The sequence below is a fragment of the Takifugu rubripes genome, chromosome 15 (assembly GCF_901000725.2).
Source record: "Takifugu rubripes chromosome 15, fTakRub1.2, whole genome shotgun sequence".
In the NCBI taxonomy this organism is placed as follows: Eukaryota; Metazoa; Chordata; class Actinopteri; order Tetraodontiformes; family Tetraodontidae; genus Takifugu; species Takifugu rubripes.
In genome coordinates, this window is record NC_042299.1 from 7,114,996 (window position 1) to 7,605,639 (window position 490,644).

Below are 490,644 nucleotides of genomic sequence, written 5' to 3' on the forward strand. Positions count from 1 at the left end.
GTTGATGCACATAAAAGAGCGCTGAAAACAACCAACTTGGACAACTCGGAGTCCCCGGATTTGTAAAGATGTTCTGAGTTAGATGGAGCTTCCTTTAATTCGGCAGCCGAGCGAGCTGAGGTCGCTGTGGTGCCGCATGCAGCCCAGTGCGTTTTAATTACCCGCTTTTGAACAACTGCAGGGAATGCAACTAATTTAGGTCTTGTTTGAAGGGTAAACAAAAGTGCCAGAAATGTCTCCCATCGCACTCCCAGCAGAGGAATTGGAGCAGGCGGGGGAGGCCGGAGCTGCTTCCTGTCACTAATGTTATAATGGTGTCTGACAAGTGCCGGGGGGGGCTTCGGAGGCACGCGCTAATTGTGATATTTGAACATTAATGCATCTGCACACCGAGCTTGATGAACAGCTTTTTGTGCTGATATTCAAAGGTGAAACTTTCTTGTCAGTGTCAAAAGCTTTGGAAAACATTTTGGAAAATGTATGGAAGCACAGTTTTCTGAGATGAGGTTGCAGCGCTGAAGCTAATGCACCGGCGAAAGCAGCAATTTTAAAAAGTAGCCTTGAAACAGGCCACGAGGGTAGCGCAGGTGCAAAGTTTGGATTTTCCTACCTAAGAGTTAAAGACTAATTTGAAGTTATCATCTAATTTGCTGTTTTCCTAACTCAGGAAGAATTATGGGGTCTCCCGCCTCCATCTCGCTCCTGACCTCTGCTCTTTATCTGATATTTGACCAGAGAGGAAGCGACTTTAAACAGATTTTATCTTTGTGTGTGTGTGTGTGTGTGTGTGTGTGTGCCAGCTTCATTAAGTTAACTGACAGATGGGAAGTTTAACATCTTAATCATGTTCTTAGAACTCTCCATCAAACCTTCAGGCTCCTCATGTGCATTGTTTTCACGCCTTGACTGACATCTCATTTTATCACTTCTTTTTCCCTCCACCAAGTCTTTTTCTAAAAGTTTTTATGTTCACGACTCAGTTTAGGGAGTTAAAGTTAGAGTGTTAAGAGTTAGAGTGTTAAAGTATTTTAGAGTTAGAGTGTTAAAGTATTTTAACGTGACTTATTTGTAATGGAGTGTTGCTTTAACACTGAATGTTATCACTTCTATTCCAAAAAATGGAACTTCCCCCCACCTTTAGAAGGCAACTCCCATTTCATCCCTGTTTTTTATTGTTATCTTTACCAATTTCTACTTCCAAGTCTCAGATGGGCAAAGCCAGACACCTTTTTTTATTGTTGTAGTCTAAAGTCAGGTTGTCCAGGTGGTCCAGGTGATCCAGGTGGTCTAGTTTGTCTGGATTGAAAAGCAGGTCACCGAACTTCTCTCTCGACTCACCACCATCACTACGTCCTAATTCCTTCCCTCAGGAGCTGCAGGGTCTCGGCTGGCTTAAACCAGCGGATCCCAGTTGCATCTCAGGTCACTCAATGTCACTAAAACAAGTAAGCGAGTCACACTCGTGTTTCCTTTTAACATCAGTGTATGTGTGTGTGTGTGTGTGTGTGTGTGTGTCTGTGACAGAAGGAGAGCAGTGAGTGTTTCCATTACTTTCACTCTTTCCATCTGCGCACATTTGTGTGTGTGTGCGTGTGCATGTGTGTGTGTGTGTGATGATATCTTTAACGTGGGTTAGATGTCACTTCCTCTCTCCAGGACGGCCGAATCGTTTAACTTCCCACACTAAAGCAAACAGTGGTGCCTCTGGCGGAGCGCCGACATCCATCCTCCTGAAAACACACAGACACACACTCACATACCAGAACGGTGTGTTCATCCACATAAACACTGACACACACTCTGCTGCAGTAGGGAGGAGGGGGGGGGTTCACAAATTACATGCAGACTTTTTGCATCAAGTGTCAGCCCCCCCGCCTGGCCTTCCTCCTCCACCTCCTCCTCCTCCTTCCTCACTTCACTGGAGTCCGACTCTGTTGTGGTTGGAGGAAGAAGGGCTGCACACATGGGCTCACGACACTACAGGTTTTCCTTTTGTTGGGAATATGTGAGGGGGTAACTGGATGGAATATGGCTCAGATCCCGCCAGGCACGCATCCGCTGCGGCGCTCCTTCAGCGAGCACGTGAAAGACTCCACCAACAAGGCCTGGAACGTCTTCTGGAGGGGAGTGAGGGAGAGGCGCCTGTGGGGTGAGTCCGTGACAGATGTGGGTGCAGATGTTCTGGCCTGGTTTTGGCTTGGAACGGTGTTTCTGGGCAGCAGCAACTCAGTCTGCAGCTTCAGGAAGGTCAGGATGGATGAGGGTTGATGTTCTGCTGATCTGTCCTGCTTCATTTTCCTGGACTGACTCTTCTTCTTCGGTCCTCCCAAACTTCCTGATTTATCTGCGTTAATAATGTGGAAGAGAAGGATTGACTGGATCTTCAGCTTCATGAAAATGTTCTCTTGCTGCATTAATGTCAACACTACTCCAAGCATTAGCTGTCTTTGGGCTGGAGTCCTTCCGTGGGCTGTTGCTCGTTATTGATGGAAGTCACTGATGAACTCATGTGGACTAAGCTGCTGTTTGTCCTCTTTCTGGTCGTGGCAGCTTACAAAGTAGCTAACGGTAGCATGTCAGCATAGTAGCTTACTCTACTGTTGATGTACCGTATTTTCACGACTATAAGGCGCACCTAAAACACTGAGATTTTCTCAAAAATCGACGGTGCGCCTTATAATATGGAGCGCCTTGTCTGTGGACTCTGCTGTGCGCCTTTGGTGGGTGCGTTACGGTAAACGCTCCGCCAATCGATTAGCGGCACACCTACGTGTAAGGATCCCCTAAAATGGCGCCAGTCAAGCGAGACGCGTATGAGGCTTACTTTTAACTGCAGGCCGTCGAATATGCGGCTGAAAATGGCAATCGAGCAATCTTAGTGTTTTCGCTTTATGAGGAGGCGGCATCTCTCCATACGCGCGAGGACATATGTTGCGCAGCGGCTTCCCGCGGATTACCAGGAGAGGGCGGCCATCTTCCCTAACCCTAACCAGGAGAGGGCGGCCATCTTCCCTAACCCTAACCAGGAGAGGGTGGCCATCTTCCGCACCTACTGCCGCGACAAGATAACTGTGCCCAGCCACATCACCATCATGGATGAGATCCCTCTGACTTTTAACATCCCTTTGACCCACAAAGTGGAGAAAAAGGGACCAGCACGGTGGTGATACGCACAACGGGGCACGAGAAGTCGTCGTTCACCGTGGTTCTCGGCTACCACGGAAACGGACAGAGCGCTGGATGATGGAAGGCGAACACTCCTTCACAAAGACTATGAGGCAGCGGCGGGCAGGTTATGCCACCATATGTGGGTGGATTGCCGACGCATGGGCTATGATACCGTCTTCATGTATTGGAAGAGCTTTCACAAAATCAACGCTGAACCGGAACCGGTCGGTGAGTCTGAAGTAGATGATTAAGAAGAGGAATTCGGGATGTTGTAAATACAGAAATAGCACCCATAACTGAGACTGCGCCTTTTAATACAGCGCGCCTTATGGTCATGAAAATATAGTAGATGCAGTAAGAACAAAAAAGAGTATCTATGCTGTCTGGCAGGATGCAGGCCCTGATTGGGCAGGTGCAGCAGGTGAAGTGTAAACATGTCCACGCCACCAAAGGTTTTCAAGGACGTCTGTTTAACACGGAACAGATTTTATTAGCTCAATACGGCCAAACCGCGGCAGATTCGTGTCACGTGTGGGTACAACCTCAACCTCATTTGGGTTTATGGAGCGTTGGTTAATCTAAGGTTCCGATGGACACCTTTAAACGCGTAGCAGCTGCAGAACTGAACATTTCACAAAAATGAGCTGTTTTCCACAACAAACCTTTTAAATTCAAGGCCAACATTTTGCTATTTGCTCTTTTTGAGGATTAAACGTTGCCAGTAACAAATCTGTTTCCCTTCAGAAAGGTGGAAACACTCATGAGAGAAGTTGTTCTGGATAGCCCAGAGAATTCAACAAATAGAATTGGTGCTTTTTGACAACAATATTTTAACATTTAATAACATCATTGAGTTTATATGGTCGGTTCTGACGGCTGATTGTGTGTGTGTGTGTGTGTACGCTCGCATTTACTACATAATAAGTACCAACGTCCTTATTCTACCAGCAAAGTGGGGACATGTTTGCAAAGTGTTTGCTACGTCCCACAGGGTCAAAGGACTGTTTGGGAGTTAAAAAAATGGTTTAGAGGTTGAGGTTAGAATTGTGTTCAGGTTAGGATAAGGGAGATGAGTGGCATGGTTAGGGTCAGGGGCTGGGGAGTGGATTGCATCTATGTCATAACCCTAACCTCACCGAGATGAGAAGGTGTGTGTGTGTGTGTGTGTGTGTGTGTGTGCGTGCGTGCGCATGTGCGGGTGGTTCTGCTCTTTCTCCGAGCCTGCAGCTGCGTTCATGCTTGTATCTTTGTCTGAGAGCGTTTGGAATAAATCATCTCTTGACGTTAAAACAGCCCTGCGCTCTGATTGGCTCCGGAGGATTACGTAATCTCAGCCTCATAATCCAGTTTACAGAAAACCACGCTAATGGTCTTTAAAGTGTGTCTTCTTTCACCTGCATTGTGTTGACTTGTTTCTGAGTCTTTTCTTTATCAGATTAGAAACTTGATGACATAATTGGTCAATAGTCAAATTCAGCGAAAACTGGACGCCAGTAAGAGTTTATCAAGGACGCACGTTAACCTCTGCTGAATATTCTAGCAATTTTTGCTAAAATCTGTGCCACCAATTTGCTGTAAGATAACCTGTTTATATGTTTCCATGGATCAGAAACAGAAACACTGAGCAATGTGGAAGATTATCAGAACCAAATGGTAACACCGGCACCTCCTAACTCAGGCTCCTAATTTAGTTCCATTTTTTAATAAAAAGAAAACGTCTTCTGATGGCTAGCCTGGCTTTCGCTACAAGTTACTCTGTACTAATGTGAAAGTGGGCGTGTCTTATTACAGGACCCAGTTCAGACCCTTTAAACCCAATAACTGTGAACTAGATTTGCATCCTCTTGGATTCGCAGCTCTTCATCCTGGGTTTTTGCTGCCATCGCTCACTGTCTCTCAGAGCTTCTCCTCCATCAGCCCGTCCTAATATTTACTTCTATTCTAAAAAGTTGTCATAACTCACAGTCCAAATATAGCCCTCTGTTCAAAACTGGAAAGCAGAGCTCGTCCAAACAGAACCTTCACTCTCTGCTCTGTAAACTCTCCTCGAAACCTGGACAGACTCATCGGCTTTGTGACAGGAACGCTAACATCACAGCTGGATGCTAATAGGAATTTAATCCAGGTGAGAATATCTGTTCAGCCTTAAACTGAAGGTGGAAAGTAAATGGAACTTTAAAGACGGATGTAGAGCTAACATGACATTCAGGACGCTCTGAAGACCTCCTAATTTGTATTCTTAAAGATCCATAACACATGCGACACACGTGTAGGGCTTACAGGTATAAAACCAGTAAGTATACACACCAGTATGAACAACCATTGTTGGATAATCTCCCTCATTTATTTAACGGCTAACAGAGGCTAAGCTAAATGCTTAGTGCTTTGATTCAAATCCAGCAATAATGTGTTTAACAATCCTCAAAGGTATCATATTGCATTAAACATGAGCACTACTAGCCAAATTTATACTTTCTAATTTTAAGGGGGAGTTTTTTTAACCCATTACTTAGTTTTTTTTTCTGTTTAATCTGTAAACACATTTGGGGAAACATCATATTTACCAAGTTTGTGTCACACAAAACACATGAGACCATTTTTTTTCCTTCTGAAGTGGACCCGGAAGCTAGCGCCACTCATTTTCCCCAAACAAACAACTAATTATGCAACAGTTATGCAGTTAAACAGCCACGCTAATGAAGAGCTTCTTGAGGATAAAGATGATTAAAACTGAAAATGAGAGCGATGCTGCGGCTCTGAGCCAGATGCAGGAGAAGAACACAACCAAAGTGCTCATACTCATGAACAATAATTCTTTTATTTCATTCACATATAACATTAAAACTGAAAACACCAAAAGTGTTAATGTACCATGTAGTCGACCGCTGTTGGCATCGTGCTATTAGCATTCAAACGCAACAGGCTTCATGTGATTGCTGCTGGTAAATTCTAATGTCATAGCCACCCATGCTATCCCTTCTATTACCTAAAAGTAAAGAAAACAAGCCTTGTATACAGTTGGAATCAATAATTATTTACATTTAATGCTCTAAAACGTAAAAGTGTAGCATCAAAATCGTATTTTTCACGTCTGTTTGGAGCATCGGCAGCATGGATCTCATCAGTACTGTACTTTTCCTCAGGGAAACGGCACCACGTGTTCCCACCTCGTTCCTCTGCCGCTCCTCGTTTTTGTAAAGCCCCCCTCTGTTTTCTTTTCATCTTTTCTCTCTGTTTGCCTCCCGTCCTCCATCTCCGCCGCCGTCACTTTATTCACACGTCAGGCTCCGGGGAGTGCCGAGTCGGAGCTTTTCTGTCCCGAAACCTTTCCAGATGCCAATGGAAAAAGTCGGAAAAAAGGCAGAATGGAATGCCCTCGATTTCTTTTTCAACAGAAAAATATATGTATTTACACTCAGAATCCATGAATTTAGCTTTTTGTAACCTTCAAATCTTTTTGAAGGGATTTAATGGAAATGACCATTCTGACCACACAGGTCACATGATGACAGGCCTGGTTCTGGGGTTGAAGAGGAGGAAGGTTCTGCTGTTGTCAGTTATTCGGTGAAGTGGGGGTCAGCAGGGGCTTCACCTGGACTGGCGCCAGTCTGACCAGTTTGGTTTAGCAAAGTTTCAAATGTTCCTCCTCATCCCCCTGGGACAATGGCTGATTTCTGAAGTTAGCAGCAAGCTAACTCACGAAGGTGCTCCAGGACCACCACCACCAGGGGGAGACACTTTTCTCATCTCACCCCTTTTGTTCAATTGACAAATGATGAAAAATCGATTTGCATAGTTTAGTAAAAAACTATGCAAACAAATCCAAACAATGTGATTGTCCAGTCGCACAGACGATTGTCTCACTATGGAAGGATCCTTGGTCATCACCAGTGGACACTAAAGTATTGGGGACAGACGGACACGACTGTAACCAGGCGAAAAAGGGATATTAGCCATCAGAATTCCTTCCTTCTGTCAGAATCCGATCCTTTATTTTGCCCTCGAAGCCCCCAAGGAGTCCACGTTGATTTCACCCGTGACTGAAACACAGGTGTCAATGTGACGTATTCCAGGACTAATTTCTGAGGCTGCGGCGCTGGGTAGTGTTCCTCCTCCTCCTCGTTTGTTTCCCGACATTATATCCGGGTGATATCCAATCAAAGCGACGCGCAGACGCTCTGGGCCGGTGTGTGTTTCAACCGCTGGGACAAGAAAATTCACTTGTTCTCCTACCTGTCGGATCGGATCACTCTGCACCTCTTTCTGCGTGGAAGCTGATTAGCTCATCCTGTTGTTTTAATTAATCCCTCATGTGTCGCACTAGCGTGCTGCTGCGGGCCCCCGTTAGATTAAATCCAAAGCTTTGACTGGAGTTCGTCGTCCTCGGCTACTGACAACTTCCTCCCGGTAGTTTAATGGTCTCCTGCAGTGTGTGTCCCTGTCTGAATGGAAGGTTACCTTCATTTTCATTCCTATAAGAATTCCCAGGATTCAGTCATTATTTGTGTGTTTGTGGCTCAATAACTTCCCGTCCTGCTCGCCTGCGGACGGACGGAGAAAGAAATATCCGCCTTTCTTCCTGCTCATGCAATCTGGTGGGAGGCTCTGTGATAATGCTGCAGGAGACAAATTGGTTTGGACAACGCGGGACAGTGGCATTGTAGTGGCGAGGCGGATGTCGGGAAGTTATCTCCCGCCACGCTGACCCCAAACAACCTCATTTTCCATCCCGTACCTGTTTGCAGCTCCAAACCGTAGGTTTTTTTTCCCTCGGGATTATTGGAGTTTGATGGAAAAACGTTTCCTCTTTGTTAGCCAAAGCAGTGGAATAACATTCTGGAACTGTTTCATTTGAGCGATTTCCATGAAAACATTAGGATTGCTGCTGCTAATTTCCACCCACTGCGCCAGAACTCCAAAAGGAAGGTTTAAGGAGTCATTAACCTTGATCCTATTGTCTCAGCCTAAATATTTGAGTTGGAACCTTCAGCGCCACCTACTGTTTTCTGACAATTCTGCACAGCAAAAATGCTCAAGAATATTCAAGGGTGTAGCATTTAAGCTAGTGTCCAATGCAAGAGCTTGTATTTGTTTGTGTCTGTGTGTCCCGTGGCGGACTGACGGCCTGCTGGGATGTATTCTTGCAACCCAGACTGACTGAATAAGTGAAGGTTACCAGAAACCAGATGGATCGTAGCGGCCGTTGTCGTTACTATCAAACCTTTGCTGGTGTTGTCGATACACGGGCAAAGCTCCATTTGCCTTTGCATGTGTAAATACAGAATGTGGAACTTCCCACATGAAGGTGTTATGATGATATTTAATGACTGAACATCGAGCTAGCAGCTAAACTTTAATGTCTTGTGTAACTTTCGTAGATAACAGGCTGTTGCCTTGGTGGTGGGGCGCTTTTACTGCCCGTGTGTCATTCTCAGATTCCTCCTCTGGCTTTTATGGCTCGGTCCTGCCGATGGATGAGCAGATGCTAAATGGTTCTTGGGAACAGTTAAGTGAGCATCTATATTCACTCAGCCTCTGATGGCGTGTGTGTTTAAACGAGTGCAGTATAATGGGCCGTCTGACAAGCCGCTCCAACGTTAATTACGGTCCAGTATAGACTCCCACAATAAAAACCCAGCAGCTATAAGACCTTAGAGAGAGACAGAGACAGACAGAGACAGAGAGAGAGAGAGACAGAGAGAGTCAGAGAGCGTGTGGGGCAAATATCTGTGAGAAGGCTGTGTACCTGTTGACAGTTCACACAAATCGCGACTTTGACATCACCAGCAAGCAACAGCAGCAAGAAACAACAGATCTTTGAACAGGAAGAAACCCTGAGCGGGACCAGACGCTCCTTTCCCATGCGCCGGAAGAAACCCAGACGAAAACCTGAAGCCCTCACCCTGGTACAGGAGCAGGTGCAGCCGTCCTGGGTGGAATCAGGTGGCCTGCAGACGGCTTGTGGCTTCTCCTCCTCCTCTAATCAGAAACAGGCAGATAGTGGCCCTGCTGCCCCCTCCCCCGGTCATCATGGTGTAAATGCACTAGCGAAGACAACATCATGCTAACAGTCGTCCCAAGGTCTCTGTAAATCTATGAGAATCAACTAGAGTGAATGTCCCAAACTCAGTTATATTGTTTTTAAATATCTGAACCAGAGGAAATTCATTCTAGAATTAGCTCAGACTGGTCAGCAGCACTATTAAGTGTTTGGCTAAACCAGCATCTGAAACCATGTCGACTCACACTTTATTACAGAGCCTGCTAACAGCTCTCTGCTGTCCCACGGCGTCCTCATTCGATTTTTGCCTCGCTGTGCATAACGCTGCCGCAGACAGATGGTCGTTTTCTCTATTGCATCACATCACATCTCGCTTTTAATCCAAAACCCGCTGCTCTTAAAAGTCGGAGCTCATCAGTCCTGAGTAATGAGTTAGCTCGGACGCCAAGAGCTGATTTGTTTGAGTCGCTGCTTGAGTTCGGGTGTGGTGGTCAGGGGGGTTTGAGGGGGGGGTCCTCATTTACCTGGAGGACCCAGCTGAGCCTGACTGATTCCTCCAGACAGCAAACAACAGCTCGGACCCTTAGCGGCTAAAAGTGAGACTTTGGTCAGGCTCAAATACTGACTGTCTCTATGGCATCGGTGGGGGGGTGGATGACGCCTGATGCACCAAAACAACCCGGAACAAACGCCAGTGATTTATACTGTAAACTGGGCAGCAAGGCTCCCTCATTCATCCTGATCTGGTTGTTGCTTTTGGACCGGCGGTTCAGGATTACTCGTCCCCGGCTGCGCGGCGGGCCCCCGCCTCTTGTAGCGGCATCTGTGCAGCCCTCCACCGATTAATCTTCACGCAGAGCCAATGTGGCCGCCGCTGATAAAGTGGCGAAGCAACATGACGCAGTTTCCAGACAGAAAATCTGGGATTAGGGCCCAGTGGCGCTGCGGCATTTCCTGGTTTTATGACCGTGTGGGTGGCGGCGGTCCTCTGACGGGGGCTGTCCCGTCAGTCCCCGGTCAGTCCCTGGGTCAGAGGTCAGCAGTCCTTAGCCACTGAACTCTGTGTGTGTGTGTGTGTGTGTGTGTGTGTGATAACAGCTACCTATTATTGGCCCCTAATTGTCCTTAATCTAAAAGCACATCAGTCAAGACATAATTGTGTTTTGTAGATTTGTCTCCAGGACATATTGACCCACCGTTTTGCTTTTTCTAAAAGTGTTAAGTACACACAAAAAAGAGCAGGTGCTTTTGTTGGTGTTGTTGTTTTTTGTTCAATTCCACGCGTCATCCCTCGCACCAGACGCGCCGGTTGGGTCGACTTTCAATTTGCAGTTAGCTTGATTCCCATTTGCAGTTAGCTGGTAAATGTGTGGACGAGCGTCCACGCTGAGCTGAGTTTTTGTGTTTTACTACTGGAGTTCTCACTGCAAACTGGTGAAACCGTCCACCTTTACTGGTATTGGGCAATGCCCCACGTTTCTACTGGGAGCGGTGGTCTGCCTTGCTGGTTTCTCTGTTTCATCTTTTCTGCCTCTTTGACTTGTGGGTAACTGTTAATTCTGTCTTGAAGCAGCTTTAATTGCTCCGTGTGTGCTGATGTGAAACATCTGAATGACGTTTTTTTGTCTGAAAATCGGCCTGACCCGACGTTTCTTTGTACGGGCCGGTCCGGTTAAAGGCTCCAGCTCAGCAGCGTAGCTTAAAACCTGGAGCGGGAGCTGTGTGAGATAGCGAGAGGACTTTGACTCCAGCGTGTTCTCTCTTTTCTGCTGCCTTTTAATGAGCAAACTGGCTGCAGGCTAATGACGCCGCTAAAGCTGCTCGGCGCAGTTAAAAGGTTCGTGGTGTCATTACCGCCTTAATTTTCAGTTAGTAATATAATTACCATGAAGGCAATCATCAGAGAGACGGGCAGCTCATACTTCTCTCTCTAATGGGGGTAATATTCACCCTTTATTTATGTTTTGGGGGTCAAAGTGACTGGACTGCTCTGCTCTGAAGAAGAAAAGAGGCAGTTCTGCTTTAAAAACAACAGTTTTAACAGTTTTATTGGTTGCACTTTTTAATTGTAAGGCTTGAAAAGTTTTGCCCCAAAACAACGCAACTGAAGTTTTTATTCTTTTTCTGACTTTTTCCTCTAACGTGATATAAAACGAGTGAGCAATCTAAAAGGTTCTGTGGAGCCACTTTCGATGGCCCAGCCGTTCGGGGATAATTGCTTGAATTTCATTCCAAAATGCCATCATGACACGTTGATTTCTAACATGAAAATGCAGGATTCATTAGAGCTTCACCGTGGAATCGTTTAGCTTTAGCCTTTTATGTGCTTAGGTACGTTGTTCATTTCCATAATCGCCGTCATCAAAGCGATTTTATCATCGAAGACTGAAATGTGTTCAGTTTCTGAACCAACATACAAAGATTCAAAAAATATATCTGGAATGACAGTAACAGTCTGCAGATCATCATCATTATCATTATCATCATCATCATCATCATCACCATCATCATCATCTGTCAATAACAGAGAACAAACAGAGTTACTGCTATTGTGCTTTCCTATCAACTAGATATTGTGTTCCTCTTTATTCTCTCCGATACTTTTATCAATAAGAAGCAACGTTCTGTCTTTTTTACGTCCTATTCCTGCTAAGCTAACAACGTCACGGTAAGAGCGTCAAAGCTCCAAAAACATCTTGTTCTGTTTCACTGCAATTTTAAGCTTCCATTTTAAGAAGTGTGACCACCCAGCAGCACCAATAGTGCAACTACCTCTCCTATCCTGCTATTGTTTTGTCACAGCTATTGTGTGTGTGTGTGTGTGTGTGTGTGTGTGTGTGTGTGTGTGTGTGTGTGTGTTTTTCTGGTGTCTGATACATAGTGAGGACCAAAATTGAAAATTGCTCAATAGGGACATTTTGGGAAGTGAAGACACCCTCACAAGCTGACGTGTCTGTGTTTACAGTACCAGATTTAAAGCGTGTGTTACACTCCGTGTGTGTGTGTGTGTGCGTGCGCTCGCTCGCTCATTCGCTCTTCATGATGCCTGGCTGTGTGTTATCTCTTATATAAGAGCCATTGTTGGGAGGACTGACGGCCACAGATACTCTGCTCCCCGTTATGACTCCGACTCTCTGCCACAAGCAGCCTCAGGTGACTCTGACTGCAGCGTTGGCACAGACGGGAGGGGGGGTCATCTCCAGTTCTAGCTGAATTCTCTCATGGCGCTTTAAATTCTTTTGGCAAACGTGCCATCACGGCCCGATGAAAGCGGGACAGAGGGACGTCCTCCTCCCAGGGAGCTGCTTAAACATTCAGCTCGGCGGAAGTCGCTTTCAGATGATTTCGTCTTTGAACGCAGGGACGCTTCGAACATCTGATGGCGTCCGCGTCTCCGCTTAGGCCTGATTACTAATAACAAGTGCTTGCGTGATCATCTGCTGTAGGTGGGGCCGGTCAGCCCGGGGTCGTGGCTGCCCGTCACCCTCCCGCTTCATTAGGTTGCGAGGCGGCGTCGCAAAGCGGCGGGTACGGCCTGCGTGAGGTGGGAGGCTGGAAAACAATCTGCTGCCGCCTGAGCTGGTGCTCAGAGGGAGATCGAGGCTGAGATTCAAGGCTGAGTCACGACACTCTGCAGAGGCAAATATTCGCAAATGCTGCTTCTCATTCCTCTTCGGTGGAAAGTTTGAGTGAGAAACAACGGATCTTCATTAATCAATCAATCTTTATTTATACAGCGTCAGTAACGATCAAAATTGTTTCGAGGCGCTTTCCAGAATCCCAGGGTCTGACCCCCAACAAGCAACAGTGGCAAGGAAAAACTCCCCTTTAACAGGAAGAAACCTTGAGCAGGACCAGGCTCATGTAGGGGGACCCTCCTGCTGATGGCTGGTTGGGTAGAGAGAGAGAGAAGGGGGAGGAGAGGAGAGGAGAGGAGAGGAGAGGAGAGGAGAGGAGAGGAGAGGAAAGGAAAGGAAAGGAAAGGAAAGGAAAGGAAAGGAAAGGAAAGGAAAGGAAAGGAAAGGAGAGAGGAGGGGAGGAGAGGAGAGGGGAGGGGAGGCAGAAGAGAGGAGAGGCAGAGGAGGGGAGGAGAGGAGAGAGGAGGGGAGGAGAGGCAGAAGATAAGAGAGGAGAGGCAGAGGAGAGGAGAAGAGGGGAGAGGAGAGGAGAGGAGAGGAGAGGAGAGGAGAGGAGAGGAGAGGAGAGGAGAGGAGAGGAGAGGAGGACAGGTAGAGGAGAGAATAGGTAGAACATAGAAATACCTTAATTACAACATACATTAACTCCAGGACGAGTGACCTGTCTTTCACTGCTGCTGTACGTCCCAACGTGTGATGAATCCACTTAAGTGACTCCGAACCTGGCAGTAAATGTTCTATAAAAGGAAGGAAGTTAAAGGAGGTCAAAAGCCGGTTGGAGTCGTGGCAAATTCTCCGGGGATTCGCACAACTCTGTCATTTCATACATAGTTAATAGGAACATTTCTGATAAAAAGGGGCCATAAACTGTAATTGAAAACCGTGATAGATCCGCTGTTCGGCGAGAGCGATGCGTTAAATAATTCACAAGTGGCTCGAACCGGCTCGCAGGAGGCCCAGAGGGAGATGGTAAAGGCAGATTTAGCTTTAGTCAGGCCACTTTACGCTAATGCCCCCCCTCCTCCCCAGATCTGGTTGTTTCTACTGGTTCAGGTTGATGCTAAAAGTCGTGCTCAGAGCTTTCTTTTCACACAAATGTGACTTAAATTCATCCACAGATGAAGCTGGGCGTCTCATCCGTCCTCATAACCTCGAGAGGCTTGGCGACGCCGGTTTCGGGGAACCGGTTCAGAGTACCTGGAATTCTCGCTCGATTCTTGATGCGAGCTGACGTCTGAATGCCGGCGGTCGTTTCTGTCGGTGTGACGTTGATTAAAACGGAAGGAGGGAGCTAGGGGAGCGGAGGCATCAGTGGGTGGATTCTGCGGAATGAGGCGCAATTTCATTATCGTATGAAAAGATGAACACATCAGAGGTTAGCTCACCTTCAGCCGCCGTGGGGTCTGGTCAGAAGGTCCCTGGACCCAAAGGACCACCTTTGGGCTCCTGTAAGTGTGTGATTCTCCCTCATAAGTCATGTACAATGAAGCTCTGCGGGGTGCCAGCCACTCTGCTCCGCTGCCTCGGAGGCATATTCCTGCACATTTATCATACTTGTCAGATAAAGTGGCTTTGATTTAGATCCCCCCCTCTCTTTTCAGAGCTACTCCTGAGCTAATAGTTTATTCCCCCTTGCTTCGCTGACGTTCTTCTGCCTGTTTTCAAGCTTTTGCTCCTTTCATAGCTTCTTGTCAGCTCTTTTCTCCAGATGCCAACTTCATCTGACCTGCTTATCCAGCAGAATCCATTCTGGGAGGAAACTATTCCTGTCCTGACTGAAATCCATCACGCCACCTGGGCTCCTCATCACATGGTGGAAGAGAGGGGGTGGAGAGAGAGACAGAGAGAGAAGGCCGGGTGGTCCTGAGACGGGCACAGCATAGAGGGAGATAAAGAGAGAACAGAAGAGAGGAAGATCAGAAGGTAGCTAGGAAGAGATAAAGGAGAGGAGATGTGAAACAGAGGAGGGTTTGGAAAGGGAGGTGTAAAGAGGTGGTGTGTAGCCGTGAAGTGTCGGATGAAGCAGCTGTGTGACAGGCCGGGAAGATGTTGGAGATATGATGGATGATAAGCTCCGATAATATACAGGAGGAGTCTGGGGTGAAAGAGAACACGGCAACAGCGATACAGAAAATTATCACTCAATTATTTAATCAATCAATTAATAAGTCAGTCAGTCCATCCATCCATCCATCCACCTATCATTAAAGAGAAAAGAAAAACTTTTTTTAATAGGTGCTCTTTTATCAGCTAGACTGCTAGCAGGTTAGCCGTTAGCTGAGTGACTGTGGTTGTGTAGCATGTCTGAGCCGACATTTGACGTGACCCACCTGAGACCTCTGAGCTCGAGTACGAGTAGGAAGCCAAATGAGCTTCCGTCCTCCACACCTGCTCCCTTTCTCCTTTTCATCGGGCCAGGACATCAGCATAACCTGACAAGGACCCACACAGGAAGTGAAAAATAATGTTGTCTTTTTTCGAAATGCTAATTTTGATATGAAATAGAGACAGAGACAGAGATAGAGACAGAGAGGGAGACAGAGACAGAGATGGAGACAGAGAGGGAGACAGAGACAGAGATGGAGACAGAGAGCTCCAGCAGCCCTGATTTCAGACTCAGCTGAGTGCGATGATACAGATTCCCACCACGTTCAGCATGTACATGTGTGTGTTGTGATTCCCACTGTTTGCTGCTGCAGGGTGGGGCACAAAAAGGATTTTGTTATCTAGAGTTTCTGGATTACAGTTCTGTGAAACAAGAAGGAGTTAACGTAAATCGGCCGTATGAAAAGAAGGAAACGTTAAGTTAGCCCACTGTAACATCTGAAAATGTAATTAGTTTAGTTTTTCTCACTACAGAAGACAAACATGGCATTGTATCTTTAATTTTACATAATAAAGAAAATTAACTTTTGTTGTACTGAAGCACGTGCGGTAGTGTCGGTCTCTACCAGCAGGGGGCATGTTAGCACCAGAACGGCCACAATGGGCACCAGCAGCTGGTCAACTGGTGTTTAAATGGAAAAAATTGCCACATTCGGCAAGTTAAACATCTGATTTACCTGTAACAAAGTTTGGCTCAAGCAGAAGAAAAAAGGTCTGTTACTGTAAAGATGGACGTGAACTGTAGCTTTAATAAAAGTTTCAGCAACCAGACGATTGGTTTCACCTTCATTTTAGCTGCAGCTCTGACAGAAAAAGTCGGCGCCTCTCATTTTCCCTCTGTTCTTCTCTCAATCTTTCAGCCTTCCTCCTTTTCTCCACATTGATTCTTTAATGCAGAGTTGATGGAACTCCTTCTTTCTGTGTTGCTCAGCATTTTCGCCAAATGCTGACAAGCGTTTGCCTCCGGTGGCCTCAGCGTTTCCTCTCTGAGGATCCCTCAGCGAGTGGCTCGCGGGAGACGGAGACGCCAACTGCATTTGTGAGAGCTTGGATTCAGTTTTCAACCTGTGTCAGAGGAGAATATTACTTTTCTTTCCCCTCAAATGGTCCATCTTCTCCTGAACTTTGTCCTTGAGTCCTAAATGGACCACATGTATAAAGCGTCTTCTAACAAGCAGGCATGTGTTCCAATGGATGCTAACAGTAATTAGCTTCAGTTTGCGGCGATTATCCACCACCACGGTTTCAAATCTTTGTTCTCTATAAACATATAATTAGCTCCCTGAAGAGGAGTTTTTAGAAACATTTGAAATGCTATCAACATTAGCGCTGCAGGCACCGTTGCTGAGCAGCAAGGAGTTCTGGTTCCACTCAGGTGTGATCAGAAACTCATTTATTGACAAAACCTGGAGTTGTTTTCCTGGAAGATCAAAAGGTTGCGACAACTTCAACCCCCGTGACCTTAATGTCTGCAGGCCATGGTGGGGGTCACGATCAAGTGTGTTTTTACACATAAGCCAAACTTTCTCCAACACTTATCTGGGAGTTCTGCTGAAAATAGGCTTAAACTCACGATGATCTCGTCTGTTTGTAGCAATCCAACAGTTTTGCAGCCTCTTCTCCCTGTGAAGATCTGAGCTTCATCACTTTCCTCCTCAGGGTCCGTCTTCGGCTCCAATCACTCTGTTCCGCCCAGTTTCTGCTAGCCTACATGCGGTGTGTCTAATTTTTCAGCCTTCGGCGCGCTGCCCTGTTTTCACAACGTGCTGGCGGCTGATTTCTCGGCGACGCGTTTCTCGGTTTGTGCTTCCCAACCAGAGCCGGGAAACACAAGGAGAAGGTGGAGGCTCTGCTTCCCTCTCAGGGGTGCGTGCACCGTGCGAGTGGGGTCAAGGCTAGAGAGGTAACGGCGTGTGCTGGCGCCTCTAAAGTGCTGCTGGACACGTGCTAAAGCTAGGCTAGTCTGATGGATACAGGAAACACAAGCAACATTTCCCTATCCTGACCAGTGTTCCAGTTGCAAATATGGCCTGTTTTGTTGTGTTATGATAAACTGAGTGCACGTATGCGTGAACTTGTGGTCCCCAGAGCTCTACCTGCCCAGCGAGGGGCGGGGGGGGTCCAAACAGCTGTCAGCAGTGTGTCCGCACCTGTAGATGAAAAAAACAAATAAAGCAACATCCTTCTGTTGTGCTTATTGATTCCAGATATGATTGTGCTCGTTAAAGAGTTCTGAACTTTCAGAGTCTGATATTAGTATTGATCCGATAGCGGCGGGTAAGGGTCCGTATTATTAAGTCTGGCATTACAGGCAAATGTCAGAGAGATTACAGCCCCAAAGCTTAGCGTGTGGCTCTCTGCTGCAATTAGGGTGGAAATGTGTGTGTTTTCATTGTTCCTCCAAACGTACCTGCTGGCTCGGCTCGCTCGGTCCCGGCACTCCTCATTATGCTCAGTAGGACACCCAGAGATCGATTACAGGCGCTTCACAGCAGGAAGCACAACACGTGTCAGAGAGTAGCCTGGATAAACCCGACTCTGGACACACAACCCATCAATATCCAGAAAGCTTTAAATCACCAATCTGATGGTCATTTGCAAAGGTATTTAGGTCGCATATTGCTGTCACTACGTACAATGTGGCTAGAGGCCAGATGTTAGCGGTAGCTAGCCTTATATCCCAGCAGTAAAGTTGTTTTTTTTCACGTGCAAATCTTTACACTGAGTTTTTCAAACATTGTTTGTGTGTAATTGTCGAATTTCGGAGGAAGATTTAGGCAAGAAAAGTCCACAGATCGTAAGTCAGAATCATCAGAATCAGAATCAGAGTACTTTATTGATCCATTAAGGAAATTAGCATCTCCATAAAAACGTACAGCACTGTATAAGTTGAGGTCCCGTTAAGAGAAGAAGCAACAAAAAGACACACGGAAAGAAAACAATAATTCCAATGAGTCTTGTTTAAAGGGTGCCCAGGAAGAAAGATCAAGGCAGACACACATTCCAAAGGTCTGTCCAAAATTTGGAAAAGTCTTGTCTGGTAGTCCAGCTCGGCCCTGCCCCACCATTACTCACCAGTATCACCAATAAAACTGCACACACTTTAGTGCGACTGTGACAAGTGTGTATTAAATGTGTGCTGATTAAACATGGCTGCCTGTTACTGAAGTGGATTATGAATCACCAGAAACAAAGTGGCCTAATTTCCCCTCGTTCCAGAGTTATCTGCTGTTGTTCCCATCAAAGGTTTATAGACCCCCGGGGAGGGAACGGCAAGGGTGAATTTGGCCCAACCCAAGTAATTGGAAGTTGGGAGTTGAATGCTAAGTAGCGTCAGTAAGTTTCAACACACAAGCAGTGATTCACAGTCTCGGAAACCTTCTTTGAGACTTTTGTGCTGCTGTTTTGATCACAGAATCAGGACGACCCACTGCTGTGACTGCTTAATTACGCCGATATGGGCATATTTAAAGCCGCGAAAATAAATGAAACTTTTGAAATGTTACCGTCAATTCACGAGAAAAACTTTTCAAATGTTCTTCAGAAGTTGGTTGGGCGCGAGGCCGCGGTAATCTGTTTTCCAGATACTCTCCAAAGAGTCAGGGGTTGTGCGACACTTCAAAAACAATGAGTTCACGCATGTGCTGGCAAACAAAAGTGCACGGCACTCCACTCAGATAGGGGAAATCCCAGAGGTCAGCCATGCTGGCTCACCTCTCTTTCCTTTCTGAATGATCAGAAATATCCCGACGAATGCCAGTAAACGTTAGCATGTCTGCTAGCATGGTACTGCAATGAACAGAACTTTAAAGAGGTCGCATTAGCCATATAACAGGGCAGAAACGTGAAGCTAAATTTGGGAACTCGGTTTGATGGAGGGCAACTGGAGTCGTCCCTCCTTTTACACGATTTTCTTGCACGCTAGAAATACAAGACTTTTGATTTTGTCTCATCCTAGATGGTTTTACCGACAGTCATCCACCCAAAACTAAACAAGAGAAGGAACATCTTTTAAGCGTTCCAAGTTCCCGTTGCAGAGCATGAAACTTGAATAATGGCAATAATAGGAAAACGGAATTTTGAAGATCAAGGCCTTTCAACACAAGGCGGCTCTAAGGGAACAGGTAAAGCTTTGTTAGGCAGGAAATGACATTCGAAGGAAAAAACATTTTAAAAAAAACAGTTTTCCAGGACACACGGCAATGAGGTGGGACATCTGGGACAAATTACCAGGTAGGAGTGAAGTAAATCTTGCTCAGACTTGGTTTAAATGGAATTTACTTTACACTGAGATTGTCCCAAGGAGTCACTCCGGGTTTGCTTTGTTCCCATCATCACTGTTTACTTGGACTGGTCCAACACACCGCCCGAGTGTCTGAGTCTGCAGTTCAGAGGAATTTCTAGAAAAACAATTCTGCTGAAAGCTGGTAATATCATCTGTGAACCTGGTGCCAGAGGATCCGCTGACCCTTGGCAATGTCCTCGAGTTTCCGTTTGTCACCCAGAACAAAAGAACATGGAACATTTTATTTATAGTGGGCATCAACCAGTACAGATGGACTTGTGCAGAGAGTTCAAGTGACTCAGCAGGATAACAAAGACTGTAACTGGTGTTTGAGCGAGGTGTCCAGTTTGGGGTGTATTATTTCAGATCAAGGACCCCAGAACTATACACCCAGAGACCAGTCGGCCAATAAGACCACATTGAAATATTGTTGGTACAATGGGACGCAGATGGGACTACCTTCTTTTGATGGTCAGGTCATGATTGATTTGAGAGTGATGGATCAATAAATACAACAATAAACTTTTTACTGTACGTTCAGGAGGACTCTGATGTCCTGTGTGTGCGGATCAGTGGGAGGGACTGAGTTCAAGAGAGCCGGACACTTCCTGTCCCACTGCATCGGAAATACCAGCCCTGAAGCCTCCGAGGCTGGAGACCACAAACACACACACACACACACACACACACACACACACACACACACATTCATACAGAGCTAAAGTTAAACTGGTACACACCCCAGAGCATGCAACCAAATGGCTGAGATGATCCTTCGTGTCAGCGTTCTCTACTGTGGCTGCCTTCCTCTCATACCCAAACAGCCTTTATCCATATCACAAATAAACAGCACACACACACACACACACACACACACACACACACACACACACACACACACACAAAGAAACTCCCATCCGCTGAGAGTATTGTTGGTTCTTCCTCCTCTGACGCCTGTGAGGCTCTTGCTTGGGAAGAGGAAACACAGCCTTCTGTAACCTTTACACACACACATACACACACACACACACACAGCGCCTGCTTTGTTAGTAGACCTAGGGGTCAAGCTCTGAGATTCACTTGTATCTTCTACAGTCGACACATCACAAACTTTCTTTGGGATGTGTTCAGACTCTGAACACACTCGTGTTCGCTAATGTGCTTTAATCTGACATCCTCTCCCATCTGCTGTTGTCGGGTACACCGGCTGAACCCACCTGACATTTACCTGGAATTGTTCAGTACCTGGAACCTTGGTGTGGCCTACAATGGTGTTTGCTCTATTTAGCCTACATTTCCCAGTAGCCTTAAAGATGTTGGGAGCAACGCTAATGGGTTCAGCTTGTGGTTTAATTCAAACTGAAAGGTCTTTTTATACCTCAGAGTCAGGACCAAAGTCTGAACCAAGAGTCAGGTCTGTTTTTTGGTCTGAAAAGACATTGTTAAAGTTAGGAGCGGGGCATCATATAGCATTTGAAATGTACAGTTTTGTTCTCCGTACAGTTAATGTCTTATAACCTGTAGCCCAAATCATCAGAAATCTTGCTAGAAACTGTGAAGAAGTTGGTTACTTGTTTACGCCCTCGCTCTCTCTCTATCGTTCTTTCTCTCCTCCACTTGTAAATTAATGATGCGGATCACGGCAGCGACTCTGCTCTCCTTCGAGGGAGTTATTCACATTTAAAATCCCATAATCAAACACCTACGCATTAAATGGAAGGCTATTAACGCTAATGGCATTCTTTAGACTGAGCCAAGATGAAACCTTGAAGTGTCGCAGCCTGTTAGGCATTTTTATCCTCCTCACTCGGATCTCGGCTTTCCACTTCATCTGAAGTGGCTTTATTCCGAAGTCCTGTAAAAATGTAACTTGTGGAAGGTGACAAGTGAGCGAGAACTGGGATATTTTTCTTCCTCCTTCTTCAACCTGGGTGGGTGGTGATATGGAGGACAACACTGATTTGAATCTTCTAAGTGCTATTCACGCTGTCACCACTGAACTCAGATCCTGTCCCATCATCTCTGCCCTTCCTGTGAGGGTCAGCTCGTTTATCCAGCCTGATTTCAGGTTTTTCTACCCCACCGAGTCTCTTCTCTTTAGCTAATTTGACCAAGTTTCCCCCCTTGGTTTATTTTTAGGATACCGCCCCTCCACCCCTCGTGATGCAGATGGTCCGGTCTGGGCCAAAGGAAGGGGAGTGGTGAGGGGAAATCTTCAACAATGACTTCATTAACACGATGCCCACCATGACGAGCACAGCTGGATTTACTGCCTGATTTCACCTGCGGGATTTAATCCACTAACACTCCGTTTTCAGCGTTTAGCATGGGAAGTTTGTTAGCGTCCTCCTGACTTCAGAGACATGTTGATCACAAGTGAGTATACGTTCCCTTCCTGCTCATGTGTGACAGATGTGGAGATAATGAAATCCCTCACCTCGGAACGTCGCCTAGCTTCTTTCTGATGACAATTGGCTATTGGTGCTTGATGACATTCATTAAGGAGCTGATTGGTTAATTAGCATAATGAGTGGTATTTCATTAGAACCTGATTAACATGGCACGGAGAAGAAAATGGCCTCTTAGCGACTTATGAAAGTCACATCCGCTCGTGGCTGAGTTATTTTAAAACAGATTTATCTGAAATGACTGGAATATTGGTGGAATCAATGGTTCCACCATTTATAAGGGAGATAGAGGGAAACTGGGAATTTGAGTTATTCTGGCTTTCACTGACTGTTCTTTGTTTTCCGAAGGCCGTGGGCCAGGACGCATCACAAATGTATTCTTGAATTCTGCTGGAATAAAAGTCTTTTTTCATCGCGGTAAAAAGCGTAGGAACCGCCGTGAATGTGAGTGGGTTCTTATTAGCACCGGATCAGTCGGAGGGAAATCAAACTCCTGAAGATCAAATATTCAACCCTTCTGAAGAATCACTTTTTTTTAGTGATTAGATTATAGCAGTGAGATGAAGAAAAGGTTCCCCGTAATGATGTTTTTATTTACTGCAGCAAGTTTCAGCCAAATAACTAAACTTAAGAAAAAAAGGGAAAGTTGTGACAGTTGTGCGATCAATCACCTTAGCCCACAACAAAGGAGGCAAAGCTCCTGGTGCAGCCAAGGGCAATAGTAGTTTGAGGGAATACAGTAGTTGTTCAACCTTCTAAAACCCAAATCAAAACCCAATTGAAACACAGAAAAGGGTTTAAAGAGCAGTTTTTATATTTGTTTTGTTCAGAAAACAAATGGTACAAACTCTATCATTTTCAATTAACTGAGTGACTTTTAAGTACTGTTTCCTTCCTTCACTTAATTCCTTCACTGACTGACTTTTATGGAGGCATTTTTTGATTTCATTGAATACATTTTCAACTTGTTTAGGTGCTTTTATGGGTTTTTTTTCCTTCTTGTCACTGCAAGAATTTACAAATGTTGTTTTTGTCTTGTTGCACATCATAAACTTAGAAAGAATAAAAGTAATCAAAACATAAGAGAAAGTATATTTCAGTCTTTGTTGTTGATTGCTCTTCGCTGTCTGCTCAGTCATGACAGGTTTCTATGTCTGTAGAAGATTAATGATTTTAGATTTGTACATAAATGGAACCCAGTTCTGACAGTTCTGGGTCTGTTTTATCCTGATTAATTGAAGTCGTTTTAGCTGCGTAATTTAGTGGAAATGTCATATTTGGAGGGGTATTCAGGCTTAAACAGATACAAATTGTTCTCTGAGAATCGACAGATGTTCGTGTCTCATCAGTGATGGAACATCTCAGTCAGTAGCCTTAATACAGAACTCTGGTCCAGGACTGGAACGGCTGGACTGAGATCAGAGGACAGGGAGGGTTCTGCAGCCACAGGTGACCCGAGACACGCTCCAAGACTTTTCTAGAATAAAGACCTCAGGTTGGTTCGATTGGTTGCATCCTGAGAATGTTTATGTGAAGTCAGCGGAGCGTCGCCCCGCCACTGGCACAGAGGTGAAGGACATGGAGTGTTGTTAGCAACAGAGGGCAACAACGGGCGGCAATAAATACCGTAGCTACAAGTGAGCCAATACCTGCCAACGGACGGAGGATGAGTCATAGTGTGTGTGTGTGTGTGTGTGTGTGTGTGTGTGTGTGTGTGTGTGTGTGTGTGTGATTAATATCCACATTTCAATTTGTGCTTGGGTTTTAACTCGTGAACACAGACAGATGCGTTTAGGCTCTGTGGTGAGTGCGAGGGGCGGGTTAGTTGAGGCTGGTTAAACGGGTCGTCAATGTCGTCTGTATTCCGCTGCTGTAACCTCCTGAGTGATTTTTCTTCCACGTATTGAAATTTCTACTGAGTTTACCTTTAACTCTGGATAGTTAATGAGGTTCGCTAAACCGAGTCCACATTCTGTTGAGTGTAGGTGAGACTCAAAGGTCACGGCTGTTCCTTCTGATGCAAGTTTTCCTTTTCTTGCAGATTCTGAATTGTGACCAAAATTTAAAAACGTCAAATTCTGCGAATTTCCTTGCTGGTTTCTGGAGACATGCGTGCCATCTTTGCTGATATTTAACATATAGAGAGATTAATCCCAGGTTGACTGATTTGTATTACCAATCAGCCTCTCTGAGCTGTGTGCAGGCTTTTATTTTGACAACTCCCAGCACTTCCTGTAAAAAAACACTGCCACATTTTAATTGTTGGAGGGTCTGGCTAGGGTAAATTGATTATTTCGAACTGTCAAAACCACATCCTGCCTCAGAAAGCCTTAGTTTGGAGTTAAATACATTTAAATCAACTCAACTTTGTTCATATAGAATCTATATGTCATCTATATAGAGGGCCCCCCCCCCCCCCTAAGCCGAGAATAACTTCCTTTTAACCGGAAGAAACCTCGAGCATGAATAGGCTTTCATTGTTGTTGGGGTTTTTGGGACTGTTGATAGACTGGATACTTGAATACTGTGCCTTTAAATAATGTTAAATCAACAAAACAAATAACTATAGCTATAAAAATGTACCTTAACGCCAACCATGTAACTCTGCTAACTGCAGCTCCAGCACGTTTTTATCTCAAAGGTTCAGCTCACAAATGAAGGGTTACAGAAGAGTTTTCACCTGTGCTGTTCATCCCTGCGGCCCATCGCTCCCACAGACATTGTTCGTTTCCTGACGGAGGCTGGGGGGTGTTTTGGGACCATCAGGCGAACAGCAAACAGAAAGTGGGAAACACTGTTTGCCTGTATTGACAGCTGTCATACCTCTGATCTTCAGTGAATCCTTGAGGGGTGCTCTCAAACAGCCCAGGATGGGGCAACACCAACACCCGTCATGCGGCAGTTCGGTGATGCGTACAATCAGTTTGAAAGCCCCCAAAACATCAGCAAAACCCTGACTGAGCAGCTCAGGCGCATTAGGTTTGACTTTGATAACTTTGAGTCTTTGCTAAAGCTAATTCAAAAGAAAAATAAAACACAGGAGGAAAAATCCACGTTCTGACCAACATAAACACTGAAACACATGTCCTCTGAGCACGTAAACCACCATCATCCAGACACGAGCTCCAGTTTCCTGGCGCTAGCAGGGTGGAGCCACGTTAATCTCACATCTAGATCTCTTATCAGGGCCCAGAGGGGCCAAATCACAACTTCCTCAGGGACCAAATCATGTGGAAAAGGGAAGAGGAAGCTGCTGCTTGCAGTCACACTGGTGCAGGAGCCCCAATGAGATACCATCGCTTACGTAAACCAGCAGCGTAGAGGCCTGGATGGTTATTGTCCGCCGTGCACAGTTTTGTTCTGTAATGGGCTCATACATCAAATAATTAGGTCAGACTTTAACTGCGGTCATTGTTGACATCATTGTTGCTGCATAGTTTAACTACCAGGAATTTCTGAGTATTTCCTTGTGCATTTGTAAAAATTCATGTACCGTATTTTCACAACCATAAGGCGCACTGTATTAAAAGGTGCAGTCTCAGTTGGGTGCTATTTCTGTATTTAAAACATACATCAGGTATTATTAGGCGCATGCTGAAACATACAGTAAAAATGACAACGGAAGTAAAACAGTGAGTTTCGACACATTTATTGAACAAAATACTCATTCTTCCGCCACAAAACCAAAGTTTTCATCTTCTGAATCTGAACTAAACAGCTACACTATTTCAATGTCCAACATCCCGAATTCCTCTTCTTAATCATCTGAATCAGACTCACCGATGTTCCGCTTCAGCGTTGATTTTGTGAAAGCTCTTCCAATACATGAAGACGGTATCATAGCCCGTGCGTCTACAATCCACCCGCATATGGTGGCATAACCTGCCCGCCGCTGCCTCATAGTCTTTGTGAAGGAGTGTTCGCCTTCTCCCATCCAGCGCTCTGTCCATTTCCGTGGCAGCCGAGAACCACGGTGAACGACGACTTCTCATGTCCCGTTGTGCGTATCGCCACCGTGCTGGTCCCTTTTTCTCCACTTTGTGGGTCAAAGGGATGTTAAAAGTCAGAAGGATCTCATCCATGTTGGTGATGTGGCTGGGCGCGGTTATCTTGTCGCGGCAGTAGGTGCGGAAGATGGCCGCCCTCTCCTGGTTAGGGTTAGGGAAGATGGCCACCCTCTCCTGATTAGGGTTAGGGAAAATGGCCGCCCTCTCCTGGTTAGGGTTAGGGAAGATGGCCGCCCTCTCCTGGTTAGGGTTAGGGAAGATGGCCACCCTCTCCTGGTTAGGGTTAGGGAAAATGGCCGCCCTCTCCTGGTTAGGGTTAGGGAAGATGGCCGCCCTCTCCTGGTTAGGGTTAGGGTAGATGGCCGCCCTCTCCTGGTTAGGGTTAGGGAAGATGGCCGCCCTCTCCTGGTTAGGGTTAGGGTAGATGGTCACCCTCTCCTGGTTAGGGTTAGGGTAGATGGCCGCCCTCTCCTGGTTAGGGTTAGGGAAGATGGCCGCCCTCTCCTGGTTAGGGTTAGGGTAGATGGCCGCCCTCTCCTGGTTAGGGTTAGGGTAGATGGTCACCCTCTCCTGGTTAGGGTTAGGGAAGATGGCCACCCTCTCCTGGTAATCCGCGGGCAGCCGCTGCGCAACAGTTGTCCTTGCACGTATGGAGAGATGTCGCCTCCTCATAAAGCGAAAACACTAAGATTGCTCGCCATTTTCAGCATATTCGACGGCCTGCAGTTTAAAGTAAGCCTCATACGCATCTCGCTTGACCGGCGCCATTTTAGGGGATCCTTACGCGTAGGTGTGCCGCTAATCGATTGTCAGAGCATTTACCGTAATGCACCCACCAAAAACACACAGCAGATTTTGGAACTCAGTCCACACACAAGGCGCACCATATTATAAGGCGCACCATCGATTTTTGAGAAAATCTCAGTGTTTTAGGTGCACCTTATAGTCGTGAAAATACGGTACGTTTACCTGCCTGTCGGTCCTCAAACATCCATCTCAGCATGTCTGAACTAAACGTTTTGTCAGTTTCTTTCTTTCATTCACTTGTGATGAAGTTCGTTTCTCTCCGCAACTGCTGGACCAGGACTTGACCTTAAACTCACAACACTCAACATGCCAGGAACACCATTGATATTCAAAGCGCCGCTGCAGGATGTCACGTCCTTTTCACTTACAGGAATAATTTTCACTTGCATTTGAGTTTTGAGTACTTTGAACATGATCAGCTCCCTTTGAAATGTGTGCACTTTTTAAAGGCTCCCATAAAAAGAGTCACTTTCTCAGGATTAGTTTCCCAACATCCAGAGAAACAAGCTGGTGTCATTACAGAGTAACCTACTTTATTATTCCCTGATTCTGCTAGTTTAACTCATTTCCAAAGCCAATATTAGAAACAAACAGGCTGTAATGTGTCCTATTGTTAAATGTGTCTGCCTGTGTGTTTAGTCCGATTTAAACATATCCTTATTTACATAAACCTTGAATATTTCCATTTTAAATGTAAGTAAATTATACTAAACATGTATGGACTCAGGAGAAGATAAAATGAAAATGGAGTTTTGGAGAGGTTTCTCACCCCTCACACGCCGCCATCTCCACACTCGGCTAAATTAGCACTAATTAAAATGGCCTCTTGCAAGGGTCATGGATAATTAATAGCCTATATACGCATCCAATTTTTCTCCCTCCAGTCTTTTCCCCCCCTACAAATGAAAATGTAATTAAACTTTATATACAGAACACAGATTAGGTGCAAATATTTGCTCTCATACAGCGAGTGGAAAGAATTATAATTAAATCAAACAGTGTTTTCCTTCTCGCTGTTTGCAGAGATTGAAGCCAAAGAGGCCTGCGACTGGCTCCGAGCAGCCGGCTTCCCTCAGTACGCGCAATTATTCAAAGGTAAATAGGAGGCCGTCCTCCAGCCGCGGTGTCAAATCGAGTGGATACACAAGATGAGCCTCTTATTGTTTCATTTGTCTTGTCAGACTGCGGCTTCCCCATCGACGTGGACTGGGCCAAGCGTGACCACAGCTTCCTAGATAAAGATGCTCTGGATTCACTGTGCAGGTGACGAACACAGAAAACCCCTGATCAAACGCACAAAGATGCACATTAACCTCGTTTATCATAGTTAGGACACCCACAGATGTTCAGAGGCCTTCGCAGAACTTCAGGGTTTCAGTTTAGAGGTCAGAATTCGGTTGATGGTAACGCTAAGTGGAGTTAAAATATTCGCATCTTTGAATTTATCCACAGGTTCTTGTCCTGAGGTCATCCCTTAAAACGTACTGAAGCCTGTCTAGAACAGCTGACGTAGAGTATGAAACAGCACAGAACGGATTGTAGTATGAAAAGATTTCCTTAAATTAGCTAAGATAGCATCCACTGGACCCCTGGACCTCAGATTTTGTCTGTTCTCAACATCATTGTTGTTCTGTTTCAGGAGGTTAAGCACTTTAAACAAATGTATGGAAATGAGGCTGGAGCCACGCAGGTCAAAACGCAGAGTGAGTACTTTCAGCTGACCTCTGACCCCCCTCACGCTGTTTGACATGATTGCCTTCATCTGCTCAAATGCTTCTCCAGACACCACCTGACCCTCATGGAGAAACAACCATTTACACATTCATACACTGTAGATGTGGGTTTGGAAGCAATTTAAGGTTCAGTATTTGGCTCAAGGACACTTCAGGGTTGGCTGGGAATCAAACCTGCGACCTCCTGAGCCACAGCTGAGGTTTTCCAAACATGAGGATCGGGTTTATTTTAAAGATTCCAAAAGGGGTTAAAATGAACACAACTAAAGATTTGTGTCGCTGTGCGTTCTGTGAATTCATTTATTTTAGTTTTTTCTGTGTGACTCTTTCCAGGGAAATGAAAACGAGGAAGACTTCTGCGCCATTAGCCCCAGCTGGACCTTTGACAGGCGGACGAGACGATGGCGTCGCTGCGGCTCCATGGTGGAGGCCCCTTCCCCAGCTGACAGCCCTGGCGGACCTGGTGATGCGTCCCTGTGTGACCACCACGACATCTGCTCCATCAACAGCTCCAGCAGCAGCGAGAGCGAAGGCCAGAGCTTCAGAGAGAACGCCAGCAGCAGCACCTCAGCGACAGCAACGACCAGCACCACCGACGACCACGAGACCAGCGGGAGCACCTCCCACTGCTCAGCAAACAAGACCTCCGTCAGCGGACCCCCCTCGCCTGGTCGGACTGGTGGATCATCCACCGTCCTACTGGAGGCTGAAGGCTGCTTCCCAGAAAAACCACCGAGGAAGAAGGGAACCAGTCTGCTGAAGAAGATGGAACAATTACGGCTGAGGGAGTTGACGGGGCTCAATAGCACCCGGATCCCGACCCAGCAGGTCAGCGACCGGCCGGTTCTGGTCCAGGAGGAGGAGAGGGTGGGCTGTCCATCAAGGTGATGAATCTCCAGAAATGTCCATATGCATTAATTTGTATTTATTAACAATCTAATCAAACTCCGCTGAGAGTCCCTGATGCAGGAAAGATGTCACCATGGCAACAGAATGAGTTTTCCTCATGCAGTTTCTGTCACCAGCCTCCAGATCCGAAGCAGCAGCCGCACGTCCTCCTCTCCCTCGTCTCCTCACACCGTCAGCAGCAGTAGCAGCAACAGCCAATCAGAGAGCAGCAGCGCCGTCAGCACGCCCAGTCCGGTCACCCGGGTCAGGAGCAACTGCAAACGCTCCAGCAGCAGTGTTGGGGTCAACAGCGGCACCAGCCGGATGTGCCAGAACTGCGCAGAAACAGAGGAGGTTGGTTCGTTGTTTTGCTGGCCAAAGCAAGGCTAACAGTCTTCATCGCTTTAATTTGTTACCCTGATATTCGTTAAACCCAGGACTTCAGGAACCAGATCAACAACAACAACAGCTTCCATGAGAGTTTGGTCTTCCAAATTCCCAAAGGACACAAACCCGGGACCTTCCCCACCTCCCTCACACATAAATACACCGTCCTGTCCCCCATCATCGACAACACCTCAGTCAACTGGAGGACAGGGAGCTTTCACGGTTATTGGGGAAGACGTAGCTGCCGACGCAACAAGTCCTCACTGGCTGCCGGTGATCAGGACCTCCCGTGTGATGTTCATCGTCCTCTTGCTCCTCTGGATCATCGACTGAGTGTCTACGACAACGTCCCCGATGATCACCAGCTGTCTGTAAGCGAAGGCGGCAGCGGCGAAAGTACCAGTGATGTGGAACGGATGGGTGAGGAGTCAGACTTAAGCCAGCTGCTGGAGGGACAGGACGTCTTCTCCGCTCTGGACAGCATTTTGGAGAGGATCAGCAACCTGCAACAACTGGTCTCCTCCTGGTCGGAAAGTCTGTCAGAGGACAACTGCTCCTCCTCCTCCTCCTCCTCTTCTTCTGCTTCCCAGGACTCACCTGGCCACAGCTCCTCAGCAGCCTCCCCCTGCCCCTCCTCCCCGAGTCACACCTACCTGGAGGTGCAGCATTCGGAGGAGGAGGTGGAGCGAAGCACCAAGAAGGCGACGAGATCACAGCGGACCAGGTGAGCAAGTGACAGACAGATCCAACAGTTCTAGGGATTCATTCATGGGTGGAGGAGGAAAAGAGGAGAATAGGCACATTTATTTTAGATTCACGAGTTTCTTTCCATCGGTTTTTCTCCTGTCCCACAGAGGGAGCCAACAGCGGCACTGGTGCAGCGAGCAGAGCCTGTCACCCCAGCCCACCACTCCGGGAGTGGAGAACCAGTCAGTGTCCCAGTTCATGCTGCTGCAGAAACTGGCTCTGCTCAAACTCACGGCCCTGATGGACAAATATTCCCCTTCCAGCAAGCAGGGCTGGAACTGGTAAGAAAAGAAGCACAAGCCAGTAAGCGAGCACCAGTCATCAGTGTTTGGATGAGATTAAGACCAAAATTGCCCTTAAAAGTGGACAAAAAAATCCCCCAAGGTCTCCATTTTTACCATTATGAGTACTGGTAATTAAAATTTGTAACATAGGACAAACATATCTAAAAATAACCTTTGTGTCTCAGTCGGGTCAGTTTTTAGGAATTTATTCCATAACCACACATCTATAAGACTAAGCGCAGGTTTTTTTTGACATACTGTAGAGGAATTCTTAGAGGGTGATTCATTTAGCAATTACAGGCTTGCCTTTGAAAAATGATAATTTATTTTCCCTCTTAATCCTCTCACCAAATATGATTGAAATTCACACAAACCAACGAACGGGAGACGTCTCCAACGCACTCGAGAAGAAAAGCAGCTAAACATGAATTTATCCGGGGAACGCGCTCCGGCTGCTCCTGCACATCTGCGGATGTTAACTCCTCTAACTCCGTCAAACGTTCAAACTCTGGAAAAGAGGTCGGATGGGGGTGTGGGGGGGGGCTGTTTACAACATCCATTAATGATTCATGGGGCAGGTGCCACGTCGCCTCATCTTTAAAACAAACAAAAGGTTGTTTCCAGAGAAACAAGCCCCCCAGGAAAGACTGCAGGTCGCTCATCGCATCAGTATTCTGGTTAGGGGCAAGCTGCTCTCCTGCGGCATTATGGGTAATTTTGGAATAGTTTGCAGGCGGAAAATTTGGAAATAGTTACAAAATAGGTTTGCTGTGCACTTACTGTGCATGCAGATGGGCTTCCGAGGACAGCGCTGGTAACCGTGGCAACATTTAAAGATGATCATTTTGTTCGACTGTGAATATTTATACAAACATGCAACAGCTAAAGCTACAGGAAGTGCTTGCACAACTGAAACAAATCTAAATAAAGGCTGAGGAGGTCAAGCTGTTCAATGTGTTTGTTGACACTCGGATTTAATAACATCTGCATTTCGACGCCTACGTTCTTTTAAGCTCTCATGTGGATTTGTAAATAAATTAAAATTTAAATAAAGCAAATCAGATATTCAGCTTGTTTCCTTCGGGTTCACGGGGTGAACACACAACCAGCCTGTTTTAGATTTTATTTGATTATTGCCAAGGACCAGCAGAACGAAGAGGAAAAATAATGTCCCCTTGAAATAACAGATATTCGTCTTTAATTTTCGGGATCAAAGATTCAAATGTGGTTGAGCATAAACAGCAGCTCTGTGGATAAACAGCTTTGCACTTGCTCTTTCACGAAGTTGTGTTAAAACTTTATCAAAAGCCGAGAAATTAAACAAATGCACAGACAAAACTGAAAAAAAGATATGAAACATCAGCTTAATGGGAATCCACACCCGAAACTGACAGGAAAGTAACAAACCGGAGTGACTGTTGAGTACGACATAGATGATCGGTCGGTTTGCTGCCAAAGGTTTTAATAAACTCCTTGGGTTCACACCACAATGCACTTTGAAAGTTATGCGTTGATGTTTTTGTAGACACAAGATCAAAGATCAAAAAAAGTCTAAATTATGAATAATGTATTGGATTTTGCAGGAAACCAAAAATACAAATTTACCAAAAACTAGATGAAACTTTTTCGTTTGACCATTTTTTTTCTAGAATCTCCGTTTCTTTGTTCGTCTGTGTATTTTTAGGCAGAGCCGTCGTAAACGTCACTTTGTCCCGATCTCTGGAGACTTACGCAACCGTAAACTGTTTATTTGTCTGTGGGCATCACTTCACTGATTTATGCTCCCTCATGAGCACCCTTGAACTTTGGTAACTCTTTCCTCAGCACTTGTCGCTTTGTTGATCTCATTTTCTTTTCTGTCTTTGGGGTTTAATGGATGTCATCTGCAGGGCTGTTCCAAAACTGCTGAGGAAGACCAAACTGATGGAGGTGAAAGGTCGACGGGTCTTTGGGGTCCCTCTGCTCGTCAGCCTCCAGCAGACAGGAGAACCACTTCCTCCCAGTATCCTCAGAGCACTGATACACCTGAGGGCCAAATGTCTGGACCAGGTGAGACTGGATAGCTGGGATCAAAAGAGTGGGAGGGAAGCTAAGCGAATGTCCTCTCCCTGTCAGGTGGGTCTTTTCAGGAAGTCGGGGGTGAAGTCTCGTATACAGTACCTGCGCGACCTGGTGGAGTCAGACCCTGGTGGTGTTTCCTACGAGGGTCACTCTGCTTTCGACATCGCCGACATGGTGAAACAGTATTTCAGAGACCTGCCGGAGCCCATTTTCACGAGTAAACTGTGTGAGACCTTCCTCCAAATCTACCAGTGTGAGCAAGCGTTTATTCATCTCTGAGGACCACTTTCTCATCTCCGTTTGAAATCACACAACCTCAGAACCGTTTCCGGCTTCCTCCCAGCAGATTTTCCCAAAGATCAGCAGCTGCTGGCGGCTCAGGCAGCCATCTTGCTGCTCCCTGATGAGAACCGGGAGGCGCTGCGGGCGCTGCTGTTCTTCTTGCGAGACGTGGTGGCCTGTGTGGACGAAAACCAAATGACACCCACCAACATTGCTGTTTGTCTGGCGCCCTCGCTGTTCCACCTGAACACCTTGAAGAAGGATGCCAAATCACCCAGGTAACCTTTCAGGGCCGCACAAACACAATTGTCTTTAATGTTTTCAGTTTATGTCATGATTTCAAACTTGTGTGTTCTCACCGATGACATTATACCAGAACCAGCTGTCTCTTTCAAAACACACACATGCACACACGCCTCTGTGTAATCCAAATCTGTCAGGGTGTTTTAAACAGAACAGGTTATGTAACATCCACCACTTTCCATCTGGCCTGAGCTTCACTGTTGATATGAGAGATTGTCTATCTGCTGGACAGGAAGTCTAAAATGAGAAAAATGAAAGAGGGAAAAACAGAGAGAAAGAGTGGGGCATAATGACGGAGGACGAGAAGATGTAGAGATACTAACTATAAAGGTTATTTAGTGACTGATGCTGCAGAAATGTTATCTGTCCTTGGAGTTTAGACTGTCTACATGTACCTTATGGATGGCTGTTTTTAGACACGGTTATGAATATATACTGTATACGCACATTTTCTGTGTGAATGACGAAATAACCGCTATTACCGTAAAGCCGCGATTATTCGCGCATTTGACGAAAGACAACGATCATTAGATCGTAGCTAATTAACCCACCCGATCAATGACGCCACTGTCGTTTTGAAACTTTATACAGACACCCCTGTTGCGTAGGTTTATCTGTCTCATTTGCTCCGAATAAGTTTGTTTCCACCTCTACTAAAGGTGAATGCTAATGATTCAAGATTCAAGCAATTTTATTGTCCGTCACATAGTGAGAAGTCAAAACATAAATGACACAAACACGTAACAAATCCCTCATTCAAACTCATAGAGACACAAACACACACACACACACACACATACATACATACATAAAAAGTTGTATTGAGTATCCCTAATGTCTATATATTTTGAGAGTGGTTGAACATTTATATTTAATATTGAACACCAAAATATGGATGTTTCTATATGTATAATAAAAACACACGCTTAGATCAAAACAGCGTATTTATTAAATATTCACAATTTTCATGTAGTCTTATAAAAGCTTCAGTATAAATCAGGCGCAGGTATCAGATTCCACGTAGGGTGACATATTTTCCACAACTTGGACTTGATGACGGCTTCCTGCGCAGTCCCTGGTCTAGAGAATGTGCTATGGGTGGCTGAACAGAGAGGAAGAAAGTTCTATATAAACCTGCAGCTGTAGGAAACAAACATGCAGCATATTTGACAGGAACTATTTCCAGTGGCGGATTGATTTATAATTAATAATGTAGCAAGACTTTGAGCACTCAGAGAACAGCTTCTTTTAACTCTGTTGCTTCTTGTGACTGATCCTCATCAGCTGTTTTTTCTCTCCACTTCCTGGAAGAGTACCTTTATCACTCGCTGCCTCTGAAAATCGATTAGAGCAGAACTCTGAACTCTTGTTAGGTTTTGATCACGTTTCTACTGTGACAGAACCCACCAACCCGCAACTTTTTAATGGTTTAACCAGCCGCCAGAGTGACGCCTCCTGTTTGAAGCGGTTTTACAAAACGCTCATCTATTTTCTCTTAACCAAAACAACCTAAAAGACACAACTTCACATCAAATAAAATCAGGTGAAACATCCTCCTGAACACTTCCAAAATAACCTGAATCTGTCAGATGGAACCCGCGCTGACGTTGCTGCTGGAGACGGCTCTCATTTAACTTCTTGGAAAACAAACACACTTAAAGCCTGCTGTCAATCATCCCCTATGATCAGACTCATCAGAAGGTGCTAGTTTTCCTGTTGCGGTGGAATTTTAAGGGGTGATGGAATTAGGTCTTCTGTCAGACTTTCTGATGAGAAAAGTGCTGAATGTGGTTTGCGTTGCAAAAACGTAGCTAAATCAATGACACCTTTTGTTACCACAGCAGGTCGAGTCACAGGAAGTACAGTCTGGGACGACCCGACCAGAAGGACCTGAGCGAGAACCTGGCTGCCACCCAGGGTCTGGCCGACATGATCACCGAGGCTCAGAGACTTTTCCAGGTATCATAAGATGGTCCGAGAAGATCCAGATCTAAAAAATGTAATTTAAAAACTTTTGCAATAAAACAACACCTGACTTTAGCTCCCAGAGTTTTGGCCTGGGCCGAATCTCAGCAGTGCAAACCTACCAGAGGACCCTGCATCTGAGGGTCCCGAGTCCATGGATCAGAGACAAGATCAAGAGGAAGAACAAGAACAGAGGAGGAGAAAACTGCAGCTGAGCACTCAGCACCTCCTGATGGAGGCCAGGGAGAAGAGCAGAGGCTGGGAGGGACACCCAGCGCCAGAGAACGTAGATCTGGCCTTCAAGAAGGTACCAAAACTCAAACATTTATGAACGATGGGAAGTGATCTTTAAAGAATCTACAACATGACAGATCTCTTGTTCTTGACCCGCAGATGGACGACAGTTGCCTACTGTGGATGTGGCGAGGTTCTGTGGAGGTGGAGGCCACAGAGTTAGAGCTGCTCCACCGCCTCCTGAGGCAGCCGGAGCTGTGGCAAAGAAACTTGCTTCAGGCCACTATTGTTCAGACCCTGACCAAGGATACTGAAGTGTTCCGCTACCTCCTCCAGGACCAGGGCCAGGGTCTGGGAGCCAGACCGCCCCAAGATCATTTGCTGCTCCGGTAATGAAGTTGACACCTGCATTAGCAACTCCATCTGGATCAGGAGCAGGTCTGTTCGGTCCTGGTGACTTTCTGTGGTTTCTTTCTCAGGACCTGGCAGGCAGACCCAACCTGTGGCCCTCTGTATCTGTCCTCAGTATCCACAGAGCACCCCGAGGTGCTGGCAGAGGGGGTCAGAGCCCATGTCCACTCCTGCCTTTACGTGCTGGAACCCACCGGGACGAGGAAGACCCGCCTAACACACATCTGTCGGACAGACACACGGTAGGACACAGAAAAACCAGAGTGCCGTTCAACGGTCAGAACCAGGTTCAGATGCCTTGACAACAAACGCACCTTCCTCCAAAGCCCCGTAAATGCATTATGAAGTCTTCTGGATTAAAAATAGATATTTTTTATGATTTTGAAATCATTCTAAATGAATTTAGACTCCAGATCAGGGAGAAAATGTGAATCGTTTTTGAACCAACTCAAGCTCAATTGTTCTGAAAGTTCTCAAACTCCAAAACTGCCTCCAGGTTCATTTGAATGTTCAATATCAGCCGACATGCTACACCTGGAGAACGTTCTCTCATCCATCACTGAGCTCCGCTCGCTTCTGAATCACGGTTCACTTTTTAAAAGTTTTCTCAAGGATCTTACTTTGGATCGAACTACTTCCTTCAAACTTTAAATACAAACAATCCCCCTGAGGGGATTAGAAGCTATTCAAGGAATCGTCTACGCTAGGGCCACATTTCTGACCTCTGCCAGTGTTTTTTCTGTCATGGGACTTCGGTTTAAATGTGACAGCTACTGCTGAGGCATTCTGTCATTTTTTTATGGTCCTTAAAACCCCAAATTTAACTCAGTTCAAAACTACCTTATTCATTACTTTAGCTAATATCGTTGTCCTCTTACTGATGTTAAAAATGCCTTGAATGATGTCACTGGATACCTTCACCTTTGTCGCACCAACCATCTGACCATTTTGTTGCAGGGGTCGCTCGCAGGAGTGGCACATCAGAGTGAGTGGGCATCTTCTGGCCTCTGATCTCCTGGCGATCCGGGATTCCTTCAGGTCAAACCACAGAGGCACGAGCTGAATCCTGAATCCATTTTTGAGATGATTCAAAGACACGCTGGTGCAGATCACTCCCCACAACTGAACTCTTTTAAAAGTGAACTCGGCAGAGAAGGTGACCTGTGATCGTTTCTGGCTTTGCATTTTGTTTTTTTTGGCGACCTTGCAGATCGCAGGAGCCCCGTCATGCTCCCCGCTGCCTCCGCTGCGCCTGCAACTCCAGTTCACACGCCAGAGAAACCCAAACTGTGGTGGCCTTTGAAAAGGGGGAGGTTTTGATGGCTGGATGAAAAGCTGCATCCTGATCCAACTTCTGAAGGAAATGCTGACGGTGGATCAGGAGCCGACTTTGTTGCTTTTGCCTCCAATATGGCAACAAACTCAATGGACCCGCAAAGTTAAATATTCGGGAAATTCAACCAGGGAGGCAGAGGAAAGACGGAGAAAAAACATAATGTAACAAGAGGAACCTTTATAGATCCGACTTTGTATTTACCTTCATTTAGCCCTATTAAACACACCAGCTCCGCCTCCTCTTTAGTCAAAGTTCAGAGGTCGTGTCCTCTTCGCCTCGAAGATGATCGGTATCTACCTCTCAGGAGTGACATCGCGGTTGCGTGACTTTACCGCGACCTGAAAGAAGGTGGCTGAATTGTGAGGGATATCCAGCCAGGCAGCCTGACCCTATTCCTGAATCTTTCAGAATTTGTATTTATTTTTTTCTGTCAGGGATTTGATGTGCAGTCAGGCTTCTCAGGTGATGCAACCGTTCCGTGCTATTGTTGATGTCGGACAAATGTGTCACCTGCTGTAACTATAAAAAACTCTTCTATCTAAAATATTATTTAATTTCAGAGTTATCATGTTTGTGTGTATCAGTGACAAACAGTAATTAAAGTGTTTATTGGTCTCCACATCCTTCTCCTCTCCTCGTTCCTTAAAAATAAATTGCTAATTAGCATAACGGTGGTTTACATATCTCCCTCACTGATCTCAGATCAGAGAGTTTGACAACAGAAAAACAAAAGCAACAAAAATGCGATGTTTAAAAAAGGACAGCGTGGCCGACTGGTCTAAACGGGATTGTGAAAGCGAATAATTTATGCAAATGCGTAACAGAGGTACAGTCGCGCCCGGAGGTGCCTTCATGTTCAAACACGGAGAAGAACTCGAAAGGAACTCAGGGTCAAAGATTTAAAACTAAATGTGAGTTTTCTACACCTAATTTCTAGCCACAGACGAAACCCCATTGCCGTCATAGAGGTAGCACCCCCTAGTGGCAAAGGGTGTTTAGGCATAAATCGAGCATTTGAGTTGTATGATTATGATTCTTGTGCAGCCAGTCGTGGCTTAACAACTGAATAAGACGAAGGCAGCCCTGCAACTTAACAGCTATATGAGGGTCATTAGCTCCAAGGACATATCAAATAATCGTATAATTAAATCAATCAGACATTTGCGCAACATTAATCTCTCAGGTCCTACTCCAGTAGCTTAACTCTTAAAGTCATGAAAGGTCTGGTCCATTAATAACATATATACGTCTTGATCATGTTTCTGCCCCCCCCCGCAGCTGGAACTTACCTGCGCTGTCAGGTTTGAATCTCTGCTGCGGCTCTCCAACGCTAATGCCCGTCTTTTTTTTTTTATCAACTGTGACAGATTAATTTAAAAAAAGACAGACATCTTTACCTCCATTCTTCTTTTTGGCTGCCTTTAAACTACTTCTGCCAGAGGGGCCCCGATAAAGCAGACAAAGGGAGCGCACGTCAGCTGGGATCGTCTCCGTCCGTCCGTCCGACGCGGGAAAATGACGCCGTCGGTCGGCGTGACTGAAGCGGTGTGACGGGTCTTTTCCTCTCCGGGCTCCTGTCAAAACACCTTTAACGCCGTCCTTCAAACAGGGTTCCTTCCGACGGCAGAAGCCACTGCAGCTGCGGGGAGGCCGTATGAATTTTTCATGACGCCGATGTTTGCCGGGGAGGTCCGGCCAGCGTCGTGGGATGAGGCGGTACTTCTCACACATCCTCCCCGCTTAAAAGAAACTTTAGTTCCAACGTTTCTTTTCTAACTTTTTTTTGTCTCCCAAGCTTTTAAACCTGCAGCAGAGCTCGTGTGTAGGCGATAAACCCGCGCCGGGGCGGCTTCAGGGGCCCGTGGTGGGTAATTAAGTCCATCAAGCGGCTTTGTTTGCTTTGGCCTTTAGAGCCTCTGCAAACAGCGTCAGAGACCAAAAAAAGCGACCACGAAAACAAATGTTGAATTCCATAAGAGAACAAACAGGCTAACTGCTAACATGCTTAAGCCCGGATTTAAACGAACAAAGGTTTAAAAATATGAAAACCTTGATTGACTCATTCAGAAACGTGTGCTACTACTCAAAGTACCACCTACTCCAACTTACTGAAGTATCAGAACGAGTACTCGGTGCTATTTCAAGGATCTAAACACTTACGCTCATCATTAGCGTTAGCATCTGCACTGGGACTGGACAACCTGGAGTACTGGGACCCCAGGGAAGAACGTGGTCACCGGCCCTCGGTGACCAAAAGAAGCAGCATATTTTAAATAGATGTGTGAAAAAGCTCCCAAAAAAATGAACTGCCAGGAAAAATGGACTTTTGATATTGATATTAAAACTCAAATGATTTATGTGAAATCACGGAACATCAGCCGTTGGGGTTTTGGTTTCACGTGGATTCTTTAATCTAAAAAAAAAGTGAAATCTGTCATCGGATGCTGATCGGTGCGATTATATCTGGAGTTTTGGCTGAATCAAAGTGACTGTGATCATCAGTCGCCGTGGGATCACATCCTGTGACATCACATCCTCTCCACCGGGTTGAGGCCCAGGATGTGGAAGCACTGAGCCATGATGGCGGCAGTGGCATCACAGAGCAGCATCCTCCACATGTTGACCTTCACCACCTCACCTGGAAAAACCAAAATCCGATTAAAGCCGACGAAGATCTCCGATTCTACTAATTATCGATCCTAATCTCTTAAAGCGAAGAGATCGGTTGACCCGTTACCTGTCTGCCGGTCCTTCTCCACGCAGTAGCAGCTGTCGTAGAACTCGGTGAAGGTGGTGGCCAGCTCATACACGTAGTCGCACAGCGAGTGGAGCAAGAGGTCATCCTGGATCTTCTGCAGGACCTCCGGGAAGCGGAGGATGCACTTCCCCAGTTTCCACTCCTTCTCGTGGTCCAGCAGGATCTCGGTGGACTCCGCCTCTTTCCTCAGAGTCGCCTCGTTGATGTTCGCCAGTCGTGCGATGGACCTGTGTGAGGTCAGAGAGGCCGCTGGTGAGTTTCAACGCCTAAACTTTAAATTGAGTTTCAAAAAAGCCGAGTTTCTGTCTGAAAAGTGAAACCCCGCCCACTCCCCCGGTCCCGTTATTCCTGCTAACGCTCCCAGTTCAGCAGCCATTTCTGCGGGCTGCTCTGCTTTTTGCCGATATTTGAGATATCCAGTTAACTATCCGCTAGCCAAACGCAGGCGCAGCCGCTCCTCTCCAGCCAGACTCAGGATCAATCTGACACTGTGAGTCTAAACACCTCCAGGGAGGAAGGAGGCGAAGATCAACTCAGCACCTCGCTGCCAGAATACGGTCCCTTGGCACGGGGGAGGAGGAAGTGAGTCTCCTTCACAGTCGGAGGTCTAATTCTGCTGCAGATAGAAAAACTGACCCGAGTGTAAAGGTGGATGGAACATCTCCTCTACCCTCAGTGTCCTGAAGAGGGCAACAGAGTGACCCCTGACCTGATGCGGGTGAAGGCGTAGAGCAGGTACGCCGCCGTGTTGCCCCGATCGTCCAGCATCTTGTCGAAAGAGAAGACGTAGTCGTTGATGCGGTTGTGAGAAAGGTCGGCGTACTTGATGCAGCCGAAGGCGACGGCCCGCTGAGCCTTGACCAGCTCGTCCGGGCTCAGAACCTGAAGGCAGAACAATTAAAGACGGGTTGAGGCGACCACCTGACAGCAGCTAGGCTAATGATACGCAACCTGGGGATGGCAGACCGCACCGATACTGAATAAAAAGCACCACACAGAATAAAACGCAGGATTTAACAAAAATGCTAAACGCGTGCGAATCAACAGGAACATTAGCATTAGCATTAGCTCGGCAGATGTGGGTTTAAGCGGCCCGGGGGTTGGGCTCCTTTTAATGAGCTGCTGTGAGCAGATGGTAGACGCGGGCGGCGTCCCAAACTGGGAGCAGAGAGCCGGGCCAGGAATGCCTGCGGGGGAACCGCGCTGGCAGCGGTTTACCGCCGCACTCAAATCGCCGCAGTTCGACTGGAAATTACCGCCGTGCTAAACGCAACAGATCAAACCTAACCGGGTCAGGTTCCTTCGGGTTTATTTGGCACATTTCCCCCCCCCTCCTTTTAAACACTGCAACTACAAAAAGAAACAAAACAAAAACGTGAAAAGTTGCAAACAAACCGAAGTTCGCGGGAAGGGGAAAAACTTCAAAAGGACAGTTTCCATCCCTGAAACAACACGCGCGTTTCTCCAACAGCTGGAACCGGCGCCGCCTCAGGAGGTGCCCAGCACCCGGGCGGGAGCAACTTTAGGGATTCTTCTAGCGCAAAAGGCCGATCAAGACGGAGCGACGGACGGAGCGGAGGAAGGATTCTGAGGGGTGATTTAGTAAAGCCCACCGCCAGAAAACAAACAACATCGGGGGAATTTCAGCTGGAGACAAACAAACATCTGAGGGAAGTGAGAAATCAAATCTTAGCATGTTTGAAACCCTTCCGTTTCGCCCACCATGGAGAATATTTCTACCTCGAAGGAGAGCGATTGGATTTTCGTCCACCTCTGCGCTTATGAAAAGTTTCCCGTCCGCCTGCTGGAGCGGGGGACGGTAATGAGCGCGACGGCCCACAGCGATGAAGACGCGAAAACTTTTCCCTCGCCCCCCTCCCTTCCCTCCCCCCCCCCAGCTCCGTTTCCTCCGGCGGCCTCTCACCTTGTCCCTCTCCTTCTCCTTCAGCTTGTCCATGGACCTCTTCAGCCCCTCCCCCAGCAGGTCCATCAGCCTGACCGTGTCTCCAGAGCGAGTCTTAAACTTCTTCCTGGACAAATTTGGGAGAGAGCAGAGGAGTCGGCGCCGGCTCGGAGCCCCAGAACGGAAGTTTGCGGAAGGTATCGATGGCAGATATAATTACTGCTACATTAAACCCTCGTGCAGACGCCTCGAGGCGATTCATTTTGTACAATCAGGCAAATCAGATGAGCATAACAAACAGAACATGAGCCAAACATTTAATAACCCCCTCTCACCCCCCCTCAGTTCTGTTTACAGCTATAACAGCCTCCCTGTGAGGCTGCGTTAAGCCCTCATTGTCTGGATGAGCGATTATAAAATCAGCTTGATAAATTCCAAACGGAGTTCTGAAGAACGCCGACATCGGGAGGACAATTTACACCCCCACAGGTGAAAGGCGGGGTGGAGTGGGGGCGGCATCTTTAACAATCCCCTGGGAAATAAACACTACAGCATCAAGATAAGGAAGGATATCGTCGACATAGAGACGTTAAACTCAACAGCAGAGAAAATGTCTATCAGGCCTCAAAACTTGGCGTCAATTTTTGAATTCTCAACTCAATAGAGCACCACCCCGACTCCGGGCGCATTCATGGCCTGGGCTTTACCCTGGCGGGGTATTTATGTCACAAACGCTTGGCTTTTAGGACTCACTTGTCTTCGCCCAGCACAACTCCGAAGCCGGCGTGTTCTACTCGGGTCACCTTGGGATCGTACCATCCCAACATCTGCGCCGCCGCGAACACCACCTGGAAGTGTGAGCTCTAAACACAAAAAACGGCGCATCTGTATCTACGCCGTGTTGATTACGGTTCAAAATTTGACAGCGTCTTCTCCCCTTCTGCTCTGTTTGCGCCCACCTGTCCGCTGTCCGTCACGTAGATGATGATGTCGGCCTTTTCCTCGAAGAGCCGCTGGTGGATAGCCGCCAGGTCCGAAGTGTCGTACGTGTAGCCACCGTCTGACTTGACGATGGTGAGGGGGAGGGACTGGCCCGGGGCGAAGATGATTTTGCGGCCCTCGTCCAGCTGAGCGAAGCCTGAGGAGAGCCGGAGACAGGAAGTGAAAAAGAGGGATTACAGGTGGACGGAGGAGAGGAGATGTAGAGAATTTGTAGTTTGAAAGTAGAGAAATGGTGTGAAGGAAACAAACAGAAATAGAGAAAGAACACGCTCAAGAAGGAAAAGAGGCTATGCGTGGGGTGATGTCGCCCCCTGGTGGACAAGTCGGAACAACAGTGGAATTTTGACAGGGTAGGTCTGCACCTCTGTCCTCGGCCTCCTTCACCACTTGCGTCATCAAGTCCTGGTAGTACGACTCTCCTCTTTCGATGAGCTTGATGTCCAGGCAGTCGTAGATTTTCTGAAACTCTGAATCAAAAATCCAAACACTCAAAAACACATCTGGATGATTTGGACGCTCTCCGCCAATCGAACATCTCTACCTTGGCGGGAGACGTCACAGATGAGGTTCCAGGCTTTGATGAAATCCGGTTCCTTGCTCTGCAGTTTGACCACACACTGGTACGCCCGCTTTTTGAAGCCATCGTCCTCGTCAAAACGCTTCTTTGACTCCTGGTCAGTAATACAAATGTGGTAAACGGGGCCAGAGGGCCTTAAAACCTGACATCCTTAAACATCTGACGCACTTTATAAAAGCCCTGGAGGTCACTGATGGGCGGGGACACAGTCAGGTAGTCCGGGAACTTGTCCTGCAGATGAGCAATCAGCATCCCAAACTGGGTCCCCCAGTCTCCCACATGGTTCAACCTGAGGACGACAGACGGCTCTCCATCACGTTTCTACGCGGCTTCATTTTATAAGTGCGATCAGGAGGCTCTGACGCAGATAAGAAACCACGCTGGCTCGTGTTCGACTGACCTGAGAACGTCGTGGCCCAGAAACTCAAAGAGTCGGCTCATGCTGTCCCCGATGATGGTGGAGCGCAGGTGACCCACGTGCATCTCTTTGGCAATGTTGGGGGAGGAGAAATCCACCACCACCTGAGCCACACAGAAAACATTGCACGCTTCAAATTACCACAAAAAAACAACAAAAAAAACGTGTTGGCCCCGCCCCTTTCCTGAGCCGATCTAATAAATAGAAAAATAAAAGTCACGGTGCTGACAAACCCTTTTCCTGGAGGTCAGTGGAGGTGGTGTGACGCCCTTAATCAGCAGCTTGCTCAACAGTTTGGACACAAACGCCCTCTTCAGGTGGATGTTGATGAAGCCTGAGAGAGGACATCCAAACGGAAACGTTTACAGAAGAAAGAAAATAAGGTGAGACCCAACCAACACTGACGCAACAACTTCCCACTAAAACTCTGATATTCAGGATCAAAAATGAGTCACCTACACTTTTCAGAAAGCTTGTTATTTTTCCTGAAAGGTTCCTGAAACAGGACACTGACCTGGTCCTGCGATTTCAGTTTTCTGGATGAGCTCGTTGTCTGGAAGGTTCCTGATGATCCTCTCTGCGATCTCTCTCGGGTTGGCTTTCATTCCCTTTGCCTTCAGCATCTGAAAAAAAAAGTTGATGCAAAAAATAAACATTTCCCACTTTTCTGAGTGGTTTTTTTTTTTAATCTCCAAATGAGACACCACAAACTTTAGTAAGCTTCACATTGTTTTCTCTCCAAAACCCTCTAAAACTATTCCAGGTAATTCCAGGCTCAAAAACCTGACATGACAGTCTGACCTGGGCCATGGCCATGGCGCTGTTGCACTGATAGTCTCCAAACTTGGGCTGCTGGTTGGGCGCCAGGGCCAACGGAGGGTTTTCCAGTTCAGGGTAAGACGTCCTGATGGCCAGGCCAAAAATCTCCTGGAGCCGCTGGCTGATGTTGAGCATGGAGTGACCACAGCGAGTCCGCTCCTCCTGCAGCGCCTGAGGACACCAATTAAAAGATGGTTTTTAGGATAGTAAATGAGAGAGCATCCACAGAAACGTGCCTGAGGAGCAGATGCGTTAGAATGTCCTCAATACAGGACCCAGAAATGGACTTTTGACGCTCCAACAGAAAGTACCTGTGATGTAAGAACATGCTGCACGCCGTCACTCACCCGGTTCAGAATGTTGAAGCGATACTTCAGTCTGGAATTTTCCTCCATCAGCTCTTCCAAACGCGCAGACGAACCCGGGTTCTGTGAGTTTTTCAAGCTCTCAATCTCTCCTGACAGAGCCTGGATCTGAAGCTCCTGAAGAATACAATTATATACATAAAAATATCACTACTGTATATTCTGAACCAGGTAAACGAGGAATTAAAAGACTTGTTGAAGAATTATTTTGAATTTGTGCTTCACACTGGTTGACTATAGGACACATTAACCCAAGATTACATCACACTTAAAACAGAACAATAAAACAGTCTAGAAACAGAAAATTTTATTATTTATCACTCTTAATCAGTTATGTCGTATCACTGCATCCTAACTGGAGGCCAAATGGTGCAAAGTACAATGATTGTGACCTCGCCTCTTTTGGTCATAGTGAAACTGAAACTTTGCGACCACCTGATTAACAAATTACTACAAATGCACCGTCTAGATTCTATATGAAACAAAACTATAGGTGCCAGCTGGCTTGTTTGGATATATATTTAAGTAATACGGACATGGTTCGAGCTTATGTTTACTGATGTCAGGTAGCAAACAGCCAGGACCACCAGCAAACTCCCAACAAGAGGGACTCTCCTTGTTTTCACTTTCATTTTGACTTTAAACCACAATGAAATATCGAAAGATTGTCTCTCAACCCGTTAGACAGGTAAATGAATGTGGGGAGAGAATATGCCCCACAAGTACTCAAGAACAGGAAAGTCATCACCTGTATTTGCCTGCAAGCTAAAATCAGCGAGGCTGGAAGTGGAGCGGATGTCCTACCTGCTGCTGGAGCCGCTCGGTGTACTCGGTAATGAGGTCTCCCATCTTCCTGAACCACCGGAGTCAAACTCTTGTGACGGAGAGATGCTTACACGCGTGGCTGATGAAACCAACTGTGACAAGAAGGAAGTTGCTCACAATTTTTTATTCTACTTCCGGACCGGCAGGGAGAAGCGTTCTTCTTCGTGGATGGAAAGCTATTAAGCATCCACAGCGCCCCCACTCAGCAAAGTGTGGTATTACATCATTCAAATGACCTCGGATAATAAAAATAATGAAACGTCAGAAAACGAGCTCTAATAGCGGAAATATATATTTCTTTTTAGCAGTATCCCCGTGCCCCGTGTTTATTTTACAGCAGGTTATCGGAAACATTCTGTTTACAAGAGAAACTAAGTAGACAGCTATAAATGCAAGTGGTTTTATTGCTCATAGGTCCGAGGCAATTGCATTAACTTAAAATTTGGTTTAAAATAAGACTTTTTCAGATGTAACAAGGTAAATTAAATTAAATGTAACTTTACATTTCTCTCAATATTTTATTTAATGAAAACCATGTATAACGTTGTGGAGAAAAATAAGTTGCTGTGAATTTAAGACGCTAAACGAAATATTGTCTGTATTTGAAATAAAATCGTCACAAAAGAGCATCAAAATAGAAGACATCTGTTTTATTTCTGTAACTGAAAAAATACTTTTTGGTCATTTTCTGGTGACACAATTACAACTGTGGTTGATAGACAGTTGGGGAAGAGTCGTCCTGAGGGACAAATGTCCTGGAGCTGTTAGTTGACCACAGAGTCACCACATCGAGTTTGCTCCCTGTGCATCGCCTGAGGATTCACAGATTGTCAGACATGTAGAAATCACGTGTTTTACCCTGAAGGGCGTCACTCACCCTGGTCAGAATGTTAACGCGATACTTCAGCCTGGAACATTCCTCCATCACTTCCTCCAAACGTACAGAGGAACTCGGGTTCTGAGAGTTTTTTAAGGCCTCGATCTCTGCGGAAACACTCTGGATCTTCAGCTCCTGAAAACAAGACAATCTCATACATTAAAAAACAACACAAAGACAAATATTCTAAAGAAATGAAGAAACATGATTGTCTTTGGGGTGGGGTTAAGAACCTGCGCCTAAAACTAACTGACTGTAACAAAATGTTTATTTTGTTGCAGCATAGAATTTTATTTCAAAATACAGAATTTCGCAATATACATAATTATAAAATCATGGTCAACTGGAAGGAAAAGGGGCGCAAAGGAAAAACGCTGACCGCACCCCTGATTTCCTGTGGATCAGAATGAAACTGAAAATCTATAATGAAACAATTATTAGAACTACACAAGAACCACCAAGACGAGGGAATTCACAAAAACTATATAGGCAAACTTATATGTTTTGTTTAAAAAAAAAACAACAGGGTTTGTATTGCTTAACATCTGCTTAGTCGGATATTTCTATTTGTATACAAAAACTTCAGAATCCAAGTTCGTTCGGTGCCAAATCTGGCTAGATCGGTGTTTTACCTGCTGCTGGAGCAGCTCGGTGTACTCTCTGATCAGGTCTCCCATCTTTGAAATCTTTTGGGGGGTTTGATGTTGCGTAGTTGACAACAAAATACAGCCAACTCCGGAGAGAAGTTCCACTTTTTACTGCGCTTCCGGCATTGGGACGAACGTCTTCTTCGTGTGCTGATCGTAAAACTATGGCAATGGACGCACAGCGCCCCATTAGGTATCAGACGGAACTACACGTGTTCAAATAACTTGGAATGATCAAAAATGAAGCATTATTGAAATAGAAAACTATATTAAGACAATTTAACATATCTTCTTGACATGTAATCAGTCAATATGCACATGCCTGCCATGTAATTTCTGATTGTGTGTTTCTATAATAGCGGGATAGCTAGCTATAGTGATGCTTAAAAAATAAAAATAGGTCTTTCAGAATAAAAAAGAAACACTTGTGTTGCTCATAATTATGAGGAAAATACATCATTTTTAAGAAATGTGGTCCAAAAACTATGTTTGGCACGTTTAAGATGACAAAATCAAGATGAGCAAAAAAAACCAAAAAAATGTTTTTGCTGCAACAAAAAACTTCCACAAATCATCAAAATAGAAGAAATTTTTTTATTTGTGAAACTACAAAACATATCGTTTGGTTCTTTTCTGTGCTGGTGAAATATTTACAACTCTGGTAGACAGTACAGTGTCTGAGAATAAAATTCACAGCTTTTCAGAACTCGTGATCAGAAGAAAATAAAAGAATCAGGAAAAAAAAAAAAGCAACACCCAAATCACAAAGTGCAATAAATATACGCTGTAATGCTCCTCGCAGTCATCACCAGTCGTAACACAAACAGCATATCATCAGGAAACAATAAAATGAGAGATGAGAATTACTCCTGATGAGTCAGAATGATTTGACTGACAGCATTTTAGGCTCTTAAGTTCATTCATACAAATGTTTGTTGCGAATGATTTCAGAGGTCTGAACAAACATCACCGGTACGTTTTAAATCCCTCTTTATTCCAGCCACAAATGCTGATTTTTCCTACATCCCAGCTCTTCTCAGATGAGGCTAACTTCAGATTTTCCGCTACATTTAACACCACCCCTCCATCTGACCGTGGTTTTCCTTATATTTTGGATTTGTGGCAGCGGAACTTTTTTCCAGACATAGCTGGACCAATTTTGTGAGAGAAATGTCCTAAAGTCAAGATTCTGCCATCACAAAAGAAGAAAACATATGAACTAGAACTATGAAAATGAGCTGGAAATGGCACCAGATATTTATTTAAAATAGAATTATCATATTAACAGGAATCCAGACTGGTGGGAACATTTCTGTAGTTGTACTTGTGGGCACCTATCAAAATAAAAGCACTGATTCTCGAGTGCCCCCTGGTGGCGTTCCACAGTACCATAGGTGAACGTCTCGATGGTGGTAAATTTATTCTACAAAGATTTTGTTTTTAGTCTTATCTGAGATCGTATCTTAAAGAGGGTGGCAGCCTCAGTTTCTGTTGGTCAGGTCTTTGGTATCGATCGTGCGTTGGATTGATCAGACTGAGCAGAATCAAACATTTACTTCTCATTGGACTCGCAGCCTCCATAAAACCATCACTGTTCCATTGTAATAACTTCTATTGATATAATGTTGGATATTGCTTATTTTTAGTTAAGATAACAAGAAAAGAGGTTTGTTTCCATTTTATGGACTTTGGGGTGACAGGAAGTGGTCAAAATCAGCATCCTGTGTTTGTTTTAACACACAGGCATCAAAGGCAACACTTAAAACACAGTAATGATACAAGTCCAGCTCAACTGGCCGTTTCCAAACATTAAAACAGGGAAACATCCGGAATGAAAGTTGCGCTGCTGTGAGAAGGGTAACATGATAGAAAACATTAGTTTAACCTAGTGTTCCAGCAAGATGCCACACAAACATCACTGTCACCTCTGACAGGCTGATAATTTATTCCAGTGCTGACTGGTTCATTTTCCAGAAACGATACAGAAAAACTGACTTCCGGTTTCTTCCGCACCTCACCAAAGTTAGTTCATACCACATGCTGCAACAATCAACACAAAAAGCTACAATGATCAAAGGTTCTTTAGACTGACGAGTTGAGTTCAGCCACTGAAGTACTGTTTCCATGGAAACAAAACCAGACATTGGGCATGACCCACCATAGATCAAAACATTAAAGTTTTATAAGGAATGTTTGTTTTGTAACAGATGATCTGAGTTCTTCTTTAGAGATGAAAAAAGGGATTTTTAGATTTTTGCTCGAGAGGAAAACCTACAGATGCTAACAACCTACATAAAGACATAAAACGCCAGTATAAAAACACTGATTGGTGCAGTTTGGAGCTCAGGAAGGCTCCATTTTGCTGGGACACCAAGGCAACATCCAGTTGAGGCCAGTTACACATCCAGAATTTCCAGTTTAAACCCATTAGAAACTATAAAAAAAAAAAACTAAAAGGAGGAATTCAGCTCAAATGAAGAATTTGCCGTTATCAGGCAGGAAAAAAAGGTTGACGGGTGAGCAATTTGGTTGTTTCTTTTCCCAGCCAATCAAATCACAAGTTCAGTGCTGCTACATTCCTATTGGCCAGCATTTTGTGGCGTTGTAAAGGGGGCGGGGCTTAGGAGTTTTTCCAGTAATAAAATCAAGTTTCAGTCATCTTCACTTTTGTATGTTAACAATCTTTGTGTGTCTCTACAATCAGATCATTCCATGATGCAAAAGTCGGCCAAGCCTACATCAACGCTGGTAGTTCTTAAACTTTTACCTCGAGTTTTTAAAGTGCAGACTATCTGATCAACTACCTGAGAGTCGGGGCTGTTTCTACGCTGGTAAAAAGGGTTTTTAGGTCAGAGTGGGACCCAGGGGTGAAGATCTGAGAAATTTAGTGTGATTTTCTCCAGTTTTGCTGATGAAACCTGTGTAAATCTGTGCTGCTAATGTCGTACAAAATGAAACAAGCTTCATTTAGGCTGTTTTACATGTAAAGGGTCTAGAAAAATACATGAAGATTTGACTAAATATCCATCCGATTTCTTTGTAGCTTTACTTTAGTACCTTTCTGTACTGATATGTGCTGTCATATACATTTTAATACAAAAGTCTTTGTAGGCATGTGTGCAGCAGTTTGATTTTTGTGCTTGAGTGATTTTAAACACCTAAGAGCCTATAAACAGCCTGTTAGTAACAGAAACAAAGACAGTGGAAGAGAGAGAACTAATAAAAAAAAAAGCTCTAGCAGTGCTATCGCTAACTGACAAACATAAGCTATGCACGTTAGAAATGCCGAGCTCTTTAAAAGTTTGTTTCTTCATCTTCTTGCACTGTTTAGAGTGTTTTTTCCTACTACTTATTAAAATCTTTTAAAATTCTTCACCAGTTATGTACTTCATTTGTGTGGGGCAGAGCAGGGTAAGACTGAGGGGGAACACTTTGAAATGCTTCTCTACACGTCGTCAGCCGGCAGGTTGGGGATGCTGGTCTTTGCTCGTGTGAAGAAGGCCATCTTCTCTCTGAAAACACACCAGCAGGAGGAACCAGGTGAGGTCTGGAGCAACACAATGCTATCAAACAAGCATTTAGAGGAACAATGCTGCTGAAGCCCCTTGTCTCACCTGAAGGTCTGGACCTCGGGGACCTCTTTGCGGCTCTGGCCTCTGATCTTGTGGACGTCCTTGGCTGCTGCCCTCAGCATCTTTTCCACACGCTTCTCCTGCAGCTGCTCCTCATGAGTCTGAGCAAGAAGTATTCAAATGTGATCCGATCCTAACCCGGCCGCCTCCGCGCTCTCGTGTACTTACACCGCAGAAAATCCACTCACTTGTTTCTCAGCCTGCTTGAGGAGGAGCCGGAACCGTTCGTCTTCTCGGACCCAGGCTGGCAGCTCTCTCTGGCCCTGCTGCCTCGCCTTCTCCAACTGGGTCTTCAGCTCCCGCAGCACATGCAGCTCCTGGTCCAACCGGGCCTGCCGCGTCCGAGACACCTGTAGGTCAAGTTCCAGGTCCAAAGACGTCCGCAAGAGGCTGTCCAGACCCCTGACCGGCACAGGAGGCTAAAGGAGGGAGCCAGAAAATGTTTATGAGTTTATGAACATTTATTGTGATCTTCAACCCATTTGATGGGCTAAATTACTGATGTTTGCTCGAGTGGAGCCCCAGCTGGGCGGAAGAGAAGGGAACAAATGGCACAGCTACATTAAACATTTAGACAGTTGTTAATTATTAAGAGTCTTTTCACTGCCTGGTTTAAAAATTGAAAACTGTCTCTCCGCAGTGAGATGACAGATTCTCCGGACCGTCCAATTAGACAAAAGCAAGGAAATGAGAGCGGATATGAAGCAGATGCAGGTGGAGATCAGGCAGCAAAGCATGCTGGGATACAAACCATAAATATTCTGTATTCAGGAACAGAGAAGGTGTGTGCGTTGGGGCGGTGCCTACCTTCTTCATGCGCATGCTGCGCCTCTCTGAGGCATTTCTGACAAACGGAGACTTCTTGGAGAGAGTCGAGCTGTCGCTGTCACTGCGGTTTATCTGCAAAGACCGCGTTTTAAACCAAACTGTTGGTTCTGTAGTGCTGAGGTCAGCGTCAGCGAGCTTCTGTTACCCTGCAGATGTACTGGCTCTGAGGGCCGGGGGAGAACGTCTTGGAGCGGATGATGGTGTTTCCCCTCATGAACGGGTTCTGCTGGCGGACGTCCGGACGGCGCTCTTTGGGTCGAACTACCGAGCAGCGCTGCGACGGCAACGAGCTGACCATGCTCGTCTCCTTGTTGACCTGGAGAGAGAGAAGGTTGTAAAATAAGATGTGGACTCAAACCTAAAAAAAAAAGGTTCTAAGAGGACGATAGAAGGTCAGAATAACCTTTTCTGTGATTGCTGCCAACGGAGACGCTTTGTTAACCTTCTCTTCATGCTTAGCTCCCCATTGGCTGCTTACAGGGTACAAATCTTCCCCTTCCTCTAAATCCCCCGCTTGCTCTTCCCGGGCTCCTTCATCATGATCAAAGACTTCAGATGGCAGTGGGTCGCCGTGCCTGCAGACCAGCAGCGTTGAACTCAACATTTTATAGACGTGGCAGACAATGGGAGGACATTTTAAAAAAGAGAAAGGCTTCACTGACCACTCACTGTCCTCAGTGGCTCCCACTCTGAAAATCTCAGCAATCTGAAGCACAACAGAAACACTCATTTCCAACATGGACTTATGCCTTCAGTAAAATTCCTCTTAGCCAATTGAGGATTATTGTTCTGTCAATCATAAATAATCTTTCAGTTTTGGGCCGTTGCATCTTTAGAGAGGCATGACTGCTCAGCTTGATTGGATCTCTGTCTCTCCTGAAGTGTGTCAGTACCGCGTCTGAGCCGTCAGATGCTCGTCTGTCTGTGTCCTTGTTGCTGATGTCGGGCATGTAGGCGTGGCTCAGCAGGTTGTACCATTTGGTGCGTCGCTCTTCAGAGCAGCTGATGTCTGCAAGGCTGATCTGGGCTCCAGTCTGGAGAGCAGGACGAAGAAAATGGATCACACACAAATGTTCTCAACTTTAACTGGCCAGCAGAAGCAACGATAAACCTCTAAATAAAGTAGCCAGAAAGGGCTTTTTAGGCTCATGTGTTAGTTTTATAACCTCAGAGGAGACTTTATAGTGGAGTAAAAATCTATCTGGTTAATGATTTAAGCTTTTCATTCCTTTAGAGATTACGCTAACAAACATCCAGCACTCACTTAAAAAAAAACAAATCTACTTCTTCACACATAATTAATAACTAAATATTTTAAACTAATTCCACAAAAACACAGCTGTCGCATAGCAACAAGCAACAATAATAAAGTCAGAGCAGCGGCTCAAATTAACTTTGGACCCCGAGTATACCAGAGGTTAACCCCTGTCAAGCATTCACCACTAACCAGACATTCTTCATGGCCCGACTTGCTGGTGTGGCAGACATCTACCCTCAGCGTCTTCTGCCGCAGTGCACTGTGGGAGATTTGCGTGCCGAAGACCTCGTCGAGTTCCACTACATCCTGAGGAGGAAACCCGCGTGTCCGGAACAAGCAGCGAGTGGCCTCAACACATGGCAGCACCACCACACGCACATACCTGTAGACAAGGAGACCGCTGCTGATAGGCTGGTGTCACAGGAGGCGTTCAAAATAGTGAGGAAGGAAAATGAGAGATAAGCAAGAAAATGGGAGGGAAAAAGAGGGGAAAGAACTGAGGGATACAGAGCGAGAAGATGTAGGGGTAGAGGAGAAAAAATGAGGGTGAGGAAACAGTAATTACAGCTTCTGGTCAGCCGGCAGGGAGAGGGCGCTGCAGTTGGACAGCTGCATAATGTAGATTGTGAAGCGTTGCTCTCTAGACTCGTGTCGGAAGCCGAGCTGCACCTGAGGACATCCTGTTGCTAAGCGCCCCTCATAGGGGCCCAAGAGGAGCTCTGCAGGGAGGCCCGGCCTGACGGAGATGCAAACACCTCATCATAATCAAACTTTTCCATACAAACGCATTACTTAGACGTCTGAATATTAACGTGTCGTTGCGAAACATCCAACCCAAATTTTAGGGGGGAGGAAGAAAAAAAATGCTCGTACTTTCGCTCCGAAGGCTCATAAACACCACTGTCGCCGGCCACCGATTCGTCCGACACGGCTGAGGTCACGCCGACCTTCCTTGGTCCCGCTGCTGTCCCACGCAGCTGGGGGGCCGACTCTGAATCACAGAGCGAAAAATGAGCGTGGTCACATGTCACTCAGTCTCTCTCTCTCAAACACACACACACACACACACACGTGATGGAGCGTATGTACCCTGATACCATCCTGACCTCCCTTCATTACTCAGGTTTCAACAAACAGTATTCAATTTCTTCTCATACTGAGGAGCAGAATGAGAACTTCTGATGTTCTGCTTCAGTTTAATTCAGATGAGGGAGACAATTAACAATGCCTCTCTTGTGTTTACCTTTGCCCTCCTCCCCAAGTGAGTTCTTGTGATTCTGCTTGTCTTCCAGGCCCATCTGGCCTCTGTGCTCATCCTGCAGCTGCTCCTTAGAGTCCAGACTCAGCTCCAGTTCTGCCAGCCTGCTGTGGAGCTCCAGGTCCAGGCCCAGGCCACTGGGTTCTGTCTGGCAAGTGAACGTCTCCCCAGACAGGAAACTAGTGTCTGTGACCAGTGGCGAGCAGGGAGGAGAAAGCGAGGAGAGCGACGAACGTGGAGATAAGGAGTTCATTGACTGAGGGGTCTCCGACAGTCTGAGCGCCTGGGTCCTGGATGACTCCGTGCCTCCGGCTACTCCTCTGCTCCCCACAGCTGAGCACTCGGCGTCTCCTCCAGGTCGGACAGTTTTGTCCTCCAGCCTGGCCGCGTCCTTCCCCCCGCAGCCCGCCACCACTTCGTGTTCATGTATAGTTGTGATGGAGCTGGGGGGGCGGTAAACTCCCGGACCACCCTCCTGCAGGAGACAGTCCAACTTGTTCTGGAAATCTGGGTCAGACAGGTCTGGCTGCTCCAGATAGAGGTCAGTGAAGCTGAGTGAGGAGGTGGATCCCAGGCTGGAGGTGGTGGCCAACGAGCCGCGGCTGGAAGTCAGAGAGCCTCGACTGCTGCCAGACGAGCAGGACAGAGTGCTGGCCGACAGGCTGCAGGAGACACGTGGAAGAAAGGAGAAGTTGTAACATCTCTGAGGCTCAAAACTAAAAACTACAAAAGGGACCAGTTGGACCCACTACCACCAGTTAAATAAAGCTGACAGTAAGACCATTACTATGGAAATGTGAACTCCAGAACATGGCGGAATCCAAACTTTTATTCTGTGTTCTTACATCCTTAAAACCAGCTGTGGCCTCACAAGTTTCCTCAGTTTTGAAGAATTTCATCTTCCTCAAAAGATGACTGTACAAAGAGGCCAGCCGAGTCAGCGGAAAACAAGGAGAACGCGGTCTGCGGCTCATCTCCGAGCAACCCTCTCTGCCCAATTTCTTGAGGATGAGATCACCCGAAATAAGCGACCGACCTTTTGAGCTGAGTGTGCAGGGACGAGGCCAGCCGAACCGTCTCCTCCAGCTCTCTAACCAGTTTGTTCCTCTTGCAGTGAAGCCGCAGCCTGAAATGACATTATAAGAAAGTTGTGTTGCCTTTTCTTGGATTTGAGTAAAGGTTACCGTTTTTACGGATTCTCCAGGCTCAATCGCAACTGCCATCCCAAAAAAAGAGGATGTGCAAGTGCTGAGGTGACACTGATGGTGTCTGTCTGTATCAGCTTGGTCAGGAGGAGACCAGCCATTTACAGCAGTTACTGGGAACGATTGTGTGAATAGAAACAAGCCAAAGAGGGGGACAAGCCTTTGGTCACGTTACAGAAGGCTGATGATGTGTGTATTCAATCGTTTCCTGTCATCTCCACCACACACCGACAAAGTATGACTCCAGGGCCTGAATCATCCTCTTAACCAATCTGTAACCTGAAACATCCTCTGGAACTTCTCAGGAAGCGTTGGTTTAAAAGCAACTCTTTGAGTCTTATTCAAGCTGCAGGTCATTTAAGGGAGTGTTGATCAACTTTATATATTTTTAAGGACTGTTTTGGGCCTCTGAGTGTCAAAGAAATCCTGATAGTTTCACACGACCAACATCATCCTGCATCCCAAAGATCTGACAACATTGCTGCAACAGAATAAACACTAGTCGATCTGATCTGATTTTAGCTAAATTTAGGAACTTGTCCATGCTATGTGTTGAGTACCAACACAGGCATTCTACTATCAAACTGAGGACATTTTTGGGAAGTGCGGACATTTTGGCTGTTTAAGACTTGTGATTAGGGTTTAGTTTAGCACCAGGTTCAGGGCAGAGGTTTAGGGTGGTTGGAATTACGGTAAGGGGCTGGAGAATGTGGTATGCCTGTTTTGGTGTGTGTGTGTGTGTGTGTTAAGGTTGAGTTTTTTTGCTCTGCGCACTCAGGTTTCAAGAACACAAAGACAGACAGTTCAGGTTGAGTCTGAGCTGCACAGTGAACAACAGGAGTCCTGTTATGGAGGAGAGGGTCGGGGGGGGGGGGTTGAGGTTTTTAATGAAAGCGGTTAAACACTGAAAGAAAATGCGACATATATAGGACGGAGTTAAAGATGTGATGTGTGTAAAGGTCTTCTCAGCAGACGCCAAGATGACGCTTGTGGTTTCACTCGTCTGTCATCACCTGTCGTGACCTTCACATGTGGAGACAAAGAGCTTCTGTCTCATGATCTGAATGAAGAAACCTCCTCAAACCGCCACCGAGGCATTCTCATCATCATGTTTCCTTCCAGTTACGATTCTAGGTGGATTATTCTGGCTACAGACTTTTCATAGCATCACAGATTTGTGTTTGTTGTCCCACCTCTCCGTCAGTGCTTTGCTCTGGTTGTCTCTGGCAGCCTGCAGGTCTCTCTCCAAGCGTTTCTTCTCAGTCTCCAGCTTCTCAGCGTCGTTGGGCTCCAGCCGTTGGCGAGGGCTGACGTACTGCAGCTCCTTCAGCAGCTCCTCCTTCTCATTGATCAGGATGAGGCGGTCTCGCTCCGGATCCAGCAGGCCGGGCCACGCCTCGCTGTCCAGCTTGGCGATCTGTACTTCGATGTTGGCGATCCTGAGCACAAACACGTAGCGGTGAGGTCATTCACACCAATCACAAATCACACACGTGAGTATTAAGCAAAACACCTTCTCTTGGCCTCCTCGTACTTCAGACTCAGACGGACTTTCTCGGCCAGTCGGTTGCTGCTGGTCATGAACTGAACACAAACGCAACGTTAAAGTTCCGCTCTTGTAGCTCGGCAACTGAAATCTCTTACAGACAAACTCTCATCCTGGACTCACCTCAGCAGGGATGTCAGTCTGGGAGCCGGCGTCTGAGTAGAGGCGAGGAATGGACATCTCAGAGTTGGCCAGGGAGGGGCTGCTGCCCCACAGCTCCTGCTGAGAGCCCGAATCCAGCTGGAAACCATCCTTCAGCACGGCCAGTTTCTGGACAAATAAGAAACAGAGCAGCTGCAAATTACAGGAATAAAAAAACAACCTGGGGAGAGAATCTGGGGCAGCGCAAGATGGTCTGAATCTCTTTGGCTGGGCAGTAAAATGGGCTGAATTGGCAGCCAAGCTTGTGACATATATGTCATTGTTATTTCTGTAACTGCAAGTCAGAAATCTCACATCTGAAAGTGATTCAGGTCCTCAGTCTGACACTAAAACCAGTCATCTGACTTGACTGGATTTAGTCTGTTACAGTGAGCTTCTCCACTCTCTTCTGTTTTGAAGTGATGAATAATTACTCCTCGTCACTGTGCATCTATTTAGCAGCAATCACAGCCTCACATGAGGAGGGACACTCTGGACGAGCTGTCACATGCAGATGGGCGGAGAGTCGACGGAGCTGATGTAATATGGAGCACAATCTCAGATCAGTCTGGGCTCAGTTTTACCCACAATTTAATTGAATTATTCTCTCCCCAAAGGAGGATGTGACAATGTGACGAGAAGACAGATTAAAATAGACAAAACTCTACCAGCACACACTCAAAATCCATCCAAACAGAGGAGAAAAACGTGAATTTATTACCTGCATGAGTTCCTGTTTCTCCTTCTCACCAGAGCTGATGGCGTCTCGGATGGAGCGGACCTCAGAGAGGATGGCCTGTGCCTCCTGCAGCTTGTAGCCATACGGGCTGTTGGAGACCTTCTGGTCGATCCTGGAGATCAGAGCGGAGAGACCAGGAAAAAGGGCACTTTAGAAACTGTTCTGTTGTTTCCCCAACATGGAATTAAGATCAGATCTTCCATGAAGTAATTAACATTGTATTTTTCTAATGTTTACACTGGGAACTGGTAGAGCTGGACACAATTTACAACACTTATTTTAATATGATTAAAGCAGCGACTTGTTGAATATTATAATAAGCAGCGTGACAAAATGACAGCCTGATGACAAGGCGGGGATGGGATTCAAACCCACACATGAAGAGAACATCAGGCACAGGACACAAGCAGAAAGGACAAAATAGATTTTTCTCAAGCTATAACACATTTATAACACAGAAGACTTCTTGTTTTTGTGCAGCAGTGTGGACGCCATCATCACCCAGTCATGCATGCATTTCATTAACAGGTCCTGCCACATTCTTCAGCCAGTGAGGGGGGTTTCGCCTCAGACAGGGAGAAAACAAGGTACGGGGGGAATGAGGAAGTATGTATGTGTGTTACCGAGAGAGAGAGAGAGAGAGAGAGAGAGAGAGAGAGAGGTGTTTGTCTGTAATAGGCAGAGAGAACAAGTAATCCTGTCTAAGCCCTTCTCAAACATGCTAAGTGGAAACAATGTTATGAACCTTTTAAGTATGAAAAACAAACCCGTTTGAATGAATGTCTGCTGTCTTCATGAATGACCTCTGACTTCACCAACCTATATTTTGATGAGAAAATATAGGTTGGTGACGTGATCGGTCTTATTTTTTCCTTTTATTTTACAGGTCATTTTCTGAATTCTACTCTTTTTTCCGAGTCTAAATCCTAATTGAACAATTATAGTTAATGTTGTTGGCATTTGTTTAGTCAGGCTCTTATTTTGTTCCAACTCCCTTCACTACATATGAAAAAAAAAATACCAGAATCTAAACAACGCAAACAAGCTCTTCTCACTTTTCAAAATAATTCAGAGGAGGGATTTTTTAATCTTCTCAGGAGCCGAGGGTTCAGCAGCATTCCAGCGTAAGCCTATTCGTATTCCAGCAAACAATGTTTGGTTGTTGAGTGCAGTCTGATGACTGTAACAGGAGAGGAAAGTCACGGAGGAATGCCGTCCGACCGCTCTGCCTCAGCTACTCTTTAATCCTCCTGACACTCTCACTGTGCTGCGTGAGGCAAGACAAACACGCTGGACATTCCTATCCAAGTTCACGGTGTCCCATCAGAGAGTTCCCATGTGTCTCGATACGAGACTTCCAACCGATGCCTTCGCTGGTCCATTTTTCTGTTTAACCTCACATTCTTCTGCTGCTCCATGGTGCATTTAATGACCCCAGGGAATGTGCGATAATCCCATTCCTGTGTCTGATATGATAAGTAACTTAACTAAGTGATAATTGCCGTTTAACTTCCACGCATTTCACCAACACGTTCAAAGCTCTTACGCAGGCTTGTTGACGGGGCAAATTCCAACGTAAGCAACAATTGAAAGAACGCAGGTGTCCTTCATCTTCACAATAAAACAATATTCCTGGGATGCCTGAGTGATGGTGTCACAGATAAGACTTATGACAGATAAGAGCCGTGCAGGGTTGGGGCTGCGAGGCCCTTTCAGAGGCCAACAAACCCGCCTGAACCAATTAACATCCAGCTTTTGTCTGCCCTGGGAATGTCAGAGATCAGGATTCCTTCTCTGGGATGAACATGCAAAAATTACAAAATTACAAACTATTTAGAGCATGAAGCTCGTGGATCCAACCCCTGAATAAACACTAAACAAACCTTTTGACGTGAAAGTTAGAGGAGGAAAAAAGTGTCCGTTTGTTACAAGTGGAGGGAAAACTGCTTCACTGTCTAGATCAAACTCACTTTTTGAGGGTCTCGAATCCTTGTTCCTTGTACTGCAGCTCCTGCTTCATACAGGCCAGGTCCCGCTTTAACTTATTCACCTAAACAAAAGCAAGGATATGGTGAATGTACTGTGATAGCCCACGACGGGTGGTTGTTTTGGGAACGGGTCAGTCAAACTGTCCGTCTCTGTTGAAAGCCTGGACGGACTTACCCGACTTTTGGCTGTGGCTATTTCAGCTTTCAGGATGTCGGGGTCATACTTGCTGGATGAGGATGATCTGGAGTTCACTGTGGGACCACAACATCAAAAAGGAAGTGTCAAAGATCGTCTGCTACACCTTCTTCTGTGCTCTGTCTCATTGTACTTCTGATATAATCCCCGAGTCATGTTAAATCAGGCTCTAGCCAGTGTCTCCCTGGTACCCACAGCTGGTCTGAGATGTAGACTTGTCCCTCCAGGCATCGTTGAGCTGCCGGTACTCCTCCTGCGCCAGGCGGAGACGTTGCTCCTTCACCAGGTAGATTTCTCTCTGAGCGCTGAGGGCATCGTGGACCACAGACAGGTAGTCCCGCAGCATGCACTCCTGCTCCCGCTGCCACTGGGCGCGCGGGTCCTCCAGCTGGGTGCGCTCTGAGGGGGAAGATGGGAACCATGACATCCTGCGTCAGAGTCTCCGGTCACGTTTCAGGTAGCGACAATACAAAAGCCGAGCAAAGTTCAAGTAACACAGCTCAGATGCTTGGCAGGTGCACTTTCTAGTTATTTAACCTTTTAATCCCAAATAATAGAATGTTTCTATATTTAAAACAAATTTCAAGTGCAATATTTCAATTTCTGATGCAAAGAAAGAAGTCCAACCTGACGTGCAATCGCCATTGTGCCCTGGGACGCGTCACATGTCAAAGATCACTGTCTGGTTTTCAGGATTTGATACATTTAATGTATAATAACAATGAAACTCACTGGTGTTGTGGTCCACATAGTACGCTCCCACAGCAGGGTCGTACGCCTCCTCCCAGCCGACAGGAAGTTCATCTCCAATACAGTCGGCAAACGTCAGAGGCTTCGTCTGCCTGGAAAGAGTGAAGGAGCACGATGATAATCAAGGAACAGGTCTTCAGCAGTGTCTGTGCAAAGTCTGTGTAAAATCAGCTTCAGCTGTTGACACTAAACAATGACCGGATAACAAACAGCTGCTGCTCAGGGATCATTCAGATGATGGAATAATGACGGAGGACAACAACTTGGCATCGGTGTGATTTCAAGAGGAAATAGTAAATAATAACTCCCATGTGTATAAAATCATCAATACATGACGCTTTTCTGGACGTCTGAGGGAAAAAAAACCCCCACAAAATCAGACCGTAAATCATTGGTAAATATTGCAAACAGGTGCAAAGATTTGAAGCAACATGCAGCTTTTTCCCCAGCTCGCCTCGTTTTGTCTCTTTTAGTTGGTGAGTGTGTGAGGAGGGGACCGGGGGGTGAGGGGGCTAGTCTGGTTGTTTCACTGAGTCCTCTATTCACCTCTGAAGGGAGAAAAGAAGAATGATAAGGGGAGCGGGGGGAGCCCATGTGCGCCGCCACAATAGGAGGAAACCGGCCCATAGCATTCCACAAGCAGTGCTGATGCATCCCTGGAGGTTTCTGGGGCAACTGTCTGTCTGGGAGAAAGTGGCGGACATGTTTTCAGCGTCCAGACTGCTGCAGGAGGGGAGACACAGGCCTTGACAGTGCTCGGAAACATGCTCTCCAAACACGCCTGATGTGAAGATGCAAAGACGCTGGGTCCTGGTTCTCCCCTCCGCTGGGTTTCGTGACTGAGGTGGGAAATAAACAGCGCGGCGATTCTGAAGCGGGTCCTTTTTCAGCTGGTGAATAATGAAAAGGGGCCCAAGAGAGAAGACCCCCTCAGCTCTGCTCTAAATTTAGCTCAGTAAGACCGGGATGCTGCTGCCAACCGATGAGCCGTCTGGTTGGCTGGCTCGGGAAAAACACATCCCATTATTCAATTCCGCCGGTCTCACCCACCATCCTCCCATCAGCAGATAGGGGGGAGCTAGGCTAACTTCTGCATTGATGAGGAGAGCCATAATCTGTGATTTACATACTGAAAAACAAGCTGTAAGAGCAAGTTTGTGAAAAGAAACCTCCAGTTGCAGAAACAGCAGTCAGCGTCACAGCTTAGGGAGGGGGGATGCAGTGACGAAGATCATCCTCACAGATAATAGCAACAGGTAGCAGACGTATGATTATTATTGGGTGGACAAACTGCTACTTCCAGATTCCACAATAAGGCCGATACTCAAGGTCAGAATGACGCAACCAGAGCGGAAATGTGTGAAAAAGCTAACAAATGGATGGTTTATTGTCTCAATTTTCAACTCATGGGAGGATATCGAGGATGAATCACATGACGCGTGCCTCCATTTTGTCCGGGCAGGTTATGTAATCGAACCCCTGAGGAATGTGTACGTTGTCACCGTCACATGACACAAGAGCCTCACCTTTAAATGGTATGGTTACAAAACAATGGAGTGACATTGTGATGTCAGTAAGACGTTGGTTTCCTACATTCTATTCTATAAACCTGATGTAAAGCAGACCACAGCACACCAAGTACACCGAGGTAAACAGCCAGGACGGTGACGGCCTAATGCAAACTGGCAAAGCGTGCGGCGGAGTGCAAACATGCAGGGAGGCGGGCTGCACGCCTGAGCCGTGACTCACGGAGCGCTGTGTAAATTCCCAGAGAAGCTATGAGGCTTGCAACCACGTTTCACAGCCGCTCGAGGTGCACGGGGCAGTTGAAGCCCTTATGATCGTCTGACGAAATAACAAGATGTTTGTGGTTCCCTGACGAGGCAAAACTGAAACAGCAGCGAGCGATTGTGCACGCTGGCCTCCGCAGCGGCGCCTTCATCAGACAGATCACATTCCTGACAGCACTGGACGCATCACGGCGAGGGCAGCTCAGACAGACTTGCACAGGCAGCAAAATGAGTTCAGTCGCTCCGGACGGATCACAGGAGCACAAAACATCCCCAGGTCACCTTTTAAAATGGCAGGAACTTTTTTAAAACTGTCCAAAAGAGAATTCAAACCAGAATAAATGTACTGTATCAGCTGGCATGTGAACACGGGCCTCCTCCTCCTTTAGGAGCCAGAATAAAGATGTTCCATCCTGTTTGTGCGCGTGGTGTTCTGGAGGTTTCGGCACCAGTGAGGGTTAAAGTGGGCACACTGGTGAATCAAACCCTTCAGATCTGTGGTGAGCCGGGATCCACATCATAGAGTTAAAGCGTTGTTGGTTATGAATTAAAGGAAACCGTGTGTGGGTGTGGGTGAAGGCCCCTCTTCCAGAGCCAAGTCAACAGTTCGTGGGGCCTCAAGCTGCACTTTGACCCCGTGCACCTTGGCAAGTGGTGAAAGGGATTTCAGATGAATCAGGTTTGGGTCTGTGAGTCTGCCCGCTCCTCCAGCCGATTCAAGAATGTGTGCAGCTGCGACTTCAGACTGAAAACTATAACCTGCAATAAGCTTGATTAAAGGACCTGAATCTGCCCTTCAGCAGCTTAACTTCTGGTACCAAAGGTGAGGCTCTATACCAATGAGCTCCCAGTGAAGGCTCCCGCTATGTTCTGATGAGTGGAGCTAAGTAACAGGCATTTACCCACATTTAGCTCCTTCCCTTAAATGAGTTGACTGGAGATTAACTGGTATTAAACGGTGTCCTGTGATGGACCAGTGACCCGTCCTGTGTGTGTTAACTCAACGTTTCCTACTGCTTGACCAACCTGCCAACATGCAAAGCGGCGCCATTTCCTTATCTAACTGTGTGTAGCACCAAAGCCAGCGGCGCTACACGAGGTTACCAATGAACTGACCAAGAATGACTTCTGATCATCAGTGAAACCTCAACAGTCTTTGGGGGATGGGGGGGGGGGGGACATCAGATACCTGCTCCTCCTGTCTGGCTGCTAATGACAGTATTAGTGTAAAGTTCTTTAACAGTCAGCATCCGTGGACAAAAACCTGAGGAAATCAACCTAAATTACAGGGAAAAGAACATCACAACATGAAGAAAAGAAAACCTTTAAGCCTCCAGAATTCCAGACATAAGCCATTAAAGGGATTTAGTGTCAAAGTCCGAGGGGTCTTAAATAAGAGATGAAACTCTGCCCCCCCAGTGTTTATGTACTGTACAAACAAGCCTGTCAGACAGCAGAAGGCTATTTAAACACTCATCCCTATGATAAATACCAACTAATATTGTGAAACAAATGATTAAAATGTGCCTCGATGAGACGTCTCATTATGGGATTTCAGCTGGGACCTGTCGATGCTGATCGCACCAGGAAAATTAGGATGTTCCCAATCAAACTGTAAAGTGTGAGATTAAAAATAAACCTGCTGTACCACATTCAGGACCCTACGAGTTCCTCTGTTGCCATGGCGTCGCTATAGTTTTTCTGAATTATTGCAGTACTCTTACAGATTTGGAATGTTCTGTGCCGTGTAAAAAAAAAAAGCATTAGGTTTTACTGTCAGCTGATACATTTGCATCCCAGCATCCATCCCTTCATATTTGAACGACATACTCATCTCCATGGCAACACACTGCAGCACCTTAGAGGCAGGAGGGTTTTGAAGTGGCAACACCTCGGGCAGGCGTCAGTCTCCCTCCATCCGTCCAATCACGTCTTACCTTTCCTAACACATCAGCAGTAAATAACTGGGTTCTTTGCTCTCCTTTCTCATCGTTCTCAACCACCTAAAAACCATTAACTCGGGGTCTCCGAAGGGGGACTCCTGCACGAGGTCAAAGGGTCACACAGCTTCTGCGAACACATGAGACGGAGACACGGTCCTACCTGTCTCTGGGGTCGATCCAGCTGGTGCACTGGTTAATGTGGTCAATGTAATAGACTTTTCCATCAAAGTCTCTGGCTTCCTCCCAACCCTCAGGTAGTGGCAACTCCTTCCTTGGCATGTCAGCCCAGTCTCCATGTAACCACCTGCGCTGTGATCAGAATCATACCGAAGGGAAGCTCTCCTCTCTCATCCTCACCATCAGCAGCGGCGGCAATAGTGCAAAAGAAGAGAATAACTCCCGAGTGATGCAGGCTGGATTAGGCCATAATAATAATCCACAATAATCCACAGATTAACTAGGAGTCTAAATTCAAAGGGGAGCTGCTGAGAGGGGATCTATCAGGAGACCAAATAGAGCCAGTTAGCCGCTAGATTTGAAGCAGTTCACCAAACTGTGGCTATTACAGGTTTCCCTACAAACGTATTGACGTGTTTTACAACTTTTCGCGGTCTGGTGAAAAGTTTAAGGCGTCTCGGTGACAAGTTTGGAAGTAAAGTGGGATTATCCACGGTCCGCGGAGCACAGGCGGTGTTCAGGGCAAGCCAGCGAGCAGCCTCACGTCGGAGTCCACAAACCCCAAAAGACTAAGCAGGAGGGCCGTAAAGGCAAAAGCATCGGTGTTTCACAGCATCGACCGAACAAACTGGCTGTAAAAAGCCTCTTCAAAATCTAAAAATGTACTCGGTTCTCCCTCCTGTCCACAGGCCACCATGTTTAGCAGCAGGAGCCGATGCTAACCTCCAGCCTCGGGGGTTAACGAAGTCTCAACACCGCCAGGAAAGGTGGAAAAAGACTTTATCCACAGGCGTTAAATTCCCGTAAATTCCCGGAAAACGTGTTTGTTAATGTGCCGGTTTTCCCTTAGAATACTGATAGGACGAAAGCGACGGCGGCGACGCTCCATACGCTTCCCCAGTGTCGATGACTTCGGCCGGTGAAGTTGTTGTCAGGACGGACTCTGACAGAGACTTCCGGGATGGGACTTCAAAATAAAAGCGCAATTGACTAACAATGTACGACTTCCGGTTATATAAAGTAGGTTTCACAAGAATATTCATCCGTGTTATTGTATGCATTTACATCATTTTATTGACAAAAATTGTGACCATACCGATACGTTTGTTTAGTCTTGTTTCGGTAATTTATAGATCATATTTGAGTAGACCGGCCATCCTTCAAGCTTTCTTTTTAAGAGCACAGTGACCTCTGTAGGTCAAAAATCTGAACTACAAAATACCTAATAATGTTATTATGATAAATGATAGGTGTGATAATGATTTTTATTTTACATACGCTACACGTATATTAAATTATCGGTTAAATGCCATGAGGTAAACATTAGCTGTCTAAAACAGTCTAAGACGATTTTGTAAAATTTATAAAACTACTCGAGTCAATGTGCTATTTAAAATTAGGTTTGAACCCACGCATATGCAGCAAATACACTACCAGGTGCCCACATTTGAAATGACTCTTCCAGTTTCAAAGTAGTAAATGATGGCAATTCAGACTTCAGTAGTTCCATTCAAACTGAAAACTGCAGACAGACCACTTTGTCTAGGTGTTACCAAGAACAGCAGATAGGTGTGTTATCATTATGATGCATATAGATCAATCCTCTCACTCACGTGTGAATACATAAACGTGTCATAAATTCAGCTACTTTTTATGATGCATTCATGTACTATGGGAAAGATACCTACTGTCCCCTTGGCAGTATTAAAAATATTATCCGTGTTCAGTAAGCGGTAAAAGAAGAAAACGTTAAATTAAATAAGAAATCTATATACCCTTGTATATATTGTATATATAACAATCCATCTGTAGTGGTATGGATATTCTCCTACTTATTAACGCAAGCTAAATTAACCTTTGTTCGTAACTGTCAGGTAAGCGTTTTACGCGCTGTGACGAGGACATGGGCTATTTACGAGCATCAAGTGAACGTCTCTCGAAACAAAAACACGCGGAGACAGCTGGGTCACACGTGGTGCGATCGAGAGGCAGAAGGCGAAGAAGGAAGCGGCCGTCACTCTCATCCGTAGCCGTCCAAGAAGCACCAGTCCACGGTTCTTTGGTTCGGGCGCCGAGCACTGCTCTCCCCACATTTATGGTTCTCCTCCGGCACATCTCCGTCGCCCTGACCGCCGCCGTGGCTGCTCTGGGCTCCGCGCTCTTCATCGCCCTCAACTTCTTCTATAAGCGGAGAATATGGTCACCGCAGGCGGAATACTGCACCATCAAAGAGGTAAGACGGAGCAGACGTCAACAAATAATAGAATGAATGGGTCTTTATAGGGGCTGTTTGAATAAAAGTTACTTCCGCTGTTTTGTTACTTATGCGTCAAATGTATCGTTATTGCTAGTTTATTATCATTACATCTAAATTTATAGAATCAATGAGACGCATGTTTGATTTCACTTCCACAATAATGGGAGAGGATAATAATGATGATAATACAAAGGATTAATCCTGGAGATCTCTAAGAGGTGACAGGTGCTCTCTGAGTTTGCTCCAGATAAACAAAGCATGAAAACAGAACTTTCCTCTCCAGGTTTATCTCTGACTCTGAGGAAGGGAGAACTGTTCTAAGCTGATCTAAGCATCTCAGGGTGCTTCTGGAAGCAGCAGATCTGAGCTGGTTCTCAAGCCCTTTTGAAATTTAGATGAGTTCTGAATCAGCTGCACTTCTCTGAGGTTTTCTACAGACCTGTGGGCACATTTTAAATGTTGATTTAATATTCAACTCAAGGGCAAGTTTTTTTTTCTAAACCCTACTGAAATGCAAGTTCTTCAGTCTTTGATGGGACATTAAGGTGATAGTGAATGGACTTTTGGCCCTTTTCTACCACTCTTCTACCCACCCCATATCTGCCTTTTTATCGAGCTACGGTTTAGCTCCTTCAAGCCGCCCCCCCCCAGTGACGGATCACTTTGTCCTCCACCCGGTCTCTAGTGGATTTGGAGTGGTGCAGTGAGCCAAGTAACAGCTTAATCTGCCCTTTCATTTTTCCGAAGGAAAGTTTGATTTGATGTCTTTGTAATGGTAAAAAAAAAAAAAAAAAAAAGGGGGGGGGGGGGGGGGGGGGGTGTTCGGTTCCAGATGACTTTGTTGAGCTGATGTATAATTTTGGATTCAACTTTTAAAGGATGGAAAAGCTGGACTCTGCTGGACAGAGTTGGCATGGACCTTTTATCGTAGATGTTTAGAGTCTCGCAGATCTTCGGCTGCTGCGTAGAGCTTTCAATAAAGCACATTTGCATGTCTTTAATCTCGTTTCCTAGATACCATCAGCGGCGGGCGGTAATAAGCTTATCCCGTTTCATCTGGCTCAGCCCGTCTTTAGTGGATAAAATGGTCAGCGGCTGCCAACAGCTAGCTGCAGACCAGACTTAAATGTTTTCATCCTAGGAGCCCAAGACTCCCAACACTCCACCATCAGCTCTCCAGAGCCACAAAGGCTGTGATAAAAGATAGAGAAAAGCAGAAAAAGTGGATATTTACCCTCTATTTGTGCGAATGCAACAGCGACAGGTGGAGACATTCAAACCCACGACTTCTATAAGTGAATTATATCTGCCATTTAGCACCCCAGGCTAGTTAACGCACTTGTCTTTCCACCCATCCATTGTGCTGGAGTGCTGTTGAGCACCGCGTGAGGAGGACCTCGGCAGCGTCAGCAGAGCGCCGCCCAGGCTCTTCTCCTGGAGTACAACCTGCGGCTCCACCAGTGTTTGTCCAGCAGGTCCAATGCAGCATGTGTTCAGTGTTTATCTGTGTCACCACAGGAGGAGGAGGACCGTGGGAAGCGGCAGGTCCTGGTCCTCGGGCTGGACGGAGCCGGCAAGAGCAGCATGCTGCAGGGTTTGAACGCCGGCGAGTCGGCAGCTAAGAGAGGACGCTGCCGACCCACCCGTGGCTTCAACTTCATGAGCCTCAACGTCCCGGCCTGTCAGCTGGACTTCCTGGAGAGTAAGGCTGCTGTGCTCACACTAAACACACTTTATCCACCATCCGAGTCCAGAGTTGGGTTCCTCTCCCAACTCTGGCAGAAGGACTTTCAGAACATCCGTGCTTGTCAGCGCATTTTGTCTTCAAGACATTGACACAGAGCCACGGCGACAGTTCCCGTCAGGAGCAGCCTAACACGCAGGGCCTGACGGGGGCACTTTACATTGAGAGTCAGATCCATCAGAGTTAGTTCTGAGCAGTGAGACGTTTTAAGTGCAACGTGTTCCGTTAGCGTTCATCGGGATTTAAATAACCTTTTCTGCCCTCAGGCTCTATCCCGCCCGCTTTTAAAGAGCTGCTGTTTGTGCCATTATTTATGCATTCTTGTGGATATCAGTCTCTGGCATCAGCAAATGTGATCTCTGCAGTAGCTAAAATAGCTTTAAATTTGAGACAAACGGTGATCAACATTTTCGCACTTTTTTATAATGGACAGGGGGGGGGTCTGGTCTGCAGTTTGTGCCTGTTCAGCTCACCAATGCTGGACCTAACATGAATTACTTAAAATTTGTTGAATATAAAAGCTTGAACAGGCTGTGATGAGTCATTGGATAACTCGAATTAGAAGCATATGAATAAAATAGTTGTCTAAAAGGCGTCACAGGTTGCTCATTCATGCCATTTGTCATTCAGGGGTGTATGTATGTATGCGTGTGTGTGTGTGTGAGTGAGAGAGAGGGAGGGAGCTTCCTGCTGAGCCCCTCGGGTGTCAGATCCAGCATCTGCACCTCATCAGGTAAGCAGGTACTTACCGCCGCCACATCATGTCAGCCGAAGACGCATCACTGCCTTGTTGCCTAGCAACCACCTCCGTCAGGTCCACAAATAATGAATTCTCGCTGCGCTGAAGTCAGACGCGTTGACGACCTGAAGCGTAACACTCCGGTGCACGTGCAACAACCGGACGCCACTGGTGATCATCAATAATGTGTCGCGTTCGCAGGCACAAGGTTAGAAATGAATCCAAAGGATTTCCCCGGGCAGCAGAGTTAGCCTGTCCTTTCCAGAATAAACGAGTTTGGTCACTCCGCTTCACATCTGCGGCCGAGTTGTTTCAGGCAGGAACATCAACAGCTGCGAAGAACCGATTTTCATCCTTTAACCTTTAGAGTAAGGTGCGTTGAGGCCTCCAGATTCTAATCAGCAGTCACACAAAAGCATGGTTTCTAACTGTCTACCCGCATTTTTACGCATCATTCAGGAAATGATCTCGCGTAACGGCTCGTGCCCAGAAGGTTCCAAACTCTTGATTTACAACATTTCCGAAACAATACTGTATGTCAGTAGCGCAACAGCTGAAAACACGATGGATCCATCAGGACTGTATGTGAAGATGAGTCGTCACCCTTCAAATGTGGGGTTCCACAGGGCTCCGTACTGGGACTTGTTTTCATGTGTCGTTATTCTTTAATCCTTTCTTGTAGTTGGTGGAGGGGAGGACCTGCGGCCATACTGGTCGGACTACCTAAAAAGGACACACATCTTGGTGTACGTGGTGGACTCCTCAGACCGGAGCCGCTTGCCATTGGCTAAAGCCGAGCTGCACCGTCTGCTGAGGGTGGAGCCTCAGCTGCCCGTGGTGGTCCTGGGAAACAAGCAGGTAAACGCGAGAATGCGAGAAAAGCTGTTTAAAACCTAACATTTTTCATGGACTCCCTTCCAAAATGTAATCAAATGTGAATAATCCAGCGATGAAGACTGTGAAATGTAAATATTTCCAAACAGGATTTAGAACAATTCTTCAATACATGTCAGATAATAAAAATGAGCATCCAGTAGGCGGAGCCGAGTTTGAATGGCGCCAGTGATAGCAGCTCTCACCCACCACTGCTTTGTTCTCCGCTCCGGCGTTCGCTGTGTGATCAGCACGTTCCCAGCAGAATGCGCGTGTTGGGAACAACGTGACAGCGCAAAGAAAGAAAAGAGGCGGACGGCTCTGGATGCTACTAGCCGGAGCTGAAACAATCGTGTGGGAGGTTGAGAATCCACTCCTGTCAAAGCACGATATCTGCTTAATGCTAGCAAACTGTGCTGCACAGATACGTTCTAGAACTCTCTTTAGTTGGAAAATGTGGTTCCAAGGTGTTGGCATGAACTCTATCCTTCTTGGTAGCTTAGTTGGCTAATTACTTTAGTCATGTAAGCTGTTACTAAGCTCTGCCCTCAGCTCCATGGAGCTCTGTAATTATGGTCACTGGAACAGCGAGATGATTGAGGTTAACAGGTCGTGCACTCCTCGCAGGATAAGTCCGACGCCTTGGGGATGTCAGAGCTGCAGGAAGCCTTGTCCCTAGGCTCCCTCGCCGACGACAGGAAACTGTTTCTATTGGCAGCCCAGCTGGGTTCCGATGGATCCGCTAGAAACTCCCACCAGGGCCTGGACACCTTCCAGGATCTACTGCTCCAACTCATCTGATCCCACAGCTGTGGGGGGGCTCAAAGGAAGAGTTCTTCCATAGGTTCCTCCCTTTTTTAAAAGACCATCTCGTTTCAAGCAGAAGTGGAGGAGATGAAGTGGAACGCAGGAAGGAGTGCAGAGGACGTGACAGGATTCTGAGTCAGGAAGGTCTCGCTGCCTCCTCGTTTTGCTCTTCAGTCCCACTTAGCGACGTCACCTCGGCTCGTTTTAGAAAAGGCAGCTTCTCGTGTTTTGGCTCATTTTACGTCACACGTGTCTTCTCATTTCGCTCCCTGTGGATGAGGAGGAGGACGGAACAATGCATGAAGCTCATCTGTGGACTCTGACTCAGGCAGTTCGCCTCCTGTCAATGACTCAGACTTTGGACCAACTGTAGGTTCACTGGTTTCAGCTTCTGTGGATTACGTTTGGTGGGAGGAGCCAGCAGAGCCAAACAGGTCGTATTCAAAGGTTTGAGGGAGTGTGAGGGAAGTGAAACAGATCTTTGGAAGAAACGGCACCGTCTTTTGTCTGTGATAATATAGAAAGGTTTATGTTTTTCAAAAGGTTTATTCTATATTAAACAGGCATCAACGTTGAGAGCAGAATGAAGCTGAGGGCTCATTTCTCAGCTAAATGCTTCCACTATAGGAAATCCTCATACTTTAAAAAATAACTCTTCTGTAATAGACTAGGGCCAACCGTGGAGCTACCTGTGTCACAGGTCACCTCACCTATGTATCTCAAACTGCAGTGTTCATGTTTATGTTGTATAACTTTAAATTAACTTTTTTGAAAAAGGACAGTGTTCTAAGCACATTTTTGGCATGTGAATCTCTTGAATCGATGTTCTCAGTTCTTCTCGGTCAAGCTCGTGGACGATGCTGATGGGAAATGTTTTGCTTCAACAACTGCATCAACCGCATCTGCAGTGTTCGCTCTCGACGCACAATCTTTAAAGAATGTCCCTTGCCTTCGTTGTAAATCTTTGGACAGTGGCCCTATTTAGTGGACCGTTGTGTAGGCTGTTTGTTTTTTAATAACTGTGATATGCAAAAGGAAAAAAAAAGATGCTCTCTTGCATGCCTTCATGAATTATTTTTTAAGCTTCTAATTTTGTGCCAACCACAGTTTGGATCAATGTGGTTTGGATTACAGGCTTCTCATTGATGCCATTTTGCTACCCAAAACATAGCAAAACAGGGCTAACTTAAATGTGAGCTTGGCTCTGAAGAATTATCGCCCTCTATTTCACTGTTTTTAATTTTTTTACTGTATCTGTCGCTGTCATTTAAAGAATGTTAGCTAGCTTTTGGAGAGTTGTAACATTGTGCAATTGTTGGGTGCATTGCAATAATAATTGACCACATGATGTTGTGTGAATCTTTTAAAGAGCCTAAATGTGTTTGTTTCTTCGTGCCCACTGAGCACATGGGAGCAAAAACATCAATCCAGTGTCTGTGTGACCTTGATAAGTTGGGCAAAGTTCCACCACCAGTCTGTGTGGAACACAATATCAGGATTTTTTACCTCAGGTTAACGTGACTCATTCTGTATGTTTGTTAAACTCAATCCAGATCATTGTTCCCCAAATCCTCGTTAATGTGGCAAAAAAAGTTGTTGTAAAGAAAATGTGTACTTTTACGGAGGAAATATTAACCTCCTTACGTTTCTTTGGCAAGGCAACAACACTCCTTAAGGGCTAACGAAGACATGAAAGTCATGTCTTTATGCTGGCTGAGGGAGCAAATGTAAAGTAGGACGTGGATGTTTGAATGAAGCAGGTCAATGATTGACGCCAATAACAAAGGTCAGAGCTGCAGATGTGGGTCAGACTATTGTTACAGTCACAGCAGATAATCTGGGAGAAGAGTGAAGATAAGAGGAGAGCAAGGAAGGAAACGGCCGCACGTGCTGCTTTTCCTGCCGAGCTTAATCTTTAGTCACATAAACCAGAACCCTCTGCTGGGAGACGACTGGTTCCCAGTATGATGGCCAATCACGGCCAAGTACACAAGTCCTTATCCAAGTTCTAAAGCAGGCATGTCAAACTCAGTCCCCGAGGGCCACGATCCTGCCGGGTTTTCTATCCCACTGAATGCATTTCCAGCCTGGTAGGACAGAAAACCCGGCGTTTGACACGTGTTCTAAAGGGACTCCTGCTATGCACGAGGCCTGATAACAGCAGTTATTGAAAAATCTCAGCTATGTTTTTGTTCCGTTATCATATTATGGGATGAATCAGGAATTCCAGTGTGAGGGTCAGGTTAAAGGGGTTAAATCCTGATGAGTTAACCTATTAAACCAGATTTGACTGGCGACACCATCAAGTGTTGTTAGCGTTACAAGTTCGCACAACTAACAGGATGTGGCGTGCTCTTTTTCATGGAGACACTTGTGCCTGTTTACGCCACAGATCCTCACAGCATGACGGGAAAAGAACTGTGGCTAGAACATTTATTTGTCACACCATTTTCTCTGAACTTTTTGTCGCGTCCAACTGCGGTGACATAAACAGCGTCATGAGATAACAGAACAGCCAGCAACTGTCCAAATGTCCTTATAATGTTAGAGAAACCTGTAACCTATGATACCACATTTGGATGGAGAGAATAGAACAACTGAAAGCAGTGGGTTAAAATTTTAATTTGAGCCTAAAAAGGGGACTGATGACTTTGACAGGCTTTGTTTCTTTAGACATTAAAGTTCGTCCCGGGTGCTTAAAGTATCTCCATCCTCACACACGTCTCAAGGATCCTCTCTGTCTGGTCCAAACACAGATACCACCGGGTATCTTCTACAGGTCCATTGGCCGGGAGAGACCCAACGACTCCACAAATGTGTTGAATTGTTCTGGGTGGCATCGTCTGTACTCTCCAACTTTCCTCCTGATCTGTTTGGGCGTGTCCTGATAGTAGTTCTTCTCATCTCGGGCCATTGCCTGGAGAGACAGGAAAGATTAACAAAACATGCTGGTATTTCAACATCAGTAATGATGTTTTTATGTAAAAATGTCTGTAAATATTAGAAGGCCTCAACAATCTGAGCAGAACCTTAAGGAAACCTTGCTTAACAAAAAGTCCCCCTCACCTTGTAGTTGTCGCCGTGCTCTCTGATCATGTGCTGAACGTACTCGATTAGATCTGACGACAGCGTCTTGGAGTCTTTCTCTGGGAGGCTGGCCTCTTGCTCCAACTCTGCACAAAACCACACAGATAAATTTGGGTTCAACATGTTCCAGAGGATTCGTGTTACATGCACAAACACAGGTGCTCATTCAGTGGAGGCCGTCTCATCACACTCGTGAGGACTAAATGAGCTCCAGCGAGAACCAACACAGGTGAGTGGGGAAGAAAACAGAACACAATTCAGAACTCGTGGCGTTTCCAAGGTTTCACAGCAGCATCCCTCACGCAGTCATGTCAAAGAGAGAAACCTCAAGCTGTCCTTGCTTGCGAAGGCACCTTTTAAAACAAGGTCCCTGGAACATCTCAACTTTGAACAAAATAAAAAATATAAAAACTTATTTCCAAAAACCAAGAGCTGCATTGAACGACCAGATCGACTGTGAGGCAGATGCCCAGTGAAAGAAATAGAGCATTAGCATCTTTAAGCTAACCTGTGGCAAGTGACAGGTTGGAATATGTCACCTAAACTTAATCATGTGTGACCGTTACTTATCAGATTCACAGGTGACTGCTGCAGCAGGCAGTAAATATACTCTCTGTTGCCTTTCGTGTGGGTAAAACACCAGCCTGAAGCAGCAGGCATTCATCCTACAATCGTGCAGCAAGACACAACAAGCTGCTTTAGAAAATAGAGAACATCCTTTATGGTGACTTACGGTTCAGAACGTAGGGTTTAATCACGATGCTGCCAGATGGTTTGGCCTCCGTTTCTCCACTGAAAAACTGAAAATGAACAATAAGAGACCAATTAGAATCAATTTAAACTAACTGGAATACAAGTTTTATTTGTTTACATAGTCACAAAGCACATTTTAATAGCAGACTTCTTCAGTTTTCTTACAATCCTTTATTGTGAGGAGCACTATATCGCCCCCATCTGGTAAAAATTTGAGATTATTTTGTACAGTGCGAACATTTAACGCTGTAATTTTTTTTTTAATTTGTTTTTTAACTCGGTAATTTTTCCATCGGTTAGGACCCCTGTTGGTCAGTGGAAATCACAGTGAATCGCAGCCCGAACGATCCACTCGGAAATTTTAAGCCCAGCAGCAGATTTTTGCTGTCATTATTCTAAATCATCTTTAAAATATGGACCCCAGAGGAGAAGCATCGGGACCAATCACTTTTTATTCTCTCTCAAATGCTATATACACACACGTCCCATTTAAGTTGATTTAAATTTAAAAGTTGATTTACTCACGCTGGCTTTCTTTAATGGCAGAGAGCGGTTTGGGTCAAAAGCCAGCCCCATGTCCTGCAGGTTCCTGGCCATAGTCTTTCTGTTGTCCCATGCATTTCTGATCTGTGGGCTGAAAATGAGGATACGCAATACGACTCAGTAAAGTTAAAGGAAAACAGATCATGTACGCAGATGGTCCAACTTTTAAAAGACAGGAACGAGCAGATTCAACACTTAAACGGAAACTAATGAAATACAAGCACGTTGAAGGTAAAACACTGCATGTTTCTCAACTGTCTTGGATGTCAACCCTGTAAACAGCGGGTGTTGTTTCACATGCTCCAGCTAGCTACCATGCTAACGGGATCTTAGCTCTTACTTTTCTATCCTCGGGTTGTATTTCTTCAATAACTTCTTCTTCAGCTTCTTCCTGTCCTGTTCATAGTTATACTTCTTCTTCCTCCCGGACTTCTTTGCTTTTGGCATTTTGGGGATTCGTGTCTCTGAAGATTTCTAATAGAAAACTCCGCTCACTCCGAGAACACAACGTGCGACAAAGGAAGTAGAAGTTTGTTTTGTTCCGGTCATGTGATCAGAAGCCACGCCCCTCACACGGACGTCATCGTTGAGAGTGCAAATCTCTTCTTAAAGACGTATATTAATCATTGTATAAATATTTGAATGAAAAATGTAATTCATAAAATTGGCTTTAGCAAGCATAAAGTACAGCTATCATAAAAAGACATTAATTTAATATATGAAGGATGATCACGATTTAAAAATTGATTACTTTTGCTTTATTCCGTAACTGGATACATTCAATAGATAGTCTATCTCTAATCTAGGATAAAATATTCGAACGGCTTGTGAAGACGTTGTAGCCAAGTGAAGCATGGTAATAAATAGAATTTCACAAATTTTATTGACAATGTTGATCATTGAGACCTAGTGGGAAAACAGCTGCGAGGCACCAGCAGAACAGGATGTTTGCGGTCGCCTGTGAAACCACACAGAGACCCACTTCTTGCAAATTTTTGTAATGGTCCCGATAAAGATCATTATATCTCTCCTTCGACGTCATAAAAAATAGTTTTACGATCATAGACGATAGTGAAATGATCAAAGTTAGGCACCCCCCCTTGCAGGGGCAACAGTTGGTCTCTAGGGGTCAACCTGAGACAACAGTTGCAAAAACTGTTTCTCTGAAGCAACAAATAATTTAGAAGAATAAATGGGAGACCATATTTATAAAATGTTGACTAAAATTGATAAATACTTGGTTAGTAAAGTTGTTCATCTGATCATGTCTTTAACATCGAATAATCAGCCTTACACCTAACTGATGACGTTTATCACATTCCCTAAATATTTAGTAATTAAAAACATCAAAGCTATGTCATCCATACGGGATAATTGTATTCCTAGGGATGAGAATTGTATGCACCGGTTTCCGGGAGAAGCCATCATGGAGTTAAAAAAAAAAAAAAAAAGATCAATAACTGTCTCAGAGCCTGTATGAGATGATCTTAATGCACCTTTAATGCTCTGTGGTGCTTCCATCGATCCATGCAGCAGAGTCCACTCTGACACGACTGAAGGATGATGAGCCACAAACTGCAGGGAGTCACAAACGATGTCCGACATTACTGCACAGCAGCCATTCTGATCAATGCTTCCATCTTTGTGAAACGAGCCTTTTTAGTTTTAAACATTTGCATAGCGTCGCTGCGAGCATGTGCGAATCAGCAGGTTTCGGGAAATTGTAATGTTAAATGTCGTTTAAATAGATAAAAAGATGGAAATCCCAGATCGTGTTAGAGAAATTATAAACTGCTGCGTGAAAAGCAGTTTTAGCCATGAGCCTCTCCCCATCAATGCCTCATTATTATTATTATTATTATTATTATTATTATTATAACCATAATTGGAGTCGAAAAATGGTTTGTTTTAATAATTCTTAAACCTGGGTAAGGTTTAAGCGAAAATATAAAAAATATATATATATATTTAGAGTATATCCGGAACTTATACATTAGCATTTATACGCTTATACATTAGCTGCTAATGCTAGCTAGCATAAGCAGCTAATGCTTGCTAACACCGAGTGCTTGTAAAGCAAGTGGAAAAATCACTGTATAGGTGTAAATCAATGCCAGATTTAAAGAGTTTGTGTGTTTCTTCACTTTGACGGTGTACGGGGCGGACCCTGGCGGGAGAGGAGGAGAAGGAGGCGGAGGGAGAGCCGAGGAGGAGGCGGACTGTAACCGGACAGGAGGGTGCCGAAGCAGGAACGCAGTCTTCAGTTTCTAACTCCTCGGCCGGGCGGTGAACGGAGGTAGAGGGTCGTTAAAAAAAAGGGCGCTTGAAGAAGTGCTATCGAAGCCGCCAGTGAGGGAGCAGGAGCCCCGTCTGCCGCTGTCCGCCCTTACAGCATCAACATGGAGCTGGAGAACATCGTAGCCAACACGGTGCTGCTGAAAGCTCGGGAAGGTGAGGATGGAGATGGCGGGGTTGACAGCGTCTGTCCGCCCTGACAGCTTCTCTCTGCAGCGGTGGAATGATGCGCATCCATCCGAGCAGATTACTCTGTTTGTGTCTCCTCTCAGCCGGTTAAACGTGTCTTTCGGGAGGAGGGTATCACCCACGAATTTGCGCCTGTCTGGGGACGCCAAACTCGCATAACGAACTCCATTTAGAACTTAAGCTTTTTCAAGTTTAACGCCTTTCTGTAGTTATCATTTAAGGATTCATGTGTAATGAAGTGCTGCTAGTATTTTGGTAAATTGTGAACATGTCGGCGTGGAAACGGTTCTCCTAAATCGTTTTATTCCAATAAAAATCACAACCTTCGACAACCTGCTCGGCGAATCGTCAGATAACGCCGTAATAAGCTAACCTCCTCCGCGGCGAGGCTGGCTCCAAAAACCCGGTGCCAACCTGCCGGTTCGGTCTGATCCGGACTCCTGACGTGGCCGAATCCAAGAGTTGCCTGCAGGAACCCGTCAAACCGTCCCGGTGTTGCTTAAAACAGATGGATGTGATCGCAGTCATGTGGAGGTCAGATTATCGGAGTTGTTAGGCTGAGTTTGGCTCAGATTGTGGCCGCCGATCGTGAGTTCTGAGAGATCCGGAAGAGGCTCCAATTGTGAAATGTCACTGCAGCACATCGGGTTTCCCTTTCTGATGTTGCAGCATCGTTTACGAAACAGGATGTTGAGGCAGGGCCGCACAAGTCTGCACTTTTGCAATCCTGCCGAAGTGGACCAAAGTTCTGCAGCTCATATTTCAAAGGAAATCTGGATCCTGTAGAAAAAGGGAACCATGATGGTGTTTGTTTTGTTCCCAAATGGAAACAAAGGTTTGAGTGACTCATGCCTGGTTTAATCCCAGTGCCATCTGCAGAGGGACACGAGAAGATGAGTGTCATGATCCCTCTGTGAGCTTATCTGCTCCATTCAGCTTATCTGCTGTGCCCAATCTGTCCAGCCCAAGGGCCCTTGAGCAAGGCGGCACCAGGCTAACCCTGACCTCTGGGTTCCAAGGAGGCCAGTCAAGATGTTCTTTTATCACCAGCAGAGGGGAAATGGCATCATTTTGTTGCATCACAGCCAAATAGTCAAAATAAATTTCGATTTGGATGATAGGTGAGGAGTCAAACCACCAAGTTTTGTTTAAACTTGGTTCAAAATCTGAACAGAGATCATCTGAAGTTTCTCTACACATTCTTGATTTTTTTTTCACTGCTGCACCAGAGCTCAATGTTCCAGCAGCTCCTTTAATGATTAATCAGATCATTAATCCAATTGAAATAATGCAATTTGACTCCACCTGTGTAAAAAGTCCAATCAGATTGTCAGATATTAAAGGATAAAGTTTCAGATCAACGTGCTATCACATGTTTTCAGAGTTCCTCTTTGTTTTGAAAATGACTTTTAAACATGCACTTGACACATGCGCGTCACACAAGTGGACTCATTATGGGTTGTACATATAACTAGCCTGTTAATGGAAACCTTTCCTTTTTTAGCATTGAGCTAAAATGCTATCTTTAAGAACATTTTCTCTGCTGATCATTGGCTTCGTTCCACTTTTTGTATGATAACTTTGGTTTGTTTTTATCCTTTAAAAAAAATCTCCACAAAGCTCAGATGCTCTTTGAATGCATCACGATGGGGTCAGTGGGAATGTTAATGTTAAAAACCAGCAGTGGATTAAAGCTTGCCCTAAAGTTTGTACTACCAAAACTAAAACTGACTAATCAGACCTGAAACCAGCTGTTGTGCAGCAACTCATGTGCAACATTTCTGGTCCATGAAGCATTTTCTGCTTGTTAGTTGAAATTATTTCCAGTCTTTTTATTTTCTGACTTCTGTAACAACAAAACAAGATGGGTTTTTTTTTAGCTTGTGGTTAATGTAGAATTTCCTATAAATATCTCTGTCTTTTAATGGCGGATCAGCTGATGCGTTAAATCTGCCCCCAGACAGGATAACTTGTGAAAAGCACGCTTCTTGGGGGCGTGGCCTCACAATCCAAACTGGGAGACAAAATGTTTCACGTTGGGGTCACTTCTCTGTTTGTAGCTGAAGCTGATTGTCTCCTTTACCATCAGTGGTCGCCGTTGACGACCAGGAGTAGACACATCAATGTGGTGGAAGAGTAGCGAATCACAGGACTCGCTGATGCTCTCCTGTCTCCTTCTACGCATGATGCTATGAATATTTTCGGAGGGTAACCTCTTCTCTGCACCTTCGTAGGATAAAAACGACCTGAAACACGTTTTAATTCATTTCCTGCTGCGTGCTGATTGGATCCGTTGGAAAAGCAGCGGTGGGGCCTTATCAGTCAGCCTCTGGTCACGACATGTGACGATCTGTTTCTTCCCTCTCTGAGGCCTATTTACTCCCAGCCTAATTGTGTATGTTAATCATTTTATGGGGGGAGAAGCGACAGACCGTATTTGTCTTGATTTCCATTTCCACTAATGCTGTGCGCAGACACCAGCGGTCCCAGCGTCTCCATTATCAATCAGTTTATTGTTAGTATCGTGGCTGATCCAGTCATCCACGTCCTGTCCACAAACAGCAATGTCTTGTTTACATTGTATCCAGGACAAGAATCCATTATAACTCGGGCATATCAGAGCAGGAGCCGCCTTCGCTATTTGACTAGCAAATGCATCCTGATATGAGCGATCGGCTTGCTTCCTGCCATCCAGTGTTCGTGTATTCACAACAGTTCTGTGTTGTGCCATCAGGGACGGCTCTCCCGCGGTCCGGTTTGAAGCTCGGTCGGACCGAAATCTCACATCTGATGGTCATTTAGGACGCTGGCGCTGCCGGACACGCCCAGCTTGCGGCGGCCGCCGGTGGAGCTTCAGCTGTAGTTCAGATGAAGCTACCGAGCTGTCATACTGGACTGTATCGGAGTTGCTTCATGGCCCAGAAGAAGCTCCATTACTGTCCACTCTGGGTTGAAAAACACCCTCAACTCTCCTCCAGAAATGATGGAGTCATGTTACAGTTGGAGCGGGTGGTGGACGCAGGGGTTGTGTTTTTTTTGAGCACCCTCCTCCCTGTCTGAGTTGTAAATCTGTCTTTCTTACAGGAGGTGGAGGGAACAGAAAAGGAAAGAGCAAGAAATGGAAGCAGATGTTGCAGTTCCCCCATATAAGTATGTGTGAGGAGCTACGGCAGAACACAGGTAAGGGGCGGGGTTTTCACCACTCCTCGGTTCATTTCTGGGCTTTTTACCGCCAAGCCTTCTAAATCTGTGCTGTGTGGTGTGGCTTTAACCCCCTCTCCTTAGCCAAGACCATCTAATCTTGTGGAGCCATCAACGTCTTCTTTCAATTAGAAAAAAATGTATAGACTGTACAAATAACTGAAAGGCATTTCAGACCCCATTAAGGTTCATTTATTAGATATTTTAATGTATATAAGATGTTTTTTTGAAGTAATGAAGTAAGAAATAAACAAGAGAACAATTTATCAATACTCAAAATCATGGTTTTCTGGTGTTTTTCAGGTTTGTTGTGGCCTACTTTTTATATTCTTAAGCAAACCTCAGCAGATAATCAATCTTTACCCTTAAATGTTAGTCAAATCGCACAATGTCCGCCAGCAGCGCAGAGCACACAAATGCACACGAGCGAAACAAATCATCCATTCAAAGATTCTGGCAAGGCGGCCTCGTAGCAAGTGTGACAATGCTGCCCTCTAAAACTTTACAAGCCTGTTGACAGTGTCATGGAAAGACTGACTAACTAGAGGGGACATAAAACCTGTCATACAGGAGGAAGATGGACACATTTTTCGGCACAATACGGGATTTACTTGACTGAGACTTGCCAAAACGTGACAGCAGCTAGCTTGAGGGTGAGAGTGGGTACACTCCTAACCTAAGCCTGAGTAGGTAAGCTATATGCATACTTGTCCGTACTTGTAAAACATAATCAGTCGCCACCTAAGAAGTGTTCCAATTATCACACAAACTGCCAAGTACACTTTATTGGAATTCCTGGTGCATTTTCCCCCCCCTGGACAGCAACAGCAGCAATGGCAGGAAGCACAGACTTCAGAAATCCACAAGTCCGCACTTGTATACTTGCTATTGATAACTGGCCGATTTTATTGGCATTGTCAGTGTTAGCAAATCAACTCTCGCCACCAACTGGAGCAGGAACATGCACCTCCGAAAGCAGATGAGTTGGAGGAAAATGGAGGAGGGGTTGATGCGATTGAGAACCAAATTAAACGATAACCGCGCCTCGTGTGAACCCACCCGCAACATTCAAGAGGAAACATTCGAACAGAGTTCCCCTGATGGGCAAAGGCAATGATGGGAAAGCAGCTTACAGTAAACAGACGGTCAAAACATACAGGTGTGTGTCCGCCCTGCATTAGTGTGTTCGTGTAAAAGCGTGAACGCAAACAAGGTAGCTTCACAGTACAGATAAAGCTAGAACACAAAGATAAGGGATCATATAGGTTTCACTTAGAACATTATACACAACAAGGCCTCAGTAGCTCCTCACACAGGCCTCCGGGATTGTGGTGCACGTGCTGTCTAATGGTGTGACGCTTTTTTCAATGATAAGGCCTCTTACACACCAACACGACATTCGTCCCTAACAGTGAACTGGGTAGAAAGCAGAAACTCTCAGGCCATGAATGGAAACCAGAGAGCTCTGTTACACGGAACAGCACCAAGTCTGTTCCTCATTTGTCTTCATTTTGAAATTTAAGATGTATAAAGTTTTTTGCGCTTGGGGCTGTTCGTTGAAGTGACACCTGATTTTCCACCCATCGCGCTCTTCGATGTTCTAGGACTTTATAAGCAAAGCAGGCGGGGGAGGAGGGGGGGAGGGCTCAGAGGAAACTGTGGCTGATGCAGAAAGAGGAAATAGATGTTTTTGCAGTTTGAACCAACAGCAGGTTTACTTTCATGCAGAAAACATAGGTACTTGTTTAACATAAAAGGGTAACGTTCACTTATAACGGTGCTTCAAGCTGTTCCAGCAGATGTAAAAAAGAAGTGTTTTTTTATAGTGTGGACCCTGAATTAACTCACCTAGTGAACTAACTCAATTACTTATTTGGAACACAGTGGGACACATTTTACTGAGGAACAAAGTACGCACTCAGGGGCAATCAGCTCTAAATTAAAGCACCTAATTGACCAGGTATTAAGTAATAAAGTTCCATAGGAACACACTTGACGTAAGCAGTTAATGCAAGCCCTATGGAACATCAGTGTCCCGATGGAACCGCATCCTGGAGATCGAGAAGCCCACAAAGCAAGTTGGGTAGATTTTCTCAGAGTGAACCCTTCACCCCCTCTTCCGTTTGACTGTTCTGTGAGGTCTCACTTTTACTCTCAGGCCTTGTTGCACCGAAAGTCGGAAGGTATCAGATTGGCGCTAGAACGTCATTTGCACAAACGTCTGCACCTTCATTATATGAAGCATGTGGTTGTTAGAGCTCCATGTTGTAATGTAATCTTTGTTTATCCATTTTTTATTTATCTATGAGTTCCCACAACAGTGAAGAAGGAAAACTTGGAATTTCTTTTGGCACAATTTTTAAGCCTGGAATTTGAGATGCTTCTCAACTAACATGTCATTCCAAAGATTGTGGTATTTTGGTAAAACCACAAATGCCTTTTCCAATAAATTCCTATTTCTATCAACGATATTTAATTCTTATTCAGGAATTCATCCTTTGTACGGTTGAACTGTGTAACGACTACTTGCCACAACATGTGATGTCAGTGTGATGCGAGTTATTAGCATCGTGTTTCCGATCAGCATTGACCATCTCTTGTCGGTGTGCGTGTGTACGTAACCACTGTAAATGGTCTTTTCATCCGTTTAAATCCATACAAGAGCTGTGCTGAACACACACACACAAGCCACATTGTCTGCAGACGGCGTTGAGGCCAGGGTGATGACGGCCTGAGATAAAAGGGGGGCTCGAGGGCCACTGAAGCCTCCTAAAGCATTGTTATTAATGCTAGGAGAGGGTAGCCCCAAGCTACTTGTGCTAAAGAATACCAGAAATAGCTTGGAAATCATTTAAAGGCTTTTTTTCCTGTATTGATGGATGAATTGAAACAAAGTGTTGGAATGTCAGAGAGCTAAAGTACACTACAGCTACACCAGCAAAAATGAATTTATAAATACTAATTAAAACACAGAAAATGCCATTTTGAGGGGGACTAGAAGTTCTAGGGAAAGAAGCATGCGCAGCGTTGTGCGGTTGATTAACTAATTTACTACTTTTTTGCTGTAATGCTACATTTCATACGAGCATCCATTCGACTTTGTGATTCAATTAGTTAAAATAGGCTAATAAAATACAGTATATTAGTAAGTCCCAAGATCATTGCAATGCTGTGATTTTTCTTGTTTTACAAAAGTTGCCGTGAAGTTTACGACTAAGGATAACTTTACTACAAGTGCGTAACTTGGTGTATTAACCCATCATTAAGAGAAAAGGTTTCCAGAAAAAGCAATAGCAGCGAAATAAGATTTAACAGCAATGATAAGACACTGAAGCAGTAGTTCCATTTTTCACAAAACCCCTTACAGGACGTATGCACATGTAGTCCAGCGCCACTCCAACTGACATTTAGGTCGGTCCAGTTAGACTGGCGGAGATAAGGAGCCTCTTTTAATGGCATTAGCACGGAAACAAAGTTAGAAACCAAAGTGTTTAAAAAGGAAATCAATTATGGTCTAATGTGATTAAATGACAGCACAGAATTTTTTGCAGTTTTGTTTATTAGCCTCCATAACCAGAGCCTGACCTGGTAGAGGTATCTTTAACTGGGATTAAAGCCCCACAATGGGTCAACGTGGCGGGAACTGACTATCATGTTCCTGGCTTAGATTACAATGTTTTTTAATGTGTTCACACCAGAATATTCTCAGAATATTCTCTCATCATAACACAAAACTGCACTCGCTGTTTTCTTATCTTCAAAATTAACAGAAAACTGAACTCATAAACAAACCAGTGCAACTTTGTCAACGCACTTTCTTCCCACGCCACTCCAAAGTGCTGATAAGTTTGCACCTCCACCCATGCTCAAACAGAAAGTTCAGCGTGTAGTTGTGACAGAAAATCAGACTTTTATCAGGTCTGCAGAGGTGAGCAGGACTCTTCAGAAGGAAACTCTGAGGCTCGGTGAAGGAAATAGGCCAGTAATGATTAAGCGCCTTAACTGGTGACGGTTTTTATGAAACCAAACGGCAGACGTGCGTTGTTGAGAAAGACGTTAAGGAAGCTGTTGACTTCCGTGTTTGTCAGAAACAAGTTCTCCTTTCTTCTTTCTTCCAGTTTATTTTTATGACACTATAAGACATTTTTTTACCCTGTTAAAAGGAAACTGGGAGGCCGGGGAGGGTCTCTGTCATCCATATTTGTAAGTTATTCAAAGTCTTGACATTTCACTTCTGTTGCACTGATTAATCCATTCAGAGACATTTACACGAGGCAGCTAAGCCACAAACAGAAAACACAAATGTCTTTCTTTGGTAGTGGCCCCAGTTTGCCTCAATCTGCTCATGAAGTATGATACCTTTAGGGCAGAACATGTCCTAAAAGTGGCAGCAAATACAACAAATCTAACAAAGTTAAAACTGTCTCATGCTGCAGCACCGGCAGATTGAACCACCGCTATGTTGGGAATCCAAATGTAGCTTCAGCTTCTTCACATCTACATTCTTCTCAGACGACACAGATTCAGTGGGGACACGGGTCCGGGACAGCCAACAGAAGGCCTGACAGAGACCTCTTTGTGTCCCTGTGATTACGTACAGCATGTCCTCTGCGGTCGTGGAGCTCCGTTCACGAGCATCACACCTCCCGAGAAGTCCTGGAAAAACCCACTGATCCACATCATGAACATTACCCGGACGTGGGATACGTTGGTTGTTACGCATGAGTGGGCAGTAGCTCAGCAGTAGTTCCAGGACTCACAATGAAGCATCATCTTCAGTCTCTTACAGAGGACATTAGCAGGGAGGAGATCATTGGTAACTTACGGTCACACTTTGGGTTGAAACAGGACCAAAACGACACTGCTCGAAGTCAGCCGGGTGCTCATTTTCTACGCTAAACCAATGTGGCGCAGATTTCATGAGTTTGTGATGATGCAGGGCCTTTTTCCATCTGCCCCAAGAGTAGGTGTGTGAGAACACCCCTCCCCCCGGCCTCTGACTGGTCAGATCAGTTAGCTCCGCTCCTACCTTTAGAACACTTTGACCCCTGTGCTCTTGTCTCAATCACATTTGTTTGTGCCTGCAGCTCCCAGAGTCACTTTGCATCATACTAGTCCAAGATGAAAATCAGCAGCTTCCTCGAGTTTCCTCTTCCTGAAACACAGCTGGCAGGATGAACTGGAACCAACACACATTTCTACCTTAAACACCAGAAAAAAAGCACAGTGTAAGGGTTTGATCACCATTAGGGCTGCATCATCCGTAGTGCACCCTTAGCGCCGATCCCATGTTTTCCCTCGACTTGATCCCTTTCTAAAGGATCGTGCTACATCTGATGCCTCCAGATGTTCTGTAGGAAATATCCAAGATATTGCAAAATACCCTCACATGTGCGTTTAGAGCAAAAATATTTGTTTTTTTTAAAGTCTGGTTAGATATTTCTGTGTACACTCCAGTTTGTGAAATATGGATGAGAACCTTTCCAGAATGTCATTCTGGCAGACCTTGAATGTCTCTGCTCGTCTCTGGTCCACAGAGAAGGACTACAGCACGCTGTGTGAGCGGCAGCCCATCGGACGACTTCTGTTCAGACAGTTCTGTGACACCCGACCTGAGCTGAGATGCTGCGTTAAGTTCCTGGATGCTGTGGTAAGACAGAAGAAGGGTTATGGAATTTTGTGTGTGTGTGTGTGTGTCCTTGTTCTTGTCCGTGGTATTTAACAAGGACTAGCGTTATTATGATCTTTTGAGTGAGGGTTACCGTTTGATTGTAAGGTTAAGGTTAGAGGTCACGTTAGTTGTGATGTTTCGGGTTCTCGGAATACAAGATATCAGTTAGAGTCCTCACAAAGATAGTGATACAACCGTGTGTGGGGGGAGTCATTTTAGTTTTGTGGGTCTTTAGCTCATTTGCTGCTTCTAAATGTAAATAATGTTATTTCTTGATTTGAAGGAAGTGTGAAACGGACTTGATAAAAATGTATTTGAAATGTGGAAGTGAACCAAATCAAGAAGCATTATTTAATAATTGTCTCTAATGGGAATGAGACCAAACTTATCATCGAAACGACAGGACATGAGGTGTCTTGTCCCTTTGGTGCCAAAAGTTTAAGAATCCCAGCATTTGAAGTCTGGCGATGAAAGCAAAATGAAGCCATGAAATAAAAGAACTATTGACAAACGCCAACGTCGCCACGAAAGAATGTTTCGGAAACTCTGATCTTCCTCATCTACACACGCAACTTCTGCTTCAGCTCCAGTTCTCTGATGAGCATATAGGGTGTGAAGTGTGGATAGTTAGTTGCTCCGGACTTGCCTTCCGCCTCGGTTTCATCCCACTCCAGGAGGATGTGGCGCCACCTCTGCTATGGTAGCGTGTCTTTAGCCTTGAACTTACTGTGGAGCTACAGTGCTATGGTATTTAGCATCGATGTGAGTGACACCTCTTACAGTTGCTCTGCTCTTGCTCTTTGAAGTCAGGCAGAGCAGATATATTGTCTTTGGCCTCACAGCTGCTTCCCATCTTCTCTGTGATGGCAGTAATGTAGAAGGAAGGAGATCTGATCCTCTTCTGCTGTCCCTTTGCATTAGCTTACTGTGCTGGCGCAGTGGGAGGGGGCACTTTGGAGTTTTCCAGAGGTAATTAAGGCGCTTTTCCACAACACAGATCGGCTCTACACGGTTCGACTCCACACGGTACGGTCTCGGCGGTTTTCCATTACACCATGGCACCTCTTCGATGTGGGCGGGGTCTTCATAACGAGGCAATCCGAAACGCTCGATGCCATTAAGGTGTAAAAGCGACTGTGATGGACGCCGAAATGGTTGAAAACTGTTTGTTGCCGTTGCCTCTTTTCTGATCAGTCTTAAAACAACAGACAGAAATGATGAAACAGTATTTTTTTTAAAAATCAGAGGTATAAATCCAGACACTTTGCAATGTGCAAAATCTGAACGGCAGCAAGAATTCACCGAAAATAGACACGTTCACACACGGCACATTACTGCAAAATGTAAAAATAACTTTTTAAGCAACCCTAACCAAATGAGAATGGAATAAGTACTATAAAAAACAATGAAAGTCACAGAACACTCTAACCCACTGTCTAGTTTCCAACAGCTTTGGGGCCAAGTCTAGGTCACGCCCTCCTGTTGCTTGCAGGTCGATGCTGTAAATATCGTCCATTTCATTCAACCACTTCTCGTCTTTTCTTTAAACAACGATTAGTCCTTTTGGTTCTATTCATTACGCTCCTAAAGCGTAATCAGCTACAGTGCTTTTAGCTTTTGCCGATATTGCGTTTAGCGCCATCATCTCTCATCTTCCAGGTATCAAACTTACATCTAGCAGTTCATATTTAATTGGTAAAATAAAGAAATACGCACGATCGATGTTCTGGGGCACCAAACATTTTCTGAAATGCGTTACTCCCCCGGTGGAAAAAGCCTCTGAACCCTAATGTGTCAAGTCGCACCGAGTAGGTACACATGGAAAAGCAGCATTAGTTTAGTGGACCACTCAGTGACGGTCGATAGGGGAGTGTGGAAGTGATCTTATCATTTCATCCACTGCAGAGTGGCGAGGCGGCTTCCTACAATTAACACCCTAACTGGGTTTTTAAAAAAATCTGGCACTGCAATCAAGTTTGAGGGAGTTACTTCCCAGAAAGCGTGTTTTCTCAGTAGTTATGAGTCGTCCAGGTCACTGGACCATGAAGGCACCACAGCTCGGTTTAAAACTCTAGGGCGGAAGTTCAGAATGGTGCGCCCAGCACTCCAAAAGCAAGTTTCCTGGAGCAGTTGGGGGTCGCCTGCATGGCGTTTCATGTTGTCGTGTCTCTCTGCAGGCGGAGTACGAGGTGACTCCGGATGAGAAGAGGAGGGAGTGCGGTCAGGAGCTTGTCAACAAATACTTCAACCCAAAGGTGGCTGCAGCTTTTTCTGCTTCCCTCCAGGGAAAGATCACCCAAGCACACCAGCTTGTAGTCAAGCCCGGAATTACTGCCTTATGTCGTGTTGAAATATTGATCTAATTTCACGTTCCATGACCTGATCTTTGTTTTCCTCCTGTGTGAGCTTCACTGTCTCGCTCTCCTTTGTGTTTGTGCGTGTCTGAACACGTTCAAAAGGCTCAACCCTACTCATCCAGTTGACTTTACCATCAGGACTGAATCATCGTGCTCACCTGTGCCTTTTTGTTTTTTCCACTGCAGTCAGAGGACCACGTGCCTGAGGTGGAGGAGGCCATGTTGGTTCAGTGTGCAGACAGGCTCCAGCAGGAAGCCTGCAAGGAGCTCTTCAAGGACTGTACCAAGTGAGCTCACGGGGGAGTTCTACCTGTGTTCTACCTGTATAGCTCTCGTTTCACCCACAGCGATGCTGTTAAACCTGCCAATCAAGAAGAGACCATATTAACCAACATTCCCGCTGCAGTGATGCCAGACTCAAGTTCTGAAACCAGCCCTTTACAGCAGATGCTCTGTCCCGAACGTGGCCTCAGTCTCCATCCAGTATTCAAAGACTTCAAAGCTGAAAGCCAACTCAAGTCACAAGTCGTAACAAATCAGACAGCCGTAGCTGTTATACGTGTAAATAAAACATGCAAACATCCATCCCAGCAGCGTGATGATCATATGCTGTCCGCTGAGATCACATGCTTTTTGGAGGGTTATATTTGTGGCATCGGTCTGCAACACCTCATGTAAGGAGTTTCATCAAACTTCCTCTTGGACTCAATGATAAACTGATATGATGCGTGATGCGATATTCTCAGTGTCACAGTGACTTCACAAAACACGAAAGCAAGAATTATTTTATTTATCATGTTGCCAGAAAGAAACTCGGGTTATTCTCAGGTGCGATTTTAACTGTGTTGTATTCAGGCCACAATTGATATCTGATGAACACATTGTTTAATATCCCAGCAGGTGAGAGGTGGCAGCTACAACAATTTCTGTTTTTTCCTGTGTGTGTGTGTGTGTGTGTGTGTGTGTGTGTGTGTGTGTGTGTGTATTCTCATGCAGGTTACATGCCATTTTAATGTTTAACTGAGGACATTTTTAGAGAGTGGGGACATTATGGCTGGTCCTCATAAAGGGCTGTTTGTTAAAGTTGAGGTTAGAATTGGGTGTAGGTTGTGAGTCCCCTGACCCGTATGTTCTCTTTTTTCCCAGATTAATCCATGACTATCTCAGCATGGCACCCTTTGCAGACTACCTCGACAGCATGTACTACAACAGGTTCCTACAGTGGAAGTGGTTGGAGAGGTTTGTTGGGATTTTTATTGTTTTACAGTTGATCCTGCTAAAAAAAAAAAAGACAAGAGAATCTCTCTTGTCTTTTTTTTTTTCCCAAAACAACATGATTTGGACTCCGAGTAGCTATTTGTCTCCAGCAATGCAGCAGTAAATAAGGGCTGCTGGTGAAATTAATCAGGAGGATAATGACTGTTATGAGTTTCATCACGTTTGTTTACAGTATTTCTGGGTCTGGGTCTCGTCTGGGGATGCCCGACGGTTCCCAGACTGGAAATCGCAGATGCTGTGCACACAATGCCTTGATAGACTGGAAAATTTAGGTCTTAACGGTGATGGTTTAAGTGTTTGCTGGAGAGCATCTGTGTGAGGAGATAAACAACTGAGCCTGAATCACTGCAGGAACGGAGCAATGAAAGGATAAAAATAACCGAAACGTAGAAATGGGTGGCGCTCACCGTGAATCCCTGACTGCTGCCTGGTTATTTACACAAGGATGAAGCCTTGTCAGATTAAAAAAAAAAACTTTTCCCTCCAGTCAGTAGGATGTAAAACTGCTCAACTGTAACAAAAACAGAGAAAGTGAGCAAAATGAGTCCGTACGAGTTAGAGGGATGTTCTGCTTCTTTTCTGTTCCAAATGGATTCTGTTTCAAACTGAGTTTAATCTTGGATTTAAGTGCTGACGTGGGTCACCTATACCATATCGTGTACATACTCCGCCCATTTGACCAAGTGTGCATCAGACAGGATTTGCGTGCACCTGAGACAACTAGGTCTCCCACAATGCATTTCATCTTTGCCATCATTAGCAGCACCAATAATGTAAAGTACATACTTTAGAAGTACACCAGCCCCAACTTGCCTACTTAGAAGTGAAAACTGCATCATCTTCTTCTTGCTTATTTAAGATGTGCCTCTCTGAATTTCCTGTCTGCTCACAGGCAACCAGTAACGAAGAACACATTCCGACAGTACAGAGTTTTAGGGAAAGGAGGCTTCGGAGAGGTGAGATTCACCGAAAAAAATGTTCTTAATGTTTATTTTGAATGATTGTTTAGCCACGTTTATTAGCATTGCTTGCTAATTGCTTGACTGGAGATGTAAAAGATGAGTAAACTAAGGGTTTCACTTTTTTCTCTGAGTCAGGGAAAAGTATGTCTTTTAGTAAATGCATTTCCTTCCTGATGTTACTCTCCCCCAGGTGTGCGCCTGTCAGGTACGGGCCACTGGGAAAATGTACGCCTGCAAGAAGCTGGAGAAGAAGAGGATCAAGAAGAGGAAAGGAGAGTCAATGGCACTCAATGAGAAACAGATCCTGGAGAAAGTCAACAGCAGATTCGTTGTAAGATGAAGCTAGTAGCCACAGCTTGATATTTCAATGAATCATCATTTTTCAACCGTTCCAATCCTATTTTTCAATTCATTAATACAGAAGAGATGTTTAATTTCCTCCTCCAGGTCAGTTTGGCGTATGCCTATGAGACGAAGGATGCCCTGTGCCTCGTGTTGACGCTCATGAACGGTGGAGACTTAAAGTTTCACATCTACCACATGGGTGAATCGGGATTCGACGAGAAGAGAGCCGTGTTCTACTCTGCCGAGATCTGCTGCGGCCTGGAGGACCTGCATCGGGAACGTATCGTCTACAGGTCGGCACCTTCTCGTCCTGAAGATCTCGTCTCTGCTGTCATCATGTTTCCACTGACTCCTGTTTGGGTTCTCTTTCTGATGCAGGGACCTCAAACCAGAGAATATCCTGCTGGACGATCACGGTGAGCACCAAAGCTGCGGGTCTGACACAGAAACATTAACTATTATTAGGCAGCTTGGGGAAAAAAAATGGTGCTATCAGACATCAGCGCCCTTTAGCTTTTAGCATTAGCTTTTAGCTCACTGCCTGCAGGCTGAGTAGTCTAAAAAGCTCCAAAAAAAAGCCTAATTGCTGCTCTGGTTACAGGAAATATTCAGCTCTCAAAGAAAATGAATTATTGTCAGACAGTGTGGAGAGCTTAAATCAGAACACCTGAACATTTCTGCGTGAGCCTCTGCTCACCAGATCTCCTTTTCCGCTGCTCGTTTGCGGAGATGTGATTTTATTTTAAGAAAATCATTAAGGTGTCATAAGAGTGTTTGGACCCAGGCTTTATTGCTGTGAGTTTGATTTAGCTTCAGTGTTGTCCATATTCCACCACGAGAGTGCGCCATTATCCCAACAACTGCAAAGCTAAAGAATAAGGACGAGATTTAAATAAAAACAAATCTTATCTGCTCTGAGTTTGAATTCAGGGCAGATCGTTAAGGCGTAGATTTTAAATGAAGAACTAGAAACTTTAAATACATTTAAAATGTGTAAAAGCATCTTAGTGTTTGAGAAAGAAAGATTAACTAGTATAAGATTAAGTGTTGCAGAGTCCAGCTGTAGTAGCCTGTTGATTTTCTTGTGTCTTCAGGCCACATCAGGATATCAGACCTGGGTTTAGCTGTTCACGTACCAGAGGGACAGACCATCAAAGGACGGGTGGGGACGGTCGGGTACATGGGTGAGTAAACCTAGCGGAACCACAGATCTGTGAAGGGGACTTCCTGCTTCAGATCCTCTTCCTCGTGTCCTCCAGCACCAGAGGTGGTTAAAAACGAGCGCTACACGTTCAGCCCAGACTGGTGGGCGCTGGGCTGCCTGCTGTACGAGATGATTGAGGGCCAGTCGCCCTTTCAGCAAAGGAAAAAGAAGATCAAGAGGGAGGAAGTGGAGAAGCTGGTGAGGGAGGTGGAGGAGGAATACTCCAGCAAGTTCTCCGAGGACGCCAAGTCCCTCTGCAAGATGGTGGGTGGACAATCTGGAAGATGAATCCTCCAGGACTTTCAGAGACCCTGATTTAAAAGTAAAGAAAACAGCACCGATGAGCTCCTGAACACTTTCATTGTTCTCACGTCCTTCAGCTCCTGGCCAAAGATCCCAAGGTGAGATTAGGCTGCCAGGGCAACGGAGCCTCCGAGGTCAAAGCTCATCCCATTTTCCGATCCATCAACTTCAAACGTCTGGAGGCCGGCATGCTGGAGCCGCCTTTTATTCCTGACGTGAGTGTCTCCAGTTTAAAAGGAAACTGTCCAAGACATCAGCTCACAAAGACCTGAAGCTTTGGCTAACATTTCGAAGCTTGTGCGTTCCAGCCTCAGGCAATCTACTGCAAAGACGTGCTGGACATCGAGCAGTTCTCCACGGTCAAAGGCGTCGATCTGGAGCCCAAAGACGAGTCTTTCTACAGCAAAGTGTCCACAGGCAGCGTCTCCATCCCCTGGCAGAACGAGGTGAGTTACTGAAGAAGAGTCAAAAAGCACGTGTCCCCTGGAGATCTCTCAGAGACAAGCTGTGTCTCCATCCAGATGATCGAGACAGGCTGCTTCGCAGAGTTGAACGTCTTTTATCAGGATGGGACGGTTCCGCCTGACCTGGACTGGAGAGGGCAGCCCTCGCCGCCGCCGAAGCAGGGCCTCCTACAGCGGCTGTTTGGCCGACAGGTCAGTGGACACGTTGACACAGACAACACACACATGTTGATACAGCTAGTTTTTAGTTGCACGCTCAGCAGGTCTAAACGTGCACAGACGAGCGTTTGAGTTCACAGCCACTGTGCTCTGCCTCCCCCTTCAGGACTGCTGCGGCAACTGCAGCGACAGCGACGACGAGCCCACCAGGCTGTGACGTGTTCACGCTCACACAGGAATCTGATTTGTTTACAATTTTGCACATTTGTATTTTTAAGATATCTTATCGTCAGAATGTATATTTTCATTGTTATTTAAAAGATAATTAGGAGTTGAAGAACTCTGAATGAGGTGAACTTACTTTCCTCTGATTTTATGTTTCGTTTTCACTCACTGGTGTCTGTGTTACTGATGTGGGAGCCTCAGCTCCTCCAGAACAATCGCCTGCTGTAAAAGTGCCTTGCTGGAGGGCACTGTGACGCGTCGACTGTCCTGACTTTCACCTCATCTACTGTGACCACTTCTACTCTTCTGCCCTCCACCTGCACAAAACCAGATGTTCTGTTTTTTCAGTGTTATCTCGATTTCCTGTTTTATATTTTGTTTTGGAACCGGTCCTTTGTACATTTAAATTTTAGAGGAAGTCTTTGTTTTTGTTTTTTAAATTATGGATTTGTTCAGACAATCAAGAGTTTAACTTCGCGCCTCTTGAGTTTGACAGTTTAGTGCCACATTTGGGAGGCAACTGTGAAGACAAAGTTCATTCTCACACGATGGAATTTGACCGTCACTTTTATCATTTAATTCTCTTTCTGGTCCACAAACATCTCACTTATATAACAGCAACTTTATTCACATCTTCTCTGTAATTTCCCCAAAAGAACTAACTACAGAAAACTCTTAACTATTCTTTGCTCACACAAAAACAGAATTCTACTAAAGTCAACCTGAACACCAAATAAAATCACTGTAGTTCAGTAGCTTCAAGTGTTAGCTTGCATGAAGCTAATGCTTTGAGTTAATACAGGAATTCCTAAAGTTGTGCAATGAATCGAATGCATAATTTTATGCTTTAACTGTATATATGTAAAAACATGCTGACTTTTTCAAGAAAATTTCATTTTTAACTGTTACACATAATTTACTGATAAGATTAATGAACCAATGGTCACTTAAGCTATAGTGGTTGTAATTATCAATAATGTACAAACAGCTGTTTATTTTCTCCTCTCAACGTTGTTAGCCCCTTCAGAGCGGAAATACTTAAACGTAAATCGTTGTTCAAGATCATGTCCAAAATAAAGTCAATATTTTTAAATGGAGACGTTTCCACTGATCACGTTAAGAAATATGTTTTGTGCTACCAGCTGATCTTTGGAACATGAACAGAAGTTTTTTCACTATTTTCACTATGTTTTGCCTGTAGTATCAAAGCTAAAGTTAGCTAAAACAAACCAGGTGGTAGATTGTTGATTAAAAATTGACACATTTTTCTGCTTTGAGCTGAGTCTGAATTGTCCTATTTAATTAAGGATGAATGCATCAAAACATCATCAAACTGCTGTCCAACCATACCCATCAAATTCCGACATGTGAGATAACGAACCAGTCAGAGATAATCAACCTGAAAAGAGAAACGTAAAGATCAGTCAAGTGTCTTTGTTTTCTGGCTTTGTTCTTTCCTTTAGATCAAAGCACTTAAACCAAACAAATCGTTCCGAGACGATCAAATTTAAGGTCCTTCCCGTCCAAGGTGCCTTTTGGTGTTTGAAGGCACTCCAGCCTGCAGCTGCCTCTTTTTATACACAGTCAGAAGTGTGAAGCTCAGCGTCCCTCCGCTTCTTGTCTCATCTGAGGAAAAGGTCACTAGACCTGAGACTGAAAGGATCCCAGCACTCCAAAACTCTCGAGTCTCTGCAGAGACTCAATTTTGTAGAGACAGAAATTCTCCTCGGATGTCTAAAACCTTGGGATCAGCCTTAATCTTGACTGCATATGTTTCTTTGTGTGGTGACATTACTTTTTTAATGGCCAGATTTACATTTCCTGAGTATAATGGCAGCGGTGGGATGGCAAAAGCTCCTAAATTTCATCTGTAACTGTGTGGGTTTTTTTATCTTACATTTATTCCTTCATTATCCCATTTTTTAAATTATTTTATTTTGTGTCCATTTAAACACAGCAGAACATTTGTCTTTCTTGTAGTAGAAAGCACATGACCACGTCCGTCTCAAACGGTCCGGTAGCTAACAATTATGTGTCGAACCTGTCATAGGGCTGTTCTGGTGTCAGTCTGCCACTAGATGCTGCTGTTTTTGTTGAGAATAAAGCTCCAGAAATTCAACCTTCAGCAGCAAATAGTGAAGAGATCCCAGTCCAGTCATCCTCCTCTTAACCCCGTTTACACCAGAATGTTTTCAGGTGACATTGGTAACCTCCTGTCTGTTTACACGGTAACGGCATTTTTGGTCCCTCGATATGAAACACCCCAGCCTCTATTCCTCATAATCTTTCCTCACATGGCTCTTCGGTGTATCTACACCTCTAATTCCATGTGGGCAAGTGCTTCATCAGCCCAACTTCAGTATGTTAAAGTATAAAGTGGAGAGTTTGAGTACTTAAGTAATTCCATGTAGCTAGGAGGTGGACACTTCGGATTTAATAGATGGCAAAATAAAATACATTTTCCTTGCTAACCTTGTCCATCAGAGCTCATTTTGATTAGTTTGTCCCAATGTTATCTGTACTTACCCCCAATAAAGTCATCCTGTGACAAAAGTAGTTATGCATTTTATTTATATTACAAAACACTGTTTTGACCCCCCCCCCCCCCCCAAAAAAAGCCCAAAGGTTTCTGATGATAAGGAAAAGAAAGCAAATGGTAAATACATTTCCTGTGAGCATATATTTTTGAATATATTAATTATGTAAATAAATTATTTATATATATATATTATTTAAATAAATAAACAACCACACGGTTATTAAGTCCTGAAATATGATTGGGTGATGTTTCGTCACTTAACACTTGTTATTAGCTACGATGTGGATTTTAGCATATGACAGTTTAAATCTTTACAACTAGGAGATGAAATGGGAACATGAAGAAGATTCTTGTGTTACCATGGCAACTCAGAATCAACATGTATTCAAATGAAAAAGAATATAGGATGAGGACACGTTCCACCCTCAGGAGGCTCTCGCCTACGCATCAGCACTGATTCAGAGACCTCAGGTGTCCATGAAATCACATTAGCAGGGAGCATCAGGTATATAATAAATTGTATCTTATATATTCTGTGTGTGTGTGTATGTATGTGTGTGTTCTTGTATTTATGACATAGTGAGGACCAGAGAGCATCCTTCACCTGCAAAATGAGGACAAGAAGAGTTTGTCAGACCCAGGAGGCCTCTGGAGGACCATTGAAGTTCCATCATTTTGCTTCCAATTCCAGTCGTCCTCCCCGTGTATTCATCCACAGGTATCGCCGCTTTCATAGTTGTATACTGACCTCCGACCCCGCTGACCCACTCAACTCTACTGTACCGGTAGCTTATTTTAATTAATATAATGTATTCCATGATCTCTGCCTATTCTCTCCTCTACCTGTCATCTTCCCCCTCCTCTCCTCTCCTCTCCTCTCCTCTCCCTCTCCTCCCCTCTCCTCTCCTCTCCTCTCCTCTCCTCTCCTCTCCTCTCCTCTCCTCTCCCCCCCCCCCCCCCCCCCCCCCCCCCCCCATCAGCAGCAGGGTCCCCCTACATGAGCCTGGTCCTGCTCAAGGTTTCTTCCTGTTAAAGGGGAGTTTTTCCTTGCCACTGTTGCTTGTCTGGGGTCAGACCCTGGGATTCTTTAAAGCGCCTTGAAACAATTTTGATTGTAAGAGATGCTGAATAAATAAAGATTGATTGATTGATTGATTGATTGATCAAATTCTAAATTTGTCAAAGAAGGGTCGTTAAGGGTTGTTGCTGAAAATCAATTAAATTTTTTCACACCAGCAGATGCCACCAAACTGGAACTTCAGATATTGTTTGTGTTTATTACACACGATGGAATCATCATGGTCATCCTGCAGTCGCTGGCGACATATGTGTTTAAAATAGACCAAAGTGCTTATTGCCGTAGCTCCTTCAGTGTTTTTTACTTCACATTTCTTTGTTTTTCTGCTCCCACACTGGGTTCCAACGCTGGGTGAATGTTGTTATGAGTCGCCTACACCTGACTGATCTGATCACTTATAACTTTGCATGAGGCTCCACAAATATCAGAACAGTTGGTGTTGCTCTGTGTGTACAACTGCAGCTCAACACTTCTATTAACCTTTGGTCCTTCATCTGTTCAGCTTCTGTCTCTTAAGTACGCAGCACATGAGTTGCCTTCATGACCACCATCTGCAAAGAGAAAAAAAAGCTACAACCGGGTTTTGAACTGGAGCACGTTGCTTCTGTGTGGGATGGAGCTGCTTCACCTGTGTCGTCACATGGCAGAGTGAAGCTACTTGGTACATATCTATATTTTGGGGTCGTCCCACTTGTTGCCTCATAAAATTGTCATTTTTACTTAGTGGAACTGCAGAGAATGGTTTGATTGACAGTCCTTCGCACGTCACTATTCTGATGGTGGCAAAGACTTCTGGGCTCATTGCCACCCTCGATCTACCGATACAGACGAACTGGTTACACTCCTCTTAGTTTGGAGCTTCTACCAGTCTGATGGATCATCACGCAGATATTTAGCCAGAATGATGACAGGGTGAGGAAGCTCTTTGCTGCCTTATGACTGGCTGATTCAGATAGCAAGCAGGAAGTGCAGATGCGTTACTTTTTTTATTTCAATGGACATGGAATTCACACGCTTCCTGTTTTCACTGTACAACTGACTCATACACTCATCCCCTCACAAACACACACACACATACACACATGTGCGGTCCAACAGTTGAAGCTGCGCTGACTGGAAGCCACTTTGGAGAAGTATTTCTCCACCTGCTGTGGCTCCATAACAAATCCATTTTTAGAATCTCAAATGGGTCTAACATTAAAGTGTTACTATACTGTTGTCAGCTCAGCTGGAGTGGAAACAAAGTGAGGGAGTAAGCAAAAAGGACAGGGTTAGGACAGACAAGAATGCACACTGACAAGCCTCATGTGAAATAGGTGACAGTTTAAATATTATGTAATTAGCTCGGTTGAACATGGAAAGTTCCTATCAAAGATTGACAACCTTTCAACCAGATAATTATTAATTAATCAGCCCAAAAAAATGAAGCTAAAGACATTAACACAAATCTAAATAGGTGGAGGTGGTATCACCTTATTTGTGTATTTGTCCAGTACTTTTTATGATAATTAAGAAAACTGATCAGCAACAACACCTGCAGAATTCTACTCAATACTTTTTTCTGTAGTTCAGTAAAAAGGTAACAACTGGCTTCAGAACTCTTTGGTGGTTCTGCTGGATGTTCTAACCCAGAGCTGCTAAGAAGCAGAAGAAACAAGCTTCCATTTGAGGGGAACTTTTTCTGTTTCTGTTTCTGTTCTCTTCTCAGTTCTCAGACTGTAGGATCCACTCAAGTCCTTGATACACAGCAGCCAGCTTATGATCTAGTCTCATCTGGTCTTCTTCCACTTTATCCCTTTTTAGGTCATGGGGAGGGTGTACAGGAAACAGGAACAAAGCAAACAGTAACCTGTTAGCAGCAGGACAAGTAAATGAGCAGAGCAATATCGCAGCCCGCCACCAGGGCACCCGACACTGGCCTGAGTGTCGAGAGAAGTGAACGTGCACACTTGGACACTTCTATTAACCTTTGATCCTTCATCTGTTCAGCTTCTGTCTCTTAAGTACGCAGCACATGAGTTGCCTTCATGACCACCATCTGCAAAGAGAAAAAAAAGCTACAACCGGGTTTTGAACTGGAGCACGTTGCTTCTGTGTGGGATGGAGCTGCTTCACCTGTGTCGTCACATGGCAGAGTGAAGCTACTTGGTACATAACTATATTTTGGGGTCGTCCCACTTGTTGCCTCATAAAATTGTCATTTTTACTTAGTGGAACTGCAGAGAATGGTTTGATTGACAGTCCTTCGCACATCACTATTCTGATGGCGGCAAAGACTTCTGGGCTCATTGCCACCCTCGATCTACCGATACAGACGAACTGGTTACACTCCTCTTAGTTTGGAGCTTCTACCAGTCTGATGGATCATCACGCAGATATTTAGCCAGAATGATGACAGGGTGAGGAAGCTCTTTGCTGCCTTATGACTGGCTGATTCAGGTACCAAGCAGGAAGTGCAGATACGTTACTTTTTTTATTTCAATGGACATGGAATTCACACGCTTCCTGTTTTCACTGTACAACTGACTCATACACTCATCCCCTCACAAACACACACACACATACACACATGTGCGGTCCAACAGTTGAAGCTGCGCTGACTGGAAGCCACTTTGGAGAAGTATTTCTCCACCTGCTGTGGCTCCATAACAAATCCATTTTTAGAATCTCAAATGGGTCTAACATTAAAGTGTTACTATACTGTTGTCAGCTCAGCTGGAATGGAAACAAAGTGAGGGAGTAAGCAAAAAGGACAGGGTTAGGACAGACAAGAATGCACACTGAGAAGCCTCATGTGAAATAGGTGACAGTTTAAATATTATGTAATTATCTCGGTTGAACATGGAAAGTTCCTATCAAAGATTGACAACCTTTCAACCAGATAATTATTAATTAATCAGCCCAAAAAAATGAAGATTAACACAAATCTAAATAGGTGGAGGTGGTATCACCTTATTTGTGTATTTGTCCAGTACTTGTTATGATAATTAAGAAAACTGATCAGCAACAACACCTGCAGAATTCTACTCAATACTTTTTTCTGTAGTTCAGTAAAAAGGTAACAACTGGCTTCAGAACTCTTTGGTGGTTCTGCTGGATGTTCTAACCCAGAGCTGCTAAGAAGCAGAAGAAACAAGCTTCCATTTGAGGGGAACCTTTTCTGTTTCTGTTTCTGTTCTCTTCTCAGTTCTCAGACTGTAGGATCCACTCAAGTCCTTGATACACAGCAGCCAGCTTATGATCTAGTCTCATCTGGTCTTCTTCCACTTTATCCCTTTTTAGGTCATGGGGAGGGTGTACAGGAAACAGGAACAAAGCAAACAGTAACCTGTTAGCAGCAGGACAAGTAAATGAGCAGAGCAATATCGCAGCCCGCCACCAGGGCACCCGACACTGGCCTGAGTGTCGAGAGAAGTGAACGTGCACACTTGGACTGAGAAGGTTTTAATTCTCAGCACTCTCTCGTCTACTTATGCAGTTTTTTTCATTTGTGACTCATTCAGACTGTGCGTTGTTGTCATGGTGACAGAATATCCTGCACTCATCAACAACTGGCTACGAACTTTTCTTTTTCTGTTCGGTTGCAAGTGTACTTTAAAAAGGCGACTCAGACGGTCGGCACAGATCCAAACACCAGGAGGAACAATGACTTCTTAGTATATTTCACCCTTTCAGATATCATTGTTAACTTTCATGAATATATATTATTGATCAGGAAAATGCAAACACTAATAACGTAATAACACATAAATTGCATGGTGTTTTTATTCTGGGATGGGTAATTTAAAAGTTTTTTTCAGATGTAGTCCATAGGTAATCAGAGAAGGATAGTATTTGGTTAAAACATTTATAGTCATTCAGTCAAACATTTATACTACTAGTATACAGTGTAGTCAGTTTAGCTATTTCAATTAAGTCAAACGGCATTTTTACTGTTACAAAGAGTGGCTGATTTGACAAGAAAAATGCAAATGGCGGCTCATTTGACAGCGGTGGCCTAAGGCACATTCATCAGCTGCACCGGTTAGACCACTGGTTGTTACCCATAATTATCAAAGTCAGTATTTTATCATTTCATCTGCACGGAACAATTATAAAACACCCATAAATAGTTTTACTTTAAATGTGATCAGTTTACACTGTACAGCGTTAACCTCAGGGATCTTAATATGAAGCTAAATGTAGAATATTCATTTTAGCAAACATCTGAAAGAGTTATTTTATGTTGAATATTTTTGTGGTTTCTTAAACAGGGAAGGAGATGCCTCAACATCTGTTACAAAGTGAGAAATATAGGCTAAAGCTTCCAGAATAGGACAGTAAATTCAGCTGGATCTTATTGGGAGCTTGACCATTATGCTTTGTTGATAGCAAAAACACTTTGATCACTGCCTGATCAAAGCAAGTTTTTGACTATGATCATAGCTGTCTCTTTGGTTTCAGTCAGTCAACTAACAGTCAATTAACAGCGCGCTTTGTAGGTCACCCGAACACATGCTAAATCTTGTTTACAGCAAAAAAGTCAGCCATAATCTTTCGATTACTGTTGCGATTACTATTGGCTTGGCTAGGCATAACCCTGGATCGTCTATAGCGCGCTACCTTTGATAACATATTCTGCTACACTGCTGTAGTGGTTTTATGCTAGTTATTTGGACTGTCTGTACTCTGAGGAGTCTGAAAGCACCCTGACAGCTAGACACTGAAAAAACAAGGTGGGCTGGAATTTGCCTACATCGCCTTCGCTTGAAATTACTTCTTTTTGCCCTGTGGTGAAAACATCTGCCTTCACCATGGACCCCATGGTGATGTCAAAGTATGTCCACGGTGTCATGATCATGATCGGCGGTTTGAGTTTGCTCTTTGCTGTCTTCACAATTCTGTACCTCATCTGCGGCTTCCTGCCGTTGTGGCTGAAGCGCCTCCGCAAGGAGCCCCAGAGGGAGCAGCACCAGTTCCCAATCGACGTGGAGGCAGGCAACCCAAGGTCCGTGCCCATTTTTCCTCCACCGCGCCCTGCGCCACCTTACCAGCCACCCTCAGTGACACACCCTCCCCAGAGCTGCTCTCCTCCAGCTCCTCTACAGGTTCCTCAAGCTAACAGGGTTAGCATACCAGGTAATGATTCCAGGCTCTGAGTGGTGGTTATAATGATAACGTTAATGCTAATGTTTTAATGTTAACGTAAAATCAGCTACTACAAAACTAGAACCTCTGGACCTCAGGCAGACTCATCAAATTAGTCACATCAAATTTCACCATGTTGGGTTAATTCTTATAATATGCAACTGAAAACAAGTTAGCAATTAAACAAACCCCACTATGGTTATTTCTCTGAATGCTTTATGGTTTGTATGTGTTAAAGGGACTTTTGGATGTCGACCACAGTTTCAGGCAAGTTGAGTTAGTGTCTAATCAGAATTTGAAATGACTGGGTTGTCACCAAAAAAAAGCAAATAAGGGGGCGCATGGATACTGTGAAAAGTTGGTAGGCAGCAGGAATACAATCAGAGTCCAGAAAAGAACGGCCTATTTCTCTTCTGAGTCAAGGTTTGCCAAGTTGGTTTCATCCACCAGACTCAAGCTTTTGGTTGCCCAGTAGTTTGCCCCTCAGGCTAGAGGACTGGTAATGATTTAAACATGACAATTGATCTTGTGTTGATCATTTCTGAGGTTTAAATTGTTTCTTCCTTCCTCCAGACCCAGACGTGTTAGGGAAGCCACCCTCTTACGAGGAGGCTTTGCTGATGAGCGCTCCGCCTCCGTCCTACAGCGAGGTCTTGGCTGACTCCAGGGGTGGCGGTCGCAGGAAGTACGGGGTTCTTGGTCCAACCTTCACTTTTGAGATCTGCAATCTTCCCGTCTCTGCACCGGGGGGCCGCCCCCTTCAGGTCACCTCTACTATGACGTCCATTCCTCGTCGAGAGCACAGGAATCACCACCATAGCACGAGATAGACTCCAGGAACTCCACAGATGAAAACAAATACCTAAAGTTGGAACTCTGAGGTTCTATAAGCCTTTTCATAATGCTGAGTGTTCCTATAGTGCAACCCCAACTCTTCCTCTTTCTCCATTTTCCTCTACCCTTAAAAATGATCTATAAATCCATGTCAGATAAATGTGCATTTTACTGCCGGAGTCTGTCCTCTACTGCTGATTCCAGACATGGCCTTGAGCTCCTGGACTTCTGTTCTATTACAAGTGATACCTTCAGCTACGGATAGATTATACTCTAACTCCTATATCTCTATATAATGAACGGTTCTATTACTGGTGTAACTGCTGATGTTCTCCCCATATGTGACATCTCGTGCACATTTGTCCATCCCAGGGAGAGGCTGTGGCTCCCCTTCAGATTTTTTCTTTTTCCCTTTTTCAGGTTTTTGAAGTTGTTCCTGATCTGGTTTGAGGGTGTAAAGGCTGTTTGTGATTTTGAGATCTAAATAAATTTGATCTGATTTGATTTTTGATTTGTCTTCCCAGAGAGCTCAACAGAAGCTGTAGCGCTGCGAAGGTTGTCGTGACTTCAATGCATTGCGGGGATGTGTAGGCGAATGCTGCCTCTTAATTAGACTTAAAACCTACCTCTTTGAAAGAGTTTATTATCACTAATTCTGTAGTCCCAGTTACTATCATTTACAGACAAATTATCATACTTAGGGGGTCGTCTAATCATTAGGTTAACATCTTAGCTATGGTGCTATAGGCCAAGGCTGCCGGGGTCCAGAAACATGATCACCTGACAGGCCTCTGTCACCCCACTGGGTCATGACTGCCTCTCCTCTCCTCTCCTCTCCTCTCCTCTCCTCTCCTCTCCTCTCCTCTCCTCTCCTCTCCCCTCACATCCCCTCGCCTCCTCTCCTCTCCTCTTGTAACCCATCCCCTCACCTCGCCTCCTGTCCTCTCGTCTTCCCTCACCTCCTCTCCTCTCGTCTCCCATCCCCTCGCCTCCTCTTCTCTTGTCTCCCATCCCCTCACCTCGCCTCCGCTCCTCTCGTCTCCCCTCGCCTCCTCTCCTCTCGTCTCCCATCCCATCCCCTCGCCTCCTCTCCTCTCGTCTCCCATCCAAACGCCTCGCCTCCTCTCCTCTTCTCTCCTCTCCCATCCCCTCGCCTCACCTCCTCTCCTCTTTTCATCAACAGATCTAGCCGGCTTCATAGCTGTATGCTGACCTATTGACCTCCGACCCTGCTGACCCACTCTACTCTTATACCAGCAGCTTGTACTATTAATGTATTTCTATTATCTCTACCTAGTCTCTCCTCTACCTGTCCTCCCCCTTCAATCATAAATAAGGATTGATTGATTTGATTTAATCAATCAATCATTATTTGGCATTTAGCTGTGTTTGCAGCTAATCCTACACATTACACAATAAAACATGTGTCACAGCTTTGTGTCGTCATGGTTGATTGGAGGAGCAGAAAGTCGTACCAAGCAAAGAAACAAGCACATTCATTCCTCTACCTTTCAGCGCTTGTCTGTTGTACCTTCCTTTCTTCTGTTCCTGTAATTGAGGTCAGACTGCTGTTGCCATGGCTCCTGCTACTGTTGTCCATGAAGACCTCTTTTATTATCTGCTCTGATTGCTGCAGACTCGCGATCACAGTCAGAAGAGAAGGTTGTGTTTGGCCGTTGAGCCATCCGTGACGCCAAATACCAATTTTACTGGTTCAAACCACCGAAGTGACGCTGCTGGCTCGTTAGCACACCTGCTAACATGCTTTGCTATTGTTGTTGTGTGTTATGTCAAATTCCATTGAAATAAAATAATTTATCTGCTTTTATCTGGAACCTGGAACAATGGCCGGAGTGAGTGAGAACGTCAACTTTAATGAAAAGCTCATTGGCTTTGATGTTTAATTTATGTTTTTGATATCTAAGAATGTTCCGATATGTTAACAATCAGTCCGATAATGAAGAAATGTCTGTTTTGCAACAAACAGCACGTTCGATTTTGGCAGCTGATTGAGATTGGAGCTTGAAGTTTGTTTATAGATGATGTTCTTCTGTTCGCGTTACCCTTCTGACCTCTGCAGCTTCCACTTGAATTACTCCACATCCTCGCCGCTGCCTCTTCTGAACTTCTGCATCAACTCTTTTGATGCCTCCGCCTCTCCCTGTTAGCCTCAGAGTTATTCACACCATTCCTCTCCTGATTGTATCTCCTTTAGAAACACTCAAGAGGAGATGGAATCTGCCACTTTTTAGCAGTCTTACTAAAACCAAGCTCTTAATTTCCCTCCCTCATAGCCATGTTTACTGAAGGAATACTTTGGCTGATGGAAATAAAGAAGAATCAACCCAGAGAGCTGCAGGACTGACCTAACTTCAAACCACATCTCCACAACTGATTGTTAATTTTTATTTAAAGCACGGTACACACATAAAGATAATCGTACTGTTTCTGTGCCAACTTCCCCCTTCATCCAGTTATCTTATACCTTATAAGATTATTCCTTGGACTGAGGTGTCAACAGTGAATTTGTCCCAATAATTGACTCCAAGGGGCTGACAATCATAAATGTTAAAAAAAATCCCATTCCCTCTTCTAGTACATGCTCATTCATGTTGGGTGTTCTGGTTGGTGATGCTTTATGCTTCTTTGTTTTTGTCAGAACATCGAGCACACAAGATTTCTGGCTTCAACATTCTAGATCGGCAGCGGGACAGAATCTTGATGTGTGGTAGGATTATCAGAGCGCACAGTACGATCCAAACTCTGCAATGCCTGATTTATTATCTTTATGTGTGGGGTCTACAGATAAAAGACATCTCTGACATTTAGAAAATCTGTAAGTGTTCCCTGCTTAACTATCACTTCCTGGCCTTCCTGGTGAAACAGCATTAACAGAGTTAGACAATACCAACCGAGAGCTTCCATAATTACAGTACAGGTCTGGTCAGAGATTAAAGCCATTATGCTGCTATTAGTTTACCCCTATTATTGTTTAACATTTATTCCAGGTGGTTTTTCTGTTTTGCATTTTGTACATTTTCAGTGAGTGAATTAAAATAGAATTAAAATAAGTCAGCATTTTTAAAATGTCTTCTCAATAAACAGAATCTTTTGGTTCATCAAAGATGTTTTATTCCACTCGACATCTCACACCCTCCTCTGTACGGATTTCCAAATCATTTCTGCTCAGTCTCATTTAAAAGTATCGCATTATGTTGACTTTTCAAGGCAATGCCTTAAAATAAACCCAACAGCCTACCAGAAACTTGTCAATGATGCAGATGTTTGCATGAAAGGTATAAAGGTTTTGTGACGAAGAACCAGGAGTTTCTTATTCTAAATCGGATCCACGACTTGCTGGAAAATCAATGTTTCTGCTCCCATGAGCAGTCGATGTCAGTGGTGATGCCACCCATCTGCTGAAGGTTTACTTAAATGATCAGGATGGTTTTATCTTTGAGAGGGAGAGGTTGTGCAAAAAAAATGACCCAATATCTTCACAGGTGAGCATTTAAAGGGTAAAAGTGTGCGCGTTAAACCCAAACTAAGCCACAGCAACATGGCATGTGAGGCTGAGTAACGGCAGCAGCTAATACACAGAAATCAGTCAGACAGCTGAGGAAACAGGTGTGGGCTCAAAAATACTAAAATAAAGTCTTTATTACTGACTAATTTCTTCTGAGTTTGGGTTTGTTTTTTCTGTTATCTGTGCTGGTCAAAGAACAAAATAAAGAAATCAATGCATCGGCACAACAGTTCATCTTTTTCCACTAGTGTGCAATTCAATCACAATCAAACTCCCATCAAAGCCTGGGATGAATAAAGCAAAATATATTGTCTTCTCAGGTGTTGGTGATTAATCAAAGGTGCTTTATTCAGAAACCAATCAGAGCCCGTTTCCTCTGAATATTGAAGGATCTGAGGAGCCGAAGCAGCTGATTGCAGACGCTCTGGTAGCATCTTTGGTTGTGATTAATGCCCAGAAACAGCTCAGAGGAAAGTTCAAGGTCCTCTCATAGAAGACAGGAAGGTAGAGCTGGACATGAAAGCCCTCTATTTACTGTTCAAATTACAAAATTCTACTGAAGAGACATTTTTACTGTTTCCAGAAAACAGAAATCAGACACTCTCAAGTCACATAATCAAAGTTAAAAGTATATTTCTTGAAGATAGAAACATTAAAGCAAAGAGAAGGAAGTTTGTTAGTGCTCTGAAATTATTGTGAAGACACCTAGTGGACGAAGTGTGAAACAAGATAAAATGGTTGAAACCTGGAGATTATGTTTAATGTTTTTGCTTTTGTATTACAGATTAAAGTCACCTAACTAAAGTTTAAGGTCTTTTCAACCATTTTACCTTTTCTCCTCAGTACAACTGAGAAGAATTTAAAAATTGGTCAGCTTTACAATCCTTGAATCATTTTGTCTTAAGTGACTGTTGGATACCTGGTTATAAGAGTTCAGTCAGTACTGTAACCCTGAATTTCTGGGGAAAAAAATGTAAAAATGGGATCCAAAAGTGGTTTTAGCACTGTAGCATCGACACTCCGAAAATCAGAGAAATTCAGGATGAAATCCTGGAACATTTTAACAGAAACAAGTTCTGAGACCACACACACACACGCACGCACGCACGCACGCACATCCTGCCGGACTTGCCAGAGTGACTAAATGCCAAATCAATAAAAGATAAAGCTTCTAAAAGAACTGTTGCACTGGCAAAAAACAGAGAGCAGCAGGAGCCTCAGTAGTTCTCAGGTATTTTTAGCTCTTTGAGAATGAGGCATCAGGACGTTCTTAACATGAAGAATGTCACAGTTTGACATCTGATTGCAGATGTCAAACTGTGGCAATCACACCTGCAGCCATTAAAGAGCTAAATGTATCACTGAGTCACACAACTGAGCTTTTAATGACGTCTAAATACTTTGCATCCATGGAAATGTTAGCTGCTAGTAAGTATGATGTTTATTGTTGAGCAAGAAAATAATTAATCTGTTAAAGTTTGTTGTTTGAATCTGGCCTAACTGGTTTCAGACCACAGCTGCTGATGACATCATCAGCTGGAGATGTCAGCTCCCTGTCCTGGAATCTTTATTTTCATTTATTTTTAATTAAATTTAACATGGTTTGAGGGAGCCGTAAGAACTAAAGTATTTTGCAATATAATTATTGAAATAAAATGATGGGAAACAGTAAAAAGCGTCCCAAATGGAGGTTGGTTTGGTTAACCGTTTAATTAAAACCTCTTCATTAAATTGTTGTGTATTTGGTGCATAATTGTCTTAAAATTTGAGGATTTCGTTGAAGAGGAGCAGATTTGTTTCAGCCACAAGGAGACGGGAGAAGAAAAAAGGTCAGATAGAAAAGCCAACACATTTACAAGCCATTTAATCTCACATTCAGTCTTCATTATATAAAGAACAAGGAAAAAGGACTAAAAAAAAAAATCAACTCTCATCGGCTGTTGGTGAAAGAAACAAAGACAAGAGAATAAATAAAATCTTTTATTGTTTAAATGCTAAAACGAGGCCTAAATGCAAGATTATCTGACTTGCAGAGGTGAAAGTTTTGAGAGGAAAGCAGAAGGAAAGTGAAAAAGAGGTAAGAAAGAAGAAGTGTGGATACACATGGCAGCTTTTATAACCGTTGTTAAAGCACTACAGACTAAAGTGTGTCAGCTGCGTCGCCGCTCGCTGGGCTTCACTGTCTCTACGATGCAGCGGCGCGCTACGTTAATGTGATAACTCATTTACACGGACAAAGTCCCCGTTTCCCTACTACATCTGCATAGCAAAAGAAAACAAAGAAAGAAAAATAAAACAAATAAATAACAAACACGCGGGAAAATAAAAACAAATCCGAGCCTTAAAATGAAAACTCAACACTTTTCTTCAGTGGCTACTGTTTGTTTTCATCTAAAAGATAATACAGAAGTAAATTTGATGCAAGAATCGTTGTTATTATTATCATTTTTTTGTGGGTGTTTTTTTGGACTTTTTTAGAAAGTTTTTATTCTTAACGAAGCGCACTTCCTTCTCCCTCCCGTCCACTCGGTGGCATCTGGCCAGTTAATCGTCCTCGTCGTCAACCACGGGGTCCGTGTCCCAGCAAGTGATGTCAATCTCTGGAGACAGAAACAACGGAAACATCTTTATAGGGACTCTGTCTCCCTCTCATGGACGGTTAATGTAAAACAATCAAAAACACAAACTTCTCAAATAAAGTTGTTAAGAAAATGGGCCCAACAAAGGTAAAAACATCTCACCTGGTGGCTTGTTATAAAAGATCGGTGCAGGTTTAGCCGAGGTCTCTTCTGATTGGCCAAACTCTTCCTCCTGTGATTGGCTGAAATAGCCCTCACTCGCCTGTGAAAACAAGAAAATTCGTGACTAAATTACAGAAAAACAAACAAAAAAACCCAGAATCACTCAGTCAATCATCACTGAACCATTCTGACCTGAGTCCCTTCCTTCAGCAGTGTCTCCCCATTGGTCATCAGCAGCTGTCCTTCATCCAGCTCCTCACCGGACGCATGCTGCAAAGCATGCTGGTAGCTGAGGGTCATCTGGTCCGAGGCCGCCAGGTCCACCAGGCTGGCGGGTTCATCCTCCGGACCAGAGCAGAACGTCCCGTCCATCATTTCGTCGAAGCTCAGGAGGGACTGAGGCTTGGTGCTGGTCGCCGCAGCGCTGGGAGGGGCCTTATCTTGGGTGACCTCATCCATCAAGTCCACCAGATTGGAGGGTTTGGAGGTCTGTGCAGTATCAGACGGAGGCTGGGAGCTGCTGTCCCACAGGTCCACCAGGTTGTTAGTCCCAGACTCCCACACGGAGGAGCTTGAGGTTTCACGGACCTGCGGCGCCACACTCTGCACGGGCTTGGTGGGCGTTGACTCATCAAACAGTGGTTTCTGCTCCTCATTTGGCACCGAATCTGGTTCAGAAACCAGAAATAAATTCCAGTAAACATTCAAAAAAAGTTGCCTTTATTCACATTTTGTTACAGTGTTGATTGGGTGATTGATTGTTTTAGAGAGCTTAAGGTAATAAAATGTTGATTTTTAAAGAATAACTTCAAGTATTTAGATAATAAATAGAAGCAAAATTAAATGCAAACTGTTTAAACCACAGATTGAAGTCACTAAAAGCTTTTATTTTAGTTATTTTTTCTGTTTTACCCCAGTCATCCCTGTAGTCCTCCTCATCCCTGCTTGAGTCCTCTTTGATAGCCGTGGTCACTATTTTGGGGATGGGAGACACGGCGGCCATGTTGCGTTCTGTGCTTGCTTCATCATCAGGATCTATAAAGGAAAATGTTAATAGAATCCTCTCAGAATTTAGCATTGTTGAAACATTCAAGCACATAGAACATACAAATGTTCATTAGCTTTGTTTATTAGCAGAGCTACCAACTTAGCTGTATTGGTCTGCAGTTTGTGGATTTAATAATCTGGTCCAGACTGTAATACCAACATTGCATGACTGACAAATGTGGTAAACATTTATTCCCATGCCATGATGAAACATTCTGATTCCAACTGGCTGTTAACATCTCAACATGTTAGCATTTAGAAAGCAAGGGAAAAACCCAAATTACCACAACAGAAAATGGTATATTCCAATGATGATCAAGATGAGAGATAAACAATTGTCACTGTGTTATTGTCTATGTATACGACACAAGTTACGACACGATTAAATCTATGCTTTATTTTAATGATGTTAAAATGGCAACGCAACCATTTTCCAGAGCTTTTTAGGATTAATTCAATATGAGGTAAATGTTTTCATCTTGAGAGTTACGTTGATGAGAAATCAACTCTGGAAGTTGGTCATTGCTCAGAGATGTTCACCCACTTCAGTGGGCTGCACACAAAGACACAACCTTCGACACAACCACAGTCACCATGACAACGTGACGCGCTTTCACAAGCAAACACTCACTGGTCGTTCAGCCGATCATTTGAATTTGAGCGTTTAAACGGAGGTGGGTGATGTCATCCGGGGTCAGAAAAGGGAGGGAGGTGAAAGAAAACCAATGAGAATCTGCAGTTAAGGAGGCATCGTTGCTCATTTCTGACGGACCGCGAATTAGCTTGGTACGTAGTTAAACCGTAAAACATCAGCAAAGGTTCAAGTTCTTCTAATGCTGGCAGCTTGTTGGAAGATGAAATAGGAGGAGACACCAGACTGGACTCACACAAAAGCACGAACAGCTTCACAGCCAATAAGGAGCGCGGGCCATACTTGTGTTCATACCCGCCCGTTAGCTTTTTACCAAGGGAAGTTGAGTGTAGTTTAGAAGTTAATAGTTCTGTAGTCCTGGGGGATTTTAAGAGGCAAACAGGCGCTTAGCATCAAGATTTATAGAATACTATTTCAAAGAGCCACGCGTGTGCCCAGTTTAACAACTAGAATGATTTTAAAGGCCTAACCTTTTCAAAATATTTTTTTGTTTGCTGCCATAATTTTACTGGGAGTGATGTAATATTTGGTGGGGGGGCAGTGGGGTTTCCTGAATGGGTGGGACGGATCACATTGGTGATCGTTCCTTCTACTGCTGTGCTGTACCTACCGGCTGCAGCAGTGACGGGCTGTTTCCGTGTGTGTGTTGGGGTGCGTAGGGGCGATATGCCCCGGTGAGGGGGGGTCGGACTGGGACTGCTGGAGCTGTGCTGCTGCCTCAAGAATGGGCTGTCCACACGGCCTGGCGGTCGCACGCACAGACAAAAACGGGACAAGACGGAGAGACGAAGCAGACACAAAGCAAAATAGAGAGATAATGGTAGGGATTTCAGCCCAGAGGATTGTGGGATGCGTAGTACACAAAAAAAAGATATTCACAGAGGAAGGGGTGGGTGAGTGAAGGTGTGGGCCCAGGAAGTGGAGACAAATGATGACAGAAGGAAAAAACAAGAAAGAAAGAAAAAACGGTTAGTGAAGCTTTAGAGACATCGACAGCATGCAGTTAGGCAGAAATGAAACGCTGAAACGTGATCATTTCCTTTCAAAGATGTGGAAATCTACAGTTCATCCTTTGAACTCTAGGAGGCGCTGCTGATTTTCCATCAGAAAATATATCCTGTTTGTCAAATTAAAGCAACACGTTGATTTTCCTGATGTAAAAATCTGCATTTAATGGAATTTTCATGCCTTTGTTTTTTCAACTCTCCAAATAGATTTTGGAATAGAAATAAAAAGGATTTTTTTTCATTTTTGTTTTTAATCTCTTCGCTTACATAAGAAGGGTAACAGGAACCGAAAGTTAAACTCAAAACCACATTAATGTTGCTGATAAAAACAAGATCACGTTGGCGGCGGCCCTCAGGGACGCTGGAGATGGATGTCGTCTGATCGTTTCTATCTTTTTTCCCCTTGAGAATGTAATCTATAGGTATTAAAATGCATGATTAAATTTCTCTTTTTAAAGGAAATTTTAACAAGCTAATTTTAATTGTAAAATAGCAATTTAACAAACAAATTAAGAAATTAGGAAAGAGAACAGATACAACTGCAGATGCTGTGATGCCACGTTGACACTTGGGGTGGTTAAAACCATTAATGTTGGAACACACCAACACTTTTGGCTCCTGGTTGATGTGTGTTTTGTTTGGTGTAAATTCGGAATTAGGATTATGCGGTGTCGTTTTTAAGCCTTTTGGCTTTCATTTGCGATTGGCTGACGTGTTTTAAATCCCTGAGATGAAGACTAAACCTCTCTGTACCACCCTTACGTAATCTTTCTCTTTTTTCCTGAGAATAAACGGAACGCAGAGCACGGCCATTTGTTTACCCGTCCTGTGGATGGACACGGGCGAGGTGTCCACGCTGGTGGCTATGGCTCTCTCCTTGTTCTTGAAAAACTCCCTCGGGTTGTCTGACCGCTGGGCGATGATGGCCTTTGCCTCCTGGAAACACACGCATGCGGTTTCAGTACAAATATCGAGGAGTGAGGTTGATGTATTTGGCATCAAAGTTGACTCGCCTCCACCTCTGACTCCTTCTTGTCCAACTGAAGGTCCTCCAGACTCGGCTCTGTTACCTGAGGAAGAGGAGAAGGACAGCTGTGATTGGTTGGATTTTGTCTATGATTAACATTTCATGGGGTTAACATTTGATGTTTAACATTTGATCTGTGCCCACAACTAGTTAAAGGGATCAAAATAAACACCTGACAGAGATCAGAGACTTACGAGGGTGGTCTGATTCCGCAACCGCTCCTTGGCCTCTTCCTCCTCCTGCAGCTTCTTCCTGTTTTCACACACAAACACACTCGTCAGGTCAGACCTCGCTCCTAAAAACTCGGAAGTATCCGGGACTTCCCAGATCTCACATCATTAGAAAATGAAAACTGGCTGTTTTTATGTGTCATTATATTCACACACCCATCTACCAGTGTTTTCCCAGGTCGAGTTCTTTTTGTGGGAATGCAGCTGGTAAACTTTTGTGCTTCGCTCTGTTGTTCTTTAATGTGTCTGAAATGATAAATGCTTCTGATTCAGCGAGATGACACATTTCTAAAGTGTGCCAACTTTCACAGGCATTTCCATGTTTGGAACTGGAATGTTCTGGAATGGTGCTGCAAGAGTGAACAGTCTAAATGGTCACTGTTTACACCATGTTCTTGGGGAAAGTTCTTTGTTTTTCTGCCTGACAGCATTTCTTTCTTCTATCAAAGCTGTCCAGCTTTCTGCTCATCAGAAATAAAATAGTCCCAAAAGGATATGAAAGTAGTCACATGATTTTTCTTTTGCTCATTGTTCATATGCTCCTCACCTATGTTCCTCGATCTGCTGCTCCCTCTCGCGATATCTCTTTTCTCGGTTCTCCTGCTCTATCCTCTCCAACTCCATTCGCTCCTCCTCATAACGCTGGCGCTCCTCAGCTGCCTTCTTCTTCTCCTCCTCCTTCCTCATCTCCTCCTCCCTCTGAGCAGAATAAGCATTTTATATGTTCCATATTCAGCCAATATTCCGATAAACAACATCAAAACATGAAATTCGTGAAACGGAAACTTCCTTTTGCTCCACACCCACCTTGGCCTGTTCCCAAAACTCCTCCCTGTTGATTTTCTTCATCTCCACCTGTGCATCTGTCTTCTCGTAAACAGTTCCCTTTGCCGAAAAGATGGGGAAAGAGGACGAGTCAGTCTCAGCTCCAGGCTAGAGGACAGTCTCCACAATATCCTGATGTGAACCTTGAGTTGTTTTAGTCCAGGTGTCAGCAACCTGAGGCACATGTACCTTAAGTGGTACGCTGCTGGATAATCACTAAGTTTTGTAGCACAACACCATTTTAAGTTGTTTACTTGTGGTAAGATAAGCCTACACATGCTTTTATTTTGGACATGCAGGGTTGAGTGTCATCCTTTAAAAGAGAGGACAAATTTCCAGGTTCGGCTAAAAGAACGTCAACACCCGATAGTTATGTAAAATTTAATATTTAGGTCTTCTTAAAAAAGGAAACAAATCATGTTTCAGAGGTTTTTTGTACCACGTCTGGGTTTTCTTCCTCTCGGGTTCTCAGGCGGCTCAGGACTGGACTAGCTACCACCGCCGTCCCATTAACCAGCCGCTGAGCGATGGCTGATGGGTCGATGTCATCCAGGCTGCTTGCGTTGACGGTGATCTCCACCCCCTGAAGTCAGAGAGACAGAGAGTCTGATGACATGATTCTCACTGGTGAGTCAAACACCCACCACAGTTAAAAAATACAACCCAGGAGGTACAAAGTTGTGAGGACAAACCAAAACGTCCTCGTTTCCAGATAGTGTCCTTGTTTTGCAGGTTAAAATTATAATCTGGTCCCCACTATATAACATTTGCGAGTCAAGGCACACACACATACGCACCATCTCTACATTCATTGCAGTTTTCTGATCCAAAATTCACACTCACCAGGCTGAACAGGTGTGAATACACTACTCTATATCGCGTGCACACACACATACACACTCACACACTCGTGGGTGAGAGGATTGTCATTCATTTGAGAAACATTACTTTAAAAAGAGAGAGCATTAGTCATGCACCACTGGAACACACACACTCTCTCTCTCTGATCCTCCTACAGTTTCTTTTTCCTGAAGCTTTGGTTGAAAGCAGATGAATATTCAAACCTCTTTGTGACAAAGAATCACAGAATTTTAACACTTAAACCCCTTTTCTATGTGTCATCTTGTAAAATAATAAAGTTAATTAAAATAATCACCAGTGATCAAAAAAGAGTGCAGGAAAATGTCAAAAACATTGATCACAGTGGATATTAATACCATACATGACATGATATCATGTTGAGCAGGACTGGAGTGTCATGGCAACGGTCAGGAGGTGTTCTGGGGTGTTTTCTCATGTGTTTGTTTTATGTTTAAAGTGGTCACTTTAGTTTTATTGGATACGACTGCAACTCTCTTTACCTCTGGAACTCCTTAAGTGTTCCGAGGATTCACAAACCTTGTCCACTTCCTCCATAACACAAGAGTGGGTAAATAAAGAGTTCTGGGGGTAACTGGCCCTTTGATGTGACTCCAAATCAGGAAGACCTCATTTCATGTAACAGCCTTTAATTATTGTTGTTATGGACATTAATGATCAGCTTGGTGTTGAGATTATTATCACACTTTTGTCTAATTCCGTGAGCTGGTTGACAAACCTCTTCTATTTAACTTTGTCTTTCGCTGTTCATCATTTCTTGTGATAAAAACAATTTCCTGGGATGATGTACGGTGTTAGTTTTAGTATTTAAAATTTAAACGTGATCCCAAATCCCTCAGGCAAGGTTGTTTTTTTCTCGAAGGGAAGCTAGTTGATTATTGCGCTAATTCCAGAAGCTAGAAGTACAAAATGTTATATGTAACATTCTGAACATCATATTTTGTTTGAAATTTAAAACAGTGACAACATCTTTGACTTATTATTGCATGTATATCAATTTCTGAAAGAAGACTTTGTATCTAGGGTTGATTGCGTTAAACTGACCTGGAAGAACTCAGCGATGGTGGCCACGTGGCTGGCACAGGCACACTTCCTGGCGTCTGGCACGTCCTCCCCGACCTGACAGACGTTAGGAGTGAAGAGTTTAAGAGTGGAAACAGAAGCATAATTGAAGTATGTAATTGTGATTTCCTTCTTCTTTGCCACCCCTCATTGGGTTTCCCTTCATTTGACGATCACATAATCAGAAGTCATTCAACTCCTGCACAATACAGCATGGTAAGCATTGATTACAGATAAAACCAGGGACAGGAAACATGTCATTCACACATTCGCGCTGTAATGAGAGCAGCTGGAGGAGACAAAGAACGGACGGCTTAGTGTTGGAAGGCCTGGAAGATACTTTTGGTCATTTTGCCAGAGTTGCCCAGTGTGGTACTGGTTTGGCAGTTACTGTTGCCAAAGGTTTTAACTGGTCACTTCAACAAAATTACCAAAAATTACCAGCAAATTCAACAGCTGCCTTTTTTAATTACCCCAAAGGTCATTTCATGTTCTGATAGGATAACATCTACAAATACGCTACAAAAAAGACAAGGTTAAAAAGAATGAAGGAGCCACAGTATAACAAAAAAAGACCTTTTTTTAAAAATCCTGCAGCCACTGGAGCAAAACAAAGCCTCTGTCTGCCTGCAGATGGAGCCAAAATACACAAATGTTTTCTATGATCGCTTCTTTAATCTACATTAAAACGCTCTTTGATGTTATCGACAAAGTTCTGCAGGGCTCGGAGGACCAGACGAATTTCCCCCGACTCACCCAGTTGATGAGGATGTATCGTGGCAGCGTGGCGTTGGGCTCCTTCAGGCTGCAAAAGCCATACATCACCCTGCTGTTGTCGAAGGTCAGCGTGATCTCCGCCAAACCGCCTCCTGCGTGACAAAGCAACATGATATCACAGTGAGGTCAGATCGCTGCTGTGGGGCCACGGTGGGATGGAAAAACTTGGTCTCAAACTTCTGTTATAAACCCGTTTTTTACGCGAGTGCAAGGGCTCGAAGTGCGTATTTCACAAAATCCTTCATGAGCTACTGCTAATCCTTGTTTAGCTCTAATAAGATTCTTTTTTTTTTTTTAAACCAGATGCACCGACCGGTCCAGTTAGCATCGCCTAATGATGCATCGGTCCAAGTCCGTCAGATCAAATTCAGCTGATGAGAGATCAGCTGGAAACGGAAGAGCATAAGAGAACAAGGCTGCAGGTCTAAAGAGAAGCGCTCGCAGCTAATTGCATTGCAATGCTTAAAATAGTTGTCAGAGTTGATTTGGCTTTTGGTCTGGGAGGAGCATTCTGGTTTGGACCTGTTGGGCCTGATTGGAGAGGCGACCCAGCGGGGGTCCCATACTAACGACACATCATTTAAAGTAATCTCAGTCAAATTAATATGTGTATTTTCTCTTTTGTGCAACTATGCAACACTGTGTAAAGGAGCCCTTCTGTGTGTGTGTGTGGGGGGGGGGGGGGGGGGGGGGGGGGGTCTGTAAATTCTATTAAAATGCCGCATTACTAGTTATTATGATTTTGCAGCAGCTCCCTAATTGTAGTAATAAAAGTGATGATTCTGTTGGAAAAAAAATCATACTATATGTGTCTAAAAAAAAAGGGATGATTGCACTCCAGCAATAATCTTCATCACAACCTGCTAGATGAATAAAAGTAGTTACCTCCTGATGAGGCCAGGGTCAGATCATTGCTGTCGTCCTCATATGTGTACAAGGCCCTGAAACGAGAGCAGAGAGAAAACACCAGCTTTAGGTCACATTTGAACCGACAGAAACCATTTGTGTGGCAGATTAACAGTGAACTGGAGCAGAATAGGAACCAATTCAACAGGTCAATTCAACTAATTTTAAAGTCATAATATGTAAAACAGGTTTCCAGAGTTTTCCATTGCAGAGGACACGATTTTAGGAGTGAGTAGACAACATAAATGGTATTTAATCCTTCCTTCCACATGCAGCCCTGACCCCTCCAGCAGAGGTGTAATGAAAGTGGCAGATCTCACCGACGTCTACAGATAAAAGAAAAATCCGATCTTCACGTTTGATATTTGGTGAGAAAAGTAAAACCTTCAGTAGTCTATGCTCCGCTGTCACTAAAAATAATTTCAACTTTTGATAAAACTTGAAACAAAACTTTTGATTTATAGCAGACTGGTGGTAATTTCCTGCTGGCAGATTTGACACTTTTTGGTGTAAAAATTAAAGGCAGGAAATTAAAACATGCTCATTCATCCGACTCCAAGGGAGCAGAGTCTGTATATTTCTGCATATTAAATTCATGCAGCGATTGGGGTTAAAGAAATGACCCTTAAATCTACAATCTATGGCTTTACAGAGGAGATTATCAGGAGGAGTTTTCTGTAGATTATTGAAGATTATTATGACATAAAAATGAAGTGATCAGCATAAAATGCGCAGGCCTGAATGTTGCCAGGTGACAACATTGGCAGCTGTTGTCTGACACAACAGTCAAGTCCGGGCCTTAACACCACACAGATAGTTGAGTTCATTTTAGTTCCATCTATTGGAAATTCTGATTTAAGCATTAAAATTGTGCATAAATGGATTTTTGGCAAGGTTTCAGTTTTCAGATCTTCATTCCCCATTTGTTGACATTCAGAGCTGAGGGACATTTACATCAACTCATCCAGCAAAAGTAAAACTGTTTTGACTCAAAGCAAAGTTTTAAAAGCCAATTCAAAGAGTCTAAAGAGTCAAGAAGGTGGCCTCAGAGCTGGCAGGTATTCCTGGAAAACTGAGCTAAAGAGACAAATATCTCATAAATAATGGATACAATGACACGCAGAATCCTGCTTGAACACAAGATCTGACTTAGAGAGTCCTCTGAGGCCGAGGACTTTGTAATACATGATTCATAAGTGTTAATGGAGGGCTTAATTAATTATGGGTGAGCCTTGGACAAAACACACAATCAACCAACAAAGTCAATTCTACGGCCGCTTTAGAAAACTATTTCTTCCCAAATATAAATTGTGTGCTTCCTACTCCCTGATACACACACCACAAAACGTTGCTGAAAACACATCTGAATAGCAACACTTAGACTGTTGCTAATTAAAGCTAGTTATCACAACTACTATTCCTGAGTCAACAATGTTTTAATGCTATAATATTTTATTATGATTTTGACTCTTAAATATTTACTTCAATTATCAAACTGGTTGTTTATTTATAGATTTCTTTACTAAGAAAAACCTCATGTTTTTCACATTTCATGACTAATATATATATATCTTGATATTGATCTTTTTTCTTAGTGCTGTTATACGGCTCCATCATGGCCGCCTGTAACCTAGCAACGGCTACAGCGGGCAGGTAAGGTTCAGGTTAAAGTAGTATTTATGTTAGGGTCAGGCTCAGGGTTCAGCATCTATACGTGATGGTAATGGTCAGAGTCCTGGTCTGGGGAATGTACTATTTCTATGAATGTCCTCGGAAAGCTAGAAAAACAAGTGTGTGTGTGTCTGTGTGTAATTACCAGCAAGGCTCACCTCACACTGGTGTAGCCAGGAGCTTTATGTCTGCTCTCTGTCTGACTTTCTGCTGACCTCATCTCTCATCCCTCCAACCTGTCTGCTTCTCTCTCCCTCTCTGTCTCTCTCTCTCTCCCTTGAACTTTCATGGACCAGAATGCACTGCAGTGGTTAAAAATTTAAACACTCCTATCTTTACTGCATGAACCTTGTCAAAGCTGAGCAGCTCATGAGTCAGCAATCTTTTGGGCAACGTCGCCATTGAAATCACAGTCAAAAGCTCCACGTGTGGCGTGATGGCGTGTTCTCCCGCCGTCCCGCCCACATTTCCCAGTGAGGTTCCAACGGTTCAGATGAGATGTGAAAGCTCTGTTCAGCACCTTCAGCTTCAGAACATTAAACCTGTGGACCTAATTCAACCATTTTCACTGAGGAGCGCCGCCTCAGCCTGACTCGACCAAACATGAGGGAGGTGATAGCGAACATGAGGAACGATGGAGCAATGAAGAACAAGAGGAAGCGTTTAAGATGGAGAGAGCGATAAAGGAGAGCAAGCGTGGGGCTCGCTCACTCTGAGGGTCTATAAATAATTCTCTTTAAATCAGACAGCTGTTTATTATTCATATAAAGCCCTCGTGACCTAGAAACTGAGACAGACCTGAACGACCATTTTCAGGCTCCTGTTGTTTAGCTGGAGTGCTTCAGATGTGTTAGCTGGATGCTAGCTTTACTGTAGCTGGGATGTACAGAAGCTCTGAAGGATGAAGAGCAGCGACCACACTAATCAGAGCCCGATTCATTAGGTTAGCCGGGGGGTGGGGCAGGCGATCGCACGCCACTTGTCCCGTCGATTCCTCCAGTTAAGCAGCGGCGCCACAAAATAAGACGAAAGGAAACTGGATACATCCTGCAGCTGCTGTCACCACGGCAACCAGGCAGCATCCCCATCACCATCATCATCTCTGCTCATGACCCTCGGGGCTGCGCGCGCACACACACACGCACGCACACACTTTACTATTAAAAGTTAATTCTTGTGATTAATTCAGGTTTTATTGGTGATTTGATGCCACATTTATGCGTTACATCAGGAACGGTAACACGTTCTGTGGTGCTGCTCTGGATTCAGTCCTGATCTCTGGGATTGTTTTGGATGTTTCCCGGTTTAATGCGTCCTCCCATCAACCCACTGAGTCAGAACAACCTGCAGATGCCATTTTGGTAATTTGATGAACCAAAATTCAGGCTGAACCAGATTTTTGTGATACAGACGTTCAGAGAGACTCTCGGTGCTCATTAATGCAGTCCAACATTCAGGAGCTAAGAGGACGCAGCAGGCGCCACGACGACCTGACACGAGCAGATGTGTACTGAGGGTTACAGGTTCAAATCCCATCAGAGCTCCAGCCACCACTGGTGTCCTGCTGGACATGTCAGGAGGAGAGCAGGAAAGCTCTGCGAGCTGATGTCAACACCAGAGTAAACGAGCCGAGTCAGCAAAGCGAATTAGAGGGAGGTGTGAGCTGAGGGATGTCATGAGGTAATCCCATCATGCATCTGTCTGAAAAACTAAATGCTTCCATGTGATGGGACAAACACTGGCTTAGAAATGGAGGCTTTTTGAGACAACTAGCAGAAAACTGTATAAACATTGCTGATGCAGAAAATTGATCACTTTAATCAATGACATAGAAACAAAGGGGGGGTCAAGATTCAAGGACCTTCTCAAGGACCTTTTCAAATCCCCTGAGTCAAATCCCCTGTCTTTTTACAAAAGTGTGTGTGTGTGTGTGTATGTGTGAAATAAAACAGTTGGGGAACAGAGATTCTCTTTGTCCGATTTAAACCTCACAAATCCATTTTCCCCCTTGGCTCTAAAAGTTAACAGCCATGTAAGTCCTGGTAGGAAGCAAAAGACTCGAGGGGCAAGAAAGAAGCTGTGAAAAAAGAGTGAAAGGAGAGGAAACGGAGGAGTGTGTTGTCAGTCTTAGACCACCAGGATGATGAGCGGTATCGAAAGTCAGCATAAACATTATAAACATTAATTTATAATGAAGGCAGGAAGTCTTGTGTAGCTACAGATTGTGTGTGTGTTTCCTTGGTTTGACTGTGAGGGTTTATCTCCTAAAATCACGGGGAAAATTAACATTTTATTGATAACAAATCCCAATGTTTGAAATCTAATCAGTTTGAAAATGTTTCCTATTCTATGACAAAAGATTTCAGGGTGTCTCCACAAAAATTTACCGTGAATCAGCATTTTATTCTGCAGCGTGTTCATTTCCCCCTTGTGGTGACAGTGAGGTACTGAAGAACCCCCGTTAGCTGTTAACAATGCCTTGACCATTAAAAGTATTACATTCATTTGAAAAGCAAACATTAAAATTCAAATATTTGTGTACATCCAGACTCTGGAAGCCTAAAAAACACTCGTATTGGAGTTTTTAGACGTATATGGGGCTATCTATGTATCCAGTAGAAGCAACATTAGCCGCCTGACACAGCAGCGTTCCTCTGACACAAAAACAGGGGGTGTTTAAAACGAAAGGGCTTAGTCGAATGTTGAATCCAGATGTGATCCAACCCAGCTTCCAAACTGAATAAACAGTCCTTCCATCCAAAACATGACATCATCGGCATACAGTGCTATTGTCTTTGTGTTTAGGTTGAATATACTGTATATCTAGTCAATTGCTAGCATAAATCAGACGGCACAAGAGAGAGAAAACTGTTTTTTCTTCCACAGCAGAAGACTCTAAACATGAAATATGAGTGTAATCAAAGCGACGGGCATTTCCCACTATTAAACCCTTCCAACATCCTATTTGCTGGCTAATAATGGATCCACCAGATGGGCGGCGAAGCCGTTTTGCCAAACCGTTAAAATCCTGAGACGGCAAAATTTCCAAGGAAACTTTTTCCATCAACACTGGAGAATTTGGTGAGCGAAGCAGCCGGTTCGCCGCCCTCGTCTGCCTGTCTCCACGTCTGGCACTGGCTTATTTGGAGTGTTGAAAGTGGGAAAAGGATGAGTTACCATTGATTTTCATCCCCCCACAGAGGAATACTTCCTGGACCAGCGCTTCTGGCGGTAATTCCAGCTCTCTACCATTGACAGAAAGAAAACTAAAAGCTTGAGAAGCTCTCAAACAGCACAGTTGGACAATGAAAAGAGCAACAAAAAATAGAATTTCCTGGCTTCCAAACAGTGGAGTGACATTTCACATGATGAAATGATTTTAGCATGAAATCTTGTGAGAAACACTTTTCATGATTTAATGCTGTATTTTTAACCTTTTGTTGCAAAAAATATGACTTTAACTTATCCAATCCCCATCCAATCCTCCCACAGTTTCTCATATAAAAGATGGTTCAGTATTTGAGGAGGTTTCCTTTACCCCTGGTTCAACCACCAGCTACCGGTTAGCATCAGCTAAAGGCTTCAGCAGGATGCCGCTGTGGCCCCGATGTAAAAGACTTCAGGCTGACGGGGGCTAAAACATCTGCAAGGTCCAAAAACTGAAATGAAACCAGCACAAATGAAACAAAATGGAGAAGTTGGATTTGAGCTGCAAACAAAGTAACACATTATTAAAAAAAGGAAATTAGCTTTGGTCCCAAAACAGGAGGTTTCATTTCTCTCTGGGCCTCAGGCTGGAATATTCAAGCATTTATGATGTGATTCCGGTTTACAACCAGGGAAACAAGAACACTGGAGAAGGATTTATGGCCGGTTCTTCCCAGAGAATTACTTTCATCTTATATAGACGAGTGTGAGGATGAGTGAGAATAATCACCACCAGATAAAACATCTGCTGTAATGACAGGGAAACATTTCAGGTTGGTCCTCCTATTGTTGAGCTGCTCCTCTTGTTTATCGGAGAATGATGGATGCACCAGACGTGGAGGTGGGGAGATCCTCACTGCCCAGAGGATTTATGTGTCCAGAGGATTTCTGCCAACTTCTGCTAATGAAACCCGACTCTTCAGAAAAGCTCCCCCCTGCACAGTTACATTTTCAAGTCTTTAATAAAAAAAAATTCCACTGTTTGGAGCTCACAACTCAACTTCAGGTCGTTCCAGAGGATTCTGAGACCCACCAAGTCTTCCTGTTGCTGCGCTATGCTAAACTCAACTTAGTCCACCTCAGGGGAGACGATCCAGCGCCGGCTCCATCCAGACCAAACACATAAGGCAGCTGGACTCTCAGTTATCTCCCTCACCTCTCTAAATTACTCACAGAAGAATCCATCACGGTCAGAGTCGGTTATCGGTCCAGCAGGAACTCTGACTGAGGTTCTGTCAACGGTAGTTAGCGGTTACCATTAGCACTGCAGGCTAAGATGCTGCTGGCAGCGCTGTTAACTGACGTTCCCATCAAGTTCAGTTTGGAAAAGTACCCGATCTGCCCCCAACACAACCATCATGAGTCTGCAAACTGCTCTGGAGGGTTGGAAGGGGTCTCTAAGCCTCCCGTACTCAGGTAATCTAGCAGAATTTGTCTGGTTCTCTGACCCAACGGGGTCTGCAGTGTCTGTGAAACCATGTCTGGTGCACAAAAGAGCTTTAAATAAAGATTTAATCTTCATAAAGAACTCAAAACAACTACAAAGAAGATGAGAAAAACGACTCGATGGACTTCCTGGTATGCGAGTTAGCCGCAGAGCTGCAGATGTGTGCGTTTTGATTGGTCATGCACGCCACAATCAGCTCGAGACCAAAAAAAAAGAAATCCATTAATCAGTCAGAACGACTCAGAATCTAATCAGAAGAACATCTGAGGTCTGTTTACGCAGCAGAAACATCTGCAAAGAGCCAGTGTCCTTTAGAAAATGTCAACAGTGTTACCTCCTAACACGAGCTGCGAGGGGAAGGTCCAGATCTGAATAAATGTTTATCTCTCCTGCATACATAAGAGCATTCTTCGTCCTCAAAGTCATCGGCTGCCGCGGTTACGCAACCAGACAAAGAGCTCAGGAGGACGCTGGATTCAAAACAGGCACGGCCGGGTCAGCAGAACCAGAGCTGGGCCCTCAGGACACGTCACACATCACCAGGCCTCCTCTGGCCCTGATCTCCGGTGGCAAGTGTGCTGGATCAGACTGTGAGTCCTGGAATCCAGAGGTCCGGTTGACTCAGCAGCACCACAGCTGACGTGCTGTCTGGCTGTGACGTCTCGTTGGTCCACCGTTTGGTCGGGAGCCAAAGCTGCTCCGGCCACAGTTTCGCTTCGTTGGTCCAGAAACGGGCCCAAACTGTCCAGTCTGAGATTTAAGTCGGACGATTCGATTATAGCTCGATTAAAGCCTTGGAAGCAGCTGCGTGCACGTGCGCGTGCATGTCCTATCTGGACAGCTGCTTCTTTGTGCGCTGCTCAGGCTACAATGGTCTTCCTGTAGCCGCAGAGCCGCTGTCTCCTCTGCACCAATCAGAAGGCAGCATTGAGTGGCGGGACGCCGCCGGGCCGTCGCCATGTCAGCAGCAAACGGGTGTAAACGAGGGAGGACAGAGAGTCTTTGGAGGGGGGCAGGGGTGGGGGGGGGGCGGAGCTGAGCCATAGAACCGGGACAGAACCGCTCCCAGTGGAGGAATGAGCAATAGAAAGGAGGCGTTCGCCTCGGTTCCTGTAAGCTCCGCCGCCGCTTTTTTCTGTTACCCCCCAAATGAAAACATGACTCAGGATTCCTGTGGTCCCGATGCTGGACACCGACCCGCAGCGCCGCCGCACATCCACAATCATCCTGACCAGTTTTCCGGGTCTAAACATCAAACATTCCCATTGGAAAATGGCCTTTTTTTCCCTTTACATATTAATTGTGGTCTATTGGGCCTAATTATGTCCAACATAATTACAACGTAGCAACTGTTGCTATTGATATTATTAGACTGTGACCCCGCTAATCTGCCAATTATCTAAACACCTAATCAAGGAGCTGTCAATCAAACATCTTAATATAAATCTATGTGAGGATTTCCTGAACCACCAGAACGACATTTACAGTTTAGCCTTTACTGCTAACTGCAGCCTACAGTCATATTGATAATTCAGCTCTGTTCTCTGATCTCTAATCTCCAAAAATGGTGAAATACGGATCTCTTCCATAAAGCGGATCACTAAAAAGTAATCAGAGTACTTGGAATCTGTTACCTCTCTTAACGACCTGTTCGATTTTCAATTTGAGGGACGCTTTTTAGATTTACCCGTCGCTCGTTCAGCTGCTGGAGGAGACTCAATGAGAGGCTGGCGACGTGCACGAACACACACACCCACACACACCCACACACACACACACACCCTATGGAGCTCTGATCGAACGGGCTCTGATGGTTGGTTGTTGTGGGCTATCAGCCAGAGGATCCTTTTCTCCTTTCATCCTGACTCTTTTCATTTACACACACACACACACACACACACAAACACACACACACACACACTCTTTTCCTTCCTGTACCCCACCCCCACCTCCTCTCTTTAGCCCCTTTAGCCAAAAATCCATTTAAACTGCACTATTGGCAATTGAGTACAAGCCCATTTTTTGGAGCTCCGTTCAGCTGCAGCGGCGACACGACACCCGGGGCTCCGTCCGTTTCGGCTGCGCTGTGTCACCAAATCGTACTGGAGGTTGAGGAACAAACTGGCCGCACGTAAAGATCCTGCGCCTGGTTTCCCGGTGAGAACGTTCGGACGTGCGGTGACGCGCTGCAGTGACCCACACATGACAGAATCGTGGCGGTGCCGAACGTGAAGTAGGTCAAATGGCGTGTAACCACATTTGTTCACACGCCAAAGCAGAAAGGCCGAATTAGAACACGTGAATAAACATATTTATGCTCCGCTCGGAGTGACGGAGATTTATCTGGAACAGAAGGCTGGAAAAGGACCGAACCCCCGACATGAATAAAAAGTCCTATTTTGTGTCTTATGTCAGGTGAAGGGTTCTGTTAGAATTATGGGAAAAAAGCTTATTTAGTGTTACTGTGTCTCATGACTGGTCTCATGACTTTGTTGTACGTCGTGTGTTCTGTTACACGTAAACTCTTTGAAGCCTTTGGATCGACGACTGGATCTGCAGCAGAAATATCACGTATCTGACTAATCTCAGCTATAAAACAGGAATAAACACGGATCTGAGATCGGTCCCTGAGGGATGCCGGAACCCTTCCGCCTAGCTTTGAGTGAACGTTCTGGTCTAAAACCCCCTCCCACAAGCTTTCTGGATGTTTCCGCTGACTCTCCAGGTTCTGAATCCACGTATATCAAAGCAGCGATGACATTTCACGCGTCCCTCTGCTGAGTGCTGGTTATCGATCGACTTGTCGATACGGGCCCACCTTTTAACGCAGTTAAACGCTGGGGACAAGAGAACACAGCAGAAGGCAGGAAAGCAGAGGTGGGACAGATGTGCAGCTGGGAGCTGCTGTTAAATGTGCCTTCGATGGCGTCCAGCCGTTAAAACCTCAGCAGGTTTTTCACAGTTTTCTCCTTTTTTACAGGCTTTTCTAAGACAAAATTCTCTCCTTAAAACCAAGCTAACCTTTTTTGGGGGCTTTTTTTAAATAATCATATCATCTCTTCAGATGTTTCCAAAGCCACACCCTAAACTTCCCCTGGAATTCAGAGGACAGTGGAGCGAGCTGATTTAATCTTCAGCTGTCAGGGCTGTTGGATCAACGCAGCCCCGCCTAAACTCAACGTCTCAACTGTTTCAGCCCCCGATTTTCTGCAACTTCAGTGGATTTCGTGCCCGATAGGACGAGATCCCAACATGGAAGAGCAGAGAAAGAACAAAGCCTTTTAAAAGCGTGGCTCTACGATGTTCACGTAAACGTTTTTTGTTGTTTTTGTTGTTTCTTTGATGCTTTGTTTTGACAGAGAAGACAGCTAAACTGAAGATTCAATTTACAATTTTGGAGCTGAAACAAAATGCCACAACCGTCGCGAGTGCGACTGCTTCGCCGCTGGTTTCGCCCGGCTTCCATTTGTCGTGCAGCCAACAGGAATGATTGTGCACTTGAAAACACAGCAGCAGCGCGGACACGGTCCTCTAGGAAATGTGGTAATAAGCTGCGCCGTCTCCCAGAGCAAACGTGGGCCACTAATTTAGCATGAGAGGGGCTGCTGAGTGGGAGGACCTGCTCACAGATTACAATGTCTGCTGTTAATCAGCCTTTGTTCTCTTCATTCCTCCACATTAAGGGACTGAGAGCCGGGCGGCGTTCACCTGTTTCAGCTCTAAATGCCCTTAAAATGTTCTTTTAAATCATCCGGAGGATGGAGGAGAGAAGAGTCACGAACTGAGCGCTACTCACATGGCTAAAATAATCTTTGTAATAATCTGTTTTCATGTCAGCATTTGCGGATCATAGAAGAAACACCTTATATCAGGAGGAGAATATATCAAATTAAAACCCTAATAGTAAAAATATGTCAGAAATAACGAGGACATGTGCGCTCTATTTCAAAGACACGCTAGTCCGCATTAATTTACAGACGTTTCACTTGTCTGAGCTGCCTTATGAGAACCGAACACGCCAATATGGCCAAGCTGGGCGCCAACAGCCGTCATACGAACAGGCTGATCGTTTTCAGACGGAAACACTTTTTTTTTTACTCCTATTTTTCACAGGACGGACTCAGCCGTTAGCATCGCAGATGATGCTAACGTGCGGAGGAAGGAATAATTCATCTGTTCTGCGCGAAGGAAACTCCCGGCTGTTCCCAAAGCAGGACAGACTTCAGTAGCTCAGCGGAGAGCGTCGGTGACCAGAAAAGTCAGATGAGGAACAAAGACTGAGGCAGCGCTGCCTTCTGGGACGTCGCCGGTGGAAGGAGGAGCTGGCGAAGGGCTAATTTCATCTCCAGTCAACACGGGGATTAGATTTCCATAAAAGCTAAACCCAGCGACTGGATTTTTACATTTTTCCGGTTCCTTAACATCAGATAAGAAAAGAGGAATCTTTCCTCCCAGTAGGTTATTTTCAGACCGTGTGGTTCTGCTCGGTGCCAGGATGCCACATGGGGTCCCAACATGCTGTTTTCCCACCAACAGATGGCCTTGCACCGCTCCGACACTGGACACTGGGCCTGATCCGGTTTGTTTTCTTCCTGTTCGTTACTGTTGACGTTGAAGGGGGACGGACGGCGTGTTCCTCATCTTTACTTCCCCCTATTGGGCTTTAATCTGCCTTTTGTTGTAACATAATGGGCACAGGAGGTGGTATGAACCGCACGAGGATCCCAATAGCTGGTTGTTAGCTTAGCTAGCATATCTGAGGAGCTATGGTCACAACTACAGGGAGTCAAAAACAACCCGACTGTTCAGAACCAACAAATGCAACAAATGAGCACTAGTTTAAAGTCAGAAGATCCAGTATGGAACTGGTTTACAGCTTGATGGACGGATGAGGCGAGCAAACCTCGGAGGGTTCCTAATGCCATTCCTCTTTTCTGAACTGTAATCGTTCAGATCGGGTTAAAGCAAAAGTTCAAAGCTGTCGTGTTAGCTCTGCACGCTAGCGTGACCTCTCCGCTGTTGCTCGATTGCAGCTCTGCAGACCTCCGAGATCTCTCAGACCTGAAGAGGCTTTGAAGCTCGAACGCCAACATGTGGTTGAAATCATCTCAGCGTGGTTGTTTGAGGGAACGGAAAGAAGTGTTCCAGAAGGAAAGAGGCAAAGTTTCTGCTTCATACTCATCCGGTTAGAGCCCAGGCTGGATATAAATTTATCTTCACATGTTCAGATTATTCTGGTCAAATGACAGTTCTTATTTTAGGGCAGAACATTAGATTATTTCACATCAGCTACAGATTCTAACAGCATTATTCACATTCTAGCTAGCTATGTCAACCAGCTCTGTGGAGGGATAGTTTTCTATGAGACCATAACCATAAATATAGAATCTAAATATCAGTGCACATTCGGAGGACCTTTATTAAGACTGTGGTAAAGCAGGACCAGTCAGCTGACTGTAATGTAATAAAACCGCCATGTTTCAGCCTCGCTGTTGAGACTGATTACAGTCTTTTCCTTTCAGGCTCGCAATTAACAATTGTGTTTACGATGTGCGTTGATATTTCAGGAGCAATTAAGCTTCCACTATCGTGCTGTCTTGGTTTGTCTTGTCGGCAAATGCTAATGTTAGCTGACATGGCTAATGGGTTAGAAAACACAGACTGGCTTCAAATGTGACATGATATTCCATTTAAATGTCACCACCAATCGCCTTTTAACGCATGAAATGTGATGTTCACAAATTAAAGAACTCTCTGCTTTAGCGCTAACTGCTACTCCCAACTTGTCCACCAGGTGTCCTCAGTTCCCGCAAGCTATGTGTGTCTCACTTCCTGTCTGTCCGCCCCACCTTATTTTGATGATCTGTTTAAGCTGCAGTATATAAACCCCGCCTCCTCACATGTACGATGCTGGCGTGAAGCTCGGGAGACTAAGGTTAGCACCTTTGTCTCTCAGAAGGATAGAAATAGAGCCGAGCGTGGCAGCCTGATTCACTGTTTACCTGCCTGGCTGTCGCACCCGACCGGTGTGGACAGATTTATCTCCTCCTGTTTGTTGGAACCACGCCAGTGTCACCAACGCACCCCCGCTTCAGTAAGAGGAACGCCAGAGACCAGAACCCTGAGTCCTCATCTTCAGGGTGTCTGCTAGTGTGGCTAATGTTAGCATTGTTACGCTGGTTGCATATTAGTCCCCTGATGTGGATCTCAGATCTGCCCCCCTGCCCCAGTCTGATCCCCCACTTCCACTTTCGATTACAGGTATTATCCCGCTGGGGTATTTTTAGCTAGCGCGGGATATCTTTAGGCTCTTTTCTGTCAGGGACGCTGCTGTCCTTCTTTCACGTTCTCTATTATTTATCGACATTTATACGTGAGCCGTTTCACAAACTCCGTCCTGTCTGGCGTTTTAATAAGGTTCCGTCTTTAGAGAGGACAGAAAGCAGCCGTCCACATGATCGGAACCCAGCGGAGCTGCAGTCGACTGCCGCTGTTCCCAGGACATCTGAGTGGACATGTGGGAGTGAGAAGTAGAAATAAGTGGAGTGGAAAATATACAGCGCATGTGGGCTTTTTAGAGAGGCTGTTGCAGATCTGGAAAAGAGGAAAATGTGCCGCAGTAATGAAAAAAAGGCTCATATTAATGTAGGAAAAGAATGCTTGTGTTAAATTATAAGTGTAAAATTCTGTGCTAAAATTCTGTGCTATATTCTAATAATAATTATCAAGGACAGTGGAGGATAATGTGGGCTCAGCTTGAGCAGTTAGCATCACGACTAGCAATGTGCTACTTTAGCCGCATTTCTCATTTAATGTTGAGTCTGTCGAGTTAATGTTGAGTCTGACTGCTTTGTTGGCCCCAAAATTAACAATAATAATGATAAAGCATTAGCCATCACTTGCAAGCGTAGCCTGGCAGCATTACTGTTTGTTATTAAAATACTACTTTTCCACTTCAGGGTCGGGTTAGAGTTGGGTTTAGGCTTGGCTAGGCTAGGAAGAGGGGGAATGGTTTATGTCCCCACAAAGATAAAATTAAAATAAAAACAGTGTGTGTGTGTGTGTGTGTGTGTGCGTGTGCGCGTGTGTGTGTGTGTGTGTGCGTGTGTGTGTAAATCTGGCACGAACCAGAGTTCACACTGAGATTCACATTTTACATAATAGACTTTTTGCCTCCGCTCAGCTCTGCCAAAACTGGAAATAAGCGACTGAAATAATCCCTCTCCGTTGACTCGGGGATAAAACTGTACTTTAAAGATCTTTCTTTCCGCTCACAAATGAAGGGTGCTGATATTTCATAGTTCTAGATATGTAGATTACACCAGACTGCCTCTTGAGGAGGCTAACGTGTTAGCATGTATCCAAACCGCTGCGTCTTGATTTTTGCACCATTTTTTCGTAGAAACTTTGTGACTTCACATCCTTAGCTAATCTGAGATGCTTCCATCTATGCGTAACCTTAAGATAGAACAAAGTGTGTTTGTGGCGGCGTGATGTTGTGCACAAGGAGAGCGAGGTGGTGGCGTTAGCTGTAGCCCACCAGCAGCCAGATGGTCAGAAGGATGCGTGAAAGGATGAAAGGCCACTGGTCTCGCTTTCTGTCTCTACGCCCTCTTCAAAGCGAACGTTGTAAATGCATCAAACAGTCGGCGGAACGAGCAGAACCAACACGCAACACTGCTCCTGATAACCCAGAAACAGGAACACAAAGAACTTTGGCTAATTTGGGTTTGGACGAGGCTTCTGTAGTGAAGCCGAGAACCTCGGGTCACCATCGCCCTCAAATAGCTGCGAGGCGTCGAGCGTCAGGCACAAAACAGTCGGAAAATAGAGAGCACCGGCTGAGAGTAGCTGCAGGAAGAGTAGAGGAAGGTGAGGGGGCGCAAATATCAGAGGTTTTACAAGAGGAAAGAAAAGCAACAACTGGAATATTGGTGTTATCGGGCAACGTTCAGCTTGTGATGTTTCTAGAGGGACGTTTGCTTTATTGCAGTTTAGAGCCGATAACACGATTTTCAGTCTACAGACGAGGCATCAAAACGCTTTCAATCAGCCAAGATGGAGGAAAATCCAGGCAGAGACTGTCAGGGAACTACCCACAATGCCCCTGTGGGCTGCACATAAGCTACAACTCTCCCCTCACACACACACACACACACACACACACACACACACACACACACACACTCCAATAAAGCAAATGTGCTTACACTCATCAGCCTGCAGGCCAGACTACCATCACCCTGTTCGCTCAGCTAAACCCCTGTTTATTATTTCTTGTCTTTAGTTTCACCTCCTGAGGTCACATTGGAAAACATTTAATAGCATTTTCATTTTACTAAAAGCATTCTGGGAGAAACTGTTGCTGGAACACAGCTCAGAGCTCCCAGAGACACCTGAAGCCGGAACAAATGTCTGAATTTATCACCTTTATCTCAGTTAAATCGTCAAGCTTCCTGCTGGGGTGTAGGAGGACAAGGGTTAGCTTGTCGCTAACGTTGTGGAGATTTCCCTAAACGCATTTACATGCGTATCAGAACAGTAGCAGCGTGACTTGATTAGCCTCCGGAATGAGAAACGACTGGAGAGGGATTTGGGTGACAGGACGCATCTCGACTCAGCAGGGGACCCTCATGAGGGGGGTCAACGACGAGGATTATTCAACCATCACTGTTGTCAGAAAGGTAAAAAAACTGTCCGGACCAGATTGGTTAAAGGAAAAGATTAGTAAAAGATTAGATTAAAGATTAGTTTTCAGCACAAAAGCAGGTGCAAACTCGCTATCACCAAGTGTTCGCACTGATCAGGCACCTCCTGTTATCTGCTGTTTACCTCAGCGTTGCTAAGCAACGCTTTCTGCTCTCTGGATAACAAAAACTCCACGTTTCCTCAGTTCTTTTCCTCGTAAAAAGGTTTTTTTTTTGCTCCTGGCGACGACCGACACCCACCGTACTTTCACCGCGGCTGTGCCCCAACGGGGAAACAGTTATGGATGAGTCTGACTGGAAACGAAGGACTAAAACCACAGCAGGTGCTGGGAACACTGGCAGGAAACTGGTTTCCTGATTAATGGTGGGGCCTTGCCTCTGAGGTCATACTGGGTCATCAGAGGTGCGTTTAAGGGCCAGTCTGGGCTTCACAAGGTGATCCTGGAGGATTTGGAAGGATTCTTTCGCCTTGGAGGGGGAATACTGAGGTGTCACATCGTGCAGATGAGTTTCTTTAGCCGCAGCTTTAGCGGCAGAACGCGAGAACGAACAGGCAGATTCTGTCTTTGTTTCCGTTGGAGGTGAAGCACCTGCTGACAGCTGAATCCATCTGGAAGGAAAGAACGAGCCTTCAAAGGCTGAAAACAATGGCTGCAGCCATCAAACACAAAAACACACAGCCGGGGCACCCGCTTGCCTCAGGAGGGGGCTTGCAACCCCCCCAACTCGGCTCCTTGACAACACAGAACAGGCTGTGTTACTGGACCGCCGGGGTGTGTTTTTGAATCACCTGAGGCCCAAGAAGAAGACAGAAAACCTGATTCTGCCGCAGACACGGAACAAACAGCCCGAGGAAGAAACATCAAAGGATCGATCGGCAGATCAAAGCCACGTCCTACGGCTCGTCGTTGTTGCTGAGCAGAGGAAGTGGGCAGACCGACGTGACGGCCAGCAGACGCTCAGGGATCAGCTGTCTGGAGGAAGCAGGCGTAAACATACGAGCCGGCTAAATCGTGCACATTTAGCTGAACAAACCGGCGTTTACATGCCCCACGTCAGATCCTGGACCCCCCCCCCCCCCCACCCCCGTCTCCTGGAAATGACCCGTGTACACCGTGGAGCTTCCATCATATACTTTTGTGGGAGAAACGCCGCCTCCTTCTTGGGTGAGGTGGTGCCGAATGCAGAGAAAATGTCAGGTTGGATGGTTGGAAGTGAAGGGCGTGGGTTCACATCCTGACCTCAGACACGGGGGTTCGCGTCCTCCATGAGCTAATGACAGACTGTCCAAGGGTTTTATCTCTAAAGAGCGAAAGAATAAGAACAATTTCAAATATAAACTTCCTGTCAGCCGCTCACGTGAGGGTCTGCTCGAGGTTTCCTCCTGTTAAACAGGTTCGGTTTTGTTTTTGGGGGGGGTTCAGACAGAACGTCAGCGGATTCTCTGCTGACTTTATACGAGTTCGATCTTTCAGGCTGTGCTCAGCTGCGTGTGTGCCAGCGCCTGCCGGGGATTATGGGATTGGACGGAGAGGGAGTTTATGACACTGACATTTGCATCGTCGGGGGAGGGGGGAGGGGGGGGGGGGCTTCAGAACCAGCAGGTGCTTCGCTCTGCAGACGAGCAAAAAAGATGCTTTTCCTCGGAAACGAGAGTTTGAATCAGAATCTGTGTGTTTGTCTGGGCATTGACCTGGGGGGTACAGTTAATGGAAGCTAGGTTCCCAGCGTCATGGAGGGGGCTTTTCTTCTGTTGGGATTACCATGGCAACTGATGATGGACACATAATTGCAGCCTTGAGCGTTTTTCTTTGCGATCAATCTCCCGGCAAGACGTCATCAAATCGCAACTTTGGTTGGCGTAAAGGAGTCGCAGCCTCGAGACTTCTTCTTCAGTGGCCGATACGTCGGACACCCAAACGCATTGCGCCGCGATATGCTAGTTATCACTAAGCCTCAGGTTAAACAGGGGTCAGCGATGGGGCCAGTGACCGAACCAACACCAACACAACAATCCACGAAATTAGCTCGTTAACGTTTGCTCTTGGCACCCAAATTCCCATTTTAACAAAACACCGGAAACCAGGGCAACGAGGCTCGCTGTTAGAAAATGGGCTATTTTTTGCTAAAACTCTTCAAACAAAATCTTGTGAGTGAAACATTTTCTTTTTCCTGCTTTTGGACTGAAATAAAAGAGTCTTGCTTGAGGTTCTAGACGTTCTGGACTCGGTCCGGGGGGATTTATTCTGAAGTTTGACCACACACGAAGAGGAGAGAGATGAATATGCATGAGTCAAACGAGAAGGACACGCAGAGAAAGGAGGGCACCACGCTCCCCTTTCATACCTCCACGCCGGGATTCAGACCCCCCCCCCCACAGCCGGGAGAACTGGCCCCTCCTGCAGATGCAAAACTGATCATTTTCCAGCTTTTTCCTTGAAGAGAGAGAACATCCTGTTTATTTTTAGCTCTGAAGAAGCAGTGATGGTTTATTTCCATCTTTGCTTTCATCACAGATTATTTCATAACCCCAAAGAGCTAAAATTAGCCCAGAGGGGCTTCAGAAGGTAAAATTCTGCACTCTAAGCTGGTGTCAGAGCCACAATCACATTACAAGGCAAAAATTCAGCTTCTCAACATCAGCAGCTCATATTTTAATTTCTCCTGGTTGAAGACAATATGGTGTAAAACGTAAAAAGACTTAATGATACAACCTAAAATAGCCGATGCTCAGATGACCTGAAGATGTTTATCCCAACAACTGCAATTTCAAGGTTTATTTCTGAAAGCCGTCGTCCTACAGACCAATAATTCCTTCCATCAACAGCCTCTTAAGCTCATTAAAGCACCAGTCAGGAACACTGGAATAACTGGCTCCTCTCCATAAATCACGTCCATAAATCCCTGAGCCTCAGAACATCCGACGGAGGAGCCGTGCACGGAGGAGCCGTGCACTCCAGCGCTGCGCAGCTGCACCCACACACTTTGGTGCACATTTATCCAGGAGCTCATTTGGGGAGCAGGAGGAGGTTTTTCTCTGTTAAGTGTGAAGGAAATCAGGCAAAATGAGGCTAATTGGTGGAAAACAAACCAGGCAAGAGGAGGAAGATGAGGAAGAAACAGATGGGGGAGGAAAAGGATGAGTCCCAGAGTGATGAAGAGGAGGAGGAGGTGAAGGACCGCATGGACACGTCACAGCTTCACCTGGACCCACGATTAGCCGTAAAAAACAGGTCTGAGCAAAACTGCTGCAGGAAAATGTCAACTGCTCCTAAAATAAAGATTAATGATCTCCTTTTTGTTACGCAACGTCTCCAAAAGCCCCACGACAACAATCGGAGTGGCAGAATCACGTCGGTCCGCTGCGTTTGGCTCTACGCTGCCGACTTCTCTTCTCGGCTGCAGGAATCAGTCGGGGATCATCTCCGCAGGCCAAAACTGCTCCGATCTTCCAGGAAGCAACGTGTTCATGGCGATAAAAGAGGCACACGGCCTCCATCTGATAAAACAACCGGCAGCAGTTTGGATTCCAAACCTCGAGCCAGAACTGAGAGAAACAAGAGAAACATCAGAGCAGACGAGCGTTGCTGAAATTCTCCCTTTTGTTGGAGTCTTTGTTTCCTTCCTGCTGCTCCTGGTGTAATAAAAAAGTCTCTCTAGACTTTAGATTTTGCAGATTTATTCAAAGGAAGTTGCTGATTGACACACTTTTTTTTTTTTACCAGACACGTCTGAGTGCGTCTGGACATGAAACAACAACATTAGACCACATCTGGACTGATTTGTGTCTCCATCCAGATGATTGAGCCGATGTGGGAAGTCCTCCTCCCAACTGGTCAGAGCCATTTTGGTGCAGGAGGGGGGGGGGTCTAGTTCAGGATCCTCCTCCTGTGGGCACATCTGAGAGCCGTTAGCAGCTCCCAGCAGCTGGAACTTTACCCGTTTCCCTGGGAGGATGATTAAAAACCATTTATCGTGGTCTTTAAGGTGGGGAGGGGTCGCCTGTTCTCAACAAGCTGATGTGCAGGTTCCAACAGCCTGATGTGGGCCCGAGCTGGGCGGAGTCACGGTGGGGGGTCGGACCCGGTCAGACATCTCCACATAAACACACACACTGTTACACACACACACACACACACCCAAACACTCCGACGTAAGATTCAGGAGAGCTTTTAGCTTGTGGGCTACGTAGCTGGATGAATAAAACTGTCTGCACCAAACATTCCACGCTGATTAATGGCGTAGACAAAGACTCCTGGACGTTGTGCGGTTCGGTCTAAAGAAGGGAACGGAGGGAGGAAGCCCAGGCGAAAGTCCACTTCACAAGTTTTGCCATCGTCAAGGCTACCAAAAAAAGCATCGTACTTCAGGAGCCTCTTACTGTCCTGAGTAACTATTAATAACCACCAACTTTTTAGTTTCTGTAAACCTCTAAGTTGCCCATGAGCCAGGGTCTGCCCACAGGTTTCTGCCTGTCTGCTCTCAGTGGGAATGCTCCCAACTCCCCAAATGCGTTTTGTTTTCACATTTATATCGTAAACTGACCAACTAAATGTTGCAACATTTAATGGCGGACGTTAGCGAAGCCGCTTCCAGGACTCCTCCCACAGTCATTGTGGGCCTGGAAACATCTCCTCTTTCACTCCTCTGCACCTGTTTCTCATCATTTTTCGGGTTGAAAAGGGAAAATGTGGCAGGGAGCCTGCCCGTCTTCTGATTGTGAAGGCAGATATTTAATAATCTCTTACTCTCGCACGATGAGGAGGATTACTCTGAAATCTAAAATGGCCACTGTGGGCGCGCTGAGAGAGATTTTGGATAATAAGAGAAGAAATAAACGGATTCTGTCTGGTTTACTTCAGCCATATGCAGAGGAGGAAACCGCGGTTTAAATAAAATCTCTGCCGTCCATGTAGACAGTTAATATTACAGCACAGCTTTACTGTAATCCCTCAGACTTCACTCTGAAGCCCCAGAGGAGCCGATGCCTTTCAGAGCCCTGAAAGCCTCCAGCAGCGGCCAGACCAGAGAGCCAGACTCACAAAGACGTCCTCCAGCCTGTAAACGCCGAAATCTCACCGGACGCTAAACCAAACCAGGGAGCAACGTTTGAGCTGCCGAAGAAAATCCCAGGTCTAATCTTCACAGCCGGAGGTGAAAGGTCTCAGCAGCTTTTCACTATGAGCCTGTCAGACACAGTCGGCCGATAAAGCCTCCAAAACCAAACTCCTCATTTTAACACCCGCAGAAAGAAAACTGAGCTCGTTCAATCCGGTGTTTTCAAAATGCTGCGTTTGCGCTACATTAGCCGAGCTAACGAACGGCGAATGAACATCAAAGCAAAAAAGGAAGGAAAGGGATCCCAGGCCCAGGATCCGGTAAGATTCCTATAAATCTGGAATCAGAAATCATGTAAAACACAAAACACGCAGGAACAAAATGTCCTAATTGGAACTTAGAAGCGCTTCGGCCAATAGACACACTCACTAAGTCTGATTTTGGCCGGCTGTCAGCGGTACTGTGGTATTTACCCCCACCCACCTCCACGCGCCTCCATTGACCTCTTTAGCGACTAGTTTCAGTTTCTATCCCTTCCCAAATCCTCATCAGCTTCCTCTAAATCGCCGCCTCCCTTCCCCCACAGGCCTGCGCCTGTCTGCAGTCCTGCTGCTCTCTTCACTCCAGACGTAACAAATCCACCACATTATCGCAAACACACTTCAGATTTTAATCCTTCCGAACTGTTTGGTTTGATTTCCCTGGACTCTATTTGTTTAAAACGATGTGTCGACTCAGCGTTCCGAAGTCTAAGCGGCCTTAACAATTAAATCCTCGTTTGAGAGAATTAAATCGGCAGCCTTTGACTGATGTTGATCTGTGACACAGTTAGGGCTCACGTGCAGGACAATTAAATTAGCGTCGCCGTGTCTTCCCGTTTATCCACAAAAACGTTTCATTCAGTTTGAACTGGATTGTGTCACGAGTTGTTTCACCACCAATGTTACAACGACTTGAACTAAATATAAATTAAGAATAATCTAACGTGAATTTTATGTTGCAATTGTGAAAATAATATTCTGAGAATCAGACCAGCTAGCTAGCAAGATCTTTATGTACGACAGAAATACGCTAAACTAAATTTGTTAAAGTCCAGGTCGGATGAACCTGAACCACATTGACTTCCAGTGTGAATCTGGTCTCAACGCTCCCATCAATTGACAGAACTCCATCAGGGTCCAAGCAGTTCCAGATTCTGCCAGCCGGAACCTTTTTGGACAAATGTTTGAATAAGGAGGTGAGATCAGATTAGAGCTCGTCTGTGTCCTTGTGGAACCTCATTAGGACCGTTGGGAGTAGCCAACCTACCAAACTCACAGGTGTTTCAAAGGTGCTCCACCAAGTATGCACCAGAAGTGACTTGTGTGGACATGGGACGGCTATCAGCCTCCCACAATGCATTTCACCTCAACCAGCGAGACAGGGGACGGATTCCAGAGGTTGCGCACCTGCCTACTGAGCATTGGCGAACAGTTCGGCAGCGAGCTGTAAATGATCAGGTCCAGAACTCTGCCAGCAGCTTTCATCGGTCTTGGCTGTGGATCGCCTGATGATCGCTCAAAAAATTTCACACACTTCACCGTCATTAAATCACCTGCGCCTCTTCTGTGTTAGCGCCTCTGAAAAGCCACTTGCAGTTTAGAGCAGAAGAAAGGAGTATCATTTTAGATCAGACTGTAACGACGCTTCATCGGGCAACCCAGCGGGTAATTGCTGAATTGGAATTGGAGGAATTTCAGCCTGCTGTTGCACGTGAGGCGTCTGTGTGACCGTGTCTCCATTAGCTTCAAGTGCTTGCTCGTCTAATTTTCAGTCAGGCCGCAACGTGTTTTTGTGCCTCGAGAAAAGATCGGAACACAATCAGATGCAGACGCAATGATGGAGACTCAAACTGCTCAGCTGATCCAAGGACGACTCCAAAAGGAGATTTTCTTTTCTTTTGCGGCTGATTTACTCTCACTTTTATTCTTCTCTTCCTTTCCGCTGCGGCTACAAGGGCAGAGAGTGCGAATGATTCACAGGGAGGGGAAAAAAAGGCTCCGAGGACACAGACGACAGAACCGCTGAACTCAAAATCTCTGACAGCAGCTGCGAGATGATGGTTCGACAGACGGCCTGAAAAAGAAATCAGTCGCTGACTCGGCAGGTTTAAAGTTGCCTCGTGTGACGGACTCCGCATGTTAACAGGCTCCCACGTTCCCCGAGTGCCAACAAGGTGTTGAAATGTACCAACAGTGAGTTCTTGAGTTAGCGCCTTGTTTCATGGTTTTTCACGAGATCCAGGGTGCCAAAGGTCATGACCCCTGCAGCTCTCAGAGGTCTCCGTGGATATACTCAATCTTGGGGGTCCAGTGTGGACCAGACTGTGGTTCTTATCTACTGCATTCCTACCAGGTCTGGTTTGTCTCACAGTTTTGGGCTCCTGAGTTAAACCAAATGTTCTAAATTAGGTCCTTTTAGGGTTTTGTGTCCGGAGGGAAAATCTGCTCCTGGAGAATTTTGATAAAGACAAAGGAATCAATATTTGGTTCTAAGGTGGGTGGAGGTCATCCTGTCTCCTGACCAGAATCTTTTGTGTCCTTAAGGAGCCAGCGTCCAGCAGTTCCCAAGGATCCTTCTCACCTGAATAGGGAACATAGCAGCGATGCTGTTATATTTGACTTTGCGATTTTCCTGAGGAAGTATCACCTTCACGTTTCCCCCCACATGTACCCCAGTGAAGCCGTAGGAACCTCTGGTTTTCATTTCTTTTTTGACCTGCAGGATGACGTCATCCTCCTCCTTCCTCACCCTGACTCGAACCACAGCCAGACCCTCTGCTGGATCGTTCCCTACCTGGAACCAGAACTGCCTTTTCAGTTTATGGAATCACGTTGATAAATGTGACCGTGAAGATTAAAGAAAAAAAATGCCTGAAGAACAAATCAACCTTTTCCAGGATTCTTCGACTCATGAGCCCCCCCCCCTTCCCAAACACCACCACTCACATCTTCTTCCCCTAACAGCTGGAGCGGGTCAAAGGGTTGCGCCGCAGCAGCCTCGGGGAAATAAGCGACTGATGAGCGCTCCGCATTCCTGAACGTCTGCGAGTTGATATCTGATGACCCTGAGTCGCCTGCTGCCCTTTTCACAATGTCACCCTGACTTGAGTCCAGCGGTTGTGGTTTGAAAGCAGAGTCGTTGTTCTCCTGCTGCTCGAGGCGTCGCATGGAATAGCAACAACAGGCCTCGACTGCGGCTAACGCCAAAAAAAGTGCTTCGGGGGTCTGACTACAGATATTTGATCCATCAACCGCGAGGACAATCTCAGGTCCTCATGTGGACGATGATAACGTTGATTTAACATATAACATTTTTCAAAGCTAGCCTTATTCGCCAACGGCGCTAACGTCAAACAGCAGCAAGGCGGACACACAGACAGACAAATGGAATTTGAGGACAGGAGCCGGGTCTTTGCGGTGTTGTTTGGGGTCAGACGTGTTTGCAAGTCTCTGCCTTTGTTCAAATCTCATCAAGTGTGAAAATCCGGGGCAGCCCCGAGGCCCTCCTCAGCGTCACCCTCTCGTCCCTCCACCCCATCATTGCTACGACAACAGGCAAACTTCCGAATCTCCGGTGAAAGAGCGGCACTAACCTTTGGGATGACTGTTGGCACGAGAGGGACAACTGATGTCATTGGCAGATTTGCAGGTTGGTAGAGACGATGTTACCCAAGGCAGCAACACAAGAGGCAAAACCATTTTATCCATTTAAACTAGACATTCTTGTGGTTCTGGCATGATTTGATTGGTTATTTAGAACCTTAGAACTTATGGTGATAAACATAAAACAGTGTTTAAGCATCATTTTAGCCCTCAGACAACAAAGTACTTTTGTTCCCAACTTTGGACCAAAGCGCAACAACTTGCTCAAGTTGCTCCAATGTTAAAATAATGTTTATTATTCTGTGATATATTATCTCTACACCGATGTTGGATTCTCTCCAGAAACTTCCCAGAATCTCAACATTCCTTTTGTTTTCCCATAATTGACGTTGGCGGCTAACCTCGAACGGTTTAACAAATGCCACTTATGTTAAATAATATAATATTTTAATATTTAAGTCAATCATATTTACCTCTTTAGTTAATCTATCTCCTAGCTTAGTAACCCCCACCCAGGAGGATTTTGGAAGGTTCGTGCTCAGTTGCACAGGGACACTTTGAATATTTACAGTCTTATTACATCAAAACTCTAAAGCGGATCAAAAGTGGAGCTGCTGTGTATTCAAGGCGATCTGACCCCGTTTAGGCTAATGACCCCCAACAGATGGCGCAGGTTCAAGACTTAGTTACGATGGTCACCACGGAGAATTTGGCCCCAAAAGACTCAAAACCCGTAATCTGAGCTGAACGCTGCGCTCGACCTGCTCTGATTCAAAACATAAACATGAAAAAAAAGAATACATTCATTGTTCAGCTGGTTTCCACAAAGTCAGCATTTTAATAATTCATCCGTCTTGTTTGAAATCAATAAGCTGGTGAAGAAAAACGCCAGAGATCATCAGCTCTGTTTCAAGTCCTGACAGAGAAAAGCTCAGGAACAGCTGGAAGTCAAATTAAGCATCACGTCTTGTTTTTGATGCCCCCTACTGGCCAATATGAAAATAAACGACATCCTGCGTCCGAGTTTTGACCGCGGCGACTGCTGGGCGACCACGATCAAGGACGGCAGGTTACAGATTAACTTCATACAGCAGCCGGGCTGAAAGTCAAACATTCCTAACGACGTTTACTCGGGTCATTAACTCTTAAATGCTGCTCTCAAACACCACAAAAATAACAACCTTCCGATTTGTCTCTAATGAAATCCAACTAAAGTGTTGCCATGATAACAAAACCTTGATAATCTGAAATCAACTTTAACATTTGTTTCTTGCTACGCAGGGCAACGTATGAGGCTGGTCCTGGTCGCAGTTTCTTCCTTGTTATAGCCGCTTGCCAATTTGACAGAACCCAGCTAACATGATAACGTGACATCAGCTAATGATGATTCAGCCTTTATTTATAAAACAACCCGACCGTTTTGAATGCTAACGTGCACCGTAACCCGACCACTGGGGGGCGCTAGTGTGAGTCGCGTTGGTAAAAACGGGATTAAATTGGGAAGAATCCAAGATTTTTAAAGATCGTGTTTTCTGTTGCAACACTCTGGAACAGGTCATGTGATTATATGGAACTGAACATGAAATTTCACTTCCACAACCACTATTTCTGCCACTTTTGACCTACTTTCATGTGAGGAAAGGCCACAAAGGTTGACACGCACACGCGCGCACATACACACACACACACACACACACACACACACACACAGTCACCCTCACCCACCCCCGGCCTCGCCCCTCTGGTTTGGGGATGCAGGGGGCTCATCAGTATCTCTGGATCAGGCCCATGAAGCTCTGCTGAAGCCTTACACTCGCGCACGCCAGCACACACGCGCGCGCACGCAAGCACACCGCTGCATCGCATTACATAAAACCCTGAAATTGGTTCCAGGTGGCTGCGAAAGAACCTGAAACAAAGCGGCCCACGATGACCGCTCGCGTCCAGTGTCGCACTGACTGCGGTTCGGTTCAGGCGGTCTGAAACCGCCCCCCACCCCCCTCCAGAACCGCGCTCACTCCCCCACCCCGCTGCTTCACGCATTCTGCCCCGCAGATAAGCTCCTCCGTGCGCGGATCCGCTGCCACTTTTTGGAGTTCGCAGCGGTGACGGAGGGGATGAAGATGTTCCCGCATCCGCAGGAACCAACCCCAGAGGGGAGCCCAGGAAGACGGGGACAGGGGGGAGGTGAAAGGGGGACCGGAGCGGAGCGGAGGACTCACCAGTCGGTGTCCGAGGTCTCGTCGATGACGTCCTGGTAGCCGGTGAGCAGGACCAGTCGGTTCTTGCCGAGATTCACAGCCATGTTTGCGCCGCTGCCAGCATCCAGACTGCTGCTGATGGAGAGAGACGCGGAGAGAGAGCAGAACCGGGAGGAGGAGGAGCAGCAGCAGGAGGCGCTGACTGGTGCAGACAAAGAGGGAGGCTGCGGCTCTGCAGGGTCCTAGCACCGGGGCCACTGGGACCAGTGGGGCGGCCCGCTACCGGAGGGGCCGGAACCGAACCAAATCTGGTCAATTGTCACTGATAGAGAAGAAAAAAGTTTCAAGGTCAAAACACGCTGGGACACCATCTAGAACCCAACTGGTTATACTGGGATGGGTAGGCTAATAGACTGGTTATACTGGGATGGGCAGGCTAATAGACTGGTTATACTGGGATGGGCAGGCTAATAGACTGGTTATACTGGGACAAAGAACCTAATGGACTGGCTATACTGGGCTAGAGAGGGTAGTGTACTGGTTATACTGGGATGGGTAGGCTAATAGACTGGTTATATTGGGACAAAGAATCTAATGAACTGGTTATACTGGGACAGAGAGGTTAAGAGACTGGCTATACTGCGCTAGAGAGGGTAGTGTACTGGTTATACTGGGATAGGTAGGCTAATAGACTGGTTATATTGGGAAGGGTAGGCTAATAGACTGGTTATATTGGGATGGGTAGGCTAATAGACTGGTTATATTGGGATGGGCAGGCTAATAGACTGGTTATATTGGGACAAAGAACCTAATGAACTGGTTATACTGGGACAGAGAGGTTAATAGACTGGTTATACTGGGATAGAGGCTAATCAACTGGTTATACTGGAACAAAGAACCTAATGGACTGGCTATACTGGGCTAGAGAGGGTAGTGTACTGGTTATACTGGGATGGGTAGGCTAATAGACTGGTTATACTGGGATGGGTAGGCTAATAGACTGGTTATATTGGGACAAAGAACCTAATGGACTGGCTATACTGGGCTAGAGAGGGTAGTGTACTGGTTATACTGGGATGGGTAGGTTAATAGACTGGTTATACTGGGATGGGTAGGCTAATAGACTGGTTATATTGGGACAAAGAACCTAATGGACTGGCTATACTGGGCTATAGAGGCTATACTTATGCTGGGACAGTTTTTATTGATAAGTTAACAGTTTAAAAATAAATATTCAAAACTGCTGATGAAGTGAATCATGATTAAATAATTGTGACGTAATGGTGGAAGAATTCCTCACCCACCTTCAGATGTTCCCTCGTTGGTCCCTTGTGGTGGACGGACGGGGAACCGGCCTCGTTTCTCCATTTCCTGGAAGAGCCTCCACATTACCGGGAGGCCCCCTTGTGTCGCGGCAGCGGCGGCAGTTGGTTGCCGTGGAGCCCGACCCTCGGTGCTGTTTTTCTCACAGCCTGGGCTGGCACAGAGCCCACATACCGTCCCCTCTCAGGGGCCATGGGACAATATTGGGGGGGGGCATCGGGGGCCTTAATTGGCACAAACCCTGATGTGGTCCAGGGTGAACCTGCTGCCGTTCTGATTCAGTCGGCATTTGTTTCAAAAGCACATTCCCACAGGTTCAAACTCTAGTCACGGTAGTGGTAACCACGGAAACCATCAAATCAACTGAATCGTGTTACTAAGAACGCTGCATCATCTACACAGTTACAGGTTACAGCAGCAGCACTGACCTCATTCACCACGACCTCATTAGGTCACAGATGCTACAGCAGCTAATTTATGTCAGCATTTTGGTTTGTTTTTGTCAGCTGCCATTTTTAAAAAATTCACTAGTTAAACTTGCTAATACGAGACATAAAACACATTCTGCTTTCCTGATTTCTTCGCCTGTTTCCTGGTGACACAGTTTGCTTTTAGAATGCAGACAATATGCTAACATATGCTAATGTGCACGGGAGCTAATTATTGTTGACGTCGAGGGTTCTTCAGAAATGTTTAAAGTGATTCTCTGTACAAATCTTCTCTGCTGGAGCTCCACAGCGTCGAGGCAGCAAACTCACGCAGCTTCTGACACAGAAAATTAGCCGTCGGGCCGAGTGGCCAAGATTAGGCTGAGGAATAAATACGGCTGGAAATCAGCCGATTAAATCCATCTGGAGACGCCAGCAAACCAGTGAGGTTACTGGATCCATCCATCCATCCATCCATCCATCCATCCATCCATCCATCCATCCATCCATCCATCCATCCATCCAACCATCCATCCATCCATCCAGGCTGTGCTCCTTTGTTCCAGCTCCTCCTCAGCATTAATTCCATTGATCCGTTATTGATCAGCTGCATTTTCCTTCTTTGTTTAAAGCTAAAAAATCAATCATCATCCAGAGAACAAACAGCTGTTCACTCAAAGATTGATGGTCCAGATGTTTCCAGATTTTCTTCCGATTGATGCACAGAGAAGCAATTGAAATCTGTGAGGTCAAACCAGACATTTAACCTCCCTCCTGAATCCCAAAATATTAAACTTGGACCTTTACAGCTTCCATGAGAGCAGAAATGTTGCCATGACGATGTGTACAGAGAATCTTGGGGGGTTGTAGCCCAACACTGAGCCCAGAGCGATGGGTCCCGATGGGTCCGACTGGTCTAAAATCCTCATCTTATTCTGAGAGATTGATCATTTTAATATCCAGGAATCCAGATGAAAAAGGCAGAATTCTGCAGCAGACTGAGGAATGTGTTCATTTCCTTTTTGGTGTGAATGTTTACACATTTCTGAAGAACCAAGACTGTGCAGAGGAAGGAACTCAGCCCGTGTTTGGGTCGGGGTTGTTTTTGCTTGAATGAATGTTTTCTGTATTGTGACATTTTCAGGACTCTCAGAGTTCAGAATAACATGTTTACCTTCAGACGCCGAGAGCAGAAAACCAGGAAATCAAAGTCGGGCACATTTCTGATTCACTCTTGAGCCATGAGGAAGTTCCCCTTTGATTTTATCTACTGCAAACTTTCCCTTTCTGCACCAAGAGGGTGGCTTTATATTGAAAAAAATAATGTGATATGCGAACAGTTCCATCTTAAAATGAAAGTAATGATAGAATGAAGAGTAATGGCAACAAACGAATAATAAATACAATAAACGTACAAATAATTCTAAAATGTATACAGATTTAGATTTCTTCAATTATCAGATCTTTGCCTCCACCTAGTGGCCAGAACGGGAAGCACAGTAATTTACTTTGAGTCAGATTTAAGAGAATTATTCAAATATGACAAATTTTCTGTAATTAAATTGGCATTTCCCAATTTCAGAATTGAATGTGTATTCATGAAAAGGGGAGTTTTTCCCTGGGAAACTCTGGGATTCTGTAAAGCACCTAGAAACAATTTTGATTGTAACAGACGCTGTATAAATAAAGATTGATTGATTGAAATAAAATACACTCCAGGATCCATTTCAGATCTTTCCCTCCCTTTGTTGGTCAAAATTGCAACTACAACATCAAAGATTTAACTCGTAAAAACTAATTATCTCTTATAAATGAATACATTCATCACTTGGAAAAAACCACATTAATGCCAGAGGAGCCTTATTTCCTCATTCCTCCAATATGAATGGAACGAGTTACGATTTCCTGACTGGATTTTACAGTCTGAATATTTAAGACACAACTCTGGATTTATTAAGATAACTTTTATTATAAATATACAGTGTTTAAATGGAATGGTACCTGACATGATGGCGGTTTACCACTTACAGAAAAATAAAGGAACTGGAGTGTGCGCTCTGATCTGGAATAGTCAAATCACACCTATTCAAGCCCCCCAAAACGTTTAATTCCCGTTCAAGTTGAAGCCTCAGCGGCTGTCTGAGGTGCTCAGAGGCCAGTCTGAGGCGTTTGGCTGCTTTAACATTGATCGACAGACAGAAAAACAGAGAAAAACGTGACCGATCACAGTAGGACATGAAGGACGTTCACAGGCGCTCATCGTCCATCACGGGGCTACGTGCAACATTTTAACCTCCCGACTGCGTCTCACAACTTTATCACTTCTCAGATAGACTTTTTCAATTTCTGAGAGCAAGATAAAAGATATTTTGCTATCTTATGTTAATGCAGCATCTACGCCAATATGACTGGTCGCGCTGCCCTGTTGACCTCTGACCTCAGTATTAAATGGCACCCTCTGCTATTGGCTGCATGGCGTTGAGCGCTAACGCCTGTGAGAAGCCGCAGGAGCAAAAACCTGTCCCAGCATCAAAATATTGCACGCAGCACCTGGTTTCTGCCAACTTTGATCATGTTCATGAATGCTGTCGCTTTAACCGGTTTAAGGTTGGAGCGCGAAGGCTCCGCAGTTCAACTCTCCTCACGCTGGTTTTCTGACTCGTGAGTATCAGGCACTTAAAGTGGAATTACTCTCCAGAAACGAGCAGAGCCAACTGTGACCGATGCTGCAGTGGCGTGCAAAACACTGAATATAACAAATCTGAACATGCATAACAAAAAAATGTAAACTTTAAAACTTTAACTCTTAGCAGTTAAAAGGGTTATTATACCTAAAGGAGACTTTACAAACTAAAGCTTAAATAACAGTCAAAAAAAAAGGGCTAAACAGCTCTCATACTGGTTTAACATATTCATCTCTAAACTAGAAGGTGCCCCCCCCCCCACCCTCGGTGGCATCTTGAACATTAAAAAAAAAAAAACATGCAAAAAAGAATTAAAGGCAAAAGGATCAGGAGAAATAAAACTGGTCCAGTCGGAGCTGTGGTGGGACTGGGATCATCCCAGTGCTGAGCGAACGTACAAGACACTCGTTCATGGTGTTACACGTTCATTTTACAGTTTTAACGTCTGCAGCTCGGTGCTGCCCCTGGGGGCCGTTACCGGCACTGCGACTAGAAACCTGACAATAATTTAAGTCGTTAAATTACCTGATAAAACCTGTACATCTATTGCCTATTCATCACAATTCAACATACCAAAAAAAAAATTCTAAAATGTGATGTAGAATGGGGGCACTTTAATCCCCACCCAGTCCAAACATTGAACATAATTCTGTCTTTTAAAAACTGCAGACCCTGATCCCCTGGAAAATAACAATAACAACAGACATGAAGCAGAAAGTGGACCTTTTTTGGTGTGGAGCTGCAAAACAGCCCAAAGAGCCACGAATGTTTACAAAAGACAACACAATAAAAATAAAAACACTGGATTTTCACCGTATATTTAGGTGTTGATCAGGAGGCAGAGAAATCACATGGCAGCGTGTTGAATTTACTCAAGATACCTTTCGTTTTTACAATCTTGATTTCTGTGACTCCGTTGGTGGTCTGAGAGTAAATCTAAGTGTGCAACACCATGAAGGAGCTCCGACGTCTTCAGAGAACAAAAACGTTAAGGCCTGGATGAGTTTGGTTCGTCTGCCCCGGCTGGGGCCGGCGTACAAATCTTTTGTCATTCACGCACAATTCATACGCGAGGGAAAATAGATCCCGCACACCATTTCAGAACAAGTCATAAAGGAGATCTTTAAAATACGTCCATGGCTGGATTGAATCCGACTTGATGAAAAGCTGTTGCAGCATAACGGCGGAGGACAACAGGCGATATGGCGTTAGCTACGTGTGAAGAGGCGGCGCCGTAGTTGGTTCCCCTACGGCCCAATCCAAGTTGGCAAGTAGAAATACGGAGACGTCAACACAAAGAGGTACAGTAGGTGTGCAAATGTGAACCCAAGTCTGCGGCAGAGTCGGAAGGCAGCAGTTAAAGGGATACCTTGACGGTTTCTTTTTCGGCTTTGGGACTTTTCTTATTTTGGCTAAACTGGCGTCATCGCAACAGATCTCTGCAGCTTGTGCAACACTCTGATTCAGAGCTACGTTAGCTTAGCGACAAGCTGGATTTCTAAGAACGGCGTTTTGGTTTCAGGTCCGGTAGCGCAGCAGCAGCACAGACCTGCGAGCGGCTGCTTAGCAACGCGATGACTCGACAAGGCACAATTCTTTAAAGGTTAATATTTAAATCTAGCCTGATTGTGAATCCCAAAAATAGGTCAGTTAGGACTTCACATTCAACATCGTCAATGTTTTGATGCCGTGACTCCTAAAAACGGGAACGCCGAGGTATCACTTTAACTGGATCTGAAGCCAGCGATGAAAACAGATCGCCGACTTTTAAGGCACGTATGTGTACAAAAACTTTATATCACTTTAGCTAACGAGCAGGACTACAGAAGCTTCACTTAACGATCTATAATGAAGAGTGAGGAGCTCCGGAGACCAGCTAGACGCTTTTAGCAGAAAATAAATCTCTCTACAGAAGTAGAGCACAATTTGTTGATCAAATCTACCGAACTACAGTACACGCTAGATGCTAATTGATGCATAGCATCACCCATAGCTGGAATATTTCTGGATATTTCTTCAGCGTTCCACCGCTACACTGAACAGTGGGGTTAATAGTGTTATGGAGGATTATGGCAGTGTTCAAGAGTCCTTGCTCTTTTCTTTCATGGTTTTAAATCTTAAAGAGAAAGAAATCAGAAATTAAGCCGATGTGCCGTCGTCAGAAGTCCTGGTTTCGATATTTCTCCATAGAGGCCGATCAACCATCAGAAATGAGGAACATGAAAAGCAGGAAATAAAGCACGTGATGAGGAGTTTATGTGTTCTGAAACACAAAGATAGCAAACAGCCCAACTCTGTTCAGGTTTCACCTGAGCTGGAATCAAAACCAGTTCCAGACGGAGAACTCCCCCCTCCGGGCCTGGTCACAGAATGCAAATACCAATGATGCTAACGCGCTAACGTTGGAGGGCTCTTCAGCTCAGCTGGACCAGAGGGCTCAGAGGCTCCTTCTCCTCCTGCTCACACTTCTGTCGTTTGTTGCTCATCTCAGTTTCTGCAACCTCCACCTGCTCTGGCCTGACTGCAACTATTCCCTCCGCGTTCTCGCTCTGGGTCCTCTGAGGTTCCACTTTAGATCCCGGTGCAAGTAATTTCCCGAATCGTGTTCCATTCAGATCCTCCTCAAACTTCACCTGGAAGGGCGGCAAGCCGAGTAGGAAGGCCCTGATCCTGCTGGGGGAGCTCAGGTCCGCGGGTTCCTCCTGGTTCTTCATGTTCTGTCCCGCTCCTCCGGTCCCCGCAGACGCAGACAGGCTCCGCTGGCCGAAGTCCTCGGCCTGCGCCGGGCAGCCGGTTTTGGCTCTCTTGGATGACGGCTGGTCCTCGTTTCCGACCATGGCTACCGGACTCGGGTCCCCTGCGTCAGGGGCGCCGGGCCTCTTGGTCGTGAAGCGTTTGCTGAGGTTGAGCGGCAGCGCCTGTTCGGGGGGAGGGGTGATGGGAGCGCAGGGGGGCTTGGCGCCCAGGTCCTGGGACAGAGCCTCCGACAGGCGGCGGGTAAAGGTCTGGAACTGGGACGAGCCCAGCCGAGTCCGCATCAGCTGGTTCACCTGAACGCTGCAGTCCAGATTCAGAGGGAGGACCCTGAGGGGGGGCAGAAGGGGCCGGTTCCTGATGTCCCGGTTGCCGGCTTTCTGGACTCCGTCCTCCGCGTTACAGCCAGAGTACTCGTTATGCTTCTGGTGGGACAGAGGCTGTGGTTGGGTCTGGTCCAGACCCGTACGCGGTGTATCCGGGCTTCCACCGGTCGGCTGGAGGGTGTAGATGGTGGGGAGGTGCTTGGCCGGGTCTTGAGGCGTCAGAGCTGGGCTCTCTAGATTCCTCTGGAGGCTCATGCGGCTTTTGAAGACGTCCAGTGGACAAACCCCTTTGATGGGACTGAAGCCACCTAAAGACCCACCCACAAAGTGGCGAGGGAAGGCGGAGAGGATCAAGCCCGCGGGGGGTGGGGACACAGGGTCCAGCAGGTCCGTTTTCAGCTCCTTTGGTTTTGGCTGGAAGGGAAGCATCGTGGCAGACAGGGGGGACAGCTCCGGGGTGAGGGGCATGCTGATGGGGAGGATCGCCGGCTGGATGGGCTGCACAGGAAGAGGAGGGAGAGACGGGTCATGTGACACGAAAGATCAAAGGTCCCGTCGTCAACCGAGGCGCAACGTTACCTTGTTTGTGCCGCTGCTCACTGGACTCTCGGCTGCTGCTTTGGCTTTGATCTGCTGCTGAGACAACAGCTTGGCCTCCGCCATCAGCGTGGTCTTGTTGCGAGTGCCGGGCGGCCGGCCGCGGCCTCGCTTCGCCGTCGCCTGGCTGCTCGCGAGCGCCCCCTGCTGGGAGGAAGGAGCCGAGGTCAGTCTCACTTCTTAAATGTGCGTGGGGATTTTTTCGGTTAGCGTTTTCTGCATGTGGTTTAGAACAGAAAGTGGAAGTCGACGGGAAACACCATCTAATAGTTCTGCACCTTGTGGCAAAGAGAATTTCCTTCAACATGACAAAACCAACGAGGAACGTTTCCGTTCCCAGGGGTACAAAGAAATGTGTATGTATCTGAATCATAACTGGACGGATGGACAGACATCTGCACGAGGTTTAATGTTTCCGGAGCAGATAAAAAACCATCCAGGGCTTATTTACAGCCTCAATCACCGAAATATCAGGACTGAGATAGGAGGTACGGGCGCTGCGTTTTGACCCGAAAGCTAACTTCCTGCTTCCCGCTGCTGTAGCTACTCTAAAAACGAGTCCATGGTGTCGTGTAAGTGAGCTCATAGAGACGTTGTCACAGATAAGCAGACACTTACAGCTGATGGAGAAGCTGCAGGAGTCGTGATCCTCTTCTCCTTGGCTTTAGCTCCTGGTTTCCTGCCTCTGGGATGTGGCTTCCTTCCTCTGATCCCTCTGGCTTTAGGGAGTGACGGAGATTCCGGGATTTTAAATTCCGCTCCTCCCGCTCTAAGGTGCTCCTCGTAAGGTAGCATTAACCTGGGATGGAGGGATGGATCAATAACACGACTAAATGACTGGCTTTTGTTTGGGGGGGGGGGGGGGTCTGCCTCTCACCTCTCATAGTGCCTCCTTGTGCAGGTTGCCGCGCTGGTGCTGCCAGGACAACCTCCCAGCTCGTTATAAACCACCTTCCACAGACGGTCCAACGTCACCTGAATCAGCAGAAATGATCTGTTTAATGTTTAGTGCTGATCATTTAATGGAAAAATGCTGTTATTACAAAGTGAAAGCAGCAAGACCAAGTTACTATTGATTAGTACACACAAACGGTCCTCCCGCTGCTATACAGTAGAGGGCGCTGTGCAAGTGAACCATGACGGCAGTGACCAGCGCACAGGGTCTCGACAAGCTGATGAGCCCCCAAGCTCCTCTTCTGATCATTATTCCGAGTGGGTTTAGACTGCAGAAGCAGTCGAACAAATCATTTAAACTTTTGTATAAACGCCAGCAAGGAAACGGTTAAACTGCCAACAGGAGGCTGTGTCGGGCGGGCGGTCGCCATGGTAACTCCCTCAGTACAACCCGAATGAGAAATCAAATAAATACGGCAGGGTGAGGTGACTGCTTTACCTTTCTGTAGCCTCCCAGTCGCTTCACGACAGAGTACATGAGGAAGAGGTCGACTGCGGACAGAGAGGAGACGACACTCTCAGGCAGGAGGCAAAAACATGAATATACAGCACAAACAGCTGGAGTGTGAAACAGGACTCGAGCAGGAGGTTTTAAACATCTGCACCTTTATCCCCTTGCCTCGGCGGCTCCGTTCTGACAGTGAAACCTACTCTTTTTGAAGCCCAGGTGAGGGACTTTGTGGATGGGGGAGCCCTGGCGGTCCATGAAGGCATAGAGCTGATCGAGGAAGAGCTGCTCTTCGGGGTGAGGGAGCCAGCCGCCCTCGCATCCAGCCTCCACGCTGCCCATCACGTTCTCCTGGGGGCAGGGAGGGACAAAGGTTAGTGGAGGAAGCACCCAAACCCCTGATTAAATCAGAGAAGTCGAGGCTTCCAGGAGAATTGCTGGCGACCTTGGCGACAACACACAAACTACAATGAACTCTGAACCTGCCTCACAAACAGGAATGTAGAGAAGAAAAACAACCTTCATCCTCTCGATCCAGGACTCTGACTGAGTGCATGTCGGGGACTCCTTGTCGTCTTGGCCCCGGCGCTTGCGAGGCCGCCCTCGGAGACTGAGAGAGGGGCATCCTGCCGGGTCAGCCAAGCAAAAACCACTTAAATCTGCAACGGAGCTTTAATCTTTATTCAGCCGACTTTATTCAGACTCACTGAACTGCCAGGAGAACTCGGTGCTGCTCTCCAGAGCCGGGTGGCTGAACGTGTCCCGGCAGTACATCAGCCGGGTGTTGGGCAGAGCTTTGATACCCCCCAGGGCCAGCAGGTGGGGGTCCTGCAGCCCCGGGCCCCTGGCACTGTCCAGGATGCGCCTCTGCAGGGAGCGAAAGCGGCAATACTGCGGGTAGCTGAGGACTTTGACGCCGTTGCTCCCCGCCAGGTCATCTGACAGACAGAGCCGGTTAACATCCCCAGTCTGGACCGGGACTTCCTGGTCAATCAACTTTTTCTTACTCTCGGTTTTGTCTTTGAGCAGCTCGCCGCCGCCGCCGCTGTCCTCAGCCTGCGGCGACCTGCGGATGCCGTTGGTCCCGCAGCTCGCCGCCTTCACGCGGCGGCTCCAGCAGGACGGCTGCACGCAGGACCACCGCACCAGATCCTCCACCCGCACCACCATCTTCCTGGACACCGCCAGAACTTCGTCCTGACCAAACACAACGTTCGCCATCAACTACAGTAAAACCACAGCGTGATCTCTATGATACGGATCGTATCGGCGATATTGATGGTTGCATGTCATGTCAGGAAATGTGTTTGAGCCGTTATGACTCGAGGACAGAAACGGATGAACAGCAAACCCGTTTCCCAGCTCTGAACGGCCTTTTCCTGCATGTTTTCCAAATAAAACACCTTATTTACCGTCAATGTATCAATGGCGTGTCGCAATCAAAGTGTTGCGCGAGTGGATTTCAATAAAGTTACGAAAGGTTCAGAATCATTTACGAGCCGATCTGACATCTGAAACAAGTTATGGGCCAAAGTAAATATTGAAACTGACTCATGTTCAATCTTTGTTCTGAATTTAGGAAATGTTCTGGTTTAAAAGTGGAGATTTTTAGTGCTCGCTATTTTTTTAAGACACATTTTTTAGGAAATCAAATCGGTTTAATCAGGTTTAAACATCTTTGAGCAGCATGTTGATGTTCTGTACGCTCGCGTTTCTCATTATTACACATTTATTACTTAATTACAATCAAGGACTTGCTTCATCTTATTTAATCTAATCATGTGGATGTAACTGATATCTGCTCTATAGGCCTCTGTAATGCTTCATTTATTAAAGATTAAAATTGAATTAGTTGGCAGTGGAAGAAAAATGGCCCCCGCTCAGCCAACTGCTCCACGGAGGAGCTGGTTAAATATTAATACACACAATTTAATTATCAAATCCACAGAAAAGAGGCACATTTCCAGAGTGATGCTCTCCCAGGACAAACCAGTGAATTCACTTCCTGGTTGTAAAGTTAATGAAGTTTCCATCCCGGTTCATCAGCTGTGACCCAACCCCCACCCCCCGCCCCCTGCTGTGCCCTCCCAACTCTTCTTTAACAGCCTGATGTGAGCTCTTTATCACTTCAAACCAGCTAGATTCAGGCAAATCGTATTAGTTTAGCATTAACAGAGTCGGGTGTGGAGCGGCCCACCTCTCCATGCTCTCGCGTCCGGCCCTTTGGCGTGTCCTCGGGCAGGAAGTAGAGTCTAGTGCTAGCCAGGAGGTGGCGCTGCGTCCTGTCCTCCCACAGTAAAGTCACCTACGGATGGAAAAAAGGGAATTTTATTCATTTATTCTACTTCTCAGATGGTAAACTGGTTGCTTTACCGAGAAAAAAAACCAAAAAAAACACTAAACTTTGCATGTTTCCATTGAATTAAAGGGACATTTCCCATATTTTACCAGTCAAGTCTCAACAAAGTGAAACATTAAATGTATTTTAACTACATCTATGTGTTGTGTTAGTGTGTTTAACTGGGTTTGGAGCAGAGAAGCGTTTATCCGACCTCGGCGATGCACACGGGATCCTGAGGCCCACAGCGGATAAAGTAAAACTCCCCGAGCTTCCACAGCTGGGGGGGCCCGTCGGGCTGAACTCTGCTGCTGACAGACTTGTAGAAGGCATAGCTGCCTCGCTGGCAGGAGGGAGCACCCGAACACTGGTGGAGAGAAAACAACGCACACTGATGAGGAGCAGCTCCCTCAGTCACCCCACAGGAACAGGAAGTTAAGAAAATAAAAGCATTCAATGGCTGCCGCCTGAAATAAGTCCCTGGTGCAACACTGTTGGGCGAAACTTTCTTATTAAGTAACAAACTACAGTTAAACAGACTGTCCATATTCACATTCATCACACAAATGTTATTAACTTGATAAATGTACCCATTTTAAAAACCAAATTGCTCCACATTTACAGTGTAAAATTAAACACAACTGAACTGTTTGATAGAATAATTCTTAATATCTGTGATCAGGAGATAAATCTTCTGTCAAGGTTTGAAATACCGACTGCAACAACAGAATGAACATTTAAATACCGCGGATTGTTCGCCCCGCATTTTCTACTGAATCCTCCTCAGGCAACCACATATCTGACAGTCTTGCCTTTCCAACGTGTACAAGCAGCACGAGGCTGAACTCATTAGTGCATGAAACAGCAACTCCATCAAAAAGCCTAAAAAACTGCATTCATTTAACATTATTTGAGCTGCTCATCAGCAACTGGGCGCCCTCGACGTGCTTTGGAAATTGTTGCGACACTAATCCTCAACCGTCAAGCTCCAGTTGCTGGTGTGGTTTCTTTCCACCAGAGGAGATCGTTTATATCTATGTGCTGAACAAACTTCCGGGCTCTGCATCAGCAACGTTCTTGGATTTGTTGGACTGTTCCGTCTTGTGATTAGGATTGAAATTGTCAACTTAAACGTGGTGGAGTCCACAAACGGGGCACGAGCCTCTCAACTCTGACTTCAGTTTTGACTTCACTACAGAAACACTTCAGATTTTACATATTTATGATTGAAATTTGACCTTTAATGAAGGTAAATCTTGTGGTTGCTCAGCTACATTTAACCTGTGCAAGTAAAGAACTTTCAGAATAAGAGGATCTCCGTTGTATGTTTAGCACTTATTCAGGGTTAAACCTTAATTCCCATTATTTTAGAGCAGGTTGGGGGCAGTAAAACATGTGGATCAGATCAATTCCACTACCAACATTTGCCATCGAACACACAAACCACATTTGTTCCATCTAAAAGGCCAAATCCCTGACACTAAATTTAAATCCAGCACTTCCTGCCTGATAAGAGTGATTCTCAGCATTGGGACTAACCTTCACTCATTATGTATGTGTGTTTTCGTCTCCCAGTGGGCCTCAGGTTCAGAAAGAGACACGTACCGGCGGTTGAACTCCCATCTAGCTAATTTTGTGATACATTCATTTCCTGGATCGAACTTTCTGTTCAATCTTCAGTGTGTGTATCAGGATACACTAGAGGGCAGATTTGTGCTCCGGCGAGTCGTTTTAAATAATGGCTCCTTTGTTGAATAAAATGAAGCAGAAAAGAAGCAATAAAACCTTTTTCTAAAAGAAAAAAAGGCAACCCTAAACTCTGAGACAGCAGCAAAGCAGCATTAAGAAGAAAGTCCAAAATGTGAATTTAATGCGATTATGTTACGTTATTTTTCAGAACATTTGACCTGTTGCAGGAAGTGCATCACTGATGCGATGATAGCTGCTTTTTTTTTACATCCACCTTTTGCGTTACTTGTCTTACAGGTCAGAGAACCTGTTTTTTAAGTTTAATACACAAGGTTACAAGGTTTGGGCTTTTCTACTAAAGACAACATCAAAACTAAAAACTTTGCTTTTCTAAAACTTACAAATGATGCAGTGCAGGTAAATCAAAAAAGATATAATCATTTAAATAATAGTGGTAAATATTTAAAAACAAAACAATTCTGCAGTAGTCGGGACATCAGAAGTGTTTGTTTTGCCACCAAAATGACGCATGCATGCTTTGTTTAGTTGTTCTTATTTAACGTGCTGAGTTTGCTGGAGTTTCTGTGCTTGTTTAAGCTGCAGATGTGTCGCAGGCCTGACCCACAAAAACAGCCAATGCTCAGTGCGTTTGTGAGTTTAATGAATTAGGCGGACCTTGAGCGCCGCCACGCACCCAAATGTTCAAAGGCTCAAACACGCAGCTCTAAGAGTGCCGAAAAAGAAACATTAGCTACTAAATGTTTGACTTTTTTTTTACATTATTTTTTAATTGCTTTATGAATCTATTTTGTATTTTATTCAATTTATTTGGAACATTTGAAACACTTAACAGATTTTGTTAAACGCAGTTAAACTACACGTTAACTAAAGAGGCTAAAATCAGAAAAAAGTTTGTTTTACATCATCAGAATTGTTCATCGCTAAGTAGCAAATAAGAATCTCACAATCTTACGTCAAAAAGAAATGTGTATATTGTTGCAGCACAGCTGATGCTTTTTTCTTTTATTCCATTCTAATATGTTGCATTAAACACGCCAACTTCTCAATGTCAATGCAACTTCCCTTTAAAACACAATCCTTCCTGTCTATAAAACAAACATCAAAATAAAGCACTTCAGGTTGTGTTTTAATTAACTAACTTGGGCTAAACTTTTAACAAATACCATTGTCAGGGGAACAGCGGGCGGCCATATTGGATCCGGAGCTTTGCTACGCCCACATTCTGTTGGATATAAAAAAGTTGACAGGACCCAAAGGAATCACGCTAGCTTCCACTTCTGCTAGCTGGCTTCAGTCAGGTTTGTGTGTCTTACTCATCACGCCTACATTTGTGGGAGCACTGGTCCACAGACCAGAGTAGGCTGCTCCTTTCTCACCATTGTTTAGCGTAAATAAAAGGTGTCGGCTCCTGCGATATTTGGAATTACAATTAAAGCCACCTGGCCTTTCCTGGCTCTGATTCTTTACTGTTTAAAAACAAAGGTCACGGAACGACCGATGATGCAAGAGTAGTTTTACTGTAAAAGAGGAATAAAGTTCTAAACTTTTGATTAAAGGAGGAAAAGAGCTTTATTAAAGATATAGTAGCACTAGCTTGAGCGTAGTTAATGTCAGGTAATGAAAGACTGGTGCCGGTTTTTATTGATTTGATTAAACATGCACCGAGGTGCTTTTTCATGAATGTGGAATCTTTATTGTAAAGAATTTGAAAGTATAAATAAGACAATGTCACAATGATCAATTTAGCCGCAGTAATCAAGCTTTGACAATAAGCTTAGGGTTGATTTAAAGCCAGCGAGGAAATCTGGTTCAACTGGAAACTCACTACAACACAATTTAAGGTATACTTGCACAAAATCTGACTTACAAATCTGGATTTCGACATTTCTGGATTAATAAAGAGCAGCTCTATCACCCTGTAATAAATAAGGAACTGTAGCTATCTGTATGTGAAAAATCAATTTGCTGACATAAAATAAAGCAGGCAGCTACGTCATTGATGATTATAATCTCTGTGTATTCTGTTGGGTTTTTTTAATCCTCCTGCATAGCCCGAGGGTGTGGTTGTGTGTAGCTGTTGCTCATTTGCTTCTGAGAGAAGAGTAAGAAATAAATAAATGTGCCCGGCATTTGTTCCAGGACTTTCAAGCACCTCCTGGAAAGCAGATCAGTATTCTCCAGTTAGTGCTGTTTGCCTCCCTGTCTGTCAGCTGCTAAAATGCAGACTTTTCTCAAAATTCTTGCTCCTGTGTTGATCATCCACAACCCCCACCCAGCACCCACCCTCCCCCACAGGCAGAGCCCCCCCCCTTCCCACCACTCTGGCTCTGCAGACCAGCTGCAGCAGGCCCAGGATCAATTTTTAGAAAGATACTGAATAAATGTCACAGCAGCGAATACACATATAGAAGCCAGCAGCAGCATTAATATCAGCGCTGCTAAAAGAGGCAGCGGCGTCGATGACAGCGAAGCTTGACTGCGTCACACAGTCGCGGTGGGAACAAAAAAAACCCTGGAAGGGGAGAACGGGAACGGCAAGAACACAAAATAATAAGGATGGCGAGGTTGCGTCCGGGGAACATCGGGACGATAGCGGCGCTCTGACAGACAAGGTCGCTGCTGAATGTCAAACACTCCTCACTGCTAAAGGAAGTGAAATTATAGAAGCACCAACCAGCGGAAACTTTGCAGCAATGTTAAAATGACATTCAAAAGGTTCCATATCGATGCGTGTGGAGTAAAAAGATGCAGCAAAGATTCCTTTCAGAACAATATGAGAACCCGATGGGGTCGAATCTTCATTAAATATTCACTGCAGCCACCGAAGATGATGTGTCTTAATGATAAGAGTCACCACACCGATCTAAACGATCTAAAGTTTGTCTGAAAAGTGCCCATAGCCAATATAAATACACTGAAATATTTATTTTCTGCAGCACTGAAAAAATAATGCGTATTTACATACATTATTTAGCATCATGTGAAAACTCCGAGTTTCACTGAAACGTGGAACCATTTCGGCACTAAAACAGTCAAAAGCTGTGTGAAATGCGAGCGATTATGTTAAATGGGGACGTTCTATATCCAGACCATGAATTCAAATCATCACAGCATAATCACCAAACGTGAGGTCCGCTTATATATGTCTTTATAAAAACAATGGAAGAGATCAGAAACGTCCCCTGAAAGCCATCACATTTAATGTATGGGGGGGGGGGGGGTAGCATTGATTTATGTCCACAGAAATAGTAACGGTTGATAAGTCCCAATTTAGGAAGCCTAAAAATGAATTTGATCTTTGGTTGACATCAAATAGGCCCAACTTAAATCAAAGCATGATTGACCTTCACAGCCGTGCTCGCTACTGGTGCAACATTAATATTGTTATATTCTTATCTTTTTACAAGCAGATAAGTTGGAGATGTTTTTGGAAGAATGGAAAGTGTCTAAATTATCCACCAGATTTGAAATCTGAAGCCAAAAAAATAAATGAAATGAATTCTAGATCTCCTAAGAACCATAATCCTCTTGATTTCCCCTCTCAATAAAGGTTCCAGTCATAAAAAGATGAAATAAACGGTGTGAATAAAGGCGACAACAACTGTTTTAGTGTCAGTTCTGTTTTTCCAGGCTGTATTCTATTGATAGTATTAATGAGTATTGAGTGGACAGAAACTGTTCATTTTAAATGACTAACATGTTTTTAGTCCATGTAAATCCTCCAAATGTTCCCCTTGGTCGGCTTATCTCTCACATGCTTGTATTAGCATGTGTTTGCCTTTGAATGTGGTGTTTAAACTACTTCAGGCTTGAATTTCCTCCAGCATTAATTAAATATTTAGCTAATCATAAAACAAACAGCTCAATAAACATTTAAGAAATAATTTAGTGGTTGAATTCTCCCGATATCTCGGTCATTTTGGTTTGTTTGCCATGAAACTTGGCAAAATATTGATTGAAGGTATGTTGTGGCACCGCTGGTTGGAAAGAGACAAACATTCGACAAACGGAGAAGGAACAGAGAAGTGAACAACGCCGTTTCCCCTGTAAATAACCACATTTCAGCCGATGGATGCCTTTCTCTCCTCAACAAATCAATCAATAAATCATTTACAACCGAAAGACAAAAGAAAATATAAATTAGATCACCTCGCTATTTAGCTTCTATGGCAGACTTAAACCCCAGAATGTTTATTACACATATATTTAACTTAATTACAGTGAGAACATGGGATAAACACTACAATCAGGCGGGTATAGAGTCATAAACATGCCATTATGCAGTATAGAAGCGTTATATGAACATCAGTCTGCAGGGGGAGGGCAGCAACAAGAGCCCTAGTGGTGGAAAAGAGGTAGGAAAATAAAAAAAGCCACATAATATAATCTGAGCAGTGAGGCAGCCCAACATGTGAACACACACACACACACGCACACACAGAAGAATTTAAGATGGAAACCCTTAATCTACACCCAGCCTACGTCAGTTCTCGTGATATTTCTGGGAATAATGCAGTGACATTTGTTTTTTTACAGTTTACAGAAGGGGAAGGAAGACGAGAGGGCAAAAAAAAAAAAAATCACTGACCAATATTACCAAGAAAACGTCTAAATAGACACTAAAAAGCACCTAAACAGCCTGCAGTGTTGACCTTGGCTATATCCGGTTATTTCTTTCAAAAGCCCACAAGTTTAGAAATTGGGGGGGGGGGGGGGGGGGGGGGTTAATATCTCAATGCTGCAATAAATTAATATTTAATCAGATATTTTGTGAAAACAGACCCCCACCACACATGTGCGGTCTGGATGAAATGTTGCTTTACATTTCCATTAAACTGCCACGGCTGTGGATTATTTCCTGTGGGCTTTGGGAAGGATTAATCCTCCTCATTCCAAGTACAAAAACTCCATATTTCCTCCTCTCACAAACACAATATTAACATTCCTCCTTAAACTGTGGTAATTACGCCGGAGACAAAATGTCGGGAGGGATTTGATCACAATATCAATATGCTTCCTATTATAACACCACTGTTGCTCCACCTCGTCTCGGCCCAGAAAAAAAAACAAACATTTTCAACCTTAAATATTATGTCGAAATTTAATTTCAGCCTGCCTCCATTTGAGGAGAAAATGTCGATGCTGCGCGTCGCTGCGAGCTTTCTCTTTCTCTCTCTTTTTTGTGTTGAAGGAGCCGAGCAGCATAAAAGTTTCCTGATATTTTCAGCCGTGCGAGCGGCGAGGAAATATTTTAATATTTTTATGATTTTATTTTTTTTTAATTCGGGGAAAAGGCTGCGGGTGCGGGTGGGGGTTGGTAGCCATGGCAGGAGCTGGGGCTGCCGACACGACACACAAAGAAATTAATCATTAACGCGGCGAAAATATCAGAAATATTAAACTGGAATTCAGCCGCTGCCTCTCCGGTGCCGCGGCAGGAGACAGCTCGGCGTCGCCGCCGACAGCTTTCCCCCAACAAAAGCAGAAATATCAGCCATTATTTCCCACCAACCTCCCCCCCCTCCTTGAAAAAGTTGAGCCAGGCTGAATAAAGTTGTAAATGCAGTCGGAGCAACTCTGGCTGCCTGCTTGATATGAGAAAACAATCAATACCACCCGGCCAAAGTAAATGAAATAAAAGGCCGTTTGGGGCTTTAAAAAGCACAGCCGGGCGGTTTTAAATATTTCCCCCGTCATCGGCTGAGAGGAGCCGCGTCTGCGGAGCTCCGGGAACCGACATTTATTTGAAATTATATCGGCTTTACCTGTATTGCATTGTGCTCCATTGCAGTCCTGCATTCCCTCTCTGAGGCCCCTCTCCGGTTACACCGCCGGGACTCGCCGACACACAAACAAACGCACCGGGTTTACGAAAAAAAAAAAAAAAAAAAGGGAGAAATAGGACAGGATCTGGGTGTGGCCAAAGTTTGCCACAGAGTACAACTTAATAGTGAAATAGCTAAAGCATCTTTAGCTTCAGCGATGTGACGTACTTCCGACTGACACGAGCTTTACGTGTGGGCGTGGCCTAGAGCCCAAATCTCACCCCCCCCCCCCCTCTCCCCAAAAATTGTCACTAAAACACCAAAATAAATGACCATTGTTTGGCTCGGACAGCCCTAAAGACTCACCGAGACTGACCACTTTTGTCTGTTTGTTAGTCAGTTTTGCGTTAAGTTAAACGTCAACCTCTGAAGACGTTTGGCTTGGATGTACCCCGGGAAAATGACATAACTATTTATTTATATATGACGTGTTAAACATGCTCTGTGAAATGGTGAATAAAGGATTTTGGCAGGAGTAGAAAGTATTTTATGTTGTAGGAAGTATAAAGCTAATGAACTTCTGGTTGGAGCTGCGTCTAATTCCAGAAGCAGGTGATAGAAGTGATATTGCACTAATGAGTGAATATGCTCACATTTGCTGAAGTGTCATGGGATTCAGGGCATCTTTCTTTTCAGCGATTAGTTTAAATGTCGCAGTTTCACTGAATTAATCCTTTCAGCTCCAATATAAAAGGCTTCAGTTTGGTCAATATAATGGAGTTGCAACAGAAGTTCTTTTATTCTGATAATAATAGAATTGGCGAGCATTTTTGTTTGCCTGGATTGCCTAACATTTCTGTCTTACTTTGCATTAACATTGCTAGTACGGCGTATTTCATCACCTCCTCTCAATAAATCAGGTTATCTCTCTTTCTGATAAAGCAGGCAGCTTTAAATACTAAAATTCCCATGAGCCTTAGTATCTGTTGCCATGGAGAAACATCTAGTCATACAATTAAATCAGAACACTTTTTCTCTTTTCATAGCTGCAGAAAATGCGGCCAAATTTCACAGAAACTGCTAAATTAATTGAATTAAGACCCCAAAATGTTTGTTGAAATGCATATTGGAATTCATGCTTTTTTAAATATATATAGATATTATTTGATGGATTCATCTTTGAAATGTGAGAAATCCCAGGAGGTCTCCGAGTGTTTGTTACAAAACACTTGATAATTTTTTGATTTATGCATAGAAAATGAGTCAACACATATAAAATGTAATTTAAATATCTGAAAAGGTGAAAAAAACTCTGGGAATCTTGTTTTAAAAAAAGGCACGCACTCACAAACACACAAACGTAACCAGGCTCACATGAAAATCTAAAGAGAAAGGTCTGATCTCCATCATGTTTTCCACATGGTCTCCATCATCTGACCTCTTAAATGAAGCTCCTGTCATGACAACTCGATGCACCTCCTCTTCCTCTGCAGTCACAGTCGCTCACGGGGTAGCGGCGCCTCCTACTGGTCATGTTGAGAACCTGCAGCTAAAAAAATCACAATTTTCACAGGACAGATGTGCGCAAGCTCCTAAAAAGAGCCAAACTGTTTCAAAAAGCCCCGGTTTAAAACAGCAGTGATTAATATAGAAAGCTAAAACAAATTAATCATTTATAGCTTGTTTTTTGTAATGATTTGAGTGTAAACTAAGGGAAATAATAACAAAACTGAAAGTGACTTTACCCTCTAGTCATACCAGTCATAACAAGATGTCACCAGCGCCTGGTTTTAGAATGTGAAATGTAAGGTGTCCATGTTTAAAAGAGGTGACTTTAAATGCCCCCAGGAGATTTTTTTTATTTGATTGATCCCATCCATTTCCCTTTCCAGAGGTTTGTTGAGACTCCCGTGTGAGGATGATATAAAAGGCTTCTACCCGTGGGGAGGGGAAGTCGGCTGGACCTCCAAAACGCTGAACCCCTCCCCCACAACACTCGCGAGCACACTTGAAACGAAAACACGCTTTTCCAGCTTTTGTCAAGCTCAAAGATGAGATGCAATCAGCCTGTGCTGTCGTTAATAGGCCAGTTTGCGTTTAAAGGTTATGCACGCCCGTTCTGACAGCCCTGACTGGAGTAAGTGTGTGAAAATAAAGTCACAAAGGTCAGAACTGATCTTTTCAGCCGTCAGTCATAACAAACCAAAAGTAATATTGCTTCAATGGGCTTTAGACAGATTATTTTATTCCCGGAAATGGAAATTCAATCGACCATAGAGTTGCAACAAAACGTTATTTTGACATTTGTTGCACAAATATCACACCAGGCAGCGGCTCACTTTGGCCGCAGGGTAGCGCCAGTGGCATAATTACGCACCGTTATTAATTACCAACTAAAAGAACAAAGAAAAACAACTGAGGGGAACATTGTTTCATGGTTAACCTAAAATAACATATTTATGGCGCATCGGTCATCATAATAACCTTCACATCTGAACATTGAGTGTAGGTGTGATGCAATAATTGATTAACCAGCAAAAATCAACATGTAAGCTTATGTTTCAAAAATAATTTGCACTTTTAACACCGTGATGTCTGTGAGCATTGTTTGCCAATCAGTCGTCCATTATATAGCTTTCTGTAACTAATACAACGGCATGTAGAGAGTACAGATACAGGCGGCTTAATCTGCAGGTTTGAACCAGACCGCAGCGCCCTCTTCAGGTTATTTCGAGGAGTAGCAGCGGCTCTGGAGTTGACTGCAGAAACCTCACAGGTAAAAGATCAACAAGTATAAAAACAGTAAAAACAGACTTTACCCCATCAACTCCCCCGGCTTCAGCACAGTACAATAAAGATATATAAATGCAAAAACATGCATTTTTGTAATTATGAATGAGGAGCGTATTAAAATACTGAGGTGGATTCTGGTATCACCGATAAAATAATTATCACAAATTTTCCATAAAGTCCCATCAAAATATCGACAACACGCGAGCTCCCTCTGGTGGCTGACCGCAGTATATGTAATTTCTCAAATCATTACAATGTAGTGATGATTTTTTTTTTTACCTTTAATCTGTTTTAACGTTTATCAGGAGAATAATGAACCTGAAACTCAGTATAAACTCAATAATAAATGTAAAACCAAACTCTCCCTTTTGTAGCCAGTAAAATGTTGCATACTGTTCCCATAAGCAGAACAGGGTCAAAATTAAACGAGAACTGTTATGGTCCACGCAGCAGCATCGTCAATTGTTCTCATCTTCCTCTTCTTCCTCTTCATCCTCACCCTCGCTGTCCTCTAACAACCGGGACTGGCGGGCCAGCCGCTGCGCCACAGCCGTTACCATGGCAGCACCCTTCCCACTGCCATCCTCAGAGACCATGAAGGTGATGTGACACGCGGGGGCGAGGAGGCGCACCGTGGCCTGGAGCTCTTCGCCGAAACTACGCACATTATAAATTAACATTATTAGGAATCCTCCATCACAATGTGTAAACATGTGACCTTCTCTCATGTCTTTTTGCCCTCATCTACCTACTTGGGATGTTTTTTGTAAACCGTCCCGTCCACGCCGACAGTGGTCTTCAGGTGGCCCAACTTCCTGTTGTTGCGGATACGATTGGTGATGGCCGCCAGGGCGGCGGCGCAGAGACGAGCGGAGCGAGAGGAGATGGTGTCGCAGCACACTCGCACGACGCGGGCGTCGACTTCGTCCCACTTCAGACCCAACTTGGTCAGGATGTGTTCAACATTTTCCAAACTGTGCTCCTCTCTGAAAGGAACGATGAGAAACAAGAGGGGGTCAGGAGGGTCGAATTCCCGGCGGTGCCCTTAAACTGCAGATATGAAGGGATAAATGACGCTTGATTCTCACTCCTCAATCTCAGAGATGAACTTGGTCTCGAACGAGCCTGGCATCAGCAGCGTCTCGGAGGCCTGTCCGCTGAACAGGAACTTGTCCTCCGTCAGCTTCACCAGCAGCAGCCGGACGATCTCCCCCAAATACATGCCGCTGATCATCTTCTCGAAGCTACAGGAGGCCACCACGAAGGAGCAAGGTTACATTTCAAGGTAACAGGAAGCAGGAAGAATCTTCGGTTTAGAGCAGGCGTATGTACATGTGGACACCGGGATTGACGGACGCTTCGTCCACCATCACATCAAACGTAGTCTGGATGTCTTTTAGGGAGCCGTCGTCACCGAAGCCGCCCCACTCTGTGTTGATACACATCCGGCCATCCTCGCCCTCCACACGCTTCACGTTCTTCATCTCCTCCATGTAGCAGGCGTTTGTCCCCGTCCCTATTGAGAAGAAGACAAACAACAGTCCAGTCAAACGTACCTGTTTCAATCAGCTCATTCAACCCATTGCATCACAAACAATTCTGGAATAATTCAAAAGTGTTTGTACTGTCGGGGCCTCGCGGCAAAATTTATGAGGTTAGCGCTTTGCTATAATAGTGTGAGAGTGTCAAAGCAGTGAAAAGGTGTTCCTCGTCTCTGTGGTGACGACATGCTGTTTTTACGTTAGAATGCATGTTATTTTTCCTAGTTACCGATGATCATCCCGATCTCACAGCTCTGGTCCCTGTAGCCGCAGCTCATCATCGTACCGACTGTGTCATTCACCATGGCAACTGTTCCGATCTCATAGTCCTGCACAGACCCGGCAACACACACACGCGTTAACATCCTTTCTGTTTATGAACTGCACAGTAAAACCAACTGCTGACAAAGAAATTGTCAAAAGTCGTAAGTGCATCCTGCAACATCCACCCGGGGGGAAAAAATCTGTTTAGTCAGCAAAAACAGAACTCTGAGGAAAGACCGATTCCTTGGCTCTTCCACTCAGACAAATGATATCAAGGCCACGCCCACGTTCTGAGGTGCATTCTGGGAAACAAAAGGCTGTCGGAAGTTCCCCCATTTCCTGAGAAACTCTCATTCAGCATGCTAAACAAAAGTCCATTCATTTTCAATGACTACTGGTTTTACTTTACTCATCAGCGTGTTGTATCGGATAGACTCCCGACCCTGAAGGAAAAGAACCTTTTCTTTCTTTTCTGCCCTGTACGACTGTAACCTGACACCTTTATTCTTTTGCCTTGCAAACAACATACAAAGGACGCAAACCAGATGAACCAGGGGACAAAATATGGAGTAGAGACAAATGTTAATAACCAGCTGAGTGAAGACTCGGTCTCCATTGTTCTAATTTAACTGAACTGAATCTCCAAAGTAAATAATAAGTAAATAAATAACATAATCACCCCTCTCCTCTGGATGGCCTCTTTCAGTAACTTAACCACGTCTTCCCCCTCAACTCCAGAACATTTGAAGCCTTTAGTCCAGCGGATCAGGATACTCTGGAGACACAAATACACAAAACATTGTATCTCTGTTTTTTCCAGCTGGCAATCTTTATTATTATCATCTCCAAAACTGTCCTTGTAGTTAGGACATAACAGCAACGTACTGGTGTGTGTGTGTGTGTGTGTGTGCGTATGTGCGTGCGTGCGTGCGTGTGTGTGTATGTGGGTGGGTGTGCGTATGTGCGTGCGTGCGTGTGTGTGTATGTGTGTGTGTGTGTGTGGGTGTGTGCGTGTGTGTGCGTGCGTGTCTCTGTGCGTGTGTGTCTGTGTGTGGGTGGGTGTGTGTGTGTGTGCATGTGTGCCTACGTGCGTGCATGCGTATCTGTGCGTGTGTGTGATTGTGCGTGTGTGCATGTGGGTGCTTGTGTGTGTGTGTGTGTGTGAGAGAGAGAGAGAGAGAGAGAGAGAGAGAGACCTTGTCAATTTCCTTCTGCTCACAGGGGAAAGAAAAGGTGAAGCCCAGCGGAAGAGTTTGTCCCTTCAGGTTCCTGGAGCTGATGAAGTCACCCAGACACGCTGCGATGTGGTCGAACAGCTGTGACCAGGGTGTGACAGCGTTTAGAGAGCGGCTTCATTGTGTGGGCATGAAAGAGCGCACGTCTTTAATAAAGCTGTCAGACCTGCTGTCCGGGCCCCAGCATCATGTCCGTTGGGATGGTGCAGATCTGACTGTCCATCTTCAGGACCTTCTGCTCCTCCTCCACCACGCGGACGTGGAGCACTCGGAAGTGGGTCCCACCCAGGTCCAGGGCCAGGAAGTCGCCCTTCTCTGCCATCAGATCGAGGTCATTACAGCCAACAATCTTGAAGGTAAGAACGACTACAAGCGTATAGTGACAGAGGGACCTCACCTGTCCCGTCTGGTGTGGCGCGGACGAAGGTGGGCAGCATCTTGACGGGTGCGTTGTGGTGGGAGTGTTTCCCCAGACCTCGGGTCATGTCCCTCCGGAGCCGATGAGACACCTCCTGCAGCTTTTCCAGAGACAGCTGGAACGGCTCCAGGTAGCCCTGCAGCTGCACCCACACACACGTTCAACAACTCACTAAAACTCAAGTCAAACCTTCAAAAAGGTATTTCTGTGCTGGAATAGGCCACAGCACACCGTGGTATATTGTTACTATAGCAACAGTCAGTCATCGCCTGTAAACACGCATCGCTTACAGGACTAGTAAAGCAACTAGTAAGTGTTACAGTATATATACCTACTTTACCTGACATGTATTAGATTTTGCAAATTTCTATTTTTTACTGCATTTTAAGCAGCTTTTGAATACTTTCTGGTCTCTAGATTAGACCTAAACGAAGTCAGCATTAAGTACAGATAACGTGGTGCCTCTGACTGTACTTAATGACCTGTTCTGCAGGAAGTTGGCTGCCTGGTACAACGTGTTACGATCCTCTGGAGGCTGCAGGAACAATTCAAACTATCTTCCTGTTTTCTGCTTCGTTCAAAAGTGGAAAAAGTGCTCAGGAGCCTCAGCGGCTTCACTAATCAGCGAGCAAGTTGAGCCATCGCGGTCACGTGACCTCACAATAAAATAAAAAAAAGAGGTGAAGCCTCTCTGGTTGGAGTTGGGCAACATTCAGCAGGTAGAGGCGGGTTTGGTTCTGCTCATGAAGAAGCAGCGAGTCGGGACAAATCGAATCAGTGTGAAAAGCAGCTTTAGCTTCTCTTATTATTGCCGATTAAAAAACCCTAGAATTGTGTCAACAATCTCCACAAATATAAAAAAGATGAAAAGAACTATTGATGATTTTGAATCTTATTTGAAATCAAGCTGAACCCTTTGTCAGTGTGAATGGAATTTTATGTAAAACAGACATGAACATTTGTAATAACCTGAAATGGGTCCGGCAGAGGTGTTGAGGGATTTGTCTGAGGCTTTCAGGGACAGTCGTATCTCCCTGTATTCAAGTTCCAGATGAACTTTTATGGTAGAACTAGAACATTTTGACTCCCTCATTAACCAGTTAGTGTACTTCTTTTCCACTAAAACCAGTCAATTAATCATTTCTGTCCCACTATAACCAGTCCATTAACTTTTTTGTCCCTGAATAACCCGCCCCTTTATCCTCCGTCCCACTATAACCAGTCCGTTTATCTTCTCTGTCCCACTATAGTCCATTAGCCTCTCTACCCCAGTAAAACCAATACATTAAGCTCCCACAATAACCAGTTCATTTATCCTCTCTCCCACAATAACCAGCCTATTTATCCTCTCTCCCAGTATAACCAGTTCATTTATCCTCTTTCCCACTATAACCAGCCTATTTATCCTCTCTCCCAGTATAACCAGTTCATCTATCCTCTCTCCCAGTATAACCAGCCCATTAATCCTCTCTCCCACTATAACCAGCCCATTTATCCTCTCTCCCACTATAACCAGCCCATTTATCCTCTCTCCCACTATAACCAGCCCATTAATCCTCTCTCCCACTGTAAGAGTTCACTTATGTTGGCTCATTCATGGATTGAGTCACACTGTTTGGCAGGTGATACAATAATGCTCACATTAACCTCTGGCAACATCAGCATTATTGGCTCAGACAGTTATGTCAAGTGTTATTAAGAAGTAGTAACACTTGACATAACTGTCTGAGCCAGTTATTAAGCAGTAATAACCTCTGCGTTTCAGGACATGTGGAATGAGTCCGGACACAAACAAAACACTTGAAGTTTGTGTGCGTCAGATGTTTCCTCTCTTTCAGGCTCTTGTCCCAACACGCTCGCAGCAGCGCTGCCCTCCGTGGAGGCGGCGCCATTTTCATACCTTCATCATGACTCTGGCAGATCAGACGTGTCCTCTACTCAGATCTTATCACTTCATCTATTCTACAACACAAATGACTGTTCTGAGCCTCAGCTGAGGTTCCTCATCAGCATGAGGTCATGAGTCGATGTGTGTGTGTGTGTGTGTGTGTGTGTGTGTGTGGGGGGGGGGGGGGGTCCTGTACCGTGATCAGTTTGTCTGCAGGAATGCCCTCCAGATGCAGCGATGAGCGGTCTGTGTTCATGTTGGTCCAGGTGGAAATCTGTGTGTCCAGTGTTCTCTGGAAAAGGAAGCAATTAAAACATCAATATGGCATCTGCTGCCATCCCTTTTTGAGAAAGTCATTTACAAAAATGTGCCAGAAAGCAGGGAGCAAAAGTGCGGCTCGACCCCGACCCGATGGTGGTGCCAGCAAAGAGACTCTGCACGTAAATCTGCACGTGAAGGGAAGTAGTTTAAGCTACTGGGCTTTGATACTGTACTTGGATGCTCAAAAGTCAGCATTCCTCCAGGAATCCTCATCATCGCCAAAATTCAGTCATCCATTCCCAATTATTGTTTGCTGAAATTTTAATTAAAATCCATTTATAACTTTGAAAGCCATTTTGCTAAGAACCTCCGGCTGACACAACCTTGTCAGCAGAGTTAAAAATTTATATTTTACTCAATTTACCAAAGCTTTTAGATATTGTTATTTTAAAGAAATATAAATCTGTTAACTACAAAAAATAGTATAGGAAATAAGAAAGAATTGACTTAGCAGCAGTTTAAAAACAACACAGAAAAGAAATGTAAATAATAAATGTAATAAAAATGTATATATGTGTGTGTGTGTGTGTGTGTGAGGGTGGGGGATTGGCAAAATCAACAATTAATGATTAAACTGAACTGAAACTGATTAAACTGATTAAAATTAACAGTTTATTATAATTAATATAATTGATTTATTTTATGATCTCTGCCTCTCCTCTCCTTTCCTCTCCCCTCTTCTCCTCTCCTCTCCTCTCCTCTCTCCTCTCCTTTCCTCTCCCTCTCCTCTCCTCTCCTCTCTTCTCTTCTCTTCTGCCTCTCCTCTCCTCTCCTTTCCTCTCCTCTCCCCTCTTCTCCTCTCCTCTCTTCTCTTCTGCCTCTCCTCTCCTTTCCTCTCCTCTCCTTTCCTCTCCTCTCCCCTCTTCTCCTCTCCTCTCTTCTCTTCTGCCTCTCCTCTCCTCCTCTCCTCCCCTCCTCTCTCCTCTCCTCCCCTCCTCTCCTCTCCTCTCCTCTCCTCCCCCCCCCCCCCCCCCCATCAGCAGGAGGGTCCCCCTACATGAGCCTGGTCCTGCTCAAGGTTTCTTCCTGTTAAAGGGGAGTTTTTCCTTGACACTGTTGCTTGTGCCACTGTTGGCCCTGGGATTCTGGAAAGCACCTTGTGACAATTTTAATTGTAACAGACGGTATATAAATGAAGACTGATTGATTGATTGATTGATTGATTGATTGATTAGATAAAAATGTTAAGTTGGAGCTGTTATAGATGCTTGTTACTACACATCAGTACACACACACAAGTTAGAAATTAGCCAATAGTGTCTTGAGAAAGGAGGATGTAAGATTAATTTTAGAGAAAAATTGTGAAAATGAACACTTTACCTTCCCCAGAGCTTCAATTACTAACTGGAAGAGTGTACATTGATTTAAAGGAGCCATTCAAACTTTATGGTAGCTAAAGCTTCAATATTTGTTTTACCACGTCTACGTCTCCTGGTCTTACCTTCGACCAATATTGGTTTTGCTGACGGCAATCAATTAAAATTGTGATATTCAAAAGAGATCGGGAGACCATGATTTTTGAAACATCATTTGCCAACTAGGAGAATATGATCACTTAGCTCCATGACCAGCCTTTGCTGCTAAATCTGCTTTCTGGTGAGCTGATAGCATCAAGTTCCCTTAAGGCTGCAACGTTGCTCGAGGAGACTTCCGTTTTTTAATCTCTGTGTAAAGATCAAGTAAATGTTGCTCCGTTTATCAAATCGTGATCAGATTAAACCTTCAGCTGTTCATTTATTCCATCGTCAGCGTTAAATTGGTCAGGTCAAGGTGTGACCTGTTGTTCTGGTTCCACATCTCCATCCTCTCGGGGGTTATTGTAGCACCCCCTCTGAAAGCAAGGTGCACTTCACAGAGGTCAGCCTGCAGAAACGGCCGCCGGCCTCGACACTTCAAAAATCTCCTGATTGGGCACAATGAACTCCTACTAAACTTTCTGGAATGCCGGATATGCCGGATTCTCATCCTCCAGCTTTTCCTTAGTATCTTTACTTGACAAAGAAAATTGATAAAATCAGCTTCTGCAAAGAAGGTTGAGCAACTCATTCTGCGTAATTCTGAAAACTACTGGCCGTGGTTGGGCCATAGAAATGAACACATCTGTGGGTGTGTGTCCTCCTCTCTTACAACACCCTGCTGCTCCGAATGACAACCAGTTTAATCCACCGTCTTTCACCGGAAAGCCACGCCCCCACCGAACCCAGAGTCGAAAAGTATCAGATTATGGACCGGTTGCCTTGGAGACACTTTTCAAAAGTGTAATAGTAATCGTAAAAAGTTTCGAGCATCAGTCCGTGGACGGAGACGTCCAGACAGGGTCTATTTTCTCTCACTCACCTTTGCGTCCTCCGCCAGTCCGAGGTAGCCGAGACTGTCGCGGGTGCCGCGTTTGGGAATCGGAATTTAAAGACGAGCTCGTGACGTAACGTGCGGGGAGGATGCCGGGCGAGGCTCGAGCGCAAGGCGCGTGCATCTCCGTATGAAATACGCGCGGGAGTTTCCCAGCGTCAAGTCGGAAATATTTATTTGAAATGATTTCTTTTTAAACCAGCTCCGGGACTGTCGGCTGGGATTTGGGTCTGAATAAGACCGTAAAGGCAACTTGACGCTCCTCGAGAGCGTTTTTTTTGGCTTGGCCGTAACTACGTCATACAGGTGTGACAGGTTTTACCTGCTGGAGGCGCTCAATGGTCGCTGCTGACATGTCAACTCGTCTTTAACATAAAGGAGGCGAGATGATCGCGATGGAAAAACTGGATGTGAAAGTTTCCAAGAATGACACTGACACATTCATTCAGTGCGTTACAAAGATTTTACTCCTGGTTTGCGACATCAGTCATGTTTAGACGCGTTGACACAACAGAAGATCAACGACAACGAACTTTTCACTGGACTTTAAATGACAAAACAAAACCATTTCACAGAAAAGTGCCGGGTTGTATTTCGGAGCCGTTTTACTGATACCGCCGTCGTCACGGCAACATGAATTCCTGCTTACAGGAAATGGACAAAACTTCTTCTGCTTTAAGAATAGCAGCACTTGCAGGTTTCTGTCAGACAGTTGTTATTAAGCTAAATTTGCAATTTTATATTTATTGGGGGATTTGCGGGAGCACATTATTGTCAAAAATAGATTTAATAATCAGCAAAACTCAGAATAATGACGTTTAAAAAGTAGCAACATGTAGCAATAAATATATTTTTGAGTTTAGAAAAGTTGCTCTGTACATTCTAGAACTGCTTCTCCTATACTAGGACAAATAATTAGGAGCTCACTTTTGTTAGCATGCTAACACTGCGATTGTTATGGTTTCGTTAGCACTTTGTTCCCAAAATACACAAGTTTGACCACAACAAGGTTGAGGTGGCGCTTGGGGGCAGGTACATTTATCTGTAGATGATGTGATCTGTCCAGCAGTGTTTTCTAGAGATTTCAGGGCAAACAAAACTCCAAAAATCATAAAAAGCTCAGAGCACCCCAGCAAGAAACATTTCAGCCTGTGAAGAGGTAGTCCGACACATCTGCAACAGTAACACAGTCATAGGGGGGAAAAAACAGTTCCAAATCTGCCGACTGAGCAGTGTTTTATAAGGCCTCAGATCAGGATCGGCTCCTGGTCACCTTCACCTCCGCCTGCGGTTCAGCTTCCTGGAACGTTGTTGCTTCCTGAAGTCGATGAGACAGTCGGTGGCCTCAGAGATGGGAGTGAAGGACCTGATGGGGGAGTTGCTGATTCTGACTGCTCTTTCGTCAGCCTCCTCCGCCACATCATCATCGTCGTCATCATTCAGCAGGTCGATGACATACCTGACGCAGCAGCACAAACGGTGATGTTTTACTGCCTGTTATTTTTATGTTTGGGTTAATACGGCTGGAGTATTTCATCTGTGTATCCATGTTTAAAAGTCAGGGTTTATTGTGACTGCTCACCCAGGCTGGAGTTTGGATCCACTTGGTCTCGCCTCTGTGAACACACAACAACGTCTTTAGAAAAACACGCCTAAATTCAAACATTGAACCTGCAACATGACTCACCTGAGTCTCTACTCTCTGTTTTGTCCAGAGCTGACAGCAGATTTTCCGTCTGGAAGATCAGAAAAACAGTTATTTTGTTGACACCAAGGAATCCATCTTTAGTCCTGGAATTCTAGAGCACCTTTGATTGCTGGATGCAGAGTTCTGTGTGTTTGCCATAGTCTCTCAGGGGGACCACAGCCTGGCAGATGTAACATTTCTCTCTGTTGCTGGGGAAATGAGCAGAACAATAAACAGACCGATCTCTGGATGTGAAGGCTGGTGAGGCTCAAGGTGAGGCTGCGGCGCCGTTTACCTGACGGTGCTGCACGACTCGGCGAGCTCTTCCTCCTCCTTCCGCGCCCTCTTCCTCCGTGGCTTCAATGACGCTTGTAAAGAGACACAAGTCAGTAAAATCAGCAGGTAAAAATCCATTAAAGGTCAGCTCTTCCTACCTTGGTGGAAGTCAGGTTCCGGCCTGTCTTGGGTGGTTTCCTCACCGTCGCAGTACGCAGCGTGGACCTCGATCTCCGTCATCGGGTACGACCTCTGACACATGGGACAGTTTACGCCGGGTTCCCTGGCCTGACAGGTGACGGGCAGATCTGGCTCGGGGGACGTTGCCCTCCGCAGTGCTCCGTCTCCCAAGTCGTCCATCTCCACGTCCTCCTCTGTCTTCCCCCTATCTAAGACGTCTTCCTCTGAACTGCTCTCCAACAGAGCTGAAAACAATCGCAGGAAATCAGGGTTTGCGTCGTTTCTGCTCGCAGTCGTTCACAAATAAGATTTTCAAAATCAGGACCTAAACTGGTTTTATCTGCAATTTATTCATTACCGAAAGCTACAAATGTGAAAGTAGAAGATAACCCTCCTCCCTTTGAGCTACGGTGGCTTTTGCAGGACTCATGCCTCATTCATCCTCCATGTTTTGGTACCAGAGCAGTGAAGAATAAAGCAGATCTCCTTGGTTCGCCTCCTAAATGTGTGGACTCACCGTCAATGTCAGCCTCCTTCAGCTGCTCATCAGCGGCCGTGGAATCGTCCTGCAGGATCATGTCAACATCCAGCAGATCGGGGCTTTTAGATGGAAGCTGTGTGGGGAAGGAACACCTGAAACCTCTCAGTTACAGTCAATCCTAATATGTTACCAGGCTTCCAATCCAACCTCGGAGTGTTTGTGTCCAACTCGGCGTATGGACTCACCTGTGCTGCGGCGTCGGCGACCACAATCACGTCTCGCGTCCTGTCGTCATTCATGTCGCTCAGCTGCGTCTCTGTTGCACCATTGAGATCTCAGCGTCTGATGTGTTAGGAACAGCATAAAAACAGGGCGGCGCTTCTGTACCTGGACAAACGCGGCAGTCATCAGTGTCCATCAGCCCTCCGTCTTCCTCGTCTCTCTTCTCCGGTGGCTCATATTCAGCCTCGCCTTCGTTGCCCCCTCCTTCCCCCCCCTCCGCATTAGCGTCGCCGGCCTCACACGGCTTCTTACTCCTCAGCCGGAGAACGCGCCTGAAGTTCAGAGTATACAATAGTTGTGTTTTTTAGTTTCCTGGCTATCTTAGCACACAGCCTTTATCTGTATTGTTTGAGGGGGTTTAATGTCATAAAAATCTTCCGTTTTCATCCTCATCACGTAGCATACGTGTCAAATAATCTAGTACTTAATTACAAACTTGCGCATATATTCATATTTATGAGTGATAAGGCCATTTAACATCCCCAGCATCATAGTGGCTTAGCCAATAAAGCTCTGTTGATTTCCTCACCCACCACCTGCCAGAACCTGTGTTTGTTCCTGCAAGACCCCCAGCAGTGAGTAACACTAGCTATATTTTACATCTGGAGCAGTGTGGGACAGTTGGGGAATGTCACAACTTGATGCTACAGTTTTTTGGAGCGATTTATAGAAAAAGCTCATGTATTTCTTTTATGAAATCTCTTATTTTGAGGTTAACGAAAGAAATCCACAGTCTCAAATAAAGGTTGACCCGTCTGTTAGGGTACCTAGAAAAGGATCATCTGAGCAGCCTCGTGACAATAGTCATTTACAAGATAGCCACAGGATTAGGGAAGTATTCCATCTCTCTAAATCCATTCTAATGCACTAAATATTTTGTCTAAATGTGTATTCCTAAATAATTAAACCTGCTAGGAGACCGCCAAAAGGGAAAATTTAGGCTGACTCTTTAAGCTCTCCACATACAAGACCTCAGACTTATTAAAGTTCATTTTATAGTCTTAAAAAAGGACTGAATCTCCTCAGGTTTAGCTCAAAAGATTAGGTCATCATCAGCACACAGTGTCGTCAGCATTCTGTGTGGTGCTTTTAAGCCACGTATGGCTCCTGATTGTTTCAGCTCGTGGTTAATGAACTTCATGTTGGTTTTTACCTTCTGGAAAAATCGTCTTGGGGTGAATCAGCAGATGATTGATGAGTCGACTGAGGGGACGTCTAAAAAAGAATATTGTAATTAAAATAATTGGTTATTACACAGTCTTAACCAGTTATAGACAGTCTGTGGTACCTCTGGCTGGGGTAAGATGGCCTCCCCCCACTCAGCTTTTCTCGGCAGACCCCTCTGCGCCTGTTTCAGACTCTTCTCGTAAACCTCCATCTGAGCCAGGATCACCTGAGAAACACAGAAAAGGGGGAGCAAAAAGTTTTCAGTAAATAAATGAACTTGAATAATGACAGAAGCAACCTTTAATTTTACAAATCTTCACCCGTGTGTAGCTGTCAGGGTCCAGACCTCGGGGACAAAACGGAACCCCCCAGTAGTAGTGCACTGTCGAGCTGCCTGCACACTCGGGCGCCTTGCTGGCTGTTTCCTGCCTGCCGATTGTCTCCTTTGCAGCTGTGAAATTCTGACCTCGTTCGGTGGACAACGAGAATCTACCAGACACAATAAGACTGATAAGTAGAAGCAAAAACTTAATGTCGCCTCACACGGGATGCTTTGGTACCCGCAGATTGTTGGTGATGGTCCTGCAGAAGTTCCAGGCAGGTGGTTCAGGGTGGTGGACTGTTCTTCTGCCCGGTGGACAGGCATCTCATCTGGAAAGACCGGGCTTGGAGAACCTACCTGCTGACACATGTGGAGGAGGAAATAACAGCAGCAGCATGTAAAACATGTAACAGCAGCAGCATGTAAAACAGGGCCGTGAGGAGGGTCTCAGTACCGTGATGTCTTCATCTTCATCGGACCACAGGAGTGTCATGTTGCTGCTCAGCTGCTGCTCTGCATGTCTGGATTCTTCCTCCAGCTTCTCAGCAGTACGACCTAAAATCGGAGAGCAGCCACAGAGCGTCACACCCTGCTGAGGGATAGCAAGAGCCTGAGCAGTTTTCACTGTACCTGAGAGGGACGGCTGGTTCAGCCCGACAGGATTTATCAGAACAGCCTGAAAGAACAGAGAAGTTAAATAAATTCATGCACCTTTTTTGCTAAAGTTGTGGTGATGCAGAAATTTTAGTCAAGTTTTTTGGCAGTTGTGAGCGTAGACGTCCACTAGGGGTCAGTGTGCTGACGAGTTTGGCAGATCCTCGCTCAAACCAAACATTTGCATGTTTTATCAACTGAGACTTTGTGGCCTCCTGCGCAGTTAAATCTTTCTCGCCTCTTTCATGGAGTGTTTCTGCATGTCCAGACATGTCGGTGGGAGTCGTTCAGTCCTGTCAAACACGGGACTTCTACTTCGAAGGTGCTCGGCTTCTCCTTCAGTGCTGCTAGAGGATCCTGGACTTCTACAGGTTGCTGATATTTCTGCAGGGTTTTTTGGAAAAACTGGACTCTGAGACCGACTGGAAGTGGATCTCACCACAGATGTTACACTCTCCTGAGATGAGAAATCGAATTTTGAGTTACAGTTGTGGACTTGGAGTCTGCAGGGACTCGGACTGGCCGCAGGCGGAGAATTCCGGCCGAACACCGGACTTCTGCAGTTCTCAGGAGTTGAATCTCCACCATCTCCCAGGTGGCTGTCGGAGAAAACCGGACTTTTGCGAAATGCACGGCCACTGCTGCGTTCAGGGCTTTTGGGAAATGTGGGGCTGCCGAGCTGAGCAGGTAAAGACTTCAGAGGAGAACTGTCCTGAGAACACCACACAAACCCTGAGCTCACACAAGTCTGCAGCAGGTCCTGGCTCAGGCGGGGGACGTGAACCTCGGCTTTGAAGTAAGATGAGGGGAAGATGGGGGATTTCTGGAGGGGACACTCCTCGATCTGGGTCAATTCAGAGCCCTGATATGTTTGTAAAGAGAAAAGACAATGTTTCAATCAACACATCATTAACACCAGAGTGAAGTTTAAAAGTCTTCCACCTAAATACAAAGTTATATAAGACATACACTAGAAGTGGGCCTAAAGCTTTAAAAGTTCCTCCAGTAGAAATGCTCTATCTGGATGTTTTCTGAAGCAGGAACAAATGCCCAGACCAACACGGCGTCACCAGAGAAATTTTGGACAAACCTCCAGTGAGTCCAGCTGCAGGTCCGGGACGTCTGAACTGCTTGGTGAAGTCTGCGAGTAGATTTTCTGAGTTGGAGGCAAACCTGGCATTTCCAGCAGAGGACTTCCCTCTTTCCTTTTACGCTTTCGACTCATTGTACTTTCATCTGTGCTGCGTTTTGTTCCTGAGAATAAAAAAGAAGATAAAAGTCCTCTTTGGACCGAAACCATAAGAATGAGTGTAAGAAAATTACAGCCGAATTCAGGGCTAAACCTCGTCTCTGCTCCTTTGGTGTGCAGATGTCCCCTGATGCCCCCTGACTGACGGCTGATGTTGAATTTCCATTTGAGTACCAGAGTTTCCTTCGAGGGCAGATCATGGAGGGAGCGGCTGTTTCATCCAGCAGGCTCTGACTTTGAAATGGACACAGCTGATTCTGCGGTCTCATCTGCACAAAACAATGAATGATTTTATTAAGAAGTGAAGAGTAAAAAACACTGGAACGCCCTGAATGAGGTCCTGTTGGTGAAAAAGCCTGTTTGGACTTTTACAAAGTCACTAAATTGTCCATATTTGTGTACAGTCAAATACGCTGTACTCACACTCTCCCGGATGGCTTTCATCATGGCCTCCTCTTCTTCTTTCTGCCGTCTGATTGCTACGATATTGGCTTCCTGTTCACTCAGATTAAGAGCCAAGTCTATCATCTCCTCTTCAGTCATCTCTGAAGACGACAGCGACAGATGCACAAAGTCACCGTGCACCGTGAATACTTCATGATCGATATTGTGGAGCGTCTTTTGACACCCAACACTCACTCACCGTTAGGTCTGGAGTTGTTCTGTCTCTCTTGTTTGCATTTTTCTCTCAATGTCATGGGCGACAGACGCGATGACGGCGGCTTGCCCTGAAAGAAAGAGCCAAAAAGTTTTGTTGAGATGGACTGTCTGGAAAAATGCTACAAAGGTCACATAAATCATGACCAACTGGGTATCGTATAACATGAGGTTTCACAGCGTTTACTAAAGCTTTTGTGGGTTTACACTGTCATCTCTGGTGTCCAGCACTTCATCCTCCGATCGGTCTCCAGCAGGGATGTCAAAGGCATCCTTGACTCCTTCATTCCTCATCCTCGTCTTTAACCGAGAACCCGAGAAAAACAAAAAAACAAGCACGGTTACACAGCCCAAAACAATTCTGCAAGAAATCTCTGCTTCATTAATGCTTTTTTAAAAAAAATAAAAATCTTAAAAACTAATGAGTTCACACGAGGCTGAACTGATTTATTGGTAACATGTGAAAAAATAAGTTAAAGAAACTGATTGGCAATAAACTTTCAATTTAATTAATTATATTAATGCCGGCTATCTTAAAATTTAAAAAAATAGCTTTAATCCTGTCATAAACCACGGACTAACTATATAACACAACAATAGCGTTACACTTGTATAATAAAGCAACGCATAGAAATTGTTAACACAGCAGTTTGTGCCACATTATCGATTAGATGATGAGGAAGGAAGTCATTTTTATCTCACCTGTCGGACGCGATGTGACGGAGAAATGAGGAAAAGATCGAGGAATGTCTTATTTACAGTTTTGGTACAGTTAGCTTACACAAACACACTCGGTAACGAGTGGCTAAAACTGCAAATAAAGTTCACATTTTCCATTTTTCTCAACAGGAAACTTCGGGATTGAAGTGCACCTGTAGTGGCCGCAGCTCTGTGTGATCAATGGTCGGATGAAACGGTTTTGAAGCCACTAATGTTCGTTTTAGAAGCACTGACGAATGAGTTTTCCTCACTTTCGCGGCGCCATGTTTGTTTCTACCCACGCACTCACGTGACCTTACGCAAGATGCGTTTAGGTTCCAGTCGAGAATTGGAAATTCTAAATATTGTAGTTTGGTTTATTGACCCAGATTATTTTAGATGAAACCGCGGATTTTTTAGAAGTTGCGGCTCTTTTGAAAATGTACTTGTCATACTTGGAATGCAAAATTATATAGCACTCCAAAATGCATAAGAAATGTTTTATTTATTGTTTACAAAATAAATAAACCCGTGAAAGAATGAAAAGTTTATTAAAAATTCAACACTCAAAACTGTGAAGTGAATACAAAAATGATTAGTAAAAACGTAGTTGTGAAGCATGGATGGGAACTATTAAACATCACATTTACTTTAAAACAATTTTATACATTTTTTTAACATTTATTTATTTGTTCTCATGTTTTGTAGGAGGAGCTCCTCGTCTGGGCAATCCAGGAAGTGAAGGAAGAGACAAGAGCATAGACGCCGGGCTTCTGTGGAAGCCCACAACCAGTCCCAAAGGACACCACACCTGTTGGACACCAGTCAGATGACATGTCAGTCTGCGATGTATGCACGTGTGCGTGTGTGTGTGTGTGAGACTGACCAATGGCACTCCAGTGTCCATCATCCAGGCACATCAGTGGACCACCAGAATCCCCCTGCAAAGACATTAGAAATCTGCTGATTCATGTTTCTGCAGTTATATCTGATATCAACTCAAACATAGTATTGTTGGATTGGGCTTGAGTGACCTGAGTGCTGTACACAAAATTAGTTACTATGGTAACTCAAGTATTAAAGCCCTCACCTGTACTCTAGGCTTTACGGCTAACTATCAAGGTAGCTAGATTTTCTTCCATGACTAGGCGGGAGGTTACCTGACAGGTGTCAACACCTCCCTCAGGATATCCTGCACACAGCATGCTGGAGGTGATGTTGTACTCAGGCAACAATTCCTGGCACTGCTGCTGATGCACCAGGGGAACCTCCGCCTGCTGGAGGACATCTGGGAGAGACCCTGAGGGTGACAAATGGAGTCAGGAAATGAACCATAGAGAAGCAGGTTTTTGCAAGTTAATGTTGTCTTGGTGTGTGTGTGTGTGTGTGTGTGTGTGTGTGTGTGTGTGTGTGTGTGTGTGTGTGTGTGTGTGTGTGTGTGTGTGTGTGTGTCACACACCATCAGTGTCTCGTCCCCATCCAGCAATGAAACATTTCCTTCCTGCAGTGAAATTTTGGCCGTCAGGAGGTAAACACACTGGCTGGATAAACTCTGTAACAGAAAACCAAAAATCCGAACTTTATTTAGAAAGAGAACAATAAAACCATCCAAATCCTTCTGCTGCAGATGTATTCTGTTACTGACGCGTGAAATTGACCGGCTGCTCCAGATGCATCATGGCCACGTCAGCTTGTTTAGTTTGCTTGTTGTACTGGCTGTTGATGACGATGCGATCGACTCGTCGGGTCTGAACTTCGGCAGAGTTTATTCCACTTTGGGTGTGAAGTCCAAAAATGGCCAGCCAAGATCCAAGGTGTACGTTCTTCCTGTGGACAAAAACCACATCAGCACAGACGGAACAAAGCAGGGGAAACACAGGTGAACTACATTTATCACTTCCAGCAGACCTATGAATTCCATTAAAACAATGCTGTCCATAACCTGGTTGGACTTTCTTACCCATAGACACAGTGGGCAGCAGTCAACAGCCAGTCTCTCCCGATCAAGGAGGCGCCGCATGCGTGGCGATTCCTCCAGTGCAGCGACACAATCCAGGGCCACACCCCTTTCGCTGCATTAGCTCCGCCCACAATCTTGTTGTCACCTGAGAGGCAGCGGCAACACTTTTCATAGTCACAACATTTGGCAAAGCTTCTCAGGTCAGCGCAGCTGTAACCTGAAGGAATTATTCTGCTTTACCTCGCTCCGGTGCATCTTCTGCTGGCTGGTCCACAGTTTTTGTGTTATTAGACACCTGTCTAACCCCGCAAGCTAAAACAGAGAGGCCACATCATTTTTCATATGCCAGCATTGTACGGTCAACCTCTAGGGGTTTAAAAATGATCAATGAAGTTATTTGAAAGTGTTCTCACGCTGGTTATTGCAGGTCAGGGAAATAACTTCCTCACTGCTGCAGGTTTCACTGTAGAGAAAAGTCATTTTTAGACAAAAATGAATTCCTCTGGCTTGTGTTCTTGACCTGGTCTAAGGTCTATCTGGGTCCTGTACCTGGCACTGATTTTCACGCTCCCGTTGCCGGTGACTGTGATGTTTGTAAAAGGGGAATCCTGCGGCAAAGCCGGCAGCTGTGTGGCATTTCCTAACCTGAGGAATCACAGACAAAATCCAGAGAATCCTCATTCTGACTGTAATGAGATGCTGAAGCAGTGACAGGTGAGGTACCTGTATCCAAGGTACTGGCAGGTGAAGGCAGACAGCAGAGAGTTCCAGGTGTCAGCGCAGGCGGTGAGGAGGGTGGACCCAACCTGGAACTGGAGCCGACTGGATCCATTTACCTTTAAGAAAACTAAAACATGTCTACGTAAATTAGTTGTCTTTCATCTGCAGAGCTGCGGTCTTAAGAACCCTCAACTCACCACAGTCTGTTTCATCAGAGGAGTCAGGGCAGTCAACCACACCATTACACTGCCTGTCACCGTGGATACAGCTTCCAATGGAGCACTGGAACTCACCATCTGCACACGGAGCTGTTTGCAAAGAGCATAAACTGTAACTGTGATGACCGATATGTGACTGCGGCTGTATCGATACAGTTCAGACAGCTTTAGCGCTCCCAGTTCCAGTACCAGGTGAGCCGAGATTGACGCCTGAAGTGAAGTTGGCCCTAAATCCTCGCCCACTGCCTGAGGAGTCTGTGAAGAACCAGACTGCCATCTTGTTGGTCACTGAGTAGAAATCCCGGGCGGGGCCTTCGCTTCCGGTGAGGACAGCTGGAGACACAGCGAAGATGTGGCAAATTAACACCACGAGGGAAAAGGAATGACAGAAGACTAACTGACATCCTCACCCAACAGAGTGGAGTCTGGCCCCGCCCCATCCCGAACCTCCACCATATCATAGGTGGCCTCAACATCAAAATCTAGGAAGTGCAGTTGGATGTTTCGCCCTTCCGTCGTGTGGAGGGTCCATAGACCTGCAGAAGATCCCAGTAATTACTGCAACTTATTTGTTAGGAGATGCCTTTCTGAATCACTACATCAATAATGCCTACTCACACTTTGCTTTGTTCCCATAGGACTGTGGGTAGTTTGGGGAATTGAAGGTGGAATTTGGTTCCCAGAGGTCAAATGGCCCTCCACAGTCAACTGGACCAATCAGAGCAGAGAGTTGTGTGTCAGAGATGTCAACATTTCTCCCAATATAAACACGTGTTTGATGTAAACCATCAATGTGATTGCTCTATAACCTGGTATAGGGGGCGCTGTTGTTGGCAGAGGTACGTTAGTTGGGTCTGGGGGGTCGGGTCCACATGGCCCAGAGGTCAGGGTGATGTCATCCAGAGCAATGTCATTCTTCATCCCTCCTTTCTTCAGAGCTTCAAACACCACCTGATCACAACAGAGGACACGCTCAGCATCCAATCAGCATCGGCCTGTGGACCAGACATCTGCGTCACCGACCGTAGTCTCTGTTGTCAGGTTGAGCGTCACCTGGCCATAGTTCCATCTGTCCCCATAGTTGCCCTCTTTCTGGAATACCAGAGTAGTGGCATTTTGCAGCAGCAGGACATGGAGACGGTGGACGTCCTCCCCAAACATGTGATACCTGGGGACAACAACCACAATCAAGAACATAAAGACCATCGCAGAGCTTCTGATTTATGATGCTTTGATAGGTCAGACAGGTGTTTACCAAAAACTCAGACACATGGGCGCTGCAGCCGCGGCGAGTCGAGGGCTGTGCATCCTGAAGCTCTTCTGCCATTGACCAGGACTCAGAGGTGTGACGATGTAGAAACCTGATGGGTTCATACACAAATAGATTGATTCTCAGACTGCCTAGAAGCACCAATGCTGCTGAAAGGTTCAAACCAATGCAGAATAATGTACTATCCTACGTGTAAAAGCCAGATTGTGAACATACCTGAGCTGTTGCCCAGTGTGTGGTCCACACTGGGCCCGCTGAGAGGAGGAAATGTGGCCCCGCGTATACGTATCCAGTCACTGTCATCTTCACCTGGCTGCTGCCTCCAGAAGCACATGCCTTGCTCAAAGGTACAGGTCAGCTTCTGTTCATCTGAAAACACACACATATAATCACACACACACACACACACACACACACACACACACGCACACACACACACACACACACACACACACAGGTCATGCACAGTCCTGCTAAGGGGAACAGTTTTAAATCTAATGTCAGGCTGTGGCATACCTGACAGGTTGGAGGTGTTGGCAGCCCTGTAGGTGGCATTGAACCCTGACAGGTTGTTGACATCATCGGAACGAAACACAGCAGTCGCTTGATCTGTCAGCAGCCAGATGATCCCAGGAGGGACGGAGCCTGAGAGCTCAGCTGCTTGTCAAAATAAAACCGGGATCACTTACATTTTCTAGACACTCCTCCCCCACCTTTAGGCGTCATACCTGTCAAGTTTTTGCCTTCTCCAATTCCTTCATATAGTCTCAAAAAGTCCAGGTTATCTTCTGTTTCAAACCTCTGGAAGTTGATCTGAATAGAAAGTCCTTCATCAACCCTGAGGACATTGTTTTAAATTTAGGAGGGAAAATAAACCACTTCCTGTTCAATCTGTGTGCGTGTGTGTGTGTGTGTGTGTGTCTGTACTTGATGATCCAGCGACAGAAGCTGCTGCTGTTGTACTGATGAGCTGATGAACTGAAAGAACCACTGGCACCACTGAGCAAGAACTGCCCATCACAGAAAGTCGCTATGGAGACAGCAGTCATGATGTTGCAGGAAGTTGCATTATTTAAAAAAGAAATTGAGTTAAGTCTTAGTCTTCTTCAAACATGGCGTAGATCACAACTGACCACAACGAGCTTCATCCTCGTCAGAAGCATCAGGACAGTCAAAGACGCCATCACAAAACTGATCAATCAGAACACACATGGATCTATCGTCACATGACCTCTGTAGTTGAGGACAAGTCACTGAGAGAAGAATGAGATAAATTTCAGAACATTGGACAAATAAAGCAGATCGGATCAGCTGTTCAGAGGTAGACAAACAAGTTCTCCAGTTCTCCACCAGCTCACCTGGTGTAGCAGAGATAGTCGGTGCTACAGTTGTCTCAACTTTGTCTGCAGACAAAGACACAACTTATGTTAATGACACGCTCATGTTAAAGTTATGGTTAGGTTTGTGACAACTCCTCTCACAGGTGAGATTTCCTTTTCTTCTCTGTGGGAAACGTTTTTTGTTTGTCTCATACCTTTTTACAGTGTTTCTGTAAAAGAAACTGATGCTATTGCTTTGCATTCACCCCAATTAACAGTTCGATGGAAAAAAAAACAACAAAGGCAATAAAGTGAAGAACAAAAAGAAGATAGGTGAAGTCACATGCTGTTTGACCCAAAGCCTGAAGCCCAAGGACGCAACAGTGGCGACAAAACTTTACATTTCCATTAAAAACAACTTGTGACCTTTTCCTGTGTCTTGCGAGCTCCGGGATCTCACCTGTGATCAGGATCCTGTCTAAATCGATCACGAGCTCTGTGGGACCAGCCGCCTGAAGCCCTGCCTTGAGCTGAGTCTCTGCCTCCTTCGGGCCAATTGGCTGATTGAACCAGAGGTCAGAGGTCACCACCACGCTGCCGCGACTGTGGACAGTTATTAGTCACGGCTCAGTCAGAGCTGCACCAGTGCATTCACACAAACCAAACTGATCAATCTCACCTGAAGGATGAAACCTGACAGGACTTGAAGAGGCGTCTGACTCCACTGTGGCTGTATGCTTTAGATACCTGAGGCCAGCGAGTGATCATGTCACATCACTAAAAACAAGCTGTGCTGTGACTGACTGAACAATTTTTTTAGTTTTACTCTCTGGTTTTGTTGAGTTGTTTTCTTTCCTTTTCCACAATAAATGTGGATGATGCACCCTGCATCTTTTGGTTTTCAAAATAAAAGCCTGTGACCTCACCAGGTTTTCGACGTCAAAGGCCAGGGACTTAAACAAGAGACTGCTGGAATTGGACAGCTCATCGGAGAAAACGGCCCCCTCTGTGATGATCATCTGGCCACTCAGCACCACTGGCTCAGCAGCATCTGCACCAGTGACAGCAGCCACACGCTGATCAATAACACCTCAATAGACAGCCGGTCAGTTTATTGAAGCTACGGTCACCTCGGGGCTTAAAGCTGAGCGCCGATAGCACACTGAGTGCAACACAACAGAGCAGAAGAAGAGACGTCACGGTGCTGAGGAGAATCTCCAGGGACGACAGCCTGCGAGCCATGCTGCCAATAAATCAATCAATGATTGAATCAATAATTCATAGAGTGCACACATCAACACCTGATCCATCAGCGTCCTCATGTTGGAGTGGACGGAGACTCACCTGTTGGAGTGGAGTTGCTGCAGACTTCAGATCAGCTCCACCGTCTCTTCTGTGAGCCACGCAAACTGCCTGGATCTGTTGTGTGGGCAGCTTTTATTAAGCTGGAAATGATTACTGGTTATCAATAAGAAGTTGATAATTAATACAGCTTCCAGTAATCATTTATGGTGATTCTGTTGCTGGAGCCAGAGGACATGAAGTGCTGATTCATCTGTCAGATTTCCTATTACACAGAAGCATCACACTGATATTCCATATTTATTAGCATATTAGCGTCTTTATTAAAATACTTATAAAATAGTCCACAGGTGTAGGTAAATGCTAATGCAGCACACATTTAATGTCCATTATTTAGGTATGCTGTGTACATACATGCAATTTCTGATGTTTGTTGCACAAATCTATTGCAGAAAACTTTAATCACATAAAACATTTTGGTTGTTATTTAACGTATCTAAGAGTTTAATGTTCATTTTGCAACAACAGGCATAAGGCACACATCAAAGGTAAAACATTTTCTCTACATAACATAAGGAATTAATTATCTCCATGGCAACAAACAGTCAGCTGGTGGTCTTGGTTACAAGCAATAAGAACAGTGATCGTGACTTTCGTTTGATAATTTTAATGAACATCTGCAGATGATTCAATGTCCCGAACATGAATCAGGAGGAGGCATCGAAGGATCTGTGACCTGTCCCAGCACAATATCACGGCTCCTTGTTTATCACAATCTAAAGTCCAGCTGCAGTAAATATGTCAGGTAATCTCCATTAATGAGGCCCCGCCCCTTCTGCGCTCACCTGGATGACTATCATCATGTCATGAGAAGAACTAATGAAGGCATTTTACAGCCATAGGTCATTTACTGTGTTGACTTAGATTACCTGTTTAGACAGGAGCAGGAACTCGCCGTTATTGAAGTTAAAGTACATTTACTCCTACAAGTACTTCATTTCTATATTCTTCACGGAAGTTACTGAATTCCTTCACAAAACAAACACCCTTTTGTCATAGATTAAAGAGTTAAAAATTATATTTGTAAAATTCCCTTAATCATCAGCAATTATAACTCAATACTAAAAGATATATTTAGTTTTTTAGCATTATTTATTCTCACATTTTGACATTTCAAGTCAAATTTATGGCAGGACTTAAGCTTCAGAACTTTAATTTGCGGTATTGCTACACTTAAAAGTACAAGCCATGTAAGTATTCGTTTCAGTATTTACAGCACCATTAGTGTGGTATTAACCTTTTACTATACATCTGTGGCTACTAATTAGGAATAATAAAGATGAAGATGTCTCCCAGGAAGTCTCCATCAGCAGATAAATGTGAAATCAATCACATTACTGGGATAATAAAAGAAGATGGGGTAATAACAATTTTAACAACAGAAAGGAGGAAAGTTTTGATTTGTGTTGAAAATCATAAAGGAATAAAATGTTTTCAATGTTCAAAGAAATATAAAAACGCTTAAAAAAAGATTAAAAACTGCCACCATCATTCAAAACATGTAGTTAAATATCAAAATTTTGAGCAACGACAAACAATATTTTGACTGAACACAGTTACGACAGCTGGTAGATGTTCTTAGTGGGCGCCTGTCGGCTGGCATCATTCTCGTGGTGCTCTGAGAAGATCAGAAGAAGATGGAGTCAGACTCCAACAGCTAAACACACAGTCACAGATAATGGTATCCACAAGTTACCTCTCTGCCGGCGCTGTTCTTCTTCCTCTCCTCTCCTCTGCGACTTTCCTCCTTTGAAATCATCTTTTTTGGTTTCATTGATGTTACTGTATGACTGTCCAAGTAAAACAGAATATCACATACCAACATTTTGATCCCATTTAGATCCTATTTCAGATGAGGCTGAGGGTACACAGGTGTCTTGATCCTCACCTGATGGTTCGTGTCATCATTGGACTGGAGCAGCCTGTCGATGAGCTGGCAAATCATTTTGAAGGTTGGTCTGTCTGTGGGCTCCAAACTCCAGCAGTGCGTCATCAGCTGATACCTTAAAGAACAAAATAGGGTTTTAATTCAAAGTCAAATCAAAGGTAACTCAAATGAAAGCTAGCTGCTGACATTTCAACAGGGGCGAAGTCGGGCTGTGTCATGTGGCGGCCATCTTTGATCATCTTGTAGAAGTGGGTGTCCACGGCAACATTTGGGTAGGGACTTTTACCTGTGAGGAACAACAACTCGTATGTTTACCATCATCAAGTTCGAATCACAGAGTGGATGTTATCGTGTTGCCCTGATTACCCAGAGAAAAGATTTCCCATAGTAAAACTCCATAGGACCAGACATCACTCTGGACTGTGTAAACGCACTGAAAGATGCTCTCCGGAGCCATCCACTTCACAGGAAGGCGGGCCTTTCAAAATAAAGCATATGACATCGTTGATGGTCATTTTGAGACAGGTTGCGACAAGCGAGAAACTGTGAAGGACTCTCACATTCCCCTGGACGATGTAACTGTCGTCGTTTTGGATGTCTCGGGCCAAGCCAAAGTCACAGATCTTCGCCACGCGATGATCCGTCAGCAGGACGTTCCTCGCTGCAACGTCTCGGTGGATACACTGACAAACGGGACAAAATCCAATTATCAAGTGAAAGACAGGACAACCGATGGTGTGTGCAGTCAAAGCTAAGGCTGAATAATCAGCAGTGTGTGTGTGTGTGTATGTGTGTGTGTGCATCTGCATTTGCTCTTACATTCCTGGTTGACAGGAAGTCCAGACCTTGAGCTACCTGGTGGGAAAAGCTCAAGAGGTCACCAAAAGAGAGGCCGCCCATCTGCACACCTGACAGACAGACAGACAGACAGACAGACAGACAGACAGACAGACAGACAGACAGACAGACAGACAGACAGACAGACAGAGGGTGTTAGACACGTGTAGAGGATGCCAGTATATGACGGACACTCAGGTGTATCCATGTTTTTACCCTGCTGTTTTTCTGCAGAACCCAGAATTGGCTGCATCTCTTGATAGTCGGAACAACATGAGATCCCACTGTCACTGCAACATACACATACACACACATAATCACAGAGATTAGTTAACCCAGTGGAGAAACTGATGGTCACTGCGAGCAGGTCTGGTACTATAAACGAACCAAAGCTTCGTACCTCCTGAGCCTACCGTACAGGGTCGCCATGTTCTTGTAAAAGGGATCACCCTCCATTTCATCTGCACTCAAAATGGAGGCCATGAAATCTTGAGCGCGAGCCCGCAAGAAGTTGAGCAGGTCGCCGTAGCTGCAGTACTCCGTGATCATCAACATGGGACCTGACAGCACAGACCGGAGCAGGAAATTCTGATTCTGGGCCTACATCGGTATCTCTACAAGTCAAGAAGTCATACGCCAATCACCGTCTTCACCTCCTTGAGTGCATGCGCCCAGAAGATTCACAATGTTGTCATGGTACCCAAGGTGACTTAGAATCTTCAACTCTGACATCAGAGCTTCACGTTCCTCAGACAGAGCTCTCGCTGTTAACACAATGAGATAGCGATAATCAGGAACACACTGAGTTCCACTGCAGCACAATCATCTATGAAATGCACTGACGACTCTGGACTGACGTTTCAGCATCTTGACAGCAACACGAGTGACATCATCAGTTCCCAGACCATATGCTGTGGCCTCTACAACCTTCCCAAAGGCCCCAGAACCCAAGACCGCACCTGTCGTAAAACACAGAACACCTTTTAGAATGAATGTGGCAATAAAATTGATATGGTCTTAAGGAAAATTTATATATTTTTAAAAATATAATAAAGTTCGAGACCCAGTCTCAGCTTGTCCCTTGGAAACTCCCACTTGTAGTTGTATGGCAGCAGGGTGGGGTCAACAAAGGTGTAGTGATTTCCCTCGGTGCTCTCGATTATCTTCCAACGAATTTCATATTTGGGTTTCTAATACCAAAAACATTAGAATGAAAACTGAGTTGATCGCTCTTAATCAATTTTAAATACACAACAGTATTTTCTTTGGATTCAGTTTCCTTTAATTTGACTCAGGAAGCAGGTTCTGCATGTATGCAGATGATAATCTCATATTTTAGTAAGTCAACATTAAGCATTACTGTATGAAACAGGTTAGCCTCGTATCTACTATTTTAATGCCACATATTTATATTTCACAGGATAGCAAGTTTGGTCACGTGTACAATCTCCACCCATGCTGATTTCAACTTGTTTTTTTACTTTTAAAGCCTCTCAGAACAGGCACAGACCCATTTATCAAGATATTTATTTATTATAGCAACTAGTAAATATGTTGTTAAAGAGGTGCTATATAATTTTTATTGTAGTTTTTATCATGACGGTTGATCCAAATAGGGCCCGACATAGAAAGATCTGGCACATCATTATTTTACAGTCTGGGTGTGTAAGGTTAAGCCATGCCCTAAAGTGTGTTTATTTTATTGGCCAGCAGGAGGTGTCCTTATTAACTGTAACCAACCAACTGCTGCAATTGTTTTCGTGAATCTCTGGAGTTTTTGATTTGGTTAAGAAATGCGAGTATATGGTACAGTATTGCTCTCAAACCTGTCTCCACTTGTAGAAGACCACCAATAAGAGCAGGAACAGGATGGCAGCAGTGCTGCCAGCTCCAATCAGAGCTGACATGAACGCAGAATTATGCTCTCCTGGAAAAGACAAGACATATTTGTAATGTCGACTTGGACGCTTGGCCGAAAATAAACTCTTGTTGTGTTCTCGGACAACATACGAAGGTGGAAGACTTTGCGAAACGCTCCGACTTGATTGCTGGCGATGCATTCTGCTGTGACATCACCACCGGTGGATAGAGGGAGGTTTAGGAGTTTTCTAACATTCTCTTCATCATGCTCCGAGGTGGGGTCAGCTTCAGAAGACTCAGTGGTGGTCAGATTTCCACACCTGTGAACCCACGTAAAACCCACAGTGATTTTTATTATGCACAAAGAGAATTATGTTAGACTGGAAACCAGATCTGAAGGCCAGACTGAAAGAATTTAGAGCTATTTTCCCTCCAACCTATAGGGGGCACTGTCTGTAAAGTGTGAAGGTCAGTAAAGTGCATACGTCTTTAGGATTCCAGGGCAGCTGTACCAGGCGATTGTGGGTACTGGGTATCCAGAGCTGCTGCAGGTCAGCGTGTTTTTCTCCACACTGATAATGGCACTAGGAGAACCTACGATATTTAAGAATAACATAAAATGAAGTTGTAGCCTGTTTGACAGTACTCGATGTTGCATTCATAGCCATACAAGCCCATGACAGAGCAGATCACATCCTAATTTCAGGGTTATTCAAGAGGCTCTTACGATAAATTCGTAAATCAATGTTCTGAGAACCGCTGAAGAATGAGTTGGAGAAATGGAATGTGTAACTGCCGTGGTCCTCCTGACGAACTCGCCGCAGCAGCAAACTCGCCTCTGATCTATAACATAGAACATATCATTGCTTTCACAGAGTAAAATGTCCTAACATGATTTTAAGTATGTCAAAGTAAGCTGAAAAGAAATAGATAAAATGCAAGCTTGTTAGCTCTCACCTGGTATCATTAATGGAGTAGTTCTCCTGGTACATGGTGACGTTATTGTTGTTATTGACCTTTGTTGGTTTTGTCCAGCTTTGGTTGCTGAGTGGAGGATACGACTCCGTCACAAAGGTCAGTATCACATCGAGTCCTTCGTATGCTTCCACCGTCGTACTGCTGCTAATGTTATTTACGTGTACACCATCAGTGCTAACATTAGCAATTAATTCCATCTTCATGTGCAGCTTACTGCTGCGGTTAGCTTCTATATCAATGCTAGTACTGTTAGCAGTCAGATTCCCGTCGATTTCTTTGCTGATTTCCTTGTTCTTGGCTTTGGTGTTAGCATGCCACGTCTTCAAGTAAGTCGTCATAAAGCGCGAATCTGGTAAAAAACAGTTGACACTTTTGAATGGATATTCCTCTGCTCTACTTATGTGTCATAATATTATGTATGCTTTTATTAGGTCGAAAAACAAAAAATGTGTCAGCAGAAACGCACTCACCAAGAACGATGAGGTGTGTGGTTGCTGTGGTGACTCCGTCCTCACTGGCAGCCGCACAGGTGTAAGTTCCTCTGTCTTCCTGACTGACAGCAGCTATCATCAGTGTGCTGCTGATGTACATGTGGCTGTTGCGATATTCACGCGTGACAGCAACATCAAAATTCTGGATGAGGCAAACAACCGAGAAACATGAGGAGAAATTCACAGCTGACCTCTAACAGATGCGACCCCTGCATCAAATAGGACATCTGACCTTTTTAGTGAGGTGCGTCCAGGTGACGTTGAAGAGGTGGGTGGTGCTACTGCTCACACAGGTGACCTCAAACTTCTCACCTTCGAGTCGAACTGCCTTGTTCTGGTGGATGGCCACTGAGGGAGGAGGCAGCCCTGATGGACAGATGGACAGGTGAACAGACAGGCAAATGAGAGGATGATAAACTAAATGATAGATGTACAATCCTCTCGTTATCAACTCTTCAACTGCTTTAGTCAGACTGCTTTAGTCAGATTGTCGGCAAAGGATGACATTGGATATGCTATTAAAACTACAATCAAACACAGACCAGCAAACAGAGAGGCCAACAAACACACAGGTCAAAAGAGAGAGTGACAGGTCTTACTGGGGGCCACCAACAAGTGGAAAGATCTGGATATGAAATGGCGTCCGTCCTTCCAGCCTGAACAGACATATTGTCCACTAAATGAGCGCTGCACATCCTGGATCAGGGCTCCGCGCTGAGGGTCAACAGTCACGTTCATGCCAACGGGTAGATGCTGCCCACTTCCTTGGATGTTGTCCTCAGGTTGGAAGGTGAGGTTAGTGACTGATGGGTCAGTCAGCAGACACCTGTATAAGAAATCCTGACCTTCCTTCACACGGGGGCTATTGCGAGGGGTGACAAACACAGTGGAGGGGTCAGCCGGATCTGTGAGAGAGGCAGCAAAAGACCTGTGAGTTTTTTGTAAGTTGGTTCTCAACTCTAAATTCAGGCTATGGCTTCATCTTCATCATCTTACCTTTGACATAAAGGTGGATCCAGGTGCTCAAGTGCTCCAAGCTCTGGTTGGTGTACCCACAACAGTATGTACCAGTGTGTCTGGGATCTGCCCTCTGAACATCTATGGGGTCAACCAGCCTGCCGTGGTACAGCAGGCAGAAAGCAGAGCTAGACCAGTGGACTGAACTTGCACCAGTACATCTGAGGGTAAATGGAGTCCCGGCTGTCAGGATTGCCTCGGCTTGGTTTGGCAGATATTTGGAGTTGAGATGGATTGACGGAGGATCAGGGAGATCTGAAACCAAAAGGTAATCAGATAAAGATCTTAGCAATGCAATGCTAGGAATAGCACTATTGATTAGTGAGTCCCAGTTTGAAGAGTCTGGTATACAGACGCCAAATATAAAGACAAAGGAACATTACAAACTTAAGATTAAATAAGACTATGAAGGATTTGGTGGTTCTCATTGGAGTAGTTGATGCCTTGCATAACTAAGAAGATGGCTGACGCCACTCAAAATGTGCAATTGGAGCATAGAGAGGCAAAAACTTGGCAGATAAAAATTATTTTTTATTTAAAAAATAGTTTAATGTAAAGAGAAAGAACACCTCACAAAGAACAACAGCAAAACAAAGAAGGTACTACAAATAATTAAAGATGGCATTTTAATATATTGTGAAAAGGCCTTCAGATACTCAATTTCTGTGGTTAATTAATTAATGGACAAGATCAATAAAGAGTTATATTAAGGATTAACTTATTGACTTGGTTTAGAACTTCATCATTAGTAAAAGTTTCAGGATTTCATTGGCTGTTTGAGGACGCCGGAGAGATCTCATTGGCTGGCATCTGGAGGGTTCTTGGTGATGTCCTGCAGGAGGCTGGCGATGCGAGACGTTTGCAGCAGCAGAGCCTGATTGTTCTCCACCAGCAAACTCTGGTGACGAGCCATGTTCTGTAAGTCCTGAAATAAGTCCTGAGGACATGGCAACAGAACATGTTAGAACATTTAAATTGCACCTGGTGCATGTGGTTACTAAGACATAATATAGGATATTCAAATCTGATCTAAACTTAATCTGAGAGTAGAATTAGCAGGAGTATTAGCACTAGCATTAGCTACTCTTTTAAAAAATGAGCTAGATTGCAGACAAATGAACCAAAAATCAAACAAAGCAAACCTGGACCCACCTGCTTTTCAAATGCGGAACGTTTTTGGATGACCTGGACTTGGCCATGAGCGAGTTCCTTCTGGACCAGAACCACCTGTTTCAGCAGGTCCGGGATGTCTGCCTCCTGCTGCTGAATCAGCATTACTGGTTTAGAACTGTCTTTGTTTGGAGAAGCGGGTTCATTGACTGAAAGGACAGGTGAGGTGATAACACCTGTTATGGCTGCAGGCTGGTTATTGAGAGGCGCACCTGCAGTAAAGAAGACTGAAGTCAAAACTTCAGCTTCCTCTGACTTTCAAAATAAAGGTTCTTTAAAAGCATAGCTTAATGACACCTTCAATTTTTTAGGTTATCCTGCCATGAAGGCGAATGTGAGAAGACAGGCATCCTTCTGCTCGAGCTCATGAACTGTTGTCAATATTGCTCTGAGTTAAGATTTACTGATTAGCTGATCACATCAGTAATATATTTAAACGTCACAAAGAGTGTTACAACTGTTTAAGTTCATGTCATCAAGTTTCAGAAGGAGAACTAGAAGTGAAACAACCACTGCAGAGAGAGAGAGAGAGAGAGAGAGAGAGAGAGATTGTGTGTGTGTGTGTGTGTGTGTGTGTGTGTGTGTGTTTGTGTGTGTGTGTGTTTGTCTCACAACCTCACAATTTTCAAAAATGGTAAATGATTCATTTAACAATAATTATTGGGGTTTGTAAATCAGGATAGTTTCAACTTTTTTCTTCAACAATTTTTCGACCTGTACAACAGCAAAGAGCAACTCGAAGGAGATGATGAAGATGAGAATGTTACAATGAACAAGCTGATATAAAAACATGACGATCATAACCACAATGAAAAGAATGCCTTTTTAAATGAGATAGAACACAGACATTTTACAAAACACACGCTTGTACACACTTACTTGAAAAATGTGATAAATTATGAAAAACTTAAATAAAATTGACGGTTAAGACAAACTCAAGTATAAAACTGGTAATTAAATAATAGAAATAGAAAAGAAATAGAAATAAAACCATTGAAAACAAGAGAATAGAGAGAATGTTGATTATGACTATTAGAATTGGTTTGTTCTGATTCAGATCTCAGACAAAAGCTTGTTTTGGATTAAATCCTGCAGTTGTGGGGGGGTTGCAGTGTGACGAAACCCCAGGAAACACATTTTCTAACAGAGACCACACACTCATGCACACACACACACACACACACACACACACACACACACACGCACACACACACATGGATAATATGTCCCAATGCGGGAAAGACTCCTAACTTCCTCATCTCACTTCTTCATTGCTAAAACAGTGGGTGGAGTGAATAACTGGTTACCATAGCAACATATTTATCCATCTCACCACCATAGTAGAAAAGATGGGTTAAAGAGGGTGAAAAAGTTGTTGATGAACCCAAACAATAAGGAATGAAGCAAACGAGGATGAAAATTTGGAACGCTTTAAAAAGATTCTAATAACCAGGTAAACTTCATCACAGGTGCATTTGTTTATTAATGACATCACTTCCTGTTTGCCTTCAGGGACTTGGTGTTCAGCAGCTGATTCTGATATTTTAGATATTTTGCTTTGTTTAATTTTGAATTAGTAATAAGATCATGCTCTAATTTCAGCACTGACAGCTTATTAATTATTGTGAATAAAGATGTTTTTTACATTTTACTTTTATTCAGAAAATCTTGTAACAGTGGTGATAATAATAATATTTACAAATTACTATTTATATAGCAGTTTTAGCATGAACTCTACATTCAGATTGTTCCCTCCACTGGATGTCAATAATCATTTTAGACAATAAAAACTGCCAATAATACCAATAAGTTTAAAAGGTTGTTTTCTGACCTTCAGAAGAGCAGCAGCAGCTGAGAGTGATCGACAGCAGCAAACAGTAAGACTTCATCTCTCTTTTTGTTTGGTGACAGAAGATAGACTGAAGAAGAAACACACTTCCTCTGAGGCATCCAGCAGCTAAACCCCTCCCATAACAACCAGACCCCGCCCAAATATGCCAGGCCACACCCACAACAACCTGTCTCCACTCACATTAGGCTCCACCCACTGCTGCCAGCCACTAATGTCATATCCCTAAACTACAATTAGCATTCCCAATTAAAATGTCAACAAGATCGAAATAGCTGTAACATTTTTAGATGTTTCCAGTTTTTTTACAACTTTGGTTATGAAATCGTTTTAATAATAACCAGAAACCAAGCAATCCATAAACACTAACCTTAACCCACATTAATAAAAAACAATCATTGCAATGCCGTAAGCAATCAGGCTCTGTACTCAGTGGTTTTCTTCAAACATAATGCTGAGAATTAAGACCAGAAAGTTTAAGATCTGTCAGACCAGAAAACCTTGTTTCTCAGGCTGGGAGTTCTTGCATGGTTTTCTTCTGTCTGCTCCCTCTGATACAAACTCAGATTGGTAGAGCTGAAGTGATGGTTGACCTTCAGGAACTTTCTCACATATGGAAAAAGGGTTTCATCACAATTGGATCATTTATTCTGCTCTTCAGCTCTGGGAAAGAGAAGAAGTTTAGAAAAACGAGGATATTCTCCAGATTTGTGAATTTATACAATTGTATAGTACTGGAGGCAATTATTTTGATATGCGTGGTCATGTGTGAGACCTTATATAGACTGGTGAGACTTTCCAACTCATCTAATCAGTGGACTTTATCACAAGTCGACTCTGATCAAGGTGTAGAAACATTTAAAAGATGATTGGGAGAAATGGAAGAGCTCAGAAATACAACAAAATCTGTTTTGAGACTTTGAGTGAAGACTGATGAGTGAAACTGGATTTTGTTTCACTAAAAAAGGAAAACATATTAAATCTTTACCATAAATGTGTCAATATTTTCTTTCATTACTGTTGATGTAAATAAAGACTTATGATTGTATGATTCAGGAAGTGTGCTGTTTGTGTTTACCAGGAACATCTGACCAATCAAAACTGTGGAGGATTTCCCTCACAAATATCAACCTAGTAAAACTATTGTAAAAATCCAAGTCCTGCATTACCAACACCAAGTGGATAATCATATGCTTCTTTATTTAACCAGGTTTTAAAGTGCTTTGGGTTTCCTAAACTGTCAGCTGCTGTCACACATCAGGTCATCATGTGTTTATCCTGTGACGATCAAGTCCTTTAAAAAAACAACCTTTTTTTCTATTTAAGCTTTTGCAGGGATTAATAAACACTCATAATGGCATCTAGAGTAATTATATGTCAAATTAACCAGAATATAACCTGAAATAACCTGTCTTTCTTTCTCACTTGCAGCAGAAATTTTGAACATTTGAAGGTGCCTTAAAGACAACTTTGAAGATCGGAGGAGATGTAGAACATTAAAATTCATGTAAACATATTTAATTCGGAGTGAATACGTTTAACTTAAGTAAATGTTTTTAGTAAGTCTGATTCAGCCTCTTTTTGCTGATTAAACAGTAAGAAAATAGGAACTTTCAGTGACTTAGTTTCTGTTTTTTCTTGAACATTCAGCAATTTTTCCTTTCTTTTTTTACCAACAGGAACTACAGAAAAAAGAGGAAGAGTTGGCGGAGTCAGAGCATTTAGGGGGGATTTAGCACTCACTAGTGGTCTATTGGGAAAATAAATGAAATATATTAATGTTTGAAGTAGTATTATAGGATTAACAATAACATGAAGTTCATATATCAAAATTGACCCTTGCCAGCATCCATCAACTTGCAAAAATATGTGGGGATGAGAAATGAATTCAGTTTTAAAGTTTGAGTGAAACCAAAATGCAGATTACATTAAAGTTTATTTGATAGCACATTAAACATCTGTCTCATTTGAAAAAAAAAATGCAGCTAATAATTCAGCTATAGTACAGACACAGCTACATGAACAATCTAAGATATTAAACGTGTTGCTCTGAGCAGGATTAAGTGAGTAAAATCTGTTTTAAACATAATTTGAAGCTGGTGACCAGAAATCTGTCTGTTGGCAACAGTAGAGTCAACACCGTTGGCATAGTAACCAAGGTTGGCAGTGTTTTGTGGTAACCCTAACCCTTTTTATGAATGACCTGGGGGGGCAGGGGGTCCTGTGGAGGGCTGTGGAAACACTGGAAGACAAGTTCAAATTTCACAGCGAGCTCTCCTCTTCCTCACTTCTGGATGAAGCAGGAAGCTCTTCAGCCTCCTGACGGGGCTCTAATGATGTCACTTCCTGTGTTATGTCTTGAGAAGGTGATATCTGAGGGCTGCAGAGACAGATTACAGGTTATTTACTATTTTATTACATGCATTTGTCAGATATTGGGTTGAGGGTTAATCCTTCAAGCAAATCTGTCCATACCTGCCTGCGTCGGTCTCGGTGATGTCATCAACTGGGATGATGTAAGTACCACGGGGAGGTCCTGCCTTGCCCCTGTCCACCTCCTCCTCCTCAGAGCGGTGAACATCCACCTGAGAAACTCGGAATTCTGTAGACAACAAAAAGTGTCAGTACCAGATCTACATTTAACGTTCTGGTGAATGGGAGCCATTACATGTTTCTTTTGTGAACGGACCGTTTGCGTCTGTCTCTCGATTCTGATCTCCAGCAGCTCTGGATCGAAGGACAGCTGGTTGTTCACCTTTCAGGAAGTTCTCAGCCAGATTGTGATAACGCTGACATAGAAACAGCCGGTGAATCTACTGCAGGATGTCTTAGATCACATCCAAGACTCTAAGATAGAGAACCCAGATACCTTTTTGTAATCATCAGTCAACATGTTGCCCACAGAGACCACCAGTGAGGAGAAGGTGGGTCTGGACTGAGGTTTCTCCTCCCAGCATTGTTTCATCAGATCAAAACTGAAGACAGATAAAGTGTGAAAGCGTTACATTTGCATCATTCCTAGGACCTGTAAACATGTGCCGTACATGCTCTGTGGCGCGTGTTCGGGTCGATTCATCCTGTAACCCCTTTTCAGAGCTGAGTAAAACTCCTGAGTCAGTGGGACGTCTGGGTACGGGCTGCCACCTGGAACAAACAACATTTCCAAAACTCAAAGTCATTCAAAATTCAACAGTAAGGTAAGAACAGGTGCAGCCATGACACCATTAAGCTAGCCCCTCTAGCCTTGTGATTTGTACATATATGATCCCATAGTTTTTCTACTCTCTAGATCCCAATGCTTGCTTAAGTGTGTGTGTGTGTGTGTGTGTGTGTGTGTGTGTGTGTGTGTGTGTGTGTGTGTGTGTGAATTGGTAGGTTTTAAGTGTGTGTAAGTATACATAGGTTTTAGACTTATTACCGAGAGAGAAAATCTCCCATAGCAGTATTCCATAGGACCAGACATCACTCTGGCAGCTGTAAATGTTCTGGAAAATGCTCTCTGGTGACATCCACTTCACAGGAAGGAAGCTCTGAAAAAAAAAAACACTTGTTTTTTTGTTTTTTTTTAAAACAACCCTTTTTTAATGTGTGTCAAATGTTGTTTACTGACGGTTCCTTTGGCGACGTAGTCCTGATCCTTCGTCAGATCTCTCGCCAAACCGAAGTCGCAGACCTTGACCAGTTTCCCCTCACAGACCAGGACGTTCCTCGCAGCCAGATCTCTGTGGAGACACTAGAGGACACGCAAAGTCATCCACATCGTTTACATTAATGGTTTAGCTAAAGAACAAGAGATGTCACAGGAGACACAAGTTGTCAGAATTAAGCAAAACTCAACCAGCGACACATAATCTAAAGAAATAGCACAACAACCCAGCGCAGTATGAGTATAACAAAACCAGCAACACTGACAGAGCACAGCACAATACATAAACGGGATTCATTTCAGCCCTTCTTATCTAGTAAGATGATTAATCATACATTTCTGGAAGAGAGGAAGTCCATGGCCTGAGCAACCTGGAAGGAGAAGCTGAGGAGATCATGGAGAGTCAGGAGAGGAGAGTCACTGAGGAGGAGCATCGCCTCCTGTTGGTCTGAAGGAGAATGACAGGACACATGGTTGGAGCAGACAGACAGTCGGACACACTGACAGACCGACGGACCTGCTGACCTCACCTGCTGGTGTGTATGGAGTCTCGTAAACAGCAGGTTCGATGTCAGCGTAGCTTAACTTGGTCATGGTGACGTACTCAACGCTCTCCTCCTTATTCATGTCCATGTAACCGCCGTCAGCATCGCTGCAGTGACATCATCAGTGGCGTCACCCTCACGACGGTGAGTGGTGACATCTCTGATGATGTCACTGAACACTGTTAGTGTGCACGTGTGTACCTTTTTTTCTGTTTGTCTCTCTGCAAGAAGGTGTGTCTGTTCCTCTCTAGATAGCTCACCAGGTCACCGTGGCGACAGAACTCGGTAATCAGATAGACAGGACCTGTACCCACAGTCAGTAAATCAGTATATACATATTTTAAAAACACTGTTGCAGGTTCACAGCAGATGTGATTTTCGAGTCATCATTTTAAAGAGTGTAAACCTCCTCTTGTGCACGCTCCCAGGAGGTTGACAATGTTCAGATGAGGGCCGAGATGAACCAGAACCTTCAGCTCCGACATCAGGGACTGAACCGCGCCGCTGTTGGCTGCACAAACACGGACGCGGTATTAGTCGTGACAGACAGACGGGCAGGCAGAGAGACAGACAGACGGATGTGGACGTACATTTGACCATCTTGATGGCCACTTTAGTCGTAGAATGGGAGTGGAGCAAACCAGAGACGTTTGCCTCCACGACACGGCCGAAGGCACCCGATCCCAAGACCGGACCTAAAGACAGACAGACAGACAGACAGACAGACAGACAGACAGACAGACAGACAGACAGACAGACAGACAGACAGACAGACAGACAGACAGACAGACAGAATAGATGCATAAGAACAACACATAAATAGCATAAATAGCAACAGTCATCTGGAGTGTTACCCAGTGATATGTTGTCCCGCGGTACCTCCCAGGTGGAGTTGTAGGGCAGGTGGGTGGGGTCCAGGTAGGTGTACTGCTGTCCATCTGGACTGACTGACTCAATCACCTTCCACCGAACTTCATAACGAGGTTTCTGCGAACATCAATAGCGAAGCCCATGTACTGCGCGTGCTACTCAACCCGCTACCGCGTGACCCATGCAGGCGCCACCAAATTGCTGCAGCGAGTACTGACTTTTCTCCACAGGAGGATGAGGACGATGAGGAAGACCACAGTGATGAAGACCAAGACAAGAACTGCTGCCAAAACTGCGACCTGGGAATAAAGAGCTGGAGAGAAGTTTGACAGTGACTGTCAGCACTCCACTACAGCAGCATCAGACTGTAATGTACAACCGTATTCAGGACAGTATTACTTGCGCTATGTTACAGTACTACTGAAGTACACACAGGTGGTCTGTATTCGCAGGTCGCGGGCTCGCCGTCCTGCAGAGTTTGTAGCCTCACAGCGGACAGCCGACAGAGACGAGAGACTCTGCAGAGTCAGCACACTGTGTACCTGTACAGGTGAGACACACACCATTAAAATGTCTGCTCCCCTCCCATGGTGTTACACTGATGGGGTTACCTGGGTGACTCCTTTGTTTTCCAGTTTTGTGACATTCTCTCGGACAGCGACGCCCTCTGGGGCTGATGGTACACGCCTCCAGCTGTCCGTCATATTGATGCACCTGCAGAACGTGGCTGTAAGTGTGTGTTTGCATGTGTTCATCCCTGTGTTTCCGTTCACGCTTACCTGTGTGAATTGTGACAGCTGTACCAGGTGACGGATGGGGGCGGAGCTCCTTCGCTGACACAGAGCATGACCTTATTGCTGATCTCTGACAGGGATGTGATTTTTGGGGGTGCTGAACCACACACACACACACACACACACACACACACAGGCATCCTATAAGCAGCCTGTCTATCTCTTCATCTGTCTGGTCCGTGTGTCTGCTTGTCTGACCTTTGATCTCCAGGTGGAAAACGACCTCCTCCTCAGCGTCTTCATTATAAGCAGTTGCTGCATAATTTCCTGTCTGATCCATCCGAACACGAACCAGTTTCAGCGTGCTCATATACCTACAAATCAGTTCAGCCAATTAATTAATCCCTTTCATCCAGAACGCCACTCCAGGAAGTGCTTTATTACACCAAAATCCCTTCCTGTTTCCTTCATAGGGAAGTCTTTTTGTGCTGTCAAGTGCTGCCTAACCTACCTGCTTCCTGTCAGGCGTGTTGTGGTGACAGAGGTGGTGTCTTTGTCGACAGTCTGGTTGTCTCTGGTCCAGCGGACGGTGGGAGCAGGATGGGCGTCGACCTCAATGCTAAACTCAACCGTGTGATGAAGGAGAGACGACACGTTGGTCTCACCTGAAGGCCACAGGTAGACATAACCTTGATCTGCAGAGAGAGGCACACATCAGACAGAGTGTGTGTGTGTGTGCGTGTGTATGTGTACTCACCCAGAACTGTCACTGTGATGTTTTCCATGACAGTTTGACCTTTCATAGTCTCCTGTACTGTGCATGCATAAACACCTACAGAGGAAACACACATAAAACACACGCATGCACACAACTTTAGTGAATCTCAAATGAATGAAGAAAATATAAAGTCCTCATACTTTACACTTATCAAGTTGTGACCTCTTGTTTTATTCTAACACATCCCAACAGAACTGCTTCCTGGTCTGGCCCATAGCCAAATTGAAATCCCCAAATTTGGTTCAATGCACTCAAAAATAAACAAAAAAAACAAACTCGACGTACCTGAGTCAGCCACTGTTGCCTTGGAGATGTTGACAAAGGAGCGGATCCGATTGGGCAGGAACTCCGTCAGAGGTTCGATTTCCTAAAGCATCAATAGAAAATCAAAGAAGCTCTGGAGAAGAAGTCTCGTGTGGAGGGTGGGAGAGGAAGTCTCGTGTGGAGGGTGGGAGAGGAAGTCTCGTGTGGAGGGTGGGAGAGGAAGTCTCGTGTGGAGGGTGGGAGAGGAAGTCTCGTGTGGAGGGTGGGAGAGGGGCGGGTACCTGTTTTCGGGGAAAATCCCAGAAGAAGTAGACCATCTCGGTGTCTTTGACAGTACAGTTTACAGTCAGAACCTCCCCCTGTTTCAACACTCTGCTGGACACAGTCAGATCCACCTCCATCACCTTAGGAACTAGAGACAGCGTGAGATAGATAGGAAGATTGAGACCCCCACCCAGAAAAGTCTTGAATGGTGCCCCAAACACAGATTAGCATGGTTCTGCTCTGAGTTGATGTGATTCCTCACCTATGACACTGAAGACATAGTACACCTGGGACTCTATCTTCTGCCTTCCATTTGAGGCCACACACAGGTAGGACGTGTCGTTCAGAGGACCGGTGAAGCCACGGCCCGGCTCGTACATCAAACCGGTAACTGGTATATCAGGACGTTCGTACAGTGACACGTTGAGCTGTGGATCGGACACCAGACAAGGGATCGTTCCTTCCTCTTTTTCCTTCATCACTACACCTAGATCTGAGAGGAGGAACCATTCCTCTGGACCTGATGGGGGACCAGTTGTTATCAGAAGGTTGACAGGAGAAGCTCAACAGCTCAGTAGCACCATTTTCACCTTGACCGGGTATGAAGATGTCCACTGATTTGCTTTGAGAGGACAAGCCCTCCTCACACGTGTATCTCCCGGAATGTTTCCATGTGGCGTTGAAGATGTTCAGAATGCTAATGGACCCCTGATCCTCCACAGCAACACCATCCACCAATGCGTCCTGAGGAAACAGCCACGACACCTGGCTCCAGCCAGAACACACCTGAAGAGAAGAACAGGAGCCTGAACACCACTGTGGAGCCAGACGGGCCAGATGAAGGCGCCTTTACTTACCACAGTGAAGTTTTCATTCGATCTGAGGAGGACTTCAGTGGATGAAGGAAGCAGCTCCAGACTGAGGAAAGCTTCAGGAAGAACCAGGAACACACCTACAGACGGGCAGTAAGACAAACAGACTGAGATAGTGATGGGTAGGCAGAAGCTTGGGAGTAGGACATGAGGACAGACAGATGTGTCTCACCCAGCAGGAAGGGCAGCAACTGAGGACTTCTTCTCCATCCTCCGATTGACGCCATGCTTGCTCGGTGATCCTGGCCAACAGTGAGACAAGAAGAGTTGTCAAAATAAAATTCCGGCTGACCAGAGCAGAGGTCGGGTTCCTGTTAACGACTGGTCCATCGTCATTCTCTGTTGGCTTTGACGAGAGCATAAAAGCTGCCGCTGGATGATCAATTAGCAGTTTGCCGAGTAGATTTTTTTTTACGATTAAATCAAAACAAAGTGACTCACTGAGTGCAAGTAAAATTAAAGGAATGCAGGGTTGATAGTTTTGGTGCTGGTGGTCGGGATGTGTTTGACCATCGTGGTTTAGAACCCGAGTAAAAACAAAAAAAAAAAACATCTGTGAAATCATTTCAAGCCGATGGCTCAAACAGACCTGAACAAGCATTCCTCTGAGTCTGTGTCACTGAGTGAGTGTGTTTTCACAGGGGGATTTTGGATTTATTATCCCTCCTCCTTATTCCTCCAGAGAGAAAACTAGTCTCATTCTGGTCGCCCAATCAGAACGCACCCTGTGGGATCGTGGCCAATCAGACCTCTCATTGATCCTGCTGAGCAGGAATGTTAGTCGACCACTGCAGAAGAAAATAAACTGGAAAGTATTTCCTGTGGGCAGCTGAAGGGAGACGGTTTTCAGCCAATTGCAGCCCTGCAGTTGTTTCGGCTCCTTGCAAACCTGCCGCGAATTCACTGATGAGCCAGCTGCTTTTGCCCGGTCACGCGGAGGTATCATGGAGGTTTTTCCACATCATTAGCCTGACAACAATGTCCACATCTATGAAGCACAGAGGCGGCTTGTTTTGACCTGAAAATAACCCACAAATTCACAACTTCATGGTCTTTGTTGTGGGGTCAACATTAGCCAGCGCTCAACTGCAAAACTTGACCTGGCTACCACGAGGACAGGTGCATTCTGGGTAAACACTTGTCTACAAGAGGATGTCTCCATCCCCGCTGTATCAGCGTTGTCTTTCTACCTAATTGGACTGTTGTTTATCAGGCGTCTCACCCGTGTGTCGCCGCTCACTTCCTCAGCATGGTTCGTTGGTAAGGTCCAAAATGGATGATTGACAGCCTGAAGTCACTGACTTCTGACCTTTGGAGGGGAAAGATACACATTGTTGACAGAAAGATGTCAGTTCTGAATCAATTCAGAACAAAACTAATGTGAGAAGAGTCAAATAATTAGAAAAGCCAAAAAAAAAAATCTATGCTAACTTTAAACTTAGTCCAAAAAACTAATAGACTGCTGAGTGTGGTGATGCAGTATTTGATGCAGAAGACATGGAACACTGGCAAATTCTCCTCACAAATAAAGGAGAAAACAAAAAAGACACTTCTAACCTGATACGGCGGCTTCTTGTCTCCTCTTCCTCGATATTTTCTCCTCCTACTCCTCCTCCTGCTTTAGTGTTTTCCTGTCTCCTCTCCTTTGCTCCTCTTCATCCTCAGCCTCAGTCCGTTCCAGACGGAATGGAAACTCACTGAGAGAACGTCTGTTTTCAATCTGACTCTGCTGTTCGTCCTCCCTCCCGCTTCTCCCCTGCCTTTGACAGGAAGTGAACTGGGTCCAACATACACACACACAACCACCACACACACACACACACACACACACACAACCTACACCACACACACACACACAAGGCCTTTTAATTTTTTTTTCACTCCTCTCTGTTAAATGTGTGTCTTTGTGTATGTGTGTGTGTGAGAGAAAGAGGGAGAGAGAGAAACACTGACTCATTGATCAGCAATAAATCGTATTCTCGGTGAAGTCATTGCAGTACTCACCTACCAATACTTGCCAGGTTCTGATGAAATGTGTTTTTCTCGCAGCGTCAGCTAAAATCTGACCTTTTTGTGTAAAAGCCATTTGGCACCAGCAGAGGGCAGCAGCGGCATTCTGGCCTGCTTTGATCTGTTTTTTTACGCAAAACTGAAGTTAAGCTGAAGTTACTGGAGCCACAACTGTGACCATTTCAGACCTAAGATGTAATAAAAATGTTGCACAATAACACACAGGAACGTTGGTTCTTTTCCCCTGATTTGTCTTGTGTGGCGTCAATCCCAGCAGCAGTGGGAGAAGAAAAGAGCTCCTGGAGAGCTCCCCCTGCAAATTCCACATTAAAAAAAGGCCTGAGCTTCAATCAAACCCAGACTGCCTCCGCCGGGTTTACCCCTGACCTCTAGGCATCAGGTCAAATAACATGTCATACCCGTGTTGACCTGTAGATGTTGCTATATTCCCTATACTGAGGATTAAATGCCCTGGGGGTCAAAGTATCGTTATTCCTGTTATCAACTAGCAATGTCCATAATTTATTTGTTTATAGCTGTGGTAACAGCCCACGACACTCTAAGTCATTAAACTCTTAACGTAAGCAATAATGTGATGTCATGTTTCAGGGTTTTCCCTCCCCTGGTGTCTGCCACTTGCCTGCGCATGTGATAACACACTGGTCAAAGATCACACACACACAATCACACCCAGTTTCATTCCTGAAACAGGTTCCTCCAGTGACGTTCCACTCTCATTCACTGTAAAAACCTCCTGCAGCTGAGACACCTGAAGAGTGTCCTGGCATCTGATTGGTTCAGGTTAACAGGACACGCGTGAAACCGGCTCGGTTTGAGGTTTTATCGCAGTGCTCCACCTTTATGAGGTACCAGGTGGGAAACAGGGACTGCTTTATGAGTGTTGGTGGTTGTGAAGACGTTGACATGTGAGCTAGAACAGACTTACTGGTGCAGGAACAGGTAAACATTACTACACGTAAGCAGAGAGACAGGTGAGAAGGTGTCCACCGTGTTTCTGTCGGCACTCAGAATTTCTCCAGAAGGTAAGAGATCATGTTTTCTATTTGTAAAACTTAAATATCCTTGAAAACTTTCCTGCTTTCTGTTTAGGATTAGGATTAAGGTGTCAGGTGTCACATTAAAGTGTCAGTTTAAATATCCACCCATACAATCATGTAATTCTAGAGTAAACCAAAGCAAAATCAAAGAAAATGCTTTAGCGTTCCCCAGACTACCTTTGTAACATCTACATTATTGTTGAGTGTAAATGTAACTAAAGACTCGTGATCTCGCTAAAGACCTCAGATTCAGAGCATTTCTAAAGGTGTTTCCTGACTTTCAGTCGATCTGCACTTTAGTCCGTTTAGGTGTCCTGACTGATAGCGACGGCGGCGTTCCCTCTCCTCTAGATGGCTTCTCCGCCTGCCCCGGTTCCTGTCCCCAAGCCGCGATCTCGTTACGTCAGGGACGCCCTGTCCTCTCAGGATGGGTGAGTTCAGCGGGGCTCCTCTGCCTCCAACAACACTTTGACTGAGTTGATCTGGACAGTTCAATCATAAAAAATCTACTATTAAAAGACAAGGTAGATATTTCAGGCATAAACATGCTGGAGTTACCTGTTCTTTTAAATCCATCCAGTTATTATTTCTAACTTGCAATGTTTGCATTACAGGGATCAGCCTGGAGACAAGCTTTCAAATGGAACTCAGTCAAAAAAAGGTACATCACACACACACACACACACATATCCCTCTATCCTTGTGGGGACTCTCCCTGACCTAAAGAATATCCCAGACAAACATGCTGTCTGATAGAATGCTGATGTGATAAAGTGTTCTCACAAGGGAAGCGTGCTTTATTGCATGTTATTGATACTGTGATTCCACCAATAGGCTTCAGCTTCAGGTACTTTTACATTTAAGTCTTTGGTTGCTTTTCTCCCGTCTAATGTACATCTTTGCAAAATTTGCAGACGTGGTTAGCACAAACGATCTTGTTTAACCTCGTCAGTCAAACTTGTTGGAAAGAAAAGACTCCAACCTGTTTGTCTAATGGTGACAAGAACGTCAGCCGAATATACAGAGGCAGCTGGTTTAACTTGTTTCTGTAATTGCAATGGGACTTTCCATAATACTACAACAACAACCTTTCTATGGTTACGTATAGTCTTTTGCCCAGTTTAATAAAATAACACAGGGTTAACCTGATGTCCTTATTATCGGCGTATTGTATCTGTCCCTACCGAAGGTGAAGAAGCCCCTCCCCCGGCTCCTGCTGGTTCGGACCATGGCGCTGTCTTCCCCACTCTGGCTGGCATCACTGACATCATCGCCAACAACATCCCCTCATTGGCTGGATTTGCCTCCTCCATCGGTGGTTCTGCACCTACTTCTTCCACCCTTCCGCCCCCCACAGCTCCACCATTAATGAACAGCATGGCTAACTCAGCTGCCCCAACACCACAATCTGTTTCCACCGCAACAACTGTGCCTGATGCTAACGCAAGCTCTGTTAGCCTAGAGAAAATTGTTAGTTCGCTGGCTAATTTACCCAGTTTTACAGGCTTCATTAGCAATGTTACTGACCCTACCGTTAGCTCCACTGTAACCCAAACCACCCCATCGGCGTCACAAACAGCTGGAAGCAATCACAAAGGTACAAATCAACTAATCAGAAGCCAAACAGCTTAATTATTAGCCAAAGGTTCTGCAACTTAATGATTGGAACCAAATTTTCTTTTTCAGATGTTGGAGCATTTTCCCAGCTAGTGACGTTAAACCAGGATTCAGGTGTGGTAGTGCCTCCACAAGATGACCCAACTGACTCAAAAGATGAAGGTATTGAACCCGAGTTTTGTACAGGTCATGTTTAGGAACTTTTTGAACGCTAGGTTTAGCTTGCATCTTTGACTTGAAAAGAAAATGATATCGCAGCTCGATAATAGTGATTTAGAGATTAACTGTGGTATTTTTCATTTGTGTGTATCCTCACGCAGCTACATTGGCATCATGGGCGAGTCAAGAGGAACCTGACATAGACTCATCCAATGAAGAGGACGATACCAGAATTAACCCTGATGGGACCATGGAAGGGGAGCCTCCTTCTTACTTGGAAGCAAGTACCAAGTAAGTGCTCACTGTGATTTAAATAATGCTGCTACTGCATTTTTGCCTAATACTTAATCAATTTTTCTATTTGGAAGCATCTCTTCAAATAGTCCAGGTCGCATGGTCCCATTGAGGCCTGCTCCACCGCCTCCCCCTGCCAGGTCAGCAAAGTCTGCAAAACGGAAGATTCCGAGGTATGTACAAACAAATAAGTTCAGATGTGTGTTACTGGATGGCCCTTCGGCATGGTGAGGCATTTGTGTTATTTTTCCTGCAGAATGGCCTCTATTCGTGTGTCCCGGAAGAAGGGGGGCAGTGGGAATTCAAGTCCACGGGGTGCTGTAGTTCAATCCAGTTGGCTGGACATCTGGAAGGGCTTTAGGTAGGAACTGTCCATGTGGTGGCATAAATCATTGATACTATAGGAGCTAGATTCCCCAGAAGATTACCAAATAAGAATAAACCCAACGAATGAATGAACAGATTGAGGGGCAAGGGGGCCTGTAGAGGTAGAGCAACAACATTTGTCTTTTTCAACAGATACAACGTGTTGTGGACAAGGCTGGAGGGACAGCTGATGTCTCTGTGGAAAAAGAGAACAGTGAGTGGTTTGATTGCCGGTTTAGATATCTTCCAGCCTCTCTGGCATTCCACTGATGTGTGTCTGTCTTCTGTTGGCCAGGACCACTTCAGTGAACTCTTGTTCCACGTCTCCAGTATTACCAATCTGAAGAAACAGGACAAACGCAGGTTTTCGATTTACTTCAAGAAGAAACGCTATGATTTTATGGCTCATAGTGAAGGTAAGGTAAAGGAGAAGGAGGGGAGATACATACTGTACTGTCTGCTGGTTCTTCCTCATGACCTTTTTATCCATCAGAGGTTTACGATGGTTGGGTCACATCCCTACTGGTGTCTCGAGGGCAGCCGAGTCCCCCCCCACCGGAGCTCCATGGACAAATTATGATGAAGGACACGCGAAGCCGTGCCTATGCCGCCATGTGGGGTCATGATCTCTGGATTTATCCCAACAAAGAGGGCTTCCAGCTGGGCGTCGCCTCTTTCTCTGTCCCCCTGAATGTGGCCACAGTGAAATCAATAGGGAAACACTCCTTCACCCTCATCACTCCATTCAAGACCTTCAAGTACCTTCTTTAACATGTGACTGCTCATTTGTGTGAATACTGATTTGTCTCCCTATTAAAATGCCCTCCCTCCCTTTTGCTCCTTCTTTCTGCAGCATATCGGTTGATTCATCAAAGGATCTGTCCAACTGGTTGGACAACCTGTCCTCAACCATTAGTAGTGCGCTGTCTAGCGGCCAGGTGGTCACACGTCTGTGGGAAAACCCTGACAACAAACTGTGTGGTGACTGCGGCTCGGCTAATCCTGAGTGGGCGTCCGTCAACCTGCTGCTGGTCATCTGTCAAAACTGTGCTGGTATTGGACAGTTCCACTAGCAGTTTGTCCACACCATTAATGGTTTTGAAGTAGGACTCGGATCACCCTCTAACACTGAATGTTTCCAGGTCAACATCGAGCTCTGGGAGCCAAGCTGTCAAAGGTACGCAGTCTGAAGATGGACAACAAGGTCTGGACTGAACCACTCATTCAGGTGAGGGGACGTGCCCACTCGCAGAACTCAAGCAGGTAAACTTGTGACACATCTGTAATTAACTTTCTTAATCTTTCCCTTTCAGCTGTTTGTTACCTATGGTAACCGGCTGGCGAATCAGGTGTGGGCGCCAGCTGTGCCAACAGTGGAGAAGCTGCAGGCAGACTCATCTGATGAGGAGAGGTCAAAGTTCATCCAGAAGAAATATAGCAGGGGGTGCTACAGGCGTGTTCATGCACTGGCCTACTCCCAGTCTTTGATGGATCAGGTTCGCCAGTCATGATGATGGTGATGGTGATGGTGATGAGGATGGTGATGGTGATGATGATGATGTGTGTTTTAGAGGCTCCATGTGGTGGTTTGTGGAGACAACATAGAAGAAACAATGTCTCTAATTTGCTCAGGAGCCAAGGTGTGTTTTATCTATCATTTAAACTCAATACAGTGTCACCACTGTTGTCATGGAAACTTCTGCAACTATTATATATTTTTATTATATAACTATATATTATTATATAACTATTATTATATTAAATTTATTTATTACCTGCAAGATGGCTGCTGTAAAAAAAAAAAAAAAAAAAAAAAAAAAGTCCTATAATATTATGTGTTGTAGCAGCTAAATGACTGTATGAGCATAATTACCTGTGTACAGGTGTGTCCCACTGACCCTCAACACCCCTCCGCCATCACGTTGGCAGAAAAATCGGGTCAGGCTCTGCAAACTGAGCTGCTCAGATTAAATGAGTTCACAGGTAACGGGCAGGTGTTCGACCGGTTGGCCATTAATCTCACCTGTATGTTACTCATGGTTCGTGTGTTTATGCAGAAGTCCCACCCTACCAGCCACAATTAGCCAATAGGAGGTCTGACGTCACCTTCTTAGGTAAGGTAACTCACCACGTAACACTGTTCTGCATAATTATTTCAGATTTCATTAATCATTTCTTGTCTTTACATCAAGATGAAGAGGAGGAGCTTCATGGCAAGCTGGAAGAAGATCGCTTTCTCTTCTCCTTAGAAAACAACTCAGCTGTGTGTGATGTCCTCGACTTGCGAGAAGTTCTATCCGTTTTCCTCAACGAAGGGTAACCTCTGTCATATTTCTATAAATGGTGCCAAAACCACAACCAATAACATTAATTCTACTTGTTCTAGTATTAATACTAACTGTGCCATGTCGCGGCTTCAGACCAGGTCACGAGTTTGAATTGGTGACACTAAGTGATCAGATAATCTGTACGGCTGACCACCAGGAGGCGATGCAGAGTCACCTGGTGTATATACTGAAGGTAAACACCTCTGTCTACATCAAGGACTATTTCAGCACTGAGCTATTTGTTTAGCGCCTAACCTAGTTATTTTTAATATTTTAAAACACAGGTGATCCTCCCCAGTGGTGTGTCTTATGCTGAGGTGGGCGGGGCTTCTGCTGTTAGCAAAGTGTGTGTGTTTGAAGTGGGAGGAGCCTCACATCAGACGGATGCCTGGTTGTTGCTATGGGAGGACGGAGTCAGTGTTCACCCCCTCGTCAGTGGCCCAGAACGGATGATGATGGACCTGAGCAAGATCACGTCCCACCGTAATGTTCTTTTGTTTATATTTGCCCCACAAGAAGCGATGAACCAATGGTATTAATATAAGTTTCCAATCCTAGAGACAAAAATAGGCTTGTTCTTTTTTTTCCAGAAATGGAACCTTCAAAAAACACGATCACCCTGGTGACTGCAGACAGGTGTGGGACAGAACTGATGTGTGATTGGCTGAGCCGCTCAACGGTGTTGATGACATCACATTTATCCCATCAGGTGTGTTTCCTTCCGTTTCGAGGAGCAGCGCAGTTGCAAGTCCTGGTTCAAGCGCCTCAAGAAGGCATTGGCCAATCAGAACGCAGCGTCATCATGTCCCCCGCCGACCAGCCACAGGTCCCCAGCTCGTCAGTCTCTGTACCCAGCAATCGATGTGATTTCAGGGGGTTCGGCCCCACAGGCCATCGAACGCTGCATCTCGCACGTCACAAACTACGGTACCGACTGTGTCTGTCTACACCAAACAACCACGAAACCATCCGGTGCCATTGACCTTTCCAACTCTGTATGTCAGGTCTGAAGATCGAGGGCGTGTACCGGCGCTGCGGCCTCGTCACCAAAGTGCACGAACTGGTGAAGATTCTGACGGTATCCCCGATGTCGGCCCCTCTGGAGCACGATGAACAAGGAGTTCTGGACGCCGCCTCTGCTCTTAAACTTTACATCCGCCAGCAGGAGAGTTTGATCCCTGACACGGAGCGACAGCAGTGGCTGCACGCAGCAGGCGAGCACAAATACAGCCGATACGCTCAAACACGTGCCGATAATCAGTCCTGCAGCTCTGCTTTGAGCAGCAGCACTAACGTGATATCTGTTTACCATCATGATAACATCTAGCTGTGGAATGTCTCAGTGGCGCCGTAAATCTGTAAATCCTTTTTCAGTGATTTCAGATGAACAAAAGAGGTTTTCAGCATACCACCGGCTGATACAACAACTTCCTGGTGACAGCAGAGCAACATTAAATGCCTTGTTTGGACACTTCTACTTGTAAGGGCCAGAAGGCGGAGCCAATTTTTTTTTTTTATCCTGTGTGGATACAAAGATAATGTTACAGTTAAAACCAGTTAAGAAGTGTTGCTGATTGTAAGTTGTGATGTTTCCTCCTCAGAGTCCAAATGTTCTCTCAGGAGAACAAGATGTCCGCTCATAACCTGGCTGTGGTTCTGGTCCCGACTCTGTTTCAGTCGATGAGCCAGGATCTGCTCAAACTCACCAGAGAGTTCATCATCCATCACACACTCCTGTTCTTGGTAAATACCATCAGTCACGTGAATGTCGCGACGCCCAAGCTGATATGATGCCACAGAAACAAGTAACCTTAAATATGTTACAGCAGATGCCTAAAGGAGATGTGACGGTTGAGCCCGAAGAACAGATCACTGCCTTCTGAGGAAGAAGAGGACAGAGGCGGCTGCACTACAGACTTCAAGTTGTGTAGTTTGTGTCTGCAAGGATATTTAATCATAACTATTGTATTAATATTCACAGTTCCACAGAAACTGAAGTTCTTATAGTTCTGAATATAAAATGAGCATAAACCATAAGCAGCACCGTGTCATTTACATTATGTTTTTCTAGCATATAACATATTTCTATATTAACATATTTCTATAACAAACTTCTAGCATATAACGTATATATTTCTAGAATATAACAATATGACTTTGTTATATGCTAGAAATAAACAGAACAAAGAATTTCCATTGCAGACCAAAAGCGTAACTAAAAAAGACAACATAAGCATAAGCTGTCTGAGGGGCTGTCAATCATCCTGCACATCTGGAGAATCCTGCTGTGATCGTGGTGTTTCCATAGAAACATTACTGTAGAGAGCTGGAGAGAAGAGAATGAGTTGACATTAGCTCATTGGTGCATTTGTGTGTGTGTGTGTGTGTGTGTCTTACCACAATAAGTCTCTTCTTCTTTCATAGTATTGCGCCGCATTTCCACATACAAATTTTCCTCTATATCTGAAGCAGAAGCCCATGTTAGTCATCAGCTGATATCTTTCTGGGGTTTCCGCGCGCTGGCTTACCTGTGGTCCTGTGCAACACTGCCCTCCTGCTCTTTATGATGTGACGGGTAACAGTCAAAAGAAGCAGGAAAACGCAACATGTTGCGATGGACGTGGCAACAATGTGGATGCTGCCGCTGCCACTGCCACTGGTGCTTTCTGTGAAACCAGTCGAATGTTGAAGCACTTTTTTCAGGTAGCGACAAAGGTCATGTTGGGCTGGGACTTACCAGAGTTCACTTGAAGGAAGATTTCTTTTGCCTTGAATCGTTTGCCGTCCTTATCAAACGCCTGCATCAAGTACTTTCCTGAATCCTGCGTCTCGGTGCGGCTGAAGCTCAGCGTGCCGTCAGCCAGCAGCTCGCAGCGGCCGTCGTTGCATTTTGTCATGTTGTTCTTCATGACCAGCAGCAGGTTGGAGTGCGTCCACCTGATGTCGTGCAGGTGCTTCTGCTCGGCCTCAGTCAGGCCTGAGAGCAGCCGGACGGCCTCGCCGCTCTGCACTGTGAAGACGTCGACGGCTGAGGAGTCGGATTTAGAACTGTTGAGCAGCAGCAGCAAAAAGCACATCATGGCTGCCATTGGAGTCCTTTGTCACTTAAAGAGGAAACACAGACTTTCAGTTATCTGTGTTCGATGAGTGTCAATGACTTTTGCCTTTTGAATCAGTTCCCCCTTAATACTCAACATAATACAGCAAAGATGGAAAAACACACAGCGGCTCAAGCTAATATAATGTTTACAGACATTTTAAATAAAACTGACCAAGTCGGGACAAATAATAGAAGCTCTTACCTGTGTGAATGTGCACCGTATAAGTGAAAAGGAAATGATCTGTTGCAGTCACAGACCACATGCTGTTTCATACAGTACCACATGGTTTTAATTCAGTCGTCCGAGGTATAACAGAAACACAGGCTGCAAATATTGACCCAGCCCCCAAAGCACTTATTTTGCAACCTTCTCTTTTAGGCACTCAGCTTGCTCGTGTGTAAATGCATCTCTGTGGGATGGTCGGACAGCCTCACTTTTAACAGCTGCTGCAGCAGCCACAACTTTTTAACTTAAACATCAGTCATTATCATCATCTTGGCTTCCATTCGACCCCAGCGGCGTGCTCGTCCAACCAAGGTCACACTCTTGCAGCTCCTTTAGACAAGAGTTTAAATAGCGATTTTAATTGTCTGTTGCTGGGCTGTCTGGTGTATATATTAGCAGTATTTTTATTTTATCAGTATAATTATTTTTTATAATTATTTAGTAGTAAGTTTTACTTTAGCGCTTAATTGATATTGCATAACATGAATGTAAAATCTCTGTATTGATGTCTAAATCATTGTGGGTGCCGTCATGGAAAACGAATCAAATTAAAAGTTTGAACTCTCAAAGTTGCCTCCGTTCATTTGCTGTGCATGATTATTCTGTCCGGCAGGTGGCGCTGTTGTCGCAGGCTGCGCTTCATCTGTCCAGGCTTTGGCTGCGTGCGTCTGTTTGTTATTGTCATCCGATTTGCCTGGAAACGTGATCTCCTGCAGCAAAGGCAAAATGTGCCGGAAAAGCTTGGAAATATTTGAGTGAGTCCAGACGCCAGAGCTGCCATCTTTAACCGATGATGTCATTTGGAGACACAGTTCGGCAGTCGTGACCAACACATCACAGCTGCATCATGCAACCGGCCGGCAGGGGGCGCGAGGACGTCATACATCAACTGCCTTGAATTAGAACCGAGTTCTTAGAAGTTCTCCTTTGATACCAACCACTCCTGTTCTGTAGTACTTCGGCAGAGAGAGAGAGAGAGAGAGAGAGAGAGAGAGAGAGCAAGAGAGAGCAATGAGGGGGTGGAAAGATAGACGGACAGACCTGCAGACAGACAGTGGGAGGAGTTGATGAGGTAGACTGGAGGAATTGGCGAGAGAGTTCAGTCTGTGTCTGCACGCTCCGTCTGTCCATCTGTGGCTCAGGATGGAGCGCATCCGTCCCGGATTATTGATCACTGTGGTATTCCTGTCGCTCAAGTTCTCCCGGTCTGTTTACATCACTGATGACACAGGTGAGACACACTGACACTGTGGTAACAGAGCTGTTATAAGATGTGCTGCTGTTGCTGCTCCTCAGTAACAACTTACCTGTTGCTAATGATGCTACTGCCGTCGTTACTGCTGCTGCACTGCAGAATTCCCATGTTTTATTTAAGTTTCAGGCCGTATTCCTTGTTAACTGATAGAATTTGGTTTAAGACACTTGCACTATCCACAGTATATGTTATATGTTCTCATTGAATACCAAAGCATTCTTCTGTTCTTTATCTTGTTTATGAATGTCCTCCAGCTGCCAATTGTCTTTTTTCCTCCACACTATTAATACCTCACAAAGCCATAAATCTCACTGCTCTCTTTTGTATCCGGCAGCAAATTTAATCTGTCCCAAATGAAGGAGCGTTCCTTACGTCTGGCTATGCACCACGGGCCGTTCCACGCCACGTTTTTCCCATAAATCTTTGTGTTTATGCATGTAGAGTTTGGGGAATGTGAGCCATTTATATTTCATCATATTTCAAAAAAATCTGTGTGTGTATGTGTGTGGGTGTTTAACAAGAAAGCTGATGTCCTACATCTTTCTGAGGTCACAAAGGTCAACGATCAAACCACACATACACACACACACACACACACACACACACACACACACACACTGACGTCATTCAGCAGGAAGCTGTACTTGAGCCAGATAACTTTCCCCCCCTTTTTTCCTGAAGTCTTTTCAAACAGTGTGTTTTAAATATTTAGGTGAGGAAAATTGGTTCTACCATGAACTAAAAAGGTTTCTGCAGAAATGCCTATGCCTACATAGCTGTGGAAGAGGTGCATCTCTGGATTTTGTTGCAGACCTGCCTGCTGAGTCAGCAATTTCTTCTGCCATCATTACTCATGGCTTCCTATTTTGATAGCAAATTCGCTACAAAAAACCCTTTTCGTGAAGAAGATGAAATAAATGCGTACATTTTCTGCTCTCAGATTCTCTCCACCAGGTTTTGTCAGAGTTCAGCGTCGTTCATCCAGTCAGGACCAACTCTGAAGGACATTTCTTGTCAACGTCAGTGACCGGCAGCCAGAAGAGACATGCCCATCCCGAGGAGGACGTGAAGACGCACCCAGGAACACGAGTTAGAAACAGAAGGCAGACTCAAGCAGACGCGCCTTTCAAACATGAGCCACCACCAATCTGGCAGGAAGAGTCCAAAAGAGGAAGCGCAGAGGAAGAGGAGCTCTTTTACAACGTGACCGTGTTTGGCCATGAGCTCCATTTACGATTGCACCCCAACACTCATCTGGTGGCTCCCAGAGCCACCATGGAGTGGTGGGAGGAGTCAGGACGCAAGTCCTCTCAGCCAATACAAGACACACACTGCTTTTACACGGGAGAGGTGTCCAATGTGGAGGACACATCCGTTGCCATTAGCAACTGTGATGGGCTGGTAGGTGTCACCTGAACTCCTCTGTGACTCCACCTTCATCAGTGGATTCTTCCCTCTTCCTTCCCCATCATTGATTTTTTAATTCCTGCCTACCTTCCACAGTCCTCATTGCTCCTTCTGCCCATTTTTATCAGTCTTTCCTCATCACTCTTTCAGGGCCACTGTCTCCTTTTCCTTTAAACTACAGTGTTGCTCCCTCGATTTCCTGCTGTTGCTCCTTCCTCATCACGTCCTCTCGTGTTCCTCTTGTGTCTTTTAGCTGCTGTGAACAAACAACAATAATGAGGTCAGGCTAAACAAATAAACATATGCATATGAACATCATGCAAAGTATACAAATCATCAACTTATAATGAATAAATGTTAAAAAGATGTTAGTGAGGGAGTTTCAGAGGACTAAGGAGAAACAAACAGGTTCAAAATGAAACTGCAAAAACCGAACGCTACAAAAGGTGACCGGCCAAACCGGCCGCAGCTCAAAGAGCTTCGGTTGACTGAGAGGCGCTGCAGCGGCACTTCTTACAGCGGGGAGTGTGCTGCCTGATTGAATCCAGATGTGAAGGAAAGATGAGAGGCGTTTAAAGACAGAAAGACGAGAAGGAAAGAGAAATATTTTCCTTCGCAGCTACTGATGTAACTTAAAGAAACAGCTGCAGGTGGACGTGAAACGGGAGCCACGGATCGACTGTTGGCAACCAAAAAGTGATGATTTTTGGATGTGAGAGGGAAATTGCTTAGTCATGTTAAAATGCTTTCAGGACTTCCTTAACAGAGGTGATCCGTCATCTGGATCCACAATTTTTCCTAAGCGCTAAGGGCAACATCCAGGGTGGAAAACTGCTGCTTGTATGGATGTTAGATTTCCAAAAGCAAATATGTTTCCGTAAGATCGCGCTTTCGACCACATGGCAGCATGTTTACACAGTTGGTTCGATCTGGGATCATTTGGATCATTTTTGCAACTTCTCCTGAATTTTGGATTGATTCCAGATTCAAATTAAACTGTAATAGAAGCATGAATACAGGTCACATTAGCTCACAGTAGCATGAAGACATGTTAACACCTCTGTGCACATAACCTCTGTCTCCAGGCAGGGATGATCCGGATGGGTCATGAGGAGTTTTTCATTGAGCCCCTGAATCAGAGGAGCGCAGCAGGAGGAGAAGAAGAGGAGGAGGGAGAAGGGCGAAAGCATGTCGTATACCGCTCTACAGCTGTTATTAAGAAACCACCAGCTGTCAATCAAAGCATGGATGACTTTCACCGAGGTGAGAACACGAAAGCTCAAAGGAAACGGTTCTGATCTGACTAAAATCAATGATTACTGCTGGGGCGAGCCAGAATCACAACCTACAATGGGTGATGCGGCTCGCGTGCCTGCTTTGAAGAGGAAAATAATCATGGGCAAAACACCACAAATGTTCCTGGAATGTTGGAAGAGATGACGAGAGCTGGGACGTGGCAGCTCAACGTTCAGACAAACTTTTGCAAACCTTTGAACCAAGAATTGTTGTTGGATCGTTTGTTCCCTCAGCCTCTGACTCAGGTCAAGACGAGGTTCCTTCCATTTCTATCAAACCTCTCCTGAGCCTCCAGCAGAACTTAGTGAGAGTACAGTAGCTGATGTAAAATCCTTTTTTTCCACTGTGAAAAATAATTCAGAATATGACAGAACAATTAGGATTTTCAGCATCTACATTTCTGGTTTATTCGCTCACTTATAAAAGGTGAACAAACTGGAAGCTGCTATTTTTTTCCAGATGTTGAAGAGTTAAAATCAACAATGTTCTTGATAATAGAATGAAGACATGACTAAATCAACTTCTCATGCAGAGACTAAATCTACTTCTCATCTGTTGTGTTGAGCTCCAGGGGTTTACTGGACTCCAGGACACTGACCTGTATCTTTCAAACATGGTCTTTTGCTCAGTCCTCAGGAATTACCAAAAATGACTCAGAGTCTACAGAGAGCTATGGTGCAAAAACACACATTCTGGAGTTTCAATAACAGCTTATTCTTATACCGGTAATCACGTCTAGGCTAAATCTAAAAAGGTGAGAGTGGCTGAGAAAGGATGCGTTCCAAAAGATTCTCAAAGCCAGAAAGAGAAAGTCGCTTGAATTTATTGGGGGTCGATGGAATTATATGAAACAAGTGAAGGTAGCAGAGACACCCAAAGTCCTAATGTGATCTGTGTGACTCACCATATGAAATACTTAGGAAGTTGGACAAGAGTAACAAAACTTACCTCAGAGTCCCTTGAGAAAGTCCTGAGAGCCACCGAAGACTTGTAAGTTTCACTCAAAGGTCATTAACAGTTAGAAGAGGGTTGTAAAGTCACTGGGGGTCACTTAATGGTCTTTATACTGTATTCTTACTGTCAGACGTTGCAGCCCGGACCGTCTGTTCACTGGGGACTTTCTTTGTCGTTAGGTCCTCTTTTAGGTTCTCTGAACTTAAACCAGGGGGTGTTGGAGTCAAAGACCAGCTCAGCCCGGAGACGGCGGTACATCGAGGAGGCAGAGCTCTTTAATATCGAGGTTCGTAAAGAGTCTCGACCTTTGAACTTTTCACACAAACAACATTTTAACCTCTCATTCCCTCCACCAGGTTTTGCTGGCTGTGGACTATTCTGTTCATCTCTTCCACGGCCGAGAGCATATTCAGAAATATCTCCTGACCTTCATGAACATAGTAAGTCCAAACAACAACAGGACTGCTCCTGAAAAATCAGGAGTGACAAGCAAAAATCATGTGATTCAAATAATCAATGTGTATTCCAAACCTGTATCAAAGGTAGGAACAAGTTTGAAAACCAATATCATCCAACAAAGTCTTTGTCTTCATCCAAACACTAAGGACTATCACTTCTTGTTTGATGCTGATGTTTCCAACACAACAACATCAGAGTCTCGAAAGTTCCTTCAGAGGCAAGAGTTCACAAGGGGCCTCAGCTGGAATTTGCTCACAGCCTACACCCATTTTGGCAGCTGAATCAGCAAAAACAAAGTGACAGAGAGATATTAAAGCAAGATGGGGGAACATCTGGAGGCCTTAGCCTGAAAAGAAAACTCCATTAGCAAAAAGCAGCCCAGAGTTCATCGATATCTGGATACTGGCTTGAAAGGGTTCCCAATATCTAACAAATCTTCAAACGAAAAGGAATCCAAAATGAAACAAAGATTATCTCCAGTCTGGCTTTCTTCAAAAACTTCTCATTCTCCCTGATCCCAATTATAGAGTACGTCCACTGATTCAGTCCACTTGATTTACCCCTGTGATTACAGTTGATTTTCCACTTCAATAAAACTGGTTAATCTGACTGCTGTAGAGTAACAACACATACCTTCCTTCCAGGTTAATGAGATCTATCAGGATCATTCTCTGGGTGCCAACATCAACATTGTTCTAGTCAAAATCATCGCCCTATCTGCATCAAAGGTAAACCTTCAATCTCAAAACTCAAGAGGTCTAAAGAATTCACAAATACAGCTGCAAGAGTGACAATTTTGTCCCCTATCAGTCCCTGGAGATAATCTCCCTAGGGAATCCCCAGAAGAGTTTGGAGAATGTTTGCGGATGGTCGTATCTGCTTCACAGGGAGCAGAACCATGCCGAGCAGCACGACCACACCATCTACCTGTCCAGGCAGGAGTTTGGGCCCTCCGGCATGCAGGGTACTGCTGCTACCACTGACTGGAACTAGAAGTCCTTATGATACCATCTACCAAACCAGTTAGGGGTTTGGCCTCTTTGACACAATGAAAAGTACAGTTAATGCAGTTTGTATCTAAAAAATACTTCTTACAAACAGAGTATGACTGCTTCAGCAAAGAATCAACACTACCTCTAACACTGTACATCTGACTTGTTAAAAGTGTGTACCGTTAATAAGGTACTTGACCGAGTCCTCCCTCGCAACTCCCGTAACTCTCTCCACAGGCTATGCACCAGTTACAGGAATGTGCCAGCTACACCAGAGCTGTGTCCTCGTCATCGATGATGGTTTTACCTCTGCATTTGTAGCTGCCCATGAGACTGGACACGTGTAAGAAACTCACTCTCACACACAGACACACACAAACACACACACACAAAATGAATCCCAGATGTACCTGCCAGCTGTTTGAACACAATTCAGAAATCCTCTGAGATTTAATACTTCCTTTCAATGTACTTGCCTCAGGCTAGGGATGGAGCATGATGGTGAGGCCAACAATTGCATCGATGACGTACCTTTGGGCAGTATCATGTCTCCGCGGGTTCAGGCCACTTTCTACCGATACCACTGGTCCCGCTGTAGCTGGATGGAACTACACAAGTATCTTCAGTGAGTTTCACTACTATTTCTACTGTATTGTTTTGCCCATAGCGTCCACCAGGCAATGCTTGAGCACACAGATGACCTGGTTTTTATTCATCCTTCTTGGCCCTCAGTACCTACGACTGTCTCCGTGACGACCCCTTCTACTACGACTGGCCAGTCTTGCCTCAGTTACCAGGGTTTCAGTACACCATGGATCAGCAGTGTCACTTTGACTTTGGACCGGGGTACAGTCTGTGTACCGCTGTAAGTCTCTTACTCTCTGCAAACCGGCTACATTTACACCCTCGGATTAATGTAATCCTTTTGGACCAGCAAGTGTTTTGGTATATTTTATTGAGAGTTCAGTGCAGATGTGTGCCTCTTACAGGCCAAGTTCACATCTGTTCAGGATGTTAGCTGAGAAACCTTTAATGACATCACGAATGGACCTTTGGCCGTTTAGACTATTTTCAACAAATGTGTTCACATACTTTGATGGGGGGATTTTGACGATGATCAAATGTCCCAAAGCTCTGGTGATAAAGTCAATGGGGGTGCATTTGTCATTGTTTTAAATTTCTTTTAACGTTTAACTCACAAGAGATGTTTTTTTTATCCATTTATAGTTCTATCCAGGTGTTTTATTATGGGGGTCTGCATTTAGAGCTCATGTCTAAGGGTTTGTTCTGTATTTCACGCATGTGTTTTGTGCCAGTACACAACCCATGACCCCTGTAAGCAGCTGTGGTGCAGTGACTACCACAACCCATTTTACTGCAAAACCAAGAAAGGTCCTCCACTTGATGGGACAAAGTGCGCACCAGGAAAGGTGAGGACACTCAGGCCACACTGGGTCAACAGCCTCAGCAAACAATTGAAAAGTGTCAGCAAGATAACATTTTCAATAAATATTATGAAATTATGACTTAGTCCAACCTGGCAGAATTTATTATCAGGGTCATTTAGTTTTGTATTTGAACAGTGAATGGAAGGGTAAAAGAGTAGGCTCTGTTTAATGAGGTCAACACCAGAGCCACACCAGGTCTTATAAGCTAGCTTTGTGTTAGACTAACTTTCTGCCATTTGTAGCACTGTTATAAAGGGGTCTGCACAAAGCTGACCCCAGATATGCTGAGACAAGATGGCCACTGGGGAAGCTGGAGTCCGGACAGCAGCTGTTCTAGGACCTGCGGGGGTGGGGTCACGTTTCGTACACGGCGCTGTGACAACCCAGCGTAAGTGAGCCGTCAATCATCACTGATGGTATCAGAGGAGCAGGGACATTAACCTGTTGTTGTTCTCAGTCCAGCCAATGGAGGCCGCACCTGCTTCGGAAACAGTTATGAGTTCCAGCTGTGTAACAGAGAAGAGTGTCCCCCACTGTCTGATTTCAGGTCAGCAATTCTGCTGGTGATTCTGCTGCGTTTGCACATCAGTTGGAGCGAATCTTAAATACGACTCGATTGTTATATAAAAATGTTTTGTCTTGCCTCGCCTACCCTGTTTCATGTTGTATAACTAAGCAGGCTGTTGCTATGTTGGTGTGTTTCTTTGGGATGACTTGTGTTTTTTCTCTTTTAGGGAGGATCAGTGTAAAGTCTGGAATCCATTTTATGAACACGAAGGAAAAAAGCATCACTGGCTGCCATACCAACATCCTGACCGTGAGCACACGCATATAATAAAATTCATTACAAACATCAACACACTTCCACACAGACACTCCTTTTTCCAAGCTAAAAGATCAGATTATGTTTTTTTTCTGCTGTGTGTGTGCATGTGTATTTCTGTGTGTGTGTTCATATGTTAAACTCATCACTTGGGAAGCTGTTATTGGAAGGAAACTTGTGGCCTCTCCTCCCTTTAACTCTTTAAAGTCTCAAAATACTCAAACTGTTGATGTTAAACCTTGACAAACTCTATGAATAAGATGTTACTTTACTCTTTCTCTGTGCGTCTGCAGCTGATGAGCGATGCCGTCTGTACTGTCAGTCCAAGGAAACCTCTGAGGTCGTCTTCATGAACAAAATGGTGCATGACGGAACGCCGTGTTCCTATGACGATCCCTACAGCGTCTGCTTCCAAGGAGAGTGTGAGGTCTTTATTTACATCTTTAACTTCTTAAGGTTTAAGGGTTTATGTTTCCTTACCAAAATACTGCATTGCATGGAAGCGATATTGTAACAGGATCAATGAAGACACGATCCAGATCCTAGAGACAGTCTGTTTGTAAAGGCTTATGATCCAAAGGGCAATATTTAAAAACATTCAAACCAATGTTGAAATAACCAAAGGCTGGGTACTTAAATCTGAAGTGAACACTTGGATGTAACTTAACTTATACTGAAACATGTAACAGAGGAACTAAAACAACCAAACTGAAGAACTGAAACACAAGTAACACAAAGACTCACATACACAGCTTATATACACCAGAACGAGAGAGAGAGACAACAAGGCACAGGTGAGACATTGAGACACAACTGGCAATCAGGCCAATCAGGAAGATGTGAAGCCAAATGTGGAAGAGGACCAAGAGAGGAAAGACAAGACTAGGCATGGAGGAAAGTAACAAATCGTGTAACAGTACACAACATAAAATAGACACAATTTGGACGGATTTATCGAGAAAAACTAGACACAAGCAGAAAGACAAAGGATTAATCAGAACAATAACTAAACTTAACTGAACCAGAATCCTCACATTGAAATCACAGGTAAACAAAGGGGGGTTTAGGGTAGTAAATAAGTTCTTGAGTTTTTGTGGGAATGAAGGAGCAAAGATGTAAAGACCTACTGTATATCTGGAGTTCTTGTTTGTCTCCTTTGGAGGTTATTGATTTTTGCATTTAGTACAAGCTCTTGGTCTCTGAAAACCTTTCACCATAGAGATAAGCAAACATAACGTCCAGCTAATATCTAATCTTCTCTTCATCCTGCAACCCTCTCTCAATGCAGCACATAGGGTGTGACGGACAGATCGCTTCGGACAAGCAAGAGGATCGATGTGGCGTCTGTGGTGGAGACAACTCCAGCTGCAAAATTGTCAAAGGAAATTTTACCCGCAGTGCCAAGAAACAAGGTGTCTGTTCAGAGGAGATCCATACTGCAGCACTGGATTCATGGGTCTTGAAAAATAATCAGCTTTATCTTCAGGTTACCTGAAGATTCTGGAAATTCCAAAGGGCGCACGACACTTGCTGATCCAGGAATTCAAGGGGACTCCTCAAATCCTGGGTAAGAGGGACATTTTTTTCCCTCATGAGGAAATCCTGTTGCTGTCTCTTCTGTGATAAAACCTTTGTTGTTTCTGGCTCCAGCACTAAAGAACCAAGAGACAGACCACCTCTTTCTTAACAATGAAGATGAGCTGCCAGAATCACGAGTGGTGATTGAGATGGGTGCGGCCTGGGAGTACAGCAACAAAGAGAACCAAGAGTCCATTCAGACCCGAGGACCGCTGAAGTATGGAGTACTGCTCATGGTAGGTGCAACAGTACAAGAAGGTCCAATATGCTAAGCTTGGATGATCTCTCAAGAGAAACCACTGCTTGTTTTTATTGTTCATAAGGTTCATTCCCATGGTGAGTCCAAGGTGACGGTGTCATACAAATACATCATACAGAATCGTCTTCAGTCCTCACTGGAGTCAAACCTTGTACAAGAAGACACAATCCAGTACGAGTGGGCACTAAAGAAGTGGTCACACTGCTCCAAGCCCTGTGGAGGAGGTCTGAACTGGTGGTTATCATCATGGTAGTTGGCTGTTGTTACCATGGTAACAGCCATTTGATAGTTACATGTGTTGTGTCTGCAGGAAAACAGTATACGAGGTTTGGATGCAGGAGAAAATCTGATGGGAAAATGGTCCACAGGATGTTCTGTGCTAACATCAACAAACCAAGAGCGATTAGCCGCAACTGCAATACCAATACCTGCATCTCACCACGGTAACCGGTGTCCATTTTCATGTTACAAGCACACACCATGTATTTAAGTAGAGAATTTAAAACAATGATGGCACTAAACTCAAGTAGACAAAATCATTTAAAAACGAACAACAACTGCTGTCAGAAAATGCTGCAGCACTTTTATTGATAGCAAAGTGTTGATCATGACTCAAATCCCTTTCAGCTGGGTGACTGGAGAGTGGGAGGACTGCAGCGCCTCTTGTGGTCAAACAGGATGGCAGCGCCGCTGGGTGAGCTGTCAGCAAGCGCACAGCACAGGGCAGCAGCAGCGTTCTGTGCCCAGCAGCCTCTGCAAGGACAACCGTCCTGTTGGGAAACGAGCTTGCAACCGCTTGTCATGCCCACCTTCATGGAGAGCTGGGCCCTGGACTCCGGTATGACCGGTTCCACCCGCACACAGAACAATAACAGACTACCACCTTGGTAAAGGTTGGACTACTTACACCCTGCCTTACTGACCCTCCGCAAACATCCAACATTTTGATTTTTTTATTCTTTTTTTTTTTTTTTTTACTGTAGAACTACCCATCCTTTGATCAGAACCACTTTGACTTTTCTTTTTTTATGTAGATTATTTGAACCTCTTTGTGGACTGCTGGTAATGTTTTTAATTTTGAAAAAATTCTAAATTGTACTGTCTAATCTGTTTATAGCTTCTTTCGAGTCATTCTGGGTTTTGTCTGGTCTTCAACACTTTCCTGCATTGGATGTCTAATCTTTTCTTTCTCCATTATCCTATTTCATAACATGAAATTCTACTGACCTTTTCCATTTATTTTCTTCTACCTGAAATGCAACCAGGAAATTAATCGAACCTCAAAGTATTTATTTTGTCATTAATTTGATTAGCCTGTTTGTATTTGCAGTGTTCGGTATCCTGTGGAAACGGGACCCAGGAGCGCCAAGTCATGTGTTCAAGTCCCCAGGTTCCAGTCCAAAACTGCACTGGGTCTCGACCAATCACAATCCGCAACTGTCACGCTCCACCTTGTAGTGGTATGCAATGACCCATCTGGTAATATACTGGGGTTCTGCAGCCTGCATGTTGGTGACTTTTGTCTCCCCCTGTAGGTGACCAGAAGAACTCCATCATTCAGTGGCTATCCAGGTCCAACACAGACCAGCCAACTGCAAACATATCTTCAAGTGAGGAATTCCTTTTCCTAAAGATCCCTGATAGATATTGCTGGTCGGTCTTTGGTCCCTCCATCACCTGCAGTCATGAAACAATCCATCTCTTCTTCTCCAGGGCAGCGTTGTCGCGCTGACCGCTCGGTGTTTTGCCGGATGGAGGCGCTCAACCGGTATTGCTCCAATCCAGGGTACCGTCAGATGTGTTGCAAATCCTGCAGCAAAGTAAACATCAGCAACAGCAACTGGGAAAATCCCAGTAACTCCAGCAACAGCAACTCAACTGGCAAAATTCCAACAATCACAAGGTCAGAGGTGGTCTCAGAGCCTCGTTGGCGCAGTAGGCAGCGCGTCAGTCTCATAATCTGAAGGTCGTGAGTTCGAGCCTCACACGGGGCAGTTGTTTTATGTCAAGAAGGGCTTTTAACGCAGGCAATTTAGGGATCTAAGTTTGGAATTTTCACCCTTGTGAATTGTCATAAATTAATGGCACCTTCCTTTCTCTGTTCTAGGGCGTTGGTTTCTACTGTGGAGTCAATGACATCAAGATCTAGCTTGTTAGAACCAGGCAGGATCCTCACCACTTCATCTTTGAGCTTCAATGTAACTCCGCCGCCCACCAGTGGAAGCAGCACTAGTTTCATTTATGTGGATTACGATAATTACGATGAATATTCATCTTATGATGATCCGCCTGCTCCTCGTGGTGTCGTCACAACTACAACCATGGCTGCTTCTACAAATACCACCCTGGGACATCAGGTGGAAACAGCACTGCCTCGTTCAATCAAAAGTAAAACCACAACTACCACAGAGCCTCTTACAAATGTCGGTGTACCCTCTGAGGGACATACGGTACCAGTGAAGATCTCCACTGTCCCAGATTCCTACACCACTGTCTCAGTTGGTCCTGATGACATCATCGCTGCCACATCATCGCCAAACACCACGTCAAGCGGGACACAGCCACAGGCCCCAATCAACCTGACAACGATCGAACCAACAGCAACGTCCTCACCGCCCTCTTTCTTAACACTTCCCAAGAAGGACAACTCTGTGGATGAGGTCTCATACAGGATTGTAGGCCTGGATGGGGACAAGTCCAAGGGCCAGCAAAGCTACTTTGTACCCCGGATGCCGCCGGTCCGCGAGCGAACACAAAACAAGCGCATCCAGCAGCTTCTGAATGAGAAACGACGTCAGGGTGTTCTGAGGGGGTCCAGTCGCACTAAAGAGAGTAGGACAGGCGTGAGGTTATAGAAAAACAGGTGGTTTCATTGTCCACTTCATGATGCTGCATGTGCACTTTGGGTTACGGAACTCTTACAAAGAAACCGGCTCATCAAGTTGGTGGCTGTGCCTGAGTCTCACGTCCTGGATTTTAGATCACAAACTATGTCAGACCAGAAGGTGGCAATATGTTCTGTTTTTTTATTTGTTTATTTTGCAAATCATTTTTGTATTAAATTCTCCTATTCTTAAATAAAGCCTCACTCATTTGCTGACTCAGCAACAAGGTGCCTTTACATGTACTTGTTAGAAATAGACTCTTATAATCCAATGCCATAGTGTACCCTGATTGGCTCTATGAAAGCTGCATCATCTGCTCCGTGTGTATCTCAAAAACAGATTTATTATTGCTGCCACAACTTTTTATACTGGAAATAATACAAAACAGTTTGAAAACAGACTTGCAGGCTGACTGATGAAGATAAAGTTGTAGTAAATGAAACAAAATAAATGCAAACAGACCATAAAATTCTTTAAAACCCTTTTTCCCTTTGCCAAACTCGCGAGTAAATCCAGGTTTTTCTGCGCTGCATAAACGCTCGAGGCTACAACAAAAACATCCTGCCTGGGATTCATTGTTTGCATATTTCTTAATCCAACCTTAATCCATATTTTAAATGGGTCAAGTCCGAGGGGATTTTCTGCAGGTCTGGGGATGTTCTAGCTAGATAAAAGCTCTTTCTTCCTTTTATCACAGTGTTCCATTTCTCTTTGGCCATTTGTTGTGTCTCTTGACACATTTCCATTTGCTAAAACTAAGCAGCTAATATTGATCTGTCTTATTAATGATCCAGTTTAGCAGCCATGAGAGATGGCCAATAAATTATGGAAAACACTATCCCAGCATGTTCAGATGCTGCTGAACATGTGTTTTACGCCTGCTGTATGGTAACCTCCAGAACACTGTCGGATTCAAATAAAGCCAATTGGCTTCATTAGCATGACTTGGGCCAACATTAGAAATATGCAACTGTAATGTAAACATAACAAAATCTTAGGACATTGATATCTCTTTTTAGCATTCTGAATCAAGATAATGTCCCATCCACTAATATTTGTTTTTATAACTATGTACCTACATTTCGAGCCATTTTTAAACACTCTTCTCATGGTGTATTTAATCCCTTGCCTGCATGCTGCATCAGTTTGATGTCTGAGTGTTTATTTATCACATTTAGAATTGTACACCTGCTTCTTGTTAAATTCTCACAAGGAACAGCTGCTTAACATCGAACTGAATTCAGATCAGATGAGTCACGGCATTTTTTTGTGTGTGTTAAGGGCTGCACTTAGGGTCAGATGAGTGGAAACAGCTGAGTGATTTAAGCGTAGGCATAGTTTGTTCCTCTACTCATTAAGATCAGACAAGAACCAGTTGGCATCATCAACTCAGGATGAGCTGTTTGAGTTAAAGTGTAGTCTTCTGTTCTATAAATCAGATTGTATATAGTCTTTTTTATTGCGTTCATGACAAGGTAAACCATTTCAGTCAGTTACTTCTCGCACAAAAATTCACATTTATATTTATTTATTTGCATTTTAAAATCAACTCTTGGAAACTGTGAAATAAAGTGTATTTACACTGGGAAACCAATGAAGGGTTTTCAAAATGAGCCTAATTTCTTTTTTGCCTTTTATTTTGGAAATATATCATAGTAACGGTATTTATTTAACTCAAATGCAGGTTTGTATAAGCAACATACCATATTTAATATTTTGACATTAGAAATACATTTAGAAAAGTCATTTGGAGTCTGTTCCAAATTGTGGCAAAGTATAAGTATCAAATTCAGGTAGTCATTGTCAACATATTTACATTTTTGTTGCATTCTGGACTGACCTAGATGAGATTGTAGCGAGATTTCTGTGCACAATATCCTGAAGGATGCGCGCAGTACCTGACAGGAAAAACTCCGGGCTGAAAATCCCACTAGCGTCCTTCATACCAGGAAGCCAAGATGGCGGCCACCGTAGTGCGAACCCTTGGCTCCACTTTGGGTAAAAATATGCGAGAGGTCCGTATCCACCTTTGCCAGAACTCCGCGGCCAGCAAAGGGGCGAGGTGAGTCCAGTAGTGTTCTGCAGAAAAGAGGAAAACGCTGTTTATACGTCGACCATACAGGAAATCACCCAAACTGCGACATCTGCTAGCTTAGCAGCATTGGGAATGACCTACGAGCGGTTAGCTGCTACTGCTAACATCGCATTTATCATCACTGCTTCAAGTTGTTTCGGTTTAGTATTGCAGGGAATCGCTTAACAGATAACCTTCATTTAGCAATAAATTATTGGTGATGTTTGCAAACTGGGGATAATGTTATTTGCAACAGTATCCAAACACCATGAATCTGTAGCTGATTTTACAAAACATTTTTGCGTGAACTTAATCTGTATTACTTCTGTTGTGCAGGGACTTTGTGGAACAACAGTATGTGAATCTGAAAAAGTCCAACCCAGACTTTCCAATCCTGATCAGAGAATGTTCTGGAGTCCAAGCTCGAATCTGGGCCAGATACGGTGAGTCTGCACAACCCAGTTTACCTGGTCATCGTGGTCCAAAGCTGCAGTGCACTTCTAAAGCAGAGGCTGTTTTGGTAGCAGTTGTGTTCCAGCAATGGCTCCAGGGGCCAACCGGGAACCTGCAGAACCATCCTTCAAGTTCCATCACCATTAATGACCTAATAATGTGTTGACGTTTGTTTGTTGTTTGTTTTTGTGCAGATTTTGGGAAGGAGAAAAGTGTTTCAGTGGACAACATGTCAGCTGACCAGGTGGCCTCAGCTCTTCAGACACTGGTTCAGCCCAAACCTTAAACACCCCCCTGTTCTGTGCTTGGTTCAGCCCAGCTTCACTTTGTTTGTATGTAAATTTGTTGATATTAAAAAATAAACCTTGCTGTGATTATGTCACTTTGTTATGTGTTTATGTGTTCGTTTGACAAATTTCAGGCAACTAAACAGCATCTAAAAAAAGTAAAATCAATGGTGTGATGTTAAACACCTTTGAGAATTTGCTTGGCTTGACAGTCAAAAATGTTGACACTAACTGTACATATTTATCTAGCCTCATGGCTTCTGGGTCACCTTTAAATAGGACGGCCTATATTTCTGTTAACTAAATATGTTTACTGTTCAGACCACATTTTCTCATAAAATAAACCAAATTGGTGTTTGCCAGAAAACTATATTCAGAAACCTTAATGTAGCAGCAGGAACACCAGCTGGTCCTGGTGGGCCTTCCGTAGTGACTCTATTGATCTGTAGGGGGCAGTAATGTACAATGGATCACAAGCCTTATTTCAATTAGGTTTTTTTATTGTACATATTTGCTTTAAATCTTAAACTCTTAAAACAAGGCACTGTAAATGACTTTAAATTGTCAAAATCTAAAATGACCTCCCATCAGCAATATCAAGTAGATGAGTTTATTAATACTTATTTATGGTTTTTCATTATCTGGATTGGAGCAGATCATTGTGTGGCCAGCAGGGGGCACTGTTACTTCCTCTGCGCCGGACGTGACGTCAGATAATGCGATCGCAAAGACGAAAACCAGATATATACGTAACATAAGAAATAAACAAAGATCAGTTGTCGTTTTCTTGACGTTAACGGAGTTTGAGGAGAGAAGCTAATTCTCACGAAGATGCCTGAAAGTGAGTTATAGCTGCAGAAGCTTGTGTTCAGTAAATAGGCTGTTTATTAGCGCAAAATAGTTAGCTTGAGTTAGCACTCCTCCACTCGACCTGTTCGCAACATGAGTCGTTTTTTTTTTTACCAAAACGAGTATTAGATAAACGTTAAACACGATCAAAATGTTTATCGAATGTTGATCGATTAGTCTCTCCCTCATAGGCCGAGCCTAAGACAGACAATGTTGTGATTGTGTAGCTAGTTCTCTATGATGCTACATGGCACTCTTGTTTGCAAACAACTAGCTAGAAGAAAAATAAAAACGTTCTCTAAGATATGGTCCAAACAATCCACAAGAACACTATGTTTATGCTAAACTATCGGGTGACTGGAGACATCACGTTTCCACTATAAAATACGTTGTCTCATTTCCCACCCAGGGACTTAATCCTCATCTATGTTTTTTGTTTTGCAGCTGAAAGTTACTCCAACCCCCTGGCCCCCGAAGGCCATGATGTGGACGACCACAGAGGAGCTGCACAGTGAGCATTGCAGAGCAATCATCCTGTCGTTATGCTCTGTAGGTATTTGAGCGTGTGCATTAACAATGTGCATCATTTCAGGTCCAAGCTGACTAATGATGACTTCAGGAAGCTGCTTATGACACCACGTGCGACGCCCTCCTCTGCACCGCCTTCCAAGTCCAGACACCATGAGTGAGCGACAGACAAATACACCGGCTTTATTTATCATGTTGATATGGGAGTTTCAAGATGTAACTTGTTTTTCCAGAATGCCACGGGACTATAATGAAGATGAAGATCCAGCAGCAAGGAGGAGGAAGAAGAAAAGGTCAGCAAGATCATGTTTGCTGTTTATCTTCTTGGTCAGAATTCCCACTTTACTGTCTGTTTTCCAAGTCTGGTGCCAACCTAAATGGCCTGCTATGGTCCACACATTGTCCCCTAAAACCAGACTTGTTTTCTCATTGTATTTGGCAAACAAATCAAAGTTGCTGCTTACTGTTTGTCATAAAAGGATGGAAGTAATTTCAGAATAGCATTTTTAATTAGATTAGAAACACCAAAGTCTTTCTGTGGCCACTTTTAAAGACTTGCTAACATGCTAACACATCCTGCTAACTCTTGTTCATCAGTGCTGCCAGAATACACCTGTGATCTTCTGATTGTGTTGATCCGATTATGTCATTCACAAAAAAGAGATTCTCTTTCAGCTACTATGCTAAACTACGTCAACAAGAGATGGAGCGAGAGAGAGAACTGGCTGAGAAATACAGGGACAGAGCAAGAGAGAGGCGAGACGGAGTCAACAAAGATTATGAAGAGACAGAGCTCATCAGCACCACTGCTAACTACCGAGCCGTCGGGCCTACTGCTGAGGCGTAAGTCCATGCAAATTTACCATGATCCAGTTACCGACGTGTGTGTTTATATTGTGTTGTTTTGCATTTGTTGTCTGCTTTCAGTGATAAATCAGCAGCAGAAAAACGACGTCAGTTGATCCAGGAGTCCAAGTTCTTGGGAGGTGACATGGAGCACACTCACTTGGTGAAAGGTCTGGATTTCGCTCTGCTGCAGAAGGTGAGTGGAGAGAGCAGGAAGATCATCAGTCATTTAGCTGGTGTGTGAAGGATGTAAGTGGCTGACGTGCTAAGAAATGGCCTCCTCACTGCTTTGGCACTATTCAAGAGTCACTCAACCTTTGAGTGTCTCCGTATTTTTACTGTTTAATCAAGTGTTTAATCCATCTTTAAATTAGCAATGCATGTTAGATTTGCTGACTTTGTGAAGCCTTCGTTTGTTACGTGACCCACCTGTGTTCCGTGTCTTCCAGGTGAGAGCTGAAATCACCAGTAAAGAAAAAGAAGAAGAAGACATGATGGAAAAAGTTCAGAAAGAAGCAAAGTAAGAAACATCACGCCTTCCAACACAAGTCGGTCATGTTCAGATGTCACGTCAGGACAGTTATTTACCAGTAAACTACTGATGAATCCCAATGTTTGAGATGACTGCGCATCAGTCCAACGAGTGGGGAACATTCAGGAACATTAAGACGACGTTGACGGTTGCTTCGCATTGTGGATGGTGCGTGCAAATAAAGAGGCTTGGCCCAATTAAAGATGCTGAGCTTGTGTGTTTCAGGAAGGACGTGGATCCAGAGGAGAAGATCGAGTTTAAGACTCGACTCGGTGAGTCACAACATCTGCTCCTGAGCTTAACCTCTACGTAACAATGTGATGCCCCGGTTAAATCTTGTAAATCTTCTTTTCTCGGTGTGTCATAAGATTCCCCCACTCACTGTGTTCTAATGTGACCCCACAGGTCGGAACATCTACCGCGTGCTGTTCCGCCCCGGCCCGATCGAGAGGAACGAGCTCTTCCTCCCGGGCAGGATGGCCTACGTAGTCGACTTGGATGATGAGTTCACTGACACCGACATCCCCACAACTCTGATCCGCAGTAAAGCCGACTGCCCCAGCATGGAGGTACTGTCGCAGTGGGTTGGAGCTGGTACTGCAGCTGACAGAACTCGGGTGGTTGGTGACCGTGGCTGTTTGTTGTATCCTGTCTTTCAGGCTCAGACGACTCTGACAACCAACGACATTGTGATCTCGAAGCTGACTCAGATCCTGTCGTACCTCCGGCAGGGAACTCGACACAAGAAGCTCAAGAAGAAGGACAAAGGTAACGTTGTTAGCGCCGCGACTCCTCGCGATAAGTAGTTACTCCTGATGATCATGGTGAGCGATTGTGTTTCCAGGTAAACTGGACGAGAAGAGGGCTCCTGAAGCTGACCTCAGGTGAGCTGGCAACGCCGCGACACACCGCTGGAACGTCGCAGCGCACGCCACCGCGCTCACTATCTCTCTGTCCTCTTCAGTATCTTTGATGATGTCGGCGATTACATCCTGTCCTCGAGCGCGTCCTCTAAACCTCCAAAAGACAAGGACAGACACCGAGAGCGAGACAGAGACCGCGAGGAGGACAGCAAGAGCCGCAGACACGCCTACTTTGAGAAACCACGAGGAGATGAACACCAGGTCTGTGGCTTTCCTCTGTGTTCTCATGGTCAAATAGTCCTAGATAATAACCGTCTTTCTTTCTTTCCTGTCTGTCTCTGCAGGTGATGGAGGTCGACACAGGTAAGACATTTATCGGCTAGTCCCCACACACGCTGGCAGATAACCAAATGTAACTATTTCTCTGTCTGTTCATCAGGGCCATCTTCAGTCCGAGAGCAGATCAAGATTATCAACGAGAAGTTTGCAGGAGCAGCAGGAACTCAGTGGCAGAACCGCGAACCATATCCTTAACTAGCGCCGTACCGAGTGGACCTGTTTCCGTCAGTGGGGGGAGAGCATTGCGTTGTTACTGTGATGGTGTCAAATTCAACTAGTTTTGTTCTTTAACCGCTCATACTGGTTCTCTGAGGAGAGACAGCGGTAAAGAGCAGCTGGGAGATTTCTTCGGAGGCTCAAACTCGTATGCAGAGTGTTACCCTGCCACGTAAGGCTGCTAAGGCTAACATTGCTAACCGGTGTTGCGTTAAAGCTGCTCTCTCATTCTCTCCTCTTTGTGTGTGTAGGTTGGATGATTTGGCTGTGGACAGTGATGAAGAGGTGGACTACAGCAAGATGGACCAGGTAACTTCCGACATTTCCCAACACCTCTGCTGTGAGAGCCACAAAACCTGCAAAGGCGTTTCGACGCTGTGTTGCAGCGCATGTTGGTAGCAGCAGGCGGCGCTGTTGGCGTTTTCTCACGCACGACTTTATGTTGAACGGAAGGGATGAAGCTGTTGTCTGTTTCAGGGGAACAAGAAGGGTCCTCTGGGCCGCTGGGACTTCGACACTCAGGAGGAGTATTCAGATTACATGAACAACAAGGAAGCTCTGCCAAAGTAGGCGCTTTTATTCATGCCTTCTGATCTTTTTGGTCTCATTAGGTCAAAGGTCATGTTATAAACCTGTGAACTCAGGGGTGTTACACCCTCAGAGGGTTCTGGATGGGGTTCTGATCACGCTTGTTCCCACAGGGCTGCCTTCCAGTACGGCATCAAGATGTCTGAGGGCAGAAAGACGCGACGTTTCAAAGAGACCAACGAGAAGGCCGAACTGGATCGACAGTGGAAGAAGATCAGCGCGGTGAGATTTCGATGTTCCAGTTACATGAAATGGACTCAAAACCATCGTTCACTGGTTATTAAATGAATCGGACCTGTGTTTCAGATCATAGAGAAGAGGAAGAAGATGGAGGCAGATGGGTGAGTGTTGGTTTCCCATCATCGCGTCAATCGGACAATACAGTCGTTGATTTATTGATAACAACTGACGAGTAATATCGGAAAATTGTCTTTCAGGGTGGACGTAAAGAGGCCCAAATACTAAAGATGGCCGCCAATGGATGTGGTGTATTGATCTGTGATTATTAGTTTTATGGGACCAATACCTGGTGTCCTGTTATTGAATTGTGTGTAGTTAATGATTTATCTGTCAATCATCAATAAACATCAGAACAAATAGAATCTCGTAGACGTTATTTTAGCCGTTCAACTATCAACCCTTGGGTTGCTGCGGCAACGTCGTTTCCCAGACCATTTCAGTCCTGGTAATTCGGAAATGTCAGTCGCGAACTTGAATGTTTACGATATTTAGTGTTTATCTTGTTAAGGCTGCTGCTGCAGGACTCATTAGCCCCGTTAAGAAGTAGCGGCTCATTAACACACCGTTGTTGTTGTTGATGGAAACGTGTTGAACGGCCTGACAGACAGACCAACTGATTATCCCTGCAAATTAGCATAAAAACTTAAAGGAGTGTTTGTTAATAAGCCCTCGCTGTGCTGACGGACGGCAGCGCTGGCGAACGCTGCTCAGGACGCTAACGAGGCCTCCGGGCTCCACCCAGGTGCTCCAACAGGAAACCGCTTCTTCGGTTGGTTCAACTTCAAAGTTTGTTTTGACTTGAGATGATGATTTAATCTACTTGATTAATTCCATCAATTTATTTTGTCCTGAATATTTAACACAAGACTGTAATGTTCTGAACTTCAAAGCTTAATTAAATACACCAAGTGTAATTAAGCACCCTGTGAGGTGGGGCTTTGGCCTAAACAAAATATTTTTAGCGTTCATTTAAATTTCTGTCTACACTATAAATAAAAAGTACTTTGGGTTCCCTTGAGAAAATTTGTCGCAGGTGTTTAAACAAAGAAATCAGCATTTTCTGAACAGTGATTTTGTCATTAAATCAAATGTTCTAACATGAATACAATTTGGTTTTTTAGTGATAAAAACAGCCGGAGGAAATTTACCACACCCGTCTGTGACATCTGTCTCTTCAACAATCTTTGTTTCTCCAGCTTAACCTCAACTATTCATTAAGGAATGCTGACAAATGACCTTTGACCTCCAGATGTACATTAGTCAAAAAAAGTGAGAATAAACAGCAAGAATCCCAACAAAGGACCATACATATACTTCTACTGCTACGTGATGTCCTACAACAGGTAGTGAACATACTTTAACATGTCAGTTCCACATGAAACATTACAGAATTAAGGAAAACAAAGGAAAAGGTTGTAAAAACAGATTCATTCGCCACAGCAAGTCAGGTGACCTTTAAGCCCCGCCCTCTCTTGGGGGTCAGGAATAACAGTAAGAACTTGGTGTAAAAGCAGATGTGGATCTGTCTCTTAAGTCCTGCTGGTCTGTGGCATCAGAAGAGGAGTGGAGGTTTGCTGAAGGGTCGGTTCTCTGCTGAAACAGACAGAACATTAGAACGTAGCACCGTGAAGTTCATCAGAACTTTCTGAAATTAGCGGTTTTGACGTGTTTTTTTTTGTTTTTTTTCCTGCTGTCATTACCTTGGGCTGCGGGGTTCTCCTGTTCCTTGTTCTCCAGGTCGATATCAGGAATCACTGCGTCTGCGACACAACCACAGGAATTGGGTTAGCCTAGCACGGCTAACGTTTCTCTCTTTCCAATATTCTGAACCGGTGGGAAGAGGGGGACGGTTTTCAGGTTACCTGCCAGGAGGTCGGAATGTTTGAGCGCTCGCTCCACCTGCTGTCTCCTCCTGGACTCAAAATCCAGCGCTTCCTGCAGCCTCCTCTTCGCTTTCTTCTCCTTCTTCAGCCTCTTCTGGATGGATACTGACAGAAAGTTCCCATTAAATGCTGCGCTACAGGTTTCTGCAACAACTGGTAGCTAAACTCTGTCCCACCTCTGGTCTGCAGCTCGCAGCTCAGCTGTCTCTGGAGAGTCTGTCTGGCATCTCTCTCTTTGTCCAGCTCCACTTTTAACTCTTTCCTCTCCATCTGGTTTTGTTTGTCTTGACATCGAGCGCTCTGCACCGCCACCTTTAGCAGCCCCTGAAAGACCCCCCCCCGTAAACCACCGAGTCACCCTCAGACGTCCAGGAACCACAGACGTAATCACTTCCTGTTTGTCTTTATTATCACCTGTATGTTGGTCAGCAGGGTCTCCATGGACGACAGACCTTCGGCCAATAGGAACGGAGCCAAAGCTGGGTTTGCCTGGGTGACCGACAGCGGCAGCTTCTCATAGGTGGGTTTGTTGAAGGGGAGGGGCAGCAGGCTTTCATCTGTGGATCAAGGCAGCACCATCAGAGGGAAATTAAGAGGACACGGTTCAGATTCAGAACCAGAACCAGAAGACCACCCTCACCTTTTTCCGTCCTCGGTTTCTTGGCGTCATTGTGCTGCTCCGCAGTCTCGTCTGTGGGAAACACGACAGAAGTTAGAACGCCTCCAGCCCACCGCCCCAGCCATTCAACACACCACCAGCACCATCCCTGCACATTCAGTGGGTTAACGGAGCTCATACCAGACGGGGAGTCAAACTTTAGCGCCTCCCATCAACTTCTCAGTGTCAAAACGTAAAATCTCAGACAAACTCAGTTCAAACCAAACTTAAAACCAGACTGGGATCCAAAAGGCTGACCCAGTTCTGGCGTGGGGGCTGGAGGAGGCGACGACGATAACAGCGAGGAAGATGCTCTGGAAGGTGATTGGCTGGTTGGTTCTTGAAGGTGGGCGTCGTCATCACTGGGGGAGGGACTCAGGGAGGGGGTGCCGGGGAGGGACTGCAAGCAAAGAAGATTCTCTGTGTTAAGACATTGTAATCAGGGTGTCAGGAGACCAGCGATCGCTCTCTAACAGTTTTATATTTTAAAATAAGAGCAAAATTGTTTATAGTTAGCATTAGCCGCTTGGGAAGCATCTCACCTTGCTTTCTTCTTCTTGGACATGTGACATGGCAGCCATGTTCGCCAAACCACTTAACTGACTCATCTGGTTCATAGCCATGGCAACGCCAGCGGGGGGTAGGCCAACAGGAAGGAGGGGGTGGGGCATGACCATAAAAGGAAGGTCTGACAGCCCTGGTTAAATGCAATCACAGAACGGTGGACTGTATTATTTATGGATGTGGTTTGAAAAGTGTGTTCTGATGGACGCATCACTCACGGTTAGCCAACAACGTGCTACGCTGTTGGAGGGTGTTGAGACGGAGAGAGGCTGATCCAGGGGGAGGGGCTATGGCCATGGAGAGCGGCGCCGCGAGGACGTGTTGGTCCTTCTCCCATGATCCTTCACTGGCTCCTACTCAGCACAAGGTGGGGATGGGGGGGGGGGGGGGGGGTCGCTATGAGGTCATGATGTGAGTCGATGTGAGTTGCCAGAGCGATCGCGACGTACCTGCGTCGTCTAACTCTGACGGCGAGGTTGTCCTGTCCGCGTCGTGATGCCACTGCTGTTCGCTGTTGGCGTGGAAACCCATCATCAGCCGCATCTTTTGTAGCGCCAGCGCCTCCGCCATGGTTGCCGCCGTGAGACCTGCGAAGCAACATGGGATTAGAGTAAAATCTAAGATATACTTTTAGACTGAGCGGCTTTATTCGCGTCCTCCGTCTGTGTTATCTACAAGTTGGTTGATCAATAATTAATAAACCCACCAGCCCGAGAGTCTCCTGTGACTGTCGCCATCTCTCGATCGGCTCTCTCTCCCTGCAGCCACTTGGCCCAATTAATATCCATTTCTAATGAATTTAATTAGTATTAACATGGGACTGTTGCTAACGAGCGGACAGCGACCCCCCACCACCACCACCACCCTGAGGCTCGCCGGTGGAGCAAAACAGAGACAGAGAGAGACAAAGAAAGTTTGTGTTCTACCTGCAGGAGATCCTGCTTTATTCTTCTAAAAGTGGAACATTAATTGTCAAGAGACTGGAGACTGGCTGAGGACCAGCTGGAGGTCTCTGACAGTCCGGGCCTGAACACCAAAGCGGGGGATGGTTTCGCTTCAGCACCTGGAAAATCCCCCGAAATATTAGCGTGGCTTTGTTCTTCCCCCTCTTTGATAAGCCTTTATTAGAACAGTGCAGGAGCATCGTTTCGCTCCAGGAAAACTGGTTTCGGTGGCATAGTGGGACAACCACTCCGAGTTCTCAGTGGGTCCCAGTTTGGGTGAAAGCAGCCTGAAAAATAGAGGAGAGGAGCAAAGTAGTCTGAATCAAATAAAACAAAACTGACCAGAACTGACTCAGCTGAAACTGGTTCGAACAGCTGCCAGGTATCACGAGGACCCCTGAATCCTGGGAGCGGCTGAGCGCCGACACACGGCCGTGACCTCGCCACCAGTCACGTTGGCGTGATGAATTCATCACGACTCCGAGAGAAAGACTCACACTGCAGAAGCGTCCAGAGGCGTTTCCTGCTTCACAGCGAAGGCGGCCATCTGTCACTGTCTGCGACACCACGCGCTGCATCCATCATCCACAAACCAATGACCAGCTGTTAGCCACAGTCCCTCACTGTCAGCAAAGGTGGCCTCAACACGCGCACGTGCTGATTGTGAGCTCCAGACATCAAAGGCCAAAACAGCTCTGAGACGACTTCTAACTGAGCCGCGATCTAATCTCAGCTGTGCTAATGTGGCGGGAGAGTTCAGGCTGCCATAGCACTCATGTTGTGGGGTTAGCTTATTTTACTTCAGTTAGCCGAGAGGGTTGATACACGAGTTGACCAAAGGCTGATCTAAACTCTCCGTAAGATGGAGTTCTGCATGTCCAGATCCAGGTCCAGATGCAGATCCAGGCCCCGCAGTATCTCTGCTGATGACAATTCTGACCAGCAGACCAGAACAGCAACGTCCTTTCATCTGTTCCAACAGAGACGCTCCACTGCTCACACCACATACTGAACCCTGTCAACACCTGACAGCTGTGACAGCTTAATAACACACACACGCGCGCCCACGCACACACAGACACACACACACTGACTCTACTATAGGTTTTTATTAAAAACACTGCCAGGTTTTGACCAAGGTCAGAGGCAGAGAGATCAAAGAAACAAAAAATGATTAGATCTTCACACACACACACGCACACATGCACGCACCCCACTCCCCCCCCCACACACACACACAGAGTTTAATTAAGGTGTAGTAAAGGTCACGTATAATGTGAAGAAAAGTCTCATTCGCACAGTTAAATGTTTTAGTTTTTTTAAAAATAAAAGTAACTTTAAAACTGGAAGTTCTACCAGTGTATGTGGAGGAAGGCATGATGGGTAATGTGGGTAATGTCAGGACCGAGATGATGAGCTCACAACGACCGGTTTACAGTAAATTCCTCTAAAAAACCATGAAAGAAATATAATTTTAAAAAATCCTTTTGTCCAATCAGAGGATCCCTCCATCAGATGTCACCAGGATCCTTCATCTGCAGGCAGATTCAGCAACAAAAGGTGTGACTATCAAGTAACACACATGATCTTAAGCAGCTTTACACACACACACACACACACACACACACACACACACACACACACACACACACACACACACACACAGTGCTTCAGGTCAGACTCCAATCTGTCAATCATTTTGACATCTGCTAATTAAGGATGCTAATTATAGGTCTAATCACACACACACACACAGATACACACAGACACACGCGGAACCCGGAGGTGGGAAGTAAATAAACACGGCCGTGACTCAAATCTACTTGACAGAAAATGATTTCAGGCTGTAGAACATGAATATTCCACTGTAATGTTGTCGCTGGGAACTCGTCACAAGCACTCCATCCGGATAACGTCGTCGGATTTCACCCCACCGGTGAGAACGCCGCCACCGTCCTCTCTTTCATTCACGCTCTACAAAGATAAACTTGGACTCTTTGGTTTTGGTTCAGTCAACCTATATTGTTGACTTTAGATCAGACTGGCGATAGCAGCCAAATCTCTTCATATTTGTAAATGTTTTTTTTGGTGTGCATTTAAGCTAAATTTGTTCTTAAAAATTACACCTTAATCTAAAGAGAGAATGTAAAAGTAATAAGAAAATCGCATATAAAATCCAGGACTTAAACTGTCTGCAGACTGCACGAAACATCCCCCCAAACTCCCAGGAGTCGTTTATTTCACTCACCTGGTTGTGACAGCAGGGCGGGGCTGATCAGACCATGTGGGAGGACTCTGGAGTTGTCAGCCATGGCTACGATACCCAGGGAACGTTTGGGAGGTCGACCTGGCCGGGAGCTGAAGAAAAGCAGGAGAGGACAGTGAAAACACAGCAGGAAAGCCCTTTAAATGTCCCTTTTAAAGAACCGAGAACCATTTCTAAATCAACTGCCATCAATAATTTATCAATAGTGGCCTTTCTGCCTCCATTCTGCTCATTATTAATATTCCAGGTGAATCTTGTGTTTTAACCTCATGAATGAATCCGTTTCATCTCCCTGCTTTCTCTCCCCAAAGCCTTTTATATTCAATGTTGATCGTCCCTGGGGAAGACTTTAAGAGATGCACCGGTAGATAAAGAGAGGATGAGAGAGGGGAGGGCAAGGACAGGCCAGAGAGGACAAAGTCCAAAGGACGAGGAGAAGATGCTGGACAAACGCTGGAGTTTGACAAATAAAACAAATGTGTATGAAAACACAAGGACGGCGCTGAAAAGTGCCGCCTCAGCTCGATGAACACACTGAGGCAGCCTGGAGGGTGCGCACAGGTCAGTGCTTGACGGACAGTACACACACACACACACACACACACACACACGCACACACACACCAGGAATTTAATTTACATTAGGGAGTTTCCACAGTTTATTAAATCTGGACAAAATGTCCTTTATGTCCACACACACACACGCAAACCCACCCATGCACACACATGTGCACCCGTGCACACATGCACATACGCCAGGCTGAGTTTAACAAACTGTTGGAGATTTAAGTCGCTCACATGTGAGCCATCAACCGAGGAGCTGGGATTTTAATTAGTACGCAATTCATATTTACACATCCTCTCTCTCCCACACACACACACACACACACAGACACACACAGACACACACACACACACAGACACACAGACACACAGACACACACACGTTCAGGGGATCTGCGGTCAATCACAGTATCAAGAACAACCTATTGTTTTTGACTTTATTAGTTTGTAGTGAACCCTGTCTTCCAGCGTCACGCCTGTCCTGACCCAGACCAGAGCTCCCAGTTACCAGGACCAGTGTGTCGCAGCCTCAACCTGGACCTCAGCAGAACCAGCAACGAAGCTTCCACTATACACCTGCCAGTGTCGGCCGTAGAGGACTCAATTTACCTCTTCTTTTATTTAGGAAACAAGAAGATGGTGACGTCACGGCGACGGCACCCCCTGACCTTTGACCAGCAAATTCCAACCAGTTTATTTTGTCCAGTTCATGGACAAACACGGCTACAAACCTTGTTTTTCTGTGGTTAAACTCAAATTACTCATGTAAACAGACATAAAAGGATGTCGCACTTTAATGAGTTTATGTTTTATAAAGTAATGTGAGGACACACACACACACACACACACACACACACACACACATACAAGGAGTTTTGCACTTTTGCTGCCTTCAGTTTATTTAGAATTATGATTAAAACCGATTAACACAAACAACCTGTGAACAGGAAAAGTGATTTCCTCACTGTCACTTCTCATTTTACACTTACACTACACACACACACTACACACACACACACACACACATTTGTCATTGTTAATTCCATAATTAGCTGAGGCTCATTTCCATGATTTGGTCATTAGACACAAACATTCTGATGCACATTCAGCTGTAATCTGCCTAAATATGATTATAAACACGCACGTAAAGAGTCACCCGAGGCAGTGAAGACACTCCACGTGTGTGTGTGCGCGCGCGCGTAAAGCTTTTCATGTTGTTTGATCTGCAGAAAGTTGACATCAAGGTTTTATAGGTGCTGCGATACAGACTGACAGCATGAATAAATGAATGCTTTTTTTCTCCTTTTTTAAAAAAAGAAAGCAGGTTTGGTTACTATATAAAATGATGTATTTGTATTAAAAGCTTATTAAATCTTGTCATATTTCTTTTCTGTTATCATTCTTGTGTCATACACCAATTTAATAATCTAATTTTGTATTCACACGTGTGCAGATTAATTCACCTGCAGAACAGATAACGTATGATTTAATTTCAAGTTGAACTTAAGTCTTCTCCCTAATGTACTTTAAATAATACTACTGAGCTATTGGTGCACTCGGGCGCTTACAGTTAATCTCTCATAGCTATCAGGAAATCTATTAAATCAATATCTGCATTGATTAATCGTTTCACCTTTTGCAAACCTGTTTTCCCTCCTCATTTCCTCCATTTTGTGTTTAACACACAAATTATCCGAGGTATAAAAACATAAATAAAAAGATGTTGAGCTGGAGCCTTTAAACTGTTTCTATCTTGGAAATAACTTGATTTTTCTAAAAATTACAGTGTCGTTAAACAATAATAGTCATCTTTAAGTTAATAATAAACACATTACGTGTGGCATAAGAATGTGAATTATGGCCGGTATTTCATACTCTGATTTAAAAAGAAAACAAAGTTTTCTCCCGGCCCACCTGGCATTGGTGCAGTCCCGGTACAGCGTCTCGAAGTCGGCCCGTGTGATGAGCTTGCACCGGTTCACTCCGGGCTGGATGGCACCGAGTCCCCGCAGGATGCGCACCTGCTCCACGGAGCACACCACCGGGCTGATGTCCAGCCGCTTCAGCTTGGTGTAGACGGTGTGCAGTCCGCCCACCAGGTGCTTCAGGAAGAGCTCGAACACCTGCGGCAGGCAGATCAACTCCACGCCGTTCACCGTGAACGACGCCACCTTCGCGCCGTGAACTTCCACCATCTTGCAGTCGGTTTGCGGAGGAGCGGCGCCCCCATTCGCGGTGAGCGGGGCTCGGCCGCTGCCGCTCAGGAAGGCTCCGGCCAGGCGGCCGACGGAGAGGTGCGGAGAACCGGAGGGGTTGGAGCCACTGTAGGGTGGCTCGGAGTGGAACTGAGAGTCGGTGGGAGATGAGGACGTCCGAGAAAGAGGGGCGTTGGAGGTGCCCGCCATGACGGAGCACAAAATAGGGACAAGACTTTACTTTTGTTCTATTCTTCTTATTTCAGGTGTAGTTTTCTCTTCTTTCTTCTACCTATGACACGAACGAACACTCCCCCCTCTCTCTCTCTCCTGCTCTCTCTCTTTGTCAATTAAGGCTCCAGCCAATCAGGTGCAGGCAGCCGCACGGACAGGCCTCCCATTGGTGGAGCGGAAAACCCGGAGTGATTGATTGACAGACCAGACCAGATGGTTCTTTTGTTGATGGGTTTTGACGGCGCAAACGGCAGGTAAACGCATCATGAGAACTTTCTGCACCACAACCAGCGAATCCTGTCTGATTTAGATTTTGCAGAGCAACTTGACGTCAGGCATGACAGATCATTGTCGTCCAGGTGGATCATCTGATGGAATCTTTTGAAGGCCAAATCAGGTTTACGGAGGCCTTGAATTCGAACTTTTACACCCTCTGAAATAATATTTGTAACCCTGAGGTGTTATCCATAATTGGTTCATATTTACACCACAGATACAACACCTCATACATCAGCTGAGATTCAAATTAAAAGCACTGCATGAAATTAAATAAAGAGATCAAATTAACCTTTAGAGCTGAGAGTGGATTAAATGTCAGCGGAAAATACCTGCATGCATCACGTCAGCATGCCACTTAAAACTGGGAAATATGCAGGTTCGGACCTGAAGAAGGTCAACTTAATGAAGGTTCTGCTGCACAAACTGATGTGATCATTTATATGATGGAATAATAACACATGGACTTCTGCAGCACTTCAGCCTCTTCAGTCTTCTCCAAACGATCTGGCAGCTCTTCACACACGTCTCCCAATCACCACACAGCCTTCGTTAACACCTCACACTAACAGGCAACAAAAAGCTCTTTAATGTGAGGAACATAGGAGACGCAGGATAGATGATTTCCTTTAAACATCCTTCAAAGGCACGCCGCTACAGAGAGGGAAGGGGGGCAAGAGAGGAGCGGAGCAGACAAGAGGATAGAAGAGGGGACAGGAAAGGAAAGAAGGAGGGGGAAATCTGTGTTTTTAGCCATCTGGGATTTTTAGATGAAAGATGCGTTTGTGTTTTTGGCTGTGTGTCATTTTCTCTGTGTGTGTATGTGTGTGTGTGAGGCTTTTGGCTGACACGCAGAGAACCATAGCATGATGAGAAAGTTGTTGCCAACCCTGAAGCTCCATTAAACACCGAAGAGTTCTGGATGTACATACATTCTGTATGTAGCCAACAGCTACATGCATGTACATACATACAACCTCCACACGTCTGTTGCGTTTTATGCGCGTCATGTACGTGACGATCAACGATTTTTCCGCGACGCAAAACGCAAACGTAACGTAAACGTAAATAAATACACCTATAGAAAGAAGTGACAGTTTGTCATTAGTGCAGTTTGGAGCTCGAGCAGCGTCGTTCCTTGTCACGTGACTTCCCTGCTACCAACATGGCTGCCGAGGATCTGCCGTCTGAATTCGACGTCGTCATTTTGGGAACAGGTAGCGTTATACCTCGTTTTTATTTTGTGATATGATCTGGATCACGTGTCCGCGTGTGTTTGTGTTCTGTTGACAGCTCTCCGTTCTTAAATACTCATTTTAACCCACTCAAAATGGGAACACAATCTGGGATGGACCCTGCATTAGCTTGTGGCTAACGGACAATGTATTATGAATTGCAAGGGCTAGCAGCTAAAGGGCCAGCTCAATCTTTGTAAACAAAAAGGCAAGAAACACTTCGCTTGTAGTTATTGTTTCGCGATATGGTCAGACAATCGATACACAGCATTCGCTTTCTGTATCAATGCATAATCCTATTTCGCTGTTTTGTGTTAGCCTGATGCTGTTAGCCAGCATTTGTGCAAGCTAACTGGCTAATGAAAGCAGCTGTCACGTAATGTTATTGTAATACCGCTTTTGATGTTATGGTTGCGTTCACCGTTATGGTTTGCCAGAATTGTCAAAGGTGTGTGTATGTTTGAATTGGTAACATGAGTGTGTGTCTGTGAGGCGGAATTGATGTACTAATGCCAAAGACCTGCTGAGTCACAGTTTTTTAGTGTAGCATCTGTCCAATTAAGACAATAGCAATAGCTAGCACTCCTAACACCAGGTCCACATCAGTCCTATTTCTTCGTCCTGCTAATGATGATCTAGGATACTAGAGTAGTTTATCTGAGGGTTTAATATCGTGTTCAGGTCTTGCCGAGTCAGTGGCGGCTGCAGCTTTCTCCAGAGTGGGACAGAGGGTTCTTCATGTGGACAGGTCAGTCCTCTTTCCTCGTTGAGAGCTTCACATTTGTGACATTACAATGACACGAATGAAAGCCTCATTGTCTCTTTTCAGGAGGAGTTATTATGCTGCCAACTGGGCCAGCTTCACCTTTAATGGTCTACTCAACTGGATTCAACAGTACCATGTTAGTATAAAGTTGTTTTCTTATTGGCAGAACCTGTCAATGTTTTGTACGCACCAACTGTGATCCCCAATGAGTGCATTTTTCTGACTGCTTGTCCCGGTAGGAAGAGTGTGGTCCAGACGAGCTTCAGGATTGGTCGAGTTTGTTAGAGGATGGGGAGGAGGTCATCTACCTGTCAAATCCTGACACTGCATCTATCAAGAACCTGCAGGTGTTCTGCTTCACCAGGTAAACCTCCATGGCTGCAAATTATCTATTGAGAATCTTCTGACTCGCCCTTTTGATCATGCTGCACATTTCAGTGAAGAAGATGAGAAAGAGGAGGAAGCTTCAAGTTCCACGCCTACAAACGCTGCCGAAGACCACAACATTAATGCTGATGAGGAGGCTGTGAAGGAGTCATCAGAGACGGAATCAGCGGGTCTGTCTCACCTCTGAATATGACTTGTCACTTCATGTGAATCCTGCCTTTGCTATATTTCCATGTTTTTTTTTCTCTTCCAGGTTCTGGAGAAGAAGAGACACAGGAGAGAGAAGAGGAAGAGGAGCCAAAAGAGGTGCCAGAGTTGAAGAAAGCTTTCTAGCATGCTGGCAAATCTTTCAGTTCCTCCACTACTTTTGGAAGATCCACAACCTTGTAGTCATCTCGATGTATAAATTAAGATTTAGCATTTGACTATGTCTGCAGTGAAGCCTCCGGATCGTTTCTCTGGTAGATAAAATCAACTCGGATGCATTTGTCCAATCACACAGGCCCCCCCAGCACAAGGGGAGGAACCAGAGGCAGATCAGAGCCAAGCAGAGCTTGCCAAGAAAAGAATAAGCTATGCTCAGCTGGTGAAGGAAGGGCGCAGGTTCAACATTGACCTGGTCTCCAAGGTAACACAGTCACAAACCTGTTAGTGGCGATAGATTGTATTATATCAGAACATTCTATACTATACAATCCTTGTAATAGTCCAGAGAATGTTCCTGATACTGCCAGAGTTTCTAAGACAGGCAGCTATTTTTATTTAAGAGCAAATACTTTATTTAATCAATGACCGTCGTATTTTCTTCAGCTGATGTATTCTCGTGGCTCGTTGGTTGACCTGCTCATCAAATCAAATGTCAGCCGATACGCTGAATTTAAGAACGTTACCAGGATACTCACCTATCGACAAGGAAAAGTGGAACAGGTGAGTATCGCTGGCATGTCTGACCGTCTGTCTCTCTGCTGACCGCCTGTCTCTCTGCTGACCGTCTGTCTCTCTGCTCACCGTCTGTCTCTCTGCTGACCCGTCTGTCTTTCTGCTGACCGCCTGTCTCTCCGCTGACCGTGTGTCTCTCTGCTGACCGTCTGTCTCTCTGCTGACCGTCTGTCTCTCTGCTGACCCGTCTGTCTCTCTGCTGACCGTCTGTCTCTCCGTTGACCGTCTGTCTCTCTGCTGACCCGTCTGTCTCTCTGCTGACCTGTCTGTCTCTCCGCTGACCCGTCTGTCTCTCTGCTGACCTGTCTGTCTCTCCGCTGACCGTCTGTCTCTCTGCTGACCGTCTGTCTCTCTGCTGTCCTGTCTCGTTTAGGTGCCTTGCAGCAGAGCAGATGTGTTTGCGAGTCGCCAGTTGTCTGTTGTAGAAAAGAGGAAGCTGATGCGTTTTCTAACTTCCTGTATGGAAGAGACGGAGGAGCAGATGGGTGAGACACCTGCTGGTATGGTCTTAGTACCTGCCTGCCAGGTGCATGCTGGATAATGCAGTCTTTTATCCCCGTTACCTTCAGCCTACCACGGGCGGCCATATTCTGAGTTCCTCCGTGACCAGCAGCTTGGAGACAACCTGGAACATTTCATACTTCACTCCATAGCAATGGTAACAGAACACACACTGACAGAGGAGGGTCTTGCTTCTACACGGAATTTTTTGCAGTGCCTGGGTCGTTACGGCAACACACCCTTCCTGTTTCCTGTCTATGGCCTTGGAGAGATACCCCAGTGTTTTTGTAGGTAAGAACCTTTCAGTCCATTTACCTGTCTGTTTACTATTTCTAATATTCATGATAGTGGTGCCACCGATATGACTGCATACATTACAATGCATCTTCTTCATGCTTCCAGTAGATTTACAGTGGCAGCAAAACTGTAAATACAAATGTTACTGCTCTGGCTCTGTGTTTGAGTACAAATTCCTGCTTTAGATACTGCAGTAGAACCTAAGGAGAACCTACTGCAGTAGTCGCCACCTTACTTGTTGATATCAAGGTGGTTGTCTTCCTGGCCAATCCTAACTCATTTGTTTCAGAGCTGAATATTAATGAAGAGGTGTCGCCCAGGGCTCATCTCATTTACATATTAGATCATCCTTAGAGGGCACACACACACACACAGGCACACCACCTGCCAGTGGTGTCATTTAAAAGTATTTCTGTCTCTTCTTACTGTCGCCCTCCTGCTGATTGGACAAAACATTCTAACTGAATGTTGTCTGTGTTTAAGGATGTGTGCTGTGTTTGGGGGAATCTACTGTTTGAGACACTCGGTCAGCTGTCTCCTGGTGGACAAGGACACTAACAGGTACAGAAACAATCAACTATCATACCATGAACATCCAGAGTATCAGTACTGCTTTAACAAACATCTGGGTGCTGTTATAATTGATTGTGGAGCCTTGTTTGACTGACATTTTAGAACACCTGAGAGGTCTGTGGGTGTGTGGTTGTTGTGTCGAGAGCGGTGACTGGCTGATAATTAATAGTCGGTGAAATATTCATTTTGAGGAGAGGAAATTAACATTATAATTTAACCTCTGTTCCTCCTTTGCTTCACACCTCACTGCTCGCTCGCTCTCTCCCCCTCCTGCCAGTTTCCGCGGGATTATTTGCTGCCTCGTCGGCCGCCAGATTAAATGACTGATTCATTGTTCACACGTGCACGCACCCACACATCAATAACACACAGATGACCTTTGAAGGTCAAAATCCAGTTCACCACCTTGTGTCATCGTTTGCGATGTTGGGGTGTCGCCGCTGCGCTGAGTGAGCCGTTAGTGACTCCAGTTTAAAGTGTCTCCATGGAAACATTAAGTTAACACCGGTCAGCTCACTGAAGGCAACTTTGTGTCTCCATGCTAATGATGCTAACGGGCCACAAGGACTGTGTGTTTATCATCTGTCATTGTCTTTGTGTGTGTGTGACCTTCTAACGCTGCTGGTACCCAAGTATGTGTGTCCGAGGTTATGGATGAGCTTTTGTGCGCATCATTATTCCCAATAATAGGTTTCAGCAGTGAGAGTGTGTGCGTGTGTGACCTGCCTTCATAATCGATCATATTTCTATTGAAATGATGATTTAATAGTGGAATCTTGAGCAGTGCAGTTATTTGAAAGTCATTTATATATTCAGTCATGTCTGTATAAAAGTGTGTGATTGATCTGTTATTAGATAGTAAATCAATCAGTTGCTTCTTCAGACCAGCTGACAGAATCTGCCCCGCCTGCTGACTCGGTTGTGTGTGTATGTGTGTGTGTGTGTGTGTGTGTGTGTGTGAGAGAGAGCTCTGCTGAAGTCCACGTTTCATCTTCATGGCCCCTCGTTTGTCCACTTGTCTCAGGTGTAAGGCTGTGATTGACAGCCGAGGACAGCGAATCAGCTGTAGCCATTTCGTTGTAGAGGAGGGTTACGTTGGGCCAGAGCGTAAGAGAGTAGCCACACCCCCCAGGTCAGAAAGCGCCGGTCTCACAAGCTTAGCTCATAAAGTCAGACGTTTTCCTCACGTAAAACATCTCTTCATGTTTCAGGTTTATCTCCAGAGCTGTTCTGATCACTGACAGCTCGGTTCTGTCCAGTAATTCAGACCAACAGGTACGCCCAACTAAAATACTTAATTCGCCTGCTCTTTGCTCTTAAACTGCCGAATTTGTTATTAGTGTCGACGGTGTGTGTGACCTTCAGGTAGATTTAAAATTGACTTAGAAACTTGGAAAATGGTGGAAAAATCTGAAAAGAAATCCCTTCTATATTTTGACCCAACTCTAATTCAGCCACAGTAACACCCTCCTGTGTGATCAGGAGAAAGTTAAATATTGAATTAAGCTAAGGCAGGGAATTATGATGCATTATGGATTTTCTCCTTCGTGTGTCTGTGTGTGTGTGTTAGCCTGCAGCGTTCAGTAATAACATTAATCTGACGGGTTTTTTTTCTGTCGACTTTTAATTCACTGTCTGTCTGACAGGTCTCCTTGGTAACGATTCCTCCCATCGCAGCAGGGTGTGCGGCGGTGAGAATGGTGGAACTCAGTTCATCCACGATGACATGCATGCCTGGAACATGTGAGAGCACACACACACACACACTCACACACACTCCACGTGGAAACATTTCTTTCAAATCCTGCACAGCTCTCCAGTAACGGAGCCCCAGGCACACTTTTCCCTGCAGTGTTAGTTTGGCATTAGTTGTGCACGTCAACTATAAATTAAGACCCAGCAGATGATGCAGTGTCCTTCAAGAGAAACACACAAATACTCAAACACGGCGTTGGGGGTGCACCGCCGCCATCATTTCTGCTGCTGCAGCGTGATTGGTTACCCATTCAGCGAGCCTGAACGCCTGCAAAATAAACCACCATTAATCCAAAGATGCAGCTTCAGTTGGTGGATCATCGCCTGATGGATTTTTTTTGTTGAGGGGGGGCTTGAGTGGCATCACACCAGATATCAACCTGCCCTGACAGTCAACCTCAAGTAAAAGCGAGGCCACACCCTTTGAATTACTAATGAGCTTTGATTTTGTAGATTTGGTCCACCTCACCTGCCAGTCTTCTGGTTCTGCTTATGAGGACCTGTCGCCGCTGGTGAGCAGAATATTCTGCACGCCAGACTCACCGGACCAAGGTAACACACGCCCTCCTGTGTGTCCCGTTGGGTTTCTCTCCTCCTTTACCTCCTGTCATCCATTCATCACCTTTTCCTTTAATTATAACACGAACACACGTGTGAAGCTGCAGGATGGATGAATGCTGCTTTAGAAATTCATCACAGGTGATGAGGGAGGAGGAGATAAGCTCCTGTTCATCATTAATCTGACGCCGTGGGTTAATTTAGTGAGTCTCGTCAGCTGTTCGTGTCAGTGTTGCCGTGGCGACCCCCCCCCAGACACCTACGGAGCATTCCCTTTTATAGGTTAAGAGTAGGTTTGTGTGGATATAAATGCAAGAGCTAACAACTTAATGCACGTGTCTTTTCTGCAGAAAATTGTCCATCTGTCCTCTGGTGCCTCTACTTCAACATCACTGACGGTTCCGGACTGGAGACCGAAGGTCACGACCTTCCATCCAACGTATACATGTGCTCTGGGCCAGATGGCGGCCTGAGTCACGAAAATGCCATCAAACAGGTAACAGACAAAATCTGTCTTTAATAAGTGGCTTCAGCACCAAGTAAATCAACTTCTGAAATCCAGATCCAGTTAAATCCGTCCACGTTAATCCCATCAGCCAGTCAACAGCAGAAACTCTGTTTCAGGCTGAAGCCATCTTCAGCAAGATCCTGCCCGATGAGGACTTCTGTCCTCCAGCTCCCAACCCTGAAGACATCATCTACGACGGAGATGCCACTGCTTCCGCTGAAGGAGAGGACAAGGAGGGAGAGGACAAGGAGGGAGAAAAGGAAAACCAGGACAAACTGGAAGAGGCGGTATTGACAGAGGAGACTGTGCAGGCGGAGGAGTAAACATCTACAACAGAACCTCCTGCAGTGCATTGTGGATCAAAGTTGCCTTTTTTTATTCCCTATTTAAACATCTTTATTCTGTGTAAATATTAAACTATCCATTAACAGGATCCTTCTCTTTAATTGATTGGCTGGTGATCTCGTTCACATAAACAACTTCAACAAAATTGTGACCTTTTGAAACAGGAAGTGGATCAGTGGGGTAGAGATGCTGGCTGGTCTCATGCAGACTTTTAAACCTCTGGCAATCTGACACAGCTGCATGATGGGAAAAGGGTAGGCGTGGCTCAGGGGCACTCCGCTGCCTGAATGTCAGGCATTTGAAAGCAGCATCCTGCTGCGTTTCTTTTCCCTGACAGGTGGACCAGCAGGCTGTTACTGCCTCCTGCCGGCGGGCAGCATGAACTGCACAACAGGGGGGATTAAGCTTAACTACCACAAAATGACTGGATCCAACAAGCAAAGTTTGTATTGCATTGTGAGGTTGAAATGGACACCTGTGGCCGACACTTAAGCAGATAAAGCTGTTTCATCATTTTCAACATTCCGACTTCTTGGTTGACAAACTCTCACAAGGGCATAAAAAACAGCTTTCACGTTTTAGATTTGTTTGGGATCGTGTTTTAGTACAACACAGTGAACTGCCGGGTGAACAGAGTTACACAAGCGTGTGCACAAAACTTGGTTTCGCTTTTTATTAGCAGAAAAAAAATCTGATGCAGTTTTACAGACGGCGACCGCGACGTCCACCCTTCCTTCGGGTTGAATCTGATGGAATTGGAGTGACGTCCTCTGAACCAAAGAAAGGGGAAAAATACTTTAACGATTGGTTACAAGGTGGAGGCAACAAAAGATGCAGATTTCATATCACTAGTCACAATAGTTGTTGCATCAAGTCCAGAGCTGATATTCACTTTGACGCAGTTGATCATATGTACAATAAAGACGGTAACCAGTGAGTCTGTTCATACTGCAATAGTGTTCTCACCTATGCGTCCAATTTTCATGCCGGAACGAGCCAGAGCTCTGAGGGCAGACTGAGCTCCAGGACCAGGAGTCTTTGTCCTGAGGTAGATGACAACAATTAATACCAGGACAAACATTGAACTGGTGCAATTTTAAAGTTCCACCCAGATGAAGTCAACATACTGGAGAAACTACAGTGTTTGTATTTAACATTTTAAGATGATGGGGACAGATCCTCCATTTACGAGAGGAGTAACTGCACAATGAGATAATAAGGCCAACGTTGCACGAGTTCAGCCCTTCACAACCAAAACGACGACACTGTTGACCTGCAGAAGAGTTTGCCAACAACTGTACCTGTTTCCTCCAGTGGCTCTCAACTTGATGTGCAGAGCAGTGATTCCAAGCTCTTTGCAGCGCTGGGCAACATCCTGAGCTGCCAACATGGCAGCATATGGAGAAGACTCATCTCTGTCTGCCTTCACCTTCATACCGCCTGTCACACGGCAGATTGTTTCCCTGGCGACAAATGCACCCGTCAGACGACATGCAGCCATTACATCTGAATCAGTCCTTGTAGGCACCTTCACTTACTTGCCAGACAGGTCAGTGACATGGACAAAGGTATCGTTGAAGGAGGCGAAGATGTGACACACACCAAACACGTTCTCTCCTTCAGCCACCTGAGGACCCAGGCTGATAACCTGCTCCTCCTTCTTCTCTTTCCCTTTACGAGGAGCCATTGTCTGAAGATGGAGAGAAAATCGATGTCAAAGAGTCACACTTCAATACTTCTGGCAAGACGGTGTTATTATTCCCGGATCAGATATAAACAAGCGCCAAACCCGTAAGATCCCGAGCACTTAGGAAGCCCCACATGGAGCTAAATGCTCAGTTCTAGAGGTGTATCATCATTTGCTTCGGTTATGAGAAATTACAGAAGCTCCATCAGTTGATGGGACATTTGACACTGACGAGAGGCTAAAACATCAACTCCACAATAATGGTTGTTTCTCATCCATAAATAAAACACATAATTGTGTCAACAAACGTAAAATAAGATAATTTTGAAACAAATGTGAGTAAATAGAGCCTGGCCATCGGCAGCTTGGCAAGCGCTAGCGTTAGCTTATTAGCTTCTGTCGACTAACGAGGCTGACCCAATGTTTAAGTCCAACACAGGTGGCAGTAAACGACCTTAATGTATACGCCAACGAAGACATTTAATTTGTTAAGAAAATGTTTATTCCGTTTCATGAAACCCTAAATTGAGGTAAAATGGCGTCATTCTGCCGCCGCTATGCGACCCGCACACCGACACACGGCCAAAAAACATCTTTATTCAGATGTCCCGAGTTACGGTCAGGTACAATATGAGGTGCAAAAGAAACAAGAAGCAATAATAAATCAGTAGCGACTAATAATTTAATCGGATGTTCACTTGCAAAGAGGATTTATTTAGGATAAAACGCTGACAAGAACGTACCTCTGTGTGTCTCTTGAGGAAGCAGAAACAAGAAAGGAAGGAACTTCCGGTTCCGGGGGTAAAGTTGAGAGAGGCAGCGCGGGAAGCTGCTGCTGCCACCATGCGGTTCTTACAATACATATACACTTATCTATCTATCTATCTATCTATCTATCTATCTATCTATCTATCTATCTATCTATCTATCTATCTATCTATCTATCTATCTATCTATCTATCTATCTATCTATCTATCTATCTATCTATCTATCTATCTATCTATCTATCTATCTATCTATCTATCTATCTATCTATCTATCTATCTATCTATCTATCTATCTATCTATCTATCTATCTATCTATCTATCCATCCATCCATCCATCCATCCATCCATCCATCCAATGTAAAGGTTAGTGTCATTTCTAAATAAATTTATTATATATCATTATCAAATAAGGAAATAGGCATATCAGCATTTGAACACTGCTGTTTATTTACAGAAACACTTTGAACATGATGCAGAAGAAGAAATACTCCAAAAACTACAAAAGAAAGAAGATTCAAAACTTTCTCTCTCACACACACACACACTGGATTCACACTGTTACACACTGAGCATGCAGCATTAGTGTTAATACATTACAGTACAATACCCATCATAGTAGAAAAGCTGATTGATATGAATGAGCTGATTTTTGGTGAGCAATTAGTGATTTTGTATTGATTTTCTGATTGGTGAATGAGGTTGTTTCATTTCATTTTCTGGACTAAAATTTGAAAATAGAATAAAGTGAGAATGAGTGGTGAAGTGAGAGATGTTTCAATTTATTAGCACTAGGTAAACCGCCAAGAAAGCTAGCAAAAAGCCCCTGCTGTTTCCTGTACTCTTGAGAAGAAAAGCTTCTTGTGATGTCCATGCTCTCAGTGCTGCGGGTGAGACTACAGAATGAGAATTAAAATCCAGCCCTGGTCTCAGACATAATTAGAACCAGGATGGAACATTCAAAGTGTCCAACTGAGAACATTAAGAGTCCAAAATTAGTCACCGTTGACTGATGACAGCTGTAAAGTACTTTGGATTCATGGACAGAGAGACAAGAGAGAACGTTGTCTATTCATCAGAAAACATGAATTCTTTAGTTTCAAGCATAAACATCGAAATAATTCTATAAAGTGACATCTCAGATATTTGCAAGGGAGCATGTTGGCAGCCCCAGTGCTCGAATAATTTCACAAATACATCAAAATTTCAAGTGTCAGAAAAGTGGAAGTTTAGAAAACACAGACTCTTCTACAGTAAAAACCAACCATTCACTCTGCCTGTGCCATTTGGAGTCCCAAGCACCTGACAGGGAATTAAATCTGTATCTCCCTATTAGTACGCCTTTTCGCATGATTGAATATCAACACCAAAACCGGATCTGTACGACCCTTAAAAATCTATATCAAGCTCGTAATGCAAATGTTGCCTCTGAATGTGAAATGATTGGTTGTAAAAGTTCCTTTGAAATCAAACTAGGTTTTGTGAATTTCTTATTGCTAGCTTGTCTGTGAACTCACACGTTGTCTCAATCAGTCAATCAATGGCGGTAATGTTACGACTCACGGTGCACAACAACACTTTTCAAAGCAAATGCAGTCTTATGACACCGCGTCCTGAGTCCAGTTCTAGTAGGAGGGGCTCTAAAACTGTAGACCATTTCAAGATTTTAGCCTGAAATGGCATCAATGCAGTCAATTTGCAGTTTGGCCTCCTCAGACCCTGAGGTGGGACACCAAATGGAACAGAGGTGTCAAAAAAAGGCAGCGGCACTGTGGCGAAACATTCAGCGGTTGCTATGGGAAACTGTGTTTCACACGATAACGCATATCATACCAACAAAAATAATAAAGCTAATAATACACATTCTCTACAAGGTGGTACACACAATGCTAGCACTAAAGGTCTGAGTCAAACATTACAAAGCTTTTAAATCTACAAATAATTATAATATTAATAGAGAATAATTATCATAGTAAGAATTTGATTGTACAAAGTTCTACATTCTCCTGACGGTAAAAAGCTTTTTAAGCCTCCGAGACAAATACAACAGGTCAAAAGTCACAGAATATCAAAGGTGGCAGTGCTAACATTTTGTTAGTACATGGCCAGCGGACAATTTTGCTCCCAGTGAGGAATGCCAACACAGCCAACAAGTCAAGTCACCGCAGAGCTGGAAAACAACATGGCAGCCGCAAACGTCAAAACCCAGCAGACACTAAAGCCGAAACACAAAACACAAAGTCCCGCATGCATAAAATCACATTGTCTGTATAGAAAGTAAACACCGTCAGCTCAGAGGAAGAAGCCGTCTGTACAGAACTCCTGTCAATAAAGTCTAACGACATTAGGATGTCAACTTTCTGCAAATCTCTGCCCGAAACAGAATCCACTATCTTCACCCCATCTAAAAAAATTGAGTCGTTGTGTGGTCGTTCCTGATGTCTCTTTGAAAAGATGAGTAAGGATGTCAGAAATTGTGCTGTATGGAGGCTTAGGAGTGACAAAATTACAATATTTAGGCTCCACTGAATTCAGAATAGTTAAATATAGTTTGGTGACCTCACGATAAAAAATGTTCACTTCATAAACCTTCAGTGTCAAAATTTTAAACTTAAAAAAAAAAGATGACAATTGACATGGATGACCATATAAACACAAACATTTTTGTCACTCCTGGGACTCCCTATCCTGATCCTGATGCTCATTGGCTCATTGTTGGAGCGTCACTTTAACATTATTTGTTTATTTGTGCTTTTCGTCCCCCCTTCAACAAAACCTCCAACTTTGTTAAAACAATCAAGAGTAAAATTTTGATTCTTTCCTAGAAGTCAGCTCCTTGCTTTAAAATACAATTCCCATCACATTTTTGGATAGTTTGAATTGTTTGTTAGCACATTTCAGGAGGGTTAAAGTTTGATTTTAACAGTCTGCACACGGTGAATCAAAGCACTTCCTATTTTTCCTTCATCTTCTCATCCCTTCACAGAAGCTGAAAAACATTCCATTTACTTAAGTATGGTCCTGGAGTGAAGAGCAGGCAGTTCTTCAGGAACTTCCTCATTAGGACACCTGATGGGCGGAGTCAAGGTGGGAGGTGTGGCTGTTCATGGAAGATCACAGGTGTGAGAGCTGCGTACGCTTGTGAAGCACTCCGAGCCCGATGGAAGCAGAAAGATGAGGGTCCGACATTCCAAAACTCAATTTGTGTTTCCAGACATCCTGAACTGCTTTTGTCAAATGTTTAATAATCAATATGACATTATTTGTTCTAATTAAAGCTACAGTTCCAGAAGCATTTGTTATTTTCTAAAATGTTTTACATGACTAAAACTAAAGAACCTCAAAATTTGAACTAAAACAAGAAAACCTTGTGTGTTTTGGAGGGCATATTTACAAATAAATAAAAAAATTGGCTTGGATTAATTCGGAATGGGTTTATTTTTAAAAAAAATTAATATTTGTTTTAATAAGTCAGCTCTATATTATATTAGATCTCATATACCTTTAAATATATCAGATTACAATAGAATTTATTTCATAAAGTCAATACTTTATTAAGTATAAACAAGTTGGATTTATTTTTTATATAAATTCAGGTGTAATTTGAAAAATATTTTCAATCAAGAAAATATTTACTATAATGAAAATAAAAGTTTAAAACCTGACAGTTATAACCTTTATTAATAGCCATTATTAACTAAAATATTTAAATGATTACATCTTTAATGTTTAATTAGAAGATTTCATAAGAACTTTGAATTGTTTTTGATGGAAACATTAGATCAATTACGATCTAACTGAAAGGAATTTAAGGGCTTGTGATTGGGATCTGTGTGATTTACTGGATCATTGAAGGTGGTTGTTGTGAAATTAAAGTCCAGATGGGATGAATGATTGATTGATTAGTTGTATAGTTCATTTCTGCCCCTCCTGTCCTCCTCCATCTTGATTTTGTCTAACTAATTGGTTGGTGTCAGACGCCTGGCCTGTTGTCAATCAATTAGTTGTCAAGGCGACAGCGCATCCCTCCAAGACCCGTTGGCTTTGGAAGTTTAACTGTATCAGAAAGAGAGCAGAATGCAGATTTTTATTGCATTTATGGGGCATCTGTGATGATACAGCGTTTGAGCTTGTAGCATTTGCGCCTGTTCTCACTTGGTGAGTGTGGACGGGGAGCCTGAGCGGTGGAAATGGACGATCTGCCACTTCCCGTCGCGGCGGTGCCACACTCTGGTCTCCTCTGATTGGGCGGTGCGAGGCGTCCCGTTGGCGTCGATGTATTGCGTCACTCTGATGTAAGCAATGCACGCGGCCTCGTCACCAACCAGGTGGATGTGAGGGTTCAGGATGGTGGTGTGGACTGGTTTACTGTTTTTAGACCACACTGGAGGGTTCAAATCAAAACAGTCAAAGGCCAAAATTCACAAAGCCGTGGGAAACCTTCAACTGCGCAGGAACTCACAGTTTTCAAAATAAAAGCGATGGAAGTCAAGGCCTTCTACCAGATTCCCCAGAGCCTCGGGCTCGAACGCCGTCACAGCTGGGTCACACATTTTCCTGTGGGGGTGGAGAGACTTCCAAAATAAGAATGTGATTCAGGGGATAAACTGCACGTATCTGAGTTACTCACGTGTAGCTCTCAAAGTCTCCATTGCTGATCGCTTCAATGAGCTGCTCAGTGACTTTAATAATGTCCTGTTTCCTCACTGTCGGAAGCAGAAAATTGTCAATAATGTCTCTGCATGACAGCTGTGCTGAACTGTGTTTGTGTTGGCGTACCTCTGGTATCTTCATCTTCAATGGTGGTGTTTGTGCTCTCAGATGATTCCTACAACAACAACAACATGAGTCACGATGACGTTTCTCTGATTTCAATTTTTTTATTTTTTTATTTTGGGGTCAAACTGCTGCAGCTTACTCACATACATGAATCACAGTTTACATGATTGGCTCTTAAAGGAGAGGGAATTCCAGTGCATCTGGCAATGATCTCATTCTAAACATCTACTACTGCGATTAGTAATGATCAAAAAAAGATAGTCACCTTGACTCCATCAGTTTTCTTGTTTCCACTCTTTCCTCCTGAACAAGGAATGAAGACAAAGATGAGGAAAATCAGCAGAGTCACGAAGAAAGGAACAAACGCGGAAAAGAGGAGAGTCGGCATCATTCCGAGAACCCTCTGTCAGTCAGATTCAAAACAAAACTTCAGGATAAAGAGAGGAAATGCCTCATACTATAACAAAAATGCACTTAAATGTTGGACAAATGAGCTTTCAAAGAGTTTAAAAAAGACCGAAGGGTGAGACACTGATAATCCAGAGTCGCTTCCTGTCTGTGATCCCAAGTGACCGACTGACTGTGTGTCTGTGTGCAGACAGACAGGTGGAGGACGGCCTTAGGAGAGTGGATGCTAAATTTAGTTGGTTGGTTAGAGAGCAGCAACGGTTTCCCAAGTATCCGGACAACACATGCGAGACATCAGGAAGCACTTCATCGGAATCAGCTGTGAGGCCACAAGATGAACTGCTCTCCACCAATCACAGCGCACCATCGTACACGCCTGTGTCACGCAGCGCACAGAGAGTGAAGGTGGAAGGAACAGCTCTTGTCCGAAGAAATGTCCCCGAACAGTCAACATTACGAATCCAGAACGAGTCGGACCTGTTTGTGCTAGGTGTCGGCTCGCTCTGATGACATCAGTGATCGGGCTCCTGATTTTGAGGCCATTTTTAACAGATGGAGCGAATCAAATTTGCTCTCTTTTTAAGTTTTACAACAATTAACAGTTCTTTTATTTGTATCCATGGTAACAATCAGATCTGTCTACAGTCTAAGTCCTGTCTGTCTCTCCACCTGTTGTTGTTTCCCGGGGTGGTTTCCATTCTATCTATAGAGCTGTACTATCCTGAAGTGTTTGAAACTTGAGGACAGCTGCACCCACACACACACGCACGCACACACACACACACACACACAGTGATAACCTGCTAATTGTATGAATGTCAACAAATTACTGGATGGTCACACTCAGTTTAACCTTCTCCTACTGTAACATTAATTTGTAGGTCAAAGATTAATCCCAAAAGCATCAAGCAGCGGACTTGATGATGACGCAGACCTTTTAGCTTCGCCAATTAACTGGGAAAATGTGACTTTTTTCCTCTTGAAGACAACTGCTGAACTCACCGGAGAAATTTCTGGTGGCCAACATGGTGGTAAGGATGGCTCCCTGAAGGAAAGGAGAAAGGAAGAAAGAAAGGAGGGATTACTGTGGATTTGACTTGGTAACTCGAGATCCATACCTGGAACATTTTACCTCCTGACCTCAGCCTACCTTGAGTTTTCTCCTGGCGTTGAACTTCTTCAGACATTCGACCGTCTCCTGCCTGTGCATGCAGGAGGCCACAGTGGAACGATGCTGGGAAGAAGATCACACATTTCTGTCAGAGCCTTCAGGATGCGCAATCTGAACATTTTAAGAGCAAGTAAGAGACTCTCACAGAGATCCAGGGGTGTTTGAGGGCCTCAGCTGCTGTGATTCGTTTGGATGGATTGATGGTCAGCATCTTGTTGATGAGATCTTTGGCTTCGGGAGTCACTGTGTCCCACTCAGGAGAGGGAAACTATGAATAGACACATTAGTGGATTCATGAGCACTGATTTATAATGCACCCCAACAAAAGGGTCATAAACAAATATGTGAGTGGTCTCATCCATGTATCACTCATATCAGTTTATCAAATGGTGCATTTAAGAGACTGAGGCAACCACGAATATCTTCCCTACATCATAAGCTCCAGCTTTGATCTGCTGATAGAGTCGATGTTGATCTTCATCCCAGAAAGGTGGATAACCGACCAGTAAGATGTAGAGAATCACACCTGAGGGACAGAGAGGGAGAGAAAACAGCAATGAGCAAGGAAATAAGGCAACAAGGAAAGGAAAGAGTAGAGTAGAAAGGAGTCCGACCACAGGCCCAAAGGTCGACAGCTTTCCCGTATGGATCCTTCCTCAGAACCTCAGGAGAGAGGTAACCGGGAGTCCCAGCAAAACCTGTAAACACACAAAGCAATGTGGACATTATCTGGATGAGCCAGAGTAATTCTGCAGGAAAATGATGGTCTTACCAAACCAGGCCTGCTGGTCTCCCTCCACCTCAATAGCAAGGCCGAAATCAGCCAGTTTCACCGCGGCTCCTTTGGACTTGGATGCCAACAGCAAATTCTCAGGCTGAAAGGGAGAGAAATGAGATTAACATATGGAGAATGTTAAAATATATGACATTATGGAAGGGGCACTGATAATAAATAAGAATAAGCAAAACCAGGTAGATTCAGGTGGACAGATACCTTCAGGTCGCGGTGGACCACACCCATCTGGTGACAGTGTAGCACTGCCTCCAAAATCTGCTGGATACAGTGACTGCAAACATAGGCCAGATACAGCTGTTACCATCAACTGTTCCTAGGTCAGCAACGGGAGCAGTAAGGTTTCTCATCCTACCTGGCATCAGCTTCACTGTAATATTCCCTGGCTACAATATCTTCAAAGAGCTCGCCACCAGTGACTCTAATGAGAACAAAAATACCAATTTAGGACATGTGGTGCAGGGTTAGGAAAGGCGTCAACCGCCTTAAACAGATTGAGACGTCATGACTACGTTAAAAGGGGGAAAAGAGCAGCACTCACAGGTCAAAGATGAGGTAATGATGCGCCTCCTCTGAAATGCTGTCATGCAGCCGCACTGAAACGAAGCAACAAAACTCAGAGTCAGGGACACTCTCACAAGTTCACATGATTAATCTGTTACCCTTAAATGCAGTCATCACAACAAAGCTCTCCATTATTCCAACTCAGCTGTTGGGAAATTGAGGTGAAACCAAAGAAACACCAGCTCCTGAATGGTGAAGTATTCTGGCAGCTAATTTCACGTTACTAGGGGGTTGATAATGACAACGACAGGAGACTTTGCCTTCACATGTGCGTTTGCTTTCATGTTTATTCATTCATAGCTGCGCAGCAAGCGGCCGCCATCACACATCACGTCTGGGAAGCGATGATGCCCATTAAACCCTCCAGGAAAAACACCAGCAGAACAAAGTTGCTGCAGGAAAGAAAGAACTCTGATGATTGTCTGTTCTTGCTCTGAATGTTGAAGCTCCGTATGGATTGTATAACAGGTAGAGAATGAAGAGGCTGCTGCCTACACACACACACACACACACACACACGCACACACACACAGTACCTGTGTGAAGCACTCGGAGTGAAATAATCAGGTTTTCTCTCGAAAACTCCCACACAGTGCAGTGGGATTTGATTTCTTTGTGTGTGTGTGTGTGTGTGTGTGTGTATGTATGTGTGTGTGTGTGTGTGCACGCGCCTGTAGGAGGAAAGAGGGTTTTGATGCCTTCACCTAAGGACACTGTCGCCTAGCAACACGCACGCAGAGTTATGTAACACTTATGTGGAGAACATTGCCCGCCCACACAGACCACCGATTGGATGATTGGTTCGGCTGCAGCCTGCGGATTGGCTGCTAGGGTCCAACGTGAGGTCGTATTTAAACACCTGACTCTTCGGCAGTCTGTTTGTATTTTAATGGTAATTCTGTTGGCCTTAAGAACGGTCAGAGCTGTCGGTCCAAGCCGGTAGAGCTGCCTACGCTCTCCCTCGGCTTGTCCCTGAGTTGAAGATCTTTACTTCGGAATGTCGCGTTCCAGGCTGCTCTCACGTGTAACTGTCCTTGCCTTTACAGTTACCACAATGCTGCAAAAACCTTCACTATCACATGAGCAAAAAGTGTAAATGAAAGGTCAACGTGATCCACACTGACGTTCAATTCGTCCACAGTTACTGAAATAACACAGTTTTTAATTGATTTTTTTGTAGGAATATTAATATTTATGTTATTACCATCACTATAGATTTAGGGTACTTTATGTGGACAGTTTCCACTGATGCAATTTCACTTTGCTTCGCAACAAAAAGGGGTGGGGCTTATAAACAAGATCAGAATTGGCCACTGGGGGCAGCTATGAGGGCTGGTTATGAGACATGGTTCAGGTGTTTCTGAGGTAGTTCACTGTTGCTAAACCTGCCTATGGTCTCAAAGCTATTAAACTTGTTTTCAGTTCTCCGCAAGCTTTCCTGGTCAATGTGCAGAAGACGACGGCCTCCCCAGAGGTTAGAACAGAAAAACAGGGACTCAGCACGCAGAAGCCCCTTTCATCAACAAACAAGGGGTGCTCCTGACTCCAAAGTGCGTCTATTAAGAATATGTGTCTCGTGTGTCTGACAAGTCAGCGGTTCATTCAAGACGGAAGATTTGTGACACTTGCTGCTACAGTCACTTTGAAGTGTCTGACAGATCAGCAAACACCCCCGTCAGGGGCTGCGAGCCTGCTGAAAAGCTCCCTGATGAAATTCTAAATCAACCGCTGAAACACAGAGTCCCTCAACCACAGCAAAGGTTTCACAGCGTCCAGTTGAGGATCTTAGACGCCAAACTGGGACATGGGGAACTTTGTGATACGGGTTTTAATCATGGCAGACAAACCCTCAATCGTATCTTTATCCACCCCTGATACCTGGGGGCCACATGACCGGTGTGGAGATAACTGTGCCCATGTGACCTGACAGGAAGCACCACCGGAAGTGTAACAGAGGAGGAAGTACTCACCAATGTTGGGATGCTTCAGTAAACGACAGATCCGAGCTTCCCGGTCCAACTTCTGATGATCTGTCACACACACACACACACGCGCGCACACACACACACACACACACACACACAGACACACACACACACACACACACCAGTATGGCGGTAAAAACTGGTCTGGTAAAAATACTGTATCTATGGGGAGGTAATAAATGATTTATAAGCAAACAGTTCCTCTTGTGCAGAGACATTTGTCTTCACAAATGTCTGGACGTCCTGATTGACAGGTGATGCTGAGCTGAGTGGCAGATGGCATCAACCAGCAGTTGGTGTTAATTCGCCGCTCCGTGATGGTGATGGGAGGAGCGGACACCGGCACTGAGATTAAATCTGACATTCGTGTGTTCATGAGAGGAAGAACCGTCTCGTCACACCTCGCACAGCTGAGGCCTCACGCCGGAGGTCACATGACTCACGTTGGCCATCGTTTCATCCCTGATGAAACATGAGTCAGGAAACATGTCTGCTTCTCATTCCTTCATCTGTTCCCTGTTCTCTTCACCTGTTCTGCCCGGCTGCTCATCCGCCCCGTTAGCTGCTCCTCACCTGTTCTTTCCGGGGTTTTCCTCTCACCTTACCTTTATATCCTCTTCTATCTGTTTTTGTTAATCCTCACATCCTATCTCCTCAATGTTCTCATCTGTCTCACCTGGAGGCATACATATGTTCCAAGTGGCTCTTCTGTCTTCATAATTAATTTTTAAAGACAGGTCTGTAAACGCTAATGTATCTGCAGACTTTCCGATGCAGATGAAAACTAATCCATGAATGCGCTGCCTTTAGCCCTTCCTGGGCACTCGTTAAGGTTGTAAGTGCGCATCCCACGCAGCTGGAAGCCAACTCATCTTTGACTTTCAGGATTTAACGAACCATCTCGTGATAATTATGATGCACAACCAAATCAGAGCCTGAATCAATCATGAAGGTAACCGTTAGCTGCAGCCTACACTTGATTAGTTATTAATTAATCTCTTGCTCTCCCTCTCTCTCTCTTACACACACATACACACGGACTCGGTATGGTGTTGCTAAGCAACGAGCAAAGGAAATCTCTCGCACAGTTATGAAAAAAGCAGAGAGCGAGAGCAAGGAGAGCACAAGCACAACTTTATCAGGTGTCAATGTGCAAAAGTGCCAGGACTAAAACAATGGTGGGTTTGTGAAACTGGGCCAGAGGGACAGAGGTCACATATCTTTTTTTGTTCTTTTATTCAAGGATGGTCTGGTAGTTGCGCTCCAGACCACCATCCTGTGATCCAGAGTGGTTTTAATAGTTGGTTACTATGTGTGTTACATTGTGAATCACATTCTGCATCTAGAAACAAACCCTGCTAGCTGTAGCAAGGGGGCTAAGGGTTAGGGCTAACCCCCTTAAAATTAGTTTTCAATTAATAAGCTATGTTTATTGTAGTTGCTCTTCCTTCATGGTGTTTATAGTAAGCCCCTGAACCTCAAATGTGGTCTGCTGGCTGTCAGTAGGAAGGACGTGTCAGACCACTTTAGCTACGTGTGCAGATCTTCTTGCAGGTTCTCACCTCGAGCAGAGAGTTTCTTGGTGTTGATGATCTTGGCTGCGTACTCCTGGCCTGACAGCACCTTCACACAGCGCCGCACCACTGAAAACGCTCCCCTGGAAACGCAACCGGAGGAAGCCATCAGTGATACTATGACAGTGAGACATCTTCATTCATCTTAATAAGGAAATGCCTGTTCTTGGAGCATTTGTTGAGCTCTTGCCCTTTTGTGGTGTAGCAGTTGTGGGTTTGTACACATGCTGACCCAATGGTGGGCAGAACTCCACTGTCTCCACTTTCTTCCTATTTTAGGTCAAATTGAACCCACTGGAACATGGAGGGTGGTTTCTGTTTTCCATCCCTGAACAGCCGAGAACACAGTATGTTTAAGAATTTGGTTTAGGTGATAGAATGTTGAAGTTACACCCTTTCCCCTGTCAATAAACACATCTTCCTCTTTTAATTTGGCCATGATTTAAAAGCTGATGTTATAAATGTGTATATTAACTGTTAGAGTGTAACTCCCCATCTAGGCTCGGTGGAACACACAGAGCTGCGCCTCCCTGTGCCGACTCTGCAGATGGAGAATTTGTGCTTCTGACAGTCAGACTGACTCCACCTCTGCTGCTGCTCAGATTCCGCCCGTTGAGGAGTGTGAGCGTAATGTCAGGTACCGGATCACCACAGCGGGACTGATCGATATGACAGTCGGGATGAAGAAGTCTCCCCTCTGATTGTGATTCATTGTTTGAAGTCTAACAGGTTTTACAGAAAGAATTATGTGTCTTCACTTCCATTGAAAGAGGCATTCTGCCACCCACCAGCACATTATGTAAGAGACCTGGCATTATGTGTCTGTGTGTGTGTGTGTGTGTGTGTGTGTGTGTGTGTGTGTGTGTGTGTGTGTGTGCGTGTGTATGTGGGGGAAGTGAGTGGGATGGGGTCATAAAGGTGATACACTCATCTATCTATCTATCTATCTATCTATCTATCTATCTATCTATCTATCTATCTATCTATCTATCTATCTATCTATCTATCTATCTATCTATCTATCTATCTATCTATCTATCTATCTATCTATCTATCTATCTATCTATGATATTATTAACACATCAAAGTATGGTGCATACATGTCCATTAACAGAAAACAGAAAATACAAATATAACAGTTAAGTAGACAACAATGTGACAGCATAAAATATCTAAATTTAGATTTCCTTAAATATTAATATTGTGAGGTCCAATGCAATATTTAATCAACATGAATCATAGATGGTGATGATGACGGAGATCGTTATCAAGATCGTTGCTATTATACTCACTTGCCCAGCTCTTCATACAGCTGATACTCTTCGGTGAAACGGGTACAGATGACCGTTGCCATGGTGACCCTGTAGGTCGAGGGTCAAGGGGGTCCCTGTCCGTCTTCCACTGAAGATGATGATGCCGGAGACGAAGGAGGCCAAGAGTTAGAGCTGCCGTTCTGTCTGCCAGAAGGATGGAGGAGAGAAAATAGAGAGAGTAGAAGAGTGATGGAGAGATAGTTTCAGTCCCGAGGAGAGGAAGAGGAGGAGGAGGATGAGGAAGAGGAGGAAAAGGAGGAAGATGAAGGGAAGAAGGAGAGAGCTGTTAGGAGATCTGTGTCTCTCTGTCTCTCTGTCCGGGTCTGTGGGAGAAAGATGCTTTCAGACGCTCCACCTGCCCACCCACCCTGGCCCATCAGCCAATCACAGACCGGGACAGACACACACACGCATGCATGTACACTCACATGCACAGGGTCACCATGGTAACTGCATCCCCTCTGTGTGTGCTGGAAAGTAACTGCAAACAGCATCAGATTATTCGGGAAATAAAACTGCAGTACTATAAATATTATTGTACATAGAAAAACCATAGAGAACACGTCCGGAACGCCACTCCTCAGCTCCCATCACATTCAAAATTACTTCCGATCTGACTGCTTATACTTGTGCTAACTTCAGTGCTACTACAAGATAAAGCTGCTCTTGCTACTCACCAGTACTACAAAGTCTCGCAGTAAGATTTTCCAGAGAGGAGGTGACCTGTGGGAGGCGAACAACACACAACAGGCGGCGTTTACCTGAAATTTCATGTGTGAGTCTGCGTCCAGCGTATCCAAGGACACTGAATGGTCCGATACTACGTGCAGTAATGGAACCGGGGGGGGAACTGGGACGCTCCCACCAATGGTGAAGGAATAAAGAAAACCAGCATAAGGAATTTTAGGACAGACGAAATGAACAGACTCACAGAGAAGGCCTGACAACTGGTGCTAGATTTACCCCACCTGCTCTGTTGTTCGTGGTTACAATAGCAAATTTACAACCCATTCACCATCTGAGCGGACTTTGGTTTGCTGCATGTGAAGAAAAAGAACAAACTGTTAAATCGGGTGTGTGTAACTGAACCGGTGAGCGGAGCGAGGGTGATATTGCAGCTGTCTGTAGTGTCTTTTCAACCTGAGGTCAGAGGGACTGAGCCTTCTTGTTCTTTAGTCTATTTTGGGGTTTGTTTGTGTCTGCCGGGAGCAGCCTCTCTCAATTCTGCTCCTCTCTTTCTGTCACTCATCAGTTCTGCATGGCTGCCCTCTTTGGAGCCTCCTCGCTGTCCCAGCAGAAGAGGAGGAGGAAGAGGAGGAGGAGCAGGAATTGGCTGGTAAGGAGAATTCATATTAGAAAGACCTGCTCACGGTTGCTTGAAGCATGACTGCTGGACTCAAACAAAACACCATCGTTAAGAGTTCAAACTCCATGTTTGTTTGACAGAAGTGGAATTAAACAGACGGCTCACTGAAGGCAGCACTGGGGGCACTGGGAGCACTGGACTAATGAGGAAACATATGTCACATGCTGCTTTATGATCGTTTCCCACTGTAGCAGATGACACGGTGACAGAAGGTCAGACGCAGGTGGTCTATTAAATGGAGGGGATCCCAACTTTTAAATGGATTCTTCCATTAGTGCAATATCACTTAGATAGAGATGCAAATGTGACCTCGTGAGCTCAGCACCAGCTGTTTCCATCAATTGCTTAAAGCTGCCCTTAACAATTTTACCATTAGATGCCTCTTTTGACACAAGCAATCGTTTCCTCATTAAAACTCATCGATTCGATTCAGCTTATGTGTCTGGTTGAAACCTTTCAGTTCACAATTCAGCAATATTGCAGAGAATAACAAAACCAGCAATTTCAAACACAGACCAAACACCATTATCGCTTATGTAAACTCATCTGATGATTATTCATTCTCCAGCCAGTGTTATATCAGTTTTTTTTGGCATTAATATTGGCACATCGCAAGATTTTACAGGATAAATTCCTTCACTGACATTTAAATGTCCTGTTGTTGACTAGCGTCCCCTGGCGGCTGTGGGCGGGTACAGCATATTTCAAATCGGCGATTGATTACCTGGTGATTTGAACTGCACCACCAGTCGTCACTACCACCATTTATAATTTAAATATCTTCATATTTCTTGATGTCTTTTTTTTTTATCCAGCCAGAAGGGAGCAGTGATCTTTCACCCACAACAGAAGCACGGAAATGAAGATGTTCCAGTGTGAAGATTTATTCATCAAGATCATTTCATGATTCATAATTCATGATTAATCTCTGTGAAAGTATGAGCTGAGTAAAGCTAATAGTCTGTGACACAAACACATTCAGAATTAAGACCTGTGTTCATGCCTCAATGATTCCACTCCCTGGTCACAGTGAAGATGATAAGAAACCAATTCTGTATTTTGCAGAGTTCATGTAGGATGAGAAGAGAGCAGAAAATCTATTTCCTGCAAAATTACATCATGGCTGAGAGCCTGCATCCTGGATTGGTTCTTTAGAATCCTGAACTGCTTCTTTATTGTCCTGGACTGGAACCCCAGAGGCCTGGACTGGGTCTCCGGAGTCCTGAACTTGGTCTCCAGACTGGGGATCAGACTCTGTAGAGGCCTCAGGTTCCGCTTTTTTAAGTGGTTCCAAAAGTTCTGGACTCAGTTTCCTGGTTTCAGCAATGAGCCGTTTGATGCCGACCATCCACTGGCTGACCTCAGTAACGTGATCCACCATCAGAGACAGATGGATCTTATCTGCTGCGTCCCAGTGACCAGACTGTAACTCTGAGAGACAGATGGGGGATGTCGGGGGTAAACAGGTGAGGACTCTGAATGCGGGTTCAGGAAGACAGACACGTGTTATTGCGAAACAAGTTACCCTGAGAGAGGGTGTCCATGCGACTCCTCACAGGAAGGCTCAGTTTACCTCCCTTCCAGCTGTCCTCTAGGAGCCGGAGCCGCTTAGCCACATCATTACACACTTGCTCCTGCAAAGAGAGGTCACACAGGGTACAAAGAGCTGCTTTGCATTTCTTTTTCCATTAGAGATACCATTTACATTGTTGTTTCAGGATGCCGTGTCCTGTCACGCTGCCATGAGGGCTGCATGAATTAGCCTTTAATCTTTAGGCTCACAGACTGAATAAATAAGTCCATCTATTTTTGAGTCTCACTAATGAACGATGACAAGTTCCATCATCCCAGAACTGAAGAAGGACCAAAGTCAAAAAGTGTAGTGTCCAAAGACTTTACACTTACTTTAACCACTTGTCTGCAGGCAGTAAGGGCACAGTTCAACACCGACAGGACGCTGTCCCCGTCAGGTTCACCGTCAGCCTCTGGTTGGCTTTGGATTGTTCCCACTGGACGACGGGAAGCAGTAGAAGGAGGACAAACTGCAAGGTAGAAAGGAAGTACATTAAAAAACTTACACATGACGTAATCTATGACTGTATCAATGCTGGAGTTTACCTGAGTGTAGAGGAGGCGGGGCTATACTGGATGGAGGTGGGCCCAGGGGACTGTAGGAGGGGGGGTTCAAGGGTGGGGTTCCTGAGGAGACATGGACCTTTCAGCCTGACACAAGAAAAATGAGCCAGGGCCACAGATTTCTCACCTAAATCTGCTGCTGGAACCGCTCTTTTGTTCAGGAGGTTTCTCTGTGGTCCACGGGCCTGAAGCCCATATGAAAACTGAGGTGGGTCGTTCCAGCCCCGCTCCTGGTTACCTGTGCAACAGGAGCAGGATAATACGTACAGCAGTGACCCCTAACACACTCATTCAAGGGTAATAAAATGTTTACACAGATGCAGATCGGATCACCAGATCCCATCCCAGAACAAGCACTACGCTTATTCACAGACATTTGTAAAGGGGCTTCTACCGCGAGGTTTAATTGGTGTCGTCGAATTAACACTCAGACAAGGTTTAACGCCAGAAAACGACATCAAACATTACACAACAAGTGTTTGCTGTTAGCAGCTGAACTGATCCCAAACTCATCTAAAATAACTCAAATTCGACTCTTACCCGGTTTAATGTACATGTCCTCCATGTTGGAATTTACCGTGTGAAAAAAGAGCTAGACTAGCTGAGACAGCGGCTCGGCTAACTCAAGGGGCTAAATACTGATTATTACTGCAGGCGCTGCGTTAATGTTGAGATATAGCCTTTCGGTGAATGTTGTGTTTACTTAAAATGAAAACACATCAGTTTGTTGCTGACAATTATACGCAATTTCCGCTTAAAATTTTAAAAGTAAAATATTAGCCCAAACTATGCTAAAAGGTATCTTTAGTTGGCAAACATTTTAGTTGTTACTTTTATGCCTGGTAGGTTTAAATACTTCATTTTTTGTGTTGCGTTTACAAAATCCGTCTATTTTGCGTGAACTACATTTTTTAACTGATTTGTATCCCTTTACTTTGTAGGAGTAATGGTGAATATCCGGTCTGCTTCTCAATCCTCTTTTCCGGGACACGTGGCCCCAGTGTCATACGATGACGTCAATTGGCTGTCATGTGGCCTCCGTAGCGCATCAGGTAAACAGTACATAAAAACGTAAACAACCAATTAATAGAAATGTGATAAAATAGAGCAACTAGTCAGATTGTCAAAATAAAGTGATAGATAGATAGATAGATAGATAGATAGATAGATAGATAGATAGATAGATAGATAGATAGATAGATAGATATCGTGTTTCATTTTATCTTATTTTATATATTGTGGTTTGAAACAAAGTCCTACTCAATGGTATTCTTTTTTTTAAAGTGAAGGTCAAGTGAGACAATCACGCAGGGATGGGTGGTGACGTCAGCAGGGAGGAGGAGAGAAAGTGATAGAGGGTAGGGAGGGTGGAACAGGAGGTGGAAAGCAGCATCCTCCACCAGACAGGAGAGAGGAGGGAAGAACAAGAGGAGAGAGAGAAAGAAACACCGGGACAGAAATCAAACAAAGAAGAAGAGAAAGAAGAAGACTGATGGTGTCGTCTGAGAAAGCAACAGAAGGAGGGAAAAGAGGCACTGACACAGGCAGACAGACAGGAAGAAAGACAGGCAAGAGGAGGCTTTAATATCTGTCATCTGGGCCTGTGTGTGCCTGTGTGCGCGTGTATCTGTGTGTATGTGTGTATTGGAGGGTGATCAGCTGGTTGGACCGCACACACTGGAAGGTGGAGCCATGATGGGCAAGGATTACATGTTGGCCATCCTTATACTCAACTATGATGGTGAGACACACGCACACACACACACACACACACACACACACACACACACACACACACACACACTGGTTACTGTAATCCCACAGGTATTCTAGCACATCTGTGTAAAACTGCAATCTGCTGTTTACGTGTTTACTCCGAACGCTGCTGAACAGCTGCACATGCAAGCACGTAGAAACAGTTGGAGCTGCTCTAATTTCCTGGTGACCTAGTCTGATCTGGCCGGTTGCTCCCGGACCATCACACACTCCTCACCCATCCGGCCGTTTCTTTGCCTCAGACGAGATAATGGGACTATAAAGCTGATTTGGTTCATGTCGTTCCTCTGAAAATGGAGGTCTAAATCATTCATTGAACTATTTGCGGTAAAACTCTTTCCCTTCGCGTGGTTTATGTGGTTGCCATGGTAATGTGATGTACCAGAGCAGAAAGAAGAACGGCATCATAAACTTAGAAGGCATCAGAAAAGTGTGGCATCAGCCTTTTGGAAAAGAAGTAAGGAGGACATTGTTGGGTGTCTTCCTCAGCTTTAACATTCCCCTTGGTTTACAGAACCAGTTCCTTCCAGTCTAAGATGGTTAGGAGGATACAGTGTCCCAGGACACATTAGTTTTGACTTTAGGCTGTAAACTGCATTGAATATGAGGCCAGAGTTGTTCTTTCCCACACTGAGCAGTGCCGTATTGAGCGATCATCATCTGTAAGCTGATATAACTGCATTTCCTTGGGATGTGGTTGAACCAAACTTTCAAAAGCAGCGCTGCACCGTTGGGGTTTTAAGACCAAACACCATAAATCAAAGCCTGGAAAAACTGACAGGTAAAAGGACCGATTCACTGCTGGGACCTCTGAGTCAGATCTAAAAGTAGTTTGTTCAGCTTTATTGATTGGCAAGCCCCTCCTCCGATCTACCTCCTGTCATATCGTTGTCTCTCAGTCAGCTGGGTCAGCAGTTACGTTTCATTAATTATTCAAACAGTCCCTAGTTTCTTTTCCTGAGAAGCATTTTGAGTCCGTGTGTGCTGGACAGTCTATACAAGGTGGACCATGTGCAGTGAGCAATGGCCCCGCTCACCAAAAGACCCCTGAAGGTTGCCTGTTTCCATGAAGATGCTGCAGACAGGCACGGATGCATGGAGTAAAATGGGGTCAATTTTTTGTTTTCATGAGTCAGTTCTGAATTTAAGTTTAGAATTTTAATAGAAATGACATTTTTGATCCAATCAGATCATCTCTTCTGAACTTAAGGTGATATCTGATTGGGAAAATGCTGTTTATGGGTTTATTTAGTACACCACTGTAAATCAGCAAGATCTTTAGTTTCAGGGTACATTCTTTAAGAAACTGCCTTTGCTGAGCATTTACATATGTGTTGTGTTCAGTATCTGCTGATGTTAGCATGCTAAAATACTATCCGTGATTGTTGTTTACTTATGAAGTGAAGTGCTTATATTCTGTCCTCATCTGCTCTATTTGTCGATGTTTAATTTGCCATATATTTTGATTCAAACAAAGAAAAAAATCAGAAACACTCAAACATGTTTTCTTTGCCGGAAGACAACATCTGGGCGGACCAGAACCTGTTGCTGGATCCAGACCTACCGTCGGGTTGGAGGACTATTAAAGACTCAACTGGAACATACTACTGGCATGTTCCAACTGGTACCACCCAGTGGCAGCACCCCAGCCTGAGTGGGACACCACAGCTGCTGGACACACAAGTGAGACCGGAATTAGAAAAAGAATTTGGTCTCAACCGGTGGTTGACTCTGGCTGAGTCTGTCAGTCTAATGTGTCTCCTTCTTCTTCTGCTTCTTTTGCTTTCGTGCTGTATATCAGCTGGAAGAGGCTGGACAACACAGCTGCAAAAGAGAAACAGAAACACCACCTGAGGCCAGGTATTACCCCCCAACACACAGACACACACGCCCCTACAGACACACTTGAGGATGTGTCTAATCTTTTCTTCCCTTTCAGGTCTTCATGGTATGAAGATTACCTCACCAACCATGATCCAGACACCAAGGTAGCCACAACACCAATATAACAACAGTAAAGATGAAAATAAAACAATGATGAAAATAATAGGTTATGATAGCAAATTTTACTTTTATCCATCCCTTCGCTAATCTTCTCTAATCTCTCTCCCCTTGCTTATTTTGACCTCTGTGGACCACCGTTTTATGCAGCATTAATCTGATTTAATCTCACTCTCGGTGCCTGTCTCGCTGTGTCCTGGATTCGTTTAGCCACCCAACAACTCACTGACCTCTGCTGTTCTGTCTACCTGTCTGTCTGCCAGTGCTTTTCTGTGCGTTCTCTGGGCTGGCTGGAGGTGGAAGAGGAGGACCTGTCTCCCGGTCGTAGCAGCCTCGCGGTCAGTAACGTCATCCAACAGCTGTCTCACTGCAGTAGCCCCGACCAGAGAGAGAGGCCGGGAGCGTGGGGAGAGGTGAGGTCACAAATCTCCTCCAAACGCTCTGAAATAAAGGGTGTTTTATTTGAAATAATTGCTCCTCATGTGTCTGCAGGGTCGTGAGATGATGCTAGTTCTGAAGAAAGACACTCTGACCCTATTGGACCCTTTAGACCACACTCTGCTGCACTGCCAGCCGATCATAAACATCCGTGTGTGGGGCGTGGGCTGCAACAGTGGCAGGTAAGCTAAGAGGATATATTTATCATGTGCCTGGAAAACCATGCTTAGCCACTGAGCTAAGCTAGGCTGATAGCACTTATTCACTGCCTCGTTGTGGCACATTGTGATAAAATCATTCTCACCTTCCATTTCTTTCCTGTCCGTCTGCACTAACACTGACTTTCTCTATCTTTGACACGCACCCATGTGGGCAGGGACAGGTAAACCTCTACCACTTCACACCCAGAGCTGCACTCATCTCATTAGAAATACGTCAGGGTCATTTATTCATCTAACGTGCTGATGGGATACCCACTGGCCCAACAAAATGAGCTATGTGATATTTGTGATGCATTCAGGGACTTTGCCTTTGTGGCGGGGGATAAGGACAGCTGTGTGTTGAAGTGTCACGTGTTTCGCTGTAATGCGCCAGCCAAAGCCATCGCCATGGCGCTGCATGAGATGTGCTCCAAGGTGATTCATTCTATACCTCCACCTTCTTTATTAGCTGTTAGCATGCTAATGCATTCATTGTTTCTGTTTCTGATTTCCTTGTCCCGATTTGTGCGTTTGTTTTAAGTATTGTCAGATAGTGAAAACAACGCCCTCTATTGGACATCAAGTTAAATAACAATGCAAACTCTGGCATCGTCTTGATTGACAGTACATTGCCACTATAAGTTGTTTCTTGATATTTCTTGATATGTTTTTTCATAGATGATGTCAGAAAAATCCCTGAAGAGGCCGTCGCGCTCCCTGACCATGGAGAGCATCTCACCTGAAGACCTACCCAGACAAGGTGACTATCCCTTGACTGTGATACCTGGATTTATCTGATTGGCTCCATGCTGATTCCACCTCTTTGTTGTGTCTTAGTTGAGTTCCTGGACGCGGTTCGGCAGAATGTCCACAAGTTCCAGGTCCAGTATATCGGAAACCTTCCGGTGTCCCGAGCGATGGGTAGGAAACGGGTCGCACCTTGTCGAACTGATTAAACCAATGAATCCCAATGGAAACCACCAGTTAGGGGTTTAATGGTGGTCATGTGTGCAGGGATGGAGGTACTAAATCGAGCAATAGAAAGCATCATGAACTCCACAGATAGAGATGAGTGGGAGCCGACTGTCATCCATGTCACCGACAACGTCCTGTCACTTTGGAGGGGACAGGTAACCTTCTCACGCTCTCAAGGGCTCTCATCTGGTTCCCTTCTTATTCTCCATCTCCCCTCTGATTGTTTGTTCACAGGAGGGGGAGGAGCCTTTTTGGGAATGCCAGGTACGCTTTCTCACCTTTCTGGGTGTCGGCCATGACAGTCACACCTTCGCTGTGATTGTGGATGGCGGCACACAACAGTTTGAGTGTCACGTGTTTTGGTGTGAGCCCGATGCTGGAAATTTGTCTGAAGCTGTCCAGGCCGCCTGCATGGTGAGTTCAACATCAAGGATGGAATCAAAGCAAATGTAGAGCCAATATCACCCCCTCCAAATGAGTAACTTGTAACTTTATCCTCTTCAGGTCAAGTATCAGAAGTGTCTGGTGGCTCAGACTCCTCCTCCAAGGACCAAGTCATGGCGTATGAACTCGTCAAAGGTCAAACGGGCCAACTCCATGGATGCTGTCACCTTCCCGCCCCTCACGTCCCATCACCACGGGTTGAGCAGCAGCCCCACAGGGACACAGAGGGTCGCCAAGGGCAACGGTGGCAGCAGCAGCAGCAGTAGCAACAGCAATGTGAGGAAGGGGATGATGGCATTTTTTGAAACTTTCCGGAATAAACAGGCAGCCACCTCCTAATGAGATGGGGGAGCAGAGCATCAGAGACTAATATGTGTCCAACGACACAGTGACGGCTTCTCGACACAAGGCTGGACTCTGACACCGTGCCTCCTGTTTATTGGACCACAATTTACCTGACTGACCTCACTTTTCTGTGACACTCATCTTGCTAGTGTAGCTTAGCAGTGTTGTTGCTAGCAGCCCCAGCACAGGCAGAAAAACGCAAACCATTCAGGCCTTAGGGCACCGAAGGCATCATCCCAGTCAGCTAGACTAATCACTAGATAATTTAGCTAAATTTTGACCAGACAACTGACAAAAAAGAAGCTTACTTAAGACTCAGGATAATCAGGGGTCAGTTATAGATTTGGTCAGAAGTATATTCCAATTGAATGTTATATATTTAGCCCGACATCCCTTAAATGTCCCTAAATTGCCTGTAGAGATGACATAGAGAGCTTTCGTGCAAAATCCATATGTCCGCTTCAAGCTTCACGCGTAGAGAAATTCCAAAGCTGCAGTGTGTGTTTCTGTCCCCAGGAGGACACGTGTGCAAGAAGAAAAGAAACAAACGAGGGACATTTACTGTATTGACTTCTTTTCTTACAAGTTTGTGCATAGTTGCAGCTTTTCTACTACTTACAAGACGGTGTCTGCCTGAGTCTGCAGGTCTCTGATTATTGTTTTTACACGTCTCTAGACTTTCTCGGTGCTCCGATCATCTGGGTACCCCCTGGGTTTCTTTTTAGCACTTGTTTTCCTGAAGAATTTGCTTCTGATTGATCATGTGATTCTCTGGATCTCATCACTATCGACTCCTAATCACATCACCAGCACAAGATTGTAGCATTCATACCCAGAATAATTCTGCTTCTGTTTTATATGATGGGAGGATGACAAGAACCGGTGGCCATTTTTATTTTGATCAGCCAATGGAAGCAGAAGGAAAAGTGTATTTTCCAAAAGCAACAAAGTGGAATGAATAAGGTTTCTGACCTCAGGCAGTAAACTCTTTAAATACCTCTTGTAATAGTCAGTAAACAACCAGAATTATTTCTACTTTTCCGTCCTTTTATCCGAAAGCTGGAAACGCTCGCATGTTGGACACTAATCCAAGCATGAAAGGTTAAAAATATCTGGAAACGTATCCAGGCGCATCCACCATTAAAGGAGAGCTTCCTTTTTTAATTTTCTTCCCGAATGCAGTTGATGCAGACGTCACTATGTCTCTTATACACAACAGCAAGCAGAAACAGGGACGAGCAGAAGCACGAGTAGATTCAGGCTTTAGCGCGTTTGATGTCAGTAGGAAGGTCCAAATGTTAATCCAAAACCCTCCCAGAATTCTTTGCAAAAACTGTTCCTGTGATGAATCCTGTCCTCCGCTTCTTTCTTTGGCACAACAAAAAACTGATGATGTCATGTACCAACAATAAAGAAATCTATATACTGGTGTACTTCTGTGGATTTTAACATGATAACATGGTGTTACCGCCAATAACACGCCTCAGATGTGTCTTTGATGTCAGCTTTTTTTTATCCTCCAGAGGTCACCTTGCTTGCATTAGTGGTCAAATCAGTTCTTGAGGTTGTCAAAAAAAGAAAGATGACCCTAAAACCCTGTGTGTGATGTTTTAAACCACCGTGTTGTTTAGATTTGCTTATTCCGTACTGGTTTTAGTGTAAACCCTGGAGGCCAAGCCACCCTCGCCGCCTGTCTTATGCACCTGCCAGGTTCAGGTGAGCTGCACGATTCTCCTGTTCACAAAATGGTTGAAGATCAATCTGACATCAAGTCCAAACAGGCCTGATTTGGAGATGAAAATTAAACACTGAAACAATGATTCGGTAACAAAAGCAATTTAATGGAAGCAAATGATTTGAAAGACTTACTTCTGGCTTTCCTTGACTTTTGTTTGTCGGTAGAAAGAAATTTGGATATGTGTGTGTTTGTTTGCAAGAGAGAGAGAGAGAGAGAGAGGGGGAGGGAGAGAGAGAGAGAGGGAGGGAGACAGGGAGAGTTCTGACATCATTCCGTCTTTTTTTGCTGTTTCTGTGCACTTCATCAATCCATCGTCTTTAAGCTGAACGACTGCTGAACTGAAGAAATAGACGCAATTTTTGGAACTTGATTGCTACCAGAAGGTTTGTATGTATGTGTGTTTGTGTGTGTGTGTGCGTTATGTATGATTTACCAATAAAATGCAGCTTTATTCAGATTTGAATATTATTTGAAATCTAAGGACAGAAATTAGTAGGAAGGAATTCTTTCACTTACTTCAATTGTTAATGGATCTCAAAACTTCAAATTTGTGGTTAAATAGTTAGTTTGCCAAATTCTGTATGTGAATAATTTAAATCTGCCTCAGTGAAGAGTCGGATCTAATATTTATTTAAGTGTTTTGAATTATTCGCCAATCCATGAAAACAAAGGATCTGTTTATTCTGTGTTTGCTGCCAGGGACATTATAGGATGATCTCAATATTTTCAATGAATTTCGACTGCATGTTCTAAATTCCACAGGTTTGAAATCTGAGTGTCTTTTGTTATGAGAAACTGTCTCCTTGTTTTTTGTCTCCATATATGTGAACTGTTTGTTTATGCTGACGCTCACAGGTTTAACTGGAAACAAAACATGCTTCTTTCCTCGTTGTCATGGAACCTAACAGATTAGATTACAGCTGTTATGGAGGCAGCTGACCAGATATTAGACAGAATGCTGAGGGGACATTTATCCGAATGGCAAATGACCAAGAAAAAATGTTATAAGAGCTGTGCAACAGAACTAAATCTTTGTTTCTATGTCAATGAAATCAGAAATTGATTAATTTATTCCAGTATCAAAATCTGCTACTGTGATTGAGTTCATCCATCCAGATGAGTGATCTACCCCCTCCATATGTTCCTTCAGTCTTCGGTGGCCCCTCGACATACAGCTATCCCTCAGGTTGGTCTGTAGTTTGTAGCATTTTTATTAGTCAAAAAATCCCACTAGGACTCGATTAAGTTTCACGACTCAAAGAAGCTTGGGATATTTGGAGCAAATAAAATTATGGCAGGGAAGCAACAGCATGGTAACTGTAAATCCTACTGCTGCAAAATGTTGTATCATACTTAAAATTTAAAATTGGGGAATTGTGACCATCTAGAACTACTTTACACTCCATTGTCACCCTGTGTTTATGTGACCATGTGACCTAATGCCTCTACAGATGGAAATGCTCCAACCATTCCCGGCTCAATGTACCAGGTACCCATCATGCACTGCGTCACCAGATAATAAAGCTAATGAACACCACATTGTTCTGATAAATGTAGTGCAGAAACACTGACACAACACTGTCAGTTGGCATTGGCCTTTTGAATAAGAAAGTTTCATATCTTGTTTTTTTTTTAATTATCTGAAGCAAAAGGAGTTTCTGGCATTCATTCACAAACATTATTCCCTCAAAATTCCTCTTCTGAATTTCTCCCAAAAAAGCTTGATTAAATAGATGCGATCTACCTTGCAACCATGTTACTATGTTACCATGAGCACCCCATCTTGTTTGATAGTCTTACCCTCAGACGTATGAAGGGGAACACATCTACCAGGGGCCCCCGAGGCCCCCAGAAGCCTACTTGACTCAGCCCCCCTACCAAGGCTACTGCAGTGGACAACCTGGAGCTACTTTCTCATGGGACGGCCCTAAAACATATGGAAACACGCCCAAACAGCCAGGTGGGGCACACATGCTTTAACTGTCTTGTAAAAATGTAAAAATAATGACTTTACATTTATTGTGAACCTGCTTCTGGGTTTCTGTCTTGCCTCTGATAGTGTTCATGACGGACCAGCCTCTGGATGATGCTGGCAGGGGGGGCAGCAGCAGTGGTCAAGGCGTGGGTCAATCAATTTTGGCAGCATGTTCGGCAACCATGTGTTGTTGCTGCCTTTGGAACATGCTGAGTCAGTACCTTTGAGTAGCTGGACAACCAAAGACAAAATTCGCTTTACAACAGATGAAACCAACAGTATATAATAGGATGAAAAGTTGTCTAGTTGATCAAGATGATTGTCTGTCTTTCGGCATATGTTTCAATATTCTACGAAGAGCTGGTTGATCTTCCTCAATCAATTAAAATTGGTTTTAACTTAAAATGTGTAATAAATGCCTGATTAATCCCTGTATCAGATTAAATCATTGTAACAATATGAATTGCTTTGTTTTGACATTGAGTCACAATATTTACTATGAAAACTAACGAGATATTAAAGAGCCAAAACTTGAATTAATTACTAAGCGTTTTTGCTGCGTTTATTTTGAAGCTTACTGACTTGCCTTTTAACCTCTTACTCTGAAAATCTCAGAAAAAACACAACACAGGAAGCCCTGGTATGGTGTTAACTGATTGGTGGATTGTAGTTCCGAACAAAGCGTCCAATGAGCGAGCAGCACTAAACCTATATAACCTCGTTGTCCTCCAAAATGTTAGTTAGTCATCTCGCTAAACCGAAATTTCAACATGTCTGGTCGTGGTAAAGGAGCCGGTAAAGCAAGAGCCAAGGCGAAGACCCGGTCTTCACGAGCTGGTCTTCAGTTTCCAGTCGGTCGTGTTCATCGACTGCTGAGGAAGGGGAACTACGCGGAACGAGTTGGCGCAGGGGCTCCCGTATACTTGGCCGCCGTCCTTGAATATCTGACTGCCGAGATTCTGGAGTTGGCCGGTAACGCTGCCCGCGACAACAAGAAAACTAGAATCATCCCGCGTCACTTGCAGTTGGCGGTCCGAAATGACGAGGAGCTGAACAAGTTGCTGGGCAAAGTCACTATCGCTCAGGGTGGCGTTCTGCCCAACATCCAAGCCGTTCTGCTCCCCAAGAAGACCGAGAAGAAGTAAACACCCGAAACCTGGATCGATATCTCCAAAACGGCTCTTTTAAGAGCCACACACATCCCCTATAGAGCATTATAACTTATAATTGGATAATATACTTGGTTAGTTACATAGTATAACGCTCATGTAACTCTTATAAAACGCTGCAGCCCTGTATGGGGCGGTATCCTGAAAATGCTGCGACGATGGTCTACTGGCGGCTCGGGGCGTGTCTCCTTGATGACCAGGTTTGCGGCCGGTTACGTCATCGTTTCAAATCTCGCGCCATACCGTCGGAGTTACGCGCCAGCGGTGACTAAAGGGTGATTGATTTGCCTGGAAAAATTTCTGCACCGAAGATTTACAAAAAAACACAGCCTCTACCTCAGCATACTAAGACTGCCTGAGTAAAATACTATCCATATAAAACTGACCGTATACTGTTTATTAAACTTTACACACTGGTGGGTAGTACAATATTGAACACATGACTGCTGTTCAGAAACATTTAGGTGGCTCTTAAAAGAGCCGTTGGTTGTGTAGAGGGCGCTTGTTTTAAGCTCTCTCCCCACGGATGCGGCGGGCCAGCTGGATATCTTTAGGCATGATGGTGACTCTCTTGGCGTGGATAGCGCACAGGTTTGTATCTTCGAACAACCCGACGAGGTAAGCCTCACTTGACTCCTGGAGAGCCATCACAGCCGAACTCTGGAAGCGGAGGTCTGTTTTGAAATCTTGGGCGATCTCCCTGACCAGACGCTGGAAGGGCAGCTTGCGGATCAGCAGTTCGGTGGACTTCTGGTAACGACGGATTTCTCTGAGCGCTACTGTTCCAGGCCTGTAACGGTGAGGCTTCTTCACACCGCCGGTGGCGGGAGCGCTCTTCCTGGCTGCCTTAGTGGCCAGCTGCTTCCTCGGAGCCTTTCCTCCTGTGGATTTACGGGCTGTCTGCTTGGTTCTAGCCATTGATGCTCAATTCTTCTGTTCACAAATCACTATGCCGAGACAGAGCAGGCAGCCTGCTTATAAACACACCGCCAGCGCAAGCCAAATCCTCATTGGTCCCGAAAGAGGGCCGGAGGGCTGAAATCGGATCAACCATTGGATAGAGTAAGATTCAAATTTTAAACACTCCTGCCGTCGTCTAACGGCCCCGTAAGAAGACAAAAAAAAAAACAACCAAAACGAACCGGATATTTCACGGGTTTTGGACTGCCTTTCAATAAAGTTATCGACATACAATAATTTAATTACCCTATATTTAATCTTATAAATGAAGTGCATGTATTTTCACGTACTGTCAGAATGCTCGCTTCAGGCATGACTAAAATGTTCAAAAACTGCTTTCTTCTGGGTTAGTATTTTAGTCTATGATGGTACATCACAAGAACTCCTAGCCCCATTTTATTTTCATTATATTGTATAAATTTCATTGTAAGTCGTGGTTAACGTTTGGAAAAAGTCTTTAGTGAAAGTTGTGGTGGCTCTTAAAAGAGCCTTTGGTGCACTAAGGTGCTGATCAAATTTATTTTTTTGACTTCTTGGCTGCTGTTTTTTTCACAGGCTTCTTGGCAGCCTTTTTAGCTGGCGCTTTCTTGGCGGGCTTCTTAGCTGGAGATTTTTTGGGAGCCTTCTTTGGTGATGGCTTGGCCTTGGCAACTGCCTTTTTCGGGGATGCCTTTTTGACTGCGGTCTTCTTGGCTGCAGTTTTCTTCACAGCGGTCTTTTTGGCTGCTGCCTTTTTCGCGGGGGCTTTAGACTTAGAGACTGGCTTCTTGACCTTGACGGGAGACTTCCTAACTACCTTCTTAACGTTCTTCGCAGGCTCCGTCTTGGCCAGCTTAAATGAACCAGAAGCGCCCGTTCCTTTCACCTGGACAACAGAGCCATTACTCACCAGCCTTGCTAAAGTCAAATTAATTCGCTTGTTCGCTTTCAGAAGGTCTACACCCCGAGTGCTCAGATTCTTTTTGATGACCGTCACAGACGTTCCCTTGCGGTCCTTAGACTCGGCCAAGACGATGAGGATGAGCTTAGGAAGGGGCACGGCATCCTTCTTGCGCGGAGCTGAAGCCTTCTTCTTGGCCACTTTCGCCGGTGCGGGTGCTGCTGCTGCTGCGGGAGCTTCTTCTGCCATGTTAGTCGTGGATTTGAATAATCGCGTCAAGGGAAGGCGGGATTTATAAAGCACATGAGAACCGTGGAGAGTGAACCCATCCTGCCGCCTCGGTCACATGCCGACAGAGTTGTGTTTTCTCCTCCGCAATTTGGGCACAAAATTGTCCCCCAAATTACTTTTACAACGTATTTTTCGTTCAGATCGTGAAAACACTATCATCACTTCCAGAGGACAGCTTGACTGGAGCCAAGGAGGGGTTTAATGGATCCCAGCGAGCTTCAAACCTCCGTCTCACATGGTTGATTCGTGCCTCTCGCATCAGATTCTCTCCAACTTTTGCGTTTTAAAATGTTCAAAATGCTCAAAACCAGAATTTTTCAGTGGTTTTCCCATTAGAAGAGACGTATGGCAGTAGGAAAATGCAATAATTGTGGCAGTGTGGCAGTTTATTTAACTTTAAAATACGAGGTTTTCAACGAAAGTAAACACAAGAAAGTGCCGGCGCGTCGGGCGGCTCCTGTTGTTTCGTCATAAGAAATTAATGAACCCACCTGTACTTTATATTAAAATCTAACAGATCATATTACAATATATCTAGGCTCAAATATGCTTTTTCTCATGAGTATGTTTTCAGGAGGTATTGAACGAACAGCCACTGTGGTCAGTAAAATATTGTATTGGGAGTTAGGATACGAAGCTGATAGAAGTCTGAAATGTCAAGAGGTTTATTACAACTTGCAAAGTTTTGCATAAACCATTAGGTTAATAAATTTGACATCCATGCGAGCTTATTAGGGTGACATTCACACGAGCATGTCTATGACATTAAACTTGCAAGTGAGGAGTCCTTTTACTCAGCGTTCAAGATTCGAACAATTTATTTTCGTCAATGCGACGAACGACGGTCTTGACGTAAAACAAACTTTACTTCCTAAGCTCAAAATGAACCTATTTTAGTTTTAATTTTCATTACCCAGTTAATTGTATATTGTATAAGCTTTATAGTCTCAATTCACAAAACGTAGTGTGTCACATTTCTGACGGGATTAAACTCCAAATTCGGGAGAGCAACCCTCAGAAGCAGTGGGTGGTCCTGAAAAGGAACGTTGTATTGCTGGACTTGGATTCGATTACTTAGAACTTGTGTACTTAGTCACTGCCTTGGTGCCCTCAGACACGGCGTGCTTAGCCAATTCCCCGGGGAGAAGCAGGCGGACAGCGGTCTGGATCTCCCTAGAGGAGATGGTCGATCGCTTGTTGTAGTGAGCCAGGCGGGAAGCCTCTGACGCGATGCGTTCGAAGATGTCTTTAACAAATGAGTTCATGATGCTCATCGCTTTTGAAGAGATTCCGGTGTCAGGGTGGACCTGCTTTAGGACCTTGTACACGTCAATGGCGTAGCTCTCCTTCCTTGGTCTTCTCTTCTTCCTAGCAGGCTTCGTCGACTTTGCGACAGCTTTCTTAGAGCCCTTTTTGGATATCTTGACTTGTTCAACCATGTTGTCAATCAATGTGTATACAGTGATCCCTCGTTTATCGCGGGAGTTGCGTTCCAAAAATAACACGCGAAAAGTGAAATCCGTGAAGTAGTCAGCTTTATTTTTTATTATTATTTTACAATGCAATACTGAACTATAGAATGAAACCAAAAATCAAAACCTGTTTTAAAGCCCAAAATTTGTTTAAAACAATAATTTTAATCTAGTAATACAAGGTTGGAAACATTGTCACTGGCGTATTTCCCAGTCCCAGCTGTGCCTCTTCGTCCTGGCTCCGCTCCGCTGGAGCGTCTGTTTCTACTGAAGGCGCAGGAGTCTTTCTCCGAGAGAAGAACATTGTTATGGGTAGTTGTTGGCGCTCTTTCTTTTTCTGAGCAAGAAGATTTTTATAAACGGATATGCCACCTTCGATTATATTTGAGAACTGCAATGAACGACTCGCAAAAAAATCCGCGAAGCAGCGAAGCCGTGAAAGATGAAACGCGATATAGCGAGGGATCACTGTATATCAAATTGTACAGGAGGGCATATTTAAACTTGCTCATGCAAATTATGATGTGCTGTTGCTCAATAATGATTGGACTATTCAACTACGGAGGATCATCCATTTTGGCGCGTTAATAACTGATTGCGAAAGTAACTTTTTTTTCTTGTTCACTTTTGTTGTGCGCTAAAATTCAATTCTTCAATTTTTAAAACAACTCTTCTCTAATCGCAACATTGGCAGTTTGTCTTTATGCGTATATAGAAGAAAATTAATGGAATCATACATTTTTGAAAGATAATTCGAATTATTCCAACATTTCAAACAAGATGAGGTAATCCTTTATTTGTCCAATGACGTGGAATTCTTCAGTTTTGCAGCAAGAAGAAAGGAAGAGCATTAAATCCACATTTGGATTAAATACGCAACTGTACAGTGAAACTTTATTTTAAGGAAAAACGCAATTGTTGCGTTGGTTGTTGAGTACTGAGAGGGATAAAAGGTTGACACAGAGTGCGCTTGTGGTACTGACAGTCTTCCTTGTCGAATGCTCACATATATGGCTTGCGCACAATAAATGCAGATATCACGAAAACTTTACGATCTACTGTTATTACGGGTTAGATAACAGCTAAAGATGTGTATCGCTAAACCGTTCGATGATAAAAGGATTTATAAAGTGGAGAAAACGAACAATTGTTTACACCCGGTTTCGAACCGGGGACCTTCTGCGTGTTAGGCAGACGTGATAACCACTACACTATGGAAACTTCGTGCCGACTTGCTGGATCTTGTGAGTAGGGATGGCAAGAAATGAAATTATGACTGAAGAATACAAAGGGGCGAAGCTGTTGACACAGAGTGAGGTTCTTGTATTGACAGTCTTACTTGTCGCATGCTCGCAAATATGACTTGCGGACAATAACAGCAGATATCAGGAAAACATAACGATATCCGTGAATACGGGTTTATAGATAGTGGATCGTGCTTGAAGAGATTTCTCCTCTGTAAACCATCACCTGATCGTGGTGGCGTTTGCGTATATAACAGCTACATCTGTGTATCTCTAAAACAGATCGATTGTAAAGGTCTTCAAAAACTGTTTGTTTGAAAATAATTTTTTAGTTTAAAATCGGACAAAATTTAACAAATACTTTTGTTTCCACCCGTTTTCAAAATAGTGACCTTCTGCGTGTGAGGCAGACGTGATAACCACTACACTATGGAAACTTGCTGACACCTGAGTTGATCGTGCTAGCAGAGATGCCTCCTCTGTGAACCATCACCTAATCATGGCAGAGGAGTTTGCGTACATAAATGAGCCTGGGAGCTATGCTGTCCGGGGCATTTTGCCCCTGGTAGGGTCTCCCAAGGCAGATTGGTCCAAAATAAAGGCTCAGACAAAGAATGGTTCATAAAACCGCAGGAGGAGCATGAAGGGTCCGGTGCAGTGTGGATTGAGCGGCGGAACAAGGCGGGGAGCGCTGGTGCTGGCAGTAATCCTTATACCTGATGGTGGAGTACAGACGTGAGGGAAGCTGTGAGGCTGAAGAAAATGATCTACAGGTCATAGCTTGTCTGTGGGTCTCCGGAAGCAGCTGACCGGGACAGGTTGGCGAAGCCGGCTGCAGCCAAGACGGTTTAATCAGACCAAATTATGAAAATCATGATGTTTCCCTCTGTTTTCGAAACGGGGACCTTCTGCGTGTTAGGCAGACGTGATAACCACTACGCTATGGAAACTTGCTGACACCCGAGTGGATCGTGCTAGCAGAGATTTCTCCTCTGTAAACCATCAATAAATCGTTGTGGAGGTGTTTGCCTACATAACAGCTAAAGATGTGTATCGCGAAACCATTTGATGATAAAAGGATTTACAAACGGGAGAAAAAAGACCAATGTTTCCACTTGGTATAGAACATGGGATATTTTGCGTGTTAGGCAGACGTGATAACCACTACACTATGGAAACTTGAAGCTGACTGAGTAGATCTTGCTAGCACAGGTTCAAAAAATACAATGATAAATATGTTTGAAACTTATTTTTTAGGATAAAATTTAACAAATACTTTTGTTTCCACCCGTTTTCGAAACGGGGACCTTCTGCATGTTAGGCAGACGTGATAACCACTACACTATGGAAACTTGAAGCCAACTGAGTAGATCTTGCTAGCACAGGTTCAAAAAATACAATGATAACTATGTTTGAAACTTATTCTTTAGGATAAAATTTAACAAATACTTTTGTTTCCACCCGTTTTCAAAACGGGGACCTTCTGCGTGTGAGGCAGACGTGATAACCACTACACTATGGAAACTTGCTCACATATGAGTTGATCGTGCTAGCAGATATTTCTCCTCTGTGAACCATCACCAAATCATGGCAGAGGAGTTTGCGTACATAAATGAGCCTGGGAGCTATGCTGTCCGGGGCATTTTGCCCCTGGTAGAGTCTCCCAAGGCAGATTGGTCCAAAATGAAGGCTCAGACAAAGAATGGTTCATAAAACCGCGGGAGGAGCAACAATATGTTTGAAACTTATTTTTTAGTTTAAAATCTGACCAAATTAAAAAAAATATACACCTTTGTTTCCACGTGTTTTCAAAACGGGGACCTTCTGCGTATGAGGCAGACGTGATAACCACTACACTATGGAAACTTGAAGCCAGCTGAGTAGATCTTGCTAGCAGAGACTCAAAAAATACAATTATTAATATGTTTGAAATGTTATTTTTATGTATAAAATCGGACAAAATTTAACAAACACTTGTTTCCACCCATTTTCGAAACAGGGACCTTCTGCGTGTTAGGCAGACGTGATAACCACTACGCTATGGAAACTTGCTGACACCCGAGTGGATCGTGCTAGCAGAGATTTCTCCTCTGTAAACCATCAATAAATCGTTGTGGAGGTGTTTGCATACATAACAGCTAAAGATGTGTATCGCGAAACCATTTGATGATAAAAGGATTTACAAACGGGAGAAAAAAGACCAATGTTTCCACTTGGTATAGAACATGGGTTATTTTGCGTGTTAGGCAGACGTGATAACCACTACACTATGGAAACTTGAAGCTGACTGAGTAGATCTTGCTAGCACAGGTTCAAAAAATACAATGATAAATATGTTTGAAACTTATTTTTTAGGATAAAATTTAACAAATACTTTTGTTTCCACCCGTTTTCGAAACGGGGACCTTCTGCATGTTAGGCAGACGTGATAACCACTACACTATGGAAACTTGAAGCCAACTGAGTAGATCTTGCTAGCACAGGTTCGAAAAATACAATGATAAATATGTTTGAAACTTATTTTTTAGGATAAAATTTAACAAATACTTTTTTTTCCACCCGTTTTCAAAACGGGGACCTTCTGCGTGTGAGGCAGACGTGATAACCACTACACTATGGAAACTTGCTCACATATGAGTTGATCGTGCTAGCAGAGATTTCTCCTCTGTGAACCATCACCAAATCATGGCAGAGGAGTTTGCGTACATAAATGAGCCTGGGAGCTATGCTGTCCGGGGCATTTTGCCCCTGGTAGGGTCTCCCAAGGCAGATTGGTCCAAAATGAAGGCTCAGACAAAGAATGGTTCATAAAACCGCGGGAGGAGCAACAATATGTTTGAAACTTATTTTTTAGTTTAAAATCTGACCAAATTTAAAAAAATATACACCTTTGTTTCCACGTGTTTTCGAAACGGGGACCTTCTGCGTATGAGGCAGACGTGATAACCACTACACTATGGAAACTTGAAGCCAGCTGAGTAGATCTTGCTGGCAGAGACTCAAAAAATACAATTATTAATATGTTTGAAATGTTATTTTTATGTATAAAATCGGACAAAATTTAACAAACACTTGTTTCCACCCGTTTTCGAAACAGGGACCTTCTGCGTGTTAGGCAGACGTGATAACCACTACGCTATGGAAACTTGCTGACACCCGAGTGGATCGTGCTAGCAGAGATTTCTCCTCTGTAAACCATCAATAAATCGTTGTGGAGGTGTTTGCCTACATAACAGCTAAAGATGTGTATCGCGAAACCATTTGATGATAAAAGGATTTACAAACGGGAGAAAAAAGACCAATGTTTCCACTTGGTATAGAACATGGGATATTTTGCGTGTTAGGCAGACGTGATAACCACTACACTATGGAAACTTGAAGCTGACTGAGTAGATCTTGCTAGCACAGGTTCAAAAAATACAATTATAAATATGTTTGAAACTTATTTTTTAGGATAAAATTTAACAAATACTTTTGTTTCCACCCGTTTTCGAAACGGGGACCTTCTGCGTGTTAGGCAGACGTGATAACCACTACACTATGGAAACTTGAAGCCGACTGAGTAGATCTTGCTAGCACAGGTTCAAAAAATACAAAGATAAATATGTTTGAAACTTATTCTTTAGGATAAAATTTAACAAATACTTTTGTTTCCACCCATTTTCGAAACGGGGACCTTCTGCGTGTTAGGCAGACGTGATAACCACTACACTATGGAAACTTGAAGCCGAGTGAGTAGATCTTGCTAGCACAGGTTCGAAAAATACAATGATAAATATGTTTGAAACTTATTTTTTAGGATAAAATTTAACAAATACTTTTGTTTCCACCCGTTTTCGAAACGGGGACCTTCTGCGTGTTAGGCAGACGTGATAACCACTACACTATGGAAACTTGAAGCCGACTGAGTAGATCTTGCTAGTGCAGATTCAAAAAATACATTGATTAATATGTCTGAAACTTATTTTTTTTTGGACAAAATTGGACAAAATTTAACAAATACTTTTGTTTCCACCTGTTTTCGAAACAGGGACCTTCTGCGTGTTAGGCAGGACGTGATAACCACTACACTATGGAAACTTGAAGCCGAGTGAGTAGATCTTGCTAGCACAGGTTCGAAAAATACAATGATAAATATGTTTGAAACTTATTTTTTAGGATAAAATTTAACAAATACTTTTGTTTCCACCCGTTTTCGAAACGGGGACCTTCTGCGTGTTAGGCAGACGTGATAACCACTACACTATGGAAACTTGAAGCCGACTGAGTAGATCTTGCTAGTGCAGATTCAAAAAATACATTGATTAATATGTCTGAAACTTATTTTTTTTTGGATAAAATTGGACAAAATTTAACAAATACTTTTGTTTCCACCTGTTTTCGAAACAGGGACCTTCTGCGTGTTAGGCAGGACGTGATAACCACTACACTATGGAAACTTGAAGCCGAGTGAGTAGATCTTGCTAGCACAGGTTCGAAAAATAAAATGATAAATATGTTTGAAACTTATTTTTTAGGATAAAATTTAACAAATACTTTTTTTTCCACCCGTTTTCAAAACGGGGACCTTCTGCGTGTGAGGCAGACGTGATAACCACTACACTATGGAAACTTGCTCACATATGAGTTGATCGTGCTAGCAGAGATTTCTCCTCTGTGAACCATCACCAAATCATGGCAGAGGAGTTTGCGTACATAAATGAGCCTGGGAGCTATGCTGTCCGGGGCATTTTGCCCCTGGTAGGGTCTCCCAAGGCAGATTGGTCCAAAATGAAGGCTCAGACAAAGAATGGTTCATAAAACCGCGGGAGGAGCAACAATATGTTTGAAACTTATTTTTTAGTTTAAAATCTGACCAAATTTTAAAAAATACACCTTTGTTTCCACCTGTTTTCAAAACAGGGACCTTCTGCGTGTGAGGCAGATGTGATAACCACTACACTATGGAAACTAGAAGCCAACTGAGTAGATCTTGCTAGCACAGGTTCAAAAAATACAAAGATAAATATGTTTGAAACTTATTCTTTAGGATAAAATTTAACAAATACTTTTGTTTCCACCCGTTTTCGAAATGGGGACCTTCTGCATGTTAGGCAGACGTGATAACCACTACACTATGGAAACTTGAAGCCAACGGAGTAGATCTTGCTAGCACAGGTTTAAAAAATACAATGATAAATATGTTTGAAATGTTATTTTTATGTATAAAATCGGACAAAATTTAACAAACACTTGTTTCCACCCATTTTCGAAACAGGGACCTTCTGCGTGTTAGGCAGACGTGATAACCACTACGCTATGGAAACTTGCTGACACCCGAGTGGATCGTGCTAGCAGAGATTTCTCCTCTGTAAACCATCAATAAATCGTTGTGGAGGTGTTTGCCTACATAACAGCTAAAGTTGTGTATCGCGAAACCATTTGATGATAAAAGGATTTACAAACGGGAGAAAAAAGACCAATGTTTCCACTTGGTATAGAACATGGGATATTTTGCGTGTTAGGCAGACGTGATAACCACTACACTATGGAAACTTGAAGCTGACTGAGTAGATCTTGCTAGCACAGGTTCAAAAAATACAATGATAAATATGTTTGAAACTTATTTTTTAGGATAAAATTTAACAAATACTTTTGTTTCCACCCGTTTTCGAAACGGGGACCTTCTGCATGTTAGGCAGACGTGATAACCACTACACTATGGAAACTTGAAGCCAATTGAGTAGATCTTGCTAGCACAGGTTCAAAATATACAATGATAACTATGTTTGAAACTTATTCTTTAGGATAAAATTTAACAAATACTTTTGTTTCCACCCGTTTTCGAAACGGGGACCTTCTGCGTGTGAGGCAGACGTGATAACCACTACACTATGGAAACTTGCTCGCATATGAGTTGATCGTGCTAGCAGAGATTTCTCCTCTGTGAACCATCACCAAATCATGGCAAAGGAGTTTGCGTACATAAATGAGCCTGGGAGCTATGCTGTCCGGGGCATTTTGCCCCTGGTAGGGTCTCCCAAGGCAGATTGGTCCAAAATGAAGGCTCAGACAAAGAATGGTTCATAAAACCGCGGGAGGAGCAACAATATGTTTGAAACTTATTTTTTAGTTTAAAATCTGACCAAATTTTAAAAAATACACCTTTGTTTCCAAAACAGGGACCTTCTGCGTGTGAGGCAGATGTAATAACCACTACACTATGGAAACTCGAAGCCAATTGAGTAGATCTTGCTAGCAGAGACTCAAAAAATACAATGATAAATATGTTTGAAACTTATTTTTTAGGATAAATTTAACAAATACTTTTGTTTCCACCGGTTTTCGAAACAGGGACCTTCTGCGTGTTAGGCAGACGTGATAACCACTACACTATGGAAACTAGCAGCCAACTGAGTAGATCTTGCTAGCACAGGTTCAAAAAATACAAAGATAAATATGTTTGAAACTTATTCTTTAGGATAAAATTTAACAAATACTTTTGTTTCCACCCATTTTCGAAACTGGGACCTTCTGCGTGTTAGGCAGACGTGATAACCACTACACTATGGAAACTTGAAGCCAGCTGAGTAGATCTTGCTAGCGCAGATTCAAAAAATACATTGATTAATATGTCTGAAACTTATTTTTTTTGGATGAAATTGGACAAAATTTAACAAATACTTTTGTTTCCACCCGTTTTCGAAACGGGGACCTTCTGCGTGTTAGGCAGACGTGATAACCACTACACTATGGAAACTTGAAGCTGACTGAGTAGATCTTGCTAGCACAGGTTCAAAAAATACAATTATAAATATGTTTGAAACTTATTTTTTAGGATAAAATTTAACAAATACTTTTGTTTCCACCCGTTTTCGAAACGGGGACCTTCTGCGTGTTAGGCAGACGTGATAACCACTACACTATGGAAACTTGAAGCCGACTGAGTAGATCTTGCTAGTGCAGATTCAAAAAATACATTGATTAATATGTCTGAAACTTATTTTTTTTTGGATAAAATTGGACAAAATTTAACAAATACTTTTGTTTCCACCTGTTTTCGAAACGGGGACCTTCTGCGTGTTAGGCAGGACGTGATAAACACTACACTATGGAAACTTGAAGCCGAGTGAGTAGATCTTGCTAGCACAGGTTCGAAAAATACAATGATAAATATGTTTGAAACTTATTTTTTAGGATAAAATTTAACAAATACTTTTTTTTCCACCCGTTTTCAAAACGGGGACCTTCTGCGTGTGAGGCAGACGTGATAACCACTACACTATGGAAACTTGCTCACATATGAGTTGATCGTGCTAGCAGAGATTTCTCCTCTGTGAACCATCACCAAATCATGGCAGAGGAGTTTGCGTACATAAATGAGCCTGGGAGCTATGCTGTCCGGGGCATTTTGCCCCTGGTAGGGTCTCCCAAGGCAGATTGGTCCAAAATGAAGGCTCAGACAAAGAATGGTTCATAAAACCGAGGGAGGAGCAACAATATGTTTGAAACTTATTTTTTAGTTTAAAATCTGACAAAATTTAAAAAAATATACACCTTTGTTTCCACGTGTTTTCGAAACGGGGACCTTCTGCGTATGAGGCAGACGTGATAACCACTACACTATGGAAACTTGAAGCCAGCTGAGTAGATCTTGCTGGCAGAGACTCAAAAAATACAATTATTAATATGTTTGAAATGTTATTTTTATGTATAAAATCGGACAAAATTTAACAAACACTTGTTTCCACCCATTTTCGAAACAGGGACCTTCTGCGTGTTAGGCAGACGTGATAACCACTACGCTATGGAAACTTGCTGACACCCGAGTGGATCGTGCTAGCAGAGATTTCTCCTCTGTAAACCATCAATAAATCGTTGTGGAGGTGTTTGCCTACATAACAGCTAAAGATGTGTATCGCGAAACCATTTGATGATAAAAGGATTTACAAACGGGAGAAAAAAGACCAATGTTTCCACTTGGTATAGAACATGGGATATTTTGCGTGTTAGGCAGACGTGATAACCACTACACTATGGAAACTTGAAGCTGACTGAGTAGATCTTGCTAGCACAGGTTCAAAAAATACAATTATAAATATGTTTGAAACTTATTTTTTAGGATAAAATTTAACAAATACTTTTGTTTCCACCCGTTTTCGAAACGGGGACCTTCTGCGTGTTAGGCAGACGTGATAACCACTACACTATGGAAACTTGAAGCCGACTGAGTAGATCTTGCTAGTGCAGATTCAAAAAATACATTGATTAATATGTCTGAAACTTATTTTTTTTTGGATAAAATTGGACAAAATTTAACAAATACTTTTGTTTCCACCTGTTTTCGAAACGGGGACCTTCTGCGTGTTAGGCAGGACGTGATAAACACTACACTATGGAAACTTGAAGCCGAGTGAGTAGATCTTGCTAGCACAGGTTCGAAAAATACAATGATAAATATGTTTGAAACTTATTTTTTAGGATAAAATTTAACAAATACTTTTTTTTCCACCCGTTTTCAAAACGGGGACCTTCTGCGTGTGAGGCAGACGTGATAACCACTACACTATGGAAACTTGCTCACATATGAGTTGATCGTGCTAGCAGAGATTTCTCCTCTGTGAACCATCACCAAATCATGGCAGAGGAGTTTGCGTACATAAATGAGCCTGGGAGCTATGCTGTCCGGGGCATTTTGCCCCTGGTAGGGTCTCCCAAGGCAGATTGGTCCAAAATGAAGGCTCAGACAAAGAATGGTTCATAAAACCGCGGGAGGAGCAACAATATGTTTGAAACTTATTTTTTAGTTTAAAATCTGACCAAATTTAAAAAAATATACACCTTTGTTTCCACGTGTTTTCGAAACGGGGACCTTCTGCGTATGAGGCAGACGTGATAACCACTACACTATGGAAACTTGAAGCCAGCTGAGTAGATCTTGCTGGCAGAGACTCAAAAAATACAATTATTAATATGTTTGAAATGTTATTTTTATGTATAAAATCGGACAAAATTTAACGAACACTTGTTTCCACCCTTTTTCGAAACAGGGACCTTCTGCGTGTTAGGCAGACGTGACAACCACTACGCTATGGAAACTTGCTGACACCCGAGTGGATCGTGCTAGCAGAGATTTCTCCTCTGTAAACCATCAATAAATCGTTGTGGAGGTGTTTGCCTACATAACAGCTAAAGATGTGTATCGCGAAACCATTTGATGATAAAAGGATTTACAAACGGGAGAAAAAAGACCAATGTTTCCACTTGGTATAGAACATGGGATATTTTGCGTGTTAGGCAGACGTGATAACCACTACACTATGGAAACTTGAAGCTGACTGAGTAGATCTTGCTAGCACAGGTTCAAAAAATACAATTATAAATATGTTTGAAACTTATTTTTTAGGATAAAATTTAACAAATACTTTTGTTTCCACCCGTTTTCGAAACGGGGACCTTCTGCGTGTTAGGCAGACGTGATAACCACTACACTATGGAAACTTGAAGCCGACTGAGTAGATCTTGCTAGTGCAGATTCAAAAAATACATTGATTAATATGTCTGAAACTTATTTTTTTTTGGATAAAATTGGACAAAATTTAACAAATACTTTTGTTTCCACCTGTTTTCGAAACGGGGACCTTCTGCGTGTTAGGCAGGACGTGATAAACACTACACTATGGAAACTTGAAGCCGAGTGAGTAGATCTTGCTAGCACAGGTTCGAAAAATACATTGATTAATATGTCTGAAACTTATTTTTTTTGGATGAAATTGGACAAAATTTAACAAATACTTTTGTTTCCACCCGTTTTCGAAACGGGGACCTTCTGCGTGTTAGGCAGACGTGATAACCACTACACTATGGAAACTTGAAGCTGACTGAGTAGATCTTGCTAGCACAGGTTCAAAAAATACAATTATAAATATGTTTGAAACTTATTTTTTAGGATAAAATTTAACAAATACTTTTGTTTCCACCCGTTTTCGAAACGGGGACCTTCTGCGTGTTAGGCAGACGTGATAACCACTACACTATGGAAACTTGAAGCCGACTGAGTAGATCTTGCTAGTGCAGATTCAAAAAATACATTGATTAATATGTCTGAAACTTATTTTTTTTTGGATAAAATTGGACAAAATTTAACAAATACTTTTGTTTCCACCTGTTTTCGAAACGGGGACCTTCTGCGTGTTAGGCAGGACGTGATAAACACTACACTATGGAAACTTGAAGCCGAGTGAGTAGATCTTGCTAGCACAGGTTCGAAAAATACAATGATAAATATGTTTGAAACTTATTTTTTAGGATAAAATTTAACAAATACTTTTTTTTCCACCCGTTTTCAAAACGGGGACCTTCTGCGTGTGAGGCAGACGTGATAACCATTACACTATGGAAACTTGCTCACATATGAGTTGATCGTGCTAGCAGAGATTTCTCCTCTGTGAACCATCACCAAATCATGGCAGAGGAGTTTGCGTACATAAATGAGCCTGGGAGCTATGCTGTCCGGGGCATTTTGCCCCTGGTAGGGTCTCCCAAGGCAGATTGGTCCAAAATGAAGGCTCAGACAAAGAATGGTTCATAAAACCGCGGGAGGAGCAACAATATGTTTGAAACTTATTTTTTAGTTTAAAATCTGACCAAATTTAAAAAAATATACACCTTTGTTTCCACGTGTTTTCGAAACGGGGACCTTCTGCGTATGAGGCAGACGTGATAACCACTACACTACGGAAACTTGAAGCCAGCTGAGTAGATCTTGCTAGCAGAGACTCAAAAAATACAATTATTAATATGTTTGAAATGTTATTTTTATGTATAAAATCGGACAAAATTTAACGAACACTTGTTTCCACCCTTTTTCGAAACAGGGACCTTCTGCGTGTTAGGCAGACGTGATAACCACTACGCTATGGAAACTTGCTGACACCCGAGTGGATCGTGCTAGCAGAGATTTCTCCTCTGTAAACCATCAATAAATCGTTGTGGAGGTGTTTGCCTACATAACAGCTAAAGATGTGTATCGCGAAACCATTTGATGATAAAAGGATTTACAAACGGGAGAAAAAAGACCAATGTTTCCACTTGGTATAGAACATGGGATATTTTGCGTGTTAGGCAGACGTGATAACCACTACACTATGGAAACTTGAAGCTGACTGAGTAGATCTTGCTAGCACAGGTTCAAAAAATACAATTATAAATATGTTTGAAACTTATTTTTTAGGATAAAATTTAACAAATACTTTTGTTTCCACCCGTTTTCGAAACGGGGACCTTCTGCGTGTTAGGCAGACGTGATAACCACTACACTATGGAAACTTGAAGCCGACTGAGTAGATCTTGCTAGTGCAGATTCAAAAAATACATTGATTAATATGTCTGAAACTTATTCTTTAGGATAAAATTTAACAAATACTTTTGTTTCCACCTGTTTTCGAAACGGGGACCTTCTGCGTGTTAGGCAGGACGTGATAAACACTACACTATGGAAACTTGAAGCCGAGTGAGTAGATCTTGCTAGCACAGGTTCGAAAAATACAATGATAAATATGTTTGAAACTTATTTTTTAGGATAAAATTTAACAAATACTTTTTTTTCCACCCGTTTTCAAAACGGGGACCTTCTGCGTGTGAGGCAGACGTGATAACCACTACACTATGGAAACTTGCTCACATATGAGTTGATCGTGCTAGCAGAGATTTCTCCTCTGTGAACCATCACCAAATCATGGCAGAGGAGTTTGCGTACATAAATGAGCCTGGGAGCTATGCTGTCCGGGGCATTTTGCCCCTGGTAGGGTCTCCCAAGGCAGATTGGTCCAAAATGAAGGCTCAGACAAAGAATGGTTCATAAAACCGCGGGAGGAGCAACAATATGTTTGAAACTTATTTTTTAGTTTAAAATCTGACCAAATTTAAAAAAATATACACCTTTGTTTCCACGTGTTTTCGAAACGGGGACCTTCTGCGTATGAGGCAGACGTGATAACCACTACACTATGGAAACTTGAAGCCAGCTGAGTAGATCTTGCTGGCAGAGACTCAAAAAATACAATTATTAATATGTTTGAAATGTTATTTTTATGTATAAAATCGGACAAAATTTAACAAACACTTGTTTCCACCCATTTTCGAAACAGGGACCTTCTGCGTGTTAGGCAGACGTGATAACCACTACGCTATGGAAACTTGCTGACACCCGAGTGGATCGTGCTAGCAGAGATTTCTCCTCTGTAAACCATCAATAAATCGTTGTGGAGGTGTTTGCCTACATAACAGCTAAAGATGTGTATCGCGAAACCATTTGATGATAAAAGGATTTACAAACGGGAGAAAAAAGACCAATGTTTCCACTTGGTATAGAACATGGGATATTTTGCGTGTTAGGCAGACGTGATAACCACTACACTATGGAAACTTGAAGCTGACTGAGTAGATCTTGCTAGCACAGGTTCAAAAAATACAATGATAAATATGTTTGAAACTTATTTTTTAGGATAAAATTTAACAAATACTTTTGTTTCCACCCGTTTTCGAAACTGGGACCTTCTGCATGTTAGGCAGACGTGATAACCACTACACTATGGAAACTTGAAGCCAACTGAGTAGATCTTGCTAGCACAGGTTCAAAAAATACAATGATAACTATGTTTGAAACTTATTCTTTAGGATAAAATTTAACAAATACTTTTGTTTCCACCCGTTTTCGAAACGGGGACCTTCTGCGTGTGAGGCAGACGTGATAACCACTACACTATGGAAACTTGCTCACATATGAGTTGATCGTGCTAGCAGAAATTTCTCCTCTGTGAACCATCACCAAATCATGGCAAAGGAGTTTGCGTACATAAATGAGCCTGGGAGCTATGCTGTCCGGGGCATTTTGCCCCTGGTAGGGTCTCCCAAGGCAGATTGGTCCAAAATGAAGGCTCAGACAAAGAATGGTTCATAAAACCGCGGGAGGAGCAACAATATGTTTGAAACTTATTTTTTAGTTTAAAATCTGACCAAATTTTAAAAAATACACCTTTGTTTCCACCCGTTTTCGAAACAAGGACCTTCTGCGTGTGAGGCAGATGTGATAACCACTACACTATGGAAACTAGAAGCCAACTGAGTAGATCTTGCTAGCACAGGTTCAAAAAATACAAAGATAAATATGTTTGAAACTTATTCTTTAGGATAAAATTTAACAAATACTTTTGTTTCCACCCGTTTTCGAAATGGGGACCTTCTGCATGTTAGGCAGACGTGATAACCACTACACTATGGAAACTTGAAGCCAAAGGAGTAGATCTTGCTAGCACAGGTTCAAAAAATACAATGATAACTATGCTTGAAACTTATTCTTTAGGATAAAATTTAACAAATACTTTTGTTTCCACCCGTTTTCGAAACGGGGACCTTCTGCGTGTTAGGCAGACGTGATAACCACTACACTATGGAAACTTGCTCACATATGAGTTGATCGTGCTAGCAGAGATTTCTCCTCTGTGAACCATCACCAAATCATGGCAGAGGAGTTTGCGTACATAAATGAGCCTGGGAGCTATGCTGTCCGGGGCATTTTGCCCCTGGTAGGGTCTCCCAAGGCAGATTGGTCCAAAATGAAGGCTCAGACAAAGAATGGTTCATAAAACCGGGGGAGGAGCAACAATATGTTTGAAACTTATTTTTTAGTTTAAAATCTGACCAAATTTAAAAAAATATACACCTTTGTTTCCACGTGTTTTCGAAACGGGGACCTTCTGCGTATGAGGCAGACGTGATAACCACTACACTATGGAAACTTGAAGCCAGCTGAGTAGATCTTGCTAGCGCAGATTCAAAAAATACATTGATTAATATGTCTGAAACTTATTTTTTTTGGATGAAATTGGACAAAATTTAACAAATACTTTTGTTTCCACCCGTTTTCGAAACGGGGACCTTCTGCGTGTTAGGCAGACGTGATAACCACTACACTATGGAAACTTGCTCACATATGAGTTGATCGTGCTAGCAGAGATTTCTCCTCTGTGAACCATCACCAAATCATGGCAGAGGAGTTTGCGTACATAAATGAGCCTGGGAGCTATGCTGTCCGGGGCATTTTGCCCCTGGTAGGGTCTCCCAAGGCAGATTGGTCCAAAATGAAGGCTCAGACAAAGAATGGTTCATAAAACCGGGGGAGGAGCAACAATATGTTTGAAACTTATTTTTTAGTTTAAAATCTGACCAAATTTAAAAAAATATACACCTTTGTTTCCACGTGTTTTCGAAACGGGGACCTTCTGCGTATGAGGCAGACGTGATAACCACTACACTATGGAAACTTGAAGCCAGCTGAGTAGATCTTGCTAGCGCAGATTCAAAAAATACATTGATTAATATGTCTGAAACTTATTTTTTTTGGATGAAATTGGACAAAATTTAACAAATACTTTTGTTTCCACCCGTTTTCGAAACGGGGACCTTCTGCGTGTTAGGCAGACGTGATAACCACTACACTATGGAAACTTGAAGCTGACTGAGTAGATCTTGCTAGCACAGGTTCAAAAAATACAATTATAAATATGTTTGAAACTTATTTTTTAGGATAAAATTTAACAAATACTTTTGTTTCCACCCGTTTTCGAAACGGGGACCTTCTGCGTGTTAGGCAGACGTGATAACCACTACACTATGGAAACTTGAAGCCGTCTGAGTAGATCTTGCTAGTGCAGATTCAAAAAATACATTGATTAATATGTCTGAAACTTATTTTTTTTTGGATAAAATTGGACAAAATTTAACAAATACTTTTGTTTCCACCTGTTTTCGAAACGGGGACCTTCTGCGTGTTAGGCAGGACGTGATAAACACTACACTATGGAAACTTGAAGCCGAGTGAGTAGATCTTGCTAGCACAGGTTCGAAAAATACAATGATAAATATGTTTGAAACTTATTTTTTAGGATAAAATTTAACAAATACTTTTTTTTCCACCCGTTTTCAAAACGGGGACCTTCTGCGTGTGAGGCAGACGTGATAACCACTACACTATGGAAACTTGCTCACATATGAGTTGATCGTGCTAGCAGAGATTTCTCCTCTGTGAACCATCACCAAATCATGGCAGAGGAGTTTGCGTACATAAATGAGCCTGGGAGCTATGCTGTCCGGGGCATTTTGCCCCTGGTACGGTCTCCCAAGGCAGATTGGTCCAAAATGAAGGCTCAGACAAAGAATGGTTCATAAAACCGCGGGAGGAGCAACAATATGTTTGAAACTTATTTTTTAGTTTAAAATCTGACCAAATTTAAAAAAATATACACCTTTGTTTCCACGTGTTTTCGAAACGGGGACCTTCTGCGTATGAGGCAGACGTGATAACCACTACACTATGGAAACTTGAAGCCAGCTGAGTGGATCGTGCTAGCAGAGATTTCTCCTCTGTAAACCATCAATAAATCGTTGTGGAGGTGTTTGCCTACATAACAGCTAAAGTTGTGTATCGCGAAACCATTTGATGATAAAAGGATTTACAAACGGGAGAAAAAAGACCAATGTTTCCACTTGGTATAGAACATGGGATATTTTGCGTGTTAGGCAGACGTGATAACCACTACACTATGGAAACTTGAAGCTGACTGAGTAGATCTTGCTAGCACAGGTTCAAAAAATACAATGATAAATATGTTTGAAACTTATTTTTTAGGATAAAATTTAACAAATACTTTTGTTTCCACCCGTTTTCGAAACGGGGACCTTCTGCATGTTAGGCAGACGTGATAACCACTACACTATGGAAACTTGAAGCCAATTGAGTAGATCTTGCTAGCACAGGTTCAAAAAATACAATGATAACTATGTTTGAAACTTATTCTTTAGGATAAAATTTAACAAATACTTTTGTTTCCACCCGTTTTCGAAACGGGGACCTTCTGCGTGTGAGGCAGACGTGATAACCACTACACTATGGAAACTTGCTCGCATATGAGTTGATCGTGCTAGCAGAGATTTCTCCTCTGTGAACCATCACCAAATCATGGCAAAGGAGTTTGCGTACATAAATGAGCCTGGGAGCTATGCTGTCCGGGGCATTTTGCCCCTGGTAGGGTCTCCCAAGGCAGATTGGTCCAAAATGAAGGCTCAGACAAAGAATGGTTCATAAAACCGCGGGAGGAGCAACAATATGTTTGAAACTTATTTTTTAGTTTAAAATCTGACCAAATTTTAAAAAATACACCTTTGTTTCCAAAACAGGGACCTTCTGCGTGTGAGGCAGATGTAATAACCACTACACTATGGAAACTCGAAGCCAATTGAGTAGATCTTGCTAGCAGAGACTCAAAAAATACAATGATAAATATGTTTGAAACTTATTTTTTAGGATAAATTTAACAAATACTTTTGTTTCCACCGGTTTTCGAAACGGGGACCTTCTGCGTGTTAGGCAGACGTGATAACCACTACACTATGGAAACTAGAAGCCAACTGAGTAGATCTTGCTAGCACAGGTTCAAAAAATACAAAGATAAATATGTTTGAAACTTATTCTTTAGGATAAAATTTAACAAATACTTTTGTTTCCACCCATTTTCGAAACTGGGACCTTCTGCGTGTTAGGCAGACGTGATAACCACTACACTATGGAAACTTGAAGCCAGCTGAGTAGATCTTGCTAGCGCAGATTCAAAAAATACATTGATTAATATGTCTGAAACTTATTTTTTTTGGATGAAATTGGACAAAATTTAACAAATACTTTTGTTTCCACCCGTTTTCGAAACGGGGACCTTCTGCGTGTTAGGCAGACGTGATAACCACTACACTATGGAAACTTGAAGCTGACTGAGTAGATCTTGCTAGCACAGGTTCAAAAAATACAATTATAAATATGTTTGAAACTTATTTTTTAGGATAAAATTTAACAAATACTTTTGTTTCCACCCGTTTTCGAAACGGGGACCTTCTGCGTGTTAGGCAGACGTGATAACCACTACACTATGGAAACTTGAAGCCGACTGAGTAGATCTTGCTAGTGCAGATTCAAAAAATACATTGATTAATATGTCTGAAACTTATTTTTTTTTGGATAAAATTGGACAAAATTTAACAAATACTTTTGTTTCCACCTGTTTTCGAAACGGGGACCTTCTGCGTGTTAGGCAGGACGTGATAAACACTACACTATGGAAACTTGAAGCCGAGTGAGTAGATCTTGCTAGCACAGGTTCGAAAAATACAATGATAAATATGTTTGAAACTTATTTTTTAGGATAAAATTGAACAAATACTCTTGTTTCCACCCATTTTTTAAACGGGGACCTTCTGCGTGTTAGGCAGACGTGATAACCACTACGCTATGGAAACTTGCTGACACCCGAGTGGATCGTGCTAGCAGAGATTTCTCCGCTGTAAACCATCAATAAATCGTTGTGGAGGTGTTTGCCTACATAACAGCTAAAGATGTGTATCGCAAAACCATTTGATGATAAAAGGATTTACAAACGGGAGAAAAAAGACCAATGTTTCCACTAGGTATAGAACATGGGATATTTTGCGTGTTAGGCAGACGTGATAACCACTACACTATGGAAACTTGAAGCCGACTAAGTAGACCTTGCTAGCACAGGTTCGAAAAATACAATGATAAATATGTTTGAAACTTATTCTTTAGGATAAAATTTAACAAATAATTTTGTTTCCACTCGTTTTTGAAACGGGGACCTTCTGCATGTTAGGCAGACGTGATAACCACTACGCTATGGAAACTTGCTGACACCCGAGTGGATCGTGCTAGCAGAGATTTCTCCTCTGTAAACCATCAATAAATCGTTGTGGAGGTGTTTGCCTACATAACAGCTAAAGATGTGTATCACGAAACCATTTGATGATAAAAGGATTTACAAACGGGAGAAAAAATACCAATTTTTCCACTTGGTATAGAACATGGGATATTTTGCGTGTTAGGCAGACGTGATAACCACTACACTATGGAAACTTCAAGCCAACTGAGTAGATCTTGCTGGCACAGGCTCAAAAAATACAATTATTAATATGTTTGAAATGTATTTTTTTGTATAAAATCGGACAAAATTTAACAAACACTTGTTTCCACCCGTTTTTGAAACGGGGACCTTCTGCGTGTTAGGCAGACGTGATAACCACTACACTATGGAAACTTGATGCCAACTGAGTAGATATTGCTAGCACAGACTCAAAAAATACAATTATTAATATTTTTGAAACTTTTTTTTTTGGATAAAATTTAACAAATAGTTTTGTTTCCACCCATTTTGGAAACTGGGACCTTCTGCATGTGAGGCAGACGTGATAACCACTACACTATGGAAATTTGAAGCTGACTGAGTAGACCTTGCTAGCACAGGTTCAAAAAATACAATGATAAATATGTTTGAAACTTATTTTTTAGGATAAAATTTAACAAATACTTTTGTTTGCACCCGTTTCCGAAACGGGGACCTCCTGCGTGTTAGGCAGACGTGATAACCACTACACTATGGAATCTTGAGGCCAACTGAGTAGATCTTGCTAGCAGAGACTCAAAAAATACAATTAATAATATGTTTGAAATGTATTTTTTTTGTATAAAATTGGACAAAGTTTAACCAACACTTGTTTCCACCCGTTTTCGAAACTGGGACCTTCTGCATGTTAGGCAGACGTGATAACCACTACGCTATGGAAACTTGCTGACACCCGAGTGGATCGTGCTAGCAGAGATTTCTCCTTTGTAAACCATCAATAAATCGTTGTGGAGGTGTTTGCCTACATAACAGCTAAAGATGTGTATCGCGAAACCATTTGATAATAAAAGGATTTACAAACGGGAGAAAAAAAGATCAATGTTTCCACTTGGTATAGAACATGGGATATTTTGCGTGTTACGCAGACGTGATAACCACTACACTGTGGAAACTTGAAGCCGACTGAGTAGATCTTGCTAGCACAGGTTCAAAAAATACAATGATAAATATGTTTGAAACTTATTTTTTAGGATAAAATTTTACAAATACTCTTGTTTCCACCCGTTTTCGAAACGGGGACCTTCTGCGTGTTAGGCAGACGTGATAACCACTACACTATGGAAACTTGAAGCTGACTGAGTAGATCTTGCTAGCACAGGTTCAAAAAATACAATGATAAATATGTTTAAAACTTATTTTTTAGGATAAAATTTAACAAATACTCTTGTTTCCACCCATTTTCGAAACTGGGACCTTCTGCGTGTGAGGCAGATGTGATAACCACTACACTATGGAAACTTGAAGCCAACTGAGTAGATCTTGCTAGCAGAGACTCAAAAAATACAATTATTAATATGTTTGAAATTTATTTTTATCTATAAAATCGGACAAAATTTAACAAACACTTGTTTCCACCCGTTTTCGAAACTGGGACCTTCTGCGTGTTAGGCAGACGTGATAACCACTACGCTATGGAAACTTGCTGACACCCGAGTGGATCGTGCTAGCAGAGATTTCTCCTCTGTAAACCATCAATAAATCGTTGTGGAGGTGTTTGCCTACATAACAGCTAAAGATGTGTATCGCAAAACCATTTGATGATAAAAGGATTTACAAACGGGAGAAAAAAGACCAATGTTTCCACTAGGTATAGAACATGGGATATTTTGCGTGTTAGGCAGACGTGATAACCACTACACTATGGAAACTTGAAGCCGATTAAGTAGACCTTGCTAGCACAGGTTCGAAAAATACAATGATAAATATGTTTGAAACTTATTCTTTAGGATAAAATTTAACAAATAATTTTGTTTCCACTCTTTTTCGAAACAGGGACCTTCTGCATGTTAGGCAGACGTGATAACCACTACGCTATGGAAACTTGCTGACACCCGAGTGGATCGTGCTAGCAGAGATTTCTCCTCTGTAAACCATCAATAAATCGTTGTGGAGGTGTTTTCCTACATAACAGCTAAAGATGTGTATCGCGAAACCATTTGATGATAAAAGGATTTACAAACGGGAGAAAAAAGACCAATGTTTCCACTTGGTATAGAACATGGGATAGTTTGCGTGTTAGGTAGACGTGATAACCACTACACTATGGAAACTTCAAGCCAACTGAGTAGATCTTGCTGGCACAGGCTCAAAAAATACAATTATTAATATGTTTGAAATGTATTTTTTTTGTATAAAATCGGACAAAATTTAACAAACACTTGTTTCCACCCGTTTTTGAAATGGGGACCTTCTGCTTGTTAGGCAGACGTGATAACCACTACACTATGGAAACTTGATGCCAACTGAGTAGATCTTGCTAGCACAGACTCAAAAAATACAATTATTAATATGTTTGAAACTTTTTTTTTTTGGATAAAATTTAACAAATAGTTTTGTTTCCACCTGTTTTCGAAACTGGGACCTTCTGCGTGTGAGGCAGACGTGATAACCACGGCACTATGGAATCTTGAAGCCAACTGAGTAGATCTTGCTAGTAGAGACTCAAAAAATACAATTATTAATATGTTTGAAATGTATTTTTTTGCATAAAATCGGACAAAGTTTAACCATCACTTGTTTCCACCCGTTTTCGAAACTGGGAACTTCTGCGTGTTAGGCAGACGTGATAACCACTACGCTATGGAAATCTGTGTCTAATGTCATCATCATGCCTTACTCTCATGTCACCAACAGAGGGCACTGCAGTGGACAACAGTGCCGACAATGACTGCATGAGTAGTAATGTCAATATTGTTATGCTTTTCTCAAAATTTTCTCAATAACCAATCATAAATTACATCTGTTAATTATTCAAATTTTTACATGCATCAATATGTTTTCGTGTTAATTGTATAAAGATAAATAAAAGATCTAAAAGTTTAAGGAAATAAAAGATTACAACAGTATCTTGGGAGGGAAATGTGAGGCATTTAAATGGACTTTTTGAGAAAAGAAGATAAATGTGGAGAAAACGTTTAAACCTGCATAAAAGTGTGAAATTATTTTAATTGACAATTGCATATATACAGTGGTCACGCTGGAAAAGGTTAGTTTCTAGTAGTTGTAGACAAGATCGGTACAAAATTTAAGCATTTTAAACAACCTGTTTGGCTGAAATTAGGTGACCTGTAAACCACCTTTATTTTTTTTTTGGCGGGAGGCAGATACAACTGTGTGTTCATCCCAGGAGGGATGAACACACAGTTGTATCTGTGATGATCTTCTACACAGTGTTCTCCTCTTCTGTTTGGCTCAGCCAACGATCAGTGTTTGCTCTTCTGTTGGTGCCACAGAATCCTGCAGATGAACCAATTAAAAGTAACTTTCAGAACTTGATCTTACGTGTGCGTGTGTGTGTGTGTGTGTGTGTGTGGTGGCGGGGGTGGGGGGGCACTGACTGTAGGCAGCAGTCAGGAGCAACGCTGGGATGAAGACGATGAAGGATGCCCTCACTGTGTTTCCAATGAAGCCCAGCAGACTGTTGGCTCGCTCCTGTTTGATTGATGACTGTTCGGAAACGGGAAAGAGGCAAATCTTCACTCCTCTATTGCCTTGGCAACTCACGCTATCTCACGTTTTACCATCACTGGGGCCACGTGCAGATGGGATGACACCAGAAACTTTTACCTGAACTCGTGCCACCATTGGTCCTGTGCTGTTGTCACCACTTTCACCAGTGAAACCTGTCAGGTGAAAAAATATTGGTTTAAATATGTGTGGATGTGTGATGTGACCAGTAATGTAGTAATGTTGCATGATGTCATGCCTGACATTGATCGGGTGGCCCTCATACGCACCGTACTGCAGCGTCGTATTTGGTGCATTCAGGATCTCAGTACTTGTGTCGTCCCTGAGCAGAGACACTTCTGTCGTAGATGAGACCCAATAACGAGCTGTAGGATGAGATTTAGGACATTTAAAAGACAATTAGTTGTGCACAGCTGTTTGTTATTTATGTTCGCTTGTGGGCGAACGGTCATACGGTGTATGATGATCAAATGAATGGTAGCTATCTGGTCATTGAAGAGCCCGGGCAGCTGAACTCTGCAGTGGTAGTAACCAGTGTCTGCGACTCGAGAGCTGAGGATTGACAGAGATGAGGAAGAGGAAGAGACAGAGTACCTACAAGCAACAGCAAATGTTAAAAAAAAGAGATTAATAACAGAGATTCTGAATGATAATCAAAGCAGAACAGCTTTTTGACCCCTTGAGCTGGACTTTGACCCCCTGTTACCTGTATGATTTCCTGTAGGTGACCCGGTTTCCAACTGCATTGATGACTGCATTGTGACAGTTAAACACAGACGGTTCTCCTCTTCCCCAGCAGACCTCCAACCCTCCCTGGCCCGCAGCCTGGGTGCGACATGGCAGCCTAACCTTCCGCCCAGCAAAGCCCACCACTGTCTCTGTGGACACACACTCTAAAATGGACACGAGTATAACGTGTTAGCAAAGGCTGGCAACCATTCTTTGTGATGAGCGGCGTCATGTCGTTCTGTGGAGAAAATTTGGCTTCAGAGACTCTTCAGAACCAGTCTGGAGTTGCTTCCGAGACTGTGCAGGAGTTCAATCACATCAAATTACGTTGGGTCACGTAGTGCCGGAGAAGAAACGCAGCCAGACTCACCTGTTAGGACAAAGACGGCGATAAAAGCGCAGCGAAGGAGCGGCAGCATGTTGATGTGTCGGACTGACGGATGGACAGAGAGGAAAAGAGGATGATTCAGCCAGACCAGTGACTGAGCTCACTTCTCTTTTTCCTTTCATTTCTTTTTTTAGCATCCCTTGTCACCCGTTTCTGTAGAGCTCTCAGCTACGGGGTTAGCATTTGCACACCGTAGCGTAGCGGCTCGTTTCAGGCTGAACGTTGAGGGAAAAACATGATAAACGAAGATCCATAATCCAACTTGAGCAAAGGCTGGTTTCTAAAATCTGTTTTCTATAAGATCCCCTTACTCTCTTCTTTCCTTCCCTAATCTCCTCCCTTTGCTTCCTCTCCTTGTTCTAATATCGGCTGTTTACCGACAGTCAAAACAGTCGGTGTCAAAGGTCGGTTTTTCTTGGCCCCTTTTCTGATTTTGTGCCACATTCCCCTTTAATCAAATTCCTCCAGCTGAAACAGAAATATACCATTTATTTACACAACATATTAAATTCTGTTTTACAGTATATGAGCTCCCATAATGCATTTGGCTTCTGCCCCCGTGATATACAGTGACCTGATTCTGTTAACTCTCAGTTGTTGGTGCAGCTTCATCCATCCGTTTTTTAAAGCGTAATTTATTCCTAATTTGGTCCAATTTGGAGTCTCAACCCAATGTGTAATACACAGAAATGATCCTCCTATTCTTTAAAAGTGACTGTTATTTTTCCTACTTAGGCCCATGGAATGAGCTAATGCTACAAAATGCTTCCTCATTCATTATTCATGCATTTATCGCAGTCGTTTCTCATTTATAAAGGTTACAACATCTGGTTCCAGGTCCAGTAACACACTGTGCTGACCGGCCCAGGTTGGCAGAGTCCCTGGTGTTGCACTAAATTAATGAGATCTTTTTGGAGCTTTTGGACTTTTAACAACCAAAATATGTTGTTAGCATAGGACCAGGCATTAGAACTGCTCCTGCCTGCTGTAGGGATCGATCTCACATGGCTGCAGGACAGAGTCAGAAGATCATTAGGATCTGGGCCATGCGGGTTTATAAAAGGTCTGATTTCAATAAATAGGCATTGTCACAAGATGTCAAAGCCAAGCTGATGTACTGACAATCTTGGGGGCTTACTTCACGGCAGACGTCCGTGAAATTAAAAATTGTGTTTAAAATCAGCGCTGAGTCGAGTGACTGATGCGCACGAGGAGGTCAGGGTGCTTCAGCAGTGTGGATAGTTGCAGTTTATTTCCTGGATGTTTAATGTTTGGGAGAGCTCTGACACCACTTTCAGGAGGAGCTTTCTGAAGTCTTTATTTGGGAATGTTCAGAGGTCCGTGAAGAACTGAAGACTGTAGATCTGCGGCAGGAATGGGACTCAAGAATTCAGTAAAAAGTCAAAATACTATAAATTGAAGGCAGCTGGTTTCTTTTTTGCGTCCTTGAAGCTCTTTCGTTTCTAACAAGCGGCTGGAACTGTTACATTATTATCCAAGATAATTATCATTGCTACAGCTTCAACATTGTCATGGAAGCATGCAAATAAATCATCAACTCTGACCACTGGGAGACAAATAAACTCTCCCGATGGTTTATCGTGAAGATTGAACCTGGTTCAGTGAAGATGATATGTTAAAATATGTTAATAATTCTGCCAGCAAAGTAGAAATCTTTCCAGTTTAGGCAACTCGAGCACCGCAGTCCCACATTAGCATTTTGCTAATTAGCCTCAATCCGAACGGCTTCACCGGCGCGGAAGCACTCAGAGTTAATTCTGCCCACTCCTGCTCGTCCACATTACCATCGCAGAAATTAGCAGCGGCGCGTCTGAATCACTGAGTGCTGTTAGCCGGATGCTCGTGTCAGGTGAAGTGGGAAAGACAAAAAGGGTCTCTGCAAGGATGGAGTGGGATGGCAGAGAGGAGTGAGTCGTTTCTATAGTGACCGTCTGATCAGAGCCCGCTTTAATAGGCCGACCGACCAGCCTGTAACACCTGTAACTCGCCCATGACGCTCCCACTCTCCTGGCAATCAGCAGCTAAGTATATTATTTTCACCTTCGGCTCCTCGCTGACTCTACTTCAGCTCTACTCAGAGCCACAAATACAGAAAGTAAAAGTCATATTAGGTCATTTGGTGTTCGGACTTTTGGCAAACTGCAGAAGAGCTTCCCGGCCCATCTAATGTGATTTTTATGGGTCACGTTGCTCCGACCTTTTGTTTTACACCTTAGCATTTGCGTGACATCTAACCTCGAAGCAGCGTTCTCTTCTGCTAATTCTCCTGAAACGCGCCCCTGCTTTATTCCTTGGAGCACTCAGGCTGTTTAACGAGTCAGGTGGGAGATCAAATAAAAGGACTGTGATAAACGCACGAACAGAACAAGGTCGTAACTGTCGTCTGAGACCGAACTCAATTTCAGCCCTTTAAAAAAAGGTTCTTCTTCTTCCTACGTCACTAGCTGGGGTGGAAACACTGAAGTAGCAGCTTGATGAGGCTCTTGGTGTTCGAGTGATCTGATTTTAGAGTTTCTGGGCTCAGATTTCAGTGGTGGAATGTGAGTAAGTGCACACGGGTGACTGACTACTTCCTGAGGAGGAAAAACAGACAGTATTTAACCAAATTCCCAGTGATCCACCTCCAATACACAAGCCCAAGTTAAAAATACTCAATGATGGCGGAAAAAACTGCAAATTTCTTTGTAGCAGAAAATCGAACCGTGATGAACGTCGGCGTGGCGACGAGTCCTTAAATAACCTGTCTGAACGATTGTCCGTAGAGGTAGCACAAATTCACTTGTCAGGTTTCAAAGGCCTCCGGAGAGTGTGCACGATGCCTCTTTTCCGCCTATAAAACCTTCCTGTGGTCTCGGGGGAGGAGGGGGGGGGGGGGGTGATTGCAGCCAAAATTGGTGCTGAAGTGACCTGCAGGAACAATAAAGGACTGAAGATTGATATATCATCACATGTGACTTGTTTACTGTATTTACAGGTGAATTACCAAGCTTCTATCTCAACAGGGCTCAGACTCTCGATAGCGCTCGTAACTCTTTACAGCGGATTATCTGTCCACTTTACTTAAAAGCTCAGCTGGTCCAGGACCTGTTAAAAGCAGGTTCTGACTCAACGGTCCAAATGTTTAAACACATGCGGCGAGTCCTTGTCACAAGTCTTCCTGAAACAGTCTGACACAATCCTGCTAAAACGCAGACGTTTAACCCTTTCTGCTCTGACAGTTCGCCGCCCACAGCATCAGCTGGCCCTCAGTAACGCCGGGTCACATGATGAAAGGTCGCGGGGAAATAGCTTGTAAGGCGTCAGTGCTGGCTCATGTCGGCCATCTTTATAAACAGTAGGCGCATTAATTTCCAGCGGGATTAAAAACAGGAAACAATTTCCTGGCTGTTGAGGAGTTTCTCTAACTGTCACTTTCAAACGCTCCGTCATCCAGCTGTTGCCAGAGACGCGGGGCAGAGTTGAGGGTAAACCGCGCCGACCTTTCTGGACTTGATTGTGACAAATCACCTGGAGAGCGAAAGCTGCCGCGGAGACCAAAGCAAACATCCCGAGACTCCACAAAGACAAACGGTCCAAACGCTTGGGATTAAACAGAAAAGGAGGGGAGCCTTATTTGGCCACGGTGACAATGGAAATGTATTTAGTTAACAAGCTAATTAATCTGCACCACGCTGACTCCAGGCTTGGATACATTAATATTCCTGTGTTTTCTTGCAGATATGGAAATGTGGCGCTCAAACAGAAGAGATGTCTCCTAATATAGACGATTACTGAAGCTGGCGATGAAGGACAAAGCAAGGACACCTTCTCTGCTAGCAACATCAGCGGAGAAGCAACAAGCTAATCTGTTCACCTTGACGCAGGTTAATAAAAAAAATATATACAGCTTTTTGTTCTAGCTATTTAATTCCACTCTGCAATAGATTCGTGATGATTTTTGGTGATTTTACAGATCTGCAGATTGTTCCGGATTTTCTCAAGATGCTGTGTTTTATCATTAACTCCTTTATTGACGCCCGATTGATCTGTGGACTCAGTGTAATGGTTTACTAACTTTACTAACATGTTTTACTGAAAGTGTTTCACTCCATTAAATAATTTGGGGTGACTGATGGGTGAAATGGGCCTTTTCATTGACTCGCAAGCTTAAAAAATCAGCTACTAAATGCTTAGATGTGGGAGGCGGGTTCGATTTGGGAGGACCAGCCAGTTCTTTAATTGTTCATCCTCAGTAGACGATAAATAAATCACATCTAAAATAGAGCAGTGACGAATGTCCATCCGCCCTCCGTGTTTAATAAAGCAACTGAAGGAGAACTCGTGTCTGCTGTCAGACACCAGCTGTGCCCCGTCATCCTCCTCCTCTTCATCCTTCAATCTGTCTTCTTTTGAACCATCCGGTTGCGTAATGTGAGGCTCCGCTCCTGCCCCCCCTCCCTTCCGTCCAGCAGCGTCCATCAGCATCTTACACAGCAGCACACAATTTAAATGGAAGACGTTCACATGTGAATCTGACTGCTGGTGTTTTTCTGGTGCCGCCATGTCTTTTCAAAGTGGGTGAATTCTGTATGACAGGCCTCTAAAGGCTTCAGCATGTCTGGAATCTGTGTGATAAATCAGATATGTCTTGGTCCGAGTAATCAGCTCCGCTCTCTCATGAATTCACCCTGAGCATCACAGATGTAATTTCAGGAATGCAGGGATGAAATTTAAAGGGGCAGTCTGCAATTTTTAGCCCTTTTAACATGCCAGCTAATGGCTGGAGGTCAAAGGGCAGAGGAAGACCTCGGCGCTGCCATTTTAATGTTGGGTCAGATGAGCTGTTTTTAGAGTCACTGAGGCCCAGTCTGGGGCGTCTCCTTCAGTATTGGGACAACTGCATGAAGATAAATTTACCACGCACCAGTTCTGCTCCTTCTATGGAAAACAGCCTCTGTTGCCACTAGGTCAGAGGTCAGAGAATCAGCTCCCTTGTGACGAGCACAGTACACCTGAAGGGATTAATGAATCTCACGGGATCCACTCAGCCGGGGCAGCTCTTTGGAACTCCATTACGAAACCGCTCTGCACCTGAAGATAAGAGGGAGCCAGATTAAACAAAGTAATCTGCAGGCTTTGTAAAAACCATTTAATGGCATATTTATGTATTTATTTTCTTGCAACCAGCGAGTGTAAATCACCCCGCAGATGAAACGAACGAGGTGATTAGATGGACAGATCAAGTTAAATCTGTCATTCATACATGTGTGGAAGATTCCTGCCTTTTAAAAAAAAAAACATTTTAAAAAAAATAGATGGCCGTCTTGGGAATTATCCCTCAGGGATCGAGGAGGTCCTGACATATTTGTACTGCGATTCTTTTATTGTTTTGGCTGCACTCTCATTGAATCCAGTCACCACAAACACTTTGTCGGCTTTTCCCAACAAAAACGTGGAGTTTATTTTTTCAGGGAAAGTGTCGGTTTGGGTTTAAAATAGACTCTTTAACAATATGCTGGTACAATAGATGTAATGCTAACTTCAGGGTGTGTGTGTGTACTGAGGAGCGTAAGGCAGGAAGCCTCAGTCAGCAGGTCATTCTCTCTGTAGCTGAATAACAGGCAGCCCAGTGACAATGGAACAACCCACAGCCCACCTGGGGATCCCCCAAAACATTTTCGGAGTGGAATTCACTCCATAAACTGTATGAAGTGGTGACAACTGGCCAGACGTTGAGCACTGGGACAGAATTCCACAGTATGACGCTGACTATTATAGACGTTAACAAGCAGAAAGACCGGATGCTGCCGACGGAGGTCTGCAGGAGCCTGAATCTGCGCAGAAAATGGGGAAGAATATTGGAAAAAAGGGCAGAAATGTGTTAAAGATTAAAAAAAAGATCTGATATTGTGGCTCAGTGAGACGCATCCTGGGGACGTTTGAGCGGTTTTTCTGGGCTGCCTGACGTTGTGACGGACAGTTTGGTACCGGGATGATGGCGGGAGGGTCATGGGAAGGAGCGGTCCAGACGTGATCCAGATTTCCTCTGGAAGCCGAAAGATCCGGACTATTTGTGTTTAAGATTTAAAGGGATTTAAAGGGAACTGAAATGTCTGAGGAGCTGTGGAGCCGCCGGTTCCCTGCCCTCAGCAGCCAGGACGGGAATAAGATGGTGCCGTAATTTCAGAGTGCTTCTAATAAATGCGCCAATTTGTCGTAGATCATCGAGCCGGTCGGCTCATTAACTTTTTTTTAGCCGGAGGAGAGCAGCGTCGCGCGGATAAATCAACACCGACGTTTATTACCTGTCCTCGTCCCGCCGTCCCAGTAGGACAAGATGATCCTGGACCTGAATAAATACAGGTAAACTGAATTAAACATCCAGATATTTGGTCCCAGCTGCTTGAATGTGAAGACTTTCTGCTTTTCTGCTTTTCCTTTTTTGTCGCATCAATGTAACAGTTTAGACTGCTGGAGTCATCTCTGCTGCTGAGGCCTTCTTTCTAGGTTTTTTAATTTTGAGGGTATTTTTATCTTTATCATAACGCTGAGACGTCTTGAATTTTATATTAGGATGAAGTCAGAGCCAGATGACCCCTGGCTCACCTTCAGATGAGCCCGACAGCTAATATTGACGCGATAACAGTCTCTCTCTCTCTATCCCCCCTATACACACACATCACACACACACACACACACGCACACACACGCACACACACACACACACACACACACACACACACACCTTGTGAGCATAGTATCAAAAGCGGCAGCTCTCTTTGAGGCATTCACGAGCTGAGGCCTCAGCTGTTTTCAGGAGATCTTCTCTGAGGGGTAAATAACACGTCCGTCCTCTAATCACAGCGACACAGACGACAACGCAGCCACAAATTCTAACTTTTACAGCGGACGGCAGGTTGAACGAGCCCCCTTTAATGAGCCACTCTGCAGAATTAGTTTTCGGGAGTGTTTGCGGGATAACGGCGGCGTGATGAATGCGTTGCCCCCTGCTTTGTTCGGATGGTGACGCGTTGCACGTTTGGGTTGTGCGAAATCTCGGCTCCCGCCATGCGGAGAAAACAGGGAGTGAAGGTTCCTTTTCCCAAGCCTCTAATCAGCGACTGTTCCTCATCCGCTGACGTCGCCGTCTCCATATAGACTCTATAGATTAAAATGGCAGAGGTGTCGAGTCGGCTTTATTTATTTTTGATTAGGTCAGTGAGAATTTCTCCACCCAGCTGAAGTCCTCGACCACGATTGGCTGCCTCTCTTCCCTCACGACATCACATCAACAAGAAGTTATTGTTGCTCTGCTGCCAACAGCATGGTGCACATTTCTAACTGATCTGAAAATAGATCTCACACACACACACACACAAGCACACACACACACACACACTAAACTGATATCGACTCAAACCAGTCAAGCTTGGCAGGAATGAACTGGGAGTTCTGGGTGTAATGAGGGTTGTGATTTGCTCTTTTCTAGATCAGACTGTGCAGATGTTGTTTGTCACGTCCGGAAACACCAATGTCGGAGCGTTTTCAAGACATTTTAACGTGACTCTTGTTCTACATTGTTACTGTTTTCCTCCCAGTAGCTGGATTCAGATTGTAAGTAATCTCCCGATCTTCTATCAAACCAGCAGGTGATGCTGGTCCAGCTCTAAAACCCACTGAGGTAGATCCCTCCAAACAAGAGAAGACACACTTCATTAAGACAATTTGTCAAAGATATCCAAATTTGATGGCAGACCAGTCTTACTGTTCATTATCTATAACTAAAGTAGGTTTGAAGTCTCTGTGTGTGTGTGTGTGTGTGTGTGTGTGTGTGTGTGTGTGTGTGTGTGTGTGTGTGTGTGTGTGTGTGTGAGTGTGTGTGTGTGTGTGTACTATCTCTACACACCATTTGCAACCTCACTGAAGCCTGTTGAAGCTACTCTGTCAAATCACACTTAATTATTTGCTGTTTCACGCTTTCCGACCAGGCTGATTGACGTGTGAAACGTCTGACTGACCTCCACCTGTGAAAAAGGAAGAACGGACGACAGCCGAGGGAGCAAATATTAGCAAAACTGTGTGGGGAGAAGTTGGTTCATAAAGCAGATCGCAAACAAACCAAGAGTGGATCCAAATAGACCTTTGAACAGCAGTCGTGGGTCGATGAGCGACTGACCAACCTATCACATCTCCTCCATTATACTGAACATTTATTTAGTCTAAAATCTGATTTTTTTTTTCCTCTGACAAATGATTTGTCTTTGCATAAAATGTGTATTTTGATCATTCTGTGCTGCATCTTGCTGTGGTGATGTCACACATGATAAAGAGGACATTTTCTTTGTTCTCATATAACAAAATTACAGTATTACGATTTTTTTTTAAAGTTATGAGTCTACATTGAAAAGTGACGTGATTCCACTATGTAAAAATCTGTCTGCCAAAAATGTACATTTGGCACCATTAAATTTGATGCTTTGAAACCGACTATTATTCATAGTTTAGAGTGATTTCTGGTCATCGGTTCTGATCGGTTGGATATTTGATCACACCTCCAGGCCGCCTTGGTCCAACCTGCTTTGACAACTGAGATTAAACTCAAAAAAAGTTCCGTGTTGTTTTTCAGAGAGAGAGAGACCGAGAGGGAGGGAGAGAGAGTTAGTGTCTCTCTCCCACCGTGAGGGACGGATGCAGCACTTTCTATCCGAACTTTCCCACATTAAACACTTGGACCATAAAAGGACACGCAGATCTGTGACCCGCTTCTGAATCAGCAGGTTGACCCGAGGAGGAGCTTTCTGGCGACGGTCTGGGCGCGCGAGATCACCCGAAACTACACCTGATGCGCGCGCCTCTTGCGCCACGAGCGCTCCGGTCGCCTTCCAGGTGTTATCGATAAATCGATTGGTTCTTACGTTGGAAGTCGGTTTGGATCGTGGACCGGGGCCGGTTGGGAGTCTGTGAACTCTTGCTGGGAGGATACGAAAGCGCGCCCCGGCGGTGGTTCCCGCGTCAGAACACCTAATTTAGGCTAAAATAGCAAAATATTCCCACCTCAGGTCGGAGCAGGGGCGGCTGTCCTCCGCCTTCGGGATGAGCCTGTGGACCAACCGCTCCTCTGCGGGGCCGATGGGCTCCAACTCCTCCATCAACGGCTCGCAGCCCGGCGCCGCCCCGCTGGACCTCAGCCGGGCGGTGCCGGTGGGCATGGTCCTGGCGTTCTTCATCATGTTCGCCATCGTCGGGAACATTTTGGTGATTCTGGCTGTGGTGTGCAACCGTCACCTGCGGATCCCCACCAACTACTTCATCATCAACCTGGCCATCGCCGACCTGCTGCTGGGCACCACCGTGCTGCCGGTGTCCGCCACCCTGGAGGTCAGACACACGCACGGTTGTTGCAAAAGTGTCGATTTTCGTTCATAAATTACCTCGATGAAATCCAAATTGGCATCGTTGAATAACCGAATGGAAGAATTAAGCGCTGACAGTGAAGAAATGGAAAAAGATAAAGGGGAACAGTCGGAAATTACATTAATTTAATTTGTCTGAGGTTGGTGATATCCTAGTGCAAACTCATAAATCAATTATATTCTTTAATTTAGAAAGCAAAAAATTAGAAAAAGAGGAAACTCCTAATCAATCTAAATTGGCATTATTTTTTTTCCAACTTAAAAGTAAAACAAAAATGTTTTCCTTTTCACCTCAGTGAATCCAGTCAGAGAAAATGGGAAACGTTCTTGGTTATAGATTAATGCATCTTGGTGTATGTATAAAAATGCCTAGCACCTTTAAAAATATTTGGATGGACCACTGTTAGTGTAAAACTGCTGCTTTGTGAGTCCAGAGATGAAAAAAAACAAAAAACTATTAAATGTGTCCGTAGAAATCATCAGTCCAGTCATCAAACCTAAAACAAAGCCCACAAAGAAGAGACTAAGTGTGGTATATGATCCTGTCCAAGATGTCTGTATGTATGATATAAATCGAATTTTAAGAAAAACATAGATTATTCTTAATCTCGGGGAAACAAACTTCACATGTCAAGGACGTCGTGCCTCTCAGTGATGTCTCTGATGAGTCTTTACCGCCGTCGCAGCTGTTAACTGTTTACACTGTAAGAAGAATCATATATACAACCTACAATATATCACAATAATACTATTAACAACATAAACAATACAATGGAGATAAATGTGGGACGTGCAAGTCCTCCATTCCTTGAAATATCGCAGTGTAAAAGGGAAATCTGCTTCCGGATCCACCAGTGCTGCTGGAAAAATGCCCCACTGAGTGACAAATATTGCTTTAATCCTGCTAAATTTACATAGAACAAATTAGCGTCCTAGTTAGCGCACGTCTCCTTTTCCATTTTTGTTTCTTTAAACCCGACTCGCCCCCGTCAGGTGTTGGATTACTGGGTGTTCGGCCGGATATTCTGTGACATCTGGGCAGCTGTGGACGTCCTGTGTTGCACGGCATCCATCATGTCCCTGTGCGCCATCTCCATCGACCGCTACATTGGCGTCCGCTACCCGCTGCAGTATCCCATGATCGTCACAGAGCAGCGGGCGCTGCTCGCCATGCTGGGCGTCTGGATTCTCTCCATCGTCATCTCCATCGGCCCACTGCTGGGCTGGAAGCAGCCCCCATCACAGGTACCACTGACCAAAGGCAGATATTTTAGCCGCGTACTGATTAGAGAACTGTCACCATCCCATCAAACTGTGCTAACCTATGTCCGTTCTGCAGGATGACACAGTTTGCGTCATCACCCAGGAACCGTTCTACGCCCTCTTCTCATCGCTCGGGTCCTTTTACATCCCCCTGGCCGTCATCTTGGCCATGTACTTCCGTGTTTATATCGTGGCCAAGCGCACCACCAAGAACCTGGAGGCCGGCGTGATGAAGGAGAGTCAGGAGAACTCCAACGAGCTCACCCTGAGGATCCATTGTCGGAACCAGCAGATCCAAGACCTCTGCCCTTCCTCCAAGGGTGGAAGCGGCGGGTCGTCGGCTGGTCGGAGTACGCTGACCGTCAAGCTTCTCAAGTTCTCCAGAGAAAAGAAAGCCGCCAAGACCCTGGGCGTGGTGGTGGGCATGTTCATTCTCTGCTGGCTGCCCTTCTTCCTGGCTCTGCCCATCGGTAGGTCTAAATCGAACGCACCAAATCTCTTCTGACCAATATTTCTGATCCAATTTGATTCAAGACACGAGGTCTGTTCTTAATCAAACCTCTCAGATTTTTTCCAGTACAGCCAATTTTCCTCTTTGGGGAGCATTCGTACAACTTCAATTCTGTCGCGGTTAAGTTGTACGTAATTAAGAATTCGTAAGCCGTCTGCTGGCATCTCCTCAACTTGAAATATCAAATATGTTGATGACTTTTCACTCCGTCCTGGGCTCATCCATCATGTCTGTGTCTCCAGGGATGCTCATTCGAATGGAACAAATAATGTGTCATGAGAAAATGTGATGCTAAAGTGCAAACCGAATAATATTACAGAAGAAAAGCATTTGGCACCACAGACTTTGGTGGAAAACCTGATTTTTCATCTAAAACCTTCTGGTGTTTCATCAACTTTTCGACATTCCATTTCACATGGCATCGCGCCAGCCAAACGCAGACGGAACGTATGCACTTTACAGACAGTTCGGTTTATTACCTGCACTTGCTGGACGGAGTCTCAGCGGCACATCTGGTCCTGATCTGAAACAGAACATTTAGCTTCATTATCAAACAAAGAGAGACGATAAACCGCAGCAGAATTATGCTGAAATCTGATCGTCTGGATGGACCTTTGTTTGCTCAGAGCGTATTCACACATGTTTTCCAAAGTGTGGCTACACGAAGAAGCTCCAGCACAAAATCAACTCCTTTGTGATGGTTCCTATATGTCCAAACAGAAATTATACGTTCTTTTCCATAATTTTCTGGAGAATTTGCCTTCTGAGTTCTTGTATTTGATCTTTATCACCTAACCACGAGTCTTGAACATCAACAAAAAGAGTCACACCTCCTAAAAAGGTTCCTAGAGTTCCTACCAGAGATCAGCTCTAAGCCGTGGACAGGAGCCGGAATAACATTTGCTGTATTTAAGGTTTGCAGATTCTGAATAAAGTACTGCCCACAATCCCTTGAGCTACAGGTGCTCTTTGGAGAGAGCAGATTTCATAAGAGAGGGGATGAAGAAGTCTTAAACGCATCACTCCTCTGATCACAGGAGGGGGGAACGTGTTGATCCAGCAGGATGTCTGCAGCACAGGCTGCCTTTGGTTAGACAGTCTGGTCTGTTTCTGGTTTCAGATCTTTCCACGTTGTCAAATTACCAATATGAACTCATCAACTACTTTAAATATTATTGCTTTAAAAATTAGGTTGTGCTGGGATTTTACTGCCAATTGTATCCGCTGTTATCTTCAGAAAAAGCTGGCTTGGTTCTTTTGGAGGACAAATTGGGGATGAGCACGATTTGCTGAGCCTGGACAGACGGATGCGTCGTGGTCAGGTGTCCCTCTCTTCTCAGGATATCTAGTTCTAGCTTATATAGTCAGGCAGTGCAGCCTGCGGCACTGGATGGCCTTACAAGTCCATGTTCAGGGAAAATAATCCAAGTGCTGAAGGATGTATCAAAAGAACATTACATTCCTGATACTCCAAAACCTACAAAAATCCTCCAGCAGGCTGAGGATCACCTGCACCATCGAAGGGTCACAACTTTGTTGGGCTGAGAGGGGAGAACCAGCTAGCTGGGGTAGCGGTGCTGCTAGCTGATGACAACACTTCATCAATCCTCATTTTCTGTTCCACCTGTCAGTGATGATAACAACAATACACCCTACTATCTGTTGTGATCCAGGATTCCCAGTTGTGTTTTTCCTGCAGGGGGCGTGGTGGAGCCATGCTCCGGCCACCTGTTGGCGCACCTGCAGGACATCAGTGATCAGCCGCCTATTTAAGGTCTAAGACTCCAGCCTACCAGTGTTGGAGGATTTTGTGTAACTTGGTATTTCTGGGGTCTTTGTTGGTTTTTGAAGGTTCTTGTGATTTTTGTGGCTCCACGCTGGAGCTCTTGGCGTGCACGCGGAGGACGAACTGTTGCTTCCCAGCAGTCCAGGAGGACTGTCCTTTTGTGTTTGTTTAATAAAACCAATTTTTGGACCTTTCATCACTGCGTCTTGCCTGCGTTCGGGTCCTAAACAACCACGAATCGTAACACTGTCCGCATTTTAAAGTTGATGACGTTCAGGAAGCAATTGCAACATTTTTTTAATGATCTTGTGTGTTTAAATAGGGTCATTCAACCCCAGCCTTCGTCCACCTGAAACGTTTTTCAAAGTCATTTTTTGGCTGGGCTACTTCAACAGCTGTTTAAACCCCATCATCTACCCCTGCTACAGCCGAGAGTTCAAGCAGGTAATGTGCCGCTTGTACCAAGTTTGCTGCTTTTTGGGAACCCCTCAACAGCTCTCTGTTGTTGTTTTTCCCTCAGGCCTTTATTCGGATCCTCCAATGCCAGTGGAAACGGAAGCGCCAGCGATGGCAGGCGTACCCCAACTACCGCCGCCATCAGGGCTCTAACAATTCATCCTTCCTGAACAGCAGCCAGCAGGCGTTGTCCTCCGTCAGCCCCAGCACACAGTACGTTACCTCCAGACCCCACCCTCCAACATGGCCCCACCCCTCTGGTCGAAAGCTTCACTCAGGACCCAGGGGAAGAGGTGGGCCCGGTTCGGTGTCCAGGCTTGCTAAGGACCCGGGGACGGGCATAGTAGTGAATAACGGACAGTGTAAATAAAGAGGGAGCACATGCACAGGGAGCGATGCAGGAAGCTAGGGTGCTAACCGCCCCCTCGCCCCATCTAAATGGGGAGAGCACAAGATGCTCTTCTTAACCACACCTGTGACAAGTGATGGGCTCCTCACACGATGAAGCAGAAAGATATCACTTTTTTCGACGCGTGGGGACATCGCTGCACTGAAGGGACCTTCGCCTCGATGCAACACTCGATGCAGCCGACATTGTAACAGTCTTGTATATTGCTGCAGCTTATGCATGAGCCCTGCAGACAATGATGATGTCATCCACAGTTGATGCCGCTGGTTCTGAAAGATTTATGCGTCGGTCTTACATGTGATCTGTACAAAAGTGATCCTAATACAGCTTGAACATGAACGTTGTAATCTGTAACAGTCCAGTTAAACCCAAAACCAATCAAAGAGTCAAACAACATCAAATTACGTACATTTCATGAGATTTGTTTTAACTTGTCAGACTTCAAGATGGCATCCAGATGTTTTGGCTTTGTTTCCATTCAGTCAGCGAGCATTTACAGTCCTGTGTTCACAACTATGATGCCAAAATTGACCTTCTTCTTCAGTCACTCGGTCTGTATGTTTTTCTTGAAAACCACTAGACTTTCATAGCCATAATCATCCCTCTGACACATGTGTTGTGAAAAATGTAAATGAACTCCTGTGCAGTGTTATGTAACTATTCACCCTGCATTCCTATTCTTAGTATAAGATTTAGTATTTGTGTGCCAACACGCATCCACCCTGTTTCACAATCCTTTGCACTTCAATAACAACCCAAGATGGATAGCTGAAGACTCACTTTAAAAAGGTGGATACTACTGAAGTGGTTCCTGAACAGGGTTGTAGTGTTGAGAGCTGAGATCAAGACACAATGTTATGAATGATAGGCTCCAGTGTGACTGTAATTGTAAATACAATTGTGTGTGCTCTGTAGTAATTACGGTGTATGTAGTTCACAACTATGTTTTTGTGGAAAACGAGCTTTTCTCGCCAATGTCGTTTGAGCACAGCGACACCTAGCGGATGTCAGAGGAAGTGTTAAAGTCTCTGCCCATGTTCATCATCGTTCCCTGTATGCCGGTATACACGAGTGTGAAGGTTGTCCACTGTTAGCAATTAGAATGTTGCACGAAGAACCGATGGTTTTGCCTTAATTATATATATATGTGTGTGTGTGTGTGTATGTATATATATATATATACAGTATATATGTAATACTGTATGTATATAAAATAATGCGTGAGTGATAGATTGTTAGGATGTTGAATAAGGCGCCTAGTGTAGCGTTTCTGTATTGTAGCGGTTATCATGTTCGCCTCACACGCGAAAGGTCCGCAGTTCGAAACCGGGCGGAACCAACTTTAGTTAAATATACATTTTTTTAATAAAATAGAAAATGAGATTTGAGTAAGGGAAAAAATGTCAAGAAGAAGTTACAGGCAATTCAAAATGCTAGTTTCTTTAGTTTCTTTTCTTTTCTTAGGCGACTCTCAAATCAGTTACTTTGACGAGCCTGAAAGTTGATGGACCACAAATGATAGAAGACGTGTAATAAGACTTGGAGAAGTAACCAGAGCAGTAGAACTTTCAGCTCCTTTTCTGGTAAATTAATTTCTATTAAATCTATAATCATCGCTAACACGCTAACACTTTTACAGTGTGAGCTCAGCCTTCATGAAGTAAAACAATGAGAGTAAGTCCAGGCAGATTATTAAAAACAATAGTTATTTTGGTCTTGAAAATAACACAGCTCAAAGACCATTACAGTTTTGAAATGCAACACTACCATGTTTCTGATAGAATAAAACCTTATATAATATCAATTCAAACGCAATAATGCACCTTTTTATGCAATTAAATCCTTCCTGGTCCTCATAAAAATAGCTTAATTTACTGAGAAATGAAACCAAAGGGTCACAGCTCTCATTACTGGCAAATTTCACTTCTTGAAGTGTGAAACAGCTTGTTCCTGTGTTTGTCTGACTGTGCGTGTGTGTGTGTGTGTGAGAGAGAGAGAGAGAGAGAGAGAGAGAGTGGGTCTGTGTGTGTGAGTGATGTCAGCTTCGGTCGGTTCATCATGAAGATCGCTCTGCTCCTCGTGCTTCTCTCAGGTAAACATGTAGGAAACCCAAAATTAAAAATAAGTAAAAATTGAATTAAATTAAAAATAATATATTTTTCATAATATTGTAACTTTTTAGCTGAACTACTTGCAAATGATTTTGGTTCACTTGATTTAAGGGAGATGTTGGCGCTGAAATTTACAATTTTCAGTTTACAATTTCAGTCCTTTCAGTGATTATTATTCCTGTGGGGAGTACCAAACCCAAACATCTGGAACAGCTGGCGCAGCGACAGTAACAGGAGATCGCTGACATGAGTCTTCATTGCACCCACAGTCAGTGAATGCAGCACAAGTCGTCTGGTTAACGGTTACGTGGGTCAAAACGTGACTCTGCCATGTAGCTACGAATCCCAAAGTGAGGTGGCGGCATGCTGGAATCGAGGTGAGTTATCCCTACGGCATTGCAAAAACCTGCTCATCTCTTCCGATGGTCATAAGGTGGTAGAGGCAACCAGAGCCTCCAGTAGGTACCAGTTACTGGGCCGACTGGACAAAGGGGATGTCTCGCTCACCATTCTCAACCTCACGGAGGCGGATGCTGGCCAGTACGGCTGCAGGGTGGAGATACCAGGCTGGTTTAATGATGAACAACATTACATCACTCTGGTCATGAAGAAAGGTGAGAATGAGATCATGTTCTCGAGTGTTGATCATTCACGATGCCAATAGTCCCGCAATAGTCCGAAACCTCCATCAAATAGGAAAAAATGTAATGAAACATGTAATTACAGACAAGCAACCAGTAAATCTAAAGGGATGTGCCAAAAAAGTAGAGGATATAATCTAACAGGAGGCGCGTCGACGCTGTTGTGAGGCTAAACTCATAAACGCCCCCTACTGGCCAACCCTGACCTTCAAAGATGTTCAAAAAGTCAGGAGGTTTTAGTAAATATCTGCTGGGGCAAAGCTTGAAACAAAACCATTCTGCTGCCTTGCAGCTGAACAGACGACCACGTCTGCGACCTCGACCAGCCAGACGGTCACAGCGACAGCAGCGTTCAGCACAGCAGCAGGTACAGCTCCTGTCAGCATGAGATCAGCATTCGGACCTGAGACTCCAGATCACCGGCTCTGACTGCTGACACCACGTTACTAACAGAAGTACTTCACTTCCTTGTCCCCCAGTCCAGCTGAATTCTACAAAGTCTCCGGGGAGTTCCTCTTTGGGCCCTGTCGGGATCGAGGTGAGGTTCCTCTGTCACAGTATTTTTTTTTTGGACTGCCTTGTGCCTTCTTCTAGTTAATGTTGAGTCGCCCCCACTTTCATTTCCACATTTATTTATAGAATAATAAGGTCCTTAAACATTGTTCTGGTTTTAATCAGATGTCATTTATGATTTCTTAGTATTTCCCGATGCCATTATTTCCATAAAAGACACGTTAGACAAGAACGTGGCATAACAGTAGCTAGCTAGTGCTAATGCTAACTCCTGTATTGATAATGCTTAAATAAACCTTAAAGCACATTTGAATTCTATGGTTGTAAATGTAACCCAAAGTTCCACTTTATCACATAATGTTTATTTTATGTCTGTGCCACATTAGGAAAACGGCACCGTGGCTGTGGTTCTGGTGTGTGTTCTCTTTGGGTTGATAGTTTTGATCACCGCTGGTGGACTCTTCATTATCAGTAAGTCAAAATACATATATATCATACATTTATGCCACTAAACTCTCACATTCACACCTGAAAATTTCCAGAATCTCACGCCCCTCCGTGATGTTGAACTGATCACAGAAGTTCAATATTCCCACTCTTTTCCAGGATATTGAACTAAGCATGAGACCAGTTTTCTATCCTGGGGTTCCACCATCACCAGTATTCTTGAAAATACTCACAATATACTCGCCAATATACGCAGTTAAGCAGATCGGTTGATAAACGGATCGATGATTTTATCTCCCTCATCAGTTCTAACACTGTTAATTTTGTCTTTGCAGCCAGAAAATGGGGGAAGCTCAGAAAAATGTAAGTTTCTTTTTTATTTTGTTGATATTCTGTTCTGGATTTGCTGAGAACTTACTACTTGTGTAGATTCTGAAGCCTTTGTCAGTAATAATGATAAAGGCTGCGGTTGATGAAGGCGAAACTGCCCCTCTGAGTCAGGAGAAACCACTCAGTCTTACCGCCGGGGTCGATAACATACCTGCTTCTGTTGCATTCTGGGCGCGTTACTGTCACACTCGTCTTTCTCACTGCTGCGTTCTGACTGAATCTCCATGATTAGACGGAGCATCATAAACCACAGTTGGGCGAGAAAAGACTCAGCACAGAAAACTCAGCATTTTCCATCGGTGCAAAACGTCCCTGCCTTCATCTCATGGTATTAAGATTGTGGGCGACCTCTGACCTTTGTAAATGCAACATTTCAGTTCAACTCCGGATGCAAGGGGCTGACAAGCGTTTCAGCAACAATCACTAAAGCTACGATCTAACATGACGCAGCGGTCTGACAATAATAAATGAGGAAGACTTACTAAGAAATATACATTAAATGTTATTTATATGCATGCTAGTAACGACTACAATAACCAAAAGTCAGATGTGAGGTTAGATATTAGGTATTTTATGGCATAAAAAGCTGCATCTATCTGCAACATGACCGGCCCACTGTTTAATAATTGAAACCAGAACACTAGCGATGAGCCGCACCCCAACTAAAGCGGAAAGGGAAACGTTTGAGGTTTCCTCTCTGACTGCTGAGCCTGGTTGGACAGAAATGTCACCAGGACGTGACCAGCAGCTGGAATCAGACTTAACGTAACCTGATTTAACAAATATCACTACTGGTCTGTGTGGATTCTGTGTGGAGGGGGATGAAGATGCAACTTTACGAGGGACAATAAGAGACAATGAGGGACAATAAGGTAGAATAAGGGAAGCTGTTGTTGAAATGAAGGGTTTGTTTGTTTGTTTTTATTTCTCCAGCCATCAGGTGCCACAGGTCAACACTCCGGTCGAGTTCCGTTCAGGATCATCCGCTCTGCAGCTCCATAGTCGTGCAGCGATGGCGGAAAATATCTATGAGATAGATGGAGGGGGGGACGGAGGCGAGTACCAGTACCTTCCCTGACCCACTGGGCACAGGCTGGTGGTGGACGAGACCCGTGGAGCTTTGTTGAGGATTCACTGGCTCTTAACTTTTGAATTTTTTTTAATAACTTAAAATTTTAATAACTTAAAACTTAAAATAAGAAATAAGCATTTTATTTTGCTGTTATGTTGTATAGAAACCTCTTTTATTTGTTTCCATCGATGTTGTTGTACAGTTTGAATAAATCTTTTATCTGCCGATGTGTCAGTGTTTCTGTCTTTGCTTTAAAACAAAATATTTTTACACATAAAAACAATTAAAACCTCGCTCTTTTCTACTTCTGACGTCCCTCACGTGCATTTTACCTGTGTGAAAGTTCACGTGAAAGCTCGAGCTCACGAGCACTTCCATCAAACAAATGCGGGTTGTGTGTTTGGATCAGTGCGTCTCCGCTATGACCGGACTCCAAAGATCATGATTACAGCATGTATGTAAACCCTATGTAAATGAACATAAAGGTAGATTAGCTTTGTGCCGCAATAATTCTCTATTAATGGACGGTAAACATTGCAAAACATGATTGGAGGCAGCGTGTCCTTTAGTTATAGCACTAAATGTGTTTGTATTTTTCATTGAAGCACTGTGATGTGATGTATCACATGTATGAAAACATGGAATACAAAACACGACTGTCTCGTATAAGCTTTGATGATGCTGTCACAGTTTCCTGAATGCTGCGTCCGCATCACCGCCGATGTGAGCTGGATGGACGGGCCCGTGTGGACTCAGCCTCAGCCCCGGGTTCTGTCCTCTGAGACGGACGAATGGTCGTCTGGGATCTGTGACTGCTGCGATGTCACGAAAGAATGTATTTCCCAACAGTTTCAATCGCAGACAAAAGGGGGGAAATGTCTTAAACTGCTAGTTTTATCCACTGATACATCTTTAGAGGCAATAAACTCACATCATGTGTGTGTGTGTGTGTGTGTGTGTGTGTTTGAAGGCTGCTTTGCTTTCTGGTGTGGTCCCTGCTTCGCCTGTAAAATCTCTCGGACCCTCGGCCAGTGTCTCTGTCTCCCCCTGCTGGACGCCTTTGGCTGCATCCGTCCCATCACCTTGTCGATGAGGGTGTTCGTGCGTCAACAGTATGACATCAAAGTGAGGAAGGCAAACGTCACCTGACGTGTGGCTAAACTAAAATATAGCCTAACTAAAATATAGTTAGGCCATTGAAATATTTTACACACATAAATCTAAACCGAACCGTAACGCTGTGATTTTACTAGCTTTGTTTACGTCGTAAATTGTGGATTCACTTCTCTTTTTTGCGCTCAGGGGACGTTGTGCAACGACTGTTTGTGCTCCACTTTCTGTCCACAATGCGTCTGGTGTCAGATGTCCAGAGAGATGAAGAAGAGGAAACTGCCCACCATGCTGAGCGACATTGTCCAGAGATGATGCCGACATGATCACGTTGAGACTGTTGCTTGTTACACAACAGGAAAATAATGTCTAAACCTTTGGAAATATGTGAATTTGCTTTAAAGATGATTTACAGGTTTTGTAGCTGTGCACTTTTCTACCATTTTAAGTTCATTTGTATGCATTATTTAAACAAGTCAGTATTTTGTTGATTACAAGTCTGTTTCATCATCTTTTTTGCTACCAATTGCTAATAAAAGCTTTTACAGAAACATTAAAAGCATCAAAGATTTTGAATGAAACTAGATTATATTTCAGTTTCCAGATCTTGTCAGGTTAACTCAAAATCTGGAAAACCATTCGGGGCCCTTAGGAACTTTACTTCAGTCTCAAATATAAGTTAGTTAAATATAAGTAAAATAAATCTAGCTTTAAACATTGTTTAAATGTGAAATGACCAACTGCTGATATCATCCAGACCGCTGGGGGGCGCTGAAGCGACATCCACGCAAACAAGCAGAGAAGAAGAAGCTCAAGGTTTGTGTGGACGGAGAGGAGGCCGCTGAACTTCCGGCGGCGGCTGAAGGCAACGGAAAGTCTTACCACGAGTTGGTCGCTAACGTGAACCCGATCGCTCAGCCGCTGGCCTCCAAAAAACTCAGCAAAAAGCTCTACAAATGCGTCAAAAAGGGTAGGAGCCATCATTCCCCAACGAGGGATCGTTGCCACAACCTTGCAGACTGCACAGTATTTTCAAACTGTCAATAAAGACGTCATTGGTGTCAGAATTGTGGCTGAAGCCAACACTGGAAAAATGCCCCACTGAGTTACAAATATTGCTTTAATCCTGCTAAATTTACATAGAACAAATTAGCCTCCTCAACTTGAAATATTAAATATGTTGATGACTTTGACTTTGGTGGAAAACCTGATTTTCCATCTAAAACCTTCTGGTGTTTCATCAACTTTTCGACATTCCATTTCACATGGCATCGTTGCGGGGGGACTTCAACCATGCAAATTTGAAGACAGTCCTCCCCAGATTTTATCAACATGTCTCTTGCCACACGAGAGGAGACAGAACATTGGACCATGTTTATTCCAACATAGCTGAAGCTTACAAAGCTACACCCCTCCCCCACATTGGACAGTCAGACCACCTCTCTCTCATTCTCTCCCCAAATTATTCACCACTCATTCAACGGGTGGAACCCACAGTGAGGACAGTAAAGGTGTGGCCCGAGGGGACAGACTCCAAGCTGCAGGACCGGTTCTAACACACAGACTGGAATACATTTGCCACTAAGGCAACCTGTGACTCTCACATTGACATCGAATGCTATGCCTCATCTGTACTGGACTACATCTCCACCTCCATAGACAGTGTCACCACCCAGAAACAGATCACCATGTACCCTAATCAGAAGCCCTGGATGAATAGGGATGTCCGTCTCCTGCTGAAGGCCCGTAACATCGCCTTCCGATCGGGGGATGCACAAACCTACAGCACAGCCAGAGCTAACCTGAAGCTGGGTGTTAAGAAAGCCAAACACGGCTACAAGCTGAAGGTAGAAGGGCACTTCTCCAACTCCAACCCCCGATCTATGTGGCAGGGCATTCAGGTCATCAGCAACTACAAGCCCATCAACCCCTCTCCCCCCTCAACTGACATCTTCCTCAATGAGCTAAACAACTTCTATGCTCGGTTTGAGAAGGACAATCAAGAACAAGCGAGCAAGGTAGAGCTGACTTCTGGCCACCAACCCTTAACTTTCTCTACCACTGATGTCAGAGCGGAACTGAGCAGGATCAATCCACGCAAATCTGCGGGCCCCGATGGCATCCCTGGACGCGTGCTCAGAACTTGTGCTGCGGAGTTAGCAGGGGTCCTGACAGACTTATTCAATCTATCCCTGGCTCATGCAGTTGTGCCGACCTGCTTCAAATCCACCTCCATCGTGCCGGTACCAAAACATTCCTCCCCAGCTTGTCTCAATGACTATCGTCCAGTAGCACTCACTCCTATCATAACAAAGTGCTTAGAGCAGCTGGTCTTGGCACAACTCAAATCCTGTCTCCCCCCAACCCTGGACCCCCATCAGTACGCCTATCGTAAGAACAGGAGCACAGAAGATGCAGTCTCCACAGCACTGCACTCTGTCCTCTCTCACCTGGACAATAATGACACATACGCCCGAATGCTGTTCATAGACTTCAGTTCAGCATTTAACACTGTCATCCCCTCCAAGCTGATAACCAAACTAAGGGATCTGGGCATCAGCATCTCCATCTGCAACTGGTTATTGGACTTTCTGACCAATAGACCACAACATGTGCGGTTAGATCATCACTGCTCCCCTACCCTCACTGTAAACACCGGAGTACCACAAGGCTGTGTGATGAGCCCATTCCTCTACTCCCTTTTCACCCACGACTGCAGAGCTCTACATGGTTCCAACACCATCATCAAGTTCGCAGATGACACCACAGTGATTGGCCTCATCAAGGATAACGATAAGTCAGCTTACAGGGAGGAGGTGGAACGTTTAGCTACGTGGTGCCACAACAACAACCTGCTGCTCAACACCAATAAAACTAAAGAACTCGTCCTGGACTTCAGGAGGAAGACGGACATCCACCCACCTATCCACATCAACGGAGCAGCGGTGGAAAGTGTGTCCAGCTTCAAATTCCTGGGGATCCACCTCTCACAGGACCTCACCTGGACGACTAACTGCTCCAGTTTGGTGAAGAAGGCTCACCAGCGTCTCTTCTTCCTGAGGACTCTGAAGAAACACCACCTCTCTTCAGACATCCTGGTGAACTTCTATCGCTGCACCATCGAGAGCATCCCTACCAGCTGTGTTACGGTCTGGTATGGGAACTGCTCTGCCTCAGACCGGAAGGCATTGCAGAAGGTGGTGAAGACCGCCCAGCGAATAGCTGGAGCTTCTCTTCCTTCCATTGAGGACATATACAGGAGGCGCTGTCACAGGAGGGCCAAGAAGGTCTCTAAAGACTCCTGTCACCCAGTGCATGGACTGTTTACCCTCATGCCCTCTGGGAGGCGCTACAGGAGCCTCCGGACAAAAACCACCAGGTTCAGAAACAGCTTCTTCCCCACTGCTGTCTCCCTGCTGAACTCTGACCCTTCTCACTTTACCTCCCTTCAGGCACAATAACCCCGTCTGGACTGACTGATTGTACATTCACTCTATTTGCACTGATTACATCTGTTACAATAATTGCACTATTTACATCCGTTTATTTGCACTACCCACATCCAGTTAATTGCACTGCTTTCCATACTTTGCACATTTTTACCATATTTTATCATTATTGTATAGTTAAAACATACACATAGTTAAAAACTGCATAAATAACCTCTATTGATCCTGTAGGAAATTCAGCACCATAGTTACAGCCTGTATATATATTTATCTTGGTTGCAATGACTTTTATATACCCTTTACATATCTGTGAACTCTGTAAATACAAACATATAGATTGATATCATAAACATATATCATTGTGTGTATATATTGTATACAGTGATCCCTCGCTATATCGCGTTTCATCTTTCACGGCTTCGCTGCTTCACGGATTTTTTTGCGAGTCGTTCATTGCAGTTCTCAAATATAATCGAAGGTGGCATCTCCGTTTATAAAAATCTTCTTGCTCAGAAAAAGAGAGCGCCAACGACTACCCATAACAATGTTCTTCTCTCGGAGAAAGACTCCTGCGCCTTCAGTAGAAACAGACGCTCCAGCGGAGCGGAGTCAGGACGCAGAGGCACAGCTGGGACTGGGAAATACGCGAGTGACAATGTTTCCAACCTTGTATTACAAGATTAAAATTATTGTTTTAAACAAAATTTGGGCTTTAAAACAGGTTTTGATTTTTGGTTTCATTCTATAGTTCAGTATTGCATTGGAAAATAATAAAAAAAAATAAAGCTGACTACTTCACGGATTTCACTTTTCACGTGTTATTTTTGGAACGCAACTCCCGCGATAAACGAGGGATCACTGTATACCCATCACAGTTTTATTCGCTTCTTAAGCCCTTCTGGTTAGATGCTAACTGCATTTCGTTGCCTTGTACTTTGTGACATGTGTAATGACAATAATGTTGAATCTAATCTAATCTAATCTAATCTAATCACGCCAGCCAAACACGGAGCGCAGACGGAACGTATGCACTTTACAGACAGTTCGGTTTATTACCTGCACTTGCTGGACGGAGTCTCAGCGGCACATCTGGTCCTGATCTGAAACAGAACATTTAGCTTCATTATCACAAACAAAGAGAGACGATAAACCGCAGCAGAATTATGCTGAAATCTGATTGTGTGGATGGACCTTTGTTTGCTCAGAGCGTATTCACACATGTTTTCCAAAGTGTGGCTACACGAAGAAGCTCCAGCACAAAATCAACTCCTTTGTGATGGTTCCTATATGTCCAAACAGAAATGATACGTTCTTTTCCATAATTTTCTGGAGAATTTGCCTTCTGAGTTCTTGTATTTGATCTTTATCACCTAACCACGAGTCTTGAACATCAACAAAAAGAGTCACACCTCCTAAAAAGGTTCCTAGAGTTCCTACCAGAGATCAGCTCTAAGCCGTGGACAGGAGCCGGAATAACATTTCTTGTATTTAAGGTTTGCAGATTCTGAATAAAGTACTGCCCACAATCCCTTGAGCTACAGGTGCTCTTTGGAGAGAGCAGATTTCATAAGAGAGGGGATGAAGAAGTCTTAAACGCATCACTCCTCTGATCACAGGAGGGGGGAACGTGTTGATCCAGCAGGATGTCTGCAGCACAGGCTGCCTTTGGTTAGACAGTCTGGTCTGTTTCTGGTTTCAGATCTTTCCACGTTGTCAAATTACCAATATGAACTCATCAACTACTTTAAATATTATTGCTTTAAAAATTAGGTTGTGCTGGGATTTTACTGCCAATTGTATCCGCTGTTATCTTCAGAAGAAGCTGGCTTGGTTCTTTTGGAGGACAAATTGGGGATGAGCACGATTTGCTGAGCCTGGACAGACGGATGCGTCGTGGTCAGGTGTCCCTCTCTTCTCAGGATATCTAGTTCTGGCTTATATAGTCAGGCAGTGCAGCCTGCGGCACTGGATGGCCTTACAAGTCCATGTTCAGGGAAAATAATCCAAGTGCTGAAGGATGTATCAAAAGAACATTACATTCCTGATCCTCCAAAACCTACAAAAATCCTCCAGCAGGCTGAGGATCACCTGCACCATCGAAGGGTCACAACTTTGTTGCGCTGAGAGGGGAGAACCAGCTAGCTGGGGTAGCGGTGCTGCTAGCTGATGACAACACTTCATCAATCCTCATTTTCTGCTCCACCTGTCAGTGATGATAACAACAATATACCCTACTATCTGTTGTGATCCAGGATTCCCAGTTGTGTTTTTCCTGCAGGGGGCGTGGTGGAGCCATGCTCCGGCCACCTGTTGGCGCACCTGCAGGACATCAGTGATCAGCCGCCTATTTAAGGTCTAAGACTCCGGCCTACCAGTGTCGGAGGATTTTGTGTAACTTGGTATTTCTGGGGTCTTTGTTGGTTTTTGAAGGTTCTTGTGATTTTTGTGGCTCCACGCTGGAGCTCTTGGCGTGCACCCGGAGGACAAACTGTTGCTTCCCAGCAGTCCAGGAGGACTGTCCTTTTGTGTTTGTTTAATAAAACCAATTTTTGGACCTTTCATCACTGCGTCTTGCCTGCGTTCGGGTCCTAAACAACCACGAATCGTAACACTGTCCGCATTTTAAAGTTGATGACGTTCAGGAAGCAATTGCAACATTATTGTAATGATCTTGTGTGTTTAAATAGGGTCATTCAACCCCAGCCTTCGTCCACCTGAAACGTTTTTCAAAGTCATTTTTTGGCTGGGCTACTTCAACAGCTGTTTAAACCCCATCATCTACCCCTGCTACAGCCGAGAGTTCAAGCAGGTAATGCGCCGCTTGTACCAAGTTTGCTGCTTTTTGGGAACCCCTCAACAGCTCTCTGTTGTTGTTTTTCCCTCAGGCCTTTATTCGGATCCTCCAATGCCAGTGGAAACGGAAGCGCCAGCGATGGCAGGCGTACCCCAACTACCGCCGCCATCAGGGCTCCAACAATTCATCCTTCCTGAACAGCAGCCAGCAGGCGTTGTCCTCCGTCAGCCCCAGCACACAGTATGTTACCTCCAGACCCCACCCTCCAACATGGCCCCACCCCTCTGGTCGAAAGCTTCACTCAGGACCCACGGGAAGAGGTGGGCCCGGTTCGGTGTCCCGGCTTGCTAAGGGCCCGGGGACGGGCATAGTAGTGAATAACGGACAGTGTAAATAAAGAGGGAGCACATGCACAGGGAGCGATGCAGGAAGCTAGGGTGCTAACCGCCCCCTCGCCCCATCTAAATGGGGAGAGCACAAGATGCTCTTCTTAACCACACCTGTGACAAGAGATGGGCTCCTCACACGATGAAGCAGAAATATATCACTTTTTTCGACGAGTGGGGACATCGCTGTACCGAAGGGACCTTCGCCTCGATGCAACACTCGATGCAGCCGACATTGTAACAGTCTTGTATATTGCTGCAGCTTATGCATGAGCCCTGCAGACAATGATGATGTCATCCACAGTTGACGCCGCTGGTTCCGAAAGATTTATGCGTTGGTCTTACATGTGATCTGTACAAAAGTGATCCTAATACAGCTTGAACATGAACGTTGTAATCTGTAACAGTCCAGTTAAACCCAAAACCAATCAAAGAGTCAAACAACATCAAATTACGTACATTTCATGAGATTTGTTTTAACTTGTCAGCAGTCAGACTTCAAGATGGCATCCAGATGTTTTGGCTTTGTTTCCATTCAGTCAGCGAGTATTTACAGTCCTGTGTTCACAACTATGATGCCAAAATTGACCTTCTTCTTTAGTCACTCGGTCTGTATGTTTTTCGTGAAAGACAATGTGAAAATGTGAAAACCACTAGACTTTCATAGCCATAATCATCCTTCTGGCACATGTGTTGTGAAAAATGTAAATGAACTCCTGTGCAGTGTTATGTAACTATTCACCCTGCATTCCTATTCTTAGTATAAGATTTAGTATTTGTGTGCCAACAAGCATCCACCCTGTTTCACAATCCTTTGCACTTCAATAACAGCCCAAGATGGATAGCTGAAGACTCACTTTAAAAAGGTGGATACTACTGAAGTGGTTCCTGAACAGGGTTGTAGTGTTGAGAGCTGAGATCAAGACACAATGTTATGAATGATAGGCTCCAATGCGACTGTAATTGTAAATACAACTGTGTGTGCTTTGTAACAATTACTGTGTATGTAGTTCACAACTATGTTTTTGTGGAAAACGAGCTTTTCTCGCCAATGTCGTTTGAGCGCAGCGACACCTAGCGGATATCAGAGGAAGTGTTAAGGTCTCTATCATCGTTCCCTGTATATACAGTGATCCCTCGTTTATCGCGGGAGTTGCGTTCCAAAAATAACACGCGAAAAGTGAAATCCGTGAAGTAGTCAGCTTTATTTATTTTTTTATTTTACAATGCAATAATGAACTATAGAATGAAACCAAAAATCAAAACCTGTTTTAAAGCCCAAAATTTGTTTAAAACAATAATTTTAATCTAGTAATACAAGGTTGGAAACATTGTCACTGGCGTATTTCACAGTCCCAGCTGAGCCTCTTCGTCCTGACTCCGCTCCGCTGGAGCGTCTGTTTCTACTGAAGGCGCAGGAGTCTTTCTCCGAGAGAAGAACATTGTTATAGGCAGTTGTTGGCGCTCTTTCTTTTTCTGAGCAAGAAGATTTTTATAAACGGATATGCCACCTTCGATTATATTTGAGAACTGCAATGAACGACTCGCAAAAAAATCCGTGAAGCAGCGAAGCCGTGAAAGATGAAACGCGATATAGCGAGGGATCACTGTACACGAGTGTGAAGGTTGTCCACTGTTAGCAATTAGAATGTTGCACGAAGAACCGATGGTTTTGCCTTAATTAACTTAAAAACTGTGTGTGTGTTTTATTTTTTATTTATATATATATATATATATATATATATATATATATATATATATATACATGTGTGTGTGTGTATTTATATATATATATATATATATATATATATATATATATATATATATATATATATACATACATACATACATATACATACATATGCGTGAGTGGTCGATTGTTAGGATGTTGAATACGATGCCTAGTGTAGCGTTTCCGTAGTGTAGTGGTTATCACGTTCGCCTCACACGCGAAAGGTCCCCGGTTCGAAACCGGGCGGAAACACTTTCAGTTTAATACACATTTTTTTAATGTGCTACGAGATTAACGAAATATCCTTTTAAAATAAAAAATAAAAATGTGATAAATATAACAATTAAATCCCAGCTCTACAGAAATGTATTGGTTCAAAAAAAGAAGAAGTTAGTTTGACGAACCTGAAAGTTGGTGGACTGAAAGTTGATGGACTGAAAGTTGATGGACCACAAATGATAGAAGACGTGTAATAAGACTAGGAAAAGTAACCAGAGCAGTAGAACTTTCAGCTCCTTTTCTGGTAAATTAATTTCTATTAAATCCATAATCATCGCTAACACGGGTGTTTTTTTTTACAGTGTGATCTCAGCCTTCATGAAGTAAAACAATGAGAGGAAGTCCAGGCAGATTATTAAAAACAATAGTTATTTTGGTCTTGAAAATAACACAGCTCAAAGACCATTACAGTTTTGAAATGCAACACTACCATGTTTCTGATAGAATAAAACCTTATATAATATCAATTCAAATGCAATAATGCACCTTTTTATGCAATTAAATCCTTCCTGGTCCTCATAAAAATAGCTTAATCTACTGAGAAATGAAACCAAAGGGTCACAGCTCTCATTACTGGCAAATCTCACTTCTTGAAGTGTGCATCAGCTTGTTCCTGTGTTTGTCTGACTGTGTATGTGTGTGTGTGTGTGTGTGTGTGTGTGTGTGTGTGTGTGTGTGTGTGTGTGTGTATGTGAGAGAGAGAGAGAGAGAGAGTGGGTCTGTGTGTGTGAGTGATGTCAGCTTCGGTCGGTTCATCATGAAGATCGCTCTGCTCCTCGTGCTTCTCTCAGGTAAACATGTAGGAAACCCAAAATTAAAAATAAGTAAAAACTGAATTAATTTAAAAATAATATATTATTCTAACTTTTTAGCTGAACTACTTGCAAAGGATTTTGGTTCACTTGATTTAAGGGATATGTTGGTGCTGAAATTTACAATTTTCAGTTTACAATTTCAGTCCTTTCAGTGATTATTATTCCTGTGGGGAGTACCAAACCCAAACATCTGGAACAGCTGGCGCAGCGACAGTAACAGGAGATCGCTGACATGAGTCTTCTTTGCACCCACAGTCAGTGAATGCAGCACAAGTCGTCAGGTTAACGGTTACGTGGGTCAAAACGTGACTCTGCAATGTAGCTACAAATCCCAAAGTGAGGTGGAGGCATGTTGGAATCGAGATTGGTTCTCCGGACTGAGTTGCAGAAACAGCCAGCTCATCTCTTCCGATGGTCATAAGGTGATAGAGGCAACCAGAGCCTCCAGTAGGTACCAGTTACTGGGCCCACTGGACAAAGGGGATGTCTCGCTCACCATTCTCAACCTCACGGAGGCGGATGCTGGAACGTACGGCTGCAGGGTGGAGATACCAGGCTGGTTTAATGATGAAAAACATTACATCACTCTGGTCGTGAAGAAAGGTGAGAATGAGAACATATCTTCTCGAGTGTTGATCATTCACGATGCGAATAGTCCCGCAATAGCCCGAAACCTCCATCAAATAGGGAAAAAATGTAATGAAACATGTAATTACAGACAAGCAACCAGTAAATCTAAAGGGATGTGCCAAAAAAGTAGAGGATATAATCTAACAGGAGGCGCGTCGACGCTGTTGTGAGGCTAAACTCATAAACGCCCCCTACTGGCCAACCCTGACCTTCAAAGATGTTCAAAAAGTCAGGAGGTTTTAGTAAATATCTGCTGGGGCAAAGCTTGAAACAAAACCATTCTGCTGCCTTGCAGCTGAACAGACGACCACGTCTGCGACCTCGACCAGCCAGACGGTCACAGCGACAACAGCGTTCAGCACAGCAGCAGGTACAGCTCCTGTCAGCATGAGATCAGCATTCGGACCTGAGACTCCAGATCACCGGCTCTAACTGCTGACACCACGTTAGTAACAAAAGTACTTCACTTCCTTGTCCCCCAGTCCAGCTGACTTCTACAAAGTCTCCGGGGAGTTCCTCTTTGGGCCCTGTCGGGATCGAGGTGAGGTTCCTCTGTCACAGTTTTTTTTTTTTTTGGACTGCCTTGTGCCTGGTTCTAGTTAATGTTGAGTCACCCCCACTTTCATTTCCACATTTATTTATAGAATAATAAGGTCCTTAAACATTGTTCTGGTTTTAATCAGATGTCATTTATGATTTCTTAGTATTTCCAGATGCCATTATTTCCATAAAAGACACATTAGACAAGAACGTGGCATAACAGGAGCTAGCTAGTGCTAATGCTAACTCCTGTACTGATAATGCTTAAATAAACCTTAAAGCACATTTGAATTCTATGGTTGTAAATGTAACCCAAAGTTCCACTTTATCACATGATGTTTATTTTATGTCTGTGCCCCATTAGGAAAACGGCACTGTGGCTGTGGTTCTGTTGTGTGTTCTCTTTGGGTTGATAGTTTTGATCACCGCTGGTGGACTCTTCATTATCAGTAAGTCAAAATACATATATATCATACATTTATGCCACTAAACTCTAATATTCACACCTGAAAATTACCAGAATCTCACGCCCCTCCGTGATGTTGAACTGATCACAGAAGTTCAATATTCCCACTCCTTTCCAGGATATTGAACTAAGCACGAGACCAGTTTTTTATCCTGGGGTTCCACCATCACCAGTATTCTTGAAAATACTCACAATATACTCGCCAATATACGCAGTTAAGCAGATCGGTTGATAAACGGATCGATGATTTTATCTCCCTCATCAGTTTTAACACTGTGAATTTTGTCTTTGCAGCCAGAAAATGGGGGAAGCTCAGAAAAATGTAAGTTTCTTTTTCATTTTGTTGATATTCTGTTCTGGATTTGCTGAGAACTTACTACTTGTGTAGATTCTGAAGCCTTTGTCAGTAATAATGATAAAGGCTGTGGTTGAAGAAGGCGAAACCGCTCAGTCTTACCGCCGGGGTCGATAACATGTCTGCTTCCGTTGCATTCTGGGCGCGTTACTGTCACACTCGTCTTTCTCACTGCTGCGTTCTGACTGAATCTCCATGATTAGACGGAGCATCATAAACCACAGTTGGGCGAGAAAAGACTCAGCACAGAAAACTCAGCATTTTCCATCGGTGCAAAACGTCCCTGCCTTCATCTCATGGTATTAAGATTGTGGGCGACCTCTGACCTTTGTAAATGAAACATTTCAGTTCAACTCCGGATGCTAGGGGCTGACAAGCATTTCAGCAACAATCACTAAAGCTACGATCTAACATGACGCAGCGGTCTGACAATAATAAATGAGGAAGACTTACTAAGAAATATACATTAAATGTTATTTATATGCATGCTAGTAATGACTACAATAACCAAAAGTCGGATGTGAGGTTAGATATTAGATATTTTATGGCATAAAAAGCTGCATCTATCTGCAACATGACCGGCCCACTGTTTAATAACTGAAACCAGAACACTAGCGATGAGCCGCACCCAAACAATAGCGGAAAGGGAAACGTTTGAGGTTTCCTCTCTGACTGCTGAGCCTGGTTGGACAGAAATGTCACCAGGACGTGACCAGCAGCTGGAATCAGACTTAACGTAACCTGATTTAACAAATATCACTACTGGTCTGTGTGGATTCTGTGTGGAGGGGGATGAAGATGCAACTTTACGAGGGACAATAAGAGACAATGAGGGACAATAAGGTAGAATAAGGGAAGCTGTTGTTGAAATGAAGGGTTTGTTTGTTTGTTTTTATTTCTCCAGCCATCAGGTGCCACAGGTCAACACTCCGGTCGAGTTCCATTCAGGATCATCCGCTCTGCAGCTCCATAGTCGTGCAGCGATGGTGGAAAATATCTATGATATAGATGGAGGGGGGGATGGAGGCGAGTACCAGTACCTTCCCTGACCCGCTGGGCACAGGCTGGTGGTGGACGAGACCCGTGGAGCTTTTTTGAGGATTCACTGGCTCTTAACTTTTGAATTTTTTTTAATAACTTAAAACTTAAAATAAGAAAACTGCATTTTTTTGCTGTTATGTTGTATAGAAACCTCTTTTATTTGTTTCCATCGATGTTGTTGTACAGTTTGAATAAATCTTTTATCTGCCCACGTGTCTGTGTTTCTTGTCTTTGCTTTAATACAAAATATTTTTACACTTAATATTTAGTATCAATATTTTTATGAAACAGGATAAAAACAATTAAAACCTCGCTCTTTTCTACTTCTGACGTCACTCGCGTGCATTTTACCTGTGTGAAAGTTCACGTGAAAGCTCGAGCTCACGAGCACTTCCATCAAACAAATGCGGGTTGTCGCCACCTGGCGGGTGTTTGCTTTACTACACCCTTCGCAAGCGTTCACGCAGCGAGACGCGGGGAAATTGGCCAGCAAACAACCAAAATACCGCAAGATTATGAATTTGTGAATAAGAAGTGTGTTTTCACAAGCTCTGCCATGTTTCCCCCCGGTTTATCTAACTACACGCTGAACGTGGATGGAAATGCGTCTGTTGGCACCTAAATGAAGCTCTTCTGCCATGACTCAAGGCTGCGCAACACAAAACTCACATTCAGTTCTTGTCAGTCAGGTCGGGCAGGTTCGGTCGAAACCTTCAATGTCAGGTACCTGTCCAATCAAAGCTGTTTACAAGAACACGCACACGGGTAAGTGTCGCGCCAGTCTCATTATTTTTCTCTTTACGATTTGTTTAATTTGCTTGCATAGCTGTGACATGATGATGGATGAGTGTTTGGATCAGTGCGTCTCCGCTATGACCGGACTCCAAAGATCATGATTACAGCATGTATGTAAACGTTATGTAAATGAACATAAAGGTAGATTAGCTTTGTGCCGCAATAATTCTCTATTAATGGACGGTAAACATTGCAAAACATGATTGGAGGCAGCGTGTCCTTTTGTTACAGCACTAAATGTGTTTGTATTTTGCATTGAAGCACTGTGATGTGATGTATCACGTGTCTGAAAACATGGAATACAAAAGACGACTGTCTCGTATAAGCTTTGATGATGCTGTCACAGTTTCCTGAATGCTGCGTCCGCATCACCGCCGATGTGAGCTGGATGGACGGGCCCGTGTGGACTCAGCCTCAGCCCCGGGTTCTGTCCTCTGAGACGGACGAATGGTCGTCTGGGATCTGTGACTGCTGCGATGACACGAAAGAATGTATTTCCCAACAGTTTCAATCGCAGACAAAAGGGGGGAAATGTCTTAAACTGCTAGTTTTTATCCACTGATACATCTTTAGAGGCAATAAACTCACATCATGTGTGTGTGTGTGTGTGTGTGTGTGTGTGTGTGTGTGTGTGTGTGTGTGTGTGTGTGTGTGTGTGTGTGTGTTTGAAGGCTGCTTTGCTTTCTGGTGTGGTCCCTGCTTCGCCTGTAAAATCTCTCGGACCCTCGGCCAGTGTCTCTGTCTCCCCCTGCTGGACGCCTTTGGCTGCATCCGTCCCATCACCTTGTCGATGAGGGTGTTCGTGCGTCAACAGTATGACATCAAAGTGAGGAAGACAAACGCCACCTGACGTGTGGCTCTATTTTAGTTAGTCCATTGAAATATTTTACACACATAAATCTAAACCGAACCGTAACGCTGTGATTTTACTAGCTTGTTTACGTCGTAAATTGTGGATTCACTTCTCTTTTTTGTGCTCAGGGGACGTTGTGCAACGACTGTTTGTGCTCCACTTTCTGTCCACAATGCGTCTGGTGTCAGATGTCCAGAGAGATGAAGAAGAGGAAACTGCCCACCATGCTGAGCGACATTGTCCAGAGATGATGCCGACATGATCACGTTGAGACTGTCGCTTGTTACACAACAGGAAAATAATGTCTAAACCTTTGGAAATATGTGAATTTGCTTTAAAGATGCTTTACAGGTTTTGTAGCTGTGCACTTTTCTACCATTTTAAGTTCATTTGTATGCATTATTTAAACAAGTCAGTATTTTGTTGATTACAAGTCTGTTTCATCATCGTTTTTGCTACCAATTGCTAATAAAAGTTTTTACAGAAACATTAAAAGCATCAAAGATTTTGAATAAAACTAGATTATATTTCAGTTTCCAGATCTTGTCAGGTTAACTCAAAATCTGGAAAACCATTCGGGGCCCTTAGGAACTTTACTTAAGTCTCAAATATAAATATAAAATATAAGTCTTAAATATAAGTAAAATAAATGTAGCTTTAAACATTGTTAAAATGTGAAACGACCAACTGCTGGTATCCTCCAGACCGCTGGGGGCGCTGAAGCGACGCTCACGCAAATAAGCAGGGAAGAAGAAGCTCAACCACGTGTTTCTGTTCCCGAATGCGAGTTGTGTTGCCGGGAGTCAAACATAGAAGCTGGTTGAAATAGCACTCGTTTAATTACATTTAAAATGACAAAGACGAAGAAAGAGAAGGTTTGTGTGGACGGAGAGGAGGCCGCTGAACTTCCGGCGGCGGCTGAAGGCAACGGAAAGTCTTACCACGAGTTGGTCGCTAACGTGAACCCGATCGCTCAGCCGCTGGCCTCCAAAATCCTCAGCAAAAAGCTTTACAAATGCGTCAAAAAGGGTAGGAGCCATCATTCCCCAACGAGGGATCGTTGCCACAACCTTGCAGACTGCACAGTATTTTCAAACTGTCGATAAAGACGTCATTGGTGTCAGAACTGTGGCTGAAGCCAGCACTTCGTGTGTGACTTTTCCCTTCCTACTGTTTCGCCTCTGCAGCTTCAAAAGTGAAGAACATTAGGAGAGGAGTTAAAGAAGTTCAGAAATTCATCAACAAAGGAGAGAAAGGGTGAGGAACTTTTCAAGAACTTCCTTCTTATGGTTACGATGTACAAATCGTTAGAACGAGCTGGTAAAGTCCCACCGTGGTGGCACTTGGACACTTGTCCTCCCTCTGCAGGATCGTGGTCCTGGCTGGAGACACCTTGCCCATAGAAGTGTACTGTCACCTGCCTGTTATGTGTGAGGACAGAAACCTCCCGTATGCCTACATCCCCTCTAAAGTGGTGAGTCTGTTGTCAGGTCAACACCAGCCAGCTGCAGCCTGGAGGACATATCTGCCTGGACAGTGGAACCGTGTTTTTGATGTTTGGTCGACTTGTTTCCTGCTCTGCTTTTAGGATCTGGGCTCGTCGGCGGGATCAAAGAGGCCGACCTGTGTGATCCTGATCAAGCCTCACGAGGACTATCAGGATTCCTACAACGAGTGTCTGGAGGAAGTGTCCAGCCTTCCCAAACCTCTGTGAAACACAACCCAGGCGATGGAGTGTCACAGGGGCCGTTTTGTAAGATCTGTAAAGGCTAGCTAAACTGCCAGGTGCTCTTTTTATGGTTTCCATGTATGTTCCTGGTCAATAACGCCATGATTAGGCTGTAATGGAGCCGATGACGTGTCCCAAAAGCTGTGGTTTTCTCCCAGTAACACTGTAAATATGTAATTTCCTTTTACTTTATACAGAAATCTCGATCTTGTCACATTAATTTCACTGAATTTCAGGCAACCTTAAAATATTTTTTAGTTTATGTCAGTCTTAGATTTCAGCGCATTTAACAGTATGAAATGATTGTACTGATGTTTTCATTGTTTTCATTAAAACATGTCAACTCACTTGTAAAATGTGTCCTTTTGTGCAGTTGCTTTCCCTATTTAGGAAAATCAAAGTATGCAGGGATATATTATGGTATACATTTGATTGACTTAAAGGCCATAGTCCCAAGATCAGTGGTGCTGAAATGTCTTCAAGGGCCCCGATCCAACCAGGTTTCTGTCCTCCCAGGCAGAAAATGGCTTTCAAGTGGGAACCCTGGTGGAGAGTGGAACACAAGTTATGTTGGAATGGGTCCTCTAAGTTTTAAAACCCTCTCTAGAGTAAAAAAAAAAAAAAGATCTGATAAGTTTAAAATAAAAAAAATGCTAACATGTGACATTAAGCAGCAAATATGTGAAACAGGAAACGCGCTACACAGTTGAAGTTCATTGTATGTACGTATTAACATTTTGTCAAATACTCAAAATAAATCTTCCTACTCTCTGTATACCCATCACGGCCACACGGGGGCAGTGTTGCGTCTTTAAAAATGACACTGCCGTCTGTAGCCACACGACAGCAGCATCGAGTGTTCAAAGTTCATCCGCAGTTTCCGTATCAAATTTAGAATCGAGACACTTAAGGAATCCGCAGTTTAATCAATTAGTCTCACTGTTAGAAAGGGTCACCCTGGTCACGACTGGAGTGTGAGCGCGCCACTTTCCGCAGCGCTTCTCGTGATTGGTTGAGCTAAAGTGTGCAGAGCGGCGATAATAAATGTGTTCTTGAACTGTCGGAGCAGGTGCAAGCAAATGTCGATACACGAGGGGGGTTAGAAGAGGGGGAGCTGCCTCCCGCTCCTCCGCCTGTCCTGTACGGGCTTGTTGGCTCTGTGGTTTTCCTAAACTCCCGTCAACACTGAGCCCAGAGCAACAAAAACTTTCCATGACAGACAGGCAATGATCCAGCGTGAATTAAGAGGCCTTATGGCCTCTTAGAGCCAAACGTTCTCTTTTAAAGGATTTAAAAAAACAACTCAAAACTCTTCAAGGGTTTAAGGTTTGCAAAATGTTTCATTGTATTTGGGATAAAATGTATCAAGGATGAATGAGGGTCTCTTTTTGAATGAATGCTTTAAAATGGTAACAATGCCTTCACATTTTGTGTGTTTTCAGATCCCACCATCCTCAGACCATCATGTGACCGTTCAAATTTATGTCATCTTTGGTCACTTGATCTCCCAAGTAGCAAATGTGGGCTGATTATACCAGAACATGTTGGCAATATCAATAAAGAAAGGTCGTATTTCATCACCGGCCGCCCCTCTTTCCTCCCCACACCTTTACAGGAGGGTCAAAATAGGGGGACAAAACAAACTTTGCAGGAGTTTCATTCAGCAACAAACCCTGGATCTCCACTCTGTTTTGACATGTAGCGAAATGCTAATGTTAGCAGGCTTCTGCAGTCCAGGCTGAAACTGGGCCCTCGTGAGAGTTTTGGTCGCACGGGATGACATGAGGCCTGCAGACTGAAGTCATTCAGCAGGGAGGCGTTGAGGTGCCACACTGGGCCCCGCCGTCAGTGAACTGGGGTTAAACTGGATCACATGTCGTTTCACTTTAACGGACGCTGCCAAAAACATACGGGTCGTCTTCCGTGAAGCTGTCAGCGCACCAGCATGTAGACGGACGCCGCCGTCAACGGCATCCCCACCCTAAAAAATGAGTCCACCTTAAAACCTCTTCTTTCTTTCTGCATGGCAACGTCTGGGATGGGGAGGCAAGTGCCACTGTGTCATTATGGGATGCAGATCAATGGATCCCAGGTGTGTTGTCTTTACATTTCAGATGTAGTCAGGGTGAGGTCTGATTTGGGTTAGATTAGGATTAAGGTTTGCAAATGAGTTGAATCTGATGGTAGAGTGTAGAAGACACCGTGTGTGTGTGTGTGTGTGTGTGTGTGTGTGTGTGTGTGTGTGTGTGTGTGTGTGTGACAGAGACACGTTATGCAAATGTCAGGCGGCCTGCCATCAGCCTGGCAGTTAGCAGGTCGACCACACACAGGCACGCTGCTAGCACATCTGAGCACAGCCCTTGTGCCCTTGAGCAGGACGATGCAGCTGGAGATTACACTTAGGTGAGGAGCCGGATTATACAATCATTATAAACCCACATTTATCATTTTCACTGATGGACTGAGGGAGAGAAAACAGCTGTTGTTCCTGGTCGGTGCTAAACATCGCGCAAGCGTTAGCCATCATATGGACATGTTCACGTCTCCCTCTAAAGCTCAGCCATGAGAATCCATGGTAGTCATGACAACAAGCTGCAGCAGTTTTAATCAGCAGTGGGTGCTAGCAACACCTAATTGAGACCCCGGAGCCAAAGACTAATGAATCCATCTAAAATTTTAACCAAAGTTTAATTTAGAGTTGTGAAGGAGCAGCAGGGAAGGTTGAAGGATCACTCTGATGTATCTCCTTCAGTCTGAAAACCCAAGATTAGTCAAGAGCAGTTACTAATCCTCCGGTTAGCCAGCGGCGCTGTAGCGGCGCTCGCCGTTCGGTTACCAGTGAAGTGTCTGTGAAAGGAGCATCTGTCTGCTTGACTCACAAAGCATTTTAGAGGCTAAAGACGCTCTTATAGGGGTGGATCGACTGGTGGGGGACATGCTGAGACAGGACCCCTGCAACACACACACACAGATAGATGTGATCATACGTTATGGCAGTTATGGTGCAACCAGGGTAAAAATAATAATAAACTGTCCTTTACCCTGTTACACCTGGACAACGTGTTGCATAACAAGATAACAGCAGGCAAAGTTATTTTATATCTCAAATATTCTTTGAATTCGAGGGGTGTGTGTGTGTTAGCTGTTAGATGTGGAAAACAAGAAGCAACAATTAAAAACAAAGGTTCAAATTTCACGTCAGGTTAAAATTCTGGCGTTATTTGTGACTGAAGGAAGCAACGTTTCGGTACCACTGCGACTGTTGTGACGTGTGTGCTGTTCAGGCGTTGTAGTTTCTAATGTTTCAGGCATCCCATAGATCATTCCAGAGGTTTGACACAGATTTCTGATTGATATGAGATTTGTGAATGTAGGTAGAGAGAAACACACACACCTGAGCCGACGTCCCGATCTCACTGTTGCACAACCGTAAATTAAAGTGTTTGTTTATTTTTACTGTTAAACTCCTAACTGAAACGTTATGAAACGTCTCAGAATTTTGGCCTCACAAAGCAGGTCGGACCCCACAAGATGTTTATGTGTTCTGTAACTGATAAACTATATTTTTACAGTAAACACCAAAACTTTGTGTGTGTGTGTGTGTGTGTGTGTGTGCGTGCGTGCGTGCGTGTGTGTGTGTGTGTGTGTGTGTGTGTGTGTGCGTGTGCGAGTGTGTGTGTGTCCTGAGGGGTAGACCTGTCTGAGGATGTGTGAAGTGTAAACACATGGCACACTTACACTGATGGTGACCTCATGCATAAACCCACAAACACACACACACAAACACACACTCTTAGATTCTCTCTCCGTCTGTCTTTTATTGTGTTGTGTGTAAACAGTCTTTCAATTATATTGATCAGCTGATCATATCAGCGTGTCAAAGTGTGCCGCCTGTTTACCATCACATACACATCAATGGCCGACATGATGACTAAACACACACACTCTCCCCCTTATGCCGTGTGTAAACACTCTGTCAGAAGTATTGATCACCTGATCAAATCAGCTTGACAGCGTGTGCCGTCTGTTTACTGTCATATGCACATCAATGGACACCATGATGGCCGACACACACACACAAACACACTCACTCACACACACACACACACCCACCACACAGCTGAGTAGCATGCTAACGTCCGGATCATATCTCTGCCTTATACGACAGAAAAGTTGGTTTTTTGGGATTTACATTTTAAGTCAACCACTTGTAAATGTGGACTGTTATATGTTTGACATCATCTGTCATGGTGTTAATATTTTGATTATGTTGACATACTGTAAACATCTTTATTGATTTCCCACTAATGTTCTCACTGTGGATTTTTCCCATAGAACCGCCGTCACTTCACTGCCTGTGGGAAATCTGAGTGCTGGGTGTCAGACAGTCTGCTGAGTGAAACTGTCGCATCTGTTATCTGTGCCATCATCTCTCCCGCCAGATCTTTAAGCACAGGAAAATGCTGAATCGCTGATACCACATCAAACAGCAAGAGGATCGGTTGAGGTTTCCCTCCGCCTGGGTCACATGACTCAGCACATTCATCTGCGCCGCGGCGTGACTGCTTGTTTAAAAAGTGCCGATGTCACGACCTCTGCCAGAAGGTGGGTGTCCGTGGGAACAGGATAAAAGAAGAGTTTCAGGAAGATAAGGAGCCGCAGTCCAGACAACGATGAGTTCAGACGGTTCAAAGCGAGCAGGATTAAGACGTCTGAAGCTGCCACCACAAAAAGATCTTCTGTTAATCCTTAATCGTCCTGTGAGCTCAGTAAAAACTGTCTGTAAATTACAGGAGTTGCTCATTTTTGATTCTTTATCAGTTCACGTGGCATTTGTGTGCGGCCATCTTGGCTGATGACATCATTTGCATCCAGGTAAAACACAACCAGGAAGTGGTTGTGTCAGCTAATGTCTGCTAGCTGTACGGCTAACTGACCCAACTCCTGTCATGTTTTGCCATAGAGGTGAGGACTAAACGTGATTTATTTTATCACGTTGCACCAGAAATGTTTCATGTTATATGTTTTGATCTAAAACTCCAGTTTAGTCTGCGTTAAACCCTCTTAAAGAAAGTCTGCCAACAGCTGTTGGGGTTTTCCTTTTTTATTACAAACATATTTACACTTTAGAGAGTCCCCCCATCCGCCCCCCCAACATTTTAACTTATAAAAAATGTAAAAACATAAATTATTACTTTCAAACACCTCATTTTATAAAACACATGAAATTAAAATCAGTTCTTGCTGTCAACATCAGAAGAGTTCTGTCACTGCTGGAGAACCAGAGAGTCCAGGGGCAACGTGTCAGCAAAGCCCCCAGAAAAGAGCGGCTCCAACTGGGTGTGGAGCTGCTGTAGCTGCTGGGCCTCCTGGAGCTCCAACGGGAGACACGTTTGCAGGTCGACGTAGAGCGGCGGTGAGGCGGCGTGAGAGTCAACAACGGAGGAGAAGGTTTGGGGAGCTGGCTGGGCGGGGAGAAAAAGAGGAGACGCCGCGATAGACGGATGCAAGGAGGAGTAGAGGGGGGGCGAGGAGCCGCAGGCATCCCACTGGGGCACGACGGCACCAGGTGAATAAGAGGAGCTGTGCGCCCGGGGAGGAGGAGGTGGCGGTGGGGTGGCGTACTCCGGTACCTGAGTGAAGAGAGCGGGGGAGCTGACATGAGGAGGAGTGGGGGGCAGGAGGGAGTCCTCCAGGTCACACTGGAAGCTGCCGAGGTCAACGCGATCGCTGCCGTTCCTGCTGCGGTTTCCTCGGGGGACTTTATGTCTGGGCTCTGATGAGGAGGAGTCAGAGGATGAGGAAGAAGAGGAGGGCGAAGATGAGGTGTGGGGGTTCTTTTCAGCGCCTGCGTTGTCGCTCTTCCTCTTCCTCTTGCGGCGAAAGTTGCCGTTGTCAAACATCTTCTCACAGTTGGGGTCCAGAGTCCAGTAGTTTCCTTTACCTGCAGGGAGGAGGAGGAAGAGGAGGAGGAGGAGGAGGAGGAGGAGGAGGAAGAGGCATCATCAGGTCAGGCATTTGATCAGCATTTGATCAGATCTGGGTTAGAGGTAAAGAACCCTGACGTGTGTTCCTCACCTGGGTCGTTCTCATCCCGTGGAACCTTCTGGAAGCAGTCGTTGAGGGACAGGTTGTGACGGATGGAGTTCTGCCACCCGGACTTGTTGCAGCTGTAGAAGGGGAAATTGTTGGAGACGTACTGGTAGATCTGGCTGAGCGTCATCCGCTGCTCGGGCACGCTCTGTATTGCCATGGCGATGAGAGCGGAGTAGGAGTACGGCGGGCGGACCAGACGGAGCATGTCTTCTGGGCTGGTCATGGAGAACCACGGGCTGCTGTAGAGATAAGGCAGGAACCTGGCCAAAGCTGGAAGACCCCCTGCAGGGAGACCTCCCTCGATGCCAGAGACCGGGCCCGGGTCTGGGCTGCAGAGGTAGTCGGTCTGGTTGGTGGAAGGTAGGAGCCATTGGGACACCTCCTGGATGGTGTCAGAAGGAGCTGGAGGGCTGTAAAGGCTGAAATCACTGGGATCGATGCCCAGAGCTGGAAGATCCTGCTGAGGGAGAGACTGTCCACAAAGAGGCGGGGAGAGACCCTGCTCGGGCACGAAGGACGCCATTTTCAAATCCTCGCTGCTTTGTTTCTCCTTCCCGGTGGTGGCGTTCTTATCCTGCACCTATACAGCTCTGTACACCTGTTGCTGCTCACCTGACTATTTATACGCTGCCGTCCGGCCCACCGACGTGCTGATTGGCTACGGCGGCGTCTCCCTCTCACACACTTCGGCATTAAGCGTGTGTGTGTGGTTGGGGTTGATTTGAATAAGACTTTGCTGAATTTCTCCCCTCAGGCAGCTCGGAGCCTCGGAGGTACGTCTCTGTGTGTCTCTTCAATGCATCTCTGCCTCTTTTATCTATAAAACTATTAAAGATCAATCAAAGGTATTGATGGACGTTCTCAAAAAGCTATTAGCTTCATGGATTCAGACAAATTTAGGAATAAATATGGATTTGTTGTCTATTTAAGCTCTAAATTGATTCAGTACAATAGAAAAAGTTGGCGTGTTTGAGCAGCAAAACAGACCTGTGGGAACTGAAAGTTATCTTTCGTTCCCAGAGAACTGCCTTTGGAGGCGCCGGATCAGCACTTTGGGTTTTTAGAATCTGCTGATTCGGAGGATGAACGATTGTCTCAGAGCTGAAAGTGAAACTGAATCTGGTTTAAAAGAGATTCTGCAGCCCCAACACAAACAAACCGTCAGCTGCTGTTTGAGGTGTCGCCCAATGCTATTGTTCTTAGCACCCCCCTCCACACACACACACACACACACACACACACACACAGTCAGCATGTCTACGATTACCAATTCATTCTAAATTACACAGTGATGAAATTCTAATGTAAATTGTAAGACTGAAGAAAAACAAACCAGTCAAATGAAGACATGCTGCCTTACAGTTAAAAACGCTGAAGAATTAGTTTTATTTCAGGTAAACAAGTTGTTCATAGACGATGGCGACGTTCTGGTGGCCACAATAAAAGCTTACTCAACCAGGAAATGTTGCCCTGCATATTACACACAGTTTTAATTTAATTTGAATTTAAATTTGAGTCAATTTTATGGTGTAATGGTATGAACGCACCCGGGGTCCAATCAGAGGCCTGAACCGTTTGACCTTCAGCGTCATTGTAGCCTATTGGTGCAGCAATGAGACAGGCAGGTTAACCGAAGAAGAATCGTACATCTAAAACCTTCAGTGAGAATGGTTCTCCTTATCTGTGTGTGTGTGTGTGTGTGTGTGTGTGTGTGTGTGTGTGTGTGTGTGTGAGAGAGAGATGGCAGTTGACGGTGGCAGCAGTAATCTTCACCTGCGGTGCCTTCAAGGACGACGCAGACAAAACAACGCGCAGTCTGAACCGTGAGTAGTATAACTGACTGACGCGTGGGGATTATACGGGACGGTGGAGTCGGGGGGGGGGGGGGGGGGTCATGGGAAAACAAATCCAGTGCCCATAACTGTAAAATGTAAAAGTAAAGTCTGACGGATTAAGAGGTTTATGTAATAATGTCAAACACACAAATCATTGATCCCTCTGTTATCAACTGAACCTAGTTGGGCCAGAATTAGCCAGAGGGCAGCGAAAGCATCACCTTTGGTCCAAATCACACTCACTTTACCACTAAAAATGCCCCCACCCACCCCCACTCCCACCCATGTCATGTTTGTTCAGAGCAACTTTCAGCATTTCTGATTTTACAGTCAGAAATCAACAGAAACGTGCTTTTTCCTAATAGTTGACAGGAACCATCAGATGCTAATCACAGGGTCCTTGTTCACTTGGCATAAATATCGAAGCAAGTCACCGATCTTCTCACCACTAAATGTCAGTAAGTCCTTCCCACTTGACCTTTAACCCAGTTAATGATGCGCAACCTTTCAGTGTGAGACAGTGACTGAAATCAAAGAAATCCCTCAAAAGGAGTTTCAACAAAGTTGGAAACTGTAAATGTGATCATGAGCCAGAAAAATAAAACGAAAAAGAGAAAACTGCAAAATAAAAAGGTGCCGGTTTTCTCTCGGCTCCTGTCTGTCAGGTCCAGTTCTGTCCCGTCATCATTAAATATCCAGCTGGGTCAGAGAGGAGACACTGGTTCTGCTGGTTCATGTTCCTTTTCTTGGCATCAATGAGGAGGAGTGGAAACTGGGAGTAATGGTAAATGATGTCTCTAACGGAGGGGAAAGGCTGCGTGCACACACACACACACACACACACACACACACACACAGACATGAGACACATGACACATCTAGAATCAGAGATGAAGGTCAGAGGTCAAGTTTACCTCCTGGAACTTGAGACCAGTTCCCAGTAGGAACTGCTGGTTCTGCTGCCTGATCTGGATGTTGTAGACTTTCTCCTGGTAGAAGACCATCAGGGTGAAGGGCTGCCCGGCCAGCTGCCGCATACTGTCCCTCACCAGGTACGCCCCATCCTTTAACACACACACACACACACACACACACACATACACACACACACACACACACACACAGACACACATCAGAATCAACCTCATTTATTGAGTTATAGCTAAACACAACAGACCTTGTGGAGGTCTCTTAGGCATCCTTCAGCCTGACCTCGGGACACCTGACCGACATACCAGCGAGGATCCAGCTCCTGCGAGCACACACACACAAAAAAACATCTCTATCTTAATGCGGACTTGCAGCCAACGATGCAACACCGCCACCTGTTGGTCAAACCGAGACACAACAACACGCAAATGCAGCCAGTAAACTAAAAACTAGTTTTTCAAACAGTCTACCGATAAAAAACACGATTTTAATGACTGCAAGGTCATCATCTCGTTTATGTTAGAGGAAATTTGAGTCTGTAGAGTAATCACTGACCTTTTATATATTCTTATCCACACATGTCACTGGGTTAGCTGGACATTCATGTGTGTGTGCGCGCACACTGTTTACCTGTGTGTTTGCGGTGCTGGTTGGATGGGAATTAAATGACTGTCTGCCTGTCGGTGGTTCCCTGAAGCTGCCTCTTTGTTCAGCTATTGCTACACACACACACACACACACACACACATACACACACAAACACACAGGAAGTGATAAAGCAGCTGTACAGACCATAAAATATGGCCGGCTTATTACTTCAATGTTGAATATCTTACCCGATTGCAACTTATGAGGCAGAGATCCAGCAGTAGGAAAGTTGGAGGTTGAACTGCAAAAAACGCATCCGCCACACACACACACACACACACACACACACACACACACACACACACACTCAAACTTCATTCCCGTGTGATTTGTTGTGCTGTTGATGAGCTCGCTCTGATATAGATTTGATTTTTTGTCCTACAACAGGACCCTGTGGTATCCCAGCACAGGTGAGGTGCACCATACCTGTCTCCATGATGTGAGGGGGGTCCAGGAGGTCCAGGACTTGGTGGCAGTTTTTTGTTGTGGAGGGGGAAAGTATTGTGTTTGGGACCTAAGCGAGAGGAGGAATGATGAGAATCCCTTGTTACTGGTCACCACTGACCGACATGGACTGTAGGATAAAGACCTCATTACCATCATTATGAGGCAGCTGCTAGAGGAAAAGAAAACAATAAATGGATCAGACTTTCTGGACAAGCTCTCCAGCATGATGTGATTGTAAGACGTGCAGCTTACCTCCCTCTTCACGTCAAACCTGCCAAAAGAAACATAAATATATCAAATCATCTTCCATCTTCCATCTAAAAGACAACGAGATTTGTGGTTTTACTTGTTGCTGGGGGAAAGTTTGGAAAAGGTGTTGCTCCTGGCGACGGAGGTGTTGGAGGGAGGAAGCGCCGGAGGTTTGGACCAGGCTGGAAGGTCTTGAGGGTCTGGTTGAGACCTGAACTCACAAACACGCAGACCTGATCAGTCTGTGTGTGTGTGTGTGTGTGTGTGTGTGCGTGTGTGTGTGTGTGTGTGTGTGTGTGTGTGTGTGTGCACCTACTTCCACAAAAGCGGGCTGGGCTGAAAAACACACAATTGCAACATTATTGCTTTAATAAAAAGCTAAACGTACCGATAAAATCATTATCAGTCGGCGTTCCTCATGGACATGATTTTGGTCTTTTGCTGTTTTAACTCTTTTATCTATTTAAGTAAAAAATAAAAAGCTTACACGATCAACCGGGCTCTGGTGAGCTCCTGTAAAGGGGAGAGAAGAGAAATTAATAGAGACAATCACGTGGCAGCTCCGTTTCTGTATGAACTCCTGACAGTTTTTAAGTCCTGTTGGAGCAAATTTAAACTGTAGGCTGGGAGCAGCGCACACACCTCTGATAGGAGATGGGGTGGACTTCATTTGTCGGCCTGGCTTGTTTTCACGGCTGATCTGCGGCGGCGGTGCGAGGACTGTACCCACCAAAGGACACGTGAATCCCAGAGTCAGTGGATTTACCGAGAACTCATCCGCGCGGTTCCTCTCCTGGCACATACTCACATTTTCCCGCCTGTGTCCGATCGGTGTGGGGGGAGTTGTCCCTTCTGGAAGTCTCCCTGGGCTGCAAGTGGCAGGTTTAGTCAGTGTGTTTGAACAATGCCACAAAAGGGTTTTGCAAACGGGGACATTTACCATCCGAGGCGACGGCGCAGAAGGGCGCGGGGTCACAGCAGGGGGAGGGCCTCGGAACGACGCGTGGCTGTTTCTGTTATCTATAGAACATATGGGTAACGTACACAAAGTTTAAATATGTCTTTGGCCACCAGCTTACCCATTATTGAAATAACATTTTTAAAATAACAATGCATATGCTAATGCATAATCCTATCTTGTAGCCAAGTGCAAATAATTTCAGCACTAGCATATATGCTAGCATGTGACGGTTTGGGGTTACCTATGTAGTCGCTGTCTCCTATGGGCAGAGAGGGGCCAACTTTGAGCTCCTCTGACGGTTGAGATGGTGGGGGTTCATAATCATTGGCCATGTCGTCATTTGGCGACTCATAGTCTTCTGTGCTTTCCCCTTCATCAGCACTATACGGACTCTCGTAGTCATCGTCAAACTCTTCCTCATCCTGAAGAGGTAAACCAACAACTGAGATGTGGACACCCATATCTTTCACAACCCTGCGGCCAAACTCCAAATACCTCAGCGACATCAGCAAAATGCTAACACTGGTAGGCCAAAGTATCAACTAGCATGTCCCTGGAGCATAACGCCTTAAAACGGACGTGCGAAAACATTTTGGGTTCAACAACAGAAGAAAGGGAGAACTTACAAACTCATCTTCGCCCCATCCTTGACTCTCTGCCGTCGTCTCTGCACAAACGCACACAAAGAAAACACCAACACTGCACGTTTAAGCTGCATCAGTGGTTTTATAAGAATTCCCAGAACATTTATGCAGGACTGCAATGATCAATTTCACTGCTTCCTGTTGAACCGGACATTAATTCCATAAATAAACGTTCAGACCTGGTTCTTGATATTTTGGCGTAACCCTGTAATGAAAAGGAAAAAATCGTCAAAGCCACAGGGCCTAACACGGTCAGCCATGTGTTTTATGATCACAACTCAACACAGGGTCGTATTTTGGACAAAGCTGGTATTTGAAACCTACTTCTTTCTGAATATCCCTCTTTTCTCGTCCTTGCTGATCTCAGCGCTGATCTTGGAAATCAACCTGACGCACAGATCAGGCACCATTCAGAGTCATTCAGACGTATACAAAAATAGGCTAATGGGTCAGATAAAAGTATCAAAAGCAGCCTAGCATGACCGACAGTGTGACTCAGAGATGATATATCAGCACTCACGGTGCGTGAAGTTTGGGGAATTTCTGCAGGTCGTTTTCGCTCATGTTCTGTCAAAAAAAACAAAAAAACAAGTCGTTTACAAGAAATAAAAATAAAAATCAAAGGCTGTTTCAGGCCGCATAAAAAGACAGAGGTCAACTCACTACAAATCTGGAGCCGCTGATAGAATTCTTCAGCACGACTTTGTCACAGCCCGACAGATTCATCTGTGCACAGTAAAAACGTGACCGTAGAGTGAGATGTTAGATCTTAGAGGCCAAAATACTTTACACAGTTTTGGCCTTTTGGTCAGTTCACCACAGGCTGGATAGAAAATGGTGTCAATCGTTGAATCAGTGGAAATGTGGAGGTCTTACCTTCCTCAGGTACTCTGACAGCTGATATGGGCCCCACCCCATGACCTCAGACCTGGACGGCACCCGCTCAGAGCTCATCCTTCTCTCCCCGGCAAAGCCCAGACGATACCTCTGAAGAGACAAGATAATTCAAGACAGGCTGGATCACTCGGCGCTCTCCTTCCCCGTCCAGCGAGGCGAACTGCGGTCCTCAGCACTCCTTCCCTTGCGAAGTAAACTTTGCATAAACTTGCTTCAGAGTTTTACTTCCTCAAACCAACCTGCTGCTTTCAATATTTGTCTCAGTATTTCTGTGAAAGAGACAAAAACGGAAGAAAGGACGGCCAGACATAAACGATCAAAATGGCTTCCTCCTCTCTCTCTCCTCCATCTACCCTTTATCTTCGAGGAAGTGACGGTGGGGGGGGTATGACACTGGTTTCCTTTAGAGTCAGACCACAGAGCGGAACACATGCAACAGTTGCACCCACTTGTTGCAGTTCTTAAAATTAAAAAAAAAAAAAAAAGTCAGAAAAGTTCAGGTGATTCACACAGATGCCAATCTGAGCTGCAGGGTCTCGCTCGCCGCTGCAGCATCGGGCCCCTGCCAAAATCCGCTTTCATCCGCCACAACAGATCGATTACAAGTTGAAGGTGGCGGTTTGTCGCCTCCGTTTTGGTCTCTTCAAACACGAAGAGTGAAGCTGCAGTTTTTTTTCCTCCTGAGCAGCTCACAGCCAAACGCGTTACATGACAACCGTCGCCTCAGCGGCTCTAAACCTGCTGGGATCCGCGTTTCTGTTGTATTTTTTCGCCGCCTCCAACGCTTTTTTTAGCCTCTCAGGAAACATGTGCTTCATCTTGTGGCGTCACGTCACATCGCTGGCAGCACAGCTGCAAACCTTAATTAGGTACAGTTGGATGTTTAAGGTCAGATTTTGTGTTTTTGATTCTCTCTTTCTCACACACACACACACATCCTTGTACTTCTATCTTTGTGAGGACTTTCCCTAGCTCCTTGGTCTAAATCTAACCTATCTGACCCCCTGACCCGGGAGTTTCTGATTCAGGTGTGTCACCAAAAGCAGCAGAATGACATGTGACCGTGCTCCACATTAAACCTCCATAAAAGTGAGCCGATGCCTTTATATCCTGATAGTTTAAACCCTCCAGATATAAAGGCTGCAACACTGTATTGCCTGTTGACGTGAACATAAACAGCTTCGCTTTCTGGGAATAACTGTAACTAAACAACAGGAAAGCACTCTTGAAGCACAGCTGTGGAAAAGGTAACTGGTAGGACCAACTGGTTCCCACTACCCACTTCACTTGTGGCTGGAGTTTGCCACCAAGGTGACAGTGGGATTTATACCCATTTCACTGCTTTTCCATTTTAACCAGCATATTAGACTCAAATATATCAAACACACCAGTGGAAGGACTTCTTACAGAGAGAAAAACAGGAAGGTGGGATGGTCCTTCCCAATTTCTGACGCTACTAATGGGCCTCATCCACATGTCATAATGGTCACTTTCCAAAAACGTCCTCACTTTGCTAGTAGAATGAGGTCTTGGTACTCCGTTTGTAGTAAATATAGGAACACATACACACAGCTTCACGCACAGCCGTCAAGGTTCATTTACTGACGCAAATAGATGCAAATCAAACTTGTCGAGCAAGACATAAAAACAAAAAGAATCATGTGTTCACAAATGCACCTGGCGAATCACAAGCTGAATCACGGCTGACGCCTCTCTGTGACAGCGTTTGAGTTCAACAGACAAAGGTTCCAGCTTTTAATGTAGCAACGGTCGCTTTCCGAGTGTCGACTGGCCCCGTTAACATCCTGCAGACGACCTTCACCTTCAGAGATGAGAACCGAGCAGGGGTTTAAAAAGAAAAATGCTCTTTATTGTAGCAACCTCCCCAAACCGTCCACAAAAGTTACACGTACACGTTAACAATGAACAGGAGCGAGGAAAAAGGGTGAAACATTAATCTGCACTGAGTTATAACCTATTGATGGCTGATGATGACGTCTTAAATGGTATCTGCCTTTTTCAAAAAGAAAAAAAGAAACAGCCGCATGAAGCTACAAACTCATCGGCTGCTCTAATTAGCTTTAACCCTTTTCAGACGAAAAAAAAGGTAGACTGTAAAGGATATAAATATAAAAAATGATTACCACTACTTTTGCCACACCTCTGAACCAGGTGCGATTTTCCTTTAAAACATTTACCTGCGTGTTACAGGAAAAGCTGCTGCTTTAAACCTTGTTGGAAATGACACAGTCGGGCTACCAAAAGAAGAGCCTGGCTGCAGCAGGACTCCTTCCTGTCCTTAAAAGTCTTGTTCTGGGCTCAAGCTCTAGCAGCAGAGACAAGTCCAGCTTCCAGTCCTGACGTGAGGTGCAGAGAACTTCAGTGACTCTTCTTTGAGGAGCCAAAGCCCGAGAAGCCCATCACTGCAGCCATCTCATCGTCCTCTTCAAAATCCACATCATCTTCGGCCCGACGTTTCCTCTCCTTCTGTTTCTCCTTTTTGTAAGCCTTGGCTTTCTCCTCCTGACAAAGGCAGGGACAATTAACTTCAAAAAGTCTTCAAACTAACACACATTGGTAACAAAAACAGACTTTATCGCATGCGTGCTGCATCATTTAGTCCTAAGCTGCCCTCACCTCCTCTCGCAGCTCCTTCATTCGCTCCTCAAAGTCATACTCCTTCTGCTTCTCCTCCAACTTCTTCTTGTTGACCTCAAAACGTTTCTTTACCTGATCCAGAGAGGAGCGCTCGACCCGCATCGACATGCCCAGGTTCCTCTGGTCTACACACACGACAGACAATTAAGTGGGTCCATCATGAATCGCTGTGTTGATGCGACTCAAACTCACGTTTCTTCCCATTGATGTGGTCCAAGAAGTTAATGGAGTCTTTTACCACACAGTCACAGACGTTACAGTAATACCTGAAAGATACAGACAAAGCCAATAAGAGCTGGATAAGACCCGCCATGGTACCATATACGTGTGGCGCCAGCACTGATTTATCATACCCGCCCATTTCAGCCTGAGGAGTGGTCTTAGTGATGACAATGGTCTTCCCCAGTTTGGACTCCAGATCCACCTTGTAGTCACGGTGTCGCAGGAGCTCCCGCTTGACCGGCGGAGCCAGTTTCCCTGAGACACGAGGGCCAAAAGCAGCTGTCATTTATTTTAATTCGCAGATGTCTCGAAAGGCAAAGCAAACACGTAATGTGGTGGTGGTGGGGGCTATGTTATGAGATCAGAATCAGAATCAGAGTACTTTATTGATCCCTTTAGGGGGTGTCCATCAGGGAAATTAACATCTGCAAAAAAACGTACAACACTGTACAAAATTACCCACCACCATTACACACCAGATGTGCAGTGGTTGAGACTTTTTTAAATGTGGGATGAACACCAAGTTTTGCTGAAATGTAGTCTTGTTTATTTTTCTCACCATCTCTCTTTTCTTTCTCCCGCTCCTCTGTCAGTCGTTTCTGAGCAAGATTTTCAAACTCATCTTTGTCCCATTTGCGACGAAAGTCATTTTTACTTGACTAAAACCAAGGAAAGAGAAACAGTTTAAGATGAAATCACGCAATGGTTTGATTAAATCAGAAATGTGGGGTCAGCAAAGCACAGAATGTATAAAATGGATGTTTCTATAGTTAAAAAAAAATACACGCAATATGATGGCTGCCCTGTGTTATTAATTTGTCAGTTGCCTATGTACCGGTATTAAGGCTGCATGTCAAAATATCAAGAAGAAGCGGTTTACTTTTCTGTCAGGTAAAAATAAAGTGAGGAATCGAAGTTAAATAAACAAGCGGTAAAAAAAATAAATCATAATTGACACTGGCTACGTTAGCCAGCATTAGCACTTGGAGGATGTTTAACATCATTTTGACAAGATCCTGCGTTATTTGTTCATGGTATCAATAAAAAATACATTTGGTACCATTAACCAAAGTCATCGGTTGTTGGTTAATTGTACATCTCTTGAACTAAAAAGTGGTTTATAGGAGAGACCTACCCCACTGCTTGACGCCATCTTGTTTACTTAGAATACGGCTGTCGTAAAAACGGATGTAGTCTTCAACGTTTTCATCATCGCCCCCTGCTGGACAGGACCAGAAATACTATAAAAGGGTCAAATCTTCACAAGTTTCACGCCACAGTCGAAATCCATAAACGCGCGTTTACATTTATCGGGGTAAATAGATGCTGGTATAGAGTTAGAGGACCGATGATCCTTGTTTTCCGAGATTAAGCCCAATAAATGGTTATTTGATGAACATAACAGCTCATTTTGAGCCCCAGTCCCGCCCCCCTCAGGTGCGACTCATTAAAAGGCCATGAAAGCCAACAATGGCGTCTGTCCGTCTGAAGTGAAAGCGACAAAGTCAAAGTGCTAAAATGTCATCGAGCGGAGTGGAAACATCAGCTCGAAGTCCGCTCTCCTCCAGGTAACACCGTCAGGGCCACGTTTACTTACCCTCTGTAACGAGCAGAGGGCTCATCATAGCGACTGAAACTCCATTTAAAATGCTTTTTCCTTAAAGTTTTCTTTACACTCGGAATTTGGTTTGGATGATCTCCAACAGTTGCTGCAAAATAGTGAAAAATAAAAACTGCTTTGTTTTAGTTGTGGTTGTGTGCACCACTGTTTCTCACATTGTATTTAGCTGCAGACTGTTGAGATTTTAATGAGTTAATTGTGGCATTTAAGCAAGTATTTCTGGAAATCAATTGAAATATCTGGATATGTTACAAATGGATAAAACATGTTTTTCATTGGAGAAGGTTAAAAATCTAGTGAAGGTTGTACAAATGTTACTTTAACCACTTTAATATTAAATAACCAGGTCTACAAGTGAGGGTACAAATAATATTTCCCTACAATCTAACGAAAATGGTGCATAAAATAGCATATTGATCATTTTGATAAACTAAATGTATAATGGAGCTAAAATACCATAGTTTAGTTTAATGGACTCTGTTGATATTTGTGCCCTCAGTCTCTGTTTCAGCCCTTGGTCCTGCGTTTGTGCGAAGGCCTGGTCGGCTGCTGTGTGGAATGGCCTCCCTGACCCACTGCTGGCCACTGCCACGGGGTACTCTGCCCCGGAGCCGTGGCTCCTCCCAGGCTGCAGCTTTGTGTACGACAGCCTGGTCAGGTTAGGAAGTCCTCTGAGCCCCAGAAGTCACTTTCAACACTGCATTATTACAATATCAGATTTATTTATCTACTGTACATCCTCACATTTTTAATCCGTGTCTGCCACCTTGACTGATGTTTTGTTGCTCTGCAGTAGTTCTTTTGGTGCGTGTTGACTGCCCACTTCCTGTTCTTCTTTTTAACACGGTTGGTTTTCCCTCACAGTAACGTGTCTCCGATCCCGTCTCCTCCTGCTGCCGGCAGCCTGCGAGGACGAGACCGAGCCGCCGGCAACAAACCTCGGAGGTAGGTCGTGTGACTGCTATTCAAGTGAACATTTCAAACGTGCGTTAATCATTTGATACCGACCTCTTCACCACCCTCAGGCCGTCCATCTTGGAGCGCTGCATCCTTAAAGTGTCCACCAGCAATGTGGCTGTTGGGACTGACGACATGGACGGCAAAAGGTCGGGAGTTTGACCCTTGACTCTTGTTGAAATGACTTGAAGTTCGTGCTTCCTGACCTGTTTGACCTCTGCAGGTCTTCTCTCAGTCGCTGCTACGCCCGCCTCCCAGATTCGGCCAACACCGAGACCAACGCCGCAGTTATAAAGCGGCGGCAAAAACAGATCCAGTATGGCAAGAACACCAGCGGGTACCAGAACTACCTGCTGCAAGTGCCCAGGTGAGAATGTGCTTTTATGAATGGAGATTGAACAGCGAGGATCAGTTTGACTATTCTTTCCTTCTGTCAGACACCTGAGGGATCCAAAACTCCACCCCTCCACACCCAACAAGTACAGGAAGTACAGTCGGCGCTCCTGGGACATGCAGGTGCGCCTGTGGCGGCGAGCGCTGCACATGTGGGACCCCCCAACGGACCAGTCGGAGGCTGCAGATACACAGGATCCAGTGGAGCAACTGTGAGTGGAAGCACGACACCCCGCTGTTGCTGTCCAGAACTCAAAGATGTGACTTTTGCAGACAGAGTCAGCTGGCGAAGATGACCTCAGAGCTGTGTGAGGACAGAGGAGAGGAGCAGAGAGAGAAGGAGCCTCCAGTGGTCTCTAAAGCCTCCTCTGTGTCCCCTCTGTCACTGGAGCTGCATGGAGCCTGGACCAGTCCAGTCTCACCAGTAACTCCACCAGTCATCACCTTCAGCCGTGATGTCCGCACCACTCAGGTTTAATCGTATCATCTCTGTTCTGTCAGGAGGCCGATGGGCGCCTCCGGCCTCTTCGCCCTCCTCCCGGGCTCGGATGCTCCGCCAGAGGTCAGGTCCCTGCCAACGATAACATGAACGACTGGTTCCGCCTCCTCTTGGACTCTGATGATACTCGAGGTAACTGGATTTTAGGCTTTTGAGAAGTGTTGAAGATGTGGCGTTGACGCTCCATCGCTTCACGTCAGATGTTTAAAGTCACCGAATTTACATGGTAAACACCAATTTTGTTCGTCCGGTAGCTTTGGGCTCCGATGACCAGCAGGTTCCTGTTGTTTCCGATGGGCTGTTCTGGAATCCTTATTGATCGTCGGTGAATTTCACTTCCTGGACACATGTGAGATCATCAGGATGGAAATTTGTTGGGACTTCTGGACCATGTGTCCTTTAGACCGTGTATGTTTCTGAACATAAATATGTATGGGGGAGGGGGTGGGGGGGGTTCTCAGAATGTTCGTCTTTTTTAAGAAGTCAACGACAGCAGCAGGATGCGTTTCTTGATCTGACGGAATATGAAAGCGTCCAGGAGTCGGACGGCTGAAGACTTGGACCAGAGCACGCTACAGCAGTTTGCACTTTGTTAACCTGCATCAGATGCAGCACTTCTCACCCGTGTCCTCCTTCACCTGCACTGGTCCCAAAGCTGCCGATTGGTTTTGTACCTTATGTCACTTATTTCATCTTGTAACCCCATTTGGTGTCACATTCTCACCTCTCTGTGGGCTTTGTCTTGAGTCCACTGTCACTTCATGCTCTATCGGGCTCCAGCTCCTTCTGTCTTCTGTTTTTTCTATAAAAAAAAACAAAGCTTGAGTGATGGAGAAAAGGCTGTCGCTTTTCCTTGTGACTTTTCTTTTACTTTTGTGTTATTCAATTTGTCGTTTGTGCTCCTTGATTGTCAAGGGCAAAGCTGAAAGATGAGATTAATAAAGATTATGTAAATAAAGTGTTATAAAATCAAACGCTGATCTAATTTCTGTCTGAGAAATCTTCCAAATAACATCCATATAGCAGCAAGGTGATAAATGGAGACCTTTTCAGAATGTGGTTAAGAATTAAGTTGAATATATTTCAAATCCACACCTGTAAATAAGCACTTGAGGATATTTAATTGCTGTCTCTGGCGTCATTTGTGGCCGTTTCACGCTGAACTTTAGAGTCCTTGTTGCATTTTTGTGGATATCTATACAATAAAATCACATCACGATATGTGCTGAATATCCACCGCTTAAAAGCTGCCATGAGTCTAAAACTATGATTTTTGGTTTGAACAAACACCATAAATCACGCCCTGATGGTGAATCTGAGTTCAGCAGCCGCAGACAAAAGTGCATGTGAGGTTATTTAATTCATCGTGCGGTGTCAGATAACCCGGCTCTCCACATGCTGCTGCTGCCGCTGCCTCCTGGCACCTGAGGGGCCAGTGAATCTCGCCATCGTTTTTACAGTCTCCCTTACCGCTGTACACGTCCCAAAAATCGAGATAACTGACAACCAACCCAGACATCCACGGACAGGGTATCAGCTGTTGTAAACAAGCCGCTGTGAGCCAGCGCGCATCAAAACTACAACACCCATAAGCCTTTGCGGCACTTCAGCGAGTATATTTTTGCATTCGCTGATAAATTTGCGCGCATTTGCTGGTGTTTTGTATTAATGTTGACCGCTCGATGTGTTTAGAGTTGATAGGATGATAAAAATAAAATAAGCGGCAGGTGCCGACGGTGCCGAGGTGTATCGCCGCCCCTCCTCCCCTCGGCTGGCACCGTAAATGTTATTTATGAATGTCCACCGCTCACGGGCGTGTGCGCGCACAGTCTATCATCATGTTTTCATAATTACAGGATCGTGGGTATCAACCGTGACCGACACCTGAGTCCGTCTCGGACCCTTCAGCGGCACAGCCGTGCGGTCAAATCCGGACTTTAATTCATCCGCGGTGCGTTTAGTGCTGACGGCGGCGGCAGGCGGAGCGGCGCGTTCGGCTCGTCAATAATACTACTGGGTCAATATACCGAGAAGCGCCGCCGCATCCAACGGAGCCGCCTCACACCGTTTCCCCCGGAGGTGCAGCCCCGTCAAAGGTAAGCGACCGAGAGAGACCGCTCGTCTCCCCGCTTGCGATAGCTAGCTACTCGGTGCACATCCATCCCGCAGCATCACGCCGTGTTTTTCTCCGCTCACGCTGCTCACAGAGCCCGCAGGCCGACCAGACGTATAAACGCCACCGTTATTATTGTTATTGTTATTATTATTGTTGTTGCCGTTGTTCGCCAGCGCCGACCCTCCGTGACTTAATATGCGGGAGGCTTTGGGGTTTAATGCAGGACTGACGCCCCTGGTTCGAATGTCTGAAGGGAAGAGCGCCAGACGAGAACATCCCTGTGATATCCACAGGGTTTGTTTGTGAAATCACCGCAGCTAACCGCTAGCCGGCTAACGCAGGGCAGGTCAGCGAGCTGCCGTTAGCTAGCTGCTGCCCCTGGATGCGAGCAGGCGGTCAGCCGAGCTCCTGTTATTAGATACCCAGACTAATCCGAGTCCCAGGAGGCAGCGGGGTTTTCGGGGAGGGACGCTGTTCCATCGGCTGGTTGCATATCGGCAAGCAAAATGGCTGCAATAATTGAGCCGACCTTGAATGCAATAACAAGATGACATATTATTTTTAGCAAGCTAACTGTACAGGTGATGTTGAGCTGCATGGCAACGCTAACGCGGTGATGTAACCGGCAGCTGCCCTACTACTGCAAATACACACCGCCTTATCCTGCCGCAAATGCAAATCAGAGTGACATTGTCCTAAATGTTTTACGCCAAAGCGCGGCATTCCCTTCCATTCTTAATCCTAATCTTAATTTGCATGGGGTTTGGGTTCCGTAATTCAAAACAGCGAGATCTTGTGGCGTACGCTAATAGTAGCTGGGGATGTTCAGCGGCCATCGCCGGATCGGCTGCGCTCAGGCTGCACAATGGCCTCCGCTGCCAGGGACAGCTTGTCATCGGCGAACAGTAGTGGCATTATTTAACCACAACACACCACGTGTTGAATCTACTGCTGCAGCCGCATCAGAATGAGGCTGCAGCGCAGTTGTGGGTCTCCCTTTATTGGTGGCCTCTGACCCCATCCGCACCTGGAGCCAAAGGTCGAAGGAGACCATCACAAGCGGCCGCCTGATGTGTGGCGTGGATTGGAGGAACGATATAGAAGGAATTTAGAATGTTAGAGATGCTCGAACTAGAATTCTGTTTGGTGCACAACACCAATGTGAATCACTCGAACAGTTGTACTATCATTTAGCACTGGGGTGGGTAGTCAACATGTCGCCTTGACTATTTCCTTTCTTATTTTTGTGATAAAGGACAGGAAACGTGTGAATGAGGACAGATCACATGTTCGAGTGTTGAATGTTGCATTTATCCGTGCATAATCAGCGTATTGAAGATTATTAACCTGTGGCGTGAGAAAACGTTTCAAGTGATTGATTCAAATCTGTGGTGCCGCTGTGCCCACATTAATAGCATCCTCCCCCTCCAGGTATGTTGCCAGGGGCAACAGTTGACTGACCATGTGCTTCTGAGAGTGGGCGGGGCTACCGAGCCCTGAGGAAGTAAGGTGGAGAGGGAGAATTAGCCCTTTCCCAACTTTCTTGCTGGACGGACCAAACGGACAGACGTACAAACAGGCGTGGCTCTCCCTTCCCGCCTCCTCTTCCTCTCCCTCTCCCCCTTTCCTTCCCAGTTTCTCCCATCCCTGCTCTTTCCAGCTCATCCCCACCTCCTTCGCCTGTCTCCCCCCTCCTCCCCTGCCACCATGCTATGGTTACGCAGCTGGCGGAGACCCTAAGAAAGCAGACTCTGGAAGGTGACCCTGCTCAGCCAGGGGACTACTACCTGGTGAGTCCACCTCCAGATCTTTACATCACAGCAGGTCACTGAGCTTTAGGTCTAATATCTAACTTTCTTCAAGTCCCTGCTGGACCCCAAAACCCTCACAGAGTGCTGGCCCCCAGATGGCTTGATGCCTGGTAAGTAAATTAAGATCAACCTCAGATTTTTTTCGTAGCTGAAGGGCTGCGTTTGTCTTTGCTTCAGCCCGGCACATTCTTCATTTTCTATTTCAGCACCCACAATGTTTAAATAGCAAACACATTTGTGCCTGCGTGCGTGCTCCCAGGCACGTTGGTCTTTAAACGAGGTGTGGTCCGGCACGTTGTTGGACTGTTATTGTGAGAAACAGGAAAACAACAGACGCCGGTCCGAAGCCTCTCACAGCGACTGTAAGGGGGTGTTACAGGAGTAGGATCAGCACCACGGACAGCACCACATCACACCGGCCTGGAAAACTCTAGCGTTTCCGTCCTATATTTTCTTTTATCAAACGTGCTTTAGTCTTTTATACCACAGTGATTACAGGGTTTAATTAAGTCAGATCAAACTGAATTGAGCTGTCAAAAGAAGCCCCTCTAACATCTCAGAATGCGACCAAGTGCCTCTCTGGAGTCACCTGCATTAAATCATGAAAATCTCTATTTCACAACAATTTATTTTTGATGGTCACACTTTGCTTCTCTCATCATTTTTATATTTATGTTTCTTCATGTGTTTCTTCGTGCAGAGAGCAGTTACTGGCAGCTCTGCCCTCCCTCCAAATCTGGCCTGCAGGGGGGGTTACTGAGCTCTAGTTTCCCCCCTGGCCCCGTGCCCCTTGTGCCCCCAGATGCTCACCTCCCAGAGGGGGGTGACCCCGTGGACGGGGCCTCCTCTCAGTCCCAGCACCACCGGCCTCTGGTGCCCAGCACCTCTGCATCTGAGCTGTCCCTCCCTGGACCCCCAGCACCTCCACCCGGTCCTGGGCCCCCTCCACCGCCACCACCACCCCCTAAGCGCCACTGCCGTTCGCTGTCGGTGCCTGAGGACCTGTCTCGCTGCCGCTACACGTGGCGACCCAGTGCATCGCGGGTCTGGACTCCTGTCAGTCGCCAGCAGTGCCATGGGGCAGCAGGAGGTGGGGTCACAGGCGGGGGATCTGGGGTGGGAGGAGGAGTTATAGGGGCAGGAGTCGCAGGAGGAGGACCCTGTCCTCTCCGTGCTCCGAGTTCGTCTTTGAACTCATCGTTGCATTCCTCATCCAGCCCCACCTTCTTCAGCCTGGCACTGTCTCCAGACTCCCCGCTGCCCTGGAGCTTTCCCTGGGACCCCAGTGAAGCAGCAGCGGGGGGAGGAGCCTGCTGCTGCTTCTTCCCCTCCCCTTCTTCTTGTTCCTCTTCGCCTTCTCCCCTTCATCCACCTCCACCTCCCCAGAGGCGTTTCTCCCTCTCCCCCGTGCTCATCAGAGACTCTGCGGCTTCCACGTTCCTTCCTCCGCCTCCTGTGCCGAGTCAAGCAGTGGTACCTCCGCCAGGCTACTCCACCGGTGCAGCCCGGGGGGGCCCCGTACCCGCCTCGCCGTCCTCAGCCTGCAGCACACCGTCGTCTCTGCGTCGCAGCCTGCCGCCACAGCTGCCGCGCTGCCATTCACAGCCCTGTGACCTTCTGCTGCTCAAACCCGGTCTGAAACGACGCCGCGACCCCGACAGACCCTGCGCTCGACCCGTTCTCGACTTTACCAAGATGACTCAGGTAATGGCAGCTCAACCCCCCCCCTGTCTTTTTCTCCACTAACCTGTCACGGTTGAGAGATTTTCCGTCTTCCTCCTCTTGCAGACCCGCAGTATTGACCCCCAGTGTTTGGAGCGCGGCGCCAGGTTCGTCTGCGGCGGCGACGTCTGCATGGGCATGGAGGCCTTCATGGGGGACTTCCGGCGTTCCTGCTCGCCGGCCGAATGCCTGGGCAGGACGAGCATCGGGCCGCTGAGCGAGAGCGACGAGGAGTGCCGCGAGGATGATGATGATGACGACGGGGAGGAGGAAGCGGAGGAGCGAGAGGCGGCGCAGCAGGCAGTATTTGAGAGGGATTGTACAGAACTGGACTTGAACTTAATAGAAGAAAACTGATGCATTTGTAAATTGAAGGCTGTGATCTGTTTAAAGTTTATCATTTAGTTTTCTTTCGAAGTTATGGGTACCCTCCCTTCTTCATCTCAATACTCCGCGCCTCCTTCCACCAAACAGCAAAGCTCTCAGGAACAACGCCTTCTCTCACTGGCTGAGCTGCGGTAAACGAAGCCGGTCGACGACAGCGATGACGTGACTGCCAGCGGCCAAGGCTCAGCGCTCGGTGTCCTCCCGGCTGCTTTCTTAGGAAAGCCGTTTGTAAGTGGGGATTTTGTAGAAAGTAACTCTGGTCGCCTGTGATGAGAAGCAACCTAAACACTGTGAGTCCAGTCAGCACTTTGTCTTCCTGCACCTGGAACAGAATCAGCCCACGGACGCCGCTCGGGGGTCCGAAGGCCAGATGCAGAGTTCTCCCTCTCCTGTGACTGGACTCAGACTGTCCTGGTTCTTCTTAGCGTCCAAGTGTCTTCCAACACACAGCAGCTGAGTCTGTAACACACTCCAGTCTGATCAGGCCGCTCTACACCTCCTGCCCAAAGCACAGTCGCCACGCCTGCCCCACAGCTCTGAGACGTCAACTCGGCTTCAGCTTCCGCCCAAATTATCAGAGCAGCTCGTGCGCAGAGCAACGAGCAAACCCAGAAATGCAGTATGTGACATTAACAAGTGATTCTTGAAGGGCATCTGGAAGGATGGGTCATTGTCTGTAAGGCCTCGGCGTGGCGATGTGTTCAGGTCTGGTAGCTACTGATGCTGTCGCTCACCTGAGTGTTCACACATTACCGAAATACACCCTTCACCGCCGAACACTGCACACACTCCTGCTAACCCCCCCCACCCTCTGTGTGTGTGTGCCTGTGTGTGTGTGTGTGTGTGTGTGGATCCACCTGGTGGTCGTGCGACCTGCGTTCAGATCGAGTCCTGATTGAATTTGTCCACACTGCCACAGGAGCTGTGCAGAGGAGCATTCAAATAAAAGCGCCCGCACAGACGTTACATATTTAACGGAAAGAACAGGCTGAACTCGGGATTTCAAATGTTTCGGCATTTAGGTGTCTTGATGACGAAGACGCACAGAACCACCAGGTGTGAAAGAAACCCGCTTGCATCTAAATACCTTTAAGATCTGGATTATTTCCCTGTGGTTCTGTCTCACGGGCATAACCACAAACTGCACATTTAGGGTCGACAGTGTTTCACAGTATTGCTGACTTCACATGTATTAAGGACCACATTTGATGTATTTCCCCCTTTTTTTTAAAACTCGGATTTAAACTTTACATTCCTGCTGATAATTGAAGCCTGTCTAGCAGGTACTAGAGCGATTTCATCCTTTGTAGGCAGCCATTTTCTTTCTGATTATTTTTGCACAAATCAGCCATCCCTGTAATCAGGCGGTTCTATGTTGTTGTCGTTTATTTTGGGCTCTTTGGCACTCTGGCATCCTTAAGTTGACGGTTAGCTGCAGACAAGCATCTCTGTGTGGTGCTATAAAAGCAGAAGACAATCAGAACACACAGAAACTTTACTCGAAAGCCTCCTGAGTTTAGTCGCTGGCTCTCTGCTTCCAGATATGGAAATTATGGATGCACCATTTACCTGCTTGTTATTCATCTGTAAATGTCAGCAGCAAAACATCAAACTTGGCTTAACTCTGTACATCAAAGGGTGCAGTTGGGTTTACAGATATCATCAGCAGTAACTCATAAACAGAAGTGATTAAGTTATTATCACATGGTTCTGTTACTGTGCATCCTAATTAAATTGTCTATAATTGAGTCTAAAAGGTTCAATAACTGAATTGTTTTGTTTCTAATGCATTGTGGCAACTGTTGGTGGGTCAGAAATTTGGGAAAATACGTTGGTGTTTTGACTTGAACATAGTTTTCTTTAGAAGTGAGATGTTGAGTTTGTGTTAATAAAGAAACAGGGTTTGGTTTAAGTCAGGACGTGGTTGGTCTAGTTTAGTGCCCTCACTGGAGTTAAATTCTGTTCCGGCTCTTTAGAATCAAAAGGACAGACCTGCATCTTCTGCTCATTCGACCATAAGTAATAATTAATGCAATCATCAACCTTTCGCTTTGTCTGTTGCTTGTTTAAGACCAAAACTAGGAGACACAGTTGTGCCTTATTTAGTGTTGATTTTCAAACCTAAGCATGCTAATGCAATCCAATAAGGCAGTTAATGTAGATGCATCTTTTAAACATGAGCTTGTCCATGTAGTAATTGAGCTGGGGGGGGTCTGTGTTTGGACACCTTCACTGTCTTTTTAAAAAAAATTATTATTTTTTGCTATGCTAGACGAACCACATCCTGACTAAAGACCTCTGGCTCAAAAAATGATACTCATTTCCTCCTGACAAGACAAAGACTTGAGATGTACTCTTGAGTAAAACGTCGCTCCCATGTGGTCTAAATTAGCAGTCAGAAATGTGCGATCAACCAAAGGAAATTACAGCGTCATGCTCTCCAAAGGGCCTCATTCGCATGCTTACAAACACACGCCCTCTCGCCCCCGGACCTCCATTTTAAGGGTTACACCCTCAAGGCCTTTGAACAGCAATGTGACCGTCTGACAAATAGGGGATCCGCTACAGACGTGAGCCCCACTGGTTTGTTTACATTTTATATCTTGTGCTCGGTCATCATCTGCTGTCATCAGCCAGGCGTTGGTCTCGAGGTCGAGTCTTGTTGGTTGGCAAAGGCCTTTATTGTAACTGAGGGGACGAAAACAAGGATGCCCCCTGCAACATGTCCCTTTAAACCACTCACTGTTCCCATAATAGACATCTACATATCCATTCTTAACACACACACGCACACATGGTCCCTCTAATACACACTCTCTCATCACCCTCCCCGCTCCACTCCACCGCCCCACCCCCCTCCCAAGGGTTTGTTTCCGTTGATGGCTTCGTAACACAGAACATAAGCCTTAACTGAACATATTCTACTATTCTGTAAATCAAATTGTTAAAAAGACAAAAGGAAAAGACTAAGTCTAAAGGAGAAGTAAAGGAAACATGTACTGTAGCTGTTAATTTTTTAGTCCCTCTCTTCTTCATTATTTCCTGCTTATCTTTTTTTTTCTTAATATTTCTATGCTGATGTCTGAGTGAGATTAGGTGCTGGAGAGGCTCATTCGCATCTAAAAAAAAGAATAAAAATAAAAAAATTGAATCTTCAGGTGACAAGAGGAGCTGTAAATGGACAAGCAGTTGTGTACAAAGTAGACAGAGAGACTCAGACATCTCATGTCTTTTAGAAATGTTTTTTATTGTATGTGATTTAAAAAAAAAAAAAAAGACGACCACATGGTAATTTGAAAAGCAGTTTGTGAATAAATTAAGTTTATTGAGAATTATTTTACAAAGAAAACAAACACTGGTGTCCTGTGATTATTGTCATCTCTACTGTATCATTCATAAGTCATTGTTTTTTCTTTTACAAGACAAGTGGATTGACCTTAGCTGCACTTTTATTTCAAGATTAGTTACAACATTACAACATTAATTATATTTAATCTAGTGGGGGCAAAATGGCATAAAGTAGTGTAAATTTACCACTTTCCTACAACTGATTCATAATATTCATGTTAATCATCAACAGCATGTTGGCATATTAAACAACATTAAGTCATAAACTTGTGTTAAAAAGTCCTCTGAAGTGCAAGTAATAAATCCAGCGGAGCGTTCCCTCCTGGCACGGACCTAGAGAGGAGAAGCTTCAGTTTTTCTCAACGCTCTTCTCTGTGGAGGAGCTCTTGCTTTCCTCCGGCGTTCCACTGATAGCTGGAGCTCCAGTGATGCTGATGGGGATCACCCTCTCCTTTGCGTCACTCTCCGCTTTCTCTCGTGGTGCCTGGATCTGCAGCCGCCCGTCCACCAGTGAGCAGGTGACGGTCTCGGGGTTAACGCCTTCAGGCAGGTCAAACTCCTGTCTGAACTCCTGACATGTGTAAGAGTAGGAGCCCTTGTTGTCCTCCTTCTTCTTCTCCGTCTTGCCACTCACCCTCAGCTTCCTGCCCACCTGTTTGACAGAGAGCTCCTGCGGGGTGAAGTCCTGAGTGTCCAGGCTGAGAGCAAAGTTGTGTGCATCTTTGGCCACCTCCTGGAAAGTGATCGGCTTGAGGGACCCTGTCAAACTTGAGGTGCCGTCAATCTCCTCAAAGATCTTCTGGTGCAGCCGCTCCATGTATTCCATGCTCTGCCTCATCTCTTGCATGTGGCGGATCATCTCCTGCTCAATGTGGTAGAAAAGAGGCCTTGTCTCTGGCCACAGGCTTCTGACAGGCCAGTGCAGGTCCAAGAAAGGCCTCACGGCGACGGTAGAAGGCTGGAAGACGCTGGCGCTCAACATCCTGGCGATCAGAAGAGGTGGAGGTCGGTTTTCAGAATCGAAGCTTGCTTCTGTCTGGAGTCCGTCTGTGTGTCTGGCTGATGTCCTCTCCACGCTGCTTATATACAGGCACAGACGACACCAGAAACTTCCAGCAGCATTCTTTTGAATATGAGTGCGTGGTACATGCGCGTCTGTGCTCATAGTCTAAATACAGCATGGCTGGTATTCCTGCAGCCTGCTGCCACATACCGACACACAACAGCTTTGTTCTATTTCTGCTGTCGGAATTCTGTCATCGTCTTTATAAAGCAGGGGAAGTCATACAGTGGAAATTTGTATGATGAATTGTAGTAGAGGATTTAATGTACGATGGTAGTTTTACCTATTTCTTCTGCTATAATCTCAGCGTCGTGGACCATTTAAAATTCATAAAATTCATTCATTTTCCATAAGTTTTCCATATGAGAAGATATAAATATGTTACTTTTATTTATGTACACAGACTGGGGGATTAGCTCAAATGGTAGAGCGCTCGCTTAGCATGCGAGAGGTAGCGGGATCGATGCCCGCATCCTCCAAGGTGCCTTTTTGTTTTTTGTCTTTTGCCTCTAAGTATCTACACACGCCCCTTAATTTCGATCTTTTCAAGATCAAGGTCCCCACACTATCATAACATCGCCAAAATCACGTTGATTGGCTCGTACGTTGAAAATGTAATTTTGCTAGCTTAACACGCGGACAGATAGTCGCTAGCGATCAGACATAAAGACAAGACATAAAGACAAGACATATTTTTTCCCAGTGAAACAGCGATGTCCTTGTCTACTGGACCACATGTCATTAAATGACCAAACTATCTGATGTGAAGCGCTTTGGTAACTGAGGGGTATGGAATGAGGAAAAGGCAGCAATCACTCCCAAACCAGTAAACCATAAATACAGCACACACGTACAACAGTTACTGGCATTAAACTAAATTACTTCGCCCAACCAGGCGTTTATATAACTGCCGTAAATTGATAACGACCAAAAAACCCAACGAACGTCAAGCTCTGCATTGAATGTGTAATGTCTCCCTCTACCGGCAGGAAGCCTCTACTACTAGAATCTGAACGAATGAACGATCAGACCCGGGTTTGGTTTCTATTTATGAGAAATGCAAACCACTTCACTTAATTATTGTATTACCTAATGGAGTCCACCAAGAGGAAATCCATAAAACTTTTTTCATTCACTGATGTCGTTTACGTTTAATCGACCGAATGGTAAATTGTATAGATATATTGAGATTCTGTTGAATTGCGTGTTGTGATTTTGTATTAGAAATAAGAATATATTATATGTTATGACTAGATAAATACGAATGTTCAACAGAATATGAAACATTGTCCAGGTTTACTGAAAGAAAGTGTGTCTTCTTTGACCGCCCCGACCAGGTCCTATATAGTCAAAGGCTGGGCCTCCGTCAGCAGTTTGACAGGAAAAAACCCAAATAAGGTCCAAGGAAATGATGACGTATCCATGTGACGCGACATGAAAAAAAAATCTGAGCCGTGATGTGTCTCTGGTGTTTCCGGCCATGGCGGCTGGCGCGGGTCCGTGTGCGGCTCCGTAACGGCTGCGAAGATCCATGAGACAACAATCGACGGGCTGGCCTGACGTCAGGACTCCGCAGTACCGTTCACGCTTCAGAAAACCGCAACACAAAGAACTCAAACAGCAGGGGAACGGCGGTGTGCACCCGGGCTGCACGCTCGCCTTTCTGACCAAATATGGGCTTCCCTCGTGCCTTATTTGGGGAAGTACGTCACGCAGGAGTCTATATAAATCCGGGAATCCTCAAAGTGGGACGCTGACAGCTCTAGTTGAAGTTGCTCCTGTCTGCCTGTCCACATAAACACCAGCAGGAGGTAAACACTTGTTGATGTTTACTTTCCTGATGACAACATTCTCAAACATCTTGCTAAGATAGGTGAAAACATCTTGTCCCGGGATCCTGGAGCCCGGACCTGAACAGCATTGGCTTCCTCCGGGCATCGACGCCCCCGTCAGCAGCAGCAGCAGAAGCAAAACCCCTCTCCGCGTGTATCGGGAGCGGACACCGGCTCATCGGAACAATCCAGCACCCAGGAGCTCCATGAGCCGTTGAAGTCGACACCAGTCCCCGTTGATTGTAGCTCTTCTTCCTCCCGAGATATGGCAGCAACAAAAGCGGAGATGCTCTTTCCTGAGCCCCTGACTTGCGTGCCCGCACCTCTCTCGCCGTTGGACGGCTACTCGAAACTAGAGGAGTTGCAGATGCTGCTGCAGAACGCCGCAGCGGGAGGTTCGCTGCTGGCCGCGGAGGCAGCCGGCCTGCTGAGCGGGGAGTGCGCAGAGTACGGAGGTGAGGATCGTGCGGTGTCTGCACAGTGCTGCGGGAGATTTGTCTTTATGTTAAGATGCATGGCGACTGCTGTTTAATCTGTTTTTAATGCAGAACTAAGTTTTGCCTGTTGTTGAGAGTATTTTCATGTTGTAAATGATAGTGTCAAAGTCAATTATTAAAGGCAAAGTCAACATTTTTGGGATTTTTTTTGTCCTTAACATTTAGCAGAGTTTATGTCTCTTGATTGCATTGCTCTGCTTTTATTAACATTTGCAAAGAGAAATAAATAGAACCTCTTTCTGCGTCATGATTCCATCAAGTTATGGATACTTGGTTGGAATTTAGGATTAAGATTGGCATCTAAACTATTTCTAACATTGAAAATAAAAATGATTATCAGATATTTAGCTGCATTTAGGCGATACTCCCTGTAGCCACTCAGATTTGGTCAATTCTCACTTGTCTTATATAATTATTCAGAAGCCCTTGTTGACAAAACGTTTTTTTTTTCCTCCTTCAGACCTTCTGTTAGACCTCCCCGACCTGCAGAATCTTCCTCCTCCCACCCCACGCCTCCCCCCTCTGGCGTACAGTGGCCGCTTCACCTTTGAGCCGTCCACGTCAGTTTCCGGCGGCAGTGGCCTTTGGGCAGAGCCTCTCCTCAGCCTCTTCACCGGATTGGTCAGCATGGCAGCTTCGCCCTCCACAACCAGCAGCTCATTATCATCACTGACATCATCACTGACATCATCACCACCACAGTCCCAACCAGGCTTCAGTGCTGTCCAGGACAGTGGTTGTAGCAATGATGGCACCTCAGACTTGCCAACATACACCACTGCTGCGGGCCCCAACCTTCTTTCTCCTGTTTCCATTACCCTGCCAGCCCCCCAGAGCCTGCAGCCACAAGGCTCTCCTCCTGCCTACCCCACCTCCAGGATGGGCCTCCAGGCATCACCTGTGGTGGTACCAATGCTACCAGATTATCTGCTGTCCAAGCAGCCGCATGATGGCAACCTTAGGTCGGCCCTGGACCACAAGCCTCCACAGAGCATGATTCCTCTGCCACTGCAGCCTCCACTCACACCCTTGTCCACCATCAAGGCCTTCTCCTCTCAGATTCAGCCACAATGCTCTGTCTCTTCCCCCCAGGCTCACGTCCCAAAATCAAGCCGAAGCAAAAAGGTTTCCACCAGTCTTCAGTGCAAGGTGCCTCCTCACGAACGGCCATATGTCTGTCCGGCTGAAGGCTGCACTCGCCGTTTTTCGCGTTCTGATGAGCTGACGCGCCATCAACGCATGCACACGGGACATAAGCCATTCCAGTGCCGCATCTGTATGCGCAATTTCAGCCGCAGTGACCACCTTACCACTCACATCCGCACACACACCGGAGAGAAGCCATTCGCCTGCAGTGAGTGTGGACGGAAGTTTGCTCGCAGTGACGAGCGCAAGCGGCACACCAAGATCCACCAGAGGCAGAGAGAGCGGAGAAATGACAGGAACTCCTGCATGTCTCCTCCCACCAACAACCCCCCTTCTTACTCTTCACCTCCCACTTCTTCCCCTTGCTCCACATACTCCTCCCCAGGTCACAGTTCCTCCTCACCTGCTGTCTTCCACTCCTCATCCACATCCTCCTTCTCCTCTCTTGGCACACAAACCACCTCCCCCTGTTTCACCTCCCTCTCTCCCTCCACAGCGTCACAGGTCTACTCCTCCTCCCTGTCCCCACACATGTACTCCTCCTGCTCCTCGCCGATGGGAAGTCCTGAGTCAGAGGTTGCATCTCCCTACAGCTCAAACATCTGCTGAGAAAGACATTTCCTGCTGAACCTTATGCTGAAAATCGGACATCATCAAACTACACGTTTTGGCCAATGTTCTCTGGGTCAAAGGCTAAAGGTCACACAGAAAAGTGTTGGAGGGAGTAAACAAATCCATGTTTTTGGACATCTGTCACATGAATTGGAAGCTTCAGCACTGATTAAAAACTGAAGTTTTGGGACTTTAAATCCTCTGATTGCACAGTGTTTTAAATTGCATCACTGTGAACACGAGCGCTTTTACACGTGGGAATTGCATTATTAATGTTTACACTTGTACAGTAATTGACACCTACTGTGTAGGTTTTGAGACATGTATATTCTTATTTGCTGGTCAGTGTTTGATTTTTATATGCAAAGTGTTTTTTGTGAAAGAAGAGAGATATAAAAATAAAAAGTACAAATTCCTCACTTTTGTTAAAAAAATTTATTTGCCTGCGTATGTGTCTGCGTGTGTCTGCATGTGTGTATGAAAGAGAGAGACAGGGAGAGAGAGATAACCAAACAGACAAATGGTTAAAAGCATGAGGTTAAAAGTTTGTGGCGATGACGAAAGAGGCTTGTTGTGTCAAAGGTCCAAAAAAGATCTTTCAGGCCAAAAGTCTGAACATTTACAGTCATTTTGATAGTGTTGTTAACAAATGATGACAAGCAATAGGGGGCAGAATGATAGAATTAATTATTTGTATATCATGTATAACATGAAAATATTAGTTTTATACAGAGCTTCGGCCAACCTTAATTTGCAGGTTAACATCGTTGAATATTAGCCTTAAAAATGGAAATAAGAATGGAAATTCGCTGTTTAAACAGCAAAAAGGAAGAGTGTGGAGGGGAGGAGGGACGTGAACTATCACTATCACTTCTGGCCAGCCAGGAAAAATAACACAGCTTCAGCCCAAATTTGGCGTTTCCTGTGACTGCGGCGGATGTTCCTTTTACCAAATATGGATGTTCCGTTCCTGTTGGAGGGAAAACCCGGTCATTGTGGGTGAGTTCAATGATATAACAATTTGACAGACGGGATCAGCCGGTCAGACTACTCGATCGAGTTTGTGCGTGTGCGCGCGCGTGCGCTCTGCCGTACAGATAAATCCTTTTGTGGTTCAATGTTCAAGAAACAAGTACGTACATACTCTACCGTGGTCCTTAAACACTACGGCTGGACTGAACACGTCCTGCTAACGGGCGCAGCATTCATACGTCACGGTCGTCCTAAAACTCTACGGATGTAATTTACTTTCGACCGCTGTTTGACGCCTTTTCACCATTTTGCGATTCACCAAAGTACTCCCTTCCCCGGAGCATCAAATTACGCTGCACTCGTACAACACTACGGTTGGATCTATATTTGCTCGCTAGTCGGCGCTGTTTCACCTTTTTTGCTCAGCGGCGCTGGTTCGGTTCAGTCGCAACCGTGAAGTGGTGCGGGGGGGCTCCTCATTTGACCAGGGCCGGGGGGCTTTTCAGTCCCACTTCATGTTTTTTGCCAGCACATCGAGAGCCTACCCGATCCCGCAGAAAAATGCTGCAGTAGATGGATAGATATTTAAATAGAATCTCGTCAGAAATAAAGAGGAAACCTGGGATACGATGACTTATTCCGAGCACACATAAAAGTGTTTCCGCCCGGTTTCGAACCGGGGACCTTTCGCGTGTGAGGCGAACGTGATAACCACTACACTACGGAAACAACTACTAGAAGTAAACCACACAGAGAATTGGTCAAACATAGTGTTTATGTATACCATTAAGAGTTAAATTATAGAAATGCAGCCTTTTTTAAACTCTACAATACAAACGATTTAACAACTTCAGATACATCCTGCCACAACCAAGTGGGACTAATCCGTTCCTGACATTTATTGCTAATGCTGAAAACACCACAAATGTTACCGAAAACAGTTTTTATTTGTCAAAAAAAGCCCCTTTACAGTGCCAAGATTTTCAACCTGTAAAGCCAGCAAACATGTAAAATACAAGCCATACAATACATTAGAATCAAAACAGGTACCAAAAAGTACAGTAAAAATTACACTTCCGTTGTTGGAAATGTGGCGGGGGGAAAAAAGAACAAAGGGAAAGAGTAAAACCTAAATATGATAGGATTAAAAAGAAAAAAAAAAATTACATTTCAGATGTTTTCTGTACAAATGGTCTTCTGTCATAAAAGAGGTCGAGTCATGCCCAGTGTGTCTGTGCAGCTGATGTCTGAATTCTGAGGGAGACACAAAACATCAACATTTCTATACATCTTAAACAGCCTGGGCCACTAACGCAAAATACTGTAGACTTCTGGCAAGCGGGAGAATTTTCCAGTGTAGGGGCGTGCACTCAGCAGCAGGACTTACTCTGCGCCACCGTTGTGGGTCATCAGTAGGGTTTGTAGCCAGTCTGGTGTCCCCCTCGTCTTGGAGTCTTCCCATAGTTGCCGTTGCCCTGGTCTGGGAGGCACACAGGTTCAAAATCCCCTCATGTTTGCAATTACACACACTACAGTTCAAACTGCAGAAAACACTGGTAGGTGAAGATTTTTCCAGCTAAATGACCTTTAATTCCATGGTGTGCTGGACTGTACAAAAGAGCAACACATTTATCTGTACTCACTGTAATCATATCCGGGACCGTAGCCATAGTAACCAGAGGCGTAGTCGTAGTTATTGTATCCACTATAACCACCGTAGCCATAGCCCTGGTTCCAGTTATTTCCATAGCCCTGATTCCAGCCCTGGTTGTTGCCTGGTTTGGGTGAAACTGTGTTAGAGCAGGTGGTGCCTTACCTGATGGTTTCTTTACAAATTAGTGTCATTAGCATGCAAGAGTGGGAACGCTGCCAGCTGTCATGGCAACCGGATGAAGAACACTTGTTAAAGTGATCCAATCCTGCGCCATCGTTGCCACTTGATTGTTCAGTGTTGATGCACTCACCTCCGTAGCCCCAGCCCGCCCGGCTTCCCCCTGAACGTCCTCTGTACTGCTGCTGCTGGTACACCTCTTTTGGTTGAGCAAGCTTTAGCTCACACTATGAAAAAAGGTCAGGAAAAACAAGATGTCATGCCTGGAACCACTTCAATTTATAGAACTGAGTAAAAGAGCTGATGTGGTACCCTGCTGCCTTCGATTGTGTGAAATTTGTTCTCCAGACACTTTTTAGCACTGGCCTCTTCTTTATACGTGATGAAAATGAAACCCCTCCTCTTGTTAGATTTGGGGTCAAGGGGAAGCTCAATGTTTTCAATCTGCAGAAAGACACTCACGTGAGGCCGATTTACAGAAAAGAAAATGTCAACTCCATGACAGAGTTGTATTGTCTTTAAGACAGTTTAGCTAACCTCTCCATATTCGCCAAAGTATTCCCTGATGTTCTCCTCAGTGGCCTCAGGGATTAACCCCCCAACAAAGATCTTTTTGACCGGCTCCTTCTTCATGGCCATTGCTCTCTTGGGGTCAATCAAACGCCCATCAAGCCTGTGTTCTTTCTGCTCCAGCACCTGTGGGCAGATGAAAATGACTTAAAGTCAGGAAATACCAACCAAAAAACACAAAAGATAAAAAACTAGCAATAGAAAAACGACTCAATGTAACACTCCTGATGTCAGAATCACTCTGGTCAACCGAATCTCCCATTTAAGAAATATCTGGGTGTACTTGAGCACAGAGGGTACAATCTGAGCATTATATGCATACCTTTTCTACACTGGAAGGGTCTTTAAAGAGGACAAAGCCAAAGCCTCGGGAACGGCCACTATCAGAGTCAAACTTGATGGTGCAATCAGACACCTCGCCAAATTTGGTGAAGTAGTCCTTCAGGTCCTTTTTACTTGTATCCCAGCTGAGGCCACCCACAAACATTTTACTGTAAATTTGGCAGAAGCAATAGAAAGTTAGAAAAGTTATTACATAGGTAGTTGATGCTCTTGCAATGTGCCATTTCATAGTTACTGAGCAATCATAACCTCACCAGCGTCAGGGAAATGAGCACTCACCCAGTATCCTCATCTCCTTTGGTGGCTTCGATCTTTCCTCCGTCTGCGTCATCACTCTGGTCTTCCTCTCCCATCATAAGCTCCTGTTCAACTTCATCCTGGCCATCCTTGCCTTCGTTCCCATTCTGGTCCATTGTCTCCATGAGGAGAGTCTCAGCATCGGCCATCCTGGCTGTAGGTTGTTTGAGACTGTCAAAGCACAAGACAAACATGCACTGATTACTTGGCATGCCTCTTATCTGCAGGCTGCAAAGGAAGTTAAGGGGAAACTTTAGTTTTCATTTAGTTTCGACCGGATAACCTTGTGAATGACAGGAACGCTTGTTCAGGTCGGAGGCTCACTCACAAACCAGACAAACGTTCACTGAAACTTCAGGTTCTGATCTTGACGGATTATCTTAACCGAGAATTTAAATACCAAAACGACCAAAACCCAGGTTTTTGTAAACGATGTACAACTATTGGATGTATATTATTCGAAATGACGGTTACATCGAAGCGTGCTTAAATTGCAGTTTCCCCCATTTAGATCCACTCGGAACCTTCAAATCTGAAATAATGAGCAAACGCTTAAATCCTACGATCCCTTAGTCAGAACTCATTCCCCCCCGGACACAACCCAGCTTCGACTTTAGTTTAACGGGGACAAGAGGTGCTAACGGCTAACAAAACAAAACACACCGGGACCCAATGCTGTTCAAGCGGACCGCGCTTTGATTCGTTAGCGCTCGCGGCAAAGCGCAGGCCCGGTAGCAGCTAGTCACCTATAACATATGTACAAAATTTCCACGATTCGCCAAGAATTAGAACGCATTTCTACGTCTTACCGTCTACACGAACAATAACTTTATTCGATTTACAATGAGCAGAGCGACCACTCGGTCAGCAAAACATCAATACGAGACTTTAGCGTGCTTAGCAACTTAGCAAGGGTGTAGCTAACAGACAGCTAGCTAGATTTCCTGCTATAGTGGCGATAAATTACAGCAAAAATTTGGCACCATAAAACCAAAATGGACTGGTCGTTGTCAGTATAAACCAATGCTCCATTGTAGATGTAAGTAATAATACAAAATAAAACAACATATTCTTACTTTAACTGTAGTATACCGGCGAGATACTCAAAATGGACCCTTTCCAAATTCACTGCTAACTCGTGGCAAGATATATATATAACCGGATGTGACTGACTTTACCCACCGTCCAATAAGGACTTCTTTGATTGGACAAGGAAGTCACGTCTGTAAATAAAGACAATACTCAATTGGTTGACCGACAAGACAACCGAATATTTTCCTGCTTCCTGTCCTACGTCTTAATGTGTAGCTTTTTAAAGATAACTTCTCAATGATGCGCAATTACAAAAGCTTGTTTTGTATATGTAACAAACGCGTTTTAATAACCATCGTATTACATCCTCGTCTCGTTTAGGTAGCAGATAAAAATATGACGCACACTGTCGAATCAGTTCAACTGTGCTTGGTAAACGCGGTTGGAAATAGTCTAAACAAGCTGCACTGCACAATATCTTCAGTGTTGTATGCTTTGTGAAACATAAGGATTTTGTGTTTAATAAAGTTTGTCATTGTCAAAAGCTCTGAGATAGTTTAAAACAAATAATGGGTCCCTGCCTATTGCACATATGCGCCAACAATGACGCATTGATATACATTAGGCCAAACAACGTCTATGGTGAGTTCACCGACATGTTTAGAGATGACTTGAACCAAACTTTAACCTGTTTTTAAGCAAACATAACTGGATTAGTGCCAAACTCTCTGCCTGAAAAGCTTTTTAAGATTATGGTCCTGAAAATTTTCAATTTGTCCTTTGCGAAATGGATCTTTGACAACAGTTGACCTAACTTTTTAAATATTTTATATGCATTTTAAATTTTTTCTTAAAATGGATGTTTAGTCAGGAAAAGAAGCAGGAAACAGGTTAGAACCAGAGCTGACGCAGACACGTTTATTTCTTTTCACCGACTGTTCAATAGTTACTTTATTCACGCTCACTTTAATTTTAGTTTAAAACATTTACAATGAGAACTATTTAAAATACTTCAATATTTCAAAGTTAAAAACATGCTGAAACAGCATTTTTAAATGGCTTTCATGGAACAACACAAATATCCAACCTGTAACTTTTTTCCCCCTCCAATTCCCAAGTTTTTTGTGCTTTGTCGTATCCACTAATTGCGGATCTGAGGCTCAGCTCATACTATGACCGGGACTTGCTGACCCAGTGGTACTTGTCCAGCCGAGGCCCTGTGAAGGTAAAAGTGGGCCGGTAAGGTTTGAAGCCCTTTTGGTTCAAGAACTGAGAGTTTTGCCCTCCGGCTGATGAAGCTTGAGGTGGGAACGGGTCTCCAGCGAAGGCCTTCCGTTTCTCCCTCAACCATGTTTGAGGAGCCCCAGGAGAAAACTCGCTGAACTGTGAGTAGGAGTCAGGAATTAAAAAGAATCCATTTTTATGTTGCTAACATTTGTGTGGCCCAAAGACATACCCGGTAGACACTGTTGGGGTTGCTAACGGTTGGAATTGTTTTGGGCTCAGAGTTGATTTGCTGGATGGGAACGGCACAGAGAGATGAGCTGCTGGTGCTCACGCTGCTGTCTGCACCACTACCCTCCTCGTCCTCATCCGAAGAGCTTCCCGATTGGACCTCAAGGCTAGCCCGCTCCACAGCGTCGTGGATGCGTCGGGAAAATTCCCCATCGCTGCGACGACAGCCATTCACCAGCGAGACAGAAAACGGAGCACTGTGCTCCCCATACCTGCAAAGACAACCCATCAAGATGATGGACAATTCTGCATCAAAGAATGTTTCGGACTCACCTGCAGGAAACCTCTCCGGGGTCCACCCAAACTGTCATTTCCTGAGGAAGACCCAGATCTTCGTAGCGCACCGAGCTTTTTTTGCAGGCCTGTTGGAGGATGGGGTCCTGCAGCCGGACCCGGTTCATACGCAGACATCTGATAAGTACAAAATGAGTTGGGAGATTTCCCATCATCCAGGAAACCCAGTGAAGATCTTTTAAAAACCTCTCATGTCACAGGCAAAACATCATAAGTGTGCAAACTGCAGTTCTGGGATTTGCCATGTTTCTACAGTAGCCTGCAATGGACAAACCACAGGGAGTCCAGCCGAAACACTTGTGTTTCAAATGAACTGCGGTGTTAAAATCTACAGCAGAAACACAGACTCACCTGTACGCCTGTCCTCTGGTGGGGGCGCTGGGATGCCAGTGACTCTTGTAGTTCTCAAAGAGAACAGAGGTGAGGGCCGCAGCGAAGCGCTCCCTGCCCTCATTATCCAGACAGCCATATCTCTTCACCAACCGGGCCACAAAGAACACAGCAGCAGCAATCTCCTCCTTCATGACTGTACACACTAACCCAAATCTGTACTGGTTTTAAAAAAAAAATCCTCTGGAGGATAAAAAACAGTGTAGGGAGATCCTACTGGTACAAAACCACATAAAACCACAGCATTACAACAGCTAAACAAACATGGTTGCTGCTGGAGCTCTAGCAAGAACTCTGACTTCCAATGAAGCAATTATCAAAACATGGGTTATTATTTTGAGTGTGTATGTGCATGTGTGTGTGAGCTGCTTATTAAAAGCCTCACATACAAGGTACTAAACAGTGGTTCAGTTGTCCTGATAATGAGACCACAGTTCAGCTGTGAGGGGAGCTCAAACACCTGAACTTCATTGGATTGATGAAACGCCTCGCTCAGCCCCTCTGGACACATGTTCCACAGGAAAAGGTCTGTGTAATCTATTGAAATGGCCTAAATCAGTGCTTGTCTCAATCTCAGATATGTCTGAAATAAATAAAGATACATTTAAACACTTTTTTGTAACCCATGTTATGTATTTTAATCAGACCTGCTGAAGTTGTAGAACATGAAACATCCACTAGACACCAAACATCAACATCTGTTGAGGGAGTTGAGTTTTTCCTAAATGAAGGTTGGATCCATTAAACTATTATCACCACAAATTTTCAGACAAGTGACGTTTATCTGTGTTTCTAAAACATTCATCTTCATTTGCATTTCTCTCATTCACTGTGATAAAAGCGCATATAGAGAAGGGAAGATGTTTGTTGGCGGCTGGAAAACTGAAAGGCAAAGGCTTACATTTAAAACGTGCATTGCTGTATTTTTATGATTGGAAAGTAGACAGAAAATTCCATTTTCACTGACATTTTCAGGGTTCAAGAGAGAGAAGAGGAACTGGCATTATTAACCCCCGTCCCAGTTCCCCATGTCCAGCTCCAAAGCTTTAGCATTCCATCCTTTACAGAGGATTTGTTTTCTTTATGTCATCTCAATTATGCTGGACTTAATTGGTCATTGAAAGAATTACACATGGTCCTTTTAAAATGTTTTTATTGTGTTTTCTGTCCTGTTAATGTCTGTTGGTTGACAGTAAAAAAAAAAAAAAAAAATTTGCTCCCAAAGTTGTACCAATGCCTTAATCACCTGCTCAGACCAGTAAATCCAGCTCCTCTTTGACCTGAGGGAACTGTTCAGCCTGTTCTCTCGCCTGGGCTCAACCAGCACTGACTGTGGAAACTGGCTCAGATGTAGCACAATGACTGGAGTGTCTCTGCAGAGGAAATTTTACCCAGACTTTAACAAAGTCTCTCGCTCTGTGTTTCTTACAGACTTGATCTTCAGAGTATATGTGGTGATCTTATCTTTCTCTTTGTCTTCACAGACTGGCCCCTCCTCTTCCTCCAACTCCCCCTGTCTTTAACTGTCCGTAAGTCTGGAAGAAAACCTCCATCTCTCTCTGCAGAGCAGCATTCCGGAGGTCGGCGTCAGCTCTGACTCGCTCCATTTTTCGGATCTTGATCTCAGCAACGCTTTGGCTCCGTTTCTGCTGCTCCAGGCTGATCCGCAGGACTGCAATCTGGTGCTTGAGGATGTCGTTGCAGCGCTCCAACCTGCAGAAGTTAATGCCTTTATCTATCCAGCGATTTCTGAACATTAGGTCTTTGTGGTGGGACTCACCTGAGGATCTTGGCCTGGTACTCAGCCCTCTGAAGGGCCATGTCCTGCTGAAGCTTTGAGAGGAGTGACTGAGCATCGCTGGGCTGTGTTTGAGTCTCAGGCCCCTGTTGGTCTTGAGGAGCAGAGGGGAGGAAAACCTCTGAGCTGCCTGTACTCAGAGGACTGTCACTGGGAGCAGAGCAGGAGGCTGGGGAGGTGGGGTAATAGACTTCATCCTCACCCTCATCTTCATCTTCGTTATCATTATTCTTGTTACTGGGTTCCTCGGTTTTGACTCCTTTTGGTGATATGTTAGGATCCGCCGCATCTGCCGCATCATCGCTTTCATCCAGTGGTAGAATCTCACAAGAAGACCACAAGGGGGAGCCTTTTTTCTGATCTTCCTCCTCACTGGATCCAAGATGGCCTCCTGGATTAAGACGTTCCCCTCCGACCTCCTGCTTCTGATGCAGACAAATGCTGAGATTGTCATAGGTAGAAAGTGTGCTGTCCTCCTGAGCTTCACTGCTGCCTCCACTGGCTACTTCCTCAGGACCAGGACTCCAGAAACCAGAAAATCCTTCTTCTAGGCCCATCCAGACCCGTTCCCAACTTTTGTCTGGTAGCGGTTCCACTGGGTGACTGCTTTTAGAAGCTTGAATATTCATAGTGGATGGTTGCTGAGCAGCAGGGGACCAGTAATCCATACTGGTTTGGCCAATGTTGTTCCTACCGGATTGGCTAGAGGAGGGCCGGGGGTAGAAGCAATTCTCTGGGTGGGAGGAAGTGTAGCGATGGCCAGGACGTCTTTTCTGATCAGGAGGAAAGTCTGACTTGGCAGCAGATGAAGAAATGCAGCTACAGAAACAGCCAAGGTGGGATTAGAACATAGCACTAACCACATTTCCAGGTTTCTGACCAAAAAGCCCAGTTGTGTGACAACCATGGCAGTTTTTCCATCCAAAGGTGTTCTGTTACCTGCTGTCCTGGGGAGACTGTCCTGGAGGTCTGGAGCTCTCTGAGATCAGAGGCAGAGACAACTGGCGGCAGCAGTGTGACGGCTGCAGGTGAGGAGCTCTGCTGGGAGACGCTTGCAAACCTCCAGGTAGATGAGTGGAGCTGTGGGGGGGGGCTTTGGCAAATAACGACTCGTGTTCTCTGATGAGCTCCAGCATCAACACCTGAATTAAAGTTGCACCTGCAGAGAAGAACATGGCCTCAATGAATGTTTGCATGTCACGTTCGGTGCTTGACTGGAATCTAAAGCTCAAATGTTTCCCTGCTTGTCCTTCCATTTACCTCCCATGGTGCTTTGCGGATCTTCGGCTTTGGCTCGGAGGATATTTGGCCCAAACACTGTTGCCAAGATCTGGATGCTCATCCTGTTACTGCTGGAGAAACTCTGGACCTCATATAAAAACCTGGACACAGAGATGTAGATGAACGTTAGGTGTGACCACACATCGGGTGTTGAATTCCTGATAAACACAGGTTGTGGTGTAGAAACCATGGTTACGGAGGTCTTACTGGCAGATGAAGTTGAGCAAGTTGAAGTTTGCAAACGGCAACTCACAAAGAAGATTCCTCAGCTCCCCCAGACCCTGTCAGGAGACCAAGTGAGGGAGAGTTAGAGGTCGTGGGGCTGCTAGAATAAATGACGAGTGACTTGACTGTTACCAGCGTGCGCTCGCTCAGCAGTTTCTGAGCACAGAACAGGAATTCCTGGTAGCGACTGAAGGGGACCAAAGGCTCTGGCAGCTGTCGCAGGTAGAGCTTCAGCAGTGACGCCACCGTGTGGACATCTGTGTTACTGCAGGCAACAAACCGAACACAGTCAGCTGTTATTCACAAAAGACCTTAAAGTTGATGTGACCAGTTCAACGTACCCGTCAAACGATGGCCTCTCTCCTGAGTCAAAGGCATCCTTCAGCTCTTCAACCAGACTGGCCTGTCCAGGCAGGCGAAACAAACCATCCTCGTGCAGACCATGGTCCCTGATGAAGGTCACACACTGCTCTACGATCAGAGGAACCAAGCGCATCCCATAACGTCGCTCGTACAGCACAGTCTCCTCCAGACGCTGGCCAAAGACGCCTGCAGGAACAGAGAGTCGCCTTCATCATCAGCTCCTCAAAACCATTTTTACATTATGGAGAGGTGTGTGTGGGTGTGTGTGTGTCATTGCCTGTAAAAGGGATCCAGACTCCCTTGTTGAGGCTCTTCAGCCATTCGTCACCCTGACCGGCGCTGTTGGAAAGGAAGAAGTATGAACCCGGGCTGGCCAACACGTCTCTGTTACCTGCACACATACACTCTCTCAGGTTTGCGAAGAACAACTGACACAACGAAAGAGTTAAAACATTGTCCTCTTCTTCACACGCTCCTGTGTCTTCCTCAAAGTCATTTCAACACATACATGACATACATGAACATGCAATGTCAGTTCAGATAAAAGCCTGCGTCAGCTTTTCGTATGTGTGTGTGTGTGTGTTTGTGTGTGTCTCACCTTTGTTGCCTACACTGTCGTGTTTCCAGGACTTGAAGCAGCTCAGTCCCATCCTTCAGGGCTCCTCACACTGATTTTTCTAATATTGTCTTGAATTTCATGTCTTTATAGCACATTTATACTAAAAATCTACATTAATGTAGAGAAAAAAATTAGATTTCTGTCCTATTTCAGGGATTTACAGAGATGACCTGCACTAAGGTTCCTCAGATGTAAGTTTGAGAGTGTAGACGTCACAGGAGTCCAGTAGAGAAGCTCCATTTGGACGTATTAAAACCTGCAGTCTTTATTCAAATAAACACACATGTTGTATAAGGTCTTAATGGTAAATTTAAAGAAGAGATTTCAGAAGTTCCTGGTGACACTGTCCCTCAGATGGTTGTAAATCTGGTCACAGTGGAGATGATTCCAGTGGATGTTTGGTCTCACAGAGGTCCAGAACTCACAGTTATCTGCTACATTGAGACTTGAAGGGAGATCTTGATTTCTGAGTGATCAGTAAAATCCAGTTATTGTGGTTCAGATCAGACAGCAGGACCCTGATGAAGGAGAAGATAGTATTGTGAGATGCAGCCTCAACATGCTCCTTGACAGCGCCGGAGGGTTTCAGTTGGCTCCTTCACAAGAAAACCCACAATATTTTCAATGCTTATCCGACAAACTGCAGCAGAAACTGCGTCCTGGTCCTGCTACGTAGAACATCTCCGTCCAAAACCCAGAGAACTCCAGAGGAGTGAGATGTCTGGCTCAGCTTCCCATCTTTGAAGACCTCCATGATGACCATCACATCACTTTGTTAATGTTTCCATGTCTTCATTTTTTTCAAACTCCCTTAAATTTTTCCCTGAAGAGACATTTTAGTCCTTTGTTTCCTTCCTCGTCTCTTGGCTTCCAGCATCTCATGACTCCATATTCCACATATAAAAAACACTTCCTCCCCCTTTGCTGTTCTTCACTTTATCCCTTTCTTCATTTGGACATCTCTCTGTCTTCTCCATCCCTCGACTTTCACTCCACCTCCTCCTCTAGTTTCTTTCCCTTCTTTGTTTCTGTGCACTCCTTCTCTCCCACTATCCTCACCCTCTCTTCTTACCCTCCCTCACCCCCCTCTCTCTATCCTTCTCTCTCTCCATTTCCCAGCAGTGTCTGTGCCCCGTTGTTGCCCCCTCCCCATTTGTCTCATCAATAACCATGCATCGAGTGTGTGTGTGTGTGTGTGTATGCGAGTATGCGTGCGCAGGCCGTGCATTAAGAAAATTGGTTCTCTGCGACGCAGCTCTCTTTTACCAAAGTAATCACAGCTGATGGTGAGAGAGAGAGATGATTTGGCTCAAATTCTCCTGCTGCAGCACCCCGCACACACACACACACACACACGCACACACACACACACAAAACCCATGATTCAAATGGACACCGAAGGAAAAACTGAGGGAAGTCAATCAACTTTTGAACTACATAAATGTATGAGCATCTTCTTTGACTCTTTCTGTAACTCTCTCTCACTTCGTCCCCTAAATCTGTATTTCTTCCTCTGTGTGCAGGTGTTTGCATCTCTATAACTCTCTCTGTCTCACCCCCCCTCCAGATCAATAAGCCTCATAATCCTCTAATGCAATATTGTTTGTAGGTTATGACTAAATCTTTGTATATAATCAATAGAAACTAATCAATTTAACAATTATGTCTTGACCTGTTTTCTGTAAATCCACCAACAGTCATGAAATGGGACTAACTGTTGTCTATAACTCTCTATATAGTAAACTTTCAGCTTAATAAGAAATGTTGTTCCTCAGCCCATCAGCAGGGGGTGCTCCAGCTCCTCCACATCAGAGCCAAGGAGGAGCCTCCTGTCTGCTCTGTAATTGATAACATGCCACACACTTAATTTTGCAGAAATGTGGTCGATAAATGGACGTGCAGGGAAACGGCTGAAACACACACGCCAAACTCTCCTGATAGACGCCGTCACCATGTTTTCATTCCGATGATTCATTGCCAACGTGCAGGCAAAGAGAAAAGGAGACACTTTTTCATCCACTGGACACACGCACACACACACACACACACACACACACACACACACACACACACACACATGCAGCACTCTGCATTGAATGAATGATGTGTCGTTCTGACAGACGGAGGCAGAAAAGCTCTCAGCTGATTAGAGTTCGGTCGATCACGCATGTTCAGACAGTTTCATGTTTTTAGAAACAGCTGAGGTCATTCTGGAAAAGACGAAAAAAAAAGCTAAAGAAAAACACCTCCTGGAGGCTCAGGACCATCGGATGAAACATAATCATCGCTGCAGCCACTTTAACGTCATTAAAGTTGAGGGTCAGCGAGGCGCCGCCGAGGCATCGGCCCGTTAAATTTAGTCTAGTGGTCACAGGTGGCGCTGTTACAGGTTGTAAAGCTGAAAATAGCTTGTTTGAACGAAGTCAGGTTACACGACAAGACTGAAAACATTGAATTTAGACAACAAAAAGTTGTGTCACTGGTGCTCAGGCTCCTGATAAAGCAGAATTTCCTCTGTCATTGTGCAGCAACAGTTCCAGATCAGGTTAGTATTTCTGCTGCGGGACGAAAAAGGAGCCCGTGACGGGTGGGGTCAGAGGTCAAGGCTGCCGCAGCTCCCTTTTCACTGCGGCCGTTTTACTGCCGAGATGCGAGGAGGAATGCCCGCGTCCTGGGTTTCTGGAGCACGTTAAACTGTACGGCTCACGCCATTTCCGGCCCACCGTGTCTGGCAGCTATGCAGAATGACAAGTGTTTGTGACCCCCACTGTGAGAGAAGGTGAAGGTGGAAGGAGGGTGAAGAAGACAGCTTTAAAAACATCCTCAGGTGAGCAAAGGAGGCTCTTTTAAACAACACACATTTTTACCATTGTCAAATGACGTTATTTTGATATGATGTGGTGTTTCCGTGCATTTTTAAATTCTATTTTCAGTACGTCACATCTGGATGTCACCTAATAAGCACATTCTGCCACTAAAATCCGCTAAAGCTATATGGGGCCAGGTCACTTCTGACCCTGTAAGATTTTACTGGTCATATATGCGACTGCAGCACCCAGACTCCAGATCCACTCCTCCAGGTCCAGGTCTAGATCCATGTTAGTGGAACTGAAGTGAAATTAGCCTGGCTGAGACCCTCACAGGCTGCAAAAGAACAAATTCAGTAGAAAAAGGCCACCTAACACACCATTTGTGCCAATAGCTACTCCATATTTGCTATAAATAATATTTATTGTTGGTGGCCAAAATCTAATAGGACATCTATCCTTCGCCATGGTCGGCTACGGTTGACTCTTAGTTTAGCTTTTAAATCCTTGAACAGCTGCTTGTCCTCTGCAAAGTGGACCTCTGGGATTTAGCCGGTAGTGGCGAGTGGGGGGACCATATTAAGTGAGTGACAATGGACCTGCAGGTTGTCAGCGGGCCTCATTGCATATTCAGTCGATGAGAACCGGCTTAGAGTGTGTAGGGAGGAGGGGGGAGTCGGGAAAAAGCTCCAAAAGTCGAGGTCCTGCTCAGCGGTCGTGAGCTGTAAATGATGGAATCTACAGGAAATCAGGTTGATCTTAAATATTCTCCACTGGACTTTGAAGGTTTGAACACTGGGCGAAAAAACGCATGTATTTCCTTGAAAGTACGGTTGATTTTGGCGCTGTTGTTGCTGCTGACGATCAGCATCGTGTAGTCTGTGATATACTGCAGGAGGGATGTCGAGGAAGGTGATGAAAAGATGAATTAGAAGTAGCACACATTGAGAGGGGAGCCCTGCTGTGAAGGGTATGTCTGTTATTCATGAGAGGGACAGGCGTGGCATTCTGTTTCCACGGATACCACAAGCTGGAAACTCACCAACACAAGGTACTTAAATAAAATCAGTTTAAGATAAAGTCGACGCTTCTCCTGTCGGCCGTCAATGTAAAGTGTGATAAGCTGAATGTAATAATAATGAAAACATGGGTGATCTTCAGGAGGCGGCGGTGATCCGTCGCCGACACACAAGTTTATTTTGAGCATACCCCACATACGCCGACCCGCTGCCAAAAACTGATCTGGCAGAGAAACCTGAAAATAGTCCTCCTGCAGATCCACTTTAATCCCCAACGTCCTCTCTAGGGGACCCGACCGCGGCTGCAGCAGATATTTCAACATTCAACACCTCAAAAGTCACTTTTCTGGTGTTAAACATCAAAGTCCGTCGAAGCCTCAACCATCTTCGACTGTGTTTTAAAGAATCCTTCAGAAACCTCTGAAAACTCCCCAGGAGCTCCGACAAACGAAACCTAACACCAACACCAGCGGAGGCAGCGAATTCAAAAAGGCTCTCGTGTGACATGATGAAGGCTTGTTACGTTAATTATCAGCGATCAGTCGGAGGATTTGATTTCAGATGATTACACTAACAGATCGATGATCGACATCGATCAACACGCCATTAACGCGCTCAAACAGCTGCTGGAGAAACACTTCTTAACTTCCTGACAGATAACTTTGATCTTCTTTGATCAGGCTTTGAGGGCTTTCAGCTGGAGCACTGACATAATATGGCTCAATTAGCAGGATTACACCTCTTGACATGGATGTTAAATTGACTCCTTCCCTGCCTTGCTCAATAGTTCTTTTAAACCTTTGAGGGATTAAGGGAATTAACCTCTTCCGATGTCTTCCGACAGTTTTTAACCACTGCGATCCAAAAGGAATAATGATCGTTTTATGCCCCCCCTCGTCAGGGGGGTCTAACTCCAGGGAAGAGCCCTGGAGACGGAGACACCAGCAGGATTTGAGGGATGTTAAACTATGTATAGCTTTGAAAACAGAGAAGCTGGAATCAGGCGTTGAAGAGGAAGAGAAACCTTCTTGCTCGTAGATCACCCGTGAAGGAAGGAGGGTGTGAATTCCATACCAGAGCACAGATGAAGAGCTGTGAAGTTCCTGCACCTCCGCTTTCGGCCGAACGTGACGTTTTAACCCAATTTGCTTTGTCCCGAGAGTGTGGCAGAAGGCCACGGGGACGGAAACCCAGAGGAAGAGCAATGTGCCTCTGAAGGGAGGTTTTGCTAGATTCTCAGTAAGAAGCTCTTGGTTGTTCTCCAGCAGCTGATTGTGTAAGTGATGACGCTATTTTCAGAACACGACGCTCGTTCTGGTTCTCTGTTGCGGTTGTTTGCGGCTCGGGAGATGTTGGTATTTGTTGTTTTGATCCCATTTTAGGAAAGACGAACTTCAGCATTTAAATACTCCTCCAGGTTCTTCTTGTTGAATTAAATGATGCATCTAAAACACACTGAAGTGTCACTTTGACTAACTTTCCTGGACGGTCCCAGGAGGGCTGATTTAAGGACATCGGAAGTGCAGGCGGGGTTAAGAACAGTGATACTGGACTAACCAGCATTGTAGGTAGACCGTGGTTGAGGCAGAACAATCAAACATGAGGAAAAGAACTAAACTGCACATAACTCATGAGCCTGACCTCTGATCCAGCTTTGTTTTCAAATTCTCCCGCTTGGATTTGTGCTTTTTTGACAATCTCAGATCTGTCCATCACCTCTTCTGAACAGACCTCTGAAGTTCGGAGCCAACTGGCAGCAGGCTGGTGGAGCCTGTGGGCACAGACTGATCTGGACAGCAGTATAATGGGTGTGTTGGTGCAGAAAACAGATCTGGAGTCTAACAGACAACCTGGAACCTTCAACCAACAGGCAGAGACGGAGAACTCGGTACTGTCGTCTTTGACATATACTTTATATTTAACATTTAGCTTAGCATTCTTATTGATGTCAGAAAAGGCAGTGAACTCTTTGCAGCTGATTATTACGCAACTCTTAGATGGTGTAGTGGGGTGCTCTCCCGCACTCACTTTTTCATTCACGTCTCTTCAACCCAGGCCGATGACAGCTCGCCGTGGCCGGCCTTGGGTTGTCCTGGTGACAATGCTGTCAACGCCCAAGATGACAGAGTGAGGAAGAGTAGCGAGGGAAAGAGCTGCGAAGATGAAGAGGAGGGGCATCTAGTCTATCACGTTGGTCTGGTGATGAAAGAGCGATGTATGTGACACCGAGTTCTTGTCCTCAGTGTCTTTTCTGTCCTTGTCATAGCTTTCATCTCACTGGGCTGCAGCGTGAGATATATGCTAGCTGCCACAGCGGCTAACACACTGCTTTAGCCACAGCTTTGCTTTGAAGAGTTTCTTTCATGTTCAATGCTAAGGCTAACCTGTGAAAATCCAGCATTTTGGTTTGGTCCCCTACAGATGAGGTGGTCTGCACTCTGGGAACGGGAGCGTTTGGAAAAGTAGTGGAGTGCATCGATAAAGAGAAGTACCTAAAATAAACTACGCAGCGCTGCCCATCAGAGACGGTGGGAAGATCTATTGAAATTAAGCTCTTCTGTGATCCACAGAGGGGAACGCGTGGCCGTGAAGATCATTAAGAACATTGACTGCTTCCGTGAAGTGGCCAAGTCGGAGATCGCAGTGCTGGAGGAGATCAACAGCCTGGATGACGACAACAGATTGTGAGTAGATCCTGCAGGAGGATTTAACGACTTTACTGGTGTTCCTTGTGGGCTAAAATCATTATCTCACCGGCTCAGCGCCTGCGTTAGGATGCTGGACTGGTTCGAGCACGACGGACACGTTTGCATCGTGTTTGAGCTGCTTGGACTCAGCACCTTCGAGGTTCTTAGAAGGAGCGAGTTCCAGCCATTCAGCGTGGAGCAGATCCGATATATGGCCTTCCAGATCTTCAGAGCCGTCTGCTGTGAGAGGCCTAGCTAGATTCTAGCTTTGTTATGACTTTGTTTTCGTAGCATCACACACTTTGGGTGTGTGTGTGTGTGTGTGTGTGTGTGTGTGTGTGTGTGTTCCAGTCCTGCATCGTAACAAACTGACTCACACAGACCTGAAGCCAGAGAACATCCTGTTCGTCTGTTCTGATTACAACCACGTTCATAACAATCAGACGGTAAAAAACCCCAACAACAGTAATAATGAATTTGTTATTTATTGGCAACATAATGAGGAAGACTCTGCGTGTGTATGTGTGTGTGTTTGCAGAGGAAACTAATGAGTTTGGACGTGAAGGTGGTTGATTTTGGCACTGCCACATTTGACCATGAACACCATGAATCCCTGGTGTCAACACGACACTACCGGGCACCAGAAGTTATACTGGGTACGCACACACACACACACACACACTTTTGCTTTCATTCATTTCCTGGTCATGATCTTGTGTTGAGCTCAGATCTAGGATGGAACCAGTCATGTGATGTTTGGAGCCTCGGCTGTGTTCTCATGGAATTCTACCTGGGACGTACACTTTTTATGGTACACACACACACACACACACAAACACACACACACACACAGAAAGACACACACATGCACAGAGAAACATGTTGTAGATGTTTTAATATATAATCTGTTGTCTCAGACACATGACAGTAAAGAACATCTGGCCATGATGGAGAAAGTTCTGGGGCCGATCCCCACTCACCTATTGAAACAGACCAGGTGAACACACACTCGCAGCATTGTGGTTAAACAGGCCTCTTTGGTCATTGGTTAACTCTCAAAGCTCCTCCCTCTTTGGTGTCTCAAACAGGAAGAAGCATTACATCCACAATGACCATTTGAACTGGGACCAGCAGAGCTCCTCTGATGACTACATCAGGAAGCACTGTCAGCCTCTGAAGGTAAGCAGCTCCCAGTTCAGCCGACGTGCCGGAGCCTCCGGGTCAGGACGGGGATTCAGAGCACGTCCGTGTGTTCTTGCAGCAGTACATGCAGAGGAGCAGCGAGGAGGAGCGGCAGCTCTTCGACCTGGTCGCCTGTATGCTGGAGTACGACGTCTACAGGAGGATCACCTTGGAGGAGGCGCTGTGGCATCCGTTCTTCAGCCCACTGAGGACGCAGCAGAAGCAGCGGCACAGCTGACACACACACACACACACACACACACACACACACACATGCACACACACACACACATACACACACACACACACACACACTAATCACTGCTAAATCAGTTGAAGTTGTGTTTGAACTGTTGTGTTTTCATCATTCCCATCTCTTAGTGTCCAGACATTTCAAGATCTTTGCGATGTGAACCAGTTTGTTTCCTCCTCTGGTGGCTTGACTCTGTTGCTAATGTAGATAATTATTAATTCTCTCAATTCTGCTGTTTTCACCTGCAGTAAAATCACCCAGATAAATTGATTTCATTTGATTGTATCAGGGCCCGAACGTCCCTTTACTGTTCCTGTTAATCGCTGCTTATCCCTCACTGGGGTCATGGGGTCATGGGGTCATGGGGCTGCTGGGGCGGGAATACAACCAAAATGGGTTCAAACCCAGTTCAGAGTCCTGAAGACGACTGTGAGAACCCACAAACGGTTGAAGATTTAATGTGACATTTATGACAACAGCAAGAAACAATAAAAAATCTTAACAAAGGCAGTTAAGTTAAAGTAGCTTCACGTTTTGAGTGCGTCAGACTAAAGTCAATGCTACAAAATGCTCTCTCTCTCTCTCTCTCTCTCTCTCTCTCTCTCTCTCACACACACACACACACACACACACACACACACACACGCAATGAAATGTTATTTATCCAGATTCAGGAAGTGTCCATGACTGACTCGTCCTGCAGCTGTAAAATATTACAGGAGGACAGTCAGATAAGCAGTGAGGCCTCTCCGCTGTTTGTCAACCGTCCACCGCCAGGACAATCAGCGCGTGTAATAAAGCAAAGTGAATCAGAGGGCGTTTTTACGACCTGGTCCTGTCGTCTTTCTGTACTGCTTCAGTTTAAATGAGGTGGCTAAAAAAAGAGCGATAACAAAAGCAGGTAGAAAGACAACCCATCACAAATGAAAAACACCACAAACATCACAGGTAATGGTGATGTTTACTGTTCTGGGGGCTCCTGCTGCCTTCTGGTCCCTCTTCCTTTTGAAAGTTGGTGTTGGTCGGTGGTGGTACCGCGCGACCTTTGACCCTGCTCATAAGTGGGTACAAAGAAGCTGCCAGCGATGTGCGCGTCATTTGGAACGCAAAAAGCAACCGCGACCACAGAAGGAAGGATGCGTCTTTCGGCGACACTTGGAGTCCCGGCAGCCAACAGTCTGCCTGTGAAGCAGGAGAACATGGCTGCCAACTGTAACCGCACCTCCTTCTGCCAGAAGGCGTACACCAGGGGGTTGATCATGGAGTTGGAGAGTCCCAGAAGCCAGAGATAATTCTGCAACACGTTGGTGAGTCTGCAGCCACTGCACAGGAGCTCCACCATCCCCACCACGAAGAAAGGACACCAGAGGACCAAGAAGCAGCCGACCAGCAACGCCACCGTCCGCAGGGCTTTAGCGTGGTTCCAGAAGCAGCTCCTCGGCTGCTGATGGTGGTGACCTCGCGGGCCGGCACGCTGGTCCGTTGTCCTGGAACCAACTCGTCTAATCAGACCAATCTGCCTGTGGTGGCTGCATGCGATCTTCAGGATGTCCAGATAGATGTAGACGAACACAGACAGCACTGGGAAGAAGCACATGCTGAAGATCACCATGCACACCTTCCGGATGACGGCGAAAAGGGAGCAGAAGCCGTCGTAGCTGTCGGTCTGCAGCTGCTGCACCATGACTGCGGGATGAGGGGAGAGGTTTAGCGTGGGTCACTTCAGAACAAAATGAATGAATGAACGTTCCGCTCATTCTCACCTGGTAAGAATCCGATCATCAGGGAGCTGACCCAGAGAACCAGCAGCGACCCCGCCGTCGTTCCCTTCCCACACAGCTGAGAGTACCTGAGGGGCATCTTGATGGCTGCGTAGCGGTCCAGCGAGATGAAGAACATAGACATCATGGAGGCTGTGCAGGGAGACATCACCAAAACCATCCGAATCAGACAGCGAGATTTCCCCTCGGGAGAAGCGGAGTGTACTGACGGATCAGCGCTGACGAGTCTGCGGAGCTTCTGAGTGTCACCGTCCATGCTGAAGTCCTCTACAGCCAGACCGGTGATGGCCACGCCCACCAAGAAGTCGGCCAGAGCCAGGTTGAGGACAAAGCACCAGCTCTGGCTGCTCTTCTTGAGGAGCATCTTCAGCACTGCGGCCGCCACCAGCAGGTTGGTGGAGATGATGAGGCCAGAGGCGGCGCTCAGGATCACGGCCATCACGCCGGGTCTCACCTGACTCGGACATGTGTGTGTATCGGCCTCCAGGCAGCCAGTGTCGGAGGGATCAGAACCCTCCTCAATGCTCAAGTGTGACATGTTGGGAGGAAAAATCCAGGAGTTATCCTCTGAAAGTGTTGCCCACCTTCATGGCAGCGCAGTCACGTACAGATCTTCACCGATGCTGAACGGCGTTAAGATAAAATACACAAAATTTGTTTAGCTGTGAATTCCAGTTTTAAGTAAAATCAGAGACATCCAGCCGACGACCTCGCTGTCGTCCATAAAATAATTTTGAAGTGAAGACAAAACCAACAGCTTTATCAGCAGGATTCATTTGTCTCCTCCCTCTCCCTCTCTCCCTCACACACACACTCACACACACACACACACACACATACACACTGGGTCAACCGTCTGATAGGTCTGACTGTTACAGCAGAGATCAGCTTATCTAACATAAAAACAGCTTTCTTAAAGCCTAAACCTGCACCCATTTTCCACCATTATCACACATTAGCTGGTGTGACTAATGGTGTTTTCTCTGCTCTACACGCTCCAAACGTCACCTGGCAGCACGGATGCTCTTAAAGGCTTCGAGCAGCGGTGGCGCCGTGAGAATGAGGAATTCCTGGAAGTATCCCGTCTCACGGGATCCCCTGCTTCCATCTGCAGAGAGGAAGGCTGAAAAAACACTACAGGCTCAAGCACGTCACAGGGACCTTAACATGTTCCTCGTTCCTGTATCTTCATTACAAAGAAAAGCGTTATCAGAAGATGCTTTAATCGGGCTCCTGTGGTATATTGAATATATTTATTTAGTGGCATGAATAAACCAGTCAGGATCCGACCAAGTGTTTTCAAACCTCCTCCCACCTCCAAACATCCAGACCCAGAGAGACACACAATGTGGGACTGTTGTTCTCCGCCTGCTAGACCTTTCAGGACCTTTCAAAACAAAGCGTGGGTCAGCAGTAATTGTGCCCTGCAGCAGACAGGGAGCCGGGGAAACTGTTGAAACGGCCGCTGCCGCCCTCCAGCCGCTGGCACAGACGCTTCTACATCCACCTGCAGTTTGGGGACGGAGACAGGAATTCCCAGAACTGGAAGTTCGGTGTGAGGGGAGAGAATTCTTCTGGACCAGACTGTTGAGGTGATGTTGATGATGTGGCTGTAGCTTTGACGGTGGGCTTTAACCCTGACCTGAAGGGGGTTTTTAATGTGGAGATGGAGGAAAATCTGAACTGGAATTGTGTCCTAATTGAGAGGATGCAGCACAGAAATAGAAGAAAACCAAGAAACCACCTTCCCTGCTTCAGAAAGCGGCTCATGTTTGAGCTGTAAACGTTTGCTACTAACAGTACTAACAATATTATTCAATCAGAAAACTAAACAGGGTTCTGTTTATGAGCTGGTACCATTGTTCTCACAGATCTGGTACCGTTGTTCTTCCAGGATCAGAATTCGCAGGCAACATTTGACTGAATGTCCGTGTCTGTCTGTCAGGCTGAAGATGTCGATAAAGAGGAGGCTGCTGTCCATGTTGTTGTGCTGTGTTTACTGTGTGGCTTCGCTCTTTTGCCTCCATCCAAACCGCCACAACTGCTTCTCCACTGGAACTCGGTGAGTCAAGGGTATGTTCAGTTCTGGAACTCTTCTTTCAGGAAATAAATGCTCTTTTCATGAGATTGGAACTATATCAGGGTGTCAATAATGACCAAACCTTTAAAAAATTGTTAGCGATTGCTGGTGAGTGCCACTAGTTTTCTGTTGAATCGGAAAGAACAGGCTCCAGAACAGGTATTAACTCCACATAAGGCACTACTGGTTCTCACAGAGTTTGGGTTTTCCAAGGAACCAGAGCACAGGTCAGAAAACTTCCCTGAAATATCCGAGTGGGTCCAACACTTCCTGTACATCCCGTCTTTCCCTCTCTCGTTTGCTTTCTCTCTTCCAGGAATATGACGTCGGTTTTCCAGCAGATTTACCAGCGTGTGATCCGGCTGCTGCGCACCGCCTGATCAGCATCTTCTCCAGAGCTGTCCTGCCATGATTGTGTTTCTCCACCATGAAGCTCCACCAACGCTCCACCTGCTCACTGATTCTGAAGATGGTCGCGCTGGGGACCTGCTGCATGAAGTGTGGGTGACTTTAAGAGCGATGTTGTTTCAATTAAACCTGGGTTTATAGTCCAATGTTGGCACCATGCAAAGACCTGCGCCAAGACCTGTGCATGTAGCACGTGATAAAATGGATCCTCACAGGACCAGTTACAGTCCTGAGGCAGGAAGGAGAGGAGCCTTGTGGATCTCACAGGCCCTGTACAGGCCTGAAGAGTGCAGATTATGCCTGGATAGAAAGCTAGCCTGGAAGTTGCTTTAGTGAGTGCTGCTTCCTACATGTGTCACCAAAATGCTGGTATTACTCAATTTACTTCCCAACTCACAGCAGAAGTTACAAATAATATAACAAAGCATCTGGCCTGAAAATATGCTTGAGAATATGAGATGAAAAGTGGTCCGGACTCTAGAAAAATGCAAGCGTGTTGTGGTGAATACCTGCAGTGATAATTTGTGAAAAACCTGTTTACAGATTGTTTTTTAATGCTCGAAAATGTTCTAAATCTTTGGAGCAACGATAGCAATATCATCAGGGATTTAAAAACTACAAAATATCGAACAGAGTTTTTCTTATATTTTCACTTCAATAAAGTAAAATTTGTCTCTTAAAAGATCTTTTGTGAGTTATTTGAGCAAACAATGACATTTTAAATTTTAGTCACGGGCACATCTATTTATTTATTGTAAAACACTTCCTATATTGTTTCTCTAAATCTCATAATGTCCAAGAACTTTGGGTAAAAGTAACATAATAATATTAATATGCTTACTATGCATTAATGGGAAGACTGTAACTTCTTTGGACATTAGTTTTATTATTCCTTCCTTCAGCCGACTTTTAAAAACAAGTTGAGCCTTCTTGCCTGTGGGGGCAGCATTACATAATTTGACGTTCAATTCTCCAGAATAAAAAAAAAGAAGAAGAAAAGGGGGCGTGTTCGCTCGCCCTGCTGCGTTTGACATTAACTGATATGGAAAGCTAACAGTAGTCGGGAACTTTTCTGCTCGCCTTTTATTAAAGTCGAGCAACAGTTTTGAAACATGGGAAACAGATCCGGATAACCCGGCACTAATTTGTTGTAACACCACAGGTACGTGATCTTTGTGTCAGACATTAGGATAACTACTTTTTCCACGATCAAGCATTGCAAATGAGCTGCCGTCCACAAGTGTTAGCCGGTTAAGTGTTAGCTTAGCCTGAGCATCCTTCGTGCTAAACGTAAGCATTTGTGACGTAAGTATAATGCGCAAATATGCATTTTACAAACAGAAAAACCGAGAAATATACTTCTAAAAGTTCTGCAATGTGACCGTAAAAATCCTCATGACACCACAACGTTAACAATATTAAATTTAATCCATTTCTTGTGACAGTTGCTGTCACAGAACTGTTATTCACAACCGGCCCCGCCCTTAGAAGTATCAACCAATTGAAAGGCTTCAAAGTTTGATTGACTGCGCTCCCAGCCAATCACATCCCTCCGGTAGTTCCGCTGTTCTCTGCCGCGGTGTTTTTACACAGCGGGCGTCTCTTTCCGGTGCAGTACGCAGGGATGCTGATGCTGAGGAGCCTCCTTCAAGTGTAGCATCATCGTTCCTCAATGTTTTCCCACATGCTCTGTTGTTTGAGGCTGCAGCACTGTGTTGACCTCTGTCTCGGGGGGCTGCTGTTGTTTCTAGCGGGGCTGCAGCAGGTGGAAGCCGCCGGCGCGGCCGCGGAGATGGCCACCCTGAACTGGAAGCCGTTCATTTACGGAGGGATGGCCTCAATTGTCGCAGAATTCGGTAGGCTGCATGATGCACCACAGCACGCAAACCCTCGCTGTCCTGTCTGCGCTGCTGTTTGCTGTTACACCAATTTTGATACTTGTAGAATGAAAATAAAAGAATGCATTGTCCGTTTCTGGCTAATGATGCATTTAGCACAACAAAGCTCTTTGATGCACATTTATACCGATGGTTTATCAAAGTAAAACACCAACAAATTAAAAACTAGGCATTGCATTTGATTCCAGAATGACTGTGAAAAACAAAACAAAAAAAAAAGATTGAAAAATGGAAACGGTTCCAATCACCACAGAGGCATCTTTTATATTTGATCAAGTCATTCAATCTTGCTGACTGTGTGACACTTTATCCATGTTTGCTGTACATCACTGGACCTAAATGCATTTTCAAACTTCAAGAAGGGCTTCCATCTGTCTACAACCAAGATCTAAGGGATCCTGGAGATGTTGTGACATAAATGGCACAGCCTCACTCATGCATATTAATTATAGCTAATTAGTATGTAGCATATTTTCCACATTAAAAAAGGAAAATTCCACACACACCATAATTACCTGGAAATAAAAACCGTAAAAAGATGGAATACTGTGGAAAATAATTGGTCTTAAAAGCTCACAGACTGAAAAGACTGATATTTCTGTGTGATGCTCTTCCCCGCGGGGACTTTCTCATAAATAAACAGGCTGATTGAACGTTTTGTTCAGTAGTTTTATATCGTTTGTGTTAGACGTACCTGGTCAGAAGAGCTGGGAAACCGTGTTTTGACTCTTTTAGATAGAGTATAACCTCACGTCGGTTGTGTTTCCACAGGGACGTTTCCCATTGACCTGACTAAGACCCGTCTCCAGGTCCAGGGTCAGTCCCAGTACACGGAGGTGCGCTACAAGGGGATGTTCCACGCTCTCTTCAGGATCGGCAAGGAGGAGGGCATCCGGGCGCTGTACTCTGGGTATGGGACCAGATTTACACAACGATCGACATCCATCCAGACCTGAACAGTATCATTAAAAGACTTTTTAACCTGTGATGCTTTTGAAAATCTGTTTCAGTCACTATTATTACGTAATCACTCCAACGCCATCATTTGAGCCAACCACCGTTATTTTGAATAATTATTCAATTATTTTGTCATTTGTCTTTATCAAACCAGCTGGATGAACCTGATGTAAACCTCACATTTCACAAAGGGCAACGTTACTTCACGTCACTTGGAAAAATATCTGTAAGACACATGGATGCAGAAAGACGTGTAGGATGAGAGGATACGGCTGATCGTATTAGTGCACTTTGTTGTAATGTCCTCAACGTAGCAACAGCAACATTAGCCGAATGCTAACGTCAGCTAACAGTTTCTCCGGTGTGTGATCTTAGCATCAAAGCTGGATGTGTCGTGGCTCATTCCAAGACTGAGAACAGCCCCAGCTGAGGTTCAAGAGCTAACACTGTAGTAACACTGTAATACCTAAATAGCCGCAGAAATGTCCTCAACAATTTGAGTGTTTTTTTTGTTATCTGCCATTAAAACCGTTATCAGACAGGTCTGATCTCTCCCGGCAGGATTTCTCCTGCTTTGCTGCGACAAGCTTCTTACGGGACGATCAAGATCGGGACGTACAACACGCTGAAGAGGCTGTTTGTCAGTCGCCCAGAAGGTGAGTGTTCCGTGTTCCTGATGACGCTCAGCCTGACTACAACTGTTCCTGAGCTGCAGTTTAGTGTCAAATAATAATAATAATACATTATCATCCTTGTTCGACAGCTGTTTATAAGATGTTATTACATGCAGCTTCTTTCATCTACATTTATTTATCCTTTAAGTTAGTTTTTGCATTTAAAATGAAAACCTGACAGTAGTAGTCCCGTTGTGGGCCATCAGGGGGAAGTCAAGGTGTTTCAGAGTTTGTGACTAACTCTATTTTATTTGAGTGTATTTTGTGTTTCTACTGCTCGCTGCGTCGGCGCTGCTGCTGCTGCTGTGTTTGAATGCTTGTTTTGATGCAGGCCTTTTTTGTCCCGCGGGTGTGTCGGGACCCTCCTGCTCCCCCGTCCATAAAAAAGAGCGGCGCCAGGACCGCCACAGTAACTGTTGGTCAGATTGATCAACGATGGCTGTAACTATTGTTCCAACCTCAGCCTTCCTCTCCGTCTTCCTCCTCCTCCCCCAGAGTAGAACCGTCACCCTGGGTTACTAATGACAGCTGTCATTCTCTGACAAACTCATATATTAACCCACATAATGAATAATAGCTGGTGGATAATTTAATGTTCAAACAGCATCTTCATTCATTGTTTGATTTTTAATTTGCTTGGAGTGTCGGGTGGGTGGAGCACGACACCTCCCAGAGTCAGTTTTAGCTAATAATCAGTCACAGAAGCACAAAAACTGCAAAGGAAGTAATTTATCAGCAGAAACCAAAAGTGTAACAGCTAAAATTAAGGCCCATCCCTCCCTACGTGTGTTTCCTATCACGTGTTGACAGTTTTGACATCTTCTCCTCTGTGGTTTCTAAGACCTGCCTCCATCCATGAGCTGTTCCAAGTAACCATGACAACTCCTTTAATTCCGACTGTTATTTAGATCATTATGAATTTAAATCTTCTCTGATTTAACTCAGATTTTCCTCCTGTTAACAAACAAATCTCATTTTATTTTGAACATTTGTTTTTCCACTTTATGGATTAATCAGAAAAGCTAAAGTAAACTCTGTTTCTTTGGTTCTGAATTAATTCCCATTCAGGACTGATGACCCTCTTAATCCTAAATATAAGATTAAACAACGGCCACGAATCCCAATGACCTGATGATCCCAAACCTGATCAGTTTGTTCTGGCGCTGTGATGATCTGTGATTGTTTGTACAGACGAGACGATGGTCATCAACGTGTTCTGTGGCGTGGTGTCTGGAGTCATGTCCTCCTGTCTGGCCAACCCCACCGACGTCCTCAAGGTGAATCTGATGACCTCTGGCGCGCTTTCCTCTTTCTCTGAGGGAAATATTCCAGAACAGGTTAAATCAGTGTGTGTTTACCATGTTCCAGATCAGGATGCAGGCTCAGGGCAGCTTGCTCCAAGGCAGCATGATGTCCAACTTCATCAACATCTACCAGACAGAAGGGACCAGGGGGCTGTGGAGAGTAAGAGCTGCTGCCTTCGCAAAAATCTAAAGCTTAGTTGTCTGCAGCAGCCACAGGGGGGCGGTGTTTCACCACTTCTAACACCTTTTTCTCTATACTATAATATATATATATACTATGCTCTGTATACTATAATTCACTGTTGTAAATGATTGATTCTTCATCGTTCTGCTCATCAGGGCGTTATTCCCACAGCACAGCGCGCAGCCATCGTTGTCGGGGTGGAACTTCCTGTCTACGACATCACCAAAAAGCACCTGCTTCGCTCGGGCGTCATGGGAGACACCATCTTAACGCATTTCATGTAAGTCCGATTTTTCTATTGAATGAAGCTTTTTCTGAGCGCGAGTCCGACTCGTTTTGTTTCACCTTTTGACGGACAGTTCGAGTTTCACCTGCGGGCTGGCGGGTGCGCTGGCGTCCAACCCCGTCGATGTGGTGCGGACCCGCATGATGAACCAGCGGGTCTTGTCCGGAGGCCCGTTGTACAAAGGAACCCTGGACGGGGTGATGCAGACGTGGAGGAACGAGGGCTTCTTTGCTCTGTATAAGGGATTCTGGCCAAACTGGCTGCGACTGGGACCCTGGAACATCATCGTATCCTTTAACGGGGGCGCCAGCGTCACCACAACTAGCTAGCAAGACTGTGGCGATGGCGGCGAATGACCGCAGTGAGTTGATTGTCCTCATTCTGTCCCGTGACCTGTTTTCCTGAATGAAAGCCTCAGTTCTTCATCACCTTCGAGCAGCTGAAGAAGCTGCCGTTTTAACGGCAGCGGGACGTCTTCACTGGTCCAAGCGGTCTGCAGGTCTGAGCTTCGTCTTTGTGCTCTTTTATTTATTTTCCTCCTCCTCTTCTGTTCTCTTTCTCTCCTCTGACGCTCCTCCGCCGAGCCATGAAGAATCTCACAGATTTGGACGAAAACACTCCACAAATGCAGTTTTTAATCAAAGATGCCAAATATGTGACTTTTTTCTTTTATCCTCGTTACTTTGGCTCTCGGCTGTTTTATGGGGAGCTAGCAGGTCGTTAGCATGGTTGTTAGCGAGGCAGCCTGCTGACGGACGTCTGTTACACGCGTCCTGATGTCCACGTGACGGACGGACGCAGGGCGGTGCCAAAACACGATGTCTTACAGGTTCAGTTTGCAGCTACTTTCAAAGACCAAAATACTCCAGAATCGTTTGAAATAATTAGCATTTTTAATTCTTCACCAGTGAAGCATCTTAAATTTACCAGCAATCTTAAATCAAACGTGCCCCAAAACATTTTGTCTTGTTTTCAAAGATATTTTATTTATTTGTTTTCCTTGAACGTGTTTTAAAATGTTTCCGCAAAAAAAACCCTGTTGTGGACGATTATGGAAGATTTAGATTTTACTGATTGATGATAGTTTAAAGGTCAAAAATTTTCCGTCGGGATCTGAGAAAAGAACCAAACCATTGGGTGTTTAAACATTTGTTCAAGTATTCATGCATCGTTGAATGAATACAGTAGATAAAGAGAAGAGTATGATTTAATTGACTCATATTTAACGAAGACAAAGAACAAAAACTAGAAACAAGAACAAAACTCTGAACCGAGGGTGTTTTTTACCCTGAAGGATCACTGCTGACCTCCTGGAGCTCAGATCATGCTGTGAAAACTCACTTTTACTCCCAATTTCGAGTCAAAAGCTGGATTTGAGCTCTAAAATGTCAGATTGAACATTTTCTGAAACTCACGATCAAACCTGCTGAACGTCTCTGGGAATCGATTAGTTTTGAGTCGTCGGTTCTTAGTCGGATGAACTGAAGCTGATTTAGCTGGACTGGGGTCAGAGATGAGCCGCTGAGGGTCGGGACGCGTCTTTGATCCAGCAGCCACTTTGGTTGTGCCTGTTTCTTTGTTGTGTGAATGTAAACGCTTCGGTCCTGTTCACGTTTGACCGACTTAAGGTCTGAGGAAGAATGATCTGCACTCACGGTTTGACTTTTAGAATCAACAGTTTTCACTGGTCCTCGTTTGATGAAGCGTGATGAAGAGGTCGTGCAATGACGTGCGTTTCTGTTCTCAACTTCTCATATTCACATCACAATGTTACGATTTTGAACATTTTTATAGTTATTTCTCCTCAGTTTTTTTCCCGTTTGGCATTATATAATTTCAATATTCCCTCAAATAAAAATATGCTGATTGTGTGATAATTTGTTGTGCTTGCTTGAAATTTTATTATAAAAAGATTCGTAAAGGGAGAAAAAGGAATTCCCGTGCTGCCTGGAGGCTGCGATACCGGGATTCTACCACAGGGTGGAGCAGTTGAGCGACTTCGATGCATCAACGCTTTAATTCCCATTTTGGCATTAAAGAACGTGATAACGTTAACAGGAAATGACGTCACTTTAATCCAGACACAAGATCGTCAGTTGTGCTTTTAAAGGGACAGCGTCACTTAGACATTTGAGGAAAAACAAATATTTACATCAATGGATTTAATTTTCAGTTCAACATTTAACTTCAGTTTGGAGACTCAAAAGTGCAACAAGGAGTTACGTTTACGTTAGCTGAGTTCTGTAACATCGGAACCATCGTTTACTGAGATGAACCTTCACAGAACATTAAACTATCAAAACTGGGAGGAAGGAAAAGTGCGATTTCACATGAACGTGAGTAACCTGTAACCTGGACACGAGAAGCTAACTTGGAACGTTAAAGATCTGCTAGCGGCGTCCTACGACATACTGCCTTCGTGTCAAAGCTACCTTCAGTTCCACCTCGGGGGGGGTAAAGACGGTGGCCACTACCGATGATACAAAATGGCTACGGCGGTTTTCCCGCCAAAACCTCAATACTCCGTAGGCCGGATGTCGCACTGGGCAGATTTCGGAGGGCTAATTTTGACCTCACAGGACCACCACTCAGAATCCCGATGGCGTCAGGACGTTCATGTCTCGGTGCCGCAGCTTGTGCGGCTGCGCGCCGGGACGTCGAGCCTCCGTGGTTGGGATCTCCATCTTGGGTGGAGCCATTTGAGCCGCTGGGTTGTCAGCTAGCCGCGTAGACTGGGCCTTCATCACCTCCATGGGGGTCGGCTTGTTGGCGCCGCGATACGCCTGCAGCGCAAAGCCTGCTGGGAAATGGAAAACAGACATCAGACCAACAGAGGGAAGTGTTTCACTGACATTAGCCTGGGGTTAGCAAGCGTTAGCACAGTTCAGGCTGTGGATGCAGGATCGTGACTCAAAGAGTTTGGAAGTTTACAATAAAACACGTACTTTAGTGACAGACTGAGGAGTTTCTTTCTTTTCTATCACGTTTGATTATAAAGCCACATCTTCCAGCCTCAGACAAAAGGTGAATTTGTTACTTTAGCATCTTCTCAGTGTTTTTAGCAAAAAGTTAAGTTTTGATAAAATCATGCAAACAACACTTCTGAACGCACTTTTACTTCTTACTGCCTTTAAACTGCGAAGAATTTCTCAAAAAACTATAGAGAAAAGTACATTTCTGACCTAAATGAGCCCAGTAGAACATAAATCATTAAAACAGGATAAATGAATTAAAAAAAAAACACCAACGGAGACTTTTGGTGTCCAAATGTCCAGTTTCCAAAGCTTCACATACCCAAAGTCATCCAGGGAAAAATATTTTGATGGTTCCCAAACAGTCCGAATCGTTCTTCATGTGAAAGAGCCGGAGGTGTGTTTGGGAACAAAATATATCTGACAGGTCGGGCGGAAAACTCGCCATTGAAAGCCAATAGGTGAGGAGAATCGTGGGGGCGTCGGCCTTCTGCACCGTCTGTTCGCCGTCCTACTGACCCGAACCGGGGGCCGATAACCTCTTATCTAGCCTGCGTCTGCGCTTGAACGCACCACACGAGGATGTTTACGTTGCCTCTTATTACGATGTGTTTATCCTCAGTTTACCGTAAAGGCCGGTCAATATCCTAAAATGTTACTTTCAACACTTTTTACAGTGTAGAACCCAGAATTCCCAGATGATCCTTTATTAAATGATAATTTCCTGAGTTTTCTGGTGTATAAAACGTCAATGAAATCCAGAAAAAAGCATCTTTTAAGGAAAGCGAGCAGAAAAGTGGACGTTTTAAAGAGACCCAAATGAGTTCTGTGCGCCGGAGCGCTGTCGGGTACCTGCGGATGACGGCTCGGACCCCAGGTCAGAGGTGGACTTGTGGACCGGCGGCCGCGGCCCGAAGGCGCTCCAGCGCTCCACCGCGCCTCCCCCCGCGACCCCCCCTCCTGCAGACTCTCCGATGTCGATGCTGCTGCTGCTGGAGGAGCTGAGGTCCGATCCAGCACCGCTGAACCAGCCTCTACAAACCAGAACCAGGAGAGTTTAGACAGATGAGGACCGCGTGTGTGCGCACGTGTGCAGTACCTCCGCTGTTGCTTGGGGGAGCTGTGCGGCGTGCTGGACGGCGTGGACTGGGTGGAGGAGGCCAGCCGCTCCTCCCTGGACTCCAGACTCTGGATCTGCAGCTTCTACAATGCGACACAACGCCGTTTTAACAAAGTCGGGTTTCATTTACCCTCAGATCAGAGTCTCGTCCCGCCGTGGTCACCGCCGTGGTCGCTCTCACCTGGAGCGAGTCCGGGACTCGATGGTGGTGCTTCGTCTCCTCGGCCGTCAGGCCCTTATGGGGTGTGTAGCTGCTGTTGGAAAGCCCCACCCTCTGCTCAAATGTCTGCATGCTGTCCTGAGTTTGCTCTGGGACACAAAGATGGAGGACATCAGGGCAGTGCTGCCCCGTGGTGGCAGGCGGCCAAGATGCTCTTAAGCTCCTCCCCCTCCCCCTCCACACAGAACGCCCCCGTTTAGGCTGGTGCACGTAAACATACTGGTGATGAGAGAGTTCACAATGCTGGACGAGGCCTTGGTCTTCACCACCCCTGCTGCCCTGGGGGGGTTGGGGTCATGGGGGAGGTGGCTCGTGGCTGCGCTCTCATCCTCCTGCAGGATCATCATCGTCGTCATCGTCATCAAAGAGTGCGTGTGTGTGTGTGTGTGCGCGTGTGTGTGTCTGACCTCGGCCAGGTGTGTGAACCGCCGCTCCGGTATGACCGGTCGCCTCCACAGGTTGTTGATGCTGATGTTGTGGGGGGGCGTGGACATGGGGGCTTCCAGGTTGTCGTCGTAGCTGAGCGCACGTCGGGTCATTCCGACTGGCAGCCTCATCCCACCCATCCCAGAGCCCTCGATGGCTGCGGAGGCAAAACACAATTTCTGGCTGTGACAAGGTGTGTTGCCATGGTGACAAAGGCGCTATGTCACATCCTACAATATAGAGTGATGTTTAAAGGGGCGTGGCCTAATAACAGGCAAATAAAGCCCATTGTTTGGCGCCACTACAGTGTCACTAACTCCTCTTTCTGTTCCTGATGGTGATATTATGGATTCCAGGATCCTGACCTGGTAAATCCCCTGATCCAGACATGATTCCGGGAAGACCGTCGATCGATCAGGACCTGGAGGAAGAAGAACGGCTTCTTCGTTAGGATGGCAGCTCGAATAAGGAAAAACTCATCCAACATCGACTTCCCACCTTCTGTTGAAGTGCAGCTGTGGCGTTGGTCGTTACCGCAGTCCGAGGGGCAGAACGCTCATTCAGAAATGCATTGTGGGTAAGTGTCCAGACGAGAGGAGCTGTGGCTACAGAGGTCAAAGGTCAATGCCTGATGTACGCTTTAAACTGTTTTAACGTATCGGATGTGGAATCGTACTGACAGAAATGCTAAAAACTTTTTAAAACGCTTTAAAATCACCCATAGTTGACCTCACATATAATTGAGCATAAAACAACATAAAACAAACAGTAATATAAGCAGGATCAAAGACTGAAGCAGTGCTATAAAAGACAAGGATGTAAGAGGTTTGAGGTGGCTTTTAAAAGGGGCAGGAGACCAACACGTAACCGCAGGTTGTTCCATAATTTAGGAGCAGAAATCGAGACGCCTCGTCCCCTCTCTCAGGACAGCAGGACGAAGCCGAGCGGGGCGGCGACATCAAAGCATTTAAAGACAAAAAGAATGAGCTGTAATGCCCAGGCAGCCAATGGGGGGAGGCCAGAATAGGAATAATCTGGTGAACTAACCGGGATGAAGGCACAGACCCAGGGCCAAACACCATCACCGGGCTTCCTCCTTATGTAGGGACATTAGGGTCCTCCAGGCTTCAACACAGAACACTAGTAGCTTTAGCCCTCTAGAGCCCATAATATGCCCTCTAGAGCCCATAACGTGCCATCTAGAGCCCAGAGGAAACAGATAGATGGAGAAAATCAAGGGCACTGAAAAGGTTCCCTGTGGAATCCCACAGTTTCCCCAACTTTCCCCAAATTTTTGAGATAAAAGGCTGTTTGGAGGTTGAACTGCGCTGGAGGAGAGACCAAACACCTCCCCCAAGCAGCTCATTCCCCCATCTTGTGAAACACCCAAACTAATAGTGAAAAACACTGAGTGAACAGATCACAGACTACAGCCTCCCTCCCCAGGAGGGCGTTCTACCTCCTATATATACAAACCCCTCAGCTCAGGCTTTAATCATATGCTAATAATAGACCTGTCAAAAGTATCCTTGGAATCATTCCTGGATCTAGGCGATGGATTCGTAACTTTGAGTCATTAAGCTAAAGGATAGATAAACATACCCGGTTGGCGGGGGCAACAATACAGGCGTACGCTCCTGCGTCGGACCAGACACGCTGCGCCAGATTAAGAGTTTTAAAATGTCCTTATGGTGACAAGAATGTTGACATCGCCAACAATCAGAACGTGGTCGTAGTCGGGGGTTATCCCAGCAGTCGGGAAGAAAGTCTATATTATTGGGGGGGGGGGTCTTAGTCAAGAAGAGAACTCGTGCAAAGCAGAGGATATAGATGTCTTGTTTTTTTTAAAACATCAGCCTCTGGTTTAAAGGGCGTCCAGTGGGGTCGCTGGAGGGACCCCCACCCCCATCCTAGCAACCAGTCAATGGCAACAGGACGATTCTCAGGATTACGAAACAGTCCTGCAGCAGCAGAGGCCGCATCAATGAGGGCTGGAATAAACTCGCCACTGTCCCTTAAAACAGGACTTTATGCGCTCGTTAATGTTCAAATCACTTGGTGACAGAAGCGTCGCGAGCATAACAAGTATCCGTTACTTCCGCATTTGTATTTAGATTGAATACGGTGGGAATCCCACCCTTCCCGTTCACATTCTGACACGTCATTAGAAATCCCATCACCGTTATTCCAGGAATAAATAATAATCTGGACTAGCAGCATAGTGGATGATCAGCATCACTGTCAACACTGGCCTTTTCACCACCAAACCACATTTAAAACGATGCTGTAGCGCCGAATGGATGACCGGTTATCGGATATCAACAAAACGTCTGGAATCGAGTCGAAATCAACAAGAATCTGCGCCTGGACGCATTCCTGTCTGGAATAATCCGATTCCAGAATGGAATTCCGTCAGCAGGCGGAAGATGGCGGCCGTAACGGCGGCCTGAGCTTCTCGTTCTCACCGGTGATAACGGCGACGTCAGGCCGGCAGCTGGAGCACGGAGCAGCGGCAGAGGTCGTGCACGGTCCGCAGAGCAGGGTGATGGCGGGCGGCCATTATTGTGTCCCTGTCAATAAGAGACGCTTCCTCGGTGGAACGTTATCCCCCCTCCTCTCGCGAGACGTTGCGAGATTCCGCGTGGTTTCCGTCAGTGAAGCTGCGAGATAAACACGGCTGCTGTCAATGAACCTCCGCAGCAGCTTTGTCCAGATTTTAATTTAAAATAAACATTTTCTTCTGGAAAATAATATATGAGATGCCGTCTACATATGTGTTTAGAACAAAAGGAGACGTAAAACTGCTGATGAAGAATGAGCACTTGTGCAGGTAGATGATATAGTTCTAAAAAGTGTTTAACTTGTTTGAAGGCTCAAGTTTAGCTTGACCTTAACCTTTGATAATATGGTTTCCTGATCACTCTTTAATTCAAAACGCTTCAAATGTATTCCTTTCTTTTTGTTTGCGTTTAAACGTTTTTCTCCATGATAGTTTGACGTCTTCGTCGCATCAACATGCAGCAGGAGGACGCGGGACCCAGAATAATCACATTTGGAACCCATGTCCATTAATGCTGCAGAACAATTCAGGTCAACCTGCGCTTGGTTTCAATGGCGCGGGGGGGGGGGGGGGTTGTGGGTCGGTTCCAGTGACCAGAGGGAGCGGAACCTCCTGAGCTGGACCCAGGTCCGTCTGCACCGGTCCACCTGCGCTCCCGCGGCCCCTCCTCCTGCGATGCGGGCTGATTTGCATGCAGAGGAGCGGGGCCCCTCCCTCAGAACTTTGCTCTTCCTCCATGTAGGAAACACTCCTCCGACCAGACTTTCCACTCCTGTTTGTCCGGGAGAAGAAGCACTTACTCAGGGGAGGCCGAACCTCACTATTCCACGCAACCAAACCGGAGGAATCTGCGTGTTCTCCCACCTAAACATTCTTTTGGGGGGTGACTTTTCTGAACTTTTGACCGGAGAACCAGAGCCGATCCCGCTGCTTCGACTCCACCACAATGTCTCTCCGTACGAGCAAGACGACGACGACGTACCGCACGGTGAAGGCGGTGTCACCGGTGTCCCCGGTGTCCCCGGAGCCGGTGACCAGCACGGTGGTGTCGGCCCGCTCCGCGTCCCCGCTGCCGTACACGGTCAACGGCTACGAGACGCTCCGGTACCTGCTTCCGGTGCAGCAGCAGCAGCAGCAGCAGCAGTTCGTGCTGATGCAGCAGCCGATGGTGCAGCAGCCGATGGTGCATCAGACGATGGTGCAGCAGCCGATGGTGCATCAGACGATGGTGCAGCAGCCGATGGTGCATCAGACGATGGTGCAGCAGCCGATGGTGCAGCAGGTGATGACCCCGGTTTACCTGCAGAACCTGCAGAGCCTGCAGCACCTGAGCGTCAGCAACCAGGACTCGGAGCTGCTGTACCTGCAGCAGGGCGCAGCGAGGGTGAGCAACAGAGCCTCGCTGGCACACATCAGCGGCTATTAAACAATTAAACCTGTTCAGGAAGTGAGATTAGAGTGAAAACAGTCAGAATTGCGACCCTCCTTGTACATGTGGGTCTCGGGTTTGGAATTATCTCCTGGAAAACCTGGAATATGGTGAACGTCTCACGATGAAAACACCCTGAGGTGTTTTCTGTCCTCACCCTGAGATTATGACATAGGTACACCTTTAACACCACATTCAAGGCCTTTCAGCAGGTAAAAGCTGTGTTTGTTTAGGGGGTGGGTCCGACTTTAACGCCCGAAACATCAGACATGTCGGCGGATGATGTCTCGTTCAGGTGATTCTGTTTTCTGCTGCTTTCCAACCAGTTTCAGCCGTGAAACACACACATTTCTGTTGTGATGGGAGTAACGGGCGCCGTGATTGGCTGCAGCCAGGAGTGGCCTGGTCACACGGTCTCACGCCGCGGTTGGCGCCGGTTGAGGCCGTTTTTGTCTCATCCTAAACCCGTCTCCACCTCCTCCGGCTCTGCTTTACAGTCGCTGCTGTTCCCGGAAGTCGGGTGGAGGCCTGTTTGTCCTGACATGTTAGCGTGCCGCTTCAGCATTTCTTGAGGGGGATTTGAACTCGTTTTCTTTGTTTGGACTCACTGACGAGGTGGCAAACAGACGCTTCTCACTCCCAGTTTGGCATTGGTGGAGTTGATGGTTAAAATGAGCCGCCCGGTTACCTGTTGGACGCTGGCGGGAGACGTTACTGGGTGCAGACGGGCACCCAGGCGGCTCCTGACTGGGTCATCTGCACCCAATGGAACAGAAAAGTCACCTGTGTCCCTCAGGTCTAAACCCATGGACCAGTAAAACCAGCATACCTGCCTGGCTTCAGCTGGGAAGGAAGAGGGCTGATGTGTGTGTGTGTGTGTGTGTGTGTGTGTGTGTGATATGTCTGAATGAAGCCGCAGGTGTGGTAAAGGTGTAACACTAGACTTTAAAAGAGCCGAGATCTGCTTTATCTCCTGGCTGATTAGGGTTTACGAGGCTTGTCCCTCTTCTTGCCCTGCGTCGAGCTCACTTCCTGTCCCGCCAGGTGGCCACGCCTGGACTTTTGCCCCCACGGGCGGTTTCAGGTGATCTGTTCCGTGGAAACGAGACACGCCCTTTTTCAAAGGCAGGCGCATTCCTCAGGTGTCCCCCGAAGACATCTGTCCTCCACCAGCAGCTGAATTCATCCTCTTATCAGGAAGACTCGCATGTTGTTTTTCCTTTCAATGCTTCCTAAAATAACAGATTTATCAATGATTGTCTTGGTCTGTGCGTTGCCGTAGCGACCAGCTAAGGTGTGGAGCGCCCCCTAAAGGGCAGCTGCAGTACAAGGTTAAAGACAGCCTGATGGAAGCAGAGCAGCGTCCAGACCTGCCGCTTCCTCCCTGGACGTTTGTCTGATGCTGCTGCTGAGCGACAGCCCAGAGCCGTCCTGGGCGGAGCTTCACTGGTCTTCTCTGTGCTTGCAGAGCCTCAGCAGGAACTCGTCCTCGGTGTTCAGCCAGTCGTCCAGTTCCCTCAAGAGTCCGGAGCCGAGCGTGGAAGAGGCGAGTATCAACTGAAGCACCGGCGCACCGAAACAAAGCCGCATTCACTGCGGGCCGTTAATCTGAGCAGGAACCACATTCTTTGGGAGGAAACCACAGAAACACAGAAGACCCCCCCCCCCAACACCACACACACACAACCCCCCCGGTTTAGAAGTGTGGAGGAAACGTTCTGTCCGTCAGAGAGAAAGAACTCATTCAAACTGTGAAACAAAGAGGCTAAAGAACAGTTCAGGCGCCTTGAAAGTGGATAAAAACAAGCTGATGCGCTGACTGACCCCCGCCCGCCCCCCTGGGGGGGGGCCCCCGTGTTTCTGTGGTATTGTGCCGCGTCGTCCTGCGGCGACATGTTGTCCAGCTGTTCCAGCTGTTGCTCGTCTTTAATCACTTTGAGTCATTTTCTCTTTCTGGGAAAAAAACGGCGCCTTCTGCGCCGGGCGGCTCCTCCCCCAACAGTGACAAACTGAGGGCGGCTGTTTTCTGGGTGTGTCTGTGCAGCGAGTGGGCGGCGACATTCCTCTCACCTGCAGCCCGTGGCCTCACGCCCCCGTCCGCAGGGCGGGGCCACGAGGCCGCCTGTCGCGTCCTGACATGAGAAAGTTTAAGTGTTTTTGCAGAGAGGATCAAAGTGTCACAGGGACATTAAAGAAGACTTCAAAGGGATCAAAGCGGGTCGCAGTTGCAGATGCAAAGAACTTTTAGGCAGCTTTGACTCTCCTCTTCCTTCTCTGTCTTCGTCATGTCGCGGTTCTGTGACGCTAAATGTTATCAGTTAAGGTCAAAAGGTGGCGTTCTGTGAGAGTTTCACTGCTTAACCGCACACATACCTGACAGATGAGTGGGCGTGTCTGCTGACAGGATGCTAAAGAAGCGCCAGAACATGAACGCTGCTCCTGAGACATCAAAGGAATTCAGCTCATAAATCATGCTTTAAACTAAGCCCCGCCCTCTCCGAAGCCCAAATTCACGTTTGGTCGTTGCTTGTTTTCATAGAGACGCACCTTTTTTTTTTAGTTTCAATCTCGTTAAAATCATGTCGGTCCGCTAAAATAACGAAACTAAGATGAAAGACAAATAAATGTCTTCTGTTCCACAGAAATGTATCCAAGCTGGATCATCGTGTTTTCTAAGCCTGCTCTCCACGACGGAGGTTAGCATCTCTGAGTTAGCGCTGATGCGTTTGCAGGCTGTTGGGCTTCGTTTTTGACGAGTCAGCGCTCTGAATAACCTTAATTCCAAACCTGAGTCGTTCTGAGGGGAAAAACCATCAGCGCCACAGTTGGCTAACATCGCTCTCCTCCAAACGCGTCGCTCTGTGACAGCGTAAAACTGTTATCCTCGTCTGGGGCCCGGATTAGCGCGCCTTTCCCCGAGTGGCGACGGACGAGGAGCTCAGGGAGCGTTTAGCTGAGCAGCTGAAGGATGTTGACAGGCGGACGCTCATGTTCTGCTTCCTTAAACGTGAACGTTTAAACCCAGACGCTGCTACGGTCGAGTTATTCGGGGAGAATTTCCCCGCCAAAATCAAGGCCCTTAAATCAACATTGAGTGTCATGAGCGCGCCCCGGTTCGGGGACGCACCGGCTCCTCGCTGGCGCCACCACCAGCGCAGAATTTCACGCGTGTTTGTTACCTGCAGCTCAAATAGACGCTGAGCCTGTTTGTTCTTTTCCTGCCGACATCACTTCTGTCCTTTATCCGCGGAGCGTTTTGGCGCCGTTGCAGCGCGTCGGCATCGCCCGTCCTCAGGGACGGGTGGACTTTGAGGACAGTTTGTCATGCTTTATGTGGGGAAACTGACACTTCAAAATGATAAATTCTGACAGTTTGTGCTGTTTTCACACCTGCCGCTAAGGTTTGGCACCGATGTCCAACTTTCCCGCCTGGAACGACAGGAATGTTGGGACACACCCACCTGCATGAGGGCGCCGACACTGTGCTCCTGTTTCAGTAACAATAGCGGGAGTAAACGTTGCCTTCAGATGTGCAGGATTACTGAACTGAGTGTTTTCTATTTATGCTGAGTCGTAGTGAAGTTCTGCTGACCTTGTACTGGATGTTGTGACGTTCCCGTGCTGACATTCCTCCGCCTGACTGTTCATGTTTGCGTGTTTACACTTCAAACGGACCTTTGAAACGCTGCAGCCGATCATACAAGTGCTGGATTTGTTTATCCATCAATGTGATGTTTTGTTGTTATTAGCCTGAGCTAGCATAACAGTTGGCAGTTATTGTAGCTTTATGTGCACTTGGAGAAATTTGTTTCGCTGAGTCGTGGTGACCTCAAAGGTCTCCTTAAAGCGTGGGGACAGGATGAGGGTGTTGGTTTAAGCTAGCTGTGGATGCTGGGAATGGAAAAGTCACGCTGTCCAAAAAAAGAAACGGCTGCACCTGCAAATGAAATTTGAGGCAGGAACGTTGAATCATGCCAGGAGATTAACTCCTGCAAGTCTGTGCAGCAAGAACCCATCCAACCGGTCCCCCGCGAGGGTGAGGTCACGCTCTGTGGGGAGTGGAATGCTCCCAGCAGCTTATGAAACAGCCTGGAGGAGGGGACACGTCCACCTCTCGTGTTGCTGCAGGTCAGGTGGACACTGAATGATGTCATCACTAAAGATGGCAGCTCCTTATCTGCCCCCCCCCCCCCAAAAAACAACCTGAAATGGCCCAAACCCGCTAGGATTAGCTTAGCTCTGTGGACATGTGGTCAATGTTTGGACTTTTCCACCTTTAAAACTGGAAATGTTTGTTCAAAACTTCATTTGTGTCCCTCCAGGAGGAGGAAGAGGAAGTGGTGATTGAGGAAGATGATGAGGAGGAGGAGGAGGAGGTGGAGGTGGAGGAGGTGGAGATCGTCAACGTCATACAGAACAGGGCGCCGCCGCCAGTGTTTGAGGTTACCAAGACGGAGGTCAGGGAGGCGCCGCAGCCGACCAAGCTGGACACGCGCTACTTCGGCGAGCTGCTGGCCGACGTCTACAGGAAGAACTGCGACATCCACTCCTGCATCAGCGAACACGTGGCCAAGATCCACGGGAAGTGAGTGCACGTTTGTCCTGCGTTCACGTCACAGCCTCTCCAGTGATTCACTGGTGATTCAGGGTGGAACATTCCAGTTCAGAAGCTCAATTCAGTCGGCGTGAATTGTTGTGTTCAGATGTTCCAGGTTAGTTGGAAAATGCAGCTTTGATTTTGTCCACACACATTCATTGTTTCTCCTTCCTGCCTGTGTGTGTGTGTGTGTGTGTGTGTGTGTGACAGGAAACACGAGCTGGAGTTGCAGAAGGACGACGTGGAGGATCTGCTCCCGAAAGGAGCCACTGAACTGACCAAGCAGCAGATCCGCTACCTGTTGCAGGTGAGGCCCCGCCCACAAACCCGCCCACCCAAGCCTGTTTGGCTTCACCTGCTGCGGCCGTCCCCCGTAGGGCCCCCGTGGTCCTTTTCCACTCTTGTGGTTCATCAGCTGAGGATGATCCGCTCCTCTTCCTCCTCTTCCTCCAGACTCGTCTCACGGCAGATAAGAGCATGCGTCTCCTGCTGTCCACCTTCAGCAGCCTGAGGGAGGAGCTGATGCACATGACCGAGGATCTGCGGGTCAGTTCGATTCTTCTGCTCGTTAAGACGAACCAATGTGATGATGATGATGATGGTGATGATGATGATGGTGATGATGATGATGAATGTGTGCAGCGTCTGGAGGCTGAGAAGGAGGGTCTGGAGAGAGATCTGAGCTTCAAAGCCGAACAGGCTCAACAGTATGACGGACTCCTGGAGGCCGTGAGGGAGAACAACCGGCAGCTGCAGGTGCAACACCTGTCTTGTGTTTGTGTTGTAGCTTTAGCTCCACCTGGTGGTGAGAATTTAAACGTAAAGGGAAAAAAGCGACAGTTTTTAGCTGTGTCAAAGGGCAATAATGAGGCTGACCGTTAGCGGTACAGGCTAATGCAGTACAGAATTGTCCCGCCTCCGTCCCCAGCTGTCCCTGAAGGAAACCATCACCGCCCAGCGCGATCTGGAGGGCCAGCTGGCGAGCTGCCGCAGCGCCGATTCCACCCGGGACTTCAAGACCAAAGAGCTGGAGGGGAGGCTGAGAGCGTTGGAGAAGGAGAACGAGATGCTGCGCCAGAAGGTAACGATGTTTCAGTCGCCGGCTGCTCGTTAGCTTAGCGCAGATAATGATAATGTGCGATGTATTAAACAACCTCTGAGAACCATTTTATTTTGGAGAAGTTTGACCCCAACAGGCCTCCGTAGTTAATGGACAACCAAAATGCTAATAGTTCTTCAGTGATCAGGAAAAGAGGCTCCTCCTTTATCTTCAGAAACATCTATTTTTAGATGAAACATTGAATGTTCTTCATGGGGCAGCAGATGTTGGGCTGGGGCCATCTGCTGCAAAGCATCGTGGGTAATAAATTCCTCCCCGTGTGTGTGGAGCAGCTGGCCGGACAGAGCAGCAGCTCGACGCTGCAGATCAAAACAGAAGAACTGTCCCGACAGTACCGAGACCAGCTGTCCACCATGAGAGAAGAGAAGGATCGGGAGATTCAGCGGCTGAGGGTGAGAGTCACTCGTTAGCATGTTAGCACAGCCGGCCGTGGACTTCCTGTCTCGAGCGTCTGTCCTCAGAGGGGCGGCTGCAGAAACACAACAGCGACATTTCTCTCTAAAATAACCTGTTCTGGACGTGTGTCCGTCCTCAGACCCAGATCACCACCATCCAGACGGACACCAGCAGCACCAAGTCCTCCGCAGAGAGGAGCCTCCAGCTGAAGATCTCAGAGCTGCTCGCCATGCTGGAGCAGCGGCAGACCACCATCACCCGGCAGGAGGAGGTCTGTCCCTGTCCCTCGCCTCTGTCCCCTGTCCCCTGTGCCCGTCCCCCCCTCTCCTCTGTCCCCTTCCCTCCCTCTCCTCTGTCCCGTCTCCCCGTCTCCCTCTCCTGTCCCCTTCTCTCTCCTCTGACCTTTAAACTCTGTCCCTGTCCCTCTCTCCTGTCCCCCCTCTGCCTCTCCTGTCCTCCCGTCCATCTCTCTAATGTCTGACCTTTGACCTCTGTCCCCAGGAGATTCGTAAACTGATGCAGGAACGAAACGACAGCTCCAAGAACGTCACCAAGACCATCATCACCAAGAGGTCAGACAGGAAGTGACTGTTGTCAGGCATCACCTGTGAACGTCTGAAGGTGAAACGACCCTCCTGGAACCGGTTCTTCTTCTCGTGCAGGTACAGGAACCAGTACCCGATGCTGGGTCTGCTGGGCGACGACTACCAGGCGACCTCGCCTGTCAAAGAAGCCAAGACCATCGTGATCGAGAGGACGGGAGAAATGATCAAGCAGGTAACCCACAACGATGACTAGAACAATGATCAGAGGGTTCTGAGAGTTCCAGGTGGGACCAGGACACCAGGTCTACTGCTGCCCCCTGGTGGTTGTACGGCTGCACTGCAGAGCACCGAGACGGCTTTTTTGCCTATAAAACCACCTGTTACAGGGAATTTCTCTGAAATTCCCTCCAAGCCAGTGTCTCTGCTTTCCCACTTGCCATAAACGCAGCACGGGAGCCACAACATCAGTCATGTGAAACTAAATCGGTTTCTCCACGTGAGCGACCGTTAATCGAGCCGGCGATCCGCGTCTGTTCATCTTTGCTGAAGCTGAAACATCGGCTCGCCCGATAATGACTCACCTGTGTGTGTTTATTTCAAAACAGGAAATCATTACAACCCCTTAAAGACACTGCTTCTCTCCGACAGGAATGAGCGATCATCGGGGAGACCCAGACATCGTCCATCCCACTTTCCCTCCTGCATCCTCAGGGCTGCAGGCTGCTGGTGGTTCGACAACATTCCCCCCCCTCCCCCCAAATTGACATTGGCCAGTTTAAGATAGTTAAATGCCAAAAATGAGTCGGGCTTTCCTCACCTTTAAACGGTGAAAAAGTAGCGTAGGCCGCCTCTGATTGGCTGCTGCAGAGGCCCCGCCCACTCTGCTCCAGGTAAACGTCCTTGTCTGATGAAGGTCTGATGAGACTGATGAAAAGGAAAAGGTCAACAGGACCGAGCAGAGTTTGTGATGCGAGCTAACATGCTAAGTTGCTAAGATCAGCATGTCCTGATTCGATCCTGTAGCTTAAATTTAACACTGAGCTAACGTGCTAAAGCTAAAGCTACGCTGCCCCCTACAGCAGCTTCTGCTTTTAAAGCTCACTTTGACTCTAACTTCCTGTGATTGTTTTCAGAATCTTCCATTTTTGATTATTGTTCGTTTAGTTTGGCTCTTCCGGGACGCCGTACTTCATCCTGTCAGTATTAAATGGGAGTAGGTAGCGTTCAAATCAGCCATTTGGGTGGGATAAACACCCCGAAGTGGACCCAAAAGCAGCCCAGGGTCCACTTCCCCTCAGCCACCACAGCCGTGTCAGCCCGGAGGACGAGGAGCCGTCGCCGTGGTTACGATTGTACTTACTGTAATATTTATGTTTCTCTGTGTGTGTGAGGCTGTAGCTCCTCCTGCAGCTCCGGCCTCAAAATCCTTTGGGGAAAAATGTTTTTGGGTTGTTTTTTTGTTGTCTGGATCGGAGGTGAGCGAGCGGGTTGGTGGGCATGTTTGCTTTTGTTTGTTCTGCATTTTTACATGTAGACGCACATGAGCGGCTTCGTGTCCACGTCAGGAACCTTTGGTGTTGGTTTGCTGAGCTCTTTTTAAGCTCTTTCTAAAAAATGACCCTTGATCACCCGACAGCACGCATGTTTAATTGTTTACATGCTGAAAAATGAAGGGCCGACGCTACAAAAAACTACAAAATGCTCTTTCAGTAAACCTTCATCCTATAAAAGGCAATTATTTATTAATTTATGGTATAAAACTGAACCCAAAGATCAACACTGGTTCTCCGTGGACTCGGAGCCATTTGAATGTTTTTCCTGAATGTCGACGGGAACTGTTGGGTTTGTTAGCATGCTGGAATCTTAAGTGTAGCCCGAGCTAACGACACCCAGGATATATTAATGGCGACATGAATTAACTGGTTGTGGCTAATCTGCAAATAGATTTTTATATTTTCCCAAGCAAACTTTATCACGTTCAAGTGTAGATTAATGACAGGAAGAACGATTCCGATTCCTCTTGTGATAATTAAAAGCTGACTTGAAGAAAGTGAACTCGTCTTGTAATCTGTCACCGGGAGCTGAATAACGGTGCCTTTATTCCAGCTGTTGTTCGGGCGTCCAGCAGGTGGCGCTGGTCCTCTGCAGGAGCCTCTGAACGAAGTCATTGATGCTCTGCAGGACTCGGGTGGTTCTCAACCATTTTGACTCCAGTCTGCCGCAGACGGAAGGTCCCGACACGGAAATCAAAGGAGATCAAAGGCTTTGATCAGGTTTTGGAACTGATCAACAGTCACAGGAACTGGGAGAAACATCCCAGCACCAAATGTTGAATTCAACACCCAGTCTCGCTCCGACCTTTGACCTCAGCTCATCCAAAGCTAACAAACATTAGCGTCATCTATCCGACGCGATGCTTCCTGCGTCTCACGTGCGACAGCGGCAGGAAGAGCGAGGCTGCATTACCCACATCAAAGAGCAGCGTTAGCGGCCATAATCAATGTTTCCCCATTACAGCCGGGCCGCTCGCTCGCTAATCAGATCAATGGGCTTTATTGGCGTGAATGGAAGTCTCATTTCAATATCGACAAAAACATTCAGCAGAGCAGCAGAGAAAAGGTTTCTGGGTCTGTTGAAGTTTGATATTTGGGAACTTTTGTGTTGGATTCTTTATTTATTCAATTTCAGTTGGCTCAAAAATACATTCAGCTCCTTTTATAGAGAGAAAATCAACAGATAATAGAAAAAAACTAATGAAAAAGTAAAAATAAAATCACAGTCTCTCTATTTTACCCCCCCCCCCCCCACCCCGAGCACGCAGGCCTATCGACCCCTCGCTCCCAGTAACCAGGCCCCATGCCTGGGGTCAGCGACCCAGTGGGGCCCCTCCCACCGAGGCTACAGGGTCAGAGAGTCTGTGTAACCATTTTCTCTGTATGGTTTGGCCCCGTCGTCACGGTTACACAAATGACCAAACATTTGGTAGTTTTTGGTGGCGCACTGTGATGACATCACACCACAGCTGCTGGTATCAATGGGGGGGACATTAAAAAACAAAAATAAAGCAGTTTGAACAGAGTTAGCATAAACGATCAGAGGGCGGGGCTGGACCACAGCAAACCTTGGGGGGGGCGGGGGGGGGGGGGGGGTTCTTTTTTGACTACACAGTTCAGAACAGATACTGGAAGTGCTGGAAACCTGCAGAGCATCTGAGGATGGGTGCCCCCCCCACTTCCCCCCTCTAATGTCTGAGCTCTGGCTTGTTTCACTTAATTCTATCTATCCAGCTCCTCATCCATCCATCAGTGTCTCTGTCTCTTACACACTTTCTCCCCCCCACACACATCCTCTTCCTCTCTCATTGTCTCTCTCTGAACACCCCCCCCCCCCAGAATGGCTGAGCCGGTGAGTGTGGGTGAGCGGGCCGGCCACTGATGCACTCCTGGTCATTAATAAAAGTTTCATACACAGTCAGGAAATGCATTTGCGCCCCCGCGGCTGCAGCTCCTCTCAGACACAGGAAATGGGCGCTTGGCCACCGGCCAATCGAGCTATTTCAGGGGTTCGTCCGGAGCCAATCAAGCGAGGTCTGGTCAGCTAATGGACGGCGGCTTTGCTCCTCTACGCCCAAATATCACCAACAATCTCGCTTTTGTCGAGCCGAATGTAGCCTGAAAAACTAGCCGGTCCGTAAACGATCAACAAGCAAAATGTATGCTAACACATTAGCATATGCTACATTGTTGGGCTGGGGCCATTTGCTTAAGTAGCTAGCTACAGCTTTATCCACACTCAAGCTATCACAGGTGACGCGTGCTAACGATGCTGTGTGCTAATTTGGCTACAGGTCCAGATGACATCATAACTCACACAGTTTAGCCCCGCCCACAAAACACAAAATTTAAATGTGTAATTTAAAAATGTCATGGATGGGATCACACACACACACACACACACACACACACACACACACACACACACACACAGACCGCCGATTGACATGGATCCCTGCCCGACCCAGAACATCCGTCCATCTCTCTTCATCACACATCAGTTCTTCTTCTACAGTTTCTAACTTTCAGACATTTCCCACAGATTTTAGTGCCAAATTCACATTTTCTCCTTTATTTAACTTCAGTTCACAAAGAACAAACCAACATAAACTGTCAACACAAGTCTGACGTAAATATTAGATTACTACAAAAAGGCAGCGCCCCCTGGTGGACAGTCTTAATCTTAAGTGAATGATGTGGAAAATAAGCAAAACATAAAATGATAAAATATAGAAATATTCCATTAAACTGCGGGTTTGGGGAGCATTCTGAGGGTTCGTCAGGTCGCAGAACTTTTAAAAGAATTTGCAACAATAAAACTGGATTTAAGAGGAATATTTTACTTTGTTTATCTTTTATCGTCTTCAGTCATCAGTTGGTTTCATCTCAGACATTTTCATCAACAGGAAGCTTCTCCATTAGACCAGTGTCCAGTTACCTTGTGTGTGTGTGTGTGTGTGTGTGTGTGTGTGTGTGTGTTTCTACACTTATGTGACTCACTGAAGTCCGGATGGTTGCAAGTTGCTGAGTAAGAGGGCAGATTAAACTAAATGTGCGTACACACCCACACACACACACACACACACACGCACACACACGCACACACACACACACACACACGGTTCAGATTACAGTCATGCAGCATATTGTTCATGATGTCACTCAACAGGAGAAACATGAATTGATGCCTCTGAAATGATGCAGAGAATTCTCTAAACGAGCAGCAACAGTGATGGGGTGAACACCGCCCCCCTGTGGCCGGAGGCCGCAACAAACTGCTCTCATTTAATTCAACTGCACATTGTTTCGATAAATATTTTCAGCAAAATCATCGATAGCAAAATTCATTCCATGTTTGGATTGAACGAATGGTGAAAGTCAGCAGAGAGAGGGAGAGAGAGAGAGAGAGGGAGGGAACGGGAGAGAGAGGGAGGAAACAGAGGGAGGGAGAGAGAGGGAGGGAGAGAGAGGGAGAGAGGGAGGGGGAGAGAGAGGGAGGGAGGGAGAGAGAGAGGGAGAGGAGGAGAGAGAGAGGAGAGGGGGGGAGGAAACAGAGGGAAGGAGGGAGAGAGAGGGGGAGGGAGAGAGAGAGGAAGGGAGGGAGAGAGAGAGAGAGGGGGAGGGAGAGAGAGAGAGAGAGGGAGGGAGAGGGAGGGAGAGAGGGAGGGAGAGCAGTCTGAGCTCCAGTCATTCATCCTTCAGACGGAGCAGAAAGAGCAGAGCAGGACAGAGCAGCTCTGAAGGGGAGAGAGGGAAGTTCTGCATCTTCCCGTCTTTAAAAAAAAACCAACCTTCTGCATTTGTTCCTTTCCTCTTTTCTCTTGTTTAATTTCCGGGTGGAGAAACTTCCACTCGTCCAGCGGCAGAAGACACTTTTCCGACTAAAACAACGAGAACATCGTCTCAGACTTTTTGTCTGTGAAGAGGTGGGAAAAAAAGGTGTAGAGGAGGTGAAGCAGGACACTCAGAGACCTCCAGGAGGAGGAGGAAGAGGAGGAGGAGGAGGAGAGCGCGTCACGTTGGGCGAGAGCATCCTCCCATTCCTGGACAGCGAGGACGACGTGTCTGCAGAACCTCTGAGAGCACCTGCCGACCCAACAATCCTCCCTGGAGCGCAGACGTTCCCCGGGACCGTCCACAACTTCTGAAGCGGCGTAGGGATATTTGAGAGCCGTCCATCTGTCGGACACGAGCGCGCCGCGGCAGGATGGACCAGCGTCCAATCAGAGGTAAGAACCGTCCGATGTGACGCTGCTGAGCACCGACGGATCAGAACCGACGCCGCTGGGAAACTTCCTGGAGAAACGGTCTGAACTTTGGTTGCTCCCGTGTGTCTGTCACGCAGCTGCCGACCCCCCCGAGTGGGTCCCAGATTAGCGCCAAAATAATCCCAATCTCGGCGTCGCAGCCTCGACCCAAACTTTCGAACCGACTCCAAACATTTTACCTCCGAACTTTAAACCTCTGAACCGAATCAGCTCGGATGATGAAACTTTAGAGGTGAGAGAATGATGTCAATGTTGGGGGGGGGAGGGGGGGTGATTGATTGTCCTCAAGGTCGGATGTAGAATGTCAATACCCATCTCCGCTTGGGTGGGACGGGGGGGGTGGGGGTGGGGGGTTAAATGAGCACATGATGGGGAGGGTTAGAAGGGAAAAAACCTGAATGGATGGAGGGATGAGGGAGAGCGTTAGTACATGAATGGGTGGGGGGGGGGATGACCACAGCAGGGTGATAATGCACCGGCTAATGCACTGGAGGACCACAGAGGGGTGGATAGAGGAAAACCTCAGAAGAAGAGTAAAAGACAGGAAGCCAGAAGAGAAAGAAGCTTTTTTCCCTCCATCTGATGGAGTCCAGCAGCTGAACCCGACAGATGCAGTACCTCTAACTGCCACCAGGGGCAAAAATATTTGTTATCTTTTTTATTTGTTTACCAAAACAACTAAAATTTAGTCAGAACAACAAACACTCACATGTGCAGTTGTTCAAAGCAACGTCAACATTCATGTAAATTTAGAACCGATTGATTATTCTACGTTTAAACTTGTTCATCTGCTCCCAAAATGGCCGTCTGTCGGACTGGCGCTCAAACGTCTTTAGAGGAAGAAGAGGAGCTAAAGATACATTTACCCCCCCAGTTTGTAGACGTGTTGGGGCACTTTTCTACTGAAATAACCCCATTATGAGTCAGAAACACTTAAATATACAAACAACACAAAAAACCCCCAAAACAAACCTCAAAACTTCCTTTACAAGCTAATCCTCATCATCAGCTAATGCTAGCAAATATGCACCGAGGCCTCGCGTCAGCTCCCTTCCTTCACTTTCTCTCAGCTCACTCCACTTTGGTGTTATCACTCTTCGCATCGCCATCCTTCATCGCTTCCTTCCTTCCTCTCGTCCTCCGTCTCCTCGCTGGACGTGGCGGCTCTGCGGCGTCTATTTCAGTCTTTCCGCTGGGGTCAGATTCAGCACATCCGGTATCTCATCCAGTTTATTGTCATTCAATCCTGCTGCGTTCCCCGAGGGCATCAGGAGGACGGCCCCCGGGTCTTAGTGCCTCTTTAGCGCACGTGCACACACCAGTTCCATTGAACTAGTTCATCGCTAACATTTGTATCTGTCCAGCGGTGGCGTTACGACCTCCTGATCGAAACATCCCCTTTAATCAAGGCAGCCGCTCACACGCCTAGAACCGGGGTCCGTCTGAGGTTTCTGCCTGCCAGCTTCCGCCCCCCCCCCCCCCCCTGCCATCCCCCGCGCTGTGTTTTCTCATGCGCTGCAACTCTTCTCGTGAGAAAACAAACCAATTTTATCGACCTCTGACCTTTGCCTCACCGGGTCAACTCGGCTCGGTTGCGCAAACGGTTGTTGCAACATCTCGTCACCAAGAGAGCACTTAAAACAGAGAGGGAGAAGGTTGAGGAGCAGCAGAGGAACGGAGAAGCTGGAGTGAATGAAAGAGGGAGGGAGGTGGTGTGAGAGGAGGAGAGGAACGGGGGCCACCCCTCCTCATATGGAGGCGAAGGGTCACTGCGAAAATAGCCTGAAAGCATGATGTCATAAGGGAGGGACGCAGCGGTGAAACTGATCAGGACAACGGCAAGTTCATGTCATCAGAAGACATGAAGACCACAGGGACAGTCCTCAGGTCGCCGCCACCAGATTGTCCAGGCACCTCTGATCAGTGTGGAGACATTAGCCCGCAGGCTAGCTGCTAATCCTGCCTTGATGGAGCTGTTCCAGAATCAGAGTGACTCTCAGAGACCTTCTGGACCTTCTGTCATGTAAAACAGTCCCCCCTCCAGGTGCTCCTGCTGGAGACCCAGAACTTCTGGAACACCAACATCACAGAACAGGAACCTTTAAGGTCCCAACTCCGCCATCATGATTCCAAGGAATTCCAGGACGCCAGAACTCTGAAATCTTGGATCTCCTCGAGACCACTGAGGTCCGGATTTCGCTGTCAGATCCTGTCTGGCGTTTTTTCAGACTCGGTCTTCACTTCTGCTGCTCAAACATGAGCTCATGGAAGTCGGCGGTATCTTTTCTCAGCAATTAGATGGGCTGATAGACGGGCAGAGGACGGGTGAGCCGAGGCCGCCGCTCCGCCTGATCCGATTAGACACCAGGGCTTCTCCCGTCTCCTCTCGCTAATTCGAAAATGCATCCTGGCCCCTGTGAGCTGGACCTCCTTATCTACAGCTGGACCTCCTGCAGCATCTTCATTGTCCTCTTGGAGAACAGGAAGTGTTCTGCTCCATTTTGCCCCCCCCCACCAGAACCTTTCTGGGTTTCACCCACGTCCTCCACTCGTCCGCACCCTGGATTAAAAGACTGGATTAAGGTTTAGATGATTAACAAATAAATAAAAACGGGCCTGAATAAAGACGAAAGCAGAGCGTAAGGAGTCGCTGTCGTCATGGTTACGGTCAGACTTCTTTTCTGCTTCTTCCTCCTTAACCTCCATCCTCCGTCTAATCTGCTGATCTCTAAACACATTTCCATTCGGCCTCATTACACTCGGAGAGGACTGGCACCATTCAAGAGCCCCGAAGCCTCTTGGCAACACACACACACACACACACGCTCAGCCGTAGTTGTTTGTTGCACTTCCTGCGTTTATCCAACGCTTGACGCGGGTTTTACTGCAAATTTGTACCACTTATCAGAATCTTAATCCTGGACTAAGACCCCAGACAAGGGTCAGGTTAGCCGCAGGGCACCAGCTAGCTTGGCTATGCGTATGCTAGCTCTGAATCAGCGGATAAATCAGGCCAACCTTGTATTCAGACCTCTGGATGTGTTTAGTTAGCAACATTTACCAAAAACCTCACTGCGATTTTCCATTCAACCACCTTTTAAGCAAACTTCTGGTGTTGTTTGTGTGCTGCGTGTTCCGTGTGTGGAGCATTTCCTGTCTGAGATCGACTCGTTTCCTCGTGCGGTCTGAAAAGGCCAACCGAGATTCAGAAAAGGAATTTGGTCAAAAATGAGCCCGGCAACATTTCAGCTCCCCTTTAATCTCTGGAACTCGGCGATGCTGCCAGCTTCTGGGTCTGCAGGTGGTTTTCCTCCGTGGCAGCAGCAGCTGTGCTCAACAGATGCTAAATTACAGCCTGGACCTCAGGCTAATAATAGCATTAGTCTGAGCAGAACCTCCCTGGTCCTGACAGGGCTAATAGTCCAGGAGCCGCGCCGCTAAATATTTCAGGAATCGTCAGCAGCGGCTGCAAACGTAGTTTCTGAAAGCAGCTAAATGTGATTAATCATCTTTCTGAAATGGTAAAACACAGAACTGCTAGATCCAAATCCTCTTTGCTCCAGCTGTTCCCCTCGTTTAATGTTGGGGGAGGGGGGTCGTGTTGCACTCGCCACGCCCATCCCGGGTAATTGTGTGACTAAAGTCGGGCCTTCTTGTGTTTGCAGGTTTGTCTGATGTGCCGTGAGAGTCGGGAGCCCGTTGCCCCCCGCCCCGGGTCACCACCATGGACGCCGCTCATTCCTTCCGAGTGGAGCTGGACGGGCTGGACCTCCAGCAGGTCCCGGTGCTTTCGCTCGACCAGATAAGACTCATCCGGGCCAACAATGACTATGTGGACAGGCCAGTGGCGCTGGAACCAGCATCCCAGTCTGGGTTTTTTTATGCCCTGGACGATCGGCATCCCCATGTGGGCCTCCCCCACCAACACTCCCAGGCCTCCTTCCGCCCCGCCCTGCCCCGCAGCCAAAGTCAGCACGCTCACCCTTCTCGCCTGAGCCGCTCCAGCACAATAAGCTCGTCCATGTCTCGGACCAGTGCCACGTCGGACCAGCGTCTGCTGGCGGGTTTGACGCCGTCTCACTCGGGCCTGGGCTCGGGCTCGGCGGTCCGTTCTCAGCCTAAAGGGGAGCTCAAGCACGACGCCTCTTTCGGCAAAAGCCTGATGGAGGACGAGGCCGAGCTGGGCCGCCACTTGTTCATCTGCGAGGGCTGCGGCCGCTGTAAGTGCCAAGAGTGCTGCGCCCCTCGCCGCCTGCCCTCCTGCTGGGCGTGCGGACAGCGCTGCCTGTGCTCCGCCGAGAGCGCGGTGGAGTACGGCACCTGCCTGTGCTGCGTCAAGGGCCTGTTCTACCACTGCTCGGCCCAGGACGACGAGGACAACTGCGCCGACCGGCCCTGCTCGTGCGCTCCGGCCCACGCCTGCGCCCGCTGGGGCACCATGGGGCTGCTGGCGCTCTGCCTGCCCTGCCTCTGCTGCTACCCCCCCGCCCGGCTGTGCCTTGCCGTGTGCCAGCGCGCTCACGACCGCGTCACTCGCCCAGGCTGCAGGTGCCACAACACCAACACCGTGTGCCGCAAAATCTCCGCCTCCAACCCCAACCCGGGGCACCCCTCCCTCCGTAGCAAGACCTTGGAAAAGCCGTTATGACAGGTCGGGACGGAGGAGGTGATTTCCGCTCTGCTGTCGCCAAAGCTACTGACGGTGTGACCCACCGACCTACGCACGCCAAGCCAACCGACCCGCCGCCATTTCTTCTTGAATCCGCTCCTCCTCCGCCTCAGGAGGGACCAAAGCTTCATCGTGCCTGTTCGTGTCGGGAAGCCCGACAACAAAAACAAAGACGCCGCGGACAGAAAAGCCGCCCTCCTGCCGTCTGGACGTAAGAGAATCTATTTATTTATTGCCAATCGGTCTCTTGCGGAGAGACCGAGGCGAGGAGGAGAGACGCTGATGGCAACTGGTCTGGACAGAGACTGAGGACTGGCGGGACGTCCAGGAAGGGGAAGGACGAGAGTTCAGAGACGAGGGTTGTGTCTCAGACTGAGAAACCACGTGTGAGGTTCAGAAGCAGCAGAACGTCAAGCAGGAATCCAGGTTTTCCTGCTCATCTGGAGGGAAAAAGCGCAGAGAGGTGGAAGACGTTTGTGTGGACACGGGGAGCATTTAACCAGAGGGAGGGTGTGTGTGTGTGTGTGTGTGTGTGTGTGTGTGTGTGTGTGTGTGTGTGTGTGTGTGTTCTGATACTGTATGAATCCCGCGTACGCAGAGCTGGGTGTTGTTTTATTGGCAGCAGAACCCCCCCCCCCCCCCGCCTCTTATTTTTAGCATCGCTGCTTCAGTGGTGCTCTGACGGTCTGGTCAGATTTCCACCTCAAGTCAGGCTGTCGCCAATCCCCCCCCCCCCCCCCCCCCCACCACCACCACCCAACCCTCCTCCCACTGCCTCAACCACACTGGCCCTCTCTGGTCCCACCATGACACACAATCGAGAAATAACAGAACCAGAACTTAAAAACCTGGTTGTTACGGCAACAAACCTGAAATATGGGGATTCAGCATTTACCATCATGGCCGCGGATGGCTTATAAACACACACACACACACACACACACGCACACACACACACACACACACACAGTACTGGTCTGTTTCTTTAGCTCGTGGGGCTAAAAGGCTCCAGATCGGGTCCATGGAGAGTTGATCAAACAGGCAATTAGCTTCATGATAGCTCCTAATGGGTCAGAGGAGGAGGAGGTGTGTGTGTGTGTGTGTGTGTGTGTGTGTGGGGGGGTGGGGGGGGGGGGGTGACAGGAAGTGAGGAGCTGCGGTGATTCACAGATGGACGGCTGGTGGACAAAAAGGATGCTGGGAGAAATCAAATGTGATCAGGAGTCAATTCAGATTAATGTGGAGGGAGAATTCAGAGCTGATAAACATCACACACCTGCTGTGTGTGCGTGTGTGTGTGTGTGTGTGTGTGTGTGTGGGCGCGCATGTGTTAACTGAGCTGTTAAATGTTGCATCGCTATATTTTTATATGTAAATAGGAGCTATTAAGGGTGAAAGATTTTTATTCTGCTTTTCATTAACATTGTTCCAGCTGGTCAATATTTACTTTTGACGCAACTTTGGTGTCGTCATCATCTGCTTTCACACATTTTTACCCTTAAATCATCTTTTTTAATCACCTTCACAGAGTCGAATTTATCTGTTTCATTATTTAAAGCTCCCATTTTTCAAAAGTTCCAATCTAATATTCTATTATGTTTTTTCACGTTTGCATCTGTGTTATGAAATTGCCCCACATGTTTTTGTTTCTCTGTTCAGCAACTTAAACCCCCCCAAAGTATTTAGCTGTTTATTTAAGTGGAAGCCGTTCCCCTGCGCTCACATTATTTATTTAAATTACTACAAATATCAGCAGCTAAATGTTGAATTTTCTGAATCATGTTCCCAAAAATTTGGGACAAACCTCAGGAAACGCGTCCGCTGTGGCGAGCGGCAGCTGACCGGAACGTTTTCCTGTAAAAATAAATAAATCTAAAACAGGAACCCAAATTTAGGGCTGCTGAATTTGGCATGATGTATTTATTTCCGGTCACACGCTCAGAAAAACCCTAAAATTTGATTTTTTTCCCCCCTCTACTTTGCATTCATAACATTTCTAATCACGGATCTCCAAAACAATAATCTTGATTCCTACATTTCCCAGCATTCCTTTCTCAGACCGGGCCAACACCTGCTGCAGGTACGCAGCCTAGAACCACTGAAACACAGCAAGTTCTGGGCTCAGAAACAGAGTTGATGGTTTATGAATCTATAAGAAGTTTTATTTTTGAAGTGTTTTATATGCGACCGTGACTTTGTTCCGCTGCTGACGTTTGTTTTTGAGGGCACCTGCAGTTGCCACGGAGACGGTTTGTGGTGTGTTTTAGAAACGAGGCGACGGGGATCAGTGCTGCGCGTCTTTGATTTGGGCTCTTTGTTCCTCGATGGCTGCTGCGACCCCCCCCCCCCCCCCAAAATACAAACCAATAAAAACGAAGAATCTAAACAAACGTGTCTTTCCTCTGATCAATAACTGATCGATTACACACGCTGAGGAGGGTCTGAAGACTCAGCTGAAACAATGGAGTGTGTGTGAGATCTGTGTGAAGCCTCCCCAAACACACACACACACACACGCACACACACACACACACACACACACACTACTGAGTTTATAAATAAGTAATCAAGGCTGGGTCACACTAATGGCTTCCCTGAACAGTGCATACAGATGTGCGCATTTGTGTGTGTGTGTGTGTGTGTGTGTGTGTGTGTGGGGGGGGGTCTCTATTTGCTGTCTCAAATTAAAGTGCACTACAGCTCGTCCACCACAACACACCAGCACACGCTAGATAACAGCCATGTGACACACAAACACGCCGAGCGTGTGCGTTTCCAGAAAAGTGAATTATTCAGATGTTTCATGCACCAGCTTTTACCAACAAACTGGTTCTCCACATCTGGGTCCTGGCGGTCTGAACCCGGGGGCTCAGGGTACTAACGGTGCTAAAGGCAGCCTTATCTCCACTGTAACTGCACAGCTGAAGTGCGCGTCTACACGTCACGACGAAGGACGCCGTCGGATCGGCGCCGTCAGAGGCTGAAACGATCCAAATCCAAAGAAGAGCTGCACAGAACCATCAGGGTCCACCGGACACGATGGAGGAGGGAGACAGTTTCTCGCTCTTGACAATGAGCGCACAACATTGTAGATGTACGCGACTAAGCTGATGCTGAAGGTGAGCTGATCCTGCTTATTAAAGACCTGGACCTGGAGCTGGCTCACAGCAGGGCCTGATCGCTCCCGTCACCCCCTTCCCCCTCATCAAGGTTCTGGGAACCAGCAGTCCTGGAGCGCTCTACTGGGATGATCTGGTGCTTCCCCAGATGCGAGCGGGCCTCTGAGGACCTCCGAGGTCAGCAGCAGGACTTTAAAGTCCACTTTGGCTCCAAAGGAGAGAAGCTTGTCACAAGAATCGTATTTTGATGTGCTGCCACCAGTGAGGAGGCTCTAGAACCTGACCACGAAGGCACCTCGCACGCCGATGCCAGTCTTGACCTCTGACCCTGCTGTTAAAGCGGTGGGTGTCCAGAGGTGAGGAGCCGTCCTCCGCCCTGCACCGAGGCCCCCCCACCCTGCCCTCTGCAACTGGAGCATCTCCACTGAGGCTCTTGTTGTTCCTGTCCTGAAGCACCATGGGAGCTGGTCTCCAAGACCCTGGACAACAAAAGCTCCTGTCCGTCAAACAGCCATACAGCCGTCAATCAGACCCCAGGCCATTGTTTACTTGTTTACACAGACGACGACGGAGTTCTGCTGCCAGCGACACCAGCGCAGCCTCACAAAACCGCCACTTTAGAGCAACGGGTAAAGAAAATGACCAGCAAAAGGAGGTCAGAGGTCAGGGTCGGGGACAGAGCGGGAAGGTGGGATGCACTGTCCTTTAAGACAAACCCTCACCAGGACAGAGACAGCGTCACCTCCTATAATGACCCAAACAGCATCACGTGCACAGCGGCACCTCGGAGGCTTAGCAGCAACGTTAGCCTGTCTCAACGTTTTCCCTTTTAAACTGAGCTCAGATCGTCTCCGTCTCCGTCTCAACGTTGGACCCGAAGCTCCTTTTATGAATTTACAGGTTCGCGGAACAAAAAAAGGCCGACGCTAAAACTCTTTTCTGCACCGACAAATGCTAAAAAAAAGAAAAAGAAAAAAGGCTAATGGTGCTCATGTGGAGCACAGTTGCTGCTGCGGTGCTGCTTGAACCCGCTGACACCGTCCTGCAGAAAAGACTCGGCACTGGAGGACGACAGGAAACGGCAGAGCGAAGGACGGAGGGAGCGCGGGAGGCTGTGCACAGCTGCAGCGGCGGGGGAGGGTGGGAATGTTATCTGCAGGGGTCAAAAGGGTCAGGAGGGAGATTTTAACTCACTTCCTGTTTCTGCTGCTGGGATGACAAACCTCCGCTCCCTCCTCTGTGGAATTCACCCCCCCAATCTGCTGCCTTCACCCTCATCTCTTAGCTTTTCTCCATATTCTGACGGTCGAGGAGACATGATTAATCACCGTCACCGACCGACGCTCGCGCGCCCCTCGTGCGTTAGCGGTCGCTACAGCAGCGTTCGCTGCAGATGTTGGTTGCTAACCCGGAGGTCGCGCCGAGGGTCAGGCAGCTGCACTCTCCGACTTGGCTACGTTGGACTTCTGAGGTCCGTCAGAGCTGAGGAGTTGGTCTAAGCTAACGCCACAAGCACGCGGCTGCACGGCCAAGGGAAGACAGATGTTGATGTCTGGAATCTGGTTTAAACTCAGCACAAATAAGACCTGATCGATCAAATAAAATGTAACGCCGATCTACCCGCCTGCGTTCTTTACGACCCATACCACAGCCAGCCACCAGGGGGCCGCGCGGACGGTTCTGACACGCCGAACATTTGGATTCTGGAGGCGGCAGAACAGTCCGAGGAGAAGAGCTCAAGCTAACCTTCGTTGTAAACCAAGAAAATCTGTAAGACAGAACCGACCTGATGTAGGTCACACACACACACACACACACACACACACACACACACACACACACACACACACACAAACAGGCGCAGTTTCAATCGTCTGTGCATCCTGTAGAGGATGCAAAGAGGAAGTGATTGAATAATTCAGCGTGTTTCCTGGACAGTAATGGCCTGCTGCCGCTCGCTCCGAGATGCGGTTAAGTGCTGCCGTCCTCAGCCAATCAGGCGGCCCGGCGGCCGCTCATCCATCCTCCCCGGTTCACTTGGTGCCGCAGAGAAAATAAAAACTAGAAAATTACAGACTCTGATCAACTTACTCGGCCCATAAAATGCTGCGATAGGAGCAGCTCGAAGGTGACGTTTGGATGTTTCTGCAAGTTTTCCTCCAGTTTGCAGGACTGAGCACGTTTCTTCTGTTTTTAGCACTGAGTTTTGTGTCCTTCTCACACATTTTTACAAGTTAAGTAACATTTAAGTCCAAGCAACATTATCGGTGAAGTGAAGAGAAACTGCTCCAAGTTCAGGGTTTGGAATTCTGCCGCCCTGACTGGATTATATTTAGACGGAACTTCCAGGAAGCAGGATGAGAGATGCGGAGCTGCTGGTAGATATTAGCGAGTCTTGTGGGACAAAACCAGGGCTCCCACTTTCCCACAGTCAGAGCTGGAAAAGGCTGGATGGAGGCCCTGACAGCTGGCCCTCGCAAAGAACTCTGGGTAACAGACCGCCTGCTGCCTCCACAGAGACAGAGGTCAGCGAGCGAGAAGACACTCAAGCTTTAAAATTAAAACCTTATCCAGATAATTATTCCAGTTCCTTGACAGGATAAACCTCTTTGTTTATTTTATTATTTTCTCTACTGAGATCATCTACGGCAGCTTTGTTTGCTCATTTCCAGCTAAACTCCTGAGCGAGAATCAGATAAACACAAACAGAACTTTTCCAGGCAGCCAAGTTTAAATCCTGGTGCATTGTGGGTATCAGATTTTAGTCCTACCTTATGGCGTTATGCTGCACCGTCCCACAAGGGGGCGCTGTGGTTCCACTGGTCGTCAAAGGTCCATCTGCATAAGACAAAGATGATGAACGATCTTCTCATTAACTCCGAATTCAAAACTGGTAGAAATGTGATCAACTCAACTTCCATCACAACTGTCACGTCATCAATTCTGCACGTCTGCCGCTTGACTGCAGCGCTTTGGCTCCCTCTTGTGGTCAGATCACATCAGCACTAAAAGGCAGCACATCTTGACATTGGTTCCAGTTTTGATTGTAACTAATATCCGCGGTTGCTTATCATGTTTCAGATCTATCCCAGTTTAATTTCTTATCCCAAATTATTACTCATGACTTCATATTACGTCTCAGGTCCTCCAACGCCTCCCTGCACTTCCATCCTCAGCTTCCTTCACTGTCCTCCTCTGGACATGTCCAAACCATCTCAGTCGGGTTTTACTTCCAGAACATCTGTACTGGACCAATTCCTCATTCTGCCTCTTGTCTTCTTCTCAGAGTCACTGTCTCCAACCCAGACGCCATCTCTGGTCTCTGGTCTCACTACCACCTTCTGCACCTTTACCTTCATTCCAACATTAAAACGGACTCAAACGGAATCTTTTCACATTAAACACAACTCACTGACTTGTTAATGGAACCGTACGCACGTTTTTATCCCAGAAAAGGTCTTATTTACAGTCTTGAAACACTAAAACTGCTGCTTCCATTCATTTGCCACGTGCACGGATGCCCTTTTATCAAACAATTAAAGCCAAACTGAAAAAAAAAATCTTTAAGTGACCCTGCGTGTAAATTTGATCGCGTTAAACTTCCTACCTGCGTTCGGTGACGTATTTTCATAACGTCACGTGCAGCTGAAACGTGAGAAAATCGGAACACTTTCGTATTGATGCGAAAAAAATCTTCTTAAAGAGTCAAAAATGCACGTTTTTAGCCAAACGCGGCTCCGCGTGGTCGCACGAGGACGAGAGGACCAAACGGTCGAAGCTCCGCCCCCTGGCGCACCTGCGCGCTCCCCGCCAATCACATGTCGTCAGGTTACCGTTCAGGTGACGAACCGCAGGAACGTTCGGAGAAAAACGTCCGAGCATCATGTTAGAACCTGAGTCACGTGACCGCAGTAATCTGAGTGTCCACCGCTTTAATCCCAATAATCGGTGGAGGTGACGCGACAGACTCGCCACGCGGGGCCTCGTGGATCCCTTTTACCTGCACACAGGTTGGTGCAGCCTGGCTGCAGTGCCGTTGGTGGCCGCACGGTGTCAGTGTTGGAGCACACGTCAGAGAAGGTTTGACTTGAGAGGATCCCGGAGGAGAACCGGGAAGAACATCAGGAACATCAGGAACATCAGGAACATCAGGAAACGCAGAAGCGCTGGCGCACATTTGTCCACCAGGGGGCGCTGACAGAAAAGTTTATTACAGAATACAAGTCTTAATTCAGTCAATATTATTGTGATTCTGCTCAAAACACATTGTTGGAATATTCTTTAACTCGGGTCCCGCGTTTGAACATGGAGGAAGTCTTACAGTTCTTCTTCTCTGGTGTCGACCGCAGGCGCTGAGGCGAACCAGGACAGCGGAGCAGCTTCAGCTGATTGGCAGGATTCTTTTGTCAGTGAGCAGAAATCATACATGGTTTTGAATATCAGACAGACGCTTCGCTGGCTTTGAAGCCCCCTGGCGGAGCAGCACCGGGGGGCCCAGGACGGGCCGCAGCAGTGAAGTCGGCCTCAGCGCTGCTGCAGATCAGAGGAGCCCTGCGGCGAGATGCTGGACCAGGCATCAGAGGCAGAGCCAACCTGTTGGGAGTAAGCTCATCCTCCCATCAACGTCCCTGGAAAACCCGTCCTTCCCCCTACTACGACTTTAGCTTCCCCTGCTAGCGGTGATGCTAATTCACGACTGAGGTGGCGATGTCACTGCAGGCGCCCCTGGTCTTTCCTGATTGGCTGAGAGAAACCAGGTGGTTCCATCGTCTCACCTGCAGGTGTGAGGAGCTGCTCTGGCCCCACGGCTCCCCTGGTGTGAACGTGAGTCACCTGACTGCTCCCCCGGAGCAGGACGACTTTAATCTGATTGTCTGCAGCTATTTTACACACTGAAAAAAAGTTGCAGGAGCTGAAAATTGGGAGTTCTGGAAGTGTAACTGTTACATCAGAGCTGTAATATTTGAAATAAACCTCACGGCTTCTTCGTTAGGAGGAATTCTAGGACGTTTCTGTCACTGGGGGGGGGCAGCCTGGCTCAGGCTCCGCCCCCAAATCTCCACAGAGATCTTCCTGAAGGCATCTCTCACGTTCTCGGCACTTTCAGTTGATCACAAACTGCAACACAAGTGTATAAAACTCATTAAATCTACTTTCATTTGTGAGTTTTCACTCCTGAAGTGTGACACTCGAACGTTCGAAGGTGTCAACTGGCTGATCATCTGATATCTGGAGCTAAATTCTGTGCAACATAATGACAACACAGATGTCAAGTATTTATTAGAAAACATAAATTGAAACTGAATTTCAGCCCAAATCTATAGAAAATCTCTAAAATTCTAACGGGTGTTTGATGGAAAGGCCACAGGCTAATGAAGTATGCTAACGTGGACGATGCTAGTCACAGTTGTTCAGAAGTCCCTGCTAAATTTCCCTCCCCACGTAGCTCTGCGTGGCTCTAAGGGTGCGTTTCAGGAAGGTGCGCAGGAATTTAAATCGCATTAAATTCTGGAAGTGTTTTTTTTTCAGGGTGACTGAAATGTTTGGAGGATTGTTCAGCCTTGTTGATGTTTGGTTTCCAGCTTAGCTTGAGGCGTTGAAGCGTATCGACCGGATAGTAATAATCCTGAAATGCTTGAGTTTTTTTTGGGGGGTGGGGGTTCAGTTAAAGGCACATTTGAGGGCTGAATATCTACCTTCTCCCACCTGTTTGGACCTCAGGCTCCACGTTTAGACAGAATTAAAGTGGAAAAAGACGATACGGAGCGGCGTTAGCGCGGGTTAGCCTCTGTGTTCTGAGAGGAAAACACCAGAGAGATGGAGGGATGATGGGAGAAAGAGCGGGCTCGTGTGATAAAGAGGTGTCTGAAATCTAATATCAGAAGGATTTATTTATTTTGCGATGAGGGGAGGAGAGACGTTGGAAAGTGTTGAGGTACCGAGCGGAAAGACTTCAAGGCTGCAGAGTTTCCACAACACAAAAGTGGAAGAGGAGCTGGTTTTCATTATATCAATCCTCAAAACAAATTATTTTCTCCAGTAGGGTAAAACCAGGAAGGGAGGGGTGACTTATTTCTTCTTTTCCTCTGTTTCCCCCCCCCCCTCCCACTTTTTTCCCCTTATTTTTCAACAGATGTAAAAATGATTGAAATCCCAGCAGGCCTCATTACCGCCGCCCTCCAGAGAGGCGCGCCGCGGCTTAAGGTCTTCAAGTAACGATTGAAACATGATTTGTATTAAAGCCAACGATCTTCCTCGCCAGAGCATCAAATTAGCGAGAGCCTCTGGTGAAGAAAGGAAGAGAAATCACCAAAACCTAATTGTCCGTGACGCCCGGAGCCAACCAGAAGATCGGGAGGCGAGACTCTCCAGGAGCGTTTACCGGTGCCCGACGCTCCAGGACCAGGACCAGGACCAAACTTCGTCAAACCTAACGATGCTAATCAGCCGCATCATCAAAGACAACAAGCCGACCTTTGATGGTTAAGTCCCAGAGGAGCCTGAGACGCTGTCCGTCTTTCATTCCTGTTTGTTAAAGGTTTAACCCTACAAATCTGCGCTTCTCACGCATCGGCGCCTGCTAGCTTAGCTGGTAAGGCCCAAAAATAAATGTACAAAGTAAAAACATGTGGGAAAAAAAGGAAAAATGACATTACAAGTAAAAAAAAAAAGAGAAAATAAATGGAGAAATGAATTTCATTTGTTCTGGAAAACTTGACAGAATTAAATGGATTCACATCCTAAATCCTAAAAGTGCTGACACGATGGAGCGAGTGGATTCTTCTCCTCTTTCCCGTCCTCGTCTTCCTCGCTCTGCTTTGACCCCGAGGTCAGTCCCAGTCCGGCGAGGATTCAGGTGAAAGAGAGACGCTGCCGTCGCTCACTCTCCTCCTCCTCCTCCTCCTCCTCCTCCTCCTCACGTTCTCCTCTCGCTCGTTTCAGAGCCTTTGAAGGGGAGAAAAAGAAGCGTATCGATTGGGCCTCTGAAAGATGCAGACCCCCGCCGCATTGTGAACACGCCTCCACCTCCATCACACCGGCGCATCGATCTGCTCTCAGCTCAGGGGGGAGGAGGAAGAGGAGGATGAAGAGGGAGGGGGGCTCCGGCAGCAGCCCGACAGAATGATTGACAGCCCACATGACGCAGGATCGGGTTAAAGTTCTCCGCGGTTGCCAGGAAGTTGAGATTTCTTCCAATTTGCTGGATGAAAACGGTTTCAGTGGTGTCGACTTTGGCCACCTGGCAACTTGGTGCAATGCATTGTGGGATACCGAAGGCTCCCGGAGCGTACTTGGAAGTGTCTATATGCGAGGAGACGCACACATGACAAAGGGACATTGCCTTTGATCTAAAGCGGCGTTCTTTGATCCTCCCGCTTGTTCTGCTTTATTTTACACTGCTAACACTACATTAGCGTAGCGACATCGTGGTTGTCGTGACAACTTCAGGTCGTTCTAGTTTATTATTATTTATTATTTTATGCAGTTTAAATATGGACGTGACTTCGTACATTCTGCTTTTATACGTTATAACGATGGGGGACAGACTGTGGACGGACACGACGCTAGTTCAATGACTGGAGCTGCTACTGGTCCACCCACAGGTCCCAGCATGGCTGCTGGGCCCAAACTGGTGGGTCTGATCTGGTCCCAGCACCATGATGGGGGCGACCCGTGGACGGTTCTCAGCCCTCAATCACATGACGTTACTCTTAGAGACGGTCTGTAACGTCCTGCTCAGAGGGGACAGTCGGAGGAAGACTCACCCAGCAACCCCCGTCTTTATGGTCCATCCCACACACACACACACACGCACGCACACACACACACACACACACACACACACCAGCCACTCGTGGGAGAACCGAGACTGTGTGTCAACAGAGCCTTGATCATCCTTAATCCAACACACTCACACACACACACACACACACACACACACACACTCACACATATATGCACACACACACACAGACGTCCCACTTTGGTGTGATCTATGCAAACACCATCTCTGCATGATAAACAACCCCCCCCCCCAACAGAGCGACTCGTCGTTTCCTGTTTGAATTGGTTAATAAAGCTTCGTTTTCTGTCATAAATTATCAGGTTGAATTTCAAACGAGTCAGAGACGCAAAAACAGCCTAAACAATAAATACACACATTTTATTACAACACTGATTAATCTGTGTTGGCAAAAGCATAAAATATTATTATCTATTATTTATTATAACTGACACCATCTCTCACACCCTCCACAGATGAACCCCCCCAACACACACACACACACACACAGACACACACACACACACACACACACATCCTTGTACATCTATCTTTGTAAGGCCCCTCATAGACTTAATACATTCCCCATCCGCAGACTCTAACCTTGACCCTAACTTTGACCCTGACTTTGACCCTAACCTTGACCCTAACCTTGATCCTAACCTTGACCCTGACCTAAACCAACTAAACCTGATTCTGACCTCAACCCTAAAACCTTCAAAAGGTCCTTGGAAGCCCAAATATGTCCTCACTTTGGTAGCAAAATTGGTATTTTGGTAGTCAAACACCTCAAATCAACCAGGTCATCAGATTTATCACTGCAGGTCCCAGGACCCCTCCAAAGACCTCTCCTAGGACCCCTCCAAAGACCCCTCCTAGGACCCCTCCAAAGACCTCTCCTACGACCCCTCCCAGGACCCCTGCTAGGACCCCTCCCCTCCCTTCATGTCGACCACACCTCCGCCTCCTGGACCCCCTCACTGACCAGGACAGAGAGGGAAAGTGGACTGGTCATACTGGGGGAGAGGAATGAAACGTGTGTGTGGGGGGGAGAAATATAAGTGAGGGAAGAGAAACACAGAGGTGAAAGAGGAAGAGATGAAGGGATGAAGAGAAAGTGGAGATGGAGGCAGTCGGGGTTAAAATTCTTTCAGATCCGGTACACATAATGGCCTCGTTAATATTCATAGTTTCTCAGGTACAGCGAAGGTTAAATTTTACTTACTTTTCAACTCTCATTACTAAAACATGACGGCAATAAGAATATTCAAAGCGGGCGGGTGACCAAAGGTTGATGAGAACCGAACCTTCCCTCTGACATTTAAACACATTTCCATCTCCTGCTCTCCCTCAATCGCAGCCGCCAGAATAAATTGGCAGCTAATCAGGACTCGCCTGGACTGAATGATGATGTGGCCCCCCCCACCAAGGCCCACCGTCATCATGCTCTATCTGTCTATCTATCTATCTGTCTGTCTGTCTGTCTGTCTGTCTGTCTGTCTGTCTGTCTGTCTGTCTGTCTGTCCGTCCGTCCATTGATCATCCATCCATCCATCCATCCATCCATCCATCCATCCATCCATCCATCCATCCATCCATCTGTCCATCCATCCGTCCGTCCGTCCGTCCGTCCGTCCATCCATCCATCCATCCATCCATCCATCCATCCATCCATCCATCCATCCATCATCCGTCCGTCCTTCCGTCCGTCCGTCCGTCCATCCATCCATCCATCCATCCATCCATCCATCCATCCATCCGTCTGTCCATTCATCCATCCGTCCATCCATCCATCCATCCATCCATCCATCCATCCATCCATCCATTCGTCCGTCCGTCCGTCCGTCCATCCATCTATCCATCCATCCGTCTGTCCATTCATCCATCCGTCCATCCATCCATCCATCCATCCATCCATCCATCCATCCATCCATCCATCCATCCATCATCCATCCATCCATCCATCCATCCATCCATCCGTCACCGATGTCACCTGACCATTCAGGTGGACACAACCGGGGGTGAAGGGGAGGGACGGGAGTCAGGTACGAACACCACTCACCCGGACAGAGACTCTATGACCTTTAGTGACCTTTAATCTAACGTCAGCAGGCTAAAAGTCGTGAAACTTTCAACTCCGAATAAATCTTTAAAATTTTGCCCGAATAAAAAGAGGAAAAGTCTGTTTGTGGTGCTGATTGAGCAAAGGGATCCGAGGGACGGCGCGATGGCGTTAGATCTTTCCGGGCGCAGCCGAATAGGTCAAAGGTGAAAGGTCAGGGTTAAACCATGGTGGGGTATTTCAGTCACCAGGCGGTCGGCCTGTGCTCCTACTGGCTGTCTGCTAACCGGAGGCGACCCTCCCCAGCATCAGCTGCACCGCGGCGATGGATCTGACGGGTTTCCCCTCAGAACAGGAAGTTGACAAGACCGAGCACTCAGAACAAACTGGGACAAACGGCCCACCTCCGCTTCCTCGTCGGGGCCCCCGCAGGCCGGTTTGTCACTTAAACGGACCGTCTAAACTGACAGGCCCGACGTATCTGAGACTTTAATACGGAACTACCAGCAAATTAATTTTTTATCCTTTCTTATCGGTGACTGATGGGCCGCTGGGGTCCCCTCCAAAAAAAAACCTCCGAGTCCCCGTGGGCGATTCCTGCAGCCCGGGAACCAAGGTTTTCATCCTAAACGGCGGTAAATGGCTCGCCACACAAATAATGCATAAACAGCTGTTTTGCCCAAGTAAGTTATCCTCTTAAAAGATTCAGAACCCCCCCCCACCGCCGATCTCTCTCACTCAGTTAATTCATCAATTTCTTATGATAGCAACAGTTCTGCTCGGCTCTGGTGTTTAAGTACCAATTAGGGGGGCGGGTTCCCCTTGGCTGGTTCCACCACACCTCTCCTCCTCCTGCAACTCTCCTCGTCCTCTCGTCCTCCGTCCATTCCCTCTTTCTTTTCTTTGTTTATTTGCCCTGATCGGCTGCTGTTGCCTCGCCGTCCGTCCATCCGTCCGTCCCGCTTGTCCATCAAATCCACTTCAGCGCCTCAGAAGTCCAAACTGGAGGATTTTTTTTAAATTTCTTTATTAAGTTTTTAGTACTTTGAATTATTAAACTGCGATAATCACTGATCAAAAGGCGGAAAACACACATCAATCAGGAGTTTAACGTCTGGTGGGTGGTCTCGTCCCCGGATCAGCACGGACTGGGACGGTTGCTCAACTCCAGCAACAAAGTTGGAAAATCCTCTTTTCTACCGTGTTTTAGTTTGTTTGCTAAAAAGTTGTCTGTGGTTGACATGTGGGTAACTTGTGGATCTGGAGTCTGGATCCAGATCCAGGACTGGATTCTCGTGTGGATTTTGGATGACTTGGTGGATGTTTTTTAACTCCAAAACTTATCAGGGTAATGATATTTGTGGCTCTGGATCCTGCTCACAACTCACAATTGCAAAGAAATGGGTCCTGAGTTTGTTCTCCATAAACCACGTCGATCCAGGTTCTAGATGCAGTTCCGGTAACGGGATTTTCAAAAACGCACTTTTAGTTAATATCAAACACATTTGTGTCTTTCGGTCCCAGACTTGGTTCTGATTCTGGGTCAGATTCACTCAAACCTTCAATCTGGAGACACAACGGAACGCCGTCGTCCGGATCATCAGGACAGGTTCCTCTAACCACCATATCAGGAGAACCCTGGCGTGTAACGTCCGGTCCTCGTCTGGATCTGGATTCTGGATCTGGATTAAGTTTCTTGTAAGAACAAACACGGTGCAGCAGGAACTTTCCTATGCTGACCAGATGGAACAGATGGCGCTCTTCCTCCTGGTGTGCTTGTGTACAGAAAAGGAGAACACTGTTCTGGTGGAGAACGCTGGTGAGGAGAGGACGTTCCCCTCCTGCCAGCGCTCCTGGCACCAGGCAGGATAAGAAGACCCTCCATTTGTGAAGTGCTGCCACTTGGCTCGCCGCTCATCTTCGAGGAGGCCGTTGTGTCGAGTCGCTCAGATGTCGACGCCAAAGTGTCGCCCAGTCGGTCGCCTGCAAGAAAACGTTGCTGCCAACCAGAGCAGCCATCCGGTTTGAGAGGCAACGGAGAAGGACAGCAACCTCCTACAACGACCTGAGATGTTTAAGCGACACGTGTTACAGTCCGTCCCCAGAACAGACCTGGTCCAGGAAGCAGCTGGTTCTACCCAGACGCGGCTCCGCTGCCCTATTTGTTCACACCGCTGTGTTCCGTCTCCTCTTGGAGATGCTCTATTTTCTCCGCCTGTAGAAAGAGCTCCTCGCCGCTCTGATCCCGCCTTCTGTTCTTCCCCAGCAGCCTGCCAGTCCGCGCTCGGGGAACCAGCGACTCAGTCCGGCTTTGAAAGTGTCCCCAGATTCTTTCAAGTGCGCCGTCCACATTCATTTACTTCCCCTTTCATGTCAGAAATTTGGTGTCATCACAGCAATTAGCCGTTCCATGTCGCCAGCGATTATTCCATTAAATTAATGAGTGTGCTGAGATAACGAGGCCTCTAATTGATATTATCTGGCCGAGCAGGCCGCCTTCTTCTGCCGCTCGCGTGTGTCTTCACACCTCATTTAAAGGGATTTTCTACGCTCTTGCCCTCATTAGCGCTCCAGTGTGTGTGTGGGTGTGTGTCTGTGTGTGTGTGAAAGCAACATCTGAGCTATGTAAAGTAATTTGTCAAACATTGACTTTAATGGGATACACAGAGAGATTTGAGAGACAAAAGACAGTTTCTACGGTGGCCCCGAAGGTCAAAACACAACAACGTGCTACGAAAAACACAGTTTACCTTCATTAACCAGCAACGCGTGACATCGCCTCGCACCGTTTTCTTATTTCTGCACACATCTCACACCATTTAAATATTCTGATTGATTAATTAATAAGTTATTGTTGTTTCTCTGACCCACTGAGCCTGAAAGAGAACCCGAAGCCCATTAGAGGAGTTTGAGGTGGCTACTGTGGGTGGTTGGCTGAAGCAGTTGGGTGGTGGTGGAGGAGGTGGAGGGTTAAATGAATCATTCATTAGGTCCACAGAGAAAAGGAGAAACAGAGGAGGAGGAGGAGGAAGAGGAGGAGGAAGAGGAGGAGGAGGTGTTCAAAGGCAAAGCCGTTCATTTCTTTCTGGCCTCCACAGAAGCAGGAGGTCGGTGGCGTGGAGCCCAGGGGATCCCGGACCGTCTCCAGCCGAGAGACGAGCGGTGTAGACTCCCGCCACCCCCCCCACCCCCCGCCACCCCCAGCTCCCGTGTGCCCCCAGGCTGAGCGGGTCGGCCTCCAGATCTCTTTAATGAAGCCCCCGGCCTCCTCGGAGCTGGCTGCACAGGAAATACCGCTGAAGGTTTCTGCTCAGAGCGAGCTGAGATCTGCAGATTCTGAGTGGATCCACGTGGGTTTAATGAAGCCAAAGGCTCTCGATTACAGCGTCTCCGTTAGAACCACGTCAGCTCCCACAGCAGGGAGCACGACGGCGTGTCACCATGGAAACAGATGATTTACATCATGCAGATGTCATCATCTGGGTTTGAGCTTATCTTTGTTATGGAAACGCAACCAACAAACTGTCTGGCCCACCAGTCCTTTCACCTCTCTATCCCAGTATAACCAGTCCTTTCACCTCTCTATCCCAGTATAACCAGTCCCTTCACCTCTCTATCCCAGTATAACCAGTCCTTTCACCTCTCTATCCCAGTATAACCAGTCCTTTCACCTCTCTATCCCAGTATAACCAGTCCTTTCACCTCTCTATCCCAGTAATACCAGTCCCTTCACCTCTCTATCCCAGTAATACCAGTCCTTTCACCTCTCTATCCCAGTATAACCAGTCCCTTCACCTCTCTATCCCAGTATAACCAGTCCTTTCACCTCTCTATCCCAGTAATACCAGTCCCTTCACCTCTCTATCCCAGTAATACCAGTCCTTTCACCTCTCTATCCCAGTATAACCAGTCCCTTCACCTCTCTATCCCAGTAATACCAGTCGTATCACTGTCCCAGTTCATTCAGGGCTCTAATCCTCGGCCGTGACTGCATAGTTGTCCTCGAAGCCTCCCTGGTAACGAGCGTTGCTCCATCTTCATCCTCCTCCTGCTCCATCTTCATCCTCCATCTTCATCCTCACGCACTGATTAATAAATGGGTTTCTTTCATTATCAGCGGATTATTGATCTCTTCCTGGGTTTCTCTTCTTGGAACAGATCTAATCGGCGTGTGAAGCCTCGGCGCCGCCAGCTGTTGTCCGATTATGGATCCCGGCGCTGAAGATCATCGACTGACTGGGCCGGTTCACAAAGACGGCTCACATCTGCAGGCTTCACGCTCTCCACGTCCTCGTTGCATCTTTGCTTCTTTATGGTTGATTCTGATTCCTCAAAAGCGCAGCGATTTTCCCCGGACCGCTAACTGGGGAGGCTCTGATACTGGTGTTTCCAGTAATTTCCTTCTGGGGTTTTTGGATTTTTCTCTCCCTTTAAATGACTTCAGGGAGGCGGTTGAGCAACACAGCAACTAACTAGCTTAGCTTGAATTGAAAGTTGATTAATCCCCTGACATCCCACAGAATTACAATTACGCGGGCGTTTAACTTTTAAAACCAGCAGTCTTCTGTTAGCTCTCGGGCTCGTTAGCGCCGTGTAGCTCCAGGACCCGGCACACGTCACCGCACTGCGTGTGAGACATGTGAAGCTAATTAAGCTAATCTAAACACTTTGAAAGCACTTCTGATGGGACTAATTACGTCTGCGGCTCATCATTAGCACCGCCGGCGGCTCCTTAAGGAGGGCACGATGAAGAGCCACGTTCCCGAGCTACAGAAACCATCCGGTGGCGCTAACAGGAGCGTGTCCGTTATTCTTTAGTCACCCTGAAACTGTGTCAAACTTTAGCGGATCGATCCGATGTCTTGCTCAACATCCCGTTCTGCTGCGTGTTTTTAGCCTGATGTGTGCATGTACAGTAGAGTGCACTGAGTGGACAGCGGCCCGTCCACGGGCAGAGAAACACGGGGCCCCTCCATCCATAATTCACCAGGTGGAAGAGTACAGAGTGCTGCTGCTGGGGGGGTGGCAGGAAAGTCCATTAATGGAGTCATTTTGATGGAGGGGTGAGGGACGGACCGGAGAACATGTCTTCAGATTGGATGTTTTCGCTTCGCTTTGGGTCGAATCTGAGCTAAACTGGGAGGACTGTGGTCGCCACGGCGACCCAGATCTCCCTGCCTGTTTGTCCTGAAGCCGCTGAACGTGTCGTGTGCTCTCTGTCCCACTCTGGACACTTGGATGTCCTGATATGTCGGCCCGCTGGGATTCTGGGAGATCCAGTCAAGTGTGACAGCGACTGTTTTGTTGCTTTTTCTGACGCGTAAGAGGAGTCTGTGGGGACAGAGGGATGGCTGTTTGCTGTACAACTGCTCTTTAACCCGGGAGGACCTCAAAGAACCCCAGAGAACAACAAAGAACCCGGGAGAACCTCAAAGAACCACAGAGAACATCAAAGAACCCGGGAGGACCTCAAAGAACCCCAGAGAACAACAAAGAAACCGGGAGAACCTCAAAGAACCACAGAGAACATCAAAGAACCCGGGAGAACCTCAAAGAACCACAGAGAACATCAAAGAACCCGGGAGAACCTCAAAGAAACCCAGAGAACAAAAAAGAACCCGGGAGAACCTTAAAGAACCTTTATTTTCAAACTGAGCAGGACTATTTCAAAGAAGTGTTAATCACAGGGGGGGTGCTAGTCTGCATGTAATATTATTACACACACACACACACACACGCACACACACACACACACACACTCCGTGTAGCTTTCATGTTGTCATGCAGAGTCTCGGCCTCCTCATTGATTCTCACTCACTGACTGTCCCAGCGGCCTTGTCCTTTAAAACATGACCATCAGGAGGAAATTTGCCACTGCTTGTGTGTGTGTGTGTGTGTGTGTGTGTGTGTGTGTGTGAGATCTGCATGACTGAACTCGCAACACTAACACAGTCATGATTTTTGACTGAAGGCTTCCCCTGATCTCCCGCTCTGATGTCAAAGTCTCAAACTGAAGTTGGCATCACCGCGGCAACAGACAGGAAGTTGAACTGGCGGAGAGGACGGGAGGCTCCTCCCACTCTCTGGTGCAGCCACATCTCTGCGAGTGGTTTCTGCCCCTGTAACCTCGGGAGCTTGTTCGGGTTCCCGTCCTGCATCATTTAGCATTAGGTAGAAGAAGACGCAGGTGGGGGGGGCGAAGACGCGAGGAAGAGGAACAAACTGGAGTCACCAGAGGAAGATGAGGTCAAAGAAGGACGCCGAAAAAGATCAAAACACCTGATCAGGCAGCAGTATTCACACAGGCTTCATGGTTCACCTGCAGATGTTGCACCAACATCTGTCAGGACCTCTTTGATCTCTCTTTGATTTTTGTTTACTGTTGAGTGAACGCTGTTTTCTCTGTCGTCTGTCGTCTGTATCGCAGATGCTCCTTAGACCACGTGGATCAGGAGGCTCCATGTGTGAATACAGCAGGAGCTCCACTGGGGGGGGCGGTTACAGGACGAGTGCAGCTTTAAGTCAACATCAAAGCAACTTTGTTGATGGATCAAAGGACAGGAAGGAAATGATGTCACTAAAGAAAATAAGGAATTCTTGGTCTCTTCTCCACGTGGTCAACAGTAAACGGACTCTGGACGCCAGTGGGCGGAGCCAGGACGGCCCTGAATAAAGTGGAAGGACAGCCAGAAATAAAACCATTAAAGCAAAAAGGGGGGGGTCGCTGGGGTGACGCTACACCTGGAGAGGGGTCAGAGCACTCTGCACCCATAACCAGGTTAATGGGTGGGTGAGTTGGGGGGGGGGGGGGGGGGGGGGGGGGGGGGGGGGGGGGGGGTAGAGGGAGGCTGGTTTTTAAGTGAAGGTGGAGAGCAAAGCAAAGGAAGAGAAAGATGAGGAGAGGGGTGAAATGGGAGGAAGGTGGGGAGAGAATTCCCCCCCCCCCCCCCCCCCCCCATCCCGCCCCTTGCCTGTTTTAATCTGACTAAATAGGATAACCTGCTCTTCATAAAAAATGGATGCCACTTCATTCGGTAGGACCCACGGGTAGGGCCCCAGAGGCAGCGGCCAGCCGTGTGCGGGGGCCCACAACTGCCGGGGGTGGCCCAACTCACTGGCCGTAATGAATTACTCTCACTACCCCCCCACCCCCCAACCCCCCCATCACATCACCAAACATCACATCTTGGAACAAAAATTTGGTTAAAATGCAGGAAGGTGTTGAGGGATGGGCGAGCATAGCGGAAAATAAGAAACTTGGAGAGAGAGATGATGTGTTGGGGTGTGTGTGTGTGTGTGGGGGGGGGGTGAGTGCTTGCTAGACAATTCAAGCAGCTTTTTACCCAATCATGTGGGAGAGTTTGTCAAGCAGGAGATTGCAGTTTGAAATATTAATGCAGTCCCCCCCCCCGCCCCCCCCCACTCCTCTCCAGACCAAGCGAGCCAGCTCCTGGAAGGGACACTCACCCCTCAATATTTAATGAGCCCGGGCCCCGGCCCAGACACGGGCAGCCGCTGCCGGGCCCCCCCTCAACACTACACGCATCAGCTATCCCCACCTTTAATGTAACTAGCGATGGAGGACGGGTAGAGGAGGGAGGGGGCGCGTGAGCGAGGTAAGGTGAGGGACGGAGGGTGGGGGGGCGGTCTAGGTGGTCTCAGGCCGGAGCAAGAGGAAGACGAAAAAGGTGAGATGAAGATGGAGTCAGCATCTCAAAGCTATATTGGGGGAGACGGGGGGCAATTATGGCCAACTTGGATGTCCTCAGAACCCCCCAACCCCCCCTCCCAGAGTTCACTTTGTTTACTCAGCGAGAACATAAAGTAACCCGCAGCAGTGCTAACGCATTAGCATGTGCAGAGAACGGAGGGCCAAGCTTCCGTTAGCTGTGCAACTAGCCAAATATCACTGTAGCATGATAGTTTAGCTAATCAAGAGTAGAAGAAGAACGTGTGACAGTAGAACCTCAAACTAAAATGACACACAGATATTAGATGACTCCTGATTTCTTAGCAGTTATGCTAACAATTAATAAAGGATCATTAGCTTCATAGTGTGTTTGTGGTAACAGCCTTTGATAATAAGCACAGCTAGCTAATATTAGCGACACAGCGTGAAAACCATCAGCCATCAACATCATTGGTGTTCGACGCTGCATGTGTGTGTGTGTGTGTGTGTGTGTGTGTGTGTGTGGATGGGGTGAGGGACACCGAGGCCCTGAAAGCCCCATCGGCGTCCCGGTCTCCTGACCTTTGACCCTCCAGGAGCTCCTCAGTGTGTCCTCACACCTCAATAATTGATGTGAGGGAAGAGAACGCCCCGTCCTGGGAACGCCTCTCACCTGAGCGCACCCCCCCGTCCCATCCTGCTCACACACTCGGACACTCCTCGACACGTTCACACACATGCAGGCTTATTGATTTTGTTAACTGAGCCGATGGCGAGGATGCCGTGGCTGAATGACAGTTCAGGACCAGCGCAGACGCCACCGGGCGGTCCGACAGTTTTCCCGCCTGTTCCTGGCGTTCCGTAGTCGACCGCGGGAGCGAACCTTTATATAGATCCTTGTTATATATTCACCCACGCTGACCGCAACACTGGAACAGCTGGGGGCCAACCCCAGTCAAAGCACATCCATCCGTCAAAAACACGCGTCTGCTGCCATGTTGGCGTTGACGCCTTGCCCCAGGTGTCCTCTTATCCCGTCTTTACTGTCTTTTGTCCGTTAAGTAACAGTTTACAATATTGATGAGGCGTGGCGGGCTGACCTGCAGGAGGACACGCGGGCTGGGAGCTACCAACACAGGAAGTGTGTTAGAGTGCTCCCGCGGACGCCGCCACATGTCAGCGGGCTGTGATGTGTGTGGTCATGTGTGACTTCCACAGGACCGGTTGACAGGAGACCAGTTGTGTGATCATCGTCGCGGATGTAGAAGGGTTTGGTTCTTCTGGAATTAATCTGCTTTGGTCCAACTTGTTTGTTCTAAACCCAAAATCAGGGACTTATTTGGTCGTTGACCAGTACTGCATTATCAGAACAAACCAGTAACTGACTGAAGCTCATTGTGGTTTGAGAAACAAGTAGCTCCATCATCAATGGTATTAGCATTAGCTCTGCTGTTAGCGTCAATTACCTGTTGTTTCCCCTTTAAGCCACTTGAGTATTGCTCAATTGCTCAAATGTATAGTCCACCCATAATTATATTTATAGAAGAATCCACTGGTTGCTAACCTGCTAACGCTGCACTGTGACAACGTACAGTAACGTTAATAATTCACGTTCTATTTCAAACTGTGTTTCCCAGAAATAAAAAGTTTTGGCTCAGGTGTTTCTTCCCATCTCATTCGAAGATACAGAACTTAGCGATGAGTGACGGACAATACTGGTGTGTGTGTGTGTTTGTGTGTGTGTGTCGGGCGGGGGGGGGGCACACACAGCACATGAAGTGTGAAATTGAAATATTCCCGATCCAGTTTTTCGAGGCCTCTGACCTCGCCTATGCGATCGCTGCTAACAGATATATTAATGCTCAGATTTACATGGCTGAATATTCCGATGATTTTTTAGGTTCTCTCCGCCCTTCACAACCGTTCCCACTGACGTTATCAGGAAAATTATTGCCCACTCCCAAATGAAAATGTTAACAACGCAATTTAATAATAATATTTTCTTCTAGCCGACCTTTTCCTTGCTGTTCCGTTAGCTGCTGTGGGCATTAAATGTAAACTAGGTGGTTCTTCTCTTTAGCCCATTGATATGTTAGCTCGCAGTGGCAGCTTCTCTAGCTTATAGTGAAAAATGTTCGGTAGTTGTGAGCAGATGTTAACGTATCACTGAGGATTACAGTGGACGTTTCATACATCTAAGTGTAGCTTAGCTTGATAGATGCTAGCTATGCTGGAAATTTGCAATCTTCAGTTTGTAGTTGGGAGAGAAACTAGTTTTAGCTAACTCATGTCAGCACCTCATGTGATTTTCAATCCCCATATCGTCATCTGGATATTTGAGTTCTTCTTGTTCTTCCTCCATTATTTTTTTCTTCCGTGATATAAAACCAGCCAGACAGACAGTTTGACTTTTCCACTCAGCTGTTCATAAACTATTTAGAGTAGGACTGCTGTGTATACAGGCGCTCCTCAGCCGCTGACACCATTAGCCTTCTTTTAGCAACATGCTGCTCTCCAGCACACATGATGTCACCCATGATTTCATCCCCACAAACGATGAAGCCTTCGCGGCTAAAACTCGAGGATGGTCAGCGCGAGTTTGTCTCTCTCTCATCTTGTTTAAAAGCGTTTGGATATTCCGTGAAAAGCTAACGAGGGCGTGAAGCTGAACGGATGGAGAACGAAGTCCCAACTTCCTGGTTTTGGAAGCTTTTTTGGATATTGAGATAATGAAGTCTGACTTCAGTCTACAGGAAACGTAAATGTTTTCGGACCCAGACGATGAGTCACTTTGTGTGAGTCATCGTAGCTGTTAGCTGTTAGCTTCGGATACGCCAGCCTGATCTTCTAGAGACGTGGCTCCACCCTTTTTGAATCATGACTGACTCCGGTCAGAGTCATGTCGTCCTGACACGAGCGCCGCTGCCCCCTGTGGCAGGCCGGCGAACCGCAGCGGTACGCTTTTCAAAAAGCTGTTGTTTAATCCGATAGTTAGCATGAATCATAAATCAGCCCCCGTCTGAACCAGCTGACCGGGTTAAGACCCAACAGATCATTTATGACTTCCCACGCGGCTGCCTGCTGGATTTTTACTCTCCAAAACAAACCTTGTAAATTTAACATGGCCGCCTCGGCCGTATATCTGCCCCCCCCCGAATGGGTCTAATTGTGTGCTTGGGGGAGTTTGTGCGAGGGATGGGAAATGTATCAAATATTTACTGTCGGGCGCCAGCTCGCGGCGACACACACGGCATTAATTTAACATGGACGCCGCAGAGACAAAAGCAGGAACTGGGAGAGCGTGCGGACGGCGAGGAGCTGATCTAAGGCCGCGGTGACGCCGTCTGACCTCAGAACCAGAATCCTCAGCCCCCCCCTCAGCTGACACCAGTCAGTCGCTGGCAACGACCTCCTGGCAGCGCAGGTGAACGTGCGGCGGCGTGCGTGCTCGTGGTGGCGTGTGTGTGGTTTTGCCTTAAATTACAGCTGCTGTTTGCTGAGTGGTCCAGTGGAGCGCACAGTGACAGATGATGTCAATTATTAATCGCCGTCTTTCCTGAGTGTGGCGGCCTCCTCCTCCTCCTCCTCCTCCTCCTCCTCCTCCTCCTCCCCCTCCTCATCCTCGTCCTCCTCCTCATCCTCGTCCTCCTCCTCCTCCACGTCCTTCTCCTCCTCCCCCTCCTCATCCTCGTCCTCCTCCTCCTCCTCGTCCTCCTCCTCCTCGTCCTTCTCCCCCTCCTCATCCTCGTCCTCCTCCTCCTCCTCCACGTCCTTCTCCTCCCCCTCCTCCTCCTCATCCTCGTCCTCCTCCTCCTCCACGTCCTTCTCCTCCCTCTCCTCCTCCTCATCCTCGTCCTCCTCCTCCTCCTCGTCCTTCTCATCCCCCTCCTCATCCTCGTCCTCCTCGTCCTCCTCCTCCTCCTCGTCCTCCTCCTCCTCGTCCTCGTCCCCCGTCTCTTCGCTCCCTCTCTTTGTCTCCTGCCTCCGTCGTTTGTTCTCCGTCTTCCTGCATTTGTAGCTAAAGTCGACGCTGACGGGTGTTCTGGGAAATGTGGAGAAACCAGGGCTGAAGACTGGGAATGTGGACAACTGACACACACACACACACACACACACACGCACACACACACACACACAGGTGACAACATACCTGCTGCTGATGACCAAAGGGGGAAAAATGACCTCACTGCAAAAATGTTGCATCTCATTAAAGTTTAAAGTTTCACCAGGCAGATCTCCCAGAATGCACCGGGGCACCGTCTTGGTCAGCTCTTCTCACCTGTGTCTGGTTGTGTGATGCTGATTAAGCTCGGAAAGGTTGAAGCCAGACACCCGACCGCCCTGTTGGCGTGACCCTTCCTGGTTCTTCTTCTTCTCTCCGTGGTGAAACGGTCCCGTCACTTCCCAGAAACACTCTCTGGTGCTATCATGTATTTTATGATGCATTTTTCATCCTTTTTCCATTTCCCAGATCAAAAATTTATCCCTGCCTCCACCCGCACTGTCTGGAAGTGTGTGTAGGGGAGGCAGCGGGTGCTTTGCCCCAGTGGGGCAGGTCACAGAGTGGACACCCCCACTTGCAGCCCCCTGGTGGGCAGCAGAGGGAGACCAGGGTGACTTCCTGTTTACTCTTTGATGAGGGAGCTCCTCACGCTTCAATCGGAGATTCAAACTTCTCCCGACTCATCTGATGGTTCTTCAGCATCTACAGAAGAAGAAGGTTCAAGCCTGTGGACACAGGTGGAACACCTGAGACGGTCGTGGCTGAGAAGAACTTCCTAGAGGATCTGAAGGGATTGTTTGACTGTTACAGAAACACTAGATCATAACAGGTGAAAGGAAATATTGTTGGTCAGAGATCTGAGAAGGTCTGAAGAATCAGAGATCAACTGGTGAAGAGCTGAACAGATCAACAGATCAACAGTGTGACACATGGAGCACCCTCTTCCTCCTCCTCCTCCTCCTCCTCCTCCCCTCTCCCCCCCCACACACACACACTCATTGATCTCCATCTGAAGTCAGATGATCGGCCGCTGCGCCTCAAACAACAATTAATTGTGCATGTGATCGATGTTCATTCACAGATCAATAACTGTGTGTGTGTGTGTGTGTGTGTGTGCGCATGTGTGTGTGTGTGTGTGTGTGTGTGCGCGTGTGTGTGTGTGTGTGTGTGTGTGTGTGTGCGTGTGTGTGTGTGTGTGTGTGTGTGCGCATGTGTGTGTGTGTGTGTGTGTGTGTGCGTGTGTGTGCGTGTGTGTGTGTGTGCGTGTGTGTGTGTGTGTGTGTGTGTGTGCAACAAGAACTTTTCTGAATTCAACTTTCTTTGCTTTTTAACTAACTTTTGTCTCTGATTGTCGGGTTTAGTCTGACTTGAATCCAGCTTCTGAACTGAAGTCACCATTTTTTAATTCTGTTTATACTTTGTTTCGGTGAGAGTTTCATTCCCCCCCCCCCCTCTCCATCTCCCCCCTCCCTCTCCATCTCCCCCTCCCCCCTCTCTCCCCATCTCCCCCCTCTCTCTCTCTCCATCTCCCCCTTCTCTCTCTCTCCATCTCCCCCCTCTCTCTCTCTCCATCTCTCCATCTCCCCCTCCCTCTCCCCCTCCCCCTCTCTCCCCCCTCCATCTCCCCCCTCCCTCTCTCTCTCCCTCTCTCCCCCTCCCCCCTCTCTCCCCCTCCATCTCCCCCCTCTCTCTCCATCTCCCCCCTCTCTCTCCATCTCTCCATCTTCCCGCTCTCTCTCCATCTCCCCCCTCTCTCTCCATCTCTCCATCTCCCCCCTCTCTCTCCATCTCCCCCCTCTCTCTCCATCTCTCCCCTCTCCCCCTCCCCAACATTCAGGTGGTTAAAAACGAGTGTGAAATGAGGATCTGGTGAATAAGAGCGGTGCTGCTCTGCTGCGTGTGATCACTCTCAGCTCCTCTGTTGCTCCATCAGGTCAAACATATCAAATATTCATCATCAGACTCGTCGTCACACTTGACTTTCACTCCAACGCAGATGCAGGAAAACGACATCCACTCGTCCGTCTCCTCCACAAACGGAGCCGAACCCCCGAATCTCCAAAGACTTTCTGTGAAATTCAAATCCCCCCCCCAGCCCAGCTCACCGGGGAGGGGGGGGGGGGGGGGGGTGATGCTGGGAGTCAAAGCAAACACAGTCGGGATGATGCGGATGTTGATGGTGATGAGCGACGCCAGCGGGGACGGATCAGACGTGATGGACGCGTGCGGATCACCCGAGAGAGTTTACAGAAGAGCAGAGACGAGGAAAGCAGCTTCTCTCCGACTGTAATAACACCACCAACTGTAATAACACCCCCAACGGGCTGCGCTAATGCCGCTCAGCTGTTCATAACGTTAGCATCAACGTTGAACCACCGGGAGGGGAAAACACCCAAACTTCTGCCTAAGATCAGCGAAAACAAACCCTTGTTTTATGATTCTGAGATGCGAGCTCAGCTGAGGGGTGAACCCCGATCAGGGTAGCTATCAGATACGGGACCGTGAACCACGTTAGCTCAATAGCTGAATGCTACGCCACCTGCAGGCTAGCTAATCTGAGTCAACGCAAAATGGATAAACAGGGAAGAGGCTGAAGATGACAGGAAATGAAATGATCGGGGCCGAGGAGAACCCTAATAATCATCTCTTCAACTCACCCTTTTCACCCCCCCCCCCCCCCCCCCCCCCCAAACCCCACCCCTCTCTCCTCCACCAGGATTCAGAGGCGAAGCTCCATCTGATCAATAATGGATGCTGCTGTCTCCTCCACCGCTGGAGAGGGGCCGGTACATTAGGTAATGCAGGGGCTACATTTAACTGGATGGGCTTGTTAATGCATCCCACTGGGGGAACCCCCCCCCCCCCCCAACGCTCTCATATACATGCACTCTCAGAGTCACCCATATTCCCTCACCCGCCACCGAGCAAAGGAACCTTTTCCATAAGGACGATGAGTCGCGGCTGCATCAGTCACAACAACCGCAACCACACAGCAGGGGGCGACCAATGGTTCGGGAGCCTCGTTTGTCACCATTAGCGCTGAAACTCTATTTCTTTGAAGCGCCCCCAGGTCCTGGGCCAGATCTCTGGGATCATCCACCATGTGCAGCAGCACCTACCCCTGACTGGTCCTCCAGGCCCCTGATGGAGTTCTCCGGTCTGGAGCTCCTGTCTCGTCCATATTAAGGCATAAACGTGTTCATACCTGGACACATGTTGAGGTGATGCAACCGGTTGTGGGTTTTTTCTTTGATGGTGCAGGGAAGGAGGAATGTTAGTCTGAAGAGGAGAAGGGTCTGATTCCGATCAGCAGGTCAGCCAGAACCGTGCTCGACCGCTCAGACTGTCAGTTAGCCTGTTAGCTGACGCCAGTTTGACTCTCAGCTGATCGGCTTTGAGGTCTTTTATTGCTTTGATCTGCATCCTGTGTGATTCCCAGAACGCGTGGTGGTCTTCAGGAGGATCTGGATGGTCTGGCAGGAACGTCTCTGATGTGTTGTCCGCGTTCTATACGTTTCCGGTTTGTGCTTAAAGGTCTTCGGCGTGGACTCAAACCGGCCAATCAGAGAGGAGAGTCAGATCCAGTCTGACACCCCACAGTTTCCATTACAGATGGTGGGACCACAGGTTTTTACATAAAATGCAGATTTATGCTCCTGGTCTCCGGGACCCCCCCCCCCTCCCCATCCCTCATGGCCCTGTGTGGCCCCGCATGAAAACCATGATTGGTCCTCTGTGGGAATTTTTTTAAAGGACCCTCAATTAAGTGTCCCGGGAGGTGCCCGTTCCTCCACGCTTTGCATGCGGCCCTGGGCCGAGGTCCTGAACCTGGGCGCCGCTCCGCTGGCTTTAATGTGGCGGCTGGGAGGACGGACGGAGGGAATACATTTGAAGTCCGGAAAAGAGAGAGTCAGTCAGAGTCTGTCCACTTCAGAACACACACGCACACACACACACACACACGCACACACACACACACACACACACACACACACACACACACACACACAGAGTTCATTCCTGACCTCCTCTCCTCTGTTCTCTCTACTCTCAGCCCACTTTTCTCTCTCTTCCTCCTCCTCCCTTCAACAGCTCTCCATCTTTCACCCCCCCCCCCCCGTTGCTCTTTCACCCTCTCCACACTTGTCGTCCCGATTATGCAGATGAGTGTTTGTGGCGAGGCCCTAAAAAGCAAATTAGGAGCACGGAGCCTCTTGATTGTGACATGGTTATTCCTCAGAGGCCAGGATCGTGTGCGCGTCTGTGTGTGTGTGTGTGTGTGTGTGTGTGTGTGTGTAAGAGAGAGAGAGTCTCACCCTCTGCATCCTGTGTTTCCTTTTTCACATGATGACTGTGGCGTTGACATGTAAGTGTGTGTGTGTGTGTGTGTGTGTGTGTGTGTGTGTGTGCTAGCATGAAGATGGAGTGTGTACGATGGCAAAGCACTTACTGAATCACACACACACACACACACACACACTACCATATGGTACAGTCCACCTTTAATGGATCTCACTTAATATTCAGCAGACGGGTCAACTTTTGTTTAGGACCGACCTGCTGGTTGGGGGCGGGGCTTAGCGTGTGAGCAGGGTTTGGATCAGTCCGAACAATCAGCTCTTCCTCTTCTAAACCTCAGTCGCCCTCAAAGACGTCCTGGATTATAGAAACAACCAGAATGCTCTCACACATCTTTGATTTAGAGCCAGATAGATGTGGTCCAAGTAAAACTAACCTGAACCTACATTCACCTGTTTCTGGGTGTGTGTGATGGGTTCAGGTGTGTGTGTAATCCAGCCAATCCCTGCTGTCATTAATAAGCCCCTCCCCTCGCAGCCTGGTAACCAGAAGTATAAATGAGTCTGTCTGCCTGCCTATCTGTCTGTCTGTCTGTCTGTCTGTCTGTCTGTCTGTCTGAAGACTTGTGAGGGTGTGGAGGTCCTGGACACATGGTGAAGCACCTCTGGACTCTTTGTTTGGTTTGTGAGACAGGAGAGAAGATCCGAACAAAGCTGGACTCCTTAAAACAGACCGTCTCGGTCTCGGAGGGAGAAAGAACGAAACATCAGTAACAAGTCTCATCTCACACGTGACGGTCATCGCGTATTGAAAGGTGTGTTTGAAGGTTCAGATTTGGTTTAAATTTATCCCGTAAAGAGCTGTGGGACGTTCTTGAAAGTCCTCACAAAGGTGGAAGTCCAGGGGTGTGTGCCGTTCCCTTTTTAAACTACAGCATGAACCCTGGTCACCAAAACAGCCCCTGAGCTAAGTCATGCTAGGCTAACTGTGACAGTCAACTTATTTCATTCACTTGTCAGAGCGTTGTGGCGGAACCCAACGCTGTCTTCCACTCCTGACGGATTATTTAGGACACTTGTGGCTCTGAGAGGACACCGGTCCCGTAGCCATGGACATGAGTGCTAATGTGCTAATAACAGTGGTGGCGGTCGGCGGAGGGGTGGTGACCACAGCCTCAGACTGTCACATTGACTCTAATTAAACTCCATTGACCTGCCGCCGCTGCCCTCACCTCCCTGATCCTTGTCTGTCATTAACACGCCGTCGGTAGCAGCGGCGCGGGAAATGTGCTCTGCATTTTGGATCGGCGCCGTGTTGAGCCGCCATCTACGTTCTTGTCCCGTTTTAATTAAAAGGGTGTCCGACGTGGAGGTGAGGAGGAGGACGAGAATCTTGAATTCTGAGTGAAAAGGAAGGCGCGACGATGGCGAGGAAAGCGAAGAGCGGCGGAGGAGAGGGAGCGAGGGGCGGCCAGGGTCATCCTCGCCGCTAATTTGCTGACACGGGGGCATCGGGGGAAGCCCGGACCGCGAAGAAGATTGTTTCTTCAAGAAGCGGGGCGAGCTGCGAAGGGAACAAAAGTAAGTGTGCCCCGTGAATCCTGTAGTCAATTAGTCCGTATCAATAATTAAAAGGCGTTGTCTGCGCCGGGGCAGGGGCAGCAGATTGAGTTTCCCTCCGACAGGCGAGATTGTTATGACAAGCAATGCCTACATAATGATATTAGCCATTAATAATTCAGCGGCGGGCTGCAGGTGACAGGAGGCCTGAGCTGCTCGGGCAGCCATCAGTCAGCCGGCTGGCCAATTATCAGAGGTCAGGAATCAGAAATGGAAATGAAAACGGAGGTGGGTGACAGCGTGTGAGTGTGTGTGTGTGTGTGTGTGTGGGTGTGTGTGTGCGGTGAATGTTAAAACCTGACTGTGACTGTGCGGCACAAGCAGGAAAAAATGTCTGCTGCTTAACTCCTTCAGCGGTCTTAATCCAGTTGAGCTGAAGGCATCAAGATGATTGTTAAATTCAAACTCTTGTTTCTGAGGTGACTCTTTTCAACTGACCTGTGGTCAGCAGAGGAACGCAGCAACCAGCAACGCGTGTCGGTGGATCAGTCCTTTGATTTGTGCTGCTTTTCGGCGCTAATGCTACGTCAGTCCGTCCTTATGTAGATTCTACAATTACTTTGGTCTCCTGAAAAACGTCTGTGCTGGTGGAAAGATCAGGAAATACCACTGAAGCTGTGAGGGAGCAGCAGCACTTAGGACTCCCAGAGATATATGCTAACAGATAAATGCTAACCAGGCCTGTCCAGTCAGACGAAACAATCACAAGTGACGGCCGCCGGTACCAATGTTCTTCCTAATTCTCTTTACTGGCCCCTCACAGGCGACGCCTAATCAAGGCTGACTTCGGAATCTCCCGAAAGCGCCGCTTAGCCAAACAGTTAATAATACATCCAGCCATTACAGAAAAACTTGTAGCCTTCCCGTCAGTGAGAGGGATGAATAAGTCCAACTGAGGAAGGACTCAGATCATCAGAATGACATTTAACCCCGTTGTCCCAACGCACTGAAGGCTAATCAATAAATTAGCGACACAGCATCAGATTTGTGTTTTAATAGTTGAAATGTGCATTATTTATCCGTCTGAGGCAGCTAGCTTGCAGATTCTGATCACAGTGAATGGACGATGGTCCTTCTGAAGCGCCGCCGCCATGTCCCGTGGAAGGACAAGACTTGTAAAGTCCAGACAACCATTGTTTGAGAGGTTGTGAGTTGGAATCCCTGGCTCAGCTGAGAATCTCAATGGTTGCCTGTGTTTTTGGGACCGGTCACTTATCTGCATCTCCTGAGTCACAAACGTGAGCTTTGATTCACTAAAAGAGCCTTCTGGGCATAAAGTATGAATTATGTAGGTCCAAGTGAAAAGAGATTTTTCAACCACAATTCCTGAGATACGTGGGAGTGATCTCCATAAGCCCCTCCCCTATTCCGCGGCGTGTAGCTCCACGACTTTACGTGTTTGTTCTTGGCTGTGATTTGCTGCCCCATTAAAAAAGAATAAGAGGTTATGAGGAATTCAAAGAGGGCACGTCTAGAATAAAGTCTGGAGAGGCTATGATTCATTAATGCAGCCATGAATAGATAACTCACTGTTGTATGATATCATACTCACAGCGACATTCACGTATTTTACTATTCTACGAGGAGGATACCGTCACCACCGTGAGCACGAGGAGATCAGACAAAGTTTCTCAACAATTTATGAGCCCAAAGAGGAGCTTTTACGCTTAAGTGTTGGGGTTTGTTTACCTTATCAAAGACGGATTTAGGAAGAAACTTCCTGTCTCGTGAGATTTTTAATAAGGTTTAATAAAGGAATGTTTGACAACTTTGGGTTTGTTCTTTTGCAGGTGATGTGGTTCTGTTCTTTGGGATGGTTCAAAGGGGAAGAAAGTTGATAAATCAGAGTTGGCTCTTTAAGATCAAAGCTTTAACATCAAAGTGGCAAAGATGGTGGATGTGCTACCACACATGGACTTTTCACTTTCCGCACCCAATAAAAGAAATGAAACCTTGAAAGTCCTTGAATTGTTGTTGAATTGTTGAATTTAAGAGGTTCCGTCACCATCAGGACCCTCTGACGTGCACACGCACCACTGACACCAAGTCCCAGTCCTGTTATCACATCTGCTTTCAGGCAACGTGGCTCCTTCTGAATTAGCGTCGCCATGAATGATAAAGCTGCGCCAGTGTTGCTCTGCACCCTCGCCTTCGACCATTTTGTCCCGTGACCCGCGAAGAATCGTCCTCTCCTCCACATCAGTCACAGCAACTCGTAAAAAAGAGGAACTGTCGTAGAAACAAGGCAGCTTATTTAGCGTTAGCATTTAACGTCCGCCTCCATCTTTAGCTGCAAACAGCAGCGTGCGCTGTTCCCCGAGCGGTTGCATAAGCTTTGTTATGACATCAACAGCGGAGCCGAATTCAGGCTCATCAACCCAGCACAAACGTGCACGCCCCTCATCTGTGTCGTTCAAAGCGCATTGGGACGTCCGCTGATTCTGATAAAACTCGGCTTTAATAAGCTCAGCTGGGTTCAGTTTGCCGGACCCATCTCCACAGCAGCACCACCCTGGCTCTGCAGCACAACAGCATCCCATAATTGCTGTGGACTCTCTGCTCCCTGGCTCGCTTCTGTCTTGAAAAAAGAAAAAAAAAGAAAGAAAAAACAGACTATGTTTGTAGCTGGTTGTTCGGCTTTTATCTATATTTTAAGCCACACACAAGGTGTAGAGTCGGCCTGGAGCTTGTTACAGGGGCCCGCGGCTGCATAATTCATGAGCCCGAGCCGCTCACTGCGGTGGCTAAATAAAAGATCTGCCAGCGCTGGATGGCAGGACAGGGGAGCGCACTACCTGACCTGCCACCTGTGTGTAAATGCAGCTTTGCTGGGGGTGGGTGGGTTGGGGGGGGGGCGGTTTGTGTTTTCCTTTCCTTCACCACAACCGAGTCGGCTCGATGTCGGCGTGTGTGACGTCTGCACAACTAAACACAAACTTCAGAAGCACCTCGCAGTGCTCTTTAGCTGACCGAGCCATGAAATCGGCAACCCCCACCCCGAGGGGGTCCACAGCCACCTCGCAGGAACCTTAAATCTCAGGTTTGTAACTTTTTTCCGCTAAAAAGAACAGCAGGAATTTAAATGACCACCCATCCAGCCGCTCTCTTCGGGCGCTTGTGAGAGAGCGGGAGTTCAGGATGTGGCACTTGGAAGCCCATGGCTCAGGAACGCCATGGGAGACGTCCCGGGATGAGAGGAGGAGGGGGGGGCATGCAGGTTGATCCTCTAAAAGCTTCGGTTCTTTCAGCGGGCTCAAATTATTAGCTGCGTGCCGGGAACAAGAGCTGTGCTGGAGGGCGAGCCACCCAGGAGAGCGCCTCGCCTCGGGGTGATTTTCAGAAGTAACACAGGGAGAGAAATAATAGGAGGAGGGAGAGGAGGAGGAGGGAGAGGAGCGCCATGAAGTTGAGTCTTTTCTGCTTCTCCTACCTGTCGGCTCATTCTCGCAGCTCTCCATGGGCTCCACGGACTTCAGTGAAGGTGCTGTTCTGATCAGGCCCCGTCCCCTTTAGGGAGCTCTGTCACTCACCAAAATTGCTTTGGCCTTAAAATCAGACTTTAAGGTCCGACATCTTATCTGTGTGGGTCTCCTAACAGGATAAGATGCTTGCTCACATGTTCATGTATGCAGACGACAACATACTGTTCACCCATAGAGATGTTCTGGAGCCAAACATTGTGATCTACAATTGGACAATTTATTATATTTATTAAGTATCAAAACTCTCTGGATAATTAGGGCAAAAAAGGGATCTTCAGTGAGGTTTGGAGATCAAATTAGATCCAGCTTTATCTCAGAGCCAAAGCATTGAAACTAATCAAAATGTCCCCGTTTTTCTTCTTCTTCTTCTAAAATATTTTACACACAAACACCGTAGCTGTGAGAACTCACAAACTCCAAACTTCTGGTTTTTGGAGTTGAACCTGCTCCGCTCCATAAAAACGTCGTCATTCCAAAGAGATAAAACTCAAGCGAGGACAAGAACACACTCACCGAACGCACTTACTGCTCCCACACCCATTTTCCCTCTCTCAGCGATGCGAGCCCACGGGCCAAGGCGCCCCGTGACTGATATGAGTTCTGACATATCAAACGGGGAGGCGGCGCGGCGCTGCCCGTGGCAACCAGGAGAAACATGCTAATAGCAAGGTGCATTAGTGCACTCAGAGGCGGCCCTGCTAATGAGACAGGACGTTCACCCTTCTCTGACTCTCCGATTCATCCATCACTCACACCACCCGTCCTCCATCTCAGCACCAACTCTCCGCCCAGCCACTCAGACGTCTTCATCAAGCTTCAAAGCCACCAGGAACTCCGCTAACAGCACTCAAACAGGAGTCATAAGAGGAAAAATGGCGCAGAGACACGCTCTCAACACAGTCTTCCCGTTTTCCTCCAACAGGCAAGCAAAAGGAATGCGCAACCACAGCCTCCAGCAGGGGGCAGCACGGGTCAAAGTACTTCCAAACAGGAGACACCTCAGAAGAAGCCAAGAGAGGTTTTTGTGTGTTTAAGTACAGAAGTAAATGAGTAGGTCCAACATATGCCTGCAACCACAGGCCCAGCTAGTGGACATAAGACATAATGACTCAGCGTTTTGGTATATTTTTAATGAAAATGTTGTAAAACCGATTCACACTAACGATTCAGTCGCTGGTTAATCTGCCGGAAATTTCAAAGAAGGATTGTTTTGCATCTGAACTGGTGTATCCGACATCTTCATCCTCCTCGTCTTCATCACACCCGCTCGGATGTGGGTGGAGCTTCACGCGGAGCTCCATCTAATGTTTGGGATCGCACTGATTCAGAACCTCCCAGATCAGTCGCAGGATATTATTTTCATCAGAGGAACCAGTCAAACAGACACTCTCTCTCTCTCTCTCTCTCTCTCTCTCACACACACACACACACCCGCACGCACACACACACACACACACGGTTTGATGTTCAAAGCATAAATCAAAGACTTATCATTCTATTTGATTTGATCATGGACGGGGATATTATTAAAGCTATCAAAGAAGCTCAATTGAAACCTTTTTGCTCCGTGAAGCTCGGAGCTGCTTCACTCCAGCTTCAGCAATTATTAAAAAAAGGGGAAAAAACAGGATTTCATTAAATAAAGACGGGAAGAACGAGTGGGGCTGATCAAATTTTAATGCTAACCCCGCAGACTCTGATGTGACCTCAACAGGTTTAAGCCCACGCCGCCACGACGATGAAGCTGATGTTTCACTCCTCTCCTTCACTCCAGTGTTGGACTCGTTCCTTCGGTTAGCTTCTTCCAGGTTGGTTAGCTTGGCAAAAGCAGCCCAACCGGTGCCAACACCCTCAGCTGATACATTCGAATGCCATGGAAATGCCATGGAAACCGTGTGGTCTTCAAAATGGTGGACGGGTGAACATTTGTGGTTGGCTTAACTGGAACTGTTCCTTCAGTAAAACGGAGAATGTTTGTATCCTGCAAGACCCCAAACATCTCTTAAACAGATCCACACTTGATTTGAGTAGATCGATAGCTGAAAAACGCCATCCTTTGTTTCCAGCGCTGATATTTTTTTAAAGTATCTGTTGAAATTCGAAGTCCAACATTCGTGACGGCACTTGGGTGACTGAAGAGTCACACGATTGGAGAGCGAGTGGAATTTGAATTTGTTGTGGGATTTCTGGGCCGCGAGTCGTGTTCGGTAATTCTGTTAACAAAAGGTATCCTTAGATGGAATTAAATATTTATCCGCTCTATGAATAACAATCGGCCCGGGAACCCAGAGGCTTTGTTTACTTTTTCATAGTTGGAGGGAGGGTTCTGCTCCACGCGCCCGCCTCAGTGAGCTGATTAAGGAGCAAGGGGGAGGAGGAAGAGGAGGTGGTGGAGGTGAAGAAGTAGACGGGGGATGAGGTGAAGAAGGTCCAGGCTCAGCAGGCCACCGCTTGACGTCCGACCTGATGTTGGAGCTCCTGCTGCTTGTTTGTGGAGGAGAACTGTGGGGAGCCGACCTCACCGAGCTCCTCTGTCATCTCCTCAGAGGTGAAGACCTCCTCATGAATCTGAGCTCCGGCGGATCGTTCCCGTAAGAACCTCAAACGGGACTTCAAGTGCAAATCTGCGTCGACCACCAGAAAAACCTGAATGTAGATTGAATCTGTTCCGTCTCACCCCAAATTACCGTAAAGCAATTACTCTAAACTGTTATTGACGGTATAATGTGCAAGTATTTACATCGTGAAGAAGTTGTGGTCAACTTTGTCTTTGTCCAACCTGCATCGATCTGTTGCTAACGAGCTTTTCCTAAAACAGGTCCAGACAAAAACGATCCAGTCCAGATGAAATAAGATTAGTAATTATTTCTAAGATAGGAGGGGCTGATCAGCTACAGGTGGGCGTGGCCATCTCTGGAGCATGGGCGGGGTCTTATGTGGAGCATGGGCGGGATCATCTGTGGAGCATGGGCGGGGTCATCTCTGCAATGTTATTTGTTAGTTAGCAATTAGCACATTCAACAATGTCAACGGTTGCCAGTGCGGTGAGCTTGATGACCTCATTTCCTTCAGGATTTTCAAGCACTTTTTCCAGGATTCTTGTGGCCAAAAAAGGAAAAGAATAAAAGTTAGAAGAAAGAGAGAAAGGAGTCATTTTCAGAGCTGTTTTCATTTTAAAAGGTGACATTTTGGGGTAAATTTGTGGGAGGGTTGCCTTCCTCTCCGGCAGCGTTCCTTCCCTGCATTGTTCCACCCATGGAAGAGCAGAGCGCTGTAGAACCCAACACCAGAACAAGACAGAACACCATACTGGTCGTTCCACTGATTACAACCTTCATTCGGAGCATCTCACACCTGACCTCTGAGCCTCCTATCTGACCTTTTCCTGACCCCACAGACCCCCTTTTTTTAATTACCAAAGGCCGACACCTCCTCACTGCGGTCCTGAGTGGTGCTGGCAGAGACTGGAAACACTGGTTAAGCAAATTGGTATTTAACTGGAAGCTCGCTGGGCTCTGAGTGCTGCATTATTCATCACTGAGTCAAGAAAGTTGCCTCACACATCCCTGCAGCCGCCGCCGCAGCTGGGGAGGAGGCGCAGAGATATAACATATATAACACACATATAACACACATATAACCACGGTAACAGAAATAGGGCAATGAAATAAACAGGCTGGTCCAGAAGGAACCAAACACAACAGACACGGCAACACACACACACACACACACACACACACACACACACACACACACACACACTTTAATCGTGTTTTCTCCTCTCTTTCACTTGTTTTGTTTGTTTTCCATTAAAATGCTGTCTCCGCTTCTGCTGCATCAGCAATTTCTACTGTATAATTCTACTGTTAATGTTTTCAAATTCCAACCAGTTTGGGGGCCATGTTTCATAAATCTTTCCCTCATTTCGTTGCTTTTCTCGCGTTAATTCCCGAACTGCGCGTCCTGCTGTGCGGATTTCAACCAATTTGAGGAGATCGGGGGGATCATTTGTGCAGGAATCGACGCCAGAATTCTTCTCGGATCCGTCAATAAACAGGATTTCATTAAACTTGTACTGGAGCTAAACGCTGGAGTTTATCTGGTGTCCGACCGATGCGGGCCGGCGGAGCCGCAATCTGACAGATTTTAATCTGCATTATTGATGAGACAAGATTAGAGGAGCCTCGCTCTCAACACACGTCTCTGAATTAAGTGCAAGTTTGGATGTGGATCTTGTTTCTTTACATTTTTAAATTATTATTTTTCACAGTAACATTGAAAAATAGGCTGCTGGTTCTGATCACTGGACTACCGCGAGATCCGATCACACCCGCTGATTTCACCAAATAATCAATAACTTCGATCCTTATAATTAGTCGTATTTTAAATGAATTAATTGAATAATAATTGTTAACGATAACTTATCGATTCTGCTGTTTCTTTTTAATTAGGATCTATTTCCTGTCTGACCTATTTATAATTAATTTTATTGTAACGGAAGAAGGCTCGAGCTCTATAAACGCGTGTAAAATGAATTTTGAGGGCACTCGCGCTGCATTATTGATAAGACTTAAAAACATCACGCTTCCCAAACAGAAATGTGGCGAATTGCAGCTGAACCAGGAGAAGCCAATATTTAGATTCACTGATGCACAGTTCCATTTCAGGAATTTCGTCAGACTGCCGATTTTCCCGCGCTGCATGCGGGATTCCTGATGTGGAAATATTAATGCAGCTGTTCTACATTCCATAATTCATGGGCATCTGGAATATTTTCAGCTTTTTACGGACAATCCACCAGCAATAAAAGACATTTTACAAAAGAACTCTCTCCTTTTGTTTAGTCTGGACAGTCTGGGCGTGGCCTGTGTGGGCCTGTGGGCGGGGCCCGAACGTTCCTGTCCGCCCATTAGGCCTCATAACTGGGTAGTTTGATCAGCCCGGTGCTCATTAGGCCTGATTAGTTATACACTGTTTCTAATTACAGCCCCCATGTTTTAATTACCCTCATCAGCACATGCACACATAAACGCACACACAGAAAGTATTTTTTGTCATGACCTTTGACCTTTTTGTGCTTTTACACCAGAGTTGTGGGGACATTTTCGCTTTGCTTGCAGTTTAAAGAGCTTTTGTAGATTTTTGGGATTAACGTGTGTGTGTGTGTGTGCATGTATGTGGCTACATGCGTGTGTGCACATGCATATGTGTGTGTGTGTGTTTGTAATGATTTGGGGGGAGGTGAATCAAGCTGAATAGAAAGACAAAAATTATCTCCGACCAACACTGATAAATATTGCATCAACAGAATTGAACACTTCCACTGCGTGTGCATGTACGGGTGCACGAACGCGCGTGTGTGTGGTTGCCCACATGAACTTGGTTTTTATCTCCGTAACAGAGCACTAACGGGGGTCGATACCCCTCAAGATGCAATAAATAATAACCCGGACCCCTGTACAAAAGACACAGCACTCATCTACATTCCTTTATCTGACACACACACACACACACGCACACACAGACACACACACACACACACACACACACACACACAGAGTTGCAGGGGGTCTGTAGGGCAGTTGGGTGTATATTGACAACATGGCTTGAATAGAGAAGGGTGTTTGTGTGTTTTGGTGATATGTTGGTGTGTGTGTGTGTGTGTGTGTGTGTGCGTGTGTGTGTGTGTCAGAGAGAGTAATGTAACAGAGGGTTGAATCTCCAAGGCCCTGGCGCTGCACTCAAGACTCGCAGTGTCATTAAAATTTCATGGCGGCAGCGCTCGGCCAAGGTCTATTTATGAAAATGTGCTTCATGGAACACAGAAGGAGGAGAGCAGCCGGATGGAGTAATCTGAGAGGGGGGGGAGAGAGGGGAGGGAGGGAGGGAGAGAGAGAGGGGGAAAGAGGGAGAGAGAGAGGGAGAGAGGGGAGAGAGGGGGAAAGAGGGAGAGAGAGGGGAGAGAGGGGGAAAGAGGGAGAGAGGGGGAGAGAGAGGGGGAGAGGGGAGAGAGAGGGGGAAAGAGGGAGAGAGAGGGAGAGAGGGGAGAGAGAGGGGGAAAGAGGGAGAGAGGAGGAGAGAGAGGGGGAGAGGGGAGAGAGAGGGGGAAAGAGGGAGAGAGAGAGGGAGAGAGGGGAGAGAGAGGGGGAAAGAGGGAGAGAGGAGAGGGAGAGAGGGGAGAGAGAGGGGGAAAGAGGGAGAGAGGGGGAGAGAGAGAGAGGGGGAGGGAGGGAGAGAGAGGGGGGGAGAGAGAGGGGGGGAGGGAGGGAGAGAGGGGGGAGAGAGGGGGAGAGAGAGGGAGAGAGAGGGGAAGAGAGAGAAGGAGAGAGAGGGGGAGAGGGGGAGGTGAAAGAGAGGGAGAGAGAGAGGGGAGAGAGAGAGGGGTGAGAGAGGGTAGAGAGGGAGAGGGGGGGAGAGAGAGGGAGAGGGGGAGAGAGAGAGGGGTGAGAGAGGGTAGAGAGGGAGAGGGGGGAGAGAGAGGGAGAGAAAGATTTGAGAGGGAGAGAGAGATAGAGGGGGAGAGAAGGGGGGGAGAGGGGGGAGAGAGGCAGCAGTAGACCCCTCTCCCTGCCATGATGGGGGGGGCCTGCAGAGGACACTTTCCTGTCCACTCCACTGACTCACGTCCTCCCATGATGCACCTGGAGCCCAACTTCATGTTTTCAATCTCACGTGGCGGTTCGGGGGGGGGGGGGGGGGGGGTTTGTTGGCGCTGCCCCTGTGAGCCGAATGAAGGAACAACAGGAGTAAAAATGAAAAATGTTGAGCAAATAAATATTTGATGCCGAGAAAACTGGAATCATCAGCGTGACTGAAGCAGTTCAGGCTCCTCAGCAGAACCTCCCTCACGTTAAGCCGGTTTTAATCCTCGGCGATGCTGCGGATTTATCAGAACAAAAGCCACAAAAAAGAACCTCCACCTCTGATTCTTCTGCATCTTTGTACTTGTTTTTTAATTTTCTGTAGTAATTATTTTGGTGAGGGAAGAGACGTGGGTCACATGACACGACCAGTTAAACACACTGTACTTGTTTTTAGTTTTTAACTGTTAGCCCTGATGCTATATATTCATTTACATTTATTTCTATTTAACAGACGGTGATGAACTCGTTCCTCTGTCAGCTCCTGGAATAATCCAGTCTGCGTTGAATGAATTCCAGCTGTTTGGCTGAACTTCTGCTGCTTCAGGTGAGCCTTTGTTTTGGGTCGGGGACAGAAATTCACAGGAGGGGAGAAAAAGGCCCCTCTCAATTATTTAAATCCAACAATTAACCAGGCGGCCTCCGGAACATGGCTTTCATCTGGACCAGGACGTGGCTGGGACAACAGCCCGCTTTGAATTATTAAAGGGAACCTTCTAAACTGTTCGGGTTTTGTTTGGGACAGAATGTTTAAAACAAAAAAAGAGGCACGAATTTTAGCTAAAACACAGCATCTGACATCGGATCGTGAAACCCATCGACGGCCGGAGCTGCTGCACCAATGACGTCATTTCAGCGGCGTGTTTGAGCCAAGGTGACACCTTCAGGAAACCATCAACCCATCTGATCACCTGCTGAGGTCAGAGGTCACCACGTTGATGCCCAGGAACGACAGGTGTTTCAACTAAAAATGCGTTAGCTCGGCCGTGCTAGTTCGGCCTGTATCTCCCAGCTAAACTGTTGTTTCATTGGAACCACTTCTCCTTCATCAGGTGCAGAATAACGCTCAAGGCTTTAAATTTTTTTTAAAAATTGTCTGATTGTTATTAAATTATGGGGTAAAAAGCAAATTGGCCACCCACTAAAACCCTTCAAACTAGCGTTAGCCAAAACAGGTTGATACTGAGAGATAACAGACGCAACGTAGCATCTTCCCGTGTGTCTGGACGCAGCACCGCTAATTTCATGACTCGGATCACGTTAGCGACACATTAAGGTCCAGCTTTGCATCATACGAACGGCAGCCATGTTGGATTCACCCCTCAGATTATTGCGGACAAAGAAACTTAAACTAAAACCAAGTGTTGGTTACCGTGACAACCACAACATAAAATCCAGGATGATGTTCAGCCGCTTGTGTCCGGGTATTTTATGTCAATCCCGATTATGTGTAAAATGATCCGATTCGTGGGGATTTTGGGGGGACGTTTTTGTCAATATTAGGCACAGATAACAAAGCCCTTTTCTTCATGTGTTGTTCTTTATCTAATCTTAATCCCATCGCTGCCACAGTTTGATTCCATCTTCTCATTGATTACACGGTCAATTATCTATAATTTATAGACTTCAGCTGGAGAGCCGCTGCACCATTAAACTTTGATGAAGTCGTGTTCAACACTCTTTGTTTTAGAGCAACATGGCAGCAACTGTCTGCTGGCAACAAATGAATCTGTCAATATTGACGGAAACAGCAAACAGGAGGAGACATTGATCACTTCCAGATCAATTAAACAAAATAAACCATCTCTAAACATGTGGCCTCTTTTACGTTTAGTTTATGTTTTTTTTTATTTTAATGACTCATTTGTTTATATGCTGCCATAATCAAAATTCCATCAATTTTTGCGAATTTGACACAATTTAATGTTTAATGTTGCATTTTTGTTTAAGTATCTAGAAAATAATAACTAGCAATTTAAAACTAAATGCTAAATAATCACGTAAAAAAGCAATAATGTATTTGATATTTATTATTAATCGCTGATAGATCTACATATAAGACAATGAATAAAAAAACGATTTATGTAACTTGTTCGTGTTTTCACTGAACAGGTTTTTGACATTGTACATCGAATTGTTACAAAATGTATTCTTTGGAGGTGAATTAAGTTTTTAGTTATGATTTTTCACACAAAGTTTTGTCCAATGTGTGTAATACTTTTACTTCAATGTTATTACTCCTTTACAAATACATTTTCCTCCTGAATTATCCTAATAAAATATATTAAAATTTGATGGAGTAGAAAAATAAGTGTTATTTTATTGCTATTTTTTTGGGATTAAAAAGATTCAAAGTTCAGTTGTTTATTACTTTTTAGTTTTATTTTTTAATATTCTATTTTCAAATAATAAATATTGGCGAAAACGACATGATTTTTAAGATTTGACGTTTGATTTTTGAGTTTTAGGTCAAACGTTTTTTCTCCTTTTTTTCCTAAATATGATCGAAGATTTGAGGCCTTTTCCTTGGAAAATAATTCAAATAAACTCTTTTAAAATAATTATTGTGATGAAATTAGGATTTTCGTTCGTGTTTATTCTTTTTTATTATTATTTTAGTTTCTTAAATAATTAAAGGAGAAGTTTGTGTGGGTTTATTTTCACGGCTGAGATGAAATTGTGTCTTCATGTTTGGACAAAACTGATCAATACCGGAGTCACTGAAGTGATCGGATCCGTTTATCATCTGTGGGAAAACCAGCTTCCAGACGGGCTTCTGCAGCTAATGTTTCAGAGCAACAGCTGCCACACACACGCGCGCGTGTGCGCGCTGCACAGGGCCATTTCATTTAGAGAAAATTGTTATTAAAAGAGATTATCAAGCATATTGATTAGCAAAAGGCTGTCCATCTGTCCGCATCATTTCCAATAACAATATTCGATTTCAACCAAAAAATTAAAAAATTAAAAAAGAGAAAGTTTTTCCAGAGGAGGAATTCAAACGTGCACGGTTTATTTCAGCTTCTGGCGCTTTACACAGACACAATTAAAGCACACTTTCACAAATGAAATATGCAAAGTCATTTTTTTAAACTCCAAAATAAATAATATTGAAATAAATAAGATGAACAAATAAACATAAATAAGGCCAATTCCCCTCAGAATATCTACAAAGTGCGCTCCATCAAATGTCAATAATAACAATAATAATAATAACAATAATAATAATATAACGGGGAATGAACAAAGGAAATCTAGATTTGATTGTCGAAGCTTGTTGCTGTGAACATACATGTTTACACATCAGTGACTTTTCTAAATCACCATTTGAAAGGATGACAAATCAAAAAAGATGCAGCTACGTTTGTGTGTGAAAATCACCATGAATGTGCCAACACTGAGTCATGAGGTAGCCACACTGATCCGTGTGTGTGCGTGTGTGTGTGAGTGCGTGTTATTGCGATGCATTCACTTGAGGTGGTGGTGGGGAGGGAGTGAGTGTGTGTATGTGTGTGCGCGTGTGTGTGTGTTGGGGAATAATTTTTCATATTTTTGAAGCCACAGGAACACCCCTCCCCCTTCTACTCCCCCCTCCCTCATATATTAAACCATGCAAAGGAGTTTTTGTGCCTCATAAATTAACAGTTTGAACCCCCCCACCCCCACCCCCCCACCACCCCTCCAGCCCCAACAAAGAAAAGTTGGATTTCATCTTTTCACACACGGAGGTGGAACATATTCACAAATATGTACAAAGATAAATATAAAAAAGCTTTTTAGGCTGATTCCGTCATTATTCTCATCATTTTTGTACAATAGCTGTCACGAGAACGACCCCCCCCCCCCCTCCCCCCTCCTCCCCCATCACAGTGGTGATCGTGTTCCCTCAGAGGTTCTCTGGAGAACTGGGGGGGTCCCCAATTGTCCCAGTGCGCCGTCTCTGTCAGAACACAAAAAGGTACTGATGCTGCGTCAGTCTGAAAACGCGGGGGTTGAACGTCACTTCCGGTTTCCGTCGGTCCTCACAGGTGTCCCAAAGTTCCCCAAAACACACCGGTTCGGTCCTCAGATCAGTTCACCTTCACCGGGGAACTCTGGAGGATTTTCCAGGCAAATATTTAAAATTCACATCAGATTAAATCATTTAATCCTGGTGTTTAGGTTTGAATTTAACGGGGGGAAATAATCTCAAAAGAAATCGGATTGAAAAATCTGATTATTAAATTTTAAGGAAGAACACACAATTCTGTATTTAAATGGAAATATTTGCGTAAATTAATCTAAAAAAATATATTATTTAGGAACCAGATTGATGAATTTAAATCTCCCGGAGACATTTGGCCCTAATTTTCATCCTTTAAGTGTCGGTGATTTTCAGAATATCTGAGATTTTCGGGTCTTTTCTCCGTCAGGTAAAGTGGGACCTGCGCGCGCTCGTGCGCACCTGTGCGGTCCCGGCAGCAGCACGCGCACCGGTGTACCTTTTCGCCGGGCCCTGACAGCAGCAGCTCGGCTCTCATGAGTCTTTAGTGCGTGGCAGAGAACTTCATCCGTTTCTGTTTTTGCCTCTGGTTGCAGAACCAGACCCGGACCACGTTCTTTTTCAGGTCCAGCTTCTCTGCGATGGCCGCGATCTTCTCCGAGGAGGGCCGCGGCTGCACGGCGAAGTACGCCTCCAGGGAGCGCTTCTCCGGGGCCGCGATAGACGTTCGTTTCCTCTTCTTGTCGGCGCCGTTGAAGATCTCCGGCTTGGCCATCTTCTCCCGCTGCACCCGCTCCGCCTCCTCCAGCCAGGCCTCCAGGATCGGCTTCAGGGCCACCATGTTGTTGTGAGACAGTGTCAGGGACTCGAACCTGCAGATGGTGCTCTGGCTCAGGCAGCCCACCCCGGGGATCTTCAGGTTGGCCAGGGCCGCGCCCACGTCCGCCTGGGTCACACCCAGTTTGATCCGTCTCTGCTTGAAGCGCTCGGCGAAAGACTCCAGTTCGCGGGGGTCCGGCTCCGCGTCGCCGCCACCCCCGAGGGAAGCGTGCGAGCCCAGGCCGTGCGGGTGCATGTTCATGGACTGGGAGTGATGGTGGTGCTGCATGTGGTTGATGGCCGACATATGCGCGGCGTGCGCCGTGTGCGAAGCCGTGGAACACACGTCCGAGCCGGTCATGCCTCCCAGCGAGATGCCCGGCGTGAGGTGGTCCAGCAAGTCGCCCTCTAGGCCCTGCGCCGGCTGGTGGTGACCCGGGTGATGGTGGGAGGTGAGCACGGACGGGTGGTGCAAGTGCGCCGAGGAGGAGGTGGGGGTGCAGGTCATGCTGGTCATGCTGGTCATGGTGTGGTAGGTGGCATCCGGCTTGAACGGGTGACTCTTCTGGGCGACGATGTCGACGGCGGCCAGAGCCTCGGCCCGCTGCAGGAGGGTCTCATCGAAGCCGGCGAAGATGTTCCCCTGGAGCTGGGGGGGGGCAGAGAGGACAGGCATCAATCCGGAGAAACAAACTTTAACACACGCGGCTCGATAATTATCACATGGCCCCACAAATAAAAAAAAAATCTAAATTCGACGTTTTACATCTGAGATTTTTTTCCCCTCAAAATTGTTTTAATTCGTTTGATTTACAATCGTGCGACCACCAACGAACCCGGGTCCTGTACCGAAATTCATTTAAAATTAATATTTACGATCTCCTGAATAATTTCTGCGGACAATAAAAAGTCTGAATGGGGCTGCGGGGACGCGTTCACGCACAGGGCCGTGCGTGTTTGACAGTTTCTGACATTTCTGTTCTTTTACAGATTTTTCCCCGAATCAAACAGCATTTCTCCACTGCCCAGAATTTTACAATCAGAAGGTAATAAATCGGTTTTCTAGATAAAATAATGTTAAAACTTTTCTGTTTTTTTTTTTTGCCTCGTGCGCTGTCATCTGGATTTTCCAATCATTCCTTCATAATCTCCATATTATTTTTAGGATTTTCCTTGTGACATTCTACATATTTGAACTTTTTCTTCCCTGATGTAACCGGATCAGAAACAAACTCATAAATTCTTTATTTCAAGGCTGTAAAGCGACACACGGATGCTTTTAAAATTCGGTTTCAGATCATCCAGAGAGCAAAATGAATCCAGATTCTGGGGACTCACCGACGGGGTGGGCAGGCAGGCCCTCCGGATGGCCTCGGAGCTGGAGTGCAGGGGCGTGTATTTGGGCTCATGCAGGATCGGGTGCATGCTGAAGGGCTGCTTGCTGTTCATCGACATCATGATTGCGGACGTGAGGGAGGGTCGCTGTGCGTCGTCCTCGTTCGGCTCCGTTTTGATTCGGTTCGGACAGAAACACCTCGAGGAACGGAAACAAGCGTGGCTCTCACGCGCTGAGAGAAGCGATGGAGGGTGTAAAAAAAGAAAAGAAGAGGAGAAGTAACTCCGGGACTCCTGCGGGGCTCCTTCTGTGACTGACTGATGAAGATGCTTCTCGACTCCGGCTCCTATATCTGACCTGGCCGCGCCTCCTCATTGGTGGATCCGCGAGCCCGCCCACAGACGAGCCTCCGCCAATCACGCTGCGGTCCCACACGATGCGGCCACGCCCCCAGCGCCCGAGGAAACATCAAAGACTGTTTAAAAAGTAAAAATGAGTAAAATAAAAAAAAATAAAAAATAAAAAAACACCAGAAAGGGGACACAGACACCAAAGAAGAAGAAATTTTGTTGAGTTTCATACCAGTTGTTATCTCTGTCCCAGTATAACCAGATCACTTACCTCTCTGTCCCAGTATAACCAGGCCATCTATCCTCTCTGTCCCAGTATAACCAGACCATCTATCCTCTCTGTCCCAGTATAACCAGACCATCTATCCTCTCTGTCCCAGTATAACCAGGCCACTTACCTCTCTGTCCCAGTATGACCAGACCATCTATCCTCTCTGTCCCAGTATAACCAGACCATCTATCCTCTCTGTCCCAGTATAACCAGACCATCTATCCTCTCTGTCCCAGTATAACCAGACCATCTATCCTCTCTGTCCCAGTATAACCAGGCCACTTACCTCTCTGTCCCAGTATGACCAGACCATCTATCCTCTCTGTCCCAGTATAACCAGACCACCTATCCTCTCTGTCCCAGTATAACCAGACCATCTATCCTCTCTGTCCCGGTATAACCAGACCATCTATCCTCTCTGTCCCAGTATAACCAGGCCACTTACCTCTCTGTCCCAGTATGACCAGACCATCTATCCTCTCTGTCCCAGTATAACCAGACCACCTATCCTCTCTGTCCCAGTATAACCAGACCATCTATCCTCTCTGTCCCAGTATAACCAGGCCACTTACCTCTCTGTCCCAGTATAACCAGACCATCTATCCTCTCTGTCCCAGTATAACCAGACCACCTATCCTCTCTGTCCCAGTATAACCAGACCATCTATCCTCTCTGTCCCGGTATAACCAGGCCACTTACCTCTCTGTCCCAGTATAACCAGACCATCTATCCTCTCTGTCCCAGTATAACCAGACCATCTATCCTCTCTGTCCCAGTATAACCAGACCACTCACCTCTCTGTCCCAGTATAACCAGGCCATCTATCCTCTCTGTGCCAGTATTATTAGTCCAGTCTTTGCGTCATCAGGTCTATATTGTTTTTAGATCAATTAAATTTAAGAATCGGATTTTTTTTAAATTCTGTTTCGGACCAGAGTGTGATTATCTGACGGAAGAGCGCGCACGTGTGCACGAAATCCGATTATTAATTGATGGAAGGAATTCCTCCGCCCGAACTCTCGTTCACTTTCCTGCCAATTACTGGATTAATTAATCATGCTTCATTTACTTACACGCAAACACGCGCGCGCGCGCACACACACACACACACACAGCTCAATTAAAGAATAAACAGGCTTGAACGGCAACTAAAGAGCACAAACAAGCAGGACGATGAAATATTCACAGACAGCAACTTGTCAATCAAACCGACTTCCGGCGGCAATCACGTGGGATCAGACAGAATAATTATCGCGACTATCAGCCGATCACGCATCCCTGAGGAGGGTCCGAGGTGGAGGGTGAACAGGTAATCAATAACAATGGTTATAATGGTAATCATATAATCAGTGTTTTTTGTTTGTTTGTTTAAAAAAAAAAAAGTTAGAGAACAGTTGTGGAAATTTAGTTTATAGTTATCCAGACACATTTTTCAGTCTGTTCACTCGAAGACGATCCTGGTCAGAACAGCTTCAGATTGCTCTACTAGAACTCTGATGTTCCACCAAGAACCTAAATTTCAAATTTTAATGCTCTCGTCCAGAGTTGACAGCAGCTTTCGACCTGCCGGGTCTCTGGGCTGCTTGTTAGCTAAAAGCTAAACATTGTGAGGCGTTTTCTAACAACGTGACACAAGAGCATCTTTGACACCCCGCTAACGACACCTACGCACGCTGCCAGTGGCAGCCATCTTGGACGGGGCAATCAAATCTAATCCCACTATTTTACACTTGTAATTAGATTAAATAAATGAACTGATCATTTTATTGATCCGTGACAGCTGATTGGTCGGCTCTGTAACTTTGTCCGTCCCTGCTGAAACTTCAGCTCCGGCTCGCCCTCAAATTGAAAGAGCAACGGTGTCAGGAAACCTGAGCGGCCATTGTTCTTGTTTTGGCTGCGGCCTCTCCAGAGGCTCCCCGGCACCCGCTCATCAAATATACATCATCCTCCCCCGGGAGGAGGGGAGGGGGGTCACGCCAGGCAGCTCTCTCCTCTGTACGTACGGAGTCCAGCTGGGATGGGAGGAGCCAGAGGAAACAGGAAGTTCATTTCAAGTTTATTGTAAGAGTTTGACATGACAACGACGGTTACCGTGGTTTTGCTACCTTTTACGTGATCCATAAACGCTCGCTGCATCTTCCCCTGGAGGTCTTAAAGACTCGCTACTGACCCATCAGGCCGTATGTGGTATTACAAAGAAGGAGAGAGCCGCTAGTTAGCTCGTTATTGTCGTCTTCATCACTGGTATCGCTGATATGTGTGTTTATTCACTCTTCTTCTTTAAAGCCGAAGTCAGAACTTGATTTTGACTTTTGCGTAGCTTTTTTACGGTTAAATCGTTCGTCTGGGGCGTTTGACTTCAGTGACATGCTTGAAAATCTGGTTTTGTTTTTGACATGTTGATCTAAAGCGCTGCACACGTGTGTGCGCTGGCCGTGCACGGAGGAACACGGGTGACTGAGTGTTCAGATCAGACGTCCGGCGAAGCTTTCAGCCGGCACAACCCGGCAGCCGACGCGGCGTATTTCTGCCACATTTAGCAAATGGACACTGAAGTGGAGCCGCCATCCAGCGTGGACTCAACCTCGCCGTTTCCTCCTCTCCTTCCCTTCTCCTCCACTCACTCTTGTCCTCTTTTCCCTCTCTGCTCCTTCCACCTCTGAATTATTGATGGCGAGTAAAATCTGACGTTGTAAACTTTGCTACCATTCACCAAATCGGGCCTGCGCTTCTCACCGAGGGGCCTCCGCCGAAGGGTGCATGGGCGGCGTCTAACCACACACTTTTAATGTAATTGCCTGTAGAGTTCCTTGTAAATATTTCATTGTCTGCCAGTACAAATTAAAGACACGAGGCTGGAAGGGGAAAAAAGGGGTTCTTTGGTACGCTCGGGGAGGGATCGCCCAGCACTTACCTGCACCGGTAGGTTTGTCTCCGTCCTCCGAGGAATCGGGAGGTGTTCTGGTCCACTGAGCATGGAGAACATGAAGTCGTCTGTGTGTCGATCGCTACTCTTTCAGGAAAAAACAAATACATCTGGCTTTATTATGTTAAGTAGAAACAAAATAGCAATATTCCCGTTGCTCCTGTTTGGCTAAAGTGGCTCTGCAATGTTTAACAGACTTGGTTCACTTCAGGAAGAATAATTTTCTACTAACTGGTCAATTAGGTGCTCTTTTGACACATGATGCTACACAAATGATGCTAATGCTAACTGAGAAATGAGTTCTACACCCAGTTGCACCAGCGTTGTATAAGGCACTAATGGATTGCGGAAGCGACTCCAAACTTGTTACGCCTGCATCTTATTTTTGGAGGGGGTTCTCTCGTGGAGAACAGGAGAAAAAACAGATCTCTTAGTTTAGAACAGATTATCTGGATGTTCCAAGTGGGACCAGTGTGATGGAGAGAACGTTCTCAGCCTTGAACATCAGCGTGTGGTCCTCGTGGTCAGAAGTTCCTTCTGGGAGAAGTGGGAACCTTCTGGTTCGTCAGTCTAACAAGCCCTTTCAAATGATGTGCTCCAGGCTTTGTGGAGGAGAAAGAAAAGAAACAGAGAGGTGGAGAGAGAGAGGTAAAATATGTATGAAGGTGGTACTGTAAGCTGAGTGACTGGGACAGGATGTTACTGTATCGCTGCTACTTTAGCAGAGCAGCCTCGCTGTGAAATGGCCGGGGAGGCTTGTTCAAGACTGAGTCTCTGAGGAATACGAGCATCTTCCAACCAGCAACTGTCAGGTCTTTCTGAGCAGGAACAAGAGGGCCCGTCTCTTGTTCCACTTAGAATCCAAATCCAAGTTTCACATTACACAACAGTCAGAAAAGAAATACTAGCTGGCTAATGATGGTGGATATTAGCTAGCCTGTGGGTAGCGCTTTGTGTACGCAAACAGGGAGGACACGGTTGCTAACACCAACAATAAAACAAAATTCCAATGAGAGAATACCAGGACAGAACTCCAGGAGTGGTCCTAGGCAGGGTTTCTCCCTCTTCAGATTGGCTTGAAGGGACCTGTGAATCCAAACAGGAATCGCTTCAAAAGGAGAAAAATTGCAAATGGTGACAACGAAGGAGGGGAAAAAATCCCGATAGAACCTGAAGTGAGCTAGCTGCCAAAGCTAGCGGGCTAGCTTCAGACACGCTTAACTCGCCGGTGTTCTTTTTACGATCTTATTTCCGTTGTTTCATCTCATATCGGAGTCTACGTTATTTACATTTGCACCGTGTTTCATTCCCTTTCACGCACGTCTGCAGCCGACCGGCCGATGGTGTGAATTAAGGAACGGAAGAGTGGAAAAACTGTAGAGCAGGAGCAAAGATAGGGTATGACAGGATGAAAGAAAGACGGACACTAAATGAGACAGAGAAAGGGAGAAGACATATTTTGGATCAATAGATTAACTGAGTGCTCATGCAATATGCATCTGAGCCCCGCAGCACTCGTACATAAAGGGAATGCAGAATCGGCGTGTAAAAGCCTCGTAACCACGGGCCTGTTTACTCAGAGCGTACGAGGGGACCGCTGACATTCCGAAGCTAAGCGCGTCGGGAGGCGACGAGGTCAGCCGC

The 490,644-nt window shown here is 45.5% G+C and overlaps 53 protein-coding genes, 9 long non-coding RNA genes and 36 other non-coding genes across 145 annotated transcripts; 32 read left to right on the plus strand and 66 right to left on the minus strand.

Moving 5' to 3' along the window:
• Positions 1 to 1,940: 1,940 nt before the first annotated feature.
• Positions 1,941 to 37,949, plus strand: LOC101078327 (rho GTPase-activating protein 7). Of its 3 annotated transcripts, none has more exons than XM_029847854.1 (16): positions 1,941 to 2,149; positions 27,723 to 27,794; positions 27,881 to 27,962; positions 28,339 to 28,402; positions 28,766 to 29,316; positions 29,458 to 29,674; positions 29,758 to 30,431; positions 30,562 to 30,735; positions 32,628 to 32,787; positions 32,854 to 33,052; positions 33,146 to 33,359; positions 35,226 to 35,343; positions 35,426 to 35,656; positions 35,743 to 35,972; positions 36,063 to 36,236; positions 36,952 to 37,949. In XM_029847854.1, exons 1-16 carry the CDS (start codon positions 2,029 to 2,031, stop codon positions 37,055 to 37,057), a joined length of 3,387 nt encoding a protein of 1,128 aa, XP_029703714.1. In that variant the 5' UTR covers positions 1,941 to 2,028; the 3' UTR covers positions 37,058 to 37,949. The 3 variants fall into 3 exon arrangements, with proteins under 3 accessions (XP_029703714.1, XP_029703715.1, XP_029703717.1); XM_029847855.1 differs by lacking the exon at positions 1,941 to 2,149 and adding an exon at positions 21,578 to 21,853 and having other exon boundaries at positions 27,699 to 27,794; XM_029847857.1 differs by lacking the exon at positions 1,941 to 2,149 and adding an exon at positions 21,579 to 21,853.
• On the minus strand, positions 34,369 to 37,642 carry LOC115252565 (uncharacterized). Of its 3 annotated transcripts, none has more exons than XR_003890907.1 (3): positions 37,532 to 37,642; positions 36,916 to 37,026; positions 34,369 to 34,486 (listed from the first exon to the last, which is right to left on the minus strand). It is a non-coding gene; the product is annotated as an uncharacterized lncRNA (long non-coding RNA). The 3 variants fall into 3 exon arrangements; XR_003890908.1 differs by having other exon boundaries at positions 34,384 to 34,486; positions 36,910 to 37,026; XR_003890906.1 differs by having other exon boundaries at positions 34,415 to 34,486; positions 36,873 to 37,026.
• Positions 37,950 to 39,717: 1,768 nt separating the features above from the next.
• On the minus strand, positions 39,718 to 46,128 carry rars1 (arginyl-tRNA synthetase 1). The gene is made up of 15 exons (XM_003970844.3): positions 45,977 to 46,128; positions 45,155 to 45,289; positions 44,790 to 44,978; positions 44,503 to 44,611; positions 44,222 to 44,322; positions 43,971 to 44,092; positions 43,739 to 43,859; positions 43,535 to 43,664; positions 43,356 to 43,460; positions 42,951 to 43,129; positions 42,745 to 42,854; positions 42,013 to 42,118; positions 40,798 to 40,970; positions 40,068 to 40,315; positions 39,718 to 39,968 (listed from the first exon to the last, which is right to left on the minus strand). The coding sequence occupies exons 1-15, from the start codon at positions 46,019 to 46,021 to the stop codon at positions 39,859 to 39,861; spliced, it is 1,983 nt and encodes a 660-aa protein (XP_003970893.1). The 5' UTR covers positions 46,022 to 46,128; the 3' UTR covers positions 39,718 to 39,858.
• A 1,967-nt stretch (positions 46,129 to 48,095) lies between these two features.
• wwc1 (WW and C2 domain containing 1) lies at positions 48,096 to 65,913 on the minus strand. Its single transcript, XM_011611189.2, has 22 exons — positions 64,956 to 65,913; positions 61,045 to 61,154; positions 60,508 to 60,711; positions 60,292 to 60,368; positions 60,099 to 60,178; positions 58,111 to 58,240; positions 57,372 to 57,518; positions 57,216 to 57,286; positions 56,896 to 57,141; positions 55,534 to 55,623; positions 54,483 to 55,159; positions 54,113 to 54,230; positions 53,805 to 53,975; positions 53,429 to 53,621; positions 52,875 to 53,015; positions 52,644 to 52,687; positions 52,385 to 52,556; positions 52,127 to 52,297; positions 51,961 to 52,053; positions 51,342 to 51,572; positions 51,136 to 51,254; positions 48,096 to 51,033 (listed from the first exon to the last, which is right to left on the minus strand). Exons 1-22 carry the CDS (start codon positions 65,072 to 65,074, stop codon positions 50,967 to 50,969), a joined length of 3,471 nt encoding a protein of 1,156 aa, XP_011609491.1. The 5' UTR covers positions 65,075 to 65,913; the 3' UTR covers positions 48,096 to 50,966.
• A 793-nt stretch (positions 65,914 to 66,706) lies between these two features.
• Positions 66,707 to 72,946, plus strand: arl10 (ADP-ribosylation factor-like 10). Its single transcript, XM_003970864.3, has 4 exons — positions 66,707 to 67,205; positions 68,748 to 68,931; positions 70,395 to 70,570; positions 71,213 to 72,946. Exons 1-4 carry the CDS (start codon positions 66,876 to 66,878, stop codon positions 71,384 to 71,386), a joined length of 864 nt encoding a protein of 287 aa, XP_003970913.2. The 5' UTR covers positions 66,707 to 66,875; the 3' UTR covers positions 71,387 to 72,946.
• Positions 72,947 to 73,995: 1,049 nt separating this feature from the next.
• nop16 (NOP16 nucleolar protein homolog (yeast)) lies at positions 73,996 to 76,317 on the minus strand. Its single transcript, XM_011611190.2, has 5 exons — positions 76,116 to 76,317; positions 75,758 to 75,866; positions 75,213 to 75,279; positions 74,459 to 74,565; positions 73,996 to 74,309 (listed from the first exon to the last, which is right to left on the minus strand). The coding sequence occupies exons 1-5, from the start codon at positions 76,220 to 76,222 to the stop codon at positions 74,166 to 74,168; spliced, it is 534 nt and encodes a 177-aa protein (XP_011609492.1). The 5' UTR covers positions 76,223 to 76,317; the 3' UTR covers positions 73,996 to 74,165.
• A 1,594-nt stretch (positions 76,318 to 77,911) lies between these two features.
• grk6 (G protein-coupled receptor kinase 6) lies at positions 77,912 to 96,984 on the plus strand. The gene is made up of 16 exons (XM_003970846.3): positions 77,912 to 78,226; positions 81,344 to 81,439; positions 86,998 to 87,110; positions 89,309 to 89,386; positions 89,675 to 89,775; positions 90,635 to 90,727; positions 91,659 to 91,722; positions 91,919 to 92,059; positions 92,176 to 92,366; positions 92,452 to 92,489; positions 93,168 to 93,257; positions 93,333 to 93,541; positions 93,658 to 93,795; positions 93,889 to 94,026; positions 94,102 to 94,236; positions 94,370 to 96,984. Exons 1-16 carry the CDS (start codon positions 78,175 to 78,177, stop codon positions 94,418 to 94,420), a joined length of 1,728 nt encoding a protein of 575 aa, XP_003970895.1. The 5' UTR covers positions 77,912 to 78,174; the 3' UTR covers positions 94,421 to 96,984.
• A 3,198-nt stretch (positions 96,985 to 100,182) lies between these two features.
• prr7 (proline rich 7 (synaptic)) lies at positions 100,183 to 105,249 on the plus strand. Of its 3 annotated transcripts, none has more exons than XR_003890949.1 (3): positions 100,183 to 103,163; positions 103,746 to 104,053; positions 104,427 to 104,510. XR_003890949.1 is itself a non-coding variant. In XM_029848207.1 (2 exons), exons 1-2 carry the CDS (start codon positions 102,839 to 102,841, stop codon positions 104,000 to 104,002), a joined length of 582 nt encoding a protein of 193 aa, XP_029704067.1. In that variant the 5' UTR covers positions 100,185 to 102,838; the 3' UTR covers positions 104,003 to 104,573. The 3 variants fall into 3 exon arrangements, 1 of the variants encoding a protein (XP_029704067.1); XR_003890948.1 differs by lacking the exon at positions 104,427 to 104,510 and adding an exon at positions 105,190 to 105,249 and having other exon boundaries at positions 100,185 to 103,163; XM_029848207.1 differs by having other exon boundaries at positions 100,185 to 103,163; positions 103,746 to 104,573.
• Positions 105,250 to 107,120: 1,871 nt separating this feature from the next.
• On the minus strand, positions 107,121 to 144,795 carry dbn1 (drebrin 1). 5 transcript variants are annotated; one of them, XM_029848172.1, is made up of 16 exons: positions 144,643 to 144,795; positions 118,665 to 118,720; positions 117,759 to 117,871; positions 116,985 to 117,059; positions 115,501 to 115,644; positions 115,044 to 115,121; positions 114,784 to 114,935; positions 114,393 to 114,482; positions 114,201 to 114,258; positions 113,993 to 114,049; positions 113,801 to 113,915; positions 112,583 to 112,714; positions 111,186 to 111,293; positions 110,466 to 110,941; positions 110,274 to 110,373; positions 107,121 to 110,132 (listed from the first exon to the last, which is right to left on the minus strand). In XM_029848172.1, exons 1-16 carry the CDS (start codon positions 144,723 to 144,725, stop codon positions 110,077 to 110,079), a joined length of 1,893 nt encoding a protein of 630 aa, XP_029704032.1. In that variant the 5' UTR covers positions 144,726 to 144,795; the 3' UTR covers positions 107,121 to 110,076. The 5 variants fall into 5 exon arrangements, with proteins under 5 accessions (XP_029704032.1, XP_029704031.1, XP_029704033.1 ...); XM_029848171.1 differs by having other exon boundaries at positions 111,186 to 111,308; XM_029848173.1 differs by lacking the exon at positions 114,393 to 114,482 and having other exon boundaries at positions 111,186 to 111,308.
• Positions 144,796 to 148,321: 3,526 nt separating this feature from the next.
• Positions 148,322 to 164,093, minus strand: LOC101079236 (AT-rich interactive domain-containing protein 5B). Of its 3 annotated transcripts, none has more exons than XM_011611192.2 (12): positions 163,949 to 164,093; positions 156,688 to 156,840; positions 156,333 to 156,440; positions 155,143 to 155,332; positions 154,843 to 155,073; positions 154,655 to 154,761; positions 154,339 to 154,486; positions 154,127 to 154,179; positions 153,611 to 153,708; positions 153,352 to 153,532; positions 152,716 to 152,880; positions 148,322 to 152,634 (listed from the first exon to the last, which is right to left on the minus strand). In XM_011611192.2, exons 1-12 carry the CDS (start codon positions 163,967 to 163,969, stop codon positions 151,471 to 151,473), a joined length of 2,619 nt encoding a protein of 872 aa, XP_011609494.2. In that variant the 5' UTR covers positions 163,970 to 164,093; the 3' UTR covers positions 148,322 to 151,470. The 3 variants fall into 3 exon arrangements, with proteins under 3 accessions (XP_011609494.2, XP_029704247.1, XP_029704246.1); XM_029848387.1 differs by having other exon boundaries at positions 152,716 to 152,877; positions 154,622 to 154,761; XM_029848386.1 differs by having other exon boundaries at positions 154,622 to 154,761.
• A 2,078-nt stretch (positions 164,094 to 166,171) lies between these two features.
• LOC101079462 (glucokinase-like) lies at positions 166,172 to 174,822 on the minus strand. The gene is made up of 11 exons (XM_003970867.3): positions 174,746 to 174,822; positions 172,284 to 172,379; positions 170,179 to 170,341; positions 169,948 to 170,096; positions 169,743 to 169,862; positions 169,226 to 169,321; positions 168,512 to 168,611; positions 168,074 to 168,257; positions 167,830 to 167,985; positions 167,494 to 167,727; positions 166,172 to 167,398 (listed from the first exon to the last, which is right to left on the minus strand). The coding sequence occupies exons 2-11, from the start codon at positions 172,341 to 172,343 to the stop codon at positions 167,200 to 167,202; spliced, it is 1,461 nt and encodes a 486-aa protein (XP_003970916.1). The 5' UTR covers positions 172,344 to 172,379; positions 174,746 to 174,822; the 3' UTR covers positions 166,172 to 167,199.
• A 379-nt stretch (positions 174,823 to 175,201) lies between these two features.
• uimc1 (ubiquitin interaction motif containing 1) lies at positions 175,202 to 182,705 on the minus strand. 4 transcript variants are annotated; one of them, XM_029848257.1, is made up of 22 exons: positions 182,415 to 182,705; positions 181,920 to 182,012; positions 181,699 to 181,783; positions 181,479 to 181,600; positions 181,150 to 181,324; positions 180,897 to 181,060; positions 180,549 to 180,668; positions 179,783 to 179,828; positions 179,607 to 179,707; positions 179,391 to 179,512; positions 179,151 to 179,319; positions 178,952 to 179,056; positions 178,817 to 178,878; positions 177,769 to 177,935; positions 177,627 to 177,697; positions 177,418 to 177,514; positions 176,879 to 177,145; positions 176,740 to 176,812; positions 176,566 to 176,653; positions 176,445 to 176,493; positions 176,340 to 176,373; positions 175,202 to 176,216 (listed from the first exon to the last, which is right to left on the minus strand). In XM_029848257.1, the coding sequence occupies exons 2-22, from the start codon at positions 182,004 to 182,006 to the stop codon at positions 176,033 to 176,035; spliced, it is 2,388 nt and encodes a 795-aa protein (XP_029704117.1). In that variant the 5' UTR covers positions 182,007 to 182,012; positions 182,415 to 182,705; the 3' UTR covers positions 175,202 to 176,032. The 4 variants fall into 4 exon arrangements, with proteins under 4 accessions (XP_029704117.1, XP_029704115.1, XP_029704116.1 ...); XM_029848255.1 differs by having other exon boundaries at positions 179,391 to 179,509; positions 180,045 to 180,668; XM_029848256.1 differs by having other exon boundaries at positions 176,566 to 176,647; positions 180,045 to 180,668.
• Positions 182,706 to 182,958: 253 nt separating this feature from the next.
• Positions 182,959 to 189,140, minus strand: tmprss15 (transmembrane serine protease 15). The gene is made up of 27 exons (XM_029848258.1): positions 189,029 to 189,140; positions 188,825 to 188,949; positions 188,578 to 188,645; positions 188,359 to 188,501; positions 187,938 to 187,982; positions 187,713 to 187,832; positions 187,507 to 187,609; positions 187,308 to 187,417; positions 187,096 to 187,236; positions 186,796 to 186,948; positions 186,565 to 186,670; positions 186,333 to 186,477; positions 186,119 to 186,260; positions 185,928 to 186,017; positions 185,720 to 185,845; positions 185,499 to 185,642; positions 185,289 to 185,399; positions 185,095 to 185,218; positions 184,921 to 185,016; positions 184,785 to 184,834; positions 184,612 to 184,683; positions 184,372 to 184,516; positions 184,057 to 184,238; positions 183,871 to 183,963; positions 183,572 to 183,711; positions 183,298 to 183,352; positions 182,959 to 183,222 (listed from the first exon to the last, which is right to left on the minus strand). Exons 1-27 carry the CDS (start codon positions 189,138 to 189,140, stop codon positions 183,107 to 183,109), a joined length of 3,057 nt encoding a protein of 1,018 aa, XP_029704118.1. The 3' UTR covers positions 182,959 to 183,106.
• Positions 189,141 to 189,503: 363 nt separating this feature from the next.
• Positions 189,504 to 199,445, minus strand: csf1rb (colony stimulating factor 1 receptor, b). Its single transcript, XM_011611195.2, has 22 exons — positions 199,333 to 199,445; positions 196,311 to 196,586; positions 195,914 to 196,219; positions 195,547 to 195,680; positions 195,294 to 195,456; positions 194,803 to 195,172; positions 194,573 to 194,688; positions 194,331 to 194,439; positions 193,996 to 194,165; positions 193,812 to 193,912; positions 193,049 to 193,175; positions 192,843 to 192,944; positions 192,639 to 192,749; positions 192,386 to 192,545; positions 192,202 to 192,275; positions 191,968 to 192,056; positions 191,709 to 191,831; positions 191,515 to 191,626; positions 191,335 to 191,434; positions 191,149 to 191,263; positions 190,957 to 191,050; positions 189,504 to 190,878 (listed from the first exon to the last, which is right to left on the minus strand). The coding sequence occupies exons 1-22, from the start codon at positions 199,388 to 199,390 to the stop codon at positions 190,817 to 190,819; spliced, it is 3,072 nt and encodes a 1,023-aa protein (XP_011609497.2). The 5' UTR covers positions 199,391 to 199,445; the 3' UTR covers positions 189,504 to 190,816.
• Positions 199,446 to 201,266: 1,821 nt separating this feature from the next.
• Positions 201,267 to 209,140, minus strand: LOC101061130 (platelet-derived growth factor receptor beta-like). The gene is made up of 28 exons (XM_011611196.2): positions 208,881 to 209,140; positions 208,546 to 208,632; positions 207,496 to 207,565; positions 207,309 to 207,403; positions 207,042 to 207,237; positions 206,714 to 206,971; positions 206,469 to 206,599; positions 206,209 to 206,290; positions 205,903 to 205,977; positions 205,657 to 205,840; positions 205,404 to 205,519; positions 205,191 to 205,302; positions 205,023 to 205,125; positions 204,845 to 204,953; positions 204,630 to 204,724; positions 204,396 to 204,528; positions 204,132 to 204,236; positions 203,948 to 204,052; positions 203,743 to 203,845; positions 203,527 to 203,648; positions 203,332 to 203,444; positions 202,961 to 203,083; positions 202,769 to 202,880; positions 202,395 to 202,494; positions 202,220 to 202,325; positions 202,040 to 202,139; positions 201,826 to 201,952; positions 201,267 to 201,730 (listed from the first exon to the last, which is right to left on the minus strand). The coding sequence occupies exons 3-28, from the start codon at positions 207,548 to 207,550 to the stop codon at positions 201,613 to 201,615; spliced, it is 3,078 nt and encodes a 1,025-aa protein (XP_011609498.2). The 5' UTR covers positions 207,551 to 207,565; positions 208,546 to 208,632; positions 208,881 to 209,140; the 3' UTR covers positions 201,267 to 201,612.
• Positions 209,141 to 210,109: 969 nt separating this feature from the next.
• Positions 210,110 to 217,191, plus strand: LOC105417453 (arf-GAP with Rho-GAP domain, ANK repeat and PH domain-containing protein 1). Of its 3 annotated transcripts, XM_011611199.2 has the most exons (26): positions 210,110 to 210,376; positions 210,743 to 210,822; positions 211,006 to 211,052; positions 211,581 to 211,988; positions 212,078 to 212,170; positions 212,329 to 212,458; positions 212,536 to 212,634; positions 212,718 to 212,822; positions 212,981 to 213,041; positions 213,123 to 213,243; positions 213,321 to 213,585; positions 213,681 to 213,880; positions 213,970 to 214,055; positions 214,141 to 214,323; positions 214,399 to 214,467; positions 214,711 to 214,810; positions 214,885 to 214,941; positions 215,020 to 215,143; positions 215,248 to 215,347; positions 215,439 to 215,637; positions 215,745 to 215,790; positions 215,864 to 216,081; positions 216,159 to 216,368; positions 216,529 to 216,634; positions 216,756 to 216,897; positions 216,981 to 217,191. In XM_011611199.2, the coding sequence occupies exons 2-26, from the start codon at positions 210,743 to 210,745 to the stop codon at positions 217,035 to 217,037; spliced, it is 3,306 nt and encodes a 1,101-aa protein (XP_011609501.2). In that variant the 5' UTR covers positions 210,110 to 210,376; the 3' UTR covers positions 217,038 to 217,191. The 3 variants fall into 3 exon arrangements, with proteins under 3 accessions (XP_011609501.2, XP_029703988.1, XP_011609502.2); XM_029848128.1 differs by lacking the exon at positions 210,110 to 210,376 and having other exon boundaries at positions 210,692 to 210,822; positions 216,984 to 217,191; XM_011611200.2 differs by lacking the exon at positions 210,110 to 210,376 and having other exon boundaries at positions 210,705 to 210,822; positions 211,006 to 211,050; positions 211,578 to 211,988.
• LOC115252609 (uncharacterized) lies at positions 210,760 to 211,696 on the minus strand. The gene is made up of 3 exons (XR_003890937.1): positions 211,576 to 211,696; positions 210,950 to 211,024; positions 210,760 to 210,873 (listed from the first exon to the last, which is right to left on the minus strand). It is a non-coding gene; the product is annotated as an uncharacterized lncRNA (long non-coding RNA).
• A 139-nt stretch (positions 217,192 to 217,330) lies between the features above and the next one.
• Positions 217,331 to 233,864, minus strand: LOC105417452 (uncharacterized). 3 transcript variants are annotated; one of them, XM_029848129.1, is made up of 6 exons: positions 233,735 to 233,864; positions 221,230 to 221,398; positions 217,892 to 218,258; positions 217,683 to 217,820; positions 217,552 to 217,617; positions 217,331 to 217,480 (listed from the first exon to the last, which is right to left on the minus strand). In XM_029848129.1, the coding sequence occupies exons 3-6, from the start codon at positions 218,241 to 218,243 to the stop codon at positions 217,410 to 217,412; spliced, it is 627 nt and encodes a 208-aa protein (XP_029703989.1). In that variant the 5' UTR covers positions 218,244 to 218,258; positions 221,230 to 221,398; positions 233,735 to 233,864; the 3' UTR covers positions 217,331 to 217,409. The 3 variants fall into 3 exon arrangements, with proteins under 3 accessions (XP_029703989.1, XP_029703991.1, XP_029703990.1); XM_029848131.1 differs by lacking the exons at positions 221,230 to 221,398; positions 233,735 to 233,864 and adding an exon at positions 219,522 to 219,643; XM_029848130.1 differs by lacking the exons at positions 221,230 to 221,398; positions 233,735 to 233,864 and adding an exon at positions 218,457 to 218,553.
• Positions 218,253 to 232,305, plus strand: LOC101061361 (A disintegrin and metalloproteinase with thrombospondin motifs 2-like). Its single transcript, XM_011611201.2, has 25 exons — positions 218,253 to 219,711; positions 220,676 to 221,136; positions 222,228 to 222,405; positions 223,572 to 223,678; positions 223,749 to 223,832; positions 224,496 to 224,579; positions 224,662 to 224,815; positions 225,081 to 225,186; positions 225,325 to 225,468; positions 225,576 to 225,708; positions 226,160 to 226,273; positions 226,534 to 226,679; positions 226,749 to 226,838; positions 227,026 to 227,108; positions 227,408 to 227,541; positions 228,403 to 228,526; positions 228,601 to 228,681; positions 228,765 to 228,928; positions 229,016 to 229,175; positions 229,262 to 229,394; positions 229,579 to 229,789; positions 230,282 to 230,411; positions 230,487 to 230,561; positions 230,665 to 230,854; positions 231,059 to 232,305. Exons 1-25 carry the CDS (start codon positions 219,624 to 219,626, stop codon positions 231,804 to 231,806), a joined length of 4,122 nt encoding a protein of 1,373 aa, XP_011609503.1. The 5' UTR covers positions 218,253 to 219,623; the 3' UTR covers positions 231,807 to 232,305.
• On the plus strand, positions 230,873 to 230,945 carry trnam-cau (transfer RNA methionine (anticodon CAU)). The gene has a single exon. It is a non-coding gene; the product is annotated as a tRNA-Met (tRNA).
• Positions 233,738 to 234,743, plus strand: ndufa2 (NADH:ubiquinone oxidoreductase subunit A2). Its single transcript, XM_003970847.3, has 3 exons — positions 233,738 to 233,898; positions 234,247 to 234,353; positions 234,558 to 234,743. The coding sequence occupies exons 1-3, from the start codon at positions 233,795 to 233,797 to the stop codon at positions 234,647 to 234,649; spliced, it is 303 nt and encodes a 100-aa protein (XP_003970896.1). The 5' UTR covers positions 233,738 to 233,794; the 3' UTR covers positions 234,650 to 234,743.
• A 586-nt stretch (positions 234,744 to 235,329) lies between these two features.
• Positions 235,330 to 240,013, plus strand: ik (IK cytokine). The gene is made up of 20 exons (XM_011611203.2): positions 235,330 to 235,491; positions 235,944 to 236,010; positions 236,092 to 236,184; positions 236,261 to 236,320; positions 236,703 to 236,870; positions 236,955 to 237,069; positions 237,323 to 237,393; positions 237,631 to 237,677; positions 237,811 to 237,974; positions 238,065 to 238,173; positions 238,250 to 238,289; positions 238,370 to 238,529; positions 238,613 to 238,631; positions 238,708 to 238,792; positions 238,909 to 238,995; positions 239,075 to 239,132; positions 239,301 to 239,389; positions 239,525 to 239,633; positions 239,718 to 239,752; positions 239,849 to 240,013. The coding sequence occupies exons 1-20, from the start codon at positions 235,482 to 235,484 to the stop codon at positions 239,874 to 239,876; spliced, it is 1,614 nt and encodes a 537-aa protein (XP_011609505.1). The 5' UTR covers positions 235,330 to 235,481; the 3' UTR covers positions 239,877 to 240,013.
• A 949-nt stretch (positions 240,014 to 240,962) lies between these two features.
• Positions 240,963 to 249,014, minus strand: LOC101061804 (dachshund homolog 2-like). Of its 2 annotated transcripts, none has more exons than XM_003970874.3 (12): positions 248,444 to 249,014; positions 245,949 to 246,058; positions 243,206 to 243,343; positions 242,975 to 243,109; positions 242,735 to 242,889; positions 242,451 to 242,592; positions 242,175 to 242,225; positions 241,949 to 242,091; positions 241,711 to 241,858; positions 241,514 to 241,639; positions 241,352 to 241,411; positions 240,963 to 241,241 (listed from the first exon to the last, which is right to left on the minus strand). In XM_003970874.3, the coding sequence occupies exons 1-12, from the start codon at positions 248,932 to 248,934 to the stop codon at positions 241,204 to 241,206; spliced, it is 1,737 nt and encodes a 578-aa protein (XP_003970923.1). In that variant the 5' UTR covers positions 248,935 to 249,014; the 3' UTR covers positions 240,963 to 241,203. The 2 variants fall into 2 exon arrangements, with proteins under 2 accessions (XP_003970923.1, XP_029703870.1); XM_029848010.1 differs by having other exon boundaries at positions 240,963 to 241,244.
• A 1,286-nt stretch (positions 249,015 to 250,300) lies between these two features.
• On the plus strand, positions 250,301 to 257,195 carry chm (CHM Rab escort protein). Its single transcript, XM_011611204.2, has 17 exons — positions 250,301 to 250,451; positions 251,151 to 251,217; positions 251,299 to 251,371; positions 251,475 to 251,599; positions 251,674 to 251,792; positions 251,876 to 251,928; positions 252,125 to 252,250; positions 252,433 to 252,549; positions 252,935 to 253,046; positions 253,131 to 253,353; positions 253,843 to 253,920; positions 254,957 to 255,064; positions 255,144 to 255,207; positions 255,579 to 255,675; positions 256,141 to 256,239; positions 256,596 to 256,741; positions 256,870 to 257,195. Exons 1-17 carry the CDS (start codon positions 250,400 to 250,402, stop codon positions 257,074 to 257,076), a joined length of 1,866 nt encoding a protein of 621 aa, XP_011609506.1. The 5' UTR covers positions 250,301 to 250,399; the 3' UTR covers positions 257,077 to 257,195.
• A 553-nt stretch (positions 257,196 to 257,748) lies between these two features.
• Positions 257,749 to 259,632, minus strand: rps14 (ribosomal protein S14). Its single transcript, XM_003970848.3, has 5 exons — positions 259,529 to 259,632; positions 258,637 to 258,788; positions 258,400 to 258,561; positions 258,065 to 258,141; positions 257,749 to 257,868 (listed from the first exon to the last, which is right to left on the minus strand). The coding sequence occupies exons 1-5, from the start codon at positions 259,628 to 259,630 to the stop codon at positions 257,801 to 257,803; spliced, it is 561 nt and encodes a 186-aa protein (XP_003970897.2). The 5' UTR covers positions 259,631 to 259,632; the 3' UTR covers positions 257,749 to 257,800.
• Positions 259,633 to 259,979: 347 nt separating this feature from the next.
• Positions 259,980 to 272,434, minus strand: camk2a (calcium/calmodulin-dependent protein kinase II alpha). 2 transcript variants are annotated; one of them, XM_003970876.3, is made up of 18 exons: positions 272,118 to 272,433; positions 270,814 to 270,908; positions 269,237 to 269,296; positions 267,244 to 267,298; positions 267,058 to 267,123; positions 266,904 to 266,976; positions 266,682 to 266,784; positions 266,524 to 266,607; positions 266,341 to 266,435; positions 266,055 to 266,177; positions 265,889 to 265,972; positions 265,741 to 265,783; positions 264,596 to 264,633; positions 264,331 to 264,379; positions 264,182 to 264,257; positions 264,014 to 264,108; positions 263,707 to 263,935; positions 259,980 to 263,607 (listed from the first exon to the last, which is right to left on the minus strand). In XM_003970876.3, the coding sequence occupies exons 1-18, from the start codon at positions 272,177 to 272,179 to the stop codon at positions 263,604 to 263,606; spliced, it is 1,434 nt and encodes a 477-aa protein (XP_003970925.2). In that variant the 5' UTR covers positions 272,180 to 272,433; the 3' UTR covers positions 259,980 to 263,603. The 2 variants fall into 2 exon arrangements, with proteins under 2 accessions (XP_003970925.2, XP_029704585.1); XM_029848725.1 differs by lacking the exon at positions 259,980 to 263,607 and having other exon boundaries at positions 263,703 to 263,935; positions 272,118 to 272,434.
• Positions 272,435 to 273,181: 747 nt separating this feature from the next.
• On the plus strand, positions 273,182 to 274,448 carry LOC115252771 (uncharacterized). Its single transcript, XR_003891103.1, has 4 exons — positions 273,182 to 273,283; positions 273,391 to 273,474; positions 273,585 to 273,716; positions 274,320 to 274,448. It is a non-coding gene; the product is annotated as an uncharacterized lncRNA (long non-coding RNA).
• sra1 (steroid receptor RNA activator 1) lies at positions 274,371 to 276,395 on the minus strand. Its single transcript, XM_029848841.1, has 6 exons — positions 276,181 to 276,395; positions 275,768 to 275,878; positions 275,623 to 275,703; positions 275,410 to 275,546; positions 275,030 to 275,138; positions 274,371 to 274,935 (listed from the first exon to the last, which is right to left on the minus strand). The coding sequence occupies exons 1-6, from the start codon at positions 276,203 to 276,205 to the stop codon at positions 274,622 to 274,624; spliced, it is 777 nt and encodes a 258-aa protein (XP_029704701.1). The 5' UTR covers positions 276,206 to 276,395; the 3' UTR covers positions 274,371 to 274,621.
• A 250-nt stretch (positions 276,396 to 276,645) lies between these two features.
• apbb3 (amyloid beta (A4) precursor protein-binding, family B, member 3) lies at positions 276,646 to 283,248 on the plus strand. Of its 2 annotated transcripts, XM_011611261.2 has the most exons (13): positions 276,646 to 277,381; positions 278,936 to 279,099; positions 279,218 to 279,276; positions 279,356 to 279,404; positions 279,681 to 279,830; positions 279,910 to 280,037; positions 280,232 to 280,237; positions 280,376 to 280,490; positions 280,734 to 280,815; positions 280,893 to 280,976; positions 281,070 to 281,185; positions 281,265 to 281,444; positions 281,535 to 283,248. In XM_011611261.2, exons 1-13 carry the CDS (start codon positions 277,276 to 277,278, stop codon positions 281,811 to 281,813), a joined length of 1,518 nt encoding a protein of 505 aa, XP_011609563.2. In that variant the 5' UTR covers positions 276,646 to 277,275; the 3' UTR covers positions 281,814 to 283,248. The 2 variants fall into 2 exon arrangements, with proteins under 2 accessions (XP_011609563.2, XP_029704700.1); XM_029848840.1 differs by lacking the exon at positions 280,232 to 280,237.
• Positions 283,249 to 283,786: 538 nt separating this feature from the next.
• Positions 283,787 to 286,072, plus strand: LOC105417454 (cysteine-rich and transmembrane domain-containing protein 1-like). Its single transcript, XM_011611206.2, has 5 exons — positions 283,787 to 283,940; positions 284,635 to 284,743; positions 285,009 to 285,046; positions 285,352 to 285,517; positions 285,617 to 286,072. The coding sequence occupies exons 2-5, from the start codon at positions 284,674 to 284,676 to the stop codon at positions 285,757 to 285,759; spliced, it is 417 nt and encodes a 138-aa protein (XP_011609508.1). The 5' UTR covers positions 283,787 to 283,940; positions 284,635 to 284,673; the 3' UTR covers positions 285,760 to 286,072.
• Positions 286,073 to 286,256: 184 nt separating this feature from the next.
• Positions 286,257 to 286,728, plus strand: LOC101075392 (histone H2A type 1-H). The gene has a single exon (XM_003970850.3). The coding sequence runs from the start codon at positions 286,303 to 286,305 to the stop codon at positions 286,675 to 286,677; it is 375 nt and encodes a 124-aa protein (XP_003970899.1). The 5' UTR covers positions 286,257 to 286,302; the 3' UTR covers positions 286,678 to 286,728.
• A 349-nt stretch (positions 286,729 to 287,077) lies between these two features.
• Positions 287,078 to 287,872, minus strand: LOC101062923 (histone H3-like). The gene has a single exon (XM_011611207.2). The coding sequence runs from the start codon at positions 287,617 to 287,619 to the stop codon at positions 287,209 to 287,211; it is 411 nt and encodes a 136-aa protein (XP_011609509.1). The 5' UTR covers positions 287,620 to 287,872; the 3' UTR covers positions 287,078 to 287,208.
• Positions 287,873 to 288,098: 226 nt separating this feature from the next.
• LOC105416191 (histone H1-like) lies at positions 288,099 to 288,826 on the minus strand. Its single transcript, XM_011611209.2, has one exon. The coding sequence runs from the start codon at positions 288,788 to 288,790 to the stop codon at positions 288,179 to 288,181; it is 612 nt and encodes a 203-aa protein (XP_011609511.1). The 5' UTR covers positions 288,791 to 288,826; the 3' UTR covers positions 288,099 to 288,178.
• A 1,043-nt stretch (positions 288,827 to 289,869) lies between these two features.
• Positions 289,870 to 290,278, minus strand: LOC101063148 (histone H2B type 1-A-like). The gene has a single exon (XM_011611208.2). It carries the CDS (start codon positions 290,269 to 290,271, stop codon positions 289,903 to 289,905), a length of 369 nt encoding a protein of 122 aa, XP_011609510.1. The 5' UTR covers positions 290,272 to 290,278; the 3' UTR covers positions 289,870 to 289,902.
• Positions 290,279 to 291,452: 1,174 nt separating this feature from the next.
• trnav-aac (transfer RNA valine (anticodon AAC)) lies at positions 291,453 to 291,525 on the minus strand. Its single transcript has one exon. It is a non-coding gene; the product is annotated as a tRNA-Val (tRNA).
• A 1,302-nt stretch (positions 291,526 to 292,827) lies between these two features.
• trnav-aac (transfer RNA valine (anticodon AAC)) lies at positions 292,828 to 292,900 on the minus strand. The gene has a single exon. It is a non-coding gene; the product is annotated as a tRNA-Val (tRNA).
• A 1,025-nt stretch (positions 292,901 to 293,925) lies between these two features.
• Positions 293,926 to 293,998, minus strand: trnav-aac (transfer RNA valine (anticodon AAC)). Its single transcript has one exon. It is a non-coding gene; the product is annotated as a tRNA-Val (tRNA).
• A 100-nt stretch (positions 293,999 to 294,098) lies between these two features.
• Positions 294,099 to 294,171, minus strand: trnav-cac (transfer RNA valine (anticodon CAC)). The gene has a single exon. It is a non-coding gene; the product is annotated as a tRNA-Val (tRNA).
• Positions 294,172 to 295,023: 852 nt separating this feature from the next.
• On the minus strand, positions 295,024 to 295,096 carry trnav-aac (transfer RNA valine (anticodon AAC)). The gene has a single exon. It is a non-coding gene; the product is annotated as a tRNA-Val (tRNA).
• Positions 295,097 to 295,369: 273 nt separating this feature from the next.
• On the minus strand, positions 295,370 to 295,442 carry trnav-aac (transfer RNA valine (anticodon AAC)). Its single transcript has one exon. It is a non-coding gene; the product is annotated as a tRNA-Val (tRNA).
• A 286-nt stretch (positions 295,443 to 295,728) lies between these two features.
• trnav-aac (transfer RNA valine (anticodon AAC)) lies at positions 295,729 to 295,801 on the minus strand. The gene has a single exon. It is a non-coding gene; the product is annotated as a tRNA-Val (tRNA).
• A 286-nt stretch (positions 295,802 to 296,087) lies between these two features.
• Positions 296,088 to 296,160, minus strand: trnav-cac (transfer RNA valine (anticodon CAC)). The gene has a single exon. It is a non-coding gene; the product is annotated as a tRNA-Val (tRNA).
• A 1,023-nt stretch (positions 296,161 to 297,183) lies between these two features.
• Positions 297,184 to 297,256, minus strand: trnav-aac (transfer RNA valine (anticodon AAC)). The gene has a single exon. It is a non-coding gene; the product is annotated as a tRNA-Val (tRNA).
• A 100-nt stretch (positions 297,257 to 297,356) lies between these two features.
• Positions 297,357 to 297,429, minus strand: trnav-cac (transfer RNA valine (anticodon CAC)). Its single transcript has one exon. It is a non-coding gene; the product is annotated as a tRNA-Val (tRNA).
• A 785-nt stretch (positions 297,430 to 298,214) lies between these two features.
• trnav-aac (transfer RNA valine (anticodon AAC)) lies at positions 298,215 to 298,287 on the minus strand. The gene has a single exon. It is a non-coding gene; the product is annotated as a tRNA-Val (tRNA).
• A 100-nt stretch (positions 298,288 to 298,387) lies between these two features.
• trnav-aac (transfer RNA valine (anticodon AAC)) lies at positions 298,388 to 298,460 on the minus strand. The gene has a single exon. It is a non-coding gene; the product is annotated as a tRNA-Val (tRNA).
• A 286-nt stretch (positions 298,461 to 298,746) lies between these two features.
• On the minus strand, positions 298,747 to 298,819 carry trnav-cac (transfer RNA valine (anticodon CAC)). The gene has a single exon. It is a non-coding gene; the product is annotated as a tRNA-Val (tRNA).
• Positions 298,820 to 299,671: 852 nt separating this feature from the next.
• Positions 299,672 to 299,744, minus strand: trnav-aac (transfer RNA valine (anticodon AAC)). Its single transcript has one exon. It is a non-coding gene; the product is annotated as a tRNA-Val (tRNA).
• A 286-nt stretch (positions 299,745 to 300,030) lies between these two features.
• trnav-cac (transfer RNA valine (anticodon CAC)) lies at positions 300,031 to 300,103 on the minus strand. Its single transcript has one exon. It is a non-coding gene; the product is annotated as a tRNA-Val (tRNA).
• Positions 300,104 to 300,955: 852 nt separating this feature from the next.
• On the minus strand, positions 300,956 to 301,028 carry trnav-aac (transfer RNA valine (anticodon AAC)). Its single transcript has one exon. It is a non-coding gene; the product is annotated as a tRNA-Val (tRNA).
• Positions 301,029 to 301,325: 297 nt separating this feature from the next.
• trnav-aac (transfer RNA valine (anticodon AAC)) lies at positions 301,326 to 301,398 on the minus strand. Its single transcript has one exon. It is a non-coding gene; the product is annotated as a tRNA-Val (tRNA).
• Positions 301,399 to 301,498: 100 nt separating this feature from the next.
• trnav-aac (transfer RNA valine (anticodon AAC)) lies at positions 301,499 to 301,571 on the minus strand. The gene has a single exon. It is a non-coding gene; the product is annotated as a tRNA-Val (tRNA).
• Positions 301,572 to 302,782: 1,211 nt separating this feature from the next.
• On the minus strand, positions 302,783 to 302,855 carry trnav-aac (transfer RNA valine (anticodon AAC)). Its single transcript has one exon. It is a non-coding gene; the product is annotated as a tRNA-Val (tRNA).
• A 274-nt stretch (positions 302,856 to 303,129) lies between these two features.
• Positions 303,130 to 303,202, minus strand: trnav-cac (transfer RNA valine (anticodon CAC)). Its single transcript has one exon. It is a non-coding gene; the product is annotated as a tRNA-Val (tRNA).
• Positions 303,203 to 304,227: 1,025 nt separating this feature from the next.
• trnav-cac (transfer RNA valine (anticodon CAC)) lies at positions 304,228 to 304,300 on the minus strand. The gene has a single exon. It is a non-coding gene; the product is annotated as a tRNA-Val (tRNA).
• A 266-nt stretch (positions 304,301 to 304,566) lies between these two features.
• Positions 304,567 to 304,639, minus strand: trnav-cac (transfer RNA valine (anticodon CAC)). Its single transcript has one exon. It is a non-coding gene; the product is annotated as a tRNA-Val (tRNA).
• Positions 304,640 to 304,912: 273 nt separating this feature from the next.
• On the minus strand, positions 304,913 to 304,985 carry trnav-aac (transfer RNA valine (anticodon AAC)). Its single transcript has one exon. It is a non-coding gene; the product is annotated as a tRNA-Val (tRNA).
• Positions 304,986 to 305,437: 452 nt separating this feature from the next.
• On the minus strand, positions 305,438 to 305,510 carry trnav-aac (transfer RNA valine (anticodon AAC)). The gene has a single exon. It is a non-coding gene; the product is annotated as a tRNA-Val (tRNA).
• Positions 305,511 to 305,962: 452 nt separating this feature from the next.
• Positions 305,963 to 306,035, minus strand: trnav-aac (transfer RNA valine (anticodon AAC)). The gene has a single exon. It is a non-coding gene; the product is annotated as a tRNA-Val (tRNA).
• Positions 306,036 to 306,135: 100 nt separating this feature from the next.
• Positions 306,136 to 306,208, minus strand: trnav-aac (transfer RNA valine (anticodon AAC)). Its single transcript has one exon. It is a non-coding gene; the product is annotated as a tRNA-Val (tRNA).
• Positions 306,209 to 306,494: 286 nt separating this feature from the next.
• Positions 306,495 to 306,567, minus strand: trnav-cac (transfer RNA valine (anticodon CAC)). Its single transcript has one exon. It is a non-coding gene; the product is annotated as a tRNA-Val (tRNA).
• Positions 306,568 to 307,410: 843 nt separating this feature from the next.
• trnav-cac (transfer RNA valine (anticodon CAC)) lies at positions 307,411 to 307,483 on the minus strand. Its single transcript has one exon. It is a non-coding gene; the product is annotated as a tRNA-Val (tRNA).
• A 785-nt stretch (positions 307,484 to 308,268) lies between these two features.
• trnav-aac (transfer RNA valine (anticodon AAC)) lies at positions 308,269 to 308,341 on the minus strand. The gene has a single exon. It is a non-coding gene; the product is annotated as a tRNA-Val (tRNA).
• A 100-nt stretch (positions 308,342 to 308,441) lies between these two features.
• trnav-aac (transfer RNA valine (anticodon AAC)) lies at positions 308,442 to 308,514 on the minus strand. The gene has a single exon. It is a non-coding gene; the product is annotated as a tRNA-Val (tRNA).
• Positions 308,515 to 310,543: 2,029 nt separating this feature from the next.
• trnav-aac (transfer RNA valine (anticodon AAC)) lies at positions 310,544 to 310,616 on the minus strand. Its single transcript has one exon. It is a non-coding gene; the product is annotated as a tRNA-Val (tRNA).
• A 1,812-nt stretch (positions 310,617 to 312,428) lies between these two features.
• On the minus strand, positions 312,429 to 323,312 carry LOC105417455 (hepatitis A virus cellular receptor 1 homolog). Its single transcript, XM_011611210.2, has 10 exons — positions 323,190 to 323,312; positions 320,441 to 320,484; positions 319,060 to 319,226; positions 314,118 to 314,180; positions 313,725 to 313,911; positions 313,473 to 313,612; positions 313,288 to 313,383; positions 313,118 to 313,173; positions 312,889 to 312,997; positions 312,429 to 312,787 (listed from the first exon to the last, which is right to left on the minus strand). The coding sequence occupies exons 4-10, from the start codon at positions 314,164 to 314,166 to the stop codon at positions 312,714 to 312,716; spliced, it is 711 nt and encodes a 236-aa protein (XP_011609512.1). The 5' UTR covers positions 314,167 to 314,180; positions 319,060 to 319,226; positions 320,441 to 320,484; positions 323,190 to 323,312; the 3' UTR covers positions 312,429 to 312,713.
• LOC101063369 (alpha-1A adrenergic receptor-like) lies at positions 322,855 to 329,090 on the plus strand. The gene is made up of 5 exons (XM_003970881.3): positions 322,855 to 323,513; positions 324,542 to 324,793; positions 324,888 to 325,281; positions 327,431 to 327,552; positions 327,629 to 329,090. The coding sequence occupies exons 1-5, from the start codon at positions 323,229 to 323,231 to the stop codon at positions 327,932 to 327,934; spliced, it is 1,359 nt and encodes a 452-aa protein (XP_003970930.3). The 5' UTR covers positions 322,855 to 323,228; the 3' UTR covers positions 327,935 to 329,090.
• A 149-nt stretch (positions 329,091 to 329,239) lies between these two features.
• On the plus strand, positions 329,240 to 329,312 carry trnav-cac (transfer RNA valine (anticodon CAC)). The gene has a single exon. It is a non-coding gene; the product is annotated as a tRNA-Val (tRNA).
• Positions 329,313 to 329,964: 652 nt separating this feature from the next.
• Positions 329,965 to 333,374, plus strand: LOC101063592 (hepatitis A virus cellular receptor 1 homolog). Of its 4 annotated transcripts, none has more exons than XM_029848079.1 (8): positions 329,965 to 330,065; positions 330,348 to 330,698; positions 331,018 to 331,092; positions 331,205 to 331,263; positions 331,625 to 331,709; positions 332,021 to 332,048; positions 332,308 to 332,403; positions 333,009 to 333,374. In XM_029848079.1, the coding sequence occupies exons 1-8, from the start codon at positions 330,032 to 330,034 to the stop codon at positions 333,151 to 333,153; spliced, it is 873 nt and encodes a 290-aa protein (XP_029703939.1). In that variant the 5' UTR covers positions 329,965 to 330,031; the 3' UTR covers positions 333,154 to 333,374. The 4 variants fall into 4 exon arrangements, with proteins under 4 accessions (XP_029703939.1, XP_029703940.1, XP_029703942.1 ...); XM_029848080.1 differs by having other exon boundaries at positions 330,354 to 330,698; XM_029848082.1 differs by lacking the exons at positions 332,308 to 332,403; positions 333,009 to 333,374 and adding an exon at positions 332,115 to 332,288.
• Positions 333,375 to 340,062: 6,688 nt separating this feature from the next.
• LOC115252602 (uncharacterized) lies at positions 340,063 to 341,450 on the plus strand. 2 transcript variants are annotated; one of them, XR_003890932.1, is made up of 3 exons: positions 340,063 to 340,311; positions 340,394 to 340,515; positions 340,592 to 341,450. It is a non-coding gene; the product is annotated as an uncharacterized lncRNA (long non-coding RNA). The 2 variants fall into 2 exon arrangements; XR_003890931.1 differs by having other exon boundaries at positions 340,064 to 340,319.
• A 1,347-nt stretch (positions 341,451 to 342,797) lies between these two features.
• trnav-cac (transfer RNA valine (anticodon CAC)) lies at positions 342,798 to 342,870 on the plus strand. Its single transcript has one exon. It is a non-coding gene; the product is annotated as a tRNA-Val (tRNA).
• A 663-nt stretch (positions 342,871 to 343,533) lies between these two features.
• On the plus strand, positions 343,534 to 346,958 carry LOC105419803 (hepatitis A virus cellular receptor 1 homolog). Of its 3 annotated transcripts, none has more exons than XM_029848077.1 (8): positions 343,534 to 343,688; positions 343,968 to 344,315; positions 344,638 to 344,712; positions 344,825 to 344,883; positions 345,247 to 345,331; positions 345,643 to 345,670; positions 345,907 to 346,002; positions 346,608 to 346,958. In XM_029848077.1, exons 1-8 carry the CDS (start codon positions 343,655 to 343,657, stop codon positions 346,750 to 346,752), a joined length of 870 nt encoding a protein of 289 aa, XP_029703937.1. In that variant the 5' UTR covers positions 343,534 to 343,654; the 3' UTR covers positions 346,753 to 346,958. The 3 variants fall into 3 exon arrangements, with proteins under 3 accessions (XP_029703937.1, XP_029703936.1, XP_029703938.1); XM_029848076.1 differs by having other exon boundaries at positions 343,612 to 343,688; positions 343,962 to 344,315; XM_029848078.1 differs by lacking the exon at positions 345,907 to 346,002 and having other exon boundaries at positions 343,618 to 343,688; positions 343,962 to 344,315.
• Positions 346,959 to 347,190: 232 nt separating this feature from the next.
• LOC115252601 (uncharacterized) lies at positions 347,191 to 348,887 on the plus strand. The gene is made up of 4 exons (XR_003890930.1): positions 347,191 to 347,509; positions 347,886 to 348,030; positions 348,211 to 348,365; positions 348,521 to 348,887. It is a non-coding gene; the product is annotated as an uncharacterized lncRNA (long non-coding RNA).
• Positions 348,888 to 349,080: 193 nt separating this feature from the next.
• nhp2 (NHP2 ribonucleoprotein homolog (yeast)) lies at positions 349,081 to 350,477 on the plus strand. Its single transcript, XM_003970851.3, has 4 exons — positions 349,081 to 349,421; positions 349,580 to 349,649; positions 349,761 to 349,866; positions 349,981 to 350,477. Exons 1-4 carry the CDS (start codon positions 349,244 to 349,246, stop codon positions 350,104 to 350,106), a joined length of 480 nt encoding a protein of 159 aa, XP_003970900.2. The 5' UTR covers positions 349,081 to 349,243; the 3' UTR covers positions 350,107 to 350,477.
• A 4,739-nt stretch (positions 350,478 to 355,216) lies between these two features.
• foxi3a (forkhead box I3a) lies at positions 355,217 to 357,429 on the minus strand. Its single transcript, XM_011611214.2, has 2 exons — positions 356,200 to 357,429; positions 355,217 to 356,065 (listed from the first exon to the last, which is right to left on the minus strand). The coding sequence occupies exons 1-2, from the start codon at positions 356,738 to 356,740 to the stop codon at positions 355,389 to 355,391; spliced, it is 1,218 nt and encodes a 405-aa protein (XP_011609516.2). The 5' UTR covers positions 356,741 to 357,429; the 3' UTR covers positions 355,217 to 355,388.
• Positions 357,430 to 357,581: 152 nt separating this feature from the next.
• Positions 357,582 to 363,547, minus strand: lcp2a (lymphocyte cytosolic protein 2a). 2 transcript variants are annotated; one of them, XM_011611216.2, is made up of 22 exons: positions 363,068 to 363,547; positions 362,808 to 362,918; positions 362,595 to 362,657; positions 362,452 to 362,498; positions 362,256 to 362,318; positions 362,111 to 362,136; positions 361,914 to 361,954; positions 361,529 to 361,709; positions 361,267 to 361,346; positions 361,135 to 361,195; positions 360,969 to 361,046; positions 360,814 to 360,839; positions 360,643 to 360,662; positions 360,424 to 360,537; positions 360,330 to 360,348; positions 360,228 to 360,246; positions 360,057 to 360,144; positions 359,819 to 359,871; positions 359,613 to 359,701; positions 359,230 to 359,304; positions 358,967 to 359,116; positions 357,582 to 358,866 (listed from the first exon to the last, which is right to left on the minus strand). In XM_011611216.2, exons 2-22 carry the CDS (start codon positions 362,883 to 362,885, stop codon positions 358,714 to 358,716), a joined length of 1,524 nt encoding a protein of 507 aa, XP_011609518.1. In that variant the 5' UTR covers positions 362,886 to 362,918; positions 363,068 to 363,547; the 3' UTR covers positions 357,582 to 358,713. The 2 variants fall into 2 exon arrangements, with proteins under 2 accessions (XP_011609518.1, XP_011609519.1); XM_011611217.2 differs by lacking the exon at positions 363,068 to 363,547 and having other exon boundaries at positions 360,228 to 360,243; positions 362,808 to 363,051.
• A 1,129-nt stretch (positions 363,548 to 364,676) lies between these two features.
• On the minus strand, positions 364,677 to 366,945 carry zmat2 (zinc finger, matrin-type 2). Its single transcript, XM_003970852.3, has 6 exons — positions 366,844 to 366,945; positions 366,268 to 366,367; positions 365,840 to 365,963; positions 365,679 to 365,752; positions 365,466 to 365,611; positions 364,677 to 365,351 (listed from the first exon to the last, which is right to left on the minus strand). The coding sequence occupies exons 1-6, from the start codon at positions 366,859 to 366,861 to the stop codon at positions 365,208 to 365,210; spliced, it is 606 nt and encodes a 201-aa protein (XP_003970901.1). The 5' UTR covers positions 366,862 to 366,945; the 3' UTR covers positions 364,677 to 365,207.
• Positions 366,946 to 367,121: 176 nt separating this feature from the next.
• slbp2 (stem-loop binding protein 2) lies at positions 367,122 to 370,152 on the plus strand. Its single transcript, XM_003970885.3, has 9 exons — positions 367,122 to 367,276; positions 367,829 to 367,987; positions 368,194 to 368,274; positions 368,355 to 368,435; positions 368,510 to 368,653; positions 368,724 to 368,891; positions 368,953 to 369,103; positions 369,181 to 369,310; positions 369,433 to 370,152. The coding sequence occupies exons 1-9, from the start codon at positions 367,227 to 367,229 to the stop codon at positions 369,495 to 369,497; spliced, it is 1,029 nt and encodes a 342-aa protein (XP_003970934.1). The 5' UTR covers positions 367,122 to 367,226; the 3' UTR covers positions 369,498 to 370,152.
• Positions 370,153 to 370,927: 775 nt separating this feature from the next.
• On the plus strand, positions 370,928 to 378,558 carry fam53c (family with sequence similarity 53 member C). 2 transcript variants are annotated; one of them, XM_029848017.1, is made up of 5 exons: positions 370,928 to 371,274; positions 372,726 to 373,084; positions 373,158 to 373,215; positions 373,806 to 374,809; positions 374,894 to 378,558. In XM_029848017.1, exons 2-5 carry the CDS (start codon positions 373,007 to 373,009, stop codon positions 375,182 to 375,184), a joined length of 1,431 nt encoding a protein of 476 aa, XP_029703877.1. In that variant the 5' UTR covers positions 370,928 to 371,274; positions 372,726 to 373,006; the 3' UTR covers positions 375,185 to 378,558. The 2 variants fall into 2 exon arrangements, with proteins under 2 accessions (XP_029703877.1, XP_029703878.1); XM_029848018.1 differs by lacking the exon at positions 370,928 to 371,274 and adding an exon at positions 371,576 to 371,875.
• On the minus strand, positions 378,519 to 379,676 carry hspb9l (heat shock protein, alpha-crystallin-related, b9-like). The gene has a single exon (XM_003970887.3). It carries the CDS (start codon positions 379,542 to 379,544, stop codon positions 378,912 to 378,914), a length of 633 nt encoding a protein of 210 aa, XP_003970936.2. The 5' UTR covers positions 379,545 to 379,676; the 3' UTR covers positions 378,519 to 378,911.
• Positions 379,677 to 380,031: 355 nt separating this feature from the next.
• On the plus strand, positions 380,032 to 380,104 carry trnaa-agc (transfer RNA alanine (anticodon AGC)). The gene has a single exon. It is a non-coding gene; the product is annotated as a tRNA-Ala (tRNA).
• Positions 380,105 to 381,131: 1,027 nt separating this feature from the next.
• Positions 381,132 to 384,146, plus strand: LOC101064926 (early growth response protein 1-B-like). The gene is made up of 2 exons (XM_003970888.3): positions 381,132 to 381,912; positions 382,415 to 384,146. The coding sequence occupies exons 1-2, from the start codon at positions 381,723 to 381,725 to the stop codon at positions 383,707 to 383,709; spliced, it is 1,485 nt and encodes a 494-aa protein (XP_003970937.2). The 5' UTR covers positions 381,132 to 381,722; the 3' UTR covers positions 383,710 to 384,146.
• Positions 384,147 to 385,340: 1,194 nt separating this feature from the next.
• trnav-cac (transfer RNA valine (anticodon CAC)) lies at positions 385,341 to 385,413 on the minus strand. Its single transcript has one exon. It is a non-coding gene; the product is annotated as a tRNA-Val (tRNA).
• A 30-nt stretch (positions 385,414 to 385,443) lies between these two features.
• On the minus strand, positions 385,444 to 388,928 carry LOC101076059 (heterogeneous nuclear ribonucleoprotein A/B). Its single transcript, XM_003970853.3, has 9 exons — positions 388,801 to 388,928; positions 387,707 to 387,895; positions 387,408 to 387,576; positions 387,053 to 387,211; positions 386,828 to 386,959; positions 386,649 to 386,742; positions 386,328 to 386,459; positions 386,072 to 386,164; positions 385,444 to 385,938 (listed from the first exon to the last, which is right to left on the minus strand). Exons 2-8 carry the CDS (start codon positions 387,871 to 387,873, stop codon positions 386,094 to 386,096), a joined length of 924 nt encoding a protein of 307 aa, XP_003970902.1. The 5' UTR covers positions 387,874 to 387,895; positions 388,801 to 388,928; the 3' UTR covers positions 385,444 to 385,938; positions 386,072 to 386,093.
• A 719-nt stretch (positions 388,929 to 389,647) lies between these two features.
• Positions 389,648 to 391,390, minus strand: LOC101076289 (maternal B9.10 protein-like). Its single transcript, XM_003970854.3, has 4 exons — positions 390,917 to 391,390; positions 390,545 to 390,682; positions 390,213 to 390,483; positions 389,648 to 390,139 (listed from the first exon to the last, which is right to left on the minus strand). The coding sequence occupies exons 1-4, from the start codon at positions 391,087 to 391,089 to the stop codon at positions 389,927 to 389,929; spliced, it is 795 nt and encodes a 264-aa protein (XP_003970903.2). The 5' UTR covers positions 391,090 to 391,390; the 3' UTR covers positions 389,648 to 389,926.
• A 213-nt stretch (positions 391,391 to 391,603) lies between these two features.
• LOC115252617 (rho GTPase-activating protein 22-like) lies at positions 391,604 to 393,232 on the minus strand. The gene is made up of 2 exons (XM_029848158.1): positions 392,736 to 393,232; positions 391,604 to 392,668 (listed from the first exon to the last, which is right to left on the minus strand). The coding sequence occupies exons 1-2, from the start codon at positions 392,774 to 392,776 to the stop codon at positions 392,434 to 392,436; spliced, it is 276 nt and encodes a 91-aa protein (XP_029704018.1). The 5' UTR covers positions 392,777 to 393,232; the 3' UTR covers positions 391,604 to 392,433.
• On the minus strand, positions 392,832 to 396,340 carry LOC115252736 (rho GTPase-activating protein 22-like). Its single transcript, XM_029848685.1, has 9 exons — positions 395,221 to 396,340; positions 394,900 to 395,013; positions 394,601 to 394,808; positions 394,392 to 394,524; positions 394,242 to 394,315; positions 394,014 to 394,135; positions 393,693 to 393,912; positions 392,890 to 393,572; positions 392,832 to 392,839 (listed from the first exon to the last, which is right to left on the minus strand). The coding sequence occupies exons 1-9, from the start codon at positions 395,270 to 395,272 to the stop codon at positions 392,832 to 392,834; spliced, it is 1,614 nt and encodes a 537-aa protein (XP_029704545.1). The 5' UTR covers positions 395,273 to 396,340.
• A 1,656-nt stretch (positions 396,341 to 397,996) lies between these two features.
• Positions 397,997 to 403,226, plus strand: LOC101065144 (dual specificity protein kinase CLK4-like). Of its 5 annotated transcripts, none has more exons than XM_029849018.1 (12): positions 397,997 to 398,068; positions 400,797 to 400,955; positions 401,123 to 401,282; positions 401,489 to 401,555; positions 401,638 to 401,751; positions 401,830 to 401,996; positions 402,106 to 402,200; positions 402,293 to 402,410; positions 402,483 to 402,565; positions 402,672 to 402,751; positions 402,843 to 402,933; positions 403,016 to 403,226. In XM_029849018.1, the coding sequence occupies exons 2-12, from the start codon at positions 400,872 to 400,874 to the stop codon at positions 403,172 to 403,174; spliced, it is 1,218 nt and encodes a 405-aa protein (XP_029704878.1). In that variant the 5' UTR covers positions 397,997 to 398,068; positions 400,797 to 400,871; the 3' UTR covers positions 403,175 to 403,226. The 5 variants fall into 5 exon arrangements, with proteins under 5 accessions (XP_029704878.1, XP_029704877.1, XP_029704879.1 ...); XM_029849017.1 differs by having other exon boundaries at positions 398,012 to 398,068; positions 400,771 to 400,955; XM_029849019.1 differs by lacking the exon at positions 397,997 to 398,068 and adding an exon at positions 400,033 to 400,343 and having other exon boundaries at positions 400,771 to 400,955; positions 403,019 to 403,226.
• A 924-nt stretch (positions 403,227 to 404,150) lies between these two features.
• On the minus strand, positions 404,151 to 405,409 carry gpr119 (G protein-coupled receptor 119). The gene is made up of 2 exons (NM_001032663.1): positions 404,953 to 405,409; positions 404,151 to 404,875 (listed from the first exon to the last, which is right to left on the minus strand). Exons 1-2 carry the CDS (start codon positions 405,407 to 405,409, stop codon positions 404,151 to 404,153), a joined length of 1,182 nt encoding a protein of 393 aa, NP_001027835.1.
• A 911-nt stretch (positions 405,410 to 406,320) lies between these two features.
• LOC115252660 (uncharacterized) lies at positions 406,321 to 408,140 on the plus strand. 2 transcript variants are annotated; one of them, XR_003890986.1, is made up of 3 exons: positions 406,321 to 406,562; positions 406,865 to 407,032; positions 407,367 to 408,140. It is a non-coding gene; the product is annotated as an uncharacterized lncRNA (long non-coding RNA). The 2 variants fall into 2 exon arrangements; XR_003890985.1 differs by having other exon boundaries at positions 406,916 to 407,032.
• A 322-nt stretch (positions 408,141 to 408,462) lies between these two features.
• slc25a14 (solute carrier family 25 member 14) lies at positions 408,463 to 414,638 on the plus strand. Of its 2 annotated transcripts, none has more exons than XM_003970889.3 (9): positions 408,463 to 408,620; positions 409,210 to 409,314; positions 410,128 to 410,266; positions 410,875 to 410,969; positions 412,179 to 412,264; positions 412,356 to 412,451; positions 412,631 to 412,755; positions 412,835 to 413,048; positions 413,180 to 414,638. In XM_003970889.3, exons 2-9 carry the CDS (start codon positions 409,251 to 409,253, stop codon positions 413,219 to 413,221), a joined length of 861 nt encoding a protein of 286 aa, XP_003970938.1. In that variant the 5' UTR covers positions 408,463 to 408,620; positions 409,210 to 409,250; the 3' UTR covers positions 413,222 to 414,638. The 2 variants fall into 2 exon arrangements, with proteins under 2 accessions (XP_003970938.1, XP_029704933.1); XM_029849073.1 differs by lacking the exon at positions 408,463 to 408,620 and adding an exon at positions 409,093 to 409,111.
• A 174-nt stretch (positions 414,639 to 414,812) lies between these two features.
• LOC101065595 (putative monooxygenase p33MONOX) lies at positions 414,813 to 420,125 on the minus strand. 8 transcript variants are annotated; one of them, XM_029849071.1, is made up of 9 exons: positions 419,965 to 420,125; positions 417,998 to 418,104; positions 417,817 to 417,920; positions 417,481 to 417,656; positions 417,294 to 417,405; positions 417,035 to 417,162; positions 416,833 to 416,936; positions 416,586 to 416,767; positions 414,813 to 415,561 (listed from the first exon to the last, which is right to left on the minus strand). In XM_029849071.1, exons 3-9 carry the CDS (start codon positions 417,887 to 417,889, stop codon positions 415,350 to 415,352), a joined length of 987 nt encoding a protein of 328 aa, XP_029704931.1. In that variant the 5' UTR covers positions 417,890 to 417,920; positions 417,998 to 418,104; positions 419,965 to 420,125; the 3' UTR covers positions 414,813 to 415,349. The 8 variants fall into 8 exon arrangements, with proteins under 8 accessions (XP_029704931.1, XP_029704932.1, XP_029704930.1 ...); XM_029849072.1 differs by having other exon boundaries at positions 417,865 to 417,920; positions 419,965 to 420,124; XM_029849070.1 differs by having other exon boundaries at positions 417,294 to 417,656; positions 417,865 to 417,920; positions 417,998 to 418,039.
• Positions 420,126 to 420,647: 522 nt separating this feature from the next.
• On the plus strand, positions 420,648 to 430,201 carry pof1b (POF1B actin binding protein). Of its 4 annotated transcripts, none has more exons than XM_011611223.2 (12): positions 420,648 to 421,443; positions 422,957 to 423,034; positions 425,811 to 426,073; positions 426,296 to 426,392; positions 426,539 to 426,631; positions 426,728 to 426,841; positions 427,014 to 427,166; positions 427,478 to 427,597; positions 427,741 to 427,872; positions 428,103 to 428,173; positions 428,264 to 428,378; positions 428,752 to 430,201. In XM_011611223.2, exons 1-12 carry the CDS (start codon positions 421,006 to 421,008, stop codon positions 428,770 to 428,772), a joined length of 1,695 nt encoding a protein of 564 aa, XP_011609525.2. In that variant the 5' UTR covers positions 420,648 to 421,005; the 3' UTR covers positions 428,773 to 430,201. The 4 variants fall into 4 exon arrangements, with proteins under 4 accessions (XP_011609525.2, XP_029704922.1, XP_029704923.1 ...); XM_029849062.1 differs by having other exon boundaries at positions 428,795 to 430,201; XM_029849063.1 differs by having other exon boundaries at positions 420,648 to 421,227; positions 421,258 to 421,443; positions 428,264 to 430,201.
• On the minus strand, positions 427,241 to 445,573 carry LOC105417456 (uncharacterized). The gene is made up of 5 exons (XR_003891157.1): positions 445,363 to 445,573; positions 444,527 to 444,593; positions 428,964 to 429,070; positions 428,207 to 428,322; positions 427,241 to 427,674 (listed from the first exon to the last, which is right to left on the minus strand). It is a non-coding gene; the product is annotated as an uncharacterized lncRNA (long non-coding RNA).
• On the plus strand, positions 433,424 to 440,986 carry LOC101066052 (protein sprouty homolog 3). The gene is made up of 2 exons (XM_011611222.2): positions 433,424 to 433,928; positions 437,633 to 440,986. The coding sequence occupies exon 2, from the start codon at positions 437,692 to 437,694 to the stop codon at positions 438,613 to 438,615; it is 924 nt and encodes a 307-aa protein (XP_011609524.2). The 5' UTR covers positions 433,424 to 433,928; positions 437,633 to 437,691; the 3' UTR covers positions 438,616 to 440,986.
• Positions 445,574 to 446,015: 442 nt separating the features above from the next.
• Positions 446,016 to 448,162, minus strand: LOC115252677 (uncharacterized). 2 transcript variants are annotated; one of them, XR_003891006.1, is made up of 4 exons: positions 448,072 to 448,162; positions 446,730 to 446,873; positions 446,531 to 446,647; positions 446,016 to 446,348 (listed from the first exon to the last, which is right to left on the minus strand). It is a non-coding gene; the product is annotated as an uncharacterized lncRNA (long non-coding RNA). The 2 variants fall into 2 exon arrangements; XR_003891005.1 differs by having other exon boundaries at positions 446,016 to 446,647.
• Positions 448,163 to 468,315: 20,153 nt separating this feature from the next.
• On the plus strand, positions 468,316 to 471,119 carry LOC115252765 (uncharacterized). Its single transcript, XR_003891075.1, has 3 exons — positions 468,316 to 468,385; positions 468,927 to 469,151; positions 470,981 to 471,119. It is a non-coding gene; the product is annotated as an uncharacterized lncRNA (long non-coding RNA).
• Positions 471,120 to 483,189: 12,070 nt separating this feature from the next.
• LOC101073570 (brain-specific homeobox/POU domain protein 3-like) lies at positions 483,190 to 485,925 on the minus strand. The gene is made up of 2 exons (XM_003979702.2): positions 485,453 to 485,925; positions 483,190 to 484,763 (listed from the first exon to the last, which is right to left on the minus strand). The coding sequence occupies exons 1-2, from the start codon at positions 485,570 to 485,572 to the stop codon at positions 483,840 to 483,842; spliced, it is 1,044 nt and encodes a 347-aa protein (XP_003979751.2). The 5' UTR covers positions 485,573 to 485,925; the 3' UTR covers positions 483,190 to 483,839.
• Between the last annotated feature and the right edge of the window lie 4,719 nt (positions 485,926 to 490,644).

Bases quoted from the DNA above. Each gene is read 5' to 3' on its own strand.
- LOC101078327 (XM_029847854.1), top strand. From the start codon at position 2,029: ATGGCTCAGATCCCGCCAGGCACGCATCCGCTGCGGCGCTCCTTCAGC. The intron at 29,675-29,757 runs GTTGGTTCGTTG...CGTTAAACCCAG, and splicing joins ACTGCGCAGAAACAGAGGAG to GACTTCAGGAACCAGATCAA. The intron at 30,736-32,627 runs GTAAGAAAAGAA...TGTCATCTGCAG, and splicing joins AGCAAGCAGGGCTGGAACTG to GGCTGTTCCAAAACTGCTGA.
- rars1 (XM_003970844.3), bottom strand. From the start codon at position 46,021: ATGGGAGACCTCATTACCGAGTACACCGAGCGGCTCCAGCAGCAG. The intron at 45,290-45,976 runs GTAGGACATCCG...TGTATTCTTCAG, and splicing joins CCGAGCGGCTCCAGCAGCAG to GAGCTTCAGATCCAGGCTCT. The intron at 40,971-42,012 runs GTGAGAGGCCGC...TTCTGCCTTCAG, and splicing joins AGGAGAAGGAGAGGGACAAG to GTTCTGAGCCCGGACGAGCT.
- wwc1 (XM_011611189.2), bottom strand. From the start codon at position 65,074: ATGCCAAGGAAGGAGTTGCCACTACCTGAGGGTTGGGAGGAAGCCAGA. The intron at 60,712-61,044 runs GTGAGTTTCATT...CTTCCCCCTCAG, and splicing joins CTATGTGGACCACAACACCA to AGCGCACCCAGCTGGAGGAC. The intron at 55,160-55,533 runs GTCGGTCGCTTA...TGTCTCCTGCAG, and splicing joins CTGCACACTCAGCTCAAAAG to CCTGTCGGCCAGCACTCTGT.
- arl10 (XM_003970864.3), top strand. From the start codon at position 66,876: ATGGGCTATTTACGAGCATCAAGTGAACGTCTCTCGAAACAAAAACAC. The intron at 68,932-70,394 runs GTAAGGCTGCTG...CCTTTCTTGTAG, and splicing joins TCAGCTGGACTTCCTGGAGA to TTGGTGGAGGGGAGGACCTG. The intron at 70,571-71,212 runs GTAAACGCGAGA...CACTCCTCGCAG, and splicing joins TGGTCCTGGGAAACAAGCAG to GATAAGTCCGACGCCTTGGG.
- nop16 (XM_011611190.2), bottom strand. From the start codon at position 76,222: ATGCCAAAAGCAAAGAAGTCCGGGAGGAAGAAGAAGTATAACTATGAA. The intron at 75,867-76,115 runs GTAAGAGCTAAG...CCTCATTTTCAG, and splicing joins TACAACCCGAGGATAGAAAA to CCCACAGATCAGAAATGCAT. The intron at 75,280-75,757 runs GTGAGTAAATCA...GTTCATTTTCAG, and splicing joins TGCCATTAAAGAAAGCCAGC to TTTTTCAGTGGAGAAACGGA.
- grk6 (XM_003970846.3), top strand. From the start codon at position 78,175: ATGGAGCTGGAGAACATCGTAGCCAACACGGTGCTGCTGAAAGCTCGG. The intron at 91,723-91,918 runs GTGAGATTCACC...ACTCTCCCCCAG, and splicing joins GGAAAGGAGGCTTCGGAGAG to GTGTGCGCCTGTCAGGTACG. The intron at 94,027-94,101 runs GTGAGTTACTGA...GTCTCCATCCAG, and splicing joins CCATCCCCTGGCAGAACGAG to ATGATCGAGACAGGCTGCTT.
- prr7 (XM_029848207.1), top strand. From the start codon at position 102,839: ATGGACCCCATGGTGATGTCAAAGTATGTCCACGGTGTCATGATCATG. The intron at 103,164-103,745 runs GTAATGATTCCA...TCCTTCCTCCAG, and splicing joins TAACAGGGTTAGCATACCAG to ACCCAGACGTGTTAGGGAAG.
- dbn1 (XM_029848171.1), bottom strand. From the start codon at position 144,725: ATGGCTGTGAATCTCGGCAAGAACCGACTGGTCCTGCTCACCGGCTAC. The intron at 111,309-112,582 runs GTAGGTACAGCA...TTTCCTTTATAG, and splicing joins GCCCGTCACTGCTGCAGCCG to ATCCTGATGATGAAGCAAGC. The intron at 110,133-110,273 runs GTGAGATGTTTT...TTCTGTCTCCAG, and splicing joins CTTTTATAACAAGCCACCAG to AGATTGACATCACTTGCTGG.
- LOC101079236 (XM_029848386.1), bottom strand. From the start codon at position 163,969: ATGGAGCACAATGCAATACAG. The intron at 156,441-156,687 runs GTCGGATAAACG...TTCCATCCGTAG, and splicing joins ATCCCGTGTGCATCGCCGAG to GTGACTTTACTGTGGGAGGA. The intron at 152,881-153,351 runs GTAAGTGTCTGC...CCTTCCTCCCAG, and splicing joins CTGCAGCTTCTCCATCAGCT to CAGGGGGCGCTCGCGAGCAG.
- LOC101079462 (XM_003970867.3), bottom strand. From the start codon at position 172,343: ATGAACACAGACCGCTCATCGCTGCATCTGGAGGGCATTCCTGCAGAC. The intron at 170,342-172,283 runs GTACAGGACCCC...GTGTGGGTGCAG, and splicing joins CTGCAGACAAACTGATCACG to CTGCAGGGCTACCTGGAGCC. The intron at 169,863-169,947 runs GTCTGACAGCTT...CCCTGGTCACAG, and splicing joins TGCTGGGGCCCGGACAGCAG to CTGTTCGACCACATCGCAGC.
- uimc1 (XM_029848254.1), bottom strand. From the start codon at position 182,006: ATGAGGAATGAAGGAGTCAAGGATGCCTTTGACATCCCTGCTGGAGAC. The intron at 181,601-181,698 runs GTGAGTGAGTGT...TGTCGTCTTCAG, and splicing joins GAACAACTCCAGACCTAACG to AGATGACTGAAGAGGAGATG. The intron at 176,654-176,739 runs GTAAACGGCGCC...TCATTTCCCCAG, and splicing joins GAGTCGTGCAGCACCGTCAG to CAACAGAGAGAAATGTTACA.
- tmprss15 (XM_029848258.1), bottom strand. From the start codon at position 189,140: ATGGCTCGCAGGCTGTCGTCCCTGGAGATTCTCCTCAGCACCGTGACG. The intron at 188,502-188,577 runs GTGAGATTGATC...AACTGTCCACAG, and splicing joins TGTCAGGTTTCATCCTTCAG to TCGCGGCAGCGTGGTGGTGA. The intron at 185,400-185,498 runs GTACTGGAACTG...CTTTGCAAACAG, and splicing joins CGTCAATCTCGGCTCACCTG to CTCCGTGTGCAGATGGTGAG.
- csf1rb (XM_011611195.2), bottom strand. From the start codon at position 199,390: ATGAAGTCTTACTGTTTGCTGCTGTCGATCACTCTCAGCTGCTGCTGC. The intron at 195,173-195,293 runs GTGAGTGCGTTT...GTTTTTTACCAG, and splicing joins CACACACCTCATCGTTCTTG to ATTCGCGCTTTATGACGACT. The intron at 192,546-192,638 runs GTGAAGACGGTG...CTGTGCTGTCAG, and splicing joins GGGCGCATGCACTCAAGGAG to GTCCCATGTTGATGATCACG.
- LOC101061130 (XM_011611196.2), bottom strand. From the start codon at position 207,550: ATGGCGTCAATCGGAGGATGGAGAAGAAGTCCTCAGTTGCTGCCCTTC. The intron at 207,404-207,495 runs GTGAGACACATC...GCCCGTCTGTAG, and splicing joins GTTGCTGCCCTTCCTGCTGG to GTGTGTTCCTGGTTCTTCCT. The intron at 206,972-207,041 runs GTGAAAATGGTG...GTCCCCCATCAG, and splicing joins CATCTTCATACCCGGTCAAG to GTCCAGAGGAATGGTTCCTC.
- LOC105417453 (XM_011611199.2), top strand. From the start codon at position 210,743: ATGGCTTCTCCGCCTGCCCCGGTTCCTGTCCCCAAGCCGCGATCTCGT. The intron at 213,586-213,680 runs GTACCTTCTTTA...TTCTTTCTGCAG, and splicing joins ACTCCATTCAAGACCTTCAA to CATATCGGTTGATTCATCAA. The intron at 215,791-215,863 runs GTGTGGGACAGA...TTATCCCATCAG, and splicing joins ACCCTGGTGACTGCAGACAG to GTGTGTTTCCTTCCGTTTCG.
- LOC105417452 (XM_029848129.1), bottom strand. From the start codon at position 218,243: ATGGCAGCCATGATGTGCTTTTTGCTGCTGCTGCTCAACAGTTCTAAA. The intron at 217,821-217,891 runs GTAAGTCCCAGC...CTGGTTTCACAG, and splicing joins CTTCCTTCAAGTGAACTCTG to AAAGCACCAGTGGCAGTGGC. The intron at 217,618-217,682 runs GTAAGCCAGCGC...CTTCTGCTTCAG, and splicing joins AGTGTTGCACAGGACCACAG to ATATAGAGGAAAATTTGTAT.
- LOC101061361 (XM_011611201.2), top strand. From the start codon at position 219,624: ATGGAGCGCATCCGTCCCGGATTATTGATCACTGTGGTATTCCTGTCG. The intron at 226,680-226,748 runs GTAAGTGAGCCG...TGTTGTTCTCAG, and splicing joins CGGCGCTGTGACAACCCAGC to TCCAGCCAATGGAGGCCGCA. The intron at 226,839-227,025 runs GTCAGCAATTCT...TTTCTCTTTTAG, and splicing joins CCCCCACTGTCTGATTTCAG to GGAGGATCAGTGTAAAGTCT.
- ndufa2 (XM_003970847.3), top strand. From the start codon at position 233,795: ATGGCGGCCACCGTAGTGCGAACCCTTGGCTCCACTTTGGGTAAAAAT. The intron at 233,899-234,246 runs GTGAGTCCAGTA...TCTGTTGTGCAG, and splicing joins GCGGCCAGCAAAGGGGCGAG to GGACTTTGTGGAACAACAGT. The intron at 234,354-234,557 runs GTGAGTCTGCAC...GTTTTTGTGCAG, and splicing joins TCGAATCTGGGCCAGATACG to ATTTTGGGAAGGAGAAAAGT.
- ik (XM_011611203.2), top strand. The intron at 236,321-236,702 runs GTCAGCAAGATC...ATTCTCTTTCAG, and splicing joins AGGAGGAGGAAGAAGAAAAG to CTACTATGCTAAACTACGTC. The intron at 237,070-237,322 runs GTGAGTGGAGAG...CGTGTCTTCCAG, and splicing joins ATTTCGCTCTGCTGCAGAAG to GTGAGAGCTGAAATCACCAG.
- LOC101061804 (XM_029848010.1), bottom strand. From the start codon at position 248,934: ATGGCGGGCACCTCCAACGCCCCTCTTTCTCGGACGTCCTCATCTCCC. The intron at 241,859-241,948 runs GTGATAATAAAG...GGGGTCTTTCAG, and splicing joins CCCTGCTGACCAACATACAG to GGGCTGCTAAAGGTGGCGGT. The intron at 241,640-241,710 runs GTGGGACAGAGT...ACTTTCTGTCAG, and splicing joins CTGCGAGCTGCAGACCAGAG to TATCCATCCAGAAGAGGCTG.
- chm (XM_011611204.2), top strand. From the start codon at position 250,400: ATGGCTGCCGAGGATCTGCCGTCTGAATTCGACGTCGTCATTTTGGGA. The intron at 252,550-252,934 runs GTGAGTATCGCT...TGTCTCGTTTAG, and splicing joins GACAAGGAAAAGTGGAACAG to GTGCCTTGCAGCAGAGCAGA. The intron at 255,065-255,143 runs GTCAGAAAGCGC...TTCATGTTTCAG, and splicing joins AGAGTAGCCACACCCCCCAG to GTTTATCTCCAGAGCTGTTC.
- rps14 (XM_003970848.3), bottom strand. From the start codon at position 259,630: ATGGTGGCAGCAGCAGCTTCCCGCGCTGCCTCTCTCAACTTTACCCCC. The intron at 258,789-259,528 runs GTACGTTCTTGT...CTCCATCTTCAG, and splicing joins TCCTCAAGAGACACACAGAG to ACAATGGCTCCTCGTAAAGG. The intron at 258,142-258,399 runs GTACAGTTGTTG...CATCTACCTCAG, and splicing joins AGAGCCACTGGAGGAAACAG to GACAAAGACTCCTGGTCCTG.
- camk2a (XM_003970876.3), bottom strand. From the start codon at position 272,179: ATGGCAACGGTCATCTGTACCCGTTTCACCGAAGAGTATCAGCTGTAT. The intron at 265,973-266,054 runs GTGAGAGTCTCT...TCTTCTTCCCAG, and splicing joins TCAAACACCCCTGGATCTCT to CATCGTTCCACTGTGGCCTC. The intron at 264,380-264,595 runs GTGACTATCTTT...TTGTTGTTGTAG, and splicing joins AGAAAACTGATGGAGTCAAG to GAATCATCTGAGAGCACAAA.
- sra1 (XM_029848841.1), bottom strand. From the start codon at position 276,205: ATGGAGGACATGTACATTAAACCGG. The intron at 275,139-275,409 runs GTAAGTGTAAAG...CTCTCTTTGCAG, and splicing joins CCTGCAGACAAGTGGTTAAA to GAGCAAGTGTGTAATGATGT. The intron at 274,936-275,029 runs GTAACTTGTTTC...TCTGTCTCTCAG, and splicing joins CATGGACACCCTCTCTCAGG to AGTTACAGTCTGGTCACTGG.
- apbb3 (XM_011611261.2), top strand. From the start codon at position 277,276: ATGTGTGTATTGGAGGGTGATCAGCTGGTTGGACCGCACACACTGGAA. The intron at 277,382-278,935 runs GTGAGACACACG...CTTTGCCGGAAG, and splicing joins CCTTATACTCAACTATGATG to ACAACATCTGGGCGGACCAG. The intron at 279,100-279,217 runs GTGAGACCGGAA...GCTGTATATCAG, and splicing joins CACAGCTGCTGGACACACAA to CTGGAAGAGGCTGGACAACA.
- LOC105417454 (XM_011611206.2), top strand. From the start codon at position 284,674: ATGAGTGATCTACCCCCTCCATATGTTCCTTCAGTCTTCGGTGGCCCC. The intron at 285,047-285,351 runs GTACCCATCATG...CTTGTTTGATAG, and splicing joins TTCCCGGCTCAATGTACCAG to TCTTACCCTCAGACGTATGA. The intron at 285,518-285,616 runs GTGGGGCACACA...TGCCTCTGATAG, and splicing joins AAACACGCCCAAACAGCCAG to TGTTCATGACGGACCAGCCT.
- LOC101075392 (XM_003970850.3), top strand. From the start codon at position 286,303: ATGTCTGGTCGTGGTAAAGGAGCCGGTAAAGCAAGAGCCAAGGCGAAG.
- LOC101062923 (XM_011611207.2), bottom strand. From the start codon at position 287,619: ATGGCTAGAACCAAGCAGACAGCCCGTAAATCCACAGGAGGAAAGGCT.
- LOC105416191 (XM_011611209.2), bottom strand. From the start codon at position 288,790: ATGGCAGAAGAAGCTCCCGCAGCAGCAGCAGCACCCGCACCGGCGAAA.
- LOC101063148 (XM_011611208.2), bottom strand. From the start codon at position 290,271: ATGGTTGAACAAGTCAAGATATCCAAAAAGGGCTCTAAGAAAGCTGTC.
- LOC105417455 (XM_011611210.2), bottom strand. From the start codon at position 314,166: ATGCTGCCGCTCCTTCGCTGCGCTTTTATCGCCGTCTTTGTCCTAACA. The intron at 313,384-313,472 runs GTATGACCGTTC...CTCATCCTACAG, and splicing joins TCATTTGATCATCATACACC to CTCGTTATTGGGTCTCATCT. The intron at 312,998-313,117 runs GTAAAAGTTTCT...GTTTCCGAACAG, and splicing joins CAATGGTGGCACGAGTTCAG to TCATCAATCAAACAGGAGCG.
- LOC101063369 (XM_003970881.3), top strand. From the start codon at position 323,229: ATGAGCCTGTGGACCAACCGCTCCTCTGCGGGGCCGATGGGCTCCAAC. The intron at 325,282-327,430 runs GTAGGTCTAAAT...GTGTTTAAATAG, and splicing joins CTTCCTGGCTCTGCCCATCG to GGTCATTCAACCCCAGCCTT. The intron at 327,553-327,628 runs GTAATGTGCCGC...TTTTTCCCTCAG, and splicing joins ACAGCCGAGAGTTCAAGCAG to GCCTTTATTCGGATCCTCCA.
- LOC101063592 (XM_029848079.1), top strand. From the start codon at position 330,032: ATGAAGATCGCTCTGCTCCTCGTGCTTCTCTCAG. The intron at 330,699-331,017 runs GTGAGAATGAGA...GCTGCCTTGCAG, and splicing joins CACTCTGGTCATGAAGAAAG to CTGAACAGACGACCACGTCT. The intron at 332,404-333,008 runs GTATTAAGATTG...TTATTTCTCCAG, and splicing joins GTCCCTGCCTTCATCTCATG to CCATCAGGTGCCACAGGTCA.
- LOC105419803 (XM_029848076.1), top strand. From the start codon at position 343,655: ATGAAGATCGCTCTGCTCCTCGTGCTTCTCTCAG. The intron at 344,316-344,637 runs GTGAGAATGAGA...GCTGCCTTGCAG, and splicing joins CACTCTGGTCGTGAAGAAAG to CTGAACAGACGACCACGTCT. The intron at 344,713-344,824 runs GTACAGCTCCTG...CTTGTCCCCCAG, and splicing joins AGCGTTCAGCACAGCAGCAG to TCCAGCTGACTTCTACAAAG.
- nhp2 (XM_003970851.3), top strand. From the start codon at position 349,244: ATGACAAAGACGAAGAAAGAGAAGGTTTGTGTGGACGGAGAGGAGGCC. The intron at 349,650-349,760 runs GTGAGGAACTTT...CTCCCTCTGCAG, and splicing joins ATCAACAAAGGAGAGAAAGG to GATCGTGGTCCTGGCTGGAG. The intron at 349,867-349,980 runs GTGAGTCTGTTG...CTCTGCTTTTAG, and splicing joins CCTACATCCCCTCTAAAGTG to GATCTGGGCTCGTCGGCGGG.
- foxi3a (XM_011611214.2), bottom strand. From the start codon at position 356,740: ATGGCGTCCTTCGTGCCCGAGCAGGGTCTCTCCCCGCCTCTTTGTGGA. The intron at 356,066-356,199 runs GTGAGGAACACA...TCCTCCCTGCAG, and splicing joins ACGGGATGAGAACGACCCAG to GTAAAGGAAACTACTGGACT.
- lcp2a (XM_011611216.2), bottom strand. From the start codon at position 362,885: ATGAGCTCTGAGCGGGTGCCGTCCAGGTCTGAGGTCATGGGGTGGGGC. The intron at 362,658-362,807 runs GTAAGACCTCCA...TACTGTGCACAG, and splicing joins TGTCAGAGTACCTGAGGAAG to ATGAATCTGTCGGGCTGTGA. The intron at 360,840-360,968 runs GTGTGTGCGCTG...TCCCCTTTACAG, and splicing joins CACCCCATCTCCTATCAGAG to GAGCTCACCAGAGCCCGGTT.
- zmat2 (XM_003970852.3), bottom strand. The intron at 365,753-365,839 runs GTATGATAAATC...TGTATCTTTCAG, and splicing joins CCTCAGGCTGAAATGGGCGG to GTATTACTGTAACGTCTGTG. The intron at 365,352-365,465 runs GTGAGGGCAGCT...TGCCTTTGTCAG, and splicing joins TGAAGGAGCTGCGAGAGGAG to GAGGAGAAAGCCAAGGCTTA.
- slbp2 (XM_003970885.3), top strand. From the start codon at position 367,227: ATGTCATCGAGCGGAGTGGAAACATCAGCTCGAAGTCCGCTCTCCTCC. The intron at 367,988-368,193 runs GTTAGGAAGTCC...TTTCCCTCACAG, and splicing joins GTGTACGACAGCCTGGTCAG to TAACGTGTCTCCGATCCCGT. The intron at 368,436-368,509 runs GTCGGGAGTTTG...TGACCTCTGCAG, and splicing joins GACGACATGGACGGCAAAAG to GTCTTCTCTCAGTCGCTGCT.
- fam53c (XM_029848017.1), top strand. From the start codon at position 373,007: ATGGTTACGCAGCTGGCGGAGACCCTAAGAAAGCAGACTCTGGAAGGT. The intron at 373,085-373,157 runs GTGAGTCCACCT...ACTTTCTTCAAG, and splicing joins AGCCAGGGGACTACTACCTG to TCCCTGCTGGACCCCAAAAC. The intron at 373,216-373,805 runs GTAAGTAAATTA...TTCTTCGTGCAG, and splicing joins CCCAGATGGCTTGATGCCTG to AGAGCAGTTACTGGCAGCTC.
- hspb9l (XM_003970887.3), bottom strand. From the start codon at position 379,544: ATGTTGAGCGCCAGCGTCTTCCAGCCTTCTACCGTCGCCGTGAGGCCT.
- LOC101064926 (XM_003970888.3), top strand. From the start codon at position 381,723: ATGGCAGCAACAAAAGCGGAGATGCTCTTTCCTGAGCCCCTGACTTGC. The intron at 381,913-382,414 runs GTGAGGATCGTG...TTCCTCCTTCAG, and splicing joins GGAGTGCGCAGAGTACGGAG to ACCTTCTGTTAGACCTCCCC.
- LOC101076059 (XM_003970853.3), bottom strand. From the start codon at position 387,873: ATGGCCGATGCTGAGACTCTCCTCATGGAGACAATGGACCAGAATGGG. The intron at 387,577-387,706 runs GTGAGTGCTCAT...CCAAATTTACAG, and splicing joins AAAGGAGATGAGGATACTGG to TAAAATGTTTGTGGGTGGCC. The intron at 386,960-387,052 runs GTTAGCTAAACT...GTCTTTCTGCAG, and splicing joins ACTTTGGCGAATATGGAGAG to ATTGAAAACATTGAGCTTCC.
- LOC101076289 (XM_003970854.3), bottom strand. From the start codon at position 391,089: ATGAAGGAGGAGATTGCTGCTGCTGTGTTCTTTGTGGCCCGGTTGGTG. The intron at 390,683-390,916 runs GTGAGTCTGTGT...TGTACTTATCAG, and splicing joins ACCAGAGGACAGGCGTACAG to ATGTCTGCGTATGAACCGGG. The intron at 390,484-390,544 runs GTGAGTCCGAAA...TTGTCTTTGCAG, and splicing joins CCCGGAGAGGTTTCCTGCAG to GTATGGGGAGCACAGTGCTC.
- LOC115252617 (XM_029848158.1), bottom strand. From the start codon at position 392,776: ATGGCCCTTCAGAGGGCTGAGTACCAGGCCAAGATCCTCAG. The intron at 392,669-392,735 runs GTGAGTCCCACC...TAACTTCTGCAG, and splicing joins TACCAGGCCAAGATCCTCAG to GTTGGAGCGCTGCAACGACA.
- LOC115252736 (XM_029848685.1), bottom strand. From the start codon at position 395,272: ATGGGACTGAGCTGCTTCAAGTCCTGGAAACACGACAGTGTAGGCAAC. The intron at 394,525-394,600 runs GTACGTTGAACT...TGTTGCCTGCAG, and splicing joins GAGAGGCCATCGTTTGACGG to TAACACAGATGTCCACACGG. The intron at 393,573-393,692 runs GTAACAGAACAC...CTGTTTCTGTAG, and splicing joins CAGTCTCCCCAGGACAGCAG to CTGCATTTCTTCATCTGCTG.
- LOC101065144 (XM_029849018.1), top strand. From the start codon at position 400,872: ATGGGTGTGTTGGTGCAGAAAACAGATCTGGAGTCTAACAGACAACCT. The intron at 401,997-402,105 runs GTGAGAGGCCTA...TGTGTGTTCCAG, and splicing joins GATCTTCAGAGCCGTCTGCT to TCCTGCATCGTAACAAACTG. The intron at 402,411-402,482 runs GTACGCACACAC...TGTTGAGCTCAG, and splicing joins GGCACCAGAAGTTATACTGG to ATCTAGGATGGAACCAGTCA.
- gpr119 (NM_001032663.1), bottom strand. From the start codon at position 405,409: ATGGCCGTGATCCTGAGCGCCGCCTCTGGCCTCATCATCTCCACCAAC. The intron at 404,876-404,952 runs GTGAGAATGAGC...CTCATCCCGCAG, and splicing joins GATGATCGGATTCTTACCAG to TCATGGTGCAGCAGCTGCAG.
- slc25a14 (XM_003970889.3), top strand. From the start codon at position 409,251: ATGGCCACCCTGAACTGGAAGCCGTTCATTTACGGAGGGATGGCCTCA. The intron at 412,756-412,834 runs GTAAGTCCGATT...TTTGACGGACAG, and splicing joins ACCATCTTAACGCATTTCAT to TTCGAGTTTCACCTGCGGGC. The intron at 413,049-413,179 runs GTATCCTTTAAC...TGAAAGCCTCAG, and splicing joins TGGGACCCTGGAACATCATC to TTCTTCATCACCTTCGAGCA.
- LOC101065595 (XM_029849067.1), bottom strand. From the start codon at position 417,889: ATGTCTGGATCAGGGGATTTACCAGGTCAGGATCCTGGAATCCATAAT. The intron at 417,163-417,293 runs GTATGTTTACGT...TTTGTGTCCCAG, and splicing joins TGTGAACTCTCTCATCACCA to AGCAAACTCAGGACAGCATG. The intron at 416,768-416,832 runs GTACTGCACACG...TCTGGTTTGTAG, and splicing joins TCCCCCAAGCAACAGCGGAG to AGGCTGGTTCAGCGGTGCTG.
- pof1b (XM_011611223.2), top strand. From the start codon at position 421,006: ATGTCTCTCCGTACGAGCAAGACGACGACGACGTACCGCACGGTGAAG. The intron at 426,393-426,538 runs GTGAGGCCCCGC...CTCTTCCTCCAG, and splicing joins AGATCCGCTACCTGTTGCAG to ACTCGTCTCACGGCAGATAA. The intron at 427,873-428,102 runs GTCTGTCCCTGT...CTCTGTCCCCAG, and splicing joins CCATCACCCGGCAGGAGGAG to GAGATTCGTAAACTGATGCA.
- LOC101066052 (XM_011611222.2), top strand. From the start codon at position 437,692: ATGGACGCCGCTCATTCCTTCCGAGTGGAGCTGGACGGGCTGGACCTC.
- LOC101073570 (XM_003979702.2), bottom strand. From the start codon at position 485,572: ATGATGTCGATGAACAGCAAGCAGCCCTTCAGCATGCACCCGATCCTG. The intron at 484,764-485,452 runs GTGAGTCCCCAG...GCCCCCCCCCAG, and splicing joins CCTGCCTGCCCACCCCGTCG to CTCCAGGGGAACATCTTCGC.